At 37.0% G+C, this 576,716-nt stretch overlaps 9 protein-coding genes, 5 long non-coding RNA genes and 3 other non-coding genes across 22 annotated transcripts in view; 6 read left to right on the top strand and 11 right to left on the bottom strand.

Annotated features, from left to right (window-relative positions):
• LOC106088504 (neurogenic locus Notch protein) overlaps positions 1–70,745 on the top strand; it is a 93,653-nt gene extending 22,908 nt beyond the window's left edge. Inside the window, exons 2-10 of the mRNA XM_013254055.2 lie at positions 8,975–9,047; positions 25,289–25,557; positions 29,640–29,844; positions 38,943–39,073; positions 61,958–62,120; positions 62,215–68,161; positions 68,236–68,479; positions 68,546–68,998; positions 69,068–70,745. Of these exons, the coding sequence (XP_013109509.1) occupies positions 8,975–9,047; positions 25,289–25,557; positions 29,640–29,844; positions 38,943–39,073; positions 61,958–62,120; positions 62,215–68,161; positions 68,236–68,479; positions 68,546–68,998; positions 69,068–69,408 (7,826 nt within the window). The 3' untranslated portion in view covers positions 69,409–70,745. The remainder of the gene's footprint in view (positions 1–8,974; positions 9,048–25,288; positions 25,558–29,639; positions 29,845–38,942; positions 39,074–61,957; positions 62,121–62,214; positions 68,162–68,235; positions 68,480–68,545; positions 68,999–69,067) is intronic.
• LOC106088505 (uncharacterized) lies at positions 42,438–43,978 on the bottom strand. The gene is made up of 2 exons (XR_001221460.2): positions 43,795–43,978; positions 42,438–43,693 (listed from the first exon to the last, which is right to left on the bottom strand). It is a non-coding gene; the product is annotated as an uncharacterized LOC106088505 (long non-coding RNA).
• Positions 70,746–78,654: 7,909 nt separating the features above from the next.
• LOC106088494 (UPF0729 protein GD16342) lies at positions 78,655–79,285 on the bottom strand. Its single transcript, XM_013254023.2, has one exon. It carries the CDS (start codon positions 79,179–79,181, stop codon positions 78,918–78,920), a length of 264 nt encoding a protein of 87 aa, XP_013109477.2. The 5' UTR covers positions 79,182–79,285; the 3' UTR covers positions 78,655–78,917.
• A 1,665-nt stretch (positions 79,286–80,950) lies between these two features.
• On the top strand, positions 80,951–116,204 carry LOC106088508 (rab11 family-interacting protein 5). Of its 3 annotated transcripts, XR_001221463.2 has the most exons (8): positions 80,951–81,197; positions 106,993–107,137; positions 107,208–108,934; positions 109,444–109,457; positions 109,521–109,595; positions 109,662–109,822; positions 112,352–112,518; positions 115,655–116,204. XR_001221463.2 is itself a non-coding variant. In XM_013254069.2 (6 exons), exons 1-6 carry the CDS (start codon positions 81,167–81,169, stop codon positions 115,659–115,661), a joined length of 2,223 nt encoding a protein of 740 aa, XP_013109523.2. In that variant the 5' UTR covers positions 80,951–81,166; the 3' UTR covers positions 115,662–116,204. The 3 variants fall into 3 exon arrangements, 1 of the variants encoding a protein (XP_013109523.2); XR_001221461.2 differs by having other exon boundaries at positions 109,444–109,595; XM_013254069.2 differs by lacking the exon at positions 112,352–112,518 and having other exon boundaries at positions 109,444–109,595.
• Positions 116,205–122,806: 6,602 nt separating this feature from the next.
• LOC106082012 (tumor necrosis factor receptor superfamily member wengen) lies at positions 122,807–175,390 on the top strand. Its single transcript, XM_059366814.1, has 5 exons — positions 122,807–123,188; positions 147,891–148,606; positions 150,302–150,518; positions 165,545–165,712; positions 174,071–175,390. Exons 2-5 carry the CDS (start codon positions 147,950–147,952, stop codon positions 174,250–174,252), a joined length of 1,224 nt encoding a protein of 407 aa, XP_059222797.1. The 5' UTR covers positions 122,807–123,188; positions 147,891–147,949; the 3' UTR covers positions 174,253–175,390.
• Positions 134,250–135,002, bottom strand: LOC131996815 (uncharacterized). The gene is made up of 2 exons (XR_009398017.1): positions 134,911–135,002; positions 134,250–134,751 (listed from the first exon to the last, which is right to left on the bottom strand). It is a non-coding gene; the product is annotated as an uncharacterized LOC131996815 (long non-coding RNA).
• A 74,973-nt stretch (positions 175,391–250,363) lies between the features above and the next one.
• LOC106082013 (uncharacterized) lies at positions 250,364–417,859 on the bottom strand. The gene is made up of 3 exons (XR_001220443.2): positions 417,583–417,859; positions 300,328–300,505; positions 250,364–250,528 (listed from the first exon to the last, which is right to left on the bottom strand). It is a non-coding gene; the product is annotated as an uncharacterized LOC106082013 (long non-coding RNA).
• LOC106082014 (uncharacterized) lies at positions 274,305–275,116 on the bottom strand. Its single transcript, XR_001220444.2, has 2 exons — positions 274,835–275,116; positions 274,305–274,753 (listed from the first exon to the last, which is right to left on the bottom strand). It is a non-coding gene; the product is annotated as an uncharacterized LOC106082014 (long non-coding RNA).
• A 5,810-nt stretch (positions 417,860–423,669) lies between the features above and the next one.
• Positions 423,670–568,384, bottom strand: LOC106082004 (LIM domain transcription factor LMO4-B). 3 transcript variants are annotated; one of them, XM_013244299.2, is made up of 5 exons: positions 568,294–568,384; positions 556,363–556,718; positions 434,427–434,740; positions 434,223–434,348; positions 423,670–427,254 (listed from the first exon to the last, which is right to left on the bottom strand). In XM_013244299.2, the coding sequence occupies exons 2-5, from the start codon at positions 556,663–556,665 to the stop codon at positions 426,939–426,941; spliced, it is 1,059 nt and encodes a 352-aa protein (XP_013099753.1). In that variant the 5' UTR covers positions 556,666–556,718; positions 568,294–568,384; the 3' UTR covers positions 423,670–426,938. The 3 variants fall into 3 exon arrangements, with proteins under 3 accessions (XP_013099753.1, XP_059223592.1, XP_059223591.1); XM_059367609.1 differs by lacking the exons at positions 556,363–556,718; positions 568,294–568,384 and adding an exon at positions 467,606–467,694; XM_059367608.1 differs by lacking the exons at positions 556,363–556,718; positions 568,294–568,384 and adding an exon at positions 463,965–464,061.
• On the bottom strand, positions 435,721–435,792 carry Trnap-cgg (transfer RNA proline (anticodon CGG)). The gene has a single exon. It is a non-coding gene; the product is annotated as a tRNA-Pro (tRNA).
• On the top strand, positions 436,412–436,483 carry Trnat-cgu (transfer RNA threonine (anticodon CGU)). Its single transcript has one exon. It is a non-coding gene; the product is annotated as a tRNA-Thr (tRNA).
• Trnap-cgg (transfer RNA proline (anticodon CGG)) lies at positions 437,269–437,340 on the bottom strand. The gene has a single exon. It is a non-coding gene; the product is annotated as a tRNA-Pro (tRNA).
• Positions 467,899–470,861, top strand: LOC106082006 (uncharacterized). Its single transcript, XR_001220440.2, has 3 exons — positions 467,899–468,075; positions 468,267–468,372; positions 470,427–470,861. It is a non-coding gene; the product is annotated as an uncharacterized LOC106082006 (long non-coding RNA).
• On the bottom strand, positions 537,983–539,206 carry LOC106082005 (UV excision repair protein RAD23 homolog A). The gene has a single exon (XM_013244300.2). The coding sequence runs from the start codon at positions 539,074–539,076 to the stop codon at positions 538,276–538,278; it is 801 nt and encodes a 266-aa protein (XP_013099754.1). The 5' UTR covers positions 539,077–539,206; the 3' UTR covers positions 537,983–538,275.
• LOC106082003 (UV excision repair protein RAD23 homolog B) lies at positions 554,579–556,298 on the top strand. Its single transcript, XM_013244298.2, has one exon. It carries the CDS (start codon positions 554,905–554,907, stop codon positions 556,072–556,074), a length of 1,170 nt encoding a protein of 389 aa, XP_013099752.2. The 5' UTR covers positions 554,579–554,904; the 3' UTR covers positions 556,075–556,298.
• On the bottom strand, positions 556,927–568,603 carry LOC106082002 (histidine--tRNA ligase). 2 transcript variants are annotated; one of them, XM_013244296.2, is made up of 7 exons: positions 568,294–568,382; positions 558,905–559,277; positions 558,603–558,815; positions 558,310–558,531; positions 558,045–558,251; positions 557,392–557,985; positions 556,927–557,331 (listed from the first exon to the last, which is right to left on the bottom strand). In XM_013244296.2, exons 2-7 carry the CDS (start codon positions 559,121–559,123, stop codon positions 557,128–557,130), a joined length of 1,659 nt encoding a protein of 552 aa, XP_013099750.1. In that variant the 5' UTR covers positions 559,124–559,277; positions 568,294–568,382; the 3' UTR covers positions 556,927–557,127. The 2 variants fall into 2 exon arrangements, with proteins under 2 accessions (XP_013099750.1, XP_013099751.1); XM_013244297.2 differs by lacking the exon at positions 558,905–559,277 and having other exon boundaries at positions 568,294–568,603.
• Positions 568,604–572,091: 3,488 nt separating this feature from the next.
• LOC106082031 (protein SPT2 homolog) lies at positions 572,092–574,847 on the bottom strand. Its single transcript, XM_013244337.2, has 6 exons — positions 574,580–574,847; positions 573,998–574,348; positions 572,846–573,935; positions 572,648–572,774; positions 572,491–572,579; positions 572,092–572,413 (listed from the first exon to the last, which is right to left on the bottom strand). The coding sequence occupies exons 1-6, from the start codon at positions 574,637–574,639 to the stop codon at positions 572,325–572,327; spliced, it is 1,806 nt and encodes a 601-aa protein (XP_013099791.2). The 5' UTR covers positions 574,640–574,847; the 3' UTR covers positions 572,092–572,324.
• Between the last annotated feature and the right edge of the window lie 1,869 nt (positions 574,848–576,716).

The raw sequence follows: 576,716 nt of genomic DNA, 5'->3' as shown, positions 1-576,716 counted from the left end.
TTAAAAATCAACCATTAATCTTTTCAACAAAAACCTTCACTATTTTCGAATACAGCATATGGTAATGTTTAATAACCGCCATATTTCCTATCTCGCGGTTATGTTTCAGTTTCTTGCATGCATACGTACACTCATGTCCCACATCCATTAAAAAATAGGTAACATAAAAACAGGTCTCTAGACCACAACTACAATATACATATGTTATACAGTACACGGACTATGGCATGTGGGATACATTCTCTTGACAAATTTGAAAAATTCACATGTGAAACAATTAATGGTTGGTCCGTTTTGGTGTTGTGTTGTTTTTTTGCAATGTGAAATTTCTGTTATGGTGAGTGACCGAGTGGCGTGGAGGACTGGATGGAATATTCTAAGCTGTGGTTTATTTTCTGCTGGGGTGGGGGTAGGTTATCTTGTGTTTTGATATAAAAACAATAACAAAAGTGAGTTGGTTGGTAAATATAAACAGTGGACATGTAGGGGATTGCTCTGGGCATGCTTAATCATGTTTGGAGTACTTTTGGAATAATATAAAAAAATATTTATTTTGATTTCATAGGAAAATACCACACCGCCCTGCCCTAATACCACACATAACATAATACTTGCATTCGTTTGTATGTTTGTTGTATATATCGCGTACATGCTAATGACTGATGTTTGTCCATAATAAGTACGATTTGTAATTGAGACTGTTATGATTTTGTCGCCGACTTTTTCTTGAGTCAGAGCGCCGATAATCACGTCGTCGACGTCGTCTTCTTCGGTTGATGTTACTGGACGAAGCCGGCATCGTATCGTATCTTCCTGCCGTTATTATTTATACACGGGATGAGGGCAAATAATTTTCGGCGTATGCTGAGCAGCAGCAGCTGTCGCCGCCGCCGCCGCCGATGATGATTAGAGCGTGAGAAATTTGTGGTTGAGATTTCAGTTTTCAATGTTTAGTTTTTTTTTCTATAATACATGCGACGACGACAACGACAAGATGCGATACAAGTTTAGTTAAAGAAAACAAAAAAAGTGGAACTCTTTTCTTTCCTCCTTTTTTTTTGTGGTTTATTTTTGGGTGTGCTGCTGATAAGTTTTGTTTCTTGTGGTGGAAGATGTATGAATGGATGATGGTTAGATGTGCATATGTTGTTATTATTATTGGTAAGTAAGCAGCGACTAAAAGAAAATCTTTTGAAAAGGCGACAGACAATACATAACAACAATGGACCATGGAACAAGCTTCCAGGGGCCACATGTTGTAAATAAAGTTGCATTAGATTAGAAGGGCATCTCTTTCCGATTGATATTTCCCCCAATGCACTATGAAATCATGGATGTTTGCCTGTGATTATTATTCATGAGATGCAGATCAATTGATCAGTGTTTTCAATAGAAAACAATAAATTTAAGATTTATTTAAATAAAGCAATAACAATATTTGTATACCTAGGTAGAATATGAAGCATACATAAATGAGAATTTTTTGACCGATGGTTTGCTTTTTCTTTGGCTAAAAAGGGGTAGGAAAAATATTTTGGTTACAAAATGAATTCAATTTAGTTTCCAGGATATGTGGACTAATACATAAGGCAGATCGGTAGAATGATTAGGCATTTATTTGATTACAGTTTTTATATCCAGCACTATACGATTGGGTATACCTACATATTTAGCACCTATATATCTATAACGTTTGAAGTCCTCAATGCACGGACCGCTTCTCATTATTTAACAGAAGCCTAGTACTGATTTCTTTGGCAGCGAAAAAGCCTATTAAAAACTTTTCGAAATCCCACGGACTCTATTCTTTGCCAAAACGCAAATAAACACACACAACAAAGACAACAGCATTAAAGCAGAGTTGATTGTTGTCCATTTCCTGAGCATTTAATTACATTTCCAATTAATTGAAGCGAAATGTCCAGTGACGCAGCGACATGTCGCTACTATTTTACTCATACAGCTCAATATGACACATGGTTGAATTAAGAAAGTTGGCTCACTTGCCCAGCTGATGGAATTGTCCAACTTCAGAGTTGTTTCCAAATCCCATTAGAACGTCAAATGCTTGGTTTGGATTTTAAATTTTTTTTCACATTTTAATAGTTTTAATTTATAATTAACACATTTTTAATCATTAAATCTTTTGTCCTGTGGCTGCTACTCACGATAATGCAAATAAAAACTAAAATTTCAATCAGGAAGTCGCCAGCAGCAGCATTCTGCTCTCAATGGCTTGTAGTTTGCGTCGTTTGTATTTTCTTAATGGATTATTTCCTTTTCCGTGAAAGAAGGAAGTTTCGGCAGTTGTAGCTTCCAATGTGTGTACCTTCCTTTCTTTTCTTTTTGCTGTAAATTTGATTTTTTTTTGACAGAGCTGCTTGCTTTGAAGAAAATTTTTTTAAAATTATTTAAATATTTATTTATTATTTTTACAAAATGTGTGTTTGTTCCTTCTTTATAAATATAAGTGAAAGAAAAATTAATTAATTAAATTCAAAATAAACAACACCTGAAGAAGTTGGAAATAAATTGACGAATTTATTGACATTCGGAAAAAATAATGAATTAAATTAGTTTTATTCATCACAAAAACATGACCATCAAGCCCATGAAATCCTTCTATTAAATGAAAAGTAATTACCGACACCTATAAGCCCTATACCGACATCTGTTGTCAAATTTTGAGAGCACAAAAATGTCTGTGTAATTTCTATGCTCTTTGTGCCCTTTTTCTGCATTTCAATATTGGCAACACTTTTAATAAGGGTTCATAGATAAATTATTGGGTTGCCCAAAAAGTAATTGCGGATTTTTCATATAGTCGGCGTTGACAAATTTTGTTACAGCTTGTGACTCTGTAATTGCATTCTTTCTTCTGTCAGTTATCACCTGTTACTTTTAGCTTGCTTTAGAAAAACGGTGTAAAAAACGTATATTTGATTAAAGTTCATTCTAAGTTTTATTAAAAAAGCATTTACTTTCTTTTAAAAAATCCGCAATTACTTTTTGGGCAACCCAATACATATAGATAAAGAGCTTGAAGTTCGCACATAGAAAGGTTTGTGGCGCTTGTGAATATAGCTAAATGAGAATTATCTAAGAACATTTCGCAAGCAGAATTCTGCTATCAATGTCATATTGTTTGCATTTTCTAAACATCCATTATTAGGGTTTCGGCAGTCTTAGCTTCTAATATGTGTATCCTTCTTTCTTTTCTATTTCCTGTAAATTTGTTTTTTTTTATTTTTTCGGCAGAGCTTCTTGCTTTGAAGAAATATAATATAGTTAACGACATCTAATAGCTGGACATTTGCTGTCAAATTTTGAGAGCACAAAAATTACTCCGTTATTACAATCCTCTGTGGATATTTCGGAAGTAAAATGACAATTTACCGAATATTTTATAAATTTTCCCACCATCCAAATTTATTAGCACAATTAAAAAATTACTCCAATAATAGTGATAATTATGTTGCTTTTAATTATATGCTTTTTTGTACAATGCATGCCATTTTTGATGTCTACTGCTTTGGTTATACGCTCATTGCCATAGATAACATGAAGCTTGTTTACACCTGTCATTACCAAGTACTTACCGTGTAAATATCATACTCAAATCGCGTAAAAACGCTAGAGCCCCATCCACCACTCACTGTTATATATGTTTTACGCCAGTGAAAAAAAAAGAATATAAAATCGCGATTTCAGGCATCACCGATAGAGCGTAAAAACATGCTTTAACACATGGTGATGGCCACCCACCCACCAACAAAGCCAACCAACCCGGTGCCGATTGGTGTGGCTATTGTGTATGTTTGTTTGTGCCAGTCAAGTCGAAGTGAAGAAGGCACATTTTTTTCTAAATACTTTTCCACGAGGTGGAAATTCAGTGGGCCATCATCAACATCGTTTAATGGACAGACAACAATCGGATATAAAAGAGCAAAACAACAACAACCATTCATTCATCATAATGTGCGGCTTAAGCATGTGTAACCAAAAATTAAAAAAAAAATCACCATTTTCATCAGTCTAGCGTAGCGCAAAGTATTGCTGTGTTGAGGAATTTGGCGGCTCGTTTACCTTTGTTGGTACATATTGTTGTTGTTGAACAAATTGTGTGTTGGAGCAAATGAATTGCTCTAAGCTTTAGTTTTTGTTGTTGTTGTTGCAGTTGTGGCTTCATTGTAGTAAGTAATTGAATTAATTAAATAAAATAGAACAATTTTAGGCGCAATTAAATTAACATGATTGATGAATGTTTGTCACTTGCTGGGTTGTTTACCAACGATATTAACCGTTAAGTTGTGCGTTTGACATTGAGGATTTTGAGTACCATTTTTTTGCTGGTAATATAGGAAGAGAGAGAGAGAGAGAGAGAGAGAGAGAGAGAGAGAGATAGAGAGAGAGGAGTTAGTGACAAGGTGCTTTCTTTTATCACCATTTTGACTGACTTTTGAATTTCATTCAAAATTCGAGGTAAATTTTTTTTTGCCGAAAATATATGTATCTTTTTATTAAATTGGTTTAATCTTTATGCTTAACACATTCTTTTATTTAAAAAAAATATTTTTGCGGAGATAAGTTTGTGGTATACCTACATAGACCAACCGGCCATTTTGACCCCTTGTATAAAATAGTACCACTGGTAACCCTGTGATTAATTGGAAGTGCATTATAATTCCAAACAACTGTATTTCTTCGAATAAAAAAAAACTCTTAAACTTTCTTGCGATATACTTGATTATGCTTTAATAAATGTGAAACCTTAGCGCGCTCAGATACTTCGTCATAACTAAATTGTATTGTCATATTCGTAATCTACTCCAAAATAACCATTTAAGGTGTTTTGGGGTAGGACGGCCTTCCATTAACTTTTAATGCCATATTCGTAATCTACTCTCGAATACCTTTCATTTGAGTCCCATATTGACATGATCGTACAATATGCCTATTTGGGTACTTTTTGGGAAGTTTTTGGGTCGGATCGGCCACTTAGGTACTTGGATCCTATTTTTCAATGCCATATTCGTACTTTGAGAATCAAACCCGTCTTCCATCCATCCCATGATTGTGTGTTTACAAACTCCTTACCACATTGCGTCACAGCCGCCTATGTACAATGTTTTAATATTCATTTGAACTTAAGATTGGTACAATCAACCAAATTTGTTATTCAAAACAGCAAAAGTTTTTGCTAAAACAGCAGTTTTTGGGAGCTGAAAATTGGAAAGTAGACATTACTGCTGCTTCACCAAACATAGGTCTGCTGTATTAGCAAACATTTCGTTCAGTTAAATCAGAAAGTAAAATCTGCTGTTTCAAGTACTAATGTGTACATGACTGACATGACCTTTTGTTTCAAGATTTAAAGAAAAAAAGATTATGGAAAGTATACATTCAGTGGTGATTATAAGCATCCACTGATGTTGTGACACCTCAATATATGCGTCTAAGACCCTATAAAGTCCGTCCGTTTGTCTGTCGAAAGCACGTTAACTTTCGAAGGAGCAAATCTAGGCGCTAGAAATTTTGTACTAATACTTTTTATTAGTGTAGGTCGGTTGGGATTGTAAATGGGCGAAATCGGTCCATGTTTTGATATATGTAGCTGCCATATAAACCGATCTTGGGTCTTGACATCTTAAGCTTCTAGAGGGCGCAATTCTCGTCCGATTTGACTGAAATTTTGCACGTGGTATTTTGTTGTGAGTTCCAACAACTGTGCTTAGTATGGCGCAAATCGGTAGATAACCTAATATAGCTGCCATATAAATCGATCTGCAGTTATTATCCAATTTGGCTAAAATGTCTTCTCCTATGACCTTTAACATACATGTGAAATATGGTCTGAATCGATCTATAGCTTGATACAGCTACCATATAAACCGACCTTTCCATTTTGCCTCTTGAGCCCCTACAAGGTGCAATTCTTATCCGAATGGACTGAAATATTACACAATGATTTCTATAATATTTAGCATTCAATTAATTTATGGTTCAAATCGGACTACAACTTGATATAGCTCCAATAGCATAAAAGTTCTTATTCATTATTCTTTGTTTGCCTAAAAAGAGATACCGCGCAAAGAACTCGACAAATCCTATCCATAGTGGAGGGTATATAAGATTCGACCCGGCCGAACTTAGCACGCTCTCACTTGTTTCTTCTTACATCCCCTTTTATAATTAAGCAGCAGTCAAAATGCATTTTGTTACATACAACAACATTCAACGAAATTAGTTAATTCAACAAAATTATAAAGCCATATTTAAAGCATATCATGTCTTAAGTCCCAGACGATTACGACAGCAACAACTCCCCAACAAAATGTCAAAAACTTGTTGTAAAATCTCTCACTCCCAAATGTGTGCAGTGTTGTATTCCGACATAGTTTTGCAAAATGCATATTTGAACATTGGATGGATGCTACAACAGCCAGGCAACCTGCATGCTTGCTTACCTTCTCAACTGCCAAGATGGATGTGCAATAAAATCACAATTAAATGTGGCATTATTACACTCAAGATTTGTTATTAAAACTGGTGCAATAATCTGCCTCCCACCCTTTGTGTAGTCTAATGCCGACTTTGCTGCCTCTCAATCTTTTTGAATTGAAAGTTAACTAAACTTACACACGCCATGATTTTTGTTGTGGCTGTCGTTGTTTTTGCTGCTTTTCCTAATACGCCAGCAGCATATTTTCGTGGTAGACGCCGCTCGCCATAACTGTCATTATTCAGAAATGATTTTATGAATATTTATTAGCTTTTGTTTTTAAATATACACTGTTTATTTCTTCTTCTTCTGCTTTGTAATACGATTGAATAAGATTTATTTTGTAGGGCGATTGTGTTTGCTTGCAGCAAGCAGAATGTGGTAATATCCCTTTTTTAATAATAATAGTTGTGATGACAAATTGAAAACCGGCTTTAAATGAGCGTGGGATTGTTTTTATTGGAAATTTTTTTACAGAAAAATCTAAAATATAAAATATACTGTTGATGTTGTTGGGAAAGGAGAAAATGTTAAAGCTTAGATGAGACTTAGAGGTACATATATCTAACGATTTTTTTTGAAATAATTTAAGTAGCAAGTGCAAGAATTTGAGAAAGCAGCAGTACCTTCAGTAATCTATGTTTTAAATTTCTAGCTACCACACTGATAGAAAAAAGACGTTGCAATATCATGCACCAATGTTGTCAATATCATAAAGAGACGTTGTTTCAAATATTTGGTGTGCTTTATTTACCAGTGTAGCTGGTTGGTAATGAATTTGACTGTTCGGCCGAACAACTGTCAAAAAGCATTATATTGGGTTGCCCAAAAAGTAATTGCGGATTTTTCATATAGTCTGCGTTGACAAATTTTTTCACAGCTTGTGACTCTGTAATTGCATTCTTTCTTCTGTCAGTTATCAGCTGTTACTTTTAGCTTGCTTTAGAAAAAAAGTGTAAAAAAAGTATATTTGATTAAAGTTCATTCAAAGTTTTATTAAAAATGCATTTACTTTCTTTTAAAAAATCCGCAACTACTTTTAAGGCAACCCAATAAAAAAATGGTGACGAAGAAAATGTAAACATATTCCGTAAAAGTGGTACTGAGTTCTATGAGAATAATAGTAGCGACATGACGCTGCGCCAATACAACTTTCGCCTCATTAATTGCCAATGTAATAAATTGCTGACGAAATGGGCACCAATCAACTCTGCCTCAATTCTGTTGTCTTTGTTATTGTTTGACCGTTGTTTGCGTCGGATTTCGCAATAATTTAATAGGCATTTTCGGTGCGAATGATTTCAGTACTAGGCTTTATTGATAAACGATCTTCCCACTAAATGCTTCATACTTTAATGTTGGCAGCACTGACAGCACATCTGAAATAATTACATATCAACAAAAAAAAAAAAAAAAATAAGTAATTTTATTTTAAATAAATGTTTCTCGTAGTTCATAAATGTGATTTTATTAAAATCCGAAACAAACGGGGGATAGCATATTTCTCCATACAAACTAATCGAGAAAGTCCACTTAATGGGTAAATAAAACAAGCAGCGTGGATGATTTTGTAAACACGCGTTGTTGTTTCCTGCAACGGCCGTTAGGAACATCATCCCCACAATATGTGTATGTACATATGTACATATATGATCCTTAAGTTAAAATGACACTAAAAGCACTCTACGCCCAGAGAAAAGTTGATACCAAACGTGCTCATTACAGTACCATACGGTATTGATAGTAAAGCAACACCGTATGGTACAAAAACAATACCGGATGGTATGAATGAAACATAAAATGATTAGTACCGTTTGGTACTAATCTTATTGCCGAACTGGTATTGGTATTAATACCAATCTTTAATTGGTTTTAACTCCAGAGCGTTATTGGTTGTAGTATCAAACCGTTATTGATTATTCCACCCCCTAATAAACCAAAAAGAAGTAAAAAGGCGTTAAGTTCAGCAGGGCCGAACTATGGATGCCCACCACCTCGGGTATATATGTAAACCACATTTTGTCAAAATCCGGTGAAAAATGCTTACTATATGCTCCATAGCAGCTATATCGATATATGTTTCGATTCGTGGACCCTTAAAGCTTTTTGGCGTTTGTTTTTATAGCCGTGTGTTATACACTGAGGCGGCAGTCATTGTCGATGAAGGACTCCATCGACTGCCAGAGGATTGTTTCCTGGCTGTATAAGCGTTTAGCTTAAACGCTCATCTATTACCAATCAAACTATTGCATTTTTCTGTCATTGTTCTCGTACCATTTTTTCTCTCCCATGGCATTGGGTTTCCTAGGAATAAAACACCTGTAAAACAAACAGTGTGTAACACTTATACCCTAATGCTTCTTTTGAACTTTGTATCAATTTTAGTATGTATATTTTACATTTTTTATTATTCTCTTTCTCTATAACATAAAGATTTTATTAAACGTTTTAATTGTTTGTTTTTTTTTTCAGGTTCATGCATATCAGAAGGCTGCAAAAATGGCGGAACATGTATAACGCATACAAATGGCGTTTCCACATGCAAGTAAGTGAACAAATCCACATTTATGTGGTCTCATAAGTGTATATAATTAATGTTTTCATGGTTTTGTTGTTACGTTTAGGGTTTTTGTTTAATGTTTTCTTGGAGATTTTGTTAACATCTATATTCTGGAAAGGTTAATTTGTGTCAATTTTGCGGCTGCTTTTTTGGAGGGCCCATTGCTTTTATGGGAGTCTTTGTTTTGTTTTTTGTTAAACACAAAAAATAAACCTTTAAAATTATGACAGCTTACATTTTGACAACTTTGTTTTCATTCATTTTTTATTGTTGCGTTTTTGTGGTTCCTTTTTGTTTGTTAATGATTGCTGTGTGAGATGAATTTTTAATAATTCGACTCTGAAGATTTTGTGAGTGTTTCAAAAGTATTCAATATTTTTTGTGACTCAGAAGGCAAAAGTTTCTTTTTTTATGTTTAAACGAAATGTTCATTAAAAATTTTTGCATGCTAACAATTTGTAATTTTATTATAAAACATAGCGCACAGTGGCCCAAAATACAAAAAAGTGGAGAAAAGTTCATTCAATCTTTGATCTTAACACTGGGAGGAGTTTGAATACTAGGGGGGAAATCCGGGCAAATGCTCAGATTTGTGAGGGTTTCAGCCATTTAAAATATCTCAACGAAGAGGTGTCGGTCTCCACAACACGCTGGACGGAATCTCGTCTATAAAAAGAATGAATGAGAACATGAAACGGATATCACTAAATGCGAAGAAGAAAGTCTTTCCACAGCTCCTGTACTAAGCAACCAACCAATTTGGACCACTGAAATTTTACACGTGGTGTTTTGGTATTACTTCCAACAATTGTGCTAAGTATGTTTCAATTCGGTTCATAACCTGATATAGCTGCCATATAAACCGATCTTGGGCCTTGACTTCTTCAGCTTTTAGAGGGCGCAATTCTTATCCCATTTGGCTGTAATTTTGCACGTGGTGTTTTGGTGTCACTCCAACCACTGTGCTAAGTACGGTTTAAATCAGTTAATAATCTGGTATAGCTGCCATATAAACCGATCTTGAATCTTGACTTCTTGAGCCGCTAGAGGGCGCAATTCTCATCCGATTTGGCTGAAATTTAGCATGAGGTATTTTGACTTCCAACAACTGTTCTTAGTATGGCGCAAATCGGTACATAACCTGATATAGGTGTCATATAAACCGATCAGGGATCTTGACTTCTTGAGCCTCTAGAGGGCGTAGTTATTATCCAATTTGGCTGAAATTTTGTACAACAGCTTCTCCCGTGACCTGTGAAATATGGTCTTAATCGATCTATAGCTTGATACAGCTCCCATATAAATCGATCTTCCGATTTTGTTTCTTGAGCCCCTACAAAGTGCACTTCTTATCCGAATAGACTGAAATATTACACAATGACTTCTACAATGTTTATTCATTTATGGTCCGAATTGGAATACAACTTGTTTAGATATAGTTTAAAAAAAGTATGATTTAAATTTTCTGAACTCACTTTTGGAACACTCATACATACATACATAGATATGACAAGTAAAATTCCCAGGCCATTCGTTAAATATATTCTAATGAAGCATATTTATTATCAATATGATAATAAGTACTTGTAATGTTATAATTACTTTGGCCGTATTATAGCTTGCCAGCAGTCCCATTCAACTTCCATCCCCCATTGATCCATCAATCATCCGCAGCATTACACTATGGCTTCATTGTTTTTAGGTAGCAAAAATCTCAATTTGCTCTTTTAAGATGCTGCGTGCGCAGCTCTTAAAGCAATTACTGTCAGCGTTATAAAGAAGTTTTCTTCTGCTTTGATGTCGCAATTGAGCAACACAAACCACAAGCCTTTGTGACTTTTCTGAGTTTGCTGGGGACAATGGGAATAAACAAAAGCGCCATTTTTGAAGTTGGTGGCGGCATTTTTTATTTTTAAATACTTTTTATTTTTCTATGGTTTTATTATAGAACAAACAAAAAAATTGGGGATTTTTTTTTATAGAAGGTCACAACAAAATTGATGAAGCACTTAACACACTTAGTGGTGTGCTGTAAAGGAATTTGAATGAATGGAAATTTCACCTGAAGAGGATCATAATTTAATTTACAATATAATTTAGAAATTAGTAAACTTTTGTTAGATGTTTAACAAAATTCGTCACTTAATTGAGAGAGAAGATCTATGGAAATTCCCGCTGGATAATTGAAGATCTTGTTGATGATTGAAACCCAATGGTGGTTAAATCTTTTATTGTTCCTCAATATTGTTACTCACTATGTAAATTTAGCTAGCGATGGGAAACTGGTAATGAAGTTTGGTGGGTGTTTATACTTGTGTGAGATTTGTGATAATCAATTGGCAACTAAACGTGATGTTTGGCATAAACATTTGATTATAGGATTTTAATTAACCTGCTTAGGAGGATATTGCATTGACCTACCTACTCTCACATGACAGTTGGCACATCGAGATTTTAATACTCGGTTTTTGTGCCCTTGCCGGTGATGCCAACTGTGTGGAAAATAAATTGTGTAAAAAAGAGCATGGTAGCCTAAACAAGGTAGTTGATAAAAGAATAAGAAAAATGTTAGTAGAAGAAACAAAAATAATACAAGAACAAAAAAACTAAGTAGAAGTTCTGCACTTCTACACATGTTGTTGTAGCCACGATCGCTGGTTCATTCTAAGATTGATCTGACCTGGCTACCGACTTCAGATTCTGGAATCTGTCCGCTTCAGTTGTAGCAATCGGATAATCTACGGGCATGTCAATAAGTAATAGGATGATCTCGTCTAACCTTTAACAATACGAGTTCACCATCTGGATGTTAATTGGGCCAGCTCTGTTTTTTCTAATTCTAATGAATATCCAGCCAGTGCGTTCTGCATATGGAAGCTGTAATTGAAATGGTGATTTTTCGGTGTCAGATCGCGTCTCTAAATGTCCTTCTTCTCTTCCCATATTCTATCCCTCCTTTTGGTTAACTGAGCTGTCTGTTGACAGCACGGGTGATACTATTTAGAAAAAAAAAGCTAACTATGAACTTTAACCTTAAGGATCTTGGTTTCCTTGTATATATGGTCGATGTTTGTCATCTGTAGACAGTTCGTGATGGTCCTTAGAGCTTCGTTTTGCCAGGTCTGTAGGTTTTATCGCTGCATACTTCTCACTCCTGAGGTCCATGTTATTAATGTCTCTTTGCTCATGCCTTAAATGCTGCCCGCCAAAGAAATGAGGACTTTGTTTCTGACGACGAGTGATTTATTGTTGGAATTCTTTGTCCATCGACTACCTTGCCTTCTGCAGAATGCTTCTTTTCGCCTTTCCACTAAATGGATTCTTGACAAATTGTCTACCAAAATGGACGGCTGTCCCGAGTCTGGCATCTGATTAGCACTAAGGATTATCGCGACTTGAACCCCGTTTACACTGCTCTTTAAATCCGGATTTAATCGCGCGATCATGTGTTTTTCCTTTACAAAATCAGCTGACGAGAGCCTTAAATTCTGATTTTATGAGCAGTGTAAACGGGGTTTTGGCTTGTGTTTCTCGGCGAGTTGTCAAGAGATTTAATTGTCAATCAAGCTCCATTGAAACCTCTTTTGTCCAGGTGCATAATAGTGGGGCTGATGATTATGTGGGAGAATTTCAAGTTATGTCTTTTGGAAAATTCTGCTAGGTCTTGGAGAGAAATGTTTATCAGTTCACGCAGCTCATTATGTTACTCGCCTTCACTAGAGCAGTGCATTCATCCGAGTGCGATATTATCATTAGGCCAGCAGCGGGTGGAGGGAGCTAAGAGAGGTAGAATATAATAAGGAGAGGTTAGAGAACACTTCCTTGACGAACTCTCTGTTTAAATTTACGGGACTTGGAGTCTTTAAACTCAACGTATGACTGGCGATTGCACATGTAGTTCACAATCCACTTTTTCGTTTAGCTAGGAAGATGAAACTCAATGATATCGAAAAAGAGACCATATCAAATGTCTTCGAAAGATCAAGGGCGACGAGAACGGTTCGTTCACAGGGCCTTTTCTGATTTAGGCTGCGGCTGATCTCGTGTGGTAATGGCGATAAGTGCCGTTGTCGTGCTGTGCACCTTCCATGTCGGTGGTCTGCTAGAAGTAGGGACGAATTTAAACTGGTTAGGCTTGAGGCGCTACACAAGTTTCTTTGCAATCAGGGATGACCATGACCACAGGACCTACTTTTCATATCTATCTCGGGTATTACTAGAGACAGATTGAGGGTGTCGGTCTGATATTTCACTCTTAATTTGTCTAGATGCTTGAATATTAGCATTGATTCTCTGTAACGGCCAACGGCCCACGGTCTTTGATGGCTTGGCCTTCCTTATGATGTCGGCTACATCTTCAGTTCCGAATGGCAGTAGTTCTGCGTCTACTAGGAGCTACCTTGCTGTCCAGTTGTCAAGAGATTTAATTGTCAATCACAGTTTATTTGCACCTTAATTTTTGTAGCAGCTTTCGTTATGGTCTTCACCGCTTTCGTTATGGACTAACTTGCCAATCTCCTGGTTAAGTTCTTCGGTAGGTAATCAACCGGTCGGGATGAAGGAGTAAGGAATTTGGATAGAGTTATGTATTAGTATCTTAATTTTACATTAAATCCTATGATTATTGATATTTTTGCCAAGGGTGAAGATCATAATGAACATACATATGTAGCTGTTTAAGTCTTTGCAGCAGTAAAAGCGGAAATGGCATTATCATTACCTGTTGCCAAAGAAGACTGCTGTTAAAGCCAATCGCTTATAGCAGTAGAAGTGGTGGCAGGCATCATAACCAACATGTGTTTAATGTTGTTGCCGTCTCTCTGCATTCATCCAGACATCAATTAGAGTTAAATATGTATTTGTTGTTGTATTTCTCAATTTCATCTGTTTCTGTCATTCGTTCGGTCATTGGAATTTGTTTTGCTTCTTTCATTCTTTCCTTTTATGAAGTAGCATCATTTCATATCTGAGATTCTTTTGGGATGTAATGACAACAACGGTGTTAGTTGTTGTTTTTCGCACTAATGATGAGACATCTTTTGTTGTTGCGAAAACATTTGTTGAGCTCTCTCGCTGTTATTCTCTGAAACATGAGAACTCAATGTCAGATTGTATCCAGACATCAGAGTTCTGCGGGATACATAACTAATCCTAAATTATAAACTATTTAAACGTTTACCGTTTCCTTTCATTCCATTGCGGCTTAGGCTATAGCTAAATAGAATAGATTTTCTTGTACCTGTGTGAGATACTGAAATGGAGTTGGGTATTTTATCGTTGAACAACAACAGCTAAACAATAATCTGTAATGAACGCATTCAGGTGTTCACGCAACATCTGCCTTTTTATTTTGGCATTTCCAAATACCTGAGTACGTGTACGTGGCTATTTGCTACAAAATAGAAATATTGCAATGTTGGAAAAAATAGTGTTTGTATAATCCTTTTAACATTGTCTATGGAAATGTATGGAGGAGAGAGAGAATACTATTTTGGAAATGCATGAATACGTTTATATAGTACACCAGGTTATAATAACTTTGTATATTTGTTTGCAACGTCATGAGGGAAAAGGGATGACCTATGGTTAAGCATACCGTTTTACTTTAAATCACACACCACGTTCTTCCATGTATTCCTGTGACCAAGGTACAAGTCGCTTTTGCTGTCCCGTTATAGTCAAATTATGCACTTGCAACTTTTTGGGCCCAAGGATGAGCGCTATCGATTTTGAAAAATTTGGTTTAGATGAAGATAGGTATTTCTCCTATGAATATTTTTATGCGCTGTGATACCTTCAAGATGTTTATTTCAAATCTCAATAAGTTAGCTATTCTTTTTTTTAAATCGAATCAGATTTAACTGTAGCCTGTGATACTTTCAAGATTGTCATTTGAAATCTTAATAAGATAGCTATTATTTTTTAAAATCGAATCAGATTTAACTGTAGACGCCGCATCGTAAGAAAGAATCATCTGGCCTTTTCTGTTGTAAGGCTTTGTTATTCGATTTTACTGGGCTATAGAGATGTCCCTTTCAACCTTTGTGTACTTCTAAAGCATCTCATAAAAGAGTAGGCTTTCGCACTCTCACAAGGTCAAGATCATTACTTATTTAATATTAGAAAGTATCGGAAATACTTTTAATTTCGAAGAAAAATCTCTGCCTTATTTCAAGAATCTCCTTTGAATGTTAACATCATATCCGTAACATGTACAAGAGATTACATGTCAAAAACCAAAGGCAGGCGACATCACAACAATAACCAAAAAACAAACATCAGCAAAATGCCAAAACCGTTTTGTTTTTGGGCATTTTTGTTGTTGTAGGTATGTATGTATGTAGAATTTCAATTAGTTCAAAGCAACAACGAAAGAAGTTCGCAAATACAAAAGGTAGAAAATCGTCACACACAAACACATTCAGAAAAAAAACATAAATTTACCTCAAATATACACCTATACAAAGCACGACAATAAAACCGATTTCATTTGTAGTGGTATACATACAAATGTGTTGCAATACGGTCAGTGAGCTCCCTTTAATCGCGTGGTGCTTGTGTATTGACTGACATTGTTCCCGGTTCTTGTTATTGTTGTTGTGTCCCATGCATCAAAATAGAATAAAACGCAACGCAAGCTTTTATGATTCCTCTTCTACAAAGGCTGGCCTTAGGAAAAGGTGCTGCGATTTTATGATACTCCAAAAGAAGAAGAAACAGAATAATAGCAGCAAAAATATGAAATATGTATAAAAAAATTACGAATTTAATGGAAGTGGTGAATTATTCATTGATCTTGGTTAAATAGAGGAAAGTATTTTGAAGTTTTAATTGGGATGCAATTAAAACACTAATCACAAATGTGTTTACACTTGCTGAGGTCCAATCGTCTTATAAGACTTCATACTGAAGGGTGATTTTTTTGAGGTTAGGATTTTCATGCATTAGTATTTGACAGATCACGTGGGATTTCAGACATGGTGTCAAAGAGAAAGATGCTCAGTATGCTTTGACATTTCATCATGAATAGACTTACTAACGAGCAACGCTTGCAAATCATTGAATTTTAATGATTTGCAAGCGTTGCTCGTTAGTAAGTCTATTCATGATGAAATGTCAAAGCATACTGAGCATCTTTCTCTTTGACACCATGTCTGAAATCCCACGTGATCTGTCAAATACTAATGCATGAAAATCCTAACCTCAAAAAAATCACCCTTTACAAACTTGCAGCAAAGGAATGCCTAAAACTTTATGTGTTTGGTGTACCAAGTCAACAGCGTTAATTGATTGTACTGAACGCTGCAAATCAAACAAGGAAAAGAGCGTTAAGTTTGGTCCGAGCCTCGTATACCCATCACTATAGATCGCATTTTACTTTATCCCTGTATGACTGATTCACACCAGAGAAGAGTTTATATACGTTTTTGTAAGTGGAAAGTTTCGTCCTCATCTGGCAAAAATTGAGGGTCATCTGAGGCTTATCAGAGGATCGGTTAACATGGGACCAACATCAATCTATGAACCTAAATAGATGTGAATTTAGTGGTCATAAAAGTACTTATTTCACTTAACACCTATCGGATACAAACTGAGGCTTCTAGGAGCTCAAGAAGTCAAAACCGCAGGAGAGCTTCTGCATAACCAAGTTTATTGACAGCAGTCCTCTGGACTTCACGGCCAAGTCGTCTGTCTTTTCATTCCCTCGTACTTCACTATGGCCCGACACCCAAACAGAAGTATTGTGCCATCTTCAGAGAAGGCGTTATTCTCCTTCTTACACTCCAAGACTGTTCGTAACTTTATCATCCTGGTTGTTACAGCCCTGATGATGAGCTTACTGTCCGTAAGGATGTTCAGTGATTTTACTGTGATTTCTTGAAAATCCAATTGGCAACATCACCAACAGTTATGCCTTGTATATGGAATCGGCTCTAAATTTCCACTTCGATACCAGTTTAAGAGCGTAATTTGAACTCGAGAGAATTTTGGAGAAGAGAGGCAGAAAAGAGCAAAAATTGAAAGCTCAGCATTAATGTTTAGATGTGCAAGTTTGCTCATTAGGGTGGTGCGATTTGAACATCTTAAGGGACCTTTGGCGTTTCAAATTTTTGGGATTGGACTGAACAAAAAGAGACGACTAGATCTTACGTCTATGGTGAAAATCGATCCTCCAGTTTATGACTTGTAGTTTTTTCTCATACTTTTGTCCCGTTTTTATTTTTATATTTTGGCTAACCATTGAGATTTTTGTTGGTTGTATTTACCTTACTGAGCTCCGAATTTTTGGCTACTCACAGAAGTATTATAAAATCGTCTGCGACGGGTTCAAATCCCATCTCAGTCAGCATCCGTAATGGGCCTCAATACTGCCTCTATTTGTGGGCCATCATACCATGTAAAAACTTCACTACAAAGTTGTGTCGCTATACGGCATGGCGTTCGGACTCAGTACAAAAAAGGAGGCACCTTACCATTGAATTTAAACTTTAATCGGACTGCACTCATTAACATGAGAGAAGTATTCCCCGTGCCTTGTGAATTTTAAGGTATACAAGCCGATTATGGGTTTAGGTGTATGCCCATTTTATTAGATTGTAGGATTCCTAAAATTTAAGCACTGTTGGAAGATGTTAAAACATGCTGCCGGGGCCTCAAAGTTTTGAAAATCTCGATTTTTTGGCTATTAGGCGAATCATATCTCTGAAACGGCTAAAGCTATTTACCCGTGTCATACATAAAATTAAAAGCCATTCTTTTTTAACATTTTATGTTCAATTAATAACTGAATTCGAGATAATGAAGCCAATGTTCCTAAAAACGTGCAATGTAACACTTGTGTTGATAGTCAGTCTGTCGTTTATTGCAATTAAGGTAGAAATCGCACTTATTGTCCAATCATAAGATAAAACAACCCTAACGTCCATAGTGACATCGGGATGAATAATATCCGCACCCTCTTTTCAACCTAACCTAATGGAATGTTCATGGGAAATTTAGTAGTTAGTTTATCCAATCTCTAAGGACCCGTTCCACCCGGATTTGGTCCACGGATTGGATCAGAGAATCGGTCCTCACATTGTTAAAAGCCCCTTCGATATAAATGCACAATGTGTTCTTCTTGGCATCGAAGGATTTTTATATCTTATGCATAAACTCGTGCAGGTCAGTCTCCACCGTCTTTCCCTTGGCATGCTATTTGTATTTGAGCTTTGCAGTTTGGACATGGATTTTTGAGTGAAACTTTTTCATTTTGACGCCGTCATTACCGCCATCGACCTGTTCGCAGAAAGGCCTTCAGAAGGCACGTTCATCCTCTCATTGTATTCCTTGATTTATGTGCAATACACACCCCGATAAACTGTCGCTCTTTACCGACATACTCTGTTATAAAGTTTGCGAATCTTCTAATTTTGCTCAAGAAGAAGGAAAAGTTAAATCGGAGTATATAGGAATTATATTAATTTTTCTGGGCTCTTTTTCCTGCTGAAGTTGAAGGTATTAATAAGTCTACTTCACAGACCAATAGGAGAATCACATATAAGTCAATTCGGTTAAAGGATTTATGTAGGAGGTCCATACCTAGGAAGTATGTGCAAACATGGAAATTCTTTAAATATTGAATTCGTTTAATTTATCCTTTTATTGAGGTTTTGACATTTTCTAAGATTTTACCACAACAACTATCCCAGTTTGCAGCATATGTAATGCTCATCGTTTGGAATCTAACATCGCATCTAATGTTAGTACAAATAGTTTGGCATAGAAATATTTTTGTGGTTCAGAGCACCATTATATGGTTTAACTGACGAACAATGCAGGGGTCCATATTTTCCCAGAGAATTGTCTTTAAGATTTATTGAACTTTTTGCGGTTTTCATACTACGCATTAGTGTCATATATTATTTCATTTTCCATCTATAATGGTGTGGTGGTTTCATCGACATTTTTGTTTTTTTTTTCTTCTTCTGGAGAAAAAAAGTTTCATTTAATTTATTATAATGAAAAAGAAATAAGGAGGTGGATAAGCCGTTGCCCATGTAGACACTTTGAAGCCATCCAATGGCTTGGCTCGTTCATTTTTTTTAAATCTAACATTAAGCTCATAACATTCATGGGCATCAAAACGATCCATACCTAGAGTATGAGAGACATAAAGGCCATGGCATGGCGCTTTACTTTGCTACTTGGTATTAAGCGGCATTAAGCTACGATCTAACATGAGATTAATATCTTCTTGCAGCCTGATTCACATACATGCGGTTGTAGATAGTTTCTTTAGTCTTTTTTGCTTCTAACTAACTGATCGATCTATTTCAAGTATTTGGTTGTTTTGTATGCTGCATGTAAGTGTTGATCCTATGCATATGGATGTCTACTGAGAAGATGAAAGATGAAGTGAAAATGAATCAAATTGCAGTACGCCGCTATGCAATCCTCCAAAGCCACTGGTTGGATTAACTTGAATTAAATAACGTTGGGGAAACAGGGAGGTCGTAGTTGACTTTTGTTTGGAAGGGGTTAGTTTTTGCAAATTTCATCACTTATCATTTCATTAGGGAATAGCGTAGATGCTGCTCTCATATCAATGAGTTATAAGGGATTAGATTTTAATTTAAATGACCATTATTGTTATAGAAGATTAAGCGCGTCTTGGAGCGGAGCAACACCACTAAAAGTGTTATTACACAACATGTATTTGTTTTATGACTTATGTCACTTTCTGTAGCCAAATGTCTTTCATTATTTATGTCGATAACAAATAAGGCGCACACTCATGTATTTTCATATGTATTTTATCTTTTTTTCCCAAATGTGTTTACATATATATTCGATGTGGTAAGAGCTGACCTTAATCGAAAAATGTTACACATTTATTCCAAAGCCTTATTTTCATATTAAAATTTGTTTACACTAGAGCTGGAAAACTATCGACATTCGCAACATTCGATATTTTCGATATTTTTAATAATAAGTATCGATACTATCGATAATTTCCCATCACCTATATTTCAAACGAAAATGAGATGTAAAAATCAAGAGATTGATTTATATTGAAGCTATATCAATGCACAGACCGAATAAAACCAAGTTTAATAAAGTCAGTTGGTAGTCATGAGAGAAATTATTTTACAAAGTTTAGCCCCATCGGATGAAAATAGCGCCCTCTATAGGCGCAATGAGTCTTATAGGATACACCCGTTTCGGATCGCTTACTTTTCTTAAATTGTGCAAAAATTTAACTTTGCCGATAGTATCGGTAAGCAAACTATCAATCGAATTTCAGACAAAAAATTAAATATCGATAGTATCGATATTGCCATCGATATTTTGCCAGCTCTAATTTACACTGCTGATTTTATATAGGGAAACCAGATGCTACATTTGAAAACAGTTATGACAATACAAATCGTCTACTACCACCTTTAGTAGAAAAGTTTCACATTGCGAAAGACCTCACAAATGACAAGGATTCCCTCGCTATTTTTTTATGATTTTGTTACGATTAGAACCCAGTCAAGCAAGCAACACTTTAAGTTGTATACTTTCATTTTTAACTAAAGACAAACCTTAAATTAATAATAGTATTCTCGTTAATTTTCTTTTTCTGCTTTAACTAAGAATCGTTTCTAGATGCTAAACTGAAACATGTTTGGGAACTTTTGCAAAATTTACAAAGGACAAATATGTTGGTCGTGCTCATTTTTATACCCTCCACCATAAGATGGGGGTATACTAATTTCGTCATTCTGTTTGTAACTACTCGAAATATTCGTCTGAGACCCCATAAAGTATATATATTCTTGATCGTCGTGACATTTTATGTCGATCTAGCCATGTCCGTCCGTCTGTCCGTCTGTCCGTCCGTCCGTCCGTCCGTCCGTCTGTCTGTCGAAAGCACGCTAACTTCCGAAGGAGTAAAGCTAGCCGCTTGAAATTTGCACAAATACTTCTTATTAGTGTAGGTCGGTTGGTATTGTAAATGGGCCATATCGGTCCATGTTTTGATATAGCTGCCATATAAACCGATCTTGGGTCTTGACTTCTTGAGCCTGTAGAGTGCGCAATTCTTATCCGATTGGAACGAAATTTTGCATGACGTGTTTTGCTATGATATCCAACAACTGTGCCAAGTATGGTTCAAATCGGTTCATAACCTGATATAGCTGCCATATAAACCGATCTTGGGTCTTGACTTCTTGAGCCTCTAGCGTGCGCAATTCTTATCCGATCAGAATGAAATTTTGCACAACGTGTTTTGTTATGATATCCAACAACTGTGCCAAGTATGGTTCAAATCGGTCCATAACCTGATATAGCTGCCATATAAACCGATCTTGGGTCTTGACTTCTTGAGCCTCTAGAGTGCGCAATTCTTATCCGATTGAAATGAAATTTCGCACGACGTGTTTTCTTATTATATCCAACAACAGTGCCAAGTATGGTTCAAATCAGTCCATAACCTGATATAGCTACCATATAAACCGATCATGGGTCTTGACTTCTTGAGCCTCTAGAATGCGCAATTCTTATCCGATTGGAATGGAATTTCGCACGACGTGTTTTGTTATGATACCCAACAACTGTGCCAAGTATGGTTCTAATCGGTCCATAACCTGATATAGCTACCATATAAACCGATCTTGGGTCTTGACTTCTTGACCCTCTAGAGGGCACAATTCTTATCCGATTTGAATGAATTTTTGCACGAAGTATTTCGTTATGATATCCAACAACTGTGCCAAGTATGGTTCAAATCGGTTCATAAACTGATATAGCTCTCATATAAACAGATCTGGGGATTTGATTTCTTGAGCTTCTAGAGGGCGCAATTTCTATCCGATTTGGCTGAAATTTTGCATGACGTATTTTATTTTTACTTTCAACAACTGGATCAAATAAGGTTCAAATCGGTTCATAACCTGATATAGCTGCCATATAAACCGATCTGGGATCTTGACTTCTTGACCCCTAGAGGTCGCAATTATTATCCGATATGCCTGAAATTTTGTACGTTGGATCCTCTCATGACCATCAACAAACGTGTTTATTATGGTCTGAATCGGTCTATAGCCCGATACAGATCCCATATAAATCGTTCTCTCTATTTTACTTCGGGAGCCCCAATGGGCGCAATTCTTAACGCAACATATAATTTAATTTTGGTCCGAACCGGACCATATCTTGATATCGTTTTAATAGCAGAGTAACTCTTTTCTTATATCCTTTTTTGCCTAAGAAGAGATGCCGGGAAAAGAACTTGACAAATGCGATCCATGGTGGAGGGTATATAAGATTCGGCCCGGCCGAACTTAGCACGCTTTTACTTGTTTACATTTAACAAAAGGTGGAGTATACTGGTCGTTACAGATTTAACACATTTTCTGTATCAACCCTTTTAACTTTCTCTCTTTCCTCTAACAACAATTGTCCGTTACAAGGCCCCTTTTCGAAATGTTTGGCGACTACGACACTTCTTAATACTCGTCTGCCGGTCAGCCTCTTAAGTAGCAACAGTTATGTTGCTTTTCTGATAAGAAACCAAAAAACAGGTCTAAATCTGTGCAATGCGAGGCGTTTTTGTTTCTGTGTTACCAACGGGTGTGTTTCTGTAGGGGCCACAGAAGGGGGATGTTAGGTGTTTTAACTATAGTTGTAATATTGATCTTTTTCTTATATCTTAGCCATGCGTACATGCCTACATATGAGTGTGTGTGTGTGTGTGTGTATGGATTTGTATAGATGTTGCTGATGTTGAGTGTTGTTTAGATCGATCAGAAGAGTTTATAAAGCTTTGAGCGGATCTTTTGGTTACTTCTTTTCATGTTTTACTCACTTTATATGTTATCGCTAAAGAAGGAATGGTATGCAACACATTAACAAGCCGAATGAACGAGCGAATGAACGAACAGACAATCGCACATACATGCATATTGCACTTTGCTGCCATACAGCTGAGCACCAACCAGATGAACCCAGCAGAGAAACTTGTCGAAAGATGCCCACGTTTTAGTTGAAAACATCAAATGTTGTTTTAGCAGCAATTCTTGTTGTTGTTGTTGCTTTCGCTGTAACATACTCGTATGTGTGTGACACACAGAGTTGCATTGCCGCTGCCAATGCCAATGGATGGCATAGCACAAGCCGCCTTACCATCATCACATTGCATGTCCAAATGATGTTGGTGATGATTTGCTACTGAATCCCATTCCTTTAAGGAGTCCATAATGGACACACAACAGCAACAATAATAATAACATAGTGGTTACATTTGCTTTGTTTATACTATTGCGTTGGATGATGATTCAACGGTCTTGTGGCACTGGCACGCATGTCAGCCAATATATTGGTGCCACAAAAAAAAAGGAAAATCAACAAAAAAGTGCGTTTGTTGATAGGTCGTTTTCTTGCTTAACTTACTACTAGTTCCGAGGAAATCATACCAAAACGTTTTATAATTAGCGTTGATGATTTTTTCTCAGGAGCTAAAGACGGGAGAGTAAATAAGTTACAGGCCTGACGAATTGCATCGAAAGGCTAACTAGCTGGACAACCCCCATGGTTACGCTCAGAAATAAAAGATTTTCCTTAGGGCATAATGAAATGACATATTGTAAAGCCCTCAATTTAGCTAGGAGTATCACAATGGACCAAAGCTAGCATTTAAATGAACCCTTCACTCTTAGCGCTCAGAAATAAAGGATTTTCCTTAGGGCATAATGAAATGACATATTGTAAAGCCCTCAATTTAGCTAGGAGTATCACAATGGACCAAAGCTAGCATTTAAATGAACCTTTCACTCTTAGCGTATTGATATAGTTAACATAGGGCTAAATTTTGGTATAGCTATAATACGGACCATAAAGGGGGAAAGAGAGAGAAAATCTCCGTTTTGAGCTGAAATAACTGCTATAATTGATCTCCGGATTTATTCTCTTCAGTCCCCCTTGACTGGTGTGTTGCTTAGGCTAACCATCGGAGAGTGAAGAAGTTTCGTTTTAAAACTCTTTTAACTTAGGCTAAGTAGAATTTTTCTTTAGGTATTTTCTGCCAAAGGGCGTGAGCTGAGCTATTGATCACATAGATTAATATCACCATGAATTGACAGATTTGCTGGATTTCTGAAAATAAATTGCCAGACAACAGATTAAAGATGTGCACGTGAGTGATTTTTCATTCACGCACTTAAACTTGAATCGGATTGCACTCATTGATGAGTGAGAAGTTTGCCCCTGTTCCTTAATGGAATGTTCATTGGCAAAATTTGCATTTGGTGCATGCTCACGCATGACTTTTTATGCCAACTCACGTACGACTCAAGCTCACGAAGACCTTGCGAATCACGGTTTAACAAATATTTTTCCCTGAAGCGAATAATATTTTTTTTTTGCAAACGTTGGCGAAAAGCAGAAGAAATATAGGCCAAATAGTATTGCTCTTCTTATAGTGAGGAAAATGGTATAAAAAATTATATAAGCAACCCTTGAAGCCATTATGGCTACCATTGCTGGTATAATTTTTTCTTGTTCTAACCTGTCCTGTAAATTATAATAAGGAGGAACATAAATCCCTTTTCCGCTCTTACGAAACTTCTTACGAAACTTTAAACAATATCCAACTCGTTACTAACAAATTAATTTTTTCGAGTGTTGCAAGCTACAAGCAACTTCATATCAGTTTTGTTTTCAAGTAATGGACCGATATTGTCCAACATGCCAACATGTTTACTTTATTCCTGTGCTGCTATGCCCTCCCACCGTCCTTGGTCTATGCGAATGAATACTTTTCATTATGGAAACTGTTGTGCGAGTGTTTCTGTTTCTGTTGCTGCAGCAGCAGTCCATTTCGTCAAGCCTACGTTGTGAATGCCAATTACTGGCTACCGTACCGGGGCTGGTTGTCTATAACTGTTGGTTGCATACATCAGCAACCAAACTATTTGCTATATTGCTTAGTGAGGCCTATGAATGTCTGAGAAGAAAATCATTTACCCACGCAACTGGGAAATTTTGCACTCGTATCGCTGCATGTTGCAAAAGAAAGTTTAACGAGAATCTAAAGATAGAAAACTCCTTAAAAAAGTGTACCTTAACTTGTCGTTGGTATATAATTATGAATGTATTTTTTGTTTTCTTTGTTTTTATATAACCATTTTTTATTCGTACAATGTCAATTTATAATGATTTACTAATAACCATAATCTGTTTGGTGTTTCCATTTACAGTTGCAGTTCCAAGTATGTCGGCGAGTACTGCGAATACCAGAATCCCTGCCTGACCGGACCTGGACGTTGCCAGAATGGCGGAACCTGTCAGGTTTCCTATCGCAACGATCGTCTGGGTATCTCCTGCATATGCCCGCTAGGTTTCACCGAGTCGTTGTGCGAAATAAAGGTGCCAAATGCCTGTGATTCATCACCATGTCAAAATGGTGGTACCTGCAATCTTAAGACTCTCGAAGAATATACATGTGCGTGTGTTAATGGATTTACAGGTAAGCAATCCTTCAACTTAGCAGATTATAATATAAAAGTGTATTGCGGATATGTAGAACATATGCCATATGTGTACATACATACGAATTATATTGGCTAATGGGATGATGTATGTATGTATATGGGATTTATAAGTATTCTTATTTGATATCACTCATACGTACCATATATTAGGTCTGTTTGTATACTTTTCCAGTAAAACGTTGCCTGTAAAAAATTGCTGAAGGGAAAGCACACACATTATTCTTTTTGCTAATTTTTGAGTAAAACGGCTAGTTTTCATAAAACTGTTCGAAGCTGAAAATTTCTGCTGGAAAAAAGCCACTAGTAGAAATTTGCAAGCTCTCAAAATTTACTCGCTCTCACACACTCTCCCGCTTTCTCCTGCTGGCAATTAAAGTACACGAACGACTTTCAGTAACAATTCAAAGTCTTTCGCGAAAAGCGGTCATTGAATCATAGAGTGTTTAGATTCGCGTTCTCTTTGTCCACCTGCCGATAACCCACTTTCTAATGTGTTTCATACTCTGGCAAATTTTCTAAAACGCTATATATCGTACAACTGAATGATTTAGTAAACATTCGTAGCGAACAATAACCTCCTACTAACAATAACAATAACCTCCGAACAGGTGATACTTCTCTCAAATCAATGAGTGCAGTCAGGTTAATGTGTAAGCTCAAAGACAAGGGCATGCTGCATGGCGACACCACCTGGTAGAGAATTGCTAACACGGCAGGTTCCGTGTTGCCACTCAAGAAAATTATTTCCTAACAAAATTTAAGAAAAATCCCACCAAAACCTACCAAATGTTCTACAAGGCAAAACTGCCGAAAAGCTGGCCACTTTACCATTCCATTTGTAACACATTATATTATACACTTTCAACGCTACAAAGTACTGTAGCGTCCGTATTCATAAAGGATGGGGACATGTCCGTCTATTTCTGTTTGTTGAAATCACTCTATAGCTTTACATTCAAAGATGGCCTATACCTTGATATAGCACCCTTTATACCGATCTCCCGATAAGAAATCTTGGGTTCATAAAGTCATATTTGTGCTCCGATTTCAATGAACAAGCATGCCCAGTTCGGAAAAAGCGACCTCCCCGATTAAAATGCGCTCTTACAACCCATTTTGCCATTGTTGTGAATTGCATGGACCTCTCAATACATCTGAGTATGGGCCAGATCTGAACATATTGACATGCAGCTGCCATATAGGCTTGTGTGCCGTTGGAAGACAAAAAAGGCGCATTTTCTACCCAGAATTTACGAAATTTGGAAGATATTCCTTAATAATCGTACAAGTTACAGCCAATATCAGGACTTACTCTTTTTTTAATTGAAGCTTGAAGTAGTGAGACCACTTTTAATAGTACTTACTGAAAAAAACGTGTATTCGTGCAGAACCAAACTAGGATGTCGAGTGGACAACATCCTTGGTTTCGTTATGTACGAATACACGATTTTTTCAGTAAGTACTTTTTATATGTTGGAATAACTTACCAAAATTTGAGGTCAACCTACCAAGAGAATAAAAACATACCAAATTGACAAACAAGAAATGTAGGCTCCGTCGAAAGTTTCACTCCCTATCAACAAATACTTGGGTTCGAGAGTTAATGAAAGTACGTTCTGTGTGACGAACATCATAAATTGAGAGACTGCCACGGTTATCATCGAATGTCCCACGAGGAAAAGCTCAGAGTTGTTTGTTGCTCCAATAGCCTAAATAAGAATCATTTCCGCAGCAAATGGTCCAAATTGGAGGAGTTGCAAAGTCTGCCAAGGTAATCATTACACTCTTTTGCACCACTCTGATAAATCCCAGATTATCCAAAGGCAGAAAAGTGGTCCCTCGTTCGTCTAGCTCTAGGTCGCAGTTCACATTAAGTCCTGTTGGTCCGATCCAATGTTCCGTTGCCATGGCCATTCCGATGTTGTCATTTCATAGCTGTTATGAAATTATTGAACTCGTAGCGAGCATATCATTCTTTAGCCCCATAGTTAGTTCAAAATTTCTCAAATTTAGTTCATTTTAACTAATGTTGCGTTTCAAAATTTCTTGTGTGTACTAAAGAGTCGAAAGCAATAACTTTACAGAATACTACGAAATATGAAGTTCGCTTACAACTACGATTGCTGTTGATTTTCGCTTTCGACAACCGGAATAAGGGTTAATATTTGCATGGCTATCGTATATTTGGATAGATAAAGCAAATGCAAAGACTGTTAAGAATGCGTTCCAAAAAGCTCTAGCAGAGGGGAGATACATATGTCAAATTAAAAACATCTTTTCAAAATACGATTGAATTGATTGATTGGATTGAAATATTTAAATTTTGTACATTTTATGAACACAATTTGAAGTTGAATGTGAACAAACGCAGCAACAGGCCTAATTCAACAATTCATGTTGGAGCTTGCTATCTAAATAATGACTAGCTGTGCATCATTGATGACACTGAATAAAATTTTTTGTGTCCTTTAGACATCGCAGCTTGCAACTACTTCGTGAGATTGGGAGAACTCTCTCTTTGAGCAACGCCTACGGTTTCAACCACGTCGATTCAATTATGAAATGGAAGAAAAACTTTTCAAGCGGGGTTCTTTGTTTTCAGAACAGATGTTTTTAACTTAACTAAAGGACATTTTTTGGAGGACTAATTGTTTTTAACTGATATGTTTGTGTTCTTTGCGTTTATTGATTTCACACATTTTTCCTTGCAATTTTTTTAACATTGAGCTTGATAGTTGCCATCGCAAAAAAGACGAACAGAGCACCAGTCCTTAATCAGTGTTGCCAGATTCATGTCTGGATCAGTAATACGGGGTTTCCTATATGTAGTGCAACTTTTAACAGCCCTCCGTTTTGTGAAGAGAAATTTGAAACTTAAAATTTTTATAGAAATAATACTGGACATACAACAGACTTAAGCTACTATTATACGATAAGACTAGTCATATGTTATTTTAATGCAACTCTGAAAGTTGTATACATCGTGTGATACACGTGCAATATTTCAGCCCAATTGGGTAAGAATTGCGCCCTCTAGTGGCTCAAAAAGTCAAAATAAGAGATCGATTTATATGGCAGCTATATCAAAACATGGACCCATATGGTCCATTTAAGAAGTATATTCGGGCGATCGGTTTACATGGGAGCTATATCAGGGGAACTATATCAAGTTTTGGACCGATTGTAACCATACTTGGTGCGTAGGTTGGAGATCATAGGAAAAATCATCGTGCAATATTATAGCCAAATCGGATGAGAATTGCGCTCTCCAGAGGCTCAAGAATTATATTCGGGAGATCGGTTTATATGAGACCCATATCTAAACGTGGGCCGATTTGGCCCATTTACAATCTCATCTAACCTACAGTAAAAAGAAGTACTTATGCAAAATTTCCAGCGCCTAGCTTTACTCCTTCGAAAGTTAGCGTGCTTTCGAAAGATGAACTGGCGGACATGGATAGATCGACTTAAAATGTCATGACGATCAGGAATTTATATAGTTTATGGGTTCTAAAACTATTTCGGACATCTCGTGTTTGGCAACGAGGTTCCACATACATTTCGAGGTGCTACAAACGGAATGGCGAAATTAGTATACCCCCATCCTATGGTGGAGAGTTTAACAACTTCCCGTTGGTAAAAAAAAAAACTAAATATGGGAGATCATAGTTTCATAAAAAGTACTTCTAGGCGATATATTTCCAGAATTTTATAGTTAATGTTGCGGATTTTTGATAAAAAATATAATGTAATATATATATGCATGTTCTAGCATGTTCAAATATATTACATGGTGACGTATAAGTTATATTATTTTATAGCAGCATAAGTAAAAATTCCATTACTTGTTGAAATGAATTGATCTTTTATTGTAGCTTTTTATTATTAGTTCACTTTTAGATCTCCTGTTGAAATCAATTTGATTGGATCATGTGTGCAAAGCTATAACAAAATTATTGGCATCTCTTGTTTTTAAGCTTTATATTTCAATTAAATAAATTATTGCTTGATTTACTTTATTAATTATTTTTTTTCCCCGACTTTCTCCTCTGTATAGGCAAACATTGTGAAACAAAAAATATTTGCGCCACATCACCGTGTTATAATGGAGGAACATGTACATCTCTAGCTGGAATAACAAACTTCAAGTGCAGATGCCCCCCGGGATTTAAGGGCCCTACATGCAGCGATGACGTCGAAGAATGCAACAATAATCCCTGCAAGCATGGCGGAACCTGTTTGAATACCCATGGCTCATATCAGTAAGTAGCAGTAGCTTTGTTGTTGTTGTTTTTTTTTTACATTTTTCAAGCATTCAAATCCCTTAAGACTCAAAGACAAAGAGTAAACGATTAAATTTTTTGTGGTACAATGTTGCCAAAAATAAAAGAACACAAAAGCAGACGGACATAGAGTATAAGCAAAATCGCCCATACAGAATTTGATGAAGCAGCAACTGATGAAGATCAAAGTGGTCACTATAATTAATGGCTATTTAAAAGCCATTTATATTGTATTGACTTGTGTTTAATAACATTTGCATATGAATACCCTAAATCTTCTGACAGAATACACAGATCTTGGAAGCTGCCGGTGTTGTTGGCTGAGCTTTGAAGGGAGGTGTGTGTGTGAGGGGGGAGTGATTTAGCTGTCGCGCGTTGTCTATGGCCAAAATTGGCTGTGTTATATTTTATTGAAATTGAATATTTGGAATGTTTAACAAATTGACAACAAAACCGAATCTAAGACAAATTTATGAGCCACACATGTCAGAGAGCTTTTGTTCCACCAACAAACGAATGGACGCAACGACAGGCAAATTTATTTTATTTATTTAAATTGTTCTCTTTTCTCGGTCTCCTTTAGAAGAACAACTAATTAAAATAAATAAAACATTTTCTATAAATCAAAATCAATCGCACACACTCATGGGGGTATTTTGTGGTTCTTCGAGATTTTGCTTATGTTCGACTTTTTGTGTTTTTTTTTTTCAAAGAAATATTGATTCATCAAAAAATAAAACAAAAAAGCCCAAACAAAGGCGTCCGAAAACATAGCCAATTGAACTAAAGCTCGCCACTAGATTTAATTGGTGTTTATTTTGCCATTTAGACCAAGATCAGGTTTACGAGTTCGTTTTGTTCATTCGGCCACGGTGGGTTAACAAATAGAAAAAATCTAATTTCCATTGATTTGAAAAGCCGCGGGTTTACGGTGTGCACTCATTTGCCGCAAGTTGATGATGAGGCCGCCGCCGACGCTAACGCCTGACTTTTGAGACATTTGTGGGGTGTTATAAAACACATGTAGAAGAAGTGTCGTTATCAGTGGTGAAGCAAAACAAAAAAAAAAACACCAATAACAACCAAAAAGACACCACAAAGACACACCAACAACTACGGCAATTGTAACCAGCTCCAAAACAAATTTGCATTTTTAATTTTCCAAATATTGAAATTTATACGAAAAGATAAAAAAGCAGCGCACATAAATTTTGGGCTAAATTTGTAGCGTCTTCATATAATCTGTTATTGTTTACTCAAGGGGAAACCTAAAGCAGACCATCCTATGAGCGAACAAACAAACTGCCAAACTAACGGACGGACGGACGTGCACATAAACTTCTTGGCTTTGTGAACACAACTGGGCTATCCATCTCATTGGCTCGATTGGAGCGATCGCAGTCTTGTCGTTTGTCTCACTCGTAAAATTGTGAATTTATTCAACAGTAGCTAATTCGAAATGACCAACTTAATGGTAACAATTGACATTTTTATAATATGGCCAGATTTAAATAAAATTTATTAAAAATAGAGTTTACATAAAATCAATGACAGGCAGCATAAAATCAATGATTTATTTAGAACAAAGATGAACAAAAAAAAAAATAAAGAATATTTTGAAAGGAATGGAAGGCAGTGTTGCCAGATTTGGCAATTTTTCGACTTTTAACGGTTTTTGCTTCAGAAATGGGGATTTGCCGATTTGACAATAAAAACGCGAAGAAAGATAAAAAACATGGTAGCAGCTAGTCGACAAGTTAAAGAGTGATAAGTTCGGCCGGGCCGAATCTTGGTTACCCAAAAACATGGAGACCCTTATTAATTGAATTTGAATTATTTTGGCCTCAAGAAGTCATCGGGATATCGGTACTTAGAGGCGACCTATATCACCATATTGACCGATTCGGTTAAAACTTAGCTCTGATGTTGTAAGCCATAAGTTAGGGTTTTGAGCCAAATTTCAGCCAAATCAGGTGAAAATGTAGGCTTCTAATGTAAGGCTGAAGAAGTCAAATCCTTGGATCGGTTTATATGGGCGTTATATCTGTTTATAGACCGATTCGGAACATACTTGTTATGAATATTGAAAATCATTTGTTCCAAATGTCAACCAAAATCGGACAAAAATTATGGCTTCCAGGGGCTCAAAAGGTCAATTCGGTAGATCGGTTTACATGGCAGCTATACCCAAATCTGAACCGATATAGCCCATTTTCAATCTCCAACGACCAACATTAATAGTAAGTATCTGTGCAAAATTTCTAGCGGTTAGCTTTAAACGTTCCACCGCTATTGTGATTTCGACAGACGGACGACATGGCTAGAACGACTCAGAATGTCGAGAGCATCCTATGGTGGTGCCTATAAATAAGAAGACATTGTGCAGTTTAGTTTTTACGGACACACATAACATAATTGTTGTTTGCCATTGGAAGGTCAAATTCGAAAACTAGCTATAACTAGATAATGCCCATTTCTCGCAATTTAATTTCTTAAGCTCATAAGAAGCATATTTTATGCCCGATTTGACAAAAATATGATACAAAGAGTTATTTCACACCCTACGGCACCGTTATTTCACTCCCTACCATTTCACTCATAATGGTATATCATCCATATAGAGATTCACCAAAAGAGCTGCCCCATTACTCGCGATTACTTTTTTAAGACACTACAAAAATCTCAGTGATAACAAAATACTTTTAATAAAATTGTTTCATAAGTTATGGGGGAATGTCTTACTGAATGAAATCAGCAATTTGTATTGTTTTGCTTCAAATCAATTATCTAAAAAAAAGTAACCACGAAAAAAATTTTGCGAAAAGCGAACATAGTACCAGCCTTATGTGGTGAAATGCAATCGATATGTAAAGCAGATATTGAATAATGTGTCAGCTGATCTTATTTGCCGTATGAATACTCAGGGTACTGTTAAAAGGTAAATTTGTTTTATTTTGGGTATATTTGGATTGAACTTTAAATTTGGAGTGCTTGCTTTGCAATTTTGTTTCGATTGTGACGAAATATTACACGGTGGGCTGTTTTAGACTCTTCAACATTATTGCGCAATATAGTACAGATGATACTGGAGCTAGATGTACACAATAGCTGGCATAAGGATAAATTCCCCGATATAACGTCTTTAGCTCATAAAAAGTTAATTATACCCTGCACCACTACTGTGGTACAAGGTACTAAAACTTAGTTTGTAGCACCCAGAATGATGTGAGCTAGATATATCCATTGACATGATGCTGATCGATTCAGAATCAGTCTCTGATTTGATTTAACTATGCCCATCTGTCAGTCTCTCCACCTGACTATCTGTCCATTTTCATTTGTGTATAAAGACCAAGTCGCAATTTTCATCCGATCATGTTCAAATTTGTCGCAGGCAATTTTTTAATGGCCTAAAGACAAATTGAAGTAAAAACGCATGTCCAACTTTGGATACCCACCAACATGGACATATGTATCATCGTGTATTATTATAGCTCTTCTATATCTATATATATTGGGTCGATCTGAACATATTTGGTTCAGGTACCGAGAAGCCTTATAAAAGTTATAGATTCAAATTTCAGAGAAAAGGTTAACAAATGAGGCTTTAATAAGCATAAGACCCCAAGACCTGTCTAGACGGCTGCTATATCCCAAAGAGGTCTAATATAGAGCATAATCGGTTCGGATATCGGTTGGCCTAGCACAACTTAATGTTCGAAATTTCAGTGAAATCGGGTACTAAATAAAATGTTTATGTGCTTTAGATCGGTCTATATAGCAGTTATATCTAAATAAGTTGTGCTGTTGACTATACTCGGTGCGGATGGCCTTATTCAACTCACTGTTCCAAATTTCAGCGAAATCGGATGAGAATTTCGCTCTCTAGAGGCACAAGAAGTCAAGATCCCAGATCGGTGTATATGACAGCTATATCAGGTTATGAACCTATTTGCGCCATACTTAGCACAGCTGTTGGAAGTGATACCAAAACACCACGTGCAAAATTACAGCCAAATCGGATAAAAATTGCGCCCTCTAAAAGCTGAAGAAGTCAAGACCCAAGATTGGTTTATATGGCAGCTGTATCAAAACATGAACCGATTTGGCCCATTTGCAATCCCAACTGACCTACACTTATAAAAAGTATTTGTGCAAAATTTCAAGCGTTTAGCTTTACTCCTTTGAAAGTTAGCGTGCTTTCGACAGACAGACGGACGGAATTATGGCTGTTTTTCGATCAGACCTCGTATATATTCTTGATCATCTTGACATTATGGTTCGATCCGTACGTCTCACTGTGGGAGAAAATCGAAAAAAAAACTAGTAAAAAATATGCCGCGTGAATAAAAAATATTGGAATGGTGGAGATGCTAGCGAGATTGTGTGCAAAATTTCAAGTTCTTAGGTAGGGCGGGCTCCTTTTGGCAGGCCCCTAAAGTTGGTCTCCTCGGTATTTCGAAAATTTGTTGGGGCTGCCAAATCTTCGTTTGTGGACCGTTTTACAAAATTCAAAAATCCCTACAAAAAGTCCGCTTGAGGTGTGTCGAAATCACGAATGGGCGGGGCTAGACACTTGAAATGTGGCACAGATCCTTTATATTGAAATTTGCAAACGTGAGTTTATTTACATGAGTGCGGAATATCACCATGCCAATATGCAAAAAGATGGGTGATAAGTTTCAAGTCAATAGATATATGCGAATAGTTGCCTATTCTATATGTGATACTTTTCATCGGCAAGTAGTTTCAGTAAAAATAGGTTTAATGCATTTTTACTTGCTATTTATTAATTTGAATTTATTTAAAAAGTCTTTATTTAATTATTCACAATGGTCTGAGACAAATAATGTAGAAAACTTGTCTTGAATTATTTTTTTTTACGTATCTTATGGTAAGAGCCCATAATTATATAAGTTAATAAGCACATCTCAGCAATTGTTATATGATCTCAACTAACTTAACCCTATCCAATATGGGAAACAAATAGTGGCCTATCGCATTACAATCCATCACGACAACCAATCAAAGATTCCTCTTTTTAGGAAAATAAAAAGAAAACTGTCATTAAGACTAACAAAACTTGTGTCTTGGCGGCGGAAGCTACCATAAATTTGGTAATTCCAAGCGGCAGGAGTTATTAAAGAAATAGAAGATCTTTCCGTAACCATGGCTCCAACATCAATCATTAAATATCCATATATCATTTCTTCTTCACCCCTTCCGTTACACACTGCCATCTTTAAGTTGCCGCCAAATGCTAGGTTTGCTTTGCCTCAGTTCCATGTTCCATGATTTTTCCAAGCAGCCGAGAGCAAAGTGTGGCCAATGTTATTATGCGTATAGGGGGTATATGAGATCAGTGGATGGCAACCATAATAGTGTGTATAGTAATATAATGTTATATTGATTTGATTACCTTTTTGGGTACGCAGATACCCATTGGTTTGTTCATATCATATAATTTTATGTTTTTTTTAGTGCTCATGTGCGTGGTTTTCAAATATACATACTTGATTTTTTTTTTGTTTTATTCACTAATTATCACAACATAATGATAAATCTTTAAAAATTCATCAAAAGGTAGCTGTTGTGATCTCTTTTAGTGTTATTGAAATGTTCGAGTTTTGTTCCATTCCACCTAAAAACAATGGGAATTTCAAAATTCGAATTTGTGCCAGTGAAGCCTTTGCTATAAATTTCCACATTCAAAAATTGAAAAGCAAAGAAATTAAAATAAATGAAATCTAAATTAACGGTTTTTTGTTTGTTTGATGTTTTGCGAACGAAAAGGTTTACAACAGTTTCATATTCTTTTAAAAACACTTTCTTTGAAGCTCTTCCAAATAAATATGTGTCTTTGAAAGTTTCAAGTTGAATTTATAATTACTCTATGTATGCTTGTCTATTCTGTTGCTGATTGGATGATTGGTTGGTTTAACATTCTCTCTCTCTCTTTCTCTCATACCGGAAATACGTATCATGTCACCCCGAATTCTTTTGTCTGATTGGTTTGTTGTGCATAAACAACCACAACTAAGATAAATATCTTATTTTTTGCATTTTTATCGATTTTAACGATTTATTTTTCATAATTCCCAAGAAACAAATGATGACTAACAATGGATACTTGATTACGGAGGAAAAGTAGATTATTATCTGAACAATTTATATTACTTTGAAAATATATTCAGATTTATTCCAAAAAATTAATCATCGATATAGTTTGCATAAAATTATGATTTTAATTAATAATTGGAAGGGATCTATAGGTGTTTATTAATTTCTCTATGAAAAACTGTATTGAGTATTGAGCAAGTATGTGATTTCATTCTACAATATGTAATTTGTAATTTATTTATTTATTTCGCATTAACCTCTTCCTATTGACATAGGTTAGGTTGGGTAAGAGTGGCAGTCCTTTACAGACTTACTTAGACAATTTTAAGGCTTCTGGCGGGAATCGAACCCTCGACCCCTGCACTGGTAATCCAAGCACGCTACCAACTCGGCTACCAGGGCGCCCTATTGACATAATTCAGTTTGAATTGTAAATGGCCATTTTATATTTAAGTACCATATAAACAAATCTTTCGATTTAACTCATAGGGACTTTACTATTTTAGCCCATAGGCAACATAACTATTTTTGCCGACATGTCAAAAATTGTTATCTGATTTGGGTATTCCATACATAACCTCCAAATTTCGCTAAATACAATGCGAATCTGTGCATAAGGGTTCTTTAATTTACCCATTAAGCTGATTTTTATACCCTCCACCATAGGAAGGGGGTATACTAATTTCGTCATTCTATTTGTAACACCTCAAAATATGCGTCTAAGGCCCCATAACGTTTTGGGTTGCCCAAAACGTAATTGCGGATTTTTCATATAGTCGGCGTTGACAAATTTTTTCACAGCTTGTGACTCTGTAATTGCATTCTTTCTTCTGTCAATTATCAGCTGTTACTTTTAGCTTGCTTTAGAAAAAAAGTGTAAAAAAAGTATATTTGATTAAATTTCATTCTAAGTTTTATTAAAAATGCATTTACTTTCTTTTAAAAATCCGCAATTACTTTTTGGGCAACCCAATATATATATTCTTGATCGGCATGTCATTTTAAGTCGATCTAGCCATGTCCGTCCGTCTGTCGCAAGCACGCTAACTTTAGAAGGAGTAAAGTTAGGCGCTTGAAATTTTGCACACATACTTCTTATTAGTGTAGGTCGGTTGAGATTGTAAATGGACCAAATCGGTACATGTTTTGATATAGCTGCCATATAAACCGACTTTGGGTCTTGACTTCTTGAGCTTCTAGAGGACGCAATTCTAATCCGATTTGGCTGAAATTTTGCATGAAGTGTTCTGGTTTGACTCCCAACAACTGTGCCAAGTATAGTCTAAATCAGTCCAATAAGCCGCCATATAAACCGATCTCCCGATTCGAATTCTTAAGCCTCTAGAGGGCGCAATTCCTAACCAATTTGACTGGAATTTTGCATGACGTGTTTCGTTATAACTTCCAACAATTGTGCTAAGTATGGTTTAAATCAGTCCATAACCTGATATAGCCGCCATATAAACCCATCTCCCGATTCGAATTCTTGAGCCTCTAGAGGGCGCAATTCCTAACCAATTTAACTGAAATTTTGCATGACGTGTTTCGTTATGACTTCAAACGATTGTGCTAAGTATGGTTTAAATCGGTCCATAACCTGATATAGGTGCCATATAAACCGATCTTGGGTCTTGACTTCTGGAGCTGGGAAATGTGCTAAGTATGGTTCAAAACGGTTCATAACCTGATATAGCTGCCATATAAAACGATCTGGGATCTTAACTTCTTGAGCCGCTAGGGGGCGCAATTCTTATTCAATATGGTTGAAATTTTACATATGTCGTTTTGATATGACTAACAACAATAGTTCCAAGTATGTTTTAAATCGGTATATAACCTGATATAGCTGCCATATAAACCGATCTCCCAGTTTGACTTTTTGAGCCTCTGGAGGACGCAATTATTACTTGATTTACCTGAAGTTTTGGATGTGGTGTTTTTCTATGACTGGTGCTTTTCTATTTGAAAATGTCAGTCAAAGAACTTGGCGTATGCGATCCATGGTGGTAGGTATATAAGATTCGGCCCGACCCAAATTAGCACACTTTTACTTGTTGATATTTTACTCCTTCTTATGAGTGTTAAGCTAGAGTTACATACCACGCGCAGCACTCATGGACATTTTATATTTGGCTATGACATACAGGTGTGATAGCATAAATGATGAATCGTATGTAATATGACAATTTTGAAAAAAATTTTAAATTATATGTGATTACGAAAAGTGACTTATCATAACACAACTACATGCCGTATAATAGCGGCCTACAATTAATTTTTTTCCTTTTTATACCCTACACAACCACTGTGGTACAGGGTTTTATAAGTTTGTGCGTTTGTTTGTTTGGTTCATGTCTGGCATTGTGTCCTCACCTAAGTACCGGTGTCTTTTAGCCGAGATAGCCCAACGTCTCATCATCTTTCTCACATGACCTACACATGCTATCCCTTGCCACACCGATTTTGCGTAAGTGAGATCGTAGCCCTATGTGTACCGTTATGATACCAAAAGCTGTACTGACCTCCTTCTTACTTCCTTTCAGTAATAGCCTAGTCCTCTCACGATCCAGATCACGCCATAGGATTTTAGCCGTTCTACCGACTGTTTCGCTGTTCCACAGTGTTACATGAGCCCCCGCCCTTAACTCGGACTACGTCGACCCGAAAGGCTTCAACCGACATTTGTTTGCACAGTTGCATTTTTCAACGCGACGCTCTTCAGCGCGCTCAATCTGTTTAGGCCTTTACTCTTTTAAAAGTACAACGACAATAAGATTTTATGACAAGGGCGGGATTAACACACTTTCATTTCATCGAAAACATGAAAACAGCTACGAAAAAAAAATTGATCACTTTTCTGGTTTTCAAAACCCAATTAAGGCTTTTTTTCTATATGACAATAAAAAAAATAATAATTATTTAATAATAATTTGCGTTCCTTTTCATTTTCGTTTTAGGTGCATGTGTCCAGCTGGTTATACTGGCAAAAACTGTGAATCAAAGTACGTTCCCTGCTCTCCATCACCGTGTCAAAATGGTGGCACATGTCGATCAACTGGTTTAACATATGAGTGCAAGTGTCCAGAAGGTGAGTAGTTACCACAAGCAACACCGACACCATTTTTATCACTCCTTTTACTAAAATGTTGTATACGCAAGACGACGTTAAGTTTATGGCCATACGGGATGCCAATGTATGTAGGCATAGAGCATATGCACGTTCCAAGCCATCATTCCACCAAGCGACTGGCGACTGGCAAAGGAACCTGCACTAAAACTGTGGGAATTTTTAGCAATGATTTCTTATGGTTTATTATCAACAAAAGGAAATTGCAGTGTTTAAAGTGTTTCTGCGTTGCCTTTTTTCTCTCCCTCATTCATATTCGAGCCTCAAATAAGCATCTCTTTTTTTTTTGCGATTGGTGGTGGTCTTAAACGAAATCACTGCAGTGTTGTCATGTTGAATGCCGTCAAAAGCGGACGCTGTTTTATGAAAATGAGTTTCTTTTCTTTTTTTCTGGCAGAAAGAGTAGGGCGATTTGTTTGGTCTGTTATGGTTATGATTGTAATATTTATTACAATTGTTGTTGTTTGCTTGCGACTTGCTTGCAATTGCTTGTTATCCCCTCCTGGTTTTCTGTAAATGATTGCCTTTAATGGAGATGACGGGTTGAGTCAATCGTACAGCAAATAAAGCCAAGTCTTATTCTCGGCTTGGAATATACCGCCAGAGTATTGTGGTTGATGGTGGACGTGTTGTTGGTTGGCGGTGGTTATGAAATCAATTTCTTTAACAATATAAAAAAAATTATTATTTATTTAAATAGGTATAAAAAAAACTCACATACCCACAATAAGCACGGCCATATCTATATTTAATACTATTTGGGATCAATCCCATGACAGCCGGTTGTACGTACAGGATTGACCCGATGGAGTTCTTCATCGTTAAGGGTTGCCGCTTCAGTGTATAACACACTGCTACAACAACAACTATTTGGAAATTTTTTTTTTTGAGCAATACAACAAGCCGAGACGAACGAAGTCGCCTCAATTTTGTTGTTTCGAAATCTTACTTTGAATTTATGTTTGCGCCAAATTTTTTTTTTGGTTTGGGACCGATTTGGACGGTTCTTTGCACAGTTGTTGAAAGTTATAACAGAACACTATATGCCAATATACTATTGTAAGGGCTATACTATTTGTAAGGGCTCAAGAAGTCATATCGGGAGATCGGTTTACATGTGAGCTATACCCGAATCAGAACCGATATAGCTCATTACCAATCCCTAACGACCTAAATTAATATAAAGTATCGGTGCAAAATTTCATGCGGTTTGCTCTACGCGTCCAACCGCTACCGTAATTTGACAGACGGACGGTCGGACATTGCTAGTTCGAATCAGAATTTCGAGTTGTTACAAACGGAATGACTAGATTATTATACCCCCCATCCTATGGTGGTGGGTATAGGATATGTTGACTTTTCTGTGCCACTGTATATGCATCTTCCGATTTTCACTTTTAAAGCCTTTCCTAACGCAACGATTTACTCTATGGCTCTTACAATATGTACGGATTTTGATCGCAATGCTACATATCATATTTAAGCAAAATTTAAATTGGACGACTTTAGCCCGTCCTTACTTCTTTTAATGGAAAATGGATTTTTTTTTATTTTTATTTTTTCAAAAACGGTGATTGATATCATCATTTTCGTGATTAAAGCTGTTTCAATAAAAAAATTAATTGGATCAATTTATATCGTGATTGAGCATTCACTTAATAGGTAGTTCACACTTTAAGATACATATTAGTACGTCAGTTGCCGATGACTTTAATCTTACGACCAAAAGTCATGCAACAGCACACAATAAAAATAACAACAATAACGGCCTATTTAAGAGAGAACATTGCCAGTCCTTTAGTTTTAGAGATTAGCCTTTATTTTATAGGCTAGTGCGGCAACTCGAATTTGCCAATCTGAATTTGTAAGCCTGAATTGATAAAAGAAAAACAATTGACAAAAGATGTGCTAGTCTTCTATCAAATATTTGGACATCAAATGATGTGATCTCCATAATACAATCCACAATAATCATTTCATACTCTTAAGACGCCTGGGTTCGAATCCTGGTGAATCCTGGAGACCATCATGAACATTTTTCAGCGATATTATCCCCTCCTAATGCTGAAGACATTTGGGAGGTACTGTACCATTTGGTATGGCAGCCATGTAAAAACTTTTCCACAAAGAGATGTCGCACTGCGACACGCCGTTCGAACTCGGTTATAAAAAGGAAGCCCCTTATCATTGAGCTTAAACTTAAATCGGACAGCATTCATTGATATGTAAGAAGTTTGCCCTGTTCCTTAATGGAATGTTCATGGGTAAATTAGCATTGCACTCTTAAGTGAATGAAAAGGTTTTTGATATGTGTTGTCACTTCCAATTTCTTATATTCATCACAGCAACAATACTAGCACATAGCTAAAAACAGCATTCTGATCATACATGGACTTCTATAGGGGGTTTCACACCTACACTGAAAGGAAAATGCTTCATGACATCAATAATTCAATGAAAATTTTCGTAAATACAAAGAAACTTTTCATTAATGCATTAAAGAAGATTTTCATTAATGCAATGAAAAATTTCATTACTGTAAATTTTGTCAGTTTATGGTTTCATTAAATGAATGAAACGGAGTTCATTGATGGAATGAATATATTTTTCTATATAAAATAAAAGAAATTTATGTGAATATGGCAATAATGATATATAATACTATGCATCCTAAAGCAGTATAACATTAAAACATTAATGTTTTTAATTGGACAACAAATCAATGAAAAGTACTTTTTTACATAATTCGCATAATCCGGCCAGTCAAAAAAATATTTTTTCTTTAAATTAATGTATTTCATAAAAAATATGTATTTCGTATTAATTTGTTTTCCTTTTTTTAAATTCAATTAATTGAGACACTTATCAGTGTGCAGCCATACTTATTGAGTTATTTTATATAGAAGATGTTGTCGGTAGGCTAGAGGGTGCGTGCAAGACTAACAAACATGAGATTACGAGTTCAAATCACGTCGGCGGCACAATTGTTTCTAGATAAGTAGAGAGAGTGACAGAAAAAAATCGAGAGCAATTAGTAAACGAACGGAAACAAGCAGTGCGAGCTTAACAAAGAAAAAAAAATATTCTAATGATTGAATGAAACTTGTTTCATTAATGCAATGAAGCTCAACGATGGTTACAAAACTATGACAAATTTCATTACATTTATGTAAGATTTCATTCCGGTTACGAAGGGTTTCCTTTCAGTGTACTTTCTTTGGGAATATTTACCTTGTATGCGTAGTAGTGTTTTAAAACTACTGATCAACTTATTACCTTACTTTACAATCGTTAGAATTGTCCAATGCAAAGGCTTCACATCATGTATTTTGTTTTTCTTTATGTATTTTGCTTTAATTTTTCATGCAAGAAACAAAAGCTGGAGTAATAAGCATCCCATAATTGACATTGCAACTTGATGTTGTATTTATGAATAAATGGTCGGTCTCCTGAAGGTGTACTTACGATGTATCATCGAGCAGTTAGGTTTAGGTTTTTATGCTAGCCACTTTTTCTCTTTGTTTTTTTTGGCGGCGGCAGTGAATGATTGGGCATGTGATTTATTTGCAATTTTTGTTGCTACCGCTATTAAATGTTGCTGCTCACACTCGTCGCTGGCTGCTGGCCTTATCTTGACTTAGGATTGAGTGCAAAAGGCTTCCAACCAAAGTTGCTGTGACTTTGGTTTTGTTGACTTTTTCCGCCAGTGAATGGCTACTGCTGCTGATCTCTGTGCTGGTGGTGTTGTTGCTGCTGTTGCCCCGCTGCTATAGAAAAGGAGAGCCCTAGGGATTTTGTTTAAAATATGCGCAATAGTTCGTGGTATGGTAAAGAAGCTTTTAATGCGCTTTTCAGGCCATTTCCCAGGCCTGACAATGCTGGAAAGGAAAGGAAAATTGCGGCCACGTTTATCATTAAATAGTTATAACACTAATGCAGGTTTTTGCAGCGGTTGCTGATGGTCGGTCATGTTAATGCAGAGATATCTTCCTTTTTTTCTTGCTAGCTGGCCTTACTACTGCGATTATCTTGAGTAGGTAAAAAGTTCTAAACTGGTTTGACTTTTTTCATCCTTTTTTGTTTGTTATTCTGACCTGGCTAAGTTAAATGAATGTTGTTTGGATTTGGTTTTATGTGTGACGACGAAGACGATGATGATGATGACGCTATAGTGACAGCGGTGGCGGCGGCTGGATAATCACAGATAATTTGTCTCTAATGGAATTCCAAAACTTGTTGCCATTCACTCACCCCTTTTTTTTTGATTTCTTCCAAATGATTGATGAATTTTCTCAGCGTTATTGAAATGTTATGATTTGCATGTTCTCCTTTTCTTGTTCTTTTATTGTTGATGGCAAAAACTTCCTTTTCCCAGGAATAATAAAATTCACCGGCTAATATTGCTGCAAGTTCAGCATGAATCGTGAGTGAATGAGTTTATTAGGCCTATATTTTCGCGGTTGCAATTCTTCTTTTGTTTAAATCAAATATTTTTGCTGAGTTTTTCCTGTGTAGATGTTAAGCGGCCTTTTCGTCTTGATCTAAGCTTGCGTGCTTTGATGCAACGAATACCCATAAATGCTAAGGCGAACGTGATAACCGGAGGGTGTATTCCGGATAGACAAGAAAATAAATTAAGTGCGACTGACTTGCCAAGAGGAGTAATAGAGGACTTTACTTACCTTCCCTCCCTCACCTATCATAGCTGATGAATAATGGACATGAAGTAGGAATACTTTGTGCCTGTGAGACAGATAATCACTTCATTGTTTTTTTGCAATTGATAAAATTTTTATCAAAATAAATAGATTAATGTGTTATATTTCATTCAATTATTTTGATTGGCAACACTGGATGTTCTACATATCGATTGCTGTTTTTCAAGAACGAACTCAAGTCCCACATGAACTGGAATGTCCAATTTACATAAAATATTGTAAAAGTAATAAAGTGGATTTTCATGTAATCGCACACAGTGGAATTGATGAGTCCGCGACCTTATGCCCGGGGTCTTCTTTAATTTGCCAAAGAATAACATTATCAGAATGTGGTTTCCCTTCCTTTTACCTTCGAACTCGTAGGTATGCATATGAATTTTAATGATTTAATATTCCGCATATGTCCGTTTCAATAAAGGAAAGAAGGAGGCTCTGTTCTGTTGTTCACATTTTGATATATGCATGTGTAAATGTGTGTGTAACAACCTCATTTCACCATAGTAAGGATGATCGGTGGCGAAGTGTAAGCCGTAGAGTATGCGTTTGTGGTACGTTTCAAGTTACGTTCGTTCTCTTGCTTGTTCGCCCATTTGTCTGTCTCACCAAATTCTCGTGCTCCCCCATTTTAAAGCTCTCTTGCTATGTCTTCACTATTAAAAAAAAACCTACAAAAATCACTGTTTTGTGACGTATGTGTGTACATAAATACCTACTACGTACGATGCTATAGGTAAATGTGTGTGTGTGTGTGTTGCTGATTTCGATTAATGCCACACCAAACCGGCTTTGTTTGTGGATGGGGGCTCCAAATAGCAACAACAATGTCAGTGATTGTTTTCATAGCCTTCACCCCACTTTACCTCTTCCAGCACTCGCCGCACACTCTTGTCTTTCTCTCCCAAGGCATTCTCTGTACAAATAATTTTTTGGACAATTTTATAATGAATTTTTGTTTATTTCTCTCCCTCTTCAACTCACAAAAGGGGAGCCTGTAACATGATTTACACTCTATTTCACTGTGAGCACAACTTAATGATTTGGAGAGCGAGAGAATTGAGTTTGACAGTAAACAGAACCCTGGACATTGCGATTTGATTCTCGAAGCCCCAAACGGCGAACGACAACAACGGGCAAACTTTGTCGATGATCGCCCCAACAATGAATAACGAATACAACAAATACAACAAATACAGAACAACAAACACAACACACAGCAAATAATCAAAAAGAAAACAAGTCAGTCACACGGCGAGCAACAATCCATTCAACCATCCGACCTCCGCCCGTTCATCCATCCATCCATCCATACATTTTGTCTGCCAAGCCACCATTTACAATGGCAATGTTGAACCTTTTTCTGATATCGAGGAGTGGCCGCTTTTAAAATGCTCCACGGCAACAGAGCAGTGCTCCGACATCACCACCAGCTATTACCCATAACAGGCCCAGGCCAAACATATTAACTGCAACACTGTTAGGTAAACATTAAATGGAATGGAAGTAGGAAAAAAAAAAAACAAAACCAACTAGCTATAGCTCGCCACCGCCACCAAGCACTCTAATTTACTCTGGCTTAGTCAATCCCTACGTTTGGCTGCACAGTGGGTATTTGGCAAATGGTTTGTTAGGGGGCAGTTTTGAGATTTTGGGCAAATAAAATCCCTGCATTACAATGGTTCAAAAAGAAATGCAATTCTGTACTAAAAATAAACCTTGTGTTTCTTAGTGTTGGGAATGAAAAACTAAAGGAACTTCTCCGGGTAATAATGAGGGACAAGGTTTGCGCTATGGGGCGAGTGGGCCAAAACTTCCCATACACTGTTTTTCAAACAGTTTTTGACTGGCTTTCCCAGTGTTGTTATAATATTCTGGTCGTTTTTAGATAAATGCTCTCTTCGCAAGTATCTATTCTGGTCCGTGTAGGTCTCCTATGATCCAGTTTATAATACAAAGCATCCATCTTACAATACACCAGCAATCCCATGGCAGTATGCTCTACTTACCGAATTGACCATATCATCGGTCAAGGGCTGTCGACTCAGTACACTCACTCACTGCTACAACAACAACAAGCACCTGTCTGATCCCACCAAGTATAGAGAATTTCCTTTCCGCCATGGAATGAATGAATCCCAATAATTTTATACGTTTGGAAAAGTTTTTTTTTCTGTGACTCCCAATTATAATGCAATTTGTTTGTTGAGTTTACTAACAATCTTGGTAGACCTCGTATTTATTCTGTGCAAAAATGCCGCATAAACCTTCGTTCACTGGTTTTTCTACAATAGTTGACCGTAAACCTCTTCGATAACTTTCAGCAACAGTTTTCTTTCCGATTTTGTAACTTCTCTAAACTTTGCTCTCATATTTGTAACTTAATCCCACTGTTTTACTTTTAACTGCTACACCCTCTTTGGTATTTTATTGCCGTCCTTCCCGCTCGAGGATGTTGTTACTGCATGTGATCATCGCACTTAAATACGAGGCAGTTCTTTTACTGTGCGAGAGCTGTGTTTACTTCGGACAGTCTCGTCCCACTCTACATCTCTTCTTTTTCTACTCTAAATGTATATTAATCGATCAGTGGCATGTTGTTTAGCCCCGGCTGCTGCAGTTTTCATCCTCAAAATTGTATGAGTTTTCGATTTTGTTTTTCTCTTTCTTCCCTTTCCCTTGGGGCTGCAATGGATTTTTCTCTAGTGTGCACAAGATGGAGCTGCATAATCATTGGGGTTCCTTGCTTAAGCAGGAAAAATTGAAGAGGCAAAGCAAAAGAACTTGTACAAATTTCCATAGATAATGGCATGCAAAAGGAATATGTTTTGTATGGTAGCAAGGCACATGAATGGTACTTCAGCTAGTGGCTGTGAATTGTGTGGAAGGAATACTGGCAATGGCTCTAGTAAGTTTCTAAACATCTGCCTTCAATATGTATTTTTGTTATAATAGAAAAGTAGCAAAATGACTGCTGCTGCTAGCTCCTCTCGATTGGTTGCACATGTGGTTAGTGGTGGTTGCTTGTTGGTTGGTGGCTGTTATCGACACATGCAACTAAATTCCCTAAACACAACACGATTTTGACAATTACATTGTTGCGGCTGTTGTTGTTGTTGTAGGCCATTGCCTCAATAGAGCAATGGAAATGTATGTATGCATGTATGTGCGTATGTTGTAGCACCAATGCCAACACGGGAATTCAACTAACAACAAAAACCCAGTCACATAGTGACCTTCGCCATACAGCAGCGGCAGCAACAGCAGCAACTCATCATCAAAGGAAAGTAGTTGAACCGAAAAAAAACTAAAATACAAAAATAAAAACAAATTTAGGTTGTTTTGTGTAATCGATAGAAAAGAAAAAAGCTGCATTGCAATTGTAGTATTTTGCCCCATGTCCGCTTGTGGGTTAAATTTGCTAGTTTTTGTGTTCCATTTCTTTTCATCAGCCTCACAACTACGACACAATAACAATAGATAATGCCAGCCCCAATTTACACATCGAACATATGAGCGTGCTGATTTTTTTTTTTTGTTTATTATCAAATCGTAACAGCGGTAGGCGAGATGTCTCTATTTTTCACCTGCCTAAAGCCTAGTACTGACTTCGTCTTTTCGCCCGAACAACCGTCAAAACGCATTAAGCCTAGTACTGACTTTGACTTTTCACACGAACAGCAGTCAAAACGCACCATAAAAATTGTGACGAAATTATTGCGAGCACATTCCGTACAAGTGGTACTGAGTTCTATGAGCAAAATAGTAGCGACATGTCGCTGCATCAGAATAAATTTTCGCACAATTTTAATTACAAATGTAATTAAATGCTTACGAAAAAGGGCGAGTCAATTCTGCTTCAATACTGCTGTCTTTTTTGTGTGCTGTTGTTGGACTTTTGCTTGTGTTCTAAAAAAAAAGTGCGTTGGATTTCGCAATATTTTAGTAGGCATTTTCGCTGTGAATGAGGTCAGTGCTAAGCGTTATAGAACAAGTAAAAGGGTGCCAAGTTCGGCCGGGCCGAATCTTGGGAATCCGCCATCATGGATTCTGCTAAAATTTGGGAGCTATATCTGGTTATAGACTGATTTGGACCGTACTTGGCACAGTTGTTGGAAGTCATAACAGAACACCACATGCAAAATTTCAGCCAAATCGGACACAAATTGGGGCTCATAAGGGCTCAAGAAGTCAAATCATGAAATCGGTTTATATGGGAGGATTTAATAGGTTATATATCGATTTGGACGGTATTAGGCACAGTTGTTGGAAGTCACAACGGACCACTATGTGCAAAATTTCAGCCAAATCGGATAAACATTTAGGCTTCCAGGGGTTCAAGAAGTCAAAACGGGAGATCAGTTTATGTGGGAGCTACACCTAAAAAATAAACAGCTAGTTTTACGTGATCGAATGAGAATGTCGAGACGATCCAGAATATATGTACTTTATGGGGTCCAAGATTTCGAGGTGTTACAAACGGAATGATTAGATTAGTATACCCCCATCCTATGGTGGTGGGTATAGAAATGGTGACGAAGAAAATGCGAACACATTCTGTAGAGTTCTATGAGCAATAAGTAGCGACTGGTCGCTGCGTCAGTAAAAATTTCGCGATAATGATTTGTTCCATAATCTATTTCCAATATTTGAATCATGGCTTAAGCTGCTATTACACGATAAAAAAATAGCAACTCTGAAAGTTGTACACATCGTGTGATACGTACGAAAAATTAATAGCCTGTTTGTCTATCTCGAAACGAATTTTTCGCGTTACATAAGAGTTTGTTCAAACTGCAATTCAAGCAAAAATGGAAGAATTTCATCAATGTCAAAAAAGCTAATAACTCATCAAATTTGTATATAAATCGACCTCCTGATTTTTATACCCTACACCACTACTGTGGTACAGGGTATTATAAATTAGTGCATTTGTTTGTAACACCTAGAAGAGAGAGAGCTAGACCCAGTATACCGAACGGATCAGAATCACTTTCTGATTCGATTTAGTCGATTCCGTCTCTTTGTCTGTCCATGTTAATTTGTAAACAAAGTACAGGTCGCAATTTTCATGCAATCATCTTTAAATTTGGCACAGAAATTTTTTTTGACACATTACCAATATTGCAATCATGTGGTCATTTGTTAACCGATTCTCTCTAAATTTGACATGAAGGATTTTCTTATGACTGTCGACATTACTGCATTTATTAACCAATCTTCCCAAAACACGCACAACGCTTTCCTAGACAATAACCACAACGTTTAAGGAGTTTCGTCGAAATCGGTTTAGATTTAGATATTGCAAATTGCAAATTGCAAATTTTGCCCATGAACATTCCACTAAGGAACAGGGGCAAACTTCTCACATATCAATGAGAGCAGTCCGATTCAAGTTTTAAGCTTAATGATAAGGGGCCTACTTTTTATAGCCGAGTCCGAACGGCGTGCTGCAGTGCGCCACCTCTTTGGAGAGAAGTTTAACATGGCATTGTACCTCTCAAATGTTGCCAGCATTAGGAGGGGAAAACCACTGCTGAAAATTTTTTTCTATATTCACATGGCCTTGTTTGCACTTATAGAGCCGAATTTTGCACCGTCCGAATTTTGTCTTTCTTTACAGGTTACTTCTCATTTTAGTTCGAAGTATAGGTGATGGGAAATTAAAGATAGAACCGATATTTATTATTGGAAATATCGAAAGTATCGAGTGTTTCAATTATCGATAGTTTTCCATCTCTACTCTGTATGCTATAAATTCCGTTAGTTTTTGCAAGGCAATATTAGATGTGTTGACGTAATTTTAGCAGGAGAGTAAAAACTACCCTTACTCCCTTAAGTAATTGAAAAAGCTGTTCAAATTGATGCTGAGAAAAGAAGAACTAAATGTAAATATCATGCCTAAAGTGAAACAGCAGTTTTATACATGTTGGAACCTGAACTGTGGCCCTTACTAGAACCTTTATTAAAAAGTGGGAAACACGATTTATTCCTTATTATTTTCCGTTATCGCTTGATATCGATAACTATCCGACAAAAATTGCACTGAAAGTCTATCCAGTACATCGGACTAAAAGTACTAAAATAAAACACGTCATGAGTTGTTTTTAAAAAAACATCTGTTGTTGATTTCCGTTGCAAATATTTTATAATGGGGCGTTCACATTTCGGGATTGTTTGTAAAATAAATTAAGTTAAGATTCAGAAACAAGCTTTAAAAAATAAATCGATGGCCCAGTTGATCATAGATAACACGATTTAAATACAAAGAAAAAAGTGAAGGACCAATGCCAAAATATTAAATTTGTTACTCAAGTTTTTTATGTCATTCTTCTTCAGAACATTTTTGATTTAATCAATAAATATTTAAAAATAAGGTACAATTTTGCCCATGACTAATAAAACCCAAGGCAATGCTTAGCATTTTCCATTTATATAAACATTTAAACAGCATAATATCGAGATCAATGGGGTTGCATTTTGCATCTGATTATAAAATATATAAAGAGTATGATATATGACTACAAGATTACGATGACAGCTTTTTTGATTATTAGATATGATATTTGCAGAGCCATATAAAATGTCCCATACGGCCCATACTTTCTATCCAAACTACTTTTAGCATCATTTGTTAGTATGTGAACGATTCAACAACGACTCAAACTTGTATGGCCGTGTCGCTTGCTTGGTTGAGTTGATTGGTTTATCTAGTGCAAGAATTGTGAATGCAATTTTTTTTGTTAAATTAATTAAATTGAATATAATTGAAACAAATTGAACTGAATAAACAGCCACATATGATAGTAAGCCCAAGCACACACACACACACACACTCAAGAACCTCAGACTAACGCATGTGACAACGACGACCATCATCTAAAAATGAATGAATGCATCAGGCAACCCCATTCCGGCTTTGAACATCATGCACCACCCCACCTCAATGGTTGGTCATCACCAAACATTTCTGCAACACAAAAGACTTTCAACTGGACACAATGCCAAAGAGCAAGTATTCTAAACTGAATACAGCAGCTGCATAAGATCTCGATACATGCACATGGGCAAATGGACTATACCGCTTCACATTGAATCTCATCACATCTGAATCTAGCCAATGCGCGGGAGTGTGGCAAAGGGGTTTTGATTAGATCTGAAACTGGAAACACCGCATTCGGTTGCTGACGACGGCGGGTTTTCCTCCATTATTTGCATTAATTAGAAAAGTTCATAACATGCATTCTGTGCTTGGGTATGCATTTTATTATCTTTGGAAGTCAAACATTTACTAAGGCTTTCGCTTTGTACACAGAAAAAATAGCACGAAAATGTTTTCAATTTAAAATAAAAATTTTTTCAGTTAAAATATTAATTGAATCAATATTTTTTTTTATTGAATCTGACCTTGTTTCAACTGCGATCGTGATTGAAATTGTTGTCGTTTTCAATTAAAAAATTAATTGATTCAATAATTTTTTTATTGAACTTTTTTTCAAATGCGTTTGTAATTGAAATTTTTGAAATTTCAATTAAAAATTATTTTCAAATAATCAATATTTTTAATCGAATCCTAAAAATTTTTTTTTTATAAAATGTGATTGAAAATTTGATCTTTTTCAATAAAATAATAACGGCCTACCCCTTTCGTTCTCCAATCCATTGAAAACAGCTGATTTTATAAAGGGAAAACAGCTGCTCATCGAATCGAGTGACAAAAAGAAGAAAGATATTTTCTATATATAGAGGATAAAACTCCACCAAAAACAGTCTTTTGACTACCTTTTTGAATTTCTAAACGGAATTCTAATCTTATTTATGATCAAAATCTTCATATTAATGGCATAACAGCTTCTTTAGTATCGATACACAATTCTAGGTAAAAGTTTTTCTGCATTTATTTCATAAAGTTACTGTAATAAAAATATTTTAATTAATTAATAATTAATCGATAATTTTTCTTTCATAATTCGCGAAACAAAATTCTCCGTTGCATTTTTGGAATAACACCCGGAGGCATTTTGTTTCTCAGGAGTAATCGTGGATTCAAAATTAAACCTCATATTCGTGCTCCAGGAGATTTACATATGTCAATCCTGTTGCATACAGCGAGCTTTTCGCCAACATTTTAATTTAACATTTGCATATATTAAAAAAACTTTTAATTCATCCAATTAAAAATTTTTTTGGATATTTTGAAAATCTCAATCCATTTTCTAATGGGACCAATTTAAAAATTAATTGAAAGTGTCAAAAATCTCCATACTTAAAAAATTTATTGGAACTTTCCATAATTTTTTGATCGAATATGCAATTTTTATCAATCACCTTTTATTGATATTATCATTTTTGTGATTGAAGCAGTTTCAATTTAAAAAAAAATAATAGATCAATGAAATTTGTAGTTGAAACCGATCCCTAAGTTTTCTGTGTATGATGCCTCGATTGTCGTAGCATAAAAAGAATATGAGAGAGAGAGAGGGAGAGAAGAAGCACACAAGATACTCCTATAAAATGGCATGCAGAGAGTCAGGCAGAAATGCCCACGTAGTTAATGAATATGCGATGAAATGCAAAAAAGCTCAACACTCAAAAGATTAACCAACAAACACACATAAAATACTTGACATGTGCCCAGGATTCACTTAATAAAGTTGAGAACAGCAATCAGACATAATATTTTTTAAATTGTGTTCAGTTCTCGTCATTGAGATTTATGATCGGTTATTTTCTTTGATAAGCCTTGAATAAGGCCCATCACAGACTAGATGGTTTCATGCTGCAATGTATCAAAACCCTCTTAAAATATTTGAAGGCTTGGTACTTGTGGAGATCGATACTCCTTGAAGACTTCCAGGGGCGGAATCTTGACTGTTGGGTCTTTGCTTCTAAACTTGCAACTTGTAAGATAATTTTATTGACGATTTGGTTATACAAACTTTGATGAAAAGTATATGGTCCTGTAATCGTGGTAATGGCGGCCATTTGGCTGATGTTCTTTTTCATTATTAACGCCATAGCTTCCTGTTTATTATGAAATAAATATCCGATCATGAGTCTCAAAAATTAGCATTTCCACGAGCGAATCTACGAGCCCGCACAATTAATTGGTGTGTCTGACAACTCCATCTACCGGAGTGCATACATATAACAGCAACCAGGGAATAATATTGGGTTGCCCAAAAAGTAATTGCGGATTTTTCATATAGTCGGCGTTGACAAATTTTTTCACAGCTTGTGACTCTGTAATTGCATTCTTTCTTCTGTCAGTTATCAGCTGTTCCTTTTAGCTTGCTTTAGAAAAAAGTGTAAAAAAAGTATATTTGATTAAAGTTCATTCTAAGTTTTATTAAAAATGCATTTACTTTCTTTTAAAAAATCTGGAACTACTTTTTGGGCAACCCAATAGTAACCTTTTATATTTATTAACAAATCTACCAAATTTGCAGATTTATCATTGATAAAAATTATGTAGCTATTACACTTACACAAAAATTCCAGCGTCATGTTCACACAGAATTCATGGGAGCATAATAAGGTTGCGGAAAGCAATCAGCCGACACAAAATATTTTTAAATTTTTGACAGTTTTGACATTTAGGTTTCCATTTTTCCTTTGCTTACATTCATTTTTGTTTACGTTTTCTGCCATTTGTGGCATTCTTAGTGGGTACATTTTTTATGTTCATGGGGTCTTTCCACTTTTTGTTTTCCGCAGGTGATGGAACCCTCTATAAATGAATACCGAATTTATCTTCTTTTGCTTTTGAGCTGGCAACCATATGCATGTTCAATTGCTTGCATATGCCTTAATGCCTTTTAAGCGCAATAAGTAGTTAGTCGCAATTTTTTAATTGCTGATCTGTGCGCATTTTGTGATCACTTTTATTATTTGTTGCAGTTGTATTCTGTTGCAGTCAGACAATTTATAAGAAGAGTCGTTGTTCTTTGGGTTGTAGTTTAATTTAGGTGCGGTTTATGCAAGGCAAACTTGTCGCTGCCACCACATCTCAAGCTACTGCACTTCACTTCACTTGTCTTGTCCTCACATTACCAACAACAAACTGACGACCGTCCTCCCGCCATTAGTCTGTTTTAAAATCTCATGAAACATTATCTTTAGATTCTTAAAAACTTGAAATCAAATCTCCATCACCTGCGTCTAATGCCTCATGGAATAGACGCACACATTTAGTCTTCTGTCATATTAAAACAAAAACAAACAGAGAGATATGCAATGTGTTATTTTTCTACAGTTTTGCGTTAGAAATTGGAGAAATGTGTGAATGTAACAACAACAACACATGGGTGGGCTTGGTTTTGTTTGTTTAATGTAAAATATATTGAATATAAATTAACCAACCAGAAATAATAGAGTAGCAAAATCTATGGCAGATTAACACGATCTATTGGTCTGAATCATCTATACCAATTTCTTGGTAAATAAATTTTAATTCCTTGTGAACCTGCGATATTTATAGGAAAACATAGATCAGTCTTTAGGTCAGATTGAAAACATAGATAGCAGTCCCTAGGTCAGATTGAAGAGCACACAACGGTCTTTCCTTTGAGATATCAAGTCCGTCGTGTTCACCCTAGAAGTTAGGGGAATAGAAAAGTAGACGCAGAATATAGAGATTCACTGTAGTAGGGTGCATATCTGTAACCTTGCTCCACCGAGCTGCAGTCCAGGGCAAGGGTTTACTCTTATGTTATACAAACGCTTTCGGGCAAGCGGCTGCCGCCATTAGCTTGATTAAATTCCAAAGAATCCCATTTTTCCACTATTTTTGTACAGGATTTGTGTTCGTATGACAGCAATAAGTCTTCATAACGAGTAAATCTAGATTTTTCTTTGTTTATATCTCAAATTTGCCCGTCATTTTCAAATCTAGCAACATTTATTTTTCAGAAATAGCTTTAATTTAGGCGTATTTTTATTTTTTTTTTATGTTGCACACTAAAAATGTTTTACTGTTGTTTTTAGATTTTGCTATATTTGTTACGAATATATAATTAAAAATAAAATATCAAAATTGCGTTTCAGCACTACTTTAGAAAAGAATTACGTCTTCAGGACAAGCCATGAGATATATTGTACGAAGGCTGCTACATAGCCTTTCTAGCCTAGGCCAGTTGCAAATTGACTTTTCCATTGTAAGATTTGACATGTTCTAGAATAATCGTACTTAGAAAGTTTTGGCTTACGACCATCATTTGTGTGGTTTACAGTGACTTGAAAAAATTTATTTGACATACAAAAAATGGAATTAACTTATGAACATTTTTGTGCAATCATTTTCACAACTTTGGACTAAAATCTTTGTATGACGATGAAGCGCCATCCTATAGCACTGTTAAAAACCGGTTCAATGAATTCATTTGTGGCCAACGCTCAACCAAAATCGAATTCCGTGAAGGTCGTCCAAAAAGGACCGTTGTACCAGAGAACATTGATGCCGTGGGTCACCTTATAATGAAAGATTTGCATGTGACATGCCGAGGAATAGAGGCCATACATTCGATATCGCGTGAACACCTTTCCTTGTTTTCGTTGGATTTCGCACAATTTAACAATCGCTAAAATAAAGGCTCTAACACCCATGATTTGGCAATAAGATTTGCAAATAGCAATTTGCCAAGTATTTTAACCAAGGTGGCGTATGATGTACGGTGTATGGGGACAAAATTATCAAATAGTAATCATACGCACCTTAGAACAATAAAATTAATTAAGAAGCGGTTTATGCTGTGTCAGAGATTCTCACCAAATCATATGTGTAACGGTCTCTCTATTTTTCTTTCACTTTTCTATATATTTTTTTTCAATGATCCATAACCACATGTTTCTACAATACAATATGTGGAGCCCATGGCTTAATTTTATAGATTTTCTATATTTTTAACATATATATTCCCCACAAATGTTGCAAAAAATGTTAATTCACCACTCAACTTCTTTTTTGTGAATTAATATTAAAAAAAAAAATAAATAAATAAAATGTTTGTTGTGTCAAAATAAACGAAACCCCAGTTAAAAATATAAGTTATGGCCCAAGCTTGGATTGGGAAATAGGGCTCCTATTTGAGATAGAAACACAAATAATCACCCTTATTCTCGTTGTCGAAGGCGAAAATCGACAGCGGTAGTAGTCGAAGGCGAATTTCGCATTTCGTGGTATTCTGTAACTTATTCGCCTTCAGCAGTTTAATAATAGAAAAATATTGTGGGAAATAAAAATTAATATAGTAGTAGGTTCCATACTCTTTCGGCAAACAGGAGCAATGTATTGTAGTTTAGAATGCAATCAACTTATATATCGATCGTTTTCGTTATATTTGACAGTCGAATTCGACTTATGTGTTACCAAAAATTTAAACAAATTTTCGTCTTCGACAAACATAATACCATTTTGCAAAAATTTCGACTAAGTTATCGCTAACCGGAATAAAGGGGAATGTAAGTGGGACCAGACAAATTTTCATTAATGACCAGTATTGTGAAACGGCAAACTAGACTGAGCCTAAATCACGTGAAAGCTGTTAAATAGCCCAACTTTGGAAAATCGAATATTTTGACAATTACAATATGAATGTGGGCCTTTCCACATTATAATTTTTGCAAAATGACGTTACTAACGCTGACCGCAAAGTAAAACCAAATTCAAATATAGTACTCTCTCTCTCTCTCTCTCTTAGCATAAAAACTGCATCGATGTCCATTGTCATTTGATTTGAAAAATCTTTTACATTTACACGCCCAACAAAATCAAAACTGTCATAAAATGATCAATCAATGAGTTCCTCTTGGCCATCTTTAAGATTGCAATTTGAAGATAGCGTCAATCGCTTGGCCTGAATAAATGTCTCAAATTTAATTGTCAATGCATTGTTCATCGATAGTCACAACCATTTTCCATCTACATTTTGTGTTCCATTGGTAATTATAGTAGGTACATTTACATATGGACCAAGTACCTTTAGCAACAACAGTAACAACATTTAAGTTGACATACATGGACCTAATCGGGCTGATCATTGATATTGACGAAAGCTCATGAGTATGTTGAGTTGAACGTAGTTTAGTTTTGGGATTTTTGTTTTTGGAAATTACGACAATGGATACAACGGGAAGATCTAATATCAGCAGGCCCAGATCAGACACACGCTTGCTTGCTGCTTCGTTGTCGGTTCGTTCATGTCAACTATTTCAAATTTTAATTGTTTAAATCTATTCGTGAATACCTACATATACACTCACTCATTTGGTACGATTACGACTACTCCATGTCTCTGTGTGGTACTTGTTGTAGTACTCCATTAGATGGATTTATCGAGATACCTTTAATAACAATAAAGGTAAGACAACAAGACTGGTCTCCTCCGCGCGCTCGTGTGTCTGTGTGAGTGTGAGTGCATGGTGGACAACTATAGCCATGGATATTGTAATCTCTTTACGACATTATGGTAACATACGAAGACTAAAAGAGCCCATCAACATCGCCATGGTTGCATATCTACCTATCGACGACCAACACGGTCGGTTTTGTCTACAGGGACAACATCAGCCACAGTCGCAGTCACAGCAGCTGAGAAAGCCCGGCTGGATTCCATATTTCATCCAGATGAAATGGCGTGGTCGATTGGCTGTTCGTTCTGTCGGTCGCTCGGACAGTTTGTCCACCATTTGACTGAGGGGAGAGCGAGAGCAAGGCGTGTTCCATTAGTAACACACAAAATACGGTTGTTTTGAATGGAAGCAAAGCAGCCAGAAACCAGCGACAACAACTGGGTTTCTTGGCAGATCGAACTGATTGTGCTGTGCTGGCTGACTGGCTGTTTGGCTAGATTATGACAACGATGGAGCATGCATGCAAGTGGCGGCGGTGGTAGTGATGGTGAGCGGGGTACAAAATATTGCACAGTGGTGACATCAAAGCTCCTAGGAAATCATATGGCCTTAGAAATTCACCATTTCTGAAGTATTTTCTTAAATCAAGCCTTGCAGTTAGCGCTTATGTATTGTTTTATTTCTCTTAGGTGGACAACCACCTTTGTAGTGGTAGCAAAGAAGACAAAAATCAAGAAATGGAATACACAAAACTCGATCAAACCAAAAAAAAAAGAAAATCATCAACGCCACCAGCAATAACAAACTCACACACCCATGCACACTGGGGCATAAGGCAACATAACGACGAAGACGACAAACGACCGACCGGCTGTCCGACCTATCTACCGAACCGTATACACCGTTGTTGTCTGCCTTCGCACAAAGAAACGACGATGGCAACGAATGAGGTCTTTTTTCTTTACATGTTTTACACTCAATATGTGTGTGCTCGAGGTAGAGTGCGCGCATGTGTAGACGACTGACTCAGAGGCAGTGTATCTGTGTGTTTGCGCAAACGTTTCTACATTGGTGTGTGTGAGTGTGTTTTGTTGTTGCTGTCAGCTAGTAGTGGAGTATAAAGCATAAAAGCAACAACATACTAAAACATACAAGATATGAAACCGTGGGAAAGAAGATCTCAAGACGTCGACGTATTTTCTGTTTTTGTTTTTGTTATTATTATTGTTGTTTTAGGTATTGCTGCTGTTGTTATTATTGTAGTGGTTGTTTATTCGTTTCGCTTAGCCAGCGTTGCCATTTGATTGGGATTCCCCGGATAATAAGGGAAATGGGGAATTTAGGGAGGTTAGCACGTTCGGCCAACGTAGCGCAAAGGTTAGAATGCCCGCCTATGACGCCGAACGCCTAAGTTCGAATACAGGCGAGGATATCAGAAACAATTTTCAGCGGTGGTTATCTCTTCCTAGGATCTATACCATTTGAAAAAATGGTATGGCAGCTATGTAAAAACTTCTCCCCGAAGAGGTGTCGCACTGCCACACGCCATTCGGGCTCGGTGGTTATCCCTTCCTAGGATCTTTGCCATTTGAAAAAATTATTTAGCAGCCATGTAAAAACTTCTCCCCGGTGAGGTGTCGCACTGCGGCATGACGTTCGGGCTCGGCTATAAAAAGAAGATCCCTTTTCACTGAGCTTAAACTTGACAGCACTCATTGAAATGTGAGAAGTTTCCGCTATTCCTAAATGGAATGTTCATGGGCGAATTTTGCATGTTCGCCAATGACGCTGAACACCTGGGTTCGAATCCTGGCGAGAACATTAGAAAAATATTCAGCGGTGTTTATCCCCTCTTAATGCTGGCGATACTTGTGAGATACTATGCCATCTTAATACATCTCACCAAAGATGTGTCGCTCTGCAGCACGCCGTTTGCACTCGGATATAAAAGGAGGCCTTTTATGATATGTGGGAAGATTGACCCTGTTCCTTGTTGAAGTGTTCATGGTCAAATTTACATTTTTGAAAAAACAGTGATGGTATCCCCAAACATTCTCCGTCTTTTTAAGAAATTCATGATCTCCGTTGTCTCTGCAAAATATAATATAAAACTGAGTCTACACAGAAAAAAAACGCTTAGAAAAAACCAACTACAAAAATTGTATGTGAAACTTTAAACTCTCAACGAATTTTAGCATTGAATCGAAGGCATTATTTGTTACGTAAGTAAGTCTCTACAACAGACTTGACAGACAAAATTATTGAAATATTTTTCGCTTTCAACAAATTCTTTAGTTGAGGTAGTTGTTAAAATGTAGAGCTCAAAACTCCCATGCCTTGCATGACTTGCAAACCCAGGTACGAGTCCCCCGGTCGGCAAAAAAATTTTTTTTTTCATTAAACTTATTTTAGAAAATTCGGCATAACAAAATATGAATTTCGTATTCATAATTTTTTTTTTAGATTGGTTTTTACGTTTTTTTAAATTAATTAATTGAGACACTTATTACTGAGCAGCAGTACTTATTGATTTATTTCATCATGAAGAAGATAATGTCGGTAGGCTTGAGGATGCGTGCAAGACTACCAAACATGAAATCATGAGTTCAATACTCTGCGGCACCAAAATTATTAACATTTTTAAGGGTAGTAGTAGAAAGAGTGACAGAGAAAAACCCGAGAGCTGCAGTAAAACGAACGAGGCAAAGTGGCACGAGCCGAACAAAGTAAATAAAATGCCTTGCTTATTGATATATTGTTATTGTTTTGCAGCAACTAATTTGTACTTTGGGTCTTTGAGATTTAAAATAAGTTGTTGACGGAAAATTAACAACTTTCTTAGTTTTTTTCACGACCAAAGATGTCGTTTTTCAAAATTATTTTTATCTGTGTAGGCAAGATCTGAAGAGTCTTCAAAAAAAAAATTAGTAGCTTTTTCGAGGTATCTTTACCAGTTTAAGATAACGTGAAACAACCTCGATTACCTCGGAAACTTTAGATCGTAAACATTAAGAATGTGTAAAAACTCTACCCATGAAATAAGCGCGCGTGACAAAAAAAAAGTGTGCGCCCGATGTCTCTCTTCGCTGAGAGTTCCCTCCAGTCAGCCATTTTAGGTTTCTCAAGCCTTCAGGATGACAAGAGAAATAAATTGGCATAAAATATGTTCGACCGTCTCTTAGTCCTTTTCAATTCAACAAAACCTGCAGTATTTCGTTACTGCGCCCATCGCAGTAACGATCTGACATCGGCAAAAAAAATCGTCATCATGAGGTCATACTTTATAGGTTCCAGGATTATTTATATTCTCCTGGGGATTAGGAAGCATGACCCTATTATAGCCACAAAGTTTAGGCCAAGGATATACCTTAATCTTAATGTCCATATTCGCAAAACTTTTTGCAGTTTTAAAGTAGGTTTTTAATTGACAGATTTCCTTAAGAACTTTCAAGTCTACTTTTAAGCTGCAATAAGTGAATATGGGCATAAATTTATTGACATTTAGCTGGCCTAAAAATTTTTAAATGAACCTTAAACCTTTTCTACCACTAAAAGAATGACAAATAAACTTTGCCTTTTTTATCAAAATTTTCTTGAAGGCTTTTTATATCCCGATTGAATAGGCAATGCCACGGCTTTTGCTATTTATAACTAACCAATTCAGTAAATGAATGTATGTTTACATATGTATGTATGCTGTGTACATTTATTGTATGTACAAATAATATATGTGTATATGAAAGCTTGTATTGTGTTTGTTTTTGTTGGCCATCTAGTGCAAAAAAAAAACGATGATCGAAGAAAAAGACCAACCGATCAATGTTCATTCTCATTTGTCCATAATATACCAGACCATTGTTTCATCGTCAATTCATATTATGGTCCAATATTTTCTCCCCTATTCTCTGAAAAAAAAGGTTTTGCGATTTGATGGTGGTCAGCGCAAGATACTTTTGTTTTGGAACAGCCATCTCCTCTTGTTGACTGTCATTTAGGGTTTTTTTTCAACCCATGTTGGTTACTCTGAGCATTACTCTCCTAAGCTTGAGTTTTTATGTTTATCGTGATGAAGGTTTTATAATCTTGATTCTTTAGGGTTTAAAGTTTTTAATTTTTGGAGTGTGAGTGAGAGCAGCGAATGTATTTATGTTTTGGGTTAAAGGTAAAAGGAAGCACTTTTTAATCTGAGTTTTTGAGGCATATGCATTCAGAATAAAATACAATTAATTGGCAACAATTAATAAATCCAGCTCTGTCATACATATGTATGTACATACATACATATTTATCCAATGGGTTGGTTGATATACAAAAACATACATATTCCTTTGGTTGGTCATTATCGCATTGCAGCTTAATTGCTTGTTTGTTTCTAGGTGTATCTTACATGATTTTGTCATACATTACTGTCATTCCTTACATACGGGACTTGGTTAGTCATGGGTATATAGTACACTGTGTGTACTATACATCTAAACATTTATGCTGAGCTTGTAATTTTTCCCTTTTCTTTGTATAAGTGCACACAAGAGAGACTTGTCTGGGTCTCTTCTCCAAAATTCTCTCGTGTTCCAATTGTGCTCTTAAACTGGTATCGAAGTGGAAATTGAAAGCCGGTTTCATGTACAAGGCATAACTGTTGGTAGTGTTGCCAATATGATTTTCAAGAAATCACGGTAAAGCTGGGTAAAACATCGCTGAAATGTAGTGAAAGATTAAAAATGTATTTCTTTTTGCCATACAAATTTCTCTTAAACATACATAAATTTTTTTATATTTCTAGGTTATCAAGGTAAAAATTGTGATCAAAATATTGATGATTGTCCTGGACATACGTGTCAGAATGGTGGTACTTGTATTGATGGAATCAACAGCTTTCACTGTGCCTGTCCGCCCAACTATACCGGGGAGAATTGTGAAAAGGATGTGGACGAATGTGCCATTAGGTAAGTTGGGGGCAATCAAACCCTTTGATACCCACAAAATGGAAAAGAGTTTGGAAAATGAAGAATAATACAACTTACTCTGTTTTTCTTTCAGACCCTCTGTTTGTCAAAATGGCGCTACTTGCACCAACTCACAAGGTTCGTATTCTTGTATATGTGTCAATGGTTGGACTGGCCCGGATTGTAGTGAAAATATCGATGACTGTGTGGCTGCTGCTTGCTTCTTTGGAGCCACTTGCATTGATGGTGTTGGCTCCTTTTATTGCCGCTGTACGCCGGGTAAAACGGGCTTACTTTGTCACTTGGATGACGCTTGTACCTCAAATCCGTGTCATTCCGATGCGATCTGTGACACCAGCCCCATCAATGGTTCCTACACGTGTTCTTGTGCCACCGGTTACAAGGGTGTTGATTGCTCCGAGGATATTGATGAATGCGATCAGGGATCTCCCTGTGAACACAATGGCGTTTGTGTCAATACTCCTGGCTCATTTCGTTGTAATTGCTCACAGGGATTCACTGGCCCACGCTGTGAGACAAATATAAATGAGTGTGAATCCCATCCGTGCCAGAATGAGGGCAGCTGTTTGGACGATCCCGGAACTTTTCGTTGTGTTTGCATGCCCGGTTTTACTGGAACTCAGTGTGAAATCGATATCAATGAATGCCAGTCGAATCCCTGCCTGAATGGAGGAATTTGTCGTGATATGATCAATGGTTTCAAATGCTCCTGTGCCATGGGTTTCACTGGTTCCAGATGTCAAATAAACATTGACGATTGTCAATCTCAGCCTTGTCGTAATGGTGGCATCTGCCATGACTCCATAGCTGGTTATACTTGCGAATGCCATCCGGGTTACACTGGGCTCTCTTGTGAGGTCAATATAAATGATTGCGACTCGAATCCTTGTCATCGAGGAAAATGCATAGACGGAGACAATCGCTTCACCTGCGTATGTGATCCAGGCTTCACCGGCTATCTCTGTCAAACGCAGATTAACGAGTGTGAGTCCAACCCCTGCCAGTATGGAGGGCATTGTGTTGATCGTGTGGGTTCATATGTGTGCCACTGTTTACCCGGTACTTCGGGTAAGGATTGTGAGATAAATGTCAACGAATGCCATAGCAATCCCTGCAATAATGGAGCCACCTGCATTGATGGCATCAATAAGTACACCTGCCAGTGTGTGCCGGGATTTACTGGTGTCCACTGTGAAATCAATATCAACGAATGTGCCTCGAATCCCTGTGCCAATAATGGTGTTTGTATGGATCTAGTTAATGGCTATAAATGTGAATGCCCGCGAGGATTCTACGATTCCCGATGCCTAAGTGATGTGAATGAATGTGCTTCGAATCCTTGCATAAATGGTGGTCGCTGTGAGGATGGAATCAACGAGTTTATATGCCTCTGTCCTCCTGGCTACGGTGGAAAACGTTGTGAAATCGACATCGATGAATGCTCCTCGAACCCTTGTCAGCATGGAGGATTTTGTGTTGACGAATTGAACGCCTTCAAATGCCAGTGTATGCCTGGCTACACTGGTCTTAAGTGTGAGACCAACATAGATGATTGTATCAATAATCCGTGTGCCAATGGTGGCACTTGCATCGACAAAGTGAACGGCTATAAGTGTGTATGCAAGGTCCCTTATACTGGTGTGGACTGTGAGTCCAAATTGGATCCATGTGCAACGAATCGTTGCAGAAATGATGCCAAATGCACTCCTTCGCCTAATTTCTTGGACTTTTCTTGCACTTGTAAATTAGGTTATACCGGCCGATATTGCGACGAAGACATTGATGAGTGTAAACTGTCGACACCTTGTCGCAATGGCGCCACTTGTCACAACGTTCCCGGTTCGTATCGTTGTATATGTGCCAAAGGCTACGAGGGCCACGATTGTGCCATTAATACCGATGACTGTGCCATGTTTCCATGCCAAAATGGTGGAACTTGCCTCGATGGCATTGGTGATTATTCCTGTCTATGTGTGGATGGTTTTGATGGAAAGCACTGCGAAACGGATATTAACGAATGCTTGAGTTTGCCATGCCAGAATGGAGCCACTTGCCGGCAGTACGTGAACTCATACACCTGCACTTGTCCCTTAGGATTTTCGGGCATCAATTGCCAGACCAATGATGAGGATTGCACTGAGAGTTCTTGCATGAATGGTGGCACTTGCATAGATGGCATCAATAGCTACAACTGCTCTTGTCTACCTGGATATACAGGTTCCAACTGTCAGTATAAAATTAACAAATGTGATTCCCAGCCTTGCCAAAACGGAGCCACTTGCCATGAGAATGGCGAAGAGTATACTTGTCACTGCTCCTATGGGTACACAGGCAAACAGTGTACCGACTATGTCGATTGGTGCACCAAGTCACCATGCGAGAATGGAGCCACTTGCACCCAGCTCAAGAATCAGTTCAGTTGCAGATGTGCCCCAGGTTGGACCGGAAAATTGTGCGATGTCGAAATGGTGTCCTGCAGTGATGCTGCCATACGAAAAGGAGTTTCGTTGGAACAGTTGTGCAACAATGGCACTTGTAAGGAACATGGAAACATCCATAGGTGCTACTGTAAGCAAGGATATACGGGCAGCTATTGTCAACAGGAAATCAATGAATGTGAATCTCAACCCTGCATGAATGGCGGTACATGCCGTGACTTGATTGGCTCATACGCTTGTGTTTGCCGCAAGGGTTTCCAGGGCCAAAATTGTGAACTTAACATCGATGACTGTTCGCCAAATCCTTGTCAGAACGGCGGTACTTGCCACGATTTGGTGAACACCTTTAGTTGCTCATGTCCTCCCGGAACGGCTGGCCTAATATGTGAAGTAAATGAGAATGATTGCAAGCGGGGCTCATGCCACAACAATGGAACTTGCATCGATCGCGTGGGAAGTTTTGAGTGTGTTTGCCCACCAGGATTTGTTGGCTCGCGGTGTGAAGGAGATATCAACGAGTGTTTATCAAATCCCTGCTCAAATGCCGGTACTTTGGACTGCGTTCAACTGGTAAATAACTATCACTGCAACTGCAAACCGGGTTACATGGGTCGACATTGCGAGAACAAGGTTGACTTCTGTGCCAACTCCCCTTGCCAGAATGGTGGCATATGCTCCCCCAAGCAGGGAGGCCACCATTGTTTGTGTACCGAAGGATTCTATGGAAAGAATTGTGAGTTTTCTGGCCACGACTGTGATTCGAATCCCTGTCAAGCGGGTACTTGTGTCATCGATGATGGAGGTGGCTACCGTTGTGAATGCCCCCGGGGAACAGATGGAAGACACTGCGAACGTGATACAATGGATGAGTGTACCCCCAATCCCTGTTTGCAAGGTGCTGCCTGTGACAACCTCCTAGGCGATTTTGTTTGTTTCTGTCCTGCCAAGTGGACGGGAAAACGTTGCGAAAGCTATGATCCCAACTACCCCGGATGGGTCTTGGATCCTTCGCGAGGAGCGCTCAGCAAATACACGAAGGACTTGGAGTATCAAAGGGAGATGTGTGTTAAACGCGGGTGTGAACAAAAGAAGGGTAATCATGTTTGCGATCCTGAATGCAACACCTATGCCTGTAACTTCGATGGTAATGACTGTTCATTGGGCATAAATCCTTGGATTAACTGCACAGCGACCATTCAGTGTTGGCAGGTTTTCATGGATGGAAAATGCAATGAGGAGTGCAACAATGCTGCTTGTCTGTACGATGGCCGCGACTGTGAGAAAAAACTGCAACCCTGTAATCCTATTTACGATGCTTACTGCTCCAAACATTACGCCAATGGGCGCTGCGACTATGGTTGCAACAATGCTGAGTGTAATTGGGATGGCTTGGATTGTGAGAACGAAGCTGAACCGCCCAATCTAGCTGATGGAGCGATCTCTGTTGTGGTCTTGATGGAACTGGAGGAGTTCCGAGAGCAGCAGGTGGTTTTCTTACGAGAAATGGGTCACCATTTGAGAACGACTGTACGTATAAAGAAGGATCCGCTGGGAAATGACATGATCCTCACCTGGAAAGGTACACAGCCCATCAAAGACATTCAAAATACCGAATTTGGACGCAAGAATAAAATCCTCTTCACAGAGCGCAGAGAGAAGGGCATCCAGGTGTATTTGGAAATCGACAATCGGAAATGTACGGAATGTTTTTATCGCGCAGCTGAAGCTGCAGAATTCTTGGCCGCTTCTGCATCGAAGTATACCCTCTCGTCCAAGTTCCCCATCTACAGTGTGCGTGGTGTACAGAATCCTGGAGAAGATATTGTTGAAACGCCTACCAACGTCAAATATGTTACGCTTGGCATAATTCTGGTGGTACTGGCATTTGCGTTGTTCGGCGTTTTAGTGACTACACAACGTAAGCGTGCCGCCGGCATCACCTGGTTCCCCGAAGGTTTCCGCACACCAACCATCAATCCGCAGCGCAGACGCCGAGATCCCACAGGGCAGGAGATGAGAAATTTGAATAAAAATCCTTCTATGGCTTGCATGAGCAACGATGTCAACATGAACTCAGGGCATATGGGCCATGCACCACAGTGGTCGGATGATGAATCGGATATGCCGCAACCAAAACGTCTACGCAACGATCATGGTGGTTATGCCAGTGACCACACAATGGTCACCGATTATGAGGAGGCTGACACTCGTGTCTGGTCCCAGGCTCATCTCGATGTGGCAGACGTTCGCTCCTCGATAATGACTCCTCCGGCCCATCAAGATGGCAAACATGAAGTTGATGTCCGTGGTCCTTGTGGCATGACTCCTCTGATGGTTGCCGCCGTTCGCGGTGGTGGCATTGACAATGGCGAAGACATAGACAACGCCGATGATACCACTGCCCAGGTGATTTCGGATCTTTTGGCTCAAGGTGCCGAGCTTAATGCTACCATGGATAAAACCGGAGAGACCTCATTACATTTGGCAGCGCGTTACGCACGGGCCGATGCTGCGAAGCGCCTACTTGATGCTGGAGCCGATGCTAACTGCCAGGATAACACGGGACGTACTCCGCTACATGCTGCTGTGGCCGCCGACGCCATGGGTGTATTCCAAATTCTTTTGCGAAACCGGGCCACTAACTTGAACGCTCGCATGCATGATGGGACAACACCGTTGATATTGGCCGCCCGTCTTGCTATCGAAGGCATGGTGGAGGATTTGATAACCGCAGATGCCGATATAAACGCTGCTGATAACTCTGGCAAGACAGCTCTGCACTGGGCAGCTGCTGTCAACAATACCGAGGCTGTCAACATTTTGCTTATGCACCATGCGAATCGCGATGCTCAAGATGACAAAGACGAAACACCCCTTTTCCTTGCAGCCCGAGAAGGTTCCTATGAAGCATGCAAAGCCCTGTTGGATAACTTTGCCAACCGCGAGATCACCGATCACATGGATCGTTTGCCACGAGACGTTGCTTCGGAACGCTTGCACCATGACATTGTACGTTTGTTGGACGAGCATGTGCCCAGATCTCCGCAAATGATTGCAATGGCACCACAAACAATGATTGCATCACCCCCACCCGGCAGTCAACCTCAAATGATTACTCAGCCTACTGTGATTGCAGCCGGTAAAACGTCAAAGGCTGCCCAAAATAAGGCCGCAAAGAAGGCCAAACTTTTAGAGGGCAGTCCAGATGGATTACTCGACAATGGTGGTAGTCTTCGACGCAAGCCGAGTTCAAAAAAGGGTTTAGGCCAGCCGGCGTCAAAAAAGGGAAACAACAGCAGCAGCAATCTTACGGCCTCACAGCTGCTGAATGGGCTGGCTGGTGGCCCGACGGCGCAGGGCCCAGGTTCAGTGGAGAACCATCAGCAACAGCTGCTGGATGCAGCTCTCAGTTCGGTGGACTCGCCGCCGCCGACGGCTTTAACAAGTCAACCGAGTCCCTACGACGCCACCTCAATGTATTCGAACGCAATGAGCGGCGGCGGGGCGCAAACCAATCATCACAACGATCTGCTGGGGAGCAACAACGTGAAACACCCACCGAGCTATGAGGATTGTGTAAAGGTAAGAGATTTAAAACGACGCCAACGTAGAAAAAAGTTATAAAACTTATCTTTATTTGTTTTTCTCGATTAAAGAATGCACAGTCCATGCAATCGCTAATACCCCAACAGAGCCATGACATGATCAAAATGGAAAACTATGGCTACTCAATGGGTTCGCCGTTTCATCAGGAGCTAATGAATTCCAATCAAAATGGCAACAATGGTTTGAATGGCAATCTGGGGGGCCATGAACAAGGCCTTAGCCCACCCTACTCCAATCAATCGCCTCCTCATTCAGTTCAATCGAACATGGCATTGTCACCACATGCCTATTTGGGTAAGTTAGTTAGAGGAGAGGAACATCGGCAACGATTAATGTGATTAATTTGTTTATGGTTTGTAGGATCTCCTTCACCTGCCAAATCACGCCCCAGTTTGCCTACATCACCCACCCACATGCAGGCAATGCGACATGCCACTCAACAGAAACAATTCTGTGGCAACAATTTAAATACGTTGCTTGGCGGCAGTGGCGTGGGAAGCGGTGCTTCAACGTTACAATCGCAGAATTCGCCAAACAGCATGAGTTTCCAAACGCCCAGCAGTCAAAACTCGCCAGTTAGTTTGGGCATTATTTCGCCGACCGGCAGTGATATGGGCATAATGATGGCTTCGCAGCAGCAGCAACAGCAACAACAACAACAGCAAATGCAACAGCAGCAAAATAAGAATAGTGCAATATTACAATCCATGCAACAACAACAGCATCAACAAATGGGTGGCAATACCAACAATGGAGGTGGAATGGATTTCAGTTCAGCCGGCTTGGACTTGAATAGTTTTTGTGGATCACCGGGTAAGCAAAACAACTACCAAACACTAAAGAATGGCGTAGACGTTAACATGTGTTCAATTTCTTTTGCAGAGTCATTTCACTCGGGCCAAATGAATCCACCATCCATACAAAGCTCAATGTCAGCCTCATCACCGTCGACAGCGAATATGTTGTCACCGTCATCACAACACAATCAGGCCTTCTATCAGTACCTGACGCCGCCCAGTCAACATTCGGGCAGCCATACGCCTCAGCATATGGTGCAAACATTGGACAGTTATCCAACGCCTTCCCCCGAATCACCAGGTCACTGGTCCAGTTCATCACCGCGTTCCGATTGGTCGGAGGGCGTACAATCGCCGGCTGCCAATAACCTCTACATATCGGGTGGCCACCAAGCCAACAAAGGATCCGAGGCCATTTACATTTGACAATGAAAGTAAAGAGGGAGTCATCGTCCAGTTTACTCTCTTCTCGCACTAACTGCACTACCTGCCGTCGTCACCCTCTCGCCCGTCTTTTGGGTGGCCATAGTGTGGGCGTATGTGAAGTGTCACCATCGACGATAACATTGGTGGTGATGCCTTAAATGCTAAATGCAAAGAGACTTATTTTAATTATAGGTAAATATTTAAAATGAAAACAAAACATAAATTAATTAACTTTAGAGCTTAGGTTAAAGATAAGTTTAATTCTGGTTAGGCTCTGTTTCAAAAACAGGGCGTAGAACCGTATTAAGAGACACGAAAAAAGCCATAATTTGTAAGCTTAACTAACTGCACTACAAACACATAAAAGACAAACAAGAAAAAAAAACAAAACGGAAGAAAAAGATGACGAATGGACGAAAACATTCGAAAGAGGAAGACAGACATTATCATGCATATATACAAACAAAAAATCAGCTTAACACAATGGAACTCATATGAGAAATTTACAGCACCCCACCCCAAACTCCCACCTCCAGCAAATAAATAACAACACAAACAACAAGCCCCACAACTCACCACCATTACCATTCATTCTACCGTATGCGAGAATCTCAAAGACGCAGGCCGTTCGGCATTGCGCTGCGCGGTCTATATAATCTTCGTTTTGTTTGATCCCCACTTAATGTGAAAAAATTTGTAAAAAAATCTTCATTTCGATTATTAAGCTTTAAGGTACACAAAAAACAACCCACCCCCCCTCTTTAAACAAACTGTAGAAGACAAATTTAGTTTTTAAATTAATACCTTAAAATTAGTGTACAATATTGTCGACAGTAATTGAGATATGTATCGTTAAAGCTTGGACTATTATGAGGACAGAGAACAAGAGAGAGAGAGAGAGAGAAAATTATTAAAATTCATCTTAAAACATAGACATATTTATGTTGAATTGGCTTAATTCTTAGTTGAAATATGGGAGAATTCTATAATTCCAATTATTCCCGGACACATTTTCATATTTGCAAGAAGTAGCATCAACAAATTGAACACAAACTGATTTGTACTTAAAAATTTGAAAGTCTTTGTATGTTTCCTGAGAAAAACACCTCAAGAAAAAATTAATTCATCAAACTATCAAATTTGCTCTATTCCTTTTGCTCTTCTCTACGGACAACAAAAGTGCAAGTATAAGTTCTGCTAAATATTTGACTGTGCGTACGAATCTATTATTATATTGTTAGTAAGAGGCGAGGTACATTTATAAGAGATGCCAAGTGAACGACATAAGTCTTAACTTAGTTGAATATTATGTGACCAGCAATTTACTTTTATTTAGACAGCAGACTAATGGGTCGATTGGGATAAGTAGCTCAACAACAATTTCTTTAAGGCAAGACAACTGAAATTAAACCCAAATGTTTTTTATGGCAACTCTTTTCAATAGAGGCCTAAATAGACTATAAACAGACTGGCAACGAGCAATAATGTAAACTAACATATAACAATACATTTTAGTACTATTGGTTGCCCAAAAAGTAATTGCGGATTTTTCATATAGTCGGCGTTGACAAATTTTTTCATAGCTTGTGACTCTGTAATTGCATTCATTCTTCTGTCAGTTATCAGCTGTAACTTTTAGCTTGCTTTAGAAAAAAGTGTAAAAAAAAGTATATTTGATTAAAGTTCATTCTAAGTTTTATTAAAAATGCATTTACTTTCTTTTAAAAAATCCGCAATTACTTTTTGGGCAACCCAATATATATCTTTGGCGAAAATTTTCGGTTGCAGCCAAGACATTTATGTCGCCACTGAAAATTGTTGTGTAGAATACAAGATGGGCACAAATATCGATTTATCATTTTGGCCGAATTTTAATCATTTTTGGCTAACAAAGTACATATGTGCCCGAATAAACCGTTTTTATTTGCATACATACATTCTCATTCGTAAGAGCATTACGCACCTCTGGCGAAATTATCGTTACTATGTTACATATCGTAAGCGAAACTTTCATTACCGATACCGTTACCGAAAAATTCGCTTGCATGTACGCAGCTCAAATGAAATTTTCTTTGTGTAACAGGGTGACGTAATAGGCATTGGATAATATTACTAACTAAAAACTTATGTTTCGATAGGTTAATGCAACATGAAATAAAGTTATTTGCAAATGAAAATGTTTAATTTCAGTTAATATGTACTTTATTAGACAAAAATTATTAAAAATCGGCCAAAATGGTAAATTGATGTTTTTTTGGCCATCTTGTAGTCTACAAAAATATTTTTCAATGGGGCCATAAATGTCTTGGCTTAAGTTGCCAGAAAAAATTTACCAAAGTCTATTATATCACCCTGTTACCCGAAGAAAAATTCATTTGATCTGGCAACCTTGTTTAAATTGCGTCGTCAGTAGGCAAATTTGCATTGCGAATGGCAACTGCTTTTTTGTAACAGCTTTTTTTGTTTTTGACGTTAATAAATTTTGAAGTAAATTGTTAGTTTTTAGAGACATCACTTAGGGATGCAGTGTGGAAATGTATTGATTTAAAATGCAAATGACGCAAGGTAAAAGTAAGACTTGTTGTAGCCGCATGCTTCATATGGTATGTAACTGTTATTGTTGTTGTAGCAGTGTTTTGTACACGGCAACCCTTGCCGATGAAGGAATTCATCAGGTCAATCCGGTACGCACAACCGGCTGCCATGGGATTGAACTGTAAAACATGCTATGATAACGTTGTAGAACACTACAAAAAATAACAGTGTACAAACACACTGCTACAACAACAAAAAGGAACAGGAAATATTGCATTGATTATGAAAGAAGAGGCAAAAACAGAAGAAAAGTGTATCGGAGTTTTGAAAGTTTACATCGAAAAGTAACCTAACAAGAAGGGAGAAGTTTCACACTTCAGAACATTTTTTTTGTCAATATTCGGTTTACGACAACTAGTAATCCTTTCATTTTTACAATACAGTGTCTGTTCTTGTTGAACATTTTAATCCTCATGAAACATTTAACATTTTTTAAAAAATTGTTAACTTATTTAAAACGTATGTGTGTGTGGCTGACCAAAATATTCTATAAAAATGTTAGCCATGGAATTCTACAATGGATCTCCGAATACATCTAAAACACCCCAAACCTTAACCCATACGCCAGTATTCATTATGAATGTAAAGTACATTTTAGGGTTAAGGTGGTACCCATTCTAACTTGGTGCAAGGTTTGCCAATAAAACTGCTTTAAGGAGGATGACAAAAAAGTTCCTTTGGAAAATCTGCTATATATCACTGAACAACAATAATCTCTGTTTATATAATATATAAATATAGTGAATATATAGTATAGTGGAGGCCACCGTAGCCCAGGGGTTAGCATGTCCGCTTATGACGCTGAACGCCTGGGTTCGAATCCTGGCAAGAGCATCATAAAAATTTTCAGCGGTAGTTTTCCCCTCCTAATGCTGGCGACATTTGTGAGGTACTGTACCATTTGGTATGGCAGCTGTGTAAAAACTGCGCATTTTATGCGAAAATTATTTGGTGACTCCCACTAACCTCAAGCATTATTTTTTTATTTGTTACTTTTCAAGTATTTTCCAAATTTTATAAACTCCGTCCTATTATAGGTCGAATATCTATTATTGCCTCTTCTTTCATACTCTGTGCAGTTTTTCCTGTACTGCACTGTAAAAAATACAATTCCACAACATTTTAAAATAACAAAAATCTGTGAGAGTCCGTGGGCACCGGATCTTGTACAAATACTGAGAGCCTGTGGTAGTCGATATGACAAGACGAGTTATTGGCGCCTTTAAATAACCACTGGTTATGGACCGGAACGAGCTTGCTCATCTATTGGAGCTTTACGGTAATCTCCACAATATATGGTTACAAAAAAAAAAAAAAAAATAACTGAAATTTAAAATAAATGTTTGGTTAAAATTTAATAACATTTGACATTTTTTTGGGTTTGATATATCTGTTTGTTTGCCTTTTTTTGCCAGACTACCACGACACTATTATCGGCATCAGTTGACAAAAGTTGCTATAATACAAATTTGTATTTCGTTTGCGTTTTCTGACAGCAACTCAGCTAAAAGTTAGTTGTATCCGCATAATCAATGCATTGGCTTGCCAGTCATATTCGTGTAAAGCTCGTCTCGAATGAGAAGTAAAGGCCGAAACAAAATGAGCGCGTTGAGTTTTGCTTTTGAGCGTCGCGTTGCACAAATCCCACAAAAAACTCGCGGAAAAATCAAACAATTCTCTACTTTGACGTTTGAAAGCGAGCGTCATTCTGTGCTTCCACACGTAAGTAGTGTCTTTGTCGTCAAAGTTAAAAATTGTTTAACTTTTGCGAGTTGATTTTTTGACATTTTGTTTAGGCCATAAGCCTAATACTGACTTCGACTTTTCTCACCAACAACTGTCAAAACTCAAATTGTCTCTTCGAAGCTTTAACATAAACAAAAGTTAAACAACAACAATGAAACGAAGTCGATTGTGGCCCTATACATGTATATTCTATTAAGCCTAGTACTAAGTTTGACTTGACGAAGAGACTACGAAAATATTTCGCAGAAGTTGCACTGAGTTCTATGAGCAAAATAGCAGCGTCATATCATACCTTGTTATAAATAACATTATATTTCTCGATTACTGTTGTATATATTGTCGACACATCCCCTCAATACCCCCCTCCCTCCCCCATTAATGTTTTTTTTTTGTAACATTAGTAAGCCCTTAGATTTTGTTTAGTTTAATTGTAAACAAAGTTAAGAGAATTGTTTTTAATAATTGCGATTTTTATACATTGTAACTATGTATTTCAAGATGTAATTAAGTAATGATACAAAAGCTTAATAAATATTTATATACAAAAAAAAAAAAACAAACTGAAAACTATTGCTTCCAAATGCCAAGAGGCATGCATACCTATACAAGTATGTATGTGTATGGCCTACTTAGTTAAAGTGAACATACAAAAGCCAGTAACAAAAAATAAAATACAATAAACAAAAAAAAATTCTAATTTTATATTTTAGTACATGTTTACAGATTTGAAATGTAATACACGTAAACGTCGTACATTTAGATATCGAAATATTATAATTGCGTATTTTTTTCATGTAAAAAGTATCTCAAAAATTAAAATATAATTAACTATTAAGTTTAGTTTGTAGACCATTTATAAGAAAGCAAAACGAAACGCCTTTTATTTGTAATTTTTGTGTTGTATATTGTAAAATTGTAGTTCTTGTTTATTTTTTCGTTTTTTGGATTTTTAGGATTTTTTATTAAATGTAATGATTATTGAAGGAAGAAGAAAAAAGAAAACACCAACACTCCAACTTCACTCCAATCCCCACTGTAGTCTATAAGTGCTAAAGTTTTTTTTTAGAATATATAAATAATAATTATTTTTTAATTAATATTTAATTGATATCATCATCTCTTTAGGCATTAAGACATTTTTACTATACATACATACAATATTTGAAATGCAAAAAATCGCATTTCCCCTCCCCTACCACCCCCTCTACCAACACTACCTTTTTCTATAAGCAATGTTTAAGCCGTATAAGATTATTTTTTATGTGTGGTAATTTTTAAAAATATTGACGTCAATGTTTTTTGCCCATCATGTCGTTATTAAGTGTAAAATTCTTAAAGTTAAATTCTTCCTACTCCCACTCCTGCTGTCTCTTTCGTTTTTGCTTTATTATTCTTATTTTATAAATATACATTTTTTTTATACATATATACAATTTAAAGGAAGACAGTATATGACCTCTGTACTGTAAAATAAACAAAATACAATATTATAATTGTTAAAACAAAAAATAAATAAATTGTTTTATTTGTGGTTCGATTGGGTTGCCTTTGGCCAAACAGTAAAAAAAATTATTCTGGGCACAACTTCAGTTTTTTTACCAATTCCTTCTTTCGTCTGCTTGGTTCTGTTGAATATCCAGATCCAGGAACTCTGCGACTTAAGTGAGGTGTATCCAGAACAATCTGGGTGTGAGACAAGCGGGTCTGGCTGGACAGTTGAATAGGTAACGTGTGTTGTGTGATCCCAGATCACAATAGGGACACACATCCAACACGCTGGCATCAATCCTATCTCTGTTGGAGTTAAAGCGGCCGCATCTGCCGGAACACAATTGAGCAAGAACTAATCGGGGGCCAAATTACCGCATACTTGAACGAGTAAAACCGTTCGAAATCTCTATTGTGAATTATGTATTAAAAGGGAATTTCTGACAAAGAAGAACCCAAAAGTTTAAATCGATAATGATTAAAAAAAAAAAATAATAAAATGTGTATAAAGTGGTATAACATCCACAATACACGAGATGAACTTTCATGTGATATGAAAGCATTCTCAATCACGTATGCGGTAATTCGGCCTTTGGTTTGCGAAGGAGACTAACTTTTTCGGGTGCATATGGGTGGCAGTCGATCTCCAAGGACTGCGTTCAATCGGTAGCTGGTTGATAACTTCTGCTACCATGTCTGCGTGAACGCTAACTAGAACCGCTTGAAACCCCGACTAATATAGAGATTTCCCCATGCAACGCTGAACCTCACACTCTAGATCATGTAGATTCACGCTAATGGCCGGTGGATGCCTATCCACAAGATGGATGCTATCTTTGCGATAGCAATCAAGGAGACACTGCTTCGACATCATGTCATGGCAAGATTGCCAAGGTAATAGTTCAAACTCACGCAGATGCCACCAAAGAAGGAGCCCGAAGCCACGATCGTGCATATGATACGATTACGATACCGTCTAGAAGGTGTGGAATAGATGAGCGACAGAGGTTAAACAGTGCCGGAGATTTCAACCCGCCTTGGGACTTCTTCTTATATCCTTATTTCGCAAACAACTGGCGACCACACAGATAATTTTTAGTCCAATGTTTAAGGCGCGGCGGAAAGGACGTGTTGGCGATACCCTTAAAAAGTTTTGCATGTTAATATGTGTAGTGATGGTGTGCAAAGAAGTCGTAGTGTTATGCAATCCCATATAGCATAATATGGTTGTTGTTGTTATTGTAGTAGCAGTGTGTGGAACACTGAGGCGGCAACCCTTGCCGATGAAGGAATTCATCGTGTCAATCCGGTACATACAACCGGCTGCCATGGGATTGATAATATGGTAATTTACTGTTGTTGTGGTTGTTGTTGTAACCACATTTTCAAGGGGAGGTGGTGATCCTCGTCAAGCTCCTGTAGGTGAGCAAGTTGGTTCCAGTCCAAGGACCAATCGCCGCGGGAACAAGGTGGCCATTGGTTATTTAAAGGCGCCAATAACTCGCCTTGTCATATCGACCATCATAGGCACTCAGTATTAGTGCAAGAGCCGGAGCCGCCCGGCCTCCCGCTGAGACTCTCCGCAACCTGTGGACGCTCCCAGTAGCTCGCAGCTAAGCTTTTCGTGACGGCAAAGAACGGACCCCACTACTTCGTGATTGTTGTTTATACCTTTTTTACATTCGAAAAGCGAAATTTAAAAATGTTTGCCTCATCTCTATCAAAGTCTCAAACTCAGACAAGAAAAGAAAAAGCATTGCAAGAATGCTCCAAATAAATATATCGGCCCAAACCAGGCTTTAATCGATTCACAACAAAAAATTTTTAGAATTCTTGATACTTTACTTTTTGACGTAGAATGTATAACTTGGATGCTATAGCCTAATAACGTTGGAAAAGGTCCCTGAAACCTCAGCGTGTACAGGAGGTTTGAGCAAAAACCGGTGCCACTCCGCTTCTCACTGAGATTTTTCACTCGATACTGCTGATGCATTTGCAAGTACACCATATGGAGCATTCCACCATGCGCAAACTGTGGACGCGCCTGTTAGTTTTCAGCTGAGCCTCTCAAAATAATGAAGAACGGAACACATCGGAGCCAAAAATAGCCTGTCTGGTTCTCATAGTTGTCCCGTGTCGGGTGTTAATGATGTCTCAAAATTTCTTCTATTTCTATTTCTTAGCAATACGTACGGTATAAGCGGCTATTGGTGTATTCTCTGAATCCCTCCGTCCCAGTCGACCTTCTTCTGTTTGATAGATGGATACATCGTGATGTGTACTATATAATTACAACAAAATAATATGATAAGAGACCCACATCTTACCCATCTATTACTTACAATTATATTGACTCTGTGGGCCAATATAATTGTCTATAAATAATCTTGCCTAAGACTATGCAAGATATATTTTACAAGTACAGTCGAATTTCTCTACAACGTAGCAGTTGAGGACCGACGATATACTATGTTTTAGAGAAAAGTACCAAATTACTAAGTAAAAAAATAAACAAACACACAGTGGAATCGAAAAAATAGTAAAGAGTCTGCCGTCAACTCACTCATTGAAACATTGAATGGTTATAGCTGAGGTGTTAACGAGATTATACGCAAAATTTTAAGGACCTAGGTGGCACGGGCACCTCTTGGCAAGCCCCTAAATCAAATCTTCATTTGTGGCCCGATTTTCTAAAAACGAAAATTTTGAATTTTGCAAATGAACTGTGCTTAAAAAACAAAAAATAAAAACTACCCGAATTTTTTCACTAAAATACCCATATTTCCATTTCGGACTAAAATGGGTTCAAAATCGAAATTCTTTAGTAAATTGGCTTTGAAGGAGGCTACTAATGTTGTTTGTACAAAACAGATTTGGTAAGCATGTCTTGGCAAAAATTTAAAAAAAGTCGAAAATCAATCCCCCAAACCAGATGAGATATTGTAAAATTCAAGCGGATTTTTAAGCACTTTCCAGCAAAAATACCACTATAATGCATCTGAATACCCGGGTATGATAACGTTCTGAAATTCACTGGATAACGTTCTATTATTTTTTAAAAGACAAATTGTCACGGAGAAGTTCTCGTTATAGGGAAGTTCGTAATAGAGAGGTTAAAATAGTTGAAAATGGCTGAAAAAAAGTTGTCTTCAATTTTATTCGTTATAGAGAAGTATAGTGAAAGGGCCTAAACAACGGTCTTTGTGCCGCATTTAAATCAAACTCTCCAAAATTATTCTTGATCTTTCAATTAAACTTTTGGAGTGGCTAGGGGAGGCAACTCCTTTTCGATTTAACAGAATTATTTGCACGATAGCTTCTATTTTGACTTCCAAATTCAGGTTAAACTAGACCAATACATATATATTCGATTTCTTCGAACAGGCACAAAATATAACAAACAGAGATAAAATCTAATTTAAATTTATATCGAGGCAGTTAGTGATATAGGAAAGCTATTGCACAGAATGCAAATGGAATAAATAGCTTTCCCATGTCACCCAGTGCACATTTTATTTATTTATCTAATACATTTATCTACAAATGATAGTCATAATCATTTCTTGAATGTTAATAATCAAAATATCTAATGACAACATTGTACCCAAACCACCACACATCAATTAAAATATGCTTAATATATACTTATAATAGGCTAAAGTAAATAGTAACACAGATTACTACTCTTTCTTTGTATGGTCAGTGCTGTCGTTTACAGTTGCTTTTTCTGTTGCCGCAGATTCCTCAACAGGCTTCTTCTTTGCACCAGGATAGGGGCACACGCCACCTTTGCACTCGAAAGGAAATTCAGGAGCAGCTTTTATCACATTTCCTTGAGCGTCCTTCTTTTCCCATGGGTTCCAATATTTCAGTAGTATAGGTTGGACAAATTTGTGCCATATATACAGCAATACTGGAATGATAAAGCAAGGAACGCAAACCATTGTAAATATTTGGTATAAATCACTCGGAACTGCACTCGAAATTAATTATTCTACTAAAAACACGTAGAATAAATTAGTTTATTATCTTTTAATTAATGTCACAATTGTCAGCTGATTAATGTTTTTAAATAGGTTAGAATTGAACGTGTCGTTGCGTAAAGTAATATATACATATTTACATGGATCTCTTACATGATCAGATTTTTAGTTAAGACTTCACTTCGATTAAGGTGAGTATTAAGTTTAGTTTCTACAGTGAAACTCCATAAAAAAAAACGTGAAAACATTTTCATTTGCGGTACTAAGTTCTTCACTGAGTGGAAATTTGGCGTTCACTAAATGCGTGGACAAATTATTTTTCAACTTAGGACAACATGGTAAGAAAAAACTAATATTCGTAGCATTCTCGTTCATTGCCTTTTAAATAAATAATAATTGTTAGCATATATAGCACTTTTAGCACTTTTATTTTTTGTGATAATACTACACAATCAACACAATTTACCATAATTATTCTGACGGTAAATCATATGATGGGAGGGGTACCAAAACGCACTGTTTCAAATTTCATCCAAATTGGATGAAAAATTCTAATTTTATGGGCTCAATACTCTATATCGGGAGATCGGACTATATGGCAGCTATATCCAAATATGGTGCGATCCACATTTGACAGAAATGGGTAGGGGTCTACCAGAAAACACTGTGTCAAAATTTCATCGAATTCGGGTAATAAATGGATCTTTTCTGGCCTCAATACCCTATATAGGAAGATAGGGCCTATAGTTCTATAGGGCAACTATATCCAAATATAGTCCGATCTGAACCACACTTCACAGAAATAGGTAGGGGTCTACCATAACCCATTCTGCGTTTTGGGTATATACCCATCGCCCATCTTTATAAATACGGCTATTAAAATCCAAACAAACCATTCTAGTGGGATTTGTATACAACTCTGAAATTGGTAAATTCCATCAGCTGGTCTAATGACTTTACCTTGTATAAATTTGCTTAGCACACGGTTGAATTAAGATATAAATTACACGTTTATAATCACAAATCTTTTGATTTTGTGGCTGCTTCACAAGATAATGCAATTAAAAACTAGAATTAAAATGTGAAAAGGAACAAAATATTAAAAAAGTTTAAAATCTAAACCAAGCGGTTGACATGGGATTTGGATACAACTCTGTAGTTGCTCAATTCCATCAGCTGGGCAAGTGAGCCAACCTTTTTAATTTAACCATGCGTAGTGGGAATTTGCGCCACCCTACAGGGTTGTATAGTTGATTTCGTTGTTGTTGGGCAAGTGGCTTACCTTATTAATTCAACCATGGCCTAGCATTTGACGTTCTAGTGAGATTTGGATACAACTCTGGAATTGGAAAATTTCATCAGCTGGGCAACCATGCCCGCACCAGTCGCGAGCGAGTATGTATAATCGTGTTTTAGAGACGACATTCAGTTTCCGAGATTGTTGGATTGTTGTCGGCAAAAGTTGAACATTTTGAAAATTGTGATTTCAAATTTATATCAACAGCAAGTGAATTTTATATTGTATTTTATTTATTTTAATAGCAAAAGTGAGAATATATTGCGATTTATATTTTTTTTATTTTGGTTTATGCTTCGCAGTGGAAACAAGTGTGGAAATGTGAAAAAAGAAAGCTGTCATTTCGTCAAACAACAAATGAAGAAATCATATAATAAAATAGGAAAGAAAAAATAATATTTATTTTATTGGTTTCTGGAAATATATTAAAATTTATTTGTGAATAAAAGAAAAAGAAGATAAGGTGCAAAAAATCCTAGGTGAAAACAATTGGTTGATCCATTCAGCTACAATAAACAAAAGAAAAAAAGTCGACTCGCCACTTTATGATAGTACCATCAAGGTAAATTTATAATCAACGAACGAGAGGGGGACCAACAACAACACATCAGTAGTATCCAACACAACATCACACACACCAGCAACAAGAATGTGGAGCCCCACACACATTAAAGTGACAAGTAAGTAGCGAACCACAAAAACAAATATGACGGTACCAACAATCAGTCAGTCATATTCATAAGGAATTTTTTAATTTTAACATTGGGTTGTGTTAGTGTTTACCTCTTGTGTTTTTTATTGCAAAGGTATTTTGTCAGGGGGGGAGAGGGAATTGTGTTGGCTCCTTTGTTTTTTTTTGGTAGCGATTTTTCTTCTTTATTTGTGTGCGTTTGTGCAATTGTTTTGTTTACTTGTTTGAATTCAAAATTCGAAATAATATTTTACTTTGGCATGTAATGTTGTTGACAAAATTCTTGAAAAAATTTCTAAAAATATTAACGTAATACATATTGGCATTCGCATACATACACAATTGTTTATTTTTGTTATTAACAAATCACCTTGCTCTCTCGTTAACTCATTCGTGGATATTTTGTTAAATAATTACTGTCATTCGTTGTTGGTTGGTTTCTCCACTCCCATCCATCCCCATTTTCGTTGCTTAACGTAACCACAGAATCCCTTTAAATGGTACCGCACCCAATAATTGCGAGTGACAGAAAGAGCTGTTATTATTTGTCGGCCGTTTTCGTGACCAGAAGCTGATGAGCCAAACGCTGTCGGGCTTAACTATCTTTCGATATTTTCTTTACGTTTTCAAGAAAATTATGCATAGGGGAATATAGACAGCTCTGCGTGTTTTCGGGGAGCTATCAATTTGCCATATCTCCAAACACAAATGTCGCGTTTAATATGTTGAAGTTGTAAATGCCTGTGGGGAGTAATCGGGGGTGGTGATATCATTCTCAGTGGGTATATTTGCTTGTAGTTTTCTAAACTCAAACATTTAAACATGATAGTGATTTTCTTCGTTAGTTGCCGTTGCATTAGCAGCGTGGCAAATAAAAAGACGATCGCTACAAAATGAATACCAAAACAGAAGAATTGTCATAACCCAAAAATGAAACACCACCATACCTTTCTTCTTTCCCACTGTTCTCGTGCGGTCTATATGTTAGATGAGTAACATAGGTGTTGGTAAGAGTATGAGTAACACCAAATAAAAAACTTTTACTGGCATCGACGACGACGACGAAAGACGCTGCCGCATTCATGCTTCCAACTAGGGGACTTAATATTTGATGTGTGTTGTGCTTTTGTTTTGTTGGGGCCAGGTTGTGCTTATGAATGGAATAAATTAAGATTCTCTTTCCACTTTGTTGTCGTTCGTCGGGGTCTCACCTACATGGAGGTTATTATTTATGCAAATTTATAAGTGGAAAGACATTCAAGTTGCAGTTAAAATTTCTAAAATTTTCAGTGGTGGAGTGTCTTAGCAATGTTTGTGGCATTGGATTCGCCGGTACAATATGTTTTGTTGATGACCTCTTTGGTCCATTGAATGTGAATGGATAATTTACAGTCTATTTAAAATGGGTACAAACTTCCCATGTTTTTTTTAGAATTTTATTTTGATTCTAGACCATCTAATGCTGCTTGATTTAAAGAAGTGCAATATAGAGCCAAATTGAGAGAAAATTAGGTCCCAATATTGTTTTTGTAGGTGAAGGAGGCTATCTTCGACCGACAGATGCGGTAACTTGATGGTCATTGTTTATTTAAAGGCACCAAAAACTTGCCTTGTCATATCGAGCATCATAGGTACTTATTATTTAAGCATAGAGTCAGATTGAGAGAAAATTAGGTCCCAATATTGTTTTTGTATGTAAAGATGGCTATCTTCGACCGACCGACGAGCATCATAGGTACTTATTATTTAAGCAAGAAACCTATGCCGTCGGGCCTCTCACTGAGAACCTACACTCGATTCCGTTGAATCCGTTCTCATGCTAACGATGAACACCAAATAGAACGGCAATTCCAGGGCAGACAGTTGTACGTACCGGAATGACCCGATGGAGTTCTTCATCGGAAATGGCTGCCGCCTCAGTGTACAATACAATGCTACAACGACAACAAATTATTCTGTGGGAAGCTTAGTCCACCCCCAGAGGCCTTTCTACACTTATGTCATTAAGCCAAAAATGAGCTTCGTCACTGCAGATGATTTTGCTTTTAGGGCAAAACAGAAAGCGTTAAGCGTTGTCTTTAGTGTTACGTTAAAAAATGCAGCTCTGGAAACAAATGACAAAAAAGCGCAACATTTAAAACACTTAACGTTGACGCCTAAAAACACTACTTCACGAATGTCGATATAGAATAAAGCTCGATTTCAGTCGTTAGCGTTAAAAATTCTATAAATCTTGTGTGTTGCTTTTGTGGGACTTGCAGAGTAGCATTTTTCAACGCAACGCTCAAAAACAGGGCTCAACGAGCTAATTCTCTTTTGGCCTTTAAAGTATCGATCACCGACTTTGAATTTCGGTAGTAATTTTTTATGATTTGCAGACATTGTTCATTCGTGTACCTTACCATGAAAATTTTGAGTTTACTGAATAAATTGACAGTGACAGTTTGATGATTAGTGTAAGAATAAATTCAAAGTTGTGAAATCTAAGTTGTTTGGACTAATAATGAAATAATTTGGTCATTCGTCAAATGATCTTCACGAAACTTAACTCGAAGGATTTTCTTATGACTCTGATGATTTAGATGTAACTCCCATAAAATTTTTCGTCCGATTTTCGCTTTAGAGCTATTGCATTTGCAATTATGCAAAATGTCTTCTACTATGCGTATGCAATTTTGTCGAGATCGGTTATAATTTAGACATACCTCCCATATACCAGTATATGTTGTGAAAGATGCAATAATGTGGGCAATTTTCACAGAAATTTGGCTCATAGGATTCTCCTTTGACGCATGCAAATTCCTCTGGATTTCATAGAATTTGCTTTAGACTTATATATTAAAGGCGTGCAAATGCCACATTTTCTCTTTTAATGCCATCTGTCGAAAACAAATGCATTGCTACGATATCTGATCATCAACCCAACATCATGCCTTGAGGGCTCCGCTACAACCCATTTCAATGCCATTGACAGTTTTCAGAGTAACACGGCATACCTGCAATGCATCAGACAACAGAGTCATTTTGAAAATATATTAGAAAAGAAAAAACTGAGACTTTTGTTTACCTGTTATATTATGGCGTCAAACGAACATTGGCGAAAAACTGGTGAAGGCATCATAAAACCTTTATCCCTATTTTGTAATTAAGGATTTTTATGGTACTGCAATTACAGATTTTGCGGTATTTGTGGTACTATATTTGGTCCTTGGAGGCCACCGTGGCGCACAGAATAGCATGTCCGCCTATGTAGCCGAACGCCTGGGTTCAAATCCCGGCGTGAACATCAACAACAATGTTTGCGGTGGTTATCCCCTAATTAATGCCGTCTACATTTATATGTATCCTGCCATGTTAAAACTTCTCTATCAAGTGGTTTGCTATAAGTCACGCCGTTCGGACTCGGCATAAAAAAGAAGTCCCCTTATCATTGAGCTTAAACTTTAATCGAACTGCACTCATTGATATTAGAGAAGTATCCCCTGTTCCTTAATGGAATGTTCATGGGAAAATTAAGTATATTATGGTCCATAATGATGTAGAATGTGTGCGAGTTTTTCATCCATTGCAAATAGCCAGGTATTGAGAAATTGTAGTAGTTTTTTTATTTTGTAATTGTATTTTTAAACATTTTCTAAGTTAGCTGCTGTTCAAATAAATTGGTTTACATAAATAATTATCCAATTTTTATGAAATTTAAAATATTTGCCATTGATTTTTTTAATTTTCTTAACATTTTTTTTAAATTTGTTTTTTTAATTTATTGAAAAAAAAAAAAAACTAGTAGAAAATTCTTTAAATTTTATCCATCGCAAAGTTTTTAATGCAAAAAATATTGTTTAAGCATAATGTTACCATTTATGGAGAAAATTGGATTTTTGATCTACCTGTGATGATTGTCACCTACGTATCGCTGTTATTGCATGCCATGCCGCTCTTGGGCTTGTCTGCATGTATTTTGAGTGTAGTATGCAGTTGTTATGGTCTGTGGTCTGTTAGTTACTTTGTACATCATGACCTAACAGGACAATGGCATGTTGTCACAGCTTTCAATGGTTCATTCAATTTGGCTTGTGCAGCCCTTTACTGGATATAGCAGTCATATAAATGTATAATCCTGTTTTCACTTGTAGAGCCCTTACAAACCGATTTATTAACAGATCTTAAAATACACAGTATTTTTTTTTTTCTTAGCTGCCAATGTATCTTAACAAATAGTCCGATTTCCAATTATAAGGCCGTGGTTACTGCAACACCCTTCAGAAGACCTCCAACAAAGTCTATCAAAATTGATAAAAATGTAGATAAAGCGATCATATAATGATATCGCATTCCAATTTAAACTTATAGTGTAGCTGTAAGGTATTAGTTTCCTAACTTTCCTATACTAGCCCTTGTTTTGCAATAATAAACACAAAAAGCCATACTTTCTCAAAAAGCTTTTTAGATCAAACCTATCTTTTGTTAAAATAGACAAATTGTTGCATAGTAGGTTTATGTCCAATTTGATATAAGCTGCACATCGATACTTTTTCTATGAGAATATTCTACCTGAATAGAAGATACGTCATCACAGAAACTACCCCCAGTTGGATTCTACTCTTATAAAGCAGTTCATTTTGTTTTTAGAGATTTAGTTCACAATCCTCACACATTATCGAAGCTCAAATGACCACATTTAGATGCATTACCATAAAGTTAGACACATATGTGTGCTGCCAAAGAATTCTAAATGCTGCTTCTAAACCTGTTGCACTTTTGGGTTTCAAGAGGCAACAACAGCGACATGCTAAACCAGTATGTAACATCGATCTTAAATAACCCAACACCTGCTACGCACCAACAAGTGATCTATAGAAGTGTTGTTGTACGTAGCATGCTGACATCCAGTTTTTGTTTGAGTCAATGGTAAGACTCACATAGTCTTCGTTTTTTCTGCTGTGTTTTCTGTTCGATAAGTTTGAACATTCGTTTGTCTTCCCTGCCCAGTTTCTCCGTTTTTTCTATAGTTTTGTAGCATTTATTGTTGTCTTTGCAAATACCAAAGGTATTAAATCACTGTTTTCTTCCGTATTTGGTTGGCTCTTCCTCGATTGTTTTTATACGCCATTCCAGACCACTTGTAGCTGCCATAGATGACTGCGTTCCGTCAGTAGCCTCTTTTCTTTTTCTTCTTTTATCTATGTCAACATCAGGTTATTTAATCTTTTTTACTTTGTCCGCAAAATGCTCAGTCATGGTAAAAATCTGGTTTTCCACAGTTGCCTCTTATCACCAGCATTTGGTGCAATGACATTTGCCGATTGGCTTGAAAATTCAATATTAAAAGGGATGGTTGATGGATGGGTAAAATTTTTATAAGATATCTCACGTTTGTAGATGCTTTTTGTCATATTATACAAACCCAAGCTAGAGACATTTATTTGACTAATCTCAGATTGGCATTAATGCCAAATGGGGGATTTTGCTATCGCTGTGGCTGATTATGGCCATAATTGAATTTCTCTTTATTCTAACCAGCAACTCGTGTGCTCGTGTGTGTTTGTTTTCAAGCGAAGTGATTATTGGCAGTGTTGCCACTCAAGAAAATTATTTCCTACCAAAACTTAAACTTGAAATCCTACCAAATCCGACCAAAGCCTATCAAATGTTCTACAAGCCAAGAATACGGTATATTTTTTGTATACCAAAAATTGCAAATTTTGCCCATGAACATTGCACTAAGGAACAGCGGCAAACTTCCCGCAGTACGACACCTATTTGGAGAGAAGTTTTACTTGGCATAGTACCTCAAAAATGTTGCCAGTATTAGGGGGGATTTTGCCATCGCTATGACTGACTATGGCCATAATTGAATTTCTCTTTATTCTAACCAGTATCTCGTGAACTCGTGTGTGTTAGTTCACAAGCGAAGTGATTATTGACAGTGTGGCCAATAAAGAAAATTATTTACTACCAAAATTTAAGAAAAATCCTACCAAATCCGACTAAAATCTACCAAATTTTCTACAAGCCATGAATATGGGATATTTTTTTATACCCGCCACCGAAAAGTTGGCTCTTTTTCCCATTCCTTTTCGAAACACATACATTTATACATTTTCAACCCTACAATGTATATCAACTTGATCGTTGTTATGTTCATAGACGATCTATATATTTCCGTCCATCTGTTTGTTGAAATCACTCTACAACCTGAAGTTTAAAAATGCCCTATATCTCCATATAGCACCCTTTCCTTATAAGAAAGTAGTTTTTTTTACGATTTTAATAAACATGCGTACCGAGTTTAAAAGAAGCGAACTCCCGGTTCAAGAGTTTCAGCCCAGAAATGCCCTTTATTAGCCATTTTCGCCTGTACCTGAGTTGCATGGACCCCTCAACATCTAAGTATGGACCAGGTCTGACCATATTTATATGCAGCTGCCGTATAGCCCTGTTTTTCGATGAACGTTCAAAAGCCGTATTTCTTACCCAGAATTTACCAAATTTGGAATAGATCCCTCAGCACTCATACCAGTTACGTTCAATATCAGAACATTCACGCTTTTTCCTGAAATTTGTTACAGTGAGTAACAGTATTTGGCCCCTCGATATTCATGGTTTAATTATGCACTCTTAACGAATACACAGAAACGCCAAAAAGTGAAATAAGTTTAAGTCATTCCCGACAATTTTTTCCTTTTAACCTTGGTATTTACATGTTTGAAAAACTTACCAAAAATTAAGGTCAGCCTACCAACCTACCAAGAGTATAAAAACCTACCAATTTCGGTAGGAATCTACCAATAACGGCAACACTGATTAATGGGATGAACTCATTTGTCTATCTACGTGATAGATAATCTCACTTAAGAAATTTCTCAAAAATCAATTCTTTTAAATAAACTTGCGTTGAATGGTAAGTGTATTTATGTGTATTTATGTATTGTGTTGTTTTGTTTACTCATCTCAATTTTTGATAGCGTTTCTTAGCACTACGGGTTGCTCGTGGGAAATTCTATAAACAAAGCATTCGTTTTCCTTAATCATCGAATGGCGAGTGTAGTATATTATTAGTGGCTTTGATTCTATACGTTTTCAACAGATCTTCATCTTGTTTACAATGTTGGCATCATGTAGCAAACATTGAGTATTCTAACTTCTCTGATTTTTTTGCCTTTCGGTTGATATTCCCAATGTAGGATAAAATAATTCATCTTTTCAAAGGGCTTTCAGATTTTAGCTTAAGACCCCGTTTATACTGTTCATTAAATCCGGATTTAAGGCTCTCGTCAGCTGATTTTACAAAGGGAAAACAGATGATCGAGCCATTTAATCTGGATTTAAAGAGCAGTGTAAACGGTGTTTTATTAGACTAGAGACTGATTTTCAACAAACTAACATTATTTTTTTTTATTATTTTACTTACTTATATTTTACTCTCCTGTTAAAGCTTTTATTGTTGTTAGTAATATCTTAATAAAAATTAATCTCCTGCCAAACAAATACAAAAGAGTTGTAAAATATGATAAATCTCAAAAATGTGTTATGAATTTACCAGGTACATGCCTTTGTGTCTGTATTATTGAGCCATGAGTTTTTTACGGGTCTGTCAAAATTTGCTCTCTCGCACATTCTTCTGCTGACAAATAAAGTACTCGAACGACTTCAAGTGAAATTATTTTGTAAATATTGACTGCCCGAACACACTTTAAGTTCTCCCTTAAGCTGAGTATTCTGTTCAGCTTTTCAGGCGGAATGCTGTAAAACTCCATATGGAGTTTCACCGCGAAACCCGAATATAGTACCAACTTTTATATGTAGCATTTGCTCAAGATTTTCCTGGAAAACTTTTAACCTTTGTTTTCGGTATTTGTCGCATCTTCCTGGTTGTTGAATCCTGGTCAAAGTACAAGCATGCTAGGTACCAACTCAAGTTAAAGAAATCTTCAATATTTTTGTTTCACCTAGCTCATCAACAGGTGTATTATAACCGTATATGTATAAAATGACCCTTAAAAATAAACCCTTTGTAGCCATTGTATTTATACCGGTGGAGGGATGTGATTATATGCCCAGTTGAACTTTGAAAGCCAAGGTCGTAAAAAATTGAACGGAACTTGTTTGACAAAAGATTCATTTACAAAATAAACTGCCGACCATTTAATGGGGGAGAATAACAAAAAAGTCAAACTGGTCCTCAATACATTTGTAAATTAATTTGAAATGCAAACGACGAAAGACAGACTTCTATTCACTCAATCCATGATCTAGATTGCAGTGAGTGCTGCACCTATCGCATTTTCCGCCGCAATTGTTGTTGCACAAGGCCTTCTTAATATCGGTTTGGTCTTTGGCTTTTTTTTATTTGTCAATCAATAAGCATTGCAATCGTCATGATGATGATGATAATAATAATCATTGTAATTTTAATTATGATGATGTGCATAGAAAACCTACAGCCGTCACTTAATTCATTTGAAAATGTTCATTGAAGCGATGACATCTAATGTGGATCGTTGCAAAGTTCTGTGTGGTGTATTGTAGCCGTGCGGTTTAATTTATTAATTGGAAATTCCTGTTTTCCATCATTGCAACAGCTAACTGTGTGCAACTAACTGCATGTAGTCACTTGACTACATATCGCTCTGCATCAACAGCAAACAAAGCCATCCATGTAAATGGGGCTTAGTGTTGTGTAAAAAATGCATAGCATTTCACTTGCTACTTGCAAAAGAAAGAAGCATTTCTACAAACTCGTAGGCACACTGCTCGTCTAAAAATAGGCACATGGAATGAAATCTCTGTGTATACATTACATTCGACTATTCTAGGAGTTACCACATCTTCTTGGCCCATAACTATAGATGTTTGGGAGAAGTACATACTTGTGTAGTCATTTACTGTGCGGCTAACTGCCACTATTGGTGTTTAATAACAATGTGTGGTTCTCCTCCATCCATTCCGTCTGTGCTACATATAGTCATCTCTGAAAGCAACAAACAGCGAATGTTCTATTTTTGCGTTTTAAACAATTTTAGCATCCAACATTCACTTATTTTTATTTTTGTTCTTCTCTGCTTTTTTCTTTGTTGAGTAGATGTAAGACAGCCGTCAATGAGAATAAACAAGTACTGCATACGGATGTGCCGAAAAAATTGTTGCAACAAAACAGGCAAAAATGATTTCTTAGCTATAAACAAGTTGTAGTCCGATTCGGACCATAAATGAATTGAATGCTAAACATTGCAGAAGTCATTGTGTAATATTTCAGTCCATTTGGATAAGAATTGCACCATGTGGGGGGCTCAAGAAGCAAAATCGGAAGATCGGTTTATATGGGAGCTGTATAAAGCTATATATTGATTCAGACCATATTTAACATGTATGTTGAAGGTCATGGATAATAACTGCGCCCTCTAGAGGCTCAAGAAGTCAAGATCCCAGATGGGTTTATATGGCAGCTGTATCAGCTTATGTATTGATTTCGCCATACTTAGCGCTGATGTTGAAAGTCATAGCAAAACACTACGTGCAAAATTTCAGCCAAATCGGATAAGAATTGCGCCCTCTAGAGGCTCAAGAAGTCAAGATCCAAGGTCGGTTTATATGGCAGCTATACCAGGTTGTTATCCGATTTAAACCGTACTTGGCACAGTGGTTGAAAGTAACACCAAAACACCACGTGGAAAATAACAGCCAAATCGGATAAAAATTGCGCCCTCTAAAAGCTGAAGAAGTCAAGACCCAATATCGTTTTTATGGCAGCTGTATCAGGTTATGAACCGATTTGAACCATACTTAGCACAGTTGTTGGAAGTGATATCAAAACACCACGTGCAAAATTTCAGTCAAATCGGACGAGAATTGCGCTCAAGAAGTCAAGATCCAAGATCGGTTTATATGGCAGCTATATCAAAACATGGATCGATTTGGTCCATTTACAATCCCAAGCGACCTACACTAATAAAAAGTATTAGTGCAAAACTTTAAGCGTCTAACTTGACTCCTTCAGAAGTTAGCGTGCTTTCGGTAGAAAGACGAACGGACGGACGGACATGGCTAGATCGACATAATATGTCATGACGATCAAGAATATATATAGACTTTATGGGGTCTTAGACGCATATTTCGAGGTGTTATAAACAGAATGACGATATTAGTATACCCCCATCCTATGGTGGAGGGTATAAAAGCAATAATTTTGGTTACAAAAATGTGACGATATACATTAGAATAACAAGTTGCTATCTACTTCAGGTTAGTTGATCAGACACCGGCTACTGCTGTCTTTTATCTCTTAATCCGCTCTTCTCTTATTCTTACCTTACTCTCCGACATATACTCAATACTCTCGTTGGCACGGTCAACTTGACTAAAGTCCCCAATTTTGGACTACAAGTTCCGGAAAGTCCATTTTGCGGGACTTAATGGATATAAATCACTGAAATTTTTTTGTTTATGGTTGCTTTAAACCACTGTTGGGCAATCGCACACATGCTATTTCACATTGTTTGGTTTGTTTTATTTGACAATCTAGCGAATTCGAAAGCTTACGGACAAATAAAACGCACTTTTAGCTAAATCATGGTATTTTAACGGTGACCAACACTAGCATTCATCCGACAAAATCAAATATCAACAAAATAAACAAAATCAATCGGTTTAGATATAAATAAATGTTTCTCGGAATTCATAAATGTGATTTTAATTAAATTCTTAGCAGTTCTTGCATTACTTATTCCACTTTTAGCCATTGCTATTCAGATTAGAGATGTGTGCTCGAGTGATTTTTCATTCATGCTCACGAGACAAAAATTTTACTCACGCACGACTCACGAAAAACTTGCGAATCACGGTTGAAAAAATAATATTACTAAAAATATTTTTCTCTAATATTTTCTCTGTACCAAATAAACGAGAAAATCCTTTTGGGATTTGTTTGAAGTGTAATTCGTTATTTTTGTAATAATGTTTTTAATTGTAAAACGAATAAGGCACTATTCCAAGGAAAGGCGAGAATTACCCCAAAACTAGGAAAAAATTACCAAAAAAACAATGAAAAATTTATAGAGAAATTATGAAAATAGGATGCTTGGTTCTAATCATTGCAATTGCCTCATCACACAAAAAAAGTGTGAAACACTTGGACTCAAACATAAAACATCAACTACCTACTGTAGTTGGTCCCAATATTCGCAAACCATTGTTGGAAAGTTACTTATTGGCCTATCGTTCAAGAACGCTACCAATGATGACCAGGATATAATCAGTTTAGTTTGCTAAGAGTTATATAGATCGTCTAATGGAAAAATGGAGGAATATAGTGTTGACCGACAATTGTAAAATATTATTATTTGGTGGAACTGGGTCTAGACAGTATGTAGGATGTCTTCCCAACACATAATATAAAGCACATTATACAAAAAATTATAACATGTTTGACTACATGGTGGGGTGAAAAGTATTGACAAATTGGAGCATTTTTAACAATGGTGTAGGTCATGAATATGCACGTCTACGTTGACATTCTGGAACATATAATGTATAAATGTATATAATTCCAACACCGGAAAAATACTAGCAAATTGGAAAAAAGTACTAGCAAAAAGTCAATGGGGCTTAGGTTAAGTCGTAAGCTGCTAGGTCTCTGACCTCAATCTCATGGAACATATATGGGAAGATATTGGAAATTATTTTACAGCGACGCAAATGCGGAGGAGCTATAATGCTTGACACAAAATGTGTTTAAAGAGATACAAAAAAACTCCTTGTAAAGAGTTTCCAGTATATACGAAATGTGTCTCCTTCCATTGATGTGCAGAAGTCATGAAAGAATATGTTATTATTATAGAAACAGAAAAATTTTAATTTATTACTAAATAAATTTTCAATATTTTTGCCATTTGATTTAAAATGTTGAGTTATATATCAGTACTCTTATTATTTTGAACAGTAAATTTTTGCGACAAAAAATTATTCATGGAAATATTTGATATTATTGTGGCTTCAATTACTATAATTAAGGGATTTGAAATATAATCAATCTCACGTACAAACATCTGGATAAAACAAAATATTTTTATATAGAAATCAATATTTGTTTTTTAGTTGGGCGCACACCTGTTTTTTACCCTTTTCATTAGTCTTGGAACATGTGTAAAGAGAATTGGAATTACAGAGAAATTTTAACGCTCTCAACATTTGACAACAAATGTCAAGCTTATAGGCGTCGGCAAAGCGTATTTATAAGATGGCCGCATCGGCGAATTGATACAACAAAGCATCGGCAAACTTACATTTTTATCAATTATAAGCAGATGTTGGTAATTGAAACTCTCCAGAGTATATTTGGATTTATTTCGATGTTTTGATATAAATTACATTAAAAGCCTTCCATGTTGATCTAATTATTTTTGTCGTTGCAAGTATCTGGCGTATGGCGAAACTTAAAAAATTGTCAATTCCCGAATTTACCATTCGCCCATCACGTTTTATCCATCACTGGTCTATACGCTTAAAAACTCACCTCCTTTCTCCCTCTAGTGGGTGAGACGGGTGTTTACGGTAGGCGAAGATGCTAAGGGGTTTACAATAAACAAAGTTAGCTGCACTCAATAATGTTACGTTTATGATTAACGTTTGATATTTTGAAGCGAAACGTTAGATAGTTACAATAAAAGAAAAACTTCATAATAAATGTACTTTATTTCTCATACAAATGTTTCTAACTTTAATTTTTCTTAAATTTCATTTATTACTAGAAACCCTTGTTTTTGAAAAAGTTTTCCAAAGAACTCTAAAGAACTTAATGATTTCGTATTGTGTGCACAACTTTAGATCTTAAAAAGTTAAAATTTGATCTGCCCCGAGGCATTAAATTTTATAATATATTTTTTGTTATCTGTAATAAATTCATTAGGCATTTTAATGTAATGTTAAGCGTTTATCTTTCGAATTTACTTTTTCATAAGAGTTGATTGAACGTATGCATAACTTTTGCATTTCATTCCATTATGGTATATCATGATTATTTTAATGTTAATTTGCATAAAATGGTTTTGTTATTTTTTGCTAAGGAATTTGAAAGTAATTTTGTTTTGTCCATAATATATTTAAAAATCAAGCTTCTTTTTGATGTTGGTTAAAATTGAAATGAATGAGGATAGCTGTACAGAGGTGTGGTATTTTATTTATGCTCTCCCACAATGCGCAGAGAAAAGTAGCGGGTTATATTACAAAAACTACCTCTGCAAAATAAGACAATTGGCCTTTAAACCATTTATGTTTTGGAAATTGAAACGTGTACAAAATATTTTTCTTCGCATTCTGCGAGAAAATCTTTTAAATTAGAACACCATATCACCAAATAAAAAAAAACGTTAAAAATTGCAAACATTTTAATTTCAATTTTGTTAATTTTGTAGAATCAGTAAATGGTGACTTTCAAACATTTGACCTCTGGGGTTAATTTGCACTCCATTATTAAGACGATTCTCTTGCTACTAGTCATAAAATATTTCAAATAGTTGAACATCAAACAAAGCGACTTCCTACAACATAAAAACTTGGGAGAAAAAATCATTTGCAGATATTTTAGTGTCATTAGGCGTAATTTTCCTTTGGTCTGAAAGTCCATCAAAGACAGACAAGTAAAAAAAGCCAACAAAAAGGAAAGAAAACATTTACCAGTCCATAATCACAAAAACGCTTACTAATTTTTCGACCATTGCTTATTTCTATTGTTTCGTTATTAATCATCACCACCTTACTTCGCAGTAAGCTTCATTATCTCATTATCTAGCAGAAACAACGAAAACCTACCTACCACCACTTGAGAAATAAACTTTAAAAATAAATCAAACTAAAGTATTTGTCACACGAAATGGTTGGCAGTAGTATGGGTTACACACACACAGAAAACACGTCAGTCAACCCACACATCGGAGCAGCGAAATGCATGGTGCGCACTCACATTATACCTGTCATGACACCATAGTTGTTGCTGTAATTAGCCGGCTTTTAAGGGTAGTTCAGAAATGGGCATACTTTACAAAAATATATTTAAAAAAACAAACAAGTTTTGTGGCAGATAGGCAGCCAGAAAAATTACTAAAACCGCTCTGGTTAATCTTTGTTACTCACTAATTTGAGTGTGCATGTAGCTGAGTTTTCGGATTACCAGTGCGGGGGTCGTGGGTTCGATTCCCAGCAGAGGCTTTGGTCGGTTTCTGCTGTGATATCACAATAGAAAAAATTGTCTAAGTGAGTTTGTTTCAAAAATAAACCAAATAAATAAATGAACTTTTTTTAAGGCTTTATTTAATTTTGCGAATACGGCCGTAATTGTTTGCGTTCCCCGTTAAAATTTCACAAGAAACATTAGTTTCGAGTGAAAGTGACCGAATATTTGACAAAATTGCAGAATTTTGTGTAGAACATGGATATGACGAAAAAGTTATAAAAGTCCACTCAGTGTGTTTGAAGGTGAGGCTTTAAGATTGGCGTCCTTTTTACTTTCCTTAAAAAAAAAATTTTTCCCTGCGGCGCCTTTTGCAAAAACAGAAATTTTTTTTTTAAAAAAGGGTAAAATTAGCTATAAATTCCACCTGGTAATCCCTAGATAACGCCAACGATAAAAATATTTGTCTTGGTTTATTTGATTTTCTTATCCCATCCAGTACAAGTCAAATGTTCTGGACAAAATATCAGTGCAAAGTTGTTGTGGTAGGTTATCGATAACTTGCAATAACAGATAATAAGAAACTACTAACCGTGATTTGCTCTATATATCAAAGACGATAAATTAAAATAGACAAATCATGGCTATCAACGCTAAATTGCTACTACGAACAAGGATTAGAAATCTCATGTTTCTGTTCAACTTTTCAGGCGGAATGCTGTCAAATTCCGTATAAAAAAAAATTGGCGAAACATTGGCTAAATATAGGCGGAAAAGTAGAACTCTGCTTTTAGTGAGGAAATGGTAAAAAACTATTATAGTGCCAACAATTGAAACTATTGCCGGCATCATTTTTGTTTGTTTTATTGGTTTCAGTGGTTCTTTTTTCTTCATCTATTTGAGAAAAAGTATATAAAATAGAGAAAACAATAACTGCAGCTAAAGAAACGTATTGATATGAAAACGAAAACATTTCATTGCTGTCAAATTTAGCTCGCGAAACAATTAAAAATTTCAGCGGCTATTCCGAAATCAGAATAGAGTACAACTCTAAGATGGGAAAAAAGGAACTGGGGGAAAAACAAAAACTATAGAAATTGCAAGTGAATTAGAAAAAGAAGCCAACAAGAATGTTAAAAAGCGTTTTGTTGAAATAATTGAAAATTTTAAAAGCAAGAGCATCCACAATCGATTGAAAAACGAACAGATTCATTGGTCATTCACAGTTTTATTTGAAATTCTCTCTTCTCTTAATTTTCTTTGTTTATTTCTAATCTTTGTACTTGATGGCACTTTAAAGAGTCCCATAGTACATCTATCACTATTGAGCATTGTACTAAAATAAAACACAATTTTTATCACATATCCACTCTACACAAACATTTTCGTAAATATTTCAAAAGGGAGTAAAAATTCTCTAGTCCCTGGAGCCCCTGGATTAACTCTTACATATTTTTTCCCCTCCACATTCGTGTTCTCCCCAAGTTTTGTTTAATATTCCGTACAATTTCACGTGGGTCAGGCAAGGGGGTATTTGAGCTAAAGCTGGAAAAATATCGAGAGCATTATCGATATTTTGTATGACTATCAATTATATTTTTCCTAAAAATTGAATAAAAATAAACGATCCGACACTGAATGTACCCAATAAGATACATATCACCTATAGTGGGCGCAATTTTCATCCGTTTGGGCTACAATTTTATACAATTATTTCTCTCATGACTTCCAACTGACTTTATTAAATTTGGACTTATTCGGTCTTTGCATTGATATTTCTTTTATATAAATCGATCTCCTGATTTTATCTTTCATTTTCGTTCGAAATATAGGTGATGGGAAATTAACGTTAGTATCGATACTATCGATATTTATTATAAAAAGTTCAAATCTTGCGACTATTGATATTTCCCCGCTCTAATTTTAGCCGAAACCGGTTCTTATTGAAACTATATTCACCAATACGCATCATGATGTGCCATGTAATAGGGACTTTAGATATGACATGAATGTTTTTGTTGCATTTTGTACAATATGTGTACTAATCATAGGCCTTTAATTATCTGTTATAACTTAATTTGAATATTGAATTTTATTGAAATCTTCAAAGTAATGTCGAAATTGTCCACATTCTAATAATACGAGTATGGCGAGCAATCGTCTTGACTCCTGTAACCATTTACATCATAGTTTTTACATCAGGTACATCAAAAAATCATGTACCTACATTGAATTGACTGGCAAATGCAAATAAATTAAAGATCACTAAGTGTGAACCTCCCTTATGTATCAACAACTAGGTTTGTACCAGTGTTTAGCATTTTATCTGGCTTTGTGCTATCCATTGATCTTGATCTTTGTTTTTGCAAATGACACTATTTTTAATTCAACTTGTGGAATTACAATTCAAATGAACGATACGGCGGCAAGTAAAACATTCATAGTGGCAGTGATACAAACAACAAACTCGCTTTGTTTTGTATGCCAAGTTTTCATTTTTTTTGATTCCATGCCCCAATCCAAAGGTGGATGGAGTAACAAAAACGCCACGAAAGTTGTATGTTTGCCGAGTAGTTAGTGCCACAAGAATATTTTTACACGTCTGGCGCCGATAGGGCCCACAGTTTTTCTCACATCTTTAATGGTTTTCTTTGGTATTTTTATTACTTCATTTAGCTGGTCATTATTATAAATTTGTGAGCAATTATGGGGTTTCCTCCTCCAATTATTGTTTTACTGCTTTCACCTACATTTTTTTTATTTTTTAACTGCAGAGATTTTTTCGCGTCCAAGTGCGAAATTCATTCTTTATCTGTTTAATTGCTCGTCTTTGGAATGTATTGGCAACTCACAAAACAGCAGAATACCGTTATTTTCAGTTTTGTTTTTGGTTTATCCTTTGTAAATGTGTTAACAAAAGAAAAATTATCTCACACTTTTTTATTTAGCTAAAATTGTGTTCAAGTAAAGCTGAGTTTTATAAAGGCATGTTTCTAAATAGTTAATGTGTTAGTGAAATTACAATTGTCACCATTGAGAGTCATCAAACAATGGCGAGTTGTGCTTTGGAAGTTTGAAAGTAATCCCTATTTGTCTTACCATCTCTTGGCAAGGGACGTTAATGTTTGGGTATTTGTAAACATAAGGCGTGAAATCTTAAGTTTTGAGATGTAACATTTTACGGCATTCATAGAAATGTATACATTAGGCAACCCAGTCACGCTTTTCAACAACGTCAACACTTATGCAGGCGACAATTCGTGCAAAGTAATTACCACCATTTGGTCGACATGAGCTGAAGTGAGTAGCTGAAGTGTTTACCTTAGTTATTATAATTCGTGAATAATTGTTGAAAACATACGTATGGGATTGTACCATATTTTAGAAATACTTTTTTAAACCAAGATTTTGTTAGTATACTACATCTTTTAGCTAATTTCTTCATATTTTGATCTTTTAATAAAGTTTTGTCAACATTTGACTACAGAAAATTTTGTCTTAATTTGATTTTCACGCAAGTTTCAAATTGTTCTGGGATCCGCAAATTTTATACATATGTATATTATTAATTGCCCTGACATTCTAATTCGATTTAGCTGTGTGTTCCTGTCGTTTGGTCCATGTTATGATATACACATCTTTCTAGATGCCGCACTTATTATTATCCAGTTAGAATGCAATTTTGACCGTGGTATCTTGTTTTGACTCCTAACAGCCATGATAGAAGTCATAAGGCTCCTATGCGTATAAACCAAGAATCTAATTTGAAATAGTCATTCAGAGAACTTGTTACATGTGACCTATTGTGGAGGGTATATTCTGCTTGGCCTATTTTAGACGATTTCACTTGTTAAATACTAACTTTAAGTTTTTACTAGCTCGATCCATTTTCTTCAAAGTAACCCAGCAAACATTTATCATTGAGCTATTTTAGAATTTTTTTTTGAATACATTCATCATTAAGTATTTTTAGATACCTTTTTTCTGGGATTACTTTTAATAACTCATATTTTAGAATTGCTTAACCACTAGACTACCCAACCACATACTTATTCACGGTTATTGCCGTTGTTGACGTTATTATCGTTCTTATCACTCTTTTTTAAAATTACAAAAATTTCGTATTCACATTCGTGAGTGTAACCAGCAGCAGTGTATGTGCGTCTGCAATAGTGAACGCTAACAAACAACAAAAATTTCATCGCCGTCATTCACCTGAAAATTTGTATTTCATTTTTATTTTACTTTCCATTGAGTTGTGATTTCTTTGATTGGCCTTTTGGCATTGTTGTTGATGCGGCAGCTTTTTCTTGACGTATTGCTGATGGCATTTAAGTTGAGATTTGTTAAGCAGTCGGCGAACGCGGTGTCATTTGAATAAAAGTGATCGCGGCATAGGCGAACAACGTTGCACTTGTTGCTGTCGTGTGGAAGAAATTTTCTGATAGTTTTGTGGTGGATGTACGCGCGTAATTTGTCTCCTGTTAAATTGCCAATAAGATGGGGGATTTGTTCCGTCGTCTTGTTGTTTTTGTTTTTTTAGATTGGGGATTTGCACTGTCATTACATGTTGTCTTACGTTTCACTTCTCTGATGTCAAGATGAGTGTTTTCCATTATTATTTCGTTAATCGCATATCTTAAGAAAGGTAATAGTTGTGCTTTTTTTTGCATGCAACTCCATGGCACTTTCGTTGTCATCGGTAATAGTCATTTTAAGGTGATTTGAGACTTGAATATTAAAGATAATGAATATGATAATGAATTGTTGGGGAATTGTCAAGAAGTTTCACCTGGATTCTCACATAACTTACCCGTAAACTTGTGATACACAAACATAGAAATTTCAACGGATTTTATTTGAAGTCTACCGTGGCACAGAGGTTGGCATGCCCACCTATGACGCCGAACGCCTGGGCTCAAATCCCGTCATTAATATGAGAAAAATGTCAGCGGTGGTTATCCCCTTACAAATGCTGGCAACATGTTACAACTTCTCTACTAAATGGTGTCGCTATTACAGGCCGTTTGGATTCGGCATAAAAAGGAATCCCTTTATCATTAAACCTAAACTTTAATCGGACGGCACTCATTGATGTGAGAGAAGTATCCCCTGTTCCTTAATGGAATAGTCATTGAAAATTTTGCATTAATAGATATTTTGATCAGATTTGGTTGTGTTTTTGGGTCCATTAGACCTATATTTAGATGTAACACGTATATAAATCGAATTCCTCGATTTGACTTCATGAGCTCTTACAAGATCCCTTAGCATGATATCGTTGTAATTTGGTTTATAAATAATATTTTATATCATTAATACTTGTTCGATATAAGACCTTTCATGGCCTTTCCATAATATTCAAATAAAGCCAGTATACTTATTAAGCGAAATTTGTTTTGCGGCCTTATGCAATCTTAAAACACGAATGTGGCAAAAAAAAATGGTATCGAACAACATAGGGAACGCGCCACCCCCAAACTTACTTGAAACACGGTAAGAACAATACGAAACTCGAATGAGAGGTGTTTGGTATTAGAGAATGAATATGATCCAAATTTGTGCCTAGTTCGAGCTGCAACCCCACTCCCAAGACAGGCCAACTAGGACAATATGGGTCTTTTTCTCCCCGTTCCCGTTTTTCAAATTAATCTGTATAATCAGGAATTCAATTAAAAAGGAATTTAGGAGTAGTTTTCGAATTTTACATCTCCGTTTGGGGTCCGAGATTTTCACGTAACACAACGAAACTCATATGCATGCCGAATGCTTTATAGAACTCAAAACTATTAAAAAGTTGAGTACAAATTTGGGGTCAGTGTCTAAAGGGAGACGCCCAGCATAAGAAACCAAATATGTGGACCTATCAAAACAATATGGTACCCAGGAAATATTCGTGGGTCTTTAAAAATGTTCTTTGAAACGAGTTTAGAAAAACGCTTAACAAATGAAAAGTTGTGGATACCATAAGGAATAATTGAAATGGGAGTCCCTGTTGAAAAAAAAAAAAATCAACAAAGTTTAATAGCAGTATGAGGTCCACGTAGTCAAATGAGACTCAAGTAATAGTAACCAGACTTAAGAACAAGAAGGCAGCAGGAGGCGATGGGTTGTCAGCTGAACTATTTAAGACCGGAGGCGATACGGTGTTAATGCGTATGTATTAGCTCGTCAGCGCGATCTAGCTTTAAGAACGCATTCCCGATAGCTGGAACCTCAGCATACTACGTCCCGTACATAAGAAGAAGAAGAAGAAGACAAGATAGAAGTTGTCAACTACTGAGGAATAATTCTACTCCCCATCGCATGCAAGGTACTCTCGAGCGTACTTTGTGAAAGACTAAAATCTTAAGTCAAAGAGATAATTGGGCCCTATCAATGCGGCTTTAGTACTTAGACTTTTGGTAAAGTCTCCATAATATTGAGACTGCGCCAAATCCCGGAAAAGACCGAGAAGGAGAGATCAACACTTACCACCCTTCGTTGACTACAAAGCTGCTACACGTTCAAAGATATTTAAAGTTAGGTATATCTTCAAAATCAATTAGACTGCAAGAGGACGCTTGCACGTTCCTCAGTAAGAACGAAGTTACAGACAGGAAGGCAGCTTATTCTGTAATGTCTTTAATAACCTGCTGGAAAGATTATACGAGATGGGGATGTGAATAGGCATGGCACACTATTCACAAAAGAATATATGCTAGTCGCCTAAGCCGACGACATCGATATCATGGCGCGGTCACCGGAAGTCGTAAGAACAGCCCTTGAAAAAAACGAAAGAGAATCGAAAAAGGTGGGTCTGGCAGTAAATGGAGATAAAACAAAATGAATGTTATCAACTCCCACAACGTCCTGTACACCCGAGCGGAGGAAGAAAAAGGAGAAAGATGGGAACCACACAGCTCCAAAGGATTTACACCACACAGCCTTAAAGGATTTACAGATGGAACCCACACAGCTCCAAAGGATTTACACCTGTTTTGAAACATCGAATAATACTAATAGCAAAAAGATGCTACTATGCAAGCAAGCGCTTTAGAAACAAGGCCACCAGGAGTTGGCATTGGTGAAGAAAACCGGCAGAGTATGAACCACGAACTGTATGACCAAAATACAACGGTTACGTTGACGAAGTCATGGTGTCAAAATGAAAGAAGAAGCTCTAGCAAAGGCTATCACTGTGGTATACGCGAACCGGGACGATGGAAAGATCAAGTGGTGAAAGACATCCGAGATTGGAGAAGGAGCGCAGAAAATCGAGGTGTTTGGAAATAAATTCGGCTAGTGGGACAAATGTTCCGTTATAGCCTTAATTGGCTATAACAGAACAACGCAATTTAGATATTTTTCTCGTTGTGAAAGAAAAATAATGGTATGATCAATTTAACATCGTCCCATACATATTTGGCAACTGCCCAATCTGATATTAATAACCTACTGTTAAATCGTTACGGTTAAGGTCATGCTTGGTAACAAATTTTTCGTCACCAAAATAATTTCGGCTTCAAATTGCAGGCAAAAATATCTGAATCATATCGTATGGTATTCCAAGTTCAATGTCTAACATATAGAAACACAAAGTCATATTTTGTTTGGTTTCCAGGCTTGCTAATCGCACAATATGTATTTCCGTAAAATTTGCTTTGGTTTCTGCGTCCTTGTAAAATCTTAATGCGCGGCGATAAAACCCCATTCAATTTGGCTGGCTCCAATCACCAGTTTTTGTTTCTTACTTTGCCACCAGCATTTTAAATTCTTTTAAATGAATGGCCACATTTTGTGGGAAAGTTTAACAATTCGGATTTTAGTTTGTCTCAGATAAATTCATCAACCATTCAAATGGCAAAGTGCTCTCATTTCATTTGTACGTGGGTCGGTCATGCATAAAAACCATGAAATCTATTTGTTTAGCAACAACGGACTGTGATATCTTATTTTGGAGAAAATTGAAACTGCAATAATGACTTCCCCCAATTTGGAACATCACATTTTCGATAAAAAAAATAAGTGGGGAACTTGACTTGATTTGAGCAAATGTCTTACTTTGGCATTCTACAAAAAAGAAACATGGGAAACGTTTAATTATTGTTTGGCTAACATCATTAGAGGGGAATAGTTGAAGAAGGCAATTTCATAACTTAAATCCATGTGTATGTGGTCATTCGAATTGCAAAATCTCAAAAAAAAAAACTTTAGTGAGAAATTTTGAAAAGTAATATCATTACAATTGGTACCATTTGGTCTGGTTAGAGCTCTAAAATTTGGCATTTAGGTACAACAACTGTGTGTCTGAATGTTGTTTCCAAAATTTATACATATTGATATTAAAAATGTACAAAAAATCGTATACAGCTTATCTTCGTCTACAGCGATAGCAAAAATTAAGCAATTTGGTAAAAAATTATCGCATTCTTGACAAAAATGAAATATCACTTGACAAATCGTACCAGTAGTGGAAGAAAACCTAAAGGTTTAATGCTGTTATTGTAACTATCTGGTACAGTCCTTACGATTTGAGCTAGACCTCTGAATTTTGGGATGTAGGTACACTATGAAAGTATATATGGAACGCCTTGATTATTTTTTTTTTTTTTGGAATTCGTACATTTATTTTTATGTTGTATTGAACTAAACCTCTCAAAATTGAGATACAGTAACTCTTTGACAATATATATTGAACGTCAAAAAGTGTTTTCTGAAATTCGTACACATAAATGCTAAAAAGTTCGAAATTGTACTTTCTTTGCGCATTACGGTAAAGCTATCAAAATTGGAATAAAGTTACAACTTAACAGCAAACTCGTATATTGAGCGACTAGAAGATTTGTATATCCTCCACCATAGCATGGGATATACTAATTTCGTCATTCTGTTTGTAACACCTCGAAATATGCGTCTAAGGTCCCATAAGGTATATATTCTTGATCCGTCCGTCTGTCTGTTGAAAGTACGCTTACGCGGATACTTTTTATTAGTGTAAGTCGGTTTGGATTGTAAATGGGCCGAATTGAACAATGTTTTGATATAGCTGCCATATAAACCGATCTTGGGTCTTGACTTCTTGAGCCTCTAGAGGGCGCAATTCTAATCCGATTTGGCAGAAATTTTGTACAACGACTTCTGCCGTGACATTCAATATAGGTGTCCAATATGGATGGTCTGAATCGATCTATAGCTTGATATAGCTCCCATATAAACCGATCTCCCGATTTTGTTTCTTGAGCCCCTACAAGGCGCAATTCTTATCCGAATGGACTGAAATATTAAACAATTACTTCTACAATGTTAAGCATTCAATTCATTTATCTGAATCGGACTTGATATAGCTCCAATAGCATAACAGTTCTTATTCATTTTTCTTTGTTTGCCGAAAAAGAGATACCGCGCAAAGAACTCGACAAATGCTATCCATGGTGGAGGGTATATAAGATTCGGCCCGGCCGAACTTTGCACGTTCTTACTTTTTTTGAAATTCGTTAAATTAGCTTCTTAACAGGGGCAAACTTCTGACATCAATGATAAGGGGCCTCCCTTTTATAGCCGAGTCCGAACGGCCTGCTGCAGAGCGAAACCTCTTTGGAGAGAAGTTTTACATGGCATAGTACCTCACAAATGTTGCCAGCATTTGGAGGAGAACCTCCCCTGTTCCTTAGCGGTATATTCATGAGCAAAATTTGCAATTTACATTTAGCTACTTAAACGATATCTAAATTTTTTTAGAATTCGCTCATGTAGGTAATAGTTCTAAAACGTTCAAAATGGTGCTGTCTTTAGGGTTTGAGTGAAAGCTCTTTGGAATTTGTACATTTAGCTAGTAAAACGTACAAAACTGTACTTTTTCTACGGATTGAGCGAAGCTCCGAAATTTGAGATACAGTTAAAGCTTGACAGTATATTTATATTGGGCGACTGGGAGAATATTTTTAAAAACTCATATATTTAGATACTAAAATGTTCAAAATTATACCTTCCTTACGGATTAATCTAAAGCTCTCGAAATTGGCATACAGCAATTTATACACAGTTATGACAAGATTTCATAACTATATAAATTACATGGCTACATCAGTTTTTGGAAGTCTTACATTTAGGCGGAGGTAGCGAAGCGGAACGGGGGTATGGTAGTCTTTCCATTAAAAAAAATTATGAAAATTAATTATGCAAAAATTGTTATAAAATAAAAATTTTCAAAAAAAAAAAGAAAAATTTTAAAATATTTTTTGGAATTCAAAAACTTTCTTTATAATGAAGTTTTGACAAATTTTCTATGAATATCGAATTTAAATGAAATTTATAGTAAAAGTGAAGTTTTAATTTTTAAAAAAAATCTTTACAAAACCGAAAATTTAACGAAATTTCGTTAAAAATTTGAAATATAAATAAAATTAAATTCAAAAATTCGACGAAATTTTCTATATATCTCTTATTTCGACGGTATTTTCGAGGAATCTGAATCTCGTTTAGATTTTCCGAATATTTTTTTTGGAAATTTTCTTACTAATTTTTCTATTAAAATCAAATTTCCAAGAAATCTTGGATAAAAATAAAATGTTTGTTGTTTTGTTGTTGTGCTTCTATTCGTTTTGGTCACACATTTTTTCATTTTTATGTTGAAATTGTGTCCAGCCTAGAGTAATCGGGTTTGGTTTTGTTTCCATTTAGAATAGATTAGTAAACCAAAAAGTGCAATGGGCAGGTTATAACTTGGCAATCAAGGATTGCTTGGGCAAAAGGTTTTAGCTTTTGCTTGTGTTGGGTTTTTTAATAAAGATGGTGGCTGTTGGTTTTTACTTTTTCTTGTGCGCTCAAAGACAAGATGCCAAATTTTATGTGTGAGAATTTCTAATACTTAAACTGAAATCAGCAAATATTTATTAATTCCTCCCTCTTGCAAAACACCCATTTGGCAGTTCTCAAAAAAACCAAAAGCAAAAGCAATTTAAGTCAACCGGCCAATTATAAGTTGTTCAAGCAATCCAAATCCACCAACCCACATATTTTGGGCACATTGTATGTAACAGCCATTATAAATTTGGAATTACATTGGAAAACATGAAGGTATAATGTTCCGGTCGTTTTACTTTTGCTTATTTTGTTTAGTCTTCTTCGTGCAATTTTCCATTTTTTTTTTTTGAAAATAAAACAAAATGCCAAATACTTCTCCAGAAGAATGTGAGCATTTGCTCAACTCAATTGGTTACGAATCGAAATCACTTTCGTGTTTGCGTTTTAGACTCCAATTACACAATACATTTGAGACGATAACCGTTGAGTTTTGATTTTATTGTTTGTTTTCGTATTTGTTGTTAGTTTAATTGTTGCTAATGATGATCCAAGATCACGGACTACACAACTCAACATTGGGCTTATCCAATTGTATGATTACCTCATGGAATGTGCTTTTGGAAAGTCCACACAATAATTTCGTATTTTTATTGTCATTTTTACCAAATTCGATATTTGTTGTAAATGTCATGCTGCCCATAGTCTTGAAATGGCCTTCACGCCCGATTTAAAGTGAAGGTTGAGGAGTGCCTTCTCTGCCATTATGGGCATAACATTCCTCAGACCAATTAAACAAAACAAAAAAAATAATTTTCAATTTCTTTTTTATTTACAGTACGAGCCGCCCGAGGTCTGCTATGTAAGGGCAAAAATAATACCAACAACTGTTTTGTCACCATAGCCTTGGGAAAAGAAAAATATCAGACTTCTGTAAAGGAAAAAGCCGAGAGCAATGTAAGCTGGAACGAAGAATGTGAACTGTAAGTTTTGAGAAAGTCTCATTCATATATAGAACACTGATTTTCTCACCACCCCTCTCTTTTATTAAAGGAAAATTCCAGATCAAGGCAACAGAGCTGAATTGGTTTTAACATGTCTGCATCGCAACAACTTGGCCATCGATGAATTCCTGGGCCAAGTTACTCTGCCCCTCAATGAGATGGATGCCTATGATCGTGTGCGGGCGAAATGGTATAAATTGGAAAGCAAACCGGGTAAAGAGAAAAAGAACAAAGATCGCGGTGAATTGGACGTTTTGATATCGTTCACCGTCAAATCGGGTTCCCTGACCGATTTGAGTAAGAAAGAGAAACACAAGTCTTCCATAGGTCAATTGGCATCGTCCGTGGGTGGGAGTTTACTGTCAATTGGCACAATAGAAAAACGCAAAGGTATCAAGAAAATTGCCAAAAAATTCGGTTCCAAACTGCACTTGCCTGGAAGCAAAAAGAAGAATCAGGAGGACGATAATCTTTCATATACGGGCTCGTTTGCCAGCATTGGCACTCCAAACCGCATTCGGGTGCAGGACAGTGATGAGGAAGATGATTTCCAATTTGATAAATTATCACAGAAGAGTTCGGTTAGTTCTCTCAATTTACGCGACAGTCTTCACACACCATCGACAAATTATGCGCCAAAAAATCCTTCGCCTCTAATGGGTTCCACCGGTAAAGGTAAGGACCATCTAAGATACGATGGATCAGACAACCTCAGTGTGGATCCGGAATTGGAGGAAATTGAAAATGAAATTAGTATTAGAGCCCGTACTTTACCGCCTCCATCGAAACCTCCACGCACGCCTCAAATGGATACAGGTGGTGACATTAGGCTAAATGGCAGACACAACAACGAGCTGGATGAATGGGAATCAAAGTTGTATGGCCGCAGTGCGGACAGTGGAAATTCCGATTCGTTGAAACGCAGGTCTTGGGAACCGGTGGCTGTTCCCCTTTCATCGTCGATTGTTGATGAGGAGACCACTACTGTAGAAGAGCCAGAAACCATAAGCAAATCTGTACTTCCCCCCCTAAGGGAGGCCAATACTCCGGAAACTCTAAGTGACAGTTCGTCAAGCAGTGATTCTGAGCCAGAAGAGCCTACCCAACTACCTGAACCCCCCAAAAAAGTGGAGCTTGAGGTTTTCCCCGAAGTTAACTCTCAAACTCCCAAAAAACCTACAGATCTCTTGCTTACCCCTTCGATTAATGCCAATGGTCATGGTAATAGAAAGGATTCTTTGCTGTCACCCGATGAAGAGAAGAATGAGTTTGCCAAATTTAATGCTACTTTTGCAAAATTCGAACAAAAACATGGTGCTAAGGTCTTTGATATCGAAGAGGAGACGAACAATTTCCTAAAGAGCGAGTCAAGAGCCTCAACCAAGTCCCAATCGCCCCCACAGCCTAAACCCAGGCCCAGAAATGCAGCCTCTCTAGAAAAAGAGGAGAAATTGAAATCTGAGGAAGAGGAGAGACAGCGTCTTCAACGGGCGGCCGAAGATGCTAAGCTTGAGGCTGAACTACGAGCCAACGAAGAACGCTTGCGCAATGAGGAGCAAGCTCTGCAAAAGGAATTGGCCGAGCGTGAAGAAGAAAAAAGACGCGAGGCCAAGCGCCGTGAGGAAGATCTAAGGATACTGAATTTCTCCAAACGTCTGGTGTCCCAAGAAGACCAGGAACAGCCAGCAGTGGTGCCTGAAATAAAACCTACAGAACAAAAGGAGGAGAAGAAAGACGTGGCCAGAGAACGTCCCGTGTTGAGCTTCAACCACCGAGGTGAGCGTGAGAGTGATCGGCGTTGATGAGGGAGATGGATGTTTTGTTTGTGGCCAAAGGAATTTAGGCAACACCAAGCATTTTGTTGTTAACCCTTCCGATATACACATGTGTTAATTCCCCTATATATTTCCCATTCCCACTGGAGCAGTTGTCTATCCAATGAACAATCTTTTTGGTTATCTGCTTTTTGTTTTTCTTTTTAGTTTCCTTATGATTTTGTTGTTTTATTCTTAGTTGCCATTAGAATAATTTTTGTCACATTGTATTTTGCGTCCTATGTCAGTTGAATAGAAACTACACGTACTATTACTAAGTTAACCACAAGCCATACATGGAATGCCCTCTTTCCTCCTATAAACGCACCACACCACAAGACAAAACATTCATAACACTCATATACGCATGATTATTCTAAGTAGTGGCGTTTTGTTGTATGATTGCTTTCACATTCTTTCCAATTGATTGGCCACTGATGAATTAACCCCTCTCTGATCTCTATTTGACAGAAAAACCACAACCTGTAAGTACAGTGTCTACACCTAGTCCAAAAACCAATGAACGTATTATCATCGGTCATGAAAAGTCTTCTACGCAGGCGGAGAGACGTGCCGAAATTTCAGCAGCTTTAGCCAAAAAATATGAGGGCAAATCGCGAGAGGTTTTTATCTGCAAATCAAATACTTGTTGTGTTGTGGTCATTGTTTACTTAATTTTTGTTGTTTAGGAACTTATGCTAATTGCCAATGGCATGGAGAATGAAGCTTTGCTGCAGCGGCAACGTGTAAAAGAACTAGAAGACTATCTGGATAACTTGCTATTAAGGGTGATGGAAACTCAGCCAAAATTATTGCAAAATCCCTATTCACGTACCACATCGGCCAAAAGGTAAGTTGGTCCATATAAAATCTAAGGCATGCCCACATTCGATATTCCATTCCTAAATCAGTTCTACATTCTGCCGGTTAATGCTTGTTTGCTGCTTAGTAACTTTCTTTTCAAATCTGAAATCATTTAGGGTAAGGATAATCCTTTATCCCATGTGTCTGGCTATGTACTTAACAAACCAAAATGTAGTATAATGAAAATTTTCTTGTTTAAAATTTCATCAAGACAAAAACATTCGCCAACTTAGGTGATAGCCATACTCAAAAAAATTCTAGGCGCTGACTGACAGTTAAAGTGAACATCATTTTCTCAGTTCTGTCTAATCAATCTCAACTGTCAGATGAACTGTAGGGATGATGGCTGGCTGATGAGCAGTCAGAGTAATTTAATATCATACTGATTGCAAGGATGGCTAAGAAAGGACATGTCATGAAATGGATGACCATTTTTTTCCTGGGAGAGACATATCTCGGAAAGCCTGGTCCCAGCGTTACTAGTCCTTGCCTAGATCGAAAATAACGCCGGACCATAATTCTATTTTTGTTTATGAACCAGGTCAAAATCTATTTTTTTGTAAGCTCTAATCGATGTCTTAGAGTGGTCTTTAAAGTTGCATGTCCTTACATTTGGGAGTATAGTCATACAGAATACTTTGGATGGGGCTGTGACGTAGTTAGCCGTAGATTACAAGCTTCGTCCTTGTCGTTGAATTATGTGACTCCTCCGACTTCACCAAATGGAGAACTGGTTCGAATATTTCGACTTTACTTGTCTCATGACTAATACTGGCGACAATTGAAAGACATTCAGCCATGTAGAACTTTTTTACAAAAAAAGTGTCGCTTAGCGGCACATCGTTCGGACTAGGCTACAAAGCGGAAGTCCCTTTATATTGAGCCTAAACTTGCATCGGGAGCCGACCGTAACGCTGAGGTTAGCATGTCCGCTTATGACGCTGAACGCCTGGGTTCGAATCCTGCCTATCAGATAAAAATGTTCAGCGGTGGTTTTCCCCTCCTAATGCTGGCAACATTTGTGAGGTACTATGCCATGTAAAACTTCTCTCCAAAGAGGTGTCGCACTGCGGCACGCTGTTCGGACTCGGCTATAAAAAGTAGGAACCATTATCGTTGAGCTTAAACTTGAATCGGACTGCACTCATTGATATGTGAGAAGTTTGCCCATGTTCCTTAGTGGAATGTTCATGGGAAAAATTTGCAATTTGCAATTTGATTTGGAGAGCATTCATTGATATGCTTTAAATTGTGATATTGATATTAAATTGTTCGTTCCTTAAATGAAAAATCCGTGGAGTAAAGACGAGAAAGTGCACTTATTTGGAATTATGGTCCGTGCAATTCGGGAGACACCTGTGTCTTCCATAATTTTTACATTAAAAATGGACAAATGGAGGAAAGCATATGAAATGGAAATGGCGATCTGGTCGACCCCATAGGAGCCGGTTGTACGTATCGGATTGACCCGCTGGAGTTCTTCATCGGCAAGTGCTGCCGCCTCACACTGCTACAACAAAAACATGCCGATCTCGTTTTCTTGATACACCATTCCTAGGTAACCATAAGCAAAGCAAAGCAAATTGTTGGTTTCACGTTTTACAAGATTTCCTCAACAAAACAATGGTTTCAGCAATTCTCCATATAAATCCCTTACGTCATCCGCTCAGTTGAATAACATTTCCTAAAAGACCATCATCATATTGTGTTTAGATTACCGCTTCTTAATTTTGTCCAATGACTGGCCAAATGCCAAACGTTTATTTATCTAAAGAAAGACGATTGGGAGTGCTTCAATCTGTCCTTGGGGTGTTTAAGCAGTCCACTGTCATGTTGGCTCTATCTAGCGGGGTTCATATAATGGGTCTGCCAACACCCCCATGAAAAATCTTCTACATGTATAGGTTTAATTCCCATGTTGTTCGTTTCCCACCTTAGTTAGGAACGGAGTAACATCTTAAACTCCTTTCAGTCTACTACAGGTCACGACAACATCAGCGGACATGTTGCTTTCCCAGCAATGTAGGTCTGAAGATCGGCGAAGTTGTAGGACCTCCTGAATCTCTGATCCGAATCTCGTAGTAAAAACTAATTTAAGTTTATGATTCTTTTAAACCCGATGATTCTTTTACAAACATCAGAGTAGTCATTAATTTTGTACTTCAGACCACCTAGAGACTTCTACTTGCTTACTATGTTCTTTGTTCCTCTAGCCGTACAAAGAATAGATATACAAGCGTCTCGACCTTTTGAGTTCCTTCTCCAATATCAGACTCCTAATTGATTTGAAGGTTTAGAAAAAGGTTTTGTTTCAACAAGAAAATTTTGTTAGATTTACCTTTTTTATGTACGCTCTCTGTAAAACTTACCACAAATCGTTTTCATTTCATTTTGCACATTTAAATGTTTTATTTTCTGTTTTTTTATTTTAATAAGTATATATATATATTTTTTTTCGAATTTATTTTTGTTTATGTTCGTTGTTGAAATTCATTAACAATAATTTTTAATTTAGTTTTAAAAATTACATCAATATGAACGATTTTTTGTAAGAAAATGAGAAAAAACTAAGATGCACGCTTAAAAATTACATACTCGTACAACAACAACAGCTACTACCATTTCTCTGAATATGCATGTGAACAGAGAATTCGAAGCTCTCGCAATATAAAAAAGGCACAAGTAAGATACTTTCTACATTCATATGTATAAATTATATATATATATAATTTCATAACATTTTTGTACTCGTATTTAGTTATATATATTTTTAAGATTTAACAAGCCTACTCAAGTGAAGGTCAATATCATGCTTGAAATGGAACTCATTTAAGTTCTAAATCGATTGATTGCATAGAAAATATGGAAAGTTCACTGCTTGCAAATTTAAATCACATCAACATTTTACCCCTCTTCCTATCGCTCTAAGTTGTTGCCCGAAATGACTTTGAGTTTTTGTTTAATTGTCGCTACGCTAGTTCAATGGTAATTTCTGTACCCAATTTGAGACAAAAGTAGACCAGAAAATTTTAACAGCGGCATTTTCTTCTTTATTGCGTATTTTGTCCATGAACATTCCACTAAGGAACAGGGGCAAACTTTTCACCTTTCAATGAGTGCAGTCCGATTCTAGTTTAAGCTCAATGATAAGGGACCTCCTTTTTATAGCCGAGTCCGAACGGCGTGCCGCAGTGCGACATCTCTTTGGAGAGAAGTTTTACATGGCATAGTACCTCACAAATGTTGCCTTGCATTAGGAAGGGAAAGCCACCGCTGAAAATTTTTTTCTGATGGTTTCGCCAGGATTCGAACCCAGGCATTCAGCGTCATAGGCGGACATGCTAACCTCTGCGCTACGGTGTCCTCCTTTTATTCTTTATTAGTTGTCTTTTATTTGATACAATTTTCTTTATAGGAGTATATTACGAACATTTTTTTATTTTGTCGCAATATAAGCTTTTTTCTTATTAGTTAGTCTGTAATAATAATGATATGTCACATATTCTACTAGCTGAACCAAAGGCTCTATTACACGGTATGTGGAGAGTTATACATGTCGTGTGATAAATGAAACTATCATATGAAAATTGCTTTTCGAAATAGCACATGCAATTTTTTAGTTAAGAGCGTGCTGTATTCCTTCTGCCAAAAACATAAAGAAATCAGATGTTTTCGTTGACAGTCGAATGAAAACAACCCCAACTTAAATTGTTTCCACAAATGTGAATGATTTAAACACCTTTCTCAAAACTTTAACAAATTTTACGCACAAAAATATTAGATTGGCTCACATTTTAAGGTTAAGGTCATACGAAAATAACGTACAGGTGTGATAGCAAAAATAATCGTATGTAAATTGACAATTTTGCAAAACATTTTAAATTGCACGTGAATACAAAAACTGATATGTCATAAGACAACTACATGCCATGCAATAGCGACTTAAGCACGCTGCGATATTCTTTCGGAACAAAGTTTTTCTGCGCATATTTTTGAAGTCTACTTTAAGGCTTTTGCAAATGCAAATTTTGCTCATGAACATTCCACTAAGGAATGGGGGCAAATTTCTCACACATCACGCAGTGTCATCCGATTCAAGTTTAAGCTCAATGATAAGGGGCCTCCTTTTTATAGCCGAGTCCGAACGGCGTGCCACAGTGCGACACCTCTTTGGAGAGAAGTTTTACAAGGCATAGTACCTCATACCTAAATAGGAGGGGAAAACCACCGCTGAAAATTTTTTCTGATGGTCTCGCCAGGATTCGCTAACCTTGGCGCTACGGTGGCTTTTACTGTAGTGCTGTTTTTTATAAAAGAAAAGTCCCCAAACCTCAAATTAGCCCCAATTTTGAGCTCTGATGGTTGTGCTTGGAGTGTTTTTTGAATGGAGATCGTTCTCGCATTCTTAAACATTTGCTCCAAACTGTTACCATATTGTTATCTCTCCTGGCCAACGACTGCTTCCCCTTGTACTTGAATACGCATAACAACGTTTTAGTAGCGACATGTCACTGCGTCGGATTAATTTCGCTTCAGGTAATTGCAAATGCAACAAAAGCGTCGAGGAAAAGTTAAAAAATTTTCAACTTTGACACTTGAAAGCGAGCGTCATTCTGTGCTGCCACACGTAATTGAGTTTTTAGTCGTCAAAGTTAAAATTGTTTAACTTTTTGCAAATTGATTTTTGGACATTGTTTTGTCCCTTAAAGCTGAGTATTCTGTTCAGCTTTTCGAGCGGAATGCTATCTAACTCTATTAAAAAAAAAACGTTGGCGAAAAAGTAGTACTCTGCTTATATTGAGGAAAATAGCAAAAAACTATTATAGCGACAACACTTGAAACTATTGCCTCCATCATTTTTATATGTTTTATTGGTTTCAATGATACGTTATTCTTTATTTATTTGAGAAAAAACATATAGAAAAATAAAACAATAAGTGCAGATAAAGAAACGTGTTTTTGTATGGAAACTAATTAAACCCTAAAGCTGAGTATTCTGTTCAACTTTTCAAGCGGAATGTTGTCAAACTCCACATAAAAAAACGTCGGCGAAATGTTGGCTAAAAATATGCGGAAAGTAGTACTCTGTTTATAGTGAGGAAAATGGCTTCACCTGACACCATTTTTGTATGTTTTATCGGTTTCAATGGTTCGTTTTTTTTTATTAATTTGCAAAAAATTAATGAAATAGAGAAAACAATAAGTGCCGATAAAGAAACGTGTTTTGGTATGGAAACAAAAACCTTAATGGCTTTCAAATTTCGCTTGCGAAACAATTAAAAATTTCAGCGGCTATTCCGAAAGCAGAATAGAATACCAATCCTAAGATATAAGAGTAATTTCAATCCTATCTTCTAAGCGTGGTGCAGTGTTGCCATATCCCAAAGATGTGATACGGCGCTTCTTTTTTTTATTAGGCAGTTTCGTGTGTTCGCTGGCAACAGATAGGTGTCGCGATGTAACTTTCATTGAACTAAAACGTGAACTACATACAGCCTAAGATACTGGAGAAATCTCCCTGCTGTTCATTGACGGGTTGTTATGTGATAAAATTTACATTTAGCACAAAACGAAAAAAAAAAATAAAATTTTCACTAAGAATTCAGAAGTAATGTGCATGTTATCACAAGACACATTCTTTTTAAATTAAATATTCCATGTTGTTGCAAGTGAACTTAACACTTTTTCTTAAAAACTAATAAAACAATATACCTAGTTTTTAATCACCCATTCCTAAGTCATATGTAACACCCCGATGCTTGTTATAAGCATGTTTAAAACATCAATAACTCTTTTTTTCTACTTATATCTTTTTCAGTGGTTGAAAGTGTTTCCCTTTTTGCCTTTCTTTCAAAGAAGTCCATCCATCTAATGTAGAAACTAATGTTGGTTTTTTATGATATTTACCATGGAAAACATCACAACAATGTGAGTAGCAATTAAAACTTAATTGCGACTCAGACATCACCACAAGTTGCCTTCGAAGTGCAAAAAAAGAAAAACTGAAAAAACCTAAAGTGCTTTTTTGTAAATTTGTTGAGATCTTTGATATTTACATAGATACAGTTACATAACTACCATGATTTATAAAAATATTAAAATAATTATTATATACTTATACACATAAAATTCTACTAAAACTTACTTATATATGAAAAAATTATACATTATACAAATTGAAGATTTTATTGAAATTACATTTTATATTTTAACAAATCCTCATGTCGTCCCTTATAGCCTTTAAAAAGGAACCATAGAACACAACATCATTTACTGTTGTATTTTATTTTTCCCATAAAGTATTTGATGAACATTTTGATTTAAAAGATCACAAATTACAAAGGCAAAACAACCCATGAGTACGGGAGTGATCTGTCTTGCATTTTATGTTAATAACTAGTGAAAAAGAAAATAAAAAATTATAATACTGCTTAGCTTTTAAGTTACATACATATTTGATATTTATTTTAAAATTTGCCTACAAAGCAAAAATCAAAACAGAACAGAACATTTGTCCATATATAATTATCTGTTATTTTTTGGTTCAAACCAACTAAACCAAGTATTTCCGATTTGCATTGAAACCAACTAAAACAACAACAAATACAAATTACTTAATAACTGTATATTTAAAACAAACATTATTGGTTTTGCTTTAACTATTTTAAAAATATTGTACTATTTTACCAATTATTATCAATTTTTCCTATCTGTAAACTGGCATCTTTCGCCATTTTTTACTTATTTGTATAATTTTAATTTATGTTTTTACTACTGTTAACTATAAAACGTTAAATTAATATAAAAGAAATAATAAACATTTCAATTTTATGTTTAATAAAACAAAACAAGATTTTATTAATTTTTCATTTTTAACGGTATTTTCTATAGTGCTCATTAGAGAATTTGAGAGGGAGAGAGAAAGAATGACAATGAGAGAGCAAATTGAGTTAATCGCAGCAGAATAGCTAGAGCAGGGTTGCCATTAGTTTGGTGAAAATCAGCACTTTAAAGAAAAATATATGCCATTTGTGGGATCAAAAAGTTCAGGGGGAGATTGGCTTAGATAGCAGCTTTATCGTAAATACATGCCTCTCTATGTACTAAACTTTTGCAGAATCAAGCAGGGAAATCTAATAAGATCAATCAAGATATATGGCAGCCACATAGTACATCAATACCGATTCATTGCTTTCAATTTGGAGTGTAATTGCACATTTGTCAAAGGTTCTAATAGCTGTTACAAATTCAGCTAAATCGGGTATAAATAAGTGGCAAATTAGCTTGAAAAGTTTCATCAAGTTACCGGTCATTATCGCAACTAAACGAGAAACGATTTTAAAAGTTTTTAGCGTTCTTGTATGAATCTTTGTACAAAGGCATGTCATTTATAAAATGGCTAGCTCGGCCAAGGTGGCGCAGTTCTCTGACCCACTCACTATCGCACTATCTACTCATATAAAAAAAGTAGATTTTTCTGATGGGCGATATAGATTATGATGGTAAAAGTTTGAAACATGTTAAAAATGGCTTCCAAAGTGGTACATGGCAATTGATGATGATTTTGAATTGTTGAATTACACTGCTTTCTTTCGTTCTGTTGCAATGGAGGCAACATTTGTTTTTTTGTTTGCAGTGAGACAATTATATTAGCATTACTTTTAAAGACTCTTTGTCGTTGTTGCTTTTTTTCAGTTTTATTAAGCTAATGGTGGTTTAAGTTTTTATTTTTTCTACACATAGTTCATTATGTTTTAGGTAGACATTCAATGGTAAAGCGTTCAAAATGTATATTTATTACATTATCTTATTGTATAGAGCTTTAAATTTGCCCAGTAGTATGTAACGTCTTTACTTGAATTAAACAACTTTCTGGGATACATTTGTTGCAAGTTACATTAAAACATTGACGGTAACGCGTAAAAAAATTAAAAAGGACGAATTTTTGAAATTTTAAATAAATCCTAATTTTATGAGTAAAAAATTGTTGAAGCTGAAAATCGGCAAAATGCCAAAAATCGGTAAATTACCGAAAATCAACAAAATGCCGAAAAAAGTTTTCTTAAATGCTCTATAACATAATATGTTCTTGTCTTATTACATGATAAAATAGCACATTTTATTTTTTCGATTAGAGCGGTGTTCTATTTATTCTGTCAAAAACAAAGAAATCCGCCGTTTTTGCTGTCAGTTGGATAAAGGTCACGCCAATTTATATTGTTTTCACAACTTTATGATTTGGCCAGCTTTCCCGCAACTGTAACAAATTCGACGCATTAAAATATGAGCTGTTGTTACATTTTTTGATTATATCATACAAAAATAACATGCTAGTGTGATAGCAAAAATTATGAGTCTTATATAAATTGACAATTTTGACACAAATAATGAAATGCCAATGATAAATTAAAAATAACATGTCTAAGACATATACATGTCTTATACTCATAGAAAAAAGGGTTGAAAAAAAAAATAGCAAACACTGTCTGAATATGAATATTAGTAGTTAATTATGCTGCTATTGTTGCAGTAGTTCTGCTATTACAGCAGTAGTACTGCAATTTCAGAGCAGCAGGCTTACTGCTGAAAAGTCTACTGTTTGCTGAAAATGACTGCTACTTAATAAGAAGGGGATGCCAAAAGAAGAAATAAAACACATTGTATGTAAATGTGTGTCTCAGTGGAGGTTTATAACCACCAATGAACTAATACTTTCCATAATCTTTTTTCTTTAAATTTAAATACAAAAGGACATGCCAGTCAAGTAGACACTAGTAGAGCAAGAACAAAAATGAGAGCTTGCTCGGCCACATTTCAAAATGTATACCAATGGATGGATCAAGTAGATTCTTTACAGATTCTTTGTGTAATATACACAAATTGAAATCATCTCTCTTCGTACAAAATTTATAAAAAAAAATTCTAAACAATGCCTTAAACAAGTAACAAAAAGTAGCATACAACTTACTTTACTTTAATTGGCTATTTAAGCAGACTTGGGTATTTAAAACAGCAGATTTTGTAATTTAAAATAACATTAAGAATTGTTTGTTAATACAGCAGGCTTATGTTTGCTGAAACAGCAGTAATGTCTGCTTTCCCATTTTAAGCAGACGAAAACTGCTGTTTTGGCAAACATTTTTGCTGTTTTGAATAACAAATTTGGTTGAGTGTGGTGCTCACAGCTATTCCGTGCCGGCTGCTCGATCAGTGTTACCGTTATGCGTCTAAAGACGGGATTTCGCACCTCTTGAAATTTACACTTTTTTGCGATTTTTTCTGAAATGTGCCTCTTTCTTGCACAATTGCTACTTTTATACATTTGCAGAAAGTGATTATTAAATGAACATAGTAAAAATCCCATAGCTCATTTGTCATTCGACTTTTTGTGCGATCTTTTCAAAATTTTCAACGGTAACTCTGAGCTCAATGATAAGAAACCTCCTTGTTACGCCGTGTTCGAACGGCGTTTGGTCTTGTCGCCAAATTTATTTAATTTAATTGAAATTTTAATTTTCTTGAAATATTTGCCGAAATTTGAATTTCCCAGAAATGTAATGATCAAAGAACATTTCACATCGGTCTTACTCTTTAAAAGGTTTTTTGTTTTGGTTTTCATATTTTGCAAATAAAAAGTATTTAAGTACTAATCATTTTTATTTTATATTGTTTTTAATTCAAAAATTCTCATTTACGTACGAAATGTCGAAAATGTTAACATGTGGTAGATAGCAACTCTGGAAAAATTTACTGCCATTAAAACAATTCTCAATAGCTAAGAAATGAACCAATGTTTGTATCCATTCACAATAAGAAGTCATATTTTCTTATTTGTCTCTAGATGGCAGCAGTGTGCAAACAATATGTTAAATAAGATTTAAAATATATGTATTTTTATATACATTTCTTTTGTAGTTAAGTAAATAAGTAATTGAAATTTGAAATACTAAACACAATTCGTGGCAGCAAACTATAGCTTTCGGTGAGAACCCATAACTAACAAATCCTTAGAAACATGATTTTAACTTTCTAGTTTCGTCATTACGGTAATTAATTTTCATAATATGGAAAAAGTTAAGAAAAAATTCCATTCATTTTGATCGTCGAGACAGACAATCATTAAGGAAAATCCCAAGGTAACAAAAGTGTTTTAAGGCTAGCTGCGTACCTGTCCTTATGTGGATAATTGCATGGAAATTACTTTTGAATTTCCCGCATAAAAACTAAAAACCAGCATATTTACCAGCACTTATTGCCTTGTGTGTTCGAAAGCAACTCATACCCGTTGATAGTTGCCTATAAGAAAAGAAATAGTCGAAGGAATGAGGCAACCGTTCGCCATAAATTATAAGAACCCTTTATACTATATGATTGGCTGCAATAGAAACAAGTTGAAAGCCATATATGAAACAAGTAAGAACGTGCAAAGTTACGGCCAGGCTGTAACTTGGGAACCCACTACCATGAATTTGGGTACAAATTTACCCAAAATGTCTACCAAACAAGCAAAAATAAGGGTCTCAAGAAGTCAAATCCCGGGATCGGTTTATATGGGGGCCATATCTATTTACGGAACTATATACGAGGGATTTGATGTAGATGTTGGTGGGTATAAACGTGCTTTACATACAAAGTTTTAGCAAAATCGGTCTGAGATTAAGGCTTCTTGTATGAAGAGGTCAATCTCGGGGATCGGTTTTATGGTGGTTATATAATTTTAAAGACTGGTTATGGTCATACTTGGCACATATTTGTTGAGAGTCTGCAAAAAATACTTTTTTAAATTTTAGCCAAAATGGGGGGGGGGGGGGGGGGGGAATAACATCCTATGATGGTGGGCATGACATCCTATGATGGTGGGCATATCATCATATGATGGTTGGTATAATATCCTATGGTGCTGAGTGTAACATCCTTTGGTAATGGGTATGACATCTTATGGTGGTGGGCATAACATTCAATTATAGTGGATATAACTTAATATAGTACTGGGTACATCATCCTATGGTGGTGGGTACAACATCCTATGGAAGTGCATATAACATCCTAAGCTAGTGGATTTAAAATCCTATGGTGGTGGGTAACATCCTATGTGGTGGGTATTACATCCGATCGTGGTGGGTATAACATCTTATGGTGGTGGCTTTAAGATCCTATAGTGCTGGGTACATCATCCTTTGGTGGTGGGCATAACATCCTATGATGGTGGGTACAACATGCTATGGTGGTGAGTATAAACATCCTATGGTGATTAAAAAAAAAACAAAATATGGTTTTGAATAATTGGAGAAAATTAATTACTTTTGTAATTGTAACATCTAAGAACGTGCTAAGTTCGGCCGGGCCGATTCTTGGGAATTCACCACTATGGATTCTGCTAAAAATTTCTACCAAACCAATCGCAGTCGCGATCATGTAAAATGCCAGCTTAATCGAACAACATTTGTGGCTTCTATGGGTTTAAGAAGTCAAACTGGGAGATCGGTTATAAGGGAGCTGTAGCAGGTTATTGATCTATTCGGAACATACTTGACACCATTGTTGGGAGTCGGAACAGTGCGTGCGGCTTCCATGGTCTCAAGAAGTCAAATCAGGAGATCGGTTCATATAGGAACTGTATTCAAATCTGAACCGATAACCATAACTTCCAAGATAAATGTACATTCACTTAATCACATAGTATAAATCACCCTTTATAGTTGTATCGATGTGTGACGTTGTATTGGCATGTTCTAGTTGGAATGTTGTGTTCGATCAGTTGCAGATCAGCGTCTATTTGTTAACGATAAAACACAATCATATGGCGATTGTCGTATTAAGTGGCAAACTAGCAAACTTAAGGAAACACACACACTGATTTGGTCATATAAGGTGTGGAGGCTACAAGGGCCATACATTGGTAGGCAGTACTTATATCGAAATATACCGCGAAAACGTGTCTACGATGTAAGTACGACAATAACAGAAGTCTTACACCTTCCAAACCAGTTGATCTGTTCCACCGCATGTATTTTTCTCTATACTACTACTTAGCTTCCATGACATACACATGACAAAATAGTAAAAACAAATTTGAAAATAATTTTTTTCTTTAAATTCTTTAAACGAAACTTTAATGAAATTTTCACAAAAGACAACATTTCAAACAAATCCAATGAAATGTTTTCAAAAATCGAAATTTCAATAAAATTTTTTCTAAATACAAAAAGTTTTCTTTTAACAAGATTTCAATAAAATTTAAAGACAAAACTTGTGTTTTCAATGAAAATTTTTCTAAAAACAGCACTTCGACAACAGGCATATTTTAAAAGTACAAATAACTCTTTAAGATTTTTCCTTTAAAGCTAAGGTTAAGAGCAATTACTGAATAATTTTTTTTGACATCAAAATGATTTCAAGGAAATTTTCTTTAAATAAAATTTCAAGAAAATTTAAATACAAAACTTTCAATAAAATTTCCAAAGACAGAATTTCCACAACATGCTTATTCTAAAAGTAAAGGGTGATTTTTTAGCAATTATCTTTCTGGCAACACTGGTTTAAACGGCTCACGCACGTTTCGTGTTTTGTTTCATTTATTCTGCCGGCCGGAGTTGCGGAGATAGTATGTCAAAATTGGACTAAGCGGAGGCGCAGTCACGGTCAACATTTGCATGAAATAATCTTCAAACCTTAAATTATATGGGCCATACTATCGATTCAAATAAAGATCTAATGCATTTTTCTTAATTTTTTTTGAAAAACTTTCCTATAGCTCTTAAAAAATCATCCTTTACGGATAACTCATTGAAATTTTTTCTTTAAAGCTATGGTAAAGAGCAATTATTGAATAAATATGTTTTCTTACTTCAAAATGATTTCAATCGACGCCAGACGCCAACGTGTATGATTGTACTCCGTCTTGATAGGCTGCCAACGGACAAACCCAATTGAAATTGTCAACTAAAACATTTGAAAATTGCTCGAAACACTTCAGTCACAAACTCAAACTCGACAATATCGCACACCATCGAACCTAAGTAACGCGCGACGCGTTCTTCAAACAAACACAAGACCAATGAGAAACAAAATCTAAATAAATTAAAACTAAATAAAATAATTTAGATATAAAAAAGAAGTAAAACCAAAACAACTTAAACTAAATTAGAAAACATATGGAATAATTTAGATATTAAAGAACAAAGTGTTTTGTGAATTAATAAATAACAAAAATTCAACAACTGCAACATAGAACAGCATAGAAATAAATTGAAGATATTAGTAACTGCAAACAACAAAAACAACTATTTCAAACACACAAAAAGGAAAAATGTATATTTAAATCTCAAACGTGAAATTAATTGTCAAACAACGTAAGTGTTTTAGAAAAAAAAACGAAGAAAAAAATTCTAAAAAATACTTTATAATGTGTAGTGTATATAGTCGCTTAAAAAACGAACAACGAAAGCGCAGAAGAATTCCTCAAGAATCTTACAAAATAATTAAGTTAATTCATGCCTTCGTTTGTCGCAACTATGCTCGCTCGCTCGTCTGTCACTCGTTTTTGCCACCGCAGCCAATTGGAGGAGACAGCAATTGTGATTTTTTGTCAGAATTTATTTTTTTTGTTGGTTCGCCTTCAACATGATGATCATAATGACAATGATGATGACGCTGGTGTTGTTGATCAAGTGAATATTTGCTGTGTTATTTCTATAAAAAAAAGTGTTTTTTTTCTAAAACAAAACATCTGATTTTGCAAATATCGAATTTATCTCATTTGATTTGTTTAAATTCTAAAATCTGTGTTACAATAACATTTCATTGCGGTGATTGTTGGTGTCATTGCTACTGCCCTCAGCTAGATGCCTGCCTGCCTGCCCTCCTCCCCCACCACTTCAATTCATTTTGATCGTTAACACAACATGACAGCCAATTATGAAAGTGTAGCTTAGTTGATGTTCTCCACTCATCTTCATCATCATGATTCGGGTATTGAGATGATGGTGTGGTTGGTTAAAAAAATGTGACGTTTTGACTGTGAGTACTATACAAACAACAACAGAATATCAGTGATGATGCTGCTACGAACATACGTGTATTACTGTTTGATGTTATAGGTATTGTAATTTGCTGCAGCAACAGCAAATAAAATCCCCATACTGTTAATGCTGCTGATGGTAGAGTGGTGGGGATGGTAATGCTTGCCAAAACTGACTTAACAACATACAAATGCGATATTACTCCCTCACTGCACACGACTTCTAAACTGTTATCATTGTTTGCTTATTCTCTGTTGCTGTTTATGTTTTGCTCTTTTCTTTTTGTTTGTGTGTTTTTTGAGAGTGGAAAAAGCCGAAACTTTGTTTTTTTTAGTTTTCACAAAATTAAATTAAATCCAATCAAAAGAACAGTGTATAAACAACAACAAGAAGAACATTGCCAACTGTGACATCGGCATAAATGACAACAACCACAGCTAAAACGTCCATTTGTCCAAAAGAAAATGAGAGCAAAAACCACATCAACATCCATTTCGATTTATGAAATCTCTACAAGTGCAGGTCGTTCCGCAAATACTTATGATAAGCAGCGAACGGCAAACACCGATATGCCGCATACGTCCAGGGTTGCCACAAAGCCTTGCATTTTGCAAGCATTATTAGCCTTCAAACCAATCAGATAAACATTTCAGCCAACTACACTCAACATAAGGATCGGCGAGGTGCAGTAAAATGTTTGGCCAAAACCAATACAACCTCTTATGTAAATCCGCATGTAAATCCACCTCTTATGTAAATCCACTAAAATTCAATCCAAATTTTAATTAAATTTTCCCTTAAGACAGAATTTCAAATAGATTTTCTTTAAGAACCAAATTTTAATGAATTTTTCTTTATACAGAATTTCAATAAAATTTTCTCTAAAGACAAAATGTCAATGAAATTTTCTCTAAAGACAAAATTTCAATGAAAACTTCTCTAAAGTCAAAATTTCAATGAAGTGTTTAAAATTTTCTTGTGAGATAAAATTTTCGTTGCCATAAAAAATTTATTGTCATATCCGTAAAGGCACTATTACAAGGTATGTAGGTGTCTTATGACATGTCAAATTTAGCATATGTAGAGTTGCACGTGTCGCGTAATACAAATGAACTAACATATGAAAACCACTTTTCAAAATAGCACAAGTAATTTTTTGGTTTAGAGCGTGCTCTATGTCTTCTGACAAAAACATGAAGAAATCAGCTGTTTTTGTTCAGCTGCAGTCGAATGAAAGCAACACCAAATTACATTGTTTTCACAAATTTATGATTTAACCAGGATTCACTTATAGAAGGCTAGGTCACTTGCGAAATAATAAAGTGGATAGGCCCCATGAACATCATAAAGGATGTCAAATCTACCGATTGAAAGTGTCATAAAAATTTTAATGTAAAAAGAGAACAAGTTGACATTGTCAATGCCAAGTACTGCCAAAAATGTAAAAAATTGTATGTCGGCAGATCGCTTGTCCTGACCCTATTCAGTGAATGCTGTGATTTAACCATCTTTCTCACAAATTTAACAATTTTTACGCATAAATAAATGAGAACATACAGATGTGATAGCAGAAATGATGAATCGTATGTAAATTGAAAATTTTGACCTGTGTGAGGTACTATGCCATGTAAAAACTTCTCCTTAAAAGTGTTGCCGCACTACGTCAAGCCGTTCGGACTCGGCTATAAAAAGGAGGCCCTTATTATTGACCTTAAACTTGAATCGGACTGCACTCATTGATATGGGAGTATATTGCCCTGTTCCTAAAAGGAATGTTCATGGACAAATTTGCAAATTTGCAATGAATGAAATTAGCAAATTTTTCTTCTACCCACCACCGAAAGTTGAGGGTATATTCATTTCATCATTCCGTTTGCAACACATCGAAATATCCATTTCAGACCCTATAAAGTATATATATTCTTGATCAGCGTAAAAATCTAAGACGATCTAGCCATGTCCGTCCGTCTATCTGTTGAAATAACACTACAGTCTTTAAAGATAGAGATAATGAGCTGAAACCTTGCGCATATACTTTTTTTTTTATCCATAAACAGGTTAAGTTCGAAGATGAGCTATATCGGACTATATCTTGATATAGCCCCCATATAAACCGATCCGCCGATTTAGGGTCTTAGGCCCATAAAAGCAACATTTATTGTACGATTTCGCTGAAATTTGGGACGGGGAGTTGTGTTAGACCCTTCGACAGCCCTCTTCAATTTCGCCCAGAACGGTTCAGATTTGGAAAAAGCTGCCATATAGACCAATCTCTTGATTTAAAGTCTTGGCCCCATAACAAACATATTTATAATTCGATTTCGTTGAAATTCGACACAGTGATTTATGTTAGTATTTTCGACATCCGTGTGGTATATGGTTGAGATCAGTCTATATTTGGATATGGCTACCAAAAAGACCAATATTTTGTTCTACAAAATTGAGCAATGACTTGTGCTTATTAGACCTCTCAATATCCTCAATATTCAAATCGGACAATATTTCGATAAAGCTGCTAAGGGGGCATAAATTAAGCATTTTTCACCGGATTATGACGAAAGGATTATGCGTGTAGTTGTGCCCGCTTTTGCAAATTTTTACTTGAGGTTGTTGATGATTTTTATTGTAAGTAGGTGTATTGCAAAAGAAGGAAACAACAAATGCCTATCAATTATTGACTTTTACTCAACTTTTTATAAGTCTGAGTATCAAAAATCGATTCTGGGTTTATACATATTTTAAGAATAGTTACATAATATTTATTTTGTACATTTGCCATGTATATATGCAAACAAACTTCGTCGCTTCGTAGAAACCAAGACGACAACCCGGGCTTAACATACCCATACATATGCATCTACAAAACCCAACAAAATCATCCCCATACATGTGACATGGAGTGATCTGATCTCCTTCATAATCATCCCGTACATACGCACATGGGGACGTATGTTATGTATAAACATGTGTAGGTGATTACAAACGACCTGTAAATGTGAGGCAGGGAATAAAAAAACAACTCAGAGATACTTCGGCCTAAAATTGTCTGCTTGCTCTGAAAAGCCAGACTCATGCACATGAGCGGAAGACAGAGTATTAAATAAAGCAACAAGAATTGAAAAAAGTGTACCGAACAAGGGATTTATACCATCGGCAAATGTTTATATAGATGTATGCATGTGTAAACACAAACATATACGAATACACATGAATCCATATGAAATTTATGATTGATGCTGAAATAAAAGTAATTTGTGTATGAATTATGTTGGCATTGCTGTTGTTTTGGTTGTGTTATGGATCTCCATCTCTTTTGCGTTTGAGATGAGGGTGTTAGTATGCTAAACAGAAAAAGAAAACATATCCCCAAAATGAAAAAAAAAAGATATTTTTCAACCATCTACACAAAGGGCAAAACAATCTTCTCTTATGTGAGGTAAAGAGATAAGAAAAAGAGGGACAAGTTCGTTACAATCTTACAATTTTGTATGATTGACATAATTTTTTACAAATTTCTTCACCTGACTGATGTTAACAACTTACCAAAGCTTCAGATTTAATAAAAGGAATTCTATTTGATATAAGAAGATTATTTATTTTTCTCTTCCAAAGGTTATAATTAGTCTTACAAATCGCAGGGAAAAGGGTTCGAATCCTGTCGTGAACTTCAGCAACATTTTGAGCGGTTGTTATTCCGTTCTAATGCTGGTGATATTTGTGAGGAACTATGCCTTATCCTCAAATAAGTGTCGCACTGTGGCTCGCGGTTCGGACTCGGGAATAAAAATGAGTTCCCTTATCATTGAGCTTAAACTTGAATCGGAAAGTTCCTTAATGTATTTAATGTTCATGGATAAATTTGCATATTAAAGCTGAGTATGCACCTTTAGCGTACTTTTCGGTTGCAGCCAAGGCATTTTTGTCGCCACTGAAAAATAGTTGTGTAGAAGTGTAGATAGTTGTGTAGATGGCGACAAACATCGATTTATAATTTTGGCTGAATTTTAATAATTTTTGGCTGAAAAAGTACACACATGCTATAGCTAATCATTTTTATTACCAAATAAATTTAATTCATGTCTCATGGAAGAAATGGAACATAAATTTTCATTCGCAGTTGAAAGAAAAAAAACGCCAATAGCGATTAGTTTACCCGTAATGCGAAGAAAATTTCATTTGAGCTGCGTACCTGCAAAATTTCACCAGAGGTGCATACTGCGCTTAAGATTTGGGAAGTGGCGTCATTAAAACTACATATATACTTTATTAAATCTTTAATAGGCTATTAATGGTTTGTGAGTATGGTTTTTGATGCAAATGCCTATCAGTTGTTTATAAAGCCTTCGTAACCTTTTGTGAATACGGCTGTTATCATGTAATAAATGACATGCTCGAAAAGAGCAAACCATTTTTACTGCTGAAATTATTGTAACACGTGGATCTCCCATAATATTTCCACTGTAGAGTGGATCTTACATAATATTTCGTTTAAGGGAACGAAAGCGAGCTCGATTTAACTGTGAGGTCTGGTGGTCGATTCGCAACAACCGCTTTGGTCTGTTGTTAACTGTGGTATCACATTGGGCTTCGAATTGTCTAAGTGAGCCTGTGTAAAAGACTGCCACTACTACCTAAACTAACCTTAAGAAACACCAAATATTGAAATCTTAGTTTAAACAATAATTTTTACTTAAGTGAGGGGAACAATTTTAATCACAAGGGAAATACGATATTTTTTGGTTTCCACATTCTACAAACGTATAAATTTTTACATATGTATATACAGTGACCCCCATAGGTATTCGTTTTTTGTTTTCTTGAACATGAACATGTAAAAGTATTTTTATCGAGATGCGTAATGACCTATGTAAACAAACGAACTATGCCAAAAATATTACAACAAAAATAATAACTTTTTTTCCAAAAAACCAAAGCAGAATGAGCGCGTTGAGCTTGGGTTTTGAGTGTTGCGTGGCAAAAATGTAACTCTACACACAAATCTCACAAAAGCAGAACGCAAAAGTTAAAGAACTTTTAATTTTGACGACTAAAAACACTATCTACATGTGGCAACACTGAATGACGCTCATTTTCAAGCGTCAAGTTGAATTTTTTAAACTTTACTTTTGTGGGATTTGTGAGCAAGGTTGCAGTTTTGCATCACTTAAAAATAAAGCTCAACGGGCTCATTCTGTTTGGACCTTAAGGATTAATAGAAAAAAAAACTAAAAAATCTTCCTCACAAAAGTATTCGTCGGTGAATTTATCACAACGTTAGGACTATATATTGATCACATTATTAAAATCTGTGTTCAATACAGAGAACAATTGTTACACGAGTTCAACTTCTAAACTATGAAAATCTATCACAGATTTATAGCATTTGAACAGTAGACCAACGGCCGTAGGCCAATGTCATAAGAAATATCAATATGCTATGCTATTGATCACATTTAGTACATTGTACGGTATTCCTTATTGGTACAGATGGCCTCTAATCGCATTGACATCGATTCTACCAATTTTCGACATATTTCTGGAGTGTTTTTGTTCCATTTCTCAATTTGTTTAAGGGTTGATCTAGATGAAATTTGGAGTTGTTAGATCCGGGATTCCAAATGTGATCAAAATTTTTTTATCGGGTTGGTGGCTGGACTTTGAGGTGGTGCTCGGAGTTAATTTGTGTCTTAAAGAAGCCAGATTTTGCTGTGTTGGTAAGGTCGTTATCTACCTGGAACCTGAATACTTTATCTTTGAAACTAATTTTAATAGCGCTTGTGAGAAGATTTTGCATTAAAATGTTTACACCCATTTTGGCGCTCATTGTTCCATCTATAATTACTACATTTTCAACTCCAACAACCCCAAACCAGTATTGAACCACCACCACCATGCTTAACTGTTGCACTTACATAAATTATTTTCAGTAATTCCCCCAGCATTCCCAAATTATTTTCTATACCGGTATACCTGACTGAATGCATCTGAATAAAAATATTTTCACAAGAAAGTTTATAGAGTTACAAAAAATCTAATTTAATTGTATTGACAAAAACAAGTAAAAGCGTGCTAAGTTCGGCCGGGCCGAATCTTATATACCCTCCACCATGGATCGCATTTGTCGAGTTCTTTTCCCGGCATCTCTTCTTAGGCAAAACAGGATATAAGAAAAGATTTGCTCTGCTATTAGAGCGATATCAAGATATGGTCCAGTTTGGACCACAATTAAATTATATGTTGGAGACCTGTGTAAAATGTCAGCCAATTCGAATAAGAATTGCGCTCTTTGTGAGCTCAAAAAGTAAAATAGAGAGATCGATTTATATGGGAGCTGCATCGGGCTATGGACCGATTCAGACCATAATAAACACGTATGTTTATGGTCATGAAAGAATCCGTCGTACAAAATTTCAGGCAAATCGGATAATAATTGCGACCTCTAGAGGCTCAAGAAGTCAAGATCCCAGATCGGTTTATATGGCACCTATATCAGGTTATGAACCGACTTGTACTTTATTTGACATAGTTGTTGAAAGTAACAATAAAAAACGTCTTGGTAAATTTCAGCCAAATCGGATAGGAACTACGCCCTCAAGAAGCTCAAGAAGTCAAGTCCCCAGATCTGTTTATATGACAGCTATATCAGGTTATGAACCAATTTGAACCATATTTGGCACATACTACGTGTCAAAATTCATTCAAATCGGATAGGAATTGCCCCCTCTAGAGGCTCAAGAAGTCAAGACCCAAGATCAGTTTATATGACAGCTATATAAGGTTATAAACCGATTTGAACCATACTTGGCACAGTTGTTGGATATCGTAACAAACAAACACGTCGTGCAAAATTTCATCCCAATCGGATAAGAAATGCGCACTCTAGAGGCTCAAGAAGTCAAGACCCAAGATCGGTTTATATGGCAGCTATATCAAAACATGGACCGATATGGCCCATTTACAATACCAACTGACCTACACTTATAAGAAGTATTTGTGCGAAATTTCAAGCGGCTAGCTTTACTCCTTCGGAAGTTAACGTGCTTTCGACAGACAGACGGACGGACGGACAGACGGACGGACATGGCTAGATCGACATAAAATTTCACGACGATCAAGAATATATATACTTTATGGGGTCTCAGACGAATATTTCGGGTAGTTACAATCAGAATGACGAAATTAGTATACCCCCCATCTTATGGTGGAGGGTATAATAATACTTTTGGGAGTCACTGTATGTCCATACCAATACATTTGACCTCAAAAGTATCCGTACTTCTGCTGTTTTTATGTTTCATTTCAACACTGAATAACAGCCTGTTGCATTGAGCCATAAATGTTCCTTTGTGGAGACAAGCATATAATCTCTACGTACTATGCTCTAAAACAATTAGAGGTGTCTTATGAATATTCTGAAGATCTCAAACAACACAGGTGAATGAAATGTTTTGTCGAACACTATCTAGTTCTATGTATACACTATATATGTACACATACATACATACTTAAAACTATAAAAATTTTAGATGGATGGATGTCAGAAAAACATAAAAATGTTTCTATTTTACAGCACAAACACTCCAACGCACCCCGTGCAATAATTACGAAAATGTTCCTTTTTTTAGCTGGCTGTCGTTCATTCTCGTTTATGTCAGCTTGTTCGACCGTCAACCGGCCATGCTGAATGACGATGATAATGATGTTCTTTTTCGTTCTACACAATGCTGCTGATTGCGAACGATGGATCGATCAATGCTGCTTAGCTAGATTTGTTATTGTTTTTGATTTCATTTGGTTGCCAGCGACGAGGTTGCAACAAACAGTATTAAAAAAAAACGCACCAATAAAAAAACACGAACCAGCATCAATAAAAGTAATCGCACTTGTTTTTGGGGTGATGTTGTCTGTCAGCCATGCCCATACACCCCCATATATATGCATATCAACATACATACACGGTAATCGTCGAATTGCTCACTCGAAGTTGGTTTTTTTATTTTTTACATTTCGGAGAGAGAGAGAGAGAGAACTTTTGTTGCTTTTCTGAAATTCATGATGGTGACATTCATGATTCTAATGATGATTGATTTGACGATTGATTGACGCAAGAGCACAAAAAGAAACGAATTTTTAAATTAAAAACATTTAATGATAAGCAGGGTATTCTGTTTCTAGTTGTGAAAAACTTCAACAAAATACCTATTTTACTTTACTTAAACATACACTGTCGGACAAAATAAAGTGCGGTTTTAAATATTTTTAATTTTTTTATTGAAACATATATTTGTTGTTTTCAAATGTTTATAAATTATAGTTTTGCTTTTAATTCGGTTAATATTTTCTCTAATAATGAACTTAACATTGAATTCTTACTTTATATTTTCTATTTATAATACAAACTATATGGCAGGAATTTCAAGTGACAAAATAAAGTAACACTTCTCTAATAAATATTATAAAAAATTAAATAACTTTAAAATTTAGTACGAAGTTGCTCCTCCTTTATTATTTATATCTTCCCTCAATCTTTTCGGCATACTTAAAGCAAGGTTCTTCAAATTATTTGTTGGAATTGCCCTCCATTTACCTTGCATTTTTTCCCAAAATTTTTGAAGATTTGATCTGGATTCCATCGGAATTTTGTCATCTATGAAAGCCCAAAGATGCTCTTTCGGGTTTAGATCAGGACTTTAAACAGACCATTCTTATTTTTCAACGTTATTTTCTTCAAAATATTTTTTAGCCACCTTACTCGTATGCTTGGGGTCGTTGTCTTGTTGAAAGATGAACTCTCTCAAGACTATTTCCCCCGCACTGCTATAAAGATTTTCTTCCAAAATATTTACATAGTGCTCTCCAGTCATTTTAGAGTCAATTTTTACGAGCCTACCAACTCTTGAAGAGGAAATACATCCAACAAATGTCCAAATAGTACTGAGTCTTCCGTGCATTGAAATCTACTCGATTCATTCGATCCCACTCAGAAATGGCCAGCAAATCCTGGCAGAGTGCATCGTCCATAACCCCCCTTTGTCCTCAATCTCTCGAAGACTCGGCCTATGGTCGAATGAGTACGAATGTCAGAGATTACTGTTAACCGCAAATGAGTAGATTCGGATTGGATGTCTGACTCAACAGAGCGTTCATGAAAATAAGAAAACGAGAAGGGGAAAGGACAGAGCCCTGGGGTACATCAGCGGTCAATATGCTCATTGGATGAGCACCCATTTATAACGACTCGTATAGTGCGATCTCGGAGAAAGCTCGAAATAAATCGAACGAAACCATTATCGACACCAAATGTGACAAGCTTTGATAGTAGTGCGCCGTGCCAGACACTATCAAATGCCTTGGAGATTTCCAGAGCCACAACCTTACTCTAATCAAACTGGTGGATTGAGCGTTCCGACAGAAGTGCCAAGAGGTCACCCGTAGAGCTATTTCTCCGGAACCCATACTGTTGGTCGCTAAGAAGGTCATTAGACACTAAATACCTCACAAGATGGTGATTAACCATGCTCTCCATAATCTTGGAGAGAGCGGAGCACATCGCAATTGGCCGGTAATTCGCAAGGTTGTTCCTCTCACCCTTCTTGGGTATTGGTACAATAAGTATAAGCAAAGCAAAACTCTGCGTTCAAAATTTCAGCCAAATTGGATAGTAATTGCACCCGCTCAATGAGTCAGATCGGGAGATTGGGTTATAGGGAAGTTTTATCAGGTAATGGACCCTCTTAAACCATACATTCCACCGTTGTTGGAAGTCGTTAAAAAATATTTCGTGCAAAATTTCAGTCAAGTTAGATGGTAATTGAGACCAAGGAGACTGAAGATCGTTTATATGGTAGCTATATCAAAACACGGACCGATTCGATCCATTTAGAATCCCAACCAAAAATCTGCAAAATTTCAAGCGCTTAGCTTTGCTCCTATGAAAATCACAAAAATCTAAACACATTATAATGAGATAATATTTCGTTCTATTATTTCAACTAGTCATTTGAACCAACCATTCCAATACCTACCTATAACATGTCAGCTTTTAAAGGTATGTCCAGCACAAAAGGCATTTCATTTTGATATATTGCAGCAAAGTATTATAATTCAATTGTGCCACCATTCTGTCTGTCACTGGGTTTAGCAACTTAATTGATGATTCCCTTTATGAATGTATCATCCATCCATTACCTCAAGGACAAGAGTGCTTAACAAATATTGCGAGAAATTGTTTAGAATGGATCGTTATCACATGCATGCATTTTGAAAATTAGTTCAAAGGTATCTAATACTCGCAGGCTTTGAAGTTTTTCTGTTAGTTTGCCTTTAATGTCCCATAAATGTGTTTAATATAAAGAGCTTATTTCAACGAATCAGCTTCAAATAAATAATAAATAGTTTTAACGCTTTTTGCATTTCAGCTGATATTAGATTTTGTAACTGCCTGCAATACAACAATAATAAAATAGGCATTCAGATTTAATTAAAAAATTCAGTCATTTGTGCAATCATCTTGGGAATAGCCAACAGGTGATTTGGATTCACTTCTCATACGCTATGCTCTTCCATGCCTTCGCAATCATTTGTTTGTTGCTTAAATCACTTTTTTTAAAGAGTATTTTCTAGTTTTCTTGGTTGCCGCAACAAGTCTCGCCGTGGTGTTTTGTAAATAGTACAAATTTACTTAAATGTTTGTGAAAAATACGTGGAGGTGAGTAGAGCAGGCCTCTAAACAGTTCCCCAAAAATAGCTTGGTTCAGTGTTAATTTTTTCACCCACTAAATCTTTGGCAAACCGTTTTAGTTTCTTTCAATCAATCCAGATGGCACAACTAGAAATTCATTTCATTTAACTCAAGCATTTACACGATGTGGGAAAGCAGCAGCCTGATGAAGACCTAAAAATAGAAAGTTGATAAAAAACATGTTTAAAATTTATTTGAAGATTGTTATTCTTTTGCACAGATTTGTGTGTTTATAATAAAAGTTTTGTGAAAAAAATCCTCTTAAATGGTGTTTTGATTTTAATTTTGAATGAAACTTTTTAGATAGAATACTTCAAATAAAATAGTCGAATTGATCAACAATAACTTCGCTCCTACCCTCCTATGGTGGAGGGTATAGACATTGTTTTTTAAGAAATTCCAAACTTTTTCATGTGTCTTTGCGATTTTATTATTTACGAGGTAGCCGACATGAAACACGCGGCTATTTAAAATTCTTCTCATATGAAGGGGAAATATCACTTTGTCATTTATGGGTGGGCTCAGCAAACACGCTTCAAAATTCCGATTTTAATATCAATTTCTTTTGGTTTTTTTCATCTTTGCCTTGATTGTCGTGACATGATAACATTTTCATGGTATGTTATTTGCAAAACAACGTACACGCATACACCCGTCGAAGTAAAAACAAAAATTTTATTGAATACAATATGTGTGCTATTTTGTTGACATCTAGTGCCGCTCATGGCAAACTTGATGTAATGACCACAATTTAGGGTAACTGATATTTCGAAACACTGACAGCAACAACATAATTGTAATTCGGTGCGGCGCGAAACAGGGATTGTCTGCTCTTTTTTCTAACAATCGATATCAAGTAATCGATTTGACTACTTGATTGAGTAAATTGAAATGTTACAGTCTCTTTGGTAATTGGCTATGGGAAGAAAGCAGATGGAAGAAACGATAACTGCCATTTTAAATGAAACCCGCCTATAGGCCAGGATTCACTGAATAAGGTTAAGTCAAGCGATCAGCCGACATAATTTTTTTTTAATTTTTGGCAGTACTGGGCATTGAGGATGTCAACTTATTCTCTTTTTACATTCATTCTTTGTTTACGTGTTCTCCTAGTTGATGACATTTTCAATCGACAGATTTGACATCTTTAATGATATTCATGGTGCCTATCCACTTTATGTATGAGCAATTGACCTAACCTTCTATTAGTGAATCCTGCCTATAGGCATAAAGAAGTTATTTTGGTATCGGCCCATCGGTTTTGAAATAGTGTCCATATAACAATACTGCCTGATTTCTGAAGGTTTTGCCAATTTTTCTACCAAATTGGCTGCATGTAAATTGGAATTTGGGCTTCTTAGCGTCTGGAAAAAACTCCTTGCAAAATATATTTAATATATGCCTGTAGGTCCCCTCTAGTCATTTGTTTTTTAAGATTTGTAGGCGAATAAATTTAAATATATTATGTCAAGATAAAGTTTAACAAATCCATCTTTTCAACTTTACCGTTACAAAAACGCATCTCTAGTAGGTTTAGTTCAAGCCGTATTTAAGGAGGTGGCCGCATCAGCACAGCTGATGGAACTTGATATGTCAATTCTATTTTGAATTCGCACATATATTTTTTTTGTTTGCTGCTGTTGCTGTTTTTATACCCTCCACCATACTAATTTCGTCATTCTGTTTGTAACACCTCGAAATATGCGTCTAAGATCCCATAAAGTATATATATTCTTGATCGTCATGACTTTATATCGAACTAGCCATGTCCGCCCGTCTGTCTGTCGAAAGCACGCAAACTTTTGAAGGAGTAAAACTAGGGTTTACGTCAAACCCATTGGTCAATCTTGGCAGCATACTATATGCACTCTGAATGGTCACACATTAAGATGAAAACGTTATACTCGTAGCCAACAAACTTTATATCCTTCTTTTTCAAATGACCTGAAAATCCCACAAATATCCAAGAACCTTCAAAAGGGTTGAAAACCCGGCCTAGTATTGATTGAGCTCTAGTCACAATAATCCTATCTGAACTTTTGGCTAGTGCAATTCTAATTATCCTGCCCATCAACATCGTATGAACTCAATTCAGGAGGATTCCTCATGTCCACTAGAGAGTTATGCACTTGGCACCTGTGATGTGTGGTCCTTGGTTATTATCGAAACACACGTCTATGAAGTTGGAATCAATCCCAGCCGAATTGGAATTGAGCCAGAACTACTCTGTTCTGCCGTGGAGGGTTAAAGGCTTTTACTTAGTATCTATTTTGCCGCTATATAAACATGCCATCTTGGTGGTTCTGTGGGTAAAGCCTCTAGAGCTAATAGGAATTTTGAAAATTTTTAAATTTGTTTTTTCTTGCTTGACACTCGAAAATTAATAAATTTCTTTCTTTTTGCTCAGATTGGTCGAAGCAAATCTGCCAAACATTTTTTTCATTCACGGCGAATCAAATTTTCTTTGCCCTGTTAACAAATGTTGACATATCAAGTTCCCAAAAAGATGCTTTGTTGTAGCAATTTGCCGATGCGGCCACCTTTTAAATACGCCTTGGTTTAGTTGTTAAAAACAATGACGTTATTTTGAGAGACACATACGAGAGAGAGGGAAATATTGTAACAAATTGGCTTAGAAATTTCATTCTTTCTGTTTGTTTGCAATATTTCCTAATATCTATGAAACTAAGATATCAACATAGTGTATTTGAAAAAATTTCCAAAAAAAAAAATTGAAACAAAAGCTAAATATGAAACTAAACAGTGTCATTTTGGTAAACCATACCACTCACTTAATCACATGTGGCTATGTATGTATGTGTTGCTCACATTTTGTCTACCCCAATATTTTAGTGGCTTTGCCTTTTTGCACATTCAATTAGCGAAATATATGCAAAAAATTGCAAACACCGAAAGATTTCAATTGCTGTCACTGCCAAATTGAAAATAAAATGGTTACAGTGGCAGGTCGCAGCATATGCTGCAAAATGCGTGTCGGCTCTCTCTGCTCTCCCCTGATGATGAGGGAGGATGGACAGACATTGTGTCAATACTCGCCGTGTTCACCGCAACAAAGTTTGAATGAGAAACATCTGTCTGACGTGCACAAAAAAGAAAGGCAAGCCTTGAAGGCGCAGCATCGCATTAAATGACATGAAATGCATCACTGTGACGAAGAGAGAGGAAGGGAGCAGTAGATTGATACTAAAGTGCAGGGATGCAAGTATGACATGAATGTATGCATTACATGCCCACATGTGTCTTCTTCTTATTGCGAGAATGTATTCTTCTTCTTGGGCAGGCAAAACTAAAAAAGAAAAACAATAACAATGAGATGCCTAAATGTGGAAAGCACAGATACGTATGTTGTTTTTGCTGTTGCTAGTTTTTTTTTTTGAGCCATAAAAGTATTTTTTTTCTTGGTTGTTTTGCCTATGCACAATCCACTTTCTCATAAGGAGCCTCCAATTGAATGCACTTTATTTATTTCGATTATGGAAAAGTATTGACATTGAAATGTGTAGACAACAAACAAATTCTCAAAAGATGCACAGATGGCATAAACAATGAGGACAAACAAAGTCTTTCAGACAAATTATTGAAATTATTCAAAGATGCTTCCGTTTTTGGAAATGCAATAAAGGGGTGATGAGGCCAGATTGAAGTCATTACCCACATGTTTTCTTACTTACTTACAATCTCTGCCAAAGGTCATAAATCACAATTATGCGAATACGTAATGAGACTTATAAACGATTTGGCTCTGTTTGACCTTTACCTAGGGGAGAGAAAGAAAGAAAGAAAGAGAGAGAGAGAGCGAGAGATCAATGATCTCTTAAACTCCCTATGAATGTGAGATGTTTAATGTTTTTAGAATCCAATACAGCCCAACGCACTTGATGTAGTTTTTTTCTAACCGGACATTAAAGCAGTTGCTGGCTGGTGGCATATCAGCCGGTCGCCCATTTAGTTACGATAAATATGTTTTTGTCGTAATTTGAATTTATGTAAATACGCATAAGTAGATGTATGTTTGTGTTTTCGTTCATTTAAGTTATTGTTGTGTGCGAGGGTGAATGTATGTCGGCTTGTAATAACTGTCATTGGAAAGGTACATTTTAAAACGCGGGCTTTGCATGGACAGTCTGGCTACGACTGAGTGTATTCAACTGCGTACGCATGTATGCAATACAAATCCGCCATTAAAAACTATTTCCGATTGGAATTAATTATAAGCCTCCCAAAGCCGCAGCAAGCAACAAGCACCAGTATCCCATACTTACATAAATACAAACTTGGGTATGTGTGTTAGTTGCTTCTACTTTAAATCAAGTGAAGAGGAACACAGAATATGTGCATTGCTGCTTAGTGCTCATTACTTTGCTGGACATTCCTCGGAAAAGTATTGATATGGAAAGTGGATGCAAAGCCCAGCGATGCGATTGAGTTTTTGAATGATGGAAAACTCTCGCTACGACAAGAAAAAAAAAAACAAACAAAAACTTGAAATAATAAAAGAAACGCCACTAATTTGTGTTAATATTCAGTGTTGCCACAGGGCGACGTCTATAACGGAAGATAACATTTGCTGTGTTTTATTTTAGTACTGGATAGACAAGCCGTGAAGAGCAAAAATAAACCAAAAAAAAAAAATTCCACTGCAAGTCTGTTTGTTTGCCATTAAGTGGTAACGCCATTTGTCAACTTGTCAGAACAATACAAGGAGAAAAGTGAGAGTATTTGTAAATTTTATAACTAAAATTGGCAAAATATGTGTTAAAATAGCAGCCAAATAAAATGTATTGGGATTTGTGCAAGAAATTGTATAAAAAGTTGGTTTTAATTTTATTTTACTATTCACAATACTGGTATTTTCGCAAGTGGCCATCACTTATTTGTGAAAAACATATCGTGGCAATCCCAACAACAGATGTTCTACATAAGCCTGCACTGGTAAATTATCAAAAACTTCATTGTCCTGGATAAATATCATTCATACAAATTTCATTGCACTGCACTATATATTGTAGTACTAAAATAAAACACAGCTATTGTTTACATGCTAAAGCTGCTATGACACGATATGTGCGTAACATATGTGTTAGCAATTTCTGTATTTGTAAAGGCCTAAACAGAATAAGCGCGTTGATGAAGGAGTGTTGCGTTGAAAAATGCCACTCTGCAAACAAAAGTCAAATAATCAACTCGCAAAAGTTAAACAATTTTTAACTTTGACGACCAAAAACACTACCTCACGTGTGGTAACATTGAATGGCGCTCGCTTTTTAGAGTTAAAGGTGACCATTTTTTAACTTTTCCGCGTTGCTTTTTGGAGTTTGTGTACAGAGTTGCGTTTTTGAAACGCGACGATCAAAATCAAAGCTTAACGAATAGGGCACGCTCTTATCGGCTTGTATTCTCATATGTATTGTATTTTTATGTTATATATATGCGCCTACATATATCTTCAATGAAATAAGATCTCGTTTTAGGGAAAAAGGGTTTCAAATTTTTATTCAAAATACATTTGTATCACACGATGTTCCTATCTTCCAGGGTTGTGAAATATTTTTGTGGGCCACTCAAGTTAAAGGGTTACAGTTGAGAAATTTAGAAAAGAGGATTTTTTTTAAACAAAATGCTACCAAACATTTACTTTTCGAAAACAAAAAAAAATAACTAAGGCCGGGTTTCTCGTAGAAAAAATAAAGTTCGTGTCTGCTTGTCGGAACATTAATATATCGTGACGATAAACCTCCTGTTAATAAATTTGGTTTTCTCGTACACTTTTAAGGTAATTTAGAAGATATGGCAAAGCAGCAATTGGAGTGTTCGCGTACTCAAAGCTTTGCACAAGCGTTTACGGAAAGTCGTCCGTTTTTTTAGTAAGAGAAAGAGTAAATGAGAAGATGCAAAATTTCTACTGGATCTTTTTTTTCCGATTGGGCAGAAGTTTTGTACGTGGTGTTCTGTTGAGACTTCCAACAAGCGTGCCAAGTACGATCCAAATCGGTGTATAACCTAACATATCATCCAAATCTTCCGATTTGACAACTTGACCCACTGGAAGCCGTAATTGATATCCAATTGGGCCGAAATTTCGCACGTGGTGTTCTGTTACGACTTCCAACAAACGTGCTAAGTATGGTCGAAATGGGTGTATTACATGATATAGGTCCCATATAAACCGATCTCCTGATTAGTATTCTACGGCCCCTAGAAGCTTAAATTTTTGCTAAATCGGCAGAAATTTTGTACGTAAATTATAATGTGCCTTTCAACTTAGCTAATTTTTATAAATTTTTGGTAGTATTTGGTGATGGGTTCCCAAGATTCTGTCCAGCCGAACTTAAACCGTTTATACTGCTCATTAAATCCGGATTTAAGGCTCTCGGGGGGTTTTAGCACGTTTTTACTCGTTTTATTTAATTAGTTATTTTGTTTTGAATTTAGGTTAAAATATCCGAATGGCAACACTGGTCTTAAACCTACTCTAATAAGTACGTGAAGAAGAATTTGTAGAGAACATTTACGCATGCACTAAATTATGAACGATAGTTTGATCGAATGAGCGATCAAATGTCATTATCGAGTGCTGCGTCCACATAATACGCATCGTGCTGTGAACGGATCGCTGAAAAGGAAAGAAACAGTCAGAAGTCAAGTGAACTGTAGGCGATAAAAGACGCAATTCGTTTAAGAAAAAATGGCAAACAATCAAATACAAACGCAGTTCAATAAACTTCTCCTCATGCTGTCATAATGACTTGGAAGCGACATACATACAGACTCGTAAGAACTTGATTGTCTTGTCATCAAACGCGCTCTGCAGTAATCGACCCAAGCCTAATGAGCGCATTACATTTTCTTCAGGGATGGCGAATGTACTCGTATATGGTTTTGCTTCAACTATTGTTTATTTTTAATTTTATTTTATTATTTCGCTAATCATTGATGCTGTTTTACTTAGACACGTTTCCTTATTTTCTAGCGTAATTGCCAATTGATGGGAGTTTGTTTGATTAATAAGGGATCTATAAGTATAGAGAATTATCTATAAAGAGAACTTGAGAGGGAAGCTGATGTCAATGTTAAAAGTCGAGTAGACGGGGTTTAAGGTGGGTATTTGGTTGATGTTTTTCACAACTAAAAACGGATTGCCCTGCTTTACAAGTGTTAAAAAACGTTATTTCGTCCAAAACAACAAATGGTATACAGACCAAACGATGACATAAAGTCCAAAAACGATTTGTTTAAATGTCAGAAAGCCCAAAAATATACCAACAAATTCAAAATTTGAATATTGTGACCCGATCTTGCCCAAATTGAAGAAGGAGGTCGAAGGGCCTAACACAACTCATTGTCCCAAATTTCGGCGACATCAAACAATAACTGTGCCTTTTATGGGCCCAAGATCTTAAATCGAGAGATCGGTCCGATCGGATGTCGGGTGGCCAAACACAACTCACTGTCCCAAATTTCGGCAAAATCGGATAATAAATGTGGCTTTTATGGGTCTAAGATCGTAAATCGGCGGATCGGTCTATATGAGGGCTATATCAAGATATGGTCCGATATAGCCCATATTCGAACTTAACCTGATTATGGACAAAAAAGAATCTGTGCAAAGTTTCAGCTCAATATCTCTACTTTTAAAGACTATAGCGTGATTTCAACAGGCATTTATGGGTTTCAGACCCTAAACCGGCAGATCGGCTTATAATGACAGCTGTATCTAAATATACTCCGATCTGAACCATATTTGAGTCGGTTGTCGGGAGGCTTAAAAAAACTCACTGATTCTAACTTTAGGTAAATCGGATATCATCAGATCGGTCTATATGGCAGCTGTTTCTAAATATTGTCCGATTTGGACCATATTTGAGTCGGATGACTCGCTGATTCAAATTTAAGCTAAATCGGATAATAATTGCGGCTTTTATGGGCTTAAGACCCTCAATCGGCAGATCGGTCTATATGGCAGCTATATTTAAATATTGTCCGATCTGGATCATATTTAGCTGTGATGACGGAAGGGTTTTTCGTTTGTTTGGTTGCATATAACATGTCATATCTATTTTCATTAAAGGTCCAAAATCATTTTCAAAAAATCTCATTGTGCCCAAAAGGCGGTCTTATCGCCCAAAAGTGTGCAAAAACAACTAACATTGGCATCGTTTATGACATTTGCCGTTTTGGGCGAAATGACGCTACTCCGAAAATATCTTCGTCTGCAGAGATTATCCATACCAAACATATCTGGAATACTTAAGGATTTTGGAGGGATATACACGTCCACGACCATTCTATAAAGGCGGTCATATTGCCCAACTAACATTAGAAGAATTTAGGCGATATGGCATTTGCCGTTTTGGGCGAGATACCGCTACACCACATATTCCTTAGAAAAAACAGAGATAAAGCTGATTTAGTACCATTATATGCTAACAAATTAGCGTTATCTCTGTTTTTTTTTTTTTTAAGAAGACCATACTTTGACATTATGTAATTTAAGAGATGAAGACGAGGTTGAAGGACAAAGTTAATTTCTAAAAAAAAAAATCGATTTTGTGTCAAAATCACAAAAACAAAGCATTCCAAAGAAATGCATTTAAAATTGCATAGGTCAGCCGAAGGCATCGGTAACGACCAATCGTATGCCTGTCCAACCACCTTCGTGAAATTTCACTGCTGCTTGTATGATATGGTATGCGACGGCTAGAGGTGGGTGGTGTGGCATCTATGTTGACATACTACACGGTTAGCTTATACTCTCGCAATTATTGCTCTTTTGGATTTTGTTATTGTTTCTGCGCTGGTATGTAGTATTTTTTTTTCGAGTAAGTGTATGTCAACTTGTTGCTATGGTTTAGTAGTTAGTTACGGTCGTTCTATTTGCTTAGTTAGTGGACAACGCTGGTGAGTTGTAGTGATGGTGTTGGTGTCGTCGTCGGTGACAGTAGATTTTAATTAAATATTCCTTCCTGTTGTCTTGTCTCTAGTGTTTATGTTGTTGTAGTTTTTGTGTATTTTCCAAAGCTATAGCTGTGACCAAGTCTCTGTTTCATAATAATATGTTTTTAGTGATGTTGTTGTCTTATGCGTATGCCTCGTTAGTGGCCTTACGTTCGTAACTCGTATTACTCTCAACTCATACAACGGCGTATGATGTATACAAAATAATTTTTGTTGTGGTTTATATTCCTTCCTCTTTGCTCGGCCCATCTTGGATTGGTTGTTGGTTGTTTGTGTGTTTTAGTTTTTTTTTTTGTTTTTCCCGATTATGCTGCTCGTTCATTTTTGTGTAATTAAAATATGAAATTACATGAACTTCTTGTGTGTTAATGTTTGTGTTTGAGGTTTTTTAGGTGTGTTCCCACTAAAGAGGAAGTAATAACATCGAATGTTTGACTTCAAACATCCGATTTGTGATGACAATAATGAAACTTCTCCTATTCAAGTCTGGCTTATGTCACTACGACACGTTTTGCCACAAGCAAAGTCTATGTTTGGCGGTACTATGACGCCACAGTTTTTTTTGGTCTTAATTTTGGCGGTGAAAATAAAACATGTTAAAGTCTCTTGCTCATATGAGATGGAGATAAAACAGCTTCAACAATTAGTGGATAATTATTTGTTAGGTTGAACACACTAGGTTCCAGAAAGAGAAAATAACAGTCATTCCTACCAAGGCATTCTCATTCAAGCGAAAGGCTATTAATTTAAGCTGATTTAGAACAAAGCCAAACATTGGTTCACCTGGCTGTTAAGTTCTTCTTTTCGTTACCGGTAGCGTTACCGAAAATTTCACTAGCAGGTACTAGGGATTCCAAGTTAGGACGAAAAGTCGACTTTTGGCCTTTTATCAAAAAAGCAAAAGTGGATTTTCGACTTTTCGACATATTGGCGCAAAAGTTTCCACATTCCCCTTTTTTGTAATTGTATGTAGCTTGAAAAGGTCCATAAAACCTAGCCGACTTTCAACTAGTGTTACTCTGTTAAAACCCAAGTTGAACATCAAATTTTATTGCACATATGATTAACGAACTTTTATTTTCTATCACTTCCTTTATAAAACCCAAAAATAATCACAAAATTATCTCTTTTCTATCCGATCTTATGTATCCAGCATTATCAGAGACCATTTTTCAAACAGACCTTCTTTACCAAATCGGAGTCTATCAATTTGAAATTCCATCTAGATTTTGCTAAATTCGGTGCAAGAATCTCTATTTGTGAAATGTACCCTTACATGGGTGCTACTATAAAATATTGTTCGATTCGTCCATGGTTTGATATACTTCTACAATGCCGAGAACATTTGCAGGCTACATTTTAGACAAATTGGAACAAACATGTGGGGTTCAGAGCAAAAATACTGAAAATACCGAATATTCAATTAAAAAAAATATTTATGGCAACAAGAATAGCCCAAAAAGATATTAATCGTAGCACGTGGGAAAAAAGTACCCAAAGAAAAATTGAAAACAATTCTTACTTAGCAGCAACATAAGCAAAGCAAAACTTGTATCTCTATGCAGCTTTCTTTTCGTATTCAACTTCAAAATCGATTATTCGACTTTTTATTCATTGAAAGCCGTCTTCGACTTTTTTACACAAAAAGTCGACTAATCGATTAGTCGAAAGTCGACTTTGTGATCCCGAGCAGGTACGCAGCTCAAATGAAAGCTTCTTTGTGTAAGAGGGTGACATAATAGGCAATGGTGATTTTTTTCTTGCAACTACGAATGAAAATGTTTGTTTTAATAAATAGTTCCATGGAACATGAATTAAAGTTATTTGGAAATATAAACGATTAATTACAGCACACATGTACTTTATCAGTCAAAAATGATTTAAATTTGGGCAAAATTATAAATTGATGTTTGTCTTGTAGGCTACACAGAAAAAAATATCACGAACAAATTTTCAATTAAAAATTTAATTTTAAACATTTGTATTTTCAATTCATTTAAAAATTAATTGAATCAATAACTTTTTAATTAAATACAGATTTATTTTTCAATAACGATCGTTATTGAAATTTAGAAAATATTTAATTGAAAAATTAATTCATTTAATCATTTTTCTAATTGAATCAGAACTTTTTTTCAATTACGGTTGTGATTGAATTTTTTGTTATTTTCAATTAAAAAATTAATTGATTCATTAATTTATTAATTGAATCTTAAAAAATTTTACGTATAAAATGTGATTGAAAAGTTGATCTTTTTTAATTAAACAATAACGGCGTAGAACACTAGTTGTTTTTCTTTTTGTCACTTGGTTCGTTCACAAATTCATTGAAAACAGCTGATTTTATATTGAGGGAAAACAGCTGTTTTCATTAAATTAGCGAACAAATCAAGCGACAAAAAGAAAAAATTTTAGTGGTCTAGGCAGTAAATTTTTTCAATCACTTTTTAATGGAAGCGGACATTTTTTTAAGACCAAACGAACGGCACAGTTTTGTCTATACGTTTTTGAAAAACTCCAGCAGCTCAAAATTTCGATGAATACTTTCTGTATATAGAAGATAAAACTCTCCCACAAAACAGTTTTTCGACTACCTTTTTAATACTTATCTTATTAATGATCAAATATGCATATTAAGGGCATAGCGACTTCTTTAGCATCGATCTAATTTAAAAATACTCTAGATAAATATTTTTCTGTTGGGTTTACTTCCGTAATGCATGTAATTCAGAAGTTACTGCCTCGCTACTCTTTCTTTTAAAATTCGGGAAACAATATTTTTCGTTTAATTTTTGGGAAAACCCCCCGCAGGTCTTTTGTTTCTAGGGAGTGATCAGGGCTCAAACATAAACCTTAAACCTGTGTTCCAGGAGGTTTACATATGTTTCATCGAAATCGAGGTTGCGCACAATTTAATGTAACATTTGCATATTTTCAATTAAATTTTTAGTTGATCCAATTAGAAGATTATTGAATCATTTTTTTAATTGGACCATTAATAAAGTTAATTGAAATCTTAAAAAGTTTTCCAACATTATTTTAAAAGAATATGCAATTTTTTAATTGAAAAATTTTCCAATTAACTTTCTAAAAAACTGATTGATCTTATCGTTTCGTGATTGAAGCAGTTTCAATTACAAAAAGTTTATGGATCAATTAATAATGTGATTGAAACCGATTTCTATTTATTTCTATGTACACAAATATTTTTCAATGGCCACATAAATGTCTTGGCTGCAACCAAGGTATATCCATTTACAGGTAGTGGCAGTTGCCCAACAACAAAATATTGCGTGCACTATCTGTCAAAATCATTGATTAGTGCAATTCTGATTTTGTGTATGTTATTAGTTCGCTCCATTTTTCGTTGTTTGTGTATGTTATGATTCATAACTATAATACATTCACACAACCAAAACTCGTTGAAGTTCGCACTTCGCGAGAAAAAATTGTACTCAGCTGTTTACGGTACACTACCTGGTAATTATGTTATAGCTGCAACCGAAAACTTCGTCGGAGGTGCATACTTAGCTTTTGATCTAAAAAATTTAACAGGGTGATTCATAGCTTTATGTAGATGACAACAAATCACTACAGCCATTATTCAATAAAGAGCAGCGTTTGTTTTTTTTATTAATTTTCCCTTGCAATCGTAAGAAAAATTCCCACACCCAATTCCCTGAAATGCTTGCAATTTTTTTTTTTATTTCTAACGAATGTTCACATTCCTACACACAATCACTTTTGCCGCCCAGAAACCTTGTTACAAAAATTCCAAGAAGTTTGTTTAGAAATGTAACCTCCATGGACACAAACAACTGCCATGGTTAGTGGGAAAATGCCTGGTGGTATGAGAAAATGGAAAAACTGGAGAAAAAAAACATTTGCCCGTTACTTTAAAATGCCATTTCGGTTCCGAATGCTGGTGGCTAATGGTGTTTTACATAAAATGCACATAAATTTACAGTTGAGCCTCTCAAATATGGGTGAATGTCGTCACTATGGCTTAGACTTGGACTTGGACGCAGTGTACAGAGTAAGTCAGGCAGTGCACTCATGGAAGTGCGTATATTCATTTGCATGGCGGTACTTGCAAGTGTTTTACTTTGGTGTATGCAACGCACAGCAATTCCATGCAGAAGATGCAGTTACAATTTAAATTATTATTCCCAGGGAGCCTATGGGAGCCGACACATACTTACATACTGGGTTACCGTAAATGTGGGAAATTATTCCCCATTTAGCTATTTATGATGATTTCTTTCATGAAGGCATTCTTTTTTAATGATCTCATTTCGGTCTTTTTTTCATTCCAGTTAATGCCGAAACGAACCTTAACTACGACATCTAACTCCACCACCAACCATAACCCACGATGAACCAGAACACACCCGCGCATACATCAAAACCTGATAAAAATCCGGCAACATCAATTCCCCATCATCACCACTATCCTTACAGTAATATCACCTCCACCATAGCCACATCATTTATACATAGCAGTCAAGCTGAGGAAAGTACAACAACTATCAAATCAACGACACATGCTAATGCCTTGTTCAGTGGAAGCCTGGCCAGAAGTAGAGGAGTTGGTGGTGGTGGTGATGGTGGCCAATCGACACATTTCACATCTAGATCTAGTAATAGGAGCCATAAGGATAATGCTACTACTCGGTCTTGCAACCAGAACAACAAATCTGCCCCCAAAACGGTGACGACGGCGACATCGCCCTCGTCTGACTGCTGGCAAAGGTGGTGGTCCTCCTGGTGGTGTCAGCTGAGACCCTCTACAACGGCCTGCGTTACCTTTCTATTATTATCAACGACATGTTCCTTATGTTCGGCTTCCTTGTGTGATCCACAGAGCTGGTGGGATCCCTACAAGGATAAATGCATTCCTTGCACTGTGTGCCAAGGTGATATGATACCGTTGCGTCCGTGTCAGATGCATCGAGACACTGTTTGTGGTTCAATATATGATTTGAAAATCGATTGGGTGGTTCTGGCGAAAACTGAGCCCAACTGGAAGGAGGTGAGTAAAAGAGAACGCAACATGTTTGGGGAAAAGAATTTTCCTTTATCGTAGGATTTTTGTAATTAAAACGAGCCAAAGAAGCAAATCTTCAAAGTAAAAATGCTATTTTTATACCCACCACCGTAGGATGGGGGTATATTAATTTTGTCATTCCGTTTGCAACACATCGAAATATCCATTTCCGATCCTATAAAGTATACATATTCTTGATCAGCGATCTGTCTGTTGAAATCACGCTACAGTCCTTAAAAATGGAGACATTGAGTTGAAACTTTGCGCAGATTCTTTTTTTGTCCATAAGCAGCTTAAGTTCGAAGACGGCTATTTCTTGATATAGCCCCCATATAGACCGATCCGCCGATTTAGGGTCTGAGGCCCATAAAAGCCGCATTTATTATCCGAATTCACCAAAATTTGAGACAGTGAGTTGTGTTAGGCCCCTCGACATCTTTCTTCACCTTGGCCCAGATCGGTCCAGATTTGGATATAGCTGCCATATAGACCGATCTCTCAATTTAAGGCTTTGGGCACATAAAAGACGTTAAGCCCTTCGATATACCTCTGCGACATGGCACAGATCGGTCCACATTTAGGTATAGCTGACATTTAGACCGATCTCTCGTTTTAAGGTCTTTGACCCATAAAAGGCGCATTTATTGTCCGATGTCGCCAATATTTGGGATAATGAGTTGTGTTGGGCCACTCGACATCTTTCTGAGATTTGGCTCAGATCGGTCCAGATTTGGATATAGCTGCCGTATAGACCGATCTGTCGATTTAAAGTTTTAGACCCATAAAAGGCGCATTTATTGTCCGATTTCGCCGAAACTTGGGACAGTAAGTTGCGTTAGGCTCTTTAACAACTTTCTGCAATTTGGCTCAGATCGGTTCAGATTTGGATATAGCTGCCATATAGATCGATCTGCCGATTTAGCGTCTTAGGCCCATAAAAGCCACATTTATTATCCGATTTTGCTGAAATTTGGGACATTGAGTTGTGTTAGGCAACTCGACATCTTACTGCAATTTGGCTCAGATCGGTCCAAATTTGAATATAGCTGCCATATAGACCGATCTGCCGATTTAAGGTCGTGGGCCCATAAAAAGCGCATTTGTTGTCCGATTTCGCCGAAATTTGGGACAGTGAGTTGTGTTCTTCAATTTGGCTCAGATCGTATATATCTTGATCGGCTGGACATTTTGAGTCGACCTGTCGTTCGTCCGCCTGTCGAAATCATATTTAGCACCAAGAAGCCGCAATTATTATCCGATTGGGCTGAAATTTTGCAAGTAGTTTCTGTTACAACGTCCAATAACCGTGCCAAGTACAGTTAGAATAGGTCTACAACCTGACATAGCGCTCATTTAACCCGATCTCCCGATTTGACATCTTAAGCCCCTGCAGTCCGTAATTTTTGTCCGATTTGAAAACGTTTGAAATCGATTACTAACCTGACAAAGCTCCCATATAACCTGATCATCTGATTTGACATCTTGAGCCCCTGCAGCCGTAATTTTTCTCCGATTTGGCTGAAATCGGTCTATAACCTGATATAGCTCTCATATAAACCGATCTCTCGACTTTCTACAAATATTTAATTAAAATGTTTCTTCTGTTAAGACTCTTTAATGTCTTTTAATGTCATATTAATCCTTCAATTATTTTGTTTTTCTTTCTTTTTTTCTCCACAGAGGCGAAAGTTTGATGGTTCGGATTATGGGTTAGACCACCATCAGCTTACTGCAGAACAATTGCAGCAGTTGCAGGATGAGGCCGATCCATTGGATTGGCAAACGGCCGCATTGTTTTTGGCCGTACTGGCCTGTCTACTGTTTTTCATTGTGGCCGCCTGTATACTTGTTCATCATATGCGACAATGGCGACGCATGGAACGTAGATTAGATCAAGGTAAGTTCTTATAGTTATATAGCAACGATTTTTAGTTGGTGTTGTATGGATATTAAATCTCTAATTTTGTATTCCACAAGCATAATTGTGAGGCACAAACACACAGCCTTTGGTCTCCCTTTCCACAGGGTCTTTGGTGATCCTTACAAGAAAAGATCACGTTTTCCTAAGAGCCGTATCACTTGAAATTCCATGCATAAGCAATGGCTAAACAAGAGAGAAAGAAAGGGAGGCAGATAGATAGAGAGAGAGAGAGAGATATTCTTGTTGTTTTTATTAAAGGCTGCTTAGAAGCCAAACACAATGATGTCTCTGAAAATCAATGCAGCGCAAAATGAAACAACCTTTAGGCAACCAACAGTAAATGGCAAGTGCCATCAATCATTGGCTATATGGGCAGTTTCGCTTTGGTATTCCATTCCATATTTCCTATTCATCGATGTTCTGGGTTTGTTATTTGTCAACCTGAATATGAACGAAGCAAACCGACCCACGACCATAACAGGCGGCATAATTCTCTGAAATGTTGGCCATCACGTACACGTTTTTGGTCTTGATTTTCACAAACAATTCTCCATTTTTTTTTTTAATTTTATTTCAAGAGTTCTTTGGGTGCTTCTACTGATGGCTGGTTGGCAGGCATGCGCAGTGATTTGTTGATTATCCCAAAGAAACACGAAATGTGTCGAAAAATTATGTTCCAAAAAGTTTTTGGAAAAAAAAATATATGGATTTTTTTGTGACCATTTTTATTTTATGGAATTTTGAGTGCATGTTTGTGAGTCCCCTCATTGGGGTCGTACACAATTTTTATGGCCTGCTAAGGAACGCCATAAAATCTTAAGCTACTGTTTAGAAATGCCTTGTCATATTGTTGCAGCCATATCTTTTTTTCTAATCGGTCCGTCCTTGGAAATGATGAATATTCATGGTTTTGACTTTCCAATGCTGCCTGCTGGACTACTGTCAGTGTTAGCCTTAGGGTCAGAGGACGGACGGACATGTGTTAAACAAATGATTCTTCTTGTCGTTATTTTCATTTATGGTGTTCTTTTGTTGCCTTTGAGCCCATCTATTCTTAAGATTCGAATCGTGGTTTTCTGCAAATGTTGCTTGCGATTAAGACTACTAATGAGCCATTGATGAAAGATTGTTGCTGTTGTATGTATTCCAGTTTGCATACTTGGAGCCAGGCAGTCAGCCTGCCAGCCATCCCGCCAGCCAGTCAGCCTGCCAGCATACATAGAAACAAACACAAAGACCAGTAGCAGCATAAAAAATTGTTTATGATACTCTTCTTAAAGAGTGACAATAAGAAAAGAAATAAACACTCTCGAAATGCAAAGAAAAGCATATTAAAATTAGGTACGGAGAGAATGTTGCAAGCATACCGTCACCAAGGCACTCTTCACAATAAGGATGGTTCATATACAGGGTCGGAAAACCAAATTTCAAGAAGACTAATAAAAAAAGTCGAAACGGTATATAGCTACCATATAGACCGATCTCGAGACCTTAAGCCTATTAAATGCATATTTTCGATCCGATTTAGTTGAAATTTCGAACTTGGAATTATACTACACCTATCTAGAACCATGCCTAATACGACCAAACTTTAGGTATACCACTAAATTTGGCATGAACATTCCATTAAGGAACTGGGGACACTTCTCTCATGTCAATAAGTGGAATCCGAAACAACGAACCCTTGATTTTTAGTATTTTTGCTCCGAAAGCCACATTTTTGTTCAAACTTTTCTAAAATTTGGCACGCGATATTTTCTATTTTCATGGTCGAATCGAACAATATTTTGATGAAGCCTCCATATAAGAGTAAATTTCACAATGAGAGATTTTTACACCGATTTTAGTACAAGTTGTTGGAAAGGTATGGAATTTAAACAAAATATACTAGGTAAAAAGCATGGTCTTTTTTTCATGATTAGTGTTGACCACAACAAAACAATTTGGAAAATTCAACTTGAAAAAGTTGTAGAGTAAGTGACTGAGTTTTGTAGAGAAAGTGACTCAGAATAAAAGTTCCTTACAAATTTTAGCAATAAAATGTGGCATAGTACTTGGTTTTTAACAGTCAAAGTAGCACTACTTGAAAATTGATTTTTTTAGTATTTTAGCTGCCACTACCTCACAGAAGTTGTAAGGACATCGAAGAAGAAGAGAATTTAGAACACCTTCTGTGTGTGTGTCCCGCACTATCAATCAGAAGGAGTTCAAATTTAAGGTTCTCATTTCTTTTAGAACCTGTTTGATTTAGGGGATGTGAACATTCGCAAGTTGTTGGGCTTTTTAAAGCGACCTGGATGGTTCAAATGTAGGAACTAGAAGGCATCTTCCTTCTTTGTTACTGTAGTATTATAATGGTATCGGCTGCCATGGGATTGCTATAAATTTACCAAAATGTGGGAAGTATGGTCTTTGAAATTTCCTTCCAGTTATATTGTAGGGGTATATTCTACACGACTGACCCAACTGCTTGATACAAGCACTCCTTGTTTCGATGATATAATGGTGCAGTGGCAAACTATTGCCCACTCCATGGAAAATTCGAGATGCTACTGAAGCCAAGAATACAGCATATAGAGCAACTCTGCAATCAGTAGCAACGGAAGAAAAGGAGAGAGGAGAAACGTCTATTCCGCAGAAAGGATAAGGAAATGGAAAGACGTGAGTGTGAGCGAATTGAGATGTACAGATCTTTTCTTTCAGATTCAATTAAAAGATCAATTAATTTTTTAATTGAAAATTGCAAAAGTTTCAATCACGACTGTAATTGAAAAAAAAATCTTTATTTTTTTAATTTATAACGATTTTATTTTCGATAAAGTTTTTATTGAAAATTTTTTTATCGATTTTTTGCTATGTAAGCTTTGTATTGCTGGGTGTCATTGAAAGTATTGGATATTTTTTGGTTTCATTGAAAGAAATCTTACTTATTTCAACAAAAAAAAAGCCTAGTTTTGATAAATGTGTACTTTATCACCAAAGATGTGTGGCAAGTTGGCCAAATAATGCACAATTTTTCGTTTGTTATGCACTAGGACTTCGAAATCAAAATATATAATGAGCTCCTCTCGAAAGAGAAGCAAAAGAAAATTGTTAAATTTAATGATCTTCGCTCTAACTGGCAAAAAACTTGAAAAATCGGCAGATCCCGGCCGGGATTCGAAGCTGGGCACACGGAGCAACAGCGAAAGCAGTTGCCGTTGTCCACCATTCGAAGCCGTCATTACAACTTCCAACAGATGCACATAATCATGTGCTACCATGGAAGTTACATATATAATTTTTGCAGACAAAAAAATATGTCATTGCACGAATACATGCATTGGGGAAGGTATAGCTAATAGACAGGGTTGTCGAGCGTGGTAAATGGGGTATTTGCATCATAAAGGCGTTTTCGCAATAAAATACACTGCAAATGCAACATACCAATGTACGGCCCTTGAAGCCATCATACCTAATATGGCTGAAAAGTCTTCTAACCATAGACGAAATGCGTCCCATAGAGGTTGGTATGTGTTGCCATATCTGGCTTTCCTTTTCCAATCGCAAAAGAAAATCTCCGGTCATTCAGCTCGTCTCGAAAGAAAAACAAACAAAATATATATAGCTTGGTCAATTATTATATAATTTCTCGGTAAGCTCTTTCTCAAAAGTCCTAAATCATGCAAATCGATTGAAAAGATCGAAAGTTATTGCACCTAGAAGGATGGCACCCTATACTTCACCCTGTAGTAAAGGTAAGACCAACAACGCCTTTTTCCTAAAAGCCTATGTCCTCCTTTACAGATAATAAGTTGTGGACTTATTTCCAATTTTTTGTCGTTTGGACCACTGGGCGACGTGTTCAACTTTCAACTGTGCTTAATTTGCCATGTTTTTGACAATTAAATGTAGTGTGATTGAATCTTTACTCTTTTTGTGTTATGTTATTCCTTGTTACTGCCATCCCGATTATATTTTCCAACCTCTGTAGGTGGTCTCCCATCTTTCTCATATCACAAGCACAAAACGGTCCCTCGATCATTAGCCGATTTTATTTTTCAAAATAAATATGAAATAATTTAGGTAGTGTTCCTAAAATTTGGTACGGCTGACTTTTACTAGTATTATTCAAATTTTTGTATTCTCCACCATAGGTTGGTAAAATACCAACATCACCTTTCCATTTGTAACATCTTTAAATATTAGGTTAAGATTTGTAAAGTGTATATAATTCGGACCGCCATGAAATTCCGTGGTAGCTATGAATCTAACTCCCAACGTCTCTTTTCAGTATTTGCAAAGAGCCCTCGGAATCTCACCTGACATGTAAATAAGCGGTAGACTTTCTTTCGCCAATTAGGTTATTATATCTCTCACACTCTCATGAAATGAAGAGCATGTCCAATACTAACAACGAAAGGGATTGGATGCATGACATACCTGCTAGGTAGTGTTCCGTAAACAGCTGAGTACAATTTTTTCTCGCGAACCAGTTTTGGTTGTGTGTGTATTATATTGGGGTGCCGAAAAAGTAATTGCGGATTTTTCATACAGTCTGTGTTGACAAATTTTTTCACAGCTTGTGACTCTGTAATTGCATTCTTTCTTCTGTCAGTTACCAGCTGTTACTTTTAGCTTGCTTTAGAAAAAAAGTGTAAAAAAGTATATTTGATTAAAGTTCATTCTAAGTTTTATTAAAAATGCATTTACTTTCTTTTAAAAAATCCGCAATTACTTTTTGGGCAACCCAACCATAGAACCATACCACACACATACAACGAAAAATGGCGCGAACTAGTAGCATATTCAAAATCAGCGTTGCACTAATCACTGATTTTGTCAGATAGTGTACTCAATATTTTGTTGTTGGACAACTGCCACTACCTGGAAATGAATATATCTTGGTTTGATGTAATGAGCAACAACAGAACACAGTACCGTTAGAAGTTGCTTCTCTTTGCTTTGCAATGTTAAGTTATATTATTTAATGTTTTTTCGAAACCACTGTATTATGTGGCCAAAATGATGATGACCTGTAATGTGGTTGCTTTCAAGTTCTTCCTATAGGAAAAAAGAAATCAAATATTTCTAATAGGAAGAAATTGCATGTTTTTGTAAAAATTACTTGCCACTGAAATCTCATCCTTACTAAAGAAGTTAGCAGTTTATAATCGTTAATTGGAGGACTCACAAACCATACACCTTTCCTATTTAATCAATTTAGGTGCAAATAATGATCCTTAATCTACTAAATTTTTAAACATTTTAGTATAATTTTCTAATTCTCCTACGATCCCCATTACAAAACTTAAAAATAAAGCAGCAATAATTCCTCTTTCATCTTCTTCCGGCCAAATAAATGGCCCACATCAAAGACAGCGATTGATTGGCAGTGATTATCTTAGTTGACACATCCTAATCCTATTTTGAAATTAAATGCCTATGAGGTCAATCTGCGTAGATTTTCAAAGTATTTTGTAGAGTCATGTGGCGGCGCATTTTAAGCGAAACCTATTGCCAATGTTGTTTGTTTATTCAGGCGTCATGGACGACAGGGCGCAATCTCATTTCGTAAAGATACGTCCAACAATGCATACCTCTTGGGTCCAGATCAACAATCAAAGACCTAAAGACACAAGGGCACTCATTTCTATGGCACTTTGCAAGGGAAAAGCGGAAAGCATCTGAAGAAATGGAAAATTCATGGCATGCCACGTTTTCCCACGCAGATCGGATGGGGTCTCTCTGACAGATTGGGAACAAAACAATGTGGAAAATCCAAAGAACTTTAAGCGAAAAAGAACGCACACAAATGATACCAAATGGGGTTATATTTAGACCAGCATTTCCATTAATTATCAGCAGCAAAGGCAATGGAAGACATCAATCATTAAAATAATGCCAAAGTGAAATTGCCCAAATCCAGTTCATACAAACAGCCATAGCCGCTGCTACAACAGCAGCAGTATGCAAAGAAAACGTCAGCAAGAAATATGGAGGTGGTGGATTAAGGAGAACAGCAAGGGACAGTTGTAACAACCGAAAACACATGTTAGCCGGCGACCATCCGCCCAACTTTTCATTCATCCAAACGTTCTTCTCTCTGTCCGGATGGTTGCCTTTAGGGTTGTATCATAAATTTGGCAAACTCGACAACACCACCAACAAAACAAATGATGGAACTAATGCCACTTCAGTATATATTTTTCTCATTTCCAAGTTTTTTCAGTTGTTGCTTGCTCCTTGCCTGACTTGTTTTAGGCCATAAAATATCGGAACATGACAACACTCAACATCAGCTAAAATGTGCGATCTTTGATTCGTTGCGTTGAAATTTGTGCCCAGACCCATGAATCGATCGATGTCTGGATGTTGTTGAAAACAACTCAAATGATGACAATCATCGAGAGCAACAGCTTTAGCATGCAACATAATTGGCAGCATGCAGACGCCCACAACTCTGATGATTTGGGATTTGGTAGGCAACATTATGGCAGACAGTGGTTCATAGTTTAGCAATTAAAAATTTTTCCGGACATGGTTACGAGTTTTGTATTGTTATCAATCAGTATTATTACCGCTTTGGAGCTTGTAGAAGGGCAGACTGTTTCGAGAGCAATTTGTTACGTTAAGTATGCCATTAAAATTGTGACCAATGCATTACCCAAAGTAAAGTTGTAAAGTTCATTACATTTCCTAACTTCACTTTTATTGTCATTTTACTTCGTAAACACGAGAGCATTTTTACCCACTGCCTCTTTACATGTTGACAACTCAATGGTAGACTCCTGAAAGCTATAAAGTAAGCCTTGAAGAGGCAAGATTAACTAATACATTTTTACTCTCTCCCTCTCTCTCTCTCTTCTGCTCTCATGTTATGAAGAGCACGTCAAAGCATTCACACCCAAACAACAAAATTGGAGGTCGTGAAAGTTAAGTAATGGGGTATAGTTTTTATACCCACCTCCGAAGTATGGGGGTATATTCATTTTGTCATTCCGTTTGCAACACATCGAAATATCCACTTCCGACCCTATAAAGTATATATATTCTTGATCAGCGCCATGTCCGTCCGTCTGTCCGCTACTGAAATCACGCTACAGTCTTTACAAATAGAGATATTGAGCTGAAACTTTGCACAGATTCTTTCTTTGTCCATAAGCAGGTTAACTTCGAAGATGATCGGACTATATCTTGATATAGTCCCCATAGAGACCGATCCGCCGATTTAGGGTCTAAGGCCCATAAAAGCCACATTTAATATCCGATTTGGCTGAAATTTGGGATAGTGAGTTGTGTTTGGCCACCCGACATCCTTCTTCAATTTGGCCCAGATCGGTTCAGATTTGGATATATCTGCCATATAGACCGATCTCTCAATTTAGGATTTTGGGCCCATAAAAGGCGCATTTATTGTTCGATGTCACCGAAATTTGGGGCAGTGAGTTGTATTAAGCCTCTCGACATCTTTCCGAAATATGTCACAGATCGGTTCAAATTTGGATATAGCTGCCATATAGACCGATCTCTCGATTTAAGGTTTTGGGCCCATAAAAGGCGCATTCATTGTCCGATGTCACCGAAATTTGGGACAGTGAGTTGTATTAGGCCTCTCGACATCTTTCCGAAATATGTCACAGATCGGTTCAGATTTGGATATAGCTGCCATATAGACAAATCTCTCGATTTAAGGTTTTGGGCCCATAGAAGGCGCATTTATTGTCCGATGTGACAGTGAATTGCGTTAGAGTCTTCAAAAATTTTCTGCAATTTGGCCCATATCAGTTCAGATTTGGATATAGCTGCCATATAAACCAATCTCTCGATTTAAGGTTTTGGGCCCATAAAAGGCGCATTTATTGTCCGATGTCACCGAAATTTGGGACAGTGATTTGTATTAGGTCTCTCGACATCTTTCCAAAATATCGGTTCAGATTTGGATATAGCTGCCATATAGACCGATCTCTCGATTTAAGGTTTTGGGCCCATAAAAGGTGAATTTATTGTCCGAGTTCGCCGAATTTTGACACAGTGACTTATGTTAGGCTTTTCGACATCCGTGTCGCATATGGTTCAGATCGGTCTATAGTTGGATATGGGTACCAAAAAGATTAATATTTTGTACAAAATTGAACAATGACTAGTACTTGGAAGGTGGTTTACATATATATTCGTGGTGGTGGGTATTCAAAGTTCGGCCCTGCCATACTCTACGCCTTTTTTCTTGTTTTTTTTTTTTTATTTTTTGAAACCACTGTCTTATGTCGCCAAGATGATAATGACTAGTAATGTGGCGGCTCTAACAAGTCCTCCTCTATTTGAAAGAAAAACTTTTCAAATATTTCGAACATAATTTATGGGCCAGATATGCATGTCATTGATTTTCATGATTTTGTACTAAATTACTTGCCACTTAAAACTCATCCTCATTGAAGGAAGGAAGGCACAATTTATAATCGTCCATCCGGCGGAGACTCCTTGACAACAGAAACGACAACATTTGTTAGAAAGAATTAATAATCCCGGAAGTGGATTCTTTGCAGTAGATGATTGACTTTTGTAGCTGTCGAAAGGAAGTGACAATAAAAGGAGGAGACTACACAGGGGACATGTTGCAAAACAAAAACAAAATAATAATAGTGTCCAGGTTAAGACACCAGGCGATGTCACGTAAGTTAGGGGATCTATAAAAAACGCTCTGTTTATGGTTATCAAACAAAATGTGCTCTTCTTCTTATGGAGAGTTGTGATAATTTCATATGAATCAAATTTGGATGTGAAGAAAACGATAAAACAAAAACAAATTCCCAAAAAAAATCCTATTGAAACCCTAAAAAATATCACAAACACGCACCACAACTTCCGGTTGTTCATATATATAAAGTGGTTCTCTAGCATTGGTGTTGTTGTTGTTGCCTTTGTTGAAGTCATACATACATAGGTGTTTGGAATTTAAATCCTCCAAAAAAGGGAATTTTTGGGGTTGATAGCTAGAAAGATATTTCGAAGACATTTTTAAACAAGTGAGTTTGGAGGCCATAACATTTGTCATATGGCCATTACATATAAACATTTCTTGCCACCTAATCGGTGTTGTCAATGTAAAGGATGAGGAGGAGGAGGTAAAGTGACTTTTGGGGAATTGAGCTAAGGGCGTTGGTGACGGTGCTTAGGCAATGTAATGATGATGAAGAACAACCATTGGTTTACTTTGGTTGATCATTACGATGACGATGACGATGACGTATGATAAATTGTCAGTTTTGGTTTTGAATTTTGGATTTGTATATGTATGTGTGCATACGCACCCACATACACACCTTAATGGGTTGTTGCTGTCATCTAATTACAATGACAAATATAGCTTCCTTACAACATCAACATCAACGCCAACCTCACAATCGACACCAGGAAAGTGATCTCAAGTAAAAGAAAAAAACAAAAAAAAGAAAACCACCACAGCACATTTTAGTACATATCGCATGCCGCAACTATTTTCGGAAATGGCCTGTAAACAAATCATGATGGAAAGGCATGGTCTGGTATGGTTTATCTATTCTGACATATGGAAGGGAATGTTGTTATACAGATGGTGTTTTTCGTTCGGTTGTCTTAGCATGCAGTAGTGTTGGGTATAGCATTTTATAGGTATATGTACTACTACATTGGCTGTACGTGGCCAATGGCGTAGTGTGTTAAAATTTAGTATAATTTTTATACTCTATGATGTATTTAGAAGGGGAATGGCCTTAGGAGAGCCTTAATTCTTATTTGATTTAGCTAAAATTTTGCATGTTGAGTTCTGCTTTAACTATCAACTTGCGAGCCAAGTTGATAGTTAAACGACCAACGTTTTTTTGTGCGAAAAAAATATATTTTTGTAATTTTTGTTTGAAATGACAAAAATATTTGAAAGTGCTCGGAATTTCAGAATCCATTCACTTTTGCTGGGTATGGCTTCCTTGCCTTGACTATTTCTCTGCCAAACAAGGAGTTGCAAGCTGCACATACATACATATGTATATAATCTAACGCTATTTTGGCCCATTCCTGTTCAATGGCTTTTTTCAGCGCCTCTATATTGGCACATTTTTTTCAACTTTGACAAATTATAATATGAAATGTCAATTTGAGAGATTTTTGTTACCTTACCTAACTCTCTTAAATTACCCAAGTAGAAAAGCCCATCGGAATGGCATCTGGCGAATTGGACATCGTGGCAAAATTTGCCCATGAACATTCCACTAAGAAACAGGGGCAAACTTCTCCGATTCAAGTTTAAGCTCAATGATAAGGGGCCTCCCTTTTATAGCCGAGTCCGAACAGCGTCCCGCACTGCGACACCTCTTTGGAGAGAAGTTTTCCATGACAAAGTATCTCACAAATGTTGCCAGCATTAAGAGGGGAAAACCAACGCAGAAAATTTTTTTTAATGGTCTCGCCAGGATTCGAACCCGGGCTTTTAGCGTCATAGGCGGACATGCTAAACTCTGCGCGGACATGCTACGGTGGACGGACTGAAGTACGGAACATGATTTTTTAGTCATTCTTCGTTTAACGTGCTTTTTGTGCCGTTGCCGAGTCCTGTTGCTACGTTCATAGTCAACGACGGAAATACAGGGTGCTCCAAAGGTGAATAAAAACAAAAGCATTTCAGTTATTGTTTTATTTCTATTTTAATTTGACAATGACATTGGGTAAATCGCGACCCCCAATGCTCATACACTGATTAAGTCAATTTTTGAAATTAGTGTGCCCTCTTTGCAGCATATCTGTTCTTGAGGTGTGTTATAGTTCGTGATCTATCGACATAAAACAGGGATTTCAAATGACCTATGAAAGCGATCGCGCGGGCTTGTCGAAACAAATTCATTGAGTTTAGTGTTGTGTGAGCTGTGACTCAATCTTGACTTGAGAGAGAAACAAACCCTCGACCCCCTCCCAGCCCAACTCACCGCTCAGCAGCTTTTCCCCACTTTTCAGAAACGCCAGTTCTATTAGATGGTTGGTGCGATTTAATCCAATTTTTGAGTGCCCTCTTATAGTAACCTAAAAACGACACGTAAAAGCGTGCTAAGTTTGGCCGGGCCGAATCTTATATACCCTCCACCATGCATCGCATTTGTCAAGTTCTTTGATTGACATTTTCAAATAGAAAAACACCGGTCATAGAAAAACACCACCTCCAAAATTTTGGCCAATAGGATAAGAATTACGACCTCCAAAAGCTCAAGAAGTCAAGACCCAAGATCGGTTTATATGGCAGCTATATCAAAACATGCACCGATTTGGCCCAATAACAATCCCAACCGATCTACACTAATAAGAAGTATTTGGGCAAAATTTCAAGCGGCTATCTACCACCCCACTCCAAACCCACCAAATATATATATATATAGAACAACTAAGACAATATGGGACTCAAATGAAAGGTATTTGAGAGTGGAATTCGAATCTGATATCCAAACACAAAAAATAAAAAAAAATTATATGTTGACGAAATTTTTTTTGAAAATAAATTTTTTTTAAATATCTTTGAAAAATCAAATTTGGACAAAATTTTCTCTGAAATTCAATTTGGCTCAATATTTTTCTGAAAATTAATTAAAATTTGACAAGATTAATATTTTCTCTTGAAAATTGTGCCATGAAATTCAAAGGTTGTCATAAAAATTAAGCAAAAACAATTTTTTTTTCTTGAAAATCAAATTTTTACAAAAATTTCTGTAAAAAATCTAATTTGACAAAATTTTATATGTGAAAATGAAATTCTGAAAAAAATTATGAATACCAACTTCGAAGAGAAGTTAAATTTTGACAAAATTTTTGTGTGAATTTAACATTGTCAAATGAATCTATGAAAATGGAGGTCAGTTGTGATGTTGTGTCCTAGGTTCAAATCCCGAATTCGAAATTTTTGGAAAAAAAAATTTCATGAAGTTTTCTAAAATTAAAATTTTGATTAAAATGTTTGTTTTAATTTAATTTTAATACCCACCACCATAGGATGGGGCATACTAATCATACCGTTTGTAACACTTCGAAATATTGACCTGAGTCCCGATAAAGTTTATATGTTCCTGCTCTTTTTGACATTCTTAGTCGATCTAGCCTTGTCCGTCTGCTGAAATCACGACTACAAACAAAGATATGCTTTTGAAATTTTGCAAAAAATACTTCTTAATGATGTAGGTCGTTGGGGATTGCAAATGGGCCATATCAGTTCAGATTTGGATATAGCTCCCATATAACTCGATCTCCCGATTTGAGATTATAGAAGCAGCAATTATTATCCCATTTGGCTGAAATTTTGTACGCAATGTTTGGTTACGACTTGAACAAGGTTGCCAGTTACGATCCAAATCGGTTTACAAGCTGGTATAACTTCCATATAAACCGATCTCCCGATTCGAGATCTTGAGCCCCTGGACGCCGCAATTGTTATCCGATTGACTGATATAGCTCCCATATAAACCCATATTCCGCTTTTATTCTTAAACCCCTGGAAGTCGCAATTGGTGTCCGATTTGGATGAAATTTTGTACATAGTTTTCTGTTGTGACTTCCAACATCCATGGTCGAGATAGGTCTATAACGTGATGTAGCTAAACCGATCTCCCGATTAGTACTCTACAGCCCCAAGAAGCCTAATTTCTTGACTGAATTGGCAGAATTTTTATAGGTAGAGTACACATGTGGCCTTAAACTAGTTCCTTTGTGTAAATTTTTCGTCAACTCCATAGTAGTCGGTTCCCAAGATTCGCCTTGTCCGAACTGGGCATATTTTAACACGAAATAATTTTCCATTGAAATGTAATACGTTAGCTTAGGTTGAAAAGAGGGTGCGGATACTAATCCGCCCCATGCCACTATGTACATACACCTAAGCCAGTAGTAGTCGGCTTGTTGTGAACTCTAAAAAGCAACCTCGAAAAAGGTGAAATGTAATAAGAATAGATTTCAGTATCCTCTAAAGAAATTTCATTTCTACGCCAATGATTCTGGCTGTCAAGCTTTCAGCCTTGTTGTTGAACAGACTGTTGGTTATTTGCTGTCTCATGGTGTTGTTCGCATGTTGTTCCCTACATTTTGTTGTCTTATTGCCAATTTCGGATAATTTCAAATTAATTGTGTAAACATTTTCACTCTAGTATTTCTTTCACCTCTTTTTCCTGATCATATAAACAACATGGTGTTTGTTTGCTTCCTTGGCATGCAGAATATACTTCCTTTATGGACTTTTTTTTTTCATTTCCCATTTGGTTTTTATTTTGTTTTTGGCCAAAACTCAGCAGCCATTCATTTCTTTGGCTGCTCATAATGCCCTGCCTAATGTTTGGTTGCTTGGTTGGGGCTTTCCGTTTTGTTATAAACAATATTTTTTTATTTTTTTCTTGGAGTGCAGATTTTTTGCCTAGATGTTATCTTTTTACTCACTCAGGGTGTGAAATGAAATAGCACAAAATTTCTGTATGGGGATTTGGTGGTTTCCGAGGAATAGTGTGAACTCTATGCGCCTCATCGCTATGAATGAGTTAAACAAAGTTTCATTGAATTATTCGACGGTTTGAAGGCTAGGGCCCCTTTGACTTATAGCATAAGGGAAGAAAATGTGGCAAGTTGCCTGATCCAGTACATTAAAGATTGTTATGGTTATGGCGTGAGGTTGTTTTTAATAGATTTCTTTTATTCGAAATTTGCCAGGAGGGCACACAGCATATGAAAGTGGGCAGAAACCATGCATGTGATCCACCCTATATTGATGGGTACTATAAAAATCACCTAAAATACTACCTGTAAAATTACACTTTTAACCTCATGTTAATTTTAAAATGAATTCCCTTTTTTAACTAACTTTTGCCCAAAAAGTAATTGCGGATTTTTCATATAGTCGGCGTTGACAAATTTTTCACAGCTTGTGACTCTGTAATTGCATTCTTTCTTCTGTCAGTTATCAGCTGTTACTTTTAGCTTGCTTTAGAAAAAAAGTGTAAAAAAGTATATTTGATTAAAGTTCATTCTAAGTTTTATTAAAAAAGCATTTACTTTCTTTTAAAAAATCCGCAATTACTTTTTGGGCAACCCAATATAAACAAAAAAAAAAGTCCGCCCACTCTGTACTTCATTTCAGAATATATAATAAATATCGGATGCTTTCCTGCCTTCGTAGAAATCAGTGCATCGTGCATTATGATCTCATGAACTTTTGTAATGAAAGTGAAAAGGCTGCACTTGTTGCTGTTGTTGTTTTTAAAATTTCTATGGATTTCATTATTTTTTCTGTTTATACAAAAAACAAGAAAAAAAACCAAAAGCACACCGAGATCTCTGCTGATCGTTACTGATAGCACCTCACAAATAATCGCATTCATGAAGTGTGAATGGTGTTTTTGTTTCGGTTTTTTTCTCAACAAATTTACCCAGAGATGAGCAAAAACAAAAGCAGCAGGAATTGCGTCAAATGGTATGGTCATTGAGAAGGGGGGTGTACATGGGTGCGCAGGCGAGAGAAGAGAGTTGACATAGGCAATAAACAAACGTTGCACAAATGCCCCCATCATTGTGAATGCCCCTTTCACTTCTTCTCATACAAACATAGAGAAGAACCATGGTCATAGGCATAGTAGGTGGTGGGAGAGAGGAAGAGAGAGAGGGAGAGAGAGAAAAAAACAAAGCATATGGTTGATTTGAGTAGCTAACACCATCAACATTATTTAAAAAAAACACCCAGTACAAAAAAGTATTTGTTTTGTTGAATCAAATAGAATTTATGTGTGTATAAATACACTTTTAATGGACTTTATGGACGATATCCACATTACGAACGCCAACTTGTACAAATACGTGTATCCATGGAAAACAGCCAACAAGTGCTAGCTAAAGTGTTTTGATGAATCTCTATATTTTTTTGTTATTCTTTTCCCTCTCTGTTGTTTAGTTTAAACATTTAATTTGTTGCTCTTTTTCATACACTTTTTCATTTTTTTATATATTTTTTTTGTTTCTTCTTCTATTTTTAGATGTCGAAGAACTTTCAACAAAACTCATGGCCAAATTGGCTGAGGTACAAAGTTTGGAGGGTGGCACCTTCTTTATAGGCAATGCTGATGCCCTAAGAATACCGCCATCTGCCACAACGCTAACAGCGGGAACAGGATTTCATCAACCGCAACATGTAATGTTACCAGGTAAGATCAGACAAAAACAAGTAAAAGCGTGCTAAGTTCGGCCGTGCCTAATCTTAGGAACCCACAACCATGGATTCTGCTAAAGTATGGGACCTTTATCTAGTTATAGACCGAATTGGATCGTACTTGGCCCAGGTTTTTAGAGTCATAACGGAACACTATATCCAAAATTTCAGTCAAATCGGATGAAAATTTAGACTTCCAGGCGCTCAAGAAGTCTAATCGGGAGATTAGTTCATATGGGAGCTATATCAGGTTCTTGACCGATTTGGACCGTACTTAGCACAGTTGTTGGAAGTCATAACAGAATAATTCAGCCAAATCGGACTAAAATTGTGACTTCCTAAGTCTAATCGGGACATCAGTTTATATGGGAGCTATATCTGAATCTGAACTGATATTTCCCATTTGTCCTCTCGAACGACCTACATCGATACTAAGCATTTGTGCAAAATTTCAAGCGGCTAGCTTTGCGCGTTCGACCTCTATCGTGATTTCTACAGACGGACGGACGGATCGACTCAGATTGTAGAGACGATCAAGAATATATATACTTCATGGGGTCTTAGACGAATAGTTCGAGGTGTTACAAACGGAATGACTAGTTTAGTGTATCCCATCCTATGGTGGTGGGTATAAGAAATGCACACGAAAGTTCCGAAATAACAACGACCTTAACCATGTGTATGGTTAAGTTTTTTATAAACTTCATGTTTGCACTAGAGAAATACTTGAAGCTCAGAATAGGCCTGTTTTATTTTTGAATACTAGGATTTTTATAGGATTAAATTGGATAAATAAGTTCGACCTTGGGTATCCAGGCAAAGGTTCGCTCCGGACTTTGCAAGTACATCGGCCTTCTCATTCGTCTTGATATCCTTTTTTTAGCTCCAGGGATGGTTTTGAAGCTCCAGCCCATACATGTGAGTTGTATTCCCTTTTCGGTCATATGAAAATGGTAGTGATGTTAAGAAGATCAGAAGGAGTGAAGTAGGAAGCCTAAGCACTTGAATGCTTCTTTCGACACTTCAAATACATGTTTAGCCTAACGAACATCACTTTGTATTTTTATGCCCAGAACGTCAAAAGCTTCTGATTGCTCAATGTTGATAGACAAATATGATCGTAATGGGTCAGCGAATCGTTTGTGTGACAACAAACAGCACTGAGTCTTCCGTGCGTTAAAATCTACTCGATTCATTCGACTCCACTCACAAATGGCCAGCAAATCCTGGCAGAGTGTATCGCCCATAACCCACCTTATGTCCCCAATCTCTCGAAGACTCGGCCTATGGTCGAATAAATACGAATGACAGAGATTACTGTCATCCCAACATGACCCAACAGATCATTGATGAAAACCAGAAGAAGAGAGGGAGAAAGGACAGAGTCGTGGGGTACAACTGCGGTATTGGATAGTGCGATCTCTGAAAAGCTCGAAATAAATCGAACGAAGCCTTATCGACATCAAATGCGACAAGCTTTGATAGTAGTGCACCGTGCCAGACCCTATCAAATGCCTTGGAGATATCCAGAGCCACAACCTTACACTCAACAAACTGGTGGATTGAGCGACTCTAACATTCCGACAGAAATGCCATGAGGTTGCCCGTAGAGCGATTTATGCGTAACCCATACTGTTGGTCGCTAAGAAGATCATTAGGCTCTGGAGGGAGTGCTCCTCTCTAGGTTGCGTAACGGATGAACAAGCGTCGAAGAACACTTGATATGAAAGACAAGTGTGGATATGCCATCTGGGCCCAGAGATTTATTTACGTCTAGATTCTCAAGAACAAGATTCAACAAGAGCGTGCTAAGTTCGACCGGGCCGAATCTTATATACCCTCCACCATGGATCGCATTTGTCGAGTTCTATGCACAGTATCTCTTTTTAGGCAAACTAGGAATATTGAATAAGAACTGTTATGACATTGGAGCTATATCAAGTTATACTCCGATTCGGACCATAAATGAATGCTGAACATTGTAGAAGTCATTGTGTAATATTTCAGTTCATTCGGATAAGAATTGCGCCTTGTAGGGGCTCAAGAAGCAAAATCGCGAGATCGGTTTATATGTGAGCTGTATCAAGCTATAGATCGATTCAGACCATATTGGAGACGTATATTGAAGGTCATGGGAGAAGCCGTTGTACAAAATTACTGCCAAATCGGATGAGAGTTGCGCCCTCTTGTGGCTCAAGAAGTGAAGATCCCAGATCGGTTTATATGGCAGCTTTATAAGGTTATGTACCGATTTGCGTCATACTTAGCACAGTAATTGGAAGTCATAACAAAACACCACAATTTCACCCAATTCGGATGAAAATTGGGCACTCCAGCGGCTCAAGAAGATCCAAGATTGGTTTTTATGGCAGCTATACCAGGTGATGACCCGATTTGAACCATACTTTGCACAGTTGTTGGAAGTGATACCAAAACACCACGTGCAAAATTACAGCCAAATCGGATAAGAATTGCGCCCTCTAAAAGCTGAAGAAGTCAAAACCCCAGATCGGTTTATGTGGCAGCTACATAAGGTTATGAACCGATTTAAACCATACTTAGCACAGTTGTTGGAAGTGATACCAAAACAACACGATATACCAACAACACGTGATACCAATTTCAGTCAAATTGGACGAGAATTGCGCCGTCTATAGGCTCAAGAAGTCAAGATCCAAGATCGGTTTATATAGCAGCTATATCAAAACATGGATCGAATTGGCCTGTTTACAATCCCAACTAACCTAAACTAATAAAAAGTATTTGTGTAAAATTTCAAGGGCCTAGCTTTGCTCTTTCGAAAGTTAGCGTGCTTTGGAGAAACAAGCAGACGGACGGATGGACAGACGTACGGACATGGCTAGATCGACTTAAAACGACATGACGATCAAGAATATATATACTTTATGGGGTCTTATACGCATATTTCGAGGTGTTACAAACAGTATGAAAAAATTAGTATATCCCCATTCTATGGTGGAGGGTATAAGAAAGCTCTCTATCATATACAATAATGAATTGTTATTGTTGTTCCTTGAACATAAAAGATAATACAAAAAATCCGTTTGATGCTCACCACCCTATTTTGCACTGTTCTCATGTCTTGAATAGCAAATCATGGCTAGAATGACAGCAGTTTTGAGCCCACCACTTGGTATTGAATGGCATAGCATAATAAATATGAAATGGTGTAGTGGGGTTCCCACATCACACATGCATGAGGTATATATAAAAATCCTAATGGTTTACATTATTGGTGTTAATTTTTGATAGAAGATGGATATAGTAAAATAATATCGATTTTAATCAAAAACAGGTATTGCACCACTTTGTCAATTACTTTTTTTTGTCTGTATGGGGCAGGATTCACTGAATAAGGTTAAGTCAAGCGATCAGCCGACATAACATTTTTTTTTTTTAATTTTGGCAGTACTTGGCATTGAGGATGTCAACTTATTCTCTTTTTACATTCATTCTTTGTTTACGTGTTCTCCTAGTTGATGACATTTTCAATCGACAGATTTGACATCTTTAATGATATTCATGGTGCCTATCCACTTTATGTTTGAGCAATTGACCTAACCTTCTATTAGTGAATCCTGTCTGTAACGTCTTTATTTAAAAAAAATGTGAAAAGTAGATTGTTTGTTAATTATTACAAATTGCTCAAATAGTTTTAACTCTGTCAGACTTTTTGCGCCATTCAAGATTTAAGGCCTATTCGGCCAATTTACTAAGAATAATAATTTTGTAAACATCTTTTCCTAGTTTTGGGTATAACATTAATCTTGCCCACATTGGTAGTTTTCAGAAACACGGATATCGTTCATATTTGATTATTTTAATCATTCTTGTTTACATTTAGTTTAATCTGTATGGGATATGTGCGTAATCAGTAAGAAAAGCTGATGCGCAATTTCCAAATGCAAAAAATTCGCTTCGCTCATAATTTGTTATCATTAAGAATCCAAACACATTTCTTATTTATTGCGCTAAATTTTTTGAGTTGCTGGCAAAAACATGCACATAAAAATAATATATTGTCTATTTCAATATATGTAGGAAATATTTTGCATTCCACATTTTTATGCCGTTAGCGGTGAGTGAGTGGCCATGAAGTGAAATTTCAGGTCCATTAGTTTTCCAATTGGCTCTGGTATTAAGCAGAGGGAGAGGCGTCATACCCTAATGCTGCTCATTGTTTTTATTTGTTACCACAGTGGGTCGTAAATTTTGAATTCCAAAATCTTCCTAAGTTGGTGTGCGTGTGTGTGTGTGTGTGCATTTATTTCTCATTTCAAGTGTTTCTTATTGCCCATTACACTCCCCTGTTAACACGCGCCTGGCGGGACATCATTTCCCTGAGGACTGACTGCATACAAATTTAATCCCTCTACAAGATGTTTGCCGAAAGAGTAGGGGGCGTAGGGATAATTTAAATCTTTTCATTTGGTGTTTTCTAATGTCAATGTTAACAACAACTTTGACATATCGATCGCTTGTTGTTTGTGGTAATTGCAGTAGTGTCACCAAACTCAGTGCGTGTGTGCAGTTTTTCAAGAGATTCAATTCGAGTACTTTGCACTGCAGGGCCTCTGGCCTAAGTTAAAGAAAGAGTAAAAGAGTCAGAGCTAGTTTTGAAAAAATATATGGAGAAGACAATAAGAATTTAGTGGCTAGAGAGATGTGTGGTGTATGTTCTCTGGCCATATGTAGGTGAATTACAGTAAACATGTATTTGTTGTTGTTGTTGCATTGAGAGACTTTGCATGTAGATTGAAGTGTCTTGAAGTGTTAATGATTATTTGATGCCTTTGCCATGTTGTTGTTGGCTATTTATACCAGCACTTGGTTTTTGGGTTTTAAGTTTATGTTTATTTTCAGCTTGTCGCTAAAGTGTTCAAAAATTTACATTCAAATATCGTCACAAATGTTTATTGTAACATGAATCTTCAAGAAAGTGATTATGAGTTATAATTTCAAAATAACTTTTAGGGGTCACATCGTACCTTTGCCTCCAAAGTATACAGAAAAAATTAACTCGTAGAAAAACCCAACCACCAATTTTGTATGTGAAACTTTAAATTCTCAATTTTATCATTGAATCGAAAACATTCTTTGTTGAAGTACGTAAGTAGGTCTCTACAAGAGACTTGACAGACAAAATTATTGATATTTTGTTGACTTTCAGCAAATTCTTTAGTTGAGGTACTTGTAAAAATGGGCGTACTACCATGTAAAGCACAAAACTCCAATGCCATTCATGACTTAGAAACACAGGATCGAGTCCCCCGGTCGGCCAAAAAAAAATTTAATTTTTTTTCATTTAACTTATTTTAGAAATTTCGGCATAAAAAATATAAATTTCGTATTCAGAAAAACAATTTTGGAGTGATTTTTACCTTTTTTTATACCCTCCACTATTGGATGGGGGTATACTATTTTCGTCATTCTGTTTGTAAGTAGTTACAAAAAATATTCGTCTGAGACCCCATAAAGAATGTATTGGGTAGCCCAAAAAGTAATTGCGGATTTTTCATATAGTCGGCGTTGACAAATTTTTTCACAGCTTGTGACTCTGTAATTGCATTCTTTCTTCTGTCAGTTATCAGCTGTTACTTTTAGCTTGCTTTAGAAAAAAAGTGTAAAAAAAGTATATTTGATTAAAGTTCATTCTAAGTTTTATTAAAAATGCATTTACCTTCTTTTAAAAAATCCGCACTTACTTTTTGGGCAACCCAATATATTCTTGATCGTCGTAACATTTTATGCCGATCTAGCCATGTCCGTCAGATTGGAATGAAATTTTGCATGACGTATTTTGTTATGATATTCAACTATGCCAAGTATGGTTCAAATCGGTTCATAACCTGATATAGCTGCCACATAAACCGATCTACTTCTTCAGCCTCTAGAGGGCGCAATTCTTATCCGATTGGAATGAAATTTTCCACGAAGTATTTTGTTATGATGTCCAACAACTGTACCATGTTTGGTTCAAATCGGTTGATAACCTGATAAAGCTGCCATATAAACCGATCTTGGGTCTTGATTTCTTCAGCCTCCAGAGGGCGCAATTCTTATCCGATTGGAATGAAATTTTCCACGAAGTACAATATTTTGTTATGATATCCAACAACTGTACCATGTTTGGTTCAACTCGGTTGATAACCTGATATAGCTGCCATATAAACCGATCTGGGCACTTGACTTCTTGAGCTTCTAGAGGACGCAATTCCTATCCGATTTGTCTGAAATTTTGCTTGACGTATTTTATAATGACTTTCAACAACTGTGCCAAATAGGATTCAAATCGGTTCGTAACCTGATATAGCTGCCATATAAACCGATCTGGGATCAAGAATTCTTGAGCCTCTAGGTGTCGCAATTATTATCCGATTTGGCTGAAATTTTGTACGACGGATCCTCTCATGACCATCAACATACGTGTTTATTATGGTCTGAATCGGTCTACAGCCTGATACAGCTCCCATATAAATCCATCTACCGATTTTGTTTCATAAGCCCCCAAAGGGCGCAATTCTTATTCGAATTGGCTGACATTTTACACAGGTCTCCAATATGTAATTTAATTGTGGTCCGAACCGGTCCATATCTTGATATCGCTCTAATAGCAAAGCAAATCTTTTCTTTTATTCTTTTTTGGCCTAAGAAGAGATGCCGGGAAAAGAACTCGACAAATGCAATTCATGGTAGAGGGTATATAAGATCCGGCCCGGCCGAACTTAGCACGCTTTTACTTGTTCTAATTTAATTAATTGATACACTTATTACTGTGCAGCGTTACTTAATGTTTTATTTCATCATAAAAAAGATGATGTCGGTAGGCTAGAGGATGCGCGCAAGACTGCCAAATATGAGATCAATATCAAAATTATTAAAATTTGTTTTTAAGTGCAATAGTTGAGAGTGACAGAGGAAAACCTGAGAGCAGCAGTTAAACTAATGAGACAAAGCAGTGCGAGCCGAACAAAGAAAACGAAAATACCACCAGCCGAACAAAGCACATGCGTTGACTGGTTAGATGGGCTTTTGCCTTGCTTATGGATATATTGTTGTTGTTGTTGTTATAAGTTGGCTTGCAAAGAGTGCCTTTCAACAACAAATTTGTACTTTGGATCGTTGAGATTCAAAATAAATTGTTGGAGGTAAATTAACAACTTTCGTAGTTGTTATTTCGACCAAAGTTGTTGTTTTTCAAAATTATTTTTATCTGTGTAAGACACATCTAACTTTACAAGAGAAGTCTTTTAATGAATTCACTTAGACTTCAAGAAAAACTTCTTTGAATTTGGATAAAACTACGCCCTTAAGAATTTTAGGTCTAGTGCGTGTGTTTTCTCCAATTAGCCCTTCATAAGACCGCATATAAACCGATTTCATGTCTCGCTTCTTGAGCCCCTACCATCAATTTTGATTTCGTCATAATATCTTAGCGAACACTGTATAAGAAATTAATCGCAGTATTGACACTTTTCGCCTTGCCTCTACGTTTAACCACTATTCTTTCACCCTCATCATTGTCCTCATAGCCACAATCGATGAAGAATACGCCACAACATCAATGACATTTTTAGAAATAAAAAATAACCCATAAATTGTTCTTTTTAAAACACAATTTGTTTTCAGTGATTTTTTGTTCGACTTTTTTGAACGTGGCAATTCAAAGTGATCGTGTTATTGTGGTTGATGTTTAATCTTTTTATGGGCGATTGTTATGGCCACACGTCGCCTATCAATTGTCAATACGCGACAAAAAACATGAAAACATTTTATGAATTTTTAACAGAGCAAAACAGAAAAAAAACACCAACTTCCACCACCAAGTGTTGGAGGAAAATCGGAATTTTATTTCAATAAAATAAAAAAAAATTAAGAATGCTTTAGACAAAAATAACATAACTTAAGGATATATAAAATATGTGACTGTACGTACGTATGAATGACGGACGAATGGTCGAGACGTATGAATTCATACAGCCATAAAATCATTCATTCAACATTAAAAATTAAAAACAAGAAAAAAACGTTTATAACATTTGGAGACAGCGGGCGTACGCATGGATAGATGGAAGTACGGAAGGAAGAATGACGTTTGAGTTTTTTTTGAGACTTGCCTCGAATTGTGTTTATTAAGGTGCGATTTATGGTTTACGTTCCCATCATAGTCATGGCATTTTGATTCGTTTGTTTATTCGTCTTTTTCAAAAAAAAAAAAAAAAAAAAATCAAAATACGTTTTTCATTGAGTAAACGTGTTCAATGAATAAAGTATTTATTTATTTATTGATTGTAATTTTTTGTCTTCTCTTTTTCCCCCCTTTTTTCTTTAGAAAAATCGGATAAACACCATAACCACCTCCAAGCCAACCACCTCCACCACCACCATCATAATCAACAGCAGCAGCAGCATCATCATCTGCACCCACATGATCGTCGAATATTTAATACCACGACAATCAAATCGGGCAATGTTTATATTGAAGATGGCAATGGAACAGGTTCAAAATGTTAAGCGGGCCCCAGCGAGTGCCTTAATAAAACACAACAGAAAATCCCCGAAAAAACACCACACCATCCCCTCGCAATCTTGGGCTCCCGAAAACCAGCAAATCAAACGGCAGCAGCTATCATTCAAGCGAATTGAAAATTCTAATGAAAGCTAAGAAAATCATACAAATCACAGAAGATTATCCCAACGGAAATGCGCTAAAAACGAAAGAAAAACAACTCTAAGAAACTGGAACATACTTAAAATCAAATTATTAATAATGATAATAATAATAATAACAATAACAAATAAAAACACAACATCGATTAAGAAACAAAAAAAGAAGAATACTCCACTTTATTAAGTACCGATGCCACTAACATTTTGTCAACCTATGAAGGTAATTTATCGAAATTAGCTTTTCTGACTCCATAAAACAGCTGATTTCAATGTAAAGAGTGAAACAATTCTAGTGGTTTTGACAGTAATCACGATTGATCATCCATTCACAATAGAGGTCTCTCACAATCAAAAGTTTCTTCTTTCTCTCTGTCTCCCTTTTTCTCCCACTTTATATATATATGTGTGTGTGTATATTAATTTATTGCTATCGAACTTTTGTTGTTTTGTTGTACTATTTTTATCAATTTTTTGTTAGTTATTTTCTTAAAAAAAATATATTAAAAAACGTGAAAAAAATCGAAAATTTTAACAAAAAATCTTCAAAAAGTATATCCTTGTGTATATAGATACATTTTAAACTATTGAATATATATATTTATCGATAACGATTACATATAAGGCTGTGCGATTAATTGATAAAACACACCATTTTCGAGCGAACCACAACCCTATTACAATATTTCGACTTCGATGTATGTAATTTTCGAAAAAAAAAAAAATAATTATAAATGATAATTTTTTTCTAAATATTGTACAGCCTTTTTTTTATCAAATTGGAACATGTATTTTTTTAATACACTTCAGAGTTTATGACCTTGTTTCGCAGGCATTCCACTTAATAACAAAACACACCACATTTTTAGCAAGTTGACCGGCTTTCTCGGCTAACAGACACCGGTACGTAGGTGTCCCGATACCAGACATGAACCAACTTAGGTAGCACAGTGTTCCTAAGTTAAAATTTCGGTTTTCGAGGTTACTGGCCGATTACTGGCTTAGGTATATGTCCATAGTGGCATGAGACGGATTAATATCTGCACCCTCTTTTCAAGCTAACCTAAGCCTATGTCAGCAATGATTATGGTGAAAAATAAAAAAAATGGAAGTAAAAAGTTGTACAATTCCGATTTTATAGTGGAATATTCGACAATTTTCTATCTTCACCCTATATTTTGCAACCGATGTGTGCGTGCAAGTTTTGCATTTCATATTCTAGCAGTCTGTAAGTTGTGGTGAATTCGTTAAAAGAAGAAAAGTTAAAAAAGAAAATGTTAAAGTTTAATTTTTGTTTCTTACATATTTTGGCTGAAAAGGCCGATACCAAGAATCTTGCATCAAATCGGTATGACAATGTAACGGAAAGTTGCCAACACTTATAAAAAAAAGTCTACTAATATTGGGAAACACTGTCTGCCAACCGTCTGTAGTCAATTTTTGTGCAGTAGCATCTTTTAAAATGTAAATATTTAAAGAAGTTCATATTTCCACAGCTTTTCTTTGTATTTATCTAAGATACAATGTTGTCTTTATCACAAAGTCAAGTTCCTAACCTTTACCGATATTAAAGGCGCCAAGTTAAAGAGTTATTAAACAAAAATTTAAAATAATAATTCTTTAATATCAAGTAAAAAATCGTTTGCCAAAGGCAAAATGATTACTTAAAAAACTGGAATATTTCTTTAAATTAAGTTTGTCATCTTGGGAACTAATCTTTAAAGTTAGGGCCATATGTTTTTAAGTGTAGCAAGAAGGGCTAATAACGTTCTTCATTTAAAATATTAACGAAAACGTATCAATAATGATTTTTCTAAGGAAGTCAAATTGAAAGGTTAACTGAAAAATACACCTTTGGGAAGCCATACATAAAGGATAAGTTGATTTAACTCGCCTTTTTCAATTTCGTTCAAATCCAGCGAAAAATTAAATGTACCATCAGAAAGACCTTTCAGATTCCTGCTAGATTTATTGGAGAAGAAGAAGAAAACAATCGACCATTTCGTCACTCCAATTCATCAAATCAAGACATAATCTAATAAAAGCTATTGTCGAACTAAACATGTCTTTTGTAAAAATATTTTCTGTGTTAAATTTCATCTCAATGCATTACATATTATGGATTTCAACAGTTTTGCGACAATCAAGGAAATATATACATACAGAAATAGATAAACATATTTAAAAATTTAAATTGAATCTTTTTAAATTACTTTCCTTGTTAATGTTTGATTTAATAATAGATTCAGAAAAAGAAAAATAATTTTTTCCAAACTTAGAGAAAAAATCGGCTTATGCTATTTTTTAAGCAAAATAATATGGCGAAAAATCGAAAATCTGGCAGTTCAGAGCTACCGATTGCCTGGGATCAAGACAGCAAACAGTTGATCACATTTTGGTTGTGTGTCAAGGCGGATTTAAAAAGGTGGTCTCACGCGAACATCTGTTAACAGCCGGCCGGATTCGACGGTATTAAGATGTCAGATTTTTGTATGTATTCTCTTTGTTGTTATCTTCTTTTACGCATATTCTCTGCTCATGTATGCACAGGCATTCAAATTTCTTTGCGTGTGTTGACAAAACAGCGATCAGCGATCAGCTTGATGCCAAGATGGCGAATTGCACCATTTGATTTGTAGTTGTTGTACCACCACCTTTAATTGTTTCATGATCCCCTTTAATTGTTTCATGATGGTTGTGTGTGCGCATTATAGTTTAAAACCACGGCACAAACAATCAACGAAAAATGGCGCGAACTAGTAACATACTCAAAATCGAAGTTGTACTAATCACTGATTTTGACAGATAGTGCACTCAGTACTTTGTTGTTGGCCTGTTAATAGATATATTTTGGCTGGTACTATGTTCGTTTTTCGCAAAACTTTTTCTTCATAACCTTTTTTCAGATAATTGATTTTGAAGCAAAAAACTTGCTGTAGAACAATCCCCCAGACAATTTTAATAAAATTATTCTGTAATCATTGAGATTTTAATATTGTTTCAAAAAAGTGATCGCGGAAAACACATGTTTTCAACTGTGAAAAACAAACATAATACCAGTCATATAGTGGTGAGAATAAAGTTTCAAGATGGGAGCCACCACACAACTATTTTCTCAATATCATTGGGCAGTGAGGTGTATTTCTAACTCTAGCTTACTCTCCATATCGATAATTTAAACAACACTAACACATCTTATGGGAGATTAACATGATAAATCAAACGTTTTATCATAGTGTGTACGTGTTGATTGTATATTTTCTCAAAAGGTTGCTATTATTTTTGCTTTTTGCTAGCGAATTCCTTTTTTTTTTCCTAAATTAGAACTTTAAACTAAAGTCGTTCCAATAACAAGTAGCGAAAAATTGCTGCGAAAAGTAAAAATAGTACGGTACATCAATTTCTTCTTTTCATGGCTTTTCTTCAAAGAACAACAATAACTAATTTCGAACACATTACATTATTGGTATAGTATGAGCCAAAAACAATTTATAAAAAAGGCAAAAACTTTGGTATACGTACATGAGGAGATATTTTACAGGAATTGGCTTGTGATGGAAAATCTTAAATTTCCATGTGCTTTTTCATTGAAATTTAAGCTTAAACGATGCAAATTCCCAGGCTATGAACTGTAGGGCAGGCAGATAGGAAGTTAGAGAATATGATTCTCCTACTGATGATGAGCCCTTGCAAAGCTGAAAAACGTCTGCTAATGGTGTATTGTCTATGAGCATTTCATAGGTTGTTAGGCCACTTCTTTTCAGTAATCAATAGAAAAGTCCTTCATTCTGGTGAGATTCATTCAATTGTCAAATTATTTGGATTCTCTTCCTTTTTGGGAAAAATAACGAAAAAAAAACAAAATAAATTGACTAGAATGTTGTTGCAGAAGGCTTTGGAAGCCCGGTACTGTGGTCTTGGCTTGTAGTTTCACTTGAGAGTTTGGGATGTCGATGCTGTGCAATCACAATTGACAAGAATTTTGCAAGTGCATTCGACCTCGGTCTGTTTCTATAGAATAACCTACTCCACAATCAGCTGCTCTACTGATCTAAGATTTAACAATAACTCTCCAATTCCACATATATGCTTTTTGTCATTTGAACTATTACTGATTTAACTATTAAACTATTACCAGATTTAACTCAATATACGTCAAATATAAAAACCTAGCGCATGCTAATGCCAGAAGAAACTGGCTAAGTGTTTGCTTATGGATATACAAAATACAAAACTTGGAAAATACAGTTAATTTAATTTAACATTTTTAAAACAGTAAATCAACATTTTTGTCTCACAAAAACACATACAAGTATTCTTCTTAAATTAAAAATTATTAAAATTAAGTAAAATATTTAATTCCAAATTTCTGATTGATACATAATTGGTATTAATAATTGAAATTGGCTTAACGATTAAATTGAAAAATCAATGATTATCCGAGAAAATTGGTTTGGCACTGGTTAGGTGAGTTGGAATGTCTGAAGTACTAGGTATATACTAGGGTGTACACTCGATTATTCTTGACCTTTCAAATAATCGAACAATTGAAAATTAAATAATGTCAAATAAACAAAAAACGGAATAATTGAGAACGGTTAATCGATTTATCGTTTGATGTTAACAAAGCAAGGTGGATTAATAAAGGTGGTCTCACGCACACAGCTGAAAACAGCCCGCCACTTTGAAGATATAAAGATGTCAATTCTGTGTTTACATTCACAGCAAACCAACCCATTTTTTGCACATTCTGTGTATATGTGTTTCTCTTTCTCTCATTTTACGTGTACACGTACACAAATGAGCGGAAATTTTCTCTCATATTACCTGTGCACGTATACACACGAGCGCAAGCTTCTTTGGTTGTGTTGAGAATCTTAAACGAACTTGATGGCTAGATGGCGAATTCCACCATATGATTTGTGTGATAAGTGAGTCTGATGGCAGTCTGCCAGGTTCTCAAAGAAATGGGAAACTAAAGTGTAAATCCTTCTGACTGCCAGTGTGGGACACACATACAGAAGGTGTTCAAATGTGTCTTCTTCTTCGATGTCCTCACAGATTCTGCAAAAGTCATTATTGGCAACCTTCACTCTGTCAGCATGCTTTCCGATCAGCCAGGGACCTGTCATGAGGGACACAATGACTGAGACGTCTGTTCTACCCAGTGATAGCAAAGTGGTAGACTTCTTCAAGTTTAGATGAGACCACATGTTCACAGCACCCTCTTTGTGACCATCTATCATTCGTTGTCCTTCGTCCGCTTTGCAATTCCCTGGGATATCTCTGTGGCCCGGCACCTAGAGCAGATTAATTTTAAACTGTTCAGCCATCTTGTTGAAAGATTTGCGACAGCCGATGGCGGTTTTTGTGTTCAAAAATATGTTTTCCAGGGATTTAATGGCTGCCTGGCTGTCTGAAAAGATATTTATGCCAATCATCGTTTTGACATTTTATCTTAGCCATTCCACCACTTCCTTAATTTCAAGGATCTCCGCTTGATATACATTGCAATGGTCGGGTAACCTTTTCGATATGACCAGTTCTAGATCTTTAGAGTACTTCCCAAAACCCACCTGGTCGTCGAGTTGGAACCATCCGTATAGAAAGTCTATGTAACTTCTATTACATATTCTATTGCAAATCGACATACTTTATGAAAAATATTTGAAGGATAACATCTAGGTTTTGGTTTATTAGACATATTAAACGATTAATCGACAGCTTCTTTCGGCCTTGTTCCAATAATAGTTGAACCTGAATTTTCATATAAATGATAAATCGAATAATCCACAAAAAAAAAACTAATAAATATACTCTCTGGTATATCCTTATTTCAAGGCCTACTACTCAGGAATTCTTTAAGAAATCATAGCAGAAGAGTACATGACCATGTTAAATCGTTAATAACATTCTCATATAGTTGTCGCGAAACTTATGCATGACATCTTAGGCGACATTGTGAATGAAAAAACCTGGTGTATATCCAACCAAATTATAAAATTGTGGTTCTTGAAATCTTTTTTCTATTTGCAGATATGGGGGCAACTGCCATTTGTATATTCATTGAAGACATGTTCATGCACAATGTCGCTTACGATGTCAGGTATGATTTTCGCGACAATTATATGAGAATGTTATCAACGATTCAAGATGGTCATGTACTATGATTTCTTAAAGACATCATATTATGATTTCTTAAAGACATGGACTCTTGAGTAGTAGGCCTTGAAACAAGTGAGACTTATCTTTGAAGAGGTGCCGTTTAGCAGTTCAAAGCAATTAAGATTACTGCTTAAGATAATAATGAATTATTTTGTCTGCAAATTCAAACATTTCCGGGTTTACATTTTTGGCATGTTAATAAAGAAGTTCCGTTATATTTTTCCCTCATAAATTATTAGCCTTCCTATGTTTGTTTATACCATTAATCGCACACATGGCCATTTATGAACGCTGCGATTTGCAGCAGCAAATAAAGTGAAAGACTTTGTACAGACTTTTCACTCCATAAATATTATATTAATTATTAGGTAATTATAATTAGTGAAAGAAACAAAAAGTTTCCTACACAATTTTCAAGCAAAAGAAAGGATGTTTTCGTTAGCAAGCAAATAAAGAAGCCATAAATTCTCTTATGAAAATAAACATTTAAAGCAAATAGTTCTACTTAATGTAAATATTTATATATAATAAACATATAACTAATATTAATGATATAGATTCGTATACACAAAATATAATCAGAAAGTTAAAATGTTTAAAAATTTGAATTTTAAGAATTATTCGTAAGAGGAAGAAGAAAATGGAGCAGACACATACAGTTTTGTAGCTGCAACTACAGAGGCCTGTTGCAAAAAAAATATTAATTGTTTTCTTTTTTGGTTTGATTCAATACTACCACCAATCAATCAATAGTCATTAAAACACACACACACATATATATAGCTACAAAGTTAATCACATAAGAAATTCCCATAAACCTCCATTCTCCATAATTTATAAACTTCCTGTCTAAAATACTTTGGAAATCGAGCAACCCTCCTTAACCGCTGTCATTCAAAAGTCTTCAACACTATAAAGGAATCACTTCCAAATGTTATACATTTGGCATACAATAGATTTTAGTATTAAAGAACAAAAAAAAAAGAGAAATAATAAAAATTTGCAATAAATGAATGAATAAATTAAAAAGGAAAACATCAAAGCCACATTGTCTTATTATTAATTGTTTACCTGAGCAGCAGAAGCAATTGGAAATTAATAGCCTTTTCATTACGTTAGGCGGCAATGTGCAACAATTTTTTCTATGAAATTGGCTTCGTCTTCAGTGTTGGCGTCTTTACGACTCGATGTGAGATATAGACTTGAACGTCATTATTAGATTCACCTTCAATTGGGATTTGCACGTACATATGTACATAGGGGAGGATAGAAGAAAGTTGTTTACAATTGTTGGATATAAAATGAATGAGTGCATATTCTGCAGAAGAGAGGTATATTCTGCAGAAGAAGCAGTTATGGTCTTATTGTGTTAACAAATGCCGAAATTATATCAGGATTTTCCGCTTAACTCTGGCTATTTGTTGGTAAAGGTGAAAGAGTATGAGGTGTCTTTGTTGGCTCTACTATTCCCTAAAAATAATACAATAGCATCCATAGTAGGAAGGTGTTGATTTTTGTACAATATCGTTTCCCTGTATCATATTTTGATGAGTTTTTATACCGACCACCGAAGGATGGGGGTATATTCATTTTGTCATTTTGCAACACATCGAAATATCCATTTCCGACCCCATAAAGTATATGTATTCTTGATCAGCGTAAAAATCTTAGACGATCTAGCCATGTCCGTCCGTCTGTCTGTTAAAATCGGTCTATATTTGGATATTGGCTACCAAAAAGACCAATATTTTGTTTTACAAAATTGAACAATGACTTGTACTTATTTGACATATGAATATCCGTGCCGAATTTGGTCCAAATCGGACCATATTTTGATAAAGCTGCAATGGGGGCATAAATTGTGCATTTCTCATCGAATTATGACGAAAGGTGGTTTAAATATATACCCAAGGTGGTGGGTATCCAAAGGCCGAACTTAACTCCAAAATATGGATGAGTGGGATAAAGGTTTAAATTTAAAATGTTTATTAATTCAAGTAATTTTATTGCTTATAATACAGAATAGAAAAAATAGTATGACAAAGCTCGGTTGAGATGCTTCTCCGTTAACGACTAAAACAAAACTCCCTGCCGCACTCATCTTCAACACATTTTACAGCTGTCCGGAGTTGTCGTCATGTATTATTCATAAGGATAGCCATCATCCAAAAAAAGATTACTTTATTTAAGATTAGATACAATCTTACATTAAAGGTGATTCAATTAAAAACCTTACGCGCCAGGCTTTAGAGCCATATATATGTAACACTTGCATACGCCTGGTCGCTTCGCTTTCCCCGATAATACACCCAAGTGTAACTGTATCGCCATTTAAAGACCTTTAGCCTAATCCGCAAAGAAAGTTTTATTTTGTACGTTTTAGTATCTGAATGAAGGAAAAACATTCTAGTCGCCCATTGTGTATCTCAAATTTTCAGGCCTTAGCTTAATCCGTAAGTACGTAATAGTACCTGAAGCCGTACTGATGTACCTTTGCCCATTTTCCGTACGTCTATTTCTACCCTATTGTTTAAGATGTCATTTGTGCTATTGCGGTACTAAAAGTACGAATTTCAGAAAACTTTTCTAGTTCCCAATATATACTGGCATGTACCAATTTGTATGATTTAGTACCCATATGAACTAGTTTCGAAAAATCTCCTAGTCCTAGTCTTTTGACAGCTTGAGCTCAATCCGTAAAAAAGTACTTTTGTACGTTTAAGTACCTACATCTACGAATTTCAAAACAATCTTCAAGTCGCCCACTACATTCTGTTAAAGAGTGACTGTATCCCAATTTTGAGATTTGTTGCTCAATCCGTAAAGAAAGAACCAATTTGTACGTTTTAATATCTAGATGTAGATACTCTCAATGTGTACTTGCATAGAAATTTTTCATATTATATCATATTGTACGTTTTAGTACCTAAATGTACGAATTTCAAAAAAATCTTCTAGCCGCCCGATAAATTATGGATAGCTACATTTTTTTTTAGATATATGTAGCTAAATCTTTTGAAAGCTATATCTCAATTTGTAAATAAAGTACCAAAATGAACTAATATCAAAAAATTCTCCTAATCGCCCTATATATATTGCCAAGTTGTGCTTGAATACGAAATTTTAGGGCTCCAGCTAAATTCGTAAAGAAAGAACCATTTTGTACGTTTTGGTACAAAATTTCAAAAAAAATTTCCTTGTCCCCCGATATATACTATCTAGAAGTACTGCATACTGATTTTGAGTGATGTAGCTCAATCTATTAAGAAAGTACCCTTTTGTAAGTGTTAATACCTTAAAGTACCTATTTCAAAACAATTCTTTAATCGGCCGAAATATACCCTCAATGTGTGCCCGCATCCCAAATTTCAGAACTCTAGCTCAGTTCGTAAAAGAAGTACCATTTTGTACTTAAATGTACGAATTTCAAAAAAAAATCTCCTAGTCGCCCAATATATCCTGCCAATGTTTAACTGTATCCCAATTTAAAGAGCTGTAGTGAGCTACTGTAAAGTTAGTACCATTTTGTACCTAAATGTACGACTTGCAAAAAAACTCTTCTAGTCGCCTAATTAAGATTGGAAAAGTGTTCCTGTACCCAAGTTGAAGAGTTTTAGCTCAATCTGGTACCGTTTTAGTGCCTAAATGTATGAATTTCAAAAAACTGTTCTGGTCGTCTAATATATATTTTCAAGGTGTATGTATATCTCAATTTTGAAAGTTTTAGCACAATCCGTAAATGCGGTACTAAACTTAGGTTTTCTGTCGTTTCAAGAACAATTCTCTAAATTTTTTTTCAACCCCAATTTTACGCACCATGATCCTTTAAGCAGAATTTCAAATTCCTAGCTCTGTCCGTTCGCCCTGTAAGTACCTAATTACCAACGCAGAGCTCTAGCTGATGGTACCAAATAGTACCAATTAGTAACATTTTGGAAATTTATTTAAACATGTTATATTTTTGGAAGACGCCACCGTAGCGCAGAGGTTAGCATGTCCGCCTATGACGCTGAACGCCTGGGTTCGAATCCTGGCAGGAACATCAGACAAATTTTCAGCGGTGGTTATCCCCACATAATGCTGGCGACATTTGTTAGGTACTTTGGCATGTAAAAATTTCTTCCCAAAGAGGTGTCGCTCTGAGGCACGCCGTTTGGACTCTGCTATAAAAAGGAGGTCCCTTATCATTGAGCTTAAAATTGAATCGGACAGCACTCATTGATTTGTGAGAAGTTTGTCCCAGTTCCTTAATGTTCATGGGCAAGTTTGCATATTTTTTCGAGACGCTCATTTGAGCCCTAATTCATTATCCTAGCCCTTCTCGTTCGCGTTGGGCAAACATTCACCATACCGTACTATTTGGTACATTTTAGTAACTTAACGTACAAATATCACAAAATCTCATCTTGTCCCCCGCCTATGACCAAGACCCACGGTTGTGACAAGTTTCATAATTCTAGCTTTAGCCTTTTGGGCTGGGCGCTGATCAGCCAATCAGTCAGTCACGGACTCTTTTATATACATAGAGATAACTTAGGTCACACACAAGGATGTTAAATATTCACGTTGTCTTTGGAGATGATGAATCACAGTGGAAGGTTGTTATTATTGCGACAGGAATTGTTTAAGTTTTGCATAACTTTGGTCGCACACTCACAGCAATGGTTGCTTCGGACAATGTTGATAGGAGATTCATCTTTTTTCCAATAGGTCTTCAAGCGTTTAAGAGATTTTAGGTAGTCCCTATGAGCTACAGATAGTTTTTCAAAATCTTCAGCGCTCAACAATTGATAGTGCGCAGACTATGGGTAAGAAATGAAAAAACTGATTTTCAGGCATCTGAATAAACGCAAGAAGAGCTAGAGCTGGCACGAGAGTTCCAGCGTGCGTTGCAGTTATTTGGATTCTGCTAAGACTTTGCAAAAGGGATCTCACTCCTCTCAATGAAGTGAATGAAGACACGAGTGAGATGGAAGAGAAACTTCATGTCGTCTTTCCAACCGCCTTTCCCTTAATTTCGGGTTTACTCTTGCTGAAGGCTGCTTGCATTTGATCACAATTTCTCATCAAATTCTGCATTATATTAGAGTTTAGTGTCCATGACAACGCGAAGAAGGCGATCCAGCAGATGGGGCTGGCAGCTGATGAACTTGCGTGTGTGGTGACCTTCCTATGGTGCAGTCGAATTGCAATTAGCGATATATACGCTTGTTGTATCGACAAAAATCATCACAATTGATCCCCTTAAGAAATCAAATCGAGGTATCGGTTTATATGGAAGCTATATCTAAATCTGAACCGATATGGCTCATTTGCAATCTCCAACGACCTACATCAATATTAAGTATCTGTGCAAAATTTCAAGCGGCTAGCTTTAAGCGATTAAGAATATATACACTTTATGGGGTCTTAGACGAATATTTCGAGGTGTTACAAACGGAATGACTAGATTAGTATACCCCCATTTTATGGTGGTGGGTATAAAAATGTGTTAAGTTTGCTTGGGCCTAGTTTTATTTATAGGCAAAAACTAAAAATTTTCAAGTATTTTTTTTTAACTTGGAAGTCATAGAAGAAACCATGATGCAAAATATCAGCACATTTGGATAAAAATTTGGCCCTTTACGGGCTAAGTAAAATTGGAAGATTGGTTTATAGTCAAGCTATTTAAGGTTATAGACCGATTCAGACTATACTTGAAATATATACGTCATAGCAAAATTTCAGCCAAATCAAATAAAAATTGCGCCCTCTAGGGGCGCAGGTGGAGATGCATAAATCGACAATATGTTTGACCCCATTTGAGCAAAATTTTGCTTGCAATAAGGTTAAGGTTAGTCTACAAATGTACCCAAATCTCGGAAAAAAAAGAAACACCTTACCCCTAAAATATAACTTGTAATATGATCAGTAGTTAATACGTTATGGACAATATTGAAAAATAGGCTACGAATCTTGCATTAAGATCTGAGGCCTACAATATATTATTGTAGGGTGACCCAGGCGGACATATAGATTAATCGAAATGTGTGACTCTTTGGGTTGTTATTTGAGAAAGAACATTTGGTTGAGTATCTGCAGGTCCGCGTAGAACTACACAATTGGATTTATATCCTGACCAGGGCAAACACAAATTTGTCAAAGAACAGGAAAAATAGGGGCATCCTGACCAGGGCATTAAGGAAAATATTTCCTTCCTTTATATAATAAAAAACGACATTTGAAAATTAAGAAATTTTTTAAATAAAATTTTTGTTTTTGTTTTGAATTAATACTGAATTGTTTTTTATGTATTGAATTACTTAATTTTTAATTTTATTTTTGCCTCGAGTTTATTTATTTTTTTATATATAAAACAAAAATTGAATTATCTTAATAAACAATTTTTAACAAATTGTCCAAACAGATGAAAAGATGGGTTATTCAAACCGGTGAAATGATCGATTTTGTAAACCGGTGAAATGATCTATCTTTTAAACCAGTGAAATAACCAGCGTTTTCAACCGATGAAATGACCGGTACAAAATTATTGGTCCCTAGGTATGACAAAAATGCAAAATGCTAATTTGCCCATGTACATTCCATTAAGGAACTGGGGCAAATATCTTACAAATCAATGAGTGCTGTCCGATTCAATTTTAAGCTCAATGATGAGATACCTCCGTTTCATAGCCGAGTCCGAACGGCGTGCCGCAGAGCGACACCTCTTTTGGGAGAAGTTTTTACATGGCAAAGTACCTCACAAATGTCACCAGCATGACAAAAATGGAAATTTGCCCATGAACATTCCATTGAGGAACAGAGGCAAACTTCTAACATATCAATGAGTTCAGTCCTATTCAAGTTTTGCTCAATTGTAAGGGGCCTCCGTTCTATAGCCGAGTCCGAGCGGCTTGCCGTAGGTTGACACCTCTTTGAGGAGAAGTTTTTACATGGCAAAGTACCTCACAAATGTCGCCAGCATTAGAAGGGGATAACCACCGCTGAAAATTTTTCTGATGTTCCTGCCAGGATTCGAACCCAGGCGGTCAGCGTCATAGACGGACATGCTAACGCTACGGTGGCCACCTAGGTATGACATGCCCATATAAAAATCGCCAGTCACATGGATAGTGAAAATCTCGGTGAAATCTCCAGTTTAGGCATATACCCTGCAGGATGTTTGGGCTAAATTTACCTCTATTAACACAAATTCACCGGTCATTTCACCAGTCATTCTATTCCATTGCGTGGCTGTTTTGGCTTTTTTTCTCTTCACAGAATAAACCGTTGCAAATACCGGCTTAAACGTCTATATTGGAGACAGTTCGTTTTTTGATGCTGTTCTTGTTATACACACTTTGTACAAAAAAACGCACATTGTATAAAAAACCAGCTATTTAATGCTGCAAATTTCGTCTGTGAAAAAGACTTCCAGTAAAAATTTGCAAACTCTCAATTACACACAAAATTGTGCTCGCTCTCACGCACTCTCCCGCTTTCTTCTGCTGACAAATAAATTACGCGAACGATTTCCAGTAACAATTAAATCGCTGCAATGTCCATATAAAAATCACCGGTCATCAGGGGACCGCCCACTGAAAACTGGTGAAATCGCTAGTTTGGAAGCGGTCTGAAGTCTTACAGAGATAGCACATATGCCTAACAAAGCTATAAAGCCATCGGCACCATGCTTTAGTTTTTTTGATACTGCTGCTACAGTAGAGCCTTATCGCAATGCTGACCTCAGAACTCTATAGCGATCTTAATTTAGATCAGATCTCCAGATAAGGTCTTTTAATCATTTAAAAATACAAATATTAAAATATCCTTTGTATCTATCTTTAGCTTCATAGTTACACTTTGTTGCAGTTTATTTTTATGGCCCTTTGGTGCATCAATGCCTTACTATATGTAGTAACTTATGGTAGGCCACCTAGCAATACCAATGAGTTTATCCGCCAATATTATCTTAAGTGTCTAGTCAAAATATACAACCATGCCGACTCAACCATCCAAACAGCTAACTAACCAACCCAACCAATTGAGCCATCCAATTGAAGTGCAATTTAAAACGGATATTTCCTCATAGTTTTATGACAGTTGAAATTCTGCACACCTCTTGGCGGAACTTGGCGAATGCCACACACTGACACTCACATTCAAACTGCGCCCATGCAACAACAACGCTTTGGTCATTGATTGCGTTGACTCCCAGCAAGGGTCAATGGTGCCCTATTAGGCACAACATTGTTGTCTCCTAAAATGTCTAAAGAAAACAGTTCACTGTGGTTTTTCCCGATTCCTAATTAGTTACCATGTAAGGTTTCATAGCTTCCATGGAGTAGGACACCCTGTATTCACTTTAATGTTCTTCCTCAACAGAATTTTTTTTCTAGGCAACAAAATGGAATACAAGAAGTCTCCGGCAGTCAAGTAAGTACGAGTAAAGCAAAAAATCGAACTGAACAACTTTTATTAGGTTTTCTTTTTTTCTGTGTGCCGCTGATGTTGTTGTTGTTGTTTGTGTTGCCTTGGATATATGTATACCCCTTTGGTTGGCTGTTCGTTTCATTGTTGTCTATTGGAGTGCTATGGTGTTCCCATTTTCATATTCTGGGCACGTGCTCAGCTACTTGAACGAAGACTATTTTGTAGCAATAGTTATTGCTGCTGCCATTGCTTGCCTCCTTAAGGCATGCTGCTGGTGCTGCTGCTGTTGATGTTGTTTTGATCGCAAACACCATGCCATACCATTTGCGTGCGAACCGCACGCTGATCGAACGGAAAATCTAATAACACAACGCTACATAGTTAATTTATTTAAAAAATTTCCTTAAAGAAAAATTAAAATTTTCTAAAACACAATTTGATTAAATTGTGTGGAGGCCACGGTAGCGCAGAGTTTAGCATGTCTGCCTATGACGCTGAACGCCTGGGTTCGAATCCTGGCGAGAACCTCATAAAAATGTTCAGCGGTAGTTTTCCCCTCCTAATGCTGGCGACATTTGTAAGGTACTGTACCATTTGGTATGGCAGCCATGTAAAAACTTCTCCACAAAGAGGTGTCGCATTGCGGCACGCCGTTCGGACGCGGCTATAAAAAGGAGGCCCCTTATCATTGAGACTTTATACATCGATTTTAGAATAAATTGCCTACTCACTATTCTGTATTACCACAAGTTCCGGTTTTACAAATTTGTTGACTAGTGCAATGTGATCACTACACTGTGACTTCTAGGAGTTTTCATGATATCTTTATGTTTGGCGTGTATGTGTGCGTGTGTCTTAGGTTATTTGAATGGTTGTTTGCAGGCACTTTGGCCTTTTGTGCTTAACGTGTGCATGGGCGAAGGAGGCCCAAACCAATTTGAAATGCAAACGAGGCAACAAACATTCGCAATTTCACGCGTTTAAATATGGAAAACACTGCAATGGGGAAATGCAAAAGAGAAATAAAGTTCAGTGCGAATTTATGGACAAACACAAGTACGCACACACACATGCATGCACTTTACATATACAACTTCATATTTTCCTGATTTCCATATGCCAACAATAAAGGACCCTATTTAAGTTTCCCTAAATATAGATCATGTTATTATGATGTAAATGGCAACAAGTCCTTTCACTTCCCTTTGACTTCATGCAGAACCTAACATTCTGTTGGCGACCAGAAATAGATTGGCGTACTTTTATTGCTCTTTTTTTGGCGAAGAAAAGTTTTTTATGATAAAATGTTTGAAATTCACTGATTGACTTAGAGAGGTTGTTGTCTACTATGCGAGTTATGGCAGTGGTGGCTGGGGCAGCTGGTTGGTGGCAGCTAAAACTTGACAGATGCTGGAATTCAGTATTCTGTCCCAAGTAAAAGACAACGGTGGTCGGGAATGGTAGAAGACGAACAAGAACACATGTAATCTCCCAAAGTCAACATGCCAACAAACATGAAAGAGCTGCAATGGCTGCATTCGGGAGGAGGAGGAGGAGGCGGATACACACAGACAGACGGACATGTATGGAAAGCATTAAAAATTTATTTTTAACACTTTCGAGAGGAGTCCCAGCTAAAGAATGGTGCACATACAACAGCAGGGCTGCTACTTTCAGTGCTACATGCACACACATCTGTATTCTTCTGTCTATGAGCCAAATCCCATACCAAGATTAAGTCTCCATCTGACTCTATGTTAGTGTGAGTTTGTGTGTGTCGATCACGATCAGCATGGTTTCTAAATTAAAATTGATTTTATTGATGGAAATCACAAATGAAAGGCCAAAACAGACCGGAAGGAAGTGCTCTATAAGTGCTTCCCCTTTTGTTGGCAATGAAGTGTGGTAGTGGTAGAAGAGATAACACCAGAAATGGTCTTGATTCATTACGCATTCACACAGATACTAAAAGAGGGGAATTAAATTAAATCACCAAACATGATGTTAGGGGAAGAGAAGTGAAGATCAAGCCACCACCATTTGGCAAATTAATCAGTCATGGTTATTTAAGTAACTTTGGTAGTGGAATCGACAGAGCTTCACCATTTACCAAAGCAATTATGATAAGAATCTCCTTTTGCAGGGAATTAAGGAGAGGGGAAAAGTACACCCCACACATCATGTATTTATAATTTATAGCCATTTTCTAGATAAATTTATATCAGACTTGCCGGTTTAGAATGTACTAAAATAATATAAATAATTAATATAATTAAAATTAATTATAAAATTTAGAGGAATTAGAAGCAAATAAAATAAAATGAAATAAAATAAAATAAAATAAAATAAAATAAAATAAAATAAAATAAAATAAAATAAAATAAAATAAAATAAAATAAAATAAAATATAAAAAAAAATAAAATAAAATAAAATAAAATAAAATAAAATAAAATAAAATAAAATAAAATAAAATAAAACAAAATAAAATAAAAAACAAATCAGTGCCTTTTTCCATTATTATGCAAATCAGCCTATTTTTGGATATAACTGTGGAAATAGTAGTGCAGATATAATTAAATACTATGAGAAATATATCCATGTCGGAGTGTATCCAAAATCCGGCAAAGCCGAACTTAATGCGTTTTTGCTTGTTTCTTATTTAACAAGAAAGGATGATGATTTCATACCCTACACCACATTGAATATGCTGTCTTATACGTCGAATTAAAATTCGACCAAAATCAGTACATATTTTAGGAGTCATAGAGGAAATTGTTGCCCGGCCGACACGGGATGACCATGAGCATCACATAGGCTGGAACTTTGAGCTCCGACTTGTGTGGTGTCCATTGTTACCACGCGTCCACAGGTTGCGGATGGTGAGAGTGTCTCAGTGAGGGGTCAGGTGGCACTGGCTCTAAATTAAATACTGAGTGCCAATGATACTCGAGCTGACAAGGCGAGTTATTGGGGCCTTCAAATAACCAATGGTCAATATAATCGTCTGTTCCCAGGTTAGGGCGGCTGAAGGCGAGCGTCGGATATTGGAGCAAGCGGCTCGCCACAACGAGGGATATATGGCCAATCCCCTAAAACCCATACTGTTGGGGCGCTGGGCCAGTAACCCGCCCCGGAAAACTATGAGAATTACTATGAGAAACAAAGGAATAGTAAAAACGGACCCTCCCTCAAAGTTGACGACCCACGCATTTCCTAAAACGCACTTCCCCATACCCTAATTATTAAAACTACCAGATCTCTGAGATCGGTAATGTGATTCGTTCGAAATTACTTTGCACTCTCACAGTCATCAAAAACAAAACATGGTTTCTACTGTTGGGATCGGATATATAGACAAAACCTGACAAATGGATATATAGACCAATCATGACAATATAGAGCCATGTGTTTGGAAAGTCGTCCACCCCAAAATATCTCCCTATTATATAAAAGCAAACGAAACAAGTAAAAGCGTGCTAAGTTCGGCCGGGCCGAATCTTATATACCCTCCACCATGGATCGCATTTGTCGAGTTCTTTTCCCGGAATCTCTTCTTAGGCAAAAAAGGATATAAGAAAAGAGTTGCTCTGCTATTAAAACGATATCAAGATATGGTCCGGTTCGGACCACAATTAAATTATATGTTGGAGACCTGTGTAAAATTTCAGCCAATTCGTATAAGATTTGCGCCCATTGGGGCTCACGAAGTTAAATAGAGAGAGCGATTTATATGGGATCTGTATCGGGCTATAGACCGATTCAGACCATAATAAACACGTTTGTTGATGGTCATGAGAGGATCCGTCGTACAAAATTTCAGGCATATCGGATAATAATTGCGACCTCTAGGGGTCAAGAAGTCAAGATCCCAAATAGGTTTATATGGCAGCTATATCAGGTTATGAACCGATTTGAACCTTATTTGACACAGTTGTTGAAAGTAAAAATAAAATACGTCATTCAAAATTTCAGCCAAATCGGATAGGAGTTGCGGCCTCTAGAAGCTCAAGAAGTCAAATCCCCAGATCTGTTTATATGACAGCTATATCAGGTTATGGACCGATTTCAACCATACTTGGCACAGTTATTGGATATCATTACGAAATATTTCGTGCAAAATTTCATTTCAATCGGATGAGAATTGCGCACTCTAGAGGCTCAAGAAGTCAAGACCCAAGATCGGTTTATATGGCAGCTATATCAGGTTATGGACCGATTTGAACCATACTTGGCACAGTTGTTGGATATCATAACTAAACACGTCGTGCAAAATTTCATTTTAATCGGATAAGAATTGCGCACTCTAGAGGCTCAAGAAGTCAAGACCCAAGATCGGTTTATATGGCAGCTATATCAGGTTATGGACCGACTTCAACCATACTTGGCACAGTTATTGGATATCATTACGAAATATTTCGTGCAAAATTTCATTTCAATCGGATGAGAATTGCGCACTCTAGAGGCTCAAGAAGTCAAGACCCAAGATCGGTTTATATGGCAGCTATATCAGGTTATGGACCGATTTGAACCATACTTGGCACAGTTGTTGGATATCATAACTAAACACGTCGTGCAAAATTTCATTCCAATCGGATAAGAATTGCGCCTTCTAGAGGCTCAAGATGTCAAGACCCAAGATCGGTTTATATGGCAGCTATATCAGGTTATGGACCGATTTGAACCATACTTGGCACAGTTGTTAGATATCACAACGAAACACGTCGTGCAAAATTTCATCCCAATCGGATAAGAAATGCGCACTCTAGAGGCTCAAGAAATCAAGACCCAAGATCGGTTTATATGGCAGCTATATCAAAACATGGACCGATATGGCCCATTTACAATACCAACCGACCTACACTAATAAGAAGTATTTGTGCAAAATTTCAAGCGGCTAGCTTTACTCCTTCGGAAGTTAGCGTGCTTTCGACAGACAGACGGACGGACGGACGGACGGACGGACGGACGGACGGACGGACGGACGGACGGACGGACAGACGGACGGACATGGCTAGATCGACATAAAATGTCACGACGATCAAGAATATATATACTTTATGGGGTCTCAGACGAATATTTCGAGTAGTTACAAACAGAATGACGAAATTAGTATACCCCCCATCTTATGGTGGAGGGTATAAAAAGCACCATGATTTGCGGATCTGCACCTGGAATGTCCGCACTCTTTATAGAGAAGGTGCAGTATACGCGCTGGCGGATGTATTAGAGAAGTACAAGGCAGATATTACCGCCTTACAGGATGTGCGATGGACTGGAAATGTGGTTCCTACAACACCTTATGGTGGTGAACTATACTATAGCTGCCATAACACGAGTCATAAATTTGGCTATGGATTTGGGGTTAGTCGGAGACTTAAACACCTTGTCTTCAGCTTTACTTCGGTGGACCAGAGGCTAGCCACAATCCACATAAAAGCCAAATTCTTCAACATCATCCTTATTTGTGCCCATGCCCCCAAAGAAGACAAGGACGAGCAAAGCAAGGATATTTTCTACGAGCGCCTAGAGAGAGAATATGATCGTTGTCCCGCTCATGATATTAAATAAAATCATTCTGGGAGATTTTAATTCGTAGATAGGGAAGGGAGACATATTTGTCCAACTGTCGGAAAGTTTAGCCTTCACGAGCTAACATCCAGTATTGGTTTGAGGCTGATAGATTTCGCCGCGGCAAAAAACATGGTAGTTAGTAGCACCAGATTTCAACATAAAATTATTTGCAAAGCCACATGGCCTTCACCCGATCAAAACACGAGGAACCAAATTGATCACGTTGTGATAGATGGAAGGCATTCATCCAGCGTGTTAGATGTACAATCGATCTTGTTGCAGCAAAGGTTCGTACCCGTTTGAATATGGCGAGGAAAGTTCGATCTGACACAACAAATGGCAGCGGCATGAACGACTGACCCAACTGCTTGATAAAAGCACTCCTTGTTCCGATGATATAATGGCGGAGTGGTAAACTAATGCCCACTCCATGGAAAATGCCGCGAAATCCGTACTTGGGTACCGGAAGCCTCCTCCAAGAAACCCATGGTACGACCAAGAGTGTCGAGATTCTACTGAAGCCAAGAATGCGTCATATAGAGCAACCCTGCAATCAGTAGCAATGCGTCAGATGAAGAAGAGGTATGGGGAGAAAAGGAGAGAGGAGAGACGACTATTCCGCAGATTGAAAATAGAAATGGAAAGACGTGAGTGTGAGCGAATTGAGATGTTCAGGAATCAGAATGAAGTCCGGAAATTCAACCAAAGAATTAAACATCAAACCGATGGCTTTGGTGCAGTCACATCCTCCTGCAGAGACAAAGAAGGAAATTGGGTAACTGACATAGATAGCATGCTGTGGATATGGAAAGAACATTTTACTCAACTGCTAGTGTCCGATGTTGGCGGCGAAGAGGATACCGTAGAACCAATGATGATGGTATAGAATGTTTACCTCCTAGTCAGAATGAGGTCCAAGTAGCAGTGACCCGACTAAAGAACAATAAGACAGCAGGAGCCAACGGGTTACCCGCTGAACTATTTAAGACCGGAGGCGACACGCTGATAAGGCGTATGCATCAGCTTATCTGCGCAATCTGGCTAGAAGAACGCATACCCGATGATTGGAACCGCAGCATACTATGTCCGGGACACAAGGAAGGAGACAAGACAGAATGTGACAACTACACAGGAATAAGTCTCCTCCCCATCGCATACAAGATACTCTTGAGCGTACTGTGTGAAAGATTAAAACCTAAAGTCAACGAGATAATTCAGCCGTATCAATGCGGCTTTAGACCTGTAAATCCACCCTAGATCAGATATTCACACTGCGCCAAATTCTGGAAAAGACCCGAGAAGGACAAATCAACACCTACCAACTCTTTGTTGACTACAAGCCGCCTTCGATACTCCTTTACGTTCAAAGGGTTTTTCAAGCCATGTCTGAGTTTGGTATCCCTGCAAAATTAAAAAGACTCTGCAGGATGACACTTGCTGATACGCGTTCCTCAGTAAGAATAGGAAAGAATCTCTCTGAACCATTTAATACCAAACGAGGTTTCAGACAAGGAGACAGCCTATTCTGCAGGAGAAGATTATAGAGATGCAGAAGTGAATAGATATACAATAGCACACGACTCATAAGAGAACACATGCTACTCGCATATTCCGACGGCATCGACGTCATAGGTCGGTCACCGGAAGTAGAAACTGGCCAGTGAAAATGGGTCTGGCAGTAAATAGATGGTTTCAACTCCCAAAAAGCCTTGCACAACCGAGCAGATAAAGAAAATGGAGAAAGTTGGGAACCACAACTTCGAGATAGTCAGCAACTTTATCTACCTCGGCATCGTCGTAACTGAAACAAATAACACCAGTTTTGAGATTAAGCAAAGAATAATACTAGCAAACAGATGTTACTTTGTACTACGTAAGCAGTTTAGAAACAAGGCCACCTCTCGACAGACGAAGACTATACGAGACAGTGATACTACCCGTGTTTTTATATGGTTCTGAGGCATGGGTACTTGTGAAAGCAGATGAGGCAGTGCTTGGAGTATTTGAGAGAAAGATTCTTCGTAAAATATATGAAGCAGTTTGAACCACGTATGAACCACGAGCTGTATGAGCTGTATGACGACATTTGCATAGTTACACGCATCAAAATACAACAGCTGCGTTGGCTAGGTCAGGTTGTAAGAATGGAAGAAGAAGCTCCCGCACAGAAGTCTTTTGAAGGAAAGATCAATTGGTGGGAGACACTTCGAAACTTGGTGTCAAAAATTATAGAATGAGCGCAGAAGATCGAGGCCCTTGGAACGCTATTCTACGTTCGGCTAGTGGAACAAATGTTCTGTCATAGCAAATTAAAGTAAGTAAGTAAGAGGAAATCGTTGTGCAAAATGTTGATAAGCTCGTTGGATAAATATGTGTGCAAAGGCTCTAAAGGTAAAAATCAGGAGATTCAAATATGGGAGCTAAATCTGACCCGATTTTTATCACCTTTATTCTATTGTGTCGAGAGTCATAAGATACCCTTCGCTCAAAATTTCGTGGGAATCGGTTGACAAATGACGATTTTAATGCAGTACTCGTATTAGTCAAAATTGGACGAACTTATCTATGGCAGCTATATCCAAATCTGAATCGATTTCTTACAATTTCACTAGGCTTCATCTCTAGGCCAATTTGAGGACGATGGGATGAAAATTGCGTCTGTACAAATTAACATGGACAGAAAAATAGACAGACGGACGGACAGACAGACAGACGGACAGACAGACAGACAGACGGACAGACAGACAGACGGACAGACAGACAGACAGACGGACAGACAGACGGACAGACAGACGGACATCGCTGAATCGAATCATAAATCAAATCAAATTAACATGGACAAAAAGATAGACAGATGGACGGAAAGACAGGCGAAGACACAGACGGATAGGCAGACAGATGGACATAGCTCAATTGAATCAGAAAGTTAGTCTGAGTCGTTCTGTAAGCTTATTAATGGAGCTATCCCTCTTCCCTGTACAACAGTGTGGGTATAACCACTTCTGACTTACTTAAAACCGGACGGGAGATATATTTATTTATATCTGAACCGATTTCGATCAAACTCCTTTGATATTGTGGTAGGTGTAGATGGAAGCTTTATGCAAAATTTTGGGAAAATTGGTTAATAAATGCGTTTGCAGTGGCTCTAGAAGTAAGAAGTAAAAGCATGCTAAGTTCGCCGTGCCGAATCTTGGGAACCCATCACAATAGATTCAGCTTAAATATGGGAGCTAAATCTAGTTATAGACTGCATTGGACCGTATTTGGCGCAGTTGCTGAGAGTCATAACAGAACACTATATGCAAAATTTCAGCCAAATCGGAAAAAAAATCGGGGCTTGTAAGGGCTCAAGAAGTCAAATCGGCAGATCCGTACTTGGCACATATGTAGGGAGTTGCCAAATCGGATGAAAATTGCGGCTTCCAGGGGCTCAGGAAGTCAAATCGGGAGATCGGCCAATATGGGAGCTATATCAGGTTATAAACCGATTTATGCCGTACTTGGCACCATTATTCGGAGTCATAACAGAATACTATGTGCAAAATTTCAGGCAAATTGGATAAAACTCGCGGCTTGTAAGGGGTTAAGAAGTCGGTTTATATGGGAGCTTATCAGATTCTTGATCGATTTGAACCGTACTTGGTACAGTTGTTGGAAGTCATAACAGAACACAATGTGCAAAATCGGACAAAAATTTGGTTTCCATGGACTCAAGAAGTCAAATCGGGAGATCGGTTTATATGAAAGTTATATCCAAATCTTAACCGATATGGCCCATTTACAATCCTCAAAGACCTACGTCGAAAAGAAGTATCTATGTAAAACTTCAAGCGGTGGTGGATATAAAAATCACGATATATATATATACATGGGATGTATATCAAAATCAGAACCGATTTTTATGAAATTTTCCAGTAATGTTAAGAATCAAAGGAAAAACCTTCCTTCGAGAGAATCAGTTAACAAATGTCCATAGTATTGCAATAATGTTCAAAATCAGATGAACATATATATGGGAGCTATATCTAAATCTGAACAGATTTAGACCAAACTTCTTAGATAATTGTGGTAGTCGTTGTGCAAATCTTAATGAAGGTTGGTCAACAAATATATATATATATATATATATATATATTAGAGCTTTATCCAAATCTGACCCGGTTTCCATGAAATTCATCAGTAATGTCGATTGTCATAAAAAAACTCCTCCTGCCAAATTTCAGGTGAATCGGTTAACAAATTACCACATTATTGTTATATAATTCCAAATCGGACGAACATACATATATAGGGAAGCTATATCCAAACCTAGACCGATTTTTCCAATACCAATAGACTTCGCCTCTTGGCTAAAAAAGATGCCTGTGCCGTATTTGAAGATGTTCGGATGAAAATTGCTGCCTGTACTTTGTTCACAAACTAACATGGACAGACAGATGGACGGACATAGCTCAATCGAATCAGAAAGTGATTCTGATTCTCTTTATCAATAGGTCTAGTTTTCTTCTTTCGGAATGTTACAACAAATACACCATGTTATAATACCCTATACCAAAGTAGTGGTGTGCCAGCACAGAGTTCCCTTTACCAATGGGAAATCAAAAGCGATTGACGGAATGTATAGCGTTCTTAGTTTTCTTTAATTTAAATTTACCTCAATATCGTTCATTATCGTTGAATGATCCATCCATCTTTGTTTGTTTGAGTTCTAAAATTAAATGGAAATTTAATTTGGCGTTTGTCGAAAGAATTGAATTGAATTGCTTGAGGTACGTTTCGTAGTCTCTAATATTGAGTGTTACGCAGTGAAAATTTTCCTATGCTCGTTGAATGATTAAATCAGTTGGCAGCGAAAAACAATCAGAGATCTATCATTGGGAGGATTATGTGCAAGAGTTCATTTCCGGTATGTTTAGTGGATACAACGTCCATGATTTGGTGTTGATATTCTTAAGAAAGGCACGATGTAAGGGATTTGGAGGATTATGTCGGTTTATCACAAATAGCTCGTGCAATGGAGAGATGTAACTCATTAATTGCTGAAGGGATTAGTTAGGAATAGAATACGAGACGATTACTATGGGGTAACAATAATATTCAACCACTTATTTTGGCTGTAACGAACAAAGTCTCAAGGCTAAAAATGAGTTAAGGAAAAAGAAAAAATATTAATAAATTTAAATTAGAAAAAAACAAGTAAAAGCGTGATAAGTTCGGCCGGGCCGAATCTTATATACCCTCCACCATAGATTGCATTTGTCGAGTTCTTCTCCCGATATCTCTTTTTGGACAAACAAAGGACAAAAGAAACGAATTGCTATAATATTGGAGCTATATCAACTTATGGTCCGAATCGGATCATAATTGAATTGAATATTGAAGACAATTGTAGAAGTCATTGTGAAAATGTTCAGCCAATTCGAATAACAATTGCGCCCTGGGGCTCAAGAAGTAAAATAGAGAGATCGGTTTATATGGGAGCTGTATCAGGCAATAGACCGATTAGGACCATATTATAACATGTATGTTGAAGGTCATGGGAAAAGCCGTTGTACAAAATTTCAGCCAAATCGGATAATAATTACACCCTCTGGAGGTTCAAGAAGTCTAGATCCCAGATCGGTTTATATGGCAGCTATATCAGGTTATGTATCGATTTGAACCATTTTGGGCACAGTTATTACAAGTCATAACAAAGCACGTCATGCGAAATTTCAGCCAAATCGGATAACAATTGTGCCCTCTAATGGCTCAAGAAGTCAAGATTCAAGATCGGTTTATAAGGCAGCTATATTAGGTTATGAACCGATTTACACCATACTAAGCGCAGTTGTTGGAAGTCATAACAAAACACGTTGTGCAAAATTTCAGCCAAATCGGATAGGAATTGCGCCCTCTAGATGCTCAAGAAATCAAGACCCCTGATCGGTTTATATGGCAGCTATATCAGGTTATGAATCGATTTCGACCATACTCAGCACAGTTGTTGGAAGTTATAATAAAACACGTTGTGCAAAATTTCAGCCAAATCAGATAAGAATTGTCCACTCTAGTGGGTCAAGAAGTCAAGATCAAAGATCGGTTTATATGGCAGCTATATCCAAACATGGACCGATATAGCCCATTTACTATTCCAACCGACCTATACTAATAGGAAGTATTTGTGCGAAATTTCAAGCGGCTAACTTTATTTTTTCGATAGACAGACGGATGGACGGACAGACGGATGGACATGGATAGATCGACTTAAAATGTCATGACGATCAAGAATATATATACTTTATGGGGTCTTAGATGAATATTTCGAGAAGTTACAAACAGAATGACGAAATTAGAATACCCCCATCCTATGGTGGAGGGTATACAAATTATAAACTTTTCATAAATTAACGGCCAAGTAACTTCTTCTATAAGAATTTTTGCTTCAGATTCAAGCTTAGCTCGTTAATAGGGACCTTAATTTATTTTACATGTAGCTCTTACAGTACCATCAGGCTAATCAAGTATAGTTTTTTCCATTTTCATTGGGATTTATACATAGGCCTTCGACTACATGTTGCCAGTTGTCAATTTTGTAATTGATTAATTTCAAGCATTCAATTTCACTCGTAGCCATTTTTTTACTAATTTGAGAATTTCATTGCCATTGAAATTAAATTGTGATCTTTGTTTTCAAAGCTGTCATCTTCATCAAAACCTAGCAATTGAATCTTGTCATGCTGATGTCAGCATTTAACAATCAATAGGTAGTAAATTTTAAATTTGGCAAACTCGATACCACCCACCGTCTAATTATTGGCATATGTATGTATGCGAGCAATCGCTCCCTGAGCTGCGTAATTCTCCATATCCACGTGGTTAATGGTTAATGATTTCATATGACTGACATGGCACTTTGTTATAGCCATTTGTGGTCAATAGAACCACGTTGCCAATGATAAATTGCCAGTGGCCACAACTCTATCCAAAACTGCCGAACCATATTTCTCAAGGTGTTGGAGCATTTTTGCTATTCGCCGATTGCCACTTTTGGTAGTAACAACTTCCTTTGTAACATTACAACCATTAGGTAGCCACACAACACACCAGAGACACATGAGGGTATGGGTTAGGCACACACGCATGCAAATCTACATGACAATTAGGGATGTTAACAACATTCATGGGCGATAGAGGCACCACCCACCACAGTTGGATTTGAAAAGCTGCACAAATAAATGAAAATATTTATCAAATGCTAAAAAAAGAGCTTCAACGAAATCGTTTAAGGTATTTAGAAAATATCACATCATACGTTTGGAGTGATAGGGTTGTCCATTTGAATAATTTCGTGGTTGGGACTTAAAATAGGGATTAGTGTTGATATGGTTCTGTTTGATTCTGTAGATAAGTCTTTATCAGCCGCTTCTGCTCTTCTACACTCAACAAAATGTTTTCTTCAAAATAGAAAATAAAAGTTTGGGAAAGAAAATAATGGGAAAACAAAACTGGCTATTGTTTGCTTTCCCAAACAAACATTATGCTCTGCTATTTAAACTAACCACATTTGCTACAAAATCTGTTAAAATACTGAAGAGTAGTTGTTGTTACTTAAAATATTTCCTTGTGTAAAACAATTTTAGCCATGGAACGTTACACAACAGTTCGAAGTTTTTCGAAGATTCAAATTATATCAAAATAAATTTTGTGCACTTCGTGATTGTTTTTATACCCTCCACCATAGGATGAGGGTATACTAATTTCGTCATTCTGTTTGTAACACCTCGAAATATGCGTCTGAGACCCCATAAAGTATAAATATTCTTCATCGTTATGTCATTTTAAGTCGATCTAGCCATGTCCGTCCGTCTGTCGAAGAAGTGAAGCTAGCCGCTTGAAATTTGTGTAGGTCGGTTGGGATTGTAAATGGGCCAAATTGGTCGATGTTTTGCTATAGCTGCCATATAAAACGATCTTGGGTCTTGACTTCTTGAACCTCAAGAGGGCGCAATTCTCGTCCGATTTGACTTAAATTTTGAACGTGCTGTTTTGTATAAACCGATTGTATAAACCGATCTTGGGTCTTGACTTCTTGAGCCTCTAGAGGGCGCAATTCTCGTCCAATTTGACTGAAATTTTGCACGTAGTATTTTAGTATTATTTATTACTTCCAATAACTGTACTAAGTATGATACAAATCGGTTAATAATCTGGTATAGCTGTCATATAAACCGATCTTGGGTCTTGACTTCTTGAGCCAATAGAGCGCGCAATTCTCATTCGATTTGGCTGAAATTTTGCATGAGGTGTTTTGTTATGACTTCCAACAACTGTGCTGAAAATAGCGCTAATCGGTACATAACCTGCTATAGCTGCCATATAAACCGATCTGGGATCTTGATTTTTTGAGCGTCTAGAGGGCGCAATTCCTATCCGATTTGGGTGAAATTTTGTTATGACTTCCAACAACTGTTCTAAGTATGGTGTAAATCGGTTCATAACCTGTTATAGCTGCCATATAAACCGATCTTGGGTCTTGACTTCTTGAGCCAATAGAAAGCGCAATTCTTATCCGATTTGGCTGAAATTTCCATTACGTGTTTTGTTATGACTTATAATAACTGTGCCAAAAATGGTTCAAATCGATACATAACCTGGTGTAGCTGCCATATAAACCGATCTGGAATCTTGACTTCTTGAGCCTCCAGAGGGCGTATTTATTATCCGTTTTGGCTGAAATTTTGTATCTTGGGATCTTGACTTCTTGAGCCTCCAGAGGTCGTAATTATTATCCGATTTGGCTGCAATTTTGTACAACGGCTTCTCCCATGATACAGTTCTATAGCCTGATACAGTTCCCATATAAACCGATCTCTCTATTTTACTTCTGAGCCCCAAGGCGCAATTGTTATTCGAATTGGCTGAACATTTTCACAATGACTTCTACTATGGTCTTCAATATCCAATTCAATTATGGTCCGATTCGGACCATCACTAGATATAGCTGCAATATTATAGCAATTCGTTTCTTTTGTCCTTCGTTTGCCCAAAAAGAGGTATCGGGAAAAGAACTCGACAAATGCAATCTATGGTGGAGGGTATATAAGATTCGGCCCGGCCGAACTTAGCACGCTTTTACTTGTTTCTAGTTTTTTTCGTTCATTGTAGATGAATATATATGCTTTTGTACTATTTTACAGTTTATGGTACCTAAATGTACATTCAAATTTCAGAACTCTGGTTCAATGGGTAAAGAAAGTACCAAATAGTACCAATTGCGACACTAAACTTACGTTTTTACCCATTTTGAGAACTATTTTTCACAAATTTTCTTTCCACTTCGACTTTTTGACCGCATCACTTAAACCACATTACAGGGTTCCAGCTCTATCCGTTCCCTTATTTCGTACTATTTCGGTACTTTTTAGTACTTAAATGTCCAAAAACTCATTTTGTCACCCCATTAGGGTTGTCAAAGTCTCAATCTTCTGAGCTCTAGCTCAATTTAAAAACAAACTACCAAAAAGTACAATGGCAGCCCAACTCGTACTACTTCTCTCGCTATCGGTACAAGTTTTGAACTTTTTTTCTATTTTTCCTAAGCGCTTTTTAATTGGTCCCAATTTATTTTTACTAGCCCATTCCATTCGCGCTGGGTAAACTTTCAGCATTTCGTACTACGAGTATGTGGTAAGTTTTAGTACGTTATCGTGTGAATATCACCAAACCCATTCTTATCCTTTGCCCATGATCCACGATCAGTATTCCATCCAAATTTCATTATTCTTGCTTTAGCCGTTTGGGCTGGGCAATGATAAGTCAGTCAGTCGGTCAATCAGCAATCAGTTTTTTATATAAAGAGAGACGCATGATCTTTTTGTTGAAAACTAAGTTTGTGCAAATTTGACATCCCTATCAGCAGCTGGATTTGAATAGGCACCAAGTACTTTGTTGAATGAAATTTTGGTCAATGCTACCTGTTTAAATCATACAAACGTAACATGAATGAATGAAAAAACTAGCCATCGATCGAATGAATGAATGAATTGAGGAGATGGTTATTCCAGCTGGCCAAAATAAAATGCTAATAATAATTCATTTTATTGACCAATACCGGACTGAAGCTATAAAAATATTATGGCCAATATAACGAATCGAACAGAAGCGAATTATGATCGAACGTGGGGAGCGCAAGCAATTGTAGCGGCTACACAGCACCTGGGCAACCAAAAGTGGCGGCAACCATTGGGCAATCAATGGAAGAGGGTTGTTGCTCGCTCATTGGATGGATTTCTAAGCAAATGTGGCTTCTTGCATTGCGGCGGTTATTTGATTTAAAGCCATGCCGTTTTTTATTACCCAAAAGCAATGAAAAACTAACGAACGGGTTAAACAAAGCGAACGACGATGACAAACCAATGACAAAATATTCGAATAATAAAGAAATTTTGTTATTTGATACCTACTTAAGAAAGCATTAAAAGCTATTAATTAGGCACATGAAAGTATTCGATACCAAGGGACGTGATGACCCTCATTGCATGAAAAAACGCGGCAAAACCAAGAGGTGCCTTGGATTGATGGCCAAACGATCAATGATCTGTTGATCGAAGGCCCATCATTTGGAAGTTCTCATGCAATGAAATGTCACAGATTATAGGCCATATATTTTTTGGACTTTCAAATGCGTCAAGTGCTTTAGGTTCTTAGACCATGGGAAATTCTTATATCATTGTTGCCATGCAGGGAAATAAATCAAAAATTCCTTGGTATTCAATGATTAGGTGAAACTCATTTTACGTCAATTGCTCACTCACTTGCTTAAGTAGCCAAATGCCATTGCCACAATTGCTCGAATCACTCACTGAAAGCCATTGGCCGCCACTATGGCCATTAGCTGTGTGCTGCGGTGACGTCTACAAGTCCATCATCAAATGCAGAAATTCTTGAATGTTTTATTTGCCATGACTTTCGTAGTTTATTTGGCCACATTGTTGTTCCAATTCCAATTTGAACGTTTAAGGCTATGGCGGAAGTGCGCCAATTTTTAAGTGAATAGGTGAATAGGCATTTTAAGTGTTTTCACACGACATCCTGTTGGCGCACTTCCACACACACACACACACACACACATACACACCTCCCATTTTGGAGTGCATTACTTTTTTCATATGAAAAATATGTGACCTCGAAATTGCTATCACTTTGTATTTGTTGCTATTGTTGTTGTTTTATTAATATTTCCATTATAAGTTGTGTTTTATTTTTATTATTGCGCCTCCCTAAACAAAGATCTAAAAATAAAATTGCAAAATTATTCCAAAAATATTCTGTGTTTGGAATGTCTAAGTGGCTCTCTCTGTTTCTATTGCCAATGCGAGACGATTTTGAATGGGGCCAAAATATGGAATTGGACACACATGTTTAGCTCATCAAGTGCTACATGCAATAAATGGCACAGTGGGTTGGAAAGGAAGAATATATCTTAGAAACTGCCTTAAAAGTCGATTCTGATTGCTAGGAAACGTGTTTAGCTTCATGATTTAAGGGTGCGAGTATGAGCTTGGAATGTCGGGATTTTTTAACCCATTAATGACGAATGGGTAGAAAAATACCAGAGAATAGAGGAATCCTTTTGATAATGGGTTAAGGGCATGGAATATCTTTGAGCACCACATAGGCTCAAACATTGAGGTCCGATCTGTGTGGTGTTCATTGCTCTCACGAGAAGCTTAGCTGCGAGCTACCAGGCGCGTCCACAGGTTGCGGACAGTGAAATGCTCCATAGAGAGTAGCTGCAATGGCAGTCGCGGACAATCAGCGGTATCGAGCATAGAGTCTCAGTGAGATGCCAGGCAGACCCGGCTCTTGCACAGATATTGAGTGCCTATGATGCTCAATATGACAAGGCGGGTTATTGGCGCCTTTAAAATAAACAATGGCCACTCTGTTTCGGCGGCGATCGGTCCTTTGGACCGGAACGAGCTTGCTCACCTACAGGAGCTTGACGAGGACCGCCACCTCCACATGAAAATGTGGCTACAACAACAACAAATATTCTGACAAGACCTAAAATTGAACTCAAATGTTGTCATTTGAAACTCATTGAAATATTGATCTTTGATCGTCTTGATATTCCAACGTAATTTAGAAAATATGGCAACATTACGCAGCAGTCAGCAATTAGAGTGTTCGTGTACCCAAAAACTTGCACAAACGTTTACGGAATGTCGTTCCATTTTCCAATAAGAGAGAGAGAGAGTGTTAGAGTTAAAAGCATTTGTAGAGTCTTGTAAATGAGAGGTTGCAAAATTCTGCTGCAGGTTTAAAAAAAAGGTGTAGAGAAGTACCAAAACTCACTGAGGGTAAATACCTTTGGGGTATTTACCGATCGCCCATCTCTATATATAGGCCAAAATCGGTTCATGGTTTGATATAGCTCCCATATAAACCGATCTCTCGATTGGATTCTTGAGCCACTAGAGGGCGCAATTGGAGTTCTTGAGCCTCTAGAGGGCGCAATTATTATCCGATTTAGCTTAAATTTCGCTAGGATCGTTTGGTTTCATCTTCCAACTCCCATTAAGATCGAACGTTTAGTCTTCTTGAGCCCCTAAGGAGGGCAATTTTTATCGGATATGGTTCGAATCTGTCCATGACCTGATATAGCTCCAATAGCATGGACATTCTTATCCATTATCCTTTGTTTGCCTCTAAAGATATACCAAGCTAAGAACTAGACAAATGCTATTCTCGTTATGGTACCCTATTAACACAAAATTGATGCAAAACTTTTGGGACAAATAATGTTGGAGCTACCCAAACGGACATGATTTCAGATTGGGACAATATGGGCATCATATGAAAGGTATTTAAGAGTGGAGTAGGTATCTTAGTATATTGATTAAAACTCAAGCTCACCTAAAGCAACATTAATATGTAGAGTACGAATTTTATATATTAGTTTGACTCTAAGTGTCGCACAGTGGGAGAAAATAGAAAAAGAAACTAGCAAAGAATATGCCGTGTGAGAGCGGGGAAAGATATTTTTTGAAATTGGCATTGGTTAGAGCTGAGGTTTTAGCGAGATTGCGTGTATAATTTTAAGGACAAAGGTGATCAGGGCGCCTTTTACAAGGCCCCTTAATTTAACCATCTCGGCATTTCGAAAAATTGTTCGGGGTGCCAAATCTTTATTAGTATTCCGATTTTCAAAATTATTTTTTTTGCTTAATAGTGCTCAATAATCCCTACATTTTGTTTTTGATTTTTATTTTTATGCATAATTTGGATTTGTGACAAAATACACAAAATAGTCCACATCTGATTATTCACTCATAAGTTATTACAGCTTGGAAGTCAAAAAATTTGAAAAAAGTATTTTTTGCATTTTTGATCATATATTGGGTTGCCCAAAAAGTAATTGCGGATTTTTCATATAGTCGGCGTTGACAAATTTTTTTCACAGCTTGTGACTCGGTAATTGCATTCTTTCTTCTGTCAGCTATCAGCTGTTACTTTTAGCTTGCTGTAGAACAAAAGTGTAAAAAAAGTTCATTCTAAGTTTTATTAAAAAAGCATTTACTTTCTTTTAAAAAATCCGCAATTACTTTTTGGGCAACCCAATATAAAGGATTTTGATTGATGAGTCTTTATTAAAGAAACTTGTTTCAATAGCTTATTTTTTCTGTTTTGTTTGTGAAGAAGATATATTTTAGATGATTTTTAAGTGCAATTTGAACGAGATATGTCAACTTAAACGGGTGCTATATGAACTTGGGCAAAATAGGCAATTTTTTTTATTAAAAAATTGGAGAAACCCCTCAAGTTGAAAAATTCCAAAGCCTAGATGCCCCATTGGGCACATGCTCTATTTAATCCAAATTTCTCCTAAACCCACGCAAAAAAAAGTTGCACCTAACAACATTTGTAGCCTCCATATTTACCAGGATATCTTTATTCGTTTTTCTTAGATTTTCACACTCAAGCGGACTTTTTTGCAGAAATTTTTGAGAACTTTTCAGCAAAAAAAAAAGGAAGGCCACCCTAACGCTGAGGTAAGCATGTCCGCCTAATGCGCTGAACGCCTGGGCTCGAATCCTGGCGAAACCACCAGGAAAAATTTTCAGCGGTGGTTTTCCCTTCTAATGCTTGCAACATTTGTGAGACACTATGCCATGTAAAACTTCTCTCCAAAGAAGTGTCGCGCTGCGGCCCACCGTTCGGACTCAGCTATAAAAAGAAGATTCCCTTATCATTGCGATTAAACTAGAATCGGACTGCAGTCATTTATATGTGAGAAATTTGCCTCTGTTCCTTAGTGGAATGTTCATGGGCAAAATTTGAATTTGCATCCAGCAAAAAAAGAATTTTGAAAATCGAACTACAAATAAAGATTTGGCACCCCGAACAATTTTTCGAAATGCCAAGGTGGCCAACTTAAGGGGCTTTGTAAAAGGCACCCGCACCAACTAGGTCCTTAAAATTTTGCACATGATCTCGCTTGCATCTTAGCTCTAACTAGCTCACACGACATATTTATACCCTACACCACCACTGTGGTACGGGGTATTATAACTTAGTGCATTTGATTGTAACACCCAAAAGGAAGAGAAATAGACCCATTGATAAGCATACCGATTGACTTAGAATCACTTTCTGATTCGAATTAGCTATGTCCGTCTGTCCGTCTGTCGATGTTAATTTGTGCACAAACTACAGGTCGCACTTTTTATCCAATCATCTTCAAATTTGGTACAGTCATGTTTTTCGACCTGGAGACGAAGCCTATTAAAATTGGAAAAAATCGGTTCAGCTTTAGATACAGCTTCCATTTATATGTACGTCCGATTTGCTTTTATAATGCAATAAAATGATCATTTGTTACCCGATTCCCTCGAAATTTGGCAGGAAGGATTTTCTAATGATAAAGCTCTCATATATATATATATATATATATATATATATATATATATATATATATATATATATATATATATATATATATATATGTATATATATATATATATATATATATATATATATATATATATATATATATATATATATATATATAAATCGCTCGATTTTCACTTCTAGAGCCACTGCATGCGCATTTATAGACCAATCTTGCCAACACTTTGTACAGCGCTTTCCCCGCCGACTACCACAATATCTAAAAAGTTAACTAGAAATCGGTTCAGATTTAGATATAGCTCCCATATATATATTCGGATTTGCAATAATGTTGTTATTTGTTCACCGTATTTATTCAGTTTGAACATATTTTCAAGAAACCCAAAAAAAAACACCTTCAAACAGACATGTAGACCGATTCGGCTATATGGGATTTAAATGAAAGGTGCTTGAGAGAAGAATGCGGGTCGCCTTACTCCAAAATTGTGCCCCAAATGGACATATATACCGAACGGAAAAATATGGAAGTCAAACAAAAAGTATTGGAGAGTAGAATATGACATTTATATAAAAATTAGGGTCAATTCCCAGGGGGTCGCCCCACCCCAAAATTATGTTCCAAATGGATATGTGTACCAAACGGGACAATATGAGATTGTAATGAAAGAAATTTGAGAGTTAAAAGGGAATATAATTAATGGTTTTTAAATTTGGACTATGTCAAATGGGGGCCGCAAATAGTTAAGGATGTAGCGAAGCACAACAGGCCAGCTAGTTCGATATGAGTGCCACCCACCTTGAAGTCTCCACATCTAATGGGGTTCAATAAGTCTCCTAATCAAAGACAAAACACGTCCCATAGTGATTAGTGTGTTGTGATATCTGGCTTCTTCTATCATTAAGCTTGTCTCCAAAGAGAAACAAACGAAGAACTTTATTTTTACAGAAAACTTTTCAAACATTTTATTTGCCACATTTTTATTTTTTTTTTGCATCCTTGCTTGCAGCTGATTTGGTTTTCAAACAACTGTTTAAAAAAAATTGCTGTTGTCTTCGGAATTTGATCCAGACATTCAGTATAGTAAGCAGCTCGAGGCCCCCTCAAAAAAATTTGTAATACATTTTATTTCCGCTTTGGCCCATTGTGCAGCAGTTAATATGTGAGTGTCCATTAGTGCGAGAGTGTGTATAAATTTTTGCCACACACTTGGCCAACATCTTTCGTTGTTGCTGATATTTTGTTTTTGATTTTTGATCTATTAACCCTGTGAAACTAATAAAACATTTTCCCCAATTCCAAAATTCATACACATGTCCAAAAAAATGATAAAGTGAATGTTTAATAAAATATTTTGTCTGGGTCAATTAAAAACGTCATAAAAAGCAGAATTTGTATGCCTACACATTAACTAAGCCATCAGCAATCAGTTGTTTAGGCGTTCTGTTTTACATGCGGCAGTGGATACAATTTAAATTATTACCACATTTTATGACAACATAAAATTTATTGAAATTTTTAGCTTTTATTGTTTAGCGAGAACAGCGAAAGGGGAAAATGTGATTGAAGGGTTTATTAAGAAAAAATTAAATGTCTAGAGCATTAATATGTTTATGTGGTTTTCTAGGTTAAAAGATATCTTTGATCAGAACCAAGAAAATTGCTTGGTAGTAACTAAAAACAATTAAAAGCGCGTTCGGCCGGGCCAAATCTTATATACCTTCCATCATGGATCGCATGGGATAGGTTGTCTGAATGACTTTTCAAATAGAAAGAAGCTATATAAAGTTATCATTACCGTTAGAATTCATTAAAGTATACCACACTCTAAATTTCGGCCAAATCGGATAGTAGTTGCGCCCTCTAGAGTCTTAAGAGTTCAATGTGGCCTTTCGTTTCTATGGAAACTATATTTGATTATGTAACTATATGAACCATACTTGACACGGCGGTCGGAAGTCATTGCAAACTGCGTGCAAAGATTCAGTTATATCGGATGGTAATAACGCAGTTATATCAGGTTATAAACCGCTTTGGACCATACAATGCAAAGTTGTTGGAAGTCAAAACCTAAGACCACATGCAAAACTTCAGTCCAATTGGATGATCGGACACCTCATACAAAGATTTCGAAAAGTTGAATCAGAATTTCGCCGTCTAGAGGAGATCGGCTTATATGGAAGCTATATCTACACATGAACCAATTTGGCCCATTTACAATACCAACAGACCAACATTAAAAATAGGAGTTAGTGCAAAATTTCAGGAGTATACCTACACTCCTTGGAAAATTAGCGTACTTTCGGAAGACGGACGGACGGATAGATGGACGGACAGATGGACGGACATGACTATATCAACTTAAAATGTCATCACTATCAAGAATAAATCTGCTTCGCGTGGTCTTAGACCGATATTTCAGGATCTTACAATCGGAATATCGAAGTAAGTATACCGATAAGGTGACCGAAGACCAGAAGTTAACATATCTGCTTATGACGCTAAAAGCCTGGGTTCGATTCCTAGCGAAAATATTAGAAAAAATCAGGCAGTGGTTATCCCCTCTTTATGAGGAACTATGCCATTTAAGAAAATGGCATGGCAGCCAAGTTAAACGTTTCTCCCCAAAGAGGTGTAGCACTGCGGAAAGCCGTTCGGACTCGACTATAAAAAGAAGGCTCCTTATCATTGAGCTTAAACTTGAAATTTGATATGTGAGAAGTTGGCCTATAAAAGCCACATTTATTATCCGATTTTGTTGTAATTCGGGACAGTGAGTTGTATTAGGCCCTTCGACATCCTTCTTCAATTTGGCTCACATCGGTGCAGATTTGGATATAGCTGCCTTATAGACCGATCCGCCGATTTAGGGTCTTAGGCCCATAAAAGCCACATTTATTATCCGATTTTGTTGAAATTTGGGACAGTGAGTTGTGTTATGCCCTTCGACATTCTTCTTCAATTTGGCCCATATCGGTTCAGATTTGGATATAGCTGCCATATAGACCGATCTCTCGATTTAAGGTTTTGGGCCCATGAATGGCGCATTTATTGTCCGATGTCGCCGAAATTTGGCACAGTGAGTTGTGTTAGGCTCTTTGACATTTTTATTTTCAGATATAGCTACTAAAAAGACCAATATTTTATTATACACAATAGAACTATGACTTGTACCTATTAGTATTTGGTCCAAATCTGAGCATATTTTGATATAGTTGCTGTAGGGCATTAGGTATGCATTTTTCACCGGATTTTGACGAAAGGTGGTTTGTATATATACCCGAGGTGGTGGGTATTCAAAGTTCGGCCCGGCCGATCTTATCGCCTTTTTAGTTATTTTTCTTCATTTGTTTTCCAATTTTATGGAAAATGTTTAGTTTTTTGAAACTGATCTGAGTGCGGACAAAAAATAGTTCGGCAAAGTTGTGTTTTTTTTGGTGCTATTGGCATTTTTGGATTTGAATTAGGGGAGTAAGATTTTACTTGTTTTCTATTGCGCTTTTGAATCAAGTCGCCTTTGAGAGCCCTGTTAAAGTTCTGATGTGCGCTTTGCTTTGGTTATGTAAAGCACCACGATTCATCCTACAATGGAATCTAAATAACATTTTAAAAATTATAAAAAAAAATAATATGAATTTTATAAAAATCTTAACTCGTATGAATCTCAAAGATAATCTTTTGTAAAATTGGCCTTAGTTGGTCCTTAATTGGAAACAAATTCTCAAAATCATTATAACATAATAGAAAATTTTCAAATATTTTTTGGAAATTTTCTTTTAAATCATTAGTCACAAAATATTTCGCCGAAATTAATTGGTCTTTATTAATTGGAAACAAATTCTCAAAATTATTACAACGTAATAGAAAATTTTTAAATATATTTTGGAAATTTTCTTTTAAATCAGTAGTCACAAAATATTTCGTCGAAATGTTATTCAAGATTTTTAATTTCTTATATTAATTTGAATAATTTTTAAATTTCTTACACCAAAATTTCGTAAAGTTAAGATAAATTTTATTTTCACTCGAAACCGGATGCACAGCACATGTCATTTTCCCGTTTCCGCCGGCAATGCTGACTACAACCACACAGGGGTGATTTATTAAAGTCTACATATGCCAAAGCTGCTTATTGTAGGAACTTGAAGTTGTGGAATGTTAATTTCTATTGCATACCACCACCCATAGCAAAGACAAAAACCAAGCAATGCCTTAGGCATTGGAAACGGTTTTACATTAACAGAGTTGTATTTCACTATAAGGTGGTAGTTTGTATCATGTGCAATAGAGCCCATTGGCTTAATGTAGGTAAAGAGGAAAGTTTAGGAATATTAGAATAAAAATGTGATAAAATATAATTGTTTTTTCTTCATGTTGAGGGTGTTTGTGTGTGTAATATGTCTGGCAGATATTTCCGTAAATAGATATAGCCCCAAATACACCAATCTCTAAGTTCAATTTCATAAGCCAGCGGAATGTCTCCATTTCTTGGGAGTGATTGTAATTTTACACCTATTATCATATATTCACACTTGATTGGGCCAAAAAAAGTCTATAAATGTAATTAGTCCCTATATAAACCATCACTTTGACCCCTATTAAACTTATCATGTGCCGATTTACTGAGTTAATTTTTTTTTTTTTAAATCAAGTACCATCGACCTAGTCCGACAAACATTGAGTGTGTTTTTTTTATTGTATTTTCATCTTTAAAATCTGATTTTCGCCTGATCTGTAAAATTGCTTAGCCGATTTTATACTACATACAGCTTCTCATCTTTGCAATTTCATACCGTCAAAATTGACCTTCTCTACAAAAGATTTCCTTAAAATTTAAAAACTTGCTCAAATCTTTGATATTTACAGTAAATTGCTGTTTTTCTCTCTCCTCGAAGTGAGGAGAGACATGCAGCCTAGCCACTGTCATCGCCCTGAAAGCGTGAATTAACAAATTAACAGTTCTTTACTTTACCTCACGCAAAATGGTTCTTATGTTTACACTTTGGAGGACAAATAAATCCAATGACTTTTACGAGGCGGTACATAAACACTCAAAAAAAAAAAGACTTTTAGCCACTACCAGTGATTGCTAGGATCTCCGTTGCCATGGGAATGACATGGTAGTCTCAAGTTGTAAAGTTTTGTTACTCTTTATCCTTAGAGTGTCATCATTTCTTGTTCAGAAAACACTAAGGCAATTGGATGCGGTTGAAGTAGGAACGGAAGTTGGTTAAATACTCGGAATAGGCCTTGTGGGCCATACTGGAGCTTCCTTTCTATGGCTTTGGACTATGGCAAGATAATATTTGCTTGCATAAACTCTAAAAGGGAGAGCAAAGAAACAAAAGAAATTTTGTTGCCATTTTAACTTTCACCTGGTGGAGAAAACGGGAAATACAGCCCAAAAGGAGTCAAGTCAATGTCATTTTTCTTTTTTTGCGCGCTTTTGTACTCCTTGCTTTGTTTGTTTCCGCTGTGGGAAGCCATTAAATGCAATTATTTCGAAGCACTTTTTTGCGTCCTTAGTGTGCTCGCACAATTTATTTACATTTTTAATGTCTTTTGCTAGACTCAAACAAAACAGTGACAGAACAAAGCTTTGCAATTTTAAAAATAAAATTCCCATTCTAATGACAAAAGGAGGAATGCCTGCTTCCTCCGCATAGCATTGATGCTTGTTAAATCTCTGTATCTTTTGCCAAAGATACAAATATGCTTCGGGGAGGGGGAGGGGTGTATGAAAGGTATGAGTTTTCGGCGGTAGGTTAATGATTCTTTTGCATTTTAACCCTTATGCAGGCTTTGGGGGTATCATTTGGTTGCTACTACTGTGCCTAGGATTTGTATAATTTGAAACTCGGTTGGTGTCCTCCGTGTGATGATGTTTGCCATCATTGTGGCTGAGGTCTACAGCAGCGGTGAGAGAAGTTTTGAAATTCTGCGGGCTATTTCTATAATCAGTGACATGCGATCCGTGATGAATTTCGCACAAACACACCGTGAAATTAGAAACCTAACAAGGTACGAAACAACGAACGCATTCCAATCAGTTACATGAGCTACGCAATTTTTAATGCAGAGCAAGTCATACAAACATACATACATACATATGCATATATCCTTGTTCCTTATGCTAGCAAGGGATTCATATGCTTGTCTCACTGTGGCCAGTCAGTGTTTTGAAGGTTTACTGGCCAAGGGATAGATGCACTGTTTCCAGATATGTCGATTTTTGAAATTCATTAAAAATTTCGCCGAAATTTTACTTTCATTATAACATTCACCGAACTCCATTTCCACTGAAAGTTTTATTAATTTTGGTTTTCAATGAAGATTTTGAAGATTTTTGATTTTCATGAAACATTTAGGCAAAATTTTGTTTTCGTAGAAAATTTCTTCGAAATTTGATTGCCAACATTTTTTTCCATATACAATTTTGTCAAAAACTGATTTTCATAGAAAAATCTTTTTAGATTAGGTAAGGTTGAAAAGATGGTGCGTATATTAATCCGATGCACGGCACTATGGACTTACATCTAAGCCAGTAATCGGCTGTTTTTTAAATTGGTTTTTTGATTTTCCTCGAAATTTGTATTCTATGGAAGATTTCGTTGAAATTTGACTGTCATGAAATATTTTGACACATATTATTTTTGTAGAAAGTTTATTTGATTTCAAGATTTTCATGAAAATTTGACAAAATTTAATTTTCAAACAATTTTGTGGTAATTTGATAAAAAATTTAAAAAAAGTCGTAAAAATTTTTTTCATCGAAATGATGTAAAAAATGTTGTAAAAATTTGATTAATCTGTTTGCGCTCTTTTATTTTGATCTTTAAAGTTTTTCGGAATTTTTCGAACATCTTCCAACACGAGATAATATTCAATGCTTTCTATTTAAAGAATAGCATAACAAAGAACTTATAAAAGTTGAGCATGTGTGTGTGTTTTTATTCAAAACGCTTTGACTGGTTAGTGGATCATGATTTCTGATACGCCATGTATCATCATCAACATCATTTTGTCAAATTGATTAAGATGCCTTACATACCCAAAGACTATTGAGTACGGTGTAGAGCACGCTTTAGTTTTGAAATAGGGGTGAATAAGTCCTCTAACTCTCCTTTCCACTATACTGATACATGATTTCTGATACATTCATGATCCACTAACCAGTCAAAGTGTTTTGAATAATAACACACACTTGCTCAACTTTTATAAGTTATTTGCTATGCTATTCTTTGAATAGAAAGCATTGAATGTGGTCTCGAGGCGGAAGATAAATCACAAAAAAAAATTATTTTAAAAGAAATTTTTTTCAAAATTTAGATTTACCTAAATTTGATATTCAAAGAAAATGTAGTCAACATTTTTTAAAAATATCTAAAAAAATAATCAAGGAAATTTTTTTTTTATTGAAAAGTTGTCACATTAGTCTTATATAAAATTTCATGGAAAACTTTATCAGTCGGTCAATATGGGAGCTTTATCCAAATCTGGAACGATCTGAACCAAATTGAAGAAGAATCTAGAAGGCTCTAACATAACTCACTGTCCCAAATTTGAGCGATATCGGACAATAAATGTGCTTTTTATGGGCACAAAACCTTAAATCGAGAGATCGGTATATATTACAGCTATATCCATATCTGAACCGATCTGGGCCAAATTGCAGAAAGATGTCGAAGGGCCTAACCCAACTCAATGTCCCAAATTTAGGCGAAATTGGACAATAAATACGCCTTTTATGGGCCCAAGACCTTAAATTAAGAGATGGAGCTATATCTATACCAGCACGGATATGGGCCAAATTAAAGAAGGATGTCAAAGGCCCTAACACAACTCACTGTCTAAAATTTCGGCAAGATCGTACAATAAATGCGCCTTGTATGGACCAAAACCTTAAATCCAGAGATCGGTCTATATGGCAGTTATATCCACCGATCGGGGCTAAATTAAAGAAGGATGTCAAGTGGCCTAATAGAACTCACTGTCCCAAATTTCAGCAAAATCGGATAATAAATGTGGCTTTTATGGACCTAAAACTATAAATCGGCAGATCGGTCTATATGGGGGCTTTATCAAGATATAGTCCAATATATCCCATCTTCGAACTCAAAAGAAAGAATCTGTACAAAGATTCAGTTCAATATCTCTATTTTTAAAGACTGTAGCGTGATTTCAATAGACAGAGGGGTTGACACACGGACGGACATGGCTAGATCGCCTTAGATTTTTACGCTGATCAAGAATATATACTTTATAGGGTCGAAAATGGATATTTCGATGTATTGCAAACGGAATGACAAGAAGAATATACCCCCAATCCTTCGGTGGTGGGTATAAAAACGAAAAATTGGAAATTTTTTTTATGAAAAAATTGTTTATAAGAATTTGGCGGCTTTAATTGAAATTTTTTCGAAAAAGAATTTTTAATCTAATTTTTTGACAAATATTCTATGTTCTTAATTTTTAAGATAGCATGGTCAAAATTGAGTTTTCATTGAAATTTTGGGGTTTTATGGCAAATTTTGCCAAATGGAAGTTGATTTTTTAGGAAAATTTTTATCGAATGTGAACTCTCATGATTTTTTTTTATATTGAAATAGAAAACCGGCAACTTTTTTAGCTGAAATTAAATTTTGACGGAATTATTTATTTTCCCTCATTTTCAAGTTTTTTGCCTAATGGGGCGAGATCATAAAATTTTAGAATTTTTGTTTGTTTGTCTCAATGATCGGAGATTTTCTTTGCAAATGGAAAAGGAAAACCAGAGATAGCAACACACACCAACCACTATGGGACGAGTTTCGTCTTTGGTTAAGAAGACTTTTTAACCATATTAGGTTTGATGACTTCAAGGGCCGTGCGTTGGTATGTTGTATTTGAATCGTATTAATTGCGAAAACGTCTCTATGATGCAAATACCACATTAACCACGCTCGACAACCATGCCTATTAGCCGTACTTTCTCCCAATCAGTGTTGCCACACACAAGAAATTTGTTTTCTACCAAAATTTAAGAAAAATCCTACCAAACGCGACCAAAACCTACCAAGCCAAAAATGTGTGTATATTTTTATACCCACCACCGAGGAGTTTGCCATTCCATTTGAAACACATAAAATTTTACATTTTCAATGGTACAAAGTACTTGATCGTCCTTATTCATATAGGATCTAGACATGTCCGACCGCCTTTTTGTCGAAACCACTCTATAGCCTTACGTTCAAAGATGGCCTATATCTTTATATAGCACCCTTTATACCGATCTCCCGATAAGAAATCTTGAATTTAGAAAGTCATATTTTTGACCCGATTTCAATGAGCGATCTTCCAATTTAAATGTTTGAGCCCAACAATTTCCTTTACTACCCATATTCGCTGTTACAGTGAGTTGCATGGATCCCTCAATATCTGAGTATGGGCTAGATCTGGCCAGGGTTGCCGTTGGTGGAAGGTTCCTAACAAAATTTGTAGGATTTTATTCTCTTTGTAGGTTCGTAGTCTCTAGAGGTTGGCCATTTTTGGTTCCCACCAAAATTGGTAGGCTTTTATTCTCTTGGTTTCGTAGGCTCTAGAGGTAGGTTTTTCTAAAATATTAATACCAAATTAAATACTGAAACAATCGCCAAGGGTAACTCAACATAATTGCACTTCTTATTGTTCCTGTGCATTCGTTAAGAGTGCAGAACAATACCATGGATGTCGAGGGGACTGATGCAAGGGATCCCACTGTTTCAAATTTCAGACAATAAGTTCTGATATTGACTGTAACTGGTACGAGTGTCAAGGGATCTGAGCCAAATTTCACAAATTCTGGTTAAGAAATGCAGCATTTGTGTGTTCAATGCCTTAAATCGGAAAATAATGCTATATGCCAGCTACATACAAATAAGATAAGATATGATCCAAGCTCAGATATTGAGGGCTCTATACAACTCACTGTTATGGTGAAAATGAATAGTAAATTCGCAAATATGGGCTCACGACCTTAAATCGGGAGATCGCATTATTAAAACTCGGCATGGATGTTCATTGAAATGGGGCACCTCTTTGGAAAGAAGTTTTACATGGCATATTACCTCACAAATGTTGCCAGCATTAGGAGGGGAAGGCCACCGCAGAAAATTTTTTCTGATGGTCTCGCCAGGATTCGAACCCAGGCGTTCAGCGTCATAGGTGCACATGCTAACCTCTGCGCTACGGTGGCCTCCGATGTAGTTAGACCTCCATGGTTTTGTTCTGCACTCGCAACAATTACACAGAATCCAATTTTGGGTTATTATCGACGATTTTTACAGTAATTAACTTGGTATTTATATGTTGGAAAAACCTACCAAAAATTGATGTCAGCCTACTAACCTATCAAGAAAAGGAAAACCCACCCATTTTGGTAGGAACCTACCAAAAACGACAACACTGCTCCTAATGCATGTGTTCTTGTGTAATGACAGACCTTTTTTTCTGCGAAATTCCACTACTTTCATGGTACACATGATTCAGTGCATCTGTTGGAAGTTGTATTGATGGCTTAGAACGTTAGACAACGGCAACGGCTCTCGCTGGTTTTTTTAAAAATTAATTTTAACGATTCTTTTAAATATTTAATTCTAATGAGACTTTCAATCAAAATTGAAATTCCACAAAATTTTTTATCGATTTTCACTAAAGTTTTTTTTTATCGATATTTTGACTATTTTTTTATCGAATTTGAACTATAAGGAAATTTAAATTTCCATGATATATTGAATTTCGATGAAATTTTTTATCGAGTAAAGATAAAAAGAAAATTCATCGAATAAAGAAAAATCATCAAATTTTTGTTTCCGAGAAAATTTCGTTTGATTTTCATAGCAAATTTTGTCGTATGGAAACGGTGTTCCACTTTCGATTTGCTAATACCTCCTTATGTTACATTCACACCACACACACACACAGTTGGCCTACAAAAAAGTGAAATGAAACGGGCCTAAATGTTTGTTGTTGTTGTTTGTGTATGGTCAGTTAGAGCCGCCGATGACAGAAATGCAGAAGATGAGTTTCAATTTGTAGCCAAAATGAGTTTCGTAATGGCAATGAACATTCATTCGAAAAAGGGTGTCGCATGCATGTCCTTTGCATTGTTGCGAACATTGGTGTTTTTGTTGTTGTTGCTGATGCTCCTGCTGCTGATGACAGATCAAATTGAAATGTCCACTTATCCAACTGTGAAAATAAGGTGGCTTCTTGGTAAGCATTTAAGCAGCTTCGTCACCATGTTGTCCTCGAAACGAATGGGAGTGGAATTGTCCTTGCAGCAGTTGAGGAGCCCATTAATGGCATTGCCCAACATGTGTGGTGTTATTTGCTACAATCAGAACGTATGGGGGAAAATCTGATAACGTTGTTTTCCGCTGTCATAATTATTCTAGTTTCGCCAATGCGATACCATCTGCGGATGTTTTTGTGAAACTTTGAGATTGAGAGATTGAGCATAGATTGTTAAAGGAACGTTTTTGAAGTTTCGAGAAAACTTTAACATAAAGCAGCGCAAAGATAAACTACATTTTCTTTGAAAATTAATTGAATGATTCTGTAGAGATAGGATACATAATTTGTTCAATATCTGTAGGAGTACAAGCATACCCTCATCCATATTTTAACTCTCAAACACGTCAGATTTCGTTGATCGGTGCACCGATTGAAGCGAGCTGTGTGATAGTATACACTCAGCCAAATTTGTTATTCAAAACAGCAAAAATTTTTTGAAACTGCAGAGCGCAGACATCAAAGCTGTTTCAGCAAACAAAGGGCTGCTGTTTTAGCAAATATTTCTGTCAGCTAAATCAGCAAACAAAATCTGCTATTTTAAGTATAAAAATATTCTGAAAAATTGTTATGCTATTTTTATACCCTCCACCATAGGATGGAGGTATACTAACTTCGTTATTCTGTTTGTAAAACCTCGAAATATGCGTCTGAGAACCCATAAAGTATATATATTCGTGATCGTAGTGACACTTTAAGTCGAACTAGCCATGCCCCACCGTGCGTCCGTCTGTCTGTCGAAAGCACACTAACTTTTAAAGGAGTAGAGCTAGCCACTTGAAATTTTGCACAAATACTTCTTATTGGTGTAGGTCGGCTGGGTTTGTAAATGGGCCAAATCGGTCCATGTTTTGATATAGCTGCCATGTAAACCGATCTTGGGTCTTGACTTCTTGAGCTTTTAGAAGGCGGAATTCTTATTCTATTTGACTGAAATTTTGCACATGGTGTTTTGATATCACTTCCAACAACTGTGCGAAGCATGGTCCAAATCAGTCCATAACCTGATATAGCTGCCATATAAACCGTTCTTGGGTCTTGATTTCCAATTTAACTGAAATTTCGCACATATTGTTTAGATATAACTTTAAACAACTGTGCGAAGTATGGTTCAAATCGGTCCATAACCTGATATAGCTGCTTTATAAACCCATCATGGGTCTTGACTTCTTGAGCTTTTAGAAGGTGCAATTCCAATCCGATTTGGCTGTAATTTTGCACGTTCTGTTTTGGTATCACTTCCAACATTTATGCGAAGTATGGTCCAAATCGGTCCATACCCTGATATAGCTGCCATATAAACCGATCTGGGATCTTAAGTTCTTGAGCCCCTAGAGAGCACAATTCTCATCCGATTTGGCACAGATTTTGTACAACGGCTTCTCCCATGGCTTTCAACAAACGTGTGCAACATGGTCTGAGTCGATCTATAGCTTGTTTTAATTTATTGTAGGCATTTATTTGTAGAAATTTTGTTGTAAGAGATGATTTTAATTTGTGGAATATTATCGTAAAGAAGCTACCTGATCCATCCATTGGTTTACATTTCGAAATGTGGCTGAGCTCTCTTGTATTATTTGTTATTGCTCTTCTATGTGTACAGAACTTACATGCCCTTTTGTTTCTATTAAATTTAAAGGAAAAAGATTCTGGAATGTTACATTCAGTGGTGATTATAAACATCCACTGAGACACACATTTATATTTGTATTTTTTATACCCACCACCATAGGATGGGGTATACTAATCTAGTCATTCCGCTTGTAGCACCTTGAAATATTGACCTAGGACCCCATAAAGTAAAGGGTGATTTTTTTGAGGTTAGGATTTTCATGCATTAGTATTTGACAGATCACGTGGGATTTCAGACATGGTGTCAAAGAGAAAGATGCTCAGTATGCTTTGACATTTCATCATGAATAGACTTACTAACGAGCAACGCTTGCAAATCATTGAATTTTATTACCAAAATAAGTGTTCGGTTCGAAATGTGTTCATTCACCGTAACGTTGCGTCCAACAGCATCTTTGAAAAAATACGGTCCAATGATTCCACCAGCGTACAAACCACACCAAACAGTGCATTTTTCGGGATGCATGGGCAGTTCTTGAACGGCTTCTGGTTGCTCTTCACTCCAAATGCGGCAATTTTGCTTATTTACGTAGCCATTCAACCAGAAATGAGCCTCATCGCTGAACGGTGAATGAACACATTTCGAACCGAACACTGATTTTGGTAATAAAATTCAATGATTTGCAAGCGTTGCTCGTTAGTAAGTCTATTCATGATGAAATGTCAAAGCATACTGAGCATCTTTCTCTTTGACACCATGTCTGAAATCCCACGTGATCTGTCAAATACTAATGCATGAAAATCCTAACCTCAAAAAAATCACCCTTTATATATTCTTGATCGTCTCGACATTCTGAGTCGATCTAGTCATGTCCGTCCATCCGTCTGTCGAAATCACGATAGCGGTCGAACAGGTAAAGCTAGCCGCTTAAAATTTTGCACAGATACTAAATATTGGTGTAGGTCATTGGAGATTGCAAATGGGCCATATCGGTTCAGATTTAGGAGTTATACCAAAACACCGCGTGCGAAATTTCAGTCAAATCGGATAAGAATTGCGCCCTCTAGAGGCTCAAGAAGTCAAGACCCAAGATCTGTTTATGTGGCAGCTATATCAAAACGTGGAACGATTTGGCCCATTTACAATCCCAACTGACCTTAATTAATAAAACGTATTTGTGCAACATTTCAAGCGCCTAGCTTTACTCCTTCGAAAGTTAGAGTGCTTTTGACAGATAGACGGACGGACATGGCTAGATCGACGAATGCTATGACGATCAAAAATATGTATACTTTATGGGGACTTGGACGCATATTTCGAGGTGTTACAAATAGAATGACGAAATTAGTATACCCTTTCATATGGTGGAGGGTATAAAAACGTGCTAAGTTCGACTGGGCCTAATCTTATATATTCTCCACCATAGATCGCATTTGTCGAATTCTTCTCTTTTTATGCATAGAATAAAGAAAAGGAATTGCTATGCTATTGGAGCTATATCAAATTATGGTCCGATTCGGGCTATAATTTAATTGAATGTTGGAGAACATAGTAGAAGTCATTGTGTAAAATTTTAGACAAATACAATAGGATAAGAATTGCGCCCTCTAGTGGCTCAATCAGTGGAGATCGGTTTATATGGGAGCTGTATCAGGCTATAGACCGATTCAGACTATGTTTGACACATATATTAAAGGTCATGGGAGAAGCCATCTTACAAAATTTCATCTAAATCAGATAGAAAGTGCGCCCTCTAGTGGCTCCAAAAGTCGAGATCCCAGATCGATTTATATGGCAACTATATCGGAAAGTTAGCATGCTTTCAACAGACAGACGGACGGACATGGTAAGATCGACTTAAAATGTCCGGACGATCAAGAATATATGTACTTTTTGTGGTCCTATATGAATATTTCGAGGAGTTACAAACGGAATGACGAAATTAGTATACCCCCATTCTATGGTGAAGGGTTTTAAAAATTTTGATTAAAATTTAAATTTACATTTCAAACTCAAAATTTTCTAAAAAATCAACGCATAATCAAAATGACAAGGAGTGCAATATTTTGTTATCCTTCAAATTCTTTAATTTCCTCTACAAACTAAATCTGTTGATTTCTATCGTTTTACATTTTCTGCTCTTTAATTTCATATCCCTCACACCCTTAAGATGCACAATTTTTCAAATCTTTAGCGGGAAATTTATTTCCTAGTGGCTGTTGTTTGAAAACTGTTTGTCGTGGTTGTTGCCGATGACGATGTTGCCAACTTTGTGGTTTTGTTACCTTGAGTGTTGTCATTGTTTGGTTCAATTAACTTTCAAGAATACTTAAAACAAATCACCGCGCATTCTTCTTCACTTAAGGAGGCCCAAGATAGCAACTCCGAAAAAAAAAAACACAACAAGAAAATGACAAACAATTTATCATGTCAACCAAGTAATGAGTGGGTGGTTGGGATGTATTTGTATAAGGCTTCCATTTCCTTGGCTTCTATTTTAAAGGTTTTCGCCTTTTTAAATTTAAAACCACAACTAAGCCAGCAAGGCATCAACAAACAAAAGAGCCATAGAAAAAGGTTGCTCAGTAAAGCTTTTTTCCGAGATTTTGCATAAATTTCCATAGATCGAAGATTCAAAGTGTCAGTGAATGCCTTTGGGTGTCATTGTGGCCTGTTCCTGTTTGCTGTTGTTTTTTCGCCGCTAATCGCTGACCATTTATCATATTTAATGAAATTTTCTGCCTTCACCCCTGAAACACCCATTAAAAGGGGTTGTTTTTTTTTTTTGCTTTTTGCCTTGCAAAATGCAATTGCCACGCTACTCAAAGTCACGTGGCGCACGTGCGTAATTAAATTGATGCATTTCCATATTCTCAAAGGCCAAAACTGGCATCTGTGAATATCTGCCGTAGACGCAAACGTCACTTTTTCAAAAATTCATGGTCTTATGCCAGCGCGTTGCAATCATTAATCAGGATTTTTATACTCAAGGATGTAATTAAGATATCGAGGAAACATTGTGGCCACAATGATCTCCGCTGCCAATGACCATAACATCATTGACCGGGTATGCGATTTAAATCAATTGAGTTTGGCGACAAGAAAAAAAAATCCCATTTGACTTTTATCAATCTCAGTAGGATATAAAAAAGGCAACTTTTGGGTTTTACCCCTACTCCCCCCCCTACACAAAAGGCAAAAGGCAAAGAAAGGCATATTTCTAAGGATTTCAAATGTCTGTTAAAGACAGTCTCACATACCGTCTCTTCTCTTTTGTTTTTCCTAAGGTTAGAGTATAGATGATACCAACCTCAATTTTGTCACATCAAAAAGGGATAAAGCGGATAATGACCAACAAATAGAAATGAATGTTGGCCGGTAATAAAAATAAATGTCTCAATACAATGAAGACAAGCACAATGGCCACTGACTGCAGCATCAGTATTTATTTATTTATATGGGAATTTTTGTATCCTTTTGATATTCTTTGCTCCCATGTACCATGCTTCCCTTGAGGTCCTTGCCGTCTAATGTTTGTTGTCCTTTTGTCATTTGTTACGGATTATATCGCCCAAAAAGAGTGACACTGTATGAAATATAATGCCTTGGCCTTGTAGGATTAGAACTGCCTCTACCAAAGTGTGAATTTGGTTGATGCGTCTCCGTTCATGTGTTTGCTAATTGAAGGCTTAATTGATGATGTATGTGACGTCATATCTATGTTGGCAATAATTTAAGGTGGATTTTTGTACGAAAATAATTTTAGGTGCTAAATATGGATTTTATATGACACTAGCTGACCCGGGCCCGCTTCGCTGCGTCTTCTTTACTTTATATGGAACAAAATTTTCTTGGAATATATATTTTCGACAATTAAAGAGCTTTTAGTGAAATACCATGCTACGAAAATAGTATATCGCTTGACTAACAGTTTAACAATATAAGTGCCTTTATCTGAATCCCATATGATCTTTATTGGTCTAGGAATTAAAGTTTGGATGCAAGATGTACTCCAGCCTGATATACTTATGATGTCTGATTTAGGGGTGTTCTGGGGTGTGGGTGGTCCCCCAGACACTTGGCTCTGAAAAAATATCAGCATCGTGCACTTCTCTCAAATACCATTTATTTAAACCCCATATTGCCATTGGTTGAAACGATGAGGCGTCCCCAAATACATGGCCCCAAAATAGGTTATCAAATTAGTTTTCTAATCTCAAATACATTTCATTTGAGCCACATTTTGGCATGGTCGAAAAAAGTTTACCCTTTGGGGGGTGTTTTAGGGGAAAGGGTGATGCCTTAAATACATGGTCCAACATTTGGATATCAAATTCGTATTCTACTCCCAAATACTTTTATTTGAGCCCATATTGCGATGGTCAGTAAAAAATTGCTGTTTGTGGGGAGTTTTGGGAAAGTGGTAGACCCCCAGAAAATTGGTCCCGAAAGTGGGTATGAATTGTTGCTCTACCCCCCAATTCCTTACATTTAAACCCACATAAACATGGTCGGTAAATATTTCCGGTCTTAGGCTCATAAAATACACATTTATTATCAGATTTTGCTGAAATTTGGGACAGTGAGTTGTTTTAGGCCCTTTGACATTCTTCATCAATTTGGCTCAGATTAGTCCAGATTTGCATATAGTTGCCATATACACCGGTCCGCCGATTTACGGTCCTAGGCCCATAAAAGCCACGTTTATTATCCGATTTTGTTGAAATTTGGGACAGTGAGTTGAGTTAGGCCCTTCGACATCCTTCATCAATTTGGTCCACATCGGTCCAGATTTGGATATGGCTGCCATATAGACCGATCTTTCGGTGTAAAGTCTTGGACTCGTAAAAGTATAATTAACCGATTTCGCTAAAATTCGACACAGTTAGGCTTTTCGACATCCGTGTCCTATATGGTTCAGATCGGTCTATATTTGTATATAGCTGACAAAAAGATCAATATTTTGTTCTCCAAAATTGAACAGTGACTGTTTTTATTAGACCACTCAATATCAGTGCCGAATTTGGTCCATATTTCCAATATTTCGGTAAAGCTGCTATGGGTGCATAAATTATGGATTTTTCATCAGATTATGACAAAAGGTGGTTTACATATATACCCGAGGTGGTGGGTATCCAAAGATCGGCCCGGCCAAACTAAATACCTTTTCATCTGTTAATCTTCACTTTAAGCCTGGGTAACAGATGCAATGTCAATGCATAGTTATCGATAACAATAGCAGTCGATAACTCAAACATTGTAGAATATACATTCAAAACAAAACATTTACCATTCCTTAGGAAGAGGATATATTGTGTGGTTTGACCTTCAAGTAACTTAATATGGTTTGATTGAACAATCACATAGCAAGGACATTACCAATATCCTTTTCACACTCAGAAAATTTTGCAAAGCCTAGATGGCACTGTGCAAGAGGTTAATGTGGATGGCCATAAATCATTTGAATAAATTCATTAATGGGAAAGTAAATATGGAAACCCTTAATTTAAAGAGCTAAAGTCCTTGAAGATTAATTAATCGCCTGTGCCCCATTCAAATGAGTGTTGTGTCGTCGTTTGCTTTACAGCGGCTGATGGTCAACACGCAAGCATCCGGCCACCATAGATAATGATGGCCAACGACCGTTGCAGAGCAGCAAAAGGGTATGTCGTCTCAACTCATTAGTTTCCACTTTCATACTCTGGGGTCCTTTCAAATACATTCTGGCTAGCCAGCCAGCCGCACTTATTAGCCTATTCGACTGGAAGGATATGGTATGGTGAACGAGAGTGAGAGTGGGAGGATGAGGAATAACGAACTGGTGGTTACAAAAATTTAACCCATGACGCTTATCTCACAGATTTAGTAAAATAATTAATGACCTCGTTTTTGCCACTGTTTGGCCAAAAGGGCCATAGGAAATTCCAACAACAGGCACAAATGAAAGCTACCCATAACAAAAACAACAGACACATACTCAGACACACACATATGCATACACATAGGTATGTATAAACCAACGCATATTCATAAGAGTCCTTAAAATCCCTAGCCACACGTACGCTTTTAAATAGTCATTAGCAGATATATTAGAATGTAATGAGAAATTAAGATTTCAATATCTTTAAAGAATGGCATGTGGGATATATTGTAGAGCTGGCAAACTATCAATAATCGCAACGTTCGATATTTCTAATAGTAAATACCGATAGTATCGATATCATCGTTAATTTCCCATTATCAATATATATTTCAAACGAAGATGAGAAGTAAATATCAAGAGATCGATTTATATAGAAGAAATATCAAAGCACAGACCATATAAAACCGAATTTAGGCCAATCGGATGAAAATAGCGCCCTCTATAGGTGTAATGTTTCTTAAAGGCTACATTCAATGCCGAATCGCTTATTTTTATTCAATTTTGCAAAAAGTTTAACTTTGCCGAAAGTATCGATAGGAAAAATATTAATCAATATTCAGAAAAAAAATATATCGATAGTATCGAGATTTTGCCAGCCAAAGAACATTGCATTATTCTCATATAGAAGAGATAAGATAAGCAATAAAGAGCTTACAAACGGCAGTAGCAGATTCTATATTTTTTGTTTATTATGGACAGAGGTCGTTCAATTAGTTGCATGTTTACAATATGTTCGTTGTAATCATGCAGATGGACCAGATATTCACACTGCGCCAAATCCTGGAAAAGTCCCGAGAAGAACAAATCAACAACTACCATCTCTTTGTTGACTACAAAGCCGCTTTCGATACTCCTTTACGTTCAAAGGTATTTCAAGCCATGTCTAAGTTTGGTATCCCTGCAAAACTATATAAGACTCTGCAGAATGACACTTGCTGATACCCGTTCCTCAGTGAGAATAGGAAAGAATCTCTCCGAATCATTCAATGCCAAACGAGGTTTCAGACAAGGAGACAGCCTATCGTGTGATCTCTTTAATATCCTGATGGAGAAGATTATACGAGATGCAGATGTGAATAGATATGGCACGCTAATCACAAGAGAACACATGCTACTCGCCTATGCCGACGACATCGACATCATAGGTCGGCCACCCGAAGAAGTAACTGCTGTCTTTGAAAGAATCGAAAGGGGATCAGTGAAAAAGGGTCTGGCAGTAAATGGAGATAAGACGAAATGGATGGTTTCAACTCCCAAAAAGCCTTGCACAACCGAGCAGATAAAGAAAATGGAGAAAGTTGGGAACCACAACTTTGAGATAGTCAGTAACTTTATCTACCTCGACACCGCCGTAACCGAAACGAATGACATCAGTTATGAGATTAAGCGAAGAATAATACTGGCAAACAGATGCTACTTTGGACTAAGTAAGCAGATTGGAAACAAGGCCAACTCTCCACAGATGAAGATTACACTATGCAAGACACTGATACTACCCGTGTTGTTATATGGTTCTGACATATGGGTACTTGTGATGTGAGCAGATGAGGCAGTGTTTGGAGTATTTGTGAGAAAGATTCTTCGTAAAATATATGGACCAGTTTGCGATAATGGAGAATATAGACGACGTATGAACCACCAGCTGTATGAGCTGTATGACGACGATAGCATAGTTACACGCATCAAAATACAACGGCTGCGCTGGCTAGAAGCTCCAGCAAAGAAGTCTTTTGAAGGCAAACACGAAAAGCCCGATGGAAAGATCAAGTCGTGGTAGACACCTCGAAACTTGGTGTCAGAGATTTAAGAATGAGCGCAGAAGATCGAGGCGCTTGGAACGCTATTCTACGTTTGGCTAGTGGAACAAACATTCTGTCATAGCCAATTAAAGAAAAGTTATCATGCAGATACTAGTAGAGGATCAGACAACAATATTTTGATATCTTGCAAATTTTGCCCATGAACATTCCACTAAGGAACAGAGGCAAACTTCTCACCTATCAATGAGTGCAGCCCGATTAAGTTTTAAGCTCAATGATGATGAGCCGAGTCCGAAGGGCGTGCCGCAGTGCGACAACTCTTGGAAGAGAAACTTTATATGACGTAGTACCTCACATATGTAGCCAGCATTAAGAGGGGATAACCACCGCCCAAAAAGTTCTCGCCAGGATTCGAACCCGGCGTTCAGCGTTATAGGCGGACATGCTAGCCTCTGCGCTACGGTGGCCTCTACCAAACGAAATAACAGTAATGACGAGAGGTAAAACAAGTAAAGTGTGCTAAGTTCGGGGCCGGGCCGAATCTTGGGAACCCACCACCATGGATTCCGCTAAAATATAGGAGCTACATCTAGTAATACACCGAATTGGACCGTACTTGGTGCAGTTGTTGAGTGTCATGACAGAACAAAATTTAAGCATATCAGATGAACATTGCGGCTTTCAGGGGCTCAGGAAGTCAAATCGAGAGATCGGTTTATATGGGAGCTATATCAGGTTATAGACCGATTTGGACCGTATTTGGACTGTACTTGGCTCCGTGTTGGGAGTCATAACAGAATACTATATACACAATTTTGAGCCAAATCGGATGAAAATTGAGGTTTCCAGGGGCTCAGGAAGTCAAATCGGGAGATCGGTTTATAGGGGAGCTATATCAGGTTATAGACCGATTTGGACTGTACTTAGCTCCATTGTTTGGAGTCATAACAGAATACTATAAACACAATTTCGGCCAAATCGAATGAAAATTGCGGCTTCCAGGGGCTCAAGAAGTCAAATCGGGAGATCGGTTTATATGGGATCAAATTTAATCCGAACTCAAAATAGAACACTATGTGCAAAATTTCACCCAAATCGGACAAAAATTGTGGCTTCCATGGGTTCAAGAATCGGTTTATATGGGAGCTATATCAGGTTCTTGACCGATATGGGCATTTGCAATCCCCAACGACCTACATCAATATTAAGTATCTGTGCAAAATTTCAATCGGCTAGCTCTACGCGTTCGACCGTTATCGTGATTTCGACAGACGGACGGGCAGACATGGGCTAGTTCGAATTAGAATTTTGAGACGATCAAGAATATATATACTTTATGGGGTCCTACATTAATATTTCGACTAGATTAGCATACCCCCATCCTATGGTGGTGGATATAAAAAGTACTGGAAAATGTCTTGACTTTTTCCATTCATTTTCATTACACCCCATTGTTAATATCTGTGCTGCAAGGATATGCACTGGTTTGCTTCTGAATTGAAAGTAAGAATGTTCTCCTGCATGTTTGTAAGCCAATGTTCATTAAGAGGCCAACAGTTGTTGTCGACGTTCCTCTGGAGTGCCCTATACTACAAAAGCAGAAGAGTTGGCCAAATGGCTGGACACAACCATTAAAAATCGTTTATTTCGATTTTATTTAATCCCCAAACTGGGTGGGGAAAGCTGTTCACTCATTCAGACTCACGTTGGGTGCTTTCGAATGATCATTAAATCAAATGAAATGAAAACGTTTATAAATTACATTTAATCCTTGAAATTGCAACAAAACCAATACAGTTTCAAAGCCTCATTGAAAATAAAAGAAAGAGAAGTAGAGAGCGAGTAAATCGATAGTATGCAACCGAGATTCCTGCCTTGCTGTTGCAACAATGCTTTATGCAAATTTAGAAAATTTGTTTGCCGTATTTGGTGCCACACAACATTAAACAATGTCCACTATCCTTTTGGGCATACTGGCAGCACAGATTTGCATTTCCAATGCAGGATGATGGCATTTGGGTTGGCTAACGTTAGCCGGCTGGCTGCTTGGCCTATGCCAATGAGCGTTTGTTGTTTAAATGACCGCAAAGCAACAATTAAGCTAATCAGCCTAGGATTAAAAGCGCGATTTACTTTATGGGTAGCCACAATTCCGAATGGATGCATAAACAAACTCTGTTCTGCATGAAGTTGGGGCAGTTGCTGCAACTGAGATTTCGAGTTTATGATGCGTATCTAATGTTTAGTTTTATAATTTTCACAAAAAAAGAGGATAACAAAGCTTTGTTGCACAGTGTGTCTAAAAGGATGGATGTGCCTTTCCTTAAGGGAAAATTTATAAAAGTTTTTATATAAGTCTTGTCTTTAGAAAATAATTTTTGTTGGTTGTTCAAAGAAAAATGTCTATATAAATTAGTTTTTGTGATTCCATGCAGGATATTTGTCCGTCTATTAAGCAGCTATATCTGAATATAGTCCGATCTGAACCATATTTAGGTCCTATGTTGGGAGGCGTAAAACTACCCATTGTTTCAAATTTCAGCGAAATCGGGTAATAAATAAAGCTTTTATGGTCTTTAGACCCTTTATCGAGAGATCGGTCTGTATGGCAGCTATATCTAAATTTAGTCCGATCTGAACCATATTTACGTTAGATGTCGGAAAGCTTAAAATAGCCCACGGTTTAAAATATCTGCGAAATCAGGTGATAAATAAAGATTTAGGGGCTTCACACCCTTTATCGAGAGATCGGTCTGTATGACGGCTATATCTAAATATAGTCCGATTTGAACCATGTTTATGTCATGTTTAAACTACTTACTGTTGCAAATTTCAGCGAAATCGGGTAATAAATAAAGCTTTTATGGTCTTCAGACCCTTTATCGGGAGATCGGTCTATATGGTAGCTATATCTAAATATAGTCCGATCTAAACCATATTAAGGTCAGATGTCGGGAGGCTTCAAATAACTCTCTGTTTTAAATTTTTGCGAAATCGGGTACTAAATAAAGCTTTTATGGTCTTCAGACCCTTTATCGGGAGATCGGTCTATATGGTAGCTATATCTAATTATAGTCCGATCTGAACCATATTTAGGTCAGATGTCGGGGGCCTAAAAATAACCCACTGTTGCAAATTTCAGCGAAATCGGATAATAAATAAAGCTTTTATGGTCTTCAGACCGTTTATCGGGAGATCGGTCTGAACCATATTAGGGTCATTTGTCGGGAAGCTTTAAACTACTCATTGTTTCAAATTTCAGCAAAATCGGATGAAAAATAAAGTTTTTATGGGCATTAGACCCTTTATCGGAATATGGTCCGATTTGACCCGTTCAATAACTTAACCAGCGTGCATCAAAAAGACGTATCTGTGCCAAATTTCAGCTCAATATCTCAATTTTTGAAGGCTCTAGGGTGATTACAACAGACGGACGGACAGAAGGACAGACACACGGTCATCGTTAAATCGTCTTAGAATTTTACGGCGATCCGTAATATATATACTTTGTAGGGTCGGAAATTGATATTTCGATGTGTTGCAAACGGAATAACTAAATGAATAAACCCCTATCCTACGGTGGTGGGTATAAAAATGTATACAAAATCATTTTGATACAACTAAAAGCGTGTTAATTTCGATCGGGCCGTGTCTTGAAAACCCACCACCATGGATTCTGGTAAAAGTTTACACAAAGGATTTGCACCATACTTGTCACGATTGTTGAAAGACATAACAGAACCCTACGTGCAAAATGTCATCTCAATCGGATTACAACTGCGACTTTTAGGGTCTCAAGATGTCAAATCGGAAGATCGGTATATATCGGAGTTTTATCAGCTTATAGACCGATTCAGACCATATTTGGTTTGGAGCACTATATGTAAAATTTCAGCCCTTTCGGTAAAAACTTGCAGCTTCAAGCAGCTCAAGAAGTCAATTCGAAGAAGCAATTTATATGGGAGCTATATCCATATCTGAACCGATATGGCCCATTTGCATTCCCCTCCGACCTACATCAATAAGAAGTATCTGTGCAAAATGTTTGCAGCTAGCTCTATGCGTTCGACCGCTATTGTAACTTCGACAGACGGACGGACGGTCGGACGAATGGACATGGCTAGATCGACTTAGAATATCGAGATGATCAAGAATATATATACTTACAGGGTCTCAGGTGTTCCAGGTGTTATAAACGGAATGACTAGATTAGTATACCCCATTACGCTTTTAAAAAAAAATTCCCTGACATTTTTATACCCACCACCATAGGATGGGGGTATACTAATCTAGTCATTCCGTTTATAACACCTGGAAATATTGACCTGAGACCCTATAAGTATATATATTCTTGATCGTCATGACAGTTTAAGGCGATCTGGCCATGTCCGTCCGTCCCTCTATCGAAAACACCCTAACTTTCGAAGGAGTAAAGTTAAAAATTTTGCACAAATGCTTCTTATTAGTGTAGGTCGTTGGGATGGAAAATGGAACAGTTTGGTCCATGATTTAATATAGCTGTCATAAAAACCAATCTTGGGTCTTGACTTCTTGAGCTTCTAGTGGGTGCAATTCTAATCCGATTTGACTACAATTTTGCATAGGTCGATTTGGTATGACTTCCAACAACAATGCCTGGTCTAAATCGGTTTATAACCTGATATAGTTGCCATAAAAATCGATTTGTCTGAAATTTTGGAGGTGATATTTTTCTATGGCTTCTTACAGCCATGACAAGTACGGTCGATATCGGTCTATAACTTGATGTTGCTCATATCTTATATACAAAATTCAATTTTTGTTTGTTTGATCCGTATAGACTCAAAAACGGCTGAACCGAATACCTTGAAATTTTCAAATTGTGTAGGTTGGCCTTGAAGGAAACATAGGCTATATAATTTTTGATATCGGGAGGGGGTGGACCCTTCCCCTTACTCCAAAAGTACCAACCAAAAATAAAAGTCAACCGATCGGGACAATATGGTTTTCAAATGAAAGGTATTCAAGAGTAGAGTACGAATTTCATAATGAAAATTGGGTCCAGGTACCTGGTTGGCCAACCTAGCACCAAAACCCCTTAAAATAGTTGTATTTGACGATCATGACAATATGGGACTCAAATGAAAGATATTCGGGAGTAGATTACGAATATGGTCAGGAAGTAGGAAAAGGCTTTAGAATTTGTTGATATCGGAAGGGGCCGGACTGTTACCCCAAAAACACCCAAATCAAAAGTGGACCGATAAGGACAATATGGGTATCAAATGAAAAGTATGCGGGAGCAGATAACGAATCTGGCAACCCAATTCATGTCAAAGTATAGGGGGTCACCCCATCCCCACAAAACGCCCAAAATGCGCATATTAGCCAATCACGTATAAGGGGCTCGATTTGTTTGTTTCGTATAGACTGAAAAACGGCAGAACCGATTTTCTCGAAATGTTGTTATATTGTTTAGGTTGGTCTGGAAGGAAACATAGGCAATAAAATTTTTCGATATCTAATGTAGGCGGACCCTCCCCCTTAACCCAAAAACGCCACCCATATCCGAAAGTGGTCAGATGGGCACAATAAGGGTATCAAACGAAAGGTTTTGGAGACCAGACAACGAATATTGTATTAAAAAATCCAAGTACCCGGGCCCATACAACCCCATAACTCCTCTAAACAGATATATTCGAAGTTCATGTCAATATGGGATTCTAATGAAAAGTATTAGGCAGTCGATCACAAATATGGCATAAAACATTAGGTCCAGCTAAAGGGAGGTCGCCCACCCCCAAATACCCCTAAATGGGCATATTAGCCGATCATATGCTATATGGGACTCAAATGAAAGGTATTTGGGAGTAGATTACGAAATTGACATTAAAATTTGGGTTCCTTCTAAGGATAAGTTAAATGGGTTAATTGAACCATTATGACAATATAGGACTCAAATGAAAGGTATTTGAGAGTAGAAAACGAATTTAATATCCAATTAGAAAACGAATTTTAATTCCAATCCAAACGCCCTAAATTACCCTCCATACTGAACTTCATTTCCAACTATAGCAATATGGAGCTCAAGTCAACGGTATTTAGGAGTAAAGAACGAATTTGATATACATTTTCAGGGCAAAGTAACGGTGGCCACCCCAGATCCAAAGGACCCTCCAAATGGTTCAAACTTACCGACCATGGTAATATGGGGCTCAAATTAAAGGGATATGGGAATGGAGCACGAATTTGATATCCATATTTGAGTCGAAATGTCTGAGGTGCCATCCATCCCCTAAATTTTTAAAAACACTAGGAACCGAGCAGGGGCAATCTTCTCACACATCAATGAGTGCTTTCCGATTCAAGTTAAAACTTAATGATTAGGGTTCTTTTTTATAGCCGAGTCCGAACGGCGTCCCGCAGCTCTCTGGGGAACATTTTTTACATGACCATGTCGCCAGCATTAAGAGGGGAACCCCGCTTTGTCCGATGTTCTCGCCAGGATTCGAGCGCGTTCAGCGTCATAGGCTATATAGCACGAATTTGATATCCACATTCAGAGCGAATGTGGAGAGACTTAAAGAAGACGCAGCGGAGCGGGTTCGGCTAATATATTGGGTTGCCCAAAAAGTAATTGCGGATTTTTCATATAGTCGGCGTTGACAAATTTTTTTTTTACAGCTTGTGACTCTGTAATTGCATTCTTCTTCTGTCAGTTATCAGCTGTTACTTTAAGCTTGCTTTAGAAAAAAAGTGTAAAAAGGTATATTTGATTAAAGTTCATTCTAAGTTTTATTAAAAATGCATTTACTTTCTTTTAAAAAATCCGCAATTACTTTTTGGGCAACCCAATATATTAAAAAGTCATTCATAGAAATTGGCATTTGCGATCCATGGTGGAGGGTATATAAGATTCGGCCCGGCTGAACTTTTTTACTCTTTTACTTGTTTTATTTAGCAAATATTTTATTAAAAGTCTTTATTATATTGCAAAACTGCATTTTTACACCCTCCGCCATAGGATGGGGGCATACTTATTTCGTCATCCCGTTCGTAGCACATTGAAATATTTATCTGGGACCCAACAAGGTATATATATTCTTGATCGTCTTGACATTCTAAGTCCATTTAGCCATGTCCGTCCGTCCGTCTGTTTCTCTGACGAAAGCACGCTTACCATAGAAGGAATACTTCTAAGTGCCAGAAATTTTGCATGAACACTTTCTATTAGTGTAGGTCTGTTGGGGTTTAAAATGGGCTACATCGGTCCATATTTTGATATAGCTGCCATATAAACCGATCCTTGATATTGACTTCTTGAGCCTCTTGAGGGCGCAGTTCTTATCTGATTTGCCTGAAGTTTTGCATGAGGTGTTCTGTTGTGACTAGCAAGAACTGTGGGTTAGGTATGGTCTAAATCGGATCATAACCTGTTATAACCCCCATATAAACCGGTCCCGGATCTTGATTTCTTAAGTTTCAAGAGAACGCAAGTGTTATCCGATATGGTTGAAATTTACACAACGTACAACGACTTCTTCTATGATCTTCAACATGCGTACCAAATATGATCCGGTCCATAACCGGATATGGTTTCCATAAAATAGCGCAATTCTTATCCGACTTGGCTGAAATTTTGCAATGTGACTTCTTCTATGGTTCATAACTGGATATATCACAGCAATTCTTATCCAATGTCCTTTATTTGCCTATAAAGAGATATCGGACAAAGAACTTTACAAATGCTATCCAGGATGAAGGGTGTATAAGATTCTGCTCGGCCGAACTTATCACTCTTTTACTTGTTTTGTTAATAATGCAACATTTTGTTTCTTCCATCCCTTCTTTAAGCACTGTGCTGTAAATGGTCCATAACAAAATTATTTTTCAAATGCAAATGTTATGTTTAAATATTTGTTATTAGGTTTTCTAATTATTTTTTTTTCTGGGTTCGTAAATTGCTCAAATACCACTACCTCCAATAACAACAATACGAGTACCACATTTAATATCAACTCACTAACCTGTGGATTCCAAACCTAAATCGTAAAAAGGACAAAAAGCAGTAGGTGGATATTCAAATAAAAATTCAAACGTTTAACAATAAATTTAACGCGTTGTAATGTCTCCCTCCGCCCACTGAAGGGTGAGGAAAAGCAAAAACGATAAACAAAAAAGCAAATAAAAATTCATAGACTTTGCTCGATAACATTCACACATTTCCTCCTCTTACCGTGGCTCACCCAACCATCCATATCCTTGGTTGGTTTATGGATGGTAAGAAAATCGTTCCATTGGATATGATTAATGATGTGTGAGGCAAATGAATGTTCATTCAAAGGGTCCCCTTACCTCCCCCTTTCGAAAATAAATACCAGAACAAAAGGATAATGGTCGTGTGAAGAAAGAGATTTCCTTCTTCTTTGGTTACCTTATCGCTACTCTGCGGCTTGATGGTCCGCCTTATAGAAGGTTAGTCAAGTGGAACCCAACACTCTTGCATCACCTTTGTCTTCTCCCCTTTTTCACCAAGTAAATATTTGCAACACCCAAATATATTTGCTGTACTCAGACACGAAGGGGAAGACTTTTTTTTGTATATTTTCTTCATTTATGTCCTTTTAGCAGAGCATAGCAACAGCCAATGATAAACGCAGAGATGTTACAGGCAAAAGGATAATGTCTTCATATGTTGCAGACAGGGTAAATGGAATCAACAAACCGTATAAAATGATACATGAGATGTAATCTGCCACTACTAACACACGCACACACACACACATCAATACAAGCACCTACCTATACACACAAGCATGTTAAAGGTTGCATGTGGGTTATGTATATGATATATGTTATGTCTTATGTAAATAATATACTCTCATATGTCTTATCTGTTGGCATTTAAGTCTGTTTAGGTCACATTAACGTCAAACCGAGTGCATAAATTATTCCGACGTTACGAATTTATTATTACCTGGGGCTGTGAGTAGGTCCCTTTGGGAGCAGTTGGTTTAAAGTATTTGAAGATGTTGAATCGATTGTGACAAGTAAAAATAATCAATCTTAATAATCTTTAGCGAAATGCTGCTCTAGAAAAAAATTTCGTAAAAATATTGTCCTTAGAAAAAATTTCATTCCAATTTATTTTTTTGAGAAAATTTCCCTAAAATTTTGTTTTCAGAGTGAGTTAAAAAAAAAAGTTTTTTCTTAGGAAAAAATTTTATGAAAAATTTGTTTATAAGAAAATTTTGTGGAAATATTTTTAAAGAAAATTTTCTTGAAATTCTGTTTTTAGAGAAGATTTCGTGGAAATATTTTTAAAGAAAATTTCATGGAAATTTTGTTTTTAGAGAAAATTTCGTGAAAAGGTTTCTTAGAGGAAAATTTTGGCTTTTGAAGTGTGGTTGATACACCAGCAAATGTGTCCATACATAGTAATGTCGAATAGTATTTGTCAAAAAAAAAATTCTTAGAAACAAATTAGGGAACATTTTTTATTTAAAAAAGTCCTTGGGAAACTTTTAAGGAAATTTTGTTCTAAAGAGAAAATTTAATAAACATTTTTATACCCACCACCGTAGGATAGAGGGTATACTCATCGAATTATCAATTTCCGACTCTACAAAGCAAAAATATTTCGTATCGTCGTAAAATTCTAAGACGATTTAACGATGTCCGTTTATCTATCGGTCTATTGCAATCACTCTAGAGCCTTTAAAAATTGAGATATTGAGCTGAAATTTAGCACTGATACGCCTCTTTGATGCACGCGGTTTAAGTTTTTGAATGGGCCAAATCAGACCATATTTGGATATAGTTGCTATATAGATATAGAATAGTCTAATGCCCATAAAACCTTATTTTTCATCCGATTTTGCTGAAATTTGAAACAGTGAGTAGTTTAAGGCCTCTTAACATCTGACCTAAATATGGTTCAGATCGGACTATATTTAGATATAGCTACCAAACAGACCAATCTCCCGATAAAATTGCTTCGACCGATCATCCGATTTTGCTGGAATTTGAAACAGTGAGTAGTTTAAGGCTTCCCGATAACTGACCTAAATATGGTTCAGATCGGCCTATATTTAGATATAGCTACCATATAGACCGATCTCCCGATAAAGTATCTGAAGCTCATAAAAACTTTATTTATTACCTGATATCGCGGAAATTTAAAACAATGGATTATTTTAAGCCTCCCGACATCTGACCTAAATATGGTTCCGATCGGACTATATTTAGATATAGCTGTAATATAGACCGATCTCCCGATAAAGGGTCTGGAGGCCATAAAAGCTTTAATTTTATCCGATTTCGATCGGAACCGATCTGTCGATAAGGGGACTGAAGGCCATTTAAGCTTTATTTATTACCCTATTTCGCTGAAATTTTAAACAGTGAGTATTTCTGAGCTTCACGTTATCCGACCTTAATATGGTTCAGATCGGTTTACAATTGGATATATATGCCAAAAAGACCAATATTTTGTTCTAAGAATTGAATAGTGACATATATATTATACCACTCAATGTCCGTGCCGAACTTGGGTGCATAAGTTATCAAATTTTCAACGGATTGTGACGAAAGGGAATTTACATATATACCCGAGGTGGTGGGTATCCAGGTTCAGCCCGGCCGAACTTAATGCCATTTCACCTGTTTCGTTTGAGAAAGTTTATTGGAAACTTAGTCTTTTGGAGAAAATATCATATCTGTCAGCTTGCGCTCTTTAATACCGATCTTTAAAAATCTATACGTGGTTTTTCAAACCTATTCCAGCTCGAGATCATATTCAAAGCATAAATTTGAATTAAATTTAAAGCATAGCATGGAACTTATAAAGGTTAGGCAAGTTGGACGCATAATACGTGTGCAAAATTTCATCAAAATCGGGGCAGATTTAGATATAGCTCTTATATATTTTTCATCTAATATGGTCTATTATGGGTACCACAATTGTGGTCCGATCTTTACAACATTTGGTACGAAGCGATTTTTTTCCGATGTGGCCTTTTAAATCTTTAGTATCTATAACTTTAGCCCGAAATTTATTACATGATGTATTCTATTAAGAAGGTACCATCATGTTTACAAAATTTCATCATAATCGGATCAGATTTCGATATATTTCCAATATATATCTTTCCGTCGATATGGCCTTCAAGGCTGTAGAAGCCACATTTTTGGCCCGATCTTTACAATATTTAGCATGAGGTGTTTTATTTGACATCCCAATATGAGTGTGAAATTGTATCAAAATCGGTCTAGATTTATATGTAGCTCCCATATAAATTTTTAGCTGATATTCGCTTTTAAAACTGCGGTAGCCAGGATTTGGAATCCCATGGTAAGTCTGACAAGATTTAGACATAGGTTCCATTTATTAAAAGTTGTAGGTAGACTCGGTGGTGTAGGGTATTACATAGTCGGCTGCACCCGATTTTAGCCTTTCTTTACTGGTTTTAAAGAAAATTTTTTCTTTAAAGAAACATTTTTGAGTTTGTTTTTTCGTTGAAATTTTGTATTAGTTAAAATTTCATGAAAATTTTGGCTTAGAGAAAATTTTATAAAAAATTTAGCTTAGAGAAAATTTTATAAAAAGTTTGGTATTAAAGAAAATTTCATGAAAATTTTGCCTTTTCAAAACTGCGCCCCATCAGTCCCACATTTGAATAACAGATTTCTATTCTACCTTTTACATGAGCCCCATAGTGCCATGGTCAGTAAATAAGTCCTCTTGGGGGATGTTTTGGGGAAGGGATGGACCCCAGAAACTTTATCCCGAAAGTGAGCATCAATTTCTTACTCTGCTCCCTAAGTGCCACTTGAGTCCCATAGTGCCATGGTCGGTAAATATGGCCGATTTGAGGGGTTATTTGTGGGTGGGATGAACCGAAACACTTTGTCCCACAATTGGATATCAGATTAGTTTTCTATTCTCAAAAACCTATAATTTGATACCCATATTATATTAATTGGTCTATATATCCGTTTGGCGGGTTTTGGGGGTCGGCGGCCCTCCTATGTACCCCACCCCAGATTTAGGCACCATTTTTTTTAGGCTGCTGTAAGTATGCAAATAAAGTTTTGCTTAAATCACCTTACCCATCTCCGAGATCTGGTGTTTTTGAAAATTAGGCTCCCCCCCCCCCTTTCAGATATCAAAAAATGAAGTACCCTATTTTCACCATGGGTCTATAATGCATTATTTGTAAAAATTTTAAGAAAATCTATACGGAACACACAAACAAACACAAATTCATTTATATACCCTCTACCATAGGATGGGGGAATAATAATTTCATCATTCTGTTTGTAACACCTCGAAATATCCGTCTGAGACCCCATAAAGTATATATATTCTTAATCGTCATGTCATTTAAAGTCGATCTAGCCATGTGCGTCCGTCTGTTTGTCGAAAGCACGCTAACTTTAGAAGAAGTACTTTTTATTAGTGTAGGTCGATTGGGCTTATAAATGGGCCTAATCGGTCCATGTTTTGATATAGCTGCCATATAAATCGATCTCGGGTCTTGACTTCTTGAGCCTCTAGGGGGCGCAATTCTCGTCCGATTGGGCTGAAATTTTGCACGTGTTGTTTTGGTATAACTTCCAACAACTGTGCTAAGTATGGTTCAAATTAGTGCATAATCTGGTATAGCCATATAAACCGATCTTGGATCTTGGTTTCTTGAGCCTGAACGAGGCGCAATTCTCATCCGATTTGAATAAAAACTTAGCACGTGTTGTTTTGGTACCACTTCCAACAACTATGCTAAGTATGGTTCAATTTAGTGCATAACCTGATATAGCTGCCATATAAACCGATCTTGGATCTTGATTTCTTGAGCCGCTAGAGGGCGCATTTCTTATATGATTTGGCAGAAATTTTGTACAACGGTTTCTCCCATGACCTTCAACATATATGTGCAATATGGTCTGCATCGGTCTATAGCTTGATACAGCTCCGATTTTGTTTCTTGAACCCCCACAAGGCTCAATTCTTATCTGAATGGACTGAAATATTTCCAAATGACTTTTAATATGGGCTTCAACATTCAATTCATTTATGGTCCGAATCGAACTATAACTTGATACAGCTCTAATAACAGTTTTTATTCATTATTCTTTGTTTGTCTAAAGCGCCAAGAACTCGACAAATGCGATCTACCGGGAGAATTAAAAGACAATTTTTTAGGGAATATTTTATGAAATTTTTGCATGTAGAAAGAAAATAATGGACATTTTCGCTTTTGAACAAACATTTCATAAAATTTTTTCCATGAAAAAAAATTAAATTTTAGGAGAAAATCTAAGGATTTTTTTCTTTAGAGAAAATTTCACTTAAAATTTGTCTTTTGAGATAATTTCATGGACATGTTGGAAAAATTTTGTGAAAAATTCTTCGTAAGGGTAAATATTACGAAAAATTTGTTTATGAGAAACAAGTGTTACGTTGTTCCTTAAGTGCTATTCCTATCGCTTACTATCTTGCCTCAGTCCCACAGCTCTTCATTAAGACCCTCCCTTCATATTTCCAATTCATAACATATGTAGGAATCAACGATTATGGACGTGTAATCAACTCATTCCCGCCATTCATAAAGTCGGCCTATGCCAGCAAATTTTTTTCAGCTCGGTTAACATCACCATCATCTTACCGCCAAATGCCATTTACCACCATAAAACGTGTTAAAATGTGATCATAAAAATTTTAAAATCCCATAAAACAAATCGAAGCGGAATGCCAAACGTTTGCCAATATCTGCAATAAAATCGCCTAGGAAAATCGATTTCAATTCAGTTGGCATGCATGAGATGGGATGAAAAGGGATGATAACGCTAATGTTTTTCGCAGGCACACGTTCCTTTTGCACCCTTTTTACTAGAGATTGTTTTTCTTTAGCAGTCTAGATTTGCAGGCGTTCTTGTAACTTCTGGATGAGTTCATATCTAATGAGGCAATCAACAATGGCAAATCCATGTAAGGAGCTGTTATTTTTTTTTTAAATCAAAACCAAAAATAGAAGTTCCAGGAATAGCGAAATGTAAACTCTTAGCTATTTCTCAGCCACCAGAAAAAAAGGTTTAGCATGGCAAGGATATGGCCTGCTCTGTTCTAGCGATAGCGTCGAAACAATTGCAACATGTAAAACGTGTCCTGCATTGCGAAAGGGGTTTTGGAAAGCAAAGCAGCCAAAGGATTCATAACCCGTTTACATTTTTTTTCTTTTTTGAATTCTTTGCAACAATCCCTTCCAACTTATCCACCACACATAAATGTAGAATTCAACCAACATGTGGAGAAGGCATTGCATGGAGGAAATAAAAAACTTTCATTTCACGCAATAATTTTAAATAATCTTGCCACAACAACAAACTCGTCTCATCACCTTCTGTGGCGTGGAACGTTGAACAAAAAAAAAAAAAAAAACTCATTCCACCATCCTTAAAGGATCTTTGCTGTTGTTACCCCCTTCATCTTGTCCTGTTGAAAGTTTTTTTATCCTTCTTTTATTTGGTATTCAAAAAACGCTTCCATGTTTTTTGTGCTGCGTTGTTGTGTTTTATTTTGAAATGGAAATCCCTGCAGGCTTTTGACTTTTAACTCTTTTCGTTTAACGTTGAGAAACGCCTTCAAGTGTTAGTTAACGCTCCACGCTCCACATACACGTTCCAATGGCTAATAATGCTTAACTTTGAGCAAGACGAAAGTCTTTCCCCACAGCCAATGTTTGTTTTGCTGTTATGCAGGAGACGCATGATGGCTTCCTGTTCATGTAGGATTCAAGTGTTTTGGGAAATTATAAAATGCGTGGATATGAAGCAATTCGTTATGAAAATTAACCTTTATGTGGCGTAAAATTTAGTTGAAGGTAGTTTATTTGTAAAGGGTGATTTTTTTGAGGTTAGGATTTTCATGCATTAGTATTTGACAGATCACGTGGGATTTCAGACATGGTGTCAAAGAGAAAGATGCTCAGTATGCTTTGACATTTCATCATGATTAGACTTACTAACGAGCAACGCTTGCAAATCATTGAATTTTATTACCAAAATCAGTGTTCGGTTCGAAATGTGTTCATTCACCGTAACGTTGCGTCCAACAGCATCTTTGAAAAAATACGGTCCAATGATTCCACCAGCGTACAAACCACACCAAACAGTGCATTTTTCGGGATGCATGGGCAGTTCTTGAACGGCTTCTGGTTGCTCTTCACTCCAAATGCGGCAATTTTGCTTATTTACGTAGCCATTCAACCAGAAATGAGCCTCATCGCTGAACAAAATTTGTCAAAATTTGAACACATTTCGAACCGAACACTGATTTTGGTAATAAAATTCAATGATTTGCAAGCGTTGCTCGTTAGTAAGTCTATTCATGATGAAATGTCAAAGCATACTGAGCATCTTTCTCTTTGACACCATGTCTGAAATCCCACGTGATCTGTCAAATACTAATGCATGAAAATCCAAACCTCAAAAAAATCACCCTTTATTTTACTTATTTAAAAGGCGAATTGCTAAGATCATCTCTACCAAGTGGTGCAGCACGCCGTTTCCACTCGGCATAAAAAAAGAAAGCTCTTTATCATTGGGCCTGGTTTTTAATCGAACTGCACTGATCGATAATGAGAGAAATAACCCCAGTTCCTTAAATGAATGTTCATGGGTGGATTCTCATATAAGGTGGATTTATAATTATCGCTGGTCGATTTATGGTACCAGAGATGGCCTTTAGCGCTGTATGATTACCGCTAAATATACAGATGTTCGTACTGTTGATACTCCCGGCTAAAATGATCTCCATCTCTAAATATCTATATTATGGTCTCTTAACCCAATCCGCCTTTTCTGAAGCACTAGAGTAGGTAACTATCGCAAATGTCCTGTCAACTATGCCTAATTCAATCTGAAAGTCCAGCGAAGGGCCGTTATATTGCTTTCTAGTACAGTTGTTAGTCTAGGCGCCAGCCCGCTAAGAAGGCTAACTGTAAGTAATTGTAGTCTCAACCTTGTCCCTTATCCAGTTTCTTACTGTACAGGTGGATGGATTGGACTCAACTCAACAACATAACCAAAAAGGACCAAGTATCAGTGTTACCAATGGCAAAATTGCAAATTTTGCTCATGAACATTCCACTAAGGAATAGGGGCAAACTTCTCACATATCAATGAGTGCAGTCCGATACAAGTTTTTTATAGCCGAGTCCCAACGGCGTGCGACACCTTTTTGGAGAGAAGTTTTATATGGCAGAGTACCTCACAAATATTGTCAGCATCAGGAGGGGAATACCACCGTTGAAAATTTTTACTAATGGTCTCGCCAGGATTCGAACCCAGGCGTTCAGCGTCATAGGCGGACATGCTAACCTCTGTGCTACGGTGGCCTCCTGGCACCAAATATATATCTCAGGGCCTCCCTTTTAGCCCTGTTAAGATCTGTCACATGTGTCACGTATTCTTCACCGGTTACTAAGACTCGGGAATTGCACTCATCGGAGAAAACAGGTACACTCTTAACACTTTTCACTCGTATATTCGAAGCCCCTAATACATCTGATACCACAAATGGATATCCGATTTTAATACCCACCACCAAATATTGACCTGCGACCCCATAAAGTATATATATATACTAGGTGACCCGGGCCCGCTCCGCTGCGCCTTCTTTTAGTTTATATGTAACAAAAGTTTCCTTGGAATATTTATTTTCGACAATTAAAGAGCTTTTAGTGAAATACCATGCTACGAAAATAGTATATCGCTGGACTAACAGTTTAACAATATAAGTGCCTTTATCTGAATCCCACATGATCTTTATTGGTCTACGAATTTAAGTTTGGATGTAAGGTGTACTCCATTCTTAAAATACTTCATTCCAGCCCAATATTCTCAGGATGTCTGATTTAGTGGTGTTTTCAGAGGAGAGGTGGTCCTCCAGATACTTGGCCCTGAAAAATATCAGCATCGTGCTCTTCTCTCAAATACCATTTATTTAAACCCCATATTGTCATTGACTTAAGAGGAGTTTACAGGATGAGGCGTCTCCCAAACACATGGCCCCAAATTAGGTTATCAAATTCGTTTTCTAATCTCAAATACCTTTCATTTGATCCACATATTGGCGTGGTCGAAAAATGTTTACCCTTTGCGGGGTGTTTGGGGAAGGGTTGATGCCCTAAATACATGGTCCTACATTTGGATATCAAATTCGTATTCTACTCCCAAATACTTTTGTTTGAGCCCCATTTTGCGATGGTCAGTAAAAAATTGCTGTTTTTGGGGTATTTTGGGAAAGGGGTAGACCCCCAGAAAATTGGTCCCGAAAATGGGTATCAATTGTTGCTCTACCCCCCCCCCCCCAAAACCTTTCATATAAGCTCCACATTGATATGGTGGGTAAATATGCCTGATTTAGGGATGTTTTGGGGATTGGGGTGGTCCCCCAAATACTAAGCCCGGAAAATATATCAGCAACGTGCTCTATTCTCATATATCTATATATCATTTATTTGAACCCCATATTGCCATTGTCCTCAAAATAGGATATCAAATTCGTTTCCTATTCTCATTTAAACTCCTTATTGCAAAAGTCAGCAAATATGTCCGGTTTGGGGTATTGGATCTAAAAACTATGAATATTTAGTTCCACTCTCTTTAAGACCCAAAATGACTTGGCGAGCAAATACGTCCTCCTTGGGGGTTGATATGTTGGTGAGACGTCCGCTAGACAGTTGGCCCCTAATGTTGATATCAGATACGTGGTCTACTCCCACATACCTTTAATTAGTGCCCCATATTTCCATAGTCGGCAAACATGACTGGCTTGGGGGTGTTTTGTGGAATGGGCGGCCATTTAGTGAGTTGGCCTTGAAAATATATCGGATTCCTGTCCCACTTTAAAAGCCCTCTTATTTGAACCTCATATTGCAATAGACAGAAAATACTTGCTATTTGTGTGGTGTTGTGCGGGTGGGGTGGCCCCATAGACACTCTTCCCGAATATTGATATCAAATTCGTGCTTTACTCCCAAAGACCATTCATTTGAGCCCCATATTGCTATGGTCGTAAATTTGTCCCCTTTAGGGGATGTTTTTGGTGAGAGGCGACCCTCCGAACACTTGGTCCCATATTTGGATATCAGATTCGTATTCTACATTCAAATACCTTTTATTTAAGCCCCATATTCCCATGGTCAGTAAATAAGTCCTGTTTGGGGGGTGTTTTGGGAAAGGGGTGGACCCCCAGAAACGTGGTCCCACATTTGGATATCAGATTCGTATTCTACTGGCAAAATACCTTTCATTTGTGTCCCATATTGCTATGGTCGGTAAATATGTCCGATTTAGGGGTGTTTTGGGGATTGGGGTAGTACTCCTAGCACTTGGTCCGATAATTGGATATCAGATACGTTTTCTTATCCTAAATAACTTTCATTTGAGTCACATATTGTCGTGATTGGTTTAAATATATGTTTTCGTAGGTTTTAGGGTGGGGCAGCCCCCCTAGTTACCCCATCCGAAATTTGGATACCAAAGTTTTATTTTTAGGGTACTATATGGGGGCACAAAAGATTTCGGTTAAATCGCACCACCCATCTCCGAGATCTGGCGTTTCTGAAAATTTGGGTAAGGGGGAGGGTCCGGCTGCCGAATCTTCATTGTGGTTCGATTTTCAAAACTCTTTTTTGCTGGATAGTGCTAAAAATTTCTAGATTGAACAAATTCTAAGAAAAGAAACGAATAGGGATCTTAGCAGTTCCTTTTGAATTTTGCAGACAAAAGTGTCCTTAAAAATCGGTTTCTCCCACTGTTTGTCGTTGCAACATATTCTAACATACGTGGTAGATTATAGTCCGAATTTCAGACAATATTATTTTATCTCGCGATTGCGAGAGTTTTACTTAGTCGTAGATTCTCATTGCTACTAACAGTCCGTGTTGTGTTGTAAATCAGCTTTCGTTTTATATTTTAGTTTATACAAATTTGTAATACTTTTTAAATATTTTTATACCCACCACCGTAGGTGGGTGGGTATATCATTTAGTCATTCCGTTTGCAACACATCGAAATATCAATTTCCGACCCTACAAAGTATATATATTTTGGATCGTGGTAAAATTCTAAGACGATTTAACGATGTCCGTGTGTCTGTCGGTCTATCCGTCTGTCCGTCCGTCTATTGTAATCACTCTACAGCTTTCAAAAATTGAGATATTGAGCTAAATTTTGGCACAGGTACGTCTTTTTGATGCACGCTGGTTCAGTTCTTGAACGGGCCAAATCGGACCATATTTGGTTATAGCTGCTATATAGCCCGATTTTCGATAAAGGGTTTAATGCCCATAAATGCTTTATTTTTCATCAGATTTCGCTGAAATTTTAAACATTGACCTAAATATGGTCCATATCGGACTATATTTAGATATAGCTGTCATATAGACCGATCCCCGATAAAGGGTCTGAAGATCATAAAAGCTCTATTTATTACCCGATTTCGCTGAAATTTGAAATAGTGGGTTATCTTAACCCCCCTGATATCTGACCTAAATATGGATCAAATCGGACTATATGTAGATATAGCTGCCATACAGAACGATCTCCCGATTAAGGGTCTAAAGCCCATAAAAGCTTTATTTTCTAACCGATTTCGCTGAAACTTGAAACATTGAGTAGTTTTACACCTCCTTACATAGGATCCAAATGTGGTTCAGATCGGACTTTATTTAGATATAGCTGCTATATAGAACGATCTGCCGATAAAGGGTCTAAGGCACATAAAAGTTCTCTTTATTACCCGATTTCGCTGAAACTTGAAACAGTGGGTAGTCTTAGTTCTCCCGGCATCCGTACCAAACATGGTTTGGATCGGACCATATTTAGATATAGCTGCCATATAGACAGATATACCGATAAAGGGTCTGAAGCGAATAAAAGCTTTAGTTTTTATCCGATTTTGCTGAAATTTTAACCAGTAAGCAGTTTTAGGCCGCCTGCTATCCAACCCAAATATGGTAAAGATCGGACTATATTTAAATATAGGTGTCATATGGACCGATGTGCCGACCGATGTGACCGATTCAGTGTCTGAAGCTCATATTTATTACCCGATTTTGTTGAAATTTGAAATACAAAACTCAACAGTGACTTATATTTATAAGACCAATATCTGTGTCGAATTTGGATGCATAAGTTATCCAATTTTCACCAGATTGTGACGAAACCCCCCTTTCATATATACCCAAGGTGGTGGGTATCCAAAGTTCGGCCCGGCCGAACTTAATGCCTTTTTACTTGTTTTTATTTATCAATCCTATATGACGGCGTAAAAAAAAAAATCCACTTACCTTCTTTGCTCATGTGACGACCCTTTCAGCTAATTTCCCTTTTTCATTCTGCTTGAATGACGAGAGTTTCGAGACGTAAAAATGTGCAACCATGCCTTAAAAAACAAAAGTTACACAAAGTGGCATATTTATGCACTCAACCAGCATGGGTGCAATTCCTTGCAACACAAATCCTGCTGAAGAGAAAAAAGAGCAATGATTTAAAAGTCATTTATTTTTTTTTATTTAATTAAATTAAAATTTATTATGTTTAAGTTGAAATTAATTTTAATTCTATTTGAATTAAACACGATCTACAAACAGACGCTGCAAAGTCAATTTGATTTTTAATGAATTCAGCAATGCATTCGCTGATTCACAATCTGAACGGACAGTTGGTCAGCTGAGGGTTTGCACGCATGAATGGCCTGGGACTCACTATTTCAGAATTTGGTGCAACCTAAGCAAATATTTGCAATCATTCATTCATGTGTTGGTTGACTCCGTGCAGTTATGAACTCACGCATGATTTTCCATGAGGAAAATTATTAACAAACATGAATGCAACTGCTGCGGCGTCAACACCAACAAAAAATATGAAAAAAAACCTCAAGCTTCAAATGTCCACTTTGTGGTATTATGAAATTATGCATCTCATATGCCACGCGCTATTTATGCGGGCTTAAAATTTGCTGACAGCATACCCAAGGCCATGGGAGCGAGCCCCCTGTGTTTGTCCTGCATGTGAATATGGAAATTGACCAGTTATGAAAATTTATATGTGTGAGAGTGTTTGTGTAACCGGCAAACACTTTGTGGCCAGAAAATTAACGCCTACGTGACCACAACAAATTTTAAAATCAATATTTCTCAGTTTTATGAGTACCCTTCATTGGTTTGGTGGGGGTTGGGCTTGGGCTTAATGGTGTTTGATGGAGCATGTTTGGGAAACGTATGGCCATATGGCTGGCTTTGTGGTTAGTTCAGTTTGTGCATTTGTATCATCACACGGATTTCCGTGTCCGGCTATCTGTCTGTCCTCAGGATGTTAATTTTAATCAATGCTGATGAAATTTTAGTTTGCATATCACACTTATCGAAGGTTATGAAATATTATTATTGTTATTCGATTGAATTTAACGAGGTTGTTGTGAGCCAGGTTACTGGCATAAATGTTGGCAGATTTAAAATGAAAAGAAATGAGAAAAACTTTTATCATGAACGAAATGATCAACAATATGACGTACATACTTTGTAGGTAAGTCTCACAACAATATTTCGATAAATCACGAAGGGAATGACTAAATTAGTGAAACCCCATGCTACGGTGGAATTAACAAGTAAGAACGTGCTAAGTTCGGCCGGGCCGAATCTTATATACTCTTCACCATGGATCGCATTCGCCGAGTTCTTTTCCCGGCATCTCTTCTTAGGCAAAAAAGGATGAAAGAAAATATTTGCTCTACTATTAGAGCGTTATCAAGATACGATCCGCTTCGGACCACAATTAAGTTATATGTTGGAGACCTGTGGATCCGGATCCGTCGATCGGTTTATATTGCAGCTATATTAGGTTGTGAACCGATTTGAGCCTTATTTGGCACAGTTGTTGAAAGTAATAATAAAATACGTCGTAAAAATTTCAGGCAAATCGGATAAAAATTGCGACCTCTAGAGGCTCAAGAAGTTTAGATCTGGGATGGGTTTATATGGCAGCTATATTAGGTTATGAACGATTTGAACCATACTTAGCACAAATGTTGAAAGTTATAGGAAATACGTAGTGCAAAATTTCATTTCAATCGGATAAGAATTGCGCACTCTAGAGGCTCAAGAAATCATGGCCCAAGATCGGTTTATATGGCAGCTATATCAGGTTATGGACCGACTTGTACCATACTTATCACAGTTGTTGGAAGTCATATTGAAATACGTCATGCAAAATTTCTGCAAAATCGGATATGAATTGCGCCCCCTAGAAGCTCAAGAAGTCAAGTCCCCAGATCGGTTTATATGACAATTATATCAGGTTATGGACCGATTTGAACCATACTTCGCACATTCGTTAGACATCATAACAAAATACTTCGTGCAAAATTTCCTTCAAATCGGATAATAATTGCGCACTTTAGAGGCTCAAGAAGTCATGACCCAAAATCGGTTTATATGGCAGCTATATCAGGTTATGAACCGATTTGAACCGTATTTGACGCAGTTGTTATATATCATAACAAAACACCTCATGCAAAATTTCATTCCAATCGGATAAGAGTTGCGCCCTCTAGAGGCTCAAGAAGTCAAGACCCAAGATCGGTTTATATGGCAGCTATATCAGGATATGTATCGATTTGAGCCATACTTGGCACAGTTGTTGGATATTAGAACAAAACACGTAGTGCAAAATTTCATTCCAATCGGATAAGAATTGTGCCTTCTAAATGCTCAAGAAGTCAAGACCAAGATCGGTTTATATGGCAGCTATATCAAAACATGGACCGATGTGGCCTATTTACAATCACAACCGACCTACACTAATAGGAAGTATTTGTGCAAAATTTCAAGCGGCTGGCTTTACTCCTTCGATATTTCGAGTAATTACAAACATAATGACGAAATTAGTAAACCCGCATCCTATGGTGGAAGGTATAAAAATCTTGTATATAAAATTCTTGTTTATTGCGTATAGACTCAAAAGCGGCAGAACCGATTTCCTTAAAATTTTCACAGATTATGTAGGTTGGTCTGGAAAGAAACAAAGGTTATATAATTTTTTGATATCGGGAGGGGGGCGGACCCTCCCCCTTACCCCAAAAGTACTGCCCAATAATAAAAGTGAACCGATCGGGACAGTATGGAATTCAAATGAAAGGTATTAAAGTACGAATTTCATAATAAAAGTTGGGTCCAAGTACCTGTGGGGCCGCCCAAGCCCTAAAACCACTTTAAATAGGCTTATTTGACGATCATGACAACATGGAATTCAAATTAAAGGTATTCGGGAGGAGATTACGAATATGGTCAGGAAGTAGGAATAGGCTTTATAATTAATTGATAACGGAAGGGGGCGGACCCTCCACCGTTACCCCCAAAACACCACCCAAAATCAAAGGTGGACCGATAAGCACAATATGGTATCAAATGAAAAGTATGCGGGAGTAGATAACGAATCTGGTATACATATTCATGTCGAAGTATAGGGGGTCACCCCACCCTCACAAAAACGTCCAAAATGGGCACATTAGCCAATCACGGGTATATGGGACTGGATTTGTTTGTTCCGTATAGACTGAAAAACGGCAGAACCGATTTTCTCGAAATTTTCGCATAATGTGTAGGTTGGTCTGGAAGGAAACATAGACTATATAATTTTTCAGTATCGGAAGGGAGACGGACCCTCCCTCTTATGCTAAAAACACAACCCAAATCAAAAGTGGATCGATTGGAACAATATAGTTATCAAATCAAAGGTATTGGAGAATAGAATATGAATATGGTATTAACATTTGAGTCTAAGTACCCATCGGGCCGCCCAAACCCCATAACTACCCCCAAACACAAATATTGGACGTTCATTTCAAAATGGGGCTCAAATGAAAGGTATTCGGGAGTAGATTCAGAATCTGGCATACAAAATCAGATCGAAGTATAGGGGGTCACGCCACCCCTCAAAAACGACTTTAGACCAATTATGACTGTATGAGACTTGGCTGAACCGATTTTCTTTTCATAGATTGTGTACGTTTGTTTGGAAGGAAACATAGGCTATATAATTTGTAAATATCGGATGGAGGCGGACCCTCCCCTTTACCCCAAAAATGCCACCCATATCCGAAAGTGGTCCGAAGGGTACAATAAGGGGTTCAAATGAAAGGTATTGGAGACTAGAAAACGAATATCGTATTAAAATTTGGGTCCAAGTACTCAGCACCCTCCCCAAGTACCCAAACTCCTCTATATAGATATATTCGAAGTTCATGTTAATATGGTACTCAAATGAAAAGTATTTGACAGTAGATTACAATTATGGCATAAAATATTAGGTCCAAGTAATAAAGGGCGCCCACCCTCAATACTCCCAAAAGGGCATATTAGCTGACCATGGCTATATGGGACTCAAATGAAAGGTATTAGGGAGTAGATTACGAATATGACATTTAAATTTGCGTTAAAGTCTAGGTGGCGTTTTTCCTCCTACGTCAAATGGGTTATTTCACCCATTATGTTTAGTTCAGTTTAGGCTCCAAAATTGGATATCAAATTCGTTTTCTACAATCAAACACATTTCACTTGACTCCAATATTGCCCAAATCGCAAAATATATCCTGCTAGGGGCTTTTGTGGGGGTGGGAGGCCCCTCAAACACCAAGAAATACATTTTTATGTCAGATGTGTACTCTACTTTAAAATACCTTTCATTTGATACCCATATTGACCAAAGCGGTTAAAGTGTCCGGTTGGGTGAAGTTTTTGGGGGTGGGGGACCTCCCGACACATAGGGTGCCATTCTTATGCCAAGTTTGCACTTTATTCTTAAATACCTTTCATTTGATACCCATATTGTCCCAATCGGTAAACATGTCCGTTCGGATGGGTTTTGGGATGGGGCGTCCCCCCAGGTTATTTGACCCCACAGTTTTTTTTTTACCAATTTCGGGTTTTTGGGGTACCAGAAGGTGACATACAAAATTTCGCTTAAATCAGTGCACCCATCCCGAGATCTGGTGTTTTTGAAAATTGTGGTAAGGGGGAGGGTCCGCCCCCCTTCGGATATCAAAAAATTTAGTACCCTAAACGTTTAAACCGTTTTTGATTCCGTATGGAACCGACAAACAAACTAACAAACAAATCGCAACAATTTATTTTTTATATAATAGATGTACTAATAACAACATATTTTTATCCTTTTTCAATCAACAGCACATGTTACACCACCATGTTTTGGGTTTGCTATGGAAAAGGGACCAAACCTGCAGGACATGCATATGTCACATACGATGAAATGTTACAATTGTTACAATCCATTTCAAAGCAATTCCATCTTTAAGCAATAAAAACATATCTTAAATGCCTGCCTTCATCAAGATTAGCTGTTGTCATAACAATAAAAATTCAGCAATAAAATGGAATTTTAGAATTCCTTGTAGGACTTCCAAGTCCTTACAAGTCGTAGCAACCAGCAAGTGACTACTAAAAAAAAAACGTTACATGAAAGAATGCCTGTAAGATGTTCTTAGAGCAATGTCCAGTTTATTCATTCATGCATTATGCTGGACAGCCAGAGGGCACACTTTTCATCAAATGTAGTTTTCCATATTAAAAATTTCCTTGGAGATATTCAAAAGAAGAAAAGCCGTAACAAGCCAATGGACAATGTAGAATGGAGTCCTTAGGAGGAAATGTGATTTGTTGGTGACATTTTTTTCAGTTAAGTGAATTTTTCAAAAATTATATGCCTGACAAGAATCCATTTGTGCATCCGTCTGTCCTTCGGTCAGGTTGTTTGATCGTTTAAGGCTTAAAACATTTTCAAATACTGCTATGCCTATGACTATGAGTTTGTCTAACTATGGCACATGTCTTTCACAATTCACCACCTTATGCATGACCTGGAAAGCTGTGGCATCAGCTCTTATAAAGACTTTAATGATTGTTGTGGCACATGTCCCACAAGGTGCAGAGAGCCATGGCACTCCATGTGGCATCAAGCAGAAGACTTTCATCTTTAATTTAAGCCAAAAATAGATAAACGAAAGGAAATACAAATATGAGCATATGAACAATAAGTCAATAATTGTTCCTTTATGCCTTGAAGGCTTCTCGCCTGCCACAAATGGCAAAGTTACAAAGTTTCTTTTGATTAAGGAAAGTATGACGCAGCGGTGGCTGTTGGAGTGGGCGTTGCAGATGTGGTGTGCTCTCGAAGTTAGTCCTAAACGATGAACATGTTTCTTCAATTTGGCACTTAAGCCAAGAGCAAAGTCAATTATAATGATTATCACACAAGATGGCACAGTGTCGCTGAGGTGACTTAACAACGCCTTCATTTAGCTTAGAGCGTACTGGAAGGTTGGAAACAGTTGTTGTTGTTGTTGTAGCAGTTTATTGTGTTCTATCTTTCGGCTGCTTGATTCTGTGGAGTGTCAAGACCCAGGAAGTCTGCGACTAACATGGGGTGCGTCCACAGGGATCTGGGTCTGAGTCGAGTGGGTCTGGCCGGGCAGTTAAACAGGTGACGTGTATCGTGCGGTCCCTGGTTACAATCGGGACATACATCTTGCACGTCGGCATCAATCCTTGCTCTGTAGGAATTGAGGCGGCTGCATCTGCCGGAACATAATTGAGCCAGAACTACTCTGGTTGAACGTCTGGCAAAACGATTTTCTCGAAATTTTCGCATATTATGTCTGGAAGGAAACATAGGCCTCCTCCTTATGAGGACGGACCATCCTCCAAAAACACGACCCAAAATCAAAAGTGAACCGATCGGGACAATAAAAGTATCAACTGAGAGGTATTGGAGAGTAGAATACGAATATGATATTTAATTTTAAGTCTAAGTATCCATCGGGCCGCCCCAACCCCGAAACTCCCCCAAACAAACACATTAAACGTTAATTTCAATATGGGGCTCAAATGAAAGGTATTCGGGAGTAGAAAGGTATTCGGGAGTAGATGTAAGTTTATCTGGAAAAAACATAGGCTATATAATTTTTAGATATCGGGTGGAGGTGGACCCTCCCCTTTACCCCAAAAACGCCACTTATATCTGAAAGTGGTCCGATGGGCACAATAAGGGTATTAAATGAAAAGTATTGGAGACCGAAAACGAATGAATTTCAGTCCCGTTGGGAATAAAGAACGAATTTGATATCTATTTTCAGTGCAAAGTGCCGATGGCCGCCCCAGCCCCAGAACACCCTCCAAACGGTTCATATTTACCAGCCATGGAAATATGGGGCTCAAATTACGGGGATATGGAAGTGCAGCACGAATTTGATATCCATATTTGAGTCTAAATGTCTCTGCTGCCATTCCTCGCCTAAGGAGAACATTACCCTAAGGATGAACATTACCACCAGAAACCCAGAAGGGGCAAATTCTCACACATCAATGAGTGCTTTCCGATTCAAGTTTAAACTCAATGATAAGGGACCTTTTTTTATAGCCGAGTCCGGACGGCGCCCCGCAGTGCTACATCTTTTTTGGGTAAAATTTTTTAAATGCCTATGCATGGCATTGTTCCTCGCAAATGTCACCAACATTAAGAGGGGATAAACACCGCTTTGTCTGATGTTCTTACCAGGATTCGAATGCGTTTAGCGTCATAGGCTACAATAGCGCGAATTCGATATCCGCACTCAGGGCGAAGTGTCCCCACCCTAAAAAGATATAAGAGAGTTAAAGAAGCCGTAGCGGAGCGGGCCCGTTTCGGCTAGTAGAGTATATATATTCTTGATGAGCGTACAAATCTAAGACGATCTAGCCATGTCCGTCTGTCTGTCTGTTGCAATCACGCTACAGTCTTTAAAAATAGATATATTGAGCTGAAACTTTTCACAGATTATTTTTTTGTCCATAAGCAGGTTAAGTTCGAAAATAGGCTATATCGGACTATATCTTGATGTAGCCCCATATAGACCGATAGTCCGATTTAGGGTCCTAGGCCCATAAAAGTCACATTTATTTACCGATTTTGCTGAAATTTGGGACAGTGAGTTGTGTTAGGCCCTTCAACATTCTTCTTCAATTTGGCTCAGATCGGCCCAGATTTGGATATAGCTGCCATATTGACCGATCTCTCGATTTAAGGTCTTGCACCCATAAAACGCGCATTTATTGTGCGATTTTGCCAAAATTTGGAACAGTGAGTTCTGTTAAGCCCTTCGACATCTTTCTTCAATTTGACCCAGATCGGTTCAGATTTGGATACAGCTGCCTTATGGACCGATCTCTCGATTTGAGGTTTTGGGCCCATAAAAGGCGCATTTATTGTCCTGTGTCGCCCAAAATTTCTGACAGTAAGTTAAGTTAAGCCGTGAGTTAAGTTATGGCACAGATCGGTCCAGTTTTGGATATAGCTGCCATATAGACCAATCTCTCGATTTAAGATTTTGGGCCCATAAAACGCGCATTTATTATCCGATGTCGCAGAAATTTAGGACAGTAAGTTGTGGAAGGCTTTTCGCCATTCTCCTTCAAATTGGCTCGAATCGGTCCAGATTTAGATATAGCTGCTATATAGACCGATCTATCTCTATTTAGGGTTTTAGGCCCATAAAAGGCGCATTTATTGTCCTGTGTAGCCCAAAATTTCTGACAGTGAGTAAAGTTAAGCTGTGAGTTAAGCAGCAGTGAGTTAAGTTATGACACAGATCGGTCCAGATTTGGATATAGCTGTCATATAGACCAATCTCTCGATTTAAGGTTTTGGGCCCATAAAACGCGCATTTATTATCCGATGTCGCAGAAATTTAGGACAGTAAGTTGTGGAAGGCTTCTCCCCCAAATTGGCCCGAATCGGTCCAGAGTTGGATATAGTTGCTATATAGACCGATCTCTCCATTTAGGGTTTTAGGCCAATAAAATGCGCATTTATTGTCCGATTTCGCCGAAATTTGGGGCAGTGAGTTGTGTTGGGCTCTTAGACATTTTTCTGAAACATGGCCCAAATCGGTCCACATTTGGATATAGCTGCCATATAGACCGATATCTGGATTTGAAGTCTTGGCCCCATAAAAGGCGCATTTATAACCCGTTTCAATGAAATTTGACACAGGTGACTTATATTAGGCTTTTCGACATCCGTATCGTATATGGTTCAGATCGGTTTATTTTTAAATATAGCTACTAAAAAGACCAATATTTTGTGATACACAATTGAACAATGACTCGTACTTATTAGTATTTGGTCCAAATGACCTTTTTCAGCTGATTTACCAGAGGTGGTGGGTATCCAAAGTTCGGCGCGGCCAAACTTATCGCCTTTTTACTTGTTTTTTTTTTTTTTTTGGTTGGGCACCGCCATTGTTTTATTTTTTCATTTTAATTTATATTATTTTAATTAATCTAATTGTTTCATTTTATTTAGCATAAAGTGTGCTTTTGTAGTGATATGTCCCATGGTGCTCCTTTTCATGTCATCAGCAGTGGCGTATTACTTAGCGTAAAAATAAAGGATTAAGCAACATCTTAAGGACTACTGCCTGGCGCGAACTTCTTATAACTTATGCAACAGTAAAATTGCTGCACAAAAGACAACAGAAAAATGAATCATTTACAGACTCAAACCAAACCATAAGGCGGCATCAAAGACGCGATAGACAAAAGAGCAAAAGTTCAGCCAAGAATCAATGAAACAAAAACCGAAACGGAAGGATGGATATCAAGGAGGGCAAAGTTGCCAAATAATTGAGGATAAGTTGGTGGTGGCGAAAGTTCAACGGCAAACAATAGACTAATGAAAAATAATTTTAAAGAGAATTTTTCAAAACAGAAAAAGAAAATAAAAAACGACAACCTAAAAAAATTGCTTATTAATTTTAAGTATGGTGGGAATATAAAGGCTTAGCAACAACTGGAGTATAACACCAAAAAAAAAGAAGTGATATTCTCATAATGATATTTAATAGTTCAAATTGCTATCAAATTACCAATTGTTCAGTGAGTTTCGATTGTCCTTTCAATGCTTTTTATATGGCCACTGATCAGAAACGCGTTTAAATTAAATCGGCTTTTATAAATATTTATTTGCCATAATCATATTAACCATAAATGGTTGCCAATTCAATAAATAGTCATTGTTGGTCAATACAATTGCATATTGGCTGTTTGACTGTGTGTGTGTGTGTGTTTGGGGATAATATTATCTGGCTATGGCCAATGCAATATTTGCATAATAATTTTATTATGTAGTTGCAATGCAAGTTTGCACTTATTAAATTATTTAATCATAAATTCAAAACTTGTCAAAAGCTCGCCTCAATTACTCGAGTGTCCGGAGCACATTGTGTTTTTGTGCGTTTCTGCCAGAGATACATCGAGAGAAAATGTTGAAATGTTCAGATATAAAATGTATCCAAAGTTTTTTTAAACAAAATTAAATTTAACTTATAAAGGGTCATTTTTTAGCTATTATCCTTTTTTGGCAACACTGCTTTAAACCGCTCACGCACGTTTGTGTTTTGTTTCAGTGCCACACATCTTCAGTTTGGTCTATAATTAAACTATAAATCGTCTAACAAACAAACAAGGCTTGCAAATTATTGAATTTTATTATCAAAATGTGTGCTCTGTTAAAAAAGTTCATCGCGCGCCTCTTCCATTCAATCGAGGAAGCTCATTTTGGCTCAGAAGCGGCTTATGGGCTGGTGGCATCATTGGACCGTACTTCTTCAAAGATGATGCGAATGGCGAGCGCTATCGTGATATAATATCCAACTTTTTAGACTTATTGAGAGATGACTTCGGTGAGTCATTTTATTTCACGTTAGGGACCGGTTAATTGGCCGCCTAGATTGTGCGATTTTAACGCCTTTAGGCTATTTTTGTTTGTTTTCTCATTAAATAATAATCTTCAAATATTAAATTATATGGACCGTATTATCGATTCAAATAAAAAACTTTGGATACCCACCACATCGGGTATATATGTAAACCCCTTTTCGTCACAATCCAGTGAAAATTGGATAACTCGTGCACCCAAATTCGGCACGGACATTGAGTGGTCTAATAAATATAAGTCACTGTTGAATTTTGTATTTCAAATTTTAACAAAATCGGGTGATAAATAAAGCATAGTCCGATCTGGCCTTTTTTGGGGTCAGATGTCGGGAAGTCTAACATAAGTCACGGTGCAAAATTTCAGCGAAATCGGAAGATAAATGTGCCTTTTATGGGTCCGAAACCCTAAATCGAGAGATCGGTCTATATGACAGCTATATACAAATATGAACTGATCTGGGCAAAATTGAAGAAAGTTGTTGAAGAGCCTTATGTAACTCATTGTCCCAAATTTAGGCGAAATCGAACAATAAATGCGCCTTTTATGGGCCAAAACCAAAAATCGAGAGATCGGTCTATATGGCAGCTATATCCAAATCCGAACTAATCTGGGCCAAATTGCAAAAAGTTGTCGAAGAGCCTAACGCAACTCACTGTCCCAAATTTCGGCGAAATCGGATAATAAATGCGCCTTTTATGGGCCCAAGACCCTTAATCAAAAGATCGATCTATATGACAGCTATATTCAAATCTGAATCGCTTAAAGCCATATTGTAGAAAGATGTCGAGAGGCCTAATACAACTCACTGTCCCAAATTTCGGTGAAATCGGACAATAAAGGCGCCTTTTATGGGCCCAAAACCATAAATCGAGAGATCGGTCTATATGGCAGCTATATGCAAATCTGGACCGATCTAAGCCAAATTGAAGAAGAATGTTGAAGGGCTCAACACTCACTGTCCCAAATTTCGTCGAAGTCGGACAATAAATGCGCTTTTCATTGGCCCAAGACCCTAAATCGAGGATCGGCCTATATGGCAGCTATATCCAAATCTGGACCGATCTGAGCCAAATTGAAGAACAATGTTGAAGGGCCTAACAAAACTCACTGTCCCAAATTTCGGTGAAATCGGACAATAAATGCGCTTTTTATGGGCTCAAAACCAAAAATCGAGGGATCGGTCTATATGGTAGCTATATCCAAATCTGACCCGATCTGGGCCAAATTGCAGAAAGTCGTTGAAGAACCTTACGCAACTCATTGTCCCAAATTTCGGCGAAATCGAATAATAAATTTGCCTTTTATGGGCACAAAACCTGATGTCCAGAGATCGGTCTATATGGCAGCTATATCCAAATCTGGACCGATCTGAGCCAAATTGAAGAAGAATGTTGAAGGGCCTAACACAACTCACTGTCCCATATTTCGGCGAAGTCGGACAATAAATGCGCTTTTTATGGCATAAAACCTTAAATCGAGAGATCGGTCTATATGATAGCTATATCCAAATCTGAACCGATCTGGGTCAAAATGAAGAAGGATGTCGACTGGCCTAACGCAACTTACTGTCCTAAATTTCAACAAAATTGGATAATAAATGTCGCTTTTATGGGCCTAAGACCGTAAATCGGAGGATCGGTCTATATGGGGGCTATATCAAGATATAGTCCGATATAGCTCATCTTCGAACTTAACCTACTTATAGGCAAGAGAAGAATCTGTGAAAGTTTCACCACAAATAGACAGACGGACGGACATGGCTAGATCTTCTTAGATTTTTACGCAGATCAGGAATATATATACTTTATAGGGTCGGAAATGGACATTTCGATGTGTTGCAAACGGAATGACAAAATGAATACAACACCATCCTTCGGTGGTGTGTATAATAAAGCATTTATGGGCATTAGACCCTTTATCGGCAGATCGGTCTATATAGCAGCTATATCCAAATATGGTCCGAATTGGCCCGTTCAAGAACTTAACCAGCGTGCATTCATAAGACGTATCTGTGCTAAATTTCAGCTCAAAATCTCAATTTTTTAAGGTTGTAGAGTGACTACAACAGACGGACGGACAGACACACGGACATCGTCAAATCGTCTTAGAGTTTTACGACGATCCGAAATATATATACTTTGTAGGGTCGGAAATTAATATTTCGATGTGTTGCAAACGGAATGACTAAATGAATGTACCCCCTATCCTACAGTGTGTGTATAATAATAATGCAATCGTACATAATCCCATGACATATAAATAAGTGAGAAAGTGGCACAGGGCATGCTACAGGGGGGTATTTCATCGCCACTCCTGTGGGTGACCACAATAAACAACTTATTAAGGATGCTGACTGAGGAGGGATTAGAACACGTCTGCTACGCAGACGATGCTATAATACTTTTAAGGGATTAGGATTCGAATCAGCTATGTAAAAGTGTCGAAAGGGTCTTGTTAACCCAGAGAAGACTGAAATCAGCCTGTTCACAAGGAAGACGAAGATAGGCCAATTTGACGCACCACGTTTCCTCAATAGAACGATTTCGATATCTGGCAAGGTCAAGTGATCTTGGACAGGAAACTGAATTGGAGGTGTTGTTGTAATTATATTTGTAGGTGGAGGTGTCGATCCTCGATCATCAAGCTCCATATATGAGCAAGCTCTTTCGGGCCGTCGAACTGATCGCCGATCAGGGCAATAACAACCAGGACGGTAAGATGACGAAAAGTCTAAGGGCGAATGAAAGAGCAGACGATTTGGCAGTGTAGGCCAGAGGACTGCCATCAATAAATTTGGATAACCCGAAGCCTTTAGGGTCAACGCAGTGAGAGTTAAGAACTTGGGCGTAACACTGTTGAACAGCGAAACGGTGGGTAGCACGACGAAGGGGAGGTGATGAATTGTTGGAGCATTTTCTAAGTCATTGCCAGGCTTTCGCGCCTTACAGACTTCAGCACAAACTTAGGGGCGTAGTATGGAAAACAATTAGGGATTTTGCAACTAACACGGACTTTTTAACTTAGATTTTTGGCTTTGGTGTATATCCATAGTGGCATGAGGCGGATTAATATCCGCAACCTCTTTTCAACCTAGCCTAACCTAAGCACATCTTTTGCCGCGATCACAAGACTTTATACGTTATTTCCTTCACCTAGTATTGGACTAATACCATATGGTATTAAAACTGTTTACCAATAAAGTGAACAAAATAATACCTGATGGTACTAGCAAGTATCGTCTTTTTTCTATCAGTGTGAAAAATTTCAGCTGATTTGGATGATTGGTTTATATGGGAGCTATATCAAAACATGGACGTATTTACAATCACAACTGACCTACATCAATAAGAAGTATTTGTGCAAAACTTCAAGTTGCTAGCTTTACTCGTTTCGCTTCCGGCAGACGAACGTAGCTTCAAAGACTGTGAGGTGTTACAAACGCAAAGAGTAGATTAGTATACACCTAACCTATGGTGAAGTTTTTACATGGGTTCTATGAATGGCATAGCACCTTAAAAATGTCGCCAGCATTAGGAGCGGCTAACCGTTTTTGGTAGGTTCTTACCAAAATTGGTAGGTTTTTATTGTCTTAGTAGGTTGGTAGGCTGTCCCCAATTTTTGGTAGGTTTCTCCAACATACATACCAAGTTAATTACCGAAAAAATCACTCCTTGTCATTTCTGTACAATCATTAAGAGTGCAGAAAAGCACTTCTGGGCTTAAACTCTTAAATATGAAGACCGCTTTAGCCAAACTCGGCACGGTGGTTCATTGAAATGGGGTCAAGAATGCGACTTTATGAACTCAAGATTTCTTATCGGGAGATCAGTTTAAAGGGTTCAATATCGAGATATGTCTTTTTTGAACGTAGAGTAATTTTATCAAACAGACGGACGGGCGTATCTAGATTTTGTATGAATAACGGGCATCTATTGGGTTGCCCAAAAAGTAAATGCGGATTTTTCATATAGTCGGCGTTGACAAATTTTTTCACAGCTTGTGACTCTGTAATTGCATTCTTTCTTCTGTCAGTTATCAGCTGTTACTTTTAGCTTGCTTTAGAAAACAAGTGTAAAAAAAGTATATTTGATTAAAGTTCATCTAAGTTTTATTAATTATGCATTTACTTTCTTTTAAAAAATCCGCAATTACTTTTTGGACAACCCAATAGTATTTTGTAGCGTTGAAATTGTATATAGTGTAATTTGATGTGTGATGGAATGGTCAAATGGTTAAAAATACATTCGGGTTTGGTAGGAAATAGTTTTCATGAGTGGCAACATTGATAACCATCGCTGAAATTTTTTTCAAAGAGGTTTCACGATGCGGTACACCATTCAGACTCGTCTATATAGACGAAGGCCCTTATCTTGAATCGAACCTGTTCCTTAATGGAATGTCCATGGACAAATTTGCATTTGCATCCTATGATGGAGGATATAAAACAGATAATTGCACAAAAGTTGTGTGTCATAACTTTATCGAATGTAGAACAGGGTACCAGTTTCTACAATAAAAAACAAAAATATTCGTTTGGTAAATATTTCGTTTTAGATTTTCCCGGTGTATTCAACCATAATCGTATCGATATAAACACATTTAGTGCAACGTTAGATAAAAGTAATTAACACTACCATCCTTCGTGGATTGCATGGCGGCTGTGGCTGGGAATTTGCTAATGACCATAAATGCCCATTTGAATGGTTTTGGCTTGAACTCTACCAATCAATGGCTTTGGATTATGGCATAAATATTTATTATTTGCTGGCCTTTATGCATGGCGTGAATATTTAAAAGAGGTTATTTTTAATTTAATTACCATAATTAAAACACATATTTACACAATATTTAATCAGTTGCAGTTGCAGTTGGTAGCAAGCTATTTATTTGGGAGGATGTATGAACGAGATGTGTGCCATAAAAGGACACATCTGATGGAGAAGTTTTACAAAGCGGGAGAATAATGTTGGAATAAACCCTAATTATATCAACACTACAATACTATAGTGGAAAATTAAAGTGTTGTTGGTTGTGGTTGAATGGGTTGCCCACTGTGAGTTCACTCTGAGGCCAGTTACGTCCACTGCGATAGCTCAGGGAGAAATGTATTGGGTTGCCCAAAAAGTAATTGCAGATTTTTCATATAGTCGGCGTTGACAAATTTTTTCACAGCTTGTTACTCTGTAATTGCATTCTTTCTTCTGTCAGTTATCAGCTGTTACTTTTAGCTTGCTTTAGAAAAAACGTGTAAAAAAAGTATATTTGATTAAAGTTCATTCTAAGTTTTATTAAAAATGCATTTACCTTCTTTTAAAAAATCCGCACTTACTTTTTGGGCAACCCAATATATTCTTGATCGTCGTAACATTTTATGCCGATCTAGCCATGTCCGTCAGATTGGAATGAAATTTTGCACGACGTATTTTTTTATGATATTCAACAACTGTGCCAAGTATGGTTCAAATCGGTTCATAACCTGATATAGCTGCCACATAAACCGATCTACTTCTTTCATTCTTGCATTCTTTCTTCTGTCAGTTATCAGCTGTTACTTTTAGCTTGCTTTAGAAAAAAGTGTAAAAAGAAAAAACAAGTAAAAAGGCATTTAGTTCGGCAGGGCCGAACACCTCGGATGTATATGTAAACCCCCTTTCGACATAATCTGGTGAAAGTTGGATAATTTATACACCCAAATTCGGCACGGACATTGAGTGTTTGAATTTTGTGTTTCAAATTTCAACAAAATCGGGTAATAAATAAAGGTTTCATGAGCTTCAGACTCTTAACCGAAATAACGGTCTATATGACAGCTATATCTAAATACAATCCGATCTGTACCATATTCGGGTCGGATGGCATGTGGTCTAAAACTACTCACTCTTTCCAATTTCAGCGAAATCGGATAAAAAATAAAGCTTTTATGGGCTTCAGACCCTTTATCGGCAGATCGCTCTGTATGGAAGCTATATCTAAATATTGTCCGATACAAACCATATTTGGGACGGACGTAGGGGGACCTAAAGTTACCCACTGTTTCAAATTCCAACGAAATCGGGTAATAAATAAAGCTTTTATGAGTTTCAGACACTTTATCGGGAGATCGGTCTATATGGCAGCTATATCTAAATATAGTCCGATCTGTACCATATTTGGGTCGGATGTTGAGAGGGTTAAATCTGCGCACTATTCCAAATTTCGGACAATCGATATTTGCAACATTCGATATTTTTCAAAAAATATTAACAACTATCGATACTATCGTTAATTTCAGTAAGTTTACAGCAAAAAACATATTAGGTTGCCCAAAAAGTAATTGCGGATTTTTTAAAAGAAAATAAATGCATTTTTAATAAAACTTAGAAAGAACTTTAATCAAATATACTTTTTTAACACTTTTTTCTAAAATAAGCTAAAAGTAACAGCTGATAACTGACAGAAGAAAGAATGCAATTACAGAGTCACAAGCTGTGAAAAAATTTGTCAACGCCGACTATATGAAAAATCCGCAATTGCTTTTTGGGCAACCCAATACATTTCAGTCTCTAGTTCCTAGTTTTTGCAAAATAAAACAAGAAAAGAAAAAGAGTTCAAAGGAATATGGACAAGTTGACCGACGAACCGTCAAACAAGCGTCCTAGGAAAAGTTACAAGTGGGCCGTGTGCCTGAAGTAACTCAGGGGCAAATCAGACTTTACCAGACACAAGTTTATATATACCGCTGGGACGCCGTGATTTTTGCGGCAACTGCTATCGCCAGGAAGTTAACCTACAGAACCACATAAAATCGGCCCAAAAGAGGATCGATGAATTTGCATGCAAAGAGTGTCCAAAACCCTTGCCCTCAGGGAAAGACTTCGATTATTCGGTTATTTTAATGCCTATTACAATTGCAATTGAACCAGCACATGATGAGCCACCATCAGGACGCCTACAAGCAGTTTAAATGTGAGAAAAGTTCGTCGCGTTTTTCTACTCCGTCAAACTTGAAAGCTCACATGCAGGAACTTGAAATCCGGATTACTTTTGTGAAATGTGCAGAAAGCTTTACCTATGAGTTTGCACACCAGCGAAAGGCGATTCCAGTGCCTGGTTAGAAAAGCGAAAGCGAAATTATAAAACATTATATCAGGGACTAAGTACGAGTATATACCCATTTTTCTTTTTCACATTTGTTGCCAGACCAGAGTGTTAAAAAGCAGATGTTATATAATAGTGTTATTAACCAGAGTGTTATAAAATAACATGTACGGTAGCATGCTGAAAAAAAGACCTTCAATTGTTTGCTGTTCAAAGATTATGAAGTGGGTCTATCCCATTTGGCTCACCTAAAGACGCCTTGGATTATTCTGGATTGCTGGATGAGACCTTTTTAGATGATTTTGGGTTCAGTTCACTTTTGGTTTTGGGTGCGTTTTTGTGGTAAGGGGGAGGGTCTGCCGCCATCCGATATCTAAAAATTATATAGCCTATGTTACCTTATACCCGTTACCCGTTTTTGATTCCACAGAACAAACTAAGATAACGAGTCTTATATAGTCATGGTGGGTCATTTGTCCATTGGGGGGGTTTTTGTGGGGTGGAGTTACCCCCTACATTTCGATCCGTTTTTGTATGCCAAATTCGTAATCTACTTCCGAACACCTTTCATTTGAGCCCCATATTGATATAGACTTTCAATATGTCCGTTCTTAGAAGTTTCTGGGTACTTGGGCCCAATTTATAATACAATATTCGTATTCTACTGTTCAATACATTTCATTTGATATCCATATTGTCCTTATCGATCCACTTTTGATTTTGGGTTGTGTTTTGGGGGTAAGGGGGGAGGGTCCGCCCCTTCCGATATCAACAAATTATAAAGCCTATTCCTTCTTCCTGACTATATTCGGAATCTACTCCCTATCCCTATCTATCATTTGAGTTCCATATTGTCATGCTCGTCCAATAAACCTATTTTAGGATGTTTTGGGGTTGGGGCCCCCCAAATACTTGGACCCAATTTTTAATATTAAATTCGTGCTCTACTCTTGAATACCTTTCATTTGAGTCCCATATTGTCCTAATCGGGAAGTACTTTTGGGGTGAGGGGGAGGGTCCGCCCTCCCTTCCGATATTAAAAAATTATATAGCCTATGTTTCCTTCCAGACCAACCAACATAAACTGTGAAAATTTCAAGGTAATCGGTTCAGCCGCTTTTGAGCCTATACGGAATAAACAAACAGACCGACAAACTAACACAAATTAATTTTTATATATAAGATATATAAGATTTACGAAATACTTTCTACAAACTATCGATTCCTTGATTTGTTTTCACCATCATTTCTTTTTATAAAAAATTCCTTCAAACAAAAGAAAGAAATAACTAACACGAAGACAGGTGCCACTTATAATATGATGCTCAGTGAAAACCTTTTAACGAAATTGTTTTCCACATACTTAGACAATAATTTCGATATAACAAAACTTTAGCGACACTTCTAATGATCCAAGCAATCGATAGAAACAACAAAGTTTGGTTCTTCATCTATGCTCTTATGGAAGTTTCTTTTTGCTAAAGTGGCATAAAATTGCAGATAGGATAACAACATCTCATATATAGTTACCCAAGTGTTGATACTAAATAAATTGAATTATCCTTAGGGAAGTTTTCGCACCAATAATTTTACTTCCCATCCTCTATTTGTAATGGTATGTGAAGTCACAAACAAGTGTCATAACCGTATTAAATAATTCATGGCCAAAATTAAGATATTCTTGGACAACCAAACACACACACACACACACACATACTTGGGTAAAGACACCCAAACACTTATATGGTGTACGTAGTTGTCCCAGACAATTATACCAATTTGGGATCTCCGTCAGTATGCTCATGGTCAAGGCATGACCAAAATGGCCATTTGTTTTAATAACTGAAAATTTCATTTAGAATCATAACTACAGCAGCTCATAAAGCAATTATCTCCATGTGGTTGAATGGCCAGTTGGTTGATCCTATGGTCGTTTGGCTATCTTAATGGATAAAAACAAATATACAGCATCCACACAAACGCTGAAATCCTTAGAAGCATGAACATGATGTAGATGTGTATGTTTGCATGTTTGAGAGGTCTAGATATATTTGTACAAGAAGTCTTGAGGTCACTGCATTGTTCTTACTAGCATAGTATGAAAATTGGGGAAAAACAGCCTAGCAATCCGCTGAATTAATGGCCAAAAAAAAAAAAACTTAAATGAAAGTCAAATCGGTCTTTGTGTTTGACAAACCGACCAAAGTGATAAATGATAGGAGACCTCCTTTATATTGGCGAGTCCGAAAAGAGTGCCGCAGATTGACAGAAATGAAGTTTTACCCGGCCGAATACCCCACAAATCTCGTCAGCATATGAGAGAGGCAAGGTTCGAACTCATGCGTTCACAGTCATAGAAGAAATTTACTACGATATGTCGCAAATGGATACACTTCCATCTTTCGGAAGTGTGCAGAAAAAAGAATAAAGTTTTTATTAAAATTCAGGAATTTCAAATCAAAATAGAAAACTCGTTTGGCAAACAAGAGAATTGTGCCCACATTCTTTAATACATATATGGAAATTAATGAAAAACCTACTCTTTGCTTGGCTTGCTTAGTGTTGTTTGTGTTTTGTTTTATGTTTTAAACAGTTTAACAATCCAGTTAACAATTTAATTGCCTTTGCCCATTTGCTGCTTTGCTTATCAACAGAAACATAACTTTGCATATTTACATTTGGCCAACATTGGTGGATGTTAAAAAAGGATACTCACAGCAGACATGGGCCCATGTCCTTAATTCACATGTGTGTAATATGTCTACTGATTTCGTTTAAAATCCCAAAGAAACCCTTTCGCCAAAAAAAAGAGTAAAATAAAAAGACCAGAATATATCAGAAAATAACCATAAAATAAAACACAAAAGTCAACATGAGCTCATAATTCAGTTTTAATTGAAGCTGAAGCCAGCAGACCAGCAGTATGTGTGGTCTGTAGTCATTTGTAACACTCAGTCTCTAGCTTCCATTATCCTTTACATTTTAAGTGCCAAAAGTTTTTGACTTGAGCTTTGGTAGGCAGGTTGGTAGGTAGTTGGCAACCAAATGAAGTCGCAACTGAACACCAGAATTGATAATTTTCTGCAAGTCGACTGATAACATTTAATTTAATGCCCGAGGTCGGAAATATTCCATTCATTATTGGATTATAAATGCGGTAAAAATAAATTTCGTTTCGTTGTTTCCTTTTGCTTTCTATTGTAAAGGACTACAGAGTGTAGTGCAGTAGTAGTAGTGGTATCACTTTAGCAATTACTCTATAGGGGGAAGGAGTTGAATGTGACTTTATAGTGATTTGATGCCAAAATGGATAAGAAAGCTCATTGCAATTCACTACTTATCGTAGTTACATGCCGAAAATGAAATGAAAACAGCAACACTACAGCAGATAGTGAAATAGTTCAACTTAGAGTCCAGTTCACTAGAGTCCAGACGACAAAAACAGCTATTGAGAACGGGTCCATATGGTAGCATATTTAAATATGATCCGATCTCGATAATATACTGGTCGGATGAGGGGAGGCTTTCACATTTCGGCGAAGTCGGACAACAAATGCAGATTTTATGGGCTTAAGACCCTAAATCGGCATATCGGTCTATACAACAGCTACACCTATCCTATAAGTACAATGTGGAGCCTATACCCAATTCATAACCAATTTCGATGGACCTCGGCGGAGGTTTTCAGATGGATTATTAAACAACACGTATCAAATGTCGAGTAAAGCAAATTTGTTCAAACTGTAATAACTACGGTTGACAAAGGACGACATTTTTGCAAATTACCCCAAATCTGACGAACATATATATGGGAGCTATTGGGTTGCCTAAAAAGTAATTGCTGATTTTTCATATAGTCGGCGTTGACAAATTTTAAGCAAATTTTAAGCATTAATCGAATTGGATCGTCATGTAACTGAGCGTGAGATAGGAGAGAAGTTAAATATAGCAAAATCAACCGTTCATTATCACATAAAAAGTGTTGGACTGGTGAAAAAGCTTGATATTTGGGTACCACATGTATTGAAAGAAATTCATTTAACAAACCGAATCAACGCTTGTGATATGCACCTTAAACGCAATAAATTCGATCCGTTTTTAAAACGAATCATAACTGGAGATGAAAATGGATTGTTTACAACAACGTTAGTCAAAAACGATCATGGTCCAAGCATGGTGAACCAGCTCAAACCACTTCAAAGGCTGATATCCACCAAAAAAAGGTTATGCTGTCTGTTTGGTGGGATTGGAATGGTGTGGTATATTTTGAGCTGCTTCCAAGCAACCAAACGATTAATTCGGATGTTTACTGTCAACAATTGGACAAATTGAATACAGCCATCAAGGAGAAGCGACCAGAATTGGTCAATCGTAAAGGTGTCATATTCCACCAGGACAACGCTAGACCGCACACATCTTTGGTCACTCGCCAAAAACTGAGTGAGCTTGGCTGGGAACTTTTGATGCATCCACCATATAGCCCTGACCTTGCACCATCAGACTACCATTTATTTCGATCTTTGCAGAACTCCTTAAATGGTAAAACTTTCGGCAATGATGAGGCATTAAAATCGCACTTGGTTCAGTTTTTTGCAGATAAAGGCCAGAAGTTCTATGAGCGTGGAATACTAAATTTGCCAGGAAGATGGCAAAAGGTTATCGATCTATATCTAAATCTGAACCGATTTCTAGGAAATTCACTAGTAATATTAAGAGACATAAGAAAACCCCTCATGCCAAATTTCGGGAAAATCGGTTAACAAATGAGCACTTTTTTTGCAATATTTCTCAAAATTGGACGACATTTTTTTCTAAATCGGAACAGATGGTTGTAAAGCACCATGATCCATTTGACATCCCCTGCTGATGATTTTTCTTGGTCGACAATGAAATCGCAATACAGGAAACCAGTTAAATGCTTCTAGCAACAACTCGCTCTTTGCTGACTTTTAAATGTTTTTTGCTATACTATTCTTTGAATAGAAAACATAAACAATGGTCTGAAGCCACACTTCTACTATGGTCTTCAACATTCAATTCAATTAACCCTAACTTGATATAGCTCCAATATTATAGCATTTTTTTCATTTATCCTTTGTTTGCCTAAAAAGAGATATCGGAAGAAGAACTCGACATATGCGATCTATGGTGGAGGGTATATAAGATACGAACCGGCCGAATTTAGCACTCTTTTACTTGTTTTCCTAAATATTTTCGAAGCATCAAAATTATGTTCAACAAAACAGTTGAGAAAAAAATAAAATAAATTATAGTTTGTCACCTGTCAATAAGAACAATGTAGACAAGAGTGTAGACAATTTGGTGACAATGTTACATACATAGTAGACATATATGGTGACTTGGGGACACTTAACACCAGACTTCCTACAGGGATGCCATACACATTTCTGTAGTATGGATGGCTTCGAACCCTAGGCAATGGCAACGTTCTCGCTGTTGCTCCGTGTGTCGAGGTTCGAATCCTGGCCAGGCTCTGCCGAATTTTTATTTTCAAGTTTTTTGCCTGTCGTCGTTTGTTTCTCTATCGAGACGAGCTAAATGATTGGGGGTTTGAAATGTCAAATAATGATGTGTTCTTCTCCGGCGACATTTATTCTCATGATCAAATCAACTTGATTCTCTCCTCTAAGAGAGTTAAAACGGTAACCAATCAAAATTTGATTTCAGCATTTCTGTTAGTGTAGTTGGGCTTTAAGCTCGTTAACAAATTCTATGTATGCAGATCATTTGGTCAAATCAGTATGTTAACCAAACAGCAATGGGCAGCATCAGCTGAGCAGCTCTGAACATTCGGACAATTCCTTCATCCTACAATACTAGAGACCATTTTTTCCACTAAACAACGTACGTACGTTCGCACTAGACTAGACGACAGGAAATGTATTTTATGTTTGTAAGCAAATAAAACAATCCAAACAACAAAAAAAAAACGTTCTATTAAATTTGCATGAAGCTGAAGTCGCTCGGCCAGCAGCTAAACTGACGTGTTGCTTGCTCGCGTTTACTCCACATGGCCATATCTGAAATATGTACTACATGCATGTGTTCCATGGTGGATGTATTATGTGGAGAATGGTGGGAAATGTGAAATGGCTACAAAATGCCCATAAGGGATTAGCTGTAAATCGTTTGGCTGCTGTGACGTTTAAGGTCACTCTGATGGTTGGCTTCGTCTTTCTGTTATCCTTTGCTCATGTATGTTTGCGTGTGTATGTGTGTGTGTGTGTGAAGGGCAATAATTTTTACCGAGTGACACTTTTCGTTTTTTTTCCCCCCTGTGGTGGCCAATGTAGAGATTTTGTAATTTTAACTTACATATTCTTATGTTCAACAATGTGCAGCAGGAGTAAAAACGACACAACAACGATGAGGACAACGTTGTAAATTGTTTTATTATTTTTTCTTTTCCTTTGTAAATGCCAAAGGCTTAAATAGTCGAGCAGTTAGCTGGAAATGCTTCTCTAGAGTTTGTTGATTGCGAAATTTGCTTGTTGCGATACGATGACCATGGGTATGTGCAACTTGAAATGTTGATACATTTTACATATTTACATAGGTCTCTTTTTTTTGAAAAATGGGGCCCACTTGCTGCCCTTATTACTGCTGCAAGTAACGGTTATGAATCCAGTACTCATATGGCCAATTTTATCGTTGGCCCTTTTGGTTTGTGCGCTTATTATTCGTCCCTTGCAGACTGAGTTTGTTGTTTTGGCTTAAAGACTTTGTGATGTTGCTGTGACTTTTAATGATTTCGTAATTGTTTTAGACGACAATGTTACGACAAGACAAGACAAGTTAAAATGCAATGACATTTAATTTAAGACTTTAATTTTGGGAAAAATATATTAAATTTTAAATGCTTTAAATTTAAAGTCCTTTGGCTGTATTTGTATAACATATTTACCATAATCCCTTTCCATTGATGATAAGGGTAAATGATTGCTGGGTTTCAATATGCCTGCAAAGGATTGCCATTAACCCCCCTTATGGTCGAATTCCCTTTCATTAAATAATGCGGGTAGTTTGCTCGTATGTTGCAAGTTCATTTCCTCATGTGGCGGTATTTTTGTGGTGTGCAAGTGTAAATAAACTATAAATGCTTAATTCAATCACTGGTCTTCCGTTTGATTGCTTCAATGCAGGTTTCCCATATCCTTTTGGTAAATCAAATCAGAAATCAACTTTCATATCGTTAGTTGTAGACAGGACTATTTATATGCTTCAAAGCAGAGGTAGCCAAACTTTTTTTAAGACCATTGCCTTATATACCCTACACCAAGGGGTGAGTGTATTCTCACTTTGAGAAAATGTTGATTTTAAAGGGAAATATACTGTTGAGTGTATATACTCAAAATCGTTATGATTATTTAAGTCGTTCTGTCTGTTAATCTTTCTCTCAGTGGCTCTAAATTGAATGCTAAGAAGTGAGGAAATCACCTTAAACTGTATATCCCTAGTGGTCTGATCCAAGGGCGATGAATCTCCTACAACTCCAACTTCATAAACATCTTTTATTACGCACCACCATAGGATGGGGCTATACTAATCTAGTCATTCCGTTTGTAGCACCTCGAAATTTTCGTATAAAACCCCATAAAGTATATATATTCTTGATCATCTCGACGTTCTGAGTCAATCTAGCCTTGCCCGTCAATCGAAATCACGATAGCGATTGAACGCGTAAAACTAGTCTCTTGAAATTTAATTGAAGGTCATTAGGCATTACAAATGGTTTCCCGATTTCACTTCTTGAGCCCCTGGAAGCCGCAATTTTTGTCCGAATTGACTGAAATTTTGCCTATACGATCCAAATCGGCCTATAACCTGATATAGCTCCCATGTAAACCAAATTCCCAATCTGACATCTTGAGCCCATACAAGCCGCGATTCCAACAACTGCGTCAATTACGGTCCAAATCAGTCTATAACCTAATATAGCTCCCTGTCTTCCGATCATCCTGGTTCGGTTCTTAGAAGCCTTAATTTTTGATGGTTTGACAGAAGTTTTGTATGTAGACATTTAAAATGTCTTCCTTGGGGATTTTGCCTGGCAATTCAACAATTCCCACGCATTTTCCGCATCCTTCAGGACGCTTCTCGATCTGTTCTTTGTTAGTGACACTTCTAAAGTCCTCCTATACGACCAAGTGTCAGCCTCATGTTTTTCGAACCATGACTTGATCCTTTTATGTTATGAATTTGAGCTCACCAGGACTAGGGAAACTTATTCATATACAGATTTTTCCAGTCTCGACCATTATTTTTTTGCTTTCGAGTGCTGTGCTTATCGACTGGGATCTGATATTTCGTATGGAAACTATCGATGAACAAACTGAGTTTCTACATGAGGAACATCCGTGACCTACAGGAACTTACGGTTCCACTCAAGACTAGAGAAGTGTCCTCCAGATCGAAACCGTGGTTCTCCCGGGATATTCGTTCGGCTATTCACGAGAGGAATATGTCGCATCGCAGGTGGAGACTTTTCAGGACGCCTCAGCCATAAAAAACACTACTATTATAGACGCTTTACTTCTGCAATAGGCTCCAAGAGAACTTGGAAGGTTATTCGAGACATAGGAATTGGGAGAGATACTAATAGATGTTCCAGGCCAGGGAGGCCACCGTAGCGCAGAGGTTAGCATGTCCGCCTATGACGCTGAACGCCTGGGTTCGAATCCTGGCGAGACCATCAGAAAAAAGTTTCAACGATGGTTTTCCCCTCCTAATGCTGGCAACATTTGTGAGGTACTATGCTATGTAAAACTTCTCTCGCAAGAGGTGTCGCACTGCGGCATGCCGTTCGGACTCGGCTATAAAAAGAAGGCCCCTTATCATTGAGCTTAAAACTTGAATCGGACTGCACTCATTGATAGGTGAGAAGTTTGCCCCTATTCCTTAGTGGAATGTTCATGGGCAAAATTTGCATATTTACTAATAGATGTTCAACAAACTTAGACATCAATGGCCTTTATGATGCCTTTGTTAATGTCCCACAGATCCCAGTTGATCCCAATTTCTATGGCTTCAATATCTCCTCCTCTCTCGATGACAACTCTGGTTTTGGCTTCAGCTGTATTGGTCCCACCGATGTCCTTGAGTGTGTCGCGACTGTAAAGTCTAACGCTGTCGGATCTGATGGCATTGATCCTAGATTTGTAAGACTGTGGAGGGGGGAGGGGAACTATTATTCCTCATGTAACCTATGTTTTCATTAGGATTTTAACCACGAATTATTTTCCATTAGCGTGAAAGCATGCCAAGGTCATCCGACTGCCTAAAAATTTCAAGGAATATAGACCAATTGCGATTCTTTGTTACTTGTCAAAGGTCATTGAGAAATTGCTGTATTTGCAAATGTCGTCTTTTGTCAACGAGAACTCTTTGTTACATATGAGACAGTCCGGGTTTTCGTCCTAACCACAGATGCGTAACTGCCTTGGCAGAGGTCACTGAGAGGATCAGGGTCAATTTGGAGAATTACAAGATAAATTTGCTTGTTCTACTTGACCATTCTAAGGCATTTGACCCTGTGGATCATTCCTTGTTATGTGATAAGATGAGACACCTTTACACATTTTACGTCCGTTCGTCTTAGTTTGTCGTACCTGTCACATCGCACTCAGCGGATCAGTTATAAATCTTCTGTATCGTCGTCACTACTTGTTTTAAAAGGTGTTCCTCAGGGATGAATTCTGGGTCTACTTCTCTTTTCATTGTACAGTAACGACTTGGCGAGTCAATTGTCTTATTGGAAGGTGCATATGTACGCTGTCGATGTACAGATATACATATATCGGCAGTCCGAGGGATAAGATTGCTGAAAACATACGTCTGCTTAATCATGATCTGTCAGGAGTCAGCACGTGGACGAAAGCCAATGGCCTGTGTCTCAACCCTGTAAAGTCCCTGTGTGTTGTTAACAGAAACAGGCTGTATCGTTTTTCATGTGATCTCGGTATATTCATTAAGGACGCTAAATTGGAAATCGTTCCTCATGCAAAGAACTTGGGCGTGGTTATTAATAGCACTCTGACTTGGAGTAATCATATCGACTCTGTCGTTGGTCAGGGATATTCAAAATTGCGTGCTCTCTGGGCCACTCAGTCGGTCACTCCGCTGCGGGTTAGGTTTCTCTTGGCAAAGACTTATCTTGTTCATGGCATTCTCTACGGCTGTGAGTTGTTTGCTAATTGCGACTTGGTAAGTGGACGTAAGATAAACACCTTTTTTAATAGCGTTACTCGTTATGTATTTGGCTTGAGACGGCGCGACTCCATCTCTTAATACTCTTTATCCCTGTAGGGCGTCTCCTTACAGCACTTGTTGTCAAATTACAAATTACAAAATTATGCCCTTGAACTAAATTTATTTTGTATAAATTTTTAGCAGAATTCATGGTGGTGGGTTTCCAAGATTCAGCCCATCGGAACTTGGCACGCTTTGACTTGTTTTCCTTAGCAGTTTAAGAAGCACTGAAAATTCTCGTTCATTTTCATTTTGAACTTTTTAATGAAAATTTTATCAATGCACACATGAAATGCCCTTACAAATTTTGAGTAGAAGTATGGTCGAAAGAATGTAACAAACAAAAGGGCAAATAAATTTTATAACATTCGCATTCAATCAGATAAGAATGCCAACAGAAAAAATGGAGCAATCACCAGTAATGGTTTTAAACCTCAAAGGCAAATAGCAGAGGTTCACTGGGCTCTTTAGGATCCAAGAGGAATTAGGGCTTAGCAAGAATTTAAAATGGCAAAGGAGCAAAATAAAACATACACCCTACTGCATACTCACATACTTATAGTATGCCTCCTAAAGGCCACCCCTCTAAAGAATATTCCCCACATTTTATTATCGGCATATGAATCTGAACTCTAACAACCAGTTCCATAACTTATGGCTCCTATGTGTATAAAAGCATTTTCACATTCTTCATGCAGATGGAGCTGAAATGAGTCTAAGTAAATCCCCCTTCCTTGCTAGCGCGAAAGTCTATAATTTGAATAAATTTCAAACTACTACAACATCTTAATTAAAGTTTCACAACAAATTAGTTACAGATTAGTGGTTCTATAGTTGCTTTCTTCTTGCGTTATGGTATCGCGTGAATGACAGTACCACCTTTTGTTTCCTACGCCCAAAGGAACATGGGCAGAAATGCCTGGTAAATGGTGGTAATGTGCCATTTTGAAAAATATATTGGCTGTAAGTATGTGTAAGTGATTTACACCAACACCCATACAGCCGCCATTGTTGTACCGTGCCTGTTATCGTTTGGGCATAAATATAACCCTTTGCGAGTTTGTATGGTCGTTATTTAAGTGATGTCGATGATGAACAGTGACTACCAAATTATATATTGAGAAAAAAAATTGTAATACATTTTTTTTTTAATTTGTCTCCAAATGTATTTATAACACCTTTCTTACATGTAACAAAGTTCATATTTTTAGAAGAAATTTTATTAAAATTTCTCTTCGTAATTTGTTTTTTAATTTTTATACCCACCACGGAAGGCTGGGGTATATTCCTTTTCCACTTTCGTTGTCATTCCGTTTGCAACACATCGAAATATTCATTTCTGACCCTATAAAGTATATATATTCTTGATCAGCGTAAAAATCTAAGACGATCTAGACATGTCCGTCCGTCTGTCCGTCTGTTGAAATCATGCTACAGTCTTTAAAAATAGAGATATTGAGCTGAAACTTTGCACAGATTCTTTTTTTTTTGTCCATAAGTTCGAAGATGGGCTATATCGGACTATATCTTGATATAGCCCCCATATAGACCGATCCGCCGATTTAGGGTCTAAGGGCCATAAAAGCCACATTTATTATCCGATTTTACTGAAATTTGGGACAGTGAGTTCTATTAGACCACTTGACATCCTTCTTTAATTTAGCCCCGATCGGTCCAGATTTGGATATAACTGCCATATAGACCGATCTCTGGATTTAAGGTTTTGGGACCATAAAAACCGCATTTATTGTCCGATGTCGCCGAAATTTGGGACAGTGAGTTGTGTTAGGCCCTTCAACATCCTTCTTCAATTTGGTCTAGATCGGTCCAGATTTGGATATAGCTGCCATATAGACCGATCTCTCGATTTAAGCTGTTGGGCCCATAAAAACGGCATTTACTGTCCGATGTCGCCGAAATTTGGGACAGTGAGTTGTGTTAAGTCCTTCGACATTCATCATCAATCATCAATCAAGATCAGTTCAGATTTGAATGTAGCTGCCATATAGACAGATCTTTCGATTTGAGGTTTTGGTCCCTTAAAAAGGGCAATTATTATCCAATGTCGCTGAAATTCGGGACAGTGAGTTAAGTTAAGCCCCTCGATATACTTCTGCTAAATGGCACCGATCGGTCTAGGTTTGGATATAGCTGTCGTATAGACCGATCTCTCGATTTAAGGTTTTGGGCCCATAAAAGGCGCATTTACTGTCCGATTTAGCTGAAATTTGGGACGGTGAGTTATGTTAGGCCCTTCGATATCCTTCTTCAATTTGGCCCAGATCGGTTCAGATTTGGATATAGCTGCCATATAGACCGATCTCTCTATTTAAGATTTTAGGCCCATAAAAGGCGCATTTATTGTCCGATGTCGCCAAAATTTGGGACAGTAAGTTAAGTTAGGCTCCTCGACATATTTCTGCAATATGGCTTAGATCGTACCGGATTTGAATATAGCTTCCATATAGACCGATCTCTCGATTTAGGGTCTTGGGGCCATAAAAGGCACATTTATTGTCCGATTTCACCGAAATTCGGGACTGTGAGTTGTGTTAGGTTCTTCAACATTCTTCTTCAATTTGGCTCAGATCGGTCCAGATTTGGATACAGCTGCCATATAAACCGATCTCTCGATTTAAGGTTTTGGGCCCATATAAGGCGCATTTATTGTCCGATTTCACCGAAATTTGGGAAAGTAAGTTGTATTAGGCTCCTCGACATCTTTGTGCAATATGGCTTAGATCTATCCAGATTTGAATATAGCTGTTATATAGATCGATCTCTCGATTTTTGGTCTCGGGCCCATAAAAGCGCAATTATTGTTCGATTTCGCCGAAATTTGGGACCGTGAGTGACGTTGGGCTCTTCAACCACTTTCTGCAATTTGGCCCAGATCGATTCAGATTTGTATATAGCTGTCATATAGACCGATCTCTCGATTTAAGGTTTTGGCTCCTTTGTCAGCCCTCCTCAATTTGGCTCAGATCGGTTCAGATTTTAATATAGCTGCCATATAATCCGATCTCTGTTTTTAAAGTCTTGGCCTCATAAATGGCACACTTATAATCCGATTTCGCTGAAATTTGACACAGTGACATATGTTAGAATTTTCGATCGGTCTATATTTGGATATGTCGACCAAAAAGACAAATATTTTATTTTACAAAATTGAAAAATGACTTGTACTTAATAGACCACTCAATATCGGTGTCGAATTTGGTCCAAATCGGATCATATTTCGATAAAGATGCTATGGGGGACATAAATTATGCATTTTTCACCGGATTAAACCGAAAGGTGGTTTACATATATACCCGAGGTGGTGGGTATCCAAAGTTCGGCCCGGCCACACTTAACGCCTTTCTACTTGTTGAACACTCAAAACATCTATTTGATGAGTCATCCGCCGTATAGTCCTGACTTGGCACCGAATGACTTCTTTTCATTCCCGTACGTAATAATTAATATGAGAGAGAGGTCAATCTTTTTCAACTCCCGAAGAAGCGGTTTATTAGTTCAGAATGCATGTTTTGGAGTTACCTCAATCAGAGTGGCTAAACTGCTTCAACAATTGGTTCAAACGCATGCAAAATGTACAGATCTTAATGGGAAATATTTTGGAAAACAATAAAGCTATTTTCGATGGTTAATATCTGTTTTTATGTTCTCTAATCCCGAAATATAAAATGCAACCCTCGTATAAAAACGTTCATTGAACAGTTTTCTTTATGAAAAACTATAATTTTTTCTTTGTGATCATCCCTGCTACAAATCTACAGGTCTTTCATGTCATCGAACCACTGTATGTGAGATGGACATGTATTGCAAGTTTTCATGCTTCGTGTGTTATTATACCCTCCACCATAAGATGGGGGGTATACTAATTTCGTCATTCTGTTTGTAACTACTCGAAATATTCGTCTGAGACCCCATAAAGTATATATATTCTTGATCGTCGCGACATTTTATGTCGATCTAGCCATGTCCGTCCGTCTGTCCGTCCGTCCGTCCGTCCGTCCGTCCGTCCGTCTGTCTGTCGAAAGCACGCTAACTTCCGAAGGAGTAAAGCTAGCCGCTTGAAATTTTGCACAAATACTTCTTATTAGTGTAGGTCGGTTGGTATTGTAAATGGGCCATATCGGTCCATGTTTTGATATAGCTGCCATATAAACCGATCTGGGGTCTTGACTTCTTGAGCCTCTAGCGTGCGCAATTCTTATCCGATTGGGATGAAATTTTGCACGACGTGTTTTGCTATGATATCCAACAACTGTGCCAAGTATGGTTCAAATCGGTTCATAACCTGATATAGCTGCCATATAAACCGATCTTGGGTCTTGACTTCTTGAGCCTCTAGAGTGCGCAATTCTTATCCGATTGGAATGAAATTTTGCACGACGTGTTTTGTTATGACATCCAACAACTGTGCCAAGTATGGTTCAAATCGTTCCATAACCTGATATAGCTGCCATATAAACCGATCTTGGGTCTTGACTTCTTGAGCCTCTAGAGGGCGCAATTCTTATCCGATTGGAATGGAATTTTGCACGACGTGTTTCGTTATGATATCCAACAACTGTGCCAAGTATGGTTGAAATCGGTCCATAACCTGATTCAGCTGTCATATAAACAGATCTGGGGATTTGATTCTTGAGCTTCTAGAGGGCGCAATTCCTATCCGATTTGGCTGAAATTTTGCATGACGTATTTTATTTTTACTTTAAACAACTGCGTCAAATAAGGTTCAAATCGGTTCATAACCTGATATAGCTGCCATATAAACCGATCTGGGATCTTGACTTCTTGACTCCTAGAGGTCGCAATTATTATCCGATATGCCTGAAATTTAGTACGACGGATCCTCTCATGACCATCAACAAACGTGTTTATTATGGTCTGAATCGGTCTATAGCCCGATACAGATCCCATATAAATCGTTCTCTCTATTTTACTTCGTGAGCCCCAATGGGCGCAATTCTTATACGAATTGGCGGAAATTTTACACAGGTCTCCAACATATAATTTAATTGTGGTCCGAACCGGACCATATCTTGATATCGTTTTAATAGCAGAGCAACTCTTTTCTTATATCCTTTTTTGCCTAAGAAGAGATGCCGGGAAAAGAACTCGACAAATGCGATCCATGGTGGAGGGTATATAAGATTCGGCCCGGCCGAACTTAGCACGCTTTTACTTGTTTTTCATTTGTTTCGCCAGCTGCAACAATGCTGGTGTTCAACAATGACATCCGTTTCCTTGTTCTTCCGCATACAAGTGCCATAGCATGAACCCAAAGACATTGGTGGCCACTGTTGGGCCAAGGCTTTGATAGTGCGCACACCGTATGGTAATGTTGCAAAGTATCTCAGTGCCCCACATTATCACAAAGACTACAATGTAACATCTTTAGAACTGGATACAAGGGAAATTTGTTTTGGTGCGTACTAACAAGGCTTTTCACTACCCATGTGTGTGTAATACGTGCCGTATGAACCCAAATATGCGGGTAAAGAAACTTTGATGCCTTTTTCTTATCTAAGCAATCCTTTTTCATGCATTGCCCACCGTCTTTAACAATGTTTTCCAAGTAAAGTTAGAAATTTTTAAGCTTCTTAGAGTTGTGCTGGCCTTTGGCAGAGGAAAAGAAAAACAAAACACGGCCAAAGTTTTGCCTTGAAATCGTCTTGACGCTAAGCAAGGAGAGGAATACAAAGAAAGTTTTATACTTGATTTAGTGCCTTGTGACCTCAGTTTAAACGAAAGTGTGCGGGACCAAAACTAAACAGCTCAACCACCTTCCTTACCATCGTCATCAGCTCATTCTCTCAACCATACACACTCCATTAGAAATCATTTGCAAACACATGCGAGATGTTGCTATCAAGATTTTCATTTGCCGAAAGAGGGTAAATTTTAAAGGATTTTTTGCCAGAGTTTCGCATTGGGCAACCTTCAGACACCATCCTCCTTTATTTGCGTAAAAACTCAAAAACCCAAAAATCTCAATATTGGCCTCTTTCCTTTTGGCTAACCACAGGCTAAGGAAACTCACACTAAAACAAAGGAAATGTCAAAGAGTGTTCAAAAGGGGAGGAAGGGCAAGTAGCAGTTGGATAGTTATCCTTGGCCAGGACGACACATTATAAATGGGATTATGATTTTATCACAATAAACAGTATTTTTCACAATTACAATATACCAAGCACTTGGAAAGACACACCTTAGCCCCCCACCACCATAAACTTTCCTCATTAGTCCTAGCTAACCTCCCTCAGGCGCAGAGACCAGCATCGGTAGCAGATGTGTTTTTGCAAAGTTTTGTCCACAAGACAAATACGCTTCTGTCTTTTTGTTTTTTTTTTCATTTGCTGTCTGTCCCCTTAAGTTTTGTAAAATCCAGAGATTTATAGATTTTAGGTAAATTTTGCGATGGCACATTGGTCGTTTGTTTGGCTTCATTGGTTTTCAGTCCCCTTTCCATTGGCGCGCTTTCTTGTGGTCCATAAGTCGTTAAAAGTTTCCTTATCTTTTCTGCCTTTGCTATTCTGCCTGCTGGAAGGGGAAGTAGGAGGAAGGCTTAAGAAATTTCCAAATGTAGTTTTCACGTTTATGCAGACGGTGGAGATTTTAAGTTTCCCACTTTCTTTGCTTTGCTCTCTTCAAGGAATCTTTAATTATGGCCAGATTAGTTGGACATGAGTGGAGTCTGGTTTTTAAGACATTATGTTTGATTAACATTTCTGCTGGCTGCTAGCATTTAATGAACTTTAACCTTTGATTTGCAAGAATTGGGGGAAATTGTAAACCATGGGTTAAGTTTTGGTAAAGGGAAAAAGATGACAAGGTTTGGGGAAATTTTAAACTTTAGGTTAAGTTTAGGTAAAGGGAAAAAAACTGAATCACCTGAAAGATCCTTCATACATTGCATTTCAGGAAATTGCAAGGACAAATGTATATGGTGTCGTTTGAAAAGTTATAAAATTTAAATTGCGGATTACGGTTCTGAAAAAATAGCCCAAAATTTAGCAAGTAAAAAGACATTAAGTTCGGCCGGGACGAACTTTGGATACCCACCACCTCGGGTATATATGCAAATCCCCTTTCGTCACAATCCGTTGAAAATTTGATAACTTATGCACCCAAATTCGGCACGGATATTGAGCGGTTAATACATATGTCACTATTCAATTGTGTGGAACAAAATATTGGTCTTTTTGGCAGCTATATCCAAATATAAACCGATCTGAACCATATTAAGGTCGGATATCGGGAGGCTCAGAAAAACTCACTGTTTCAAATTTCAGTGAAATCGAGTAATAAATAAAGCTTTTATGGGTTTCAGTCCCCTTATCGCCAGATCGGTCTATATGGCAGCTATACCTAAATAGAGTCCGATCTGAACCATGTTTAGGTCGGGTATCAGGAGGCTAAAAATAACTGACTGTTTCAAAATTTTAGCGAAATCGGATAAAAATTAAAGCTTTTATGGCCTTCAAACCCTTTATGGTGAGATCGGTCTATATGACAGCTATATCTAAGTATAGTCCGATCTGAACCATATTTAGGTCAGTTCTTGGAAGGCTTAAAATAACTCACTGTTGCAAATTTCAGCGAAATCGGGTAATAAATAAAGCTTTTATGGTCTTCAGACCCTTTATCTGGAGATCGTTCTATATGACAGCTATATCTAAATATAGACCGATCTGAACCAAATTTAGGTCAGATTTCGGTAGACTTAAAATAACCAACTGTTTTTAATTTCAGCGAAATCGGGTAATAAATAAACTTTGTATGGGCTTCAGGCCCTTTATCGGGAAATCGGATTATATGGTAGCTTTATCTAAATATAGTCCGATCAAAACCATTTTTGGATCAGTTGTCGGGATGCCTTAAACTACTCACTGTTTCAAATTTCAGCAAAATCGGATGAAAAATAAAGTATTTTTAGGCATTAGTCACTTTATCGGAAAATCGGTCTATATAGCAGCTATATCCAAATATGGTCCGATTTGGCCCGTTCAATAACTTCACCAGCGTGCATCAAAATTACGTATCTGTGCCAAATTTCAATATCTCAATTTTTGAAGACTCTAGAGTGGTTCCAACAGACGGACGGACAGACACACGGACATCGTTAATTCGTCTTAGAATTTTACGACAATCCGAAATATATACTTTGTAGGGTCGGAAATTGATATTTCGATGTGTTGCAAACGGAATGACTAAATGAATTTACCCCTACCCCACGGTGGTGGGCATAAAAATGTCACTGATATTCACAACCGTTTTTGTTTTAATTAAAAACAAGTAAAAGCGTGCTAAGTTCGGCCTGGCCGAATCTTATATACCCTCCACCATAGGTCGCATTTGTCGAGCTCTTTCCACAGTATCTCGTTTTAGCCAAACAAAGTATAAAAGACTATTGAATATTGGAGATCATAGTAGAAGTCATTTTGTAAAATTTCAACCAAATCTAGTAAGAATTGCGCACTTAAGGGGCTGAAGAAGTAAGATAGGGAAATCGGTTTAAAGGGTAGCTGTATTAGGCTATAAACCGATTCATGCCATATTCGACACGTATGTTAAAGGTCATGGGACAAGCCGTTGTACAAAATTTCAGCCTAATCGGATAATACGTGCGCCCTCTGGCGGCTCAAGAAGTCAAGACCCCAGATCGCCTTATATGGCAGCTATATCAGGTTATGGACCGATTTGAACCATTTGTAATACAGTTATTGAAAGTCGTATCAAAACACGTCTTGCAAAATTTCAGCTAAATCGGATAGGAATTGCTCCCTGTAGAGGCTCAAGCAGTGTAGACCCCAGATCGGTTTATAAGGCAACTATATCAGGTTATGGATCGATTTGAACTATTCTTAGCACAGTTGTTGAAAATCATAACTAAACACGTCATGCAAAATTTCAGCCAAATCGGAGGAGAATTGTGCCCTTTAACGGCTCAAGTAATCAAGATCCCAGATCGGTTTATATGACAGCTATATTAGGTTACAGACCGATTTCAACCATACTCAGCACAGTTGGTGGAAGTCATAATTAAACACCTCATGTTAAATTTCAGCCAAATCGGATAAGAATTGTGCTCTCTAGCGGCTCAAGAAGTCAAGATCCCAGATCGGTTTATATGGCAGCTATATCAAAACGTGGAGCGAAAGTTAGCGTGCTTTTGACAGACAGACGGACGGACGGAAGGACGGACAGACATGGCTAGTTCGACTTTAAATGTCATGACGATCAAGAATATATATACTTTATGAGGTCTTAGACGAATATTTCGAGTAGTTACAAATAGAATGACGAAATTAGTATACCCCCATCCTATGGTGGAGGGTATAAAAAACTTTTGCAGCGCTCTTATTGAAAAATCCGACATATTTATATATTGGGTTGCCCAAAAAGTAATTGCGGATTTTTTAAAAGAAAGTAAATGAATTTTTATTAAAACTTAGAATGAACTTTAATCAAATATACTTTTTTTACACTTTTTTTCTAAAGCAAGCATAAAGTCACAGCTGATTACTGACAGAAGAAAGAATGCAATTACAGAGTCTCAAGCTGTGAAAAAAATTGTCAACGCCGATTATATGGAAAATCCGCAATTACTTTTTGGGCAACCCAATAAATCGTCGTTATATAGACGATCTAGGCACGTGCGTCGTCTGTTTGTTTAAATCACTCTACAGCCTAAATTTCAAAGATGGCCTGTATCTTAATATAGAACCTTTAATACCGATCTTCCGATAAGAAATCTTGATTTTATAAAGTCGTAGTTTTTACCGATTTCAATGAACAACCGAACCGAGTTTGGTTAAAGCGATCTCACGATTAAAGTGTTGAACCAAGAAATGCGGGAAATGTTCGCCGTTACAGTGAGTTGGGCATCGACATCTCAGTCCAACAAAAAAGCCACATTTATAACCCAAAATTTGGAAGAGATTCCTAAGCACTCGTACCAGTTACAGTCAATATCAGAATTCGCCTTTTTCGTGAAATTTAAAGCAGTGAGACCCCTTGTAACAGTATATTGCCCATCGACATCAACGATTTTATTCTGCAACCTCAATGAATATATAGAAACGACAAGAAATTAATAAATTTTCAGTTATCCCCGTCGATTTTATCAGTAATGTATTTATATGTTGGAAAAAACAAAAATAGAGGTCAGCGTACCAACCTACCAAGAAAATAAAAACCTACCAATTCTGGTAGGAACCTACCAAAAACGCCAACACAGATTGGTACTTAAATAGAAAATAATAACAAAAATAAAACATCTCATGCTAACTTTTGTAAAGATCGGACCAAAATTGTGGCTACAATAGCCTTAAAAGGTCATATTGGCTGAAATGCATATATATGGGAGCTATATCTAAATCTGATCCGATTTCTGTGAAATTTCGTACTGAGACGTTGAAAAAAACATCTAATGCCAAATGTTGTAAAGATCGAACCAAAATTGTGGCTACTACAAAGCCCATATCGTTCGTCCTTGGACCAAAAAATGAGACTTGTGCAAAATTTCATGAAAATCGGACAAAAAATGTGAACTAAACCTTGATCACAAGAATACATGGACAGACAGACGGACATGGCTAAATGGAATCAGGAAGTGACTTTAAGCCGATCGGTATGCTTATCAATGGGTCTAGCTCTTCTCCTTCTCAGCGTTGCAAACAAATGCCAAAAGTTATAATACCCTGTACCACAGTGGTGGTGTGGGGTACATAAACAGTCACATTTCAATATTGCTCTAAAGTAATAGCAGATTAAAACATTTACTGGGAGCTACATTCAAATCTGCACCGGTTTTAATGAAACATAGCAATAGCTTTCACAAAAAAACCCCGAATAAAAAATTCCAATTTCTGAAAAATTAAACAATATATCCTTTTACGCAATCAACTTCGATGTCATTTCCTTATATATCTAAAAAACATCGTGTTTCCCTTTCCGACTACTTGCAGAAAAAGCCTCATCCATTAAAAATTAAATGAATTTAAGCATGAAAACATTAAATAGATTAGAGCAATTGCCCGTACCTGTATCTTTGTCAGCCTCACCCTTAAGCAATGGGAAAACAATGAAAACCCCGTGAGGGCTTTGTGGGAGAATTCACTATGAATTTGAGATGAACTCTTAATTGTGGTTTTTAATTTATTTCATACTGCCACTAAATTGCCGTAACGGCACTTGCCTGCAGTGGAGCATTATTTATACGAAAACTTATCTCATAACATTAATTGTGGTCATTTTCTTTGGGCTCACACACTCGCACGCCGATGCCATGACTAGAGGCTACCAAACAAATAGGACTTTGCCACAACTGCTGGAGAACAGGCGAAGAGACAGTGATTTATGCAACAACTCTGGCTGACCATAAATATGCCAAGTTGTACAAATAACACAAAGGCCAAAGAGAAACCAAAGGCAAATAAGAATTTCAAACATGTACACCTATGACCAGGAAGGACAATACAATAGTCAGTGGTCTAAAGACCACAACACCTAACCTAGAGCAGCTATGCGCATACCTGTAGTGGCTCCTCACTTGCTTGATATACAAATGGAATGGAATGTTGTTACGCCAATACGTTACGCTTAAACATGCCATTTTGGCCAGTATACTAACTTGGAATGTTCATGAATTAACAGCACCATTGCTCCCAAGTGACCAACCAAAATTAGAGATCAAAACTTAGCAAATATTTAACCCGAAAACAAACAACTGCAGCTACAACTACAACAACACCACCACGCCATTCCTTTTGTCCTTTTGGCAGGACAACTCAATTAATTTGAAAGGCTTTCCTGGGTCCCATCTACTGGTTAACGAAGTAACGTTTTGCAAAAGTGACATGAATTTATTGGCACGAAGTTTAACAACATGGCAAACATCTTCGCCAAGGACTTGTTATCTTGCAAGAGGCGGAAAAGGTGGAAGTGCTGAACTTTTTTCTTAGCCACTCCCCTCATCGATGAAGTTTTTATTTGTGTTAAGTCATTGCGAAATGGCAATAACACCAAGACGAGAGTTTATTTTTATGGACAAATCCCTGGTAATCATCAGCACATTATCGTTATGAAACTTCTCATCATCATTGGCTTTCCCTGGTTTGAATCTCCAAAGCTATAAAAACTCCTTCAACACCTTGAGAATAAGAAAACAATGCGTTAAAGACAACAGCAACTACCTGAAAGAAGCGGAAACGAATTTTATTTGCCTTAAATTGATATGTCATGCAACAAAGCTATTTAAGCACTCTATTTAAAACGTCTAAACTTAGATGCACTGAAAAAAATTTGTTTCTAACTTTATAAATTCAGGCTAAAGGTGAAAAACATAATTTAAAGATATTCCAATTTTTAAAGAAAACAATTCCTTTGGTGAATAATATTTATCTTAAATGGAAGTTTAGTATATCCTTAATTTTACAACTTATTATTAAATGCAAACATTTTTTAATGAAGGTCAAAATATTGTTGAATGTTAGAAAATGGAAAAGCCCGGTGGAAAGATCGAAACTTGGTTTCAGAGGTTATAAAATGAGCGCAGAATATCGAGGCGCTTGGAACGCTATTCTACGTTCGGCTAGTGGACCAAATGTTCTGTCATAGCCAATTAAAGTAAGTAAAATAGAAAAAGACTATGGAACGAGGACAACGGTGTGCCTTAAAAACACAAAAATGCCTCACAAATGGGTGCGTCTTGAAGTGTTTAAATGAAACAAGTAAAAAGGCGTTACGTTAAGTTCGCCCGGGCCGAACTTTGGATATCCACCACCTCGGGTATATATTGTATGTAAACCACCTTTCGCCAAAATCCGGTGAAAAATACATACCTTATGGCCCATAGCAGCTATGGGTTGCCCAAAAAGTAATTGCGGATTTTTTAAAAGAAAGTAAATGCATTTTTAATAAAACTTAGAATGAACTTTAATCAACTATACTTTTTTTACACTTTTTTTCTAAAGCAAGCTAAAAGTAACAGCTGATAACTGACAGAAGAAAGAATGCAATTACAGAGTCACAAGCTGTGAAAAAAATTGTCAACGCCGACTATATGAAAAATCCGCAATTACTTTTTGGGCAACCCAATATAACGAAATATGTTCCGATTTGGACCAAATACTAATAAGTTCAAGTGACTGTTCAATTGTGTATAACAAAATATTGGTCTTTTTTGTAGTTATATTTAAAAATAAACCGATCTGAACCATATACGACACGGATGTCGAAAAGTCTAACATAAGTCACTGTGTCAAATTTCAGTGAAATCGGATAATAAATGCGTTTTTTATGGGGCCAAATCTATATCGGTCTATGTGGCAGTTATATCCAAATCTGGACCGATTTGGGCCAAGTTGCAGCAAAATGTCGAAGAGTCTAACACAGCTCACTGTCCTCATTTTCGGTGAAATCGGACAATAAATGCGCCTTTTAAGGTCCCAAAACCTTAAATCGAGAGATCGGTCTATATGACAGCTATATTCTAATCTGGACCGATCTAGACCAAATTGAAGGAGGATAATGAAGGGCCTAACACAACTCACTGTCCAAAATTTCGGCTAAATCGGACAATAAATGCGCCTTTGATGGTCCCAAAACCTTAAATCGAGAGATCGGTCTATATGACAGCTATATTCAAATCTGTACCGATCTAGACCAAATTGAAGGAGGATATCGAAGGGCCTAACACAACTCACTGTCCCAAATTTCAGCAAAATCGGATAATAAATGTGGCTTTTATGGCCCTAAGACCCTAAATCGGCGGATCGCTCTTTATGGGGGCTATATCAGGATATAGTGCGATATAGCTTATCTTCGAACTTAACCTGCATATGGAAAAAAAAGGAAAAGAATCTGTGTAAAGTTTCAGCTCAATATCGCTATTTGTATACCCTCCACCATAGGATGGGGGTATACTAATTTCGTCATTCTGTTTGTAGCTCCTCGAAATAATCGTCTAAGACCCCATAAGGTATATATATTCTTGATCGTCATGACATTTTAAGTCGAACTAGCCATGTCCGTCCGTCCGTCTGTCTGTCGAAAGCACGCAAACTTTCAAAGGAGTAAAGCTAACCGCTTGAAATTTTGCACAAATACTTCGTATCAGTGTAGGTCAGTTGGGATTGTAAATGGGCTATATCGGTCCAAGTTTTGATATAGCTGTCATATTAACCGATCTGGGATCTTGACTTCTTGAGCCATTAGAGGGTACAATTGTTATCGAATTTGGCTGAAAATTTGCAAGAAGTATTTCATTATGACTTCCGATAACTGTGTTGAGAATGGTTGAAATCGGTCCATAACCAGGTATAGCTGCCATATAAACGGATCTGGGGGTCTTGACTTCTTGAGCCACTAGAGGGTACAATTCTTATACGATTTGGCTGAAATTTTGCATGAGGTGTTTTGCTATGACTTTCAACAACTGTGCCAAGTATGTTTCAAATCGGTTCATATCCAGGTATATCTGCCATATAAACCGATCTGGGGTCTTGACTTCTTGAGCCACAAGAGGGCGCAATTATTATCCGATTTAGCTGAAATTTTATACGTGGTGTTTTGTTATGACTTTCAACAACTGTGCTGAGTATGGTTCAAATCGATCCATAACCTGATATAGTTGTCATATAAACCTATCTGGGGCCTTGACTTCTTGAGCCACTAGAGGGCGCAATTATTATCCGATTTGGCTGAAATTGTGCACGTGGTGTTTTGTTATGACTTTCAACAACTGTGCTGAGTATGGTTCAAATCGGTTCATATCCAGGTATATCTGCCATATAAACCGATCTAGGGTCTTGACTTCTTGAGGCACTAGAGGGCGCAATTATTATCCGATTTGGCTGAAATCTGGCATGGGGTGTTTTGTTATGACCTTCAACTGATGTGCTGTTTGGCTGAAATTTTGCATGACGTTTTTTGTTATGACTTTCAACAACTGTGCCAAGTATGATTTAAATCGTTCCATAACCTGATATAGATGCCATACATACCGATCTGGGGTCTTGACTTCTTGAGCCACTAGAGGACGCAATTATTATCCAATTTAGTTGAAATTTTGCATGGGGTGTTTTTTTATGAACTTCAACAACTGTGCTAAGAATAGTTCAAATCGGTCCATAACCTTATATAGCTGTCATATAAACCTATATGGGATCTGGACTTCTTCAGCCTCTAAAGGGTGCAAGTATTATCCGATTCCGCTGCAATTTTGTACAATGGCTTCTCTCATGACCTTTAACATTCGTGTCGAATATTGTATGAATCGGTTTATAGCCTCATACAGCTCCCCTATTAACCGATCTCCCGATTTTACTTCTTCAGCCCCTAAAGTGTGCCATTCTTACTAGATTTGACTGAAATTTTACACAATGACTTCTACTATGGTCTTCAGTATTCAATTCAATTATGATCCGATATGAACCATAGCTTGATATTGTTCCAATAACATAGCCATTCTTTTCGTTTATCCTTTGTTTGCCTAAAAAGAGATACTGTGGAAAGAGCTCGACAAATGCGATCCATGGTAGAGTGTATATAAGATTCGGCACGGCCGAACTTAACACGCTTTTATTTGTTTAATTTTAGCAAAGATCGCTCCAGATTTGGTTATAGGTGCCATATAGAACGATATATAAATTATCTAATTTTCACCGGATTATGAAGAAAAGTGGTTTGCATATATACCCGAGGTGGAAGGCATCCAAAGTTCGGCCCGGCCTAACTTAATGCCTTTTTAGTTGTTTAGTTGACTATATTCACAAAATTTATTGCAGCTTTAAAGTAGGTTTATTTGAAAGTGCTTGCATGAATTTATCATAAAAGTTCTTGTAATTTTAAGTTAAGGAAGTAGGGTGTAGTAGGTAGTCACCTATCAACTACAACCTTGTCCATCTGGAAATCCTTCCGAAGATCCATCATGTCTCTGTTCTCTATATACGAGTATGTTTCGATTGCAGGCCACTTAGTAGAACTAGTTTCTGTAGCCTAAACAATGTTCTCTCAGTCTGTTTCCCAATGTATAGATTGAAGGGCTGGATGCCCTACAAAACTTTTAAGGACCCAGTTGGGACGGTACCACAAATATGAATCTTAGGTCCACTCGATTAACCCTGCAAGATTGATTTCTTAGCTTAGCTTTTCTCCTTATAGTGTTAGCGTACTTTGCGTGCATTGTCCCTGCCCCTGATTGACATTAAAGTTTAAGAATGTCAAATTGACCTAAATTTCCATTATACTTCCTATTTAAGAGTAGGGTGTATAATGCCTATACTAACGACTCCTTGACAACAATAGGGTGTACACTCATTATAAGCATTTGTCGCCGCATTCCTTAACATCCTCATTAAACGATTTGCACCCAAGAACCAAAGGCTATGGAAGAAATTCCAAAGACAGGCATTGCAAGACATCTTGTCCACCCAATACAAAAGGAGACAAAAAGGGGACAAAATCCTCTAGATAAACAGCAGAATAAACAACAACAACAACAACAATAATAAAACAAAAGTCGTTAATTTCCTTTTATGAACCTACAGGGAATCATTTACACTGTCTTGAGGACCAAGAGAGATAAACACCAAAACGCAGAAAAAAGTCCGCTAAAGTAAGGCCAATTCACACGAAACTAAGAGGAGAATATCCTTAAAAGAGGATGAATTCAAATGGCGGAGATAAATATCACGGCAGCCACTAAGCAGTAAATGAGGTGGGAGCAGGACCTTTATATCAGAAACAGAAAACAAAAAGCAACAGCCCTAAATAGCTGACTACAGCAGTAAGCATTTGCTGGTGAAAGAATGGTAAGAGAAGGGAGAAACTCCACTTGAATATGGCCAGGAATGGACATTCTAACGAGCAATTAGATTTCATTCCTTACAGGGGAATTAATTGTTATGATAACATTGCCACAAGCCAAGAACGGCTTGAGATGATGAGGAGAATGGGGAACTAAGACAATGGACTCCAGGACTTTTGGCTGTAATAGTTGGTTACCATGATAAATAAATACTTGAAATGAACATCTGGAATTCATTGGGATACTCTTACAGTCTAGCAAACGGTGGGGCCAATGGACAAGGGATTATGCAGACGGACATCAATTTTTTTTATTAACAATTATCCAATTCCAATATCGTTACTTGAATGCCAAAATTGTCTTGTAGTTGGCAATTGCAATAACGTGTTGTAATGCTCGACAGATGTTAGGTAGAGTTGGGGGCGGAGGAGGTTATAATCCTATAGTTCACACTATTTGAAGTTGAATCGTTGCTATCCTTTTGGCAAAATGTTGCTTTGTCAGATAATTATGTTGGCGAAATTACAGACTGTAGATATAATTATTGGGTTTTGAAGGATGGAAATTCGGAAGGGAAGTTTCAATGAAATAATCACACAATGGTAGAAACACAAATGACTACGTACAAGTATAAAAGAAATAACCTTAACAAACTTAAAGGCTTTTTAAGGCTACATAAGAACACTAAGAAAAACTTGGTGTTTGTATTTTGTTAAAGTTTCATAGTAGAAATTTGATTTTCACAAATAATGAATCGAAATTTGATTTTAAGGAAATTTAATTTGCACCTCCGAAGATGGCAAATTGGCCATCCCAAGTTTTTGTGCCAAAAATTTACTCTACTACCAAACACCTTTCATATATGCATGCCCCATGTCCCTAACGGTCTAAATACCTGTATGGGAGTTTTCTGAATTAGGCGGCCCTCAGACACTTACTCCAAATTTTTAAATATCTGATTCCTACTCTACTCTTTTTTGTTAATTTGGAGGATTTTATTAATTTGAACGGCCCCAGATGCTTGTCTGATTCGTAGACTACTCCCATATACCGTTCATTTGAGGGCCGTACAATCTCGGTTAGCCTACATATCCGTGTATGTATAATGTATTTTTATACCCTCCACCATGGGGGATGGGGGTATACTAATTTCATAAGATTCGGCCCGGCCGAACTTAGCACGCTCAGATCTTTTGGGATTGTAAATGGGCCACATCAGCCAATGTTTTTGTATAGCTGCCATATAAACCGATATCGGATCTTGATTTCTTCATCTTCTAAAGGGAGCAATTCTTATCCGATTTGGCAGAAATTTTGACTCCCAACAACTCTGCCAAGTATGGTCCAAATCGGTTATGACCTGATATAGCTCCCATATAAAGCATGCTTCAAATCGGTTCTTAAACTGATATAGCTCCCATATAAACCCATTTCGGAACTTAATTTTGGAGCCGCTAGAGGGCGCAATTATTAACCGATCTGGATGAAATTTAGCATTAAGTGTCTTATTTTAACTTCCAATCTCTGCGCAAAGTATGATTCAAATCGGTTCATAACCTGATATAATTCTCATATAAACCGTTCATGGATCTTGAATTCGTGAGCCTCTAAAGCTCGCAATTATTTTCCTATTTGTTTTTTTTTGTTTTGGTTAGACCATCAACAACTATGCCAAGTATGATTCAAATCAGTTCATAACCTGATATAGCTCCCATTTAAACCGATTTCGGATCTTGATTTTTTAGGGCGTTAGAGGGCGCTATTATTGTCCGATTTGGATGAAATTTAGCTTAAAGGGTTTTGTTCTAACTTCTGACACCTGCGCAATGAATAGTTCAAATCCGTTCATAACTTGATATAGCTCTCGTATTATCCGATCTTGGATCTTGACTTTGTGAGATGAGGCAATTATTATCCGATTTGCCTAAAATTTTGTGTGAAGTGTTTTGGTTCGACCATCAACAACCGCGCCAAGTATGGCCCAAATCGGTCATTATACTTCTTGACCCTCTAGAGGGCGTAATTCTCATCCGATTTGGCTGAAATTTTGCACAATGACCTTTAACATACGTATTCAATATGACCTGAATCAGTCCATAATCTGATATAGCTCCCATATAAAAAGATCTCCCAATTTTATTGCCCTCTAGTGGCTCAAAAGGCAATTCTTATACGATTTGACTGAAATTTTTAACAATGAATTCCATTTAGGTCTCGAACAACCAAACCAAGTATGGCCCTAATCAGTTGATAATTTGGTATAGCTGAAATAGCATAGCAATTCATAGCCATTATCCTTTGTTTGTCTATAAAGAGATGTGAGCTGACCAACTTGACAAATGCGTTCTATAGAGGAGTGTATATAAAATTCAGCCCGGCCGAACTTGTTTTCATTCGTTCCCCCAGATTCGTCGTCTTCTCCCTAAATCCATTCATTTGTGATCCAATTTGACTTCTCCCTTCAATTTGACAAACTCCCAAAAGGATGAGAGATAGACCCATTGATAAGTATACCGATCGACTCAGAATCACTTACTGATACAGGTCGCAATTTTCATCCGATCGTCTTCAAATTTGGTGTGGGCACGTTTTTCGGCATAGAGACGAAGCTTATTGAAATTGGAAAAAAATCGGTTCAGATTTGGTTATAGCTGCCATATATATGTTCGTCCGATTTGCTCTAAAACAGCAATAAAATGGTCATTTATTAACCGATTCTCACGAGTTTTGGTAAGAAATGTTTTTTTATGAATCTCGACATTACTGGGTAATTTCATAGAAATCGGTTCAGATTTGGATATAGCTCCCATATATGTGTTCGTCCGATTTACAGTAATACAGCAATAAAATGGTCATTAGTTAACCGATTCTCTCGAACTTCGGCAAGAAGGATTTTTTTGATGACTTTCGATGTTACTGATATTTTACAGGAGTCAGTTCAGATTTGGATATAGCTCCCATATATATGTTCGTCCGATTTGCAGTAATACATCAATAATATGTTCATTTGTCAGGAAGGATTTTCTTATAACTCTCGATATAACTGGAGAATTTCATAGAAATCGGTTCGGATTTGAACCGATAGTTATTACATAACCTAATAACCTATCTGAATACATCCGCCAAAGTCCATCAAAATTGGTTCAGAATTATATATAGGGTAGATGTAGGGTATTATAAAGTCGGCACCTCCCGACTTTTGCCTTTCCTTACTGGTTGTATTTGATTCGTATTCTACTTCCAAAGAACTTTTATTTGACACCCATATTTTTCCAATCGGTAAACATGCACTCTTAAAATTTTGAACACTAATTAAAATGAACTAAATTTGGGAAATATCGAACTTCCTATGGCGCTAAAGAATATTGTGCTCGTTGAGAGTTCAAAAATTTCTTCATAGCTACGAAATTTTTTAGACATAGTATTAGCTGCCATATATACCGGCAGATCGGTATATATGGCATCTACATCCAAATCTGGACCAAGCTTGGCCGTCATGAATAGATATGTCCAGCAGCCAAACACAACAAGCTATACTAAATTTCAGCGAAATGGGACAATAAATACGCCTTTTATGGTCCCAAAACCTTAAATTAAGAGATCGGCCTATTTGGCATGTATATTTAAATCCGAACATTCATGCCATACTCGGTAGCCTAAGAGTCTAACAAAATTTTAGCAAAATCGGTTGATAAGTTCACATTTTATGGGCCTAAAACTTCAAATCGGCAGATAGGTATAAATGGCAGTTATGTCGTAATCTGAACCGATGCCGTCTTAAACAGGGATATCAATGAGCTTTGCACAACACGCTACACCAACTTTCTGCGAAATCAATAAATGCGCCTATTATGGAGATCGGTCTAATGGCAGCTATACCCAAATCTGGACCGATCTGAGCCAAACATCTTAGGCAAACAAAGAATATTGAATAAGAACAATTATGATATTGGAGCTATATCAAGTTATAGTCCGATTCGGATCATAAATGAATGCTGAACATTGTAGAAGCCATTTATATTTTAGGTCATTCGGATAAGAATTGCGTCTTGTAGGGGCTCAAGAAGCAAAATCGGAACATAGGTTTATATGGGAGCTGTATCAAGCTATTGATCGATTCAGACCATATAAGACACGTATATTGAAAGTCATAAGAGACGTCGTTATACAAAATTACTGCCAAATCGGATGAGAATTGCCCCCTCTAGAGGCTCAAGACGTCAAGATCCCAGATCGGTTTATATGGCAGCTATATCAGGTTATATACCGATTTGTGCCATACTTGGCACAGTTATTGGATGTCGTAACAAAACAACTCATGCAAAATTCCAGCCAAATCGGATGAGAATTGCGCGCTCTATTGGCTCAAGAAGTCAAGATGCCAGATCGGTTTATATGACAGCTATACCAGATTATGAACCGATTTAAGTCATACTTATCACAGTTGTTGGAAGTGATACCAAAACACTACGTGCAAAATTTCAGTCAAATCGGATAAGAATTGCGCTCTGTAGAAACTCAAGAAGTCAAGACCCAAGATCGGGGTATATGACAGCTATATCAAAGCGTAGACTGATTTGAACCATACTTAACGCGTTGTTGGAAGTGATACCAAAACAACACGTGCAAAATTTCAGTCAAATCGGACGATAATTGGGCCCTCTAGAGGCTCAAGAAGTCAAGACCCAAGATCGCTTTATATGGCAGCTATAACAAAACATGGACCGCTTGGCCCATTTACAATCCCAACCGACCTGCACTAATAAAAAGTATTTGTGCAACATTTCAAAGGGCTAGCTTTACTCCTTCGAAAGATAGCGTGCTTTCGACAGACAGACAGACGGACGGACGGACAGACGGACGGACAGACGGACGGACAGATGGACGGACATGTCTATATCGACTTAAATGACGATCAAGAATATATACACTTTATGGGGTCTTGGACGCATATTTCGATGTGTTACAAACAGAATGGCGAAATTAGTATACCCCCATCCTATGGTGGAGGGTAAAAAAACAACAACAGGATCTGTGAGAAATTTCTGCTCAATTTCTCTATTTGTAACGACTGTAGCGTGATTTCAACAGGCAGATGGATGGACATGGCTAGATAGTCTTAGATTTTTACGACTATCAAGAATATATTTACTATATAGGGTCAGAAATCGATATTTCAATGTCTTGCAAACTGAATAACAAAATAAATATTCCCCCATGCTTCAGTGGTAGATATAAAAATATATAAAAAATTTGGCCAAAATTGTTTTAAAAAAAAAAATATTTTTATTGAATTTTTCGAATTTTAACCAAATGTTCCTTACCTTTTAACCAAGGATTGAGTTACTTCTAAACGTCTACCTCATAAAATTCAAATTACTTTGCTAAAACGTCTTTGTAAATTTTTAAATCCTTTTCTGACGCTTTAAATTAAGATATTTCACATGTTGTGTTCACTCGACAAAGCCTCTTCCCCACTTGGCATATCGCCTTTGACAATAACTAGAAAAGAATAAAGAAAAAAATTGTTTCATAAGTAGAGAATATGTAAAAATTCTCGTTACCAATTATAATCCAAGCCAAGAATTTTTCAAAAGTAAGTAGAAACAAACGAAGAGCAGTACAAGGGCTTAGGGTAAAATGTCCCTCCAAGATGAAGTTAGGTTAGAGCACACGGAAGGAAAATGAGGCACATAAAAAGCGTACAATTAAAATGACGTAAAAATACCACTTGGCATAAATTAACTTAAATTAAGCAAGGGCGGGCGAAATGTAACTGCCAAGGATTAACATCGGCACACCTACACCCAACCGTCTTACCCCCATATTCCGTAAGAATTCAAACACAGACACAATCCACTGCACATGCTGTGACACAAACACATCGAAGCGAGAAGAAAGTCTCCATTTAACTTAAAGGCTGCTTAAAAATTCCATGCACGCTCAAAGGGTTATAAAATGGAAATGATTTAACATTTTTACCATTTCGATGAAATTGTCAGCTCAATTTCAATTTCATGTAAAACGCTTTATTTTGAACAAAATTTTGAAAAAACTCAATCTTCATGTCAGCAAAATCGGATAACGCCATCTAGAGGCTCAGGAAGTAAGAACGTATGGTCGGTGTATATGGAATTTATAACTATGCATGGAACGATTTTCCCATTTACTCAATCTCAACCGACATACCTCACTAAGAAGTATTTGTTCACAATTTCAAGGGGCTGGCTTTAACTTTTCGAGAGTTAGCTTACTGACGACAGATGGACGGACGGACATGGGTAGATCGAATTAAAATGTCATGACGATCGAGGTGTTACAAATGCAATGACGAAGTTAGCATACCCTCATTCAATAATTAATAGATATCCGACATATGTAATACCCCTTTATTATTCCCTCACAGGACACTTCGGAAGCCAGTCTGCTAAATAAACTCACCGAGTGGAATGGATGGCACCGCCTACCTCAGGAAACTACACAAAACACACATTTATTTGCTTGCACTGAATAGGAAGAAGGACCAGGGAAAAGTTGCTGGCAGGAATATTCAACGAAACGAAGCTTGAACGAGTTGCGCTCAGTCGTCATGTTAATCAGTTTATGATAATTATTTGTTACAAATTGTTAAGCTTTGCACGAAGTTTACAAAGAAATTAACATAAGCAACGCTAACACAGACTCACACAAACACACACCCAAAACGGAGAGATTTAGTTCTCATTCTTCTTCATCGCTGGGGATTAGGTAAAGGATACAGAAGCAACTTTTTAAACATCTAAAAGCCACTAACTGCAAACACATACACACACACACACACACACACATCTCTCTCATTCAAGGGATTCATGTCTCCATCTATGCTGGGGTGCTTCCCCCTGCCCTTGGCCACGTGTTCCCATTTATGTTTTTTACAATTACAATTAAAAAACATTGTCAGTCTTAAGTATCTCAAAATTTAAATGACATTAAATTATACAGAACTCACACACACCCCCGCATTCACAAACACACACACACATAGAGATACTTATAAAACAAGAATGACTTAAGTATGCTTTAGCTTCAAATCGGAGAGCTGGAAGGAGGAATTTAGAATCAGTTAGACATAGAAGGAGTTCAAACACTTTAGCCAGGTATGACATGTTGTTGTCTACAATCTAAATGACTATTTGGTCCTTATACTCGTAACTGAACTCCAGAATCTACATTAATTCAGTTGTCTAAAAAAAAACCAATAACTTAATCCTCCTCTATGGAAGAAAAGTCTCTTAAGAAGCTCCTTAATTATTTATAGATGTGGACATAGTAATGACAAAAAATACATTTATCACTCAGGCATTGATGGATTTCTTATAAAGACAAATGGCCTCTTGTTCTTCCCCTCGAATGGACTAGAGCTCGGTTCACATTAATTGAATATTCGAAGTAGTTTCATGTCAAAAGTTTACTTTGAACTTTGTTTAACTTGTATTTAACCAGTGTCAGATGGCCTCTTAGTTATGGAAGTCCTCCATCTTTTTGTTGCCCAAAATGGGCAAAGATGTAAATTAACTTTGTCTTTGCCATCTCAGCCACAAGTTTGATTTGCCATTTATACAAATTATAACTTCAAGATGTTCTTTATACGGCAAATAAATATTTTGAGCGAACGAATGATCGAACGACTTGATAATACCCTACCTTTTACTTTAATCATATAAGAACTTTACAAATCAGTGAAATATTTGATTATAATATGACACTGATCGTTTTTATACCCTCCATCATACAATGGGTGTATACCATCTTCGTCATTTCGTTTGTCACACATCAAAATATTGGTCTTAGAACCCATAAAGTATATATATTCTTGATCGCCATGACATTTTTAGTCGATCGAGCCTCGTCCGTCCGCCTGTATGTCTATCTGTCGAAAGCAAGCTAATTTTCGAAGTATTGGATTGCCCAAAAAGTAATTGCGGATTTTTCATATAGTCGGCGTTGACAAATTTTTTCAACGGCTTGTGACTCTGTAATTGCATTCTTTCTTCTGTCAGTTATCAGCTGTTACTTTTAGCTTGCTTTAGAAAAAAAGTATAAAAAAAGTATATTTGATTAAAGTTCATTCTAAGTTTTATTAAAAATGCATTTACTTTCTTTTAAAAAAATCCGCAATTAGTTTTTGGGCAACCCAGCATTTTCGAAGAAAGGCGGTTGAACATTTTTTTTCCACTAATACTTCCTAATGGTTTAGTTTAGTTGGGATTTTAAATAGGCCATGTCGTTCCATGTTTTGACATGGCTCCCATATAAACCGATCTCCCAATTTCACTACTTGATCCCCTAGTAGCCGCAATACTTATCCGATTTGGCTGAAATTTTGCACAATGACTTTTTCTATGGTCTTCAACATCCAAACCAGGTGTGGCACGAATCGATCCATAACCTAATTAAACTCCAATAGCATAGCACCATATGCAGTATCCTATATTTGCCTATAAATAAATTAACGGGCAAAGGACTTGAGAAAGTGATCGTTGGTGAATGGTATATAAGATTCGGGCCAGCCCAATTTAGCACATTGCTTGTTACTTGTTATACCCTCCAAAATAGGATGGGGGTATATAGCCGCTTGAAATTTTTACACAAATACTTCTTATTCGATTGGGATTGTAAATGGGCTATATCGGTCCATGTTTTGATATAGCTGCCATATAAACCGATAGTGGATCTTGATTTCTTGAGCCACTAGAGGGCAAAATTCTTATCCGATTTGAATGAAAATTTGCATAAGGTATTTCATTATAACTTCCAACAACTGTATTAAGAATGGTTCAAATCGGTTCATTACCGGATATAGCTGTCTTATAAACCTATCTGGGCTCTTGACTTCTTGAGCATCTAGAGAGCGCAATATCCATTCGATTTAGCAAAAATTTTGCGCGGCGCGTTTTTGTATAACTTCCAAAAACTGTGCTAGTAGTATGGTCTAAATCGGTTCATGATATAGCTGCCATATAAACCAATCTTGAATCTTGCCTTCTTGAGACACTAGAGGGCGCAATTCTTATCCGATATGGCTGAAATTTTGCATAACGTGGTTTGTAATGACTTTTAATAACTGTGCCAAATCGATCCATAACCTTATGTAGCTACCATATAAACCAATCTGAGATCTTGACTTCTTAAGCCTCTAGAGGGCGTAATTATTATTCGATTTAACTGAACTTTTGTACAACGGCTTCTCCCATGACCTTCAATATACGTGTAAAATATTGTCCCAATCGGTTTATAACCCGATACAGCTCCCATATAAACCGATCTCTCTATTTTACTTCTTAAGTCCCTAAAGGGCGCAATTCTTAATCGAATTGGCTGAAGTTTTACACAATGACTTCTACTATGGCCTCACATTCAATTCAATTCAATTCAATTCCGAATCGGCCTATAACTTGATATAGCTCCAATATTATAGCAATTCCTTTCTTTTATCCCCTGTTTGCCTTAAAAGAAATATCGGGAAAAGAACTCGACAAAAGCGATCTATGGTGAAGGGTATTTAAGATTCGGCCCAGCCGAACTTAGCACATTGCTTGTTACTTGTTTTTTTTTTTGTATTTGAATTGAGGACCGAGTGAAAATCATTGAAGGTATAGCAAATTCAGAGAACTACCTTGTAATAAAAAATGTATGAAAGATGTGGACAAATCTTTCTGGATTCTTTATTTCGGATTCAAAATGTTACTAAGGAAATTAGCCATCCTAACGGTCTATTCTTGTTCATCCGTGCTATCGTACCGCATATGTCCCTGGTCTACAGCTTATTTCTAATATGTATATGCACCAAATCCTTTTCAATGCGTTTGTACAAGTTCATCACCCTTTGTAAGGTGCGAGATAAAAAAAAAATCATAAGTAAAAAGGCATTAAGTTCGGCCGGGCCGAACATTGGATACCCACCACCTCGGGTATATATGAAAATTCCCTTTCGTCACAATCCGGTGAAAATTGGATAACTTTTGCACCCAATTTCGGCACTGACATTGAGTGGTCTAATATAAGTCACTGTTGAATTTTGTATTTCAAATTTCAACCAAATCGGGTTATAAATAAAGCTTTTATGAGCTTCAGACCCTTAACCGGCATATCGGTCTATATGACAATAATGTCTAAATACAGTCCGATCTTTCGGCCGAACTTTGGAAACCCAACACCTTGGGTATATATGTAAAACACTTTTCGTTACAAGCCGGACATAAATGCATCATTTATCCTGCGTATGTTTCAAAAGTCGAATCTCAAAAACGATTCATAGAGAAGCTTTATGCAACTATGAGGGGATTCAGCTATAGGAAAGGATACTCAAACTACCCTTTCTTAAGAGGAAGTACTCAAACTACCTCCCTTAAGAGAAAGTACTAAAACTACCTCTACTTAAGAGAAAATACTAACACTACCCTTTCTTAAGAGAAAGTACTAAAACTTCCCCTCCTTAAGAGAAAGTGCTAAAACTACCCTTCATCAAGGAAAAAGGTACTCAAACTAAACTTCCCCAAGGAGAAGGGTACTTAAACTATCCTTCCTCCAGGAAAAGGGTATTAATACTTCCCTTCCACAAGGAAAAGGGTACTAAAACTACCCTTCCCCATGGAAAAGGGTAATGAAACTACCCTTTTCCAAGAAAAAGATACTAAAACTACCCTTCCCCAAGGAAAAGGGTACTAAAAGTATCCTTCCCCAAGGAAAAGGGTACTAAAATTACCCTTATCCAAAGAAAAGTGTACTAAAACTACCCTTTCCCAAGGGAGAGGGTACTAAAATTACCCTTACCCTAGGAAAAGGGTAGTTACTAATGCTACCCTTCACCAAAAAGAAAGGTACTAAACTACCCTTCCCTAAGGAAAAGGGTACTAAAACTACCCTTCCCCAAGGAATGGGGTACTTAAACTGTCCTTTCCCAAAGAAAAGGGTGCCAAAACTGCCCTTCCCCAAGGAAAAATGGTACTAAAACTATCCTTCCCCGAGAAAATGGGTACTAAAACTACCCTTTCCTAAGGAAAAGGGTACTCAAACTACCTCTGCTCAAAGAAAAGGTTACTAAAACTACCCTTCCCCAAGGAAAAGTGTACCGCTACTACCCTTCCTCAAGAAAAAGGGTAGTAAAATTGCCCTATCCATTTATAAAATCAGCTGATTTCGATGAATTGACAAACATATCTAACGACAAAATATTATTGGTTTGGCAGTAAACAAAATCTCATTTTTTAACAAGAACTAAATTTTAATTTCCCGTTTATCACGTAAGGTACCAAACAATATCAATGCCTTAACATCGTTCCAACCTTGGGTAGGGTAAATCACTTTATAAAGTTTTTAAGAAATCTGATAGTTTTCTCCACAAAAGTTTTTTGTCACAAAAAGTTATTCATATCAAAACAGCTCCACCGCATTACCTTCCCTTAATCATGCTCACATAAACTTAAGCCCAAGGACTCATAGACGCACACACACACACACCCCACTTTCCCACTCATATGCAGACAATTAAGAAATTAAGTTGGCACTTAAGTTAAATGTCAGTTTGACAGGCAGACATCTTTGTTTTGAACGTTTTCAATGTTTACATTATCAACAGTCTAACACCTTGAAACTGAAACTTTGTGGCAGCAGCAGAAACAAAACAAAAACAAAAGCCAAGGTATGGAAACCCCCACAGCCATTCGTTAAGGTATACAGATCACTGGGTAAACTATTGGATGGAAGGAGATACAAATGGTGGTAGTGGAGTACACCTGGAGTACGCGAGCTCCATTATAAATGCCACTCATAATTAAATCAAAATGTTTGTCTGGCTCTACACACCTACAAACCTTTGGATCATATACTGCGCCAAGTAGAATGTGTTAGCGGCACGTGTGACATGTGTATCCTTGCCAAGGATAAAATCATCCCCAAACCCAAACACTATAGATGGTAGGAGGAAGTTCCATTCAAAAACTTTTAACTATTTTAACTTTCAGTTACTCGTATGACATCTTCACCTGTAGCTACTGTGCAGTTAAAGAAACTGTGACGGTGACTGATAACACTTTCCTTTCCGCCTCTAGTCTCTCTAAGGGCCTTACAAGGAAGTACCTCGTAATGTAGCACATTTTTGTAACTTTCAGGAAAACAAGGCAACGTATGTGCGAGTATATTTGTAAGTGGTTGCTGGTGTTTATTTACATTTGGCATTATAATTACAGCCACATATCATGCCGAGCATATGGCAGTAGAATGATGCTCGTACAAGGATATCACTAACATATAATTACAATTTTTAGTTTTTGGTAAATTTCGTAGAGTTCCATTCATTCAAATGTCACTCACGTCACCTTGTCTCTGTAGATTTGATATGTGATATTGGTTTAATTTTAAGTACATTGTTGTTTATATCCTGCATATGTTTCATGAAACTTTTGTAAGATAACTCTATAAATGTCCTTATGTTAATGAAAGAAACTGAAATGATAATAGTTTCCAATTAACTTGAAAGAAAACACTTAAATATTTAAAACAGAACTTTTGAATACTTTATTTTTCAAAAAGTTATTAAAATGAAACTTAATGTAAAAGTTATTGGAAAAAAACCGAGATGCTTTGATCTGCACTACTGGAGAATCCCAATGGGTTAAAATTATCTGCCACCATGGATGGCATTTGATATGTTTTTTGCATTATTTTTCCCAATAGGCGGAAACGAAAAAAAGATAATGGGAGTTCATAACTAGAAGTCTCGATGGATTTTGTATATTTTAGATTGGTAATTGCTTCATATAGGTGCTCAAGATGTTAAATCGAAAGACAATTTTTTGTAAGAGATTTTATCATGTTAGCGTCTTCGTCTCTTCACGTGATAAACTGTCGAATTTCATACCAAAAAAATCCTACGTTTAGTACACAAAAACAGCAGTTAAGAGCAGGTAATTTTGGTGTTATACGAGATTATGTTGGTACCAATTATTGGGTTGCCCAAAAAGTAATTGTCGGTAATATAGTAGTAATATAGTCGGCGTTGACAAATTTTTTCAACGGCTTGTGACTCTGTAATTGCATTCTTTCTTCTGTCAGTTATCAGCTGTTACTTTTAGCTTGCTTTAGAAAAAAAGTGCGCGAAATTTGGTTTGCATTTGTTTGTTTGGCGTGAATTTTAATATGGGTACCACATGTATTGAAAGAAATTCATTTAAAAATCCGAATCAACGCTTGTGATATGCACCTTAAACGCAATGAATTCGATCCGTTTTTAAAACGAATCATAACTGGAGATGAAAAATGGATTGTTTACAACAACGTTAGTCGAAAACGATCATGGTCCAAGCATGGTGAACCAGCTCAAACCACTTCAAAGGCTGATATCCACCAAAAGAAGGTTATGCTGTCTGTTTGGTGGGATTGGAAGGGTGTGGTATATTTTGAGCTGCTTCCAAGGAACCAAACGATTAATTCGGATGTTTACTGTCAACAATTGGACAAATTGAATACAGCCATCAAGGAGAAGCGACCAGAATTGGTCAATCGTAAAGGTGTCATATTCCACCAGGACAACGCTAGACCGCACACATCTTTGGTCACTCGCCAAAAACTGAGTGAGCTTAGCTGGGAATTTTTGATGCATCCACCATATAGCCCTGACCTATCACCATCAGACTACCATTTATTTCGATCTTTGCAGAACTCCTTTAATGGTAAAACTTTCGGCAATGATGAGGCTATAAAATCGCACTTGGTTCAGTTTTTTGCAGATAAAGGCCAAAAGTTCTATGAGCGTGCAATACTAAATTTGCCAGGAAGATGGCAAAAGGTTATCGAACAAAATGGCAATTATACATTTGATTAAAGTTCATTCTAAGTTTTATTAAAAATGCATTCACTTTCTTTTAAAAAATCCGCAATTACTTTTTAGGCAACCCAATAATTTTTAAAAAAATTAACAAATTTTGTTAAAATTTTTCATAACTTGCCGAAAGCAGAACAGAGTATCCTGCCTTAAGGAGCAATTTGCTCCCTAAGATCATACATGTTGGAGGGCTAGTAGAAGCTATCATGCACAATTTCAGCCCTAACGGATGAGAATTGCGCCTTCCAGGTGCTTAAAATGTCAAATTGGGAAATCGGTATAAATGGGAGCCATATCAGGTTGTATAATAATACTTGGCATAGCTCGAAGCAGGTCGTAGGAAAAATTTCAAAATTTCATCCAAATCGAATAAGAATTGCGTTCTCTATGAGAGCAATAACTAATCATTTTCCGATTTGGTCAAGTTACAATCCCAACCGATCCACATAACAAGTAAAAAGGCGATAAGTTCGGCCGGGCCGATCTTTGGATATCCACCACTTCGGGTATATATGTAAACCAACTTTCGTCAAAATCCGGTGAAAAATACATACCTTATGCCAGATAGCAGCTATATCGAAATATGTTCCGAGTGGGCCAAATACTTATAAAAACCAGTCATAGTTCAATTGTGTATAACAAAATATTGGTCAAAAAATAAACCGATCTGAACCATATACGACACGGATGTCGAAAAGCCTAACATAAGTCCCAGTGTCAAATTTGAGTGAAATCGGACTATAAATGCGCCTTTTATGGGGCCAAGATTTTAAATCGAGATATGGCAGCTATATCCAAATCTGAACCGATTTAGGCCAAGTTTAAGAAAAATGTCGAAGGGCCTAACACAACCCACTGTCCCAAATTTCGGCGAAATCTGACAATAAATGCGCATTTTATGGCCCCAAATCTGGACCGATCTGAGCGAAATTGGAGAAGAATGTCAAATGGAGAGATCGGTCTATATGGCAGCTATATTCAAATCTGGACCAATTCACTGTCCCAATAAATGCGCCTTTTATGGGCCCAAAACCTTAAATCGAGAAATCGGTCTATATAGCAGCTATATCCAAATCTGGACCGATCTGAGCCAAATCAAATTGAGGAAGGATGTCGAAGGGACTAACACAACTCACTGTCCCAGATTTCGGTGACATCCGACAATAAATAGGCCTTTTATGGGCCCAAAACTTTGAATCGAGAAATCGGTCGGTATGGCAGCTATATCCAAATCTGAACCGATCTGGGCCGAATTGAAGAAGGATGTCGAGTGGCCTAACACAACTCACTGTCCCAAATTTTAGCAAAATCGGATAATAATGTGGCTTTTATGGGCCTAAGACATTAAATCGGCGGATCGGTCTATATGGGGCAACCCCTTAGCTTGCCAAATTTTGATATGGTATTCGGATTTTACTCTTAAATACCGTTTATTTACTGTTTTATTTTTTTATTTGTGCGTTTGGTGGGTTTTTTTTTTTGAGAATGGACAGTTCTTCTGAAATTTTGTGGCAAGTTTCGACGTCATATTATTCCGTTTGGTTAGATGTCCGCTTCTCTTTCAAAAAGATCTAAATGTCAATCTCCCTTTCTAAAGATGAAAAGATAGCTTCCGAATGTCGGTCATCTCGCCATTTACATCTAAATATATCCAAATCATTGACGGCTGAATGCAAACATGGGCCGATTTATCTGACACAAAGGTAAGGTAAAGGTAAAGGTAAAGGTAAAGGTAAAGGTAAAGGTAAAGGTAAAGGTAAAGGTAAAGGTAAAGGTAAAGGTAAAGGTAAAGGTAAAGGTAAAGGTAAAGGTAAAGGTAAAGGTAAAGGTAAAGGTAAAGGTAAAGGTAAAGGTAAAGGTAAAGGTAAAGGTAAAGGTAAAGGTAAAGGTAAAGGTAAAGGTAAAGGTAAAGGTAAAGGTAAAGGTAAAGGTAAAGGTAAAGGTAAAGGTAAAGGTAAAGGTAAAGGTAAAGGTAAAGGTAAAGGTAAAGGTAAAGGTAAAGGTAAAGGTAAAGGTAAAGGTAAAGGTAAAGGTAAAGGTAAAGGTAAAGGTAAAGGTAAAGGTAAAGGTAAAGGTAAAGGTAAAGGTAAAGGTAAAGGTAAAGGTAAAGGTAAAGGTAAAGGTAAAGGTAAAGGTAAAGGTAAAGGTAAAGGTAAAGGTAAAGGTAAAGGTAAAGGTAAAGGTAAAGGTAAAGGTAAAGGTAAAGGTAAAGGTAAAGGTAAAGGTAAAGGTAAAGGTAAAGGTAAAGGTAAAGGTAAAGGTAAAGGTAAAGGTAAAGGTAAAGGTAAAGGTAAAGGTAAAGGTAAAGGTAAAGGTAAAGGTAAAGGTAAAGGTAAAGGTAAAGGTAAAGGTAAAGGTAAAGGTAAAGGTAAAGGTAAAGGTAAAGGTAAAGGTAAAGGTAAAGGTAAAGGTAAAGGTAAAGGTAAAGGTAAAGGTAAAGGTAAAGGTAAAGGTAAAGGTAAAGGTAAAGGTAAAGGTAAAGGTAAAGGTAAAGGTAAAGGTAAAGGTAAAGGTAAAGGTAAAGGTAAAGGTAAAGGTAAAGGTAAAGGTAAAGGTAAAGGTTTAGAACGGATTTGGATAGGTTCAGATTTAGGATAGCTTCAGATAAGGTTTGGGTTTGGTTCAGATAATGTTTAGGTTAGGTTCAGGTTAGGTTCATGTTAGGTTAGGTTTAGATTATGTTAGGTTAGGTTTGGGTTATGTTAAGTTTGGGTTATGTTAAGTTAAGGTTAGGTTATATTTCAGTTAGGTTTTGTTTGGTTTAGGTAAGGTATCGTAACATTTATATAAGCTTTATTAGCAACAATTTAGATAAGGGTTTAAATTTAGGTTTAGGGTTTAAGGTTTAATTTAAGGTTAGTTAGGATAGCTTCATATAAGGTTTGGGTTAGGTTTAGAATGGGTTAAGATATTGTTTAGGTTAGGTTTAAGTTAAATTCACTTTAGGTAAGGTTTAGGTTAGGTTCTGGTGGATTTCGGCTTAGGTTAAGGTTAGGATTTCGTTGCATTTGTATAAGGTTTATTAGCATCAATTCAGGTAAAGGTTAAGACTTAGATTTAAGTATAAGACAAGGTTAAGGTTTAGATGTAGATTTAGGTTAAGGTTAAGGTTTTGATGTAGATTTAGGTTAAAGTTAAAGTTTAGGTAAGGGTTAAGGTTTGGTTAAGTTTTGGGTTAATTTTTAAGTTTTGGTTAAGTTTTATATGCAGATTTAGGTTTAAGTTGATTTTGTAGGTTCAGGTTCATGTATAGGCATAAATTAATGTTTAGATTATTTAGATATAGATTTAAGTTTGGGTTAAGACTTATTAAAGTTAAAGTTAGGCTTGGTTTAGGTTTGGGTTAGGTTTAGTATAGGTTTAAGACAGGTTTAGGTTAAGTTTAGGTTTGGTTAGGTTTAGGCTAGGTAAGGTTTAGATTAGGTTAAAGTTAGGTTAGCTTTAGGTTAGGTTTAGGTAAGGTTAATGTTATGTATAAATTAGGTTAGAGGTACAGTCCATTTTCTAAATAGACTCACATGGACTAATTCAGTCCGTTGTGATATCACAGACGGCAGCAACTGGTGGAAATTAAACCCACGATCTCCACCCAAATAATAATATTTATACTTGAAAATTTACCTATGAACATTCTACTAAGGAACAGGGGTGCCGCAGTGCGACACCTCTTTGGGGAGAAGTTTTCATGTAGTATAGTTCCTCACCAATTAAAAATAATATTATTTATTCCCTAATAATATCGCGAAAAGCGAACATTGTTCCAGCCTTTTTAAGGAGTATTTACCAAAGAAAAACTCTTCTTTGGTAAGTACTCCTTTTAAGAAAATAAATTTTGAAACTCTTAAAAATTAGCCACTTCTTATGTTTGTTGTTGTAACATTGTGTTGTACACTAAGGCGTCAGCCTTTCTTATCATCTCTATACGCCGCCACAAAAATTTGTTTCCATTTATTTCGATAATTCCATTTAATTTAAATTCAAATTGGAAAACACTTCAATACCCAGAGAATAAATTAAATTCAAGGATTTTGGTCATGGCAGGGTTGTACAGCCTATTTTTCCGTATAGTCAAAGGAAGAAAATGTTCGTAGCCATTATTTAAAATAAACAAATCACTGATCATTATCTAAAGTGTTTTTCTTTTATTTACAGAATGCGACAACAAAACGAAATATCCTTAGTACCTTTGAGAGAGTCAGCAGAATCCAAAACACCAACCAAACCACGCAACCCAACCCCCTTGGTATCGATATCGTTTTGGAGTATCATTTGTAAATTAACACAGACGACAAAAGTTAACTGCCTTTTAAGCCATTTAAGCGAAAAACGATTAATCTATAAACGCATAAACAACCAACCGACCAATGGACCAATAGCCTGCCAACCCAACTCCCTGCTATGGTTTTGCCAATTTTCAAAGCTGGCAAAATGTCCTTGCATCCAACCCATGAAACTTTGGCTGGTTGAATGACTTTAGGGCCCACAAAGGAGGTATGGAGATAATGCCAGAGAGCTTCCATGGCTTCCTGTCCGATAGTGTTGTATGCAAATAATGTTCCACATGGCTACTGTGTAACATTCATGCAAGGCCGCCACAAAATTAATCGTTACTCATGTCACACTCGCTTATGCTCACACTTGGTCTTTGGCAATTGGGGAGTGGGGGACAAGCAGATGGCTAAAGCAAGCTGACCATACATCCAGAGCCAAAGGATAACTGGCAGTGTCCCTGGCCCGCATCCCCACCAGACGAATGACGATGGCTATTAAGTGGGATTTTGTACAGTTTGAATTTATGACCACCAATAACACATAAACTGACAAAACGGTTCATTGCATACCAAACGACCACCAGCCTCACCACCACCATCACGATCAGAACGAAGATGACTGCAACTGTTGTTGCTGTCTGCAGAATATGACGTTCGTTATTGACGTGTCAGTATGCTGGCTGGCTGGCTAGCTGACAAGGATAAATGCAACAGAGGTCGGTCATATTTTGAAACGAAATATTAATATTTTCATTTAAAACTAAATGGTCCATGTTCTTAAACAATCACCCATAATGGGTGTATGGAAAGAAGAAATTAATTATTGGAGACCATAAGGATTCTCATTGGTGAAAATTAAATTTTATTCTAAAGAAATTTTGGGGAAAATAGATTTAAGTGGTTTAAGACAGAATCTATGATTCCAATGTTAAACGAAACAAATGTCTCCAAGTGTCTCCATCTTGTTCGTTTCCACTCTAAACTCTAAAGTTCTGAGGCATCTTCTTCCACTTGTTATTCTTATCGAAGTATCCGTCATTGCTGTTTGCGGTAACCATCAAATTTATTAATTGGCTAGAGGTTTAAGTTCCACGCTTCCAATTTTACAACACAACGAAAAACAAAGTTTTTCAGAAAAGAAGTTTACTTGGCAAATCTCAATGAAATCGGATTATAAATGCGCCTTTTATGGGGCCAAGACTTTAAATCGAGATATCGGTCTATATGGCAGCCATATCCAAATCTGGACCGATCTCTGCCATATTGCAGAAGTATGTCGAGGGGCTTAACTTAACTCATTGTCCCAAATTTCGGCGACATCGGATAATAAATGGGCCTAACACAACTCACTGTCCCAAATTTCAGCAAAATCGGCTTTTATGGGCCTAAGACCCTAAATCGGCGGATCGGTCTTAATGGGGGCTATATCAAGATATAGTCCGATATAGCCCATCTTCGAGCTTAACCCGCCTATGGACAAAAAAGAATCTGTGGAAAGTTTCAGCTCAATATATCTATTTTTAATGACTGTAGCGTGATTTCAACAGACAGACAGACGGACATGGCTAAATCGTCTTAGATCATAGTAATTCTTATTCATCATCCTTTGTTTGCCTATAAAGAGATACCGGTCAAAGATCTTGACAAATGCGATCAATGGTGGAGGATATGTAAGATTTGGTCCGGCCGAATTTAGCACGCTTTTACTTGATTTTTTTTTTATTTTTGTTTCTTACTTCAATTTATTTTTTTTACAAAACATTGACCCTCGGACATCTTCAGCTACGCCTCATCCCAACAAATCCTTTAGATATCCGACTTTGCTTGTGTTCAGCGTAACATCAAAAATCTGTCAATGCGGTGGACAAAAAGCACCACTATCTGGAGCCACACTTCCTCATCTCCCAGGGTAAGTGATGTCCCTCGTATTGAGAAATGGGGACTCAAAACCTTTATTACAGAGCTTTGACCAACGAGCCCTGACAAAAGAGCCTTGGCCACTGTGCAATCTCAACAGACTCGAGCTGAACCGACAAGCATTACAATTCCGAGCTGTGACATACTAAGGGAGGTCCTCTTCTCATTTACAGTACTGATGCAAAGACCTTAGACCGAATATAGTCTTAAGCGCATCCTTTGGAGCGATGTTCCACTCCGTCTTTAGCCATATAATTGAAATTTTTACGAGTTGTGCAGGGTAGAATTTTTTCTTATCTGATAGTTGGTGGAACCTCCTTTTTCGGAAGATTAATGAACAGACTTAATCCAATATATCTGATATCTACATTTGGCGTAAAGTAACTGGGGGAAAACGGTCCACCCCAAAAAAATTCCGGGAAACCCCGAAACAGTCATGTAAAGTATGGGACTGAAATGAAAGGTAGTCTTAGAATCTGTCATTGAGGGACAATATGTTTGGTTATAAATTAAAGTCAACTACTTTTTTCAATTTGGAACACCGTAGCCCAAAGCATAACCGCCCATGACACTGAACGCCCGGGTTGAAATCCTGGCAAGAACATCAAAAAAATGTTTCAGCAATGCTAATCCCACCATAGACAACCGTAGCGCAGAGGTTAGCATCTCCGCCTTTCAGGCTGAACCCCTGGGTTCGAATCCTGGCTAGACCATCACAAAAATTTTCAGCATTGGTTTTCCCCACCTAATGCTGGCAACATTTTTGAGGTACTATGATATGTGAGAAGTTTGCCCCAGTTCCTTAGTGGAATGTTCATGGGCAAAATTTGCATTTGCTAATCCCCTCCTAATGCTGGCGACATATCCCATAGAAAAACTTCTCCGCCAAAGAGCTGTCACACTGCGGTACGACGTTCGGACTCTGCTATAAAAAGTAGGTCCCCTATCATTGAGCTTAAACTTGAATCGGACAGCCCTCATTGACATGCGAGAAGTTCGCCCCTGTTCCTTAACGGAATGTTCATGGGTAAATTTGAACAATTCTAATTGGTATGAGAGAAATTTTCTAGCTTATACTGAATTACAAATTTGTAGAAATATTTACTTATCTCTATTTTTAATCACAAATCTCATGCAAAGCACCAAGCTCCTCCCAAATTATTATAAAAAAACATTTTACACTGTTTTCTTCAGATAATAACTCAAATAATTTACCCAATAAATCACAACACCAATTTCGCCAAAAAGCAAACAGGAAACTCTTGTGGGCCATTGGTAAGAAATTTAATAAACGACGATAACATCTGCAAGCATTGCATGACATCTCAGCGCAATGCAATGTGGCATTGAATTTGAAAATCCGCATTTGAAAGGCGGCGTGCGGTGGCGCCATAAATCATGATTATGGTCAGAAATAAGTCCATTTGAATTAATGAAGGCTCATGCAACAGGACAAGGCAGGACTCTCAACAGACACAGCCACACACCACACAGCAATGGCATCTACAATCAATTTTAAATTAGAGTTCGTTTCCTTCATGAAGTGTCCTGCTGGCATGTAGCGAATAATGTATGGCTTTATGGGCCGGCTAAAGTACAAGCAAAGAAAATAAACCAAAAAAGCCAGCAGAAAACCATAAAAAATTACCGACGTTTTTTTTCCGGCATCTCAGCCTAATTTAAATATTTGTTTTTTCTTTTCTTGCTTGGTTTCGACGGCATCACGAGCAAATACAATCAACAGGTCTACGTTATTCCAGCCTGTTGAGTTATGGCTCTACTTTGTCTTGTATGGGCGGGCGATTTCCCATCCTAAAGAGAGAATAAAGGACAAATTTGACCTAAAAAACGAAAGAAAATACACAAATCCTAACCAACATGTTTTCTGGGGAACGAGAAAAAGATGCGGAATACGAGAAAAAAATTAAATGGTTTCAAACATCTTGCCTTTACACTTAACTCCACCTCCGAAACTCCTCCACTCCCACCCTGTATCTGTTAGCATGGTGGCATTTTTATGCGGAAACAATTTTTATTACGCAGACAATTTGCTTATTTTGTTATTTCCGCCTTCCAAACTGTTTAAATATTTCCGGGATTTATTTATGCTATGTTTTTCTTCCTTTTGTTTGTTCCATTTTACTTCTCCGTTTTCTGGCTAGGGCATTGGGAAATATAAATTCTTATTCTCGGGGGGGCCCTTTCATTTTCTGTTTGCCGCAGAAACTCCAAAGTAAAGAAGAACTAAATGAACTTTGACGTTCTTAGTTTGAAATCATAAATTTTGTAATTACAGTGTATAAATATGACAAATGAAAGTTTGAAAATGGTTTTAAGGGGAAAAGCCCTAAAAACATCATGTTTCATAAAATATCATAAAGTCAATTTCATGGATTATTAACGAATGCCTTTCGTTTGATAGAATCTTTCATGTCAGTTTAGTTTCAAAAAGTCAAAAATTTTTTTTGGAAAAAAATCTTTTTACTAAAATTCTTGTTTCCTGTATCATGTTGTTGATGGAATTCCCACACAGGAAAAAAATAACTCGTAGAATGAACCAACTACCATATTTGTATGTGAAACTTTAAATTCTCAACTAATTTTTGTTTGTTTCTCTTTCGAGACGAGCTGAATGATCGACGAATTTTGGCATTGAGTCGAAGACATTCTTTGTTTGAAGTACGTAAGTAAGTCTCTATAAGAGGCTTGACAGACAAAATTATTGAAATTTTGTTAACTTTCTACAAATTCTTTAGTTGAGGTAGTTGTAAAAATAGGCGTACTACCATGTAGAGCAAAAAACTCCCATGCCATTCATGACTTGCAAACCTAGGTCGAGTCCCACGGTCGGCCAATAAAATTTTTACTTTTTATACCCTCCACCATAGGATGGAGGTATACTAATTTCGTCATTCTGTTTGTAACACCTCGAAATATGCGTCTGTCATGTCATTTTAAGTCGATCGAGCCATGTCCGCCCGTCCGTCTGTCCGTCCGTCCGTCAGTCTGTCGAAAGCACTCTAACTTTCGAAGGAGTAATGCTAGCCGCTTGAAATTTTGCACAAATACTTTTTATAAGTGTAGGTCGATTGGGATTTTAAATGGCCCAAATCGGTCCATGTTTTGATATGGCTGCCATATAAACCGATCTTGGGTCTTGACTTCTTGAGTCTCTAGAGTGTGCAATTCTTATCCGATTTGGCTAAAATTTTGCACGACGTGTTCCGTTATGATTTTCGACAACTGCGCTAAGTATGGTTTAAATCGCTCCATGTTTTGATATAGCTGCCATATAAACCGATCTTGGGTCTTGACTTCTTGAGCCTCTAGAGGGCACAATTCTCGTGCGATTTGACTGACATTTGGCACGAAGTGTTTTATTATAATTCCAACAACTGTGTTAAGTTTGGTTCAAATCGGTTCATAATCTGGTAAAACTGTCATATAAACCGATCTTGGATCTTGACTTCTTGAGCCAATAGAGCGCGCAATTCCCATTCGATTGGGTCCATGTTTTTATATAGCTGCCATATAAACCGATCTTGGGTCTTGACTTTTTGAGCCTATAGAGAGCACAATTCTCGTCCAACTACTGTGCTAAGTATGGTTTAAATCGGTTCATTATCTGGTATGAGTGTCATATAAACCGATCTTGGATGTTGACATCTTGAACCGAAAGAGCGCGCAATTCTCATCCGATTTTGACTGAAATTTTGCATGAGGTGTTTTGTTATGACTTCCAATAACTGTGCTAAGTATTGCGCAAACCGGCACATAATCAAATAAAGCTCCCATGTAAACCTATCTGGAATTTTGACTTCTTGAGCCTCTAGAGGGCGCAATTCTCATGCAATTTGACAGAAATTTTGTACAACGGCTTCTCTCATGACCTCCAATATACGTGTATAATATGGTCTGAATCGATCAATAGCTTGATACAGCTCCCATATAAACCTATCTGCCGATTTTGCTTCTTGTGCCCCTGCAAGGCGCAATTCTTATCCGAATGAACTGAAATATTACACAATGACTTCTACAATAATCTGCATTCATTTATGGTCCAAATCGGACTATAACTTGATATAGCTCCAATAGCATAATAGTTCTTATTCAATATTCTTTGTTTGCCTTAAAAGAGATACCGTGCATAGCACTCGACAAATGTGATTCATGGTGGAGGGTATATAAGATTCGGTCCGGCCGAACTTAGCACGCTCTTATTGTTTTTCATTAAACATAATTTAGAAATTCGGCATAAAAAAATATGAATTTCGTATTCAGAAAAAAATTTTTAGAGTGGATTTTACCTTTTTTTAAATTTAATTAATTGAGACACTTATTACTAGTAAAGAAGGTGATGTCGGTAGACTAGAGGATGCGTGCAAGACTACCAAACATGAGATCATGAGTTCAATACCACAACTATTAAATTTTTTTTTAAGTGCAATAGTAGAGAGTGACAGAGGAAAACCCGAGAGCAGCAGTAAAACGAACAAGAAAAGGCAGCGCTAGCCAAACAAAAAAAAAAAAAACAAAAACACCACCACCCGAAAAAACACATGTGTTGGCTGGTAAGATGGTTTTTGCCTTGCTTATGGATATATTGTTGCTGTTGTTATGTGTTGGCTTGCCCATAGTGCCTTTCAACAACAAATTTGTACTTTGGGTCGTTGAGATTCAAAATAAATTGTTGCAGGAAAATTAACAACTTTCGTAGTTGTCTTTTCGACCAGAGTTGTTGTTTTTCAAAATATTGTAATTTTTATCTGTACAGGGAGAACGTTTTGACCATCCCATTTGCATAGAATGGAGACTTTTATCAAATGTAAACTTTGAATTTATATGTGTAAGGACGCCAAAGCCGACCTTTTGATACCCTATACAACATTGGTTATGCAGGCTAAGGCTTCGACATTAAAATTTGCTTACATTTTAAATGTGGAATTTTCACAACAATCCTTGCCTTTTGCTGGTGTCACAGAGGAAATCGTTGTGCAAAATTTTAAGAAGATTGGATGGTAAATGCGTTTGCAGGAATTCTAAAAGTGAAAATCGGGTGATACATACATAGATGTATATGGGTGCTACATCCAAATCTGAACCGATTTCTTCCATTTTCAATAGGCTTCGTCTCTAGGCCAAAAATGCCTGCTTGATGATGGTCGGATGAAAATTGCAAACTGTACTTTGTACACAAAGTATCAAGGAGAAACGAACAAAGCTAAATCGAATCGGAAAGGGATTCTGAGCCGATCGGTATACTTACTTACGGTCCATAACCTGATATAGCTGCCGTATAAACCGATCTTGGGTCTTGACTTCTTGACCCTCCAGAGTGCGCAATTCTTATCCGATTTGATTATCCGATTTTGCACGACGTGTTTTGCTATGATATCCAACAACTATGCCAAGTATGGTTCAAATCGGTTCATAATCTGGTATAGCTGTCATATAAACCGATCTGGGGATCTTGACTTCTTGAGCCCCTAGAGGGCGCAATTCCTATCCGCTTTTATTAAAATTTTGCACGTAGTGGTTTGGTATCACTTCCAACAACTACGCAAAGTATGGTTCAAATCGGTCCATATTTTGATATAGCTGCCGTATAACCGATCTGGGGTCTTGACTTCTTGAGCCTCTAGAGGGCGCAATTCTCGTCCGATTTAACTGAAATTTTGCACGTAGTGTTTTGGAATTACTTTCAACAACTGTGCTAAGTATGATTCAAATCGGTTCATAATCTGGTATAGCTGTCACATAAAGCGATCTTGGATCTTGACTTCTTGAGCTAATTGAGGGCGCAATTCTCATCCGATTTGGCTGAAATTTTGCATGAGGTGTTTTGTTATGACTTCCAATAACTGTGCTAAGTATGGCGTAAATCGATGTACAACCTGATATAGCTGTCATATAAACCGATCTGGGATCTTGACTTCTTGAACCTCTAGAGGGCGCAATTCTCATCCGATTTGGCTGAAATTTTGTACAAGGGCTTCTCTCATGACTTTCAACATACGTGTATAGTATGGTCTGAATCGATCAATAGCTTGATACAGCTCCCATATAAACCTATCTCCCGATTTTGCTTCTTGAGCCCCTACAAGGCGCAATTCTTATCCGAATGAACTGAAATATTACACAATGACTTCTACAATGTCAATCAGCATTCATTTATGGTCCGAATCTGACTATAACTTGATATAGCTTCAATAGGATAACAGATCTTATCCAATATTCTATGTTTGTCTAAAAAGAGATACCGCGCATAGAACTCCACAAATGCGATCAATGGTGGAGGGTATATAAGATTCGGCCCGGCCGAACTTAGCACGCTCTTGATTGTTTATACCTACCACCGAAGGATGGGGGTATAGTCATTTTTCATTTGGCCCAGATCGTTCCAGATTTGGATATAGCTGCCATATAGACCGATCCTCAGCAGTGGCTCCAAAAGCCACATTTATTATCCGATTTTGCCAAAATTTGAAACAGTGAGTTGTGTTAGGCCCTTCGAAATTCTTCTACAATTGAGCTCAGATCGGTCCAGATTTGGAAATAGCTGCCATATAGACCGATCTCTCGATTTAAGGTTTTGGGCCCATAAAAGGCTCATTTATTTCCAGATGTCGCCGAAATTTGGAACAGTGAGTTCAGTAAAGCTGGTTGACATACTACTGCAATATGGCACAGATCGGTATATAAATACTTGGATATAGCTGCCATATAGACCGATCGCTCGGTTTTAGGTTTTGGGGCCATAAAAGGCGCATTTATTGTCCGATGTCACTGAAATTTGGGACAGCGAGTTGTGTTAGACTCTTCGACGTTCTTCTTCAATTTGGCCCAAATCAGTCCAGATTTGGATATAGTTGCCATGAAGACCGATATCTCGATTTAAAGTCTTGGCCTCGGACGATTTAAAGTCTTGGCCCCGGACGTTCGACCCGAACGCCTTTTTACTTGTTATTTTATATTTATGGGATATTTTCATATTGTGTGTATAATTGTCTGAAACCTTTCTGTTAATTCGTACAAATTTAATTTTATTTAAGGTGTAAACAATTAAGCACGCATTATGTTCATCCTATTAATGGAAATGGTATTTTCAATTAAATCGATACGTCCAGGATAATTAAAAATCATTGAATCGTAAATGATTAACACAAACAACATCAAATTACTAATCAAATGCACTCTCTGGCTCATTAATTGGAAATGAATACAAAGACATTTGGGAAATAAACAAAACACTCATGGATACTCATAATCATACTGAGAACCTGAAACCTTATCGAAAATCCTTTGATGTGTTTTGTGTGCCACAAAAGCCCAAGTCCACAATCCATCGATATGCTAGTGATGAAGCCATCTACCGATGACGATGATGATGGTGTTGCCTTCGGTCGTTTGTTTGTTTCTTTAAAGCATAGAATTTAATTGAGTCCTGAATGCTGCTAAGCATGGGAAATATGATTTTCTTTGCGTCACCATAAAACACTCAAACATACATCGTTTGCAACCACGAATAAGGCAATGAGTGGAAAGGACATTGATAGCAACGATGTTGATGATGATGATGCTGTTACATTTTTATTGAATGAGACCAGGGCTATGATGACTAACATAAAATGACAGAGAAATAGCTCACAGCTCATTACCTTCGAGTCTGTTAGGGAGTCTACAAACAATTGGCATATACACAGACACACACTCCCACCAAGGCTAACACATTGATACATTCTAAATATAAAGATACACCAGGATAATTTGAATCAACACCAGCAGCAGTAGCCATGTAGTAGGTACGTGAGAACGAATATGTTGCAGTATCCAAGAATGTGTTCACGTGTGTGCCTTGGGTAGTCCTATGTAGCATCAGGAAGCCTCTGTGGTACAATTTACAATTGAATGACTTTGTCAGTTCAGCATACTACGGGTGTTTGCTGGGCTGCCTCGTTTGCCATTTTTACGTAGTGAATCGGTTTTCTATGTTTCTTTTTCTGGTTTATTGGGCTAATTCAATAACCAACAAAGCCATAAACAGTTACCACAAGCAGCTAAAATGTGTTGAATGAATATGAAAGTCTGCAAAACGCCGGGGAGTTGTAAGGTTTGCATACATTTTGCAAAATCCTCACCCTCCAGCCATGCACACACACACACGTCTCGGCCACATATCCTTAAAGTGCCATAAACCAACAGGCACACGTAACGGTAGCTGCAACAGCACTATGGTGGCCCATAGGATATCCGTTGTAGATCATCTTTCACACATTACAAGCCAAGCACACATATTCTCATAAAAAATCCCAACAGCACAAAGCAACCACCTTTGCCGGTAGTGTTCCATGGTTCACACTCCATCAGATAAGATTGCTGCAAAGGATATACCACAGGTATTTGATATTGTAAGGAGGTAACTGCTACAACAACGGGATGTTTGTCGAAACAATGTCCCTGCTTAGATAAGCAAATAATCTGACCATGTTTGGGGGAAAATACGACATTTAGCAAAGGGACTATACAGGCAGCTTCTTTATGGACACTAAGAATAGCTGATGTGATAACATAGCCACTCGTTGTTGCAATAAATAAGGAATATTTTAATGCTGAATTGAAAAGAGGCAGCTAGCTGACATTTTGAAGTTTAAAGAAAGATTAAATTTAAATTTTTATTTTTCAAAATTTTATTTTGAATTAATTTTTTGCATAGCATTTCAATGGAAAATTTGATGTAAATCAATTCGCAAATTGTAGCTACCAAAAAATTGGGTGGCTCATAAGTGGTGGACTTTTGCACCACCCTCCATTAGAGTTGTGGGTCAACAAAACCCTACAGCTAAAATATTACCCTTCTTCAGCCTTGACTGTTGAAGTGCTCAGCTTATAGATCAACTGTTGTGGACCTATTTCCATTTATTTTTTTACTTTTGGACTTCTGTATGGCCTATTTTAAAAAATACAACAAAGAACAGCTCTTTATTCTATGAACATCTAGAAAGAACATACAAGAATTGTCTATACCGTGATAACTCAGAGAGCATTTGAGGTTCGATTTCCAAAAACATTTTTTTTCCCAATTTTTTCCAAAAACGAAAATTCAGATTGAGCAATTTTTACGAAAAAAAAAACAAGTAAACAGGCGCTACGTTCGGCCGGGCCGAACTTTGGATACCCACCACCTCGGGTATATATGTAAACCACCTTTCGTCAAAATCCGGTGAAAAATGCATACCTTATGCTCCGATTTGGAGCAAATACTTATAAGTACAAGTCATTGTTCAATTGCGCCTTTTATGGGGCCAAGACTTTAAATCGAGATATCGGTCTATATGACAGCTATATCCAAACCTGGACCGATTTGGGCCAAATTGAAGAAGGATGTCGAAGGGTTTAACTTAACTCACTGTCCCAAATTTCGGAGACATCGGACATTAAATGCGCCTTTTATGGGCCCAAAACCTTAAATTGAGAGATCGGTCTATATGGCAGCTATATTCAAATCTGGACCGATATGAGCCATATTGCAGAAGTATGTCGAGAGGCTTTACTTAACTCACTGTCACAAATTTCGGCGACATCGGACAATAAATGCGCCTTTTATGGGCGCAAGACCTTAAATTGGCAGATCGGTTTATATGGCAGCTATATCAAAATTTGGACCGATCTGGACAATATTGAATAAGGATGTCGAAGGGCCTAACACAACTCACAGTCCCAAATTTCGAAGACATCGGACATTAAATGCGCCTATTATGCGCCCAAATCCTTAAATCGAGAGATCGGTCTATATTGCAGCAATATCCAAATTTGGACCGATCTGCGCCATATTGCAGAAGTATGTCGAAGGGCTTAACTTAACTCACAGTCCCAAATTTCGGAGACATCGGACATTAAATGCGCTATTTATGGGCCCAAAACTTTAAATCGAGAGATCGGTCTATATGGAAGCAATATCCAAATCTGGACCGATCTGCGCCATATTGCAGAAGTATGTCGAGGGGCCTAACACAACTCTCAGTCTCAAATTTCGGAGACATCGGACATTAAATGCGCCTTTTATGCGCCCAAAACTTTAAATCGAGAGATCGGTCTATATTGCAGCAATATCCAAATTTGGACCGATCTGCGCCATATTGCAGAAGTATGTCGAGGGGCTTAACTTAACTCACAGTCCCAAATTTCGGAGACATCGGACAATAAATGCGCCTTTTATGGACCCAAAACTTTAAATCGAGTGATCGGTCTATATGGCAGCTATATCCAAGTCTAGACCGATCTGCGCCATATTGCAAAGTATGTCGAGGGGCTTAACTGAACTCACTGTCCCAAATTTCGGCGATATCGGACAATAAATGGGGCATTATGGGCCCAAAACCTTAAATCGAGAGATCGGTCAATATGGCAGCTATATCCAAATCTGGACCGATCTAAGCCAAATTGAACTGGAATGTCGACGGACCTTACACAACTCACTGTCCTAAATTTTAGCAAAATCGGATAATAAATGCGGTTTTTATGGCCCAAAGACCCTAAATCGGCGGATCGGTCTAAATGGGGGCTATATCAAGATGTAGTCCGATATAGCCCATCTTCGAACTTAACCTGCTTATGGACAAACAAAGGATCTGTGCATTTCAGCTCAATATCTCTATTTTTAATGACTGTAGCGTGATTGCAACAGACAGACGGACGGACATGGCTAGATCGTCTTAGATGTTAACGCTGATCTAGGGTCGAAAATGGTTGTTTCCATGTGTTGCAAACGGAATGACAAAATGAATATACCCCCATCCTTTGGTGGTGGGTATAACAATTGCAATTAGCTCTGTTAAAGTTCCCAATTACAGTTATGTCGTTAGTCAAAGCATTGTAGTCGATAATCTGATAATATTCTCATTAAGCAGTATGGTCCTCCAACTGCATAACAAAGGAGGCTATATGTCGCAGAGTTTTAATGGCTTAAATAAATTTTCTAATTTGCTATTGTGACAAGTATTAGTCGAAAATGGCAAAGCTAGTAAGTACTCTGAGTACATTTTTGTTGTTTTGCAAAATCCCCCACTAATCTTCATTTAAATGCCTTGGCGTTCTTTTCCTTCAAGCTAGTCCTCTGTTGGGCTATTTTTCATTTTAAAATATCCTCTGCAGTGTAATGTAGCACATTTTTGCTGTTGTTTTTCTAAATGGTTGTAACCTCCTCCTTTTTGAGGAGAAGGAAGTACTTTCTCTAGGGGGAAACGAATATTTCGTCTCCTTAGCTTCTTCACATTGGCCATCATTGGGGCTTTTCATTATTGTTATTATGGCACTTTATTTCTGTTTGTGTGTTTAGTGAAAGTGGGGAGAAACGTTTTCGAGCTTATTTTTGCGTATTACTCGCTATAAGGGGAGGATGGACGACGAATCTCAGGAAAATCTTAAAAAATCATCGCCAACAACATTAACAAATGCTTATGAAAATCCTCTAAACATAATGTTAAGATTTTTATACTTATTTGCGCCTAAAGGGTCCTCATGCACGTTCGATGGTTAGCGCCAGTGGCGGTAAAAAACACTGCATCCTTGCGAAAAAGGACAAATTTATCTAAAGCACGAATGATGCTACTATGAATGAAAAGAAAAATACGAGGGAATGTTTGCTTGTAGCCTTTTTGTGTTGTTAAGCTATTTGCCATGGAAGTGTTTGCAAGGGAAGGGGCTCATTTTTTGCTCAGCTTTTTTTAACAATGAAAAAATATACAAATGGGGACACAGTGGTTTTGTAAAAATTCATGAAAGCATAATTAAAATTTAATAATCTAAAATTTATAATATTTAAACTTAATTTCGGAAATGGGTTATAAAAGTCTTGGCAATCGAAGACGGGGTTTCCGTTGTATTAGATTAGATTCTCCATCTAACGAACGCCTGAGCTGGAACTTGAACCCACCAGTGCCGACATGGAAAGAAAAAAATCTTTCGCATTTTTGATTCTTGGGATTGTACTAAGCAAAAAAAAACTGCGAGAATCGAGCATACAGATTCTCAATTGCAGCGTTTTCTTAGACTTTGGTCACGTTTATGGGTATTTTGGCCTATAACAGCCAAATCATTAAAATTTTCGTTCCAATACTGTAGCCAAGACAAAAGTTAAGAACTTTTTGGTACATCGAAAACCAAGCCTGCCAAATTACGATAGAATCGGTTAACAAATGCGCACTTTATTGCAATACTAGCCGAACCCGGCCTGTTCCGCTGCGCCTTCTTTAACTCTCTAATATCTTTTTAGGTTGGGGACACTTCGCCCTGAATGCATATATCGAATTCGTGCCACAGTATACTATGTCCGCCTATAGCGCTGATCGCCTGTGTTCAAATCCTGACGATAACTTCGGACAAAATTTAAAGCGGTGGTGATCCCCTCTTAATGCATGCATGTCGAGATGTCGCACTGCGGCACACCATTCGGACTCGGCTATAAAAAAAGTTCCTTATCATTGAGCATAAACTTGAATCAGAGAACTTTCATTGATGTGTGAGAAGTGTGCCCCTTCTCGGTTCCTGGGTAAATTTTTACTCGACTCCCAAATACCTCTTTTTTGGGTCCTATATTATCGTATTAGCAAATATTTCCGGCTTAAGAGAGGCACTTGGCCCATAATGTAAATATATTCGTGCTCTACTTTCAATATGGCATGATCTATAAATAAATTCTGTTTGAGGGTGGGATGGACCCCAGGGACTTTGTCCCGAAGATGAGTATCAATTTCCCGAAAATCAAACAATTTAAACATCAAATAGCTTTTATATTGAAAGGAGATGTTTTCGGGTGGGGAAGTTCCTCAAACACATGGCTCTTCAATTGGATATAAAATTCGTTTTTTTCTCTCAAGCAGCTTTCGTTTGAGCTCTATATTGTCGTGATTGATCTATATAGCCATTTGGCGGGTTTTGGACGGCCCCCAAGGCACCTGAAACCAACAATAGAAACCATGTTTTGTTTTGACTGTAAGAGTGCAAAAAAAATCGAACGAATGGTATAACCAATCTCAGAGATCTGGTAGTTTTGAAAATTAAGGTAATGAGAAGTTCTTTTTAGGGGAGAGATGGCACTTAGACAAATATGGATATCATATTCGTGCTGCACTCCCAAATCCATTTAATGAGATCCCCATATTGCAATGGTCAGTGAATAGGAAATGTTTGGAGGGGATTTTGAGGCTGGGTCACACTTCATTTGAGGCCCATATTGACATGAACGTCGAATATATCTGTTTGTTCTGGGGAGGCCCGCTGGGTACAAATTTTAATACGATAATCATTTTTTAGTCTCCAATACCTTTTATTTGATACCCATATTGTGGCTATCGATTCACTTTTGGTTTTGGATGGCGTTGTTGGGGTAAGGAGAGACCGCCCCCATCCGATATCTAAAAATTATATAGCCTATAGCCAGACAAACTTACATAATCTGTGAAAATTTTAAGAAAATCGGTTCATCCGTTTTTGTTTCTACATAACAACCAAAAAACCGAGTCCATATAGTCATGATGGGTCATATGGCCATTTAAGGCTTTTTTGGGGGGTAGGGTGACCCCCTATACTTCGATTTGATTTTGTATGTCAGATTCGTAATCTATTCCCGAATACCTTTCATTTGAGGACCATATTGACATCAACGTCCAATATGTCTATTTGGGGCAAATTTTAATACCATATTCGTATTCGATTTTCCAATACCTTTCATTTGATACCCATATTGTCCCGATCGGTCCACTTTTGATTTTGGATAGTACTTTTGAGGTAAGGGGGAGGGTCCGCCCCCTTCCGATATCAAAAAATTATATAGCCTATGTTTCTTTCCAGACCAACGCTGTGTAGGTTGTAGGTGAAAATTTCAAGGTAATCAGTTCAGCCGTCTATCAGTTCTGAGTCTATACGGAATAAACAAACACAAATTGAATTTTATATTGGGTTGCCCAAAAAGTAATTGCGGATTTTTCATATAGTCGGCGTTGACAAATTTTTTCACAGCTTGTGACTCTGTAATTGCATTCTTTCTTCTGTCAGTTATCAGCTGTTATTTTTAGCTTGCTTTAGAAAACAAGTGTAAAAAAAGTATATTTGATTAAAGTTCATCTAAGTTTTATTAAATATGCATTTACTTTCTTTTAAAAAATCCGCAATTACTTTTTGGGCAACCCAATATATACGATTTCTCAAAATCAGACGAACATATATATGAGAGCTATATCTAAATCTGAACCGATTTCGAGCAAACTCCTCAGATACTGTGGCAGTCGTCGAGAAAAGCGTTTTGCAAAATTTTGGCAAGATGGGTCAATAAATGCACTTGCTGTGACCCTAGAAGTTAAAATCGGGCGACATATATATATATATATATATATATATATATATATATATATATATATATATATATATATATATATATATATATATATATATATATATATATATATATATATATATATTAGAGCGATATCTAAATCTGAACCGATTTCCATGAAATTCATCAGTAATATTAAGAGTCAAGAGAAAATCCCTCTTGCCAAATTTCGAGAAAATCGGTTAACAAAAGACCATTTTATTGCAATATTACTGCAAATCGGACGAACATATATATGGGGCCTATATCTAAATCTAAACCGATTTTGACCAAACTCTATGTATATTGTGGTGGTCGCCGGGGAAAGCGTTGTGCAATAGTTTAGCGTTGTGCAATACTCCCAAAGACCTTTGATTTGAGCCCCATATTGCTATGGTCGCAAATTTCTCCTCTTTGGGGGTGTTTTGGGAATGGGCGGCCCTCCTAAAATGATTGGTCCCACATTCGGATATCAGATTTGTATTCTACACTCAAATACATTTCATTTTAGTCCCATATTGTAATGGTCAGTAAATATGTCCTGTTTTAGGAGGGTGTTTTGGGGAGGGGGTGGACCCCCAGAAACTTGTTCCCACATTTGGATATCTGATTCATATTTTACTCGCAAATATCTTTCATTTGCCATGGTCGGTAAATATGACCGATTTAGAGGTGTTTTGGGTGTTGGGGTGGTCTCGCTAACACTTGGTCCGACAATTGAATATCTGAAACGTTTTCTAATCTTAAATAACTTTCTTGGTTTGTTTCTCTTTCGAGACGACCTCAATGATCGGAGTCTTCTGTAAATGGAAAAGGAAAGCCAGAGATCGCAACACACACCAACCACTATAGGACGCGTTTCGTCTTTGGTTAGAATACTTTTCAAGGGCCGTTCGTTGCTATGTTGTATTTGAATCGCATTTATTGCGAAAACGGCTCTGTGATACAAATACCACATTAACCATGCTCGACAATTCTGTCTATTAGCTCTACTTTTCCAAATGCATGTGTTTTCGTGTAATTATAGATTTTTTGTCTGCGACAATTACACTCAAGAAGTCCAGATCCCAGATCGGTTTATATGGCATGAAAACCATACTAAGTGCAGTTATTGTAAGTCAAAACAAAACATGCAAAATTTTAGCCAAAATTAATAAGAATTGCGCCCTCTAGCGACTCAAGAAGTCAAGATCCAAGATCGATTACTATGGCAGCTATATCAAAACACTTACAATCCCTACCGACCTGTACTAATAAGAAGTATTTATGCACAAATTCAACCGCCTAGCTTTACTCCTTCGAAGGTTAGCGTGCTTTCGGCAGGCAGACGAATATTTCCAGGTGTTACAAACGGAATGACGAAATTAGTATACCCCCATCCTGTGGAGGAGGGTATAATAAAACTAGAACTATGTAAAATATGTTTGGAAATCTTTTTCCCAAAAATGATATTTGGAGGTAACGAAGATTCTGAGATTTCAAAAACGTTCTTTGCAACATGTAAAAACTTTAAACCATTATAATTTTCAAAAAATACTCAATAGATTTTCACTTTTTTTGGATTATCTCACTGCCTTCACTCAATATGCTCCCAAGAAGAACTTAAAACTTCCGATCTTAGTGATACTTAGAGCTAGCAAGCTCAAAGAAAACACTGTAAACTTAAGCCCACACAATGAAGTCATCTTCTTTACCCAATGTTGCGGTGGCGTTTTTTTTTTATATATTCTTTATAAAGATACAGTCGTTATTTTCTTGAAAGCCATAAAGAACAAGTTTCCTTTGTTGTTTTGAGCATCTCAGTGCTGGTGTTGTTTTTTACAAACTGTGAAGTAACGCTTGATTTTGTATACAAGTTGGCCTTTTTTCCCTCTCAATTGTCAACTAAGGAGCAGGGCAAATAGGCGGCGGCGGCGTCGGCGTCGGAGACAGCGTTGGTAGAGGGGGTGTGAAAACTTTGCAGGCAATCATTGAGTATTTAAGAGGATTTACATGACAATGGAGTGGGACAAAAAAGGCCAGACCACCATTGAATTCAACTCCAAAGGAGCCCGGCTCCCCTGTCTGTTTGCCCAATTTGGGATGCTTTACTTGGATTTTTTCAAAACGCTGTCTGAGAAGTCAATTTTTAATGTGAGTTTTCGTAAAGTTTTGTGAGTTTTTATGGCAAAACGGTGATTTGTCTTATGGCTATTAAGAAACACCAGCCAGAAAAATAATGCAGCAAATCGAAGTTGTGAGGGCGAGGGGTTAAATGTTTTCACACAAAGTTGTTTGCTTTTGCATTTCGTCGTCTTTTTTTTCGATACCCTGGGCTTTGGGTGTCTTCTTTTTTTAAAGGGCTAGAAAGGGGGGACTTCGTCATTAGTTTCTTGCTTGAAATGCATTAACATGATTAACTTGAATAATGAAGGCATGTGCTGTTACAGCATGCTGTTGTATTTATTTGTTTAAGGAATCATGTTTAAGGAAATTTCTATGGACATTTTGCTTTATCTGACATAAATTTGAATATTTTGTTGTCTTTATGGTGTTGCTGATTGTCATAAACTCTGCACTTCCATTGAAGTGTGAAAGATTTGACAAAAAATCCAAAGGATTCTTTGTTATGAAATGAATATGCCTGTGTGTATGAAAAGTAATGACATTATTCAATTTTCTCAAGGATAAGTGAATAGGAATGTGACATATTCAAATTACAGCAACTACAAGCATTTTAAAGTTAGGAATAAAAATTTCAATTATGCTCATAGAAGAATCTATCTTTTATGCATTTAAGAATTGAAAAAACTGGTACATGCAGCACAATTCCTTCGGTAGTCTATTAAATAAGATATTAAAGTCAGTTCCGCTTGATCATTAAAATCACACTTTGTCAGCCACATCATCATCATAAACAGCGGCATCATTAAAAGCATTCCTTACAGTAAAAACTCTCGTCGTACTTTGCCACATTCACATCTGTGCAGTGCAATCAATGATTTTCCCATTAAATTCACGAGTCACGATTTCGTTAGGAATTTCAGAAATACAAAACACTTCAATCCCAACAAGTCGACAACAAAACTAGCGGTGTAACGAAAAAAAAAAAACAAACATCTCCTTACAATCCTTGAAGTAGAGGTTTACAATACCAAGATTATGTTGTTTCATTCTTTTTTTAATTTATTTTAAATGATAGCTTTATAAGAATGCTCAGGTGTGAACCATAGTAGAAAATCTCGATAACCAATTTGTTAAAGAGTGTTATTATAATAAAGATCCAAACTTTAATGGGAATAAGAATCAAAAGAAAACTTAAAAAAACTTTTGAAACCTCAAAATTAATAAATAATAAAGGCAGAAAAAATTTGTCATTGCACGAAAACACATGCATTGGAAAATGTACAGCTATCAGAAAGGGTTGTCGAGCGTGGTTAATGTAGTAATTGTATCATAGATGCGTTTTCGCAATAAACACGATTCAAATACAACATACCAACGTACGGCCCTTGAAGCCATCACACCAAATATGCTTGAAAAGTCTTCTTACCAAAGACGAAACGCGTCCCATAGTGGTTGGTGTGTGTTGCGACCTCTGGCTTTCCTTTTCCATTTGCAAAACGAAAATATCCGATCATTGAGGTCGTCTCGAAAGAGAAACTAACAAAAATTGTGAAATTTTATGATCTTTGCCATAACAGGCAAACAACTTGAAAATGAACAAGTAAAAGCGTGGTAAGTTCGGCCGGGCCGAATCTTGGATCGGACCTCCATCATGGATCGCATTTATCGAGTTCTTTTCCCAGCATCTCTTCTTAGACAAAAAAGGATAAAAAAAAGATTGGCTCTGCTATTAGAGCGATATCAAGATATGGTCCGGTTTGGACCACAATTAAATTACATATTAGAGACCTGTTTAAAATGTCAGCCCCCTTTGGGGGCTCAAGAAGAAACATAGAGAAATCGATTTATATGGCTGCTGTATCAGGCTATAGACCGATTCAGACCATAATAAACACGTATGTTGATGGTCATGAGAGGATCTGTCGTACAACATTTCAGGCAAATCGGATAATAACTGCGACCTCTAAAGGCTCAAGAAGTCAAGATCCCAGATTGGTTTATAGGGCAGCTATATCAGGTTATGAACCAATTTGAATCATACTTGGCACAGTTGTTGGAAGTCCAAACATCTCATGCAAAATTTCAGCCAAATCGGATAGGAATTGCGCCCTCTAGAAGCTCAAGATGTCAAGTCCCCAGATCGGTTTATATGGCAGCTTATTTGGCACAGTTGTTGAGAGTCATAATAAAATACGTCATGCTAAATTTCAGCCAAATCGGAAAAGAATTGCCCCATCTAGAAGCTCAAGAAGTCAAGTCCCCAGATGGGCTTATATGACAGCTATATCAGGTTAGTGACCGATTTGAACCTAACTTAGCACAGTTGTTGGAAGTCATAGCGAAACACGTCGCGCAAAATTTCATTCCAATCAAATAAGAATTGCGCCCTCTAGAGGCTCAAAAAGTCAAGACCCAAGATCGGCTTATATGGCAGCTATATCAGGTTATTGACCGATTTGAACCTAACTTAGCACAGTTGTTGGAAGTCATAGCGAAACACGTCGCGCAAAATTCCATTATAATCAGATAATAATTGCGCCCCCTTGAGGCTCAAGAAGAAGACTAAAGATCGGTTTATATGGCAGCTATATAAGGTTATGAACCGATTTGAACCATACTCGGCACAGTTGTTGGAAGTCATAGCGAAACACGTCGTACAAAATTTCATTCCATTCGGATAAGAATTGCGCCCTCTAGAGGCTCAAGAAATCGAGACCACAGATCGGTCCATAACCTTATATGGCAGCTATATAATATTATGGACCGATTTGAACCATACTTGGCACAGTTGTTGGATATCATAACAAAACACGTCGTGCAAAATTCCATTCCAATCGGATAAGAATTGCGCACTCTAGAGGCTCAAGAAGTCAAGACCCAAGATCGGTTTATATGGCAGCTATATCAAAACATGGACCGATATGGCCCATTTACAATTCCAACCGACCTACACTAATAAGAAGTATTTTTGCAAAATTTTAAGCGGCTAGCTTTACTCCTTCGAAAGTTAGAGTGCTTTCGACAGACAGACAGACGGACGGACGAACATGGCTAAATCGACATAAAATGTAGCGACGATCACGAATATATATACTTTATAGGGACTCAGACGAATATTTCGTGTGGTTACGCGTGACTGTGCCGAGTTTTTTTTTTGCACATCCATGGTCTACGGCCGACCACATGTTTGCGAGTCCATAGCTCCAAAGCTGCTTCTAAAATGGTTTTCCTATTTTAAATAAATTTTCCTTTTTTTTTAGAGAGCGGCATTGGCGTCAAAACTGCCTATACCATCACTTGAAATGGAAAATTACTTCGGGTGGCCGTTCGTAGGATCAAGTTGTTAAGTAAACACGATAATTTTGAGAATTGAGGAATTGCTCAATTAGAAATTTGTTCTCGTCAAAGAACACCATGTTCCGAAATCCATCAAGCTCTTGCAGCTTGCAACTCATTTTTTTGCCGACTTAGAGCAACAGTCAAGATAAATGGTGGCCATATCGAGTAAAATTGAAGGGGTTCTGAAATTCATATATTTTTCAAAAATGTCATTTGAACCCAAAAAAAAAATGTTCACAAAAAAAAGGTGGTTGCTTGAATTGGTTACACTATCCGGCTTTAAACCTGCGGCTGAAGGTGTGATTAGATGACAAAACCACAATGGATTATCCTATGGCCTCAGCGGATTTTAAGACGATATTTTGGTACTATTCTCTTCTGAACTAGCCTAATATTATCATTATTGTTGTCGTATCCACATTTGCATGTGGAAGTGGCGATTCTCGATAATCTCATGTAGGTGAAGCAAGCTCATTCCGGCCCATAAGCCCGATTGCCGCACAGTGGGGGAAAATCGAGGAAACAAGTAAATAAAAATATTTTTTCAAGTTTTTTGCCTGTTGGGGCGAAATCATTAAATTTTACAATTTTTGTTTGTTTTTCTTTCGAGACGAGCTCCATGATCGGAGATGCAAATGGAAAAGGAAAGCCAAAGATAGCAACACACACCAACCACTATGGGAATGGAATCTTTGGTTAAAAGACTTTTCAACCATATTAGGCGGGATGGCATCAAGGGCCCTGTGTTGGTATGTTGTATTTGAATCGTAGTAATAGCGAAAACACATCTATGACACAATTGCTACAATTGACCCAAAAATGCAAAAAAATACACTTTTTTCACATTTTTTTTACTTCCAAGCTGTATAACTTTTAATTGAATAATCAGATGTGGACAATTTTTGCGGCAAAGTCGTTAGAAATTTTGTCATAAATCATGCATGGATATGAGAATCGAATACAAAGCCAATCTCGGGCAAAATTTGAACAAATAAAAATGAAAACTCGTATAGCCCCTTTTTTGTAGGGATTTTTTAACATTATCCACTACAACAATTTTGAAAATAAAACTATCAATGAAGATTTGGCAGCCCGAACAATTTCTTCGAAATACTGAGGTGACCAACTTTAGGAGCCTGATAAAAGGCGCCCGGACAACCTAGGGCCTTGAAATTTTGCTCACAAACTCGATAACACCGCAGCTCTAACCATTCCAAAGAGATATCTCTACCCGTTCTCACACGGCATATTTTTTACTAGTTTTTTTTTCGATTTTCTCCCACTGTGCGTCGTGGGAATGTGATGGCCACTGGTAATTTAAAAGTGCCAATAACTCGCCTTGTCATATCGTTCGTGCATCATAGGTACTCAGTATTTCAAAAAGAGACGGTGCCGCTCGGCCTCTCACTGAGACTCTCCACTCGATACCGCTTATTGTTCGCGATTAATGTTACTCCATGTGGACCATTCCATTATTCGCAACCAGCTAAACCTCTGGTGGTAACGCTGAATACCATACAGATCGGAGCTCAAAGATCCAGCCCATGTGGTGATCATGGTTATAGTGTCGTTCGAAACGACAGGTTATCATTATTCTACCCTTTACCGCTACTATGGTACAAAGGTATTAACCCTTTTGAGCACTTGTTTGCTAACGCTAAGAAGGAGAAGAGCTTAACCCATTGTAAAGTACAACAGTTGAATTAGAATCACTTCTTTATTTGAAATAGCCATGTCCATCTGTCTTTCTGCCATGTATTCTTGTGATTAAGTTTGGTCCAATTGTCGTAAAATTTCCCACATTTCACTATTTTGGAATGCTTTTGATGAAAGCTTTTGGTTTTGTAATCGGTTAAGATTTAGTTGCAATTCCCCTATACACATATTGTTCATGCGATGTTAGCTTTTAGTACTGCTGTAGCCTCAATTTCGGGACGATCTTTACAAAATTATAAGCATCATCTTCTTTAACGATCTGTTGGTCGAAATCCAATTAGATGTACTATGTGCTCCTTTCATATATATTGTCCTTTTGTAGGTCTCGCAAGTGATAATAGCGCCTCCGCTATCAAATCCAAGTACCCTTCTTGGTATGCCCAAACCCCTAGTTTGTCTGCAAAGAACGTCTTACCATAAATGAAGTCTTCTACCCCAAAGTTCTTCTTAATTGATTCTTTTTTTACATTGTTTCACTTTTTTCAGAGCCTTATTATGAGGCTAAAGGCCAAGTTCTGCTTATTTCAGAATGAAGGACTTTAGAAATAAAAAGAAGTGAGGAAAACGTCATGAACTTCAAACAGCGGAAACGGAAACATTTTCATAATACAAACAAACACTCCACAGTCTGCCAACGACAGTCAGCGGCTGTGACAACAAAGGCAAGAGCAAGACAAACAACAAACAAAATGAAAACCCTAAAGAATGCTGCTAAAACAGAAAACAAAATTAAAATCACAATTTAATTTGTCGTCAATCTGAGAATGATTTAAAGAAATTTTATTTGACTCAAAAATTATAATTAAATTCTTCAAGGACATGCTTTTGTAACAAAGATTGTATTTCATAAATTTTTTTTGTCACTTTGTGTGAAGATATTTCTGTTGTCTTATAAAACCAACTGAGGGTGACACCATTCGGTTAAGACTAAAGGCATGAATTCTTTTTGGTAAATTAAGCAAGAGGCTTTTTTGCTAATACGTATATAAACAATGATAAACTTTTTGATTATAGACTCCCCCTTTTGTGTTAAACTGTTTTTTTTTTTTTTGGATGAGTATGTCAATGTGTATAAATTTTATGTATATGTAGTTGGTGTATCAACACTTTATTCTCCTTTAACGACATCATTATTGTCTTGGTAGAAGACCTCCCTGTTGTCTTTTCACACCCACTAACCAACACTTGCAAACAGACAAATACATATACAAACACTTGACTTATAAACGAGGGTAAATCGAAAGTAGTGTTCCAAAGACGACAACACCTGGACTCACAGGATCTTGAATTTAACTCCCTTTGGGTTAAATTCAGGATTGGAACACATATACTGCACTTCGGATTTTTATACAGAAGTGCAAACTCAGAAAGGGAGGCATCCATGAACGACTTTGACGCCCTTTCTGATTCCGTTACAAATATTTTGGAGGATTTTCCGGGCAGTGAAATCGTTGTCGCTGGGGATTTCATTGTTCACAACTCCTCCTGGCTTTCCCATTCGAGTCATACGACTCCTGAGGGCCAATACGTTGAGCTTTTCGCTGCGCAAAATGGTTTGGCGCAACAAGTGAACGAACCAACACATATACACATCGAAATATCCATTTCCGACCCTATAAAGTATATATTGGGTTGCCCAAAAAGTAATTGCGGATTTTTCATATAGTCGGCGTTGACAAATTTTTTCACAGCTTGTGACTCTTTAATTGCATTCTTTCTTCTGTTAGTTATCAGCTGTTACTTTTAGCTTGCTTTAGAAAAAAAGTGTAAAAAAAGTATATTTGATTAAAGTTCATTCTAAGTTTTATTAAAAATGCATTTACTTTCTTTTAAAAAGTCCACAATTACTTTTTGGGCAACCCAATATATTCTTGATCAGCGTAAAAATCTAAGACGATCTAGACATGTTCGTCCGTCTGTCCGCCTGTTTGTTGAAATCACGCTACAGTCTTTAAAAATAGAGATATCGATCTGAAATTTTGCACAGGTTCTTTTTTTGTCCATAAGCAGGTAAAGTTTGAAGATGGGCTATATCGGACTATATCTTGATATTGCCCCCATATAGATCGATCGGCCGATTTAGGCTCTTAGGCCCATAAAAGCCACATTTATTATCCGATTTTGCTGAAATTTAAGACAGTGAGTTGTGTTAGGCCCCTCGACATCCTTCGTCAATTTGGCTCAGATCGTTCCATATTTGGATATAGCTGCCATATACCCCGATCCTCCGATTTAGGGTCTTAGGCCGATAAAAGCCACATTTATTATCCGATTTTGCTGAAATTTTGAACAGTGAGTTGTGTTAGGCCCTTCGACTTTTTTCTTCAATTTGGCTCAGATCGGTCCAGATTTGGATATAGCTGCCATATATACCGATCCTCCGATTTAGGGTCTTAGGACGATAAAAGCCACATTTATTATCCGATTTTGCTAAAATTTGGGACAGTGAGTTGTGTTATGCCCTTCGAATCCTTCGCCAATTTGGCCCAGATCGGTCCAGATTTGGATATAGCTGCCATATAGACTGATCCTCTGATTTAGGGTCTTATGCCCATAAAAGCCACATTTATTATCCGATTTTGCTGAAATTTGGGACAGTGAGTTGTCTTAGGCCCTTCGACTTTTTTCTTCAATTTGGTCCTGATCGGTTCATATTTAGATATAGATGCCTTATAGACCGAACTCTCGATAAGGACGAGCAAACGTTCACTGACCCGGTTGATAAGGCTAACCTGTTGACTGTTATATTTTCAGGGGAGTGGTTGATTGCTATCCGGCAGGGAACTCTCGATAAGGACGAGCAAACGTTCACTGACCCGGTTGATAAGGCTAACCTGTTGACTGCTAAATTTGCAGGGGAGTGGTTGATTGCTATCCCTGCCGGATAGCAATCAACCACCCCCCTCAATCGAAAATCTATCTGCCGTCATGCTCCAAATATATTTTCAAACTCGTGGTGTTAAAAGGGTTCTTGAAAATCTAAACGTAATTAAATTCCCGGGCCCGGATGGCATATCAACACTTTTTCAACCTTGCCTGCCGTGCGGGAGTCTTCCCGGCGCGTTGGAAGGTTGCGAACGTTCAGCCAATACCCAAGAAGGGTGAGGCAAATAACCCTGCGAATTATCGGCCATTTGCGAAATGCTCCGCTCTCTCCAAGGTCATGGAGAGCATGGTTAATCACCATCTTGTGAGGTATTTAGAGTCTGATGGCCCGTAGAGCGATTTCTGCGGCGAACTCATGGCCTTTCTGTCAGAACGTTGGAGTCGCTCAATCCACCAGATGGGTGCGAGTAAGGTTGTGGCTCTGGATATCTCCAAGGAATTTGATAGGTTCTGGCACGATGCACTACTATCAAAGCTTGTCGCATTTGGTATCGGTAATGGCTTCATTCGATTTCTTTCGAGCTTTCTCAGAGATCGCACTATTCGAGTCGTTTTAGATGGGTTCTCATCCAATGAGCACAAATTGACCGCAGGTGTACCCCAGGGCTCTGTTCTTACTTCTTCTCTTTTTTTCTTAGTTTTCATCGACGCTCTGTAGAGTCAGACATCGAATCCGGTCTACTAATTTGCGTATGACAGTAATCTCTGTCATTTGTACTCATTCGACCATAGGCCGAGTCTTCGAGAGATTGAGGACAAGAGGCGGGTTATGGACGATACACTCTGTCAAGATTTGCTGGCCATGGGGGTCGAATGAATCGAGTAGATTTTTATGCACGGAAGACTCAGTGCTGCTTTTTGTCACACAAACGATTCGTTGACCCATTACGATCATCTTTGTCTATCAACAGTGTAGATGTTCAGAAATCAGAAGCTCTTGATGTTCTGGCTATGAAAATACAAAGTGATGTCCCTTGGGCTAAACATGTATTTGAAGTGTCGAAAGAAGCATTCAAGTGTTTAGGCTTCCTTTAACGGTGTAAGGACACTCCTTCTGATCTTCTTAACATCTACACCACATCATAAGGCCGAAAATGGAGTAGAACTCACATGTATGGGCTGGAGCTTCAAAATCATCCCTGGAGCTACTGGACCGTGTACAGAGGAGAGCGATGGCGTTGATTGGAGACAGTGGCCTCCCTTCATCATCGTCGCAATGTGGGTTGTTTGGCGCTGTTCTATCGGTACTTTCATGGTGTGTGTTCGTCTGATATCAGTCTTCTTATTCCTGATGAAAGGATGTATGTCAGGGATACTGGACATTTCAGGAACTCACACCCGTTTTTTAATTGATTGGCCAGCGGACCGCACAATACATTATAGAGAGAAGTCTTATTTCGCTCGAACCGTTCATATGTGGAATCGATTTCCGGCTAATGTTTTTCCCCACCCACTTTGATTTAAGACAAGATTTAAGACAAATGTCAATAAGCACTACATCCTTTTTCCCCCCTCCAATTCCAAATTTCCTCTCGCCAACGCAATGCACTGCATTCATAGGGGACATCCCCTGCATGTTGGCTGACAGAAAAAAAGTTAAGTTTCTCAAATTGTATTGCTCTTATGTATCAATAAAAACTTTCTCTCTAAAGCCTAGTACTAACTTCGAAAAACGCATTATGAAAAAATAATGACGAAGAAAACGCGGACGCATTCCGTAGAAGTGATATTGAGTTCTATCAGCAAAATAGTAGCGACCTGTTGCTGCGTCGGTATACATTTCGCTTCAATTATATTCAATTTCGCAGACGAAATGGGCACCAATTAACTCTACTTCAATGCTGTTGTCATTGTTGTTTTTTCTTATTTGTCTTTTCTTTGTGTTCTGGCGAAGCGAGTGAAGTCAGTACTAAGCTTAAAGTTAATGTTTACTACATATTTTTTAAAAAACGTTCAATAGTGCGTATGATCAACGATAATCCCATAATAAAACTAATACGCCACATGGTACCACCTGATATTCGTTCAAGGAAAGATGATCAATCAGTTTGGCTGCAAATGGTTATTTCTTAAGATTTTAGCTTTGTAGATAGTTTCACTCGATCTTGTTGTTAACGAAAGTGTCTCAAAAAATTAAGCTTCGTATGAAATTTCATTAAAATTTTTTCAATTTTTTTTGCCTGTTGGGGCGAAATTATTAAATTTTAAAATTTTTGTTTGTTTCTCTTTCGAGACGAGCTCAATAATCGGAGATGCAAATGGAAAAATAAAGCCAAAGATATCAACACACACCAACCACTATGGCAGGCGTTTCGTCTTTGGTTAGAAGACTTTTCAACCATATTAGGTGTGATGGCTTCAAGGGCCGTGCGTTGTATTTGAATCGTATTTATTGCGAAAACGCCTCAATAATACAAATTCTACATTAACCACGCTTGACAACCCTTTCTATTAGCTGTACTTTTCCCAATGCATGTATTTTTGTGTAATGACAGAAATTTCATAAACATTTTTTTTTTTTTCAGAGCAATCCAACAGAAAACATTTTTATTTTGGTTTTGGAAAAAAATTAATCGCAATTATATTACCTCTTTTTTTTCAAAGAAACTTTTTCTTTAAAAAAACATTACAACTATATGGTTTCCTTCTTCTAACTCCTTCTCAAAACACATTAATTCACCCTCGTTCATAATGATGAGAATGTGTGTTAAATCACACATCAACTTGTACTCGTAGTTGATGTTGAATAAAACCGACTCTTGTATTTTACATCTTTTTAAATCAGGCGCAACATGTTGAGGCGTTGGGAAACATCTTGTTCTGACATGAAGATGTTTTTCATTTCTCCTCCTTAGATGCAGGAAAATAGCCACCATTGTTCTTCATATTCTCCCCGAGACAGGCAGACAGACAGATAGACGGACAAAGGAAGTCAACGACGTTCATTCCTTAAACATGAATGATAAAGTGTTCATGTTGTTGTTGATATATCGTTGTGATGTTGTGAGGCCTACAATTGCAGTAGATTGAGATATTTGATATAAGAAAGTATGCATGAGTGTGTGTAGAAGTGCAATTTCTCAAACACACACACTCACAATTGAGATTGTATAATATTTACTTTAAGATGTGTTTATTTGTTTTAAGAGATAAATCACAACCTCAAACTTACAAAGGGTTTTAAATGCGCAAAACAAAGACATAGAAGGGGGATTTGCAGGTTTACATTTTTGAGGAAAAAAAATTACTTAAACAAAGAAGGAAGAGACATGTATTTCTTAGAAAGAGATTTCTAAAACAGCTTAGGACAAAAACAAATAGGGAAAGGCAAAAGTCGTACGGTGCCAACCATATAATACCCTGCATTTATACCTATACTAAAAGTTTAAATTGAGCGATGTTAACAAATGGACGCTCATAGATCGCTGCATCAGGATGTAATAAAATCCTCACGAAATGGACCGTATCAACTCGGCTTCCATTCTGTTATATTTGTTGTGTATTGTTGTTTGACTTTTGTTTGTGTTCTGACATAGAAAAAAAAATCCGTCGGATTTCGCAATAATTTAATAGGCATTTTCACTGTGAATGAAGTCAGTACTAGGCTTAAAAACAAAATTGTAATTACATTTTTTTTAAACTTGTCAAGTTTTTATTGCGAAATCCTATTAATCAGCATACATCAAAAAATGATTTTCGGTCGATTTAAATGAAGTTCGATGAAGATGTATTGATCGAAAAGCTGAGTCAGGTAATTCAAACATCAATTTGTCAAGCATTCCGAAAGTGTCAGCTCAGGCAGGAAATCTTTTCTCGGATTCGAGGTCTCAGAGCCGATGCTCATGATTCTTTTTGATGTATTCTCGATGAAGATGTAATGATCGAAAAGATGAGTCAGGTTATTCAAACACCAGTTTGACAAGCATTCCGAAAGTGTCAGCTCAGACAAGAAATCTTTTCTCGAATTTGTGGTCTCAGAGCCGATGCTCATGTTTCTATTCTATTTGAAATCACGGGCAACGAGTACCAACAGCCGCGACTCAAACATGGGATCGAAAATTTCTTGGCTTTACAATTTTTACCTATTGCACAGTGGGAGAAAGTCGAAAGAGGTAGTAAAAAATATGCCATTTAAGAACGGATAAAGAAAACTCCTTGAAATTTGAAAGGGTGAAAGCTGTTAACGGGATCACGTGCAAAGTTTGAAGGTCCAAGGTAGTCCAGGCGCATCTTGACAGGTCCTTGAAATTGGACACCTCGGCATTTCGAAAAATTGTTCGGGCTGCTCAAAAAAACCTATAAAAAAAATCCCCTTGAGATTTACAATATCTCCATTGGCTTCGGGAATATACGAATTTTAATTTTCATACCCTCCACCATAGGATGGGGGGTATACTAATTTCGTCATTCTGTTTGTAACTACCCGAAATATTCGTCTGAGACCCCATAAAGTATATATATTCTTGATCGTCGCGACATTTTATGTCGATCTAGCCATGGCCGTCCGCCCGTCTGTCTGTCAAAAGCACGTTAACTTCCGAAGGAGTAAAGCCAGCCGCTTGAAATTTTGCACAAATACTTCTTATTAGTGTAGGTCAGTTGATATTGTAAATGGGCCATATCGGTCCATGTTTTGTTATAGCTGCCATATAAACCGATCTTGGGTCTTGACTTCTTGAGCCTCTAGAGTGCGCAATTCTTATCCGATTAGAATGAAATTTTGCACGACGTGTTTCGTCAACAACTGTGCTAAATATGGTTCGAATCGGTCCATAACCTGATATAGATTTCATATAAGCCGATCTTGGGTCCTGACTTCTTGAGCCTCTAGAGAGCACAATTCTTATCCGATTTGAATGAGTTTCTGCACGAAGTATTTTGTTATGATATCCAATAACTGTGCCAAGTATGGTTCAAATCGGTTCATAACCTGATATAGCTGTCATATAAACTGATCTGGGATCTTGACTTCTTGAGCCTCTAGAGGTCGCAATTATTATCCGATTTGCCTGAATTTTTTTACGACGGATCCTCTCATGACCGTCAACCTACGTGTTTATTATGGTCTGCATCGGTCTAAAGCCCAATACAGCTCCCATATAAATCGATGTCTCTATTTTACTTCTTGAGCCCCCAAAGGGCGTAATTCCTATTCGAATTGGCTGACATTTTACACAGGTTCCAACATAATAATTTAATTGTGGTCCAAAGCGGACCATATCTTGATATCGCTCTAATAGCAGAGCAAATCTTTTCAAAAATTCGTTTTTTTGCCTAAGAAAAGATGCCGGGAAAAGAACTCGACAAATGGGATCCATGGTGGAGGGTATATAAGATTCGGCCTGACCGAACTTAGCACGCTTTTACTTGTTATTTGTTGAAATTCTATCCGAGATTGGCTTTGTATTTTGCAATTTACGAAGGCTTCCATAAGGTTTCAAAATTCTCCCACCCTGAACCATATTTAGATATAGCTGTAATATGTACCAATCTGCCGATTTATTGTCTTAAGCCCATAAAAGCCGCTTTTTTAACTGATTTCGTTGATTTATGAAATAGTGAGTTTTTTTTGAGCCTTCCATTATCCGGCCAGAATATGGTCTATCAGATCAGATTAAGATATAGCTACCATATAGACCGATCTTCCAATTCAGGATCTTGGCACAGTCGAATTTAATACGGTTTGAATTGTTTCTATTATATAAGGTTGCCGTTATTGGTGTGTGATTTTGCAACACATTGGCATAATAACCCTAAAGGCAGAGGATGAGAGATGCGCGATGTCTACGGTGTTAGACTTATGTAACGAATGTTTTTGGGAAAACGAACTAAAGTTTCTGCGAGGAGTTGTTTTGAAATTGGAAGTCTCTCTCTAAGCGATAAGCTCTTAAGAAAGGTGTAGAAAGAGAAAAGGCTCTTAAGAAATCTTCCTACGGTCCGGATGAGCGAGAAGGCCAAGGAGAGGTTGTAGAGCAATTCCCGCAAATCGGAAGAATACCGCTACAGTCCGAGCCAGCTAACAAACTACAAGATAGGTTGCAGGAAAACTCAAAAAGCGACTCCTTCTACGTCCAGCCGTGTGAACAACCTCAAAGGAGGGGGGTAAAGAAAGGAATCAATTAAAATAATTTGAACTTTAACATCGATCTTTCTAATTATAGGGTTCCTTAGATTCGATTTTGATTACCAAGTTGTATGAAGTTTGAACCTTGCATTGTTTTACGATTCTCAACAGTTATATCCAGAACTGTCATATAGACCGATCTCCCGACTTATTGCCTAGGACCCATAAAGCGCAAATTTATTACTCAAATTCGCTGGAATTTGGTACAGCGAATCGTATTCAACCCTTGATATCTGTACCGAGTATGGTTTAAATCGGAACACATATCATATATATGCAGCTGCCATATAGAAGGATCTCCGGCTTTAAGGTATGCGGCCAATAAAAGGTGTGTGTTTGCCCGATTAAACTTCAATCGTACCATAATTTCATGGAGTCCTATCTCCCGTATAAACTTTTTAGGTTTATACACGATCCACATTTCATCCGATTTCGACAAAATCCATGTAACTTATGTACATATATATACAGTGGCGCAATAAAGTATTGTTACCCCACTCTAAAAAAGAGTTTACAAAATGAAATTTCTTACCAAAAAGTTTTTCTGTCAAATATGGAATGTTGCTAACCTTTTCCACCATGGTCACCAGTGTTATGACTAGCTAAAATTTATTGGCTTATATCACAACCTCAATACGTAACTGCCAGTTTATAAAACTGTTATTTTCGAAAAGGTATGTTGACTTTTCTGTGCCACTGTATGTATGTATATCCGTGGTAGTGGGTATCCAAAGTTCGGTCCAGACGAATTTAATGACTTGCTTTTAATTGTTTAAAATATTATCCCACTTAATAAAATTTTAAGGAAAAATGTTAGTAATGACTTAAAAATCTCAATTCCAAGTTCGTACAAAAAAAATAAAAATTAAGTTTTAGGAAAAATTAATGGGTTGTTGTCACAAAATTTTTGACAAATTTTTAAATTAATAAGCATTTTAATTTTATAAAATAGAATGAGTCGTTCTTAAACATTATTTACAGAAATTTTTATTTTTGCCTTAAAATTTAAACAAATTAATATTGGCAAACTAAATTTGAAAACAACCCATATCAAATATTAAGCATCATGGCAATATGTATGCCCCAGCCTCCGTGGCGTATGGGTATTGCGTGGCAATTAATATTAATCATACATCACCGCATTGCACCCACCACCATGCTCTTAACACAAGCTCTTCTCACCACACAAGTCAATGCACAAAGCACATAAGGTAAAAAGTTTATGTATGTACTCTTCAATAACCTACACCTAGCTTACCATGCTTATTTTCTAGGAACCTACACAAATACACCCACACTCTCAAACACATAAAATATACATAAACTATGTATAACGGTTATTTTTCCCACTCATTGTACTTTACATCACCCAGCTCACATAGTATTAATGCTCTCCTTTATTTAACCTTTGTGTGGCTGGTGTTGTTGTATGCTTGGCTCCTCCTTTTTGTGTGTGTATATACGCCAACTTGTGTGCTTATATACACATACACACCAACACTTTGCTATAGAAGCGCACGCACACATAAATATTTACCCCCTGCTCTTGTGAGCATATAAAACAGGTCAACAGTTTTTTGTGCGCTGTCAAGTGGGGCGTTGCCATTTGCAAATTGAGACTCCGCCTTGTTGACATCGGTGGCCAAGGGAAATTTATGTGATGAAAACTTCTCGTTTTTTAATTTCTTTGTTTGTTTGCTACCTCGTTGTTAAACAACGATTTATGTTCCCATTGAGATTATGTGCAAGATAGAAAATATTTTTGTATAATAAATTTCATAGTTGATTACTTTCAAAAAGAGCAAAAATTAATGAATAAATGATGTTATTTTCATTATAAATTAAACAATGTTTAGTAATCATGTAAACAACTTTTGTAACAGAAGAAAACTGCGCAATGACATTATTAAACATGAGTATTATATGAAAGTCTCTTGCTTTAAATTTTGTGCAGAATTTAATGAATATCAGTTTACTATGACGTAAACTGTTGTCTTAGTTATGCAATCAGGTGATATATACCTATTCAAAAACATGACCATTTTTCTGGGTTTCAATAGGTTTTACCCTTTGATAATTGTGGAGTTTAGATAGTTGGTAAAGTACCTTAAAATAATTTGGTAAAACACCTTAAAAACGATGTGTTCCTACCATTAGCGTATTTTTTCTCCAATTATATTTTCTCCGAGGGCAAAATTGAAGAAACAATTTTTCTAAAGGAAATTTTTTAATAAAAATTATCAAAGAAAAAATTTCAATAAAATTTTGAAACGACTTAAAATATTTGAGCATTTACATTTTTTCCTTTTGTTGGAGATTTTCTTGAACTATTTCCTAAACGGGACATTGAAAACTGGCGTTTTTAAGACGAAAGGACCTATATGTTCCCTAAGGTGTTCATATTTGCTTGCATCTCTTCTATAGTCGTTATTTACTCTTCAACACTCATAAATTTTGTATCAACATATCTGCTTAGGAGTTTTAACATTTGAATCCAAATCAGTGTGGCATATTCGTTCACTATTCCCGGAAACCTGGGAGCCCCAAGATGCCAACCCGAAATTGGGATGTCAAGAAAATCGATTTAGCCTTTTTTGAATCTATGCGGAACACACAAACAAATCAAGCCTCCAAACACAAACTGATTTATAATATAAGATGGGTCAACCAACACTCACGTACCCAGCCATATGTCCACAAAAAGATGAAGAAGATCGGGCGATTTTTGGAAAATATTTTTCGACTGCTACGTTTTCTGCACACTTTGAAAGAAATTGAAAAATATTTTTATAAGCTCGCACGAGTTTGAACAGATTTTTCTACTAATTCCAAAAGAGGTTAAATATTTTCAAAAAATTACATGATTTTAGAAAATATTTCAAATAATTTTCGGAGATGGGAAAAAACGTGATTTTTTCAAACACAACATTTCGTCGGCGACGCTTTCTGACACAATAAAAAATGTTAAATAATCAAATATTTTCAAAAAAATTTTTGAACATATTTCTCGTCTGCCGAGCTTTCTGCCACTTTAAACAAGTAAAAAGGCGTTAAGTTCGGCCGGGCCAAACATTGCACACCCACCACCTCAGATATATATGTAAACCACCTTTCGTAAAAATCCGATGAAAAATGCATACCTTATGCCTTTTTATTAGCTAAATCTAAAAATAAACCAATCTGAATCATATACGACACGGACGTCGAAAAGCCTTAGATAAGTCAGTGTGTCAAATTTCAATGAAATCGGATTATAAATGCGCCTTTTATGAGGCCAAGGCTTTAAATCGAGATATCGGTTGCAGAAAGCCTAACTTAAGTCAGTGTGTCAAATTTCAGTGAAATCGGATTACAAATGCGCCTTTTATGAGGCCAAGGCTTTAAATCGAGATATCGGTTGCAGAAAATGTCGAAGAGCCTAACACAACTCACTGTCCCAAATTTCGGCGAAATCGGACAATAAATGCGCCATTATTGGGCCCAAAACCTTAAATAGAGAGATCAGTCTATATGGCAGCTATATCCAAATCTGAACCAATTTGGTCCAAGTTGCAGGAAAATGTCGAAAAGTCTAGCACAACTCATTGTCCCAAATTTCGGCGACTTCGGACAATAAATGCCCCTTTAATGGGCCCAAAACCTTACATCGAGAGTTCGGTCTATATGGCAGCTATATTCAAATTTGGACCGATCTGGCCCAAATTGAACAAGGATGTCGAAGGTCCTAACACAACTCGCTGTCCCAAATTTCGGCGACATCGGACTATAAATGCGCCTTTTATGAGCGCAAAACCTTAAATCGAGCGATCGGTCTATATGGCAGCTATATCCAAATCTGAACTGATCTGTGCCATATCGCAGAAGTGTGTCGAGAGGCCTAACACAACCTACTGTCCCAAATTTCAGCAAAATCGGATAATATATGTGGCTTTTATGGGCCTAAGACCATAAATCGGCAGATCGGTCTATATGATCAGGACCGATCTAGGCCAAAGTGAAGAAGAATGTCAAAGGGCCTCACATAACGCACAGTCCCAAATTTCAGCAGAATCGGATAATAAATGTGGCTTTTATGGGCCTAAGACCCTAAATCGGCGGATAGGTCTATATGGGGACTATATCAAGTTATAGTCCGACTGGCCCATCTTCGAACTTAACCTGCTTATGGACAAAAAAAAACGAATCTGTGCAAAGTTTCAGCTCAATATCTCTATTTTTAAAGACTGTAGCATGATTTCTACAGACAGACGGACGAACAGACGGACGGACATGGCCAGATCGTCCTAGATTTTTACGCTGATCAAGAATGTATATACTTTGTAGGGTCGGAAATGGATATTTCGATGTGTTGCAAACGGAATGACAAAATTAATATACCCCATCCTTCGGTGGTGGGTATAAAAAACGGCACCCTCAGTCAGTATTATCTCGTCCCGTCCACAAACCCTGCAGACGCAGACATAAACAGACTAAGTGCTCGTCCGGCAGTCGCAGAGACATACCGATATTGAGTGCGTCGGAGTAGACCCCTAATTAGGTCCCTGGCTTCTTTTTGGAGCCATCAGTGAAGGTCGTGATCTCATCTTCCACATACACAGCATTCGATTTTCATTGATCCCTCCCGGGAAAACGAATGCTGAATGTCCTTTTCCCAATCAGTACCAGTGCCAGATAGTCGGAGATACTCCTCAGTCTACCCTCCGCATTCATAACATCCAGAATGGACCTGTGGCCGCACCTTTCCTCCTTCAACATACCCTACTCCCTTACCCTATGCGCGACCTTGGTGGCGCAGTTTGAATACAAATCCCCAATGGACTGCATATCGTTTTCATACCTGAATGCGATGAAGATCTTAGGTCTCCTGTGACTCCGACGATGGACAGAATCTGGACCTTCTAGACTTTTCTCGTACAAGTCCAAGTACAGGTCTACATACTACTACTTAATTACGCATTAAGGAACACTTCTCTCATATCAAATAAGCGGCCACCATATTTTATGCCGAATCCGAAAGGCGTGCCGCATAGCGGCACCACTTAGTACAGAAGTTTTAACATGGCAGGATACCTCACAAATATTGCTAGCTTTAGTAATGACTGCTGAAAATGTTTCTGATGTTCACACCGGTATTTGAACCCAGGCGTTCGGCGTTATAGGCGGACTTGCTAACTGCTGCTCCACGGTGGCCTGCTTCAAGTCTATCAGTCTTTCCTGTAATCCGTAGTCGCACTGTGGTTTATTTTGCCGCTTTGGGAATAAAGACCGCCCTGAACTCCCTCCCTGCCCTTGGTATGTAGGACTATGCCAGGCTCGCCCGGAAAATCCTTCCTAGCCAGGGCAGTGTGCCTCCTGCAGCATTGTCGGGATAAAAGCGTCAGTTGCGACCAATTTAAGTAGCCGGAAAATGCGGACTGCCTAAACTTTTTTCTCCTCGACAACGATGTCCCTGATGAGGTCATCCGCCATGGCCGCATATGTTAGTATTGCAATATTTTTATCGCCGACCTCTTCCTGACCACCCGGCCAATGCATCACCATCAGAAGTTTCACGGTCTCCTCACCACTCTCGGTGTAAGCCCCTTCCTCCTTCCATGGGGAGCTAGTCGTGCTAGGATCCTTCAAGAGCACTTTGCGCAATCTATATGCCTAACTAGTACATTCCAATTCTCCACAGAATTTCCCCGAGGAAATCCTTTTTGCCTTCCTCGTTCCCTTTCTTGAACTTAACAAGGATCTCGCTGTATTCGTCTCAGTCCTCTCTCTTGGCCTTATTAAAAAGCCTCCTGCTCAACTTATAGAGTTCTTTCAACTCCGGTACCAGCATGACTGGCTGGTTTTACGCGGCGGTACTGGTTCGGCACATGACATCAAAAAGGACTCGTTCAGACATCCTGTAACTTCTAGAGGCCCCAGCTTTTGCATCTGTTCCTTGAAATTCTCCCAGTTAATCCTTCTCGAGTTTCTGTATGAACTCCTTTTTCCCATCTTGTGCTCGACCTGAAAACATATCTTGTTAGACCTTCACCGAGTTATTGTTTTCAACAACCGTTTTATCTAAAACCTGTTCCCTGATCCGTTTTAGGAAGTAGGGGCGTTGCCCCTATTACAAACAAACAAGTCCGTATATAAAGTGTAATCAAAAAGTCGCTCATCCCCGTGCTTCCCTGGAGACTGTGATGTGCAATGACCTCGCCCCCTATCAAAGGGGCATGCCCCTTGTCCGCTTGGTAAGTCTCTCAACGTTTTAAAGCTCTCTCTAAAATTTTTCAAAATCATATGTTAATGGATAATTGACTTTGTGTATGTAAGCACCCATATAGTCGATCAAGTACTATCACTGAGTTTCCTGCGGGCCACCGTAGCTCAAAGGTTATCATGGCCGCATTTGATTCTGAAAGCCTGGATTTATATCTGGGCGACTTTAACAAAAACAATTTCAGCCGTGATTATCTCCTCTGGTGCTGGCGACACATGCGAGATATTTACCTTAGGTAATCAGCCGTGTAAATTTCTATACTTTCTTCGCTCTGCTGCAAGCCGTTCGGACTCGGCAATATCCCTTATTATTGAACCTAAAACTTGCATCGGGCAGCATTTATTGATATGAGAGAAGTATTCTTATTGTTCTTTAATGGATTGTTCAATTAATTGTTTCGGTAGCGGAGTTGGCAACATTGCGGAAGTTTTAGATTTGAATTCCTATGACCCTATGATTTCCTATCACTGCAAAATGGAATATGTGATATGATAAGGTAAGGATTGGTTGAAAAGAGGGTGCGGATATTAATTTTCACCTCAATTTTTACCTGAGTTGGCTGAAATTTGCCACAACGACTTCTGTTATGACTATATACGGTCTATTTACTGATATAAACCTCCTTAAATATCGTTGTCGATATGACTTCTTGAGACCACAGAAGTTGCAATCAACTATGGTCTCGATTGTTGCAATATAATTCAAATTTGAACTGAATAAGTAAAATTAAATTATTAGAGGAATCCATGGTGGGTACACAAGACTCGGCCCGCCCAACCTAACCTTTTTATATCCTTTTTTTTAAAGTAGAGAGGATTTTATTAATATGCGCTTTAAGTGAAAGTTGAACAAAATATGACAACTTAAACGGCGGGTACATGTACTTCAAAAGAGGCAATTTTTTTTACCATAAAAGTGGTAAACCCCCTCGAGCTCTCAAACGCAAAGCTCATACCCTTCATTTGGGCTATATTTTTTAACTTAATTACGCTCTAAACTTATGCAAGATATTTCTGGAACCTAACAATATTTGCAGCCTCAACAACCAATTTGCTATAAAGAGCCGATTTGGAAACCATCATTGTCGAAATGGGTATTTTGGGTTGTTCTTTTCTTTTTTTTAAGGACGCTTTAATCTGTAAATCGTGTTGATGCAGTCCGAGTTACGGGCGTGGGCGACGCATGCGCACGCAACCCTATATAACAACGAAGCAGTCGGTAGGACGACGAAAATCCTATGGGGAGACCTAAATTGTGAGAAGACGAGGCTATTACTGAAAGGAAGTAAGGTGGAGGTCAATATAGCTCTCGGCATCATAACAGGATACATAGGACTACGAGCTCACTTATGAAAAATATCGGGCGATGATGATGAGACGTTGGAACATTTCCTTTCTCATTGCCCGGCTTTAGCGTATAACAGATACCACCACTTAGGTGGGGACACAATACCAGACATGAACCAGCTGAGGGGCGTGGCATGGAAAACAATTAAGGACTTTGTAAGTAGCACGGATTTCCTAACTTATATTTCCTTGTTCGAGGTTACTTTTTTAGTATTTAAAGCGCACAACAAGCCGATTACTGGCTTAGTGGCATCGGGGGGATTGGCATATCCGCACCCTCTTTTCAACCAAACCTAACCTAATCTGCAAAAGAGAGAATCAAAATAAATCAAAAGAATCAAAAGAAAATTAGTGGATTATGTTTTTTTAATTTGTTTTACAAAGTTTTCAGTTTAAATAAATGGACAGGTCGGTCTGTTGGAAGCCATACGTAAAAATTACCCGAACTGAACCATCGCTGGTTCGAACAACGGGAGGCCTAGTCCAACTCACTGTTCTTAATTTCCCTCGAAATCGGGTAATAATTGACGGCTTAAGACCCTAAATCGCCAGATGTAGACCACATGGCTTACTGATTCAAATTGCATCGAAATTGGATAAAAAATGTTCCATTTATAGGCTCAACACTCTGCATCGGGAGATCGGGCATATATGATACCTATATCGAAATATGATCCGATGTGGACCACACTCAAGAAAAAGGTGTTGACGTCCACCAAAAGTCACTGTTTCAAACTTCATCGAAATCGGATAAAAAAATGCTCCTTTTATGAGCTCAACATTCTATATCGGAAGATCGGTCTACACGGCTGCTATATCCAAATATGGTCCATTTGGACCATATTCAACAAAATGGGTATAGACATCTTTATTCCGAATGTCATCGAAATCGGATAAAAAAATGCTCCTTTTATGAGCTCAACATTCTATATCGGAAGATCGGTATACACGGCTGCTATATCCAAATATGGTCCATTTGGACCATATTCAACAAAATGGGTATAGACATCTTTATTCCGAATGTCATCGAAATCGGATAAAAATTTATCCTTTCACGGGCTCAATACTTTAGTCAACCCAAACACAAAGAGCAAGAGTAAACTCAAATTCATAGCCACTTTCTAAGAGTAGGGAAAATAAATATAAGCAGTATCGACGGAAGCAAAAGGCGATGCTGTTTGTTCTTAAAAGTATACAATTGTATTTGCTTACCTTTAGCAGCGCACATTATAAGCAAGTATTTAGCTGAAATTAGTATACCCCCATCCTATGGCGGAGGGTATAAAAACCGAGCAATTTATTTTTTAATTAAAGATATTCTAAAAACGAGGAAAAATAGGCCTATTTTCAGCGGTATTTTTGGCGGCATTAATAACGCACTCCTCCAAAAGAGCTGATATAAGTCCTCAATGTAGAATTGAAGGTAATGCCCTGTTCACCAATGACACAACTCTTTCCGCTGCTGGGAATGAACTTAATTTGTCTAAATCAATCTGATTCACAGACTGTAACCTAATTATTCGATTAGGATTGGTTGCTCAATCTACCGCCATACACTATTGTTTTTAATTTTTGTAATCTACAGTTTAAGAAACTAATTTGAATCATTTGAAGTCCAGGCTTTGCATCATATGTAAAAAATTTTAAAGTCTCCTTATAGAAAAGCTAATTCGAAGATATCAAAGAATTTCTTTGCCTTTGTAGACCAACCCTTCATATGAGAAGATTTGCAGGCGTTTTTCTGACATTGAATAAACAATGAAAATGAATTTGTACGTACACAAACACACAAATGAATTAATGTAATTATCATTTGAATTGAAGCGCATAATACAATAAACAACAACAGAATAAAGCTAAAGCAGCATCAACAACAACAAGAACCACGGCATTACCATCAGCATAACGAGTAACAATAACAACAATACAAATCCAAATAGCACAAACAACAGCTTCAAACTCTTTGTGTTTGTCGATGTGGTGGAAAGGGTGGTGGTGGTTCGCAAGGACTCCAAGGTCCTTGCAAACACACAAATCTCAACCAAGCTGAACTGAACAACCAAAGACTTCCCAATTCAGCGACAGTATCATTATGAGCAATCAGAGCAAAGGGGTAAGGGGAGAGGCAAAACACGCTCCACCAGAAAAAATTAAGAAAATAATCTACTTTGGAAAATCTATGGTTTGAAATTAATGAAGAAATAAAAGATGAATAAGAGCAGCCACCCACCACTTACTTCTGCCTATTGCCAAAAGGCAGAAAGACGGCTATGCTGTCGTTCCAAACTCGGAGCATCTTTGTTTTGCCTGAATGTCAATCCAGCCACATTTAATGGGATATTCAAATAACTCCGAATAGCACCCTGGGGAACGATAAAAATCATATTAATAAACATTTACATTTGTACGCTTAGCCCACCACCTACAACACGTCCGACCAAATGCTGTAGCCAAGGCAACAAAAACTTCCCCACAAAATGAAACACAATTCAAATCAGCCCGCCAATTCGACCTACAACAATTGAAGGGCGAACTTATCTTGGCGCAATCTTGGCGCAAATTCGAAATTATAACGGCTATTGTTCTGCTGATGAGCAATTCTTATTTTTCGATTTAAATGGTCTAGCATGGCTGGGTGATTGTGCTATTCATATTTGCATGGCATTGGAGATTCTTGAGTATATTTCACTATTGAATTAATTAGACAAAATTAGCAGGGCATATATGTGCATGTGTGTGTATCTTAATGAGTTGACTGACACACTGGACTTTTGTCCGTGATTGTTGTTATAGTTGACGATGGTGGTGTGGTACGTCACCTGCATGTGACGCACCAAAACCAATTGACCCTTATCATCGCCCGCACAGACAACAATCGTCCCAACCATTGTCAGTCAACGCAAAAGCAGATTTTACTCAAATGCATTTGTAGAGGTGAGTGTGTGAGCTTTTAAGTGATTTCTGCTTAAACTGGCATTGTTAGGAAAGATAGAAGTGGCGACAAGATTTAATTTTAATACCATCCACCATGTCATGGAGGATTTTAGATTATATCAGACATAATACCGATTGTGAAACCCCCTAAAATGTGTTTTAACACAGAAAAACTATTGACTTAAATTTTACCAATCACTCATGGTATTGAGTTAAAATAAAAATTTTAAAAAAGTCATTAATTGCCTTGATATTTCTTTACATTGAAATTCTATATGGCATTGAATCATGACATGTGATTGGTAAAAAAGACGTATGTTAAAGAAATTTTTAATTGCACGAATTAAACTTTTTATTTAATTGCATAAACGGAATGTATCTGTTTCTATAACAAACAAGATGATATAGTGTTCTCTCTCGAACAGATTTAAGAAAAGAAGTGCAAATGAGCCAAATATATGTACGCATACACCACTGAATACAAATATTACCCACACTATCACATTTTCATTTCGTGCGTCCCTGATGTAATGTAAGAAAACACGTGGTTAAAGAAAACAATTGTCTAAGAAAACATCTAAAGAGAGGAAAATGTGAAAAATTTTGTTCGTTTCCCTTTCGAGACGAGCTCAATGATCGGAGATTTTCTTTGCAAAAATGGAAAAGAAAAGCCAGAGTTCGGAACACACACCAACCACTATGGGGCGCGTTTCGTAATTTGGTTTAGAATTACTCATCAGCCTTATTAAGTGTGAAGGCTTTAAGGGCCGTACGTTGGTATATTGTACTTATACCGAATTTATTGCGAAAATGCCTCTATGCTATAAATTACATTTTTTATATCATATACGCTCGACAACCCTGTCTATTAGCTGAACTTTTCCCAATGCATGTGTTGTTGTGTAATGACACATTTTTTGTCTACACAATTACACTACTCCCATGTATACACATAACTCTGTGCTTCTGTTGGAAGTTGTATTGATGGTTACGAACTCCAAACAACGGCAACGGCTCTCGCTTTTGCTCCATACGAGAGCCATTGCCATTGTCTAGCATTCAAAGCCATCAACGCTATCCCTTGTAATAGAAGCTATATAGACTTCTATATGGATGGTTCCAAACTAGACGACAAGGCGGAATTTGGAGTTCACCCACAAAAACTAGAACCGGTCATATCGAGAAGGTTACCCGCCCACTGCAGTGTATATCAAATGGAGATCCTTGCAATCAAAGAAGTGGTGGAATGGCATAGACGTAATGTCATAACGACAAACGGCATAAATATCTTCTCAGACAGCCAGATAGCCATTAAATCCCTGGAGAACGTATTTTTGAATTTAGGTTAGATTAGGTTGAAAAGAGGGTGCAGATATTAATCCGCCTCATGCCACTATAGACATACACCTAAGCCAATAAACGGCTTGTTGTGAGCTCTAAATACAAAAAAAGTAACCTCGATAAAGAAAATCTAAGTTAGAAATTCCGTGCTACTTACAAAATCCTTCATTGTTTTTCATGCCACTCCCCTAAGTTGGTTCATGTCTGGTAGAGTGTGCCCACCTAAGTGTCGGTATCTGTTAGACGCAAAAGCCAGGCAATGACAAAGGAAATGCTCCAATGTCACATCGTCTTCCCCGCATGCCCTACACATCCTTTTAATTGGCGCACCGATTTTACATAAGTGAGCTGGTAGTCCTATCTGTCCCGTCATGACACCAATGACCTCCTGACCTCCTTCTTACTTGCTTTCAGTAATAGCCTCGTCTTCTCATTAACCTAATCCCCCCATAAGATTTTCGCCGTCCTACCGACCGTTTCGATGTTCCACAGGGTTGCATGCGCATTCATCGCCAACGTCCTTTACTCGGTCTGCGTCGACCCGAAAGGCTTAACCAAGTTTATTGACGGCATCCTCTGGCCTTCACCGCAAAATTTTCTGCACTTTCATTCCCATTACTCCATTATGGCCCGGCATCCAAACGATCAGGATTTTGCCATCCTCAGAGCAAGCGTTAATTTCCTTCTTACACTGTAAGACTGTTCGTGATGTTGCCGTCCTGGTTGTTATTGCCCTTATAGCAATTTTACTGTCCGTAAAGATTCCGCATTCCGTGATCGGCCGGATCTCCGCCTGCAGGACCGTATTAGGGTCAGGCAATCTAAAACAGATCTCAGTCCCTGGGTTCTTAATGTAGACCCCAAGCCCACTCTGTCCTCTAGCTTTAATCTATCCGTGTAACATGATCTTCCTGATGGCAATACTAGGGTTCCATCAATCCAAGACTATGCCGCTGGCAGCTGTGCCTCCCACTCGACCTCAAGGTTCATCTCAGGTATCCAATCGGAAACCTCCTTCCTTCCAGGTTTCCTATCGTTTCGTACCGATTATGCCGCTATGGTATGAGCTGCTCCCATCCTCAATTCATCCATCCGCAGTGGCTGCGTCACGCTTAATCTGTATGTCAATGGGTCGGATATCTAGAATAGTTTCCAGTGGGCGTGGTCCTCATCGCTATGCCTATGTCAAGACAACATGTTCTCTGGACCTGTTGTATGGTCGTTATTTGCACTTTTTCTTCATAGCAGTCCACCAAACTACTGAGGCGTAATTAAGTATTGGTCTTATCACGCTCCTATAGAGCCAGTTGACTATCCTCGGATTCAGGCCCCATTTCGAGCCTACGGCCCTTCTACATAGTACCCAACATCTGTGAGCCTTATCAGTACGCTCCTGAATGTGACACTTTCAATTCAGTTTCTTACCAAAATCGTACCATAATATTTAACCTTGTCAGATATCGAAATCGTCTTATTGAGAAAACATGGTGCGTTAAATTGGCCCACCTTCGTCATCCTCGTGAACAGACATATTTCAGTCTCCTCTGGGTTAACATTGAGACCTCTAGGTCTAGCCCAGTCATATGCCACATGCAAGATCCTTTCGGCCCTTCTGCATAGCTGGTTAGACGAATTACAACATCGTCTGCGCAGCAGAGGGGTTTAAATGGTGGTCACCCATAGGAGTGGCGATAAAATGCCCCCTGTAGCGCGCCTTGTGCCACTTTCTTCCTTTTGTCGAAGCTGTGAGGACATCGAAGAAGAAGAGATTATAGAACATCTGTTGAGTGAGTGTCCCGCACTGTCAGAAGGAGTTAGCATATCCGCCTATGACGCTAAACGCCTAGGTTCGAATCCTGGCGAGACCATCAGACAAAATTTTCAGTGGTGGTTTTCCCCTCCTAATGCTGGCAACATTTGTGAGATACTATACCATGTAAAACTTCTCTCCAAAGAGGGGTCGCACTGCGGCACGCCGTTCGGACTCGGCTATAAAAAGGAGGCCCCTTATCATTGATCTTAAACTTGAATCGGACTGCACTCATTGATATGTGAGAAGTTTGCCCCTGTTCCTTAGTGGAATGTTCATGGGCAAAGTTTGCAATTTGCAATTTGATAGAGACTTAGGGTTGGTATTCTATTCTGATTTCGGAATAGCCGCTGAAATTTTAAGTTATTTCGCGAGCGAAATTTGACAGCAATCAAATGTATTTGTTCTCATACCAAAACACGTTTCTTTATTTAGGCCCCAAAGTACATTTGGGATATCGGTAAAATTGGGAGTTTTATCAGGTTATGAATCGATTCAGACCCTATTTGGGACGAATGTTGGAGATTATAGTTAAAGTCGTTGTGCGAATTTTCAGTCACATCGGATTAAAATGGCGCCCTCTGGAGCTGAAGAAGTCATATCGATAGATTGGCTTATATGGGAGCTATATCCAAAACTGAACTGATATGGCCCATTTACAATAACAAACGACCTTCATCCATAGGAAGAATGTGTGCAAAATTTCAAGAAACTAGCTTCACCCGTTCGACAGCTATGGTGATTTCCACAGACGGACGGACGGACGGGCATGCTTGGATCGACACAAAATGTCGAGACGATCAAGAATATATATACTTTATAGAGTCCCAGATCATTATTTTCAGGTGTTACAAAATGGCTAAATTAGTGTATCCTATACCCCATTCTATGGTGGAGGGTATGAAAATAGCAATGAATATATGAGTTTAGGGAGCAAACGCCTATCCGACATTCTAAGTCGATTTAGCCGTGTCCGTCCGTCTATCTGCGGAAATCACATTAGTTGTCGAACGTGCAGAGCTAGCTGCACGAAATTTTGCGCAGATACTTCTTATTGATGTAGGTCGTTGGGGTCTGTAAATAGGCCAAATCGGTTCAGATTTGGATATAGCACCCATATGAAGTGGTCCTTCGACTTGACTTCTTGAGCTTCCAGAAGCTGCAATTATTAACAAATGGGCTGCAATTTTGCACATGGTGTTCCAGATGCGGAATTCCATGGTAGCAGAATCCATGATGGTGGGTTTCCAAGATTCGGGCCGACCGAACTAAGCACGCTTTTACTTGGTTTTTTGGTTTTTATACCCACCACCATAGGATGGGGTTGTACTAATCTTGTCATTCCATTTGTAACACCTCGATCTGCGACCTAATAAAGTATATATATATTAGGGATCGTCTCGATATTCTGAGTCAGTCTAGCCATATCCGTCCGTCCGTCCATCCATCCGTCTGTCAAAATTACGATAGCGGTCGAGCGCGTAAAGCTAGTGGCTTGAAATTTTACAGAAATACTTCTTATTAGTGTAGGTCGGTTGGGATTGTTAATGGGCCAAAACGGAGAATGTTTTGATATAGCTGCCATATAAACCGATCTTGGGTCTTGACTTCTTGAACCTCTAGAGGGCGCAATTCTCATCCGATTTGACTGAAATTTTGCACGTGGAGTTTTGGTATCACTTCCAACAACTGCGCTGAGTATGGTTCAAATCGAACCATATTTTGATATAACTGTCATTTAAACCGATCTTGGGTCTTGACTTCTTGAGCCTCTAGAGGGCACAATTCTCGTCTGATTTGACTGAAATTTTGCCCGTAGTGTTTTGTATGACTTCCAACAACTGTATTAAGTATGATTTAAATCGATTCATAATCTCGTATAGCTGTCATATAAACCGATCTTGGATCTTGACTTCTTGGGCCCATAGAACGGACAATTCTCATTCGATTTGGCTGAAATTTTGATTGAGGTGTTTTATTATGACTTCCAATAACTGTGCTAACCTGATATAGCTGCCATATAAACCGATCTGGGATCTTGACTTCTTGAACCTCTAGAGGGCGCAATTCTCATCCGATTTGGCAAAAATTTTGAACAACGGCTTCTCTCATGACCTTCAATATACGTGTCTTATATGGTCTGAATCGATCAGTAGCTTGACACAGCTTTCATATAAACCTATCTTCCGAATTTGCTTCTTGAGCCCCTGCAAGGCGTAATAATTATCCGAATGAACTGAAATAGTACAAAATGACTTATACAATGTTCAGCATTCAGGTCCGGTCTATAAGTTGATATAGCTCCAATAGCATAACAGTTCTTATTCAATATTCTTTATTTGCCTAAAATGATATACCGCGCATAGAACTCGACAAATTCGATCCATAGTGGAGGGTGTATATAAGATTCGGCCCGGCCGAAATTAGCACGCTCTTAGTTGTTTATTTTAAATTCTTTCAGATTTTTAACTTTAGATAGCAAAAATCCCATACATGTCAAAAATTCAAAAATTATTCAAACCACCCTGGAACACCCTTTAGCATAACCTCCAACCACTAAGCCACATGCAAATGTCTAGGCATGTGGGTGTACAGTGCACAGCATATCTTCCTCTATTGTCCAGATAAACGCTTAGCTTTATGTAATTAATACATTTTGCATGTTCATGACATTTCTACGCCACAGGTGTTTGCACTAATCTTGGACTTTGGTCATAAACATCAACTATGCCTTTCTCGCTCTCACACACACCCACACACACACACAAACAGATAAAGGTCTTATAGAGAGACAAAGCATAGCAAATGTGCTTCTTCCTTTGAAATTCCTACTTACCCCTCATCAAAGCGATTATAACTTGGTTAAGATAAGGTCCAAACTAATTTATATGTATTAAAGTCTCATATTCACAATTAAAATGAATGGGTGTTAGTGTGTGTGCATGTGTGCATGTGTGCCTATGTGTGACTAAGTAAATTATGACAAATGTCCTTGACAGACCACCAACCCTTTTGCTAAGGCTTATGACTCTAAGGGAGCTCATTAGTAGTGTACATGTTTTGCCATGTAAATGACAGCCTGTCTCTTCAAACTGGGAGAAATGTAAAGCGAAACCCCCCAACGAATGTGGTAATAGGATAAATGTTGTCTAGATTGATTTGCCTTTAGAAAATTAGGGTGCTTGACAGTCGTATAGTTTATTGGGTTGGCCACCACTATGATAGCTCTCCCTCTCCCCCACTGCTCACTACAGCAAATTACCCACATTCTAGACACCATGCTCATCATTCCCATGCCCAGTGGTTGTGTAGTGCAAGATTTTGCTACTCCAATATGTTGCGTCTGTGTTTGTGTCAAAACAAATGTTTCCCCTATAGCCATAGTATTGTGTTGTGATGTTCCAGCAAATGTTGCCAAGCATAACACACACTCTCCTTCCCCAATGTACTCTTGTTTATAAGTCCAATGCTTTTTCTGTGTCATTGCTCGGATTTTTGCTTCTGTTTGTTTGTTTGCCTGTAATTATTCAATTCAATAAATCCTTTTTACGCCTTTGGTCCATGACCATCACCCGCATTCCATGGCCATTTGTCCAAATGTCCACTGCAGAGAGAGAGAGAGAGAGAGAGAATGAGGGGCAAAATGGTTTCCTCCTGCTACAATTCCATGAACTAAAACAGAAATCTATTTCAATGAGAAAAATTTCTGTTTTTTGGGCGACACATATTTTTTGGACTAGAACAAATGTCCTGCACATGTGTTCCTTTAAATAATGTCCTTGTTAATTTGAGATAAATTTTGTATGAAGAAAAACTTTTTGCTCAGTTAGTTTTAAAATTTAGGCTTTAAAATATGGAAAATCTGGTTCCATTCCCATCTACCGTTTATATTCTCACGTCCAAAAACAATTATAGAAATCCCTCATCAGCTCAACTAAGAACCGAGTAAGATCAGCAGGACATAATTTATACCCACAAAAAAAATTCAATTTGAATAAACTTTTCGCAAAGAAGACGATGAATCATTTGTTATCTGCTACGTGTAGAAAAAGATCCCACCAAGCGGCAATCATTAATTCAAAATCGTTGCAGCTTTGTTTGTAGTTGATGAAGTCTACATTTAAATTAATCCACCACATATCGTTGGATTGTTCATATGACAGCTGATATCATCATCATGTGAGGAAGCGTATCTATTGGCTTCAAAAAGACAAGGCAGAGAAAGAAGGAAAAGTTTCTTTCTTTCCTAGATTCATTAAGTGCCTCGTCTAAGAGAAGAAGATATAGCTGTCAAAAAGGACTTTAAATAATGACAAACGATTCTATGCCAAACGACGCACACCAAATCTACTTTGGCAAATATATTTCGGAAAAACCCCCCAAAAAAAAAACCAACCAGGCAAGATAAAATGTTCTCAAGTCAAAGGTTAAACTACACAGAAGAATACAAGATTTTTCCTCTTTCAACGTTGTTTTGTAATCCAAGCAGGGGAATAAAGCAAAAAAAACCCTCGAAAAAAACGACTTGAACGAATCCTAAAGTGAATAACAAGTAGACTTTCAAACAGCACCAAGAAGGGCCCACTCTAGTGGCAGCCTCTACTATTTGCAGGAAAGGAGAAAATGCAAATGTTTGTGGGTCGGAGGTGGTAGATATGATATCGCAACCTGCCTAACAACTTTATTGCGGTTTTCTTACATCTTAGCTGGAAACTGATATGGCAACTGCACGGCCATCTGAGATTTGTATGATGCCGTGCGAGTCACATGTGTGTTTGCAATCGACAATGGACGAAGAGGAATTTATATCCATCTTTTGCTCTGGCCCCAAAGAAGGATGTTGAAAATTCAAATGTTGTCACATTTGCATGCATGAGGAAAAGACGTGCCTGAAATGACGTGGGTGCGTTTGAAATATTTTTAAGAACGAGGTTTCAATGCCTAGGCAAGGAAATTTGACAAAGATGAATAAAAAAAGCGTTAAGTTCGGCCGGGCCGAACTTTGGATACCCACCACCTCAGGTATATATGTAAACCACCTTTTGTCAAAATACGGTGAAAAATGCAAAACTTATGCCCCATAGCAGCTATATCGAAATATGTTCCGATTCGGAGCAAATAGCAGTTGTGTATAACAAAATTTTGATCTTTTTAGTAGCTATTGGGTTGCCCAAAAAGTAATTGCGGATTTTTCATATAGTCGGCGTTGAAAATTTTTTTCACAGCTTGTGACTCTGTAATTGCATTCTTTCTTCTGTCAGTTATCGAGTGTTACTTTTAGCTTGCTTTAGAAAAAAAGTGTAAAAAAAGAATATTTGATTAAAGTTCATTCTAAGTTTTATTAAAAAGGCATTTACTTTCTTTTAAAAAATCCGCAATTACTTTATGGGCAACCCAATATATCTAAAAATAAACCTATTTGAACCATATAAGACACGAATGTCTAAAAGCCTAATATAAGTCACTGTGTCAAATTTCTGTGAAATTGGATTATAAATGCGCCTTTTATGAGGCCAAGATTTTAAATCGAGATATCGGTCTATATGGCAGCTATATCCAAATCTGAACCGATTTGAGCCAAGTTGCAGAAAAATGTCGAAAGGCCTAGCACAACTCACTGTCCCGAATTTCGTCGAAATCGGACAATAAATGCAGGCCACAAAACATTAAATCGAGAGATCGGTTTTATATGGCAGCTATATCCAAATCTGAACCGATCTGGGCCAAATTGAAGAAGAACGTCGAAAGGCCCAACACAACTCACTGTCCCAAAATTTCGGCGAAATCGGACAATAAATGCGCTTCTTATGGGAGCAATACCCTTAATCGAGAGATCGGTGTTATATGGCAGCTATATCCAAATCTGGACCGAATTGAAGAAAAATGTTAAAGGGTCCAACACAACTCACTGTCCCAAATTTCGGCGAAATCGGACAATAAATGCGCTTTTTATGGGAGCAAGACCCTTTATCGAGATATCGGTGTTATATGGCAGCTATATCCAAATCTGAACCGATCTGGGCCAAATTGAAGAAGAATGTCGAAAGGCCCAACACAACTCACTGTCTCAAATTTTGGCGACATCGGACAATAAATGCGACCTTTAAGGGCGCAAAACCTTAAATCGACAGCTCGGTCTATATGGCAGCTATATCCAAATCTGGACCGATCTGTGCACAAGTATTTCGAGGGACTTAACTTAACTCACTGCCCCAAATATCGGCGACATCGGACAATAAATGTGACTTTTATGGCCCCAAAACCTTAAACCGAGAGAACGGTCTATATGGCAGCTATATCCAAATCAATCTGTGCATAGTTTCAGCTCAATATCTCTATTTTTAAAGACTGTAGCGTGATTTCAACAGACAGACGGACGGACATGGCTAGATCGTCCTAGATTTTTACGCCGATCAAGAATATATATACTTCATAGGTTCGGAAATGGATATTTTGATGTGTTGCAAACGGAATGAATATACCCCCATCCTTCGGTGGTGGGTATAAAAATCAGTAAGGAAAAGTTAAATTGGGCGGAGCCGACTATATGATATTCTACACCTACCTAACAATTATAAATTCGGGCAATATATATATATATATATATATATATATATATATATATATATATATATATATATATATATATATATATTGCCCGAATTTATAATTGTATGTATATATATATATATATATATATATATATATATATATATATATATATATATATATATATATATATATATATATATATATATATATATATATATATATATATATATATATATATATATATATATATATATATATATATATATATATATATATATATATATATATATATATATGTGTTTATAAGAGCTATATACAAATCTGAACCGATTTTAATGAAATCTAGTAATCAGTAACAAAACAATCCGTGTCAAATTTTCTGCAGATCGGTTGTAACTTGTAGTTACTACAGCGATTTAATGCAAATCGGGCAATACATATATATGGGAGCTATATCTAAATCTGAACCGATTTATACCAAAATCAATAGCATTTATCCTTGAGCCAAAAAAGTGGCTCGTGCAAAATTTCGTGACAATTGGACAACAAATACGACCTGTATCTTGATTACAAAAATACATGGACTCACAGACGGACATGGCTAAATCGAATCAGAAAGTGATTCTGAGCTGATCGGTATACTTATCAATGGGTCTAGCTCTTCTCCTTCTTAGCGTTGCAAACAAATGCACAAACTTTTAATGCCCTTTACCACAGTCGTGGTGTAGGAATTTTTTGGATTTTGAAAATATTTGAAAATCTAAATTTCGAATTAGAACGAGATTTCATGGAAATTTTTCATAACAAAAATACAGCTAAAAGACGGGGTTGTCGAGCGTGGTTTATGTGGTATTTATTGGGTTGCCCAAAAAGTAATTGCGGATTTTTTAAAAGAATGTAAATGCATTTTTAATAAGACTTTGAATGAACTTTAATCAAATATACTTTTTTTACACTTTTTTTCTAAAGCAAGCTTAAAGTAACAGCTGATAACTGACAGAAGAAAGAATGCAATTACAGAGTCACAAGCTGTGAAAAAATTTGTCAACGCCGACTATATGAAAAATCCGCAATTGCTTTTTGGGCAACCCAATATATCATAGAGGCGTTTTCCGCAATATATTCGGTATAAATACAACATACCAACGTACGACCCTTGAAGACTTTACACCTTATATGGCTGATTAGTAATTCTAAACCAAATTACGAAACGCCATCACCCATAGTGATTAGTGTGTGTTGCGATCTCTGGATTTCTTTTTCCATTTGCAAAGAATAATCTCCGATCATTGAGCTCGCTTCGAAAGAGAAACGAACATTTAAAACTTCTTTTAGGTTTCCTTTTTGGAACTCCGGTCCGTGCGAAGTTCTATGCTACTTTTCCCATCGGAAGCCTCCCCAGATGGTGGATAAGGGAAAGCTCATCAAATATGGCGGCTACAAGTTGGCATAATCAGGGGGTGTCACGCTAGCACGGATACGACCACGATGGGTTCGTGCAATAGGGTCGGCAGCGGATGAGCCAAAGAAAATGGCCAACGGTGGCGCTCACAGATCTTCAGAAAATTCACCATTAAGAAAGCCCCGCCTAGAGGGTCGCTGGTAGCACCGGCACTAGGCACCGATGCGATGGCCCATCCGCACATCCATCTAAAAAAATCACGATTACAGAAACATCAACAAGAAATAATGGAACCGACAACCCGCTATGACGACTTATGGATTCAGAAGAAGGGTTATGTTTGGAACATAGAACGTCAGAACTCTCGAGACTTTACCAAGTCCAGAACGAGATGTCAAACTAAAACCTAGACATCCTCGGCTTAAGTGAAGTACGATGGCCGAAATCCGGAACTATGGTTCTTGAAGGCGGCTACCACTTTATTTTTTCAGGCAATGAAATCCACCGAATAAATGTGGTCGGTCTTGTACTGTCACCGTCTAAATCATGATGGCAAGATTATAATCAAAATATCGCAAAATATCCATTGTAGAATGCTACGCACCAACCGAACCCGATGGCGAGGAAACAAAGGACCAATTCTCAGTCACACTCTCTCTACCAAAATGGGGCGTTCAACTTGTTTTGGGGGATTTTAATGCCAAGTTGGGCAATAACAACAATAATCTACAGTTAATCATGGGATGACAAGGACTTGGCGATGCTAAGAATGACAATGGTGACAATTTGATTGATTTCTGCGCAAGAAACCGGCTCTTTATTGGAGGAACAATATGCACAATTAAACATGGGAATCAACTGATGGAAACACTGCAGTATGGACTGAATATCGAGCCTCCGCCTCGCTGGTCAAACGCTTAATTTCGCGGAGATAAGCGGATATAAAGGGTGATTTTTTTAGCTATTATCTTTTTGGCAACACCAGTTTAAACAGCTCACGCACGTTTCGTGTTTTGTTTTACTGTCAAACGTCTTCAGTTTGGTCTATAATATAACCATGAATCGTCTTATAAACGAACAAAACTTGCAAATTATTGAATTTTATTATCAAAATACGTGCTCTGTTTAGGAAGTTCATCGCCCGCTTCTTCCATTTTATGGACGAAACTCATTTTTGGTACGTAAATAAGCAGACTTGTCGATTTTGGAGTGAAGATCAGCCAAAAGCATTGCAAGAGCTACCAATGCATCTAGAAAATATCACAGTTAGGTGCGGTTTATGGACTGGTGACATCATTGGACCGTACTTCTTCAAAGATGATGCGAATCGTAAAGTAACTGTGAATTGTGAGCGCTATCGGGAGATGATATCCATCTTTCTTTGCCCAAAATACAAAAGCTTGACTTGCATGACATGTGGCTTCAACATGACCATGTCACACAGCACTCATAACAATGGACTTATTGAGAGGCAAGTTCGGTGAAAATTTTATTTCACGTTCGGGACCGGTCAATTCGCCGCCTAGATTGTGCGATTTAACGCCTTAAGACTATTTTTTGTGGGCCTATGTTAAAGCTCAGGTCTATACAGACAAGCCCGCTTCAATTAATGCATTGGAAGACAACATCGAAGCATTTATTTATTTATTTATACCGGCCGAAATGTTGGAAAGAGTATGCCAAAATTTGACTAAGCGGATGGATCATTTGAGGAGCAGTCACGGTCAATATTTGCATTTGGAAATAATCTTCAAACATTAAATTATATGAATCGTACTATCGCTTAAAATAAAGATTTTATGAATTTTTCTGAATTTGATGTGTGTGTTATTTTTTTAACTTTCCTTTAAAATTCATCCTCTATTTTAATATGCTGGCAGAGCAAGCCTAAAATGCAGCAAACATTGGAGACATACGTGGTGTTTATGATTCAATAAATCAAATGAGCGGCAACAATATAAAACCAACGGCAATAAAAAAACTGAGGACAGCTCGGAATTAAAAACACCCGAACAGCAATTAGATTGATGCCGCGGTTTCTTCAGCTCCGAAGAAACCGAGGACATAAGTTCAAACCCTCTTAATTCGCCTGTACGCCAAAACCTACGCAGGGATATATCTACGGCCCCACCCACCTGCGAAGAAATTGAGGCCGCTTTGGTCTTCCTCAAAAACGGCAAATCAGCTAGCCCTGACAACATAGCTGCTGAACTGTTGCGGTCAACCATATAATCAAGGAGGCCTGGTATACAAACGCTGTCCCCACGGAATGGAAGAAATGGATCATGGTCACAATTCCAAAGAAGATTACATTGCTAAACCCAATAAATAAAGTGATGGCAAGTCTTCTTTTGCGGCGTATTTCGCATGCACTTGACAGCATTATGAGAAAGAAACAGGCAGGATGTTCTTGTGCCGATCACATTTACTCCCTGCGCATAATCATTGAACAGTCTGCAGAACTTAATGCACACCTATACCTTTTATTCATTGATTCCGAGCGTCCTTTTGACGCTGTTTCGCGGAGTTCAATGTGGAGCATTGAAAGAATCGTGCCACTAATAAGGGAGTTGTTTAGGAATGCTGAAGTTTTAGTCCGTTTCAATGGAAAAGAGAGTCGATCTTTCGGAATCGACAAAGGAGTGAAGCAGGTTTGCATCCTGTCACCGACGATATTTTTAATTTTATTAGACTCCGTATTAGAAGCTACTAATGCTGAGCCATCCTATGACATACGCTGGGGTATAACGACTTCCTTGGAGATATCGAGTAAGCGGATGTTATATGCCTCCTTGCGCATCGCTTCGAGCTCATAAAGGCGAAACTGGAACGATTGAATGAAAATGCTGCCAAAGTAGGCCTGAGGATAAACATAGAAAAGATCAAGTTGATGAGGAAAAGAACATCAAATCTGACACGGCTCGCTATAAACGACCATATTTTTCCTATTTTGGCAGCAAAATAACAAAAGACGGAGGATCGGAAGCACACATCAACAAGGCTAGAAGCGCCTTTCTTAAATTCACCAAAGTTTGGAGATGCTGTGACATCTCACATCATTAAAAAATCAGAATCTTCAACAGTAGTGTGAAATCTATTTTATAATATGCCTGTTCAACTTGGAGCTTAAAACAGGCGACTATCCACAAAATCCAAGTTTTTATAAATACTTCGAATTTGCTGGCCAAATCGTATTTCAAATCAGGAAATGCAAATAAGAACAAATACTTGTCCTACCTCTTCTAGAGGTAGAAATCTGGTTGGGTCATCACCTACGCCGACCACGCGAGAAAGTCCTAGACTAAAACCCGCAAGGACAAGGAAGGAGGGGACGCCAGAAAAACACATGGATATGCTGTACGAAAAGAAAGTTGGAATTAACCCATATATCGTGGAATTAGGCTAAGGCTTTAGCCAACGATAGAAATCGATGGAGAGAACTTGTTGATGGCCTATTTTCACACTGAACAGTTTACTCTTGGTCATATTTTATTGTCATATATTTAATATACTTCAATTGTAAATAAAGGACATATATAAAACCTTTTGCAAATAACTTGTCAAAATTTGGTTATAGCAAAAAGTTTGGAAAAATTTGGCAAAGAAAAAATCTAAAAAAATTTCATTTTTAGAGACAATTTTTAGTTACGCAAATCATTTTGACTTATCAACTTTTATGTAAAAATTTAGTTAAAAGAAAATTTTTGTAAAAAATATTTTGTAGAAGCATTTGTTTTCACCTCAATTTCTAAATTGCCCTCATTCCCCTTATGATATCACGCATGCTGAGACAAAATGTTGCAGATTGCATTAGGGATTCACTTGAGTAACTATGTGACAACTTTTTGCGTTTGTCACAAACCAGAGTGGAATTACAAGTCACCAGAAGAGTGGGACCAAATGATGAATAAGGAATTCTTGCAAAGTGAATGTAAAAATATTCACATGGTAAACGGCGATTGTCCCTTCTTGGGATTTCCCCACAACACACACTTGGCCTGTAGGGCCTACAGGCAAGCAGAGAAAATCCTTAGCCACAAAGAAAAAGAATTTCAAAATTTTGTTTGATTTATGCACAACTCCAGCTTTTTTCCTAGACTCTGTATGAGTTTTTTTTTTGCTTTGTTTTGTTATAAACGTTTTATTTTCGTTAACAACACCGGTGAGACATGTGTCCTTTTTTGTGTGAGTGGGGAGTGGGTGCTTGTGCAAAGGACTATTCTGTATGTTAAGCCTAACCAACCAACTAGCAAAACAGTCTTCTTTACCAAACAACCATTTATTATGGTTTGTTTGCAACTAGAACAACAAAAACCTTGGTAACAAACAGCATCAGCTTCAGTGGCAGCAGCAGCAGCAAATATCAACATCAACATTTGTAGTTTTCCTTTGCCTTGTTTTTTAATAGAAAAATAAACGAAATGAAATTTATGGCGGAAATGATAAGGGCAAAAAAGGATATCATATCACACAGTACACTAAACTTTTCCTTCTTCTCCTGCTCCTTGCTCCTTCTCCCCTCTTCCTACTCCATGGCTGCCATGTCGTCATGGGTCGACAACACTTAAGGACAATGCGGACGGTTACGGACAGCACCGGAACTTTAAGGATTTCTGCAAAAGTTGTTATTGTGTGTCGTGTTTTCCTGTGTTTAACATCTCTATGTTTGCCTTGCGCTTTGTTTTATTTCTTGTTTTCCCTTTATTATTATTATTGGCCATTTTTTACACAAAAACCCAGCAACATCATCACCGGAAGTTGACGAAGTCATCATAAATTGCACATTTCACTTAAAAGAGTATTTAATAGAAAATAGCTTAGAGTGTATTAGCTTCCGGCACATTTGTTTTCGTTTGCTAATACAATAATAATAACATTTTTTAAAATGTCAAATGTCCTTCCCCTTGCTTTTGATAAAGTTAAAAATTGTAAAAAGTCAAGAGGTAACAAATGTTCGCAAAATTATGTTGAATGATTGAAAATCTTAGTTCTAGCTAAAAGAAAACAGAAAACAAAATTTAAAGGCTGACAAATATTTGTTTCATGGAGGCTAAATGTACACTCAGCCAACGCTGTCTGCTGATTATAAACCCAATTTTTTCTTTAACTGATGGTAGGAAGCAAGGAAAAACGTGCTAAGGTCAGCCGGACCGAACCTTGGAAACCCACCACCATGGATTCTGCTATAAATTTACCCATTTGAACTTGAAGGACACATTACATACCAAATTTCCGTCAAATCAGTCCAAAATTGAATCTTTTAGAGGCCGCAGAAGACTTATCGAGAGAACAGTTTATGTAGGAGCCATAGCAGGATGAAGTTCGATTTGGAGAATACCTACGCTGGATGATGGCAGTCATTAATAAAATACTGCGTGCAAAATTTCAGCCAAATTGGGCAATAATGATGACTCCCGGGGGCCTAAGATGTCAACTCGGGAGGTCAATTAATATGGGAGTTATATCATATTATATTGGGTTGCCCAAAAAGTAATTGCGGATTGTTCATATAGTCGGCGTTGACAAATTTTTTCACAGCTTGTGACTCTGTAATTGCATTCTTTCTTCTGCCAGTTATCAGCTGTTACTTTTAGCTTGCTTTAGAAAATTCTAAGTATTATTAAAAATGCATTTACTTTCTTTTAAAAAATCCGCAATTACTTTTTGGGCAACCCTATATATCCAAATCTGGACCGATCTGGCCCAAGTTTAAGAAAACTGTCGAAGAGCCTAGCTCAACTCACTGTCCCAAATTTCGGTTAAATCGGACAATAAATGCGCCTTTTATGGGCCCAAAACTGTCGAAGAGCCCGAGTCTTCGAAGAAGGCATTTTTAGTTCTTGCCGATTTGGTGATGTTCGGACCATTCTTTGACATATACCGATCATCTGAATGAACATCTAACGTTCATCAAAGGCGCACTTTTATCCTTGGTGGTGTGTTTCCTTGTATCCGCCCTTACACAAATTAATACGTTTTAGTTATTACTTGTTAAATTTAAGTTCTTGGTTATCACTAAGCACAGTCTTTAGCCGAAATTATTGAACATTTTCATATTAGCTTCAGTTTTGGCCTACGATCTTCACCAAGGTGAAGGTTTTTGTTTTTCAGTTAAAATGCAAAGTAGTGACCAAGATAGGTCAAAACTTAACAAAGTCATTGTTTGGTTTGCAACATCCCCTTACGTGACCTAATGTGCCACAATTTTAGATTCGCAAAAAAATAAGAAAATCAAATCATTTTAAAACTCAGTTTTTGGCCCCCCTTATATTAACTAATATGAACATGCACTTCCTTTTCGACAAACAAATTCGTGTTGTAACTTCAACTTTGGAAGGAAAGGGTTGAAAGGATTAATGGCAATTACGCACAAGAACTCATAAATTTCGACTATGCAAACACGCGTTTATTTTGAATTATTGCCGCAATAAAATATCGGTGGCCATCTTTCGTGTTTGTGTTTGCCCATTGAAATCGTTGAGAAAACAAGGCACAGAGGTAAGAGACGCTCAGACGACATCAGGTGTGTTTAATTACGCGGATTTTCACAATGGAATGGCAAACTAATTGACATTAGCCAACACGCATAAGAGTACACAACAACAGCTCGTGCGGCTCACATACATACATACATTCATAAATAGAGCGAGTGAGAGCGAGGTGATTTGGTGGCGGAATTTCGTGCGAAGGTCATAAATTACTATTTCACCTTTTAATTGTCTTACAAATACCAACAAAGAATTTCACGCAAACATAAGAAGACATTGAAGCAATTGTACATCAATAGGCCTATTTACACGAAGGATAAATAGTGGAGAGTTTTTAAAAATACCAATTTAATTGAATCTATATAGATAATAATGAATTTATGTTTGTTTGTTCCGTATAGACTCAAAGACGGCTGAACCGATTACCTTGAAATTTTCACAGATTGTGTAGGTTGGTCTGGAAGGAAACACAGGCTATATAATTTTTTGATATCGGAAAGGGTGCGGAACCTCCCCCTTACCCCAAGAGTACTACCCACAAATAAGTGTATACCGATCAGGACAATATGGGACTCAAATGAAAGGTATTCAGGATTAGAGTACGAATTTCATATTAACAAGTAAAAGCGTGCTAAGTTCGGCAGGGCCGAATCTTGTATACCCCCCACCATGGATCGCATTTGTCGAGCTCTTGCCACGGTATCTCTTTTTATGGAAACAAAGGATAAAAGAAAAGAATTGCTATGTTATTGAAACAATATCCAGTTATGGTTCATTTCGGACTATAATTGAACTGAATATTGGAGACCATAGTTGAAGTCGTTGTGTAAAATTTAGAGGTTCAAGAAATCAAAATCCCATATCGGTTTATATGGCAGCTATATCAGGTTATGGCTCGCTTTGAACTATTCATAGCACAGTTGTTGAAAGTTATAACAAAACACCTCATGCAAAATTTCAGCGAAATCGGATAATAATTGCGCCCTCTAGTGGCTCGAGAAGTCAAGACCCAGATCGGTTTATACGGCAGCTATATCAGGTTATGGACCGATTTGAACTATTCTTAGCACAGTTGTTGGAAGTCATAACAAAACACGACAGGCAATATTTCAGCCAAATCGGATAAGAATTGCTCCCTCTAAAGGCTCTAGAAGTCAAGACCCCAGATCGGTTTATATGGCAGCTATATCAGGTTATGAACCGATTTGAACTATTCTTAGCACAGTTGTTGGAAGTCATAACAAAACACGTCGTGCAAAATTTCAGCCCAATCGAATAGGAATTGCGCACTCTAGACTCTTAAAAAGTCAGGACCGATTTCAACCATACTCAGCACAATTGTTGGAATTCATAATAAAGTACCTCATGCAAAATTTCAGCCAAATCGGATAAGAATTGTGCCCTCTAACGGCTCAGGAAGTCAAAATCTCAGATCGGTTTATATGACAGCTATATCAAAACCTGGACCGATATAGCCCATTTACAATCCCAAACGACCTACACTAATAAGAAGCATTTGTGCAAAATTTCAAGCGGCTAGCTTTACTCCTTCGAAAGTTAACGTGCTTTTGACAGACAGACGGACGGATGGACGGACATGGCTAATTCGACTTAAAATGTCATGACGATCAAGAATATATGTACTTTATGGGGTCTTAGACGAATACCTCGAGGAGTTACAAACAGAATCGCGAAATTTGTATACCCCCATCCTATGGTGGAGGGTATAAAAATTGGGACCAAGTAACTGGGGCGCCGCCCCAGCCCCAAAACCCCTTAAAATAGGTTTATTTGACGATCATGACAATATGGGACTCAAATGAAAGGTATTCGGGAGTAGATTACGAATACAGTCAGGAAGAGAGACTAGGCTTTTTAATTTGTTGATATCGGAAGGAGGCGGACCTTCCCCCGTTACCCCAAAAACATAACCCAAAATCAAAATTGGACCGATTAGTACAATATGGATATCAAATGAAAAGTATTGAAGAGTAGAATACGAATATGGCATTAAAAATTGGGTCCAAGTACCCAGGAAGTCGCCCTTACCTCAAAACTTCTAAAAGCAGACAAATTGAACCCCCATATCCATATGTGGCTGAAATGAAAGGTATTCGGGAGTAGATTACAAATCTGGCATACAAAATCAGATTGAAGTGTTGGGGGTCACCCCACCCCCTTAAAATGCCCCAAATGGGCATATGACCCATCAAGACTATATGGGACTCGGTTTATATGTTTTATTCCGATTTTCTTAAAATTTTCATAGATTATGTAGGTTTTTGTGGTAGGAATGGTGGGGGATGATATCCAAATTTAGGGGTCCGTCCTAAACTGAACTTCATTACTGACTATGACAATATGGAGCTCAAATCCGCGGTATTTGGAAGTAAAGGACGAATTTGATCATGCCTTTATGGGGCTCATGTAAAATGTATTTGAAAGTAGAGCACGAAGCTTATATTTACTTTAAGGGCCATGTGTGGGGGTGGCCACTCCTAACCCGACCAATACGATAATATAGGGCTCAAAAGAAAGGCTTTTTGGGAGTAGAGTAAAATGTTTCCCAGAAACCGAACAGGGGGAAACTTCTCACACATCAATTAATGTTTTTCGATTCATTGAGTAAACTCAACGATAAGGCATGGCATGGTGCAGTGCGACACCTCTTTGGGCAGAATTTTTTACATGACCATGCATGGCATGATTCCTCGCAAATATGGTCAACATTAAGAGGGGATAACCAGCGCTTTAAATTTTGTTCGATGTTCTCACCAAGATTCGCAGGCGTTTAGTGTCATAGTTTAGGCTACAGTGACACGAATTCGATATCCAAATTAAGGGCCAAGTGTCCCCACCCTAAACAGATATTAGAGAGTTAAGGAAGGCGCAGCGGAGCAGGCCCAGTTGGCATAGTAAATCAATAAAAGTGAATTGAATACAAATTTGAGCGATTTTTCTTTTTTTGGGTATGATTTCATAAATTAGGGATTATTTCACAATGAAATAACACCCAAAATATTGGGCTTTTTTTCATTTTTATACCCTACACCACCACTGTGGTACAGGGTACTATAGATCGCATTTGTTGTCCGATTGTCGCATTTGTTGTCCGATTGTCGCGAAATTTTGCTTATGTCACTTTTTTGGCCCAAGAACAAACGCTATTGATTTAAAAAAAAATCGGTTCAGATGTAGATATAGCTTCCATATATATATTTCATCCGATATGGCTTTTTCAGGCTGTAGAAGCCACAATTTTCGTCCGATCTTTACAAAATTTGGCATTGGGTACTTTATTTAAGGTCTACATATGTGTGCAAAATTTCATAAAAATCGGTTTAGCTTTAGATATAGCTCCCATATATATCTTTCATCCGATATCGACTTTCAAGGCTGTAGAAGCCACAGTTTTAGTCCGATCTTTAAAATATTTGGTAGGAGGTGTTTTATTTGACGTCCTAATATGTGTTGAAAATTTCATGAAAATCGGTACAGATTTAGATATAGCTCCCATATATATTTTTCATCCGATATGGCTGTTTAAGGCTGTAGAAGTCACAATTTTTTACCGATCTTTACAAAATTTGGCATGGGGTGTTTTATTTGACGTCTCCATATGCGTGTAAAGTCTCAAATCTCACAATCGGTCCAGATTTAGATATAGCTCCAATATATATGTATCGCCTGATTTGACCCGGAATTGCCGTAGTAGCTACAATTTTCAACCGATCTGCACAAAATTTGGCACGGATTGTTTCGTTACTGATCTTAACATATCTAGAAAATTTTGTCAAAATCGGTTCGGATTTAAATATAACTCCCATAAATATCTTTCATCCGATTTGAACTATTAAGGCTGTAGAAGCCACAATTTTGGTCCGATCTTGACCAAATTTGGCGTCGTCGTTTCTTCAGCATCATTAAAACATTTTTTGTATTTTTTTATGTATTGTAACAAAAAAAATATTTCAGTATAACAGTATGACACTTTACAAGGAATTGTGTTATAATGAATACAACTAAGTAACTTTTTTTTGCAATTCCCTCTTAAAAACCACTTTTTTCTTTCAGTGTAATTGGTTGTCTTCAAACTCTAATAACCTTGCTTACATATTAATGTCATTGTAGTTGTTATAGGAGTGTAAGTGTTATGTTTGGGTATACTTCTAATGACAATGGTATCCCATTACAATAATTAGTGTGATAATTTATGGCGTTGTTCTTATTGTGATGGCAAACATAAGACACCCTTGCTTCTCCACCCAACCCCCCTTGAAACAATACGATGTTAGGGGTAATATAAAGGAATCTTGTAATCACAATCCCCTTTGAAAAAGCAGAGGAGATAGGGTTGATAAACAAAAACAAATGCATGCTAAAATTTTAAGATTTTTTTTATACGTTTTGTAAAAAAAGTCAAATTTTTTGGAATAAATTTTTTTAATTATAAACACACAATTTCATCAGCAGTTATCACTGTTTTATGGCTAGTCCAAAATAATCATGGCAATAACAATAATAACAGCTCGTTACAACTCGACTCTAACCAAGTAAACAAAGATTCTCTCTCTCTCCATTAGTGCAGTTGAACCCAAAAACTGAGCACATTTGTACCGCAATAAAATTTATCAGAATAATGAAATCATTTGGTTGGTTAAAACACGTGTACTTACTTGCATCCCACCAGCCAGCCGTCTCTAAAAAGGGACCAACAACTCAATTGACGCAAAAGGAAATTATGAATATTTAGGTGGAAATTTGTGTTCAAAATTACAAAACGAGGGTAGTTTGTAAAAAAAAAAGTCCGAAACTAAAATGAATTTTTTTGTAAAACAATATAAAATGTTTAGAAACATATTGTAACCAGTTTTCGAGAAATATGTATACTAGGGTGATGACTTTTTTAAGTTTTTTCTTAAAAATTATTTCCTCTTGCACGAATGTATGAACAAGGTGTTGATGAAGATAACTGGTGTATAAAATTGAATACGATCTCAAGCTAGAGAATGTTCGAACAAGTAAAATTAAAGCTTCTAGGAAACGAACAAGGATAATTAAAAAATCGGTTTATATGGGAACTATATCAGGTTAAAGACCGATTTGCACCGTACTTGGACACAGTTTGGACCGTACTTGGCACAGTTTGGACCGTACTTGGCACAGAACACTATATCCAAATCAGACAAAACTTGCGACTTCCAGAAGCTCAAAAAGTCAAATCGGAAGATCCGTGTATATGGGAGCTATATCAGGTTCTTGACCGAATATAGCTCTTGGCGCAGTTGTTGGAAGTTATAACAGAACACTATGTGCAAAATTCAGTCAATTTTGGACAAAAATTTCGGCTTCCAGGGGCTCGAGAAGTCAAATCGGGAGATTGGTTTATTTAAAATTAGGATAAGAGGGAGGGTCCGTCCCCCTTCAGATATCCACAAATTATGTACCCTATTTTCATTTGACATTGACAATTTGACAATGAACACACACACAAACAAATCGACATCACTGCGCCTTCATTTTCACCACGCGAAAAATATGTTCTCTAGATAAATGCTGTATGATTAATTTTGATATATACGGATTCATGTTGGCTTCATTCCACATTAGCGCCATCTACTTGGATCAACTAAATACAATGAAAACAGCCAGTAGATGGCGCTAATGTAAATGTTAGTGCTAATCGCTTGGAGTGGATCATCATATGGTTGTTGTCTATAATTGACTTTATGACTACCTACTAAATATTCATCATTAGGCGTTTTTTTAAATCAAATCAAATTGCCATATTAAACGATTTTCTGTAGTAATGAACAAATTTGCCAGTGTATATATTTGGTGCGGTGCGGCGATAGTTCTTACTATTAAACCATGTAAAACTTTTTAACACAAAAGTGTTGGCCCAGCAGCATGACGTTTGGTCTTGTCTATCGATGACCTTAAAATGGTTGCAATCATAACGTTAAAGTTTGCAACTCCTTCTATCACGCTGAACTTCATAATTTTTGGGTTATGGCGGCCTACATTTATTTGTGTCCCCACACATTAATTAAATAACACAGTGTCCTGTTAGGTCAATATGATTGATCGAGTGTTTTGGGGTGAGGTGGTCGGCTAGATATATGAGCTGAATGAAGATATCAGTTTCGTACTCCACAACCTTATACCTTTAATTTAACCCCATATTGTCATGATTGGTGTATACAGCCGTTTGGTATAGGGCGTCTATATGAGGGCTGTGCGCCACACTCCATCTGCCTCTTGAGAACATATTTGAATGACGCACTTTACTCAAAAATATCTATCATCTGATCCCCCGTTGTTTTAATTGGTCAAATAATCTAATGAAGGTGATTTTTGGATAAAAAGTTTAATGTCATATTCGTAATCAACTCCCAAATACCTTTCATGTGAGTCTTATATAGCTATGATCGAGTAAAATTCCCATTTTGGGGCCTTTTCGGGGTGGGGCGACCCGCCATTACTTAGACATCATTTGTCATATTCGTAATCTTCTCCCGAATACTTTTCATTTGAGTCCCATATTGATGTGTGCATCCAATATGTTTGTTAGGGAACTTTTAGAATTGGAGTGGCCCCTGGATTCTTCTTTTAGTATCAAATTCATTTTCTACTCTCCAATACCTTTCATTTGATACCCATATTGTCCCGATCGGACAACCTTGATTTTGGGTGGTGATTTTGGGGTAACGAGAGAGGGAGAGAGAGATAAAAGGCGCATTTATTGTCCGATGTCACCTAAATTTGGGACAGTGAGTTGTGCTAAGCCCTTCGATATACTTCTTCAATTTGGCCCAGAACGGTTCAGATTTGGATATAGCTGTCATATAGACCGATCTCTTGGTTTTAGGTGTTTGGGCCCATAAAAGGCGCATTTATTGTCCCATGTAACCGAAATTTGGGACAGTGTGTTGTGCAAGGTTCTTCGACAGTTTTCTTAAACTTGGGCCAGATCGGTCCAGATTTGGATTTAGCTGCCATATAGACCGAGCTCTCGATTAATGGTTTTGGGGCCATAAAAGGCGCATTTACTGTCCGATTTCGCCGAAATTTGGGACAGTGCCTTATTTTAGGCTTTTCGACATCAGTTTCGTATATGGATCAGATCGGTTTATTTTTATATATAGCTACTTAAAAGACCAATATTTTGTTATACACAATTGATCAATGACTTGTACGCATACGTATTTGGTCCAAATCGGAACATATTTCGATATTTAGCTGCTATGGGGCATAAGGTATGTATATTTCACCGGATTTTGATGAAAGGTGGTTTGCATATATACACGATCTGGTGGGTATCCAAAGTTCGGCTCGGCCGAACTTTACGCCTTTTTACTTGCTATATATATAATTTCATCCCAGCCGAATTTAACTTACTTTTACTTGTTTTCAGCTATAGTCAACATTTCACCATGTAAAAACAGCAGAAAATGTTTGCTGTTTACTGCTGACCCATTTTCAGCAAACTTTTTTGCTGTTTTTATTAAAAAAATCTCTCAAGGTACGATATGCTCACTAATGCCGCTAGCCACGAAAATTTATTCTATCGATTTGTTGATAGGAGAATCAGCTGAGAGAAAGCTGTTTAGACAATAGCTTCACCTGTTTGTTAAGGTCTCCTATTGCCATACTGTTGAATAAGACATCACATTGATTGAAATGAAAAACGAGCAACAACAATAAATGTGAAAAGAGAGCTGAATGTAAGATGATCTCAAATATTTTTCAATACCAAGTTTATTTAGCGGTTTTTCACAAAAATTTTTGACGCAACCCACGAAAACTTGTAATTACTCCCAAATTTGTTGAGTGGCAGTGGGCATGGAAAACTCTTCAAAGGTACTGAGTATACGAGGCATAAGAGGCATATAAACTGTAAGCGCCTCTCATGTAACACTTGGTGTCAACACCAACATTAAAATTTGGTGGGTTTTTTTTTTGTTATCTTCAACCATAAATACCCCAAAACACCAAAGAACAATGCAAATACACACACGGCCATACAACCAAACCGACCACTTAAATAATATTTAAATGTGTTTTTGAGTGCATAAATATGATGTGGCCACATATTTAAGGACTCCAAAGGACATTACCCCAAAAACATTATACATCACTGCTGACTCCAACATCCTCAATTAAATCTTTACCAAAAAGGTGTACTCAATGTTTGAGGATGTGTGTGAGAGTTTTTATGTGTCCTTCTCTGATTTTTGTTCACATGAGCCAACTCTCGTTTCAAAGATACTTTCCGGCCCAAAAGTAGTAAAAGATAAGAATTCCGGATGGGTCTAGAATTGTGGTGGCCTCTTGTTTTTCTGTTCAAGCCATTACTCGGTGCCATGAATATTCATGAGTTGCTAACAAAAGTTTTCTTATCTTCTTTTTTATGGCTTGTCGTTATTCTCGTTGAGATTTTTCATTTTATTCCAACAACTGGTCCAAATGACGATTGTCAAAGGATGATGATGATGATGGTGATGCTGCTGATTCTGTTGATGACGGTGACTATGAAGATGTCTCAATCATGCAACAACAAAATGTGTTGCCATAAAAGTTGGAAAAATGTTTCAAAACGAGGCATTAAAAAGTCTGTTGAGTTTTCAATGTGTATGGTATTGTTGTAATAGCTTGGTTTGTTCTAATTACAATTTTATGTATAGAAGTTGCAACGAATCATCGAAAACTTTGGTGATGATAAAACATTTCTTGGAATATTTTCCTTATTTTGGTAAAAGCCATCCCTAAAGACAAAATAAAAATTTCAATAAATAAAAGTGCTTGCAGTGGCACTAGAAATGAAAATCGGGCGATATACATATATGTCAGGTTTATCTGAAACAATTTTTATGAAATTCAAGTCATAAGAAAATCCCTTCTGCCAAATTTCGAGAGAATCGGTTAACAAATGACCTGTTCCACTGTTGTGGTGTAGGGTATAAAACAGAAATTGTTGCGCTTTGTTTGTTAGTTTGATTGTCTGTTCCGTATAGACTCAAAAACGGCTGAACCGATTTTCATAAAATTTTCACAAAGGATAGAGTTTGAGCCCCGGGTGAAAAAATGGTACTACATTTTTGATATTCGAAATGGAGGCGGATCCTAAAAAATGCTGAACATTGTAGAAGTATTTGAGCAGGTTTTTATACCCACCAACACCCAAGCCAGGTGAATGTCCATAGTGGCATGGGGCGGATAAATATCTGCGCCTTCTTTTTTAATCTAATACAATCATAAATTTTAATAAAATATTTTATATATTTGTTTAACAAATATTTTATAATAGCGTTACGACGACAAGAATAGAAATGTGACGCCGTCAATACGTAATAGCCTCATTTGTCTGGTATTGAATTGATACCAAATGGTATTAAAAATCTTTGCTAATAACGCAAACAAAATAATACCAGGTGGTATTGCCAAGTACCGTAATTTTTCTATCAGTGTATACATCGTTTATAAAAATTTGGTCCAAGGTGTCTACGGGGCCTCCCCAACCTTAAATACCCCCAAAACGGGCATGAATGTCCAACGCCACAAAATGGGTATCAAATGTATGTTCTTTCGGAGTTGACTACAAATATGGTATACACATTTGGCAGAGTCTGGGACCGGCCTACCCACTAAATACCCTTCAATAAGACTTGTAGTTCAATCGGCATCATTCCTATATAAAGAAATGTCTATAACAGTAGAGTTTGAATCTGTTGTTCAGCAGGACATGTAGATCGCGACGAAAATCGACAAAAAATAATAAAAAAATATGCTGTGTGAGAACGGAGCTATCTCTTTAAAATTTGGAATGGTTAAAGCCGAGGTGTTGGCGCGTTCGTGTGCTTCTTGGCAAGCCCCTAAAAGTGGTCACCTTGCTACTCCGTAAAATTTTTGAGGTTGCCAAACCTTCATTTGTGGTCCGATTTTCAAAATTCTTTCAAATACTGACTGATGCCAATTTTGGCCCAAGTATCACATATTCAAATAGATGATCGATCCGAGAGGGGAACATCGATTCGGATCATTACTTTGTTGCAGCAGGGATTCGCATACGTCTTAGTGTGGCAAGAAACATACGATCTGACACTGCATGGAAGCTGGACTTCGAAAAGTTGCTAACGGCATACTCCACGTGGCTGACCCCAATTACTTGAAGAAGGCACTCCCCGTCCCAATAGCATAGCAGCGCAATGGCAAATAATTGGAAAAGACTAGTGAAGGACAAATCACCACCTACAATTTTGGTGTCCTTGCAAAACTGATACGACTTTGCAGGATGACGCTTGCTGATACACGATCCTCAGTTAAAATACGAAAGAACTTCTCCGAACCAATCGAAGTTTCAGATAGGGGGCTGTCTCCCTCGTATCGTGTGATCTCATTAATATCCTGTTGGAGAAGATTATACGAGATGCAGGTGTGAATATGTTCTCACTAGAGAACATATGCTTCTCGCCTATGTCGACTACATCCATATTAGGTCATCCCATGGCCGCTGGTTGTACTCCTACGCACCGGATTGGACCGAGGGAATCTTTCATCGACAAGGGCTGCCGCCTCAGTGTACAACACACTACTACAACAACAACATCCATATAAGGGGGTCGATCATGGGAAGAAGCAATCGCAGCCATTGAAAGTATCGAAACAGAGTCAACGAAAATAGTTTTGGTGATAAGACAAAGTTGATGATATCAAATCCCACAAAGCCATGTAAACCCGAGCTGATAGAGAAAATGGAAAAAATTGAGAACTACAACTTTGAGATAGTCAGATTTATCTCGGCACCAAAGTAACTGAAGCAAATGACACTAGATTTAAGATAAAACGGCTAACAGATGCTACTTTGGGTTGTGCGAGCAGCTGAGGAGCAAAGCCGAGCAGATAAAGTAGTACTTGGAGTGTTTGAGAGAAAAATCCTTCGTTAAAAAATATATGGACCAGTTTGCGTTAATGAAGAATATAGGAAAAATTTTATTAAATTTTATCGGAGCATACCTAGAAATCGAATGTCTAATATCATTCTCTTCCAACCTAATCTGGTCTTCAGAAAAATTATCCTTAAAATTTTGTCTTTAAAGAAAATTTGTCTTTTGAGAAAATTTCATTTAAATTTTGTCCCTAGAGAAAAATTTATTGAAATTTTGTGTTAGAGAAATATCTACATGTTCCTAATTTTTAAACAGATTATCAAATATTACAATACCCAATTACAATGTATTAATCGAATTATCCTTTAAAATGCTGCACAACAAACAAACTCTGATTTACAACAAACTCATGCTACCATCTCAGCCAAATGGCAACTTCATTGCTGACATTTGTGCCAGGCCATAGATTTTAATCCAAATTGTAAAGTAAATAGACCAGGACTTGCATTTGTGCTGTTGCTGTTGTTGGTGTTCGGTGTGTTTCGCGTTTTGTTTTTTGCAGCCATGTTCCACAATGTGGCACGTAAACCCATTAGAATTATTTATGATGTTCAAGAAATACTGCGGCCATGCTTCTGCGAAAATCGCAAATGCGGCCAAAGACATTCATTAGGAGTAAAAAGCAAAACGAAACAGATGGCGGCTTAGGGCGGTGGCAGTCAGTGTTGGTGGCCATCCGGCCAACAGGAGTATAATATGGTGAGCAAAATCAACGCACGATTTATTATCGCCGTGGAACTAAATAGAGTAGAGATTACATGAATGCAAGCGTTGTAGAAGGGCGAGGTAAGGAGGTTGTTCTTTGCTTTGTAATATCAAATAAAGTTGAACGTTCAATGTTCATTAGCGGAAGGTGTTGCTCACTCCCTTCCAAAAAACAAAAAAAACTCCCAAGCCCAGGCGAATAAGTGTTGGAACATCTTATGGTGCTTGTTGATGTCGATAAACATGACAGATACATTTATGTGAGCAGATAAACTTTTTATTAAGACTTTTTTTGAGCAGCAACAACTGTATTTTGCCGATTAGTATACAGTTGGTATCCTTAGAGTTGTTTTACTAGCGAAATGGTCGTCGGAGAGCCGATTTACTGTTGGCTTAACTAACTTGTTCTTCAATAGTGAGCTTATAAATTTGTGTACGGACATCTGGTCTGGATGTCGGATAATTTATACTTTACCATACAATGTGGTGATAGCATCATTTGCGGATTATTGCAAGTTGAAGATATGGTCCGTATCAAACTTAAGAACCTTGTCAGAAGAAAAAAAAGGAAGCTATTAGAAATCTGACCCTACCACTGGCTGGCAACCGTAATGCGACCGCGAGAAGTCCCAAGAACTGTATTGGATCCACTTCTCACAGATATCAGATTAGAAAAGGAGATATTTAGAAGGAACCGGAAACTAAATGCAGTGACAAGCGAGATCCTGCTAAAAGGAGAACTACTGAGAAATTCCAGGATCTTGAGGACCCATAAGGCACTGGGCTACTGATTAAAAAGATTTTGTGGCTAATGTCAAGGGTCTGCATATGGTTTGGGGCTGCGATTCAGACGATGAATGCCAAATAACCCAACATTATCCTTGTGAATATCTATCAGGCATAGCACTCGAAGAGCGAGTGATGCTTCAGAAAACAAGGGTAACATTGGCCCAACTCAGATCTGGTTACTCAACCAAGTAGAGTAGAGTAGAGTAGAGTAGAGTAGAGTAGAGTAGAGTAGAGTAGAGTAGAGTAGAGTAGAGTAGAGAAGAGAAGAGTAGAGTAGAGTAGAGTAGAGTAGAGTAGAGTAGAGTAGAGTAGAGTAGAGTAGAGTAGAGTAGAGTAGAGTAGAGTAGAGTAGAGTAGAGTAGAGTAGAGTAGAGTAGAGTAGAGTAGAGTAGAGTAGAGTAGAGTAGAGTAGAGTAGAGTAGAGTAGAGTAGAGTAGAGTAGAGTAGAGTAGAGTAGAGTAGAGTAGAGTAGAGTAGAGTAGAGTAGAGTAGAGTAGAGTAGAGTAGAGTAGAGTAGAGTAGAGTAGAGTAGAGTAGAGTAGAGTAGAGTAGAGTAGAGTAGAGTAGAGTAGAGTAGAGTAGAGTAGAGTAGAGTAGAGTAGAGTAGAGTAGAGTAGAGTAGAGTAGAGTAGAGTAGAGTAGAGTAGAGTAGAGTAGAGTAGAGTAGAGTAGAGTAGAGTAGAGTAGAGTAGAGTAGAGTAGAGTAGAGTAGAGTAGAGTAGAGTAGAGTAGAGTAGAGTAGAGTAGAGTAGAGTAGAGTAGAGTAGAGTAGAGTAGAGTAGAGTAGAGTAGAGTAGATCTGGTGTTTGGTATTGCCGAATACATAAAATCGGATAGAATAGAGATATTTTTGGTTTTCTTTTCGAGTTTTGTAGAGGAAGTGATAGAGAGTAAAAGTTCATTACTCTTATGTGCAATAAAATGTGATGTTCTACTTGGGTTTTAACATAGAGTAGAGTAGAGAAGAAATGGAAATTAGTCTAAATGGAAATTAGAACAGATAAACTCCGATTTGCGTTAGGCGGTCTTATTTCGTGTTTAATGGTGACGACAACAACAAAATTTGGAAAATCCGAAATTTTTGGCAATTGGTCTTTGGTATAGCCGGGTACATAAAATCGGATAGAATAGAGATATTTTTGGGCTTCTTTTCGAGTTTTGTAGAAGAAGTGATAGAGAATAAAAGTTCATTACTCTTATGTGCAATAAAATGTGATGTTCTACTTGGGTTTTAACATTCAGAAAAACACTAGTTGGAAGTCGGCTTGGAACTTTTGAAATTCAGTAAAAAAAAATTACCATATTGGCTTTAGAAAGCGGGTGGGGTTGATAACAAAAAGGCGCCAATTTTGCATGAAAATACAAAGAAATGATTATACCTTGATGTCAAACGTTTACGAAAAATTGTAGGAAAAAGAGAAGTACGTATTAAGAAAATTTTGGAAATTTTGACAAAAATTTGAAACGTCTACTTTTTGCAAAAGTCTCCTTTTTACAAAAGAAAGTCGAAAAGTCAAAAAGTCAACCTTTCGTCCAAACTTGGGATCCCTAATGTAAACCACACTCCACTTATCATCCTGGTTGTTATAGCCCTAATGGTCAGACGTCCTTGAGCTTATATTCGTACCGTACAACCTTACGCACTTCTCGATGTTATTTAAATTAGTAGCTTATTCTAAGCCTTTGCGACTCGATTTGCTCACATTCACCTATTTCCAATTTTCTGCCCCCGTTGACATAAGAGAAGGCTGCCCTCCATACCTCAATATGATCTTCATGGAATAATTCACCTTTAAATCAATCTTTTAAAACCCACTGTATAAATGACTTTAGCAATATGTTTATCATTTCGATGAACCTTAGCAAAATAAAGTGAATATTTTTACATTATCCTTAGTCATTTGATAACACAACAACAGCTTAACTTTGATATACAGCTCAAGTGTTGTATAACAGCCGTGGCATCAAACAGCAACAGCAGAAGCAGGAATTCCAAATTGCCTTGCCAAAGAGTACCAGGGGTGTTCTGAAGGAAGCCTGATGACTAGGACCAATCGCGCCTTCCTAGCACAAACGAACATTAAAAATAATTGCAAATATTTCGCGCATTAATCGACTAAAACATGGGTAATGTCATGTTCCCACAAAACGGGGGAAGATGAGCGATGTTTCCACAAAATGGTGGGAGTAAATTTCGATAACTTCCTTTACAGTAGAGACGCCGCTTTACGAGTATTTCATTATGGAATATGAAATTGCAGGTTTTTTTCTTCTCGGTCTCTTCTTTATTGCCTGTGAAATTATTATTTATGACCGGGAATACAGCACAAAATGGCATCGATGATGACTTTGACTTCTTGTCTGCCTACAACGAAGAGTATTTGAAAAATTTCTCAATAAGCAGAGATGTTAAGAAAACCGGATATTAGCATTGAAGTTATCGCACAGCCGCCCATTCGACTGCTGCTAGATATTAAACATAAGTACCTGGAACACGTCGGCAATAAAATTGAATTATAGCTTTTCTTTGCTTTTTTTTTCATCTCGTTTTTGCCATTTCCAAAATAAAACTTAATGTTAATGTTTTTCGCATTTCGTTGTTCTGCGCTGTGTCTATTTTAATTTCTTTTCTTACTTTTGCTCCCCTGAGGGGGGATGGCAGAGGCCAGGTGGCAGAACATCCTTTTTCTTCTTATTGCACAAAATCCCCCTATAAGTTTCCAATTAAACAAATGCCAAACAAATTTTAATTCCTAGGCCATTATAAAAGTTAATTAACACAAAAGGGGAATTTCCTGTCCCTTACCTTCACTGCTGTAATAGAAATCCAAAACAAAAAATCTTTATCGATGCACCTTGGTGAGTTTTTTAGGGCTTGGGTTAACAAAGAAACTGAAAAAGGGCAGAGTGAACAAAAGATTTTCATCCAAGAAAATATGGACAGACATTATTAAGTGGCCGAGATTGAACAGCAATTAATTTGCATTTTTAAATTGCAATTTAACCCAAAGGATTATGGAACTTTAACCATTAACCCTTTGCACTCTCTCTCTCTCTCTCTCTTACTACACTCTAGGTATTTCAACTTTTCATATTACTTTTTTTTCTCTTCTTCTCTACTGAGTAAAACATTAAAAACTCATTATATACACTCAAAGAAAAGTCTTAAAGCACATCAAACATTTTTACCAAATTGTATTGGATGATTTCAGGAAGAAAGAAATTTACTTTTCCATAGAACAACAAGTGCAATTCACTTCAAGTTTTAGGTCGTTTGGGGAAGACTGCATATTTGATATCAAACCAAAACCTTCTTATATAGGTCCCTACCGTACTCCCAATACTTTCCATTTTATTCCAATATTGTCCCGATCGTTCAGCACATTCGATCGGGTGACTTTGAATGAAATTGAAATGTTTGAGTTATTTGGAAATATTTGTCTTTTTGTCCATTACCCTAAAACCCCTTTAAAGGCATTCCTACTATACTTCCAATCAGTGCTGCCGTTTTTGATCCGTTCCTACCAAAATTAGTAGGTTTTTGTTCTTCTGGTAGGTTGGTAGGCTGACCTCAAATTTTAGTAGGTTTTTCCCACATATTAATATTAAGCAAATTATTGAAAAAATCCCCGGGGTAACTCAAAATTGTTTAATTTTTTCTTTTGCTTTAGTGTATTTATTCTGTGTATGCTGAATGAAACCATTTTTTTAAATCAGTACCTCTTTGACCTCGAACATGAACTTTCAAACAAAATCATCTGATATAATTATTGTAAACCTTTTATGACCCGATCTAGACTATATTTCATACGTACTCAGCTAGGACGTCGGGGTCTAATACTGTTAAAGGGGTCTCACTGTTTCAAATTTCGGAGAAAAAATTGAATAAATTCTGATATTGAATACAACTGGTACAAGAGTAAAGGAATCTGCACCAAAATTCGCTAATGCATGGTAAAAATTTGGCTTTCGTCCGATTGCCTTCAATCTGAAGATCAGGCTATATGGCGGCTACATACAATTATGGACAGATCGGGTCCATACTAGGATGCTGAGGGGTACAATGCAACTCACTGTAACGTCGGAAACGGGTAGTAAATCTGGAGACAGCTTGATTCGACATTGTTATTCATCGATATCGGGACAAAATACAATTTTTATGAATTCAAGAATTCTTAACGCGAAATCGGTATAATCGGTGCTATATTCATATATAGGTCATCTTTAACTATGCAAATTTGCCCATGATCTTTCCATTAAATAACATTGACAAACGTCTCATAATAAAGTATAAGGTCAATGATAAGTGCCTCCTTTTTACAGCCGAGTACATCACCAAACAAGGTGCCGCAGTGCCGCACCTCTTTACGGAGAAGATTTTACACGGATGCCATACCAAATGGTACAGTACCTCACATATGTCGCCATCAATAGGAGGGGATAACCACTGCTGAAAATGTTTCCAATGTTCACGACAGGATTCGAACCCGGACATTCAGCGTAATAGGTGGACATGTTAACCTCTGCGCTACGGTGGCCTCTGTCTTTCCACCTTCATCTTTAACTATGGCCGATATTTTCATAGGGTGTAGAGTGAATTCAACAAACGACGGAGGAACATGGCTAGATCCACAGTGCGACACCACTTTACGGAGAAGATTTTACACGGATGCCTCACCAAATGGTACAGTACCTCTCATATGTCGCCAGCAATAGGAGGGGATAACCACTGCTGAAAATGTTTCCAATGTTCTCGTCAGGATTCGAACCCGGACATTTAGCGTCATAGGCGGATATGCTAAACATTGCGCTACGGTGGCCTCCGTTTTTTCACCTCCATCTTTAACTATGGCCGATATTTTCATAGGGTGTAGAGTGAATTCAACAAACGACGGAGGAACATGGCTAGATCCTCTATAAATATAAAGACGATCCGGTCTAGGTTGCATTTTTGGCTTGTAGAACATTTGGTAGGTTTTGGTGGCGTTTGGTTGAAATTTTCTTAAATTTTGGTAGGAAATAATTTTGCTTGAGTGGCTACACTGCTCCCAATACCTTCCTTTTTAGTCCAATATTGTTCGGATCGGTCAACTTATTCGCTTGGGTTGGAGGAACAGGGAATTTAAATATTGGAGTTAGTTTTCAAAACTACTTTTTTTCAGTGTATCATTCGTCTGCTGAAATCTCAACATATTGCCATTAAAAAGCAAAATAATTTTAATATGGAAATGTATGAATTAAGGCATTCGCAATATGAGAATGTGATTTCATTGCAACGAGCATTTACCCAAATGGGATACTTTGCCATAAAGAGACCAACGAAACAACCACAGACCCATGATGAGAATATGAATGCGGTACGAACAAAAGCGAGTGCAACACATATAGAAAAAGAGATTAACCTCCACCGAAATCAAATCCCTGCCAAAGTAGAAAAAGTGACACCTCGTTGTTAGAGCAACAAAAACGTAGCGGAAGTAATGAATGACTGTTTAAAAAAAGTGAAGTGAAATGATATCTCCGGGAAAAGGGTTGAAATGATTTCAAATTAATGAAAATGAATTGTGAAAGGTTTATTCTAACGATAACCAAGAGAGCACAATTCCTAAAAGGGGTTAATTTATTTTTTTTTTTTTGCTTTGGCCTGTCACTGCTATGAGTTTTGATAAAAATCCCAAAAATATTAAAATGCACAAAGTGTGGTTTTAACAACTCCGTTTTCATCAACCAACTTAATGTCTGATGATTTATGCATAAGAGAAAAAAATTAAGGAAATCCTTCTAAAAAAACTCATTTCCCTTCAAAAAATTTTTTTTTTATTTTTTTCTTTCATCAAAAATCATAAATCACCGTAACCATTTTTTGGCGAGTTCTTAAATAACCACATTTTACAGTCATTTCCTTCATAATTAATTTATTTCAATTTTGGTTTGGTTACGGATGATTTTTTACATTTCTTCCCCATTTTCTTCATTATTTAATAAGAAAAAACATTTGGCTTCTTTTCTGTGGGAGATAAAGCACATTTTCATATTTTTCATGATTAAGTTCTTATGAGGGATGGAATTACTGGTGTAAGTATTTATTTCCTGAAAGTTGGAGATATTTTAAATTAGGTTCATGATATATAAATATTTGTGAACTATTGATGTATACTTAATTGATTGTATACTTAACTAAAAGGCGAAGTTTTAGAGTTAGGTTCTTGAAGTTGCCAGCAATAGTTGATAATTGAGTCCATACCATCTATGTGCAAGTGAAAAATGTTCCGTTTATTCTGCCATTTCATCATTCATAATCGAGCAACGACTACTAATTGTTGAAATTTATTATCATTCAAATATGCCTTATACCTTTGCAACATGAGTCTCATTTCTGGCTAAATGGATATGTTAACAAGCGAAACTGTCACATATGGGTTGATGAACAGCCACATGGCGTATAAGAGTTACCAATACATCGCGAAAAGCGATGGTTTTGTCTGGTTTATGAGCTGGTGATATATTCAATTCATTTTTCTTCAGCGACTTTGGAGGAAACGTTACAGCCAATGGCGAATTACAAGCTATATCTAAATCTGAACCTATTTTTGCCAAAGAGCAGACATATTGTGTCATGGTCGTAACATTGAAAAGAGCGTTTGATAAATGCTCTAGAAATCCAAATCAGGCGATACATACATGAAACGTTCTGTGGAAAAAGCTACTTAAATATAAAGTGCTCATATTTTTGGGCAATTATATATGTTTTAATACATGTTAAAACTAATGGAATATTTGAGGTAAGTTTGAAAAAATCAAAAATGGAAAAAAATAAAAGCTAAAAAATTTGAAAAAAAAAATTAAATTTTTTTTTTTATGAAATTAATTTCGTCATTCTGTTTGTAACTCCTCGAAATATTCGACTAAGACGCTCATAAAGTATATATATTCTTGATTTTCATGACTTTCTACGTCCAACTAGCAATGTCCGTCCGTCTGTCTCTCGAAAGCACGCTAACTTTCGAAGGAGTACAGCTAGGCGCTTGAAATTTTGAACAAATACTTTTTATTAGTGGGTCTTGACTTCTTGAGCATCTGGAGGGCGTAATTCTCGTCCGATTTGACTGAAATTTTGCACATAGTGTTTTGGTAACACTTCCAACAACTGTGTTATGTATGGTTCAAATTGCTTTATAATCTGATATAGCTGTCATATAAACCGATCTTGGATATTGACTTCTTGAGCCAATAGAGTGCGCAATTATCATCCCATTTGGCTGAAATTTTGCATGAAGTGTTTTGTTATGACTTCTAAAAACTGTACTAAGTACGGTCTTAAGTATGCTAAGTATGGCGCAAATCGGTACATAACCTGATATAGCTCCCATATAAACTTGGATCTTGGCTTCTTGAGCCTCTAGAGGACGCAATTGTCATCCGATTTGGCAGAAATTTTGTACAACGGCTTCTCTCATGACTCTCGACATACGTATCTAATATGCTCTAAATCGATCTATAGCTAGATACAGCTCCCATATAAACCTATCTACCGATTTTGCTTCTTGAGCACCTACAAGGCGCAATTCTTATCCGAATGGACTGAAATATTACAAAATGACTTTTTCAATGTTCAGCATTCAATTCATTTATGGTCCCAATCGGACTATAACTTGATATAGCTCAAATAGCATAACAGTTCTTATTCATTATTCTTTGTTCGGGTAATAAGCAAAGAACTCGACAAATGCGATCCATAGTAGAGGGTATAAAAGATTCGGCCCGGCCGAACTTAGCACGGTCTTACTTGTTTTAAAGTTATGGCGGTTCGAAGATTATTTTGTTAAAAAGTCTGAATCTTGACAGTATGGCAGCCCTCCAATACATTGTCCTAAAATCACGCGGAATCTAAATCGGAGCTGATTTCTTTAAAATTCACCACTTATGTCGAGAGTAATAAGAGAATCCTTTGTGCCGAATTTCATGAGAATCGGTTAACAATGTCTACGTTATTACAATACTTGCCCAAGTATATGGGATTCAAATATATGGAAGTATGACCACAAATATTTATATGGAATATATCCATATGGACCAAAAAATTGTCTATACCCAGTTTGAAAATGATCGGGTCAAAATTGCGCTCCCAATTCTTCAGCCTGTGGAGGTTTTTTGGTTACAATGCGGCACCCCATTACTTTACACTATTATTTAATACAGATTCGTACTTTGCTCAAATACCATTTCATCATTCATAAACGTTGTGTAAATATTGATGATGTTGCGATAGCTTTAAGAAAAATTTAGGCTTAGTCCATTGGTGTTGATGGTATTCCTATCAAGTTTCTTAAACTTTTATTTCCCTATACTTCTGATTTGATTTTGCATTTATTTAATTCTATTTTGACAGGATTGTTTTTTTTCACGAGTCTCGAATTATACAGCATTTTAACGGACGTATATTAATGTATAAAATGTTTCAGCTCTGCATAACCACTTATTTGCACCTTTCATTTTTTGTGTCTGTAGACAAACAGATAAATTTTGAAAAACAACAACATTGGTCGAAAAAACAAAAACGAAAGTTGTTAATTTTCCTGCAAAAATTTATTTTGAATCTCAACTACCCAAAGTACAAATTTGTTGTTGAAAGGCGTTCTTTGCAAGCCAACATATAACAACAACAATATATCCATAAGCAAGCCAAAAAACCATCTAACCAGCCAACGCATGTGCTTTGCTTCGGGTGGTGGTGATTTTGTTTTCTTTGTTCGGTCTCGCGCTGCTTTGTCTCGTTCGTTGTACTGCTGCTCTCGGGGTTTCCTCTGTCACTCTCTACTATTACCCTTAGAAACAAATTTTAATAATTTAGCCTACCGACATCATCTTGTTTACGATTAAATAAATCAATAAGTACTGCTTGCTGCACAGTAATAAGTGCCTTAATTAATTAAATTAAAAAAAGGTAAATACCACTCTAAAATTTTTTTTTTAATAGGAAATTGATATTTTTTTATGCCGAATTTTCTAAAATTTCCCTTCTTATTTAAGAAACATTCAAATTTTATCTCATCTCTATTAAGTAAATATGGTTAATAACTTAATCACATCTATACATCATACAAAAATCTTGCTTAGACTGGGTAAAATGCATAAAATTGAGAATTTGAAATATGTCGACATTTACTTTTCGCTTCAAGGCCAATCAACAACGTAATGGGGGTTCCAACATTTATTAATGAACACTGAAAGCTCTGGACATTCAAACCCTCCACCATCAGCTTCGATTTCTCATTGAGACGCTCATACACCTAATCACTGTCAAAAACAGGCCACTAATGTTATAATGCGATTAATTACAAACAATCAACGTCTCAGTGTCCGTCTGTCCTAATCAGAAATGTTGCATGAATGTTAAATACACGCAGCATTATTGAGGCCTTAACCCACCCACAAACACACACACACACACACACACACACACATACATGCATTATATAGCCCTCTTTTAAGTTGCATTGAATGAAAAGGAAATTAGTTAAAATACCCAACGGCAGTAGAGCACACATACACAGCAAAAAGGCAGATAAAATTAATCAATGGCATACTCGATTTAAGGAAATGAAGAGGAAGGATAAAACAAAAGGACAATGGTCATCACATTGGCCCCTGCCATTGACTGACTGTGTATGGGGATTGTGGGCGAATTCTTGAACTCTCAGTTAGCCTGTTTGTGTTATTTGTACAAATGAAACAATCGAAGGATAATGACAATGATCGATTTGCTAATATCTGTCAATGTTTACTGTGCAGTTGTTCAGTTAAACAGTAGAACAACAACAAACAGCAAATTAGGCCTGGACATGCTGGTCAATTGGGCCTATAATTCAGAACAGAAAGGGGAGGATGAACTTGCTGTCGGTCTTGTGGCTACCACCCATGCATGTTTGTACAGATGTTGCCACACTTTGTTGTAGCTGTTGTTACAACAACGACAATTAACTTTGCAACAACATCGACACAGAGAAACAACAACAATCACATAACACAGAGAGAAAGCGAACGGTCTTTGTTTTCGAATTAAACCATTCTTGTGTTTAAACGCCAACTTTCATTTATCGATTGCAAAACGATTAAGATCCGACAACCGTAATGGTTCCCGTTCTTTTTGTCATAGTTCACCATAGACAACAGCTCACGGTAACACCACAATTTAGGAGGGGAGGTGTAAAGCAGTCGGAAAATGCGCATGGACATAAAACAAAATAAAATAAAATAAAATAAAATAAAATAAAATAAAATAAAATAAAATAAAATAAAATAAAATAAAATAAAATAAAATAAAATAAAATAAAATAAAATAAAATAAAATAAAATAAAATAAAATAAAATAAAATAAAATAAAATAAAATAAAATAAAATAAAATAAAATAAAATAAAATAAAATAAAATAAAATAAAATAAAAAATAAAATAAAATAAAATAAAAAAAAATAAATAAAATAGAATAAAATAAAATAAAATAAAATAAAATAAAATAAAATAAAATAAAATAAAATAAAATAAAATAAAATAAAATAAAATAAAATAAAATAAAATAAAATAAAATAAAATAAAATAAAATAAAATAAAATAAAATAAAATAAAATAAAATAAAATAAAATAAAATAAAATAAAATAAAATAAAATAAAATAAAATAAAATAAAATAAAATAAAATAAAATAAAATAAAATAAAATAAAATAAAATAAAATAAAATAAAATAAAATAAAATAAAATAAAATAAAATAAAATAAAATAATAAAAAATAAATTAAAATAAAATAAAATAAAATAAAATAAAAAATTAAATAAAATAAATATAAAATAAAATAAAAAATGTGTTACTTTTGTTTTCCTTTGTAAACATGATAATCCTGAAATTCAGAACCACATCTACACTCTGGAGAGCCATTGCTTGGATAGTAAACGGATTCAAATCCCTCTTCACTAAGGATCATCAGAAGGACATTTATAATAGTCAACAAGTAAAAGCGTGCTAAGTTCGGCCGGGCCGAATCTTATATACCCTCCACCATGGATCGCATTTATCGAGTTCTTTCCCGGTATCTCTTTTTAGACAAACAAAGGATAAAAGAAAAGAATTGTGCTTACTGAATTGAATGTTGGAGACCACAGTAGAAGTCTATGTGTAAAATTTCAGCCAAATCGAATAAAGGCAAAATTCGCCTTTTAGGGGCTCAAGAAGTAAAATAAGGAGATCGGTTTATATGGGAGCTGTATCAGGCTAAAGACCGATTCAGACCACATTTGAAACGTATGTTGGAGGTCATGGAAGAAGCCGTTATACAACATTTCAGCCAAATCGGATAATAACTACGCCCTCATGAGGCTCAAGAAGTGAAGATCCTTGATCGGTTTATATGGCAGCTATATCAGGTTATGGACCGATTTGAGACCTATTTGGCACAGTTATTGGATGTCGTAATAAAACACCTCGTGCAAAATTTCGACCAAATCGGATAAGAATTGTGCCCTCTAGTGGGTCAAGAAGTCAAGACCCGAGATCGGTTTATATGGCAGCTATATCAGGTTATGGACTGATTTCAACCATACTTAGCACAGATGTTAGAAGTCATAACAAAACACCTCATGCAAAATTTCAGCAACATAGGATAAAAATTTTTGCCCTCTAGTGGCTCAAGAAACCAAGACCCGAGATCGGTTTATATGGCAGCTATATCAAAACATGGACCGATGTAAACCATACTTAGCGTAGTTGTTGGAAGTGATACCAAAACACTACGTGCAAAATTTCAATAAAATCAGATAAGAATCGCGCCTTTTAGAGGATCAAGAAGTCAAGATCCAAGATCGGTTTATATGGCAGCAATATCAAAACATTAACCGATATAGCCCATTTACAATCCCAACCGACCTACACAAATAAGAAGTATTTGTGCAAAATTTCAAGCAGCTGGCCTTACTCCATCGAAAGTTAGCGTGCTTTCGACAGACAGTCGGACGGACGGACATGGCTAGATCGACTTAAAATGTCATGACGATCAAGAATATATATACCTTATGGAGTCTTAGTCGAATATTTCGAGGAGTTACAAACAGAATGACGAAATTAGTATACCCCCATGCAATCGCGGAGGGTATAAAAACAGGACTGATAACAAAATATCCCTCTGTGCAAAGTGCTTCTCTCCTCCTTATTCTCATGTCATGGGGCCACAGAACATCGTATCCATCCTATGTCGGGTAACACATAGTTGTAGAAGAGATATCTTCTATCTCCTTTTCGGGATGTACATGGATAATTTTTAGTTTACAAACAATTGTTGAATATACCTCGAATTACTAATGACTTGAAACCGACCTCGAATCAATTAATGGCACTGCGGTGGCGGCAACCAAGCAAAACAAATAAAACCTCATCAAAGACTACAAAATGCGGGAAGATTGCCAAATGTCTTCGCAGACAGCGAATACACGGTTAATAAAACTCCCTATGGCTGATAAAAATTAAGTCATTAGTTAACTCCCCATACAACCTTACACCCCTCCTCAGGCAAGTGGATGAATGCCTCATAGTACTTTCCCAACCAAACCCTCCCACCAAGCCAAAGGACAAATGACTTGCTGAGGATATAAGACAAGTTCTAGGGGGGATAGCTCAATGGCTGACGAAGAAGCAGAGGCTGTTGAAAATAAATTGCAAAACGTTTGTTCTAAGATTAACCACGATTAGAGAAAAGTTTAACAAAACAGCGTCAAAATGCCGGAAAACTTTGAGAGCACAACAACTGCTGATGCTACAACAGCCAGTCACAGAAAAGAGAGCATGCTTTCCCCAAAAGTCCTACCAACATTCTGTTGTTCCTGACAGTTACAAATATGAGTTGTACACAGCATGCGAATTTGTATAGCTTGGTAGCAGCAGAAGATGCCCCCCCGAATGTTGTTATCCTGGCCGAATTAAGTATCTCGAGGCATCTTAGAGATGAACAAAATGATAAACAATAACAAATGCGATAATGATTACCATGGATTAAAACTTTCTCTCCTTCCCTCTTTTTTTTCCGATGAGTAGAAAGAAGAACACAACATTTTATAATGTGAACATGGAGCTGGATGAGATTAACTTTAATGGCACGCATTTACAAGTTGCAATACTTAAATCAGCTTCTGAGAAGTTTTAGCCATTTTCTCTCAAGTTTGAAGGATTTGTTCAAAAATTAGTATTCCCACCATTGTCTCATTGTAATTAATTAAGGAATTTAAATGTTAACAGAGATATATGACAGCGCAGAACTCTCTGTTGGACGAAATGTTTCTTCGTTGTTCTGTAAATGATAGTTGGAGACATTGTGCTGTTTTTGCATCGTTCTACAAATGGCGTATGCATCTGATAAGGAACAACAAAAACTCCAAAGCGAACATATAACAAAGGACTTCAACATCTAACCGCAAACTATTTCTCCATTAGATTTGCTTTACCTCCTCCTGCCTCTTGACTTTGGAAAAAATCCTTTGGTCCATAGTTTTGTTGGGGTGGTGATGATGATGCGCTGATGAAAAGTAAATAACGGCGCATTTCTCTCCTTTTCTTGCATTTTCAACGAATGGACGAACTCCTATGCTCTATGCTTTCTTTCTCCTAATGCTTATGACACAGCAAAATTATGGGTGTTGACATTTCTAGACAAAGCCACTCCTTTCTTGCTCTAAGGCTTCCCAGGGGAAAGGGAGAATAAAAGCAACCTTCTACACGAAAAAGTGTGGTAAGGTCGTAAATAATGATAAAGAAGACATAAAAAATCTTACAATAAAAAAAGTTTCGTTTATTTTGTATTTTGCTCTAAGCTTGAAATGAATGAAGAAGAATCGGAGCAAATAGCTTAATACACACAAGATTGAACAGTGATTTTTATGTAGTCATCAATGTGCAAAGCACATATCGGGAAATTGATGCTATGTGACAACGGCATAGGTAAATAAAATATTTGTATACCCTCATTTTGTCATTCTGTTTGTAACCACTCGAGATATGCGTCTGAGACCCCATAAAGTATATATATTCTTGATCGTCATGTCATTTTAAGTCGATCTAGCCTGGTCCGTCCGTCTGTCTGTCCGTCCGTCCGTCTGTCCGTCAAATGCACGCTAACTTTCGAAGGAGTAAAGCTAGCCGCTTGAAATTTTGCACAAATACTTTTTATTAGTGTAGGTCGGTTGGGATTGTAAATGGGCCAAATCGGTCCATGTTTTGATATAGCTGCCATATAAACCGATCTTGGGTCTTGACTTCTTGAGCCTGTAGAGGGCGTATTTCTCGTCCGATTTGACTGAATTTTCGCCTGTAGTGTTTTGGTATCCAAATCGGTTCATAATCTGATATAGCTGTCATATAAACCGATCTTGGATATTGACTTCTTGAGCCAATAGAGTGCACAATTATCATCCCATTTGGCTGAAATTTTGCATGAAGTGTTTTGTTATGACTTCTAACAACTGTACTAAGTACGGTCTTAAGTATGCTAAGTATGGCGCAAATCGGTACATAACCTGATATAGCTGCCATATAAACCAGTCTGGGATCATGACTTCTTGAGCCTCTAGAGTGCGCAAATGTCATCCGATTTGGCAAAAATTTTGTAAAACGTCTTCTCTCATGACATTCAACATACGTGTCTAATATGGTCTGAATCGATCAATAGCTTGATACAGCTCCCATATAAACCTATCTCCCGATTTTGCTTCTTGAGCCCCTATAAGGCGCAATTCTTATCCGATTGAACTGATATTCTACACAATGACTTCTACAATGTTTGGCATTCAATTCATTTATGGTCCGAATCGGACTATACCTTGATATAGCTCCAATAGCATGACAGTTCTTATTCAATATTCTTTGTTTGCCTAAAAAGAGATACCGCGCATAGAACTCGACAAATGCGATGCATGGTGGAGGGTATGTAAGATTCAGTCCGGCCGAACTTAGCACGTTCTTACTTGCTTTAACTATTATTTTATTTTTATACCCACCCTATTTTTATACCACCATAGGATGAGGGTATAATAATCTAGTCATTCCGTTTATAACACTTCAAAATATTGATCTAGGATCTCATAAAGTATATATTCTTGATCGTCTCGACGTCCTGAATCGATCTAGCCATGTCCGTACTTCTATCGAAATCACGATAGCGATCGAACGCGTAGAGCTAGCCGCTTGAAATTTTGCACAGAGACTTAATATTGATGTAGGTCATTGTGGATTACAAATGGGTCATATCGGTTCAGATTTGGATATAGCTACCATGTAAACCGATCTCCCGATTTGACTTCTTGAGCACTTACAAGCCGCAATTTTTGTACGGTTTGGCTGAAATTTTGCATTTAACGTTCCGTTATGACTTCCGACAACTGTACCAAGTACGGTCAAAATCGGTCTATAATCTGATATGACTTCCAACAACTGCACCAAGTACAGTTCATATCGGTCTATAACCTGGTATATCTCCCATATAAACCTATCTCCCGATTTGACTTCTTGAGCCCCTGGAAGCCGCAATTTTTGTACTATTTGGCTGAAATTTTGCAATTAACGTTTTGTTATGACTTTTGACAAATGTACTAAGTACGGCTAAAATCGGTCTATAACCTGGTATAGCTCCCAAATAAACCGATCTCCCGATTTGACTTCTTGACTACTTACAAGCGTTAATTTTTGTCCGATTTAGCTAACATTGCATGCGGTGTTCTGTTACGGCTTCCAATAACTTTACCAAATACGGCCCAAATAAGTCTATAATCTGATGGACTGATTATTGTTGGGGGTCTAGAAGTTTTAATTTTTGCTGGTTTTACAAAAGTTTGGTAGAATACAATAATGCCCTCCATCTAAATTTATTTTGTATACTTTTGTATACATTTTTAACAGAATCCATGGTGACGGGTTCCCAAGATTCGATCCGGCTAAACTTAGCACTCTACATTTTTTTTATTTTATTTCATTTTATTTCATGTCATTTCATTTTATTTCATTTCATTTCATTTCATTTCATTTCATTTCATTTCATTTCATTTCATTTCATTTCATTTCATTTCATTTCATTTTATTTCATTTCATTTCATTTCATTTCATTTCATTTCATTTCATTTCATTTCATTTTATTTTATTTTATTTTATTTTATTTTATTTTATTTTATTTTATTTTATTTTATTTTATTTTATTTTATTTTATTTTATTTTATTTTATTTTATTTTATTTTATTTTATTTTATTTTATTTTATTTTATTTTATTTTATTTTATTTTATTTTATTTTATTTTATTTTATTTTATTTTATTTTATTTTATTTTATTTTATTTTATTTTATTTTATTTTAATTTAATTTATTTTATTTTATTTTATTTTATTTTATTTTTTATTTCATTTTATTTTATTTCCATTTAATTTTGTTTATTTTAGTTTTTTATACCCTCCATCATAGGATGTGGGTATACTAATTTCGTCATGCCGTTTGTAACACCTCGAAGTATTGGTATAAGACCCCATAAAGTATATATAGTCTTAATCGTTATGACATTTTAAGTCGATTTAGCCATGTCCGTCCATCCATCGGTTAATTTTCTTTTTCATATAGCTGCCTTATAAACCGATCCAACAACTGTGCTTAATATGGTTAAAATCAGCTTGTAGAGGGCGCCTTTCTTATCCGATTTGGCGGAGATTTTGCACATATCGTTTTCGTAAGACTTTTAACAACTGTGCCAGGAATGGTCTAAATCGGTTTATAACCTGATATAGCTGACATATATCAGTTTGGCTGAAATTTTGAAGGTGATATTTTTTATGACTTGGAGGGCATGAAAGTACGGTCCATATCCGTCAATAACTTGATATAACTCATATATAGTTGAAAAAGTAATTCAAAGAACTTGACAAATGCGATCAATGGTGAATGGTATATAAAATTCGACCCTGACGAACTTTGTTTTACTTTATTTGTTTTTTTTTGTTTATTTTTTTATTTTATTGTAACTTATTTTATTACGTTATGCTAAATTTGCGACATTTAAAAATCCATTACAAAATTTCTCTCATAATTTTTGTATCTAAAGCCAAAAGAAGTCATACACTGGATGGATATATAGCCTCCCATAATTTACTATATATTTTCCTATAACTAATGATCGAATGAAATATGATGTTCGACATAAATTTATTCATATCTTCCTCCCCCCGTCAATGGTTATCATCGTTCCTGACAATGTTAAACGATTTCATAGAAATCAAACAAAAACCATTTAATGTCAAATGCCTGACATCGCAGGCATCGAAACGCAGTTCCTGCAAATTTCACACAAAACTTAATTGAGCTTGACGACGAGCGGCCGTAGTTTACTTGCGCTGGCAATCCTTGCTATTGACAAAAATATGAATTGTCATTAATCAACGTTGGTGGAATTTAACAAAACACAATAGCAGACAAGAGCCGAGAACAAATAGAACAACAATAGGGGAAAAGTGCCGGGATTCAATGTCAAGAGGTATTACCCCCCGAATGCGGTGTGGCCTGGCAAAATAGTCATTTTAAATTGGCAACAAGCATTGAATAAAGCCAACAACAACAACAGCAAGCAATGATTAATGACTATCAACACAACACAGAGTCCAAGTCAAAATCAACGCCATCAACAACATCGACATGTCGATGTCAATGCGAGCGCCACAAAATCATGGAGGAAACGGAAACCAAAGGTTGTCTACTCGATTGAGTTGCAACAATGCTCGCAATGGAAACGGGAAACGTAACACCCAAATGCCGGTCATGAATCAATTTGATACTCCTATAGTCAACAACAACAATTTCAAGGATAACAAGACTGTTATAGAAATTGTTGGAATTTCTCGTAAGTTGATACTGAATAAACAAATGTTTCACAATAACCAGCTGGGTTCTTTGGATAGGATTTGTGAGTGTCTCTGGCATAATTCAAATTCAAAAAAATGTTTTTAATTTTACATTACTCGAAATTAATTTGAAGAAATTTTCAAAGTCTAAAAATCATTGGCGGGGGAATTGCTAAAACGCTGTGGGGATATGACACTCATAGAAAAATTTGGTTACTTTTGAGTTTAAACACTTTTTTAATACCAATTTTTATTTTACAGATGGAATTTCGAAAAAACCATTTATGATTAAACTTTTTACTTTCGGTCACACAATTACAAAAAATATCGAAATTTTATTTAAAAAAATCAAATTGACTTACTTTTAGGTTGCCCAGAAAGTAATTGCGGATTTTTTAAAAGAAAGTAAATGCTTTTTTCATAAAACTTAGAATGAACTTTAATCAAATATACTTTTTTTACACTTTTTTTCTAAAGCAAGCTAAAAGTAACAGGTGATAACTGACAGAAGAAAGAATGCAATAACAGAGTCACAAGCTGTGAAAAAATTTGTTAACGCCGACTATATGAAAATCCGCAACTAATTTTTGGGCAACCCAATAATACAACATTTTCAAGATTTTGTTGGATTGACATAAAAAAAATTTTCAAGACTAGAATTCCATGGAAAACTTGATTTTGCCTGTTTGCCTGAGAAGGTATTTATGCCAATCGTCGTAATGACATTATATTTTAGCCATACCATCACTTCCTTAATTGCAAGGATCTCCGCTTGATAAAGACTGCAATGGTCGGGTACGGATAACCTTTCGATATGACCAGTTCTAGATCTTTAGAGTACACCCCAAAGCCTACCTGAACGTTTAGTTTGGAACCATCCGTATAGAAGTCTATGTAACTTCTATTACCAGGGATATCGTAGTTCCAATCGGTTCTATCAGGAATAGTGGTACAGTACCTTTCATCAAAAAGCGGCTTCTTCTTCCAACGTAGACCAATGTGCTTTCGTCGAGATGGAAACAAATATCGAATACAAAAGCAAAACAACAAAAACCCTATAAAGAGTCTCAGCAATGTGGTGTGCAAAATGTATTGGGCTGGCTACAATGATCGCGATTTCGGCCTCATCAGATTGTCATGCCACAAAAGATTAGATTCATCCACCTACTCAACAATTGGTGAGCAGTGCAATGTTAGAAGAATACCTTTCGAATGAAACGTTGGGTCTTGTCATTCAACCTTTTATTATAGCGCACCTGCTCACTAATTACTAAGTAGATAGTAGCATGTAATTATTTAGTGGCACAACAATCTGATGAAGCCACTGGTAAGGCTGAAATCACCGTCTGAGTCTCTTGTTGAGATTCTTTTCGTTCTTTGGCTTTTCTATTTGAAATTAAAACCAGTAAGGAAGGGCAAAAGTCGGGCGGTGCCGACTGTATAATGTGCTACACCTACCGTATAAACTATATCTAAATCTGAACCGATTTCTATGAAAATCTGGACCGATCTGAGCCAAATTGAAGAACAATTTCGAAGGACCCAACACAACTCAATGTCCCAAATTTCGGCGACATCGGACAATACATGCGCCTTTTATGGGCCCAAAGCCTTAAATCGAGAGATCGGTCTATATGGCAGCAACATCCAAGTATAAACCGATCTGAGCCAAATTGTAGAAAGATATCGAATGGTCTCTCAGTGTACCAAATTTCAGCAAACTCACTGTACCAAATTTCAGCAAAATCGGATAGTAAATGTGGCTTTTATGGGCCCAAGACCCTAAATCGGCGGATCGGTCTATATGGCAGCTATATCCAAATCTGGACCGATCTGAGCCAAATTGAAGAAATATGTCGAAGAGCCTACTCAACTCACTGTCCCAAATTTCAGAAAAATCGAATAATAAATGTGGCTTTTATGGGCCTAAGACCCTATATCGGCGGATCGGTCTTTATGGGGGCTATATGAAGATATAGTCCGATATAGCCCATCTACGAACTTAACATGATTATGGACAAAAAAAGAATGTGTTCAAAATTTCAGCTCAATATCTCAATTTTTAATGACTGTAGACTGATTTCAACAGACAGACGGACGGACATGGCTAGATCGTCTTAGATTTTTACGCTGATCAAGAATATATATACTTTATAGGGTCGATGTTTCGATGAGTTGCAAAAGTAATGACAAAATGAATGAACACCCATCCTTGGGTGGTGGGTATAAAAATTGGGATTTCTGTTAAATTAAGTGCCCAAATATTCAGCGTTAATTTCCCCAAAATTTTACTATTACAGGCCTTGGTTATCGGTTCCATGCTTTTTTCCCCTTTATAACCCCTTTCTTCTCCGCCAATGCTACAAGCTTAACTAAAATGGTCTTACATTCAAATCTATGATATCCCTGCTTTAAAGCCCTCATCCTTTTGCACAGATGACAACAGGGGGGGGTTAAATTACAATTTTTTCATATTTTGCTTTGACAAATTCTTCGTATGCTGCTTCGACGACTGTCATTAATTAAACAAATTACTGAAATTTTACCTCTTCCCATACTCTCACTCTCTCTATTTCTCTAACTTTCCTTACGACTTCCTCATGCTGTGATTTAATTACAAAACGCATATTTGTCAAACAATTTCTCAAAATAGGAATAACTCCCGAAGAACAAGAGCCGCAGTCTTACCTCTGCATCAACAACGTTATGGCATGGCATGGCATGGCATCTAAACGGCGGCAATTAGCAACTTGAGAATTTCACGAGGAATGCTTTGATAAATCCTTTCACTTGAGTCACAAGGGGCAGAACGAAACGAAAGCAGCAGCAGCAATTCGTAGGTAAAGGAGTTGTAACATGAAACGTTGATAGCTTTGCAATGCGTCAAAATATCCTCGTTCACAAAGCGCCGCTAATCCCATGGCGTATCTTTGGTACTCAGAGTTGTGGATGAGAAACAGGAGGATGGTGATGATGATTATGATACTCTTTGAAGTGGTTTCTTAAAATAAGTTGATCAAATTTAGGTTGGAAAATTCCTACGACGTTAAATGTTATCTCAAAATGATATTTGCAAAGGTGAGGAGGGGTACAAGGATAATGCCAATAAAAAGCCAGTTTCCTGAGAATCAGATGAAAGTATCAGCTCATCCAAGGCAAAGAGGGAAACGTGGTTAATTTAATATCGACCAGATATTCCAAGCCCGTCTAAACCTTGTAGGCGACCGTTGAGCAGTGGTAAGCATGTCCGCCTATGACGCCGAACGCCTGGGTTCAAATCCCGGCGTGAACATCAGAAAAATTTTCAACGGTGGATATCCACTTACTAATGCTGGCTACATTTGTGAGGTATCCTGCCATGTTAAAACTTCTCTACTAAGTGGTTTCGCTATACGGCACGCCGTTCGGACTCGGCTAAAGGAGACCCCTTTATATTGAGCTTAAAACTATATTCTCAGTGCAACTCGGCTTAGACTGTGAATGGGCTAAATTTAACTTCTCTAGAGGGCGCAATCGTTATCCGATTTGGCTGAAATTTTACACGTTACGTTTTGCTATAACTTCCAACAGTCGTATCAAGTATAGTGGGAATCGGTCTATAACCTGATTTAGCTGCTTTATAAACCGGTCGCCCGGTTCGACTTCTTGAGTCTCCTAAGGGAGCAAATTTCATCCGGTTTGGCAGAATTTTCAACTGCCATGCCAAGTATGGTCGAAATCGGTTGATAATCTGGTATAGCAGCCATTAAAACCGATCTCCCGATTTTACTTCTGAAGCCTCTAGAGGGCATAATTTCTTTCTTTGCCCGGCATCTCTTTATAGGCAAGCAGAGTATAATGACAAGTAAAAGCGTGCTAAGTTCGGCCTGGCCGAATCCTACATACCCTCCACCATGGATCGCATTTGTCGAGTCTTTTTCCCGATATCTCTTTTCAGGCAAACAAAGGATAAAAGAAAAGAATTGCTATGCTATCGAAGATATATCAAGTTATGGTCCGATTCGGATCATAACTGAAGTAAATTTTGGAGACCGTAGTAGAAGTCATTGTATAAAATTTCAGCCAATTCTAATGAGAACTCCGCCCTTTAGGGGCTCAAGAAATAAAATAGAGTGATCGGTTTATATGGGAGCTGTATCGGGCTATAGACCGCTTCAGACCATATTTGACACGTTTGTTGAAGGTCATGGGAGAAGCCGTTGTACAAAATTTTAGCCAAATTGGATAATAATTGCGCCCTCTAAAGTCTCAAGAAATCGAGATCCCAGAACGGTTTGTATGGCAGCTATATCAGGTTATGAACCGGTTTAAATCATATTTGGCACAGTTGTTGGGAGTCATATGCATTCATATGCATATGCATCATGCAAAATTGCATTCAAATCCGATAAGAATTGCGCCATCTAGAGGCTCAAGAAGTCAAGACCCCAGATCGGATTGTATGACAGCTACAATATATCAGGTTATGGACCGATTTGAACCATACTTAACACAGTTGTTGAAAGTCACAGCAAAACACAAAACACAAAACACAAAATGCAAAATTTCAGCCAAATCGGATAAGAACTGCGTTGTCTAGAAGCTCCAGAACTCAAGACCGCAGATCGGTTTATATCGCAGCTATGTCAGGTTATGAATTGATTTGGACTATACTTAACACAGTTGTTGGAAGTCATAACAAAACACCCCAAACAAAATTTTAGGCAAATCAGATAAGAATTACGCCGTCTAGAGCTTAAGATGTCAAAATTCCAGATCGGTTTATATGGCAGCTGTATCAGGTTATGAGCAGATTTTGACCATACTCAGCACAACAAAATATTAAAAATTTTAGCCAAATAGAACAAAAATTGCGCCAAGAAGTCTCAAGAAGTCACGATCCAAGATCGGTTTATATTGGAGCTGTATTTAAATATGGACCGATATGGGCCATTAACAATCCCAACCGACCTACACTAAAAGGAAGTATTTTAGCAAAATTTCAAGATACCAGCTTTACTCCTTCGAAAATTAGCTTGCTGTCAACAGACAGACAGGCGAACGGACATGACTAGATCGACTTGAAATGTCAAGACGATCAAGGGTGCATATACTTTATGGAATTTTAGATCAATATTTCGAGGTGTTACAAAATGGAATAACAAAGTTAGTATACCCCCATATATTGGTGGAGGGTATAAAAAATAAAATGCAAGAAGTTTATATGTATATGGGATAGTTTAGGGGAAAATGATGAAAGGATTTTGCGAACTCAAGAAGTCAGTTTATACGAGATTAAACGTAATTTTGCCCATGAAAATTCCATTAAGGACAAGGAGCAAACTTCTCACATATCAGTGAGTATTGTGCGCTTCAAGTTTAAGCTCAACGTTAAGAAAACTCATTTTTATAGCCGAATCCGAACGGAGAGACGCAGTGCGACACAACTTTGGGTAGAAGTTTTTACATGGCATAGTTTCTCACAAATGTTGCCAGCATAAGGAAGGGATAACCACCGCTAAACACTTTGTTTTTTGATGTTTTCGCACGGGAGTCGAACCCATGAGTTCAGTGTCATAGGCTGACATGCTAACCTCTGCGCAAACGAGGAAAAAGACCGATTTCTATGGTCGATTTCTATTTGGTCTATGGCAGACACAGTTTTTTCAATGTTCTCATTTTGGCATAATCTCAAATTTCTCAAAATGAAAAATGATTCACATTTGGCTCAACAAATACCAGTCAGCTTTGAAAACTTTCACATCACTTTTTCGTCCTTTTCCTATTTGTTTTGGTGCAGGGTAGCTAACATTTCTATTATGCTGAGCGATAAGAAAATACCATAATGCCGTATCATTGATTCGATCGGCATGTGCCGTGGCCACAAAAAGCCATTAGAAAACTATCATTAGATATTGCCCAGCCAGTATGCCCACCCCTCGCAAAAACTAAACGCCAAGAGCATTAGAAACCCCCCTTGCCTCGTGTTGGCAGCTAATAAAAATCATTGAAAGACTTGTAACCAATGAAGGAAGATGTGAAAGATATCAAAGCGATATATAAAGCCGCAATATGAATATTGGAATAGGAAATGCCATCCTTGAGGCTCTACACAGTCAATACCTACATATGTAAACGTCAACCCATACATATGTATGTAGGCAGACAAACAACAAGAGACTTGGAAAATGTTGTCAGCATATCCTTAAGGAAAATACAATTGAGCTGATAGCATCATTATGACGACCAAGAAAATAAGAAATGTCTCTGTTTTGGGAAAGCGAAAGCGAGAGAGAGGACTAAAGGAGATGTGAAAATGAATTTGCGGTAAAGTTTTGTTTGTTATCAGTAAGCAAAAAAAAAGAGAAAAGCTTTTGTTTTATTACACTTCTTGTTCTTTTGTCAAGTTGTTGTGATTATCATCATTATATTGTTGTAGTATTGGAGGCAGTGTTGTAAGTATTGGATTTATGCGTGGGGTGGGACTACGGGAGATGGGAAAAAGTGTGGGGACATTGTAAAAACCAAACCACGCCAACATAACACACCATTCTCCCTCCCATCGGCAAGTCCTTGGGCCAAAAATTATGGTCCTTTTGTCTACTCCCACTTGCTGGTGTCATAATCAGAATTATACGAGCATCATAGTAACGCTTTTAGAAATGTATAGGGTAGCATAGTGGGTCAAAATGTCAAAATAAATATGTAATGAGAATCAAATTTTTGTAAAATTGTCATTATTACTTCCTAAACAAACAATTTTCGTAAAATTTTTTTTTATCAAAAAAATTCTAAAACAAATAATATATTTGAAAGTTATGATAATAATATAAAATTTTCTCGAAATTTCAATAAAAATCAAATTTAGAAAAATTTTCGGTGAAAATCAAATTTTGACGAATTTGCTAAATGTTAACAAAATTTTCTATAGAAATTAAATTTTTACGAAATTTAAAAACAAAATCATATTTTGACAAAAAAATCAATTTTTAAAAAATTTTTAGAAATATATATATATATATATTTTTAGAAATAAATATATATATAATATATATATATTTCGTTTGTAACCCATCGAGTTATTCATATATAAATATATATGCATATTCTTGGTGCTGGTAAAAATCGAAGAAAATCTAGCAATGTCCGTCCGTCTGACTGTTGAAATCAAGCTACAGTCTCTAAAAACGAAAATATTAAACTAGAACTTTGCACAGATACATTCTATACCCACCACCGTAGGATGGGGTATATTAATTTTGTCATTCCGTTTGCAACACATCGAAATAACCATTTCCGACCCTATAAAGTATATATATTCTTGATCAGCGTAAATATCTAAGACGTTCTAGTAATGTCCGTCCGTCTGTCCGTCCGTCTATTGAAATCACACTACAGTCTTTAAAAATAGAGATATTGAGCTGAAACTTTGCACAGATTATTTTTTTGTCCATAAGCAAGTTAAGTTCGAAGATGGGCTATATCGGACTATATCTTGATATAGCCCCCATATAGACCGATCCGCCGATTTCGGGTCTTAGGCCCATAAAAGCCACATTTATTATCCGATTTTGCTGAAATTTGGGACAGTGGGTTGTGTTAGGCCCTTCGACATCTTTCTTCAATTTGGGTCAGATCGGTCTAGATTTGAATATAGCTGCCATATAGACCGATCCTCCTATTTGGGGTCTTAGGCCCATAAAAGCCACATTTATTATCCAATTTTGCTGAAATTTGGGACAGTGAGTTGTGTTAGGCTTTTCGACATCTTCCATCAATTTGGCCCAGATCAGTTCAGATTTAGATATAGCTGCCATATAGACCGATCTCTCGATTTAAAGCTTTGGACCCATAAAAACCGCATTTATTGTCCGATGTCGCCGAAATTTGAAACAGTGAGATGTATTAATACTTTCGACATCATTCTTCAATTTGGCTCAGGTCGGTCCAGATTATGATATAGTTGCCATATAGACCGACCTCTCGATTTAAGGTTTTGGGGCCACAAAAGTCGCTTTTATTGTCTAATGTCGCCGAAATTTGGCACAGTGAGTTGTGTTAGGCCATTCAACATTCTTCTTCAATTTGGCTCAGATCGGTTCAGATTTGGATATAGCTGCCATATAGACCGATCTCTCGATTTAAGGTTTTGGGCCCATAAAAGGCGCACTTATTGTACGAAGTCACCGAAATTCGGGACATTGACTTGCGTAAGGCTCTTCAACTACTTTCTGCAATTTGGCTCAGATCGGTTCAGATTTGTATATAGCTGTCATATAGACCGATCTCTCGATTTTAGGTTTTGGACAATAAAAGGCGCATTTATTGTCTGATTTTGCCGAAATTTGGGACAGTGAGTTGTGTTAGGCTCTTCGATGGCCCTCCTTAATTTGTCCCAGATCGGTTTGGATTTGGATATAGCTGCCATATAGACTGATTTTCCGATTTAAAGTCTTAGTGTCAGTGTCAAATTTCGCTGAAATTTGACACTGTGACTTATGTTAGGCTTTTCTTCATCCGTGTCGTATATGGTTCAGATGGGTTTATATATAGATATGGCTACCAAAAAGACCAATATTTCGTTCTACAAAACTGAACAAAGACTTATACTCATTAGACCTCTCAATAATATAATTTGGTCCAAATCGGACCATATTTCGATAAAGCTGCTATGCATTTTTCCCCGAATTATGACGAAAAGTGGTTTACATATATACTCGAGGTATTGGGTATTCAAAGTTCGGCCCGGCCGAACTTAACGCCTTTTTACATGTATTGGTTGCCCAAAAATTGCGGATTTTTCATATAGTCGGCGTTGACAAATTTTTTCACAGCTTGTGACTCTGTAATTGCATTCTTTCTTCTGTCAGTTATCATCTGTTATTTTTAGCTTGCTTTAGAAAAAAAGTGTAAAAAAAGTATATTTGATTAAAGTTCATTCTAAGTTTTATTAAAAATGCATTTACTTTCTTTTAAAAAATCCGCAATTACTTTTTGGGCAACCCAATATTATCTATAGGTAGGTAAAGTTCTAAGATGGGCCATATAGGACTATATCTTGATATTATCGTCATATAGACCGATTTAGGATCTTAGGCTCCTAAAGGCTGTATTTATCATCTGATTTTCCTGAAATATGGCACAATAATTTGGGTTAGGGTCCCCGAAGTCGGTTCCGAAAATGGGTCAGATCGCACTATATATTAGTATAACCCGATATAGGCCGATCCCCCGATTTAAGGTCGTAAGCACATAAAAACAACATTTATTACCCGATTTCGTTAAAATCTGGCACATTGATGTGTGTTAAGATTCCCGACATCCTTGCTGAATATGGATCAAATCGGTCTACATTTTAATTTAGCCCCCCTATAGACCGATCCTCCGATTTAAGATCCTAGGCCCATAAAAACCTCATTTATTACCCTATTTCACTGATATTTGGCACAATGATCTGTGTTAAGATTCCCAACATCCGTGTAAGTATTCAAAATTTGAGGACCTTGGTGAGTTCAGAGGTAGATCCATTACGATTGAAAATTTGTCACCACGAGTATGTGAAATTTTGTATTGTTCATCAAACAGTCATTTATGGACCGTTCGGCTTGATTTTTTTAAGATAGAGCTCATTAATCGAGTATATCTCTAAAGGTTTTTGTCAAGGTATGGTTGGCATTTTCAAAATTGTGAGGCTATTTGAAAATTTGTGGACATTGTCCTTTCCTATCAAAAGTTATTTGCCTCAATCTAAAGAGTGATTTTTTAAGAAATATATGGGCCAAAAAAGTTGGATATCATCTCGCGGTAGCGCTCACCATTCACAGTTACGTTACGATTTGCATTATTTTTGAAGAAGTACGGTCCAATGATGCCACCAACTCATAAACCGCACCAAACTGTGACTTTTTCTAGATGCATTGGTAGCTCTTGCAATACTTCTGGCTGATCTTCACTCCAAAATTGAGAATTCTGCTTATTTACGTATTATTGAGCCAAAAATGAGCTTCGTCAATGAAATGGAAGAAGCGCGCGATGAACTTTTTTAACAGAGCACGCTTTTTGATAATAAAATTTAAAAAAATTGCAAGCATTGTTCGTTTGTAAGACGGTTCATGGTTAAATTATACACCAAACTGAAGAAGTATCGTCCTTTTCCTTTCAGTATACTAAGCCACTATACTAGCGTTTCTTTGCTCTCCACCAATGTCATGTTTGATTATTAACAACGAAAATTCACATGCTGGTGACTTTAAGTACAAAATATTGGGTTGCCCAAAAAGTAATTGCGGATTTTTCATATAGTCGGCGTTGACAAATTTTTTCACAGCTTGTGACTCTGTAATTGCGTTCTTTTTTCTTTCAGTTATCAGCTGTTACTTTTAGCTTGCTTTAGAAAAAAGTGTAAAAAAGGTATATTTGATTAAAGTTCATTCTAAGTTTTATTAAAAATGCATTTACTTTCTTTTAAAAAATCCGCAATTACTTTTTGGACAACCCAATATTTAAAATAAATATTATTTTGTTTTCATACACAATTATAATTTATAGTTTGTTTGTCCCACTGTGCCTACCAATTCTCTGCTCTCCATCAACGTTATGTTTGCCATTCACAATCTTATCGCAAACACAATTTAAAAGAATTTTCATACTCCCGCTGGAAATGAAAATGAAAACGTTTCAATTTATCATCGATGGGAACTTTTTATGGCATTCTTTCCGGGAGACATGCCCTTGCACCCTGAGCTAAGCGAGCCATCAAACCAACAAAACCACTATCATGGAGATATAAAGAAGCAATTTTGCCACAGCTACTAAACTAAACCACAACACAACAATATAATAAAAAAAGTTGGTAACATTTTATTTTTTTTTTTGAAAAAGAAAGTTTTGATTTTATTGATAATATTCGTTTATACATATATTTTATGTGCTTATTAAATGCAAGTATAAATACTTGATGTAAAATTGGAAAACAACGGGGAGAGTATAAACAATGCGACCCCTAAGCCGCACTCTGGCATCATTTGCCACAAAGGTTCAACCCTAAAATATGTATTCCATGGGATTTGAATAAACGTGTCTTAACAAATTATGTTTTTATTATTTAGCCAAACAAAACCACCCCTTTATACTTCAGGTTTTATTGGCCGAAAAGTTCAAAGGTAGAAATAGTTTAGAAAATTGTTTAGGATTATTTTGTTTTCTCCTTCCGCAGAGGTTAAATATTTACAGGAAAACGGGGGAAAATAGTTTTAAAGTCATAACAGATTAAAGTATAATTTATGGAACGTAACACAAAAATATCTCAAATACTTCTCGTTTACCCACCAGTGTGTCTGTGCCACTCGAATGAGTGATTCGTCTGACTCAAACATCTCATGCTAGCGAACGAAACCACAACCATGACATAATTACCAGGTAGTGTACCGTAAACAGCTGAGTAAAATTTTTTCTCGCAAAGTACACTATCTGTCAACGAGTTTTGATTATGTGTGTGTATTATAGTTAAGAACCATGATACATAGCAACAACAAAAAATGGCGCGAACTAGTAACATACCCTAAATCAGGGTTGCACATATCACTGATTTTGACAGATAGTGCACTCAACATTTTGTTGTTGGGCAACTGCCACTACCTGTAAATGAGTATATCTTGACCACAACGCTCAATAACTGTGAAGCCCAGTACTGGCATCGGCTTTTCACACGAACAACTGTCAGAACACACATAAAACAAGTAAAAAGGCGTTAAGTTCGGCCGGGACGAACTTTGGATACCTACCACCTCGGCTATATATTTAAACCACCTTTTAGTCAAAATCCGGTGAAAAATGCCCCATAACAGCTATATTCCGATTTGAACCATATACTAATAAGTACAACTCATAAACCATATACGACACGGATGTCGAAAAGCCTAACGTACGTCATTGTGTAAAATTTCTATGAAATCAGATTATAAATGCGCCTTTTTTTGGGCCAAGACTTAAAATCGGCTATGCAAATCATGATCTATCTAAACCAAATTGCAGAAGTATTTGCGGGGGGGGCTTAACAATAAATGCGCCTTTTATGGGCCCAAAATATTAAATCGAGAGATCGTTCTATATGGCAGCAATATCCAAATCTGGACCGATTTGGACCAAGTTGCAGGATAAATGTCGAAGTGCCTAACACAACTCACTATCCTAAATTTCGGCGAAATCGGACAATAAATGCGCCTTTTATGGGCCCAAAACCTTAAATCGAGAGATCGGTCTATATGACAACTCACTGTCCCAAATTTCAGCAAAATCGAATAATAAATGTGGCTTTTATGGACCTAATCGGTCTATATGGCAGCTATATCCAAATCTTGTCCGATCTCGTCCAAATTGATGAAGGATATTGAAGGGCCTAGCACAACTCACTGTCTCAACTTTCAGCAAAATCGGATAATAAATGTGGCTTTTATGGGCCTAAGACCCTAAATCAGCAGATCGGTCTATATGGCAGCTATATCTAAATCTGGACCGATCTGGGCCAAATTGATGAAGGATATCGAAGGGCCTAGCACAACTCACTGTCCCAAATTCCACAAAATCGGATTATAAATGTGGCTTTTATGGGCCTAAGACCGGGCCTAGTCCGAACATAACCTGCTTATGGACAAGAAAATAATCTGTGCAAAGTTTCAACTCAATATCTCTATTTTTAAAGACTGTAGCGTGATTTCAACAGACAGACGGACGTGGTTAGATCGTCTTAGATTTTTACGCTGATCAAGAATATATATACTTTATAGGGTCGGAAATGGATTTATAATGAAAATATCCCCATCCTTCGGTGGTGGGTATAAAAATGGTGACGAAGATAATGCGAACACATTCCGTACAAGTGGTACTGAGTTCTATGAGCAAAATAATAATAAATTTCGCACAATTTTGATTGCAAATGTAATTAAATGCTCACGAAATGGTCCGAATCAACTCTGCTTCTTCTTTGTTGTGTGTTGTTGTTTGCATTTTGTTTGTGTTCTGACAAAGAAAAAAGAGTCCGTCGGATAATTTAATAGGTATTTTCGCTGTAAATTAAGTCAGTACTATGCTTTAAGGCCAAAACAGAATGAGCGCGTCGAGCTCTGTTTTTGACGACTGTTTTGGCTTTTAAACTCGCTGTAAGTTCATATTTTTTTCCCTCTCTCCTCTTGCGGACATAATCTACCTTCATCAAAGGAACAATTCATTTTCGCGGCTCCAGCCCATGAAGATAAGGTAAACGAAATTTTTCGATGTTACATTTAAAACCTTTAAAATACGTCATTTTGTATTTCTTTATGCTAAGCTTATTTTTCCTGCTATTCGTTTGCCATAATTGTTAATTTCTTTGGATCTTTTCATTGAATTCATCTATAAATTGTATGATTTGACTTTGCTCATGTTTGCTCAATAACAGCCCACGACACAACACCTGATCACTTACACACACACACACACCAATAAACATCCAAAAATATAAAGGCCGAAAGAAAATATGCAGAAAATCACTTACCTTTATTGCAGTGATGAAGACACCCAAACATTCGCGATTACAAAGTTCTTTCTTGTTGCCTGGTAAATCACTTTAAATAAATGCAACTTTGGATGTACATATGTATACACAGGTCAGCTTATAACTAAATTTTCAACATAATTTATGTCCACAAAAATGGTTCAATCGAAATGTAAACAAAACCACCAACCACCACCACATTCAGTCAAATTCTTTAGCTACACATTACAAATAGTCATTTATTTGCTTTTATCTTTTCTGTCTAAAGATCTAAGCAATTACTTCAATAATTTGTAATATTTTTCTCAACAAAAAACACAAACACTTCGTAAGTCAAAGCTCACTTATGAATTTCACAACAACTTGCAACACAGGTCTATTAAGAACTGATTGGGCAAACTCCTTTAGCGTTCTTCTTGCGGCTCTCAGAATAACAACAATGCGATAGCATTGCCAGATGTAAAAAAAGTGTATGACGGCTCCACATGATCGTTAAACTTCGACTTATCAAGGGAAATTGATAAATCGCTTTGAATATGAATAGCGCAACGAGCAGAGAAATTAGTTTTCCAATTTGGGCAAAGTCAATAAAGTACCTGACTCAAAACAACCTATGAAAGACTTATCCTGACAAAAAAAAAAAAAAACAAAATGTTATAATAATAGAAACAAGTAAAGCGTGCTAAGTTCGGTCGGGCTGAATCTTGGGAACCCACCACCATGGATTCTGCTAAAAATTTATACAAACTAAATTAAGTTGAAGGGCATAATTTTATTTTACATACCAAGCTTCTGTCAAACCTGCAAAAATTAAAGCTTCTAGGAACTGAACAATGATAATCGAGAGACCGGTTTATATGGGAGCTTTATCAGGTAATAGACTGATTTAAAACGAAAATTGCTGCTTGTAAGGGCTCAAGAATTTAAATCGGGAGATCAGTTTATACTACATACTACTCCTATAGCAAAGATCTCGATTTCCTAGTCCCAGTCCTGAGAGTACACCCTAAATCGCACATGGTAAATAGAGTAAAAATTTGCCCAAGAACTCAGCAGGGGCGATCTTCTCACACATCAATGAGTGCTCTCAGATTCAAGTTTAAGTTCGATGATAGTGGACCTTTTTTAACGCCGAGTCCGAACGGCGTGCCGCAGTGCGACACTGCTTTGGAGAGAATTTTTTACATGACCATGCATGGCATGGTACCTCGCAAATGTCGTCAGTAGTAGTAGTAGTAGTAGTAGTAGTAGTATTTATTTTCATAATTCTTTATGTATACAATGTGTGGTAAGATTTTGTACAATATATAAATAAATACTTAATATTTATCTCTAAGACATGACATATTGTCGTTAGTCTGCATATGGGGTTTTGCTATTGTTATACATATATATACAGATAATATTCAGTTTAATAGTTGAATTCATTTATCAGATTTAGCCTGTATCTCATAGCCATTTTGGTGTATTTTGCAAGCCGTGTCCATTCTACAACTGCGCCATCAAGAAGACTTATTACTTCGTTTTCTGTTAATATTTCCTTGTTAAAATATATTTTCCTAATTTCTTTTAACACCGGGCACCGGCCTATGAAGTGTTCCACGTTTTCTATCTCCATTGTGTTGCAGAGCGAACATATTTCGGATCCATTGTTCCTGTATATATTACCATTTAGAATCGTTGTTTCTGTTCTGATCTGTAGTATGCATCTTATGTCTTCGATCTTATATGATGTTTTTAAATAGTTTGCTCCTTTCATAGGATCTAAATTTCTGTATATCCTACTTGTGCTCTGCTTTCTCGACATATATATATTATAATTCTTTACTCTTAGTGCTTGTAGCAGTTTAGTTCCGTTTTCTTTCCAAGTTGTTTTGTTCAGATTGTTTATTGACCACTCAATATCATGTTCCGCTCCCATTTCATTTAGGCGTTTTACCCAGGATAATTTGTTCTGCAGTATTTTCTTTGAAAGAAGAAATGGTAGACGAGATTCGTCGTACTCAAATAGAGTTTTAAACACATATCTTATGTTTAAATCTAGTGTAAATATATGTCCATTTTCGATGGAAGTTTCTAGCATTATGGCGTATGTTGGTATGCAATCTGGGAGATTAAGCATTCTCTTGATGAAATATGTCTGCAGCTTGTCAACTTCCTCAAAGTGTTTGTAACCCCATACTTGCGCAGCGTATGTTTGTATTGATCTGCTAACGGCTAGAAAGAGTTTCCACTTAGATTGAAGTGGTACATCCTGTTTTTTTAGAAAGTCGTTCCATGTGCTATTTATACTAGTTTTTGCTGCTTGATTCCTTTTTTCAACATGCTTGCTAAAGCTCATGGATGGTGTTAATGTTACTCCTAGATAACAATATTCCGATGTTATCGTCACAGGATTCGATTTAAATGTCCAGTTTTCATTTCTGGCTATTCTCCCACCTTTTCTAAATACCATAATTTTTGATTTATTTAAATTTACTTCGACTGTCCATAGTTTACAATACTCTTCCAAGTTGTAGATCATTTGTTGTAGCACATTTGGTTCATCGGCTAGTATTACGATGTCATCGGCATATAGAAGTAATCTTACATTTAATCCATTTAGGTTAACTCCGCCTTCTAGAGTGTCATGCAGGTCATTTAGGTACAGAGCAAATAATAGCGGTGAGAGTAGGCATCCTTGTTTGACACCTGACGAAGTATTGAAGTATTCCGACAATTCATTTCCGGTCCACACTGCTGATGTTGTGTCTTTATAAACGTTTTCGATAAATCTTACAGCTTTCGTTGACATGCCTATCGATTGCAGTTTGAATATGAGCGCTTTCCTTGAAATGTTATCGAACGCCGCCTTAAAGTCAACGAAAAAAGCATACGTTTTCTTTTTTTGGCTGAAATTCAAATGTACGATTGAGGATAGGTTATAAATATTGTCAGACGTGCTATAATTTTTACGAAAACCTGCTTGATACTCATTTAGTATCTTATGTTTCTCCGACCATAGTGACAGTCTTTCATTAAGTATGCCCATCATTATTTTTGCAATACAATTCATAAATGCAATACCTCTATAGTTGCACGACAAGGTTCTATCCCCCTTTTTGAAAATTGGATAAATGATAGTCCTGAGTAATGATTCATCAACACAACCGGAGTCGTACAAGGTATTGAACGTATTCACAATTTCTGCCAATAGATCATTTGGTGCATTTTTAAAAAATTCGTATGGCACTCTATCCTCGCCAGGAGCCTTATGGTCTTTTGTTTTACTCAAAACTTTTTTGACTTCCGACAGTGTTATTGGCGTGTCCAGCTCGTGATAAAATTGCAAATTGTGTGCATATTGGATGTCTGATTGCTCTTGGTGAGGATTTAATAGATTTTTGAAGTGCGTTTGTAGATCTTCTGCAGAAGATTTAATTTCTTGATAGTAGTTCGTGTTTCTTATTTCTTTGGCAATTTTCCACCACTCTTTGCTATTTTGCACTCTTTCTAGGTTGCTTTCTATGATTTTATAGTAAGAGTCTTTAGCTTTTTGAAATGTCGTCAGTATTAAGACATAAATTTTGGCCGATGTTCTCGCCAGGATTCGCACGCAGGCGGTCAGCGTCATAGGCGGACACAGGCTACAGTGGCACGATTTCGATATCCACATTCAGGGCGAAGTGTCCCCACCCTAAAAAGATATTAGAGAGTTAAAGAAGGCGCAGCGGAGCGGACTTAGTTCGACTAGTATTCTATAAAAAGTACATAAATACTATCCCAGTGCTTGTGCGGATTAATTTAATCCATGAATATAATGCTTTAAGACCTGACTGATGCACAATTACAGTTAAAATATCCAATTAAAAAAAAAATCGCTAAAAAGATTGGTTCCATTTCGACCAACGACATCTGATGACCACAACTTGTAACTAAAATATTACTGAAAGATTGATCCCATTTTTACTAACGACATCTGGCATCCAAAAGGACCAATTGAAATACTGTACCTTTACATATTGAATGTCTTTGGCATTAGATTGCCTTAAAATAGTTCATCATCAAAATAAAACAAAATTCATTTCAATTTTCTAGATTAATTTTTATTTATTTTATGTTTTGTTGAATTGTTTGTTTCTTTTGTTTGTTTGTTTTTTAGTTTTCTTCATTATTTTTAATTTAAATTCTTTCAATGTTTTCAAGTTTCAGTTGTTTGTAGTAAGAATGGTTGTTGTAATACAATATTTTGATTTTTCTGACAAGTATTTAATTATGTATGACGCTTTTCATTTTTTTTGTTTTTTTCAATTATGTTATAAGAGTATGTGTATATGATTAAAAAATCAAAGATACATACAGTTATAAAGAAGTTTTTGTTTTATTTAATAACTTTGGTTGTTTCCTCTCTCATCGTAAGCATCGTTTATATGCTCGTCATGATCTTAAGAATTAAAAATGGGGGGTTTTTTTGTTACTGTTTTACTATCTGATATTTTATACGGTGTTGGTATTTTTTGCTTTTTGTTGCAAATTAATATTTTTAATGTATTTTGTTGTAAGACATATTTTACTATTTTGTGGTTTTTCTTGTTGTAATTTAAGTTTGAATCATCTTGTATTTATATGAAAACAAATAAGGTGGCGGAAAATTAAATAAACCTAAAGTGTAGTTTGGTGACTAATTTAAAAAAAACTGGTTAACAAAATTTTAGTAGTTGTATTTTCTTAGTTTTTTTTTTTTTTTGAAATGGTACTTTTGTGATTTCTGTTGAATTTGGACATGTTCAATGTTAAAAAAAAAATAAAAAAAATTAGCCTCACACTAAACTAAACTTAGAAAATAATCAACAATCAGATCGTTTATGTTTTGTTTTTAAGTTTTCAGCTTTTTCCATGTTTTTCTCTTCTTATTCTTCTTGAGTTTTCAGTTTCAATATTTATAGTTAAGTTAGATGAACAAATTTTCTAAAATCAAAAATACATTACATATAAAAAATAGTTTTTTTTTCGTTTATTATGAGCAAATTGAGTTTTTCGTTTTTTTACTGCCCTGGGCAGTTGAATTTTTTCTTTCGTTTTCTTTCTGGTTTTTCCTCCTTCTTCTTTATATTATTTTTAATAAATTAAACTATTTACAATGTTAGGGAAGTACGAATATTGTTGTTGTTTTTTTGTTTTTTTTCTAAATTATAACTTATAGTCTAAATAATAATAGAGAGAAAATAATTTACAAGTCTTTTTTAGTTATTCGTTAACAAATTATAACAAACTTAATTTTAAATAAAAAAAAAATATTCGCTTTTTAACTCCATTAGAGATAGAGATTACTAGTAATGGTACTGTACAAAACATATTTGATATAATAAAACTTATAAAAAACAAATATCCGAAAATGTACAAAGAATATCGGTGGGGGATGACTTTTATATGAATGAACAAAATAAAATACACAAAATGATTTAGACTAAACACACAAATTGCAAGCAAACTCTAAACGCCGAATGCAAGCCAGTTTGGAAAGGGCGGAATATTAAACATTTATAAAATCGTCTTTTAGAACAGTCTCTAAACAAAAATGCAAGTTTGTGTCACTTGCAAAAAAGCAAGGTTATATCACTTCCGAAAATGGTAAGGGCCCATAAACATTAGGGATGTCAAAATGTGGCGGCTAAAAATACCGCAAAGAGGCAATCCAATGGCAATAACGGTTGCCGTCTCAGTGCACAGCACACTGCTACAACAACAACAACCGCAAAGAAAAGAAAAACCAAAGCAAACTTGTTTGTAAACAAAGTGTAAATGAGATTCTCAATGACGATAACTGTCAAATAGTTTTACGTGTTGCCACTATAGTAGTTTTTTGCCATTTTCCGCCTATTTTTAACCAACATTTCGCCGACGTTTTTTTATATTGAGTTTGACAGCATTTCGCCTGAAAAGCTGGACAGAATACTCAGCTTAAATGTAAAGATGCAATTAAGGCCTGGTTACGCTCTCGTTAATGTAGAACAAATGTATCGTAAATGTGAAACGGCAATTATGTTTTTTCAAAACGTAGCATTTGACATTTCAAACAAAACCATTTTTTTAAGCAAGGGTGGGGGGGGGGGGGGGGGGTGTCTGACGTCTGAGAACTTCAGACATAACACAAGTGCACGTCGGATAAGACGTTCCTCCATGCAGTGATGCGAGATGTTGAGACGTTTCTCCAACTGAAGAAGTACGCGATGGCAACCTTCTTGAATATTGAGAGGGCATTTAACAACGAGGAGATGGGTCGACAGTCAGCGCCCTAAGTCGCACTGGAAGACTGAATACGGCCAAGGTTCCCTTCTGGACACTATGGATGGGGTGGGTAGATTGAGAAGTGTTTCAGGAGGCAGGGACTGGATTGGGGCTGTACTTCGACACACAGAACATTTCAGGCAGAGCTATGTGCCATAACCATAGACTCAAAAGAAATTCTGGGAAGGTATTTACAGTTTTCGAAATTAGTTGTTGTTGCTGATGTTGTATGTCGAGGTAGCATTCCTAGTTAAGCTTCAAAAGTGAGCAAGCTCGTTCCGCTCCACACGACCGTTCGCCAAGTGAACGCTACGGTCATTGGGTATTTAAAAACTCCAATAGATCGCCTTGTCATTTCGAGAATAGCAGTATCATGACACACATATTTATCAGGTAGTATACCGTAAACAGCTGAGTACAATTTTTTCTCGCGAAGTGCACTATCTCTCAACGAGTTTTAGTTGTATGTGTGTATTATAGTTAAGAACCATACCATACACAAAGAACGAAAAATGGCGCGAACTAGTAACATACACAAAATCAGAGTTGCACTAATCATTGTTTTTGAGAGATAAGTGCACTCAATATTTTGTTGTTGAGCAACTGCCACTACCGGTAAATGAATATGTCTTGCTCAGTATTTAAGCAAGAGCCATTGCCGTCCGGCCTCTCACTGATACTCTCCACTCGATACCGTTGATTGTCCGCGACTGCAATTGCAGCTACTCCATATACGAAGCATTCCACTATCCGCAACCTATAGACACGGCCGGTAGTTCTCAGATAAGCTTCTCGTTATGACACGAAACAAATTGGAGCTCAGAGTTTCAACTAAAGTGGTGCTTATAATCGTCCCATGCCGGATCGAAATCAGTATGTGTATATGGATTATCAACGCAGACTTCGGAGATGGTGTCCTCAGAAAGCGGATGACAAGAGAAGCTCCGAAGGGAGGCGTGTTTACGCCTATTCTCTGGCACCTAGTGATAAACCAAATTTTGTTAGATCTGAAGAGAGATGGCGTGAGAATGATCGCATCGGCGGACGACGTCGTACTACTGCATATGCGCACGACGTAAATTCCTGTCGACTATCCGCGATATTATGGAAAGGTTATAGGACTCATTTCTCGAGATTGGCTAAGAGAAATGAGTTGAGGAGAACTCCAGGAGTTGGCTCCTTCCCTCCGAGATATGAGTTATCGGCTGCAAGATGGAGTTAAAGACTGGGTTGGGGGTGTGTTATTTCAGCCAGATGTTTGTGACATAACGGGGGCTTTTACCCCCTACTCACTTCTTATGAATTCTTCTTATGTTCTCACAGATATTTCAATTGTTCTTTTCCTCCGATTGAACTCTCTCCTTCCTGTTACGCTCGCAGACGTTTGTTAATATTTTGCAAGTGTTTTCATAAAGCAAAACAAAACAGCTGACACGTTTTTCTACATTTACGACAGCATAACAGAATGTACTTATAAGGTGAGGTCATGCGAACAGCTGAGTACAATTCAAAGGCTTGATAACACAGCTGTGTTTTTTTTCCTAAAATCTCAAGGGGATGTTCTATTTGATAGGATATTCCATACATAAACCATAAAACAGTGTTATTATGATGAAAATACAAAAGTAAATCACATTTGAAGAAGATAAGATGTAAAACTAAGTTTATTTCTAAAACCACGTTGATATTTCAATTTACGGCATTTGCCACTCAAGGTATTTTCTTTGGAGGTAGAGTTTTGTTGTTGTGCTAATAACCCTACCTTTTAATTGTGCCATGACATAATTACCAGGTAGTGTACCGTAAACAGCTGAGTATCATTTTTCCCGCGAAGTGCACTATCTGTCAACAAGTTTTGGTTGAGTGTGTGTATTATAGCCAAGAACTATAACACACATAAACAACGAAAAATGGCGCGAATTAGTAAAAATAGTGTACTCAATATTTTGTTTTCGGGCTATTGCCACTACCTGTAAATGAATATACCTTGAATTGTACCATGAGAGCATAACCAGGCCTTAAATCGCCACCATTTTGACATTCACAATGTTAATGGGGCATTTCCACGTTTAGTTTTATGTAAGCTACGCGACCGTCCATTTGTGAATTCATTCATAAATCTTTTGATGTCGGAAAATGACATAACTTTCTATTACTGAGCCCTAAGAGTGCGGAATTTGCTTACAAAATTTTGTGGCTTAAGAATTTGCTTGCAATTTTACATAAGAAAACTTTTGCTATATTAAAAATGCTCATTGAACTCACAGGTCAATCTAATTTTCTTATACAAATTTTTGTTATCGCATTTAAATATCAATGAAATAAGCTCTTGTACTGATATTCTAAAGACTTTTTTTCTATATAAGAATTACAAATATTCTTCATATTTAACATGGATATTTTTCAAAACATATTCAAATTTGATAACAAAGTATTTGCAAAGTCAATATGACCTCTGTATAAATGTATAGCAAAAATTATCGTTTAAATCATATTTTAATTACATAGTGGTAGGTTTAAGTCCGACAGTCCGTCCATCTGTCCCTAGTACTTCTCCGTCCCGTTCCCGTTTTGGAATACAAAAAACGAAGTTTTTTCCATTTGGCACAACATTGTTTTCAAATTAGACAAAATCTTTTGCACACACACTTTTTTGTAGGTTTGTAACGTAAAAATACAAAACAAAAATATACAAAATATTGTCCAACATAGATAATGTTTATAACAACAAACCTCAAGTTGGGTAATTCCCAAAGAATTGTAAAAGAAAAACAAAAATAATCACAACTTATTACACAACTTTTAAACACAAACACTCTAAAATCCTCTTAGGTGTTGATTGGTTGTTGCTGCATCTTCACAAACACAAAGTTGCAGTTGCTGATGGACTGATGCTCTGGGCTTCTTAATTCCTGATGTTTTAAAAGCATCATCAGTCATTAGTCTGTCAATGCACACTGGGAGGGGGCTGGCTTTGTTTCGTTTTGTTTTTTCTTCTTCTTCCTTTCAATCTAAAATTTTCTTTGGTAATGTCCACGATTCATCCAAAAATGCCGTCTATGATTGTGGGCCATAGATGTCGATGTATTTTAGCTTGATGCACCCAGCGAATTCTTCATGTGAGCTCCAGCACCAGCACCAAAGGGTGAATTGCCAGGACCACCGCTCTGTGGCCCATTGTTGTTGAGATCACCCGGAGTACGTGGACCATTTGCCCCGGCCCCCATTAAACCTCCCGCAGTATTGGCACCACCAGCCCCAGTCGGTGAATCTTGGGCAATTGAGTTGACATGACGTTTCAGCATGGGATGATTGGCCATGGAGGCGAATACCAAACGTTCCTCGTAATCATACTCACAGAGTATTTTATTTTCACACAAATAGAAACGGTCGCCAACACAAAACCTGCAAAAGAAGAGAGAAAGAAACAAAAAAAAATGAGTAACATTTTGAAGGAGAAAAAAGTGGTTTATGTAAATTTTAGGAGTGAGTAAGGAAAGAGAAATATTTAAAAATTCTTAAATTTCCGCTTGCCGGAAGCATTTTGTTTTCCTCTATCTTTCTGTCACAAAAAAGCCACTTTTTACAATTTTATTTTTGTTTTTTTCAATGCAAAAATACATGGTAAATTAAAACAAAAAAATGTATTCCATCGTCACATTTGTTAAAAAGGAAGCTGAAGACACTTTTGATGAAGGTTGATTTTAATATCGGTAACAACATCGTTGCAATGAAGACATTTTATGGACAAAAATCTCAAAATTAAAAAAGTACATTCTCTGAATAATACCCTCGCACAGTTTTCAGACTTATTTAATCACATTTGACCCCCATATTATCCTGATCGGTCCACTTTTCTCTTTTTGGGATTCAGCCTACGTATCCGTTAAGGAGAGGTTATTGGGGCGGAGCGCCCCAATGACACATGACATGACATTAAATTTGTATATAAGTCTCGAATGCTACTAAATAAATAACATTCTCTTTGGCCTCAAACTGTCCGATCGTGGACTTTTATGTTTTGGGGGTGTTTCTGGGGCGAGGAAGAGTTTACGTCCCTTCAAAAATCTTAAAATTATATTATACGTTTTCAACCATCCATACAATCTGTAAAAATCTCTTTTAAAACCTGTTCAAGCCTTTTTATGTAATGGATGTTTGAAGCATACTTTTAGGCATATGCGAAATATGATGTTTAAATTTCAAACCTTAGATTTGTTCTTTTCTTATTGTAGTATTTTCATATTATTAATTAGAATAACTCTGGTCATTGTTAATTCGTTATATCTACCACCACTAATCTAGTTATTCCGTTTATAACACATCGAAACATTGATCTGGGACCCCAAAAAAGATGTATGTATATTCTGGTTCTTCTTGACGATCAGCCATGTCCGTTCGTCCCCCTGTCCATTCGTTTGCTTGAATCATTTGCACACAATTCTTATTGATGTAGGTTGTTGGTGATTGCAAATAGACAATAAATTTGGATACAGCTCCAATATATTGGAAGCCACCATAGCGCAGAGGTTAGCATGTCTGAATTTAATGCTACATCTAATGCCTCTAGACATTGTGGCCAGACAAATCCCTGCGACCACTGCCGTTGGGCTAAGGGAGCTTTCTCTTTGGTCATGTGGCAGCTACGAACACTGTGTTATTCCTCACACAATGTCCGATGTTCCACCCTACCTGGGCCGCTTTTTGATAAAAAGTACTGAACCACTATTCCTGATAGAACCGATAGACACTATGATATCCCTGGTAATAGAAGTTACATAGACCTCTTTACGGATGATTTCCAAACTAGACGACCAGGTGGGCTTTGGCTTGAGCATTCCAGAATTATGTGGCCTTATCTAGACTTGAAGAGGTCTACCGCTTTGCTGTCACTGGCTAGAACAGACGTCTCAGTCATTGTGTCCGTCATGGCAGGTCTGTCTTATCGGAAAACATGCCGACAGACTGAAGGTTGCCAGTAACGACTTGTGGGGATGTAAAACAAGAAGAGACTATAGAACACCTTCTGTGTGTGTGTCCCGCACTAGCAGTCAAATGGAGTTCCACTTTAGATTCTCATTTCTTTGAGAACCTGTAACTTGCGAATGTTAACAATCGCAAGTTGTTGGGCTTTTTAAAGCGATCTGTAAGGTTCGACGGTAGAAACTAGAAGGCATCTTCCTTCTTCTGTTTAAGGTGAGTCTGATGGCAGACTGCCACTTTAACCTAGCCAAACCTATGCTATGCATAGAAGTCATGCGGCACGCGCTGTCCTTATTATTGAGCTTAAACTTGACTAGGACAGCACTTACTTAATGTTCAATGTTCATGGTCGAATTTCCAGTTCCTCCAATACATATTGGTCCTCCGACTTGACTTCTTGAGCTCCTATAAAAGGCAATTATTATTCGATTTGGCTGAAAATTTGCACTTAGTATTCTATTGCAACAATCGTGGCAAGTATGGTCCAAATCGGTGTATAACCTGCTATAGCTTCCATATAAACCAATCTCCGATTTGACATCTAGAGCCCTAGAAGACGCAATTTTTATCCGATTGGGTTGAAACTCGATGTTCTGTTACGACGCCGAACGGTTGAGCCAAGTATGCTCCAAATCGGTGTATAACCGGATATAGCTTCCATATTAACCGCATCGATTAACTTCTTGATCCACTTGATCCCATATAAACCCATCTCTGGATTAGCCTCTTCGTCTGCTTCTAAAAAACTGAAACTTCTGACTGATTTGACAGATATTTAGTGCTTAAAGTAAAATTATGCCCTCCAACTAAGTTCAGTTTGTATAAATGGTGGGTTCCCAAGATCCGGCCCGACCAAACTTGACACTCTTTTATTTGTTTATAATTGTTTTATTCTAACTATTTTTATGTAGACAGCATGCAACCCTTGTTAATCCTTTAAAAATTAAATACTTTACCAATTTTGTAACAAATTGTTAATAATATTTGCTAGCAACCTATATCATGTTGCAAACTTTTTTCTTACTTGTAACCAAAAAACAAGTCAGCTTTAACAAGGACTTACATAGGGATTTCAATTGCGGGGTGTCATTGTGTGCCCCATTGTTTTGAGTCCAATGTGATTTATGTTTGTTGGCTTGCCTGATTTCAATAGTAAACATTTAACTTTTCCTGAAACTGAAATCCATGAAATAACGCCCGCTCTTAATGCTCAGTGCTTTTGATCCCTTGGAAAAAAGTTAAAAACCCAAAATAGTCGTTTGTGTTTATCTTTCAAAACAACAAACCAACATAAAAGTCAGCCGGAAAAACAACACTTTGCAACTCAAATAATGATGGGGAACTGTTCACATGAGCACCTGGTATCCAACAGTTGCCACCGGAAGAGGGGTATTTAACAGTGGAAAATATGTACCTGACACACCGCACACACCCATATACGCACACAAAGAGTTGGTAAACCAACACCACAGAGCTGTCTATGAAATGCATAGCGAAAAAATAGTTCTTCTCTATTGACTTACAGAAAAAAGGGAAAAAGTTTACAAAAACTTTTTGCCAACAGATAAAGACTGCTATATATTTTGACAGAGTAGCTGTAGCTATAGCTGTCTGTAAAGGCAAGGTGAATTCATACAGATTTTACAGCAAAAGAACTGACTTTACTGCCATATCGGTGTATGTGTGTTCTATGGATGTTGAAAAAAAAGAACATTACAATAAAAAACCAACCACACGAAAAATGCTTTGCGGCAAAAAGCTGCGGGTGCTTCCGTTTCGCGTTTTTCACTTATCATTTTCCTGCTGCTGTTTCTACCGTGCCTCCTCCTGCTAAATGCAGTCATTGAGAATTTTTGAAATTTCTATCAACACTTTATGATATCGATGACTGAGATGTACGTACGTTGGTTGTAACTACAGATGCTGACTCTGATGATGACGATGGCGATGGCGACAAGGGACAACATCAACAGGAAATTATGAAAAACACCACAAATATTCATAGACAGGTATGGGGGAGAATGTAGCATCAGCCGCTACAGCAGCTACAGCCATTTATGGGGTCTGGTTCAATATTTATTCCTTGTTTTTTGGGGCTGTTATTTTCATTGTGGAAATAATAAACACAAACGTCACATTTCCGCTCGACATATTTCACTTTCCTTTCCCCCTCTCCCCCAGGCACACCAGCACATTTACATATGAAAATGTCAGTAAACATTTAGCCGGGCAGTCTGTCAATCCTGTTGGCATTCCTTGGAACCTCAGATATGGCCACCAGGTGCGATGGCTTACATATGTCTGCTACATCTCCTCCCACCCCTACCCCCACACAACTTCAATGCAAGCCTCAATGATTTTTTGGCAATTGAATTAATTTTTTAAAAATTGATTAGTTCTCCCGGTATTCACTCACTCGCACAATGGCGTATCATGATACCCAAGTGAAATGGTGGTATTGATGCCATATTTATTTGCATTTTCAAGAATTGACCATTGCTGGTCAATTTATAATCGATAACGGAGCCATCGAATGCTGGGATGGCAGCTTGCGGCATTAACTGCCAGACAAAGTTACATTGTGCAAAATGTCCATTTCTTTTTATTTCGCTTTATTTTTGTCCAGCAAGACCAAAAAGTATCTTAAATATGCATATGCATATTGTATGCAGCCGTGCAGATTTAAATGCATTTTTAATTAGACGATATCGGGTTAAAAACAAAAAACCAATGCTTACAAGACCATAAAGTCAACATGTGTTGAAACTTGTGTAAGTACGCCAGGCTTTATATTATTTTTCGAATATGTATTGTAACAGTCATACAACATATGACTGCGGGATAGTTATTCTTAAACATATATTTCTTTATAAATACATACACATCTATAAGTAAACAATTGAATTGGTAGGTGGCATCCAATGGCACACTATACATGCATGCGTTATAAAACCTTTTGTAAAACTTTAAATAATAATAACAATAACATTACAGTTGGTAAAAATACTCTTGAAGTTATATTTATGATTGAGTTCTAGATGGCCTTTATTCTGGTCTTAAAATTTAAATAAATGAAACAAAATTCATTCTAATTGAATAACCAAAAAGAAAGAAAAAATTAAATTCTATCTATTAAATAATGCGTATTCTCTAAATAAATAAATAACAAAAGATGCGCATTACTTGCCTTAGAATATGTGCCTTAAAATATGCTTTAAATTTTTAACTATAATCAATATAACTCGAATTAGAGTAGTTGATATGACTGTTTTATAAACCTTTATGGAAAAGTCAGTAATTTGGCGCCTTTTATTCCCACCGAAATAGGATGAGGGTCATTTCATTTGTAACACCTCGAAATATTGAGCTAAGATCCCATAAAGCATATATATTCTTGATGGTCTCGACATTCTGAGTCGATCTAGCCATATCCGTCCGTCCATATACCGATAGCGGTCGAACGCCTAAAGCTAGCCACTTGAAATTTTGCACAGATACTTTCCATTGCTGTAGGTCGTTGGGGATTGCAAATGGGCCATATAGTTCAGATTTAGATATAGCTCCCATATAAAACTCTCCCGATTTGATTTCTTCGTTCCTGAAAGCCGCAATTTTTGTCCGATTGGGCTAAAATTTTACAGAAAGTGTCCTGTTTTGACATCCAACAACTGTGCCAAGTGCGTTCCAAATCGGTCTATAACCTGATATAGCTCCCATAAACACCGATCTCCAGATTTAACTTCTTGAGCCCTTGGAAGCTACAATTTTTTTCCGATGTGGCTAAAATTTTGCAAATAGTGTTCTGTTATGACTCCCAACAACTGTGTCAAGCACGGTCCAAATCGGTCTATAACATGATATTGATCCCATATAAACCGATCTCCCTATTTGATTTCTTGAGCCCTTACAAGCCGCAACTTTTGTCCAATTTGGCTAAAATTTTACAGACAGTGTTCTGTTACGACTTCCAACAACGGTGCCAAGAACGATCAAAATCGGTCTATAACCTGATTTAGCTCCCATATAAACCGATCTCCCGATGGACCGTAATTAAAACAGTGGTTGGAAGTCAATGATTTTAGCCAAATCGGACAAAAATTGCTGCTTCCAGGGGCTCAAGAAGTCAAATCGAGAGATCGGTTTATATGGCAACTATATCTAAATCTGAACCGATATGACCCATTTGCAATACCCAATGACCTACATCAATATTAAGTATCTGTGCAAAATTTCAAGCGGCTAGCTTTGTGCGTTCGACCACTATCGTGGTTTCGACAGACGGACGGACGGACAGTATTAGTATACCCCCATCCTATGGTGGTGGGTATAAAAAGTAATTGCCAAAGGCAAATTTCAAAAGTATGATGTAAATTTACGTTTAAACTGCCCAGTATTGTTTGCTTCTGCTTTCTATTGAAAAACATGCTAATTTTCAATCTGTCAAGTCCACAAAGTAAGTCTAAAACCACAAAATATGTACAAGTACACAAAATAAGTCTAAATGTCCACATAATTTTTGAATTATATAAAAAATTTTATGTTAATCTGTTAAAAAATTAATTATTCCCATGAAATATTTGAAATTCCCTTTCAAAAACTGGCAAATTCACATAATGTCCACAAATTCGAAAAAAAACTATAAAATTTTTATTTCAAAAAGAAGTGAATAGGACATGTGTTTGAGGACAAGTCAAATATTCAAAATTCTCATTGCAAGAACTAAACCTCTTTCACCATTCCTCGATACTACCCCACATTCCGATAGCAATTGATAATAAAACCCGTTGGAAAATCCCTAAACAAAAATAAAACAAATTTATTCTCCATATCACAACATAAAAACAATAATTGACGGAGTTAATTCTCACCCCTTGGAAACACACACAAAAAAGTAGCTCACAGAAGCATTACTATAGGAAAATATAATCCCACCACTGAAAGTGCAAATGTATTTTCTTTCTCCCCAGAAAAAAAAAGTTGGATAATATTGTAAACAAATCGTTTGCTTTTGTCCTTTAAGTGTCGTTTAGGGCAATGACTGCATAAAAGATTAGCGAACAAAAGGATTTGTGGTGTTCAACTTTCTTACGAATAACACTCATGCAGCAGAAAAAGGTAACCCTTTAACATTGGGGGTTGGCAACACGGAAGAGATTTGGTCGTTTCAGACTGTCTGCCTTTTCATATTTATTGGCCATTGGAAAATGAATAAAAATACATAAAACATGATTTTAGCAACATTTTTATCAATACCAACTGTAAGCTAATTGCCTTCAAGGGTGTGATAACATAAAATTTTATAGCCTCTTAGAAAAGCTAATAATAAAGAATTGTATGTGGCCAAAAAAAAAACAACAAAACCCTCAGATGTGTGAGTGTATAGAACTTACCTGTGATTGCATTGTTGACAGGCAAAACATTCCAAATGATAAACATTTGTTCGGGCTCGCATGACCATTTCAAATGCCGGAATGACTTTACTACAGGCAGCACAATAGCCAGTGTTGCCAAACAACCTGTAAATTAAAACCCAAATATGCATTATTAATGAGATACTATACACCCTTTGGTGGATAAACGAAATTTCTCCTTACCTTAAATAATCTCTTTTGCAGAGCATTAAATTGCCTTTGGTATAGAGGGTTGAACCCACTTCGCCCAGACGACAATCACAACAGCCACATTTGAGACAATCCTCATGCCATAGCATATCTAAAGCTCGTAATAAGTATCGATCCTGTATGTGTTTGCCACAGCCGGCACATAGTTGACTGCCATTGTTGTTGTTGTTATTGGCCGCCGCCGTTATGCTATTGCTGTTGGCATTATTCGTTTGGTTATTGTTGGCATTCTGCAGATTGTTGGGACCCACATTGGGTTCGGTTTTTGTTATATCCATAGTCATCATCTGCAACGAAAATAAAATGTAAAGAAAATTATATTTTGCCAAACCGTTCTATTTAATTATATTTTGGAAAAAAAAATAATTTTTGGAAAACCATTTTTTTAAATTAATATGTATTAGCAAAATTTCTAAGGCATTTCCTCATCCGAAATATTTACAAAAAACTTTTGAAATTAAATCATTTTAAACGTTTTGAGTTAAGACAACAACTATTTCGTAGAAAATTACATCGGAAATTAGGTTATACCTAGAGACCTTATAGAATAGACTTTACACTTAAAAGGGAAGGATTCAAAAAATAGCCTCAAACTAAACTGGGTAAAGCAAAACACATTATTCGAGTAGACAACCAGCTAATGCCTTAGTGTCACAAAAGAATGATGAAGTATTGCTTAAAAATCTCATTAAGTAATCAGCTGATTGCGAAGGTAAAGGAATTTAAACTTGCCAACAACTGTTGTTCTACTAAAGTTTCATATGACTTCATCTATTGCTAAAAAGGACAAAACTCAAAAACAAATTGAACAATTTTGTGATAGTGATTCTTCCTGCCATGGGTTGAGTTGGTCATCATATCACAAAACCCAAAGCATACTTTAAGGCATTAAAGTAAGCATTAAAAATAAAAATATTCACAAATCATAGTTTTATCTTTCAACAAAATAAGGGGAGCAACGGATAATGGGAAAATGGTCACCAAAAATAAACAAAGACAAAGAGGCAACACAAAAAAAATTTCCCCACGCATTGGTGTTGTTATTGCCTGCCAACTCTTAAGACACACCAGCCTAGTGGCAAAGCAGCTACATTCCATAATAGATACGATCACACACAATTTTCTTTTCTCTCTTAACAAATTATTATCTTCCAAAACTCTTTATTAAAATGCACTCAATTGCTAAATGAATAATGGAAAACAATCGCCTGACGCCTCAACAACTCCCACTACTTCTAGCAGACATGTATATTGTGGCGCCTTAATTGGGCTCGTCCGGGAATTGAACCCGGGACCTCTCGCACCCGAAGCGAGAATCATACCCCTAGACCAACGAGCCGGTGCTTCAATGCCTGCCTAAATCGTTTTTTCAATATGGGACAATACATTCTCAGCCAAAGAACAACACACCAACAACAAAAACCGGCAACAACAACAATGAAATTCTTAAACCGGCAAGGCATGCGATTTGTGTTGAGCAAAAATATACAAGAGAGTAAGAGCACAACAGCCAAAGAGAAAAAAATTACACAACACCACGTGCTAGGTAGAGAATCTTCAGGCCAACACCACAACAGAGAGTGAAAAAAGCATTACAGCAACAAAATAAATATAAACAATGTGGAGGGGTGTGTGGGCTATATTTAGAACAAAACTCAATCTAAGAGATGGCAGCGGGCACATACACACGCACAGCATACATACAGCTGTGTATACATTGATGCAAACAATGGTTGAATGGGCATGGCTATATTCTGCCATAGAACAACAAAAAACGCAGCAATTCAAAGTAAACAACAATTAAATTTTCAGATATTTTTAGAATGGCTTTTTACATTCAAAACAAATAATAAATAAATATTCTTGAAGACTCGTCGTTGTTTAATGATGCTAATACTGCGACTGTGTAGTTGTTGTAGAGTATACTGATATTGAATATTTGCCATTGGGCGCATAGCGCCCTTTTAGCTCAGAGGTAGAGCACTGGTCTCGTAAACCAGGGGTCGTGAGTTCAATCCTCACAGAGGGCATGTTAAAAATTGGTATTTTCTCGTTTTTGTTATATTGTTTGATTTTATTTTTTTTAAATTAAATGTTTTTTTTGTGCTTTGTTTCACATACCAATGCCATGACAGACTAGGGATTATTGCAATTTGGTTACCACTCAAACTGATAACAAACAACACCAAGAATTGGCGGCCACTTGCCAAACTCAATTACGTCGTTTTTTGGCAACTGTTGTCAAAACGCGAAATTGCTTTGGCCTAGAGTTATGAATGAATTGACATAAATCGATTTGTGTCTTTTTTTGGATTTTGTTCTTTTTCATGCATAGCCATGTTTCGTAGTTCAAATTTAGTTATTTTAATAGATTCATGGCGAAACATCCAATTCAATGCATTTTTAATGTATTGTAAAAAACTAAACACAATTAAATAGAATTTTGTGGGCTAGAAGGAATTGTGGAATAAATTAAATAGGTAGGTTAGCAAAAACAGTTGAAAAATATGAATTTTGAGAGATTTCTTTTAAAAGGTAATATTTTCAAGAGAAATATATTCTTGTTAAAAAAAAATAAATTTTTTCGTTTTTTTTTTTTTTTTTTTTTTTAATAATCATAGAAAATACAAGTCGTTTAATTTTACTCAAAAGTGACATTGGTTATGATTTAGAAGGAATCTGAAGATTTTTCAAAGTCCATTTCATTTAATGCTCTATTTCTTTTTTTTTCTCCTCAATTTTATACATTTTGACAAAATAAAACATAGTTTGACTTTTACACCACCCCAGAGGTAGAAAGAAGAATAACTCACGTGGGCTCGTCCGGGAATTGAACCCGGGACCTCTCGCACCCGAAGCGAAAATCATACCCCTAGACCAACGAGCCGGTTCTGTCAGAAAATGCTATGAATATCGATAGCCATGTATCGGAATTTTGTATCCGTTACTTACTACTCTTACAATGCTATCTTGTTAATGTACATTGTATGAGTAGTAAGTAGTGTGGTGAAATTGTGAAAATAAATGGACGATAAGCTTGTCCTTACCGAGCTTAACACCTTAACACCATCAGGAATTCCACTCAGTACTTAAACAACTTTGATCAGTTTATATGTGGATTATTTAGAAAAGGCCATATCGGTGGAAGAATGAAGTGAATGTAAATTCGGTAAATGAATAACGATTTGGATTTAGATGTGCTGGTTTTTTTATTAACTTCTTGTTCATGATCACCACGAGGATGAAGATGTTTTTCACCATAAGGAATTAGTTTTGCGTTTTTTTTAACGAGATACATTTTTTTTTGCAATATATGGAACCCAGAACACATCCGATTACATTTCATTTGTAACATTGATGTTTCTAGGGACACAAGAATAAAATCGGCTTAAACGATGGATACATTTATTTATCGACCTATTGGATCATACTTGGAATGGGTGTTAGCACAAAGTTTTACAAATTTAAACGACCTTTGTTTTTGTCAACATTTTTGCTTTGAATGCAAAAATATGTGAACGTGATTTAAATACTATTATATTACTAACTTTTGCTTTTGCCGATTTGCAAGCTACACGAACGTGTGTGATTGCAATTTGGCCCTTCCCCCAACAATGGGTTCCTCCAGCGTATCCATACTTGCTTAATTTTTAGTCCTTAACTTGCTCTCTAAAATGACCCATATAGAAAAGTTCATCGACTTGGCATCTGGCGATTTGGATAGACACTGTGCGAACGAAATGAAGTGCGAAACATTATTTGTTTGCCTTTCTGGTTTACGCGTGCTTTATGTGACAGTGTCGAGCCTTTTTGGTACGTCCATGATCTGCAAATGGAAATTTGCCCATGAACATTCCATTAAGCAACAGGGACAAACTTCTCACATATCAATGCGTGCCGTCTGCTTTTAAGTTTTAAGTCAATAAAAAGGAGCCTCTTTTTATAGCCGAGTTCGAACGGCGTGCCGCAGTGCGACACCGATTTGGGGAAAAGTTTTTACACGGCTGACATACCATTTTTTTTAAAATGGCATAGTTCCTCACAAATAAACACCGCTGAAAATTATTTCTGATGTTCTTGCCAGGATTCGAAACCAGGCGTTCGTGCCCTAGACTCTAAAGCAGCTTCCAAAAAGTTTCTCCGATACTAATTTTAGCATTTACTTTGATGGCAGGCTCGATGAGAACGATTACAGAGCGGTTATCGGCGGTCACATACCATTACTTTAGATGGAAATTACTTTGGATAGCCGTATTCTCGTATGTACATAGTGGGAGTTTACGAATAGCTCCATTGGGAAAATTTTTCTCGTCAGAGAATACGATGTTCCGAAGAATACCACATTCGTGCAAGCTCAGCATCTCCTTTGCTCTTGTGAGTCTAACTTTTTTTCCTTTTTTTTTTTGCTTACCTTTTGAAACTTGAGAAGCTCTTCCATGAGCTCATTTTTCGATATATGTATGTTGCACTCTTTGGCAGGATATTTTGAAATCTTTAGTCATTTGATTGTCAATACGTGCCTTCGCTCGCCGTATCAAATCAGGTTTTTTGGACCAACGTTATAGAGTAACGGTCGGTATGACGATTAAAATCTTATTGGGAGATCCGAATCTTGAGGAGACGATGGTATTACTTCAGTGCAGCAGGGTGATCAGTATTGCTTTCGGTATCACGGCGGGACACATAGGACTACGAGCTCACTTATGCAAAATAGTTTCGGCAAATGATAGCATGTGGAGCTTTTACTATGCCATTGTCCGGCACTTAGATGAGTACACAGTATCACATATAAACCGACTTAGGGGCGTGGTAAGAAACAAAATTAGGGATTTTGTTAATAGCACGGAATTCATGACTTAGATTTTCTCTTTCGAGGTTACTTTTTGGTATTTAGAGCACACAACAAAGCGATTACTGGACTAGGTGTATGGCGGATTAACCATGGTGTTTGGCAACGCTCCCAGTATCATTATTATGATTTATGGTGCGATAAATAAATGTTTTGTTCACATTTAGGTGTTTGAGTTCGCCAACAATAGCCGGTTTTAATTTTCCAGCCACATATAACGCTTAAACTCCATCACGAATATTTTTTTGGTGAATTCTGAACATTATAACGAGTTGTCAATGAAACATCATGTCATTTAGCTGGCATTTTTTTTAAGGGATATACCAGTGTGAACTTGGTAACACTTCATATCAGCTACCCTGTAGTTGTATTTCGAATTTTTGAAACCAGTTTTGAAACTTATATTTCGAGTATGTCCGTCCGTTTGTCTTTTCTTATCGCAACCTCCATACGTAAATAAGTCAACCAGAACGACCACTTTATATGGGAGTTTCACTTTTGAGGTCAAAGATTTGCCTCTTTGCCGAAATTGTTTTGAGCTAGCCGTGGCGGGTCCATGCTCGAAATCTTTATTAAAACTTAATGACAAGTTGTTATGTTAAAAACACACGTCTTCTTGAAAAAACACCAGTAGTAGAATTCAGAAAAATGTTTTAGCGAAAATCGTTGTTAAAAAGCGAAAAACAGAAAAGTTAACGAATTTGGTATTTAGTAGCCACTTTTAACCATAATCAACATCATTTAAATCAGCTGTTTTCGCTTACGAATAGCAAATCATCAACTAAACGACGGACAAATATTTGGTGTTTACTTTAACGACGAGAAATAATTTATAATTTAATTTCACCTTATAGAACATTTCTTTGGTATGAACACCCGACCACATCAAAATTTTACTAGACCCCCATTTGACTTACTTATTTAGAAAACGTCAGACCAACAAGCAACTGGTAAATTTTACACGCGGTTTTAAATACCAATACAACTCTCTCCTATATTCAATTAGCATAAATTGATTTAGTTGAATTTTTTTTAAGGGACCAATACTGAAGTACATTGAGCATGAGGGTAGAGTAAATGACAATTCTGTTACAACAGGGATATAAGCAGGATAAAACTTCACAATAAAATGACTATTTGCCTTCTTCCCCAGGCATGGAAGGGGTTATGCTAACATAGTTTATGGGTAAACTAATTTCGTTTGAAACCAATAAATGAATATGCATTTGTGGCATTGTCCTTTTTTGTCATTTGTGTTAACTCATTCTTTACAATTGAGATTCCGTTGAACTGAGTATAGGTACAGGCAGACTATTGTAAAGTTTTTGTTTTCCTACACAATTATTCATAAATGAGAAAGCCACAAATGCAGCTGGTTTATAGTTAAGTGAAAACCGATAGCCACTACCGTTTGTTTGTATGTTTATCGCTATGTAAGTTATGAGTACGGTTGATGCATACACCCCGTCTAAGCTAATTATATTTCATAATCTATCAAATTGCAAACACTCAGGAATTTCAAACAATGCTTCTTCTTCTTCCAAATGCTTGGGTCTCAGCGTGTGTGTGTAGCCAAATATAAATTTTTATATCAATTTGAGTTCAACACCAACCAACAAATACTAGTTGCGGTTTGGAAAACTTTGTGTGCACAAAAATATGAGATAATTGCATCTGTGGATAGACTGAGGCGTCATCTGCACAGTGTCTATATAAGGTAGATGCACAAATGAAAGCAATCAGCAAAAAATATAGTTTTTCGAATAGTTGTCATGTATGCCATAACTGTTAACCATATCTGTATGTAGGCCCTGTACCAAACGTAATCATTTTACAGAGATGAGTTATCAAAAACTATGGTGTAGAGATAGAATTTTGCTATCTTTTACCACCACGATTGAAAAAAAGATTGAGAAGAAAAATCGAAAGTAGAAATGACATAGCCATACTATAGCTTGTAAGCATAAGTTTTCATAGGCATATCAATGAATGAAAATAATTTAACATTGTTTTTTACATAAAAGGTCATATTTAAGGAACGTTATACTTCAGGATTAACTAAAATGGTTATTGAAAGCGATCTGCTAGCATATTTTTTTTTTTTGAATTTTCGACAGTACTTGTCATTGAAAACACGAACTTGAACGTGAATGAACACATTTCGAACCGAACACTGATTTTGGTAATAAAATTCAATGATTTGCAAGCGTTGCTCGTTAGTAAGTCTATTCATGATGAAATGTCAAAGCATACTGAGCATCTTTCTCTTTGACACCATGTCTGAAATCCCACGTGATCTGTCAAATACTAATGCATGAAAATCCTAACCTCAAAAAAATCACCCTTTATTTGTGACATTTTTAAAAGGCACATTTTTATATTCTCCATGTTCATGAGGCCTTTCCACTTTTGATTTGCGCCAAGTGTCGTAACCATATATTATTGAACCATCATTATACTCGTTTGAAGTCAGCAATATTCCAAAAATTCTTATTCTTAACATATTTGAATATGAGTTTTTTCAGGATGCACTAATAAGGTGAGGTCATGTGAACAGCTGAGTACAATTTTTTTTTTGGTTTGGTTTTGCAGTAAATCTAAATGTCAAAGGCTTGTTATCACAGCTGTGATATTTTTCTAAAATCTTAAAAGGATGTTTTATTTTATCTTATTTTCCACACATTTGCAAAAATACAGGGTAACGATGGTGAAAATACAAATATAAAACACATTCGTAAGCGATAAGTTGTAAAACAAAGTTAATTTCTAAAGCCACTTTGACATTTCAATTTACGGCGATTGCCACTCAAGGTTGTTTCGTTGGGGGTAGATATTTGTTCTTGTACTTTAACGTTACCTCTTAGTTGCACCGTGGAGTTTTTTCAAAAATCCTGTCTACTAAGATAGGATAAAGCTACGATTCTATATCATGGAAGTATGTAATCATTTCCAATAAACTTTTTCATCATTTTAAATATAGATTTAGTATGTCTATATTTTACATAAATTTTAGTACACCCAGAAAAATTTGCCTAGTTGTTTTGCCTGCTGTTATTTAAATTCGATAAAAAAAATAGCTAATTACAAAAAATTTAAGTTATATGCTTGTAAAATTAGAAAACAAGATGCAAAACAAACATTATTGAAATATTTACGACATTTTTGAGCTTTTTTAAAACTTTTTTAAATTTAAAAACAGCAGAAAATGTTTGCTGTTTTAGCAACAAATTTCTACTTTCCCTTTTTTTTGGCAAACTTTCTGTTTTTTCAACAAACATTTTTGTTGCTTTTACTAACAAATTTATATGAGTGTACACTTGTATAAATATTGAGTCATTTTTTTTTGGCTGAAACCACCGTACAACTCATAACTCTACAATGCCATTCAATAACTGACTACTCCTTCAATGAATCGCATTTCATGTGGCCTATTTTGCATAAATTTTAAAATATTTGTGCGCTTCCCTTCTGTCAAACACTCAATGCAATTCAATATTAAATGTTGTCATTCATTCACATAATACCACGGAGAGATTCCATTTCATTCATTTTATTTTTCACTGGAAAAAGCATCATAATTTATGACAAATTTCAAATAAATTTATTGGTAATTGTTTTCTAACTTTTGTTCAATCCCTGGTAACTCTGTGACCCAGGGAGAGTGGGGAGGCATGGATTATTATTGTCTGATTACAACAATGCATTTTTTATTTATGATGATGGTTATTATTTTTGTTTCCTCTATTTGTTGCCTTTTTCTATTAAAACAGTATACAGTAGCAACAAGAAAAGTAACCACAAATTGTTTATAATAAAAAGAAAAAAAAAACAACAAAACAAAAACGGTTTCAAATAACTGCATAATAATTGTATTGTTTAACAATTTATATGGTAACATTTATTGATGGCCCAACCAAAAGTGCATAACAATGAAATGCAATCATTAAATAATAGGAAAATATGAAATAAATGATTTGAGAGGGGAAAAAGTCAAATGTTATTTTATTATTAAATACCCACTGGCAGATCATTTGATTGTTCCATAAAGGGATCATTTGACTTTTGATGTGTGGGGACATTGCCAGATGTCTTTTTGAATATTCGCTTACAATGAGAGTGTTACACAGAGAGAGAGAGAGTGAGCGTGAGCGAGAGTAAAAGTGCGCATTATTAAAAGAGGCAGGTTGGTAAACAAAGTAAATCGCTTCCACTTAAATGTGTTTATTAATTGTTTGATAATAGTCTAATTAGAATACCGCAATTGATTACCCATAGCCAGCACAATGTTTACATCAACAAGAATATTGTCTTACGCTTGCATAACAAATAAATAATTTGTAACAAATAAATGTGTGTTATCAACTTTGTCAGTATAATTTGCAATTACTTTCTAATTGATCTACGATTGCAAACATGTGGCAGCCTACGCCAGAGTAAGAACGTTGAGTAAGTAGTGTTTAATAATCAGCTGATAGCAATAGCCATAGTGACAAAATGTCTGATAGATTAAAAAGGCATGTGACTTTTATTGGCTATATAAAAAAAAATTAAAACATTATCAACTTCTTTAGTAAAAGAGTGAAATTTAATTCAAGCTTCAAAAACGTGGTGGTAAATCCTTGTCAATGTATGGATGAATGTACAACTCATTACATTGTTAAGAGGCCATCAAAAGCATTTACCTCTGAGTTTATTTAAAAATAAGGTTATACGAACCCTTTATTAATTAATCAATATAGCCCTACATTGGACTTTACATGGGTAGAAGTGGAGGAGTTCAAGCGATTACGTGTGAGTGCTTTATATTTGGAAAAAGAAAAATATATCTGGAAAATAACGGTGAACAAAATGTTTTTGTAGAGCACCATCAATTACAATGATACAGGAAGTGTTGCTAAATTCCATGGTGGTGCCCAAAAAATTCAAATACAAAACTTTTGTCATTTTTTATTCAGCCCACCGTTCATTACGATTGGGTTGCCCAAAAAGTAATTGCGGATTTTTCATATAAAGGGTGATTTTTTTGAGGTTAGGATTTTCATGCATTAGTATTTGACAGATCACGTGGGATTTCAGACATGGTGTCAAAGAGAAAGATGCTCAGTATGCTTTGACATTTCATCATGAATAGACTTACTAACGAGCAACGCTTGCAAATCATTGAATTTTATTACCAAAATCAGTGTTCGGTTCGAAATGTGTTCATTCACCGTAACGTTGCGTCCAACAGCATCTTTGAAAAAATACGGTCCAATGATTCCACCAGCGATTGGTGTTGATTCGTGAAGCACATTCGGATGTTCACCTGATCAATAATGCGTATTTTGCTTGTTGAAGAACCCAAAAAGCCAAAAATGTGCTTTGTAACTGGGTTAACAGTCGTTCGTGTACTATTGTATAAATTGACAGTGACAGTGTAATAGTAAGTTTACAAATTCAATTCAAAGTTGTCAAGTCCCTATCGGAATACGTTATAGATAGTACATGTCTAGTATATGCAAATAGAGTTAGTAATAAAGTTCATACACGTTCTTCCATAAGAATAGGAATGAATCTCTCCGAACGATTTAATACCAAACGAGGTTTCAGACAAGGAGACAGCTTTTCGTGTGATCTCTTTAATATCCTGCTGGAGAAGATTACACGAGATGCAGATACGAATAAATATGGCACACTACTCACAAGACAACAAATGCTACTCGCCTATGCCGATGACATCAATATCATTGGCGGTTACCGAAAGTTGTAAAAACAGCCTTTGAAAGAATCGAAAGGGAATCAATGAAAATGGGTCTGGCAGTAAGTCGAGATAAAAAGAAATGGATGGTACCAACTTCCAAACTTGGAGAAAGTTGGGAACCACAACTTTCAGATAGTCAGCAAATTTATCTACCTCGGCACCGCCGTAACCAAAACGAATGACACCAGTTTTGAAATAAAACGAATAATAATACTGGCAAACAGAAGCTACTTTGGATTAAGTAGGCAGTTTGGAAACAAGGCCACCTCTCGACAGACGAAGATTACACTATACAAGACACTCATACTACCCGTTTTGTTATCTGGCTCTGATGCATGGGTACTTGTGAAAGCAGACGAGTCAGTGCTTGGAGTGTTTGAGAGAAAGATTCTTCGTCCGTTAATGGAGAATATAGGCGTCGTATAAACCACGAGCCGTATGAGCTGTATGACGATGATAGCATAGTTACGTATCAAAATACATCAGCTGCGTTGGCTAGCTCATGTTGTCAGAATGGATGAAAAAGCTCCACCAAAAAAGTCTTTTGAAAGCAAACACGATGATACACGCAAACCGGGACGACCAAAAGCTAGACGGAAAAATCAAGTGGTGGGGACACGTCGAAACTTGGTGTCAGACATTATAAAATGAGCGCAGTAGATCAATAATTAAAGTAAGTTAGTAAAATAAATAAAATTCAACAACTTAAAATAATCCACATATAGGAGGAGCGACAAAATTAACACACACAAAAGGGTCTGAAATAATGCTATATCCCATTTTGTTTGGGCAACAAGTGTTCATTAAATATTATAATTGCTATTTTAGGTCTGGAAAACTTTTTAAAAAAGTAATAATCAATCAACTGATCAAATGTTGAAGGCAACGTAAACAATTTTTTTTAAAAAAAGCCTTCCTCTCATTAATTGCAACATTATTTGTATTGTAGTCATTTTAAATTTCTCTAAAATACTTTGTTATTCCGAGATTAGCCTTTCAGATTCGCCACTTCCCAATATACTTTCAAATGTAGCCTGCGTGACGCATAAAATTCATTTTGACAGGCAGCCAAACCGATGCTCTTAATTAAGGTTAATACCCTAATTGCAAACAACAAGAAAACAGTAATGCTAACCTATCTTTGCAAATGTAAAATCTAAAAAATAAATCTTTATTTTATATTATTTTCAAGAAAACAGTTTCTAAACTACCCCAATTCTAACATTTATTTATTTCTATAGGTATTTGATTTATTTTATTAGCTACCATTTATTAAAGCCAAGTTTATGGGTTTGGCATACACAGAGGAATTCCAAATGCGTGTGAATTGCCAAGATTTTCTCTTTCTCCTTTTTTGTATGGTAAGAAAAATTAAAGGCGGTGGTTGCATCTCAAAATAGAGAAATTCCACGATATTCTCACGCATATGTGAAATACCATTAAGCTTCGCATCTTCTGCGGGTTCTTGCATTGCGTCTTGACTGTTGCATTGCATGGGTTCAGTTATCTCCGTTGAGGTTTTAATTAACTTGTAATTGACGTTTACTATGAATTCAATACAGCGGCGGCAGGCAATTGCCGTGTGTACAAATCGCCATATACGTTAATGAAATGGAATGCAAGCATTTAGCCGAGATATGCCAACGAATCAGATCGAACCATATGTTGTGGGCTACAAATAATGTTACGAATATGTAGATGGCAATTGGCAAAAACACACACACACGCACACAAACACACAGATAGTCGCCAACCAACAAACGATCAAGGAAATGTAATTAATTGTCTAATCAAACGAACGAAATAAATAAAAGCTTGCACAAAAAACCAAACAACTTTGAGACGCAAAATTTTTAAATTAGTTTTAATTAAGTCAAATATGGCAATACCAAAAGCAGAAAGAAATCCAGTGCTGGATTTTTTCATTATACATAGATAGAAATACTTTTTCACTGATTTTCCACCATTTTTCCTTGTATGTTCTCATTCACCGTTGCTGAGAGGTGTGCAGGGGAGTGGTGAGTATTTGTGAGCTTAACTTTTGTAAGGGTAATTATCGTGTTTTACCACTTGCGGTAGTGATTTATGAGCCACACATATTTACGTACTTATACGGGAATACGTAATGCAATGCTTTATGGTCAGCCTGGCCATATTTTGCCGGCATTTCTGCATCTGTTTTTTTCCTTCGTTTCGAATTCGCTAGGCATTCGATTCACCGCCACTCACTTTGTTTGGCTGACCATGTGCAGGAGCGTTGTGTGTGTGTGTGTTTGTTTGAGAGCACTACGTAAATTTGACGTATGGGGCGTATGCGTGCGAAGTAATAATATTAAAATTCAATTAACTTTAAAATGATTCCAAAAAACCCCAGCGAGTGGAGTCCGTCTCCTACATAACTCACTGTTTGCAACAGAAATGTAGCAAATATTTGCTGTGATAATACAAATTCAACATATTAACTGGATGCATGAGCTTGAGTATTTTTTTCTGGTTTTCGCGTTGTTTTTGGTAACAAATGCACTTGAATGTTTTTGGCCGAGCAATCATTCGCTGTTACCTTCGGTATCTATCTCATGCAATGAATGCACAGTGGTTTCAAAAGATAATACCAGTCATAAAGGGTTTGTTAAAACAAACTTTCGGTAAAACATATTTTTTGGTAATAACTAAAACAGAAAGCAATCAGCCTACACAGTGTTTAGAATTATTTAACGGTTCTGTCATTGAGGACGTCAATTTTCTCTGTGTTTACATATTTTTTGGTTTACGTTTTCTCCTATAAGCCAAGTGCTAACATCATTCGGAGCGAAAATACCTATTAAATTATTGCGAAATCCCACGGACTCAATTATTCGCCAAAACACAAAAAAGTCGTACAAAGCCCCACAACCACGTTGAAACATAATCGCTTGGGACCTAGTTCCTTTGCAATTAATTGAAGCGAAGTTTTCGTTGCCGCAGCGACATATTTTGCTCAAAGAACTCGGTACCACTTCTACGGAATGTGTTCGCATTTTATTCGTCACCAATTTTTTATAGTGCGTTTTGACTGTTGTTCGAGCGAAAACTTGAAGTCAGTACTAGGCTTTATGTGTTACTTTCAATCGTCACCTTTTTTAATGTTCATGGGGCGTTTCCACTTTTGGATTTCGCAAATGACGCAGTCTTCTATTAGTGAATTATTGTGGGCAATATGGTACTCCAAGTAAAATAAACATTTTGCGTAGAACCCAAACATCAAAAAGGAGAAGAAATAGTAGGCCCTCTGGGCTTAGTATATTTTCTTCATCCATTTTTCTCTTGTTGAATTTCTGGTATTTTGACCTTCTTCTACATCACTTAATACCGTTGTAATGGGTTGTTTCTGGTACCTTAAAAAAGTACCAATAGACGTGGCCAAAAGTAAACGAACATAACAGCATCACAAGCCTTGTTTACGGCTCGTCTAGTATGGGGTCAAGCTTACCTCCAAATCGTATTTTTTGTGCCATTTTCCCTTTGCAATCTAGCAACACTTAGCAAGACACAAAAAAAAAAACAAAAAAATCTTTTATTCTGAACATTTAATTACAATAATAGGCTTTCCTCAGTTTTCTATAAAAACGATAATTTATTTCGTTCAAAAGACAATATTCTCTCCAGGAAACACCTTTTCTAAATCCTTATATTCAATCCATTCGATAGGCAATGCATCGTAAGCCGAAGCCATTGCCATCACAGAAATAAAAAATGCAACCGCAGTGAAAATTTTAAATTTCATGACTTTAAAACTGATGACTTTTAAAAGGTATTTGATATAGCAATATTCGAGCTATGGCTTTTATATATAAATGCAACAAAAGAGCTGATTGCAAATATATTAACAGTTTAAATAAATAACAACTGTTTTAGATCATAATAGATGTTTGAACAAATGACCCATTGTTGTCTGATCCAAAAAACAAAAATGCGCGTTTGGTAAATAAGATATACCAAATAGATCGTCGAGAGTCAACTCGGTGTTAAAATCTCAAAAAGTATCAAAACAAATATTCTACAATATATAATGTTCTTTACAATGAAAATAAAAAAATACACTAGCATGCTTCCACAGTTTTCCAAAGCGTTGCGGGTACTAACCTCGTCCTTCTCAGTTGAAATCACTTTTTTGAAACACTGTACAATTTCAATGATAATACAGTACCTTTATTAATATTGTTTCATAAGTAAAGCGCAGTTTGTAGCTCTAACGAAATTTTCGTTACCATAAGAAATGCATTGGCATTTCCTTAACGAAACTTTAAAATTCCTTCAAAAGTCTGGGTTGTTTGTGTATTAAAGCTTTACTTATTCTTACTCTCCTTTCCACTGTTCACATCTCCTGTTTGAATTGAATGATTATAATGGCAATGGAAAGAAGAATTTTAATAAACCCTAACCAAACGCAAATGCACCCATGTTAAGCTTCCCATTGGACATGAAGTGGACTTGTTGTATTTCAATGTAAATAATTTCCATATCAATGAACAGTGCAAGAGGGTATTTTCACCTCAATGCTGACATTGCCATTCTCCTCTTCCCAGGGGACACAATATTTTCAAGATACCAGATGAGTCGGGAGGGGGACAACAGCAAAAGGGAATTGCAACAATCCTTTGGTTGCACCAAAAAAAAAACTTGGTAAATGTTAAACCAACATCGTTATCAATGAGCCGGTTATGTTGGTTCCTATACGCATTTGTATATGTGTGAGTGCGGTTTCCACACGGTTTAACATTAAAATAAAAATTACTTTTAATATCTCTTCACAGTTGGTTTGCCCATATGTGAGAGCACCGAGTTCAATTCTCTTGGTTCTCTACTAGGTAAGAAGAGGCAGGTTGGTTCGTATCTCTGTCCATATGTAAAGTAAATACAGTGTAAAGCACTGATAATGAATGATTCATTGGTCGAGGACTGGGATGACGTAAAAAAACAACGCCAATAACAAAGTCCATGCCGACAGAGGAAATTCAGATAGAAGATATACCATAAATATGACGACCATCATATGCACATCATTATGGGCAGTGATGCATTCATGCGGCGGTGGTCAGATTACACTCGAAAGTTTCAGAATGTTTCAGGAATAAGGTAATCTCAATTCAATAAAATTCATAGCTTCAAATGTAAGTGAAACTATTATTAATTGAAAAAAGTATACACAAAAGCTTAGGTATAAAAAACATTGTAATAAAATCTTAATATGTTTAATTTAAAGTTTTTTTTAGTTAAAAGCTTTTATATTACGTTATAATAGTCTGGCAACTCTAGTGAATTACAATATGATTTATGGCCTGGTAATGCTCTCCTAATTGTACTGTAAATGTAGAAAAAGGTGTCAGCTGTTTTGCCTTTAGAAAACACATCAAAACGATTACCGAAGGTCTCTCGACCGTAGCCGGAAAGTAGAATTCACTAAAAACAACATTTTACGTTCCGTTTTCGTGTCAGCTGATAAAATTTGTATTGGGTTGCCCAAAAAGTAATTGCGGATTTTTTAAAAGAATGTAAATGCATTTTTAATAAAACTTAGAATGAACTTTAATCAAATATACTTTTTTTACACTTTTTTCTAAAGCAATCTAAAAGTAACAGCTGATAACTGACAGAAGAAAGAATGCAATTACAGAGTGACAAGCTGTGAAAAAATTTGTCAACGCCGACTATATGAAAAATCCGCAATTACTTTTTGGGCAACCCAATAGTTTGAACGAATTTCAGAACCAAAAATTTTTATTTAGAAAACTGTTATTCCTCTGTGCAATTTTTTACAATTTATTGTCAATAGTTTAGGATAAGTTTGGCTAGTACACCATGAAAAGGTGAGTGCAATCGGTGACCAGTACATATACATAAAGAGAAATAACAAAATTAGAGTTGGGGTCGAGCATCAATACGGTGACATCATACCTGCTAAACCATGTTAGGACTATATATGTCGTAAAACCACAATGTTTTATAACCCGCTGTAGGAGGATGTAGTGCTTATTGGCATTTGCCTTAAATCTTTGGATATCATAGCGGGTGGAAAAACATTATCCGGAAGTCGATTCCAAATAAGAACGGTACGGGCGAAATAAGAATTCTCCCTATAATGCATTGTGCGGTCCGCTGGCCAATCAATTACAAACGGGTGTGAGTTCTCGGAATGTCTAGTATCCCTGACATAAATCCTTACATCAGGAATACGAAGACAAATATCAAACGCACACACACCATGAAAGCACCGATGGTACAGCGTCAAACAACCCATATTGCGACGATGATCCAGGGAGGCAATGTAGTTGGATACCCAACTGTCCCCAATCAATGCCATCGCTCTCCTCTGTACACGGTGCAGTAGCTCCAGGGATGATCTATTTTCGGCCTAATGAAAGTGGTGTAGCTGTTAAGAAGATCAGACGGAGCGAAGTAATTCTTACACCGTTTAAGGAAGCCTAAACACTTGAATGCTTCTTTCGACACTTCAAATACATGTTTAGCCCAACGGACATCACTTTGTATGTATTAAAATCTACTCAGTTCATTCGACCCCACTCAGAAATGGCCAGCAAATCCTGGCAGAGTGTATTATCCATAACTCGCCTCTTGTCCTCAATCTTTCGAAGACTCGTCCTATTGTCGAATGAGTACGAATGGCAGAGATTACTGTCATCCGCAAATGAGTAGATCGGATTCGATGTCTGACCCAACAGATCGTTGATGAAAATAAGAAAAAGAGAAGGAGAAAGAACAGAGCCCTGGGGTACCCCTGCGGTCAATTTATGCTCATTGGTGAGAACCCATCTATAACGACTCGAATAGTGCGATCTCTGAGAAAGCTCGAAATAAATCGAACGAAGCCATTATCAATCTTTTATGGACGTAAGCTTTAACATAGCCAAACAAAAAAATAGTATAAAGGCGTTAAAACGCAGATAGGCGGCCAATTGACCGTTCCCGAACTCGAAATAAAATGTTTACCGAACTCGCCTCTCAATAAGTCCATTGTAGCGCGTGCTGTGCGGCATGCGGCACCGTCTTGTTGAAATCACATCTCATGCAAGTCAAGCTCTTGCATTTAAGGCAAATAAAGGAAGATATAATCTTACAGTGGCGCTCACCATTCCCAGTTATGTTACGATTCGCATTATCCTTAAAAGAAGTACGGTCCAATTATGCCACTAGCCCATAAACCGCACCAAACTGTGATTTTTTCTGGATGCATTGATAGCTCTTGCAATGCTTCTGGCTGATCTTCACTCAAAAATCGACAATTCTGCTTATTTACGTTCCCATTGAGCCAATAATGAGCTTCGTCACTGAACACAATTTTAGCGCGATGAACTTTCTTAACATTTTGATAATAAAATTCAATAATTTGCAAGGGTTGTTCGTTTGTAAGATCAAACTGAAGATGTTTGACAGTGAAATAAACTCAAGATGTTTGACAGCGTCACTTGCAAAAAGTTAAAAGTGGAAAGGCCCTATGAAAAATATTTTTTTCTAAATCCGACAACTCTATTCTATTCGTGCCTATATCCTGAGAAATTAATATACATGTACCATTTTCCTGCTATTTTCCTCATATTACTTAGTACCACTTTTGTGAAATGTGTTCGCATTTACTTCGCCACATTTTTTTACAGTGCGTTTTGACAGTTGTAAGGGCCAAAAGTCTAACTCAGTACTAGGCTTAAATAAAGAGAACTATCAAAAACAACTATTGTCCGCAAACAGCTGTTACGATATTGTTGTGTATCGTAACAGCTGTATTCATTTCTGCACTCCAATTGTAAGATGGGGAATTTGGCATGCGACACTCACATGTTAAGGGTGGTGGTACTATATTCGCTTTTAGCGAAATTTTTTCATGATTACTTTCTAAGATAATAGATTTTGAAGCAAAATTCTTGCTGATTTCATTCAGTAGGACATTCCCCCATTACTTGTGAAAAAAAAATTCATAAAAGTAGTATGTTATCATTGAGATTTTTGTAGTGCTTACCAGCCATTAGATTTTGATTTGTGTACTCTGCCTTTTCACTATCAAATGGATGGTGTGGTGTCGCGTCTATGGTTGATTATTCTCCATAGACGTAATAAATAAATTAGTGAAACCTGCATTCTTTTCTTAAATCTCTTTTCAGTTGCTTTACATATATGTTTGTGTATGCATACATATACTAGTTGTCAAAGAGATAACAATGTCCAAATCTTTGACAAACTTACAAAGTTAGATTTAGAGAGTTCTAAGAAAGTAGCTTTTCCTTTCCATCTTTCCACTTTAGGTTTCAGACAAGTGACGACCGACCAACTTTTCTATTTTTCTTGAGTGTATTTTTTTCTGTTATACTACGCGCGTCTGTACGCATTTTAAATGTCATTAACGCATTGTCAATTTAAACGTTCGTTAATTAAACGTAAACTCAAAGTGAATTGTACAACAGCATTTTAATACCCGTGTGCCAGAGATTTTATGGCCATTTAATCGTTTATAAACATTATTGACACATTTCCCATTTTGGATGGGGATGAGGAGTTCGAATGGATGAGTTGAGGTGACGTTAAGGATTCTTGGACAAACTTAAGCTCACTACCATGAAAATTGAAAAGTACCATTCCAGTGTGTGTGTGTTTGTTGGGAGAAATCAAGTACACAGAGTAGACCTGATGGTAATGTTAATCCTTGGAAACAAGCTTATCGCTAATATCCATTTAAAACTTAAATTCCTCAATCAAGGCCGGTCGGCTAGTAATTGACGGTCTTTTGATATGGTACATGTGGCAAAGTAGCTCTGAGTGTGTCTACGAATGTGCACCCCTCCCCCTAATGGCCACCCAGCGGCCAGAGAAGAATGCATTTTTGCCATATTGATATGAGACACGTCATTATTGTGTAAAAATAATTAAATTTTGCCTTTCTGTGCTGTTTCCTCGTATTCCGTGTTTGCGTTAAGCCTATTTTGTGCATGCTGTTGCACGGTCATCAAAATCCAAAAACATGTAATGTCCACTTTGTCCATAACAAACATGGACGCCACACCACACCGGTCATTTGGCGTGCGCGATTTAAAGTCTAACATGTGAGTGTCGCATGCCAAACACCCCATCTTTCGATTGGAGTCCAAAAAAAAATCCAGTCCAAAATATTTGCTTAACAGCTGTTTGGGGACAATATGAGTGGCAAGAACAGAGTTGCCATTAGGGTAAAAAAAATTGTTGACAAATGTTAAAGAAAAACAAGTAAAAGTGTGCTAAGTTCGGCCCGGCCGAATCTTATATATACTCCACCATAGATCGCATTTGTCAAGTACTTTGAATGAATTTTGAATCATACCAAAACGACATATGTGAACCAAACTGGATAGGAATTGTGCCCTCTAGAAGCTCAAGAAGTCTAATCGGGAGATTGGTTTATATGGCTGCTATATCAGGTTCTAAACTGATTCAGACCATACTTGGCACAGTTGTTTGAAGTCATACCAAAACGACATATGCAAAAAGTCATGCATTTTGAAAAAGAATTGCGCCCTTTAGAAACTCAAGAAGACTAATCGGGAGATCGGTTTATATGGCAGATATATCAGGTTATGAACCGATTTGAACCATACTTAGCACAGTTGTTGGAAGTCATACCTCAACGATATGTGCAAAATTTCAGCCAAGTCGGATACGAATTTCGCTCCTAGAAACTTAAGATGTCTAATCGGGAGATCGATTTATATGGCAGCTATATCATTTTATGAACCGGTTTAGGCCATACATAGATGTAGGAAGTCATACCAAAACGACATATGCAAAACGTCATTCACTTTGAATAAAAATTGTACCCTCTAGAAGCTAAAGAAGTCTAATCGGGAGATCGGTTTATATGGCGGCTATATCAGCTATACCACTTGCAACCAAATCGGATAATTGTGCCCTCTAGAGGCTCAAGAAGTCAAACCCCAAGATCGCTTTATTTGCACAGCTAAATCAAAACATGAACCAATCTGGCCCATTTACAATCCCAACCTAACTATACTAATTAGAAACTACAATACACTTTCGAAAGTTTGCGTGCTTTCAACAGAAGGACGGACATGGATAGATCGACTTAAAATGTCATGACGATTTAGCATATATATACTTTATGGGGTCTTACACACATATTTCGAGGTGTTACAACCGGAATGACGAAATTAGTATACCCCCATCCTATGTTGGAGGGTATATTTAGAGAAATTAAAATTGGTGCACTATTTAAATCCCGTTTACACTGCTCTTTAAATCCGGATTTAATGGCTCGATCACCCCTTATAAAATCAGCTGACCTGTGCGGCTGAGTAGTGTGAACGGCGTTTATCTTTTAAAATCGGATGCTTGAGACGCGTGAGACCTGGGTTCGTGTCTCGCGTTAGAAAATCTCGGCTAATGAAAGGACTCATGAGAACGTGTGGAGATTAGAAATTCCGTGCTACTTACAAAATTCTTAATTGTTTTCAATACCACTCCCCTATGTTGGCTCATGTCTGGTATTGTGTCTCCACCTAAGTGCCGGTGTCTGTTAGACGCGAAAGCCGGGCAATGACAAAGGAAATGCTCCAACGTCTCATCATCTTCCCCACATGCCCTACACATGCTATCACTTGCCGCACCGATTTTACATAAGTGAGCTCGTAGTCCTATGCGTCCCGTTATGATACCAATAGCTATACTGACCTCCTTCTATCTTGCTTTCAGTAATAGCCTCGTCTTCTCACGATCTGGATCCGCACATAGGATTTTCGCCGTCCTACCGACCATTTCGCTGTTCCACAATGTTGCATGCGTATTCGCCGCTCACTCCCTTAACTCGGACTGCGTCGACCCGAAAGGCTTCGGGTTAACCAAGTTTATTGACGGTAGTAATCTGGACTTCACCGTCCAATCGTCTTCCCTTTCATTTCCCCTTACTCCGTTATGGCCCGGCAACCAAACGATGCGGATTTTGCCATCCTCAGAGAAGGCGTTAATCTCCTTCTTACACTGCAGGACTTTTTTGTTAAGAACTCGTAAACTATTTTTTTTAGCCTTTTACTTGCCATGGTCACCCTGTATGGAAAACAATTTTTTTCCCACATATATGAGACCATTGTATTTGGCTAGGATTGAGGTCTCCCCAGAGCTACGACAAACATGGCGACAAGAACGTTCGTCACTAATTAGTATCATTATACATGTGCTCCATTGTGACGTAGCGAAAAGCTGTCATTTCCAACACTTACATAACAAAACACTCTAACCAAAATGTTTGTGCAACCAAATATTCCTGTGCTGTGTACTTCACTGAACACGAACACACAAATGCAAAATGCATACAAAATAGGAAATGAGATGAACATTTGCAAAGAGTACAATAGTGGGCGAAATAATAGAAATTATTTTTAAATAATATGGTAACAAATAGGAAATTAAAGGAACATCCAAGAAATTCACTTTTAAATAGGGCGAAATAGGGCATTTTTATGTTTCCTGGATAAACCGCCTCAATTTAATGTTCATTGCGTTTTGCACTATTAATGTCTCTACGAATAGGCTTCATCTCATGTATAATTTGTGTACATTTTCTAGTAGAATCCATGAATCTTAATATTTGACCTGTCTGAACTTGTATTTATTAATTATCCTCCTTTCTTTTTTTTTTGTTTTTATAAAAGTGTTGCTATTTTTTAAACCACATTCTATGAACAACCCACATAAAATCACATTTCCCGACATCAAATGTTTAAAGAGGGCCGATCATCTACATAGCTTTGGTTTTTACAATAAATGAGTGTGTGTGTGTATGATACCCCTACGACAAAATAAATGCAGGCCAAGAGCAAAAGGAAGAGCTAACATAGAATGTTGTATTTTAAAACATGTAGTTAGGGGGTTGGGGGACTATGTGGCTAGGATAAACCGTTATTAAATGCATCAGGTTTACAAAGAGAATGAGCAAGAAAGAGAAAGAGAGTGTGGGAGAGTATAGCTGTCTAGGAATTACAACATTGCACGCTGCTGTTGCTGTTTGTGACAGTTTACTGACAGTGTGCAACAAGGAATTTGAGGTAAGGGTTGCCATATTACACCCACGCCCACCCATCACAGCGATCATGTGTCAAAAGAGTTAAGCTTACACCAACAATTACCATATTAGCGCAGCTATCCCACACCGTGTGTTGTCGTCGGGAAATGTTTATTTGCGTGCTCTACTCCTGTGTCGACTTAAGTAACAGAGTATTTTTGGAAAATTTTTTTCCTATGTTTTTTTGAAGTAGCTATAACAATACAACCGAAAGAGAATGTCCTTTGGAAATAGCATGTCTAGTGGTAATTTTACACTTGGCCATTTTTTATGAAGTTTTACAAGTCTTTCATGGTCAGCTAGGAGGACAATGTTAAACGAAAGGGTTTAAATTCCGAGTTGGCTGTGTTTGGTTTGGTTGTTTCCACCTTTCCAACTATGCATACTTCGTTAAGATATTGGCGGTTGGTCGATCTACTATTAAGTGAAAGGCTGGCCACGTAATGCCAGAATATTGATTAAGCCTTAATGAGTTGCTCGAAAGACCACAGCAGGCCATCGTACTGACCAAAAGACCACGAGATTTCGGAGTGGGTGAAAAAGGAAGTTACGACGGAAACGGAAATACAAACGCGCCAACCAAAGCACCAGCCTACAACCATTGCAACAGCAACAGCAAGAGCAGAGCAGCAAACATCAACCATATATGGGGGCCATAACGAAATGAAATGCTTTCCCCCTGCCTACTTCTTGTTGTTGTTTTCTTTTGTTAATTAATATGAAAATAAAAATGTAAATTGAATATGAGTTTTCCCAAACTACAATCTTAAGGCAAGTTGAAAAAAATCCACTCTTGTTTTTTAACAACAAAGAAAATGTACACAGCCGAAGCAAAGAATTTTTATGTTTTGCGAATTTATGGCTAAGGCCAAAGTTATGAAACGTCACGGAAAATAGGCATTTCCATTTTTCATTTGGCTATGCAATGCATTTGTGTTGTGGTCCTGCCAGCCAGAATTCAAAGTAATTCTTGTGCAAAAAAAAAACAAAAACAAGGCAATATATAAAACAAAGGAAGGAAAAAAACAAGAGCAGAACATTTGAAAGGCTTCTTTCTAGATGAGAGCAGCAATGAGAATAAAAGTAGTAAAACAAATCACAACGAAGACTTTCTACTTTCTCTCCCTCCTCCACATATTTAACAATGCCAAAGTTTAAATACAAACTAAAAACAATTCAAACAGCAAATTGTTTTCCATAACAAAATTTACAAACTTCAAGCAAAATAGAATTTTCAGGGGACCTTACTTAAGAGCACAGTGTTTGAAATTGACCCATTGGTATAAAAAAAAACTCTAGAACACGCATCGTACACCAGACACCAAATGTCGATGGTTTTGCAAACCAATATCTTTTAAGACCTCCCACATTTTTGTAAAGTATAATCTCTATCGGTTCATAACCGTTTGCATTATTTCTCCTATTCTAACTATTTAGATTTAAAAAAAAATAAAAACGTATAAAGTTTGGCCGTACCGTGCCACCATCATGGATATAATTATTATCCTATTTTATTTTGAACCAATTATATCTACATTAGTGTCCAAGTATTATGTGTCAATTTGCCAAAGTTAAAGACTTCAAGGAAATCAGGTTATAAATGAGGATTTTATGGCAGATCTGCTCCATATGGTAGCTATATCCAAATATGGTCTGGTATGGACCATACACGGTGAGGATATCAGGTGGCCTAGTGCAACTTCATGTTCCAAATTTATATTAAAGTATGGTCCGATCTGGACCCAATTTGGTTCGGACAATGGGAAATCTAGTCCAAATCATTGCCCTGAATTTCTGTGTACCGCAGTGCGACACCTCTTTGGAGAGCAGTTTTACATGGCATAGTACCTCACAAATGTTGCCAGCATTAGGAGGGGAAAAACCACCGCTGCAAATTTTTTCTGATGGTCTCGGCAGCATTCAAACCCAGGCGTTCAGCGTCATAGACATGCTAACTTAAACCGGGAGATCGGTCTATATGGCAGCTATATCTACGAATCTGTGCTAAACTTTAGCTCAATATCTAAATTTTTGAAGATTGTAGCGTGAATACAACTGACGGGCAGACATCGTTAAATCGTCTTTGTAGGGATGTAAAGGGACATTTGGATGAGTTGCAAACGGAAAGGGTAAATGAATATACGCCTATCCTATTGTGGTGAGTATAAAAATTCCACTCCCGCTCTGCTCCCCTCCGCTCCGAATCCCTGCAGAGAACTAAACAATAATGTCAACCTCTCACTATATACGTATTCTCTTGACACTTCCAATTAATATCGTTCTCTCACTTCATATATTGGGTTGCCCAAAAAGTAATTGCGGATTTTTCATTTAGTCGGCGTTGACAAATTTTTTCACAGCTAGTGACTCTGTAATTGCATTCTTTCTTCTGTCAGTTATCAGTTGTTACTTTTAGCTTGCTTTAGAAAAAAAGTGTAAAAAAGTATATATGATTAAAGTTCATTCTAAGTTTTATTAAAAATGCATTTACTTTCTTTTAAAAAATCCGCAATTACTTTTTGGGCAACCCAATATATTCTAGCCATACCCTGCTATTCAAGTCATGAAAGAAGTGCATACAACGTGCAGTGAATTCATGATATGTATATGCATGACCTATGGTACTTTGGTTATTTTAAGCAACTGGTGGATTACCACACAGGTGACTACTTTAATAATAACTATTAATGGTGTGATGGATTTCATGTCTAATGGTAGGCTAGACTGAAAATTGAACAAACGAAACGAAATCGCGATACGGAAACCAGTCAAATGCTTCTGAAAACAAAACACTTTTGCTGACTTTTAAATTTTTTGTATACCCTCTACCATGTAACACCTCGAAATATGCGTCTTTGACCCCATAAAGTATATATATTCTTGATCGTCATGTCATTTTAAGTCGATCTAGCCATGTCCGCCCGTCCGTCTGTCTGTCGAAAGCACGCTAACTTTTGAAGGAGTAAAACTAGCCGCTTGAAATTTTGCACAAATACTTTTTATTTGTGTAGGTCGGTTGGGATTGTAAATGGACCAAATCGGTCTATGTTTTAATATAGCTGCCATATAAACCGATCTTGGGTCTTGACTTCTTGAGTCACTACAGGGCGCAATTCTCGTCCGATTTGACTAAAATTGTGCTCGTGGTGTTTTGTTATGACTATGTTAAGTATGACGCAAATCGGTACATAACCTGATATAGCTGCCATATAAACCGATCTGGGATCTAGACTTCTTGAGCCTCTAGACGGCGCAATTCTCATCCCATTGGGAAGAAATTTTGTAGAACGACCATCAACATACGTGTCTAATATGGTCTGAATCGATCAATAGCTTGATACAGCTCCCATATAAACCGATCTCCAGGTTTGCTTCTTGAGCCCCTACAAGGCGCAATTCTTCTCCGAATGAACTGAAATATTACACAATGACTTCTACAATGTTCATCATTCATTTATGATCCGAATCGGACTATAACTTGATAAAGCTCCAATAGCATATAAGTTCTTATTCAATATTCTTTGTTTGCCTAAAAAGAGATACCGCGCATAGAACTCGACAAATGCGATTCATGGTGGAGGGTATATAAGATTCGGCCCGACCGAACTTAGCACGCTCTTACTGGTTTGTTATAAAGGGTGATTTTTTTGAGGTTAGGATTTTCATGCATTAGTATTTGACAGATCACGTGGGATTTCAGACATGGTGTCAAAGAGAAAGATGCTCAGTATGCTTTGACATTTCATCATGAATAGACTTACTAACGAGCAACGCTTGCAAATCATTGAATTTTATTACCAAAATCAGTGTTCGGTTCGAAATGTGTTCAAATTTTGACAAATTTTGTTCAGCGATGAGGCTCATTTCTGGTTGAATGGCTACGTAAATAAGCAAAATTGCCGCATTTGGAGTGAAGAGCAACCAGAAGCCGTTCAAGAACTGCCCATGCATCCCGAAAAATGCACTGTTTGGTGTGGTTTGTACGCTGGTGGAATCATTGGACCGTATTTTTTCAAAGATGCTGTTGGACGCAACGTTACGGTGAATGAACACATTTCGAACCGAACACTGATTTTGGTAATAAAATTCAATGATTTGCAAGCGTTGCTCGTTAGTAAGTCTATTCATGATGAAATGTCAAAGCATACTGAGCATCTTTCTCTTTGACACCATGTCTGAAATCCCACGTGATCTGTCAAATACTAATGCATGAAAATCCTAACCTCAAAAAAATCACCCTTTACTATTCTTTGAATAGAAAACATTAAACAATGGTCTAAAGCCGGACAATATCCTGCAATGGAATCTCAATAAGATTTTAAGACCGAAAAAAGAAAGCGCAAACAGACAGATTAATAAAATAGCTAGCTAATAGCACCTATAAGCTTGACATTTGCTGCAAAAATTTGAGAGAAATAAAATTCCTGTTTTATCTTTACTTATTGTATTCCATTCTGGTAACACTGTGCTTTCATTTGCATCTCTGTTGCTCTTCATGACATTCGCTAGTACAGCCATATTAAAGAAAACTTATGACGAAAAAGAATAATTTTTAAAACAATAAACAATTACGGCTATTATGAAAGTCATCAGGCCAACGAGAAGCCCAACAATATCCCACAAACAAAACATAATGACCATTTTTTTTTACATTTTCTTCGTTAAATGCCCCTTATGTAATTGTTATGGATTTTTCTCTTCCTCTACCATGAAAGGAGATTTTAGCTACAAACATGCGGACACACGCATACTTACAAAACAAGTGGTCTTTTTTAGAAGAATTATTGACAGTTTTAACAAGTGTTTACAAGCACTTAAATATTATGTGAATACCAAACCCCCCAGCGCAAACACTACATTTTGACAACTTAAATGTTTCATTTTTTTTCGTTTCGAGTTTTTTTATATTCTTCTTTCTACCTTAAGGCAACTTAACAGCCTGTTCAACTCTCCTCAATACTCCCCCCAATGGGAAGTAAATCAAAGCTTTGTCATTCTCTTGCCATATGGCGGCAAAAAGTGGTGGGATTTGTAATAAAAATCTCAGAATCAAGTGTTGCCACTTGATAATGTTAACATAACATTTCACAAACACTCGGTACTCATAACGCCAATATGTGTGAGTGTGTGTGCGTGATCTACAAGCCATCTTCATCACCATCATTGAGTGAGCATTTAACGGGATTTATTATCGTTGTTTTTTTTTCATGCCAGAATAATTGTCGGATGCTGCCATACTCGTAGTGCACTTCTGCTAAAGGCAAGTAAATCACAATCATTTATTCGTTTGTTCCTTCCGCCATGCCCATTGGTTGATGAGGTGCTCTCAATAAATGCTCAATAATTCCATAACAATTCTTATGGCCACAAGTAGGTGAGGCAGGCAGCAGAGTACACTGGCAATACCACTCCAAAGCCTTATACACATGCCGTTGCCGCTGTCGCCGTGCAAAGTTATTCTGGGCTTTTTGAATGTTGGCATTTTTCTCAACAATAGTCATCATGTTCAACTTATGGTGTTGATTGGTATTTATGGTTGTTTAAGTGTTCCGTACGTGTTTGCCTGTGCAATTGACAGCCAAACGTCAATTGTTTAGAAAGCTTCGACAGCAGCACATGAAGCTTACAATGCTTTAGACAAAAGTATGGCAAAAAAGGAAGAAGAGGAAGACGTGGAGTACGAAAAACAAAACGGCGTGTAAATGTTAACGCTCTTCAAATCAACAATGACATTGTACACATATGGTGCCTTTTACAACTTTATTACTTTTGCACACTACATACTACTCCATCCACCATCCATCCATGGGGATAAGTCAGTAGGTATGCCTACGATGTGTAGTAGGTAACATACATAATAGAAAACTGTTTGCTTTCCGTTTTTGGTACACATTCTCCAAATCCTGTTCGCTGGTGGCTGCAGCCGCTGCTGCGGCTCCACCCTCAAATTCTCCAATGGGTTGACTTGGCTTGTTTGGTGGTATGTCTGCTGCTATTGCAAATGTTTTGATTTTATTGGATTTGCGAAGTGTTGAAGTGTTTATATGGATGGGTGGCTCAATAAATGGATGGGGCTACATAGCAAGTGTGCCGATATGTGATGTTGTTTGTTTGTTAATGTGTAAACAATTTCACATTAATGTTTAACAAAGTAAGCAGTGGGAGTTTACATTTTTTGTGAAATTTATTTGCCAGAGAAATCTAAAGATACTGGACATTATTATTTTTTGGCCTTCAATGGAGTAGCTTTGACATAGAAATTTGTTGTGCTATCTGGAGCAAGTGGCGTTCATATTTTGTGGATGGGGCCAATGGCACCAGGAGTTTTTTTGCACAGATCCTGGCAAATGGGATAATAATTCCGTACTGCATGTGCTCAAAAAGATAAATTGGGGATTGGATTTTAAAGGGGGCAATATCAAGTTATGGACCGCTTTAAACTGTATTTAGCGTGGTTGTTGGGGAAAAAAGCTGATTTCTTCATACAAAATTTCATTTGGATAAGAAATGCGACCTCCTGGTGCTTAGTAAATGCAATATCTTAACACAGGATTCACTAATAGAAGGTTAGGTCACTTGCAAAACATAAAGTGGATAGGCCCCATGAACATCATTAACGATGTCAAATCTGTCGATTGAAAATGTCATCAAATAGGAGAAAATTTAAACCAAGAATTAATGTAAAAACGGAACAAGTTGACATCCTCAATGTCAAGTACTGCCAAAGAAAAAAAATGCATGTCGGCTGATCGCTTGGCTTAACCTTATTCACCTGATATAAACATTGATTTGCCCAGCTTACAATTTAATTCCAGCAATTAGACTTACACATTCGAAAGACGTACGACTTATAACATCGTGCCGATCAAGCATAAATGATCTTCGTAGGGACTCAGGTTAATATTTCAAGGTGTTACAAACGTAAAGGCGAAGTATTCATTCAACTGATGATGTCTATTTTGTATTTTGTGATACACATGACCATAGGACTTACCTAAAAAGAGAGAAAGGTAAAAAAAGAGTTAATTAGTAAGAAAGATAGTGTCACATTTAATGTCAAATTATATAAACATCAAATATTAGGTAAGTTCGGACACTATTCCAGTAAAAAATTGCAAGAGATTAAGAACAACATTTATTTGGTTTTTAAAAAACTACTGTTGGGAAGTGCAAATTTCAATTACAAAACTTTTAAAATGTTGCTCACTCTCACACACAAAGAGTGGTGAAAATCCCACATAAAGCTTAGTACTAAGTTCACTCGCACGACAATTGTCTATTTCTTGTTGCGAAATATGCCGCATTCTATTGGAGAACATAACAAAAGCAACTACAATGAATCAGAGTTGTTTGTGACCCAGTTCGTGAGAATTTAATTACATTTCTAATTAATTGAAGCGAAATGAAGCAGCGACATGTCGCTACTATTTTGTTCTAGAAGTTAGTACCACTTTTACGCAATGTGATCGCTTTTTCTTCGTCACCAGTTTTTTTATAATGCATTTTGACAGTTGTTTGGGCGAAAAGTCGAGCTCAGTTCTAGGCTAAAGGGAGAAAACGTAATAAAGTTAAAATTACAATGACAAATAGTGTCAAAAAATAATTCACCTGATTGCTTTCCCCATCCCTATTTAGTAAACAAAAAAAAATTTGTTTTATACGTCATCTTTTTTAAGGAAACTTTACACCGCCTCATCTGCTTCTTTCAGTCTTTAAATGTTAATTATTTAAGTCTTATAATAAGCCAATGTCATTTGATAAAAATTCATTCATTTCACAGTTCATTCCTCATTTCCAAACTTTCTCTAAAGCTATGCTCTATCAGCCATAACATATTCACTCTGATACATCTGTTGCAGGATGCAAAACAATTTTATGATCGCCATTAGAATGGTAATTATTGTACAATATCCTCTTGCCAATTAAAAAGCCAGAAACATCTCAACTTGCCTTCAAACGAATCGCTTTAAATGGATGTATATGTATGTATGTAATTATGTTAAACGGAAACGCATTCAATTGTAATGTTTGTTTTGAACATGTTCATTACGTTTGTTTGTGGCAGACCACGTAACAAACACAAAAACACTGATGGCAACATTGGCAGGAACAACAACAGCAACAACTGAAATGACTAGACAAAAAGGAAATCGTATTTCTAAAACGATTTGTTAAATATGCGTAAACAAAACTGTCAAAAACATGACAGAATTATGCATGAAAGACAACAACTATGCACTCCCATCACAAACGCTCCTGTAAAGTAGGAAAACTCTCAAGTTGGTGTACTGTTTGAATGCAGAATAAAACTGCCAACCACAAAAGGAGAGTGGAAGAGCAACTTTACATAGTACGAAAGTAAAAGAAATAATTTTAGAAATTTTGTATGTGGGTGATTTGTTTATAGTGCAGTTTCAGATTAACGGATGTATTCAAAAAACGTAATGAAGCCCTAAAATAGGTTAATTTGACAATTCTGTAAAGGCAATCTGTCTATTAAACCTATATCAATGGCTCATTAAGTTTGCGAATACCGGTATTACAATTTAATTTTTTCCTTTTTCTATAAGAAATATAAAGGCTAAAATCACATATGAACATGAAACCATCTCAGGCCAAAGACAAGTGTTTTGATTCATCTTGTAAAGTCAATGTTAAATTAGTTAATACAAGATATTCTCAGCCAATTATGTCATCCAATCACCGCCAAAAAAATGTAAGTCCCAAAAAGTATACTTAATAGAAAAAAAACTTCTTAATAGATTCACCACTTTTTTGTATTACATTTATCTGCAAATCTAGAAATGACAGCTACATGATATTTGATTTAATAACAGCTCATTATATTGTATACAAGAACCGACAAAAACATATGCTTCCTAATTTATTTAAAAAGTTACTTCCTTTCCTTGATGAAATCCAAGTTTAATATTGTAATTGCGATATTTTTGTCTGGAAAACCACAACTGGCCATTGTTGGCGAACTTGAACACTTCAAAGTGATTGTGCATCGCACCATAAATCGTTTTAATGATATTGGTAGCGTTGCCATTCACCATGGAAAAATTAACATTCTAGGGTTAAATTTCTCACATGTTAGAGCTGTCCGATTCAAGTTTAAGCTCAACGATAAGGTACTTACTTTTTAGTGACGAGTCCGAACGACGTGCCGCAGAGCGCCACCTCTTTAGTGAGAAGTTTTTACATGGTACCTCGCAAATGTCGCAAGCATTAGGAGGAGAGAAACCACCGTCGAAAATTTTTTCTGATGTTCTCGCCAGGACTCGAACCCTGGTGCCCAGCGTCATAGGAGTACATGCTATCCTTTGCGCTACGGTGGAACCACCACCAACCGCCATGGTGGTGGTCCAAAAACAAACTGCAAAAACACCTGAAATGGTTCGGTGAGGGAAGACTCGACGTTGTGGTAATCGAAGGCCTAACGATTTGAAAAGATAAAAGCCATAAAAGTTCCGTGAGGCTCACGATCTTACACATAGGTAAAAAAAAGTAACACTCGCATGAGCAAACAAGCAGCTGCGCTTACACGAACGCGATTAATTTTCGAACATCGTATTCTCTGGAGAAAAATTTTCCAATTGAGCAATTCGTTAACTCCTAAAATGATCGTATTTACTAAACAGTACGAGAATTTGAAACATTGAACGGGAATAGGCCAAAACAGCGGCAGACAAGAGGTTGTCATATCAAGCAATTGTGAATGGATTCTAATATTCAGATTACTTCCACACATTTTTGTCATTTGAATCAATAAAGAACAATTTCGCAAAATAAAATGTGGTCGTTTGGAAAGAAATTGCACCACTATGTCAATCCATTTTGAGCCCTAGGCCTTGAGATAAACATAGTCTGAGTAAACAGAAATTAAATATTCGCTTATTGTTTAAACTGGGAGATCGAGAACTGCAAATCCTTGCCTTTAGCTTTCAGTATTTAAGAATGCTGAATTTCTATGGTAGCTAATGAAGTCACAATTGTTTTTCCCTCTTCCTGAGAGTCTAACAAAACAACAACTTCCCACTATAAAAAAAACCACAGTCATCGAACAATTCCTTTCCGACATCCTAGATCATAGGTATTTGGACAACCATCGTAATCGTGCAAACTCTTCACAGTAAATAAATTTTGACAATTTAAACAATTAATTAACATAAATTTCAATTATTTTCAATTTAACACTCCAAACTTCATTGTCAAAGGCCGAAACTCGTTTTAAATACCATTAGCGAATCGATGAACAATATTAAAAAAGGCAACCTCAAACTTCTCACTATTCATGTGATCATTTTTTCAATGCTTTGTGCTGCTTATTTTTGTCTGTCTGTCCGTCCCTCCTGCAGTCTGTCCTTCCGCCTGTTGGTCTGTCTATCTATTGGCACTCTCTGTGCAAGCGCTCGTTGACATTCGTTTTAGTTATTTGTGTTCATTGATTGTGCAGCAGCACTCACTCTATCGTCTGGAATTGCTACCGCCGATATACACACGTCCATAGTGTGCTGGTATGTTGTATTGTGGTGGCATTATGGACTAACTACGACAATGATGACGGTGGTTCAGTTGTGTGTGGTAATTGTCAGCAGATTTATAATTGAACAAACGCGATTTTGACAGATTTCAACGATAATAATGCCAAAAGCAGCAGCAGTATCAGCAGCACCAGTTGCCGGCTGCTGAGCAGCACGGCGGCAATAATAGTATTTTGTCGACGGCCTGCCACCAAACAGCCAACAACCACCAATCTTTCATGCGCCTGTTGATGGGTCTCGGAGTAAATCATAAAACAATTTTGCTACTGTTTGCTGTTGCTCGTTTGCTCATGAATGGTGTTGTTGTTGTTGGGGAACAATATTTGCAATAATGAGCAATTAACAAAACGGATAAATGGCAATTGAATGACGGCAGCATAACAATTTTTGTGGTAAATTCGAAACTTTTTTTTACCACGCCGCCATATCGCCGTAGTCGGTCTGGCGTTCGACAGACAGTTCATTCGTTCGTTCGTCTCAGTCATTGGCTCTCGTTGATCAAACGATGGATGAGGAGAACGAACAGTTTGACTTATTGAGTGACTAACTGTAATTGTAATTGCCTGTGCTTTGTTTTTTTCAGTGCAGTGCTGCAGTGGCTTGGTAATGGGTGCCTATGAATTTGATATCCGGTGGTGGTCTGGTGGTATTCAGGTCATTTCACCATAAGGATTTTTCGCTCATATAAGGTAAAATCGATCAACTATGATTTATGAGTGCAACCCCAAATAACGACAACTAACGATGTGAGAGGCAATGAAAAAGAACAAGTAAAAGCGTGCTAAGTTCGGCCGGGCCGAATCTTATATACCCTCCACCATGGATCGCATTTGTCGAGTTCTTTTCCCGGCATCTCTTCTTAGGCAAAAAAGGATATAAGAAAAGAGTTGCTCTGCTATTAAAACGATATCAAGATATGGTCCGGTTCGGACCACAATTAAATTATATGTTGGAGACCTGTGTAAAATTTCAGCCAATTCGTATAAGAATTGCGCCCATTGGGGCTCACGAAGTAAAATAGAGAGAACGATTTACATGGGATCTGTATCGGGCTATAGACCGATTCAGACCATAATAAACACGTTTGTTGATGGTCATGAGAGGATCCATCGTATAAAATTTCAGGCATATCGGATAATAATTGCGACCTCTAGGGGTCAAGAAGTCAAGATCCCAGATCGGTTTATATGGTAGCTATATCAGGTTATGAACCGATTTGAACCTGTTTTGACATAGTTGTTGAAAGTAAAAATAAAATACGTCATGCAAAATTTTAGCCAAATCGGATAGGAATTGCGCCCTCTAGAAGCTCAAGAAGTCAAATCCCCAGATCTGTTTATATGACAGCAATATCAGGTTATGGACCGATTTCAACCATACTTGGCACAGTTGTTGGATATCATAACGAAATACTTCGTGCAAAAATTCATTCAAATCGGATAAGAATTGCGCACTCTAGAGGCTCAAGAAGTCAAGACCCGAGATCGGTTTATATGGCAGCTATATCAGGTTATGGACCGATTTGAACCATACTTGGCACAGTTGTTGGATATCATAACAAAACACGTCGTGCAAAAACTCATTCTGATCGGGAAAGAATTGCGCACGCTAGAGGCTCAAGAAGTCAAGACCCAAGATCGGTTTATATGGCAGCTATATCAGGTTATGGACCGATTTGAACTATACTTGGCACAGTTGTTGGATATCATAACAAAACACGTCGTGCAAAATTTCATTCCAATCGGATAAGAATTGCGCTCTCTAGAGGCTCAAGAAGTCAAGACCCAAGATCGGTTTATATGGCAGCTATATCAGGTTAAAGACCGATTTGAACCATACTTGGCACAATTGTTGGATATCATAACAAAACACGTCGTGCAAAATTTCATTCCAATCGGATAAGAATTGCGGTCTCTAGAGGCTCAAGAAGTCAAGACCCAAGATCGGTTTATATGGCAGCTATATCGAAACATGGACCGATATGGCCCATTTACAATACCAACCGACCTACACTAATAAGAAGTATTTGTGCAAAATTTCAAGCGGCTAGCTTTACTCCTTCGGAAGTTAGCGTGCTTTCGACAGACAGACGGACGGACGGACGGACGGACGGACGGACGGACGGACAGACGGACGGACATGGCTAGATCGACATAAAATTTCACGACGATCAAGAATATATATACTTTATGGGGTCTCAGAGGAATATTTCGAGTAGTTACAAACAGAATGACGAAATTAGTATACCCCCCATCTTATGGTGGAGGGTATAAAAAGAGCAGCATGACATTTAAACAAAGACCAAACTTGTAAAGAACTTAGATTTTAATTAGATAATATATTTTTTGATATTTCATTAAAATTCCTTGGCACTAAAGATGAAAATCCCACTCTAAGTCTGGCAATACTTTACTTTATATGTTTATGTGGCAACACTAAACATTTTTATGTTTGCTTTAACGGTATATTTGCTCTAACAGTTATTAGTGAGGCACAGACTAATTTGTGTTTCCAGTTCCACAAGGCAATACCACAAGCCTTTGTTGTCTTATTGTTGCTGTTGTTATTGTTTTCTAACAAATTAATTATTTCCTTTATGGTATCGATAATTGTTTTAAAACCATGGAATGTTTGACTTTGTTGCTCAACAATCATTTTTTACCTTTTCTGCTCGTCATCCATCCACTCTCATAAAACATGGGGCCTTTTCAACTACATGGTGGTGTGAACGAATGTGTTGTAGTTGTATGTCAGGTTAAACCATTAATAGCTAATGAGGGACTCACTGACTGGTTAATTGTATGGCTTGCATTGTAAAAACCAAAAACAACAACAACAACAAGTGGGCAAACCAAATGGTCAGATATTATGGATTAAATAAAATGCCTCTTAACAAATGCCAACTCAAAGAGACCGAGCAGAGAAAAAGGAAAACAATTAGCAAAATATATTTCTGTACCAACAACACACACACATGCACATGCACATACACTCACTCTCAACCTCCACTCAACTCATCTTTGGAAAACAACTCGTGCCGATAATGAATTTTTGAGAAAATCCAAAACCATCATTGAACTTACAGGGGAGAAAGCAACAAACGAAATGAACCACCAAAGAACACCAAATGTAAAAATAAATAAGGAGAATAAAACAAGACCACAACAAAAATTGTACTCGTTTTTTTGTTTAATAAATTTTAATGATGGCATAAAAGCCGCAATTATGTTGTTCTCTTATTTCCAGAGTAAAGCAAAGAGCAAACGGCATGGTCTTTTGGCATGTCTTGTGGCTTATGAGATACAAAAAACAACTAACAAACATGTGAAAATTGTTATATCTCTGTGAAATGGCTTAAATGGTCACGACAAGTGGTGTTAGTTTTCAGTAATAATATTCTTGTTACTTTGATGGGAAGAAATTAAGGAACAGCCACTAAAAGGCATCTATCTATCAACTTAGCCAGTCAGGCAGCCGACCAGACTGCTAGCTTGCCATTGAGCCCAACACGATCTATCCATCCAAATGTGTATCATCATCGTATGACTTTTTTTTTGCGACTCGCGCTCACTTAATTAACAACATCAGGCACACTAATGGCATAGCGAGGTTAGTATGAACAGTGGCGGTAAAGGAATTTTCAAAGAATAAGAACTATTAATATCTCTATAAGTGGCATTGCTATAATGGTCTAGCATGAAGTAAACAAATAGGCGTATATATGATGTAAATAAAACAGCTGTTTCCATAAAATATACGTCTCATACAACATTTGACCTCATAGCTATAAACAAGTTATTCGGCACTCACACCTGGGGCTTAATTCTGACAGCCATTATCGCTCGAGTTTTTGTTCGAAAACTAATTCCGTTCCGAAATGGCTGGTACTATGTTCGTTTTTTACCGGTGAAACCCCTTTTTTCCGTGATTACTTTTTTGAAACATTACGAAAATAACAAATAATAAAATAACAATTTTATTAATATTATTGAGGGAATGTCCCACTGAATAAAATCAGCGAGTTTTTTGCTTTAAAAACTATTATTTAGAAAAAATAATTGGCGAAAAATTTCGGAAAAAGCGAATAAAGTACAAGTCTTAAGCATAAATTGTATCATGGCTTGCGATCGTAATTTGGCAAGAAGTTATCGATTTCAGGGAAGAAAAATCGATTCACCGAGCATATTTTGCCATCACAAAGGTAAACAAAGCAAAAAGTGGTTATTTATATAAGTTATTACTAGTAAAAATTATTAAAAACTGCTTTTAAACAATATGCCATTGTTTTTTTTTTTAATATGTGTTAATGTTTTTAAATAATAAATTGCTCTTTTATATGAAAGAGAACCAAAAATGTGGATTACGTTGCCTCTAGCACAGTCAACGGTGCTTCTTCAATATTTGGGTTTTTGGCAGGCACAAAGACAACTACAGTCAAAGTACAATTTGGTAAAGTTAGAAGCTTTTCCTTGAAAAAAATGGTGCATTAATTTTTGTTGTCAAATAACACAATTTTCGTTTGTTTCTCTTTCGAAAGCTCAATGATCGGATATTTTACTTTGCAAATTGAAAAGGAAAACGAGAGATCGTAACACACACCAACCACTATGGGACGTGTTTCGTCTTTGGTTAAAAGACTTTTCAGCCATATTAGGTGTGATGGCATCAAGGGCCATACGTTGGTATATTGCATTTGTATCGTATTTATTGCGAAAACGCCTCTATGATACAAATACCACATTAACCATGATCGACAACCCTGAATCCCGGCCGCGATCTGCCGAATCTTTTTCATTTTATTTTTTTTTTGCCAGTTACGGCGAAGATCGTTTAATTTCACAATTAAAAATTTTAGTTAAGTTGTATTGCCAATTTTGGCTTAAGCACTTAGTTAAGTTTTGTCCAAATTAAGGGACCAAAAATTGTGAAGATGTTATAATCATCCTTTTAATTTTCAAAATAAATAAATCGATGTCCTATTTTTTGCCTAATCTCTTGAAAATAGACGCAAATTGGTAATTACGATAGGTAAATTGCTTCGGGCAAAAACTCGATGTTTCGAATAGAATTATTCGATAACGGATGCCATAATGAAAAAAATGCAAACTCGATCGTAATAAGTCGATTGCGGATACTTGTGAGCTTAACTTTGTTAAATTTTTTATTTACACTCTCTCGCCAATACACATTTTCTACCTTGTGGGTCTTGTGTGCACTTTTAACATAAGTTACTTTCAGAAAATTAAACACATTTTACTGAAATTCGTCCAGAGTGGGAGTGAAACTGCGTAGCAAATTGGTCTTCTTAATATCGTTAAAGTGACATAGATTAGATTCATGTAAGTTGGCATGTCGAATGCAGTATTTTGACCAATTCCTTTTTTTGTTCCTTCGTAAATAGAAAATTAATTTGTTGAAATATACAACTACAAATTTTCTTTATCTTTTGGTATCCTTTACACCAATTTTAAAGGACAATTTTTTATTTGACGGAAAATTTTCAAGGTGTAAACATCATACCGCAAGTAAAAAGTGGTAGTTTTACACACGTATGAACGTTCTATGTGCGACTTACTAAAAATTAAGATCAAGCAGTTTGACTATATTGTATAATTCCCAAAATCTTTGCTGCATAGTCTTCATCAGCTGTTGTGTGTAAATCAGTCTGTTTGAATAGCAAAGAGAGAGAGAGCAACTGTAAAGTTTCTTACTCTTTTACTAAAACATGTTAATTCCTGTAAGAAATCAAAGCGAAACATTGACTTTTTTGAATGCTTAGCTTATTTTAATTCATTTTAATCCATTTAGTTTTAGTAAACTCAAAATAGGGTTGCCTATTACCATACCAAAACTATACAAACTTGCCTCTACAAAAACGATCTTAACTCTAGTGCTACACCGTGAGGAGAGACACAACAAGAAAAAAAAGGAACCAGAACACAGCATCATCAAAATGATTAAATGAAATGCAAGACATCATTAAACCGAAAACAATTACGAAACTCATTGAAGCCAATTATTGCTACTCGAGAAGGATGGATAGGCAGCAGCAACAACAACAGGCAATACAGTCACATTGGTAATCAGCACCAGCAATGAGATCCCAAAGTCCAAGAGGCCTGGGCGCTATGCCTCAATACAAAGTGCAAAAAAACTTACGCACATGTTGCTGTTCGTCGGCATACTTTATCCATCCCCTTTTGCGTTTACTTTTTATTTGCTGACATTCGATTTAGACATGAAATGAACGGAGCAAACTTAAAGCAACAAATAACAGCAAAAAACTCCATTTAACGAAATAAGGGCAACAATTGGTACGTTAATGAAGCTAAAAATGTTATAAACGCTGTCACACAATCGTTGCGCTCGTACACACTCAAACTGGTGGGGAGAACCTCAAGAATGCCAACTCAATGCTGTCTGTATTGACACTCACTGTTCACTCCGTGGTGGTGATCCACATTCATTCGGCATTTAGTTTAGTCGCTTTTGGGGCAAGCATTTGCAGCCTACCTACGTACAGATCACAGAACGGTCGGTTGCATTTGGTGGTGCTGCTGTTCGAAGGTATTTTCACATAGAAACAACTGTTATGAAAGGAGTTGGATTTCCTTGCCTCCACTATCTCTCTCTCTGGTTCCCCCTTCCCCACTTACCGTGTGTGACAAAGGTATCCACTTTAGATAAATTGTATAGCTTTTCAGTATTTATTTCATTTAGCATGTGTTTGCTTTTGCCGTTGTACCTTTTGTATTTGCTGTTGTTGCTGCGTACACACACGAAACATAGGGAAAGACGAGGAAATGAAAAAAAAATACACACACATACAACGCGCAAACTTGACAATTGGCAATTATGTCTTTATGTGGAGCATATTTGTAGCATTAACAGCACCAACAACAATGACAGCAGCAACAATAATATTATTAATAATAGCGACAACATTTCTAATGATTGTTGAACATACAAAGATGTACGTACGTACTCCAAGAGTGAGTACACAAGTATGTACTTGCCTTGTTTACATGGCTTGTTGTTATTAATTGAATTCTTTGCGCATTTTTTTCTTGGTTTTCGTTTTGCTTGGTTCTCTTGGTCAATGTTTACGTGAAATGTAAATGTCAATACGATTGTGGATATTGACTTGCAGCCAAGAGCACAGAGAAAGTAGATTATTTAATATGAGATTTAACTAAGAAATAATGGGCAAGACTGTAAAGAACCGAAAGTTTAAGAGACTAATAATTGAGACAAATGTCGTACACACAGGTGAATAGCTGGGCTTATTTTACCTTAACGAAAATTTTAATTAATGCTTTGAAAGTAGAAATTAGTTTTTTATATTAAAAGCGTCAAAGTAAATGCGACTTGTTATAGGGAAAACATGTTGGGAGCTGGTTTGGAGCCGTGGGCACCCAAACATTTCTTGCCACCGTCATATACAGGTCGTGTAAATAAGAAAAAATCATGTGCCGCACTTCATTTCGTCCACACCGTGGCTGTCCAATTCGCGAGATGTCAATCCGATGGAGTTTTCTATTTGGACCATTTTAGAGAGCAGATAAGGACTAAAAAAATATGGCAGTATGAATGCCAAAATACCAACAGATTACATTCGTCCAGCATGCAACTCGTTTTTTGACCGACTCAGAGCTATTGTCAAGGCAAAAATTGGTCATATCGAGCAAAAGTGAATGGACAACTTCCTCAAATGTGGTCGTTTGAATCAATAACAATGCAGGCCACCGTAGCGCAGAGGTTAGCTTGTCCGCCTATGATGCCAGGGTTCGAATCCTGGCGAGAACATCCTGAAATTTTTCAGCGATGGTTATCCCCTCCTAATGCTGGCGACATTTGGGAGGCACTGTACCATTTGGTATGGCAGCCATGTAAAAAACTTCTCCACAAAGAGGTGTCGTACTGCGGCACGCCGTTTGTACTGGGCTATAAAATGGAGGTCCTTTATCATTGAGCTTAAAACTTGAATCGGACAGCACTCATTGATATGTGAGAATTTTGCCCCTGTTCCTTAATAGAATGTTCATGGGAAAATTTGCAATTGCAAAAAAATGTTTCACACCAAAAAATGTGGTCATGTGAATTGGTAACACTTTGTGTCACACAGAAAAAATATAAACCCAAATTTTACCAATTTAGCATTGTATGACTAATAATGCACTCAACCAAATTTGTTATTCAAAACAGAACAAATATTTGCTAAAACAGCAGTTTTTGTCTGCTGAAAATGGGAAAGCAGATATTACTGCTGTTTCAGCAAACATAAGGGTGCTGTATTAGCAAACATTTCGGTCAGCTAAATCAGCTAACAAAATTTGCTGTTTTAAGTACTAAAATCTGCTGATAAAAAAAAAATTATGAAATTTTTATGTTTGCCCGTTACTTGTTTTGCTAACTTTAGGCATTTTTTTTTTTAATTTTGTTGTAAGAGATGTTTTTAATTTTTCGAATATTACTATAAAAAAGCTACCTGACCCATCCCTTGGTATACATTTCTAATTGTGGCTGAGCTCGCCACAGAAGAAAAAAAGTTATGGAAAGTATCAGTGGTGATTATAAACACCCACTGAGACACACATTTACCTTTGTATTTTATTTTTTCTTCTAACATCCCCTTCATAACCAAGCAGCAGTCATTTTCAGTTAACAACAGACTTTTCAGCAGCAGGCTGCTCCGGAATTGGAGAACTATTGCTGTAATAGCAGAACTTCTGCTACAATAGCATCAAAATTAACTACTAATATTCAGCTGACAGTGTTTGCGATTTTCAGCATACATTTTTCTATGAGTGCACTCTTCAAATTCAATTTATAAATTTATATTTTTCAAAAAATATTTCACATTTGGTTTGGATGTTGAAGACCACGGTAGAAGTCATTGGCCGAATTTTCAGATTCAGACCATATTAGGCACGCATGTTGAAAGTTATACGAGATGTTGTTGTAAAAAAATTTCAGCAAAATTGGATAAGAAATACGCCCTCTTTAGGCTCAAGAAATAAAATTCGAAGATCGGTGTATATTGGATTTATATCTTGTTATGAACCGATTTGGACCATACTTGGCACATTTGTTGGAAGTCAAAACAAAAGATCTAATGCAATACGGAAGCTATATCATATTATGAACCGATTTGGATCATTCTTGACACAGTTGTTAAAAGTAAATACAAAAGACTTCATGCAAAATTTCAGCCAAATCGGATAGTAATTGCGCACTCTAGAGTCTCAAGAAGTCAAAATCCGAGATCGGTATATATGGCAGCTATATCAAATTATGAACCGATTTGAACCATGCATAACACAGTTGTTAGAGGTCATAACAAGCCACGTCATACAAAATTTCAGCCAAATCGGATAGAGTCTCAAGAAGTCAAGATCCACGATCGGTAATATCAAAACATGAACCAATATGACCCAATATGACATGAACTAATATGACCCTATACACATAGGAAGTATTTTTACAAAATTTCAAGCGCCTAGCTTTATTACTTCAAAAATTAGCGTGCTTTCGACAGACGGACGGACATGGCTAAATCGACGTAGAATGTCAAGACGATCAAGAATATATATCAAAGGCCTGCGCAAGGCCATTCATTTCTGCTTTCAAGACATACTAACAGCCATAGAGTATTTTAAAAACTGTACTCTCCGTTTAAGTTTACAACATTGTTTGAGACTATTGAGAACTGAGTAAAACAGAAACCTAGACAACACGATGAGTGAATGGAACAAAAAATAAGGACCCTTCAGCAAAAAGAGAAATTGATTCAGATTTCAGTGAATGCATGTATTCGGGTACATTTTCAGATAAAGTATTTGGCTTGTCGTCTGCTTTCGTAGTGGGAAATTCGTACAAAGGCAACGTGGTTGATTTGGCAAAAGAATGGGTAAGCACACACACGCGTTAGAAAACAAAAAATGTGCAAACGATTTGTGTGATCAGTTCATCTTTTGAAAATGACATCGAGATGCTTTCATATGACTCAGTGTGCAGCTTTCATATCTCATTGTAGTAGCGATGAATTCAAGATAAAAATACTCCCAAGCACTGAATGCTGGTTGTTTTTCAAAATTATCTACTCAAAGTATTTTTCGTTTCACTCTATCTTCAGTGTCTCGCCTCGCTTTACAATAGTCTTGAAATACAACGTCGTGTGAGTTCAGCGTTCACGAGTGTAGCAAAAAGTCACCAATGAATGATTTTGTGCAAACTATATATATATATATACATATATGTATATATATATATATATATATAAATATATATATATGTATATATATATATATATATATATATATATATATATATATATATATATATATATATATATATATATATATATATATATATATATATATATATATATATATATATATATATATATATATATATATATATATATATATATATATATATATATATATATATATATATATATATATATATATATATATATATATATATATATATATATATATATATATATATATATATATATATATATATATATATATATATATATATATATATATATATATATATATATATATATATATATATATATATATATATATATATATATATATATATATATATATATATATATATATATACTTTGTTGGGTCACAGATCAATATTTCGATGGGTTACAAACGGAGTGCCGAAATAAGTATGGGCCTATCCTATGGTAGAGGGTTTACAATAACCTCTTTCTTTCCATTACAATATGCCTTTTCTATGAGAAACCAATCTAATGGCAAACATAATCTTGTCAGTGTCGTTGTCGAAAAATTATTTTAGCGCCGCCTCTGTCCTTGTGTACTGACTGCCAGCCTGTCTTTTAGAACATGAAAATGTGTCATTTTGTTTGTAGCTGTGCCAACAGCACGTAACTAAGGCCATTAATTTACTTTTCACACCCAGCATTAAGTGGCTGTTGATCACTGATGATCGCCAACCCATCCATATATCGATGAATGTTCACTGAAAGATTCGATTTAGAAAGAGAGAGAGAGAGAGTGAATCAAAGGGCGACATGCGTTTTGGGGTAGACTGATGGCGAAATACTTTGGTTTGTAAATAAATCAAACTAACTTAAAAGCTGGCGGGTAAGAAGCCTGAAGACACGAGCAACCATTCATAAATTCGTAGTTTATTTTTGTACACGTTGGGATTATCTCATGTCGATTGACATTTTAAAAGATTCACTAAAAAGTAATGTCATTAACACCCAGTCCCCCTAAGGGGGCTTGGCAGGGTGCAGTGTGCTACTGTTTGTGTACAAATTTTAATTAAATCAAAAAAACCAAAAGACCATAAACAAAATGTCATTAATATATTAATTGAGATTATTATAATTATATTTTCCTTATTTAAAAATAAATAGCCAGCAAGAAAACAAACATAAAAAACCGACAAATAATAAAAATAAAATATTAAGATGCTTAATTGCAACTGGTAGCCGCAAATAAGTAGACAGGCCGACAGACAGGCGGCCCTATGGACAACACAATTGGGGAGAGGTAGAGAGAACGAGACACCACACTTAAAAATGCCCGCTGTTCGTATTCGCATCGACAATTTTGCTGCTATTGTCGCATTGTGTTTAAATTGATAATCAAACAGAAATAATTATGAGATATTTATGTACATACACGTATGGGTGCACAATATACAATATGGTCTGGTGGCCAAGTCAAATCGGTTGATCTGTTGTTGGTGTGATTGTTTATTGGTTTCACTTCGGCAGCGGCAGAGTCTGTCGTCTTTTCTCGCTCTCTTCCTCTCCACACCCATATTTGAACAACTGACAGTAACAGTGTATGCATTCGTGTGCTGTCTAAACGATTACGTTCGAGTTTTCTTCATTATTTCATTAATTTGAAATAGCAATAAATATTAAACAATTGTTTATTAATAAATTGCATTTAATTAAGCATTATTTTGTGTTGAGCATATTCAAAAGCAACAACAAGTGAGTGAGTGAGCAAAGAAGTGTGCAATGAATGGCCAACAACAGCCAAGTCGACTTGTGAGTTCATTATGAAATTCACAAATTAATATTGATACTGTTACGCTCAATTAGTGAGTATGATTAAGAAGCAAACTGATGAGGGTTTTTCGATGGCAGCCTTTTTCAAAATTAGAGGCCCAAAATTTTAGATTTTAGCAATAAAAACGAGCCAAAGAACCAAAACTTTAAAATAAAGGCATGATATTTATATTTAATTTCTTAAGAACACGACCATCCGTTTCAAATTTCGATTGCTAATGATTCTTATTTTTATTCACAGATTATTTTTTGAAAACATCTTTTTCAAACTTTGCATCTTTACCTTAACCTTAACATTTAAAGACGTCCCTGTCTGTAAGGCTATTTTGCATCTTAAAATAAGGTACATTGTTTTCTTGTCCTAAGATCAATTTAATTACTTTTCATTTGACGATATTTTTGTCTGCATTTTAGATTTTTCTCTTTAATAACAAGACCCAAAGTTAAGGATTTATAAACAACCTACCACTTAAAATAAAAAATCCTTAATGTCTTTCATCGAAGAAAATGTTTCCTAAAAAAGTTGGAAAATTTATTATTTTTAGATTCATTTTTTTTATCTTTGGCTCTATTCTTTTTCATTGCGCATTTATTTTGGACACCCTTAACATTTGTACCATCGCACAATATTTCCATTAGTGAGCATTGAGACCAAGGATGCCAGTATAGTGATTTTCGCTTTTCAGATTAGCGAAAATCACTATACTGGGGCACAAAACCTCGAAATGGTACCACCTAGTGCCAAACGAAAAAAGCCATTTCTAGTTAGTGCTTTTACCCTTTATGTAACTTTGAATTTTTGGCTGTCGCTTTTGTCACGGGGAGCATTAACCTTCCATTGAGGAATAGCAGATATATGATTCTCTCATATCAAAGATTGCAGTCCGATTAAAGTTTTACCCTAACGACACTTCTTCTTAGAAAAGTCTTAAATGGCTGAATGTAATATATCACAAATGTCTCCTGCATTAATGAGGGGGAAATTTTCACCGAATATATTTTCTGAAGAGTTCTTAGCGTTCTGATGAGTCAACCAAATCAACAGCTAAACTATGAAAGTAAAACATTCCATGGTAACGCCCCATTACTTTGCGTCTATTCGTTCACTCGTTGTGATTTTTTGCTTTTTTTTTACTTACTCCGAGAACAATGCTTATTTTTAGCTAAGACAGCAAATATTTTTCGTTAACATTGCAAAGGTGGTTTTCCCCTCCTAATGCTAACAACATTTGTGAGGTACTATGCCATGTAAAACTTATCTCCAAAGAGGTGTCGCACTGCGGCTCGCCGTTCGGACTCGGCTATAAAAAGGAGGCCCCTTATCATTGAGCTTAAACTTGAATCGGACGGCACTCATTGATATGTGAGAAGTTTGCCCCTGTTCCTTAGTGGAATGTTCATGGGCAAAATTAGCAATTTGCAATTTGATAGAGACTTAGAGTTGGTATTCTATTCTGCTTTTGGAATAGCCGCTGAAATTTTAAATTATTTCGCGAGCGGAATTCGACAGCAATCAAATGTATTTTTTCTCATACCAAAATACGTTTCTTTATCTGCACTTATTATTTTCTCTGTTTTACATATTTTTTCTCAAATATATAAAGAAAAAGCAACCATCGAAACCAACAAAACAAACTAAAATGATGCTGGCAATAGTTTCAAGTGTTGCCACTATAATAGTTTTTTGTCATTTTCCTCACTTTAAACAGAGTACTACTTTTCCCGCCGGTTTTCAGCCAATGTTTCGCCGACGTTTTTTTTTTATATGGAGACAGCATTCCGCTCGAAATACTGAACAGAATATTCAGCTTTAAGCATAGAAAAATAAATAAAGATACAGAATTTGAACTTCGCACATAGTCTGGTTGGAAACGTTTGAGTATTTTTGCCGGGAGAAGACGTGTTTTTTATCGAGCTCCAGAAACTGCTTGGCTTACCAGTGGAAGTCGTCCTTATTTCATCTTAAACTGTGACGAGTATTGGGCTTTGCTGACTGCGATTCATCTCAGGTCAGTGACTCGATCAGTTGATTGGAGTTTTTTGAAGAAAATTCATTTTAAAAACTCTAAATTATGCACAATTTAACTGGAAAGCTAAACACAAAACAAATCACTCAATTGTAAAAGGAGTATCAACAATCAGGTGTAGCAGTCACAGCTGTTATTTCTTTCTGCCAAATAATGGTAAAGTGGATATAGCTGCCGTATCAGTTCAAAAAACATTAGTAGGGTGTTATCACCGATGATTGGATACAAAGAAGAAGCATACGGAAGCGCCTAAAAATATACCTTAAATCTAGTTTGTCGAGTCTTGAACAGTTTACCAACCACAAGACAATAACAAATATGTGGGAGGCCCCTGCTCATAGTAAAAATACTCCTACTGGCACAGTGGGAGTCGATGAACAAAAAGCAAAGCGTAAACTCGCAGAAACATCTCCGGAAATTGCTACGGTAGGAAATATGTCCACAGCAGCCTTAATGAAATTAATGAACGATACGATGTCAATGTTACTAGATAAAAAAATTGCTAACTTACCAACCAAATCTGACATTATGGAAATAAAAAATAACATTGAGGGAGTAAAGGAGGAGGTCACACGTTTATCGGAGGAAAATAAAACAATGAAGGCGGAAATTAAACTCTTGAAAGAAATCAATGATGCCAATGAACGAAAATTAGAGAGACTTGATGTACAATCAAGAAGGAAAAATATCATCGTGAGAGGGTTACCACTCAAAAATTCTCTATACGGAGCGGTAAAAGATTTTTTCAGGAATAAATTAAAAATTAACATGGATGTGGAGATAGAATATGTCAAAAAATTGAAACAGGCCAATGACAAAATGACGGTTCTGATAGAGCTTAAATCTGGAAAAATGATAGCCGATATATTCAAAAACACGAAGCACCTTGCTGGATCCACAATATTTGTGGAAAGAGATTTGTGCGGAATTCGGCTAGAAAGGAAAAAGATTATGATGCAGCTGAAGAAGGAAATTCTGCAAGTTGACAAGAGCAAGAAAATTGGAATTCGTGGAGACCAACTAGTAGTTGGTGGAAAGATCTTCTTCTGGACGGGAAATGATGAGCTGATGTGTGGTCAACGAAAAGGCAAGGAAGTCCTTGCAGAGGAATATGGTGTTGTAGCTCAAAATATACTCTTAGATTATAATAACTTATGGAGTAAATATAATTCAAAAAACTAATAGACTATGATAAATGTAAAACGAATAGCACCATAGATAGAAAGCCAATTGAAAACAAGAAATTTATTTTGAATTTAGTATCATATAATGTACATGGGCTGGGAGGAAAATATCTTCACCACGATTTTTTTAAATATTTAGAGGATTTTCATGTATTTATCCTGCTAGAGACACATGTTGAAGAGAGTCAAAAAAGTAAATATGAAAGTAGATTTAAAAATTATTTGTTGTATTGGAAAGCCGCTACTAGAATCAGTAATAGGGGAAGAGCAATAGGTGGGCACGTTTGTGGCATAAGAAAAGATTTACAATCTGTCGGATTCAGACATAAGTTGATTCAAATTGGAGGTATAGATATTATACAATGTCGGCTAAATCAGATGACTTTTGAAATAGTTCCTGTGTATCTAAGAGGAGCAAACTGGATGCAAGACTTCGGGAGTTTAAAAGAGGCTGTGGAAATGTCAAATTTGCCAAAAATTGTTATAGGCGACCACAATGCCAGAATTGGAGAAGAACAGCAAATTTGGGAAGAGTCAGTAGAAGAATTCATCGCATGCAGCAAAATAAGGAGATCGAAGGATAAAACTGTAAACTCATGCGGAAGAAAGTATGTTGAGTTTTGCAACAATAACGGGCTAATAATTCTTAATGGAAGAATCACAGGGGATGCAGAAGGAAATTTGTTAGTAACTTTAATGTTAGTAACTTTAATGTTGAAAATCAAGTGTGGTCGGATCACTGGCCCATAACATTAAAATTGGAATGTAATAACGATTTAAAGTCAGACACTGAAAAATTGCACCAATTGCCGAGATTATACTGGAAAAATACCAATAAAGCAACTTATCAGCAAAAACTAAATGCAAATGTAACCACTGTATTATCCGACTACGCATGTTTAGCAGATTTTATAAGCCTCATTTCAAGCTCTTACCCTAAAAGTACAATAAGCAGGAAAGTAGAGTACAAAAACAAATGGTTCGACACTGAATGTTTTCGGGCAAGAGAGAAATCTATGAGGTTGCTAAATATATATAGATCTACAGATCTGATACAAGACAGAAAAGCCTATAGTGTGCAAAGAAAGGAATATCATCTCATTTGTAAGCGAAAACAATGCGAGTACAATATAAATCTAACCAGAAGATTGGACACGGTTAGCGATAGTAAAACATGGTGGGCATTAGCAAAGGAAATTAGACAACATGAAAATCCGATTGGATGCGAAATAACTGCCGAAACATTAAAGAATTATTTTGAAATTCTACTCAACCCTACTGATAACTCGAAACCTATCTACTTTGCCCCACCACTTTTGGAGGAAGTTCTTCTAGACAGTGACTTTACTTTAGAAGAAATAAGGGAGCAGCTGAGTAAGTTAAAGGAAAGGAAGGCCCCAGGTGAAGACGGTATTCCATACGAGTTTTTTATCAATGCTACGGATGACTTTCTCTCAGCTTTATGTCAAACTTATACAAAAATTTTCAATGGTAGCCAAGACTTCGATACTTTCCGTACCAGCGTTATATTCCCCATACATAAAAAAGGTGATATTAATGCAGTCGGAAATTATAGAGGAATAAGTTTTATGAACTGCATAGCAAAGCTTTTGTTGGGCATGATAAATAACAGAATAACTGAGTGGACGAATAGACTGCAGGTGTTAAATGAGTTTCAAGCTGGTTTTAGAAAAGGATATTCGACAATTGACAATGTTTTTAACCTAGTGTCAATTATAAATCTAAAGCTTGCTGAAAGAAAAAAAGTTTACTCATTTTTTGTCGACTTCAAAGCAGCGTTCGACAGGGTTCCAAGACAGCAACTTATATACAAAATGCACACAATAGGGCTCTCATCAAAAATTGTGGATTTTATTGCTAAAGTATATAAGAATACAAAATCAACGATATGGAACGGTAAGGAGTTGTCTGGATATTTTGAAACAAAATGTGGAGTGAAACAAGGTTGCCTGCTATCGCCCTTACTCTTTGCCCTTTATTTAAATGATCTGCACGATGCTTTAGGAGGTGGTCTATACATAGACAATTTGAATGTCCGTCTTTTGATGTATGCAGATGATATTGTTTTAATACCAGATGATAAAGATATACTACAAAAAATGATAAACAATCTGGCAGAGTATTGTGATCTCTGGGGAATGGAAGTAAACAAAGACAAGTCAGAAGTGATGGTATTCAGAAAAGGAGGGAGAATTGCTGACGTTGAAACATGGAAATATAAGGGAGAAAGTCTGAGGGTTGTAAATGAATATCAGTACCTTGGCATAACTTTGACACCAAAGCTTTCTTTCGCTAAACATATTGAGAATAAAAATAATGCATCCAAAATTTGTCTGAATGTAACATGGAAGGATTTCACAGGAAAACCGAATATTTCACTAACTGCTAAGTGGAAAATGTTTCTGTCAGTTTGTAGAGCGATCCAGAGTTATGGTTCACAAATATGGGGAAATGCTTATTTTGAGGACGTGGAAAAATTATACAGATATTTTATTAAACGTATACTGAAGCTACCAGAAAATACGCCCAATTACTTATTGGCTTTGGAAACAAGCTACGAGGAAGGATATGTGTACACTTATTCAATGCACTTAAAGTACTTGCAAAAAGTGATATTTGAAATGCAAGGGCATCGATTGCCAAATAAACTTTCTCTGAAAGTTATAGAAAGAAATATTTCTTGGTACAATGATTTAAATTTAATGCTATCAAAATACCAAATCCAAAGTGCTGATATTGGCGAAAGCAAGGAAACATGGAATAATGCATGCTATCAACTTATTGAAGGAATAAAAATGCGTAGCCTAAGGGATCACATGACCAAAGCCCGTGAGAGTGCTCACAGAATCTACAAATACCTTAATTATGAAGTAGGACCAATATACTGCAACAACAGTTTTAAACTAAGTCAAATATCATGCATTATACGAGCCAGAGGAGATATTTTGCCTTTAAACGGATCTATCTACCGAAATAACATTAGTCGTATATGCTCTATTTGTAATATGGGAGAAGAGGAATCAGTATGTCACTTCGTGGGCAGATGCCCAATATTTTCCAATTACAGACTAAAATTTTTTAACAAAACTTTTCTTGATGAAAATGAGGTTATCTTTCAGTTAGATGGAGGTGAAGATATGTCCTGGTCTACTTTATATAATTACCTTAGAGAAGCCCTTAAATACAGAGATTTATTGATAAATGAATTTAATTATTAATTTTAACGTAAATTTTTAAACTCAATTTTCCAGCAGACGGTTTAAGAAAAACCATGCTGAATATTCTTTATAGATAATAAATAAAACATATAGTATTATATATTTTTATAACGTTTAATAAAATAAAATAAAGAATGAATACATACATACATAGTCTGGTTGGAGGCACTTGTAAATATAGATAAATGAGAATTATCTAAGAACATGCCGCAAGCAGATTTTCTTCGTTTGCATTTTCTAAATATGCAATATTTCATTTCCCGTGAAGGAAACTATGACGTGAACGTATATAGAGTTTCGGCAGTCGTAGCTTCCAACATGTGCATCTTTCTTTTCTTTTTGCTGTAAATTTCATTTTTTTTAATTTTTTTGACAGAGCTGCTTGCTTTGAAGAAAAATAAAATAATTACCGACACCTATAAGCTTGACATTTACTGTAAAATTTTGAGAGCACAAATGTTTTTCTGTTTTTTCAATCCTTTTTGTTTTAAGGCTACCTTTTCTTATTCACCATTCTTTGGTGTTGCATTTCAATATGGCAACCCATTAGGCGCATATCCATAATGCAGGGTGTTCAAGATAATTGCATTGCATTTATTTTTTGGTTTAGTTTTTTTAATTAATAATTATACAAATGTTGTTTTTTCCTCATATAGCATGGTATAATTGAATAATTCAAAGCAATAACGAGAAAAATAAATACATAAATGAATATGCAAGACTTAAGACCAATGCGAGTGCAGCACATATAAGTATGTGTGATGAAACAAAAAATCTGAACATGACTGATCATCACTGCCTGATCACACCTCACTTGTTGTGATGTCTCGGCCAATTCATATTCTCTTGGGCGAGAACAATAACAACAAGCAGCACAGCTACATATGTATATTCTATACAAAGTTGCTGCTAAGTGCTCAGTCATTGCAGTCATTTTAGTGTTGTGGTGTGGTATGTATTGTAGCTTCTGCATGCATTTTTCTCGATGAATTAATAAATCAATCTGGTGGTCTGCTTGTTGGTGTTGTTGCACTTACGTCTAGATGGTGTTGGTGGTGCAGATGTAGTGTGACGGCGGCCTCCTCCTCCTCTACTTTAAGTTGTATAATCATAGTATGAAGAAAAAACATTTTAATTAAAATTATTTTAATGAAAAAATACTACACTTAACGCCAAAAACGTAGGCAGCCGGGCTGACTGGCTGTCTTGCTGCCTGCTAAACAAGCAGGCAGGCAGGCTGGCAACCAGAATGACAGACCAGCCGTCACAAAAGATAGAGGGTACTAAATAGACATACCGCCAAACTGTTCGCATCCATCTATCCTCTGTGTATACATGGATCGCGGAGGGTGATCGGAGAGCAGCTTATTGCAGCGGCGTTGGGGCTTTGTTTTCCTATGGCCAGCCAATGGATCGCGCAAAGTCGTGCGCTTTTAACAACATTTTACAGAGGGAAACAAACGCTAATTAGTTGGTTTTTCTATTTTAATTATATGAATAAAATATACAAAAAATAAAGCAACAACAACAGCATTAGCACCACTCAAACTGCCAACGATGGCAAATCTTTTAATTAATTTATTAGATTGTGTAGAGAGCTATCGTTTGTGGTTTCTATCAGCTGCTGCCTAGGATGGGTGGTTGGCTGTTAGACTGACTGTGTGGTGAATTTTTTTCTTTAGAATGATGCAAATTAAATATTTTAATTGTTTTCTTCATAGCCATAAAATTGATCATTATTAGATGTACTACACAAATGCATGTGGGGTATTCACACAATCAGACCAACAACAGAATATTGGCGAAAACATTTTTAAAATCCCAAACTTAGACATCATTGCAAATCTCTTTTTAAACCATCTGTTTGTCTGTCTGCCTGTCTTCAAGAACCACTGACAGACCAGATCTATGCGCGTCCATAGATCCGGCACCCCTTCTACAAAAAAAAGTGAAAAACCATGAAAAAGTGTATCAACTAAAAGCGCATAAAAGAAGAAGGATCGATGCTTTTTAATGAGTACAAAACTCATGCAATGCATTCACAACAATTGCCCAAGTGATTGTCAACTGCAGAAGCAGCAACGCAATTGGCCGGGAATTGTTTTGGGGAACAATGTATGTGTGTATTTGCTGCAACCTGCTTACATTGTTGACATCATCTAAATTAGGAAACTAATCTGACTCGGCAAACATTTTAAACTCATTAAGCATTTCTCGGGTTCTAGTAGGATGATAGGAGGACCAAAGTGTCTTAAATTCTACACACACACAGTGGGATAAATTTTACCCTCATGTATTTTATGTAATTTTGACCATGAATATTTTTTTTTCTCTCATATCAATCAGTGCTATTCCATTCAAGCTCAATGATAAGGAAACTCCTTTCTATTGCATAGTAGTTTTACACGGCTGAGCGAAACCACATAGTAGAGGAGTATTACATGGCATTATATTTTTCCTTTTGTTCCAAAGACGGGCATGCTCACCTCTGCGCTGCGGTGGCCTCAATGTATTTATGTATACATAAACTAAAAAAATATTTGTCCTTATTTTAAAGATTGCAGCCAAAGATAAGCAAACTTAATTTAAAGATGATCAATTTTCCAACTTTTTAAGGAAACATTCCTTTTGGTGAAAAATATTTCCTTCATATTAAGAATTTTTTATTTTAAATGCTAGGTTAATAAATCCTTAACTTTGCAACTTGTTCTTAAAGACAAAAATGCAGGGCAAAATATCGTTGAAAGTTAGGAAATTGACCTTGGGACAAGAAAACAGTGAACCGTAGTTAAAGTCGCAAAATAGCCTTAGAAACTTAAATGCTTTTTAGTTTATTGTAGGTTAAGATGCTAAGTTAAAAAAATAATTTTTCAAGAAATAATTATTGGATGGTTGTCTATGAAGTAGAATATGAATCAATCAGCGATCAAAATTTGAAAGGGATGGTCATGGTCATTTCCGTTAGTAAATAGGAAATTTAATTTAAAGACCGTCAACCGTCAACCGTCATTTCCGTAAATAAGTATGAAATTTAATTTAAAGATAGCAACCGTAGCGCAGAGGTTAGCATGTCCGCCTATGACGCTAAACGCCTAGGTTCGAATTCTGGCGAGACCATCTGAAACAGTTTTCAGCGGTGGTTTTCCTCTCCTAATGCTGGCAACATTTGTGAGGTACTATGACATGTAAAACTTCTCTCCAAAGTTTTACATGGCTATAAAAAGGATGACCCCTTATCATTGAGCTTAAACTTGAATCGGACTGCACTCCTTAATATGTGAGAAGTTTGTCCCTGTTCCTTAGTGGAATGTTCATGAACAAAATTTGCATTTGCAACTTTATTTTAAACTCTGGGTCCTTTGGCTCGTATTCATTGTTAGAATCCTACAAATAAGGACAAATCTTAAATCAGCCGGCCTAAATTTGTTTCAGTGTAGAATTGGTAAAAAAAATAGGAATCCCAAGTTGGAACGAAAAGTCGACTTTTCGACTTTATCAAAATGACAAGAGTAGACTTTTAAATTTTTCGACTTTTTTTCGCTGCCAAATCGTTTGCTTTCTCATTCCCAGTTACTCTGCTATGGCCCGGCACCCAAACGATACGGATCGTGCCTTCCTCAGAGAGAGTTAATCTCCTTCTTACATTCCAAGACTGTTCGTGATCTTACCGTCCTGGTTGTTGTTACCCTTATGGCCTGTTTTCTGTCTGTAAAGATGTTCATACTCAACATCCTCGCGTTAACACCACACCACCTCACGCATTCCGTAATCCCCTGGATCTCTGCCTGCAGGACCGTATCAGGGATGATAAATGAGGTTGACAAAATGGTATTAAAACCAGGTTAGTAAGGTACGTTTTGTAGCCAAAAAGTAAAATTTTTTTCATCCATCATCAAAAAATTGCAAACTTTCTACAAACCAACTTCTTTAAATGTTTATTTAACTAGTTTCATTTGTCCACTTTATGCCAGTCCAAACTGCATTGGGATACCTCTTTTCTATTTTGAACTAGATTTTTTTTTAAGACAGCTCTATTCTTGGGTATGTTTCTACCCACACGGAGTTAATGGCTTAAAGAACGATGGGGATACTTATCTCATATCTATGAACTACGTCTGATTGAAGTTGTTAGCTCATTGTTATAGCTAAGTATGTACTCGGACTATAGCTTAAGATAGCTCCCATATAGCGCATTTTGCATTAGATTGCTTTTAAACTAGGAATAATATACCTCTATATCTCTTTCATACATGGCTGTATAAATCTATCCGTCAATCCAAGACTCTGACTTCAATTGTCGTCTAAGGTATCCAATCGAAAACCTCTTGCCTTCTTTCGTAAAACCCAAGTTAAACATCGCTTTTTATTGCACATATGTGTAACGAACTCAACCCAAAAAGAAACACAAAAATATCTCTATTCCATCCGATTTTATATAGCCGGCATATTAAAGACCAATTTTCAAAAATGTAGAATTTTCCAAATTTTGTTATTTTTGTCACCATTAAACATGAAAAAAGACCGCCTACCCTAAATGGCAGATTATACATTCTAAATTTCATTTAGACCTCGCTATAATCGGTGTAAAAATCTCACCCTTAAAATATTGAGCGATTCGTCCATGGTTTGTAATATACTTTCAGGCCAGGCCGAGAAAAAGTAGCTTGTCAAGTTTTTGACCAACTAATATGTAATATGTATTCGATATATTCGACTTTTTTAAATCAAAAAGTCAAGTTCGATTTTTCGACTTTTTTTTACATAAAAAGTCGATTAATCGAATGTCGAATTTTAGATCCGTAGAAGAAAGGAGACTTGGCTATTTCCACCAGCATGCTGGTGTAAAAACTTAGCCACATTTTTTCAGATTTCATTGTTTAGCATTTCCGTAGAAGTGGCATTGAGTTCTATGACCATAATAGCAACGAAATGTCGCTGCGTCATTTTCAACTTTACTTCAATTAATTGCAAAATCCTCACGAACTGGGTCACAAACAACTCTGTTTCAATGTCGTTGCTTTTGTTGTATGACTTTGGTTTGCGTTATGTCGTCCAATAGAATGCGGCATATTTCGCAATCAATTAATAGACAATTTTCTATCCTCATCACACAATATTTGAGTTTTATCAGGTAAATCAATGACGCCACATCATTTTATCGATGAACGAATTAAAAATCCATATTGTTATATGGATATTGCTAGCTGAGCTAAAAATTAAACTTATGACCATTTTTTTAAGCAAAATCTTCGTTACGATTATTTTGATATTTCAAAGAAATAGTTCTTCTTATCCCAATGAGTAGTATATCCTATCTAGTGCAAGTCAGATGTTTTGGATAGATTTTCAGTGCAAAGTTGTATCGATTAATGTGATTTTGCACTATACAGTACTAAAATAAAATACAGGATTTATAATACCCATCGGCGAAGCATTACTTTTTTATGACTAAAACTCTAAAGGGCAGAGTCAGTAGCAACAAGTAGTGTTATTGAGAGATATCGAGAATATTTGCCGACTACAAAGTAAGTTTCGATAATCCCAGCTAAACGCAATCGATCTCCGAAGCATTAATCAGGGCAAACATTGAATATTTACAACTAAAGGGTGATTTTTTTGAGGTTAGGATTTTCATGCATTAGTATTTGACAGATCACGTGGAATTTCAGACATGGTGTCAAAGAGAAAGATGCTCAGTATGCTTTGAAATTTCATCATGAATAGACTTACTAACGAGCAACGCTTGCAAATCATTGAATTTTATTACCAAAATCAGTGTTCGGTTCGAAATGTGTTCATTCACCGTAACGTTGCGTCCAACAGCATCTTTGAAAAAATACGGTCCAACGATTCCACCAGCGTACAAACCACACCAAACAGTGCATTTTTCGGGATGCATGGGCGGTTCTTGAACGGCTTCTGGTTGCTCTTCACTCCAAATGCGGCAATTTTGCTTATTTACGTAGCCATTCAACCAGAAATGAGCCTCATCGCTGAACAAAATTTGTCAAAATTTCGAACCGAACACTGATTTTGGTAATAAAATTCAATGATTTGCAAGCGTTGCTCGTTAGTAAGTCTATTCATGATGAAATGTCAAAGCATACTGAGCATCTTTCTCTTTGACACCATGTCTGAAATCCCACGTGATCTGTCAAATACTAATGCATGAAAATCCTAACCTCAAAAAAATCACCCTTTATAAACATTAATTCAGAAGGCACCTAAAATTCATTCAAAATATTTTTGGCTTAGTTCAACCCATTGTTCTTAGCCCATTTACTGCTTTGCACTGCTTTTTTACATCATAATACAATTGTATAATATTGCCTGCTCCCTTTTATACTTTTACAAAACATATGCATTTCTCAAAGAGGTTTCTGGTGAATGGTGAAGAACTGCTTTGACTCATTTTATGCACTAAACAAGACTTTATTTAAGCGAAAACTAACAGCCCAGCCAGTAGAACAAAAAAAAGAAGCATCAATGTCATTACAGCTTCCTACACACGAGCCCCATACATAGATCCTCTCAGGCAATGCCACTTGAAGGATGAAGCACAATTGGAGATCATTAAAATTCCTTCAGTGACATAAACGAACCTTCCAATGGTGAGTACAAACGAAAAAAAATGAACAAAAAACCGAATTGAAACGCCAAAGCAGAACACAATGATGACGACCGCAATGAAACCTGCGAATCATCGACGCTTTGCTGATGAAGCTGGAACCGAAGGTGACGCTGATGATATTGTAAGGCGAACAGAACTCCGTCCAAATGCTAGCTAACTAGCCATGGCCTGCACGCATAGCTGCAGCCTCTGCGAATGGCAGTCAGGAGTAATGTGTCTTTGCTAATTACATCTAAAAGGCTTCTGCTGCTCACTCCGCGTATGACGGCTATTCTACGACATAGCAAATTGCTGTAGTAACCCAGAAAGAAAAAACAATCAACCAACCAACATTGAAGCAAATAAACAAACAAAATTAAAAAAAAATCTGTTTCCCTCTTCCTCATGCCATCCCATCGCTGGGCGGAGGGAGATGATAAAAAGAACCACCATTCAAACTGACAGGTTGTAAAAGGAAATGAAGCATAAAGAGAACGTGCAGTGAACGTTGAGTAAAAGATGTAGATCAGGCAGGATCAAATTAAACCATATTAACAGCAGGATGGCAGTAAACAACAACGACTTCGCAGCAATTGCCATGGTAAAATCAGCCAGCCAGCCAGCCAGCCAGCCAGCCATACCAGTCGGACAGCCATACCCAAAAGTCTCACTCACTCACAACTTGTGTGTTAATTGAAGGTTGAAAAATAAAGAGATCGTCGTTTCGCTTTTGGTGAAAATGAGAAACGGCAGTGACACGACTTTACAATTTCAAGAATATCCAAAGTGACAATAAATGGACATGATTATGGACATTATGAGGGAAAGCGTTTCAGAGTAGGATGGTCAAATAACGAGTATTGAATTAAATTGAATTTTTGATCCTTGAGCAGCAAAACATGAAACAAACCCAACAACAATTAGAATTAAGTTTTAAAAACTAAAAAATATTTAGATATGATAAAATCAACTAAATTCAATAATGTTACAATTATTCTAGAAAAATTTAATAAAAATTACAAAAATTGAAAAAAATATATCAAATAAAAAAGGGGTTGAATATTTGTAGAAATTAAATTGTTGTATATTTAATTTTATTCATTCTAAAAATTAAGAGTTAAAAAAAATTAAATCAACAAATATCAGCTGTTCTCTGCCAAACACAATACTGATTGTATGTTGACAGTGTTGCCATGTTTTCTAAATTTGTTCTTTTCTGAATAGAGGATAGGAGCAAGTCACTACATCGTGGTGACGATAGGACCCTGAAAGAAATGGAAGTGATTTCGGATCGAATACCTGAGACGAAACTTGACATCGAGTGCGAGGCACTGCTGCCAACGACACAGTCTCGGATTAACGGAACTCCGGTAGGTGAAAGCTAGAGGACAGAGTGGGCTTGGAGGTCTACATTGAGAACCCAGTTACTGAGATCTGTTTTCGATATTCTGACCATAATACGGTACTGCAGGCGGATATCCGGCGATCACGAAATGGGTGAGGTGGTAAGGTTCTAACGCCAGGAAGTCGAGAGGGAACAACTTTACGGATAGGTATTTTATCATCAGAGCTGTACCAGGACGGTAAGGTCGCGAACAGTCTTGGACTGTATCGATCTCTGAGATCGATAAGATCCTTAGAAAGGGGCAGAGAAAAAGGAGACGATTTGGCCATGAAGGCCAGAGGACTACGGTCAATAACTATGGTAAGTAGGACGACAAACTTCCTATGCAGAGATACGAATCGTGAGCGTTGAATGGAGAATCATTATGGATTTTGTTAGTAGCACAATAACACATCGAAATATTGATCTAAGACCGAACAAAGTATATATATTCTTTATCGTTTTGACATTCTAAGTTGATTTAGCCCTGTCCGTCAGTTTTTCGAAAGTACACTTACTTCGGAAGGAATAAAGTTGGGCGCTTGAAATTTTGCACGAATACTTTCTATTAGTGTGAAAGTATTCGTGTTAAAGTGCTATATCAGACCATGTTCTTATATAGCTGCCATATAAACCGATCCGGAATCTTGAATTCTTAAGCGGAATTCTTAACCGATATGGATGAAATTTTGTACTACGTGTTTTATTTCGACTTCCAACAACTGTGCAAAGTATGACCTAAATCCGTTTATAACCTGATATAGCTCCCATATATACCGATCTCGGATCTTGACTTCTTGAGTCTCTATAGAGCGAAATTATCATCCGATTTGGCTATTATTTTGCATAAAGTGTTTTGGTTTGACCATAATAATTGTGATAAGTATGGCCCAAATCGGTTCATTACCTGATATAGCTCCTACATAAACCGATCTCCATATTATTCTTCTTCTTGTATAACCTTTAACATACGTGTTAAATATGATCCGAATCGGTACATAACAGATATATGATATAAACAGATCTCCCAATTTTATAACTTGTTTTTTATTTTTTAAATTGTTCTTTCCTTTTAGAAACATTTTTAATATTTTTTTAAAATCTTTTTAGAAAACTATTTTTTTTTAGAAAAAACATTTTGTTTTGAAACAAATATTTTTTAGACAAGATTTTTAGAAAAAAATATTTTATATTTTGGAAACAAATATTTTTTTAGACAAGTTTTAAATCTTTTTTTAGAAATTTTTTTTTTTTTTAATTTTATTTTTTATTAATAGATATTGAATTTTTAGAAAAATTTTAAATGATTTTTTTTTATTCATTTAATTTTTCTTATCTGAAAAAAATTCTAATCTTTTTTGTAAAGAAAATGTTCAAAATCTAAATGGGCCGGTGGTTTGCCAGACTCCAGCCAATTAGGCTGACATTTTGTAAATAAAGTACATTAATGGCCTGAAGCACACATCGACACATATCATTGGATTTTTGGTTTCTAAGAAATGTGGAAATAAAAGATTTATGATTTTATAGAATTTGTTTGTGTAACTATATTTTTTTTATATCTTCCACCAAATGATGGGGGTATACCACTATCCGTCTAAGGCTCCATAAATATATATATATATATATTCTTCATCGTCATCTTATTTTGAAGTCAATCTACCCATATCCATCTATCTATCTGTCTGTCTGTTCCTCCGTCTGTCGAAAGCCCTCTAACTTTCGAAGATGTTTTGCACAGATCTTCCGATTAAACTTCATGTGCCTCTAGAGAGCGCAATTCTTACCCGAGTTGAAATTTTGACTTTGACTATGAGTTCTTCTAGGACTCTCAACAACTGTGCCAAGTATGGTCCGATTCTATTCAAACCCTAGTAAAGCTCCCATATGAACCGATCGCCCGATTTTACTTCATGAGCTCTATAAAGGGCGCAATTCTTATCCGATTTGGCTGAAATTTTGCACAATGACTTTTTCAACCACTCTCAATATACTTGCCATGTATGATCTGAATCGGTTCATAAATTGATATAGCTCTCATATAAACCGATCTTTCGATTATACTTATTGAGCATCTAGAGGGCGCTGTTCTTATCCGATTTAGCTGAATCTTGCACAATGACTTCTTTTATGAGTTTCAATATACGTGCCAAGTATGATGTGAATCGATACATTAGCAAATATAGGTGACGTATATACCAATCTCCCGATTTTGCTTTGAGCCCTTAAAGGGTGCAGTTCTTATCAGATTTGGCTGAAATTTTGCATAAAAATCTTCCGATTATACTTCCAGAGCCTCTAGAGGGCGCAGGTCTTATCCGATTTAGCTGAACCTTGCACAATGACTTTTCTTATGAGTTACAATACACGTGCCAAGTATGATCTGAATCGGTTCATAAGCAAATATAGGTCCCATATATACCAATCTCCCGATTATACTTCTTGAGCATCTAGAGGGCGCTTTTCTTAGCCGATTTAGCTGAATCTTGCACAATGACTTCTCTAATGAGTTTCAATATACGTGCCAAGTATGATCTGATTCGGTACATTAGCAAATATAGGTACCATATATACCAATCCGATTCCGGTTTTACTTCATGAGCCCTTAAAGAGCACAGATCTTATCAGATTTGGCTGAAATTTTGCACAACGATATCTTCTTGAGCCTCTAGAGGACACAAGTCTTATCGGATTTTGCTGAAATCTTGCACAATGACTTCTATTATGATCTGCCTCATCCAAATCAAGTATGGCCTGATTCGATCCAAACCTGATGTAGCTTCAATAGCATAGCTATCCTGATCTATTATCCATTTTTGCCTATTAAGAAATTCAGGGCAAAGAACTTAACAACTATTGTGGAGCGTACATAAAATTCGGCCCGGTCGTACTTAGCTTAATTATGGTTACGGTAAACTATTAAACTCAAATACTTGTTTTTAAACCTCTATGTCATATGACTAATGATGTGTTAGGTATCCTTCCCCCTCGCCACGAACAGACGCCAAAGTGCTTATTCAATTAATGCATCACTGGACAAGCGACATTTATAAAATTTTATTTAATTACAAAAAATGCTTTGAATTCGTGAGGTGGCTACCATATTTTTTTAAGACCAGGTTTTATTGGAAATTTGTTTTTTTTTCTGTTTCATTTGATTTTGTGACAGTCTTACAATTGTTTTTTTTGTTTTTGTTTTTGTGCTAACTTTAGATTCATAGATAAAATATTTTGTAGCGATATCTATATATGATTACAAAATGTTTAGCTGGTAAACTAGTTTTCAGCAAAAAAAAAAAAAAAAAAAAAACAAAACGGAAAAACACTAAAAACTACTTGAACATACTTGCAAATACAAAATGTTAATTATATTTAATAACTCATGGAAAAGCGACTGCTTTAACATTCCTTTGCTGTGGCCACTGCTACTGTGTGGAGCGGAGCGGGCGCTCGCTGCTACAAGCTTAAATGACAAATTACTTGTAATTTACGTTTCTTAATAAATTGTCAATAATTTGCAAAAGGCAAACATAGGAGGGGGTGAGGGAGGGAGGGCGGTGCCCGAGTGGTAGGCAGTTAATGAATAAGGAGTGGAGTGGCAATTAACAATTAAAGTCTTTTAGTAAAATACAAATGTCATTAAGTGTAATTTGTTATGATAAAATAAAATCAATTTCTTAGCATCGTATATACGAAGCTCTAGATTTTATAGCACTTTGCCATGGCATTATGGGGTAAAAGTAGTCAACCAAGTGATTGATATCAATCAGTCTAAGCCTACACCAACCTACTTCTACTATAACTAATAGTACGTACTATCGATGACGAAGGCGGCGGCGGCATCCAAGAAACTACGTAGACACAAGTAAGCAAGTAGCATTATTGCTGCAACTAATTAAAATTAACAACATTATCGACAACAAAACCAACATGATAATTACAGACTTTTAATTAACACAGCAACCAAAACGAATCACAACCAATTGCATTGAATGGAATTGAATTGAAGATGATGAAGAAGAAGAAAAAAAGAAACTGCAAACACACCCCATCACCATGCCGGGCCAAGGTACATGCATGCATTTACAAAAATGGTGCTAGAAAACATTAAAGCGGACTTGCGACAAGGTTAGTGCTGGTACGGTTTACCGCCAGTCTTAACAAGAGTTGCCAAAGCACATTGATTTGTTGGAGTTAGCAGAAAAGAAAAGAAACCCTGCCGAATGAAAAATCACTCTAATCCAGATTCGTCTATATACGATATAGCTGAGCCCGGCCCGCTCTGCTGGGTGTGGTGGCTCCCCAAACACTTTGTCTCAAAAGTTTAAATCAATTTCGTGCTCTACTCCCAAAGACCTTTCATCTAAGATCCATACTGCCATGGTCGGTAAATATGTCCGATTTGAGGGGTTTTTTGTGGGTGGAGTGACCCTCGAAACACTGAGTCCCACATTTGGATTCAGATTCGCTTTCTACTCTCAAATACCTTTAGTTTGATACCCATATTGTAGTGATTAGTCTATAAATCCGTTTGACGGGTGTTGGGATTGGGCGGCCCTCCTAGGCATTCCACCTCAGATTGTGACAAAAAAATTTGATTTTGTAAGTGTGCCAACAAAATTTTGCTTAAATCGCTCTACCCATCTCCAAGATCTGGTATTTTTTGAAAATTATTGTTAAGGCCCGTCTTAGAGGGGTAAAGTTAAAAAATAGTCCCGCAAACAAAGGCAACGAAGTCATAACGAAGATAAATGCTGTACGATCAATTTTGACAACTCTGCCGACTTTCTGTTCAGTTTTGCTTCATCAAATTAGCGCCATTTACTGGCTGTTTTCATTGCATCAACTAAATTTATTTGAAAACAGCCAGTAGATGGCGCTAACTTAAATTTTAGTGCTACTATTCTACCTATTAAATAGTCATCATTTAGTCTTTTTAAAATCAAATCAAATTGCCATATTAAACGATTTTCTGTGGTAAATAACTAATTTGTCAGTCTTTACATTTAGGGAGGTGGCGATAGTTTTTACTATTAAATCTCACACAGTTTCCTCTTAGATCATTATGACTGATCAACTGTTTTGGGTTAAGTTAGTCCACTATATATATGATAAAGACATCAGATTCCCAGTCCACAACCTCATACCTTTAATTTAACCCCATATTGTCATGCTTGGTGTAAACAGCCGTTTGGTGGAGGGCGTCTATATGAGGGTTGTGCGCCATATCACATCTGCCACTTGAGCACAAATTTGATTTCCCATTGTTTTAATGGGTCAAATAACCTATTGGACTTAAAGCACCACCTCGATTTTTGGACACAAAGTTTAATGTCATATTCGTAATCTACCCTCAAAAGCCTTTCATTTGAGCTTCATCAAGCTATGATCGAGTAATATTCCCATTTGGCAGGCTTATCGGCGATGGGGTGACCATCAATAACTTTGACCTCATTTTTTATGTCATATTCGTAGTCTACTCCCGAATACCTTTCATTTGAGTCCCATATTGATATGTACGTCCAATATGTCTAATTGGAGCATTTTTTGGGGTTGGACGACCCCTTGGATACTTAAATTCAAGTTTTTATACCATATTTGTATTCTACTCTCCAATATCTCTCATTCAATACCCATGTTGTCCTTATCGGTCCACTTTTGATTTTGGATGGCGTTTTTGGGGTAACGGGGGAGGGTCCGCCCCACTTCCAATATCAACAAATTATATAGCCTATACCTCCTTACTGACTATATTCGTAATCTGCTCCCGAATACCTTTCATTCGAGCCCCATATTGTCATTATCATCCAATAAGCCTATTTTAGGGGGTTTTGGGGTCGTAGCGACCCCCCCAGATACATGTAAACTAACATCCATTTACATATATTTTGATTGCCGTTTAAGCAAACTCTTGAGTTACACATATTCCGTGCTACTTACAAATTCCTTAATTGTTTTCCATGCCACGCCCCTTAGTTGGTTCAAGTGTGGTATTGTGGCCCCACCTAAGTGCCGGTATCTGTTAGACGCGAAAACGGGCAATGACATAGGAAATGCTTCAACGTCTCATCATCTCTCCACATGCCCTACACATGACATCATTTGCCGCACCGATTTTGCATAAGTGAGCTCGTAGTCCTATGTGTCCTATTACGATACCCAAAGCTTTACCGACCTCCTGCTTGATTGCTTTCAGTAATAGCCTCGTCTTTTCAAGATCTGGATCCCCCATAGGATTTTCGCCGTCCTACCGACCGTTTCGCTGTTCCACAGGGTTGCATGCGCATTCGTCACCCACGCCCCTAACTCGGACTGCGTCGACCCGAATTCTCTCCCGCAAGAGGTAAGTTACATTAAACAATGGTGTTTGCTTTTATTACTTGTTTAAATAAATAATAGAGACTGCTAATAGCAAATCTGCCCAATGCCTTCTTATTTTCATTTATAAATTGAGTAAAAAAAAAAATTAAAACCTTACTATATCTAATAGTAAACATCTTTCTTTGCTTGGCATCCCAAACAGCTGACATGATATATCTAAAAATTCCATATGTCATTTAAATCATATTAGATTCGTTGTGTGGGATTCGCACTTTGGCGAATGATATTCATAAAGCCAACTAAGACTGGCGAAATGTTCCTCAAATAGAAAAGAAGTGGACAATAGCCATCTACAACACAAAGAGCGCAACCAAAACACTGCATTATCTTTGATACTCTCTGAGTCTTTTGGCTGCCATCGTAATAACCTAACACAACCTACAAGTCGGGTTTGTTGTTGTTATTATTTACCGTTCCGATAAAGTGAACATTTCTCTCGCAAGGAGAAATCAATAACTTATCAGCGGCTGATACTGACAATTCTCTGCCCAGATATTTAGTTTGGCAACCCTGGACTTTTGGCTTCTGTAGATCTCTCATTTCTTGTTGTTGATTAGTTTTGGTTATCATTGGCAGATGAATTGAAGCACCGTTTGCAATTTACGTTGTTTTATTATTTTTGATTTGACGCAACAACTACTTTTTTTCTGAATCACATGTCAAACCTGTTTATCGGAAAAATAGTAAAAAAAATGACAAATTCGGCATTGCAATCCGTAGATACTAATGGAGACCGCTAAAACTTTACACAAATTATCTTAGTTTACAGGGTAACTAAAATGTCACATAATGCACGTGTTAGCCAAGAATAATAAAAAAATCATGTTCCACACTTCACACAGCGAGCGATTACTGCGGAACCCATACTTTCTATCGCTCTAAGTACCTCACAAGGTGGTGGTTAAACATGCTCTCCATAACCTTGGAGGACGTGGAGCATATCGCAATTGACGTCATCTCCTTTTTGGGGATGGAATGGACGTTCGCAACCATTTAACGCACCGGGAAAACTCCCGCACATTATTCAAGGTTGAAAGGGTTACGTAGTGGACGAGATTCATTACCGACGAGATCCGCACGGACCCTTTTAACTGCACGTGTTAGATATAATATCTGAGGCATCGAACTGGATACACTTTTAATCACAGGAAATTGTCGATTGCTAAACGGCGGGGAAGAATTTTCAGGCAGTGATGAGCCTAACAAGGCTTGGGATTGTCGATGGGTTACCCTTTATTCTTTTTACGAATGACTAAAAGGTCTTCCTTCCACTTTGGAGAAGCAAAAGCTTTAGCACGTAGGCGCTGTTCGTAAAGAAACTTTTCGTGTTTAAATACTTCGGCACACGAAGTTCTTCAGTATTGGCATTCCTTTTCAGACCCTAATTCCTCTTTTGATCTGACAGCATTTCTGCATGCCCGGTTTAACCAAATTTTATAATTTGATTTAACCCTAAATTCTAAGTTGGAATGAACGATCTCATTCCTATTAAAATTACTGCCTCCACCATTTCCGCAGCGACATTTACATCACAGTTCCATTAAAATGGTGGAAAAATTTATTGAGCCTAGTCTAACGGGGTTGGGAATAGGCGGTGCGAAGAGCAGAATACGAAAAGGACACTGAAACAATGCAGTGATCGGAATTACCAAGTGGGGCAATAATCAATTACCGACTCAGAGCAATAGTCGAAGTAAGAACAACATTTAATGTGGCATTCTAAGTCGAGCATATTTTGACATTAAGGTTGTCAGACGCAACCTTCTATTATTGAGCCATGATTTAAACATAAACTAATCGGAAGGGATGGAGGCCACCATGAGGCAGTAGTTAGCATGTCCTCCTTGATGCTGAACGTCTGGTTTCAAATCTGGGCGAGAACATCAGACAAATGTTCAGCGATAATTACCCCTCCTAATGCTGATGATATTTGAGTGGTACTATGACATGTTTGCATGACTAACATGTAAAAACTTTCCCCCAAAGGGATATAACCCTCGGCTGCAACAAGGATATCCCCAATCATTCAGTTTAAAAGTGAATCGGGCAGTACTCGTTGATATGTGAGAAGTTTGCCCCTGCTCCTTAAAGGGTGGTACTATGTTCACTAATAGCGAAATTTTTTCATGATTACTTTTTTTGAAAAATAGATTTTGAAGCTAAAGAACTTGCTGATTTCATTCAATAGGACTTCATTACATATGAAAAATTTTCACAAAAGTATTTTGTTATCATTCAGATTTTTTTAGCATTTCAAAAAAGTAACGGTGAAAAACGAACATAGTACCAGCCCTAATGGAGTATTCGTGGGCAAATTTGCTTAACAGAGATGTTAGTCAATCAATGTAATTCCTAAGGCAGCGATTCAAAACGACTAGTAGAAAGTTAATAAACGAGTGTAACCGGAAAATGCCTGCCCTGCAACATATTGATGTAACGACATGTCTCAAAAAAGCCTGGATAGAGTCATTGATCAGTTGAAGGAGTTTATTCTATCAATCGATAATGAAATCCGGTGAACCCTATTCGTCGCCATAATATAAACGAATGATGCAGCAACATGTCGCTGCTATTTTGCTTATAGAACTCAGCAACAAAACTGCGTATTGTCTCCGCATCTCTTCGTCATTCTCCTTTCTAAAGGGTGGCAAGTCCTTGGGAGAAAATTTAAACCTTGTACTAACCTTAACGGGGTAAAATAGGACATGAATTATGACAATTTTGGATTTCCATGGCTTTTTTCTTTGTTGTTCAGCAGATTAATTTTACGCTCGATTTAAAAATTGAAAAAAAAACAGTTGGAGAAAAAGTGTCTCGAATTAATGAATTTCAACGAGTATCTTCTTGTGTATTTTTTATGCCAGACAAATAAGTGGTTAATACATCAGAGACAGACAGACAGACTGTCATGCGGCAGGGCTGTCATCATAAGCGGGTACTTGTTGTCAATGACAGACATTATAACCAGGGAGAGAGAGACAAAGAGTGTGAGCGGCCAAGAGATTCATTTGATGGCATAGGGGCAGCAGGCAACAAATCTGTGCTTGGTGGATGATGACTGACTGCCTGGCCGGCTGGCTGGGATAAATGCTTCACTTGCCATCACCATCGCCATCATCATCATCATATTTATTGTCGTTGTCGTTATGTTAATGATATGAACTTGGCAAATTAATAAAAGCCAAACCAATTAGGAACAACATTCGACATTGAATTAAAAAAACACACACAAAACGTACCAAGGCAGTAGGATTTGAAGGGCGAGGTATAACGACAAGGAGCGTACTTAACATATGATAACGAGCTGGTTGGTGCACAGAGCAAAGCGTCTATGGGACATTCAGCCAGATTATTGAATGCTGACTAGAGCCCAGCAATGTTGTATAAATTGTTTTCCAACAAGTGCAACATGTTGTATTTGGTTGGGTAGTTGGCGGCGGCGGCGGCGGCGGCTCGTTGGTGGGTTTGTTTTTGCCATCGAGCCATTCGAGCAGTGGTTAATTAATTCTTATGATTTTAATTAGACGGAATCTCACGAGTGCCAGGCCACACCATGCCATAGAACCACGTTCACTGCTGCTGCATATGGTGGTAATGCTGGTGGCTGTACAGTCTCCACCCACTTTAAATTGGAGCGGCCTTCTTATTCTAACCAGAGAATCCTTTGAATTAAGTTTTCTCCCCTCCACTCTTGGGGAGCGTTGAAAGTTTGAAGTTTCTCGAAAAATTCCAAAATCGTTTGATTCTCTCTCTCCCCCCCAGCTCCCTTTAAGCCTTTGGGCTTTGTTAGCTCCACGTGTTTGTATATATTGTGGCTGATGGGATTTTGTTTTTTGGAATTTTAACAAGCTCTACTACAAGCAGACACATCAACGAAAAGACTGAAGGAAAAATCTTAGCTGTGGCTTTGGCTGTAGTTGCGAGTGTGTATTTTATTTTTGGAGTTCAACTGAATATTCCCACAAGAATTCATAAAAATCACCGTGATAACATGGACATCATTAAAACACATTCTCAATACGTAATTAGCTGTGGGGAGTGAATGTGAATCGGCGGTTCCCTGTTACCACCGATGAGATGTACCTTTGCAGTGTGCTATGGAACAATGAATCTGTTGTTGTTGTTGTTCATTCCTTGGGACGAACTCCTTTTTAAATAAGGGCACAAATACAAAAACCGTCTACACATCCCAGCCGGGGGAAGAATTTCAGGGCAATCGCCAGAGAGCGCGGATCAGTTGAAGCTCATTAAAAAATACCTACAACCTAAAACGAAAATGTGACAAAATTTTTAAATCATCATCATCCGCAGTGCAGAGCAAAGCGGTCAGTCGAACCAGCCAGCAACCTCGCCTTGTTGTCACATCATCATTTTTGCTGCTTTTGGCCACAAATAGTTTTAGCCCCAACTAACAGCCCCAGCATCCCACTTGGAAAAAACAGTGCATATTAAAGCTGGTAACAAACTACATCTTAAACATACACACATCCATCCATCCTTTATTGAGTTCGTTTCGTTTTGGTCACAACTTGGAGGCTATGAGCATCCTTTCATTGTTTTAAGCGTTTTTTTCGGCCTGACTTTTTCTCAGATTGGTTATTCTTACTTTAACCAAGCAATTTCTGTTGATTGCACTGACAATGATGATGGGTTTGTGGTGGTGATGGGGATGGGGATGGTGGCGGTTGTTGTGTTAGTGGCAATGCCTGCTTATGGCTTTAATGAGGCTCTAATTGACATCTGCATTTATTTGAGCGCGCGCGCACACTTTAACTTGAAACATAATGTATTTACTCCACATATAGTACAGAGCAGAACCGAGCTGACTACTATCATCATATTAAAACGAACGTCTGACCGATCGACCAAGCCACCATCCTGGCCACAAAACTCCAACATGCAAGCCCCAAATGAACTATCATTCGTTTAACATTTTGTTACAGTGGTTAAAAAGAATGAACGATCCGTAAAAGATCTTTACAATAAAAGGATGTTTCGCAAATCCTACTTTAAGCATTCCAAAACTATTTTGGTTTCTTAAACCAAAAAAAAAAAGACTTTCAAAACCCAAAAATTTTTCTGAAATTAATTGCAGAAGTACAAGAATTTTTCTCGTAACGAAAAAGATTTTTTTAAATCCCGGCTCTGGCCACCGTAGTCTGTCAAATGCAAACCAAAGAAGGCTCCTGCAACCAAAGAATGTTTCTACAGCCGAAGAAGGTTCCAGGTTCTTGAAACTAACAAAGTTTCCAGCAACAAAATAATGTTCCTGCAACCAAAGAATGTTTTTAAAAACAAAGAATGTTTCTTCAGCCAAAGAAGATTCCTGCAACCAAAGAAAGTTCCTACAACCAAAACAGGTTTGTGAAACCAAAGGCGATTCCGAGAATCTAGAATAAGATAAGGTTCCTGGAATCAAGTCAATTTCTGAAAGCAAATAGTATTTTTGAAAATGTTTCATGAAGGTTTTATGGTGTATCTTAATAGAATGAATGATCGAAGAAAATATTTTTCCTGGTACTAAAAAAGTTTTCTTGTATCACAAAAGATAACAAAGCCCCACCGAAGGGTGACTGAAATGATAGAATCAATCTAAGTAAAGTCCCTGCTACATGCTACATGATGCGCAAGCAGGCAAGATCTTCGTGTGCCAATGTGCTTAGGCGTGAAAATTTTCTTTACGAACAGCGTCTGCGTACTAAGATTCTTGCTTCTACACGAGGAAGTAAGAGCTTTTGGTCGTTCGTGAAAAGGGTAGTTCTTCATCTATTCCAACTCTTGTTAAGGATGATCAAACGTTCACTGACCCGGTCGATAAGTCTTACCTGTTGGCTGATATATTTGCAGGGAACTCTTTTCTGCCGGATAGCAATTAACTACTCCCCTCAATCGAAAACGTATCTGGTGTCATGCTCCAAATATTTTTTTCGAACTCGTGGAGTTAAAAGGGTTCTTGAGAATCTAGACGTAAATAAATCCCCGGGCCCGGATGGCATATCAACACTTGTCTTACGCAGGTGTTCTTCAACACTCGCTCGTCCATTATGCAACCTTTTCAACCTTGCCTACCGTGCGGGAAGGTTGCAACGTTCGGCCAATACCCAAGAAGGGTGGGGCAAACAACCCTGCGAATTATCGACCAATTGCGATATGCTCCGCTCTCTCCAAGGTCGTCGATAGCTTGGTTAATCACCATATTGTGAGGTATTCAGAGTCTAATGGCCTTCTTAGCGATCAACAGTATGGGTTCCGCAGAAATCGCTCTACGGGCGACCTCATGGCATTTCTTTCGGAACGTTGGAGTCGCTCAATCCACCAGTTTGGTAAGAGTAATGTTGTGGCTCTGGATATCTATATCAAAGCTTGTCGCATTTGGTGTCGGTAATGGCCCACAGTGCAAGCCATCCATATCCACCTCGGCAGTCGGTCGGTCTTCCCAAGAAAAAAAAAGCCGAATGAAAACAATAACAAACACTAAACGACAAAGACGACGATGGAGTTGGAAAAGACAAGACACACGAAAGATTCTCGTTGAAAACAACAGCTCATCGATCACACAACAAACAGTGTGCCTCAATTCTGTTGGCAAAGTCAGAAGTAGCGGCGGCGGCTCAACTTTAGTAGCAACAAGCCAACAGCCCGCCATCCAGCCAGTCAGCCTGGGAGAATGGAAACGCGATACAAATGCCGCATCCATACGAGCCGCAATAAGAACGGCATAAAACCATTCACTCACTTCTCTTCTTCTTCTACTTCTTTAGAGACCTGGCTGGAGTGCAGCGGCTTTTCTGCTGCTTTTAGCTGTGGCACAGAAATATTTTAATTGGCTTCTTAACTGAAAGTGTTTAGGCCGCAGTTAAAATCGTATAATGACGCGAATAAGCATCATTAGCAAAGCAACATTTTAGTAACCCAAGACAGCAGTGGACTCCATTTGAGGTAGCTGTTCTCTCACACACACAGTGATAAGACAGACGGTGGTTTGTTTATATGGTCGGGTCGTTTGGTGTCGTCTTCGTCGTCGCCATCATCATCGTTTTCGCTAGTCGCTCGGTTTTCCAACGTATGAAAAAGAAATAGCAAAAGAACAAAAACAAAAAGATCGTGTACGTTCAACCCAATTAACAGAAATGTTTATGCTGCAATTTGCGGTTAGAATTAAACAACAACAGCAGCAGCAATAATAACAACAACAACAAATCTGCAAAATATATATACTGCCGGCTCACTCACATATTATTATGCTAAAGCTTAATGTTGCAAACATTAACATTAACAGCGGCAGCATCAGAATCCAAATCAGCATCAGCGGCCCACCACGAGCAGCAGCCTAAAAAGTATGGCAATGTTTTTTTTTTTTTTTTGGAGGACGAAGAAGAAGTGTTGCCGTCTTGCATGCGCCATAAGGGTGTGTGTGTGTGTGTGCGTAGTAAAAATATGTTCGCTGTGTTGCATTTCGGCTTCTCAAAACGAAAAAACGCCAATGAGGCTTGCCTGGCCTGAAGACTACAACAAAGAGAAAAGAAGAAGAAGAAACAGATTTTGTTTCAAGTTGAATGTACGTCTGTACGTACCACCACATAGTGTGGCAAATCAATTAAATAAAAGGTTGATTTTTATAACGGAGCGATGCAATTGATACGACACCACCAATGTGCGCTGAAAAGGAGGGATAAAAAAAAACACCGAAAAAAAGGAACAAGAATGAAAGGCCGGCCATAACCAATGAAGTCAAAATAATACAGCTAAGCACGAGAAATGGGGAAGGAATTCTAAAGACCAGAATGATGAGTATGAATCCGAAAAAAATAACGATATAAGAACATGTATTGGGTTGCCCAAAAAGTAATTGCGGATTTTTTAAAAGAAAGTAAATGTATTTTTAATAAAACTTATGATGAACTTTAATCAAATATACTTTTTTTACACTTTTTTTCTAAAGCAAGCTAAAAGTAACAGCTGATAACTGACAGAAGAAAGAATGCAATTACAGAGTCTTAAGCTGTGAAAAAATTTGTCAACGCCGACTATATGAAAAATCCGCAATTACTTTTTGGGCAACCCATTATTCATGAAAAACACTGTCTGCTAAATATTAGTAGTTAACTTTGCAGCTATTATATTAGTAGTTCTGCTATTACAGCAGTAGTGCTGCAATTTTAGAATAGCAGGCTGACTTTCGAAAAGTCTGTTGTTTGCTGAAAATGACTACTGCTTGGTTATGAAGGCGATGTTAAAAGAAAAAATAAAATACAAATGTAAATGTTTGTCTCAGTGGATGTTTATAATCACCCCTAATAACAAATTACAGGTCATATCAGCAGTAATTTTAGTTCATTGTGTGGCTGCTTTGGCGTATTTTTCTTTTCGCAGAATGAATCGGTGAAAACACCGGCATAAATGTCTCTAAATTGAAGACAGTTCGTTTTTTTTTCAAAAGTAAGTAAGTTTTTCTTTTGCTTCGATCAAAACGTACCAAAATAAAACAACAACTTAAACCGATACTAGTGAGCAGAGAAGTTGGTGTTTTTTTGCTTTGGCAGCAGTTTGACAATTTTTTTCAATCTGTGCCCTAATTGACCGATTTTTCAAACCGGGGAAATTACCGATATTTTATGTGTTTTAAACCGTTTACATTACCGGTTCAAAATTATTGGGCCCTAGGTATGACATGCAAATGCAAATTTGCCCATGAACTTACCATTAAGGAATAGGAACATACTTCTCACAAATCAATGAGTGCCATTAAAGTTTAAGCTCAATGATAAGGGGTCTCCTTTTTAAAGCCGAGTCGGAAAGTCGTGCCGCAGTGCGACACCTCTTTGTGGAGAAGTTTTTACATGGCATTGTGCCTCACAAATTTTGCCAGCATTACGAGGGGAAACCCTGCATACAGCTGATAACAAAAGGGGGTACAAACGAATGAAAGAAAACAAATTTAAAAACATTAAGAGCTAATTGATGAGAACTAGATCCGTTCCACTGAATTAGCTCATTTTCTGTAAAACTCTTCACAAATGAAAAAAGGAATTTTGTTACCCTATAGTTTTCAAAATTTTTATACAATGGCTTGGTTTTATTTTCTATTCCCATCGTTTTCAAATACCTTTTTGAGAAAATTCCATATGGCCAATTAGCTTAAATAATCTCATTAAATACCCAAAAACCCAGATCTCAATTATTGCTTCAAAATAATTGTTAAAGCCTTTAAGGATTTGATCACTTTAAGTTTATATCAAACTGTGCTCCATAGGGCATACTTCCCCTACCGGCACAGCATGAGACACAGTGGGAACACGCCGCCGAAACATGAACAGCACAACAACTCTAACTCTAAGCAGCAAATGGTGTAGCTACGTGGCTCAGGGAAACTCCAATTAAATTTGAACAAATCATGTAATTCGTAAATTAATATCAATGCAATTATCGAATCAGGCACACCACAATTTTGCGATGGCCATTCAATACGAAGTAAGAATCGAAAATACACACACACACAAAAACTCGAAATAATTCATTAGGATAAGAAAATTTATGAAAAACATTGATACCCATACAAGCAAATAAACACACACACAGGAACGAAGGGAGAACTCTGAATTCACAAAAGAAGTTGCATGTCAAATATGAATGTCCTTGCCCTGAGTAGCTACAGCCTAAAAAGCAGCTGATGAATGTTTACCATGTAGCTAAAGGAAAACGCTGAAAATATCACGTGTACAAGCATTTAGAGCATTACGTCTGAAACCGAACTCAGAGAGAGCAGTGAACAGCACCAACCACCACCGCCAACGCCACATTCGATATGCCAGCCACATACCCAAATAAAAAAAAAACGAAATGCAATGAGATGTCAGGCCATAGGAAGTTCTTCTTAATGCGTATTAAAAATTAATTCCCATATTGTTAAAACTGACTACCTCGATGGCTGCTGGTATGGTGGCACAAAGAAGCAGCGTAAAAAATCATCCCCATTTAAGCGAGTTATCCTTATTTGCCAAATTGCTGTTTGCCCTCTAAATGAGGACCAAGAATAGCTGGCCTTGCACATTACTGAAATTGACAGGCAACTTTTTTCTGTTTTTAATTTTCGTTATAAATCTTTAGGGCTAACAAACAATTACTTCAAATTTTCCACCACCAACAGCCAGAGCCGTTACTGGTGCACTCCAATGTCATTCATTACCATCGGAGCATTGCTATCACCAAAGTCCTCCTCATCACCATCACCATCATCATCGTCATAACAAATGTGTGTGGACACAAAAGAAAACAAATTTTAATTATTTATATGCATTGCAAATCAAAACACAAAATGAACTGGGAAAATATCGTTGGCCATAGAGGTGATGACGATAATTTCGATGATGCTCATTTTCCAAAGATAAGAAAAGTGAAATCATAAGAAAATTGTATCAATAGGCTAATATTAAATAAAAACGAGCTAGTTTTCTTATGTCTCTAAATTGTCAAGGTATATCTGTCGGTTTTGACCACCCTACAGGTGGCAGTCTATGACGCTGAACGACTGTATTTGAATTCTGGCAAGAACATCAGAAAAAATTTTCAGCGGTGGTTATCCCCTCCTAATGCTGGCGACATTTTTAGTGAGGAACTGTAAAATGCAAATTTTGCCCATGAACATTCCACTAAGGAACAGGGGCCAACTTCTCACATGTAAATGAGTGCAGTCTGATTCATGTTTAAGTTCAATAATATGGGGCCTCCTTTTTTATAGCCGAGTCCGAACGGCGTGCCGCTGTGCGACATCTCTTTGGACAGAAGTTTTGGCATAGTACCTCACAAATATTGCCAGCATTAGGAGGGGTAAACCACCGCTGAAAATTTTTTTCTGATGGTCCTGCCAGGATTCGAACCCAGGCGTTCAGCGTCATGCTAACCTATGCGTTACGGTGGCCTCGGGAACTGAGGAACTGTGCTATTTGAAAAAATGGTATGGCAGCCATGTAAGCATTTCTCTCCAAAGAGGTGTGGTGTGAAGTCGGACTCGGCTATAAAAAGGAGGCGCCTTATCATTTAACTGTAACTTGAACTGGAGAAACCCTGTTCCTTAATACAATGTTTTCAGGCAAATTTGGATATTGACAGGTATACCACCTGGGTAGGAATTTCATTATGGAACAGAGGAGAGGCTTCTCTCATCCCAATTAGTGAAGTCCGATAAAAGTTTAAGCTCAATGCGGTTGGTTCACTTAGAGAGCAGTTTGCCTTATTGGGTTACACTGACGAGCAAACAAGCTTGGGTAGAGATCAAGGTGACAAAGTAAAGGAAAATATATGAGCCCCAAGATCAAACCTAGATAAAAAATTCATAGCCCCCAAGAGATATGATGAAAATGTTCAAGTATCTAAAGCTTTCCGCCTTCGACAGACAGACAGACGGACGGGATATAACTAAAGCGACTTAGAATGTTTAGACCATCAATAATACTTTGTAGGGTGCCAGATCAAATTTGATGAGAATGTGGAATAACGAATTTTAAATACAACACATCCTTTAGTAGAGTTCACTAATTTACAAGTGTTCTAACCACTTTGCTTAGTTTGGTAAGAAACTTTCAAATCTGTTCCTAATCTCAATTCTAAGAAGTCTACTGAAATATGTTCTTTTTCACCATAAGTAAGAACAAGATCAGGTAGTGGTAGTGAGAGCAAGACCAACTAATTATCTAAAACTATTATTAAAGAAATAGACGAAGAATCGACATGAGATCCCTCTCGGTACACAAGAAAAATAGATCTATGAAAAAATCTACTACCAAATTTGTATGTGAAACAGTTAACTCAACAAATTTTAGCATTGAATTGAAGTTATTAATTGTTGAATTAGGTTTGTAGAGACTTGACAGACAAAATAATTGAAATTTTGTGATTCTTCAGTTGTTGAAATAGGCGTACTACCTTGTAGCACACCAGACTTCCATACCATTCATGACTTGCGGCAACAAAATTAAACATTTTTTTAGAAAATTGTACAGAGATCGACAGAAAAAAAACCCGAGAGCAAGCAGAAGAAAACGAACAAGAACAACAAGCAGCGCGCGAGCCGAACAAAGAAAATAAAACACCACCACCACCAGTGTAGCAAAAAAGCACATAGGGTGGATGGTTTGATCGTTTGTTTGTTTTGTTGTGTTTGTTGTTTGGTGTTGGCTTGCAAAGCGAGTGCTTCTCAACAACAAGTTCTTACTTTGGGTCGTTGAGATTAAAAATAAATTGTTGCAGGAAAATCAACAAATTTTGTCGTCGCTTTTTCGACAATAGGTTTTGTTTTTCAAAATTATTTTTATTAGTGTAGCCTTAAACTTCCAAGGTAAATTCTTTATTATCTACAAAGTCCATGATTTACAAAACAACCTAACATTACCGTGGTAGACAGTGATGGAGAAAAAGTTGGGTGATCAGTTCGGTTTTTGAAAACCTTGTTTTCGGTTTTTTGGTCCGAATGTACGAATTGGTTTCTTGTCAAAAATAACCGCTTTCTTGTCAATTGTTAATTTCTAACAATATTCTGTGATAAACATCACCATTATGTTATTGAAATGTTGTCATTTGAAAACATGTCCTTGGGGTTTCGCCTTTAGAGGGAATTTCTTAAAAAATATTTATCGAAATTCTGCCTTTAGGGTAACTACCATCAACATTTTCTCATTTAAATAATTTTATCGAATTTTTGTCTTTAGAGAAAATTTGGTTAAGATTTGTTCTTAGGAAAATTTTTAATATTTTTTTATCTTAAGAACGTTGTCGATTTTTTCAATAGAGAAGATTTCATAAAATTTGAGAAAATTTAACTGAAGAAATGTTTCATAACAATTCTCCCTTGAAAATTTAAAACATTTTTTAAAAAATATAAATTCGACATTTTTTAAGAAAAAATTTAGTCATTAAAATAATTTTATCGAATTTTTGTCTTTAGAGAAAATTTAGTTAAAAGTTGTCCTCAGAAAATTTTTTTATCAAAATGTTGTCTTAAGAACGTTGTCGATTTTTTTTCAGTAGAGAAGATTTCATAAAATTTGAGAAAATGTGACTGAAGAAATGTTTTATAACAATAATCCCTTGAACATTTAAAACATTTTTTAAAAAATATAAGATCGACATGATTTAAGAGAAAATTTAATTAAAAATTTCATAAATTTTTTTTTTCTTTACAACTATTTTAACTGCTAAATCAATGCTGTTTTCAGAAACTGAAGAAGAAATATGCTGAACAAATCGCTTTCTTAAAACTGCTAATTTTTCGAATAGTTTGAAACCCGGTTTTAGATAAAAAAACGGTTTATTCATCTCCTTAAAAAATGCAATATAGTGATATTACATGTGCAAGGAAAACCTACTAGAGCACTGGCGACAATTTTGAATGTCCGAACGATAGACATACAGATTAAATATGAAGTAACCTCTGCTCCTTTGAGATGCTGGGACATATAAGAACTCTAGTACAAATACCAGGTGGCTAAAGGGTACGGAAAAACAAATCTGGGTGTCAATATAGAAGACTCAGAAATCGAGTTCTGCAAGAATTTGGACGTAGACTGTGTATAGTCTTAAAAAAAGATCGAGTTGCGATCGAAGTATGAAATTCTTTACGAAGAATAGACAAACAACCAAAGCGTTGAAGTCGCAGACAGTATTACAATGTAAGAAGGAGATAAACTTCTGCTTCAAAAATATGCGAAGCAAAAAAACGAAGGAAAAGGCAACCATCTTAGTGCCAAAAGCCAAACCCTTCACGACGGTCAGAAATTAAGACTAATGGAGGAATAAAGAGTCCTTTGGGCAGACCTAAATATCATTGTCTATCTGTCGGTTTATCTATTGTAACAACGCTACATCCTTCAAAAATAAATTATCGATATGAAACTTGGCACTGCAACCATTTTTGAACATAAGTAGGTTAAGATTTAAGATAAGCTTTATGGATTAAATATAACTCCCAAATAGACCGATCTATCGATCGGAGTGCGAAATAGAGTAGACGATCGTCGTATAAACCAATCGCGGTCGTATAATCTCCCAACCTCTGACTTAAGGATCATCAAAAATCCATAGTGGTGAGTATACGATAGCAATCTCAATACGATAACTCCATAATACAATAGGAGGTGAATTCAAACCGTTCATTCGAAGCCAACTATGCGATTTCAACTTATTTGCCATATGCTTCAAAGAAAAAAACTTGTAGTTTGTCTAAAGTTTTAAATATGTATTAGTTTGTAGATGAATATCGACATTCTGAGTTCCTGGTTACTATGGTGTCAAAGGAATAGAATTACCCATAAAGTGGTGACAAAGTCGGAAAGTTTGATACCGCAAGCTGAAAAATAGGACTAGTTAGGTCCGTAAAAACACTATCGAAAAACATATGCAATATGCTATACAGGCGTTAGTTTTCCAGAGTTCATACCAAATCTATGGCTTAATTTGCCAACCCCACTCAGCGATTGTTTAGCACCTCTAACATTTAACTTTCCAAAAAAATATGAAATTTTAATTGGCTTACTTGGACTTGGTCAGCCAATGGTCAGTCTGCCACTTGTTGGCAAACTTGCTTGCCTCAAGATTCAAGAAAACCAATGATATGCGCTGCATTATCGGAATATTTTAAACGTATTTTTAATAATGATATGTAGCAAGCGTAAGTTTTTAATTAATAACAGGATGTTATTAAATGAATTACTCAGTTTTTTCTTGGACATTTCTTTGGCGATAATAGGTGATTAATTTGAAAACAAATTAACTAAACTGGATTTATGGCATACTAAATAATGGCAAACAATAATCACACTGGCTAACAGAGTGATATATGAACATATTAATGACTGAGTATGTGTGTGTGTGTGTAGCGTTTGCGGGCTACGGTGTACAACTCTATTTTCACAATAACAAAAAAGAATTGAATTTTAATTAATGGAAATGGCAACAGCAGGCTATGAGCTGATTGCACTCAACATACAGCTAGCTACTCCTCTCTCACACTTAGCTTGGTGGTCATGTAAGCGGTCGGACGTTTGTACGGACGGACAGACAAACCGACGTATGCTCAACGAAGATACGTTTTGTAGTCTGGAGTATATGTATGTGTGTGTGTGTGTGTGTTAAAACACGAATAATTATTTTTTGCTGTTTGGCTTTTTTGCTGGCAGGCAATTTCTTAAGAGTTTTAGTTGCGAGTGGCACAGGAACATTTCCAATATTTACAATTAACAACGTTATATGTATGGTGGCGGTCGCCGTCACCACCTCAGCAGCCGCAGTTGTTGAACAAAACTTAATTAACGCTTAAGCAAAGCCTTTTTCCACTAATTAACGACTTTTCTTTCAAACAACAACAGCAACAAATGCCAGCGCTATACATTACCATCAGAGTATGAGAGTGCATTACATACTACGCGAGTCGTAGCGTAGCGTAGTTACGTTTCTACATTACTGCTTAAAGTGTGATCTCGTGTTGGTGTTTGAGCCAACGGTTTGTGTGGTGCAGCTGGTTAGTGTATGCGAGTGTTAACAATGCACGTTTCTTTGGTTCACTCGTTTTTGTTGTTATTTTGTTTAATTTATTTTTTTTTATTATATTTTATGCAATTAGTGCCAAATGCGTGTCTGTCAAGTTATAAAGTATCTTTTGCTGTTTTGTCTTTAGCCCATACATTGTCCTCCGCTTGTTTGCCACCCACCCGCTCACACAGGTCTGATCACTTACTCACTCACTCACTTACTCTCTGTTAGAGAAATGCAAGCCTTTGCCTTTTATTTTCAAAGCAGTTTTTGGTGTTGTTGTTTGGGCTGTTCTCATAACTTCTGACTATTGGCGTGTTGTTGATTTGCTTTGCTTTGCTCCAATACCGGCACTTCACAGTAACTGCCTTACCTACCTTTCTTACTGAACCACCTTCCCCCCTTAACAAACACAAGGCCCAACCAAACAACGAAGTTGCATTTTGTTGCATACGAAAAACAAAAGCAAAAATAAACGCAAAAAAACGAAGCAACAGAAAACAATTTCCAGCCACAGCCACTGTTGACGGTGAAGATGAATAAAAACATCAAAAAAAGGTAACAACAAAAGGTGTATTAATTAACATTTAAACAATAATTAAATTATTCGTAAAAGGAACGAGAGGGAATATGGCAGAAGAATGAATGTGTTATCTGTAATGCTGATGAAGTTTGACCTTTAGAAAAGAACTTTGGAAAGAAATATATGAGTCAGTTTAAAAAAAAGTGTTGCTAATATATAGTAGTTGTAAAATGGCCGAAGATAGTAAAGCTTTTGGCCAAAATTAAACAAAATATTCGACATTTTTTCTACTCCGCTTATTTCCATAGTAGTATTCTTACCTCTTTTCATAACATTACTGGTGACAGTAAGACCAAACTATTACTTCTTAATTAATATAAATTAAGAGTACTATAAAAAACTAAGATGAAATCAAAAGGCCTCTTGGTAGGCTTGAACTTGGCAACGTACATGTAGGGCAATACTTTGAAAGATCGATAGACATAGTTTCCCGCACAACAGTAGGATATACAATCTTAGATAGATGAAGGAATAAAACCGGTTGAAAGCAAAGAATAAGACCTGGTCAAGGTTGCCTTACCATCTTGCAGATAGATATTTGGACGATCAGAATCATATACTGTTAAAGTATACTTCTTATAAGGGTGAAAATCTTTACGGAGAATAATGAAAAACCCAAAGCGGTGAAGTCGCGGACAGTAATACAAAGTAAGAAATTAACGCCTACTTTGAATACGCCACGCTTTTGCGGAGCAGAGGGAAGAGAAAGCTACCAGTTTGGTGACAAAATTCCAAGGATTGGCGTCAAACCTTTATTCTAATTGGAGTACACATCTTCTAAAATTATTCCCTCGGTTCTAGTGTATGTTTCTTATCAAAGTTAACAATTCTTCTGGATATCATAATCGTATAAAAACTAAAAAAAAAATAAATCTGGTTACTAACAGAGAGATTGCGATGCGGCTTCGAGAGCACACTTTTAAAATGTTTCTTTATGGTGGTAGCGCCAATAAGGATACATCAGAAATAAATGACGACGGTGTTACTAAATGCAAACTCATTAGATAAAATGAGATCAATCAAGCAGATACTTCGCTGAATAATAAGAAGGCTGGAGGAGCCGATGGTTTGGCAAAAGAAGGTATTATGTGTGCTCGTACTCAATTTTTTTTTTTTTTTGCAAATTTGACTGAACTTTTACTTGAAGTCGTTTTTGAGACAGATCCCCAAAATTTCAAATAAATTTTCCCCAAAAAACTCCCCAGCAAAATGTTTTTCCCTTAAGAAAATTCCCCAAAGAAAAAAATATACTGATTAAAGTCTTTTTTTATAAAACATTAAGTTTTATGTCCGAAACAAAAGGATTGGTGCGTTTTAATTTTGTCATTGGAAGCAATAAAAATAAAATTGCGGCTTACAGGGGCTCAAGATGTCAAATCGGGAGATATTTTTATTCGGATTATACGGGTGCTATTATATCAGGTTATAAACCGATTTGGACCGTACTTGGCATGTTTCAAAGGGTTAAGACGTCAAGACGAAAGATGGGAGCTATATCGATATTTAAGAGGTGAGAGTGCGTGAGCGCAGGGTTGCCAGTATTGGGGATTTCTCCCCAAATTGGGGATTTATTTCCGAAAACGGAGACTAAATTGTTGACTTGGGAACTTGGGGATTCGAAGCAAAAACTGGGGATTTTTTTGGAGAGGAATTTTCTGTTAAACATTTTGTATTTTACCTTTACTATTTTTTTATAGTCATTTTTGATAAACATTTAGATACAATAAATCGGTTAAATATACGCAAAGTTATACACAGAAAAAAAAACCAAAATCGGTTTCAATCACGAAATCAATTGAGACAATTAATTTTCTAATTGAAACTGCTTCAATCACGAAAATGATATCAACCACCGTTTTTGAAAAGTAATTAAAAAAAATTTCAATTAAAAAACTTTGGAGTATTTTTTTTTTCTCAAATTCGTAGCCACTATAGTGAGTTTTTAGAAATGACTCGCTGTATATGAAAGCATCTCGCTGCCATTTTCAAAATTAAAATGATCACACAAATCGTTTGCAAAGTTTTTGTTTTCTCATATAAAAAAAAATAGGCGCGTGTGTGTTTACCCATGCATTTGCCAAATCAACCACGTTGCCTTAGTACGAATTTCGTACTACGGAAGCAGACGACAAAAAAAATACTTTATCTGAAGCAAAATGTACCCGAATACATGCATTGTACAACGTGCACTCACTGAAATCCGAATCAATCTTTCTTTTTGCTGAAGGGCTCATTTTATGCATTCACTCATCTCGTTATTTAGTGTCTTGTTTATTAGTTTCACTCCGTTCTCTATTGTCTCAAAAATGTTGTATTTTTAAACGAAGAGTTTGGTTCTTGAAATACTCTATGATTTTTAGTGTGTCTTGAAAGCAGAAGCAGTTTTAAAGTAAATCTATTTTTCGAAAAAAGAAAATCCCACTGTACAAAACTCTAAATATAGCTACCACATAGGCAAAGATGAATACAGATCAAAGTCTTTAATTGTGGGATTTTGACCCGTATTTGAGGAAGTAAATGAGTAAGTTCTTGGAGTGACTTTCGCAAAACAAGTCATTCAACAAGGTTAATAACTGCTAAATCGGATTAGGCTTTAACACTACAGTTGCGAAAGATGTCAAATAAAATAACCATATCGATTTGAATCATACAAAAATCAGATTTTGGAACGTCAAATTTAAAATCGGATGAAGAAATGAAATATATTATTATGGAAGCTATTTCACGTGAGAATCACGGAGCCACCGTGGCGCAAAGTTTTACATATCTGCCGATAAGATTGAACGGCTGCATCTGTAACGTTTCAGCAGCGGTTATCGTTATGCCGGCGACATGTGTGAAGTATTCAGCCATCTAAAACTACTAACAGTAGTGGGGGTTTGAAGTACTCGAGCTCGGCAATAAAAATATGGTTCCTTATCTTTGAGCTTAAACTTGAATCGGGTAGAAATGTATCCTCGCTGTTCCATATCGGAATGTTTATGGGCAAATTTGCAATGTGCATTTGTCAAATGAAAAGTCCACTATGGTAAAAAGGTTAGAATGTCCATCTATGACGCTGAACCCCTGTATTCAACTTTAACTCGATTTCTGGTAAAAAAAAACTTCCCTACCAAGTAGTGTCGCTCTGTGTCTGAACTAAAACTTAAATCGGACTGAGCTCATTGTAAAGACAAAACTATTCCCGCTCTTTCTCTATTGAATAGCAGAACATAACATGCACAATTTCAAGTAAATTCTATCAGGTGTGTTCCGGTTTTCGAAAATACAAAACGAAAGATTTTTTTTTGGCTTAATATTTGCAAACCTTGTCACATAAAAGTTCGAAAGCATACTTTAATCAATTTCTATGAAGTAAGAGGAACCTCAAGTGAAAACTTAAAACAATAATGTTTGGAAAGTTAACCTTAAGCAATTTTTCGTCTTGCAAATTCGAAAACCGGAACAGAACTGCATAAAAACTTCTTCTTCTGCAGAAATCGTTAATTGCAACCTTTAGTCTATAAACCTGCTTTCCGATTGTATAGGTCTTAGACGAATATTTTAAGGTGCTACAAACAAAAATCAGAAAAACTTTTCAGCCGCTTACTGATGCTGGCGACTTCGGAACGCACTCTTTAAAATGGGAGAAGTATGCCCTGATCTTTAATGAAATGGAAATTTTATTTTTATATTATTACAAACAAAGTGAAAATACATAAACTATAAGACGAAGTTTTCAATGAATTTTCTATAAATTTTAGAAGAGAAACATATTTTTAAACTGCAAAGTTATTGTAACCTGAAAATGAATAAATTTTTTTACATATTGGCAACACTGTTCTTTACTGTCAATAGCTATGAGAGTATCTCATATGATATGTTCTCATATCTTTATCATTTAATGTCTTCATTAAAGTAAGGCCTCTGTAATTTATAACAGATCATATAAACTCTTCTAAAAATGACTCTCACCATATCGCATAAAACCGATATTTGATGAGGTTTAGATGGCGAAGGAACAATATCACTTCATCATAAGCCTATCAATATTCTCTCTATTTTACCCACTTAAAGAGTGGACAGGTGTGAAGAAAGGACAGCTAACTATGCCTGGGCCATATTTTATAGGAAACTGATGATCTGATATGATCAGATACTTACATAGGTGAGATAAGATTGTTTCAGCAACAATCGATGAGGTGCTTCGTGTGGAGTCTTAGTTTGATTTTGTTTTCTCAATTGGTTAGTAGAGATAAAATCTCGCTTCTCTTGTGTCTTATTTCACTCGCTCGCGAAGAGGGGCGTTTCTTTTGGCAATATTTTAACACAATTTGCAATAAAAAACTTAATTAATCACTTTTACACTTGGAGATTCACTGGTGGTGCGTTGTTTTCGTTGTGGTGGGCACACACAGACAATTTTACCTCTCTTACACAAATAAACAATTATAGTTATTATTTTTTTTTTGCTGCTGCTGCCCCCTCAATGTTGTGGCGGAGTAGACGAATTTCTTCTTTTGGCTTGTTTTGTATTCTTTTTGTTTTCGCTCTTGAGCTGTTTAGCACGCGTTAATTGAAATGTTTATTTGCTTTGATATTCAGGCAATTAAAATGAAACTTTTTCCCCCAATACTACAGCCACCAGAGGAAGAGACGGACAACAGAAATCTGGTAACGTCAATCAACAGCCAATTAAGCACAACAGCCAAGCAGGCCAGAATGAATGATGGAATTAAGATCACCACCGCCAACGTTGGTAAGTTTGTGGTGTTGTTGCTGTTGTTGTTGTTGCCGCTGCAGAGTGTTTTTGTTAACTAACTGCTAATAAATATGGCCCACATGGAATGTAAAGATTCCAAGCGATCGTTCTCCAGAAGGGGTTGGTGGTGCAGACTGATTGAATAACAGGAATCAATAAGTTTGGAATATGTATTAACAAAACGAGACGTAGCGAAACGGTATTTTAAACTCACAAACACGTTTAGTTTTCGTATTTAAATCGCCCGATGGTGCAGCGAAGTTTATTGCAAATGACTTTCAACTGATTATGGCCACTTCTAATCACCACGACACACTAATTTGATTTGGCAATTACACTTTGAAAACGCGACAGTCGGCAATAACTTTATAAATTCGGGTTGCCAAAAATGTCCAATGCACTTTTTGATTCGGAGGAGGAATGGAGATGTGGGAAATATGCACATAAATCACCTTTTGCTACACTTGACTAAGCATAAACGGTATAACGAGGAGATTTGTTGTTAATTAAACAAATTTTGGCCGTTTTTCTTTTTCGGGTTTTTGCGCAAAATTCTAATTGGGTATTGGTTTAATTTAATTTGATTTATTTTGTTTTATTATTTGCTAGCTCACAACAGCACAACAATACAAAATGCCGCGTCGTCGTCAAATCTTCCGCTCTTACGTCCGTGTTCTTCGAATGTTGAAAAACATTTATGTTGCCAATGCATTTGTTCATTCATTCATTACTTCAGAGGCCAAGCACCACTGTGGGCTAGCGAACCGCACACAATCAGCCAGAGAGAGAGAATGCCACACAACCTTGCGTATCCAAGAGATACTTTAAGCAATTGGCGAGTATATAGGAGAGCAAATGTGTAACAAATAAACAACCCGGCCGGCAGAGAGATGAGAAAAAAGTTTATATTAAATTTGATTTGTATTTGGTGAGACCGGCTTTTTCGGGGGGATTTTGTATGAGTATTAAGTTTTTTTCTACTCTCCTCTTTACATTGTTATTGTTTTTGTATACATGGGGGGCTGAGGTGTTTGTTTTTATGTTCTTCATAAGGGGTAATTGTTTGCTTTCATTTGGTTTTTGCTCTCCCAATGAATGAATGCCATGGGGGTTCATTTTACATTGTTTTTAGTATGAGAAACAGTAACGTGTAAATGAACTGTAGATAGGATGTTTGAATAAGGGCGAAAGAAAATGTTGCCATCACTGAATTAACTTTCTATTTAATTTATATGGGGAATACAGTCTATCCTAACATCTTCATTCCGTTTGAAAAACTTCGAACTATTTATCTTAGATGCTAAAAAGGCCATCGTGGCTCAATGTTTAGCATGTCCGCCTATGAAAGGCTATGTTCGAATCCTGGCGAGTAAATCAGAAAAAATTATGAGCGGTAATTTTCCCTAACTAATACAAATATTAAGTATCGAAAGAGAATTAGCAAAAATGGGTTTGGCAGTAAATTGAGATAAGACAAAGTGGATGACAAGAATTCCCACAAAGCCCTGTAAACATAAGCAGTTAAAGAAAATAGAGAAAGTTCGAAACTTAGTGAGTAAATCAGAAAAAAACTATGAGCGGTAATTTTTCCTCGCTAATACAAATACAAGGAGGCCAACGAAGCATGTCCGACTCTGACGCTGAACGCCTGGGTTCGAACCCTGGCAAGACTATCAGAAAAAATTTTCAGCGGTGATTTTCCCCTCCTAATGCTGGCAACATTTTTGAGGTACTATGCCATGTAAAACTTCTCTCCAAAGAGTCGTCGCACTGCGGCACGCCGTTCGGACTCGCCTATAAAAATGAGGCCCTTTATCATTGAGCTTGAACTTGTATCGGACTGCACTCATTGATATGTTAGAAGTTTGCCCCTGTTCCTTAGTGGAGTGTTCATGGGCAAAATTTGCAATACAAATACTAAGTAACAAAAAAAACAAAATAACGAAAATGGGTATGGCAGTAAATTGGACAAAGTGGATGATATCAACTCCCATAAAGTCCTGTAAACACAAGCAGTTAAAGAAAAAGGAGAAAGTTGGGATAAATTTGGGATAATCAGCAATTTTATTTACCTCGGCACCGCCGTAACTGAAACAAATAACACCAGCTTTAAAATAAAACGAAGGATAATATTGGGTAACAGATGGTACTTTGGATTGAGCACGTAGCTGAGGCTTAAAGTCTCCTCTCGACAGACGAAAATTAACTATACAAGGCACTGATCCTTCCCGTGCTGTTGTATGGCTCCGAAGCATGGTTACTTGCGAAAGCATATGAGGTAGTACTTGGAGTGTTTTAAGAGAAAAATCCTTTGTAAAATATGTGGACCAATTTGCGTTAATGTAGAATATAGGCATCGCATGAACCACGAGCTGTATGACGAGGATAGCATAGAAAAACCCATCAAAATACAACGGTTGCGTTGTCTAGGCCATGTTGGTATAATGGATGAAGAAGCCCCAGCAAAGAAGTCTTTTGAAGGCGATCACGGTGGTGCACGCAAACCGGGACGACCGAGAGCCTGATAAAAAGATCGAATGATAAGAGAAACTTCGAATCTTGTTGTCAGAGATTTGAGAAGAAGCACAGAAGATCAAGGTGCTTGGACCACTATTCTACGTTAGGCTAATGGGACAAATTTTCTGTCATAGTCAAGTAAAACTTCCCATTAATCCGGAGGTCACTTGTCACTGAGCTAAAATTCTCTCATTCATATGGGAAAAGCCTCCCTGCGGTTCCATAAAAAAATGTTTGTGGGCAGGTTGGCAAATTTGACCCTATAAAATAAACCAATATGAATAATCGTCCATCTGCCCAAAATGTGTGGAAATTATAAATGGGCCAAATTATGCGATTTTTAGAATACACAATATCGCCGAAGTTGCACAATTGTCATACGATTTGCTTGAAATTTCGTATGAGATATTTGGTTACGACTTCCAAAATCAATCTTGAGTATAGACCGGATCGGTACATAGTCTGGTAAAGGTTCCCAATAAACCAATCGTTGGATTTGCAAAAATTTTTTTTATTGGCGCAATTAATATATGATTTCAGTTAAGTTTTGCATGTCAAGCTTAGTCCAAATTAAAACATAAGGTGGTATAGGTGGCATATAAATCGATCTCCTTCAATTTTGTGCGTAATGTTTTGTTAAGACTTCTTATCTCTTCCAATTATGGTCTATATCGGACAATGAATTTAATAAATTAAACCTCAATACTTCTGCTTAACACGAAACTCAAGCATATTTCCATTCCAACATTCAACACTTTTATTTATTTCTAAACCATTATCGAGCAAGCATCTGGTCAACTACAATACCAAAATGAACACCCACAACACGTGCTAGAATGCTTTGAAAACAAATGTTCATTTCCCCATAGAACTCTTTCTCCTTGTAGTAAGATAAACTCTGCCGTTAAGTCAAATTACGCTCTCTCTCTCATCGTTACTCTCTGAGACTATTTTAAGGGTTGCTAAATAAATGTTATGAAAAGGGATTTAGATGTCATTGGCTGTCTGTTTGTGGAAGGGAAACAAAACAACGATAAACGGACAGACACTCCAAGCAACACAAAAGAGTCACAGAGCCTACGCAAACAAAGGATGCGCAAAAATTCAGCTCCTAATGTGTAGGAGGAGCAAATAGCGTACATACTACATACCTACGGAGAATAGAGCAACCATATTATGTACTATCATCTATGCAGGTAAGTAAGTATATGTATATGTTTGCGCTTCGACGAAACAACTTATGTAGCCTAGTCATGTATTTACATGGTGTTATTTACTATCACAAAAGGTGTTTATTGAGACAATTACCGTTACATAGAACACATATAGCTGTGAGTGTTAAAATGTAGAATGAGGCAGTAGGAAATGTGGAGCTGCTGAAGCTTTTGTTGTTGCCGACAGGTTTCAAATGTTTGTAGGTGGCATTAGCCATTATAAAAATCGACCTGTTTTAAATGAGAGAAAAAAGAGTCCCCCTAAAGGATTGTGGGAAAGCTAACATGCTCTACTAAATTTGTTTTTGTTTTTTTTAGAGCGTGCTTTAATCAATCATTCATTTAAGCTTTTAATTTATGACACACAAGTACCACACAGGCTGCAGCACAAACGACATATTTCAACCCTTCTATGAAAAAAACGAACGTAGCTAACGGAGAGAACATTAAACTCACCCCGTAGATTGTTGCTACTGTAATAGTCAAACAAGTCCATTCAAATTTGTGGTAGATTTGAATGTTTAGAGGAAAAAACCAAAAGCCTCAATGTTTTTTACCGGATAACCAGAAGCGCAATAACTCAAATCGAGAGATCGGTTCATATGGAAGCTAGAAGATATAATAGACCATTACATGGAACACTACAGTCAAATCGGAGTTGATTGCTTACCTCCAGATTTTCAATAAGTCAATTCAGGAGACCGGTTTCTATAGAGAACTTTAATTGTACATCAATAAGAAATATTTGTACAAAAATGATAGCGAATAGAATTATTTGTTCGTAAATTACTATGTTTTTTACAGAATGGTGGACGATCAAAAGTCAGTATTTCGATCAGTTGACAAATTTAGTATAGCCCCCATTCTTAATCTATGTAGCGAAAAAAATTGAAAAATCGTTACTTTAATATTGCAAGGATACGATAAATAGGTCAGGAAAATTTAAAGAAGGTATAGAAGGATTATTGGGATATCCACCAATATTTACTAATCATGAACTCTCGACGAATGTTTCTACTTCCCGAATATAAGCTGATATCAAACCTGCAATTCTCAACCGTAAGTTCGTTGCACATTATAGATTTAATGCTGGCTCTTCTAAATATATGATATATAATCGATATGCCTGAAATTTTATCAATATAACCCCCCTATCGAGGGTCGAAAATGCCTCTGGTGGAGCGTACCCATTTCTTGAGGAATTAAATATAAAGCATGAGAGCATCGCTATAATAGGATGCCAAGATGAGATTATTTTCCGGGCACTCAAAACTTCTTAGAATGTGGTCTCTGATAAGGCGAATGATATGTGTCAAATTTTATATAGTCCCTTATTACAATAGATACAAAGTGCTCGTAGCCACTTTCTGGATTCCTCTAGACGGAGGTGCAAGACCTAGTGCATTTCCTTTCAAAAATTCGTATCCTTTCCAAATAGGAAGGGGAAACGTTGAACCATATCTGCAACCGTATGCCAGTATTGGACGAATGAGTGTCTTATACAAAGCTAATTTTACTCCAATATTAAAAAATTTCGTAAACAATAATGACTTATATATGAAGAAAGAATTCCTTGCTTTGTTCAGCAGAAAAACAACGATGAAGTACAAAAATTTGTCGAGTTTTATGCCTAAGTATTTAGCAGTCTGTTTATGAGGAATATTCATGTTCCCATCCGAATTGATACAAAATTCCTTTCAGTGTCTTCTAACGTTATAGTTACATTTCCCTACTGGAGTCCGAAAAGGAAACGTCTCCCATTTATCGACATTAATTCTCATCTTCCAGTTATCCGCGTAGTCTCGAAAAAGGTCAAAACGATCCTGTAGTCTCGACCGTGCCACCGCTATGGTAAACGACTATATCATCGGCAAAGCCAATTATGTCATCAACCGAACTGAGAAGATCGTGTATATATAAGTAAAAGAGACAGGGAGACATTATCGCTTGTGAATCAATACTGGTATCCATATGTTGTCAAACGCTTTCCCAAAATCCATGAGACACGCACCAGTATATAAAGATCTATAAAGGTTTTATTAAAAGAATGTTACAATAACACCGAATCCATTTAAATCCTAATAAAGAACTTAATAAAAGTATATTTTTTGCTCTAAAGTAAACTAAATTTCTTTCTGCCTAATTCTCCTTTTTTCCATTTTAACAACATTCCATATCAGCCCATAGCCATTACAGCTCGTTATTCATAAGATATTGACCATCTCCGTCAACTCATATTGTTCTAAATTCAATTGTTTCATCTTTTTATCTTGAAACAGATATTGTTTGTTTTGATTACGACAGTACCGTGGTAGATAAAATCGTTCATTATCTCAAAGTTATAGTTGCCAACATTCAGTATTTTCTTGAGTTCGTCTTTAAAAATTTTCTTGTGTTTATCCTTTAATTTTCGCTCGGAACGTTTCAATTCCGTTTATAACCCATTTCAGAGATTCATTACCGTTTTTTTTATATTGCGTTTACCGCTTGCCCTATATCGATAAGCATGTAGTATGTGACATGTATTGTTTTCTGTGAGGTGTGCCATTTTTATTGTCATCCGCTTTATGCTATATTTTTTTTTAGTAGGATGGTTCTTGTTGCTGTAACAGTGTGTTGTACACCTAGGCGGCAGCCCTTGCCGATTAAGGATTCCATCGGGTAAATCCGGTACTTACAACCGGCTGCCATGGGATTGTGGTAGGTGACCCCCATGGCGCAGAGATTAGCAAGTTCGCTTATGACGCCGCAAGCCTGGGTTCCAAACCTGACGAGAACATCCGAAAAAAAATGTTCTGCGGTGGTTATCCCTTTCTAATGCTGCCAACATTTCTGAGGTACAGTGGCCTTTGGAAAAAATGGTATGGCAGCCGTTTAAAAACTTAATCAGCCGTTTAAAAACTTATGGCAGCCGTTTAAAAACTTATCCCATACTGCGGCACACCGTTTCGGACTCGGCTATAAAAAGGAGTTCCCTTATCATTGAGCTTAGGTACTGGTGTAATGCCAGTAACTAGTAAATAGCGGATTTGTCAGGTCAATATTCCACAACATTTGTTCCAATCTTGTTGTTGTTGTAGCAGTGTGTGCTACACTGTATTCCTCTGCAGTTGATTCGTACTATTTTGACTTCTATAATGTGTACTGGACAATTCATATGTACTCGTCTATGGCTGTTGTACAAACGAGCGTCTTTAATAATAATTTTGAAACTTTATTCCGACACCTCTATTAAACGATTTTCTCCACACACTTCGTAGTATTCTTTTTTCTTCTTATGGAATAAACGTTTTCCTTTTCCCAGTTAACCTACGAGTTGCCACTAACTTCAGGGGTGCCCTGAATTTTTTAAGAATCGCTATAAGATTTCTGGTAGTAAAAAGATTTCTAATTGAGGGAGACGTTAAGGATAAAACCAGTACACGACGCCGAGTCGGCGCAAGCCGCTGGACTTAGCAAAACATAAAGAAAAATACGTAATGTAGCAGAGTCGGTAGTAATAGAGTTGGTAGTTGTAGTAAAGTAGGTAGTAGTAGTAGAGTAGGTAGTAGTAGTAGAGTAGGTAGTAGTAGTAGAGTAGGTAGTAGTAGTAGAGTAGGTAGTAGTAGTAGAGTAGGTAGTAGTAGTAGAGTAGGTAGTAGTAGTAGTAGTAGAGAAGCAAAAATACGACTTTTTGAGAAATGGCAACAAGCATGACAAACCAGACCTTATGGCAGATACACTTTCAAACTCCTTCCCTGTATACAGACATAGATTAAACCTAAACTTATACAAGTCTTTAGTAGCCATGGAAACATCGGTAAATATCTTCATAGATTCACACCAACGTGTGAACTCTATCGTGAAGACGAAGACAACATACAACATTCACTTCTTACTTGCAGACACTGGGAGAACAAAAGGGTGGCGCTTAATGGAGTCAAATGAGAAATGGATCAAATTCGGTGCTTTCATCCAAGAAGTGATGACGGTGAGTGAGATGGAGAAAAAAAAACAATAACGTGTAATGGACGAGAAAGTCGTTGAAAGAAATGGGAACTGTGAATAACAGTCAATGAACCCCACCCCGAAGTAATTCGAGAGCGGTCCCGGGGTGATGGTTTATGTGTGGGACCACTATTGATACTGCGTTACCATTACGTCAGAAAAAAAGTAGCAGAGTAGGTAGTTGTAGAGTAAATAGTAGTAGAGTAAGTGGTAGTAGAGTAAATGGTAGTAGAGTAAGTAGTAGTAGAGTAAGTAGTAGTAGAGTAAGTAGTAGTAGATTATTTCAGCCATATAACTTTTGTAATAAGTAGAGTCACTCTGTAATTAGCAGTTCACACTGAGCTAGTAACCCTATTAGCTGCCATATTTCGTCAAATCGACGAAAGGCGATTTTATTTTCGATTAAAATGTGTTTCCATACAGACCGATATCCCGAAAGGGTTTGAAGCCCATAAAAGCTTTATTTTTTATCCGATTTCGCTGACATTTGAAACAGTTAGTAGTTTTATGGTAAAGATCGGAATGTATTTAAAAATAGCTATCATATAGACCGATATGCCGATAAAGGGTCTGAAGCTCTAAAAGCTTTATTTATTACCCGATTTTGTTGAAATTTGAAAACTCAACAGTGACTTATATTTATTAGACCACTCAATGTCCGTGCATAAGTTATCCAATTTTCACCGGATTGCGACAAAAGGGGGTTTACATTTTTACCCGAGGTGGTGGGTATCCAAAGTTAGGCCCGGCCGAACTTAATGCCTTTTTACTTGTTTACTATTCTTCTTCTTTTTCAGGTGTGAAACGCACATAGGATAGTCTATAATTTGGTGGTCTTCTTCGCAAAACCACCTCGTATTACTTTTGTGTGACGAATTCCAAATGGCTTCTCTTTTTAATTGCAAATATTGTAACACTTGCAGAGGACATGCATATCATTAATGTGATTAAAATCATTTTGTTATAGAAGTTTTATAGTTTGATTGCTTACATTACGACTTCTATGTCTAAGGCGGCTAATGACAAGAGGCGTTGTTGCATCATTGCGATTGGAGCAAAGAAAATTGAGTTTCCCTAACCTCAATATTCCACATCAAACTTTTCTTTCTTTTTTTTTGCCTGGTTGCACCACAGCAAATAACAAATTACATGGAAGGACAGGGACCAAAGGTGTAGTAGTGTAAGTGAGGCAAGCGGCTGCTGCCACTGCCATCATCATTTATCTTACTAATTTGCCGCAATCTAATACATTAAATGATCATAAAGAACATTTCAATTAAAATAATTAACAAAAAAAACACACTCGCAAAGACAGTGAGATGGAGAGAGAGAGAGAGAGAAGAAGGCAGGCAAACAAGCATATGGAATTGCAGAAGCTGAAGTAAAAATAGCTTAGAAAGCTGGCAGGAAGGCATCAGCAGCAGCAACATTGAAGTTGAGCACTCAATTAAATACAGAAGAAGGTATAATTATCTGTTCACCCAAGAGTGGCCTATCGTTAAAGTTACAAGGGAGAGAATAATTTGTTACCGCATTGATGCGAATGTGTTGCACAGTGGCTATGAATCTTATATATAACAAGTAAAAGCGTACTAAGTTCGGCCGAATCTTATATACCCTCCACCATGGATCGCATTTGTCGAGTTCCTTTCGCGGTTTCTCTATCTAATTAAACAAAGGATAAAAGAAAATAATTGCTATGATATTGGAGCTATATCAAGTTAAATTCCGATTCGGACCATTATTGAATTGAATGTTGAAGATCATACTAGAAGTCATTGTATAAAATTTCAGTCAAGTTGAATAAGAATTGCGACCTTTAGGGGTTCAAAAATTAAAATAGAGAGATCGGTTTATATGGGAGCTCTATAAGGCTATACACCGATTCATCCATATTTAACACGTATGTTGAAGGTCATGAGAGAAGCCGTTGCACAAAATTTCAGCCAAATTATATAATAACTACGCCTTCTAGAGGCTAAAGAAGTCAAGGTCCCAGATCGGATTATATGGCAGCTATATCAGGTTATGGACCGATTTGAACCATATTTAGCACAATTGTTGGCAGTCATAGCGAAACACGTCATACAAAATTTCAGCCAAATCGGGTAAGAATTGCGCTTTCTAGTGACTCAAGAAGTCTAGACTCAAGATCGGTTTATATGGCAGCTATATCAAAACATGGACCGATATGGCCCATTTACAATCCCAATCGACTTACACTAATAAGAAGTATTTGTGCAAAATTTCAAGCGGCTATCTTTATTCCTTCGAAAGTTAACGTGCTTTCGACAGGCAGGCGAGTATTGCTAGATCGACTTCAAATGTCATGACGATCAAGAATATATATACTTTATGGGGTCTTAGGCGAATATTTCGAGGAGTTACAAACAAAATGACGAAATAAGTATACCCCCATCCTATGGTGGAGGGTATAAAAATAAATTTACGTTTGTTTGTTTGTATGTATGTTCTATATAGACTCAAAAACGGCTGAACCGATTTTCTTGAAATTTTCACAGATGGTGTAGAATGAACACGTGATAAAAATAGGGTAATTAATTTTTCGATATCTGAAGGGGGGAGGACCCTCCCCCTTACCCTAATTTTGAAAACGCCAAATCTCGTGCGTTTCAAGTGAAATTTTGTTTGCAATCTTATAGTAACCTTAAACCAAAAATTTGGTATCTAAATTTGCGGTGGGGTACTTGAGGGGACTGCCCCGCCTCCAAACATCCCAAAAGGACATATTTACCGACCATGGCAATATGGGGCTCAAATGAAAGGTGTTTAAGAGTAGAGTACGAATCTGATATATATTTTCTTTCAAGTCACTGAATTGCCGCCCCATTTCTCAAAACACTACCCAAACCGGACATATTTGCCAACTATGGAAATATGTAGCTCAAATGAAAGATATTTGAAAGTTGAGCGAGAATCTAATATAAACTTTTGGGACCAAGTATCTAAGGGCCGTCCCACCCCCATCACAACCCCCAAATAGGACTTTTTTCTGACCATGAAAATTTGGGCTTAAAGAGAGTGGAGCACGATGGTGATAGTATCTTATGGGTCCACCCTCCAAAATCGGACATTTTTGCCGTCAATATAGGGTATAGGGGCTCAAATGAAAGGTATTTGAGAAAACAAATTTTTGTATCCAATTTTCGGGCCAAGTGTTTAAGGGACGCCTCATTCCATAAACTCCAATTGGGGCAGAAATGTGTTACAACACGGGGCAGATATCAGGGATGGAACCTCATCCGAATCTCAATTGGACTAGAGTAACTCTGTTCGTCTATATTCGTCTGGTATGATGAAGTCGCCAGGTCATACTATATGAGGAGCTTGTAAATGGTGAGGTTTTGAATATACCCTCTGACATGTCTAGCACAGTGACTTCGGAAAGCCATGAAATTTAATAATTGAGCGCAGAATCTTCTCTACGAACAACTGAAGGGGGGAGTTATCGAAATACGTTTTCGATATGGTTCCTAATGCTTGACCAATCCACATTTTTCTTTCGTTGACATCAGGGACTATGAAGTGATTATGGGAAGATGGTTTAAGGTGAGATCTGCGCCCACTATCCAAGTAGCAACCACCTCACAGAAACATTCGGTTCAATGTTCATTTTCTAGGGCGAAGCGGTTCAGCGCTACAAAGATATCCTCTAGCTCATGCAGAGTAGCAGGCTGGTCTAAATAACATTCTTGAGGTTATGGTAGCGTAAGCGGTCAACAGCTATCGATTGAATAATGTTCTTCGAGACCATTCGCTTCCCATAGCACCTAAAGAAGTTAATTTCCCTAAACAAATCAGATCAGTTCTGGCTCCAATATTTTCCGGCATATGCGTCGGCTCATTTCCTATGATTTCTGTGAAAATCAAAGCTTTTTTAAAAATTAAATATTTTGGTGGAAATTTAAATTTTTTGTGAAAAACAATTTCTGCGAGCATTAACATTTTTCTGTGCAATTACACATTTTTTGTAAAAATTCAAATTATCTGTTAAAATCCAAACTTTCTTGGAAAAAATTTAATATTTCTACAAAAATCAATATTTTTCTGTGAAAATGCTCATTTTCTGTGAAAATGCTCATTTTCTGTGAAAATTTCAATTTTCTGTGAAAATTTCAATTTTCTGTGAAAATTTCAATTTTCTGTGAAAATTTAAATTTTCTGTAAAAATTTCAATTTTTTGTGAAAATTTCAATTTTTTGTAAAAATTTAAAATTTTCTATGAAAATCAAACTGCGACGACATTTTCTATTTGAAGTCAAATTTTTTTCGAGACTTTTACGTAATTTTTCTATAAAAATCTGGATAAATTGTGTTACGAAATAAAATATTGTCGAAATTTTCTACCAAATTCAAGTTTCATTTCATTCCACTGTGCTGCTTTTACGTTAATGGTAATGAAATGACTCTAATGGTGGTTGTGAATAATTCGTACAAATACTTGAGCAGTCACGCTGTAAAGAAAAAAGCATCAACTCCTGCCTAATTATAATTAAACATGCGAACGCATCAGCATTACAAGTCATGGAGAGTAGAACAGAACAGAGCAGTCTCAACACCAAACTCATATGGGGCAGTATGAAAATGAGCTAGTATAGCAGAGAGGGTTCGAATGGGAGTCATAGGGAAACAAACGGCTTTAAACATTCCAGAGATACAAGGCAAGCAACAACATATCCTTCCCACATACATACATATATAAAAACGCATTATTTTGATTCATTCAGTCACCCATACACCAGTCATACATCCACGTGCATTGCCACCGCAAAACTTGATTACCTCTGTTACCACTCGCACTGCTGAATGCCGAGATGGTTATTCTTTCCAGCCATACAGGGGCCATAGCTACCACGCATGAAACCAACTCTCATCATGGCAAAGAAATTGAAACATTTAAAAATTAATTCCAACTCTCGAGTGCGATTTGATGAGAGAAACTCGCACGTGCCGGCACCATCCCGGTTAATCATATTCGCTGTAGTCATCACTTGATTGAATTTTCTAAATTCTTGCGTTTGTTCGTTTAGAGTGCCGATTGCTTCCTCAAGTTACGTTGCGTTGCTTTGCGTTGTCATCCAAGGAATCGCAATGAATGGCATCGCTTTAACGGTAGCCCCCGCTAAGCAAAGCCGTCATACGAGACAATAACAATAAATAAATTTATTAACATGCTCTTCACACAGCTCCCAAGGCTCTCGAAGTCCACAAGAGGTGGATGAATTGTCTAATCAACAACCTCCCTTCTTTTTGCATCATAATGCAGCATTTACGCATCTATGTATGTATGTATTCATTAGCCACCAACAAGGTAAGGATCATTATGCCCGAAGATGGACAAAAGAAAGAAATAGGCAATTAATTTAGATTCGCCACTAATTAAATACCTACATCGCCCAAGGTTTCAGTGAAAATAAAAATTCTTTGTTGCGCAATTGCATGTGAATGACAGATAAATAGTGAAGGTTTTGCCGCAAATAAGGGCATAACAATGGGATTTTTTTTTACACGAATGAAGAAGATCTTATTAATAGAAAATTTCGTACAGTATAACAATCCTATATCTGAATCCTATATTACCTTTTTTGGTCTATAGATTCGGACGGAGGTTTTAGGATCATTTAAGTTTGGATGTTAGATGTACTCCATTCGTAGAAGAATTTATTTGAGCCCGATAGATTTTGGGAGTGTGAAAGCCCCCAGGGTGGTGGTTGGAAGGGCCCGAGGGTGGTGTGGGCTCCCGAAAGTGGGTATGAACTTAGTGCTCTACTCCAAAATACCTTTCATTTGAGCCCCATATCTCCATAGACGGCAAGCATGTCTGGTTTTGGGGAATGGCGGGGCCACTCAGTGACTTGACCCTGAATATGTATATCAAATTTGTGTTCTACTTTAAAAAAAAACTCTTATTTGAGCCCCATATTACAATGGTCAGCAAATACGTCCTGTTGGGGGTGGTGTTATGAGGGTGGGGAGGCCCCTTAGACACTTTTTCCCGAATATTGATACAAGATTCGTGTTTCACTCCCAAAGGCCATTCAATTGAGTCCCATATTGCTATGGTAGTATGGTCCTCTTTTTGGGATGTTTTTGAGGAGGGCGACCATATATACCACATTTGGATATCAGATTCTTATTCTAATTGCAAATACCTTTCATTTCAGTCTCATATTGCCGTGGTTGGTAAATATGTCCGATTAAGGGGTTGGGGTGGTCCATCAAACACTTGGTCCGACAATTGAATATCAGATACGTTTTCTAATCTTAAATACATTTCATTTGTGTCACATATTGTCGTGGATAGGTTTTGGGGTGGGGTGGTACCCCATCCTAATTTTGGATATCAAATTTTTGTTTTTAGGTTACTATAAGAGAATACACAAAATTTTGCAAAATCGCACCACCCATCGTCGAGATCTGGCGTTTCTGAAAATAAGGGTAAGGGGGAGAGTAGTTAGGGTAAGAAGGTTGCTGTTGTTGTTGTTGTAGCAGTGTGTTGTACACTAAGGCGGCAGCCCTTGACGATGAAGGACTTCATCGGGTCAATCCGGTACGTACAACCGGCTGCCTTGGGATTGAAGGGTAAGAAGGTAGTTGCCGTTAGTTGTGGTGTTTAATTGTTTGTTTTTTTTTTAAATTATGTACATTTGAGCGTTAAAACAAGTATAAGCGTGACAAGTTCATCCGGGCCGAATCTTATGTACCCTCCATTACGGATCGAAATTGTCCAGTCCTTTGCCTGGTATTCTTTATAGACATACAAAGGATCACGGATACAAATTGCTTTGCTATGGGAGCTATATTGGCAAAACTTGACTTGGATGTTGGAGACCATAGTAGAAGTCATTGTGAAGAATTCTGGAGGCTTAAGAAGTCAAGATCCGAGATCGGTTTATATGGCAGCTATATCAAAACATGAACCCATATGATACATTTACAATCTCAACCGATCTGCACTAAAAGGAAGTATTTGTAAAAATTTTCAAGTCAAATCGGACAAGATTTGCAAAATTTATCCGGTACGTACAACCGGCTGTCATGGGATTGAATTATATATGTCGTGCATGCTGACCGCCATAAGAGAGGTCAATATGCAAAATTTTAGAAAAATTGGATAATAATTGCGCCATTATTGGCTCAAGAAAACAACTTGGTGGAGGTCCACTAAACGCCGTTTTAATGCTCTTACAGTTACTGGTACAACATTTTAGAGTCCTAGCTGCTTCGTGGGATTTGATGCCTTTAAAAGCGGTCTTTGGGCCCATAGATCAGTCGACATGTCCACTGAGGAGTTTTTAGAATTGATGCCCATCAGACATATGGCCGTAAATTCGGTTGTTAGATAATAACTCTTACATATTATTTCAATAACCTTTCACAAAACACCCATATTGTCTCAACCAGGTAAAGATGTCCGCTCAGTAGGCTTTTGCGTGTGAGATTGTTCTTCAAAGATACTTGAACCCAAATTTGAATATCAGGCGAGTTTTTAGGGTACTATAGAAGCGAAAGAGGCCACCGTATCGCAGAGGTTAGCATGTCCGCCTATGACGCTGCACGCATGGTTTCAAATCCTGGCGAGACCAACAAAAAAATTTTTCAACGGTGGTTTTCCCCTCTTAATGCTTGGCAACATTTGTGAGGTACTATGCCATGTAAAACTTCTCTCCAAGGAGGTGTCGCACAGCGGCACGCCATTCTGACTCGGCTTTAAAAAGGATGCCCCTTATCATCGAGCTTAGACTTAAATCGGACTGCACTCATTAATACGTGAGAAGTTTGCCCCCATTCCTTAGTGGAATGTTCATGGGCAAAATTTGCAATATAGAAGCGAAATCAACAATTTCTTTAAATCTATCAACATCACGTTTTTAAAATCTGGCTAAGAGAGAAAAAAACCCTGCTCCTTGAAGCACCTCCCCATTATTCTTTCCATTGGTCGAAAATTAGAAGAATGCTGATTGGTATGGCTTCAAATAGTACACGAGTATTGTTTTCTAATGTTCTCGTTGAACCCTGGCGTTCAACGTCATATGCGGATATGCTAACCTCTGCGCTACGGTGGCCTCCGGGGATAAAGACAAAAATAATACAACAACTCCATGTAAATAATCACTCTCTATGTTGCCAAAGCTATAAATCTACAAAATAATAAAATACTGGAAGAAGGTGGACGTTGATAAAATTTGCCGGACCCGTTTCTAGGACCCAAAAATTGCATTTTATTGGTTTTGATAACAATAATTGGGGGAGCAACGTTTTTTCTCCATCTTAAATACTAAGAAAATGAAACATTTTAAGGGCCAACTAAATGAGAAGCAAATAAGAGCGAAGATGATGAACACAATTTGCTTCTTACGCCCGATCATGACACCGAATTGTTCCACAGCCTTATAACCAAATTAAAAAAAAATCTTTAAGAAATTAGTCCAAAACTTCAAGCTAAGTCCAAATTTCAATTTGACCTAGAATAAATTTTAAGTGGGATTTTTATATTAATTTGTCAAAGGATTAATTTTGTTATTTCCGCATCATCCAGTAGAGCCTTGTAACAATCTCCTTAACTATCCATTTTAAAGTGACCATAGTCTAAAGCATTGTAAGCAACTACAACAGAACAATTTCAATTTGATGGGTTAAAACTCTTTGCAATCTTTTAAAGTTTTGTTTATATTTGGCTATAAGTTTTTGAGTTCTAAAATCAAAATTCCAAATCAAATATGTGGCCTATCGAATTGCTATACTATATCCACGTGTAATATGTTTATCTCGCCACGTAAGCTGGTACGTAAAATAAATCAAAAAAGGGCTAATTCATCACATATAATGTATACTCATTTCCTGAAGAATAATTTATTCGAAGATATAAAATAACATCAAATTCAAAATAGTAATGGGGCATTTCAAAACATATCCAATAAAATTCATATTGGCATTGAAAGTAAACAAAGTTGAAATGTGAGTGAAAACAGTAGTTTATAGTACTGAATGTATGTAGTTTTGCAGGTATGCATGTATATTAGAGATAATCTTGAAAGAATTGTGAATGCTGCTCAGAAACAGCGCAGCAACACCATCAGCAGCTACAGTGGTATTTAAAAACAATTCAACTCGATTCCTCACCATCATCGCCATCTTCATCATCGTCATCAGAACCGTCTATTAACATACTTAGAAATTCTTGTTGATTTTCACTAATCAACTCCAAGAGGGCTGGATTTGATTCTCCAATTCTTTGAATGGCTGCATCTATTAATTCTGGATGTTGCTGTAAAGCACTACGCAAATTCTGAAAAACCGGATCTCCTCGAAAAACTTCAAAGGGTGTCATGGAAAGATCGGCATCGGTCTCTGTATAGCTATCGCCCTCAGGTGTAGATGGCGACGTGGGAATGCCTTCAATCAAGTACTCAATGGCCCTTTCGGGATTGTTAAAACTTGCCCTTAGGGCTCTACGAACATCATGTTCCACATAGCCCATACTGACGATTTGAGCTACCATGGCATCAGTTTCTGGATTACTCGTTGCGGATGCTGTTGGTGTAGACACTGGTGCTGGTGGAGGAGGCGTCTTAAATTCTTGGTCTGGGGTTTCCTCTTTGGGTTTTATGTCTTCCACTTTTGGTTTCTCTTCCTTTGGAGGAGTCGACACATCTGGCTTTTCTATCAGTGGCAGAGGCTGCTTCAAAATCATTATAACCAGAAACTTTTTCACATCAATGTTGTACGAACTGATTTTGTCCTCATTACTAAGAATTTTACCGGCATAAATCAATTTCTGCAATTCTGGCTTGACCCCCACATCAGGGTACAGTGACAATTCTTTCTTCAGGTCATATACTGTCTTTGTTTCATCTATCTCCACAACAAGGGATTTCTGGTTGAGAGTTTTCACCTGTAGTTTCATCTTAAATTAAATAATTGTCTGGTTGTTGTACTTCACAAACTTCGCAATTTAGAATAAATAACAACGAAACACATGCATGTGGAAACAACACACACACACACGTTCACAAAACAATCCGAAAATCTGACAGTTTGCACGTTTTGCCAGTGTTGATAAAATGAGTACTTTTCTAATGCTACGAATGGAAAACTCATCGTTGATATTTGTGTACACAGCAAGAAAATGTTAATGGGTAAGAACAGGCAATGATGGTTTTTTTTGGAACCATGAATGATTTTTGTGGTTGCACTAGGAATTATCTACATAAAAATAAGTATATATAAAAAATAATTTTTACTTTTTTCTTATTCATCTGTTTTATACACATTGGAACGATTTATTTACTTATGATTGTAGTAAAAAAAACCTTCGCGGCCAAAAATGCATTACTAAGAATACATACCGAAATAGAAAAACTTGTATCTCTACATGTATATACAAACTTTATACATAATAAAATTCATATACGAAAATTTATTAAAACATTTTAGAAAATATTAGGTTAGGTTTACTGCAATATTTAAAGGAAAGGCAGATCCTTAGGCTAAGTTTCAAAAACATATTTTGGTGATGAGTAAGTCGATGAGATTTTGGGACTAGAGCTTAGTCTGACATTCATATTTAAGATTGATGACATTTTGAGGTTTTCTGGCATTCATACTAGAGGCCGAATATAAAAAAATTTAACGTTAAGTTACTAGAGGGTGGCCCATCCCAAAACTCTCCAGATGGGCGGAGAATGTCAATATTTATCGAATAAAATCAGGATTTGGGAGTTGTTGTTGTTGTAGTAGCAGTGTGTGGTACACTGGCATGGGATTTTTATAATAGCAGGGTGCTGGGTTTCATCCATTCGTTTTTCGCATGCGGTTCTGGCAATCCGAACAAAAACAAGGTCCCTGGGTTCTCCATAATCCCGACACTGACTAGAAATGTACGGAGCCGGCGCTTCGGAATGTGCCTCTCCCATGACGAAAAAAGGACAAAAACGTACACTGAGGCGGCTACGCCTGACTGGAGGGTATTCCACCGAGTCAATTCGGTAGATAGAACCGGCTGACATGGGATTGAAGATTGCGTTTCTGGCATTTGCAGTATCTGTGCCAAAAATAGGCATTTAGACCGAATATGACAATATGGGAGGTAGAGTTTGCGCAAAAGACATGCCGAAATGGGGTCTCGGGAAACATTGTAAGTTTTAAATCAAAATTTTTTTACAAATACGCAAGCAAATAAAACAACACATGCGTTTAGAAAAAGGGCCGGAGTGAGGAGGAAATCACCTAAAAAATAGTCAATCTCTCAGGTTGCTGTACAGGTATAAAGGTATGTTGTGGATATTCAAAGCTCGGCCCGGTCGAATTTACGCGTTCTTACTCTTTTTTTTTGTTGAAAATGTGCATCTTTTAAGTTATGTGTAGAACACCCTATACCAAAACTTCAATGAATGCGCATGTACAAAAGACCGAATGTAAAGTATATTGGGGTAGAGTACAAATCTAATATCCAAATTTGGGGCATAGTACTCACATAAAAGTTATACGTCAGCACAATATCAAAATTTAGAATAAAAGCCAGGACAGTATGGAATTTAAATATTTATAAGGCATTGTAGGAGAAAGACATTTATAGACAAGCTAAGCTGAGCTAAGCTTTTCGGGGGATAGCACTAGTTAATAATTGTGTCCAAAATGCATTTGTAAAAAATGGAGAAACTCACAAACGACTGCAAATCACTAACATTTATTATCGAATTTCGTGCTCTGGGAAGGTAGATGGATATCTACTGTTTTATCAAAAGATTGTGCTAATGATGAGGCTCATTTCTGGCTACGTAATTAAGTACTGGCGCAAGGCGGATTTAACAAGATGGTCTCACGCGAACAGCTGTTAACAGCCGGCCAGGTTTGACGGTATTAAGATGTCAGATTTTTTATTGCATTCTCTTTGTTTTCATCCTCTTTTTCGCATATTCACGCACACGAATGCACATAAACACACACAAATTTCTTTGTGTGGTTTGGCAAAGCGTCGATCAGCTTGATGGCACAATGGCGGATTGCACCATAAGATTTGTGGTTGTTGTACAAATGAGACCACCTTTAATTGTTTCGCCATGGTAAGGACGGATAAGTAACTTGACAAACCGTCCCATCTGGGGTCTAGAGCAGCCACATGCCGTACAAGAGTTACCGAATCTTACCGAAAACCGACAGTTTTGTGTGTTTTATGAGCTACTGGCATCATAGGAACAATACGACCGCGGAAGAAATGTTACCGTAAAAATTAATTCAAACGGGAAGAAGGGGCGAGCCACCGTGGTGCAGAGGTTAGTATGTCCGTCAATGACGCCGATTGGCTGGGTTCAAATCCCGGCGTAAACATCAGAAAATATTTCAGCAGTGGTTATCCCAGTACTAATGCTGGCTGAATTTGTGAGATATTCCGACATGCAAAAACTTCTATACCAAGGGGTGTCGCTATGCAGCACGCCGTTCGGACTCGGCATAAAAAAAGAGGGACCGCTTATAATAGAGCTTAAATTTTAATCCGATTGAAATCATTGATATGAGAAAAGTATTCCATGTTCCTTAATGGAATGTTCATGGGATATTTAGTATATAGAACGGGAAGCACTAGAACTCTGGTATACATGTAGTCCAAATCATTAGCGCAGAAAGGCCTGCGCCATTGTTTTCGATAAAATTTTCTACTTTTATTGCTGTTCAAAAAACTTAACTGTCTCCAGAAAGTTGGGATGGCTTTGCTTATGGTCCAAATAAAATAATATAACGGTTAGTAAAATTTTTAAAAGTGTTAAAAATTTTACTAAAAGTGAAAGAGAAGTTACATCAATTTCAAGTATAGAATTTAAATGATTTTTTGAAATTCATACATTTACTACCAAAAAGTACAAATGACTTCGATAAACCTGATATTGTTCCATTACAGCGAAGGAAATTAGCTAGAGAAGGATTCCAAAGTTTTTTTCAAGCCCCAAACATTTTTAAAAGATCATAGTATCAATGCCAGAAAATTTACTTTTAATGTTATATTTGGTACTATGTGGTGCCCATTTCCGAAACCTATAGGCCGATCGGGACAACATGGAGGGAACAAAAAAGTCTTAGATATAGAGCATTAATTTAATAATATTAGTCTACTGTCGATCGGAAAAAACTGAACGAATAAAAAAAAATACTTTGGAGATTGAGGAAGAGCTGGCAAACTATCGATATACGCAACATTCGATATTTTCGATATTTTTCAAAAAAAATATCGATAACTACCGATACCAGCGTTAATTTCAGTAACTTCAAAGCAAGGCAAAAATATATATTTCTCTCTCAAGTTCCTAGTTTTTGCAAAATAAAACAAGAAAAGAAAAAGAGTTCGGCTAAGCAAAAGAGTACGGCTAAGCAAGCGTACTTGGAAAAGTTATAAGTAGGACGTCTGCCTGAAGGAACTCAGAGGCAAATCAGACTTTACCATGTACAAGTTCATACATACTGCTGGTAAATGATTTGATTCTGCTATTGCTATGAAGTTAACCTAAAGAACCACATAACATCGACCCTAAAGTAACCAAATTACATTACATCGAAATTACATTACATTACACGAGGAGGAAAATTCCCCCATACAGGACTTTTTTTCGAAACATTGGGTTTACTATTATTTTCTTGCAACGGATTTGAGTTGATGAAGTTCGTAATGGCCACAGATCACCACAGGATAAGAATCTCTCTTCATCTAATCAAGCGGCTAAATAGAAAGACCAGAATATGTCTTCAATGAAAAATTTTCATCATTTGCTTCTTATAATTAAAAAAAAAACAACTCTTTTCAATATTCATGTATAAAATGTACATACAACTTTTTCTTGTAAAATAAAATGATAAATAGCCTGTCCAAAGAAGACCCATTAAAACATTGGCAACAAGAAACGTGTTTTGTTAACTTCGAAATGCGTTGTGATTTTCTCGAGTTTTTCCATTCAAATAACCACTGGTTGTTGAAGAATAAATAATTACATACAACAACACAGGCGATTCTCGCATAAAAACATTCATTAATGGGACAACTTTGGCTAGGAAATCGTATCAAGGGGTTAGGGTATTGGTGAATGAATTTCAGCTGCTTACAATTTTAACTTATCACTCCTTGGGGAAATGCTTGGACACATACCCCTTTTTGGCCGAACAAGCACAGAGTAAGGATACGGGATAGGATGGCCCCGAACTATTTATTTATTTGTGAAATAAGAAAAGCAAACACTGATTTATTGCAGTTGGTCACTTTGCTGGGAAATGTCAGACGTGACTTAGGACCTGTTGTTTGTAGCAAATGGCATTTTCTGGTTTTTAAACCAAAAATATCCCTTTCTTAAAGTGAAGGAGGAAATGCAACACATTTTCCTAGTTTTCATGGCTTCAGATTGCTTCGACTGTGGGCGCACAGGGGGGAATACATTAATTACCACATTAGTTGAGTAAGCCTCCTCTTTGGAGCCAAACAAGGGACTAATGAATATTTAACCAAAAAAAAAAACAAAAAATTAAGATAGATGATGTTATAAAAACTGAAAAAACGACAATGATATGGCCTTAAGATTAAAACGAAATTGTTAAGAAAAGATTTATTTCCCAGCCAAACCAACTGGGAAATCCCAATCACCAGCAACGGAAATTTAAAACTTTTTCCATTTTTTCTAAAATTAGTTTGCTTTTGGAGAACTTTAAACCGGAAATCAAAAGCAGTTTATAAGGCACGTGTTTCAAGCATTGTTTTTCAATCATTAAAAAAAACCCATAGACTACCAAGCATTCTGCAAATTTTAAAGGCTCGGAAAAAACCTTGTGAAATATTTGACAATAGCGTGTGCTTGATTTTTATCAGAAATCACTTACAATGCGTCAACAACCATAATGGAACGCTCATCGGCTCTCGGTTGGGTATTAAACTCCATTAGTTTGCCGATTGACATTGACTGTGGCCAGTTGCCTTTTGCCCTTTGCTAAGGTGGTTATTAGAAATTATTGGTGTTGAAATTGAATATCCTCAATTGTTAAAATCAACCCTTGTTTATATGCCTACGAGTAGCACAAGAAGAAAAAAACCCTTTGTATTGAAATTTTAAAATTTCACAGCAATAAATGTGGTAAGCGACATGAGGACGTAGGACGGTCGTCAACCAAGCAGCTACATCAAACAATGGACTCGCAGCAAATAAGCGCTAACATTAAAAGTCAACAAATTGAAACCAGTAAATTACTATTGAAATTGGAAAAATGGCACAGCAAACGAAATGACTAGTGGCAATACACTCGAAAATAAATGTCAGTTGAACTGTAAATGTTGCAGACATTATGTAATTCAGACTTTATTAAATAACCTAGAAGAGCGATGGGTTAAACACACACACACAAACGTACACAATATTGAACATTATTGAGTTCGTACACAATAAGACAGCCCGAAGGCTTGAAAATGATATGCAAATGTATGAGTTTCCATTGAGGCATAACGTCAAGACTAATAAGTTTGAATTTTAGGGTGGGTCGAATTCGTCATCACATCACGACAAGTGTTCAGCAGTTTTAGCCAGGAACCATGGGTCCAAAACAGCATATTGTTGTGTACGTGCTCAAGAACATAAACCCGTGGGCTTGGAAATAGTGTGTTCATGTGTTACATGGTAGCTGACACGAAATTTTACCAAGTTCATACGCGTGTATCTGTCAAACTGGAAATGATAGCTACATGATATTTATTTTACTTACCGTTAATTATACGAATCTATTTATAAAGAAAGTTTTTCGCAATGTTGCTGAAGCAGCATAGTGCGTTTGCGTTGTACTTGGCTGGAAAATCACAACCGGCTTTTGTTGGCGGACTCAAACACATCAATGTGAACAAAATGTTCGTGTATCGCAACATAAATCGTTAAAAAGATGTGAGTAGCATTCAAAGAAAAAAATAAAAATCGGTTGAAAAAGTAACTGAAAAAATTGTCAATTAAAAAATTGCAATACATTTTTTAATTGATCCAATTAAAAATATGAATGAAATTTCCAATTAATTTTTTAATTGGACCAATTTGAAAATGATTGACATTTTTTGGAAACTCCTATTAATTTCTATATTAGGTACATGTATAAAAAACTTTCCCACGGGGTTTTCGAAATAATTTGGGGTGTCGGGTAGGGGTGTTCTATAGATTTATTGTTGTTGTCGTAGCAGAGGGTTGTGCCCTGAGCCCCTTGGCCGATGAAGGCCTCCATCGGGTAAATACGGCATGTAGAACCGGCTGCCATGGTCTTGTTATAGATTTGTCGAAATGTGGGACAAAAAAGGACAAAAAAGCCTTTAATTGAATTTATTTAAGCACCATATTTGAAATTTTTTAAGATTCGATTAAAAAAATAATTGAATCAATTAATTTTTCTATATGAAAATAACAAAATTTTCAACCACGATTGTGATTGCAAAATTTTGAAGTTCAATTAAAAAGAAGGCCGTGAAACATGGTTGTTGTTGTTGTAACCACATTCTCATGTGGAGGGGGCGATCCTCGTCAAGCTTCTGTAGGTGAGCAAGCTCGTTCCGGTCCAAAGGACCGAACACCACGGGAACAAAGTGGCCATTGGTTATTTTAAGGCGCCAATAACTCGCCTTGTCAAATCAAGCATCATAGGCACAAAGTATTTGTGCAAGAGCCGGTGCCACCCGACCTCTCACTGCCACTCTCCGCTCGATACTGCTGATTGTCCGCGACTGCCATTGCAGCTACTGCGTATGGAGCATTCCACTATCCGCAACCTGTGAACGCGCCCGGTAGCTCGCAGCTAAGCTTCTCGTGACAGCAAAGAACACCACACAGATTGGACCTCAAAGTTCCAGCTTGTGTGGTGCACACAGCTATCCCGTGCCGTGTGAAACATGTTGGGGTCTCATTGCTGATTTGTAGGTGTTTTTCTGCATCTTGTCCATGTCCAAATTTCTGGATTAGGGACAAAATGTGTGCTGTGGCTTACAATGATCTCTCAGGGAATAAAATGCTTTCATTTGCCGAAGAAAAAATGGCAATTATGTCACAGTTCATGTTAGTTAGCGCTTCAAAGCTCTCTTCCATACTAGCGAAATCTTAGTTCAAGAGATTTCTGTCCCGAGTTTGAAAACCAATCGCAATCGTGGGATGTAAACCTTGATGAAAACGTCTTGGGCATAAAAAAAGGTTTGAAACTCCCCTTGGGGTTTTTATGTATTATACCTTCCACCATAGGATGGGGGTATACTAATTTAGTCATTCTGTTTGTAACACCTCGAAATATGCTTCTCAGACCCCATAAAGTATATATATTCTTGATCGTCATGTCATTTTAAGTCGATCTAGCCATGTCCGCCTGTCTGTCGAAAGCACACTAACTTTCAAATACTTTTTATTAGTGTAGGTCGGTTGGGATTGTAAATGGGCCAAATCTGTCCATGTTTTGATATAGCTGCCATATAAACTGATCTTAAGCCTTGACTTCTTGAGCCTTTAGAGGGCACAATTATTATCCGATTTGACTGAAATTTTGCACGTAGTGTTTTGGTATCACTTTCAACAACTGTGCCTAGTATGGTTCAAATTGGTCCATAACCTGTTATAGCTGCCATATAAATCGATCTTGGCTTTTGACTTCTTGAGCCGCTAGAGGGCGCAGTTCTCATCCGATTTGGCTGAAATTTTGCATGAGGTGTTTTGTTATGACCTTCAACAACTGTCTAATATGGCGCAAATCGGTACATAACCTGATATAGTTGCCATATAAACCGATCTGGGATCTTGACTTCTTGAGCCTCTAGAGGGCGCAATTCTCATCCGATTTGGCAAAAATTTTGTACAACGGCTTCTCTCATGACTTTCAACATACTTGTCTAATATGGTCTGAATCGATCAATAGCTTTATATAGCTCGATTTCGCTTCTTGAGCCTCTACAAGGCGCAATTCTGATCCGAATGGACTTAAATATTATACAATGACTTCTACAATGTTCAGCATTCAAGACATTTATGGTCCGAATCGGACTATAACTTGATATAACTCCAATAATATAACAGTTCTTATTCATTATTCTTTGTTTGCCTAAAAAGAGATGCCGCGAGAGATATACAAGATTGGGTCCGGCCGAACTTAGCGTGTGCTTGTATTCTCTTCTTCAGTTGTGTGAACTCCGCAAACCATTTTTAGGTGCTAGTGCTTTAATTCATGAAAACATTTTGCAATAAAACATGTGAATAAGCTGTAGCCATTTGTTTTTCTCTCCTCTTAGGTTTTAACGAGGCCACCGTAGCGCAGAGGTTAGCATGTCCGCCTATGACGCTGAACGAATCGAATCCTGGCGAGACCATCAGAAAAAATTTTCAGCGGTGATTTTCCCCTCCTAATGCTGGCAACATTTGTGAGGTACTCTGCCATGTAAAACTTCTTTCCAAAGAGGTGTCGCACTGCGGCACGCCGTTCGGACTCGGCTATAAAAAGAAGGGCCCTTGAGCCTCCTCATTGAGCTTAAACTTGAATCGGACTGCACTCATTGATATGTGAGAAGTTTGCCCCTGTTCCTTAGTGGAATATTCATGGGCAAAAATTTTTAAATTTGTTTTGTATTGAGGTTTTAAGTTACGAAAGAAGACAATTCCTTAGTAATTACAACGTTTTGAAAATTATCCCTATTATATTTTCCAACTGAATTTACCGAATAAATAACGAGCATCCGTAAATTAGATGAGATTTAATTTCTATTTTAAGTTCACTGTCAAAAACTCAACGGGTCTACGAATAACCAGGTCCATTATTTTTTCCACCATTGTACATTTGCGTAATAAAAATTGTAATCTTTCATAAATTACAAGAAGTTTCGACCGAGAAGGCGGATTTTAAAGACAAACTTTTGTTCCTATACACACCCTATTCAATGAAATTTTTCTTTGAGTGAAGCCCTTAGCACATATTTCACACCAAGCATCATCGTCAATGCTGAGTTCCAAAAGTCACGTGTCTCCACCAGTCAGTAAAATATGGTCAGCCAAGATAAGCTCACAAAAATATATAAAATTACTTTTAAGAACATATTGCTTGCAAAAACTGATTATCTGATCTAATCGATAAATACGTTATTTATACGCACTGCACCAGAATATCATAATCATCCATATGAAATCGTTTAATGAATTAAAACAAAAACGAATACTTTTCACCACCCACAAGCAGCAGAGGAATGAATCGCCCATTTCAAAACATGTTGTGCGTAAATCTGAAGACATTGTCAATCCATGCCAAAAGGATACAGTAACAATGGGCCATGTACAGAAGCACATCCACAGAACTTTGCTTAGTGTGTGTGTGTGAGATCAACAACCCCTAATTAAGTTGAGTCTATTTTTTCCCACTACTCCACCCAGAGGGGTAACTTCTTTTATTTTTTATGAATACCAAATTTGGTGGTTTGTCAATGACAAACAAAATGTGAAATAAAAATTAATGTCTAAATTCGGATTATATGTCACAAGGTTTAACTGGTCTCTGTCGGCATCCTGAACCTGGTTTGTTGACGCTGCTATAAATTCAGACGAAACCCCCAACGGCACATGTGAAGAATTTGTGAAAAAAATGTCCTTCGGCTAAACTGCGTTCACTATTTATACCATTGCATGCTAAACAGGCAGCCAAGGGTAGAATGGATATCACTATTAGACTAATATCATAAGTAAATACTATTTGTTACCGCTCCTGTGGCGATAAGACCATTCAGATATTCAACGAAAACTATCAATGGAAATTATCTGTGTATCTAAATATTTACTGAATAGTGTTGGAAAAAACATTGTGGCCATAATTTGATTATAATAATAAACTTATATCTCTGAAAAGGAGTCTTAGTTAACTTTAACTAGCAGCAATATCTGTATAATCAGCTTACTGGTTTAGATTCTGGGCTTGGAGCGTTTTTTTGTTACTATAGATAATTTTCTAGAATGTGACACTACAGTAGCGGCAGACCAAAGCCTAAGGTGGGAATTGAACCCACTCCCACACTAATAATCCTAGCTCGCTACCAAAAGCCTGTATGTGCGAAATTTACAGCAAAAAATTTAGTAAAAAATTCATCAAGCTTGAATATAAACTTGAACTTTAATATAAAATTATTCCGATACTTTTTTTTTTTGTAAAAAATATATATCTTGCAATTTGATAAATTTCAGAAAATTCGAATTTAGAACTTAAAATAAGTTCGGCCGAGCCGAATCTTACATACCCTCCACCATGGATCGCATTTGACGAGTTCTTTGCGCGGTATCTCTTTTTAGGCAAACTAAGGAAAAAAGAAAATAATTGCTATGCTAATTGAATTGAGTATCGGAGACCATAGTAGAAGTCTGTGTGTAAAATTTTAGCGAAATCGAATAAGAATTGGGACTTTTAGGGGCTCAAAAAGTAAAATAGGGAGATCGGTTTATATGGCAGCTATGTCAGTTTATGAACCGATTTAAACCATATTTGGCACAGTTGTTGGAAGTCATAACAAAACACCTCATGCAAAATTTCAGCCAAATCGGGTAAGAATTGCGCCCTCTATCTGGTAAAGAAGTCAAGATCCAAGATCGGTTTATATGGCAGCTTTATCAGGTTATGAACCGATTTACACCGTACTCGGCACAGTTGTTGGACGTCATATCGAAACAACGCATGCAAAATTTCAGCCAAATCGGATAGGAATTGCACAATCTAGAGGCTCAAGAACATCTCATGCAACATTTCAACTAAATCGGATAAGAATTGCGTCCTCTAGAGCCTCTATAAGTCAAGACCCAAGATCGGTTTATATGGCAGCTATATCAAAACATGGACCGATTTGAACCACAATTGTTGGAAGTGATACCAAAACACCTCGTGCAAAATTTCAGTGAAATCGGACAAGAATTGCGCCCTCTACAGGCTTAAGAAGTCAAGACCCAAGATCGGTTTATATGGCGGCTATATCAAAAAATGGACCTATTTGGCCCATTTACAATCCCAACCGACCTACACTAATAAAAAGTATTTATGCAAAATTTCAAACGGCTAGCTTAACTCCTTCGAAAGTTAGCGTGCTTTCGACAGACGGACGGACGGACATGGCTAGATCGACTTAAAATGACATGACAGTCAAGAATATATATACTTTGTGGGGTCTCAGACGCATATTTCGAGGTGTTACAAACAGAATGACGAAATTAGTATACCCCCATCCTATGGTGGAGGGTATAAAAATTTTAGACGGTTAACATGGCTTAGTCCTTTCATAGCTGACAGTCTCGTCAGCTTAAATGGATATACTGTTTCAGATCTGACAGGGGAAGTCGCGGAGGTGGTGTTGCCATTTATGTCAGAAGAAACCTAAAAGCTAGAATTGGTTTAAATTCTGAATTCGGGGACCAACCAGATAAAATACGTGTTTGTTGAACTATCTTCAAATCGTGAGAAAGTTTTAGTTGGTTGTATCTATCGTCCGAATAATACGATTGATATACATGGGCTTCAGGTTGTACTGGAGTCCGTAACACTGGGTTATACTTATGTTATAATCACTGGGGAGTTTAACTCAAACATACTTATAGATTCAACTCTGACTGATGCTATGTTGACATTAGGCCTATTCGTCACCAATAATACAAACCCCACACATTTCACATCAACCGTCAAAACTCTCTTAGATTTGTTCTTTGAAGGTATCATCAGATTCCTGTTTCATATTTCTCTAAGCATGATCTGATTTATATCGCCTACGATTTTGCTTTGCGGGAGGAAGAGGAGGACATATCTTATCGTGGCTACGGCAATTCGAATTATGAACATTTAGTTGGTTTGGTCTACCAGGTGAACTGGAATGACATATTTACCCTTTTAACTGTCGATCAGCAGACGGCTTTCATGACGGATAACATTTTACGTCTCTATGATGCAACAGATCCAAAAAGGATTAAAAGGGCTTCGACGAAAACAAAGCCATGGTTTAATTCAAGAATCAAGGCGCTTATCGGGTATAGGGACTTGGCTTACAGTAGATTGAGGCGTTTCAAGTCTCCAGAGCTGAAAGAAGAATTCCGTGAAGCCAGGAGGAAAGTAAACAGTTTTATTAATACGGCTAAAATGGAGTGTTATTCTTCAAGATTTGATTGCGCAGTGAAGAGTAAGTGGAAGGTGATACATGACATCGGAGTGGAAAAACCCAAGTCAAACACTCGATACCATGGGGATCGAGATGAACTCAATAGAACCTTCATAAGCGTACCCGATATACAAACGGACATGCAATTTTGCAGTGATGATGATGGGCTGGCTTTCGTTTTTGATGCCCGCAGTCCTTTTGAGTTTCGATGTGTTAGCCATGAAGAAGTTTATGAGAGTTTTGTCCGTGTTAAGTCAAATGCAATTGATTTGGACGGAGTTGATCCGAGATTTTTACGAATGTTACTCCCATATCTCCTATTGTACTTTACCTACCTGTTTAATACAATTTTGAGCTTCAGTGTGTATTATCGGCCGATATCAATTCTATGCTATCTCTCTAAGGTTTACGAGAAAATCCTTCATGGACAGATGTCGGTATATCTTCACCAAGAGTTCCTATTGTCAGAAAGACAGCCCGGCTTCCATTCTGAGCATAGTTGCATTACTTCATTGGTTGAAGATCAGAAATGACATTGATGAGAACAAAATTGGCTTTCTGGTTCTTTTGGATCACTCCAAAGCTTTCCACACGGTTGATCACCTGATTTTGTGCATGAAACTACGGAATTTTTTTAACTTCACATCAACGGCAACGAGTCTGATTATATCGTATCTGAGCGATAGACGGCAGTCTGAATGCGAAAGGAATACATTATCTAACCCCTTGTTCGTACCTAAGGGGGTTCTCCAAGGCTCGATTATAGGTCCACTTCTTTTTTCATTATATGCGAACGACTTGCCTCGTCAACCAGCACACGGTCAGATTATGATGCATGCTGATGACGTGCAGATTATTCAAAGCGGCTTTGTGAACAATGTAGACGACTACATAAGTAAACTAAGCGCGAACCTACATCGCGTTTATGACTGGGCGACTGCAAATGGTAAGTCCGAGTAAGTCCGAATGTTTGGTTATTCACAAAAACAAGAATTTCAACATGCGACAACCAGATATTTACGTTTTTGGTCAAAGTATTGATATTGTAACTAGTGCGAGGAATTTTGGCGTGGTTTTTAACAGTTCTTTGAGCTGGCCCGATCATGCTAACATTGCAGCCGGGCTGACTTATGCAAAGCTTCGTGCTTTATAGATCACACACTCTTTTACACACACAAATATCCGAATTTTTCTGGCGAAAACATTTCTAATTCGAGGTTTGATATACGGTTGTGAACTTTTTTCGAATTGTGATTCTTCGAGCCTCCGCAAATTGAATTTAGCTTTTAACAGCATAGTGCGTTATGTGTATGGTTTAAAAAGGGTCAGCATGTCTCGCAACATGTAGATTCTCTATTTGGACCTAATTTCAATAATGAGCTGCTATTACTCGATCAGACATTTCATATGAGCTGTCACTTTCTGTATCCATAATAGAGCTTGCAAACTATCGATGGGACTAATAATAGTCCCATAATAATACAGGAAAAGGCCAGAAAATGATAACTATTTGCGTAAGGAATATTTTTCAAAAATATTTTCCATTCCATTATATTACAAATGCAATTTTTTTCTATTGTTTACATGAGAACGACATGATATAATTAACAGGTAGTGTACCGTAAACAGCGGAGTGCAATTTTTTCTCGCGAAATGCACAATCTCTTAACGAGTTTTGGTTGTGTGTGTGTGTATTATAGTTAAGAACCATAACACAAAGAACGAAAAATGGCGGGAACTTGTAACATACACAAAAACAGAGTTGCACTTATCACTGATTTTGACAGATAGTGCACTCAATATTTTGTTGTTGGGCAACTGCCACTACCTGTAATTGCAAATATCTTGAAAAATGATTAACAAAACTAATGCCTGGTAAACAAACCGACGCCGTTATACAAAAATCACTATACCGACTATATGAAAAATCCGCAATTACTTTTTGGGCAACCCAATAATAATCGTTACGATAACTGAGTTAATCACACTGTGCAACAGTTTCTGGGTCATGGTTTGATGTGTGGGAAACTCCAACTTTTGGTGACAGTGTAAGGTCAGAAGGGCAAATCCCAAAAAGGCTTCGAAGGCGCGTCAACCAATCTCTCAAATGTAGCTCAAGCATATCTAGCTGGCTGTTGTACAAGTATACAGGTATATAGTGGACATTCAAATCGCGGCACGTTCAAATTAATAGTTTTTACGATTAATTTGAAATATTCATATTTTTAATTTGAAAATATTCATATTTTATAACATATGTAACTCATAAACCTTTTGCAGTCTCTCCGCAAATAGTGGAGCTGTGTGAAAATCAATATGTTTTCAAAATTATTACTAACAGCTTTCTTCGAAGTTATGAGCAATAGTGTTTTCTCATTTAGACTATTTTTGTCTAACCTCATAACATTGATGATTGACTGAGAATTCGTCGAAGAATACCGCTAATGAAGTGTTGGAATACCAGAAACTGCAGTCCGGTTAGCCCTTTGACCAACATTTTTGTTTAAAACCAAATGGTGATTTTATCAATTAATAAAATCACCCACGGTTGTCAACTAATAAATAAGATGGACAACCATTGGATTGGTAGTAACCCCTGTGGTAAACGCCAGCCAAAAATTATTGATCTTGAAAGCATAGACAATGAAAATAACTATGGGAATTTGTCGATAGTATCGATAGTTAGGTCAGAATATATCGAAACAATCGAATGAAGCGAATGTCGATGGTTTGCCAGCTCTTATCCATAACACTTGTCTTATGTACGTCAAATACGATTAGAGGGTGCTCTTGTATTGTATTGTGTTATTTGTACTTTTTTTTATAGACATGTGTGTACATGAATATTCGATGAAATAGAAGCTCGATTTATTCGAACAAGTTGCATATTTACTCGAAAATCCATTTTTAATATTAAATTTTTGTAGGTGTCGCACAATATGTACAACTGTCGGAGTTGTTATATTTGAAATTACATATGATATGTCCGAACGTGTAATAGCAGCTTTGTGAAACCATTGTAGAATTTTTTTACAAATCTGGAACCACGTGGAAGTATTTTCTTGTTTTAGGGAACACGAATGAAACATATGCCGACTTTTCCTTCATACATTATACAACCACATAGATTTTTTTTCGGTGTACACGAATGAAGCAATTCTTTGCCTACACTTTTCATCAACTCTGTCTTCTGTTGGGCTTTACTCCGAAAAATAACATTACGATTACCGACTACTTTGCAGTCGGGTCGTTCTTTTGTCAAACTCGATGTTGCATTTTCGGTATAAAATAGCAAACTTGCCATTACTGACAAAACAAATTTACAAATTTGTCAAAAACATATGTTTGTACAATTGCTGACACATCGTCCTCTGTATTTAAAAGCTGCCGTCATATTTGTGTGCGAAAATTCTTTCGGAAAAAGAGGAGAACACAAGCGAAGTAATTGCAAAAAACGGTAGATAAAATTTTTGCTTAATAAAGGCGACGTGGATTTTCACAACGACTCGATTGGCAGTAAGGAATTGCATTTTCGCCGATAGGGTGTGCAAACCATCACTGGATCCAGAAGAAAACACAGAATAGTGAAAAATCATGAAATTGACCATCAAAACACTCGACCAGAAGACATTTTATGTAGATTTCGATGAATCGAAGACCGTGTGGGACTTAAAGGCACATTTGCACAAATTGCCCGAAGTTGGAGTACAACCGGAACTGCAGCAATTGATTTATGCAGGCCGTGTGTTGGACAATGACAATGTGTTGAAAACGTATAGTATTGATGAACGCAAATTCCTGGTGGTGATGGCCAAAAAGGTGCAAGCACCAGCACAGGCAGCAAAGGAACCCGAAAAAGATGCTGCCAAAACAGCCAGCTCGAAACCTAGTGAACAGAGTGCCAGCACAGCATCAGCGGCGTCGGCACCGGCACCAGCTGCATCACAACCAAAGACTGAAGAAAAGCCTAAAGAAAAGGAAACAACCCCAACAGCAGCAGCAGTAACTGCCACAGCCAGCTCTGCCACTACTACAAGCGGTGGCAACAGTGGCAGCGGCAGCACTACCACAACAACAACGACCGGTGCAGCTAGCGAAAGTACACCGGCTCGCCAGGAGCAAAGTGCCAGCAATTTATTGGATATTATGGATGTCTCTCCAACAGCGGCCGCCAATGAATCGATGGTTCGCGAAATTATGAGCATGGGTTATCCTGAGTCGGATGTGCGACGTGCCCTATTTGCCAGTTTCAATAACCCAGATCGGGCTATAGAGTACTTGATCGAAGGCATACCCGACATACGTGAAATCATGGGAGCCCCGCCAGCATCTATTCCAACTGTCAATCCTCCAACTGGAGCTCCCGCTGGTGGCCCCAATCCCCTCAACTTCCTGCGTGAAGATCCGCGTTTCAGTCAAATGCGCCGTGTTATACGCCAACGTCCAGAGCTGTTAAGTAATGTCTTGGCCCGCATTGGTGAGACTAATCCAGCGTTGTTGTCAGTTATCCGAGAAAACCAAGATGAATTTGTGGCCATGATCAATGAAGAAGTCAGTGGAGGAGGTGGTGGTGAATCCACCGATTCCGGTGCAGAACCCAGAGAGGATGTGGTCGAGATAACCCTCACAGAGGATGAGAAACAAGCTGTGGACCGCTTGGTGGCCTTAGGATTTCCACGTGAAATAGTTTTGCAGGCTTACATTGCATGTGAGAAAAATGAGGAACAGACAGCCGACTTTTTGTGCCGACACATGGAGGATTAAACAACCAACCCAAGAGAACGGAAAACGAAGGATGACAGCACATTACAATGAATGGCCGATTACAGAAAGTCTAGAGAGCAGTTTAGAAACGATGATGATAATTGCATTAATTTATAATAATCCATATTCTTACATTTGTTGTAATTTAGAATATAGAACAAAAAAAATGTTTGAACACTATATACTAAATGATAAAAATTCATAATTCTCGAGATTAAAATCAATATCCAAAGGACTTTTCATTTCGTCTAAATGGTGGTTGGGGCCTGTAAACTTCATTTCACTTACCTTATTCATACCAGACATATCATCGTAGCCCACCATACTGTTATAGTGGCTCGGAGCCATGTGATGCGCTGGAGGGGGTGGCGGTGGATGATACGGCGTCTGATGTTGATATTCGTTAACATAATCGTTGTAAAGTTGCGGTGGTAATTGTGGCATTTGGGGCGTAGGTGGCGGAGGCGGTTGGACATCGTACATGGGAAGCTTTTTAGCTTTGGGTTTCCGTCCTCTACGCTTGCCCGGCTTTTTAGGTGCATTAAGAAGCATTGAGGCGTTTACAAAAGTATTTACAAATAAATCGGGCATTGTTTGTTGGTCACAAACAAACTGATCAAGTCAATTGGGTCCACCACAAAGATCTGAAAGTAAAAATGCAAGCAAACGAAATTTCCACAAAAAGGAAAGGTCATTGCGCGTTTTCAATGGTAAAATCAAATTGATACATATGTATATATTCTGGGGGATATTTAAAGATGTGTGTTAATACTGAATGATAGATTAATACAAAAAAAAAAAAAACATCCTAACATCCATTTCCATCCATTAGGAATAAAACAACAAAAATAGTTCTTGTGTATTTTAAGATGTATTTAAAAGCCTTCATTCTGAGCTTGCTAAAGCGTTTCATAATATTTTGAATTTTGTCTTTTTTTTAAGAAGCCTTGTTTTCTTTGAAAGCCGTGCCGCTTTAATACAACATAATAGAGATTTAAATAAATTGGGAGTATCAAGTTTTTGGATATTTTGGCAATGCTGTCCAAAAAAATTTTAGTTGCGCAGTCTCTTTTTGATTTCGTTGGCCAACTCGGCCAAAGGTATGTCTTCCTCTTTACGACTGCTAACTTCGCGCAACTTTACTATGCCTTTTTCCAATTCCGAGTCACCAAACACCACGGCCAGGGGAATTTGTTGTTCTTCGCAATGTTGCAATTGTGCTAAAAGTTTGGGATTCAATTTGTATGAATGTTCAGCCTAGAAATAGACACAAACATAAGAACATGTTTTCTTAATTAAAGGAAAGCATTTACTAACCTTGACGCCTTGGTTCCATAAATCATTTAGAATGCTAAGACGTTTTTCATGCAAACCCTTGTGGGCTGATGCTACATAAACCTCCACTTCGTTGGTACGAGGTTTGAGGCCAGCTGCAGATGCTTTGGCCTCTAGTACAGAAAATATACGCTCGACACCTATGGAAACACCCACGCAAGGCACCTGCTTGCCTTTTGGATCAAACATGCCTACTAGGTTGTCATAACGTCCACCGCCGGCCACAGAGCCTACGGTGCCCTGTTCTTCGGTAGCGCCATTGGCCAGGATTTTTGGTTCGGCCTTGAGAACACATTCATAGATGACACCCGTGTAGTAGTCCAGACCACGAGCCAAACTCAGGTCAAAACTAATCTTATTTGATAGACCCATGGCTCCACAATATTTCAGTAGCAGTTGCATCCCCTCTAGGCCTTTAACGGCAGCGTTAACAGCCTTCAATTTGGGATCTGCCAAAAGTTTTTCCACCAAATCAGTGCCTCCACTCAGCTGAACATATTCGCCAATTTGATCAGCTGTTGAGGCATCCAAGCCCTTCTCCTCAATCATTTCACGACGAACCTCGGCCCAGGGTGACTAAAAAAGGGAATATCATTTAAAATAAACTATTTTTTTGCTTCATCATCATCAAATACTTTGTCCAATTTATCTACAGCCGAGCATATGGAGCGGAATTTATCCGCTGGCACTCCACAAGCCTCAAACATGCCATCTAAGAGTTGCCGATGGTTCAACTTGATTACATATTCGCCTATATCTAAGGTGTCTAAGATTTCAGAGACAATTTTAACACATTCAGCGTCTGGCAGCATAGGATCGTAGGAGCCAGCAATATCAAAGTCCTGAAACGAACATTTTTTTAGAAAAAAATAAGTAGAATGAGAAGTTGTTCAAACTTACGCATTGGTAAAACTCGCGATAGCGGCCGCGTGTCATGGCCGGATTATCTCTGCGATAGACTTTGGCAATGTGGTAACGCTTAATGCTAGAGATTTTGCTCATGGCCAAATATCGGGCCAAAGGAACTGTCAGGTCATATCGCAGAGATAAAATTTCACCACCTTGATCCTTCAGATCATAAATCAATTTGGAATCTTCACCATATTTGCCGGTTAATACTTCCTAAAAACATGAAAACAGGCAAAATTTCAATAATTTTCGAATAAATTAATGTGCTAATGTAGCGCATTTACCTTCAATTCAAATACTGGGGTATCAATGGCCTCACCACCATGTTTCTTAAAGACTGCCACAATTCTGTCCAGTACATTCTGTCTTAGCATCATCTGCTGGGGTGCATAGTCTCGGGTTCCTTTGGGAGTCTTTAGAGTGAATTTCTGATTTTGTGCTGGCTCATCTCCCAGTTTGGCCTTGAGGGCCAATAGCTTTGCCACCTCCTCATCAATCTGCAAAATGGATTCAAGTATGGAGAACATCACCGCTTTATGATTTACCATGGACAAACTTGTGAAGAGTAAAACATTTTAATGCTAACCTTGTCCAATTCCAGTTGCCGATGACTTATAACGGTACCACTACCACCACTACCAACTCCATCATCAGTGTCATTATTATTGTTGGCTATTTCCACCTTTGATGATGGCCTTTGTTGTTGTGTCGCTAAGGAACGATGGCGACAAAAGCAATAGGTCGCCGCCGTTTGTTTAAAACTTTTCTTCGCGAAACGCACGCTCAACACAGCCGAACGTAACATTTTGTTAGGATTTTAGCAATTAAAACTCAGATTTCAACTTTTTAGTTTTTCTTTGTCTTTTTGTGTATGCTTTTTTTTCAATGGGATAGATAGAAGAAGCTTGATTTTATGAGTTGAGAGAGATTAGCAAGTTTGATCGTTTCAAGTCTTAGACCTAGACAACAAGGACAACAACAATAATAATGAGACTGCATTAGAATTGGCTAAGAGGGAGAGTTTGTTCTTTTCTTTAGGCTTATTGTTTTTTTGTTTTTTTTTTTTGATGATGATATTTAACTTAGTTGCGAAATTAGTGTTTATTGTACTTTTTTTTTCAATGCCTATTTACTGGGGTGTACGTAATTCTATTATTCTTATTCTTATTATTATGAACAACACAACACACTATTATGATTAAAAAGATGCACAAATAAAATGATGCATACGTTTTACACAAAATGCAAAAAAATGGTGAGTTGGTTAGTAAGTAGTCAATACATACATACATACATACATACGTAGTAGATGGGTGGAAAGCCAAAAGCTGATTAGTATGAATTCATATACAATGTGTGGCAAATTACATAAATAGGTAGGTAGGTGGGTAAACTCCATTACTTGTATAATACAAAATCCAAATTATCATTATGTACAACAAAACTATAGAAAAAAAACGGTTCAAATTCGGACAAAATACATTTTTATCAAATAAAACAAAAAAAACAGAAACGACAATGTGCTACGTCCCAGCAACGACGGTCAATTGGTTAGGCAAAATAATTTAAACTTTAACAAGCCTTGAGTTCCAATTCTTAATGTTTAGATTAAGAGTTGGCACTCTTTACTTAATAACGGTACCACTACTTAATGTTCAAATTAAGAGTTGGTACTCTTTACTTAATCTTTTCACTGTCACACTCCAAAAATAAAACAAAAGTTACAAAGACGACACGGGATAGCTGTGAGTACTACACTGGCTGGGACATTGAGGAACATTGCGTGGTGTTCATTGCGGTCACCAGTAGCGCTTAGCTGAGCTACCGGTTGCGGATAGTGAAATGCTCCATACGGAGTAGCTGCAACGGCAATCGCGGACAATCAGTGGTATCGAGCGGAGAGTCTCAGTGAGGGGCCGGGCGGCACTGGCTCTTGCACAAATACTGACTGCCTATGATGCTCGCTATGACAAGGCGAGTTATTAGCGCCTTTAACTAACCAATGGCCGTCTATCTTTTTCGCATGGCGTTTGGTCCTTGGGACCAGAACTAGCTTGCCATGGAATTGAAGGTGGTAACAACAAAAATTACAAATGAAATACAAATGAAATAAAAATTGGCTCATGTATAAGTAAAAAATTAACGCGTTTTCACGCCAAGAATTAAAAGAGATCAATAAAAAAACAATAAATTCTATATATAATATGTTGAAAGCACATTTTTGTTGGTACAAAACAAATGATACAGAATTGCTTAAAAAAAGTATAGATAGTTTGTTAAAGTTTTTCTCAACTATTCCGACAGCCGAACACAGTACTCTGCTTGAGGTAAGCATTTTAAATCCTTAATGAAAAAGAAAGTTTTCCTTGATGGAGTTCAACCGGCTTTTGTTGGAGAACTGAAACACTTTAAAGTGAACGAAATGTTTGAGTATCGCAGCATAAATCGTTATAATGATACTGATAGGGTTGCCAAACGCCATGGCGGTGGTCCAAAAAAAAACTGAATTTTCGAAAAAAAATCATGTTCTCTGACGAAAAAATTTCCAATTGAGAAAACTTTATCTACCTAATTTAACTTCATGGAGCTAATATTATTTGAAATACAAAATAATGCTTGATGTGAGAACATTAGAGTGATCCAAAAAACCAAAAGTTATTTTTTTTTAAAACATACCCTTTGGCCCACCACGTCCAATGTTGGAAATAGTACTACCTAAGGGACCCCGTTAAGAATTTTTATACCCACCATCATAGAATGGGGGTGTATACTAACTTAGTCATTCCGTTTGTAACACCTCGAAATATTGATCTGCAACCCTGCTTGAGGCAAGCATTATTTTCTCTTAATGAAAAAGAAAGTTATCCTTTATGGAGTTTAACCGACTCCTGTTGGCGAACTGAAACACTTCAAAGTGAACGAAATGTTTGAGTATCGCAGCATAAGTCGTTATAATGATACTGGTAGGGATGCCGAATGCCATGGCGGTGGTCCAAAAAAAAACTGAACTTTTGACAAAAATCATGTTCTCTGACGAAAAAATTTCCAATTGAGAAAACTTTATCTATCTAATTTAACTTCATGGAGCTAATATTATTTGAAATAAAAAAAGTGCTTGATGTGAGAACATTAGAGTGAACCAAAAAAACCAAAAGTTATTTTTTTTAAAACTTACCCTTTGGCCCACCACGTCCAATGTTGGAAGGAGTAATACCTAAGGGACCCCCTTAAGAATTTTTATACCCACCATCATAGAATGGGGTGTATACTAACTTAGTCATTCCGTTTGAAACACCTTGAAATATTGCAATCCTGCATTTTTTCCCTTAATGAAAAAAGAAAGTTATCCTTTATGGAGTTTAACCGACTCCTGTTGGCGAACTGAAACACTTTAAAGTGAACGAAATGTTTGAGTATCACAGCATAAATCGTTATAATAATGCTGGTAGGGTTGCCAAACGCCATGGCGGTGGTCCAAAAAAAAACTGAATTTTCGAAAAAAATCATGTTCTCTCACGAAAAAATTTCCAATTGAGAAAACTTTATCTACCTAATTTAACTTCATGGAGCTAATATTATTTGAAATAAAAAAGTTCTCGATGCGAGGACATTAGAGTGATGCAAAAAACTAAGTTATTTTTTTTAAAAACATACCCTTTGGCCCACCACGTCCAATGTTGGAAGTAGTACTACCTAAGGGACCCCGTTAAGAATTTTTATACCCACCATCATACAATAGAATGGGGTGTATACTAACTTAGTCATTCCGTTTGTAACACCTCGATATATTGATCTGCAATCCTGCTAGAGGCAAGCATTATATTCTCTTAATGAAAAAGAAAGTTATCCTTTATGGAGTTTAACCGACTCCTGTTGGCGAACTGAAACACTTTAAAGTGAACGAAATGTTTGAGTATCGCAGCATAAATCTTTATAATGATACTGGTAAGGTAGCCGAACGCCATGGCGGTGGTCCAAAAAAAAACTGCAACTACACCTGAATTTTTTTGAAGAGTGCTAGCTCGAATTAAAAGAAATCCTCCCGGAAGTGACCATCAAATGGCTAAAGATTTGACAATATTTAAATTAAAATTAAAAAATGACCTCAAGGTAAACCATTGCAAGTTCCACAAGACACACGCAAAAAATTTAGACTTGAAAGCTTCCTTTTGAATTGATGTAAATAAATAAATGAAATGAAAAGGTGTAGCTCCGCTGGCACGAACGTGGTGAATTTTCGAAAAAAATCGTGTTCTCTAGAATAAATTTTCCAATTGAGAAAACTTTATCTACCAAATTTAACTTCATGGACCTAATTTGAAATAAAAAAAAGCTTGATGTGAGGACATTAGAATGTCCCAAAAAACCAAAAGCTATTTTTATACCCTACACGACCACTGTGGTACGGGGTATTATAGATTTGTGCATTTGTTTGCAACGCTAAGAAGGAGAAGGGCTAGATCCACTGATAAGTATACCGATCGACTCAGAATCACTTTCTGATTCGATTTAGCCATGTCCGTCTGTGAGTCCATGTATTCTTGTAATCATACTGCAGGTCGTATTTGTGGTCCGATTCTCACGAAATTTTGCACATGTCACTTTTTTGGCCAAGGACAAACGCTATTGATTTTGAAAAAAAATCGGTTCAGATTTACATATAGCACCCGTATATATTTTTCATCCGATATGGCTTTTTAGGCTGTAAAAGTCAAAATTTTCGCCCGATCTTTACAAAATTTGGCATTGGGTATTTTATTTGAGGTCTACCATATTTGTGCAAAATTTCATAAAAATCGGTTCAGATTTAGATATAGCTCCCATATATATCTTTCATCCGACTTGGCCTTTTGAGGCTGTAGAAGCCACAATTTTGGTCCGATCTTTACAAACTTTTGCATGATTTATACCATCCCTGGCATGGTTGTTGCGAGTCATAACAAAACCTCACGAGCAAAATTTCAGCCATATCATATAATAATTGCTCCCTCTACCCCTCCCTCCCTCCCAAGAAGTATAATATGAACCGATTTGGCCCATTTACATTCGCAAACTATATTAGTAAGAAGTATCTTTGCGAAATTTCAAGCGGATAGCTTCACTTCTTCCAAAGTTAGCGTGCTTTCGACAGACGGACAGACATGGCTAGATCAACTTAGTGTCAAGACGATCAAGAATATATACAGTGTCGTGCAAAACAAAAGCAACGCTTCGTCGTATTGTTAAAAATAATCCTGAAATTCGATCAATGCACTATATGCATACAAGTTGTATAACCATTTTACTCAATCCTTAGTTGTTTTCATTTAAGAGCTAAAATAAGAGCATTGTATCCAACAATAGAGTTGGTTGTGGAAAACTTGTAATCACTTACCTTGCACAAGCTCTTATTTGAATTTAGAAACATGTTTATAGTAATTTTTATGTAAAAATGCCGAGGATTGAGACCAGTTAGCATCTGCAAGTCTTTGCGTACTTCAAATTATTTATCTTAAAAAGTGATCAATCGTTTATTCAGATTAGCGGAAACTGCATTAAAATTGTGTTAAAACTGTAGAAAAGACAAGTTAAAACCATTATATTTCAATTTTCTTGCTAGTCTTAAAATAGCTGGGATAAGGGGGCATGACTTACAGAAATCAAGTTTTAAAAAATTTCAATATGACATCGATCTTACGAAAATTCATACTTTTGTTTTGGTTTCGTAATTTGGTCATTTTTGTCCATAGCTCTTCTGTAGGGCATAGTTCTATAATTACCTAATCCAACCAAGTTTTCAAACAATTTTTTTATTGAAATAGGACTTATTGTGAACGTACAATTACTTTTTCACGGATACATTGTTATGTCGTCCGTGTCGCCTACTTGAATATACGTGCATAATGTTTGCTTTACCTATCCCTTAAACTCACACAGATCACTATAATTACGCCTGCAAATAAGATACTGACAAATATTATACTATTTTGTATGGCAATTTAAATTTTTTGGCCTCAAAGATTATATTAAATTTGTCGAAATTCAGATGCTGCCATGGGATTGAGTGGGTCCAGCTGGGCAGTCAAACAAGTGATGCACAGTGGGATTAGAAAAAATTAGCCCAAATTAGAGTGCCAATTGTGAACGGATACAGATATCTTCAATGATAACGAAGTGTTCGTAGCCGCCACATGACCAAATAGAAAACTCCCTTAGCCTCACATCAGTGGTCGTAGCAATTTATCTAACCACAATATCCAAAAGCATTAGATGGTTAGTGTAAGGTATCATTGTCAGCACAACAAGTGTACTTTTGTATACGGTGATGACATGTAAAGCAGTTGTAGTCCTATGCAGCCTTCGAAATGCATGCTGATGCTCGGCGAATGGAAATTGTCCAACGAGAGGAGCGGAAGGAGTAGTCCCTCATGCGCCTTGGCTACTGAAGACAGAAGGGAGATCGGTCTGTACGACTCCCCTTTGCTCGTGTCCTTTTCAGGTTTCAGTAGCAGGATCAGACTGCCCATCTTCCAAACATCGGGTACTATAATAGTGTTCAGATAGGCTGGAGACAGTTGTAAGGTAATCGACTCCAGCAGATCCAGATTATTCAGCATCAGTGTAGAGATTCTTTGTGGAACCAGCGCTTTGCGCGACTTGGCCCCACGGATGACATTCGTAGCTTCGTGCACGGTTGTTGTTGTAGCAGTGTGTTGTACACTGAAAGATTCCATCGGCCCAATGAAAGACTCCACCGGCTCAATGCGGTACTTACAAGCGGCTGCCATGGAATTGTACGGTAATTTGTGATGACTGTCCAGCGGCACTGATATACGAATGGCTCCCCTTCTAGCCTTTTCACTCTCGAGTCAATAAATTGATGTTTATCTTAAGGAAATACCTCACAAGTATCGCCAGCATTTCTTATTTAAAAAAATTATTTTCTAAGCAAGCAAATTATAAAACAACCAAAACAAAAATCATGTTTTTCTCCAAATTTTTACTGGTCGTTCGCGTACTTTTGCTTCCAAATTTTTTAAAGAGAGTAAAATGGATCTTACTCTCCTGCAAATTTTTACTGGAAAAAGTACGCGAACAGACCTATAGCTACAAAGCGTGAGCAATTTTTTAGAGATAGAAACTGGCATTGGTGCATTCGTCTTCTTTTAATTTTCATTATTCTGTTAACACGCTTAACAATAATAAATTCAACTCAAATGTTAAAAACATTGCTTATGGGGTCTTATATTGATATATCGAGGTATTACAAACTGAATAGCAAAGTCAGTAGTTTACATTTTTAGCCTCTAAGCGAAAATGCATTGATGCATGAATATACATTGTGTAATTGCCTAATAGGCGTGATGGCTTTACATCACATGTTTTAAAATACAGTTGAACCTCGATTATCAGTGCACCACTCAAAATTTTTGATGTACACTTCTGGGATTCTTTTTTTTTATTTTGAGTTAAAGTTGAATATCAAATTACATTCAGTCTGTAAAGCACCAAAAGCACAGCATGCCGATTAACAGGGGTAACTGGTTAATAGAGGCGCGGATAATCAAGGTTCAACTGTATATGAATCAAAAAGCAGTCAAAGAGCAAATTTGGAAATTATTGCGAGGGTATAAAAGGGTAGGAATAGCTTTTTTTTATTTTCCATCAAAGTTTAAAATTAGCGAAAAATTTCACTTTTAAATAGTGATTAATCTGGTGAAGCTTAAAAAAATTGTTTTTTTTTTTTTTGGATAATTCAAAATTTATTATATATATCCAACAGCAAGAGAAAAATAATAAATGACAATCCCTCATCCAGTTTTCGAGATATTACACTTACAAATGAACCAAATTAAAATTGCGCGTTTTTTTGAAAATGGTCAACTTCGAACGGTCATACTACCTAAACATTTTTTACGCACTATTTTTGAAATCGATGGAAAGCTTTACATAAGCCTCACCGGCGGTGGTCGAAATATTGGTAAAAATTACGAAATAAACAATTATATAAAACACCAACACCTGTTTTTTGTAAATTGTTCGATGATCTCGAGCCAAACCAAGAAGCTTTGTTATTTCAAATTTCGTAGACGCACATGAACATTTTGATTTTTGCCTACTGTTTCCTCTGTCCGCGCGACTGTGCGACGTTTACCTAGACGACGTTAATCGAGGTAGTACTGTACTACGAAATTTCTTTTCACTTATTCATTATTTAGTGGCATTTGCGTGTAGTCATAACTGTATTTTTTAAAAGTCCACTATATTCGGCTACTATTGTTGGAATCTTCGCTTAAATTGCAGTAATGTAGATTAGTGGCACAGCTTTTATAAAAGGTGCTTGTTAATTGTGTTGTTGCTGTAGCCCCATGTCTGTATGTGGAGGTGGCGATCCTATCATCTAGCTCCTATAGGTGATAAAGCTCGTTTCGGTCCAAAGGACCTATCGCCGCAGGAACATCAAGGCCATTGATTATTTAAAGGCGCCAACAACTCGCCTTGTCATTTCGAGCTACTCCGTATGGAGTAGCAGCTAAGCATCTCGTGATAACAATAAACACCACACAGATCGGAGCTCAAAGTTCCAGCCTGTGTGGTCTCACAGCTATCCCGTGCCGGGGTTGATTTAGTAAAAAAATTATTTTTACTGTTGATTTAGTAAAAATAAATTATGAATTTAATTGCAAAATCAATGATTTCCCTATAGAAATTGCAGTCAATTTTAAAGATAACTCCTCGAAATTAATTGGCTATTGATTAACTCATAGGTACATTAAGGACAATTCCTGTTACAACTACAGACAACTTCTCAAAATACTTTTGTAATTAGCAACTCAAGGAGGAGCCAGCTTCCACAAGCACGTACCGATACCAATATGCTACAACAATGGCAACAAGGGGAAAAAGCAAATGCCACCACCACCCACCAATAGCCCATCGCAACCAAGAATCACAGGAAAAAAAAACAACAAAGAAGAGCAAGATAATGTTTGTTTGTTTGTTTTCATTATAGCGGGTCGGTAAAATGTAAACAGGTAAGAATAGCAAATAAACAACAGCTGATTTAAAACGCGGAAATTCCCTTTAGCTCCCCCATAAAGTTACAAGATTCCAAAACGGGAGGCCTACCAAACGTGTAAATAGCATATAATGTTTAAATGCCAACCAAGCACCATTCATTGTTTGAAACTGGTTTTCCGTTGTTTGAATCTAGGGCTAATTACCAAAATATTGCACGAAAAAGCAATTGTCTAAAAGCTATTTTTTTAAGGTGAGAGTTGAAGTTATAAATCAAGCTTTACTCCATTTGGGGAGCCGACGCCAACGAAACAAAGAATGCGAAGGTACTCACAAGCAATGCACTCAGTTGTGCGATAGCTCGTATACCCCTACAAAACTGTGCATAATGGCAAACAAACAAACAGTCAACCAAAATAAAGCAATGAAAATGGATTGATTTGTTCAGCCAGCCATCCAGTTAGACAGACAGAACCTTCTTGCGATGCCATTTGTTCGATGATAATGATGATGAAATATTTTTTAAATTTATAACAGATGTACACATTTCGTTTTTGTAAAAAAATGGGCCTAAGAAATGTACCAAAATATCAAATGATTAGTTACGAAGATAAAATCGTCTAAAACGAATTGAGAAATTGAGATTTCCATTAAACTTTATGATACATACACTTTTCAAAAACGAAACATACAGACGCACACAACCAACACACAACATATGTATTGAGGTACATACGTATGAGGAGGAGATACGGTACAACAAAAGGGTTAGTAGAAGTACAAAAAAAGTGAATTGTGTCTCCTTCTAAACGCAACTAAATACTTTAAATAAATATGATAAACTTTTACGCTGTCCTAATGGTTATAAACATGCTGTTGCTATTCCCCCATTAATTCAATGTCGCCAATGCGTACGGGATAGCCACTTATGAGGGAAGGTGGGAGGCGAGAGTGTCAGTGAGCAATGCCAAAACGTACCTTTTCTTTGGGTTCCTTGGCCGCCTTTAGCTTTCGTACCAAATCACCTTGTATTTTAATTTCTTCCAAGACTTGTTCACGCGTTTCACTCATTCCGCGATTCGATTGAGAATACAAACTAAAAACACACTTATTTTACACCTAAAACACTTCCAAGATTATTTAGAACACGATCCACTATTGTTTGGATAAATTGTTTAGGGGCTAGGCGCAATTTAGGGACAAATTGTTTAGGGCAATTCTCATGAAAATTACACGCGGTACGGATTGGATTCGTCGATAAAAACTTGGTTAATGAATGGAATGACATTTCGACATTTCCACTAGGGATCTAAAAGTCACTTTCGACATTTGGCGTAAAAAAGTCGAAGTCGATTTCTAGTGGCAAAAAAATCGAATAATCGCTAAAAGTCGACTTTTTTGAATTTTAATCAGAATGCGAATGTTAATCAGATTCAGATATAGCGCTCCTATATAAATTTGTTATTGTATTTGCATAGCAAAACAATTAAAGGTGGTCTCATTAGTACAACAAGCATAAATCATATGGTGTAATCCGCCTTCTTGTCATCAAGCTGATCGACGTTTTGCCAACGCACGTCGAATAAGTGTGAGTACATGAGCAGAAAATATGCGAGAAAAAAGATAACAACAAAGAGAATGCAAACAAAAATCTGTAATCTTAATACCGTCAAAGCTGGCCGGCTGTTAACAGCTGTTCGGTTGGGACCACCTTTTTAAATCCGCCTTGTTGTATTTGCAGCCACATTTTTTATTGTATTTTCATGTTGAGGTAGGATGCACTTATAAGGCGAGATCATACGAACAGGTGAGTACAATTTGTTTTGATTTTGCCAAAAATTTATATATCAAATGCTTGTCAGGATTCAGTAACAGAAGGTTAGGTCACTTGAGAAAACATACACAGGATAAGCCGCATGAGCTTCATTTAAGGATGTGAAATCTACCGATTGAAAATGTCATAAAATAGGAGAAAACGTAATCTGTTTCTGATTGATCCGATATTCCACACATAAGTAACAAAGTAGTGTTATAATGATGAAAAAATAATAAACAGCTGAGTAAAATTTTTCCCGCGAGTGCGCTATCTGTCAACGAGTTTTGTTTTATAATTAAGAACCATAGCATACACAAACAAAATCAGAGTTGCACTAATCACTGATTTTGACAGATAATGCACTCAATATTTTGTTGTTGGGCAACTGCCAATACCTGTAAATGAATATACCTTAGTTTAGCACATGACATAATTATCAGGTAGTGTACCGTAAACAGCTGAGTACAATTTTCTCTTCGCGGAGTGCACTATCTGTCAGCTAGATTTGGTTGTGTATGTGTATTATAGTTAAGAACCACAACACACACAAACAACGAAAAGTGACGCGAACTAGAAACATACACAAAATCAGAGTTGCACTAAGCACTGATTTTGATAGATAGTACACTCAATATTTTGTTGTTGGGCAACTGCCACTACATATAAAAGAATATATAGCTGTTCGTCTCACGCGAACAGTTGTTAAGAGCCGGCCAGGTTTAACAGTATTAAGATGCCAGATTTTTGTGGCATTCTTTTTTTGTTATCTTCTTCCTCGCATATTTTCCGCTCATGTACGCACATGTATACACACACGCACACAAATTTCTATATGTGTGTTGACAAAACGTCGATCAGCTTGACATGGTGGATTCCACCATATGGAATTTAATTGTTTCGCCATAAGCAGGATGCACTTTTAGAGTGAGGTCAAGCGAACAGCTGAGTACAATTTTCTTTATTTGTGTTTCGATTTTGCTGTAAATCTATATGTCCAACACAGCTGGTGTTTATATCTAAAATATTAAAAAGTTGTTCTATTTGATTTGATATTCCAAACATAAGCAACTGAACAGTGTTATAATGATGAAAATACAAATATAAAGCACATTTGAAGAAGATAATTTGTAAAACATTGTTTACTTCTAAAATCACTTTGACATTTCAATTTACTGCATTTGCCACTCAAGGTACTTTCGTTTGGGGTAGATGTTTGTTGTTCTGTTAAGTTAAGCCAAGCAATTTGCCGACATAAATTTATTTAATGTTTGGCAGTACTTGGCATTGAGGATTCAAGGCGGATTTAACAAGGTGGCACACACGAACAGCTGTTAACATCCGGCCAGGTTTGACGGTTTTAATATGTCAGTTTTTATTTGAATTCTCTTTGTTGTTATCTTCTTTCTAGCATATTCTCTGCTCATATACGCACAAGTGTACACACATATTTTTGTGTGCGTTGGCATAACGTCGATCAGCTTGATGGCACATGGCCACTACCTGTAAATGAATATATCTTGGGTACAACTAAGAGGTAGTATCTTTAGCACAACAGCAAAAATCTACCCCCAATGAAACTACCTTGACTAGCAAATGCCTTAAATTGAAATGTTAGTGTTTTTAGAAATAAACTCTTTTACAACTTATCTTTTAGAAATGTGTTTTATAGTTCCATTTTCATCATTATAACCCTGTTTTGTTCCTTATGTGTGAAATATCCGATGAAATAGAACATCTTTTTAAGATTTTAGAAAAATATCACAGCTGTGATTTCAAGGCTTTGACATTTAGATTTACTGCAAAATCTAAATAAAAATAAAAAATTGTATTCAGCTGTTCGCATGACCTCACCTTATAAGTGCATCCGGTGTACAACCCAAGGCAGATTTAAAAAGGGTGGTCTCACGCAAACAGCTGTTAACAGTCGGCAGGGTTTGACGGTATTAACATGTCAGATTTTTGTTTCCATTCTCTTTGTTGTTATCTTCTTTTTCTCATATGCTCTGCTCATGTACGCACACGTATACACACACGCACGCAAACAAATTTGTTTGCGTGTGTTGGCAAAACGGCGATCAGCTTGATGATTTGTGCTTGTTGTACAAATGAGACCACATTTAATTGTTTCGCTATGGTACCAGCCAAGATATATACATTTAAACGTAGTGGCAGTTGTCCAACAACAAAATATTGAGTGCTATGCCTGTCAAAATCAGTATAAGTGCAAATCTGATTTTGTGTAAGTTATTAGTGATAAGTGCAAATCTCATTTTGTGTAAGTTATTAGTTCACACTATATTTCGTTGTGTAGTTGCTAGTGCACTCGCGAGAAAAAATTGTGCCCAGCTGTTTACGGTACAGTACCTGGTAATTATGTCATGGTACCATCCAAGATAAATTCAGGTAGTGGCAGTTGCGCACCAACAAAATATTGAGTGCACTATCTGTCAAAATCAGTGATTAGTGCAACTCTGATTTTGTGTATGTAACTAGTTCGCGACATTTTTCTTTGTTTGTGTTATGGTTCTTAATACACACACCCACAACCAATACTTGTTGATAGATAGTGCACTTCGCGAGAAAAATTGTACTCAGCTGTTTACGGTACACAACCTGGTAATTATGCCATGGTACCAGCCATAAAAGAGTGTATCTGGATACAACTCTGAATCGGAATATTTTATCAGTTAAGTCACTTGCCCGACTTAACTTTCTTTAGTGAACACTAGACTCAATTAACAAAGAGAATTTGAAGACTAATTGAGGCTGCCGCAGTTAGATTCAAAATATGATTTGTATATGAAGTAGAACATAAGGAACTAAGGGAAATGTTTAACATACAAGGTATTTAAATATTTCCGCATCTTTAACCGGCCATGTTAACCTAGTCTCCTGGCCTGGCTAAATTAGAAAATAAATAGAACAAATCAAAAAATTGACTCCTTTTTTCAACCTTAGCATTTATGTCTTTCAGATATATTGTTATTTTATTATAAAATAGTTTTTCATCATTTTCTACTTATGGTTAAAGATAAACAGGTATAAATATAAATCGTAAGATAATTGTAGGATATATATACGATAAGAGATGGTTTTTTTTTCTTGTGTTTGGCTATAATATTAAATCCGTATTCCACAAAATGAAAGCATGAGTAAGCATAAATATATAAGTATGTACACGAAATTAAAATATCTAGTCATGAAGACGGCGCTTCTTCATCATCATTTTACGTTTCTTTTCCATAGCTTCCAATTTCATATCTTCCAAATCTTCTTGCATTCCTAGATTTTTTTTTTTTTGAAAAAGAACACAAGTTTTGAAACACTGTCTTATATTGCATAAAGATAGAAATACATACCAATCTTTTTACTAATAAATTCTTCTCTTTGAATTTGTGCAAAACTAGCTTCCATCATGCGATCATCTTCCTCATCCATATCCCTATACCTGAAAAGAGAATTAAAATATTTTAGATTGAATTCTTGAACTATTTTGTCTTTTGTTTCGCATTTTACTTTGATTTATCATATCCGAATATAGCCTTGATATGCGATGAATAGTCTTCTTCCTCTTCGCCATCGTCAATGAAATCGTCCAGTTCAGAATCATATTCTGAATCATCATCATCATCCAAAATGCGACCTAAACCATAACAATGAAACAATTAAAACATGTTTGTTATCTATTTTGATTTTCTGATAATAAATTATTACGTTTAGGAGCCGAAGACTTTTTACCATCACCATAACGGCTCGCAGAAGAGGATGGTGGTGGGCCCCTTCGGACATCGGGTGGAGGAAATTGTCTGCTCTTTTGCACATCTGGGGGTGGAAATTCTCGCGCCTTTACCGATTTTATATCACGGGGTGGAAATTCGCGAGTAGGTCCATTGTGGGATGGTTTACTGTTACTACTATATGGATTCTTACTGGGTACTGTGGTAGCATATGGAGTTTTATTTGACACAGCGCTGTTACTCGAAGAGGCACTTGATTTATTAAAAGATTTTGTACTTGATGACGAACTACTTGTTGAGCTTTTCGTTGAGGATGTTGCACTGCTGCTGGAAGAGGTTTTGGTCATTTGTGTTGAAGATGAGCTTGAACTGTGTGAAGGTTTTTTCATATTATCCGAAGAGGGTTTCTTTTCAGAAATGGTGCTTGATTTGGCGCTGCTTCCACTTGATGATGACCCAGCTTGACTTAGCTTGGGAATCCTTCCATTTGGTTCCATTCTTTGTACGGATGATGCTGCTGATGGCGAACTTTTAGAGGGACCTTTTTTAGATTCTTCAAGGCGCTCTCGCTGCCTTTGTTCTCTGGCCTCTTTAGCGCGCTGCCTCTCCTCCATTTCCCTTTTCTCCTTTAATGTTAAAAGCCTTTCGGGTTCTTTTTTCTTGGGAACGGCAACTGGCAAATTTATGGGTTGGTGCTGTTTTGTTTCAGCCAGTTTAAGAAGTGCCTGAAAATCCATGGGAGGTGGTGGCATTTTCTTACTCTCCTGTCTTTTTTTCCTTGCCTCTTCCTCGCGTTTTTTGCGTTCTTCCTCTTCAGCCCTTCTTTCAGCCTCAGGGTCATACAAAGTTTTGGATGAAGATGAAACTTTATATGAACGAGCCACGGCGACACCTCCTGCGCTTGAGGATGTTGAGTGTTCCTTTGGAGTTCTTGTTCTAGTGTGATTATTTTTTTCTTCAATTTCACGGGTTATAGCAGCCTTGACACGTTCCTTGGTTCCGGTTAAATCTTTTAAAGATTGTGGCCTACTGGGAGCAAACCCTTTGTCCTCCTTGACATCTTTTACCTAAAAAAATAGAAATAGTAAAAAACAGTTGACTTGGATTGGCATTTGGCTTTTATACATACCTTATCTATGTATTTCTGATAGAAAGAATTTGCCTCTGTGGAGACATAACCGTAATCGTCCTGATCGGGTTGATCGGGTCCTGTCATTGTTATAGCAGTGTGTTCAGTGTTGACCGCATCCTCAAGCACAGATCGATTGGCTGATTTTGTGACCTTTAACATTTTCCTTATTTTATTCTTGGACTTTTCATCGCGCATGGAGAGCAAATTGTTTAGCTTCTCCTGCTGCTCCTTTTGCTTAGCCTTTTCCTCTTGCTCTTTTTTCTGCAGAAACTTTTGTATATTGTCCGACAACTTTTTTTCTTTGGATTCCTTCTTGGGAGGAGCAAATTTTGTGCTGTAATATTTTCCCTATACATGAAAAATAGAAGTAGTAGTACATTAATGAAAACAATGCATGTGGTTGCCAATAAAATTGTAGGCATTTTACGTTGTCTCAAAATATCAACTTATGTGTGTCACTTTTCGTTTTAACATTTTACCAAGGGAGTTAGAGCCCGTGTCAATGAACGAATCTCTCTCCGTATGGTGAAATGTGGTTGTGTGGAGTAATTTCTAGAGCTCTATATACTTTTTACTTACATCATTTTTGTTGCTTTCGTTGTTCTTTTTGGCCATATGAAGTAGTGCGCCGAAATCCATTTTGATATTTTCTACTTATTCCTATTATAACATTACAGATTGGAGGAAGTTTTATTAATATTCAATTCAATTCCGTCTGCTACAATTTGAGATTTGGGTATTGTGGGAATCGTCGACGAATGAAGGTAGAAAAAGAACTTGAAATAGTTTAGTTAGTCTACACGCCGCAGATGTCGTTTTTCATGCAAGCAGATGATTTCTTCCTTCGGAAATTTTAACTGATCAAAAGGAGAAATGTGGAACTGCCAGCATAAACAAAAATATCTATTTGAACAGGGTACCTAGGGTACAGGGTACCCCAGAGAAATTTACTTATTTGAAACGTAAAAAAACTAAAATAATTCAGTTATTGCCTCAAACCTTGTTTATTTGAGAATACAATACACCTACTTTTGTCGCAACAAATTCATAGAGCCTTATTGAGTGGGTCCATATTGAGTGGTTCCATAGAGAAATTCCTCGATTATTTTCCTGTTACGAGAATAGGAAACGTTCTCTCCCGGCCTTACGCCGGGGAGAACGTACAAGAATTCCGGAAAATATCGCTCTTTCGATATTTTTCGGAATTCTGATGGTGCTTTGAAATGCACTTCTGGGTTTAGTAACACTTCCACACTCCCGAAATGAGTTAACCCGACAGAATCGAATTTCGGGCCGGAACGAGTCTGAGGAGGTATTTCAAAGCGAGCGCGGAATGCACTTTGCACAGATGCGACCCCCTCCCCACCAAATTCATCGCTCGGGAGTTTTTTCAAATAAGTAATTGTCTCTGGCGCACCCTGTACTATGTTCGCTTTTCGCTAAAGCTGCTATCACACTATACGTGTTTGTCTTATGACATGCCAAATTTTGTTTTGTTTAATTTGCACACTATGTGTGATACGAATGAAACTAACATATAACAATCACATTTCAAAATAACACATGTTATTTTTTCGATTAGAGTGTGCAATATTTCTCTGACAAAAACATAAAGAAATCAGCTGTGTTGTCAGTCGGATGAAAGATAGTGGCCCCAACATGAAGTATGTTTTGATAGCAGTCAGGTCCGGTACTGCCCAGATACAGCTACACAACTTGTACATACAGCTGGTTGGCGGTTGTGACCCAGTTAATAGCCAAGCGTACAAGCCCGACATAAATGGACTACTTTATGGCCTATCTGATTCTAGGATGGCCCATCCGATTCTAGGAGACTTTTGTGCGCATCAATTTTCATGGCATTCTCCCCTGGGTAACGATCAGCTGGGTATAGTTTTGGTAGTCTTGCACGGTGAATGAGGATGCCCCACTAGGATTACGAGGAGCTCGCCAGACATTTCCATTGGATCTCCTGTGTGACGTAACCAGGCAATTCTTTGGGATCAGACCACTTTCGCATAATTCTTACCATCAACCGACCACCCGACTTCATAACATCTGAGCGCCGGACGTTTATCATTAAAAATGCCGATGGGGTCGGCTTCAATGAGTATACTAATCGCTGCTTCAGTGAACTGACACCGCCCTCAATTGTGCTAGTTGCCGAGAGGAAATTCCGAGATATCCGAATCTACCATAGAAGAAGTTACAAATGTCTTCCGTGGCGCTAAGTCATCCAAGGCCACGACGGAATCACTACAATGATGCTGTAGAATCTGGATCTACCTGGAATTGAGTACCTTACTACTGTCGTCAACCTGTCTTTGTTCCCGATGTCCGGAAAATGGACAGAGTTATCCCGCTTATGAAGCCTGGAAAGGACTCGATTTTGGGGAAGTCGTACAGACCGATCTCCCTTTTCTTACCAGTAGTCAAGACGATTGAGGAATTACTTCTTCCGAGCCTCGTAAAAGAATTTCCATTCGCAGAGCATCAGCATGGATTTCGAAGACTGCATAGCACAACAACAGCTTTGCATGCCATCACCGCACACATTTGCCGTGGTTTCAATCAGCCCAGGCCATCTGATAGGACGGTCCTCGTGGCATTGGATTTATCGAAGGCATTCGACACGGTCAGTCATGCCAAACTCTTTGGGGACACCGCCAATACGTCACTCCAGCCAGGCCTGGGTCGCGAATAATCTGTGTGGTCG

This window comes from Stomoxys calcitrans, chromosome 4 (assembly GCF_963082655.1).
Source record: "Stomoxys calcitrans chromosome 4, idStoCalc2.1, whole genome shotgun sequence".
In the NCBI taxonomy this organism is placed as follows: Eukaryota; Metazoa; Arthropoda; class Insecta; order Diptera; family Muscidae; genus Stomoxys; species Stomoxys calcitrans.
The sequence above is the reverse complement of the archived record's forward strand: the minus strand, read 5'-3'. Positions and strand labels throughout refer to the sequence as shown.

Bases quoted from the DNA above. Each gene is read 5' to 3' on its own strand.
- LOC106088494 (XM_013254023.2), bottom strand. From the start codon at position 79,181: ATGGTTTGCGTTCCTTGCTTTATCATTCCAGTATTGCTGTATATATGG.
- LOC106088508 (XM_013254069.2), top strand. From the start codon at position 81,167: ATGTGGAGCCCCACACACATTAAAGTGACAA. The intron at 107,138-107,207 runs GTAAGTTTTGAG...CTTTTATTAAAG, and splicing joins TGGAACGAAGAATGTGAACT to GAAAATTCCAGATCAAGGCA. The intron at 109,596-109,661 runs GTTTTTATCTGC...TTTGTTGTTTAG, and splicing joins ATGAGGGCAAATCGCGAGAG to GAACTTATGCTAATTGCCAA.
- LOC106082012 (XM_059366814.1), top strand. From the start codon at position 147,950: ATGAACCAGAACACACCCGCGCATACATCAAAACCTGATAAAAATCCG. The intron at 148,607-150,301 runs GTGAGTAAAAGA...TTTTCTCCACAG, and splicing joins CTGAGCCCAACTGGAAGGAG to AGGCGAAAGTTTGATGGTTC. The intron at 150,519-165,544 runs GTAAGTTCTTAT...TTCTATTTTTAG, and splicing joins GGAACGTAGATTAGATCAAG to ATGTCGAAGAACTTTCAACA.
- LOC106082005 (XM_013244300.2), bottom strand. From the start codon at position 539,076: ATGAAACTACAGGTGAAAACTCTCAACCAGAAATCCCTTGTTGTGGAG.
- LOC106082003 (XM_013244298.2), top strand. From the start codon at position 554,905: ATGAAATTGACCATCAAAACACTCGACCAGAAGACATTTTATGTAGAT.
- LOC106082004 (XM_013244299.2), bottom strand. From the start codon at position 556,665: ATGCCCGATTTATTTGTAAATACTTTTGTAAACGCCTCAATGCTTCTT. The intron at 434,741-556,362 runs GTAAGTGAAATG...TTTTCGTTGCAG, and splicing joins ATATGTCTGGTATGAATAAG to ATGATGACTATGGATATAAC. The intron at 427,255-434,222 runs GTAAGTTCTATA...CTTCTTTTGCAG, and splicing joins TGTCAACAATGCAATCACAG to GTTTTGTGTTGGCGACCGTT.
- LOC106082002 (XM_013244296.2), bottom strand. From the start codon at position 559,123: ATGTTACGTTCGGCTGTGTTGAGCGTGCGTTTCGCGAAGAAAAGTTTT. The intron at 558,816-558,904 runs GTTAGCATTAAA...TCCATTTTGCAG, and splicing joins GGCAACTGGAATTGGACAAG to ATTGATGAGGAGGTGGCAAA. The intron at 558,532-558,602 runs GTAAATGCGCTA...TCATGTTTTTAG, and splicing joins CCCCAGTATTTGAATTGAAG to GAAGTATTAACCGGCAAATA.
- LOC106082031 (XM_013244337.2), bottom strand. From the start codon at position 574,639: ATGGATTTCGGCGCACTACTTCATATGGCCAAAAAGAACAACGAAAGC. The intron at 572,775-572,845 runs GTAATAATTTAT...GTTATGGTTTAG, and splicing joins AAAGTCTTCGGCTCCTAAAC to GTCGCATTTTGGATGATGAT. The intron at 572,414-572,490 runs GTATGTATTTCT...AAAAAAATCTAG, and splicing joins ATTTATTAGTAAAAAGATTG to GAATGCAAGAAGATTTGGAA.